Source organism: Callithrix jacchus, chromosome 9 (assembly GCF_049354715.1).
Source record: "Callithrix jacchus isolate 240 chromosome 9, calJac240_pri, whole genome shotgun sequence".
In the NCBI taxonomy this organism is placed as follows: domain Eukaryota; kingdom Metazoa; phylum Chordata; class Mammalia; order Primates; family Cebidae; genus Callithrix; species Callithrix jacchus.
In genome coordinates, this window is record NC_133510.1 from 83,106,439 (window position 1) to 83,683,154 (window position 576,716).

A 576,716-nucleotide genomic window follows, 5' to 3' on the forward strand; every position below is an offset into this window, starting at 1 on the left:
ATTAGACAACTGAGTGCTGTTATCAGAACGTGGCTATTTCTATTGGTTTGGTGTTCAAAAAATATCTTTGTTGAAGTATTTTTAGGATTTGTTACCATATAAGTTGTATGAAACTATAAGAATAGACAAAGTTAGCTAGGGCAAGAGTATACGGTGAGAGGAAAACACGATTTAACATTGAGTCTTGAAGACCTCTTGCATCTAAGGACTCATATAGAAAAAGACCGACGAGGGAAAACGACTGAGAAAGAAAGGCCATAGATGTTGAAGTAAAGTCTGGAACCTTGATGGAGGTCATAGAGCCAAGGGAATACAGGGCTATAAATGGAGTGTAGTTACAGTCTGTCAAATGATGAGTCACTGAATTTATGAAAGAAGAATTGGTGTTTCTTAGGGACAAAAGCATAGTGAAGTGGGTTGAAAGGGGATTGTTGGTTGATAAATTGTTCTTGATGCATGCACCCCTCCACTTCTGCTTATGCAGAGATTGGTTCATGCTCATGTTTCTGCAGTTGGTGGTGCTGGATCCACTTCTGCTTCCACCTTCATGGACGATTCTTCCCATCTGACTATGGGCACAGGAACAGCACTGCACATGTGTAGCTGACCCAGTCCCCACCATGGGCCTCCTCACCTTCCTCTGATCACTGCTCAGTCTGCTTCTGTGGAGGAAGGACTCCATCCCTGCCTAGTGTCTGCCATGGGAGCTCCAGCTTCCACCACTACTTCTGGAAAAAATCACATGCCACATGAATGCCCTGATGAGCTGGATAATGCAGCTGGAAAGAGCAGAGGAGTTAATACCCTATGGGGTGAACTCTGACCGAGGCATCACAGACCCAGAAGTCAGCCATCGAATTGCTCACCATCGTTCCTCACTCCCAGCAATCTTTCCAAGATGTAAGCCTTCCATTTGGCCTTTCCAGGTACGTCTGTGTGAGTTGTGGCCTGCTGTCAAACAATCTGCCTTGTACTTGCTTTTGATCCTCTCCTGCCTCATCTCACTTTCCTTAAGTTACTTCCTCCCAGTCTTCCCCAACTCAGGCTCTGTTTCAACCTCTATGGCCATTCTTTCTCAATTTTCTTGGCCATTCACATCTCTTAACACTGCATGTGTGTGTGTTGTGTGTACATATACATACGTACATACTTCCTGGTAGGCTCAGAAATAAACATTTAAACTACAAGAGGCAAATGTTTGCTTATTAAATCAATAAAGACTTTTAACTGTATACTCTGTCATGTTGGGAGGGAGAATAGTAAAAAGCAGACTCTCGTGTATTGATTGTAGAAAGTAAAAACAAAATAGCCGCACAAATAATTTATTTTGAATATTTGGTTATTTATTTTTTCCTTTCTCGCTGCCTCTCCTGATCTTGAACATGTATTTCTGTAATTTTAAAATTTGTAAAAATTCTTATAGTCTTGTGCATTTTTCTGCAGCAGAAATTTTATATGCTATATAGTAGTCCATTAAGTGAATATGACAATTGATTTAGCCAGTCTATTAATGGACATTTAATTTGTTTCTATTTTTTCATTTTATAAATCCTTAAGTGTGAAGTGGAACTGAGGATCAAATGGTATCAACATGTGAAGAATTTCTTTTCCTGTTGCCAAATTTGTCTTCCATAACTGGTGAACAACTTTTGCTCCCACAAGCATTATTTATGGGTTTGTTTCCTTTATCCCTTATCATCATCAATATTATATAGTAACAGATGAACTCACTGATATGATAAGCAAAAAATGTCAGCTCATATGATATTAGTATATGTATCTGAGCTTGCCATTAACTGAAACCTTTGTACATACTTACTGTAGTTGTTCTTTTGTCTATTTTTCCTTTGTGTATTTTCTTACTTGGTAATTTTAAGCTATGCCCTAGAAGAACAAACAATTTTGGAAACTTTAACTTACCTAACGCTACATTTTAAAGGTTATATTACAATGAATGTAACCTAGGAATTTTGAATCCATTTTTAAAAGTTAAATTATTAACAAAATAAAACCTGTCATTCATGTTAGTTTTAAGAGGTGAATCCAAATTAATTATTAATTTATCAATTCAATGAAGCTGAAAAGGAGAAGAGAAAGGCAGTCTCTTGAGTTGCTATGCCTAACGGGAGAAAAGAGGCTCTTAATAGGAACTGTAAGGTTTTTGAGGGTTATTTTTTAGACAATTACCATGCAAAGTTTTATGCTTAATGTTCACATTACACAAAAAATAACACTAAATATTTAAAATCCAGATATATCAACTAATTAAAATTGATATATTGTGAACATTTGTGGTTATGATATTGTTGACTAAAAACAGCAAAACTCTGTGAAATGTTTAAAGAGGTTTATTCTGTTTATCTTGAGCCAGTTGACTATGGCCCAAAAAATAGTCTCCAGAGGTCCTAAGAAAGTATGCCTAACATAGTCAGGTTACAATTTGATTTGATACCTTTTAGGGAGACACGAGCAAAGACATAAATTAATACATGGGATATATACGTTGGTTTGGCCTAAAGAGGTAGGATATATTGAAGGTGTGGGTCTTACAAATCATAGGTAGATTCAAAGATTTTCTGATTGGCAGTTGGTTGAAAGAGCTAAGTTCTGTCTAAAGACTAGAAGTTAGTAGAAAGAAATGCTCGAGTTAAAATAATGGCAGTTGTAGAGACCAAGTCCTTGTTATGTAGATGAAGCATCCAGGTTATAGCTTTCAGAGACAGTAGAAAATAAATGTCTTCTTTCAGACCTTAAAAAAGTGTCAGGGCCAGGTGTGGTGGCTCATGCCTGTAGTCCCAGCACTTTGGGAGGCCAAGGTGGGTGGATAGCAAGGTTAAGAGATTGAGACCATGCTGGCCAACATGGTGAAACCCTGTCTCTACTAAAAATACAAAAATTAGCTCAGGATGGTGGTGCATGCCTGGAATCCAAGCTACTCAGGAGGCTGAGGTAGGATAAACACTTGAACCCAGGAGGCAGAGGTTGCAGTGAGCTCAGATTGTGCCACTCACTGTACTCTAGCCTGGGCAACAGAAGAGACACCATCTTAAAAAAAAAAAAGTTAGACTCTCATTTAATATCTCCTAGATCTGGGAAAGACCTAGAAAGAGAAGGAGATTCATTTACCCCACAAGAGAAGACTTTGCAGGACCATTTCACAATATGTCAAAGACATATATTTTGGGGTAAGAGTTACTTTTATTTCCTTTAGGGTATGCTATCTGTCATGTGATGCTATACCAGACTAAGATTGGAATTTGGTGTCTTATTGCCACACAGCGTCTGTTTTGTCAGTCTTGCGGTCTTCATTTCAATGTTAGTGCTGGTCAGTTGTACCTAAATTCCAATAGGCAAGAGGTATAATGAAACTTGCATGACCTCTCACACTGTGGCCAGGAATTCAGTTTTTTAGGTTTCTCTGTGGTCTTGCCCAGAGGGGATCTGTTCAGTTGTTTAGGGGTGCCTTAGGATTTTATTTTTGTTGTACAACATATAGACTCAGATAATTTCAAAATAGAGAATAAAAATCATTGACCAAACTCAAGTGGGTTAGGATTTATATTTGTGCTAATATTCCCAGACAGGATTACTGTGAATGGTTGTACAGTTTGGGCGTTGTATCAAAGTGCTTATCTTACATAAGAAAGGTAGTGCTGAATTACAGATCAGGCTCCTCAAGCCAAGACATGTATCTTGACAAGGGGCTGTTTCTACCCAGAGGAAGGAAAGTCTTTTTTTCTTTGCATAAAGATGAAGTCATGCTCCTCTCGTTAGGGGTTACATCTTCCCAGAGGGAGGAGGTGGTTTTTCATAATTTCTGCGGTTAGAAGCAGGAGGCTTTCCTAAGTCACCCACCAGACACTATGTGTTTTCCTAAGATATCTGCCATGAGCAGGCACCATGTGGTAGTTTGCACAAAAGTTAGCTACTGTTGTGTTACTAGCCTTCATAGTTTTCTAATAAAGTCTTATAAATGGCTGTAGCTCTTGGCATCTTGTCTTTTCATTGCATCTTTGTTGGGGGGAAAGAAACTTCTCAGAATTTATTCACTAACAGCTGGTAATGAGAAAGTTTTAAATGTCTAGCTAAAGATAAAATTTTATTATTATATTACAAAAAATGTCATCTATTTTAAAAATGCAGCATTTACAGAAATTTAGGGATAGATAATAGTATAGAAAACTATGTTTTTTATTAAAGAATATGTAAATTTTTCAGCCTTTATAACCATATGTATTTTATATCTATATTTAATTATATCTGTCTATATTAATATTTTCTATTAAAGGCCATTTAATTATATCTGTCTGTATTAATATTTTCTATTAAAGGCCATATATGCATGCACATAAACACACAAACACATAAACTATTAGTTTTGTAACCCAGCCTAATAGTTCTATATGTGAATTAGCTATAACCCTTACTGTCAGGCTATGTCACCATTTCTGAATTCTTATCTTTGTTTTGTTTCTTGATTGCTTGATATGTAACATCAAGTAATTTTTCTCTGGAAAGGCACATGAATTGTATATTCTAAGGTTTTATTCATAGTATAGCATGACAGCTAAGTCCGAGGTTCTCAGATCAGATAGGTACAATGTCAAATCTTTATACAATTATTTGTGACTCTAAATAAATTGAACAATTTTACACTTCATATTTTTTCAAATGTCCTATAGAAATAGTGTCAGGCTAATAAGAATAATATATGTAAAGCATTTAGCAGAACTTTAAGCACATAGAAAGAACTTGATATATATATTCTCTTTTATTATATATATATATATTAGATGGTTATAAAAATTTGAGGTCATAGTTTCTTTCAAAAAAGTAGACATTGCTTCACTGTGTTGGGCATTTAGTATTGCAAAATAAAAGTCTGATTCTAGCTGATATTTGGTTCCATTATGGATATTTTACTTTGTCTCCTAAATTGTTACTTATTGAAAATTTCCTTCAAGGTTTGAATTCAACGATATTGTGAAAATACATATGGTTATAGTTCTCTATCCGTTAATATTCCTTAAGACATTTGAAGTCTTTCAATCTTCACACAGTCTTTTTCTAAATACATAAAATGTATTATATTACTAGTATGTTTTATTTGATATGCTTTCATTTCAGTTAATCTCATTTTATATTCAGGGATATCATATGTATGTTGTTTATCTTTCATACCTTTGACATTTTCTCATATTTCATCTGTCTTTTTGTTCTGTATAATTGTAGAGGTTTTTAAGTTTTCCTTCCATAATACCAATTCATGTTTAGTCTACTTCAGTTAGTGTAGATTTTAATTCTGTGAATGCAGAATTTTTAGTTTACTTGCATTAATTTTTTATCTGATGTCATTTTTATATCATCGAATTTTGTAACCTCAGGTTGTTTTATATCTATACCAAACTGCTGTTTCCTCTAAATATTTTTCTACATGTCTTTTGTACCCTGTAGAGAAAACCAAACTCTCCTGTATTTTGTTCTCAAATTTTCCAACATGGTACTTGTACTAATTTGTCTGTTATTCCTCTGAAGTTTTAAGATGCTATTCTCTTTCCTTTCCTTTGCAGTCATATTCCATAGGTTATATGGCTTATTTTAATGCCATTTTGGCCATTTATTAATGATTAGGGTATATTGGTTACCCTTGGTTATACTCTATTACCACTTGAGGAATTTTGAATTTTATTCTCACGTCTCCAAGTATAGGGCAGGATGATAAAGTTGATTTCGATTTCATTTTCCATATTTTAGCTAGCATTTCTCTTTTATACAGAGGTGGCCACTTTTCCAGACTCGATTCATGCTTCTTCAATATCCCGAATCGTCAAAATATAGGGGAAGTTCCAGTTTCCGTTATGCACAACCACTGTTTTTGGTTTTTGTTATTCCTGATTCTTTCTAATCTACCGTGTTTGTCTCATGGTCACCAACAAATAAAATATAGTGGGCTAGAATCTGTTGTTTTCTGGGAGTTGTTATCTCTGAATAAAAATAGAAAGCCAGGGCCGGGCGCGGTGGCTCAAGCCTGTAATCCCAGCACTTTGGGAGGTCGGGGTGGGTGTATCACGAGGTCAAGAGATGGAGACCATCCTGGTCAACACGGTGAAACCCCGTCTCTACTAAAAAAAAAAAAATACAAAAAATTAGCTGGGCATGGTGGTGCGTGCCTGTAATCCCAGCTACTCAGGAGGCTGAGGCAGGAGAATTGCCTGAACCCAGGAGGCGGAGGTTGCGGTGAGCCGAGATCGCACCATTGCACTCCAGACTGGATAACGAGCGAAACTCCATCTCAAAAAAAAAAAAAAAAAGAAAGCCAGGGAGATAGTTGGAGTGAGAGAAACTTTAGCTACATTTAGACATACAGTTGTGTAACATTGTGGTCCCTGATCAGTTTCTGGTAGGTGTAGATCTCAAAACTCTGAGTTCAAGAATTGGAAATGTAAGATATGTTTAGCTATCTCCTTTCACTTTTGTTGGTTGACTTTTTTTCTATTTTACAGATTTTCATCTGAACTTAATTTTATTCTGTTGCACAGTTTTACTTGTGTTTTTATTTTTTATTTTTATTTTTTTTTTCCTGTTTTTCTTTTTCTTCAGTGTTTAGAGAAACATTAGTCAGGTATACATTAAGGAGTACTGTCATGAACACTTGAAGACCTATCTGAACATTTTTCTGATATCAAAAATTTGGAAACAACTTAAATATTCCACAATTCTATTTTTTGGTTATTGTTATATAAATTGTGACATTTATAACTTGGATTATTATGCCTAATTCAAAACCATATTTTAAAACATTCTTTACTGACACAAAATGTTTTATGAAAAAACAAGATATATATAATTGGATTATTCCAGTCTTGTTAAAAATAAGATATATATACATTGCACAGAAAATATCTTGGGAAGAAATACATGAATATGTTCAACATTGGCTGTCTTGGGCTGGTGGTATTTTGGGTGAATTTCTGTATTTTTTACTTGTATATATATTCAAAATTCTCTTCAATAAGCAAGTGTTTATTGTGAATCTAAGAAAATTAGATTTTGTTTTGCTTTGTTTTATTTGTAAAAAGATAGTGAGATTCTTAAAAAATAGTGATTTTGGCCAAAGGTTAAAAAACCAAAATTACCTCAAGGCATACATTTTACTATTTAAGCAATACATAAACAATTCTGATTAAAAAATTTTTTTAGTATTAGCCGTTTTGAGTAATACCAACTTCAAACAAGTATTTCTAAGATTTTTCAGAAGAGAAAAAAATGGGTAGCTTGAGCAGAGGAGGCTGAATTGTAATTTATGTAGAATTTGTAACTCATATTTGAAGATAATAATGTTTGTTTGTATTTAAAATAAAAACTCCCACTTCCCCTTTAAGATCTGCCAAGATCATAATTGTTTTGCTTGACTTAAGAATAAGAAAATACTGGAAAAGGTCACTATTTCTGTCATAGCATGAATCTGAGCATATTCAGCAATTTGATTTTGGCTAAAATAACATGCATGGTCTGCACATCTATGTGGCATACCAAGTTGAAATAGAACATTGTGCTTTCTCCTCATCTGTGATGAACATTTATTTTTTAGTTCTTTATTTTCAAGTAAAGAACTATATGATTTGTAATTAATATAGTATACTTTTTTGCACTCCAAGTCTTATCACTTATTTTGTTTTAGAACAGCACAAATTTTGAAAATCAAATATGATCATTGTACAAAAGATTCATAAAATTGTGCAAAGGAGTTGTAAGGAAATAAGCTGACCTATAATATTAGGATAATAAATGTGTAATCAAATACATGAGAATTATTTGATATTAGAATTAGTGTATTAAAATCTATATATCTATGTATAATATACTTGTTTTTTTGAGACAAGGTCTCGTATTGTCACTCAGGCTGGAGTTCAGCCTGCATGGCCCACTGCAGCCATGACCTCTCAGGTTCAAGCAATCCTCCCATCTCAGCCTCCTGAGCAGCTGGGACCACAGGCACGTGCTACCATGCTCAGCTAATTTTTTTGTAGAGATGAGGTTTTGCCATATTTCCCAGACTGGTCTCAAACTCCTGGGATCACGTGATCTGTCCACCTCAGTCTCCCAAAGTTTTGGGACTACAGGTGTGAGCCACCATACCTGACAAAATCAACAATTAGAAAATTATTTCTAACTGTAGAATGAATACATAGGCTATATACATATTAAAGTGTTATGCTAAGAATAGTGCCAGAATACGTCTAGTTATAGCTATATTCATTTCCTTGCTCCAACAGCGGCTGGTTTAATTATATCAAAGAAGAGGAAATTAATTACTTAATCAGTAAGGAGAGATTCTATTGCTCCGCATGTGATTAGTGATAAGGAGACCAGTCTCTAGAAGTAGACTGAGTTCAAATCCCTATGATGTCATACTTACTTACCCAGGGGAGGCAGGTAGTAGTTGTAGCGTGAATTCACTCCAAGAGATGTCCTTTACAGAATTTAAGATAAATATTTCCTTCTAACAATAACCAAACTTAAGATAGGCAGGAGAGAATGAAATGTGGGGACTTGCATTAATTAATCTCTGCTTCTCTTGCTCTGCCAGTTTCGTTCTTTCCCACTGCATTGCAGGCTGCTCTATGGGCAACTGCAACTTTGCATATAGCCCTTTACCTTTGAGGCAACAACCTTTATGTATTTGCCAACAAAAAGAAGAGAACATCTATCTCTGAGCTCTATTTCAAAAAATCCAGTGCAATGACTGGCCAATCACAGTAACTGTGAGTGTGTATTAGTTTTTCATTGCTGTGAAACCAATTACCACAAATTTAGTTGCTTAAAACAAAACACATTTATGATCTCAGTTTCTGGGGCTTAGGAGTTTGAATGTAGGTTAGCTGGGTTCTCTTCTCATGGTCTATCTTACAGGCTGAAAATGAGTTGTTGGCTCGTTCTGTAGTTTCATCTGAGGTTTGGAATCTTCCTCTTCCAGGCTCATTCACATTGTTGGCAGAATTAAGTTCCTTGTGAATGTAGGAGTGAGATCCCTATTTTTTGTGATGGCTGTCAGCTGGGGCACACTTTCAGCTACTGGAGGCCATGCTCATGTACTAACCACTTGGCCCTCTGACATCTTGGCAACGGACTTCTCCAAAGCCAGCGGAAAAACCCCTCTCTTGTCCTGCTGCAATGAAGTCTTACATAACGTAACATAATCATGGAAGTGACTATTCCATCAAATTCATTGGTGTCACCCACCCTCACAGGAAAAGAATTATATAGAGTGTGAGTACCAGAGGGTGGGAATCTTAGGTGTCATCCTAGATTTTTGCTTATCATAGGGGCTAGAGATTTGGCCTTGGACAAATCAGAGTCATTGTCCATTCCTATAACCTCACAGAGTTCACTTATCCTCTGCTCTTCTCTTCTTTTTCTCTGACATTTCAAGGTGTAAGATAATGGATCTTCTCCCCTGGATATAAAGCCTTTGCAGTTAGGGTTTTGCTGTCTTTTCTTCCCTTGTCCTGCCTCCAAGATACTTTCTTCATCAGAATTTCTCAGTGTTTGCTGAACTGAATTCATTAATTATGCATGTTAAATGTGCTAATAATCTCTTTCAGAAATAAATTCCCACCTGTCCTGGCATATGCCTTAAAAAAATCTATCAGGAAAGCTATAAATGGACCAGAGCTCTGAATTACTTCACAAGCACCAACTTAGACATGAAAACTCTTTTTGTTTAGTTCCAATTTTTAACATGATATTTAAATTTTAACTTAAGACAATGAATATAGAAAAGTCTGAATATTTATCTTGGATTTTGAAGTGAAGCCACTTTATTAAATATACCATATTCACTCAAAGTAAATTAATTTGGATTAATTTGATTGATTGGATATCTTTTCATAAAAGATCTGTTGCAATGACTATTTTTATACTGTGTAAATGAACATGCTAGAAAAATGATACCATAAATTTTTAGGAAATTTTACATTGCAGAAAAGGCCAAGCCTAGTTACAGAACTAAAATAAATAAACAAACCTTTTGGCATTATGTTTAAGAAACAAAATACGGATGAATAATGCTGCTAACCCATCTTTCATTTTCTTTCTCTTATAGTTCATGCCACCAAAATAAACCTTATGAATTTTATAGCAACAATGTCTTTTCCTTAAATAGTGATAGAAATCTGGCTAATTTTGAAATGTATGACAGATTATGAAAGTGTTATTTTTGTGACAAATTTTTGAGTAAAATGTTTTCTTTAAAGGAGGACAGTAAAAAAGACTTGTAAGAATAGGAAGTACAATGAGACCAGGAAAGACAAAAAGCTGTATCATTGCTTTTTTCCAGGTTTAAAGAAGGATGTTTTAATGCTAGTCTTCAATGCTTAAGTATGATTTCATTTTAACCTTACAAAAGTTCAGTTTTCCACACTCCAGAATGTGATGGATCTTGGCTTCTCTAAAGAGTAAAGCATGAAGAAAGAAAAATTCTAGTGGATATTGCCAAGAATTCTGAAAAGTACTCTGTGTTCAAAGCAAAACCATACTTGATAACGGCAGGTTACAGTAATCTTGTAAACCATGGATGATTTTTTTCAGAGTGATATGACTTATGTTAAAGTTTATATTTGCTTTTCCAAAAACATTTTAAATATTTTGCAAAGGTTTAAGTCTCAATGGCACCTAAAAACAAGGAGATGGACAGTTTTATAATGTATCTTCATCAAGTATTCTAGAAACATTCATTAAGTGCCTACTATGTAAGATATTGATTAGGCTCTATGAGTAATAGGAAGACCAGTAGGATACAAGTCTTCCCTTCAGGAAGTGTACTGCCTAGTAGGGTTAATAAGATACCTATAAATAATTATATACAATGTCAGATTTCATGAGTAACAGTGAGAGGCCCTGAATGCCACAGAAACACAGAAGAAGGGGATATGAACTAAGAAATTCCTAGTAAAGGTTTCAGGAAAAAGATGAAATAGAAGGGAAACTATTGAACATGTATAAAGTGAGCTGAAAATGTTCATGGAGGACTTCAATGGGCAGAATAAGGAATTAGGGAGGCCAGGGAGCCATTGAAGATACTGTGAGGAGGAAAGTAACATTATCAGAATTGACCATTAGGAAGATTAATCTATAGATAGTTGAAAATGGATTAGAGTGAGGGGGAAGCTAGAGATGGAGACAACTGTTTATAGATCAGTCTAATAAGAAGGGATGACAGGCATTCAGATTAAAGAGAAAGAGGGCCTGGATTTAGGTAGTAACAACAGGAACAAAGAGGAGCTAAAGTTGTGTACAGTAGGAGAGTATATACAACACTCACTAGAATGTAAGCTCCATGAAGACGAGAACCAGTCGCAGGTGCTGCTATATCCTCACTATTTAGCACTGTGCTTGACACACAGTATGCATTCAATTAATTAACATGTTAAAATTTCTTTTTACTTTATTATTTATATTATTAAATTAATATTATTTTAATTGACAAATCATAATTGTTTAATTTTAGGGTACAATAGCTGCATATAATATGAAACCATTAAATCAAGCTATTAATCAATATATATTTTCTAATTTTTAATTTTTGTGGGCACACAGTAGCTATATATATAGGGTATATGGAGATATTTTGATACAGGCATGTAATATGTAACAATCACATCAGAATAAGTGGAGCATCCAGCATCTCAAGCATTTACCCTCTGTGTTACAAACAATCCAGTTATACTCTTTTAGTTATTTAAAAATGTACAGTTAAATTATTATTGACTATAGTCACTCTGTTGTGCTATCAAATCCCAGATCTTATTCATTCTATTTTTTTGTACCCATTAATCATCCCCAGTTCACTCTACCCTTCCCACTACCCTTCCCAGCCTCTGATAACGACCCTTCTACTCTCTATTTCCATGAGTTTAATTGTTTTGATTTTTTGATCCTACAAATAAGTGAGAACATGCAGTTTGTCTTTTTGTCCCTGGCTTATTTCACTTAATGTAATGACCTCCAGTTCCATCCATGCTGTTGCAAATGACAGGATTTTATTCTTTGTATGGCTGCATAGTACTCCATGTAACATTCTCTTTATACATTCATCTGTTGACAGACACTTGGGTTGCTTTCAAATTTTTTGAATGGTGTTACAGTAAACATAGGAATGCAAATATCTCTTTTCTTTCTTTTGGGTCTATACTTAGGAGTGGGATTGCTGGATCATATGGCAGCTCTATTTTTACCTTTTTAGGAACCTCCAAACTGTTCTCCATTGTGGTTGTACTAATTTACATTCCCACCAACAGTGTACAAGCATTTCCTATTCACCACATTCTTGCCAACATTTGCCATTTGAATAAAAGCCATTTCAACTGGGGTGAAATGCTATCTCATGGTGTTTTTAATTTGGATTTCTCTGATCAGTGACATTGAGCATCTTTTTGTGTGACTTTTTGCCATTTGTAGATCTTCTTTTGAGAAATGTCTATTCCGATTTTTTTGTCCATTTTCAAATCAGATTATTTGTTTTTTATCCTAAAGGAATGTTTGAGCTCCTTATATATTCTGGTTACTTTAATCCCTTGTTAGATGGATAGTTTGCATATATTTTCCCCCATTGTGTGGGTTATCTCTTCATTTTGTTAACTGTTTCCTTTGCTGTGCAGAACTTTTTTAACTTGATGTGATCCTATTTATCCACTTTTACTTTAGTTTCTCTGCTTGTAGGATACATAAGAAATCTCTGCCCAGTCCAATGTTTGAGAGAGTTTCTCCAATGTTTTCTTTGAGTCTTTTCATAGTTTGAGATTTTAGATTTAAGTTTAATCCATTTTTATTAGATTATTTTACATGGTGTGAAATAGGGGTCTAGTTTCATTCTTTTGCCTATGGACATTCAGTTTTCTTAGCACCAGTTGTTGAGAGATTGTCCTTTCCCCAGTGTGTGTTCCTGACACCTTAGTCAAAAATGAGTTCACTATAGATGTATGGATTTGTTGCAGGGTTCTCTCTTCTGTTCCATTTGGTCTATATGTCTGTTTTTATGTTGATGTCATGCTGTTTTGGTTACCATAGCTCTGTAGTATAATTTGAAGTCAAGTAATATGACTCCTCTGATTTTGTTCTTTTTGCTCAGGATAGCTTTGACTATTCTGAGTCTTTTGTGGTGCTGTACAAATGTTAGGGTTTTTTTTTTTCAACTTCTGTGAAGAATATTATTGTTATTTTGATAGAGAGCACATTAAATTTGTAGATTGCTTTAGGTAGTATGAACTTTTTAACAATATTGATTCTCCCCATTCATGAACATGGAGTATCTTTCCATTTTTTGGTGTCTTCTTTTCTCATCAATGCTATATATTTATGTATTTTTCATTAATGCTCTTTTTTCCATTAATGTTTTCATCGTAGAGTTCTTTTGCTTCTTCGGTTAATCCCTAGGTATTTAATATTAATTATAGCATTTGTATTTCAGATTATCTTCTTGATTTCTTTTTCAGATTGTTTGCTGTTGGCATATGAAAATGCTACTAAATTTTGTATTTTGATTTTGTGTCTTGCAACTTTACTGAATTTGATAATCAGTTCAAATAGATTTTTTGGTGGAAACTTTAGGTGTTTCCAAATATAAGACCAAGTCATCTGCAAATAAGGATAATTTCACTTTTTCCATTCCAGCTTGGATGGCTTTTATTTCTTTCTCTTGTTGCACTAGCTAAGACTTACAGTACTATATTCAGTAACAGTACTGTGTTCAGGACATCCTTGTTGTGTTCTGGATCTTAGAGGGAAGGCTTTCTATTTCTCCCAATTCTGTATGATACCAACTGTGGGTCTGTCATATATAGCTTTTTATTATGTTGAAGTATGTTCCTTCTATCCCCAGTTTATTGAGGGTTTTTATCATAAAGAGATGTTAAATTTGATCGTTGGTTTTTCAGTATCAATTAAAATGATCTTATGGTGTTTGTCTTTCATTCTGTTGATATGACGTCTCACACTGATTGATTTTTATATGTTGTACCATCATCCCTGGGATAAATCCCTCTTGTTCATGATGAATAATCATTTTAATGTGTTGTTGAATTCAGTTTGCTAGTATTTTGTTGAGGATTTTTGCATCAGTGTTTATCAGGGATATCAACTGATAGTTTTCTTTTTTCTTTTATTTTTCATTTTTATTTTTACGTTTTTCAAGACAGAGTCTTGCTCTGTTTCCCAGGCTGGAGTAATGGTGCAATCTTGGCTCACTGCAACCTCTGCCTCCTGGGTTCAAATAATTCTGCATCAGTCTTCCTAGTAGCTGGGATTACAGATGCATACCACCACACCTGGCTAATTTTTGTATTTTTAGTAGAGATGGTATTTGATATTTCCCCATGTTGGCCAGGCTGGTCTCAAACTCCTGAACTCGAGCGATCCATTTGCCTTGGCCTCTCAAAGTGCTGGGATTACAAGCATGAGCTTCTGCACCTGCCCCAGTTTTTTTTTTCAAATACATCTTTGTCTCATTTTGGTATCAGTGTAGTACTGGCCTCGTAGAATGAATTTGGAAGGATTCCTTTCCTGTGTTTTTTGGAATAGTTTGAGTAGGATTGGTATTGGTTCTTTAAATGTTTGGTAAAATTTAGCAGTGAAGCTATCAGTTCATGGGCTTTTCTTTGTCAAGAGACTTTTTATTACAACTTCAATCTCATTACTTGTTACTGGCCTATTCAGGTTTTGGATTTCTTCATGTTTCAATCTGGGTAGATTGTATGTGTCTAAGAATTTATCAGTTTTTTATAGGTTTCCTAATATATTGGCATGTAGTTATTCATAGTATCCTCTAATGATACTTTGATTTCTGTGGTATTGGTTGTAATGTCTGCATTTTCTTCTCTCTTTTATTTTTGTCTTAGTCTGGCTAATGGTGTGTCAATTTCATTTATCTTTTCAAAAAACCAATTTCTCATTTTGTTGATCTTTTGTATTGTTTTCTTCATTTCATTTATTCCTGCTCTGGTCTTTATTATTTATTTTCTTCTCCTGACTTTGGGTTTGGGTTGCTCTTACTTTTCTAGTTTGTTATTTTATTTTATTTTAGATGGAGTCTTGCTCTGTCACCCAAGCTGGAGTCAGTGGCATGATCTCGGATCTCTGCAACCTCTGCCTCCCAGGTTGAAGTGATTCTCCTGCCTCAGCCTCCCAAGTAACTGCGACTACAGGTGCCCACCACCACATCTGGTTATTTTTGGATAAAGGGAAGTTTATTAAGTATTAGCTCATATGATCACAAGGTCCCAAAATAGGCTGTGTGCAAGGTGGGGAGCAAGGAGAGCCAGTCCAAGTCCCAAAACTGAAGAACTTGGAGTCTGATGTTCGAGGGTAGGAAGCATCCAGCGCAGGAGAAAGATGCAGCTGGGAGGCTAGGCTCATCATTTCCTTTTCACATATTTCTGCCAGCTTTATATTCATTAGCAGCTGATTAGGTTGTGCCCACCAGATTAAGGGTGGATCTTCCTTCCCCAGCTCACTGACTCAAATGTTGATCTCTTTTGACAACACCCTAGCAGACATACCCAGGATTAATACTTTGTATCCTTCAATCCAATCAAGTTGACAGTATTAACCATCACAACAGCTTAACACTGATTGGATAAACACACTAACAAATAAGCAAAAAGAAACCAGTAAAAACTCTACACCTTAATTTTGTCTCCCTGCTTTTTAACTTTTTGTTGTTTCTATTTATATCTTAATTGTATTGTCTATGTCTTGAAAAGTTATTGTAGTTATTATTTTTGATCCATTCATATTTTTTCTTTCTCCTTAAGACCTGAGTAATTGACAAATCACAATTATACTGTTATAATAATCTGTGTTTTTCTGTGTACTTACTATCACTAGTGAGTTTGATTCCTTTGGATGATTTCTTTTCCTTTTTTTTGTTTCGTTTTGTTTTTATTTTACTTTAGGTTCTGGGGTACATGTGCAGATCATGCAGGATTGTTGCATAGGTACATACATGGCAAGGTGGTTTGCTGCCTCCATCCGTCCATCACCTACATCTGGCATTTCTCCCCATGTTATCCCTCCTCAACCTCTCCACATTTGGATGACTTCTTATTGCTCATTAACATCCTCTTTTTCATATTGAAGAACTCCCTTTAGCATTTCTTGTAAATGTAAACAAGTCTGGTGCTGATGAAATTCCTCAGCTTTTGTTTATCTGGGAAGGTACTTTTGTTTCCCTCGGGCTGAAAGATATTTTCCCTAGATATACTATCCTAGGGTAAAAGTTTTTTTCTTCAGCAGTTTGAACATCTCGTGTCACTTTCTTGACCTGTAAGGTTTCTTCTGAAAAGTCTCCTGCTAGATATATCGGAGTTCCATTGTATGTTGTTTCTTTGCTTTTGCTGCTTTTAGGATCCTTTCTTCATCCTTCATCTTTGGGAGTTTGATTATTCATAAGTCAAACTCCCAAAGAGCATCATTAAATTATTAAATACCTTGAGGTAGTCTTCTTTGTGTTAAATCTGCTTGGCATGCAATAACGTTCTTACACTTGAATATTGGTATCTTTAACTAGGTTTGGGAAGTTCTCTGTTATCCCTTTGCATAAATGTTTTACTCCTATTTCTGTCTCTACATACTCTGGTCAGAGGAGGTTCCAGAGATGCCATCCAAAAGCCAAGCCTTAGGCCAGGTGTTGTGGCTTATGCCTGTACTTCCAGCACTTTGAGAGGCCGAGGTGGGTGGATCACCTGAAGTCAGGAGTTCGATACTAGCCTGGCCAACATAGTGAAACACCAAAAATATATAAATTAACCATATGTGCTAGCTGGTGGTAGATGACTGTAATCCCAGCTATTCAGAAGGCTGAGGCAGGAAAATTGCTTGAACTCAGGAGGCGGAGGTTGCAGTGAGTTGAGATCATGCCATTGCACTCTAGTCTAGGCAACAAGAGTGAAACTCCACCTCAAAAAAAAAAAAAAAAAAAAAAGCCAAGGCTTGGAATTGGAGATTCCAATGCTCTTCTTGACTGTAGCTGAGCTGGTATCTAAGCTGGTTTTTTGTTCTTATGAAGGTGCTTTTTACGTAGATAGTTGTTAAAGTTGGTATTCCTGTTGGGAGGATGATCAGTGGAGGCTTCTATTTGGCCATTTTGCTTGGTCTCTTCTCTCAAATTAATTAATATTTTTGAATGAATAAATGACGGGAAGTTGAATATGAGAAAAGAGGTAGGTATTGTACTTACTTGTATATTTGTCACATTTCTACCACAATGTGGTTTTGAAGACATATTCACCCAACAGCTGGTGAAGATATGGGCTTATTTATATAATAACAGATATATAATTGAGACTCCAAACAACATATTTAATAATAGAGAGTTCACATCGTAAGATAGTAGTTGCCTCCATTATTGCCTAAATGGCTTTTATGTATGCTTCTCCATCTAGCAAATAAATTATTTTTCTTAGGAATCAACATGTTGAAATATCATTAAAGCTATACCTTTTTTTTTCCTCTTGAAAGTGAAAACCCATAATTCTCTTAAATTTTTCACTTAATTTCTCTATACTTAATTTATTAGGGCCTAATAAAAGGGTAAGGCAGGAACAAAGCCACATTATTTCAAAGGACATCTCTTCAGCAAGGAAAGCATTTTGCAGGAAACCATATTGATTAGCTTGCTACCTACTTTATTGACCTAATAGAGAGACTGACGTAAACAACAGTTGATGATAATGTTATGATAATGTTATTTAAAATAACATTGTTTACACAGCAAATGAAAGGTCGAAGGCCGTATTGAAAATATATACCCATTATTCAATCTACTTGTTGGATTTTGAATTGGATTGTATTTCTCAAAGCCTAGAAGCTAATTCAATGGTGATAAGATCATTTTGTGGTATAATTGCCTTGACATCTTCTACTCATTTTATTTTTATTTTTATTTTGAGACAAGATCTTACTCTGTCACCCCAGCTGGAGTGCAGTGGCAGGATCATGGCTCACTATAGCCTCAACCTGCTGGGCTCAAGTGATCCTCCCCTCTCAGCCTCCCAAGTAGTTGGGACCACAGGCACACACCTCCATTTTATCTTTTAAAATTACAGAGATGGGTTTGGAGAGATAGGGTTTTGCCATGTTACCCAGGTTGGTCTCCAACTCCTGGGCTTACGTGATCTGATCCACCTGTCTTGGCCTCCTAAAGTGCTGGGATTACGGGCGCAAGCCACCATGCTTGGCCAATACCTTCTACTTGTAAAAGCTCAGAAGATATGCAGAATCCTCAGGAATGAAAATAAAACAAATATAGTTCACATCTATAACTATGCTTGAGTTAATAATGGTCCTTGTCATCATGGAGTTCCTAATCTAGCTGAGGACATAAATGTATAAAAAGTAAATTTGTATGCTACAATCTAAACAAAGATCTACAGAGATGTAAATGTTTGTGGCCCGTTACTTCATTGACAGTACATATAAGTCAGGGTGCAAGGAGGAGAGGAGAGAGATGAGGTTGAAAAGTGAATTTGGTGAGAGGTACATTATAGACAACAAATATTCACAACTCCATGCATGATTATATAGTATCATGTGTGTATTTCAGAAAGATCACTCTGGCTAGCAGTGTGTAAGAGAGATTAAGAGCATCAAACAAGGAGACATAACCCAAGTATTAGTGTATTAGCAGTAGCTGCAGTGAACCAATGCTGGTTGTCTTTCAATTAAGTATTCACGCTCCACTAAGCACTCTTCAAGCTTACTCTTCACCACAATAAAATTTCCAAAGAGATGCTTAGCTCGTAAAGGGAGCCACAGGATCTGCACTGAGGTACAAACTCCTAAACATGATACATGTTTTCTAGACAGAGCAAGAGCACATGTGCGTGTGTGTGTGTGTGTGAGAGAGAGAGATTTAAAGCTTTCAATTAGGTCTGTGACAGTAGTAATAATGAAGACTTAATCAGCCTAAGAGGCAATTTATAAGTGGAATCAAAGAGATTTGGAGGATAAAGTGGCACTGGGGGGTGAGAAAGGCTCTGAGAATGAAGAGGTGGCGATTTTCATTTGATTGTTTGGGTGAAGGATCCTTTCCTCAGGAAATGGGCTGGAAAAGGAAGTTACAAATTTAGGTTTGAAAATATGGTTTTGAATCTTGTAGGGACATCCAGATGGAGATACCCATTTTGGAGCTATAAATACTTCTCTGAAGCCCTGGAAAGACATGAAATCCAAGACGGAATGATTGGAAATCTTGAATATGGTTGAAATCACAAAAGTGAATGAAATAGCCTACGGTTAAGGAAGGCACCACGGGTCAACTCAGTTTTTAAGCTGGCAATGTCAGAGGACACAGTGACACAGACTAAGCAAATGGAAGCACCAGGGAAGGGAGATGTCAGGGAAGCTGAGATCTCCGGGTTCAATCAACATTGTCAAATGCTACAGAACACACACACACACACACACACACACGCACGCACGCGCGCGCGCGCGTTAATAAGGAGCGGGGCTTCATATAAAGCCACATACTTTATCTTAAGCCAAAACTAGGCTATTCACAGCCATATAGTCGACTTCTGCTTTTTATTTTGTTTTGTTTTGTTTTTAAATGAGATGCCAATGTTTCCCACTCGCGTTCTCCTTCATCGCCCTTCCCTTTCCTCCCTTCTTCCATGCAGAATGCAATTCTCCTCCACATTTCAATATTTTGGGACTTTCCTCTCACTCCTCTCCCTTCCCAAGGCTGCCTGTCTGTCTCCATGGAAACCATCGCTTAATTAACCCAAAGCAGGGAGAGGGCAGCACTGGCCCAAATGAAAGCCGCCAGAGCATTTGCAGCAAGAGCTAGAGCAGAGAGAGAGAGAAGGAGGCTAAAAGGAGGCAGGCTGCGAGGTGGGCTGTAGCGCAGGCAGGAATCCTGGGCAGCTTGGGCCGCCGCACCCCAAGCAGCGCCAGCACCTCCTGGACCAGTTGCCCCGGCACGCGAAACTAACAAAGCACAGGCGCAGGGCGCCTGCAGGTCGGGGGCTGGGGCCAGACGTCGGTCAGGGCGGGTTGCAGGAGCTCCGCGGCACCTGAGACTTAGCTGGGCATCCCCTGCACTTTGACTTCTTCCAGGTGTCTGCTCTTTCCTTCTTTCTCCACCAGTCTAATTATTGTTTAAACCTCCTTTGGTTTATCCTCTGCCTCTCTCTCCCCATTTCAAAAGTCGGCGCTTTTTGACTCTAAAACAGTGCGCGTTAGGGCAGGGGGTCTTCACGCATACCCAGGGCAAACACAGTGACTCACAGAATTGAATTTGAGTGGGGTTTTGGACTTAAAGAGCAGCCATTCAGGAGCTTTTCACTTTCGCATTTTTATTATGGCACACTGCCTTCAAAATTCCAGTTTACGCTTAGGTTTAAGGAGGAAATTAATATCACAGCCCTAGGGATAGAACACTTACCTCAGGCTGCTTGGCAAAATGGGCAAGGTTAAAGCTTTGTAGTTTTGTGGAAAAGTCTGGATTTAATTATTAGGCATTTATTTTTAACTGGATTGCGTTTTATCTGAGTTGAACTCCTGCTTAATACGAACTAAAGAGGATTCTATAGGAAGAAACTTGCTTTAGAGTGAGCTTTAAGGAGCTTCAAAATTGATCCTGGGAACCTGTTTACTATTAAAATGGTATTTTCAGTTTAAAAAAAAATATATATATATATTACAGGAGTATTATTTTATTCTTTGTATCTTAAATTTGAATATAAAAGTTTTTAGGTCCTCAGGCCTCCACGTTCCTATAAAATGCTAGACAAGCTTTTTAGAGGAATATATTAAAAAATAAATTGAGTTCAAACGAATATTGAACATTTTTTCTATTTAAGTTTCAGTTTCATCAGCAGTATTTTGAAATATTTTTCATTATGATGGTGTAATTTTAAAATGCGAGGAATTAGTTCCAAAGCAGTAGCAGTTGCGTAGGTGTTCTAGATTTCCATTAATTGAGGTTAAATACTTTCACACAATGAGATGTAATTTTGTCTAATTGCCTGGTAATTCATTTTATTTCTAACACCTCCTTTATACTTAATTAAAGCAGTTTCTAGAAACAAGTTGTTGTTTGTTGGAAAGTACCAATGTTTCCAATTTTATTTAGTGGAAAAATTATGCAACACTCACTTATTAATGCCTTAACAGTTAATTGGTTGAGCAGTCACTCTAAATTGAAAAGATGTGACATTAAAATGATATGCCTACACTCCATTTAAAGAATATCCAATAGTTTAGTTTTGAAGTTAAAAATATACATATTCAACTGAACTGAATACACTTTACTTTCCAGATGGAGAAATTAATTATTCTACTGCTCTGGTTACAATATGTTGTTAAGGTAAGACATTTCTGAGTGCACCCTCTTTGGAATAATTAGCTAATGGGCAGGATGTGATTGCATTGAGTCTATCATTCTGGAAAATGAGGAGTATATTGAAGTGAAATAATGCTAAATATCAGATACAGAAAGAAAAATTTTCTTTGCTAGGTGTCACTCACATATGTATTTTTGTTGCTTAAAAATTGTGTCTGGGATGATCATAGAGATAAGTCAGAATCTAGAAAAAAGACAGGGTATAATAGCACATTTCAGGGTTGTTTTTAGCAGGAATTTAGATTTTCCTGAGAGTTGAAGTCTTTTTTGTCATGGAAGGAGCGTTAAGCGTCCCTGAACCTCTGGTCTATCTTACTTTGTTTGCTAACATTTTCATTACATATAAATGAAATAAGGGTCTAAAATAACTCAGTGTCAAACATTTTGTACCCACATGTATTTTCTTTGCAAATGTGTTGTCAAAAATGCCTGCAAAATAATTCTGTTTTGCAGACATCACCAATGTTCACAATTGGAAGTCCAGGAGGATTTGCTGTGTTTTTTCTGTGACTTTGAGTCTCTTCCCCTTCCCTGACCCCAGGGGCACATGTTTCCTAGTTAGAGAGACATGGATCTTAAATTTCCATGCTCTTATTTTATTTGCTTTAAATTTTCAAAGTTTAATTATAAATAGAATAACTGACAGTAATTCATGTGTAGACACTGACACCACTGAAATGTTTTAAAATTGTAATTTGATGTATTTTAGTTGTCATTTTAATAAATCTGTTTATAAAAGAACAATGAAGAATACATTTTTATTGCTTTTTACAGTTTCTTCTCATTTCATTTTAGATCTCAAAAAAATTTCATTATGTATCAATGAATAAGCAAACAACAGAAGTTTTTATTGAGTGGGATGAATTTCCTAAGGGAGGAAGTCCTGAATTTTATGTTTTAAAATATCAACTTGTTAATAATTTTACTCAAAAAGTAAGAAATCTTTTCTTGGTTCTGATAACAAGTAAGCATAATATAAATCTGTTGTTACCAAATGCCACATGGTAAATAGGAATCTAATAGTTACCAGGGTTTCTTATTTTATTAATATATAAAATGCTAGCATTTTCTGAAATATCCTCAATAAGTAGTTGATCAAACTAATATTTAACTTTTTCATAGGAATGACTGTCTTTTTAGAATTTATATGCCAAAGGAGAGAATTATTTTAAAAATAAAGTCTTTTATATAGAAATAAACATTTCATGTATATGTTTATATTCTGTATTGAAAAACTGCTTCTTATGAAGGAGATATACAAAAGTCAAATTTTGAATTAATGCGAGTGGCATAGAGATAATGTTCAATAAACATTTCTTAAGCAGATGAATCTAATTATTTACAGAATGTAAAAAGTATTCTCACAGACTCACAAAGGCATCAGAAATTAATAACAGTAAAGGAAAATGAAGACTATCACATCATTTTACAGTCCATGAGATATGGACAAATTTTAAGTGAAAAGTCATTTCACTTAACTCGTAAGTAATTATATGTTGATCAATTATGTCAAGTATATTATCTGTTATAAAAGGTAAAATTTTCATTACCAGATAATTTGAATTTTACAGTATTTAACAGGTATATAATGGTACTGTAAAATTATAATAGTATTATTTTTATATAATTTAAATCTCAGAATTTTTTAAAAATTATAAACAAAGGTAAGAAATTAGTTTTCAATTTTTTTTGTTTTTTTTTTGAGACGGAGTTTTGCTCTTGTTACTCAGGCTGGAGTGCAATGGCGCGATCTCGGCTCATCGCAACCTCTGTCTCCTGGGATCAGGCAATTCTCCTGCCTCAGCCTCCCGAGTAGCTGGGATTACAGGCACGTGCCACCGTGCCCAGCTAATTTTTTGTATTTTTAGTAGAGACGGGGTTTCACCATGTTGACCAGGATGGTCTCGATCGCTTGACCTCGTGATCCACCCGCCTCGGCCTCCCAAAGTGCTGGGATTACAGGCGTGAGCCACCACGCCCAGCCTCAATTTTGGTATTTTATGTGTACTAGTATGAATGGATAGGTATAGTGGAGATTTTAAGTGTTATCCAGATTATGTAAAAAGTATAATGTGGTTTTGTAATCTAATTCATTCATTCTATATAGGGTAGACGAATCTCCTATATAGTCTAGAAAATATTTTATGGTAGATAATATGTTTTCCCATCTTGTCATCTTGTAACTGTGTTTCATTCAATTTTATTTGAATCTGTACTAATTATTCTCCCTGACCTTTTAGGTGGAATCTCAACTAGCAATATTAAAACAATAGCAACAAGTACAAGTGTTTCTTTTAACTGCAGCTTGACCTTTTCCAAAGACATATTAGTGTCAATATCTTTTAATAATTCTTCACAAGTTATGCAAAATAATGTTATGGTTTATGAGTGGGGTAATTTAAAACCTGCATCTTTATATGCTTTCACATTTGAATTCAAACAGTTACATTTGGATTTCATAAATATATTTCAGAGACTGGATGTTCAAGTTGAAACAGGTATAGACACATTTGGTTCATCATTAATTATATATTTATTATGTATTTTGTAGATAAGTTGGCAGTTGTACTGTTCTTTTTGAAAGTGATTAATCACTGCAGACTGCTTGTAAACAAAATTAGCATAGCCTCCTTTTTTTGACTATATCATTCTGGTATCTGACTGATTATTGAACAAGCTGGACTTAGTAATGGTAGAAACCAACTTACCAACTTTATTTTCTTCCCAGCACTTCCTTTAAACTGTACCAAGTGGGTCTCTATTTCTTAACTCTGACAATGGGTCCTACAAATTCCATAGCATTATAGGTTACTTTAATGAATAAACAAACAGTAGATTTTCAGGTATTAAAAGATTCATTACAATATATTACAAACACACTGATCTTTCATTCCATTTAAAGCTTCTCTATTACTCATGTATGATCAGACCTAAACACAATTAGGAAAAGTTTCGGGGAAAGGTAAATGTGTTCCATTTTGGGGGTCTTCCTAGTTTCATGTCTTTCCTCCACAGGTGGGAACAGGTAGAAGGGGACAGAATCAGATAGCGGATGAGGGCAAGACACTCTTTGTGACAGTCTGGGAGTCCCATTTTAATATCCCCTACAGGAATAATAAAAAAGACACAGTATATTATGCAAGTGAAGTATAGAAACACTCAAATAGTAAGAAAAAATACAATAGGGTAATTAAGCATCCTATCTCCTGTGGGGGTTAAAAAAGACGAAGATCGGGCCGGGCGCGGTGGCTCAAGCCTGTAATCCCAGCACTTTGGGAGGCCGAGGCGGGTGGATCACGAGGTCAGCAGATCGGGACCATCCTGGTCAACATGGTGAAACCCCGTCTCTACTAAAAATACAAAAAATTAGCTGGGCACGGTGGCGCGTGCCTGTAATCCCAGCTACTCGGGAAGCTGAGGCAGGAGAATTGCCTGAACCCAGGAGGCGGAGGTTGCGGTGAGCCGAGATCGCGCCATTGCACTCCAGCCTGGGTAACAAGAGCAAAACTCCGTCTCAAAAAAAAAAAAAAAAAAAAAAAAAAAGACGAAGATCTTCAGAAGATCCTTCTCACATATTCTGACTGTGTTGGATTGAGGCACTGGTAGAGTATCAACGTGAATTGATGTGCAGTATCTTCTCTGAACAGGCTGCTATTTTCTCCAGGCTTTTTGTGGTGCATAATCTGTGGTGCATGAAAGCTAAGCAGCATTCCACCTTTTTCTGGAAGGTAAACACTTTCAAAGTCAAGTATTGGAGAGCAGAATTCTTAGCAAGCATTGTGTCAAGTACTCCAAAATAAAAGGAAACCTGAAATACGATAAAAAGCTTGCTACCAGTACAAAAGTAAGGGAAAGGAAAGGCAACCTAAAGTAAGGTTTTCCTTAGAAAAAATCTGTATTTTTAAAAATTTTTAATGAAGTTATAATTGGACAATAATTCGGTGTAATTCTTAAAGCTATATTTTAAAAACTATTAATCGGTGGTAATTCATTTGCTACTTGATTGATAAACACAGCTTTAGTATTTTTATTGGCTTGAGAGTAGTATAAGGAAGGTGTACACTTAATACTATGAGGTTTTCGTAATTAATTTGTATCCATGTTAATAAATATAATTATGAAATGGTATATTACTGAATTCTTCTTTAACAGGACGTTTTTCTTTTTGTAGGATCATGTTTGCAAGGATGGACAGCATTAAAAAATAACTGTTATAGAATTAGCAAGGAAAGAAAGCCATGGAATATAGCCCAGCAACATTGGGAGTTACCCTTAAGTTCTGCACACCTTGTGGATATACAAAATAAAGAGGAAAAAAATTTTGTATTTTCATATCTCAGGTCAAACAATCAAGTAATAATATGGACTGGTCTTAATGATATGAAGGTCAGTAAATATAAAGAAATACATATATTGTGATGAATGAAACTTTATTATCTATATTCATTCATGCATTGTTTATTCATTAATTTCTTCCTTTATTAATTCAATACAGTTTCTCTTTCTATATGTACTCCATTTTAATATATTTTATAGGCATCTTTTTTTAAGTCTAATTTTGTTTTAATTTTGGTATTCCCCAGACTATATCTAAGTTCATTTGAATGATCGCATCCATTTCTTCGCTTAATTTACCACCTAAATCAATTATTCCTAAATTCTTTATCTAGTCTGCTTTCCATTTATGTGTGCAGGCATATATCTCATTTTCTTCTGATTACTCCTCTGGGACTTCTTGCAGACACTGTAACATTGCCAATGAACTTGCATTCTCCCTCCAATCAAATCTGTTTCACTTCCTTTCTTTTTCACCTCCACAAACAGTACAATTATATGAACCCCCAAAACATGAAAAATGTTTTCCATTTTCTTCTTTTTACTCCACACATAAGACTTGTGAAGCTCAAGTTACTAAAAGCAATACAGAAAGATCTGGTGATTTTATTTAACACTAGTGAGATAACACTTTGGACAGTCTCATGAAACTTTATTTGGCTAGAATTTTATAGAAAAACCCAAGACTTAACATAGTCATCTCTGTCTAGTCTGTGTTTTCTTCTTGATGATCCATTGGCTTTTATTTCCTGGCACTCAAAGATAAATCTATTCTCTATAAAATATTCTTATCTATAGTTATCTCAGGCAGATCCTACCAATTTGATGCCATCTTTCCTGTGGAGCTTTGCATAAGCTTAGGAAAACCTCTAGGAATCTTTAACTGCATTTAAAAGTTATTCTTTTGAGTTTTCTTTATCTTTTAATAGGCAATGAATAAAGTTCTAATAAAGATCCTTTGAAGTCCAATTCATCTTAGACATCTCAGATTCTCTATCTCAGTATGTCAGTCTCTTTTGTAAGTAGACCCCTTAATGTGTATATAGTGTTTCCTACTGTTAGCATAATATATCAGGAAATTGGGGCACAGGGAGATTCATTTCCCTTTATGGACATGCCTTAGATGCTACCCTTAACCACAATATTTTGAGGTTGACATCAAAGTTACCTGCTACCTCATAATCTCCATGGTAGGTTTGGAAAATAATCAATCCTTTAAGTAAATCTGTGCTGAGTAAGTGAAAATGTGTTACGGGACTTCAAGAATAAAGAGTGTGTCTTATTCAGCATTCCATTCTTAGTTTCAAATTGGGATTTGGTACTTAGCAAGAACCTAATGAATGAAAGATTAATCGTCTCTTTCTTCCATTTTGGGAGGCCTGCATAGGTAATATTTATTTAGTTCTCACACCTTATAGTTGTAAGCTGCTATCATCATTCCCATTTTATACAAGGAAAATAGATCTTAGTGAGATCCTGGGGCACATAACTTATCAATGCCCATTCCAGGCCTTGAAACTGTATCTGTCTGACCAACTCTCATGCCCTAATCATTTGAAATACTGTCTCTGATCCTATGCCTATTTTTAAACTGTAGCAATACATATGCAATAAAGCAGACTTTTATGGTATTTCTTCATTTTGTTAGGTGGAATTTGAATGTACCATTTGAAAAGCTCTTTAAAATGTCCATAGGAAACAGGTCTCTTTAATTCTCATCCATACAGCTTGGTTGGCTCTGTGCTTGATTTTTTGGGGATGGTCTGATAACAAATATAGTAATTGTTTTCATAGAGTTCATTATCTCTATAAGTACTACATTTATTCTTTTAAGGAGCCGTTATGTGTTTGTTGTATTACAAACATACTCTCTAAACCTATTGAAAATGATGCAAAGTAGTCATGATTATTTCCACTGCATAGGTGAGAAAGTTTAGTTTCTAAGATTAGTAGTTGCCCAAGAGTAGATAATAAGTGGCAGAAATATCATTAGGATGAAGGAGAATTGGGTCAAAGCTTATACTTTTCTTTTTCACTACCCCTCCTTGAAAGGGGTAGTGAAATACTATCTAGAGAGGTATTTATTACTTGTGAAAATTGGGTTGGTGACATTCACCAAGGACATCCTTTAGCAGGAAGGTATCAACAATCTCTCCTGATGCATGCAATTCATTTGATGATTTCAAATGAAGTAACTAACATTTAATGAATAATTTCTCTGTGCCTCACTGTGTTGAGCCTTTGAATGTACTGCCTCTTTAATCATTGCAACTGTAAGATGTAGGTTCTATTATTATACTCATTTTACAGATGAGAAAATAGAGGCAATTTGCCTGAAGATATATGGCTAATGAGTAAATGAAAGTGAACTCTGTCTCTAGTTTCTTCTTCTTTTTTCTTTTTAATTTTTTTTGACATGGGTCTTGCTCTCTCACCTAGGCTGAAGTGCAGTGGCTGAAGCAGAGATTACTGCTGCCTTAAACTCGTGGGCTTAAGTAATCTTTCTGCCTCAGCCTCCCAAGTAGCTGGGATTACAGGCATGAGCCACTGGCCTGGCTCCAGCTACTTTATCATGAAGGAAATCTACATAAAAATATTAAGGGGTTGATGATATTAAAATCTTAGAAAATTTTATAATAAAATTATGACTAATTAAAATTTTCAAATACACATATTTAAAATGCAGTGATTGAAGATAACGTACTTTTCCTTTTAATTGGCTTAATTTTTTCATTTTATTACAGAAAGAAGGTCTTCTTACATGGGCAGATGGATCATCTTTTGGCCTTAAGAAAAATGAAATCTTTTCTTTTTCATTGGTAGCCAAGAATGAAACACATTGCTACATTTTACAGCAAAATCCAACTGGATCAAACTATTTCTTTACAAGAGTTTTCTGTCATGTTCCATTGCCATATATTTGTGAATATGAATGTAATTATTTTTATTACTTTCTTATATTCATGTATCTTTGTATTATTTAATATTTATTTCTTTATTTTCGTTATGGAATTATAATTTCTAATTAAAAATCATTCTCCTTTCTATTTTTTCAGTACCTTCTCTGCAAGAAAGCTTTGTGTTTTATCTAAAGGACATTGGAACAATAGAAGTTGTATTTAGTTGGAATAATTTAAATTTTTGGAATAATTTGAATAAGTGGGTGAAGTTGGGATATAAGATTATCATTAAATATTCTTTAGATTATACAAGAGAACAACATTTTGAAAGCATACCACCAAATACTACAGGAAAAGCAATTACCCAGCTGTTCCCTGGTCACATTTATAGATTTTTACTCTTTGCAATAAATGAATGTGAGGCAAAGACTACTTTAAGTCCAATATTTACTGTAGAAACACGTAAGTTACAAGACATTTGAAAATATAATTTAAAAAAATTTTAATACTGTCATTGGAAGATATTTTATGAGGGTCTGGTATTTTCTCATATAACTCTGAACCCACTTCTATATTTGATGATTTTAGGCTGGGTGTAGTGGCTCATGCCAGCACTTCAGGAGGCTGAGGCAGGTGGATTGCCTGAGGTCAGGCGTTCGAGACCAGCCTGCCTAACATGGTGAAACCCTGTCTCTACCAAAAATACAAAAATTGCCCAGGGGTGGTGGTGCATGCCTGTAGACCCAGCTACTTGGGAGGCTGAACCAGGAGGTAGAGGTTGCAGTAAACCAAGATGGCACTACTGCACTCCAGTCTGGGTGACAGAGCAAGACTGTCTTAAAAAAATTATTTTAATTCACAATGAATCTGTTTATGTGTTGGTTTTTCTGTTAAACTACAAACCTCAGGAGGAAAGAAACTATGTCTTATTTGTTTTATAGTACCAGCTAGACTAGTGCCTACCTCATAGGAGGTGATCAATAAATTTTTATGGAAATGAATTTCCAATATTATGGAATTTTCAATTTTGTGGAGCTGAGAGCAGGAAAGGAACAGCTATGTATCCCTGTCTTTAATAGGCTCATACTAAAGTGAATTGGTAAATAAAAATAAAAGTAAACAAAACTATACAGCGAAATAATAACCTAAATATCCAACCAGTAGTTCATTTAATAAATACTGACTTGGATTCATACAGTAGACAACAGGAGAAGACTCATAAAAAGGAGAGGCTTAGAGTCAAACTTGAAGGAATAAAAAGCATGTTGTGAGCAGAAGTGCAGAGAGAAGAATGTGTGGAAGAAGACTTGTGCAGATTGACAAGAGAATTTACTTGGCTGTGAGGGTAAAATCAGCGTGGGAGGTAGATGGTGCCAGATTTGGGAATGCCAGGGGTGTCTGTCTCAGATACTTGGATTTGACCTTAGAAGCAATGGAAATCCATTAAGATTATAGTTTCTAACATTTGTTTTACATCTTCCAAAGCACTTTCAATGGATTATCTCATTCATTCCTTGCCTCAACCCTGGGAGGAGCTATATAGAAATGAGAAAACTAAACTTCCAGAATGTTAAGTAAACTGACTAGAGTAACATGCTTTGTTAAGCGACCAAGCCACGCAAGAAGCCGGATCATCTTATTGTAACTCTTGAGCTGTTGCTCCTAGAGAAAGAATCAATAATGTGTTAGTACATATATATTGAGGAATGGGGGATGAATATAGGTTTGAGGCCATGTGCAAGGTACTATATTAAGAAAAGTAATCTGGAAGCATTCATTAGGACAATCACTGGCACTGGATGAAATGGTTAGAGTAGGGAAACATTTCGGTAAGAGGATGAGTGCCTGTGTCGCAGTGATAATGAGAATGAAGGGTGAATAACATAAAGTCTCTGCCCTCTAATCTGACAAGGCAGAAGAGGTAAAAGACATACATAGTGTGTGATCACTGAATGCCATACATGCTGTTTTGGTGGTAAGGATAGTAATGTAATTATTGAACAACAGCACGTGTCAAACACTGTGCAGAGTGTTTCACAGTCTTCACCTCATGTAATCTTCACGAAAGCTTTATGAGGTACCTACTAATATAATTCCTGTTTTACAGTTGAAGAAGGTAAGTAATTTTCTCAGGGAGTGAAACTTGAAAGTGGAAGAGCCAGGACTGAAACACAATTTTTATTTCCTTTCCAAGATAGAGTATTTGGAAATACTGAAAATTGAGAGATTATTCTGCCAAATCATATCACTAATACAATGTATTTTTTTGGATGTTTTCATCTCCCAGGCCCTTTGTCAGCCCAAAATTTCAGAGTTACACTTGTTACCCCAACAGAAATATTTTTAAACTGGGATCCTCCGGAGCCTGTATTTTTTCATCATTACCTTGTTACTATTTTGGATGTTGAAAACAATACATCAGAAGAGGTGTTTGTTGAGAAACACAACACAGCAACAATAATTGGAGATCTCAAGCCTTTTCATCATTATCTAGTCTATCTATTCAGTGTAGCAGAAAGAGGAACTTTAAGTTGTTTGGAAAAACCACTTTCAGTCATTACAGGTAAGCATGTTGCCTTTTACTCAAAACCATCTAAACTGATAGTTTCTGTTTCTATTTCACTGTTATGCAATATTTCCATATAACAAACCTGCACACTTACCCCAAAATCTAAAATGATAATAAAAAGAAATAGTATAAACTGCATATTTCAAAATATAATTTTGCTGATATTTTACTATGTTGTCTTCACAAGTACAAGTAAAGTTGAACATGTTTTTGAATGTTGAATAGCAATTCTAAGCATGTATTCAAAATACTAAATTTATTTAGATTTACACGAATTCTTTAATTATTTCAATCTGCATTTTTTTCCTACCAAAGTCCCAGAAGACACATTCTTTGTCATAGACTTAGGTGGAAAATAAATTTATCTTTTTTTATCATAAGATAAACAAATTATCACATGAATATTAGTTCACAAAGTTCTTTTTAGTAACACAAGACCCAACGAACATATTTTCGTAGGTCTGCATATTTTAATCAGTTGTAGTTGGTTCTTCATTTTCTCACACAGTGTAATGGGTTGACCTCTAGGGGGCAGTCTCATCCTAGCGTTTTTGACAAATGTTTTTCTACCCTCCTCTTAACCTCTGCGGAGCAGTTTTTGAATTCTTGTCTGGAACTTAATCATTAAAGTAATCGACTGTTTAATTAATAATTCTATTTATTCCCTAAAATATAAAAGTATTTTTTAAAGATAAAACATTTTCTTACAAAACAATGCAAAGCTAAGAACATTTTGGCAGTATATCCTTGTAAGTGTAGTGTGTGTTGTTTTTGTCTGTGTATTTGTCATGCTGTTGCAAAGTTCTTTGGAATTTCAACAGCCAAAATTAAAACACCCTAGGGCTGAGGTAGGTAGAATGGAAAATCTTCATGTGCACAGCCATAGATTAATTAACCTTCCTATACTTATTGGGAATGTTTAAGATTCTTTGAAAATAATAACAATAATAGATACAATTTAATGCTTACTAAAAGCCAGTGCTTAACATACAAGTATTCAGTGTTGCAAATTCTAGTAAAAATATTTTTCCAATTGGATACTAGGTAGCAGATGTTTTCTCTTCCCCAAGCTCAGACAAAGTATCCTTCCATTGGCAAATGCTTGTTTGGTTGGGTCATTCACACTTTAAGAAGGCACTTTCATTTTTAATTGACAGATAGACCAGGAGGATTTTTCACATATCTATTAATTTTGAAGTCGACTTAAAATCTTCTAGGACATATACCTATTTAGTTCATAAAAGGTACAATGCGAGTCTGCATTATTAATTTTTTGGGTCATTTACTGTGTATATTTACTTGTAAGCTGATAAACCAGTGCATGTCCAGGGTTTAGTAATCCAGTGTTCCTTTACTCTCTTAAGCTTGAGGCAATATTCTTTTTTCCATTCATTATTCACTCAATGAATTATTTTTCAGTATCAAGAATTGAGCGAGGCACTAGAGATGTAAAGATGAAGAAGACCTAGTCTCAGTAGATTTATGCACTAATGAAATGAGACAAATGAGTTAACAGTGATAGTGCTGCATTATAATTGCCATTATAGCAGTTATGTTCTGGATACTATAGGAACCTGGAGAGGAATGAATTCGCCCAAACTCAGGTTGCAGATGGTCATGGGTAAGTGATGTGCTTAATCATAAAGGAGTAGAAATTAGCCAGCAGGTGGCAGTAGGGAGGCAGAAGGATGCTGCAAGTAGAACTAACGGAACGTGCCTGGGCAAAGGCCAGAGAAGCATTTCTAAGCAGACCTAGAAAAGCTAGAGGAGGCTTTTTTCTTTTAAATTTATTTATTATACTTTAAGCTCTGGGGTACTTGTGCAGATCATACAGGTTTGTTATATAGTTATACATGTGCCATGGTGGTGGTTGCCTGCAACCATAGCCCTGTCATCTATATTAGATATTTCTCCAAATGCTATCCCTCTGCAAGACTCCCACCCTCTGCTATTCCTTCCCTGGCCACAGGCCCTGGTGTGTGATGTTCCCTTCCCTGCGTCCGTGAGTTCTCATTGTTCAACACCCACTTATGAGTGAGACACCCACTTATCTGTAAGCATGCCGCATTTGGTTTTCTGTTCTTGTGTCAGTTTGCTGAGAATGATGGTTTTCAGTTTCATCCATGTCCCTACAAAGGACATGAACTCATCCTTTTGTATGGCTGCATAGTATTCCATGGTCTATATGTGTCACATTTTTTTTTTATCCAGTCTATCATTGATGGGCATTTGGGTTGGTTTCAAGTCTTTGCTATTGTGAACAGTGCTAAAATAAACATACATGTGCATGCGTCTTTGTAAGAGAATGATTTATAATACTTTGGGTATATACCCAGTAATGGGATTGCTGGGTCAAATGGTATTTCTATTTCTAGATCCTTGAGGAATTGCCACACAGTCTTCTACAATGGTTGAACTAATTTACCCTCCCACCAACAGTGTAAAAGCATTCCTATTTCTCCATGTCCTCTCCAGCATCTGTTGTCTTCTGATTTTTTAACGATTGCCATTCTAACTGGTGTGAGGTGGTATCTCAATGTGGTTTTGATTTGCATTTCTCTAATGAGTAATGATGATGAGCTTTTTTTCATGTTTGTTGGCTGCATAAGTGTCTTCTTTTGAAAAGTGTCTGTTTATATCCTTTGCCCACTTTTTATGGGGTTGTTTTTCCTTGTAAATTTGTGGGGGTTTTTTGTTGTTTTTTGAGACAGAGTTTCACTCTTCTTACCTAGGCTGGAGTGCAATGGTGCGATTTTGGCTCACTGCAACCTCTGCCTCCTGGGTTCAGGCAATTCTCCTGCCTCAGCCTCCTGAGTAGCTGGGATTACAGGCACATGCCACCATGCCCAGCTAATTTTTTGTATTTTTAGTAGAGATGGGGTTTCACCATGTTGACCAGGATGGTCTCAATCTCTTGACCTTGTGATCCAATCCCCCTCGGCCTCCCAAAGTGCTGGGATTACAGGCGTGAGCCACCGTGCCCGGCCCAGTAAATTTGTTTTTAAGTTCTCTGTAGATTCTGCATATTAGCTTTTGTCAGATGGGTAGATTGCAAAACTTTTGTCCCATTCTCTTGGTTGCCAGTTCACTCTAGACACTGACATTTGAACATTAGGAATGGCTGGAGAACAGAGGGGCTAGAAAATGTAAGCTAGGCACAGAATACAAATACCCCTGATACATACTCTGGAGTATATATTATTTGGTAACACTGAACCTTTTGGGGGTCATGGAACCTTTTGAGAATATATAATAATTTACCTATTTCGTATAAGAATGCAAATGTATGCACAGACAATTCTGTAAGCAAATTTAGCACTATCATAGACCCACCAAATCCCAGCATTTCCTGAGTCTCTGCTTATATGTGGCATTCAGTAGATTACATCTAAGTCCTCCATTGTAGTAAATGTTTAAATAGCTTTTTAAGTTTTGCAAGTATATAAGAATAATTTTCTGAAGTTGTTTCACCCTAGTATCTTATTGGGTAGTTTTTCTAATTGGATCACTCCTGCATTTTCTGATAATTTCACATAAATAATTAATTTAAACATCAGCTATAATTTTGTGAAATTAAGTTATGGGATGAACAGACTAAGGGTTCCACACAGTATCTTCCTGAGAAATTAAAATGTGATATTAAATTGCACTGATAAAGACAACTTTAAAACAGATAAAAGTTCAAATTATAGTTTCTGCAAACTATAAAAATCAGAGAATTCTTTAAAGATTTTTTTAAGTAAAATAACTAAAATGTTTAAAATTGCATAATTATCCTTAGGGACATGAACTAATGATTATTATAGCTGAGAACTATTAAAAGATCAGGAAAAACACAATAGACAAACAAGACTGTAAGGAAAGCATTTACAATTTCCAGAAAACTGTATGGTAGTAAAAAATCAGAAGGCTTGGTGTTGAATAAATAAGCTTTTATTCAGCTTGTGCAAGGAGACAAGCTGAGGTATCATCTTCAGTTATTATTATAGAGTATCAAGAACATTCTCCAATTATATTATGCATGAACAGTTAGCATAACCTGTAATTTCCTATTTCTAATAAATGTCATACCTTTAAAAAATCAGAAAAGTAATATCATTTAAAATTGCAAATATTTTATAATAAATACCAGTTCTGAAATTGTAAAGACATCTATATGTCAGTGACTCAAAAAGTTATCTATCTATATAACTTTATATGAAGCCTAGACCTTTGTCCCAAACTCCACATTCAAACATCTGTCTATGCATTATTGCTTGTTTGGATATCTATGAGATGTTTTAAATTCAGCATGTCCAAAACTGAACTCCGATGTTTCCACCCAAATCTGCTTTATCCACAGCCCTTATCAATTCATGGTAATTTTGTTCATCTAGTTGTTTAGTCAAAAGCCTTGCAGTTGTTCTTGACTCTTCTGTTTCTCTCACAACCCATTCCCAACCTGCCAGGAAATCTTATTGGTTCTATCTTCAAAATAAATACACACTGACATTACATCTCCCACCTCCTGCTCCCTGTTTCTACCACTGGCCCTCCATGTAATCTGTTATTAATGTCATGGCCTAAGTGAGTTGTTTTTCTTTTTCTTTTTTTTTTTTTGAGACAGAGTCTTGCTCTATTGCCAGGCTGCAGTACAGTGGCATGATCTCATCTCACTGCAACATCCACCTCCTGGGTTCAAGCGATTCACCTGCCTCAGCCTCTCAAGTAGCTGGGACTACAGGCATATGCCACCATGCCCAGCTAATTTGTGTGTGTGTGTGTGTGTCTATGTGTAGAGATGGGGTTTCACCATGTTGGCCAGGTTGGTCTTGATCTCTTGACTTCGTGATCTGTCCCCCTTGGCCTCCCAAAGTGCTGGGATTACAGGCATGAGCTACTGTGCCCAGCCCCAAGTGAGTCTTAAAAATTGGGAATGATCACGCCTCTGCATATAGTTCAGTAGTTGCTACCCATATTACTTGGAGCAAAAGCCTTTGAGACCTTGCACGAACTGGCTTTCTATTTGCCTCTCACCTCATCTTATTCTCTCCTTCATTCATTCTAGCTTTCCTTTTGCCCCTGAACACATCTGGTAAGCTAGCACTTTAGGGATTTTACTTAGCTGTTTCTTCAGCTTTAATAACTCTTTTTCCAGAAATCCATATGTCTAACTTTCTGAACTCCTTCAACTTTTTGCTGAAAACCCCATCTTTTGAAAAACATCTGCCCTGAAATCCCTGCTTAATACCACAACTTCCTCCTTAAAGCCACCACATCCTCCCTCTCACTCATCCTGGTTTACTTTTTATTTTTTCTGTAGCGCTTATGACTTCTGAAGTTCTCTATGACAGATGTATTTATCTTATGTATTGTTATTATCTATTTCATCTATGAGAATGTGGACTCCATAAGGATAAGGATCTTTACTTTTTACTGATTTTACTGATGTACTCTACGTGCCTGGAAGAGTGCCTGGCACTTGGTAAAACATGATTAGTCTCAATAATGGAAACATAACTCTGATGGCACTCTGAAAAATATAAAGAATTTGTCGAACACTTGAGGATTATGTTTTTGTTTTTCCTTGATTTGTAATGTTTACTTTTAATCATTTTAATAAATTTTGCATAGTAATAAGATATACTTGTCTCTAAACTTGACTGCTTTTCAAGACATGGTGACATAAGAAATTGTATAATTTACTTTGAACACTAATATTGAATTGTTTTTATTCAATAGTATGAATAATGCTAACTAATATGCTAAGGTGTGTACATCTATTTATTTGTTTACTTAAGGTATTAATCCACCTAAGACAGTTTATGTAAAACCTGAGGATGTGGGAGAAGACAGTATAATTCTTCAGTGAGAACCTTCACAAGATGACTGCGAGATCTACATTCAAATTAATTCCATATCAGATCCAAGTGAAGACATGAAGTTTTTTATAAAGGATGCTAATGAAGTCAAGATTGATAATTTAATCCCTGGAAGGACATATGGCATTCAAGTGGCCAAAATGACTAATGGAAACTTGAGTGAGCTGGTAACTATTCAACAAACTCTAAGTGAGAATCAGATACTTTTTGTTCTTATGAGATATTTACTGAATTGAAGATATTGTAAAATGTTCCCTGATACACCCCTCCAGTAGCTGGTTGCATCTTTTTAAGTAGATTTTGTTGTGCTTTATTTAATGATAGCCTGAGAACCTGAAGCAATTTGCATCCTTTTGTTTTTCCTGAAAATGCTTCATGCTTGTCTGAAGGCAGCATTGCCTTGTGATTAAGAATTTGACTTCTGAGCCACAGAGCATAGGTTTGAATCTGGGTCCCACTGTTTGAGTAACTCTGGGCAATGAATTCAACCTGTTTATCCTTCATTTCTGTATTTGTGAAATGAAGAAAACAATAGTATATGTTTCATGGGATTGTTCTAAGAATGGCTAATGTGATAAATGTAAAGACTGAGAATAGTGCCATACACCTTGTTATATGCATATAATTATCATTATAGTCACAAAGACATGTCCTTATATTATAGCACATTGAAAAAAATATCAACAGTATAAAAGGCTTGGAATGAAACTAAAAAATGTTTCTGCCTGGCTGCGGTGGCTCACGCCTGTAATCCCAGCACTTTGGAAGGCCAAGGTAGGTGAATCACCTGAGGTTGCGAGTTCGAGAACAGCCTGGCCAACATGGTAAAACCTGTCTCTACTAAAATCCAAAAATTAGGCTGGCGTGGTGGTGCACATCTGTAATCCTAGCTACTCAGGAGACTGAAGCAGGAAAATCATTTGAACCTGGGAGGTAGGGGTTGCAGTGAGCTGAGATCACGCCATTGCACTCTAGCCTGGGTGACAGAGTGAAACTCTGTCATAAATAAATAAATAATGTTTCCATGTTTTTTCTTAAATATGATTAACTCAAGTAATCATTAAGCAGTTACTAGGGAGGGAGAAAAAATAATATTTGTAAATTGAATATGTAAATACAATAAATATTTGTAGATTGTGATAAATACTAGGAGGAGAAAAGGAAATTGATGCAATAGAGAGTAGGTGAAAATGGATGGTGGGTTTTACTGTAAATGGGCTGCAATGGAAGGAAGTTAAATTTGAATGGAGGCCAAAGGATAAGAAGGAGCTGGCATGGGGCAGGATAGAGAAAGGGTACTCCAGGCATGAACACAAGCATAAAGAATGCAAGACAGGAAAAGAGCTTAGTGCATTTAAGAACAAAAGAGGAGTGTATGTGGTACATCTAATCAGGAGGGAGAAAAGTAGAAAGAAATGATCTTGGAAAGGCACGCAGGGGTGAGATCACACAGATCCAGTAAGCTATGCTTTTGAGTTTGTTCTGAGGGAAATGGGAGCCATAAGGGTCTTATGCAGGAGAGTGACAATCTGACCTATGTTTCAAGAATTTCCCTCTTGCCATATGTAAAGAATGAATTATAAAGCAGCAAGGCTGAAAGCTGAGGAACTGGGTAGGATGATATCACAGAAACCCAAGCAAAAGATTATGGTAATCAAGGGTAGGGACAGTGCAGAAGGAAAGGCAGAGACATATTTTATTGTGTAGAAGTAGGAAGTCCAAAATAGGCTGCTTTTGATGAATGAAGAAGGGGAGAAACTTAGGCTTTTGACTTGAGCAATTTGGGTGCTTGGTGATGACACTGAGGAAGAGAAAATTATTGGATCTTACAGGCATTCTAGCTGACAATAAAGGCAGCGTGATTGAAAAAATAAGAATTGGTCCAAAAAATTATGCAATGATAATATCCACACTCAACCAGCACTGGATCTTCCTATTTAACCATCCAAAGACTAAAACTAAATGTACATGTGGAACTTCCATGCTTAAATTTTTAAGAAAACCTACCTAAAGATAATTATAATATGAAATAGTTATAAAAGAGAAGACTAAGAAAGAGATATTACCATGAAGAATTATTTCATGCCTATAAAACAACACACTAAATACTTACTGTCATAGCAGAAGGGAGTAAACTATGAAGATAGAAAATGATTTTTCTTCTTAGCTTATTTTTTAGCAGTCTGAGGTTAGAGAATATCCCCATATCATCCCAGGGCCTGTTTTATCTCTCAAAAAATTTGAGATATTGAATACATTATTTCTAAATTTCCTTCCGGATCAAAATCAAAAGCCTTATAATTCTTTGCTTCTAGGGTACTTAACATATTTTGATCCATCTGCCATCTAAAATGTAAACTTGTTTTACCTCTCTTTTTAGAGCTCTTGTGAAATCTTGTTCAGCTCCATATCTCCAGCCTAAATAGAGTTCCTAGCTCTATGTAATTCAACCATTTGTTTTTCAAACTGGTGTTCAACATGGGTGCAAATTCTATGAAGAATAATAGCATTTTGGGGTTTGTAGCTAGTACAGAGATCTTGTCATTGCTCTCTTGGGTTATATAATTTTCAGCACATATCTCTGGTCATTCAGGGCTCTGTAATTCATTTCCAAAATTTTCTCCATCATGGACCTAGTCTGCTCTCTAGAACATGACAAAGCAAGTCCACTCTATGGTTCACATGGCAGGCTGCAAATGTTTAGAGACATCCATAATGTGTTCCTAGTTCCTATATTTTCTTTCCTTCTGGGTAATTATCTTTAGTTCCTTCAAACACTCTACTATTTCTCATGGGTGTTCTATTCAATTCCTAGGCTGGTGATCAGATTTAGCATCACCAGATTATGTATCAGGCAGTATTTTTATTGCCTCAAATCCTAAAGCAAATATTAATCTGTCCCAAGGTGTATAGGAACAAGTTTTTTGCATGTATTAATTCAACAGGTATTTATTGATAAACATAATTTACCACATTGTGTTTCTATTTCTGCCCTATACTTTGAAATAGTCAAGCAAGAGACGCATTTGCCTTTAATGAGCATGTAGAAGACAATAAAATTTACACATACATTTTCTTCCCTTTCCCCTTTGAAACTTATCTGTCTGTGCCTCTCTCTAATTTGTCCTGAACATAACCAGCAGAACTTGATCTTTAGCTATGACTGTGCACCTGAACCATAAAATGTGCCCTTGGGAAAAAGGCAGTGCTTATGAGCATGGACCATGGAACCTAATTGCCTGAGTTTAAATTCCACCTCCATGATATAGCAGCTTCTTACATCCTTTGCAAAGTCACTCAAGCTCTTTGGTCCTCAGCTTCTTTCTCTCTAAAATGGGAATAATAATAATCCTATCTGTTTTATGAAGGTAATGTAACCAAATGAGCACTATGAGAGTGTTTGCTGTGATTTTTATTTCTCAGTAGGAATGGAGTGGTGGCCTTGGGGAGTGATGACCATGAATGGTGGAAGTAAAGCCATTTCAGCAGTCTGTGTGATCTCTCTTTGTTGGAGGAATTGACTATACCCCAGGTTTTTTGAGGGAAAAAGAAATATTGGAGAGCTGGTGTTTGAGTTCCCTTTTTCCTCTCTTGCTATAGGAGAATAAATTGTATGATAGGAGCATCCCTCAGACCTCCTTCTACTTAGCCTATAATAAAAGTCTTTGAATTTGGCCTAGTTTGGTTCATTTCATATTGAACAAAACCCTTATATAACCCCTGATCTTACCACTTCTTTTGATAAAGCTTTTGCAGGACACGGAATAAGGATAGAAGTCACAGTCCAGAGGTAGAAACCTGCAGAAAGTCCCCAGTATGTGGCAATATGTTTCTTTTAGTCTTTTGTTTTCTGAAATCTTTTCTCATGTGATTTTTTTCTAGATCAGGACATATTTTTTTAAGACAAGACAAAACTCTGTCCTCTTCTACACCTTTCCAGCCTTGGTGACTCTCTATAGTCTCATGTATTACCCAGTTTGGCTTATTTCCTGGACAGGTGGAACTGATGGAAAACCCCATGCTTACCTACTAGATGGGGTGACATTAATTTTATAGACTTTTAGAACCTACATTAGACCATGCCTATTTAAAGTCTCTTCTCATTTTAGAAAATGTCTTCAGTGTCCAAGAGCATGGAAGTGAATTGGTTCTGTGATTATACTCATCATTCATTCTTCATCCCAAGACCTTTTAATTCCTGCTCAAGCCACACGTGGAAGCTTTCATAGATCGTTGCAGACAAATTCAGATAGTTGTGTGTGGGATGTTACTCTTGTTTTGGAAAAGTCAAGAGTAACTTGACTTTTGTAACTGAAGTAGATTTTTATGTGCTTTATTTAATGGTAGCCTCAGAACCTGAAGCAATTTGCTGTGCAGAATTTAAAGAGAAAACCCACAGAAAATATTGGTGATGATGGAAAAATAAAAGTTAAAATAATATAACTGGAGAAGGAAATCTATGATAAAAGTGCATTAAAACCCAGTATTACACCATATGGAATTGGTTATGGTTCATTTATTGAACATTTCCTCATCACCAGCAAGAATGGAAAAGGCAAAATGTTGCAAGTTACAGCTCAGAAAAATTTGTGGAGCTATTGTAATGATTTAATGTTCTAGAATTCTCATTATAGGTGTGTGTGGACATTATTTCATAAAGTTCTGGCTCTGGGAAAAGTAGCAGAATGACATTATCAAGTATTTTTACAGTAACTTGGAACAACTTCCATTGCATCAAACCAGATGTCACAAATAAAACTGAAAAGGAAAGGCCATCTAATTATGTAGGGAAAAAAAATCTTTTTCAGAATGTATATTTTAGCAGAAGATATCTGATTGGGAGAAATGCAGGCTTAAGGAAATACTGGATGCTATCCCAATAATCCACAAATAGAATTGAAATTAAAATTGACCTGAGGCAGAAATGATATGACTAGAAATTATCTCAAATTTTAAATCTGCTTTAAATATCACAGTGGAGAACTGAGGTACAATCAAAATCTTTAGCAGAGGTCAATGAGAGTGTAAAATGTAAATAAATCCTTCCTCCAAACTGTTGCCAAAAATGTGTTTCTAAAAATGAAATTACATGCCTGATGAAAATCCCTGTTGTCTCCAGGATACAGTCTGACCTCCATAGCATGGCATGCCAAGCCCCTTATAGACAGCATTCAGCCCTTGCATGTCCAGTCTCATTCCTCCCACGCAGCCCATCTTTTAACCACCCAGAGTGCCTGCTGCATGCTTGACACTATGCTAAGTACTTTATATATGAATGAGATTTTTAAAATTTTTATTTTTATTTTTATTTTTTTGAGACAGTCTTATTAATCTCCAGGCTGGAGTGCAGTGGTGCAATCTCAGCTCACTGCAATCTCCGCCTTCCTGGGTTCAAAAGATTCTCCTGTCCCAGCCTCCCTAGTAGCTGGGATTACAGGAGTTGCTACCACAGCCAGCTAATTTTTGTATTTTTAGTAGAGACGGGTTTCACCATGTTGGCTAGGATGGTCTCGATCTCCTGACCTTGTGATCTGCCTGTTTTCGGCCTCCCAAAGTTCTGGGATTACAGATGTGAGCCACTGCGCCTGGCCTATGAATGCAATTTCTTATGTCATCAGCGCAGTGATTCTGCAACGTAGATGCTAGTCTCCTTCCCATTGTAGAGAAGAAGACCAAGGCACAGAGTGGCTAAGTAACTTGCCAAAGAAAGCCTTGCTATTAAAGAGTTAAAAGAACTTGGTATTCCTTGAACACACGGTAATGTCCGTTTTGGTTTCTATGCCTTGCCCACGGTTTTCTTTATTCCTGGAATTCGTTCATTACTTCCTTTTCCTCTTCACACATGCTGTTTCTGGCAATCTTGTACTTTCAAGAGTCAGATAAAATATCTTAAACTCTGGAAAGCCTTCCCAAAGGTCTCTGCTAAAATTGGTGATTTCCTTCTCTGTTCTAAGCAACTTTTTATTCATGTTTCTAGCTCAGCTCTATTTGAGATTCTAGTTAATAATCTATGAATCTCTCTCCTGAGATTGAGAACTCTTTGAAAGCAAGAACCTGGCCTTATTTACTTTATTTGAGCACTAATCCTTGTATATAAGTTCTCAAAAACATTTAATTAATGAATAGATTAAAAGGTAAAAAATAATGAAAAAAAATCTCAGATTGGTGTTTCTTGAGATTTTTATTGAGAATCAATAAATGAAAGTTAATTATGTGCTTCTAGTATATATGTATGTATTGTCTGTCAGAATATCTACCTTATTTCTCTCTCTAATGCCAGTATAGTAAACGTAAGTTTAATGTATAAACATTTAATATTCTTACAAATTCTGGAACGTGTTAGATAAAATGCAGAGAAATATGACTGACAGTTTAAAAGTACTAATTTTAAATCTCGTTTTTATATTTCAGAGCCAAAACCAGTCTGGATTGTTATCCCCTATGAAAGTCATAGTACCTTTGTAATCTTATTTGCTCAAATGTCCAGTGTTGTAGTGTTTGATGGCATACATATTGTAATTGAAGGAGGGCCAAATGTCACCATGCCTTTACACCATGATAATAATGTAACTGTTGACAATTTAACCCCAGGCACAGAATATAATTTCTTTCCATTATCAATGGGCCTGAATTAAGTGATATGCCTTATGTCCCTGCAGTAAAAACATGTAAGTATTTTAAGACTTGCAAAGCTTTTTCTTGATTCCAATTTTGTGTACTATTTCAAATGAATAGTCTACACTTAGTTAATGCAATCATTTCAAAGATCTTTTAGGAAAATTTTAAATGCCTCACTATCGAGCCAGATCTTTCACTGCCTGTGTACAGGTAGAGCTAACGCTATGTGAAGCTGAAACTCTGAAGAATTTTTTTTTTCTGTCCTTTTACAGAAAGAAATGCTTGCATTTTAACTAAAACTTTAAATGACTTAGTTGAAGAGTGAGGAATGTGACTAATTTTAAGCCAATTGTGAGAACAAGATTATATTTATTGAGTCTAGGAGAGCTGATAATATCTTAGAGCACATGACTAAGATTGTGCTTGCTATTCCCATACTGAAATTTGTCTGGAAAAAAAAAACTGCATGTTTTTCTAAGCTTTTTGAATATTTAAAATTACTTCTTGTTTCTATATGTGCTGTGTATTTGTTTATATAAATAGTTGCATTTTTAGAGTCATATTGATTTATTTTTTCTTTCAGTCACTTAAAAATTCTGCATATATTAACATTGAACATTTGGAACACAAACAATTTCTCTAAAATGTCCGTCTGGTGTATGGAGAAATAAATAATGAAAAGTAATAAATGCCATACAAACAAAAATCACATGGAGTCCTAAAAACATAATTCTGACATGTCCAGTTTTCTCATTTGATTTTCTGTCTCTCTGTATATCCACCTACATCATTAGGCTACCATGTATCTTTTCCCCACAAGTTGTAACCTTTCCATTTCTGTTTAAATTCAACTTGTCTATAAAATATTCCCAAACTGATGTCAGAAATCACATTATTTTGCTAGCATTTTAGCATATTTATAATCATTTCAATACCTGTTTATATTTTATTTTTGCTTTCAATTTCTATGTACCTTTAATGTCTGTATTCTCTTCCTCTCTTCCTTACTTTTTAAGTCATTATGGGCTGCAGTCTTTATATTTAACAGTTCTTGTCTTTAAACAAAATTACTACATTATCTAAATACATCAATATTGTGATATCAATCAGCAAACTAAATCAATATATAAGATGATAGTTTAAAGCTGCCATTTTCCCCACTTTCTGAAATAATGTTTTTCTTATGCTAGATTAAATCTTTAAAATGGGAAAAATAAACATTGACATTCATCAGATACAATTTATTGTTAGCTTCAACAAATATTTGATACAAAGGGAATTCTTTCACTTCCTTGTCTAAATTCCTATTTCTTTCTCTGTTGTGTTTTCAGCTTATGCTAATAGTTTGGGAAGTTTTAATCTCTTTTTGTTGCTTTGCATATTGTGTGTTTTCTTCAGTGATTTGTTCCTATGTAATTTTTTTGCTGCAGAATCAAAATTAGCTGTATGTGATGTGTTTACAATGGCTTTCAGTATTGGAACTGATTACCATATTTTACAAACTGTCATTGTATGTGTAAATAACTATATTTAATTAGAATAGAAGCATAAGTTAATTAATAAACAATTGTTCTTTTTGACATTGTGCTTTTTATTCCCTTTTAAGGGATAAGTTAAAAACTCAATTAGGACAATTTCAAGAGGAATTTAAGTGTGTTTTATGTTTGGGTAGGTCTGGAAGCACCACTGAATATCCATGAAGGCAAAGTTATAGAGTTTTCTATAGAAATTCTCTGGAATCAAGCTGATGGGAATTTTCAGCATTATGAGATCACATACATAAACTGTGCTGTTACTTTCATGGTACATTATAAATCATTCTTGGAGGAATTAAACTTGAATTTTTCATGCTGAAACCAACATCACTGCATTTTTACACTGGATAGTAGTGAAACTAAATAATTCCCAATTGTGTTCCATTGTAGAGCTTTTCTTAAATATGTACATGATAATGTATTCTTTTGGATTGATAGGTTCAGAAGGTAGTTCCAGAAACAGCAACATTCTCTAACCTGGATTCTGCCACAGTGTACACCTTTTCAATTCGGACTGAAAAAGAAGGTTTTAAGGACAGAACTCCTAACAGAAAAGAAATACAGACAGGTACAGGCTATGTAGCACAGGAGGCGTGTCTTTTATGTTCAAACATGTCTTTGGTCCTTTAAGGGAAGATTTAGTAAGCAGTTCATTCTTTTCAGGTTTTCTTTATGGGTAGTGTTTCTTGTATCTTTTATTTTTTCCCTAGTGTGGGTTATCACAACATCCTTTTAATATGTATTGTCAGGTGGTAGCATTGCTAACTGCTTATGATTTGGCCAGAGTTTCCATTTATAATTTAATGTCCCCATTTTTCCGTTAGGCTGATAATGAAGTGCCACCTTGCCAGGACAAACAGTTTATTCTCATGGTAGTCATATGAAATAAAGGATGACTGGAAAGTAAGCATGCAAATGTATAAGCTGTCATATCTAGTAAAGTGAAATTGTCAGCTATTCTACTAAACTATTTTAGTATTCTTCACACTGATGCAATGGGTACATTGGTTTATATATTTAGAACCTGGCCATGTCTGATATTCTTTTACTGAAATAGCAAAGAATGAGATTGAGAGAGAATATCTTCACAATTTTATTCCTTTCTCATATATGGAAGAATTTTAAAGAGGAAACAAAATGCCCATTATATACTATTTAACTTTTTTCCTCAGGAAAGAAGGGAAGCATTTTCTGGTTAGATTGGAATTAACTTTCCTACTAATTAACCTCAGCACTCTTTGGTATTTAATTAGGATGGGTCCTAAAAATAACTAAATATTTCTGAAATCAGTGGTTATACAAGGCTAAAATATGATCTATTTCCTGCATTTTAGAGGCCAGGGACATTTTGAGTACATACTACTGGGACACATTTCGTACACTTAAAGCACACAAGTATTTTATTTCAAAGTTTAAAATAATTCTGGCTGTTTTTAAACAGTACTTTAATTTCTCATATCTATCAGGTAGAATAAAAGGAGATCATTATCCTCAGCAATCTAATACAGGAACAGAAAACTAAACACTGCATGTTCTTACTTATAAGTGGGAGCTGACCAATGAGAATGCATGGACACAGAGAGGTGAACAACACATACTGGGCCTGCCAAGGGGACGGGGGAGAGAAAGTATCAGGATATATAACTAATATTTGTGGGACTGAATACCTAGGTGATGGATTGAGAGGTGCAGCAAACCACCATGGCACATGTTTACCTATGTAACAAACCTGCATGTCCTGCACATGTATCCCGGAACTTAAAATAAAATAAAATATTTTGAAAAAAGGAGTGCCTCAGTTATCCTCAGGGTTTACACAGAGTAAATTCCTGAGAGTGGTTCAGTGCTGGCAGGTGCTCTGTGCTATAGAAAATGTTATCTTACTGTCTGTTTTAAATGATATAGCCCTGAGTGCAGCTGAATTTATGAAGCACAGCAGAGATCCAAATGCAGTAACTGCTAGCTGGCCTTCAGCTAGACGTCTTCTGGTTGGATACATTATTTCAATATCCAGTGAAAACTTAACGAAAGAAGAAATTCTGCCTTCCACTAAAAGGTATAAAAATATTGAAAAGAAATTGTGTCAAGTTACATGAAACTCAAAATTAGCATTTTATGTATGTTTTAGAAGACTGTCTTAATGGGTCAACATAAACAGAAATTAGAAAATTTTACAAGACAATTTTTGGACTCCAGTGTGATCAGAATAACTAAGTCTGACATATCGTAACAAATTATTTCTGAAAACAGATAATAATGAATTCAGAATATTATATGTATACGTATGATATATACTTTTTTGACTTAAAATTTCTCTGTGAAGAAATATATGATTTTTAATTAACCAGTTGTGCTTAAGCATAGCAAATTATTTCCATGATAGATATTTTTAAAATGAAACATAAAAATTTTTCTGCAGGTGAGAAAATGGAGTTCTCCACATATGTCTGAGCTAAATGTTGTAATGTGTCACTTTTCTTTAACCTGTAGGACATTCATATTTAATAACCTTTCTCCAGGGACCAACATTTTAATTAGTATTATTTCTAACAAGGGACTGAAAAGAAGCCATCCTACTGTCCTCATGGTCAACAATTATAAGTTCATTTTATATTTAATGAACAAAAAGAGGAAAAGAACAGTTGTATTTAAGGCCAATGCCTAATTAGAAATTTATGACTAGAAAGCAGTTTATGATATGCTGGAAGAGAAGGAGCACTGCATTTACAGGGAGAATATCTGAGATACATTCCTGTCTCAATCACTTATTAATTATGTTACATTAGGCAGAACAACTATGTTCTCACTTAGGAAATGAGAATACTTATTACTACCTAGGTGAAATAACCTGTTGCTAAAATGAAATGTGAAACTCTTCATGAAAGTGTAAAGTACTCTAAAGCCCTAAGGTTTAATTGTCATGAAATAATATTTTTCTAGTATGTGGACTCTATTACCATTTTATGAAAATAAACTTGGGGTATGAAAAAATAGACATTTTTGAATTTTTAAATGAAAAATACAGTCTTTTGATTGAATTATTTGGGTTCTGTTTGCCTTTTTTGACCTTATTAGTATAACTTGACATATATGCTTGCTCTGAACATATCTAGCTATTTCGGAGAGTCCTTTTATTGTGGGACAAGTCCCATGAAAGTGTGCTCAATACCAAGGTCCTCTCAGTTATGAGAGGAGGCTTCATCTCAGAAGTTGCCTTGTGAAGGAAGGGAGGCACTTAAAAATGCAGCATTGGTTAAATCAATTCTTTGAAAATAAACTAAAAAATTTGAGGGATGATTATACACAAGTGTGATATTATGTACTTCAATCACTGTATCAAATCTCTGCATGCTACCCCAAATTAGGTTAAGACTCAGAGGTGTCCATAACTCATTATTGAAGGTGAGATTTTTAACCCAGGTATCTGAAGCTGATATGACCCTACTCCCTCTCATAAAGACCATTCAAAGAAACATCAGAAATAGATGAGAAAAAATTTCAACTTTTTAAAAAAGGATAGCTCATAATTAAGTATCAGTGAAAGCTTAGTTTCTACTTAGATTTGGGTGTTGTCATTCTCACTGTCACCAACATCAACACCATTGTCATCATCACGTTGATTGCATCACATTGAGAGCCTTTTTATCAGGTACTCTGCTAAGCATTTTCTATGTTTTATATCACTTAATTCTGAATGACAACCTTTATTTTACCAATCATAATGAGATGTATACTCTTTACATGTTTTTCAAATGAAACAAGGCTTAGAGAATTTCAGTCACTTATACAAGATGGCAGAAATTTGAACTCATATTTCTCTGACATCAAATTCTGACCTTGAAACCATTGTGCTTCAGTGGAAAGGCTACTACGTTACAGAAATGACTAACTCTACCCATTCTAGCTCTGTGACTTTGTGAAAATCATCTTCTGTTTGCACTGCAAGTTCCTTATTTGTAACCTGGGGCTAATAATAATACTTTCCATAGTTTGTAATGTCGTTGCCTTTTTAACCATGTTGTTTTTAAACAAGGCTGGTAACTTTTTTTTAATGTTTCCTATATTGCAATCTGTCTTTTGTCTTCTATTGTATATTATTAATATTTTTGTCTTTTTAGTTACCTTCATTTATTTGCAAGCCCCCTCAAGTCAATTTGGAAGTAAATGAAATATCAATAAATGTACAAAATAGAGTTAAATATATTATGGAATAATAAATTCCAGCTGGAAGGGAATGTGCATTATAGAAAAATTGAATATAAAGGAGTGTGAGTCGGTGACTCAGGTTTAAATCTGCCACTGGGATGAATTCTAACAAACTTAATATACAAGTAGGGACAGAAACGTCCCATTCAAAATTTGAATTTTAAAGGAGAAATTATTTTAATAAGATGTTAATATTACATTTCTTCTAGTTGAGGAAAGCAATACAATAGTTTAATTTGAAATATAGGTTTGAAATAGAGACATGTTACCAATTAGGAAAATAAGTTTCTAGAACCATCTCAGGTAAAGTGGTTACAGGGAAAAAGAATATGAACTTAAGGAGGGGGAAATATTTTTTTCTTTATGCAGTATATAAATAATAAGTAAACAATACCAGTTGTAAGAACTTAAAATTGGATTCTGCTATAAGAAAAATAAATGTGAAAATCCATAATTTTATTATTGGAAGAAGCTTTCCAGAAAAGTCTGTTTTCTCTTTCCTTGTAGAGATAGAAAGCCTAGACTTGGGATACATAGCTTGCACATGGTCACATAGTGCTAAAATTGACTGGAGATGCCTAGGTTTTATGTCTCATATGTAGTACTCTTCAAAGTCAAGGTTACTGGTTCAGCCTAGATAACATAATGGTAGAAATGTCTTTTAAAAGAGACCCAGTGTCTTATTTCATTACTTTAGATCCAGACCCATCAGATTTGTTTATTTTGGGGCAAGAAGAAAACACAACGTATTTGTCTTGGAAATTACCACAAGGAGGCTTTGAAAAGTTTCAGGTAAAGAACATTGCTGCTCTCCTATCATCTTGATGTTTATTCAGGTCTTCATTTCACTCCTTCTTTTTGTCTTTCATTTTACATTAATGATTTCAGAAATTATTGTGCCACTTTGTTAATGTAGGATTTCTCCCCCAAGTTATTCTTGTATGTACTTCTTTAAAAGTACAGAGTTGTTATCAAAAGTTTTTAAATATGTATAAAACTGATACCTGATTTTCAACGAGTCTGGGTTTTTGGTGGACATAAACAAGTACATATGTAGTACCAAGCAAGTGAATAAAAGAGTGGTGGTACTGGAGAATAATGCTGCTGTGACAGCACTGGCTGGCACAAAGACTCCAGAAGTCACAGCCGAATGATGTGCCACATACTCTTTTAGTCCAATCCTAGAGATTTAATTGGATGGAGACTTTCAGTCTAGAGAGCAGGAGGGTAAGATGTAGAAGAGCCACTTTCCAACTGTGCCTGTTATTCATCAGGTATATATATACATTTTCATTGCTTTTTTTTTAAATAATGTAAGCTGGCAGTTGGCATGAGGATGAACTATGCCCACTCTGCATCTTATGGTTTGCAAATGGAAATGCTTCTAGTATAATATTATTGCTTGGTAGTCTGTGGGGGTAATCAAAGTTTCTATTGATAAGAGATGGTAACTTTAGTTGCAAATAGCAGAAAACAACCTAAAATGGTTTAAGCAATAAAGAAAAAAATATTTATACAAGAGTTCCTTATGAAGGCCAAGAGCAAGAACATAACTGGATGTTAGAAAGAATTGGAATCAGGTATTTTAAGATTATTGATAACCCAGGGATTATTTTCTTTTTGTCTGTTTACTTCTTTCTGCTTATTGGCTTTATTTATTTATTTTTTTCTGAAGACCAACTTTTTCTGCTAAGCAATCCATGTGTTGAGTAGAAGAATCCCATATGCAACTCCCAAGCACAAATGGGCACCAAGAAAGATAATTTCTCCTTAAGTTCCCAAAGAAGAGAATGGAATGTGATTATCCCAGGTTGGAATAGAAAGCTAATCCAGATCCAGTGAAACAAAACAAATGAAGCTGGCCACTTTATTATCATGTTTAGCATTTAACATTTGAAGAAAGTATTAGCAGGAAGCCTTTTTTAAAAATTAATATGTATGCCTTTACACTTAGTTGAATGATTTTGAGAATGAAACAAATTAATTCAACAAATTCAACATTCAAATTAAAAAAATTCATTCCTTCAACAATTTCTTGTCCTCATGGGGCTTATATTCTAGAGAACTAGAAGAGGTTAGATCAAGCTTCTAAGTATCTTTATTCTTGGGAAGAGCAGATAACTCTCTTTCCCTAAAACCAAAAGAAAGGGAGTACTCTGTGTTAAAGATCTAAATGATTCATCAATGTAAATTTCAAGAGGGAACAATCTTAAACAAATACAGTCTTCAGTCACCGAGTATTATCAATTCTGCTACTTTGGCATAAATTCCATTTGGCTCTGCAGGGTCCTCAGAACACCAAACTCTGGAAAAATTCTCTAACAGTGTAAAATAATGGGGTCTGTTTAGCATGTAAGACCATTAAAGTCCATATTATAGAGAACACAAGGACACACATATCTTAAATTTTTACTAAATTCACATATATCAACTTCAATCAATTTTTTTTTCAGAAGAATTTAGCTCTTAGTGATATACTTGCATGCAATATTCTGGTAATAAATTTGATAATATGAGTTTCTTTACAAAACAGAGATCCTATTTGTTTTTCCCAGCATTCTGAGAGTTCAAAAGATAAGGCACATTTATTAGTATGGACAAACTGTGAAATTCATTTGAACACCAAATATTTGTTCTAATGAGTAATTCTCTGAAAGTATTAGATTGCTGGCTTTCTTTTCATGAGTGATGGAAGTGCAAAGAGATCTATATCCTTTAAAAGAAGCTCAGAACTGGCTGGGGGCAGTGGCTCATGCCTGTAAAACCTACACTTTGGGAGGCCAAGGCAGGCAGATCACCTGAGGTCAGGAGTTTGAGACTAGCCTGGCTAACCTGGCTAAACCCCGTCTCTACTAAAACTACAGAAAAAATAAATTAACTTGGTGTGGTGGTGGGCACCTATAATCCCAGCTACTCAGGAGGCTGAGGCAGGAGAATCACTTGAACTCAGGAGGTGGAGGTTGCAGTAAACCTGGATCATGCCACTGCACTCCAGCCTGGACCTGGGAATCAAGAGCGAAACTCCATCTCAAAAGAATCTCAGAACTGTAACGGGACTGAAAGTATAGTCTATTCCTAGCATGAAGATAAACATTGGCTTGCATATTTAAGAGCTAAAAGAACTCATTGTGATTTTAGAAAATATCAGGTAGTTGACATAGAATATTTATGTAATTTTGCCTTTCCTTTCTTTATACCTTTCAGCTGTTTTTTTATGAACCCTGAATGTTTTATTATAAGCAGCACTGTCCAATAGAAATACAGTATTAAGTGAACCACAGAAGTGAGTCATAGGTACAATTTAAAATTTTTAGTAGAAATATTTTAAAAAGTAAGAAAGTGAAATTAATTATAGTAGTATATTTTATTTACCTCAATATATTCAAAATATTAACATATAAGCAGTATAAAAAGCACTAATGAGATATTTTCATATTAGTTTTTCATACTAATTCTCCAAAATCTAGTGTCTGTTTTATACTTAGAACACATCTCAATTGAGACTAAACACATTTTAAATACTCAATAGACACAGGTGGCAAGTGACTATCATATTGAACAGCGTAGTTACAGAGAGTGACTATTGTCATCTGGATTAAATGATAAAGTGGAAGAATGGCAAAAATTGGCCCATCAGTGTCCAGCTCAAATCCCACTTCCTCCTAGATGCCTCTCTGATCCCATCTGCAGGGAATGACATTTTCATATACAGAGCTTTTTATGAAACTTCCCTTTAACTTTCTCTGTGTTACTTTTAACATGCTGTCTTTAATTGCTATTATTGATGCACAGGTGCTAACATCCCTATGCCATTTCCCTGAGGAATCCTTTAGTTTTTCTTAAGAGTGGAGTTCCAAAGTTACTATACTATATACTGAATAAAGTAGTATTTACTTTAATTCGTTCACAGTTTCTTCCTTCCAGACCTCATGTGGTAGCCTTCTAATGCTATGCAATCTTATATACATGTGTACGTTCAGTTTATTGGTTATTTTACAAGGTGTGGTAGGCAGTATAGTATAATGGTCTTGGAATTCCTTGCTTTGAATTCTGTCTTCACTCCCTATTCCGAGACCTTGGGCAAATTTTTATCCTCTTTGGTTCTAGTCCTTCATCTGTCAAATGAAGATTATTTTTATTATTCAACTAAATTGCTGTGAGAATTCAATAAGGTAATACACCTGGCAAACACTCTGACATGTGAATTCCATGTCGTCAGATGTTCTGTCTACTTTGATCATTGTTATATACTATTACTGAGACCAATGTCTGATGCATAGCAGGAATTAGTAAATATTTTGATGACTAAAAGTTTGAATTTTTAGCTTTCCTTTGTTCTTCAGTCACTTGCTTGGCTGTCTTTGATTCCTCCTATACACTTATCCATTGATCTGTCAGCTATTTTAGCCATTTCTACCTCTGAAACAGCTTCTGAATGTGTTCACTTTTCTGCATCTCCTCTGCATTCTTCTTGTCATAGTCACTATCCTTTCTTACTAAGATCAGCAGCCTAGATGATGGATGATAGCATTTCCCCTCTTAACTGGTTTCTCTGTTTCCATTTGTGATTTCCTTACAATTCGTGTAACATTGGTTGAACATCCCCTAGTGGATTTTCTTTTTTTTTTTAATTGCATTTTAGGTTTTGGGGTACATGTGCGGAACATGCAAGACATGTGCATAGGTACACACATGGCAATGTGTTTTGCTGCCTTCCTCCCCTTCACCCGTTTGGCATTTCTCCCCAGGCTATCCCTCCCCAGCTCCCCCACCCCCTGCTGTTCCTCCCCTTTTCCCCCCAATAGACCCCAGTGTTTGGTACTCCCTTCCCTGTGTCCATGTGTTCTCATTTTTCATCACCCACCTATGAGTGAGAATATGCGGTATTTCATTTTCTGTTCTTGTGTCAGTTTGCTGAGAATGATGTTCTCCAGATTCATCCGTGTCCCTACAAACAACACGAACTCATCATTTTTGATTGCTGCATAATATTCCATGGTGTATATGTGCCACATTTTCCCAATCCAGTCTATCATCGATGGGCATTTGGGTTGGTTCCAGGTCTTTGCTAGTGGATTTTCATTGCTCTTCAAATAAAATCTATACTTGCCATAGTTTCCAAGTCCTCACCTGATTGGATTTTTATCTAACTATCCAACTCACTCAGCTACTGTGTCTCAATCATATCTATCTCTCTCCTCCTCATACATGGCAAGCACATCCCTCCTACAGGGTTTTAACGCTTGACATTCACTTTACATGGGCATCTTGCCTCCAGTTTTGGTTAACCTTTTTCTGGCATTGAGTTCTCAGCTCAAATATCATCTCCTTATATCCTTCCCTGATTACCAAATCTAAATGAAACCCCTCTTAGTAGTCACTCTATTATTTAGCTGAGTTATCACATTCATTTGTTTATTTAGTTGCTTGTTATCAGGTGCCACAAGAGGAAGGTAACTTTCCTACAATCAGAAGCCCTTTCTCTATTATTTACACAATACCCCTAGTACCAAAATAATGCTAACCCCCCTTAATAGATGTTCAATAAGTGATGAGTAAATAATACTTTATATACCTGGTGTTTCTGTATATGCTTGGAGTGATTATGGAGAGAACATATCAATACTGAATATAGTTATCAGAAAAGGGTGTAACTTGAGATGACCTTTTAATAACAGGTATGATTCATGTTCATGGAAAAGAGGTAAGGATATTCTACACTACCAAGGTCACAAAGTCAGGAATTAGTATTCTATTTGTCATTTGTAAATGTCATTCAATGATAGGGGCATCCTGAATAATAAATCACTCATGAAAAATTTCATCCTTTCCAGAATGATTCAATTCATTCCTATATTCAGTATAGGTATTTCGTAGTGAAAAGCCTAAGCATTTTTAATATTAACCGTAAAAAATGTACATTTCTTAACCTTGCCTTTCTGTTCTAATTCTTATAGTTTGAGGCAAATGCCAAGTGAAATGATCTTCTATGGGGTTAACTGAGGCCATAAAATCATTTGTTGTCAGTTAAATATATAGCTATACGATTACTTTTAACTCTACATGAGCACATTTTTTCAGACACACAAATATGTATGTTACTAAGTGAAACTGATTTTAAGGAAACATATTAATATTTAAGGTTCAGAATATTATTATTGACTACATTATATCACTAATGGTTATCTGAGTCTTTCTCAGCCAATGAGATTATTTGTTAAATTTTAATGAATTAGGCAACAGTATCCTGGTTGCTTAGCAAAGTGCACTTGCATAATTGGGATCATTTCTCTAATCATTTAAAATTAATCATCACATGCCTCTAAACTATGCTTTAAAAGTAGAAATAAAGCACAAATTACATTTCTATTAGGCATATGTATTCTATGTAATTTTTGGAGGGGATAATTCTCTATTTTTTGAATTGCATTTTTAAAAATTTAGTCAAATACTTTTATCATTAGATCACTACAGTTTCTTTTCCTTCTATCCTTCAGTAGTGTCTTAATGTGACTATGCCTGAATTTAGCACTCCATTAAGATTATATTCTACTACGATTGCATGGTATTTTCTCCTACCATCCTTTGCCATATCAGAAGTTCTCAGCATTCTACACACTCCATGTGTCAGACAAGGAAGGTAATTATCAGTGACACCTTATGAATCACTAAGCAATGGTATGCTTCTAGACCTCAGGATTATCATCTTCATTAATGAAGCACTTTTCCCACAAGACAGTGATAACTATGTCTGCTTAGGAAATTTGTTTGATTTCTACCATATAATAGCTGTTTTTCAAAACATAATAAAGTTAAAATAACTTATAAAATTGATGTATCTTTCTTTCCATTCTACAAACATGAAGTATGGAGTGAAGAAGAATAAGATCATTATAAGTAGCTTTTAATGAATTTAAAAAATCTCCAGGGTATTGGAATGATCAGATTATTCCACTGAAAATTTCTAAAGGCAATGCTCACACTCAGAGCTTTAATGAATAATTCATAGACTTGGCCTAGGTTATGATAAAGATGGGCCAGAAAAAAGTGTGAATTTATTATTTATTCACTAATTTATGCCATAAGAACTTGGCGTGCCATTTCTATTCCAGGTGTCTATTGCAGTTCTCTCTCATGTCGTTTTTTACTACTCCCCTGACTATACTGACCGGCTTTTGCTGACATCTGTTTAACAGTTCTTCAAACACTAGGTCTCTCCTATGTCACATATGTGAGTTCTCTGGAGGACGCTGGGGTAATTTCTATTGCCTGTTTCCTTGACTTGGCAGACCCAGCTCTGGATCAACATTTGTAACTCCTATTAGTTCTTTCCTCTGGCATCGTATCTTACTAAGTTTTGCAGCTAGGTCTGATTGCACAGTGAGCAGCCTTCTTGGGTGGGGTGATGGTAAGATGATCCAAGCTTGATCACTCTCTGCAGTGGGAGAGTGATACTTGACCCGTGGGAAACTCTGACATTTTTGTTCAGGCAAAGGTAGTTGTACAAATTGCTCCACAGAAACACTTTGTTTGTTCTGCTCTCTGTTTCTACTTTCCTTTTTCTTAGTAAGGAATAGGGGCAGAGCAGGAAATATGCCCAAGTACCTGTCCAATTGAGAGATGTCAATCCCTCTAGCAGGCACTCTAGATTTATGGTAGTGATACACTTGGGGCCCTCCTCATTTAGCTGGAGTCAGAATGTGTGCAGAAGCATTCTATTTCCCATTCTCTGGGCAGCCAAGAAAAGCCATGATATTCTCTGCTAGACCAGAAACTTGGGACTCCATTGATTTTTTTTTCCTTCTCTTCCTATAGTTTTCTGTTTACATGGAGTTGAGAGAGTACATAGTAAGTATTATCCATAATGATTAACTACCTCCAAAATATATTTTTACATAATTTTTTTGTTTCAGATGTGCGGAAGAGTAAGTCCTACTCATTATGTAATATATCTATGTATATACATTTAAAACCAGTATTTCTGTTTTTTTTGTATATATATATATATATATATATATATATACACACACACACACACACACTCACACACACACACACACACATATATATATGAAATTTAAAAGCACTTGGAGACTATTGGTCTTTTACTGACCAATAAACTTCTAAGACAATCCACTATGCTTATTAGTCTGTGAACTTCACTGAGTTATTCTGCCTCTACTAGCCCATAATTACTCCTTAGTGAACATAGAAAGGATCATAACATCTACCTTGCAGTAGTAATTACTGTAAATATGATTATTACAGAGCTAATGCTTTTTAAACTTTGGAATAAATTTACCTTTCTCTTTCTCTAGATATCCTACTGCCTGCCACCCAGAAAGGAAAAGCTGATTAAGGTCATTGTTCATGGCAACAAAGCCAAAGTAAAAAATTTGACTCTGGGTATATGCTACATGTTTCAAGTGAAGACTGTTGAAAGCCAAGATTACAGTGTATCTGTAATGAAAAAAGTGCCTACAAGTAAGGAAAGATCATAAATAGTATAGTTTTATAGTTCTGTAGCACTTGAAAGTGTCTTGACTAAACATGATTATAGTTGTTTTAAGACATAAAAGCTGATAAATGATTATGATCTGTGATTAAGAGAACTCAAAAAATATGGAAAATTTAAAAAGTATTTGTATATCTAAATATATTGAGAGCTACACAGAGTTTAAAAAAAAATCTGAAGCCAAAGTATGCATATATGTGTTTATGTACATATTGTCATATATGTTACATACATGGAATGCATATGTGTACACATGTATATATATTATGCCATAATAATAAGAAAACACAATTCATTTTCTACTGACCTGAGGGTTGTTTAACAGAGTACTTCTATTTTCTCTTTCCCGAAGTTTGTAAATTTATTGTAAATTGGTTTTGTAATGTTTTTGGGTACACTGAAATAATAATATTAGTTATCAACAGTTCTCGTGAAAATTTGCGAGGTTGCCTCTCTGTGGAGACTACATGGTAATGCAAGTAGCAACATTAGTTCCATTGATGAACAGATTGAAAATTCAGCAATATAGGAATGGTAAAAACTTTGATGTAACAAGAAGAGCCGCATTTGGAAGTGCCCTTATTCCTAGCCCTCGCTCCCTCTCTAACTTATTCTCTTTCATAGTCATTCAGCATCTAGCTATCTGCTTGGTGGTAGCTAACACGATTCTGATTATGTCATATAAGGATATGTATGGCTACAAGCTCTCAAGAGGCACAAATCTAAAGGAATGACTTTATTACGAGTCATTTATGATTGACTAAGGAAAGATATCTGGGAACTAGGGAGAATATTGTTGCTCTACTTAGATTAAAACCCATACGTAATGTCTTATTTCTCTGTTTGCAGAGATAAACATATAGAATGTTATATGTGAGTAAATTAAAGGACTGTTACATAGATATTTAAATTATAATATTAATTATTGTTTTCTTTTACAAATAGATGTGTAATTTCTATTTACTTATAATTTACCTTTTCATTAGAACTATCTAGGATTTATGGCTTAACCTTGAAAGCTGCATATACTTCTTCATATTTTATGTGGAACACAACAGAGACCAACTTTACTCATTATAAGGTTTATATATCAGACAGAACATTTGCAAAAGATTATCTTATTTTGGAAATGGTGACTGAACACACAGTTACAGATGTGACTCCTCGTGGAATATATAACATCACAGTATACAGAATAAGAGACAAACTCGGAGGATCTGTCACATTTACCAGGGTTGTTGCAGGTATGCAAATTCTATTTGGTGTTTAAGATATTCACATTTCTGTTACATATTGTATTGTTCAAGATAAAATTTCAATAGAGTTTTTTGAAATTTGAAAACTTACACTCTATAGACGATTTCAGAGGATAAAAGTACTCATTTTTGTGGGCTGTTCTACAGACATTTTTTTTCAAGATGAAGTATCACTCTTGTTGTCCAGGCTGGAGTGCAATGACACGATCTCGGCTCACTGCAACCTCTGCCTCCTGGATTCAAGTGATTCTCCTGTCTCAGGCTCCTGAGCAGCTGAGATTACAGGTGCACACTATGACACCTGGCTAATTTTTGTATTTTTAGTAAAGATGGGGTTTCACCATGTTGGTCAGGCTGGTATTGAATTCCTGACCTCAGGTGATTCATCCGCTTCAGCCTTCCAAAGTGCTGGGATTACAGGCATGAGCCACTGCACCTGACCTGTTCTGCAGATTTTTGAGATAACATAAACATTATCTGACACACAGTAATCAGTAAATGAAGTTAATATTATATTCAGTTTCACATTGAGTTAGAGATAGCTAGTGGAATTATGTGGTATATTTGGGGATCATCTATTCTCCTAAAAATTTGTTCTTTGTCTTTGACATTCTAATATGTGTTATACACATGAAAAAGCACAGTCTTGTGATATCCACAGGATAGTAAAGAATACAAGCATGGAAACACATGTAATATAAGTCAATGTGACAGGTTAAGCAATGGATGTCCAAAGTTATTGTGGTTAAACAGAAGAGAAAAAGATTAGCTCTATAGCCTCAATGGAGAAAGCTCTTTGGGGCTCATAACATCTGTAAAAGGATTAGGAATTTGCTAATCATATTGAGAGCATATAGGGTCCATGGAAAGGAGGACTCACAGAGGTAGGGAACAGCCCATGCAAAATTATGGATGTGTAAATGAATGTGGTATATTTTTAGAACTATAAGCAATTCAATATTGAAATAGTTTGTTGTTTTTTTTAATATATAAAGAGAATAAAATGCTATCCTGAATAATTTAGAGAGTAATTTTTAAATTCAAGGAAAGCTGTGAAGCATATGAATATTTTAAATTTTTCAAAAAAGAACAAGATTGCAAGAGTAGCACATGGGAATTATTCTTAAGTGATCTTTGAGGCGATGGATTAGACAAACGACCCAAAGATCCCAGACATGTGGTGATAACTCAGGGTATGGGTATTTATTATTTGACTGTCAACACTTTCTTAGTTTCCTGTTTTTGCTATAGCAAATTATCACGAGATAGTGGCTTAAAACAACTCAATTTTATTATCTCAGTTCTGGTCATAAGTCCAACGTACTTCTCTCTGGTTGAATCAAGTTACTAGTAGGGCTGTGTTTCTTTTTATAGGCTCTAGGAGAGAATAATTTTCTTGCTTATTCAAGTAGTTTACAGAATTCAATTCTTTGTGGTTGTAGAATGAGGTAATTATTTCCATGGTGGCTGTTAGCTGACAGTTGTTTCCAGTTTTTAGATGCTGCCTCATTCCTTGATTTGTGATCCTTTTCTGCCTTCAACAAAGGAGGTTGACTGACTGCCACTCAGGCTTCAAATTCCCTGTCTTTCCCCACATCATATGTGACTCTTCTGCCTTCCATTTTTACTTTTTTTGGCTGGCATGGTGAGATTGGGCCTACCTGGATAATCCAGGTTGATCTCTGTTTGTGTTTTATAATCTTAATTCCATCTGCAAAGTGCCTTTTGCCATGTAACACAACATAGTCACAGTCCCAGGGTTTAGCATTTGGGCATCTTTTGTGGGGTTGGGCATTGTTCTGCTTAACACGTATGCTGTTATTCTCCTAAATGTGATATATATGTGATAATGCAAAATAAGGAATGAGTTTAGAATTCATATGCCAGCTTTACTCCAGAATTTGACACTGATTAGCTGAGTACTCCTGGGTAAATTACCTCATGTCTTCGGGTATCAAGTTTCTGAGAAATTTAAATTAGATGACCTCTGAGATTCTTTTTGGCTCTTAAATATTCTATTAACACTTTACACATTTTTGTTCTATTTATACAGATAATCTGTGACTTACAATGCTTTAACTTATGATTTTTCTACTTTACAATGATGCAACACAATATGTATTCAGTAGACTCCTCAATTTACATTGGCGTTACATCTGATAAACCCATCATAAGTGGAAAATATATCTATTTTGATGGGGATATAACCCCATTGTAAGTTGGAGAACATTTGTCTATATTAAATAGATATTATACATCTCACCTATTCCTAAAAAGCAAATATGTTAAATCAAGTGTCAAATGTCTTTTTCTATAAGGTATTATGAAAGGTAAAGTATATGATCAAACACATTAAAATGGGACCCATTCTAGAAGTTTCAGTCTGTGGCAGGATTTCTCAACCTCACCACTATTGACATTTTAGGCTGAGTGATTCTCTGTTGTGAGGATATGTCTTGTTAATTGTAGGATGTTTAGCAGCATCCCTGGCCTCAACTCACTAGATGCTGGTAGGATCCTCCCAGTTGAGCCAATCAAAAATTTTTTTAGAAAATTGCAACACAAATGCCCATTGACGATAGACTGGACAAGGAAAATGTGGCACATATACACCATAGAATACTATGCAGCCATAAAAAATGATGAGTTCGTGTCCTTTGTAGGGACATGGATAAATTGGAAACCATCATTCTCAGCAAACTGACACAAGAACAGAAAATCAAACACCACATGTTCTCACTCATAGGTAGGTGTTGAACAATAAGAACACAGGGACAGGAGCATCACACACTGGGGTATTCTTGTGGGGAGCAAAGGGGGGACATCAGATGGGTGGGGAGGTTGGGGAGGGATAACATGGGGATAAATGCCAGATGTAGGTGATGGGGGGGATGGAGGCAGCAAACCACATTGCCATGTGTGTACCTATGCAACAAGCCTGCATGATCTGCACATGTACCCAGAACCTAAAGTACAACTAAGAAAAAAAGTCTAAAAAAGAAAAAAAAACAAAAACAAAAAAAGAAAATTGCTACAGGCCCCCAAAATTTTGTTAGAAAATTGTTACAGGTCCTCCAAATTACAACTAGTGGTAAACGCAGATATATTTGGTTAGATACAAAGATCAAATAGATCATTGAGCAAAGATTGAAGGAAAAATATAAAAAATTATTTTGTTTATACACAGGCACAGGAAAGAGTATGGTTAGTGTGATGGCAGGATTTGCTCACTTAGAGAAAATTTTGTCAGAAGAAAAAGTGACCAAGGTGGTATCAGTATCAGGAAAGTTTCATAAAAGATACAGAATATTTGTTTTCATTTTACTTAAAGAGCACTTATGAAGTAGTAAGAACTTGATGTTCTGGTTTCCTAGTGTGGTTTAGGTGTTGGTTTTGAGAGATAATAGGTAAGTAATTGAAGTCCCTGATAGAGTAGCACACTGACTTGAGAGATGAGTATAATAAAAGGAAATGGGAAAAGACGATAATCCAAGTTCCCTGGTGGAGGTCTCCAGAACAGAAAAACAATTTGCTGTTTTAGTTTTTATGAAGAAAAGAGTGGTGGTGATGGAGCAATACTTGGGGATCCATTTTAAGCAAAGCACTGACTGAGTAGATATGAGGAAGGGGCTAAGCTAAAAAATAACAAACAGGTTAACAAAATGGCTTGACTAAGAGATGACCAGGGGTTTTAGAGAAAAATCGTGGAAAGAGCAATAGACTATTAAGCATAGCTTACATTTAGTACTTATTTCTTACTGTGTTCAAGGCAGTCTTCTAAGCACTTCACATGTATTATTTTATTCTCACAACAACGTGAGAGGTGTTATTATCTCCATGTAGATGAGGCCAGTGAGGTACAAATATGTTAACTATTTCACCTAAAGTCTTGTTTATATGGCAGAGTTGGGATTTGAACCCAGTAATCCAACTCTAGGATCCGTGCCCAGTGTCTGTGCTAAAAATACATTTTTATGCCCTGGTGGCATCCAGTATAATGCTGACTTTTTGGAGGAAGTTTATTTTATTTGTAATTTATTTGTAGCCTATTTCTAAAATATGAGAAAGCTACAGGCACTTGGTAAGTATATATTGTCCTGGCATTGGACATACTTAGACTGAATCCCTTAAACCTAAATTAGAGGTCACTTTAAATAATAATCTTAGACTTGAAAGAATATTATAGATCACCCAATTTTGTAATTGAATCTATTCTAAAATATTAATTCATTCATTTAGGATTTTAAAAGCTGCTGTTATTTGTAAGCCACTGTGTGAAAGTTAGAGGAGCACACAGTTACCACTGTGATTAAAATTTGAAGACTTTGTCCCTGGGTCCAAATTCTGCCTCTACCATTTACCTGTTAGCTATGAGACTTGGTGGAGCTACTTAAATTCTTTCTTCTTCAGTTTTCTCATTTTTAAATGTTGATAGTAGTATTTACAGTGTTGTTGTAAGTGCTACATAAAACAATATATGAAAGTGCTGAGCACAGTGTGTAGTATATCCTAAACTTACTCGGATTTACTTCTTTTTATTTTGTATGTCTGCTGCTTGAATATCTCATTATCTGTCATAATATATATTATGTCCAACCTATAATTTAATCACAGAAAAATTAAAATGTGAGATTCCAAACTTATCAGATACAATGTTAGTGCAGAGAAAATATAAAGATAACGATGGTGATAAAGCTTTTAAAGTCTTAGCATTTTATTTAAAAATATCTGCCCACTGTAGTCTTGCTTCCTTGATACAATTTTGATAGGTCTGAATCTTTTTGAATGTTCTGAGAAATGTAAGATTTTGTATATATTGGATGTCTTCCCAACTCTATTAAGCTATTTTGTGTGTAGACACAACCATGGGAACATATTTCTCAGCTTCTCAAAAGAAAATTTAGGTGAACTCACTGAAATGCCTAAGGAAATTTTAGGTAAATTCACTGAAATGCCAAAGGAAAATTTAAGAGATGCTATAGTGAGAACTGTTGTCTAACATGTGGTGATTAGCAGCATGTGACTATTTAACCTGGGAACATGCTGAGTCCAAATTCAGAGGTACTGTAAGTTTAAAGTATATGTGAAATTTCAAAGAGTTACTATGAAAAAATTAATGTAACAACCTCAATAATTTTATGGTAATTACATGGTAATAATTCTTTTGATATATTGGGTTAAATAAAATACATTATTACAATTCTTACATGTTCCTTTTTACTTTTTTAAATGTGGCTACTAGAAAATTCAAAATTACATTGTGGACTTACTTTATGGTTTTATTGCACAGTGGTGCTTTAGAGAATTACAAAATATATTAGCATATCTGAGGCTTCAAAATACCCTGCAATAAAGAAAGCTGCTTAAGAAGAACTTATTTGACAAAGTGTTTTGATTACAGAACATCTATTAAGCTCTAATGATACAGGGTTCTGAGGATTAATTTTTAGAAAATTCCTGTCTGGAAGAAACATCTAATTAAACCTAGAATTCTTTTTGCTAGCCCTAATTAAATTGAATATGAAGTAATTTTTTTTCTTCTTAAAACTCCAAACATTTTCACTTCATGATGTGATTTTTATTGGTTAGTAAGAATTAGGTCGAGAACAGTATTTTTGTTTTTTAGTTTCCTATGTTTTGAGAGATTAAATTCCATGGAAAATAAATTATGTATTTATTATGGAGTCTGTTTTCAGTTAATTGAATCTTCTAGCTCTTAACCAGAAAGCTGCACTCTTCCATAATGATTTAAGCATTGCTGTGGCTCCTCTACCTTTTTCTGAACCAAGCTTCCCTCCTTTTGGCCCCCACTACCATGATTTTTTACTAATTAGCTTCCTACTGCCATTTTTACCTCACTCCAATTTATATACCACATTTCGAAATTATATTTTTCAAAAAAAGCAAGCCCTGATGCTTTATGCTTTCCTGCTTAAACTTCTTCAGCAGCTTCCCATTAAATTTAGGTAACAAAAACCTTAAAATCTCTAGTATGACCTACATGATCATCAGTCTGTCCCCCTTTCTTATTTGATCCCAGGAACTCAGTCTGGCTTTCCTCGGTTACTCCAATTCTTTTTCAATTCCAGACTTCCATACAGTCTGCTATTTGGAAAGGCCTTTACCAAACTCTTGTGAAGATTTCAGGCCTTCCCTCTTGGTTAGATTGGTAATTGTCCAGACCAATATATTCTTCCTTCTTTTGGTGAGACACATGTCATTCCTAGCCAAGGGGTCATTCAGTGTATATTAAACCACAATCCAGGAAACCACATCCTGTTTTGCCACCATCCCAGTAACTAGCCCTTCACTTCTCATGTCTTCCTTTTCCTTCCAAAGTCTTATTCCATGTCTTCATTAGTTTCTTGTCTAAGACTTCATAGATGCTACTTACTTTCTGGGGTCCCCGAAGAAATAATATTAACCTTCACACAAATCAGTAAATGTGAGTAGTAGTTGGTTAGACTGATCAGTCATGGTAGATTTTTGGCTATTTCAATGTAGCAGGTGAGGAAAATCAAGCTCTTTTCTCTCAATCTTGAGAATACAGAGGGCATAGGTCTGACAAAGAAATTCTACCCATCACAACCTGGGAACTTCTCTGAGCTTTTGCCTTGGGTTTATAGTAGTCCTAGAGTTACCAGAAAACTGTAGTGGACAATTTGCAGGTGATACCAAGAGAATGCTTGGAACTTTGAGAATGTTGGAGTAAACATTAATCAGCTGATATAAGCTTTGGGTATGGCGGACAATGTTATGTTATAGTCATTAGAAGAACTTTCAAAGGAGATAAAGAAAAACTATTTCAAAAACATTCTCCCTTGAAACAAACTCCCAAGAAAGTGACCTATTATGTTAACATTTCTGTTATATGCTATGTGCTCTATCAATTTTGTTAGAAAATATACATTTTATTTTCTTATATCCATTTTCAAATCATCTCTGGTGGTGGGGTTTTAAAATGATAAATGAAGTTCAAAATTAATTCCAGCCTCCTTTCTCTTAGAAAGGGTGTTAGATTGAATCTGCATCAGGTATGTTTTTACATGCTTGGCTTCATAATCTCTCTTCCTCTCCTATATTGTTTGTCTGGAATCTGCACTAAAGATAAGGCAGAGTGCAAACTTGACTCACTGGCAACCAATCAGAAGAACTTTATGTGAAAACTCCCTTCAAGGAGATGCAGGCAGCATAAACAAAATTTTTGAAAAAGTAGGAGCAAACAGAAAAATATGGTTGAAATGGCTAAAACAATTGATACTTATTTTATAACTATATTTCATTTCTGACATGAAAACTTTTCTTTAGAGAAGCATCTAACCAAATATTTATCAGATCAGCACTATAGGAAGGGAAAAAGACATTAAAATTTTAAAAGGATAAAATGAAAATATTTATCAGAAATACTCTCCCTTAAAAAAATCTGGAAGATATTGCTTATATATTTTTCCAATTATCTTCTGTTTGGTAAATTTCCAAGTAATTGGATAAATAGTTTATATTTACTTTGTTTTAAAATGATTAAAACTTTTTTTTATTGTACTTTAGGTTCTGAGGTACATGTGCAGGTCATGCAGGATTGTTGCATAGGTACATCCACGGCAATGTGGTTTGCTGCCTCCATCCCCCCCGTCACTATATCTGCCATTTCTCCCTATATTATCCCTCCCCTACCCCCTGCTGGTCCCTCCCCTAGTCCCCAAAACAGACCCCAGTGTGTGATGCTCCCCTCACTGTGTCCATGTATTCTCATTGTTCAACACCCACTTATGAGTGAGAACATGCAGTGTTTGATTTTCTGTTCTTGTGTCAGTTTGCTGAGAATAATAGTTTTAAAGCTTTCAAAAACAATCTGTTCAACCAACAGATTTTGGCATATAAGAAATATTCCAGAAACAGAAAATTAATTGTTATATTATTTCTGATAGTTACACCTAAAAACTAGATATTGTTAAACATTTACATGCCTAACATCCAAGTATTGTTAAAGATCATTTATTGTACTCAGTGATTTTTAACATGATTATTTTGGAATTAAACCCTATACTGTTGATTTTCTTTTCTATTTTTTTTGAAACTTTAGGAGAATAACTTTATTTTAAACCTCTATTTTTCAATATCAGAACCAGAACAACCTAGGAAACTTAAAGCCTTCAATATTTCCACACATTCCTTTTCTCTGCACTGAAGACTACCCTCTGGTCATGAGGAAAGATATCAAGTGGATCTTGTTCCTGACAGCGGCTTTGTTACTATCAGAGATCTTGGAGGTGGAGAATATCAGGTATAGTTTTCATTATCGTACTTGCTGAGCCTACTTGTATTTATATTTTGGTCCTAATAGAAAAGTTCTTTATGAAAACCCACTACAAAAACTTACTTCTTGTTGGGTTTTTGAAAGCCTAAGTTGAAGACAAAAACATTGATGTAGAATTGATGAGAGTAAGTTTCAGCATCGGTGGATTGTTACCTTAGCAACATCTATGCTGCTTTTTTTTAAGTTCACCCTGAACCTACAGCCAGTCATCCAAGGGTTCATGAATAGTTTAACAAAGAAAAGGCAGAGCTATTGAGTAATACGGGCTCATTAATTGTGTACTTGCCAGAAGGATCTGTCTTTAAATCATTAATGCAGGCAACATTTCTCTTTAGAGCCATCAGTGTGATTCTACTGCCTGAAAAATGTAATAAAGATGGATTTTTTGGTCATTTTTCTTTTACTTTTTATTGGGACTTCAGAGATACAGGTATTTCGTATATACTCTTTAAAAGCAAGTGTTAAGCTGTGGGCTGTAGAATTCTCAAGACTTGAATTTGTTCCTTGGGACAGTGAACTGGGATAGATAGAAATGCTGACTTAGGCAGTGACAGGGCAGTATGTTTTATACATTTTTATTTTAAAGTTATTTGTTAAGTGGTTATATAACAAATCTGTATTTTACAATAATATGAAACATTGTGATGTTATAAACAGTGCAGAGTTACATAGTGAAGTGTTAATTTTTTATAGTGTTAGATTTATTTTAGCTCTTTTGCTTTCCAGAAAGAATTTTAATGCAGTTATTTGTTTGTGGTGTTCTAGGTTGATGTTTCCAATGTTTTTCCTGGGACTAGGGATGTTATAACCTTCTCTTCAATTTCTGCTACAACATACAGCTCACCTGTTAGCAGAACAGTGACAACAAATGTAACAAGTGAGTATATGTTTTAAATTAGTTTTTAAGTAAAGCATTTGGAGTCAGTATAATTCTACTGGATGGAAATACTTATATTGGCAATATGTACATTAAATTTATGAAAACAGTGTAGAATAATTAAGGCAAAATGGAAACTTAAGAAAGTGATCTGCCTAGAACCTGCATTCTGCTGTTTCTTTGGCTTCCTTTACTTTCAAAGTGCAAAGATAATTACTCTATACTTGATTGGGAAATAGATCAGAGAGACTGTTAATGCTAACATTTAAATAATAGAGAACCATGAAATTAAACAAGCTACATTTCCTCAAGAAGGATTATTCCATTTGTAAGATTGTTCTTATTAGTTTTTCTGTGTAAGCCTTGAGTTAAGTGAATTTCTTTTAAAAATGATTTGGCATCAAAAGTGTATTTGGCATGTAGTATTTAGTAGCATTCCATTTTTTTTACATTCTTATAAAAGAATGTTTTTGGTATTTCCCATAGCATTTTTTTTTAATGGTAGCAGAGCTCTAGGGAGTATAAACTCATATTGCTCTTTGGAAACTTCAAATTTTACATTTGTAAATACTTTTATTACGTGTTTTTTTTTGTGAAAATACCATAATTATTTGAGCTTTTAACAAAATGAGTTTTTAAAAAATAGAACCAGGGCCTCCAGTCTTCCTAGCTGGGGAAAGAGTCGGATCTGCTGGGATTCTTCTGTCTTGGAATACACCACCTAATCCAAATGGAAGAATTATATCCTACATTGTCAAATATAAGGAAGTGTGTCCATGGATGCAAACAGTATATACACAAGTTAGAGCAAAGCCAGACAGTCTGGAAGTTCTTCTTACTAATCTTAATCCTGGAACGACATATGAAATTAAGGTAATTATTTTGTATATGACTACTTAGTATTGAAACATTTCATTTATTTTAAAAGCAGAAGAGGCTTTTCCTACCTTGTCAAGGCTTTACAGCTAAATACAGTCCATGACTGATGAACAATGGTCAGAGTCATGGCCTCACACCCACCTGGGGTTTTAAAACTTGGTAAAATGTTATGTCTCTTTTCATTTTAATTTTTATGTATATTTATATGTTACCTATTTTATTTTTCTATGAATATTTTTGTACTTATATATATAAACATGTGTGAATATAATATAATACTCTAGAAAATAAAAATTATGTAAAGTTAAAGAAGGAAACGTTAAATGAAAACAAGAGGCCAGGGTAGTTTGAATGTAGATATGTAAACCATAGGATGTTACACAGTTATTAAAAATTGACTTGCAAACTTTATTTTCCAACTTCCTAGGAACCAAAGTAAAAAGGGAAATAAATCTGTTATACTATTTATGTATGAAAATTGTATAATAATTGCATAGGGGAGCTCAAATATTTTCTTTCTTTTTCTTTTCTTTTCTTTTCTTTTTTTTTTTTTGGTGCTTTAGATTGGAAAGAAAGTCTTCGTTGAAGGATTAATAGCCGCAGGACTAGATTTTGTAAACTTCTTTTTATAAGAGCTAAGGGTAAAATAATAAAACAAAACTTAGTAAAATTAATTTTGCTAGGTGTTGAGATATTATGGTCTAAGAACATGGCCTTGATCTATATATAAAATTTAGACTCCAAAGAAATATGTTGTTTTTTTTTAAAAAATTTATTTTTGATTTAGGGGGTATGTGTGCAGGTTTGCTATATGGGTATATTGCACAATGGTGGGGTTTGGGCTTCTAGTGTACCTGTCACCCAAATAGAAATCATTGTGCCCAATGGGTAATTTTTCAATCTTCACCCTCTCCCATCCTCCCCATTTTTGAAATCGCCAGTGTTTATTATTTCTACTATTATGCCCATGTGTACTCATTTTTAGCTCCCACTTGTTAGAATGTATGTTATTTGATTTTCTGTTTTTGAGTTATTTCACTTAGGACATGTTCTCCAGCTCTATCCATGTTGCTGAAAAGAACATGATTTTATTTTTTTACACCTGCATAGTATACTATGGTGTATATACATCCCACTTTCTTTATCCAATCAAACATTGATGGTTACTTAGATTGACTCCATGACCTTGCTATTGTGAATAGTGCTGTGATAAACATGAGAGATGGTGTCTTTGTGATACCATGTTTTTTCTTTCTTTCTTTCTTTCTTCTTTCTTTCTTTCTTTCTTTCTTTCTTTCTTTCTTTCTTTCTTTCTTTCTTTCTTTCTTTCTCTCTTTCCCTTCCTTCCTTCCTTCCTTCCTTCCTTCCTTCCTTCCTTCCTTCCTTCCTTCCTTCCTTCCTTCCTTCCTTCCTTCCTTTTCTTTCTCTTTCTTTCTTTTTTTTTTTTTTGAGACAAGAGTCTCACTCTGTCACCCAGGGTGGAGTGCAGTGGCACAATCTCAGCTCACTGCAACCTCTGCTTCCCAGGTTCAAGAGATTCTTCTGTCTCAGCCTCCTGAGTAGCTGGGATTACAGGCATCCGCCACCATACCCTGCTAATTTTTTGTATTTTTACCATGTTTTCCTTTCTTTTGGATAGATACATAGTAGTGGGATTGCTGGGTTGAGTGGTAGGTCTAGTTTTAGGTCTTTGAGAAATCTCCATACTGTTTCTCATAGAGCTTACATTTCCAGCAGCAGCGTATTATTGTTTTCTTTTCTCTGCATCCACACTGCCATCTGTTGTTTTTGTTTTTTTTTTTTTGACTTTTTAATAATAGCCATTCTGACTGGTATAAAATGATGTCTCATTATGGTTTTAATTTACATTTCTTTGATAATTCTTAATGTTGAGCATTTTTAATATACTTATTGGCCACTTGTATGTCTTCTTTTGAGAAATGTGTGTTTATGTTTTTTGCCCACTTTTTAATGGGATTTTTCTCTTTGTTGTATTGTTTGCATTCCTTATAGATTCTGTATATCTGTCCTTTGTAGAAGGCATAATTTGCAAATATTTTCTCCCATTTTGTAGATTCTCTGTTTACTCTGTTAATTATTTCCTTTGCTGCGCAGAAGCTTTTTAGTTTAATTAAGTCTCATTTAAGTCTATTTTAGTTTTTGTTGCATTTGCTTTTGATGTCTCAGTCATAAATTGTCTAGTCCAATGTCCAGAGGAGATTCACCTAGTTTTTCTTCTAGGATTTTTATAGTTTCAAGTTTTATATTTAAGTCCTTAATCTAGCATGAATTAATTTTTGTGTGTGGTGAGATATAGGGATCCAGTTTTATTCTTTTGGATATGGCCAGCCAGTTTCCCCAGCACCATTTATTGAACAGATATCCTTTTCTTGTTTTTTATTTTTGTCAACTTCGTCGAAGATCAGTTGGTTATATGTATGTGTTTTTATTTCTGAGTTCTCTATTCTCTTCCATTAATGTATATGTGTATTTTTGTACCAGTACTGTCCTATTTTAGTTACCATAGCTTTGCAGTATAATTTGAGGTCAGATAATGTGATGGCTCCAGATTTGTTCTTTTGCTTAGGATTGCTTTTATAATTGGGCTCTTTTTTGGTTTCATATGAACCTCAGTATTGCTGTTCTAATTCAGTGAAAAATGACATTGGTAATTTCATAAGAATTGTGTTAAATCTGTAGACTGCTTTGTGTGGTATGGTATGTTAATTCTTCCAATCCATGATCATGGGATGTTTTTCCATTTGTTTGTGTCATCTTTAATTTATTTCATGAGTGTTTTGTAGTTCTCTTTGTACAGATTTTCACCTCCTTGGTAAAATGTATTCCTAGATCTTTTATTTTTTTGTGGCTATTGTAAATGGATTTAATTCTTGATTTCATTCTCAGTCTGAATGTTATTGGTATATAGAAATGCTACTTATTTTTGTACACTGAATTTATATGCTGAAACTTCACTTGAAGTTTTTTTTTTTTTTTTTTTTTTGCCAATCAGTTTGAGCTTATGAGGTTAGCCTTGAACTGATGACCTCGCCTTCGCGAGTGCCATGACCTCCAGCGGGAGCCACTCTGGACCCACTGGAAGTTGTTTATCAAGTCTATGATTATTATTTCGAAGTAGTCTTTAGGGTTTTCTAGATATACAATTATGTCACCAGTGAGCAAAGATAGTATGACTTCATGTTTTTCAGTTTGGATGCCTTTTATTTCTTTCTCTTGCTTGATTGCTCTGGATAGGCCTTCCAGTACTGTGTTGAATAGGAGTAGTGAGAGTAAACATCCTACTTTTGTTCCATTTCTTAGGGGGAATGCTTTCAACTTTTCCTTTCAGTATCATGTTGGCTGTGGGTTTGTTATATTATGGCTCTTATTATTTTGACATATGTTCCTTTGATGCCTAGTTTGTTGAGGGTTTTCATCATGAAAGAATATTGGATTTTATCAAATGCTTTTTCTGCATCTGTTGAGATAATCATATGACTAAAAGGGTTGGGAGAAAAATATTGAAAAAAACTTTAAGTTTAATAAAAAAGTAGAATGTTTTTACTTACAAAACTCATAAAGGCTAAATTACTTAATTTAAACTTTATTTTCTGAAAAAGTCACTAAGCTAAAGATTTTAAAAACAGTTTTTGCTATCTCTGCACATTGTACTTTATAGAGTGTCTTTATAAATTATCTTTGGTACTTTATGAGATAGACAACTTGGTCAATTATTTTGAGAAACTTGAGCTTAGTGACTTTTTTCAAAAATAGTTTAAATTAAACAGTTTTGCCTTTATAAGTGAAAATACTTCATCTTTAAATTAAACTTGTAGTTACCTTTTGATTTCTGTTCCAACCTTGTTGTATATACATATCTGTTGTTGACATTTTGGATATTGGTTTGAACATTTCTAAAGAGTCACCTTTGCTAAGAATCATGAACTCAATGTAGTTACTTTCAACAAATAGTTCTTGGACATTTACTATGTCTTTTGCATTTAGAAAAATGTTTAGTTCTTCATGTAATTAATAGGCAAAATTTAACATCATCTTATTTGAATACTACAGAAAGATGAGCTTATAAAATGCAGGGCTTAATTAGGCCACAGGAAAATGCTTCCAGTTAAGGGACATCTCTGACATTTCCAAGGGATAATAAAGAATACAAATGTCTTCTGGATCCTCCCTCAATATAACATTAATATCTTCTTTAGGCCTTGAAAATAATTAAATGTGGAGAAGAATATACACAAAACCTGTGTAAATATGGGATTTTATATAACTGAGATCTTCTTCCTAGAGGATAAGAAATATTGGGAGAGATTTTGCCAGGAAGTTTCTCCTTACTGGAACTATGCCTATTTGCAGAATTAAGAACACGATCAGAGCTAGAAAGCAAACGTTAATAGTATGATTCCCACAGTTAAAAAAGAAACAAATTCTGACCAATGTAGAAGGCAAAATAGACTACTGACTACTATTTTATGAAGAAAACATAGCTTAAAGAATAGGCAACCTTTTTATGACATCTGAGTATCATATAATATAGGTATTTTGTATCAACATGCACATATTCAGATTATTGATATGTCAATATATGCTATTGGGGATAATTAAAAATTTTTAATGTGCTATAAGAAACTATTGCTGATAGGAAGGTTATTTAGTCAGCCTAGATCTGTTTAGATCTATTTTTATGGAGCTTGAATTTTTATTCCTTTGAATTCTCTTATTTAAGGCCTATTGGGAAGCCCTTAGTTTCCATTTCATCCCACATTTTATAAATCATTGTATGACCTTTACTCTGTTAAAATAAATGTTAGCTATTGCAGAATTCCAAAGGGTATTTGGCATGGTACATTTGATATCTTCAGTATAAGTCATGCTATGGGGAAAATCCTGTTACATATTTTACATATGCTATTTCATATACTCTTCAGCATAATGCTATAACATAGATACGTTACTATTCCCATTTTAAAGACAAGAAAAATGTTACTTACAACGGTTAAGTAAATTGCTTGAAGCTACTTATCTGGGAATTGGTGGAGCTACAGTTAAGCCAAGTTATGATTCCAGTCATGGCATTTACAAAAGCTTGAGTCTTAACCTCATTTATGACACTTTCTCTGTCTGTTCTAATCTATTGAAAGAGATTATTAAATCAAAATTTTTATCTTTAAAATTCTAGAATTTTTAGTTTAAATTATTAATTAAATCTACTTATTTTTTTAAAGTTTTTTGAGTATTTATTTGCCTGATTAGATTGTGAACTGTAAATTAAGGTACTGCATACATAGGCTCTTGCATTTGTTACAGAAATAACTGTAGCATCTTTTATGTAGTGGATATAGTAGAGAAAGACTGAGCTTTTGAAATAAACCCAAGTGCGACTGGGTTATTGTTTTACCATTTATTCCTTTGTGACCTTAGGCAAGATATTTGACCTCTCTCCACCAGTTTTCTCATCTATAAAATTTTGACAATAATACTTTATATGTTAATTATATGGATAGCTCCATATTTACCTTGTTTCATGACAGTATTAAAAAAGTATCTTTGGCATTTATCTTATGGGTAAGTCAAAGTTATTTTTTAAATTTTAGATTCTCTTTTTTCAGGGAGTAAAACATTTGAACACAATCCTTTTGGTTTGTTCTAGGTTGCTGCTGAAAACAGTGTTGGTATCGGAGTGTTTAGTGATCCATTTCTCTTCCAAACTGCAGAAAGTGGTAATTTTCCTGTCATTTATTTTAAATTGACCTAGTCATGAGTTTCTGTCATTTAAAATAAATAAGAATATAGGCTGGGTGCAGTGGCTCAGGCCTGTAATCCCAAAACTTTGGGAGGCTGAGGTGGGCAGATCATGAGGTCAAGAGATCGAGAGCATCCTGAACAACATGGTGAAAACTCGTCTCTACTAAAAATACAAAAGTTAGCTGGGCATGGTGGTGCATACCTGTAGTCCCAGCTACTTGGGGAGCTGAGGCAGGATAATCACTTAAAACTGGGAGGCATAGGTTTCAGTGAGCCAAGATTGTGCAGCCTGGCGACAGAGTGATGCTTCATAAAAAAAAGTATATATATTTATGTGTGTGTGTATATATATATATATATATATATAAACTGACACTAAAATACATATAATTCTCATAGCATGGCCACTCAATTAGTGTTACAGTTCTTTGGTATAGCTAATTTATTCATTGAAATATGTATTATTCTTTCTGATTATAAGAGTAGTAAATGTCATCTTATAAAACTTTGAAAAAACAAGAATAAAAAAACAAAATGAAAATAATCCATAGATTTATGAAAATTTTTTTATTACTTTTGTGCATTTCTGTCTGGTCTATTTCCCCCATTAATATATATCTATGAGACTACATATTAACAAAAATAAGCTTGTGCTATGTATGCAAGTTTATATCCTGCCTTTTCCTTTTAACATTAAGTCATAAGCATGTTATGACATAGACTTTTGGAAACATGGATTTTAATGGTTATTATATTATTCCATAATATCTAGTCATTACCAAACCAATTTAAGATACCTCCATTCTTCCAGTGGCATAGAGGAAAAATCTTCATGTCACCTGTGGCTCTTTTCTCTCATAGTACACATCTAATCTATCAGTAAATCTTACCAGCACAATCATCTAAGTGTATTTTGAATCTCACCCTCATTGCTAACATCCTATCCAACATTATTCCCAATAATAGTTGCATTTTGTTTTATTTTTATTAGAATGCAACTATCCTGAACTCCGTTAATTCCTACCTTATATCATTGATATATAGACTTCCTTCCAAAGATCTTTCTTATGTAATTTATATGACTATTATTTATAAATTATATTTTAGCATTTTTCTGTACAGTGTAAACTGAAAAGCTAGTTATTTGGCATCTTAATATTAGGCATCTTTATTATCACTTATGTTTTTATCTCAGATGTTTTGTTTTGCTTTGATTTCTTTCAAAAGTGACTTGTCACATTTATTTTATATTCTGAAGGATCTTGGTGTTTTACTCGATCAGTTTTACTTACATTACCATGAAGTTAATGGGCATAATTTCTCCTAATTTGAGCTTTGTATTGGTTTCATGCCAACTAAAACAGAACTTAGATTATTATTATCACTCTATATTATCAATAAGTTATAGAAAATCATAATGAAATTCTGAAGAAAGTTGATATTGAGAGTTTAAAAAATGTTAAATACAATAATAACAATCAGTTGGAGGGTATCACTTGATATTAGGCCCTAGGCATTTATAAACATTCCAGAAATGTGCTTTTTGGTGAAAATGGTTGGACAATTGATTCAATTTGCTACTTTTTCCACATCTAATGAAACAGCATTATTTCAAAATATTTAAGGGAATAAAAAACTTATCCCAACTTTTTTGTATATTCACAAACATTGATTGAATTTTTTTTCATACTTATTTGAAGTATTTCATGAATGCATGTATTAGCCCAGTTATCCTAAAGTTGATTTGCCCCAACTCCAGTTTTTCATTATAGGCAAAGGTCAATTAAATATATTTATAAAAGCCTTACACAAATAGATTTTATGCAGTGTATTGTATATTTAATTTCACATACCATGAAATTATATAAATGCAATTCTAAGTTTTATAACAAGATTTTTTTCCTTCTCAATCCTTCTCTTCCCCAGCTCCAGGAAAAGTGGTGAATCTCACAGTTGAGGCCTACAACTCTTCAGCAGTAAAACTGATTTGGTATTTACCTCGGCAACCAAATGGCAAAATTACCAGCTTCAAGATTAGTGTCAAGCATGCCAGAAGTGGAATAGTAGTGAAAGATGTCTCAATCAGAGTAGAGGACATTTTGACTGGGAAATTGCCAGAATGCAATGTAAGTATCACACAACACTTTCTATGTCTTGAAAATCTTAGATAAACATATTTTCACACTTCTAGCATCTAGATACTGTATTTTTACCCAAGTTTTATTAGTTATTTGATTACTTATGGTATCATGCTATACACAAAGTTTTATTAATTATTTGATTACTTACAGTATTATGCTATACACAATTGGCCTTATTCAGGTAGAATATAGGAAAGGTTTGAGAATTCAAGAGTGAGAGATTAAAATCATTAGGGAGTTCCAAAAAGACTTCATAAAAGGAGTAGCATTTGTGATACACCATGGAGAAGGGACAGAGAGAGATAGCGTGATGGGGCATTCCATGTGGAGGAGACTTTATAAAGCCCTGAGGTGGAAAAGTATAAGATATAATTGGAGAAAATATTTTACTTCCACGTGGCAGGAGGGAAGAGTACATGTAGGGTAATAGTCGAGGTCAAATTTGTGGAAGTAGATTATTTTTATTGTACATATCTTTGGTAAAGAATTTGTTATTACTCTGGTCATTGATAATAAACCTCATAATAGTAATGCTTTACTACATAATAAGCATCATAATTTATTATATGATAAGCATAATGCTTTTCCTAAAATCATTTTTGCAATCTTTGTGTTGTTATTAATGGAAAAACTGTCACAGTTATTTTTGTTGTAAATACTTTATAAAAGTCTTAAAATATTTTTCAAATTAGGATATATTTCTAACACATGTACACACCTAACAGGTGAGCTAGTGGCATGTTAGTACTTTAGAGTACTTCTGAGAAGAAATGGTCATTAACAGTAAGAAAGTGGCATAGACTTGAACATTCACAAAAGTAAAATTATTTCAGCTCTTTGGCTCTTGCACTGTTAACAGGTAGCTTAAAAATTCTTATAAATAATTTTGCTATGGTTTTACCTTTATTTTAAGCCACTTGAAATTCTATTCATAAAGACTAAAGTACAAGGAATGTGATAAATATATTCTCTTCTAAAACTGCAGACATAATGGGTACAATTAAAATCTAGCCAATTTGTCCATAACTTGCATGTTATATGTGTATATATAGCATAAAAGGAAAAGAAGTAAATGATATGTTCTCATTCTCATGTTCACCAAGAAATACAACATAATTTCTTCATTGATACTATTTTACTTACTAGGAGAATAGAGAATCTTTTTTATGGAGTACAGCCAGCCCTTCTCCAACCCTTGGTAGAGTTACACCTCCATTGCGTACCACGTATTCATCAAGTATGATGGCACAGAATAAGATCAGCTCTGTGTGGAAAGAGCCTATCAGTTTTGTAGTGACACACTTGAGACCTTATACGACATATCTTTTTGAAGTTTCAGCAGTTACAACTGAAGCAGGTTATATTGATAGTACGATTGTCAGAACACCAGAATCAGGTATGGTTCATTTTTTGTAGATAAAAAGATTTAAACTATTTAGAGAATAATGTTTTATTTTATTCATATAGATATTTATTTTTAATATTCCTTAACTTTCAGTAACTTTTTTCCTTAATAATATACCATAGGCATCCCATCTGGGGTTCCTTCAAATTTCTATACTCTTTTATATTATAGTACACATAAGTATTTAAAAGGAGAAAGAAGATTTGAAAGAAACAATTCTTGAGCTACTGACCATGATCCAAATACAAGCTTTTATCATTTATAATCTCAGCAATTTTTTGTAATCATCTTTGCTGTTCTAAATCAGTGATAATTGTTTACACCCTTCTCTCACTGTTATTGCCATTATAAAAAATGAAGATACCTGCAGTAGCAAAACGAGCATGTAGTTAACATTTCAGTATCAGATACAAGCAGTAGCTAAAATATATACCTATTTATATCCTATTTGCACTGCAGTTTCCTCATCTGAAAAATAGAGACAGTAGTAGTACCTTCCTTATAGTGGCAGTATTAAAATTAAATGAGAATAATTAGATATTATTATTACTACTAAATTTTATGAGAACATATTTTCAGGTAAGGTATTCATATATTTAATTATGGTACTATATCAGTATTCATGTAAATATGTGTATTTATTTATTTATTTGATATATTTATAAAATTTCATGGATATTTATATAGTCCATTATATATAGGTATGTATTATATGCATGATACATAACTGATATTAGATATATCACAACACAATATCAGGCATTAGGTTGTAATTGCTAATTTCTAAAGTTATTGAAAATTATTGATAGGGTAATTTCACTAAAGCATGTTTTTTTCTAATAACATAGCTGTTTGTTTCATTTTTCATTTCATAGAAGTTTGAAGTGTTTTGTTAATTTAAATATCATCTTTGAATCATATCATTTTCTTCTTCCATACGCCTTATACAATAAAAAAAAAAATTTCATGAGGGTGATACAAGGTGAAATTTGGTAGACAATAATTTTGTTTTGAAAAATATTTGGAATTGTTTTATTTCAATTAAAAGAAAGAATAAACTTCTATGAAAAACCGAGTAATTTAAAATGTCATTGTTATTTTTATGTTACCAATACTACATTTGAATCCTCCAACTGTAGGTTATAAATTTCTTAGAACAAAATACAAATATTGATACAAAAAATAAAAATTATTGTCAATTTTTGAGAGTTATTTTCTTGAAACTTCTACCTGCATTAATAAGAGAGAAGGTGTTTATCAAGCCAGATAATCCAGTCTTCGTTGCAATATATATATATGTATATGTATAAATGCAGGTATTAAATGTTTCAGGACAATGTAACTTGACAATAAGTATATTACAATGAATATTAGCATGAAACTTGCACAGTGCAATAATATAGAGAATTAAATAAAATCAGTAATCATTACAAATAAATTTATCGGATAATCCAGCATGTGTTATTCACAAGTTTCAATTATATTCCATATTTTTTTCTTTTTTAAGTTAAAAAACTCTGCTTTTAAGTGCGGTATTTTATTTTCTTTCTCTGACTTTGTGTTTTATTATGTGTATTTAATAGGGTGCTCTTTCATTTTAAATATATTATGTATTTATTTTCAATACTCATTTTAGTACCTGAAGGACCACCACAAAACTGTGTAACAGGCAACATCACAGGAAAATCCTTTTCAATTTTATGGGACCCACCAACTATAGTAACAGGGAAATTTAGTTATAGAGTTGAACTATATGGACCTTCAGGTAAGTCTTAATTGGTTTTATGCTCTCTAAAAATAACATGGAAAATCTCTGTGTCTTCTGCTCTATTTTGCTGTGGAGCTAAAACTGCTTTAAAAAAGAAAACGTATTAAAATTTTGGGGCAGCTTTTGGAGTAAGAATCATAAAATATGTTACCAATATCAAACTCTTTTTAAAAATATCAGACTCTTTTTAAAAGACCCTAAGATCGAAGCAAACAAAAGGAAAGTCATAAGGAAGGTGAAGTCCTTTGATTTTTTAATTTAAAATCATAAATGAGTATAAGAATGACAAAACACTATTCATGTTCCACACTTTATGTGCAGCACATGAGAAAACTAGTGATAACTCCTCAAGACCAAAGTGTTAGTGGAGATACACATCTTCAAATATTTGAACAAGAAGACCTCGGCTACGTTCATCAAGAACAATGGACTTTGACTATATTAAATCAGATTTCTATTCACTGCTAGGAACCAATTTCTAAAAAATAATTATAAAGAGCTCTCTAAAAATAACATGGAAAATCTCTGTGTCTTCTGCTCTATTTTGCTGTGGACCTAAAACTGCTTTAAAAAAAAAAAAAGTATTAAAATTTTGGGGCAGCTTTAAGTGGCAAGTTCTCCATCTTTGTAAGGAAGCAGGACCTGGGCATCCACTTGTCAGAGATATTTTGAGAGGTTCAAATATTATATTATTGTGTAACATAATAATAATATAATATTTTATGTAAAGTCTAATATAATATTTATGTGAATTATGTAAAGTCTAAGATTCTCTCCTGATTGAGATCCTATGGTTCTACGAAAGAAATTTAATTCTAACAATGATTAAATAACATAAAGCCACATAGTATCATTTATTTGGGAGCATCAAAAAAGATACAAACTTCCAACTATTTTATTTTGCAATTTCTATGGTATGAAACACTCATCACCATCATGAGTAACCTTTGCCTTTCATCATGCTCTTCAAATTCTGAGTTTTTTTTACTTCCTAAAAAAGATAATTGCCTCCACTCACCCATCCAGTACACAGAAACAGACATGGATACACAGTTACATCTTTTCTATCCGATATTATTGTTCAGTACTTATCTGAGGTACTCTTATGTGAGGCTGGCTGACAAATGAAGTGAGAGGCATTTAGCAACCATTACATTTAGCAACCTGGGAGTGATCACATGCTTCCAGTATGGTGGTGCATGTAGGGTAAATACCTAATTGAATTAGTTTAAGAGTAAATGGGAGAAGATTGCTGGAACAGTGGGTGTAGAAACTTGTTTCAGTTTAGCTGCAAAGCAAAGCAGTGAATAGAGAGTAAGGGTGGGGATAAGTGGAATCAACAGGTTTCTTTTCAGTAAGAACATATAAAGCATGTTTGTTTGCTGATGAAAATAAGGAAAATGTTAACGATGTAAGAAAAAGGAGAATTACTGGAAAGGTGTCTGTGTAGGCAGAAGGTGAGATCTTTTGCTCAAATGTAGCAATTGGTTTGAGATAAGAATACAGATAACTTGTCCACAGTAACAGATAATTTGTCCATAATTTGTTCTTATACATTGTAAGGCAGAGTATATGGGTATAGATACTGGTAAATATATAGTTGTGTTGGTGGGAGCCTGTGGCAAATATTTTCTAATTGGTTTACTTTTTTTAGTGTAATGGGAAGCAAGACCATTAGCTGGGAGTGAAGATAGGGCAGAAGTTATTAGAGGTCTGAGCAGAGAAGAGTAAGTGTAAAATAATCATCGGAAGACTAGAGTGATTGGACCATTGACTATGTAAGCTGAGTAAGATTCCAGGCACCAGGTAGGGCTCGTTTGAGGTTGGGCTACAAATAAAGTGATATCAGTTAATGGTTTTGTGAGGTTCTCCAGCTCCCTTCAAGAAGAGAAGGGCAAGGCATTGGAGGCCTGTGTAAGGCAGCGATTATAATTGAAATTGGCACCAAAGCTGGATAAAGAATGGAAATTGAGTGGTGAGGGGTCAAATAAAATAAAAATAAAATAGGTGATTAAATCAATGGATTGTTGATTTCAGTGAATTTAAAGAATTATCAGTTTAGGATTCTAGAGGAAATGTAAAGGACATAGGAAAAAGTGGTTATAAAAAGGTGCATGAAACTGACATTCTTAATGATATGAAGTAATTGGTGTTAGTAATGTCTAAGCTATGATCTTGAGGGAGTGGCTGAAATTTTAGAAAACTAGATTATTTAAGGAAATATCTAAGTAATTTAAGGGTTATCTCTCAGGATATTAAAATCAGCACAAATTAAGATGGTAGCCTTGAACCAAAAGCTTGGTTCAAGGGAGTAAATGCTTACATGGGAGTAAATGACCCTTGGGTTAGATTACAACTGTGAGGGCTAGTGGATGTCATTGGTAACAAAGAATTTAAAGCTGTGGGCTTTTATAAGGAGGGAGGGAGATTAGTGAATAAAATGGAGCAATGAGGAGCAAGGACAACACTTACCACACTGAAAGGCCTGGTTACTTGAGAGCTGTGTGGCATAAATAGACTGCCACCATTTGAGGCATCTGTAGGGGAACAAAAGCAGTGTTCTTAGGAAAGAGCCAGTTTGCAGTTAGAGCAAGAAGGTAAAGGAAACATTCAAGGCAAAGCTGAAGATTTAAAGAATTGTGGTGACAGACTAAGGAATTTTGTTCAGAAGCTAAACTAGAAATATTTCCTAAAAATATCCTCTTAAGAAGATAATGACATTATTTAACATTTTAATTGAATACATTTGAGTATGAAATCTGGTCACTTTTGAAATTGATAAAATTTGATGTTTCCCCTTTCAATATGTCAAAAATAACATGGTAATTCAAAAGGGCTTTATGATTAAATAAAAATAATTTTAAGCACTGGAACATTTTCATGTTCTTCGTTTGTTTTCATTAAATTGATATCAGTGTACTACTAAGCCACATGTTTAAAATATATCCAATTTTGATATTATAATAACAAATTTTAGTGTACAACTTAACACTTGAATTGTTGTCTTGGTTCTGTACTTAAATGTGAAAATGATTGCATTCTTGGTAAAAAATAATCCATTCTACTTTTATAGGTCGCATTTTGGATAACAGCACAAAAGACCTTAAGTACGCATTCACTAACCTAACACCATTTACAATGTATGACATCTATATTGCGGCTGAAACCAGCGCAGGGATTGGACCCAAGTCAAATCTTTCAGTATTCACTCCACCAGATGGTAAGAACATAGGGAATGAATGAAATATTTTTGGTATACTTATGAACGTCATTGAATAGTAAAACATGGTATTAGAAACAGTTTGTTTTATATTTACTTAAATCATGTTATTTCCTTATTAAATTGTTACCTAATTCATTCTGAACATGTGTTCTCCAGAACATTAAACTCATAGCATGCTTCATAATAATAGGGACCCAAGATCAGGCAAGGTTAGGAAATATCATATATAGCATTGGCCTGTTAGAGATTCACAATAAAATTTAGCATAACCTCAAGAAGTTGTAAGATAAACACATTTCGTATTGTTTAACTACATTTTTTAATGTGGAATCTATTTTTTTCTCACAAACTATTATTCAGAGGGATTCCTATATTCCCAGTGCTTACAACAAAATATGTTTATAATCAAAACGGTATTCTAAGCAAGTGAAGATTCTGAGTGGATGCATGATACAGATTTACCAGCATGTACTGAAATTATGAAAATAGTATTTTTCTTCAATAAACTTTCTTATATGTATTCATTAAATATTATTGTCTTAGGTGAACTATACTTTAAAGAAAAAGGTTTCCATACTATTTCACAACATATTTTTCTGGCCTACACTGAACTTGCTAAATGTCTTCATTTCTACTTAGGGATTGTAATTATGGACAAAAATTAACAGTAATTTCTTATAACACATTAACATTTGGAAAAGTTTCCAGCCTTCATTTGTGTGGTAGCTAACATACAGTAACTTATAAATGAAATGTACACATGTACACACACACACACACACACACACACACACACACACGGAGACATACTGGTCATACATTCATCATTCAAGTATTTGACCATTAGAGGGCAGTAAGTATTAGGAAATTTTGTACTTTTCTCCTTTAAAGAGGCAACCATTGATATTTTGTTGGAAGAACATAAAAGTTATGTTTTATCTATTTCAGATGAAATCCTAACATATATATAGTTTCAGTATACATATAAGAAAGTTATACATACTCATAAGGAAATGTTCTTTTTTTGTATTAAAATTTTACCATTGTGTTTCTATCAGAAGAATCTTAGCATTGTATAGCTTCTCCCTTAAATCTTAAATTTTCCTCCATCTTCCCCATTAAAAACCACTCTTAAACATTTCCTAGAGCTAAGAAGATTTATGGATACTTTCAAATAAAGCAGAGTCCTTGACTTTGGTCTTACTAGAGTTTTCTCAGCCAATTCAATGTACCCACTGATTTCTATTCTTGTTCTACAATTAAATAAATACTGAAATTTTGTCCTCTTTCGAGACCAGCTGACTTTGGGACTTCTAAATAGAATCTGCAACTCAATAAATAAATTTTTTATTGTCATTATTGGACTATGGCATTTGACAAAAGTAGGGAAATAGACAATGCATATGCCATGTACAATGCCATGTTATTTGTCTTGGATATATTTTAAATTTTATTTGCCTTAATTTCTACATTTTTTATCCACAGAAGTAGAACTTTATGGTCATCATTCAATATATTTCACAAGGCCTGTTTTTCACACCAAATTATTTCAAGTAGATAACTCCCTTTGCCCTGTATAAAAGGCAATTTGTCCTGAGTTTCATTCTTTTATCTTCCTGAGCCACTCCCCCTATGGACCACACCCTGGTGGCTCTTAGAGGGGCCTCCTGGCAACTGGTGGGCTCCACCAAAGGCAAGGTTGGCATGGTTCTTACATCCTCATGTCAGCCTTCGTCCATGGAGTTCTCTGGGGATACTTCAGTCTCAGGAGCTGCTTCAATGGAGTACTCTGGCAAATGCAGTAAATGTAGCTTTCTGCTTCTGATACCACTACTTATTCCTGGTTCCACTATTTAAAACTTTGAAATAAATGGATCTTTAAACAATATGAGAACAAACTAATAACTCATTAGAACTATCTACTTTCAATTAAAAAATGATTTCTTAACTTTAGATTATCATTTTAATTTATTAATACAACAGGGTTCTTAGTATTCTAATTAAAGTTACTTAATTTATTTTCCTCTCCATATTTAAAAGCAGTCTATTGTCTATTTAAAAAATAATTAGGACTAGCTTGCTTCTTTTAAATTACCTTTTAAAACAATTGGTGCTCTTATAAATCTTCAGATACTCATAGGAGAATGTTACATTGACCTCTTATGGAGAATGTTTTGTGCTATTACATTACAGTGGAGTTGATTTCATTACCACTAGGGATGTTATGGTCCATAGCCTACTTTGAAAGAAAATTAGCATCCTATTGTTTTAGCAGTTATCATGAATTTCTGACATATACATATATAAGGCACCTATATGTCCCTTAATATTTTGAAAAGTAGATTTCTATATAGACATGAAAATAGATGATTTTGGGAAAAAAAGATAGTAATCTCCAAGGGTATAAAATATCATAGAATTGCCTATTCCAAAATCAGATAATGCTGATGGATGCAACATAGGCATTCTTCTAATTAGTGTGAGGGGTAAAAAAACAAAGAAAGCAAACTTTAATGCTTCAATATGTCTAATAACTTTTCTGTCAGGATAGTTTGGCATGACAATTTCTTAAAAGCCGACAAATTTCCGAGACTCTTGTTTACTCTCTGTTAAAAGACATGGAAGTGAAGATGTTTGTCCTAAGTGATTTAAACTTGCTACTCTCTGCAAATAGTAGTAAAATCTTTGTAAGAAAATCACCAAGAACTTGCCAACTTTGTGTTTTCAGGATTTTCAATGGCTTTAATTTTTAATATAGGCTTTTCAAAATGTACTTCTAAAGAAAGTTTAATTTGCTAGATAATGGCAAAAATGATCTTAATGTATTTTTTTTACCTCAATGCTATTTGTCTCTATTTTATTTCTTCTTGTAGTTTTTCATCTGAACACCTCAAACCATTTGGAATATATTTTCATAAATCATATGCTACTATGTTTCTAATGTATTAATAAAATTTAAACCCTAGAGTGATTCTCAGGTAGTCCATGTATGTAACACCTTCAAAATTAAATTTTGGCATTATCTAGAAAATTCACCATTGAGCATTAATTTTGAGGTTGGAAACAAATGACATTGAGGTAAAGCAAATATGGGATTTTTTAAAATCAAATGTCTAACATTTCTCATTTATTAGTAAAATTTATAAATGTATTGAGTTGAGAATGACTCTTAGGTAGTCCCTGTGGACAACACCTTCAAACCTGATGCTGAATCATATGATTACCTTGTGTGTTTGATTTTCTTTAGTTAATTTTGTATCAATATTAAAGGAGTCTTCTCTAGTTTCCTCAAAAGAATTTGTGGCCTAACAGACCAAGTATCTTTTTAAAGACAAGATATGATGCTGTCTACTCCATTTCCTTTATCCCCCAAGCTTTTTATAAATGGGGAATAAAAGTTAAGTTTATAGTCATTATTTTTATGCAAGTTTGAGATACATTTTTAAGGTAATATGGAACAACATAATCTCTACCTGGATTATAATTTTTGGCATTAAGTATCATGGGACAATGCATACTAAGTTATATTGAAAAATATGTTCTCTTTAATGATAAATAGTGTCTGCTACTACTCTTGGGTTTTACTAGAAAACAAGAGACAGTAAAATATATATATTTTTCTACTGTCCTGCATAATATTTGATATCTAACATATTAACGTGTTGCATTGACTTGAACTGGTCATCTCACTTATTTTTCAATAGGCAGGGTTTAGTTGCCTGATTCATATGATCAGTGTAGTCATTAAGCTGTTTATTTTTTCAGTTCAGATTATACATCATTTCAAATTAAATGGAAAAAATGCCAGATCTCTTCTGTGATTTACATTATGCAATTCAGATTAATATTTTGTCTGCATAGAGACTGTAAAATAAAATTTTAAAGAAAGATGGAATGAGAGTTTTGCTATTTAAATAGCCATGTTATTTTATACCACACAATTAATTGGAAAGTTTCTCCACCCTTGAAAAATGCATATTGGTAAATATGATAATACAAACATTAACTCTAGGTACAATATATTTTAATGAAGGAAAACTCATACAAGAGGTGACCTGTGCAAAGGTTTTATCTGTTTTAATTTCTTTCTCTGTCCTCAAGTGCCTAGAACAGTGATCATATGAAGAATGCTCACTGTGTTGAATGATGAATGAATGACTCAACGAATGTCACAATATATAGAGTCTTTACAGGTTACTTCATGAAGACAAAGGAAATGCTAATCTATTAGATGAAAACTTCATACAGTTATAGTTTACTATAGAGCCAACTTAAGCATAGCTCATTATAAATAACATATACAGGAGTTGTAAAATTATTTTTCAATTCCTTTCTTTTGTCTTAAAAAGGAAGGAGGTCATTTTTCTTTGTTCTCTTTTAAGGCTATATGCCTATCTTCTAATTAGAATTTGCCAAACCTGTACCACTGCCAGACACCTTAGGGAAATTAATTTAAAGTGTAACAACAATCTAATCATAAGAGATCATAATTTTATGTTATTTTCTCTTTCTTAAAAGTTTTAGAAATTTTAGAAATTTTCTTGAACTTTTTGTTCCTTATAGCAACCTGTATAGTAATAGGAAAGCTATAGTTACACCCATTCTATAGGTAAGAAAGTAGGGATTGGAGGGATGAATTAGCTATTCATAAATACACGTTAAACTGTAGATAAAAATGGTGAAAATGCCAGGGCATGTCTATTTTTGGCCCATTACTCCTGTGAAACTTGGTGACTTTGTAACTACATGTTGCTTTAAGTTCTTGGTGCTTTATTTTAAACCTATTGTTAGTTTGTTCCAATTTTTCTTTACCATTGCAATCAGTGAGGGCACCTGAAATTTGAAAATAACATGATTACTTTAAAAATATAAAAAAAATCAACTCTTCAAACAGTTTCATGTAATAAATTACAACACAGTCTAATTTAACTTACCAACTACATTTCATTGCATTCAGAGTCTTCAGGGTATTATTTTTTGATCTGTTGTTATGAATTTTATGAAACCATCAAGATTTCAATTGGGCATTCATCATCTCCAAATAGGCAGATTCTCAAGGAAATTATTTTTATTAATTAATTTTTTTCAAACAAATGTTATGAGTTTTATTTTGGAAAATTATTCTGTTATTGTGTTCCTTATTTACATTTTGAGAATGTTTAGAAATTTAAAATCCATTTATTTAAAAACATATTTTAGTAAAATAAATTTTTTGTCTATTTTCTTTCTCTCCCCCTCTCTCTCTCTCTTTTGAGATGGAGTCTCACTCTCCCATTCTCCCAGGCTGGAGTGCAGTGGTTGCTCACTGCACCTCCACCTCCTGGGTTCAAGCAATTCTCTTGCCTCAGCCTCCCAAGTAGCTGGGATTAAAGGGACACAACACCATGCTAGGCTAATTTTTATAGTTTTAGTAGAGATGGGGTTTCACCATGTTGGTCAGGCTGGTCTCAAACTCCTGATCTCACATGATCTGCCCACCTTGGCCTCCCAAAATGCTAGGATTACAGGCATAAACCACCACTTGTGGCCTCCGTCTAATTTCTCTAGAATTGTTTATATATCTTAAATTATGAGCTAAGAATGTAGGCACTTTTTCACTTGAAAATATATTTTTCAATTTCCCCTGTATTCTTTTCTTTCTTTAGTTCCAGGGGCTGTGTTTGATTTACAACTTGCAGAGGTAGAAGCCACACAAGTCAGAATTACTTGGAAGAAACCACGACAACCAAATGGAATTATTAACCAATACCGAGTGAAAGTGCTACTTCCAGAGACAGGAATAATATTGGAAAATACCTTGCTCACAAAAAAGAATGAGGTATTGCATTTTTATTTTACTTATTGGTGAGCCCTTTCTGCTTGGTTCGGTTCTGGCTCTGATAGTTTGGAAGATTTGCTAGCACTCACACACAAAATATTTGGCAACTTACTAATACAAAGTAAGGTAAATTTGGGGCATGCTGATAATCTAGCTAGATCATGTTTCATTTAGGTCTTATATTATTAGTTAAGTGCTCTTATTCTTTTTCACTATATAAAAAAATGTCAACTGTGCAATTAAACAGAACTAAAGGTGTTTTCGTAAGTTAATATTGTTATTCTAAATTAGTTAATGAATTATTTGGAAACTCTTGTTATGATTTAAGTACTCATTCAAAGGCTGTGCTTGCAATTTAGAACAGTTGCCAGTGAAAGGCACAGTAATTTCAGTAGCTGTTGTTGACAAATTTTCTGTTCTATTTGGTCTTGGGAAGGTAAATTTCAGAGCTGCTGCTTCTTTTTTTTTTTTTAAGTACATTTGATTAAGAAATCACATTACTAAATAAAAGAAATATAAGGTATTTCATAGGTTTAAAATAAGAGGACCAGGATCTTTAGGCAATGTACTTGCTTCTATTCACACTGAAAGTCTTATTTTTTCCCTTTTGTTTCTGTTAGGAAGTACAGGCAGCACTGATTGTTTTTTTTTTTTCACTGTCTTTGTTCACCTCACCTCATCAACTGTTCACCTGTGAGACCCTTTCAGCCTCCAGGCTAGTCATGTCCAGATACTGGCTGCTCCCTGAGGCACTCAAAGAATAAACATCCTTAGGACCAGTGTGGCAATCACTGGGCCTTAAAGACAAATGTGATAGTTTTTCAGCACCTGGCGTCTGCTGTTTTGTTTCAGAATTGCTGCTGCTTCTACCTGTGCTGTTATATTTCCCCACAATGCTGTCTCTATTTCTAGTCCCAGCCCTCCTCTATTTCTGGCACTTACCTATACATGACAGTTGACCTTACCATGTGCTCAATGCACTCTGGCCACCCAGGACTTATCACTCCCAGTTGCTTACCATCTTCAACCCAGGGTTAAATTTTAATCCTATGTTGATTCCCTTTCTCTGTGCAAAAGATGTTGAATTATGCTTTCTGTGATACTCTAGTTGACAACTCAGGCAAAGGGCAAAAGCTTAACCCTTTGCTCCTGCTGAGAAGATCTTAAATTAGATGCTGAGCTTTCTTAGGACTAGATGACAGGTTTTCTACTTCTGCTAATGACATCTATGAATGGGTGGCCACACCTGTTTTCCTATGAGGTTAAGAGGTTCTAGAAAGATTTTTGTTGTTGTTGTTCCTGTCTCTATCTGGTCTGGAATTCTGGTCACACAGTAGACAGAACATGTGCTTTGGAGAAATACAGATTTGGATTTAAATTATGATTTCGTCTATCACTGGGCTATACAGCAAGTGGTTAAGAGTGTAAACCAGGTTGAAACTCTGGTTCTGCCATTGCTACCTGTTTAACTCTGGGAAAGTTGACCTGACCTCTTTGAACATCAGTTTCTTCTTTAAGATAGTGATTACAGGTCCCTATAACAAAGGGTTAATAATGAGGATTTAATGGGTTAATGTGTGTAAAGAGCTTAGAACTGAACCTGGCATATAGAGAGTAGCACTAAATAGTTGTGACCTATTGTGATCATTAATCTTGGCATAGGAACATCCACTTTATATGGCCACCCAATATTTCTTCTCTTATCCTCTCTCAATAAAAGGAGGCATTATGCTTTTTATTTCTCTGATTATATTTTTATTTATTAGATCAGACTCATTTCTGATATTTCTGCTTCCCATGTAATTGGTGTTTGGGTTCACCTTTCAGGAGATTGATGTGGGGAGACCGATATGACAGAAGCTTAAAATCCAAATGGTCCTGGGTTCTTGGCCTGGCTCTGCCATGTTCTAGGTCTATGACTTTGGACAAACCAACTTTTGGAGATTTGGTGCCTTCATTTTTCTAATGGAGCTTATATAGCCACCTTATAGGGTTGGGAGTAAATGACATAAGAAAGACAACTTGTGGTTTAGTGTGTTCTTCATTTGTTATTCCTTTCTTTGACCTTGGTACCTCTCTCAGGATAAGGACTCTCTTTTCCCATTTCTATTGATCTTCTGAAAATGTAGCCTCCATTCCCCATCTCAATAACTCTTCAAATCCTTGAAATCTTGTTAGAAGTCTGATGGCTCAAGCCTGTAATCCCAGCACTTTGGGAAGCTGGGGTGGGTGGATCACGAGGTCAAAAGATCGAGACCATCCTGGTCAACATGGTGAAACCCCATCTCTACTAAAATTACAAAAAATTAGCTGGGCATGGTGGCACATGCCTATAATCCCAGCTACTCAGGAGGCTGACGCATTGCCTGAACCCAGGAGGCAGAGGTTGTGGTGAGCCGAGATTGTGCCATTGCACTCCAGTCTGGGTAACAAGAGCGAAACTCCGTCTCAAAAAAAAAAAAAAAAAAGAAGAAGTCAAGACCAGTAGTGTTCAATACACGGATTACTTAACATTTTTTTCTGGAGATGGAGTCTCCCTCCCTGGAGTGCAATGGCACAATCTCAGCTCACTGCAACCTCCACCTCCTGGGTTTAAGCAATTCTTCTGCCTCAGCCTCCCAAGTAGCTGGGACTATGCGTACATGCTGCCATGCCCGGCTAATTTTTTGTATTTTAGTAGAGACGGGGTTTCACCGTGTTGCCCAGGCTGGTTGTGAACTCCTAAGCTCAGGCAATCCACCTGCCTCAGCCTCGCAAAGTGCTGGGATTACAGGTGTGAGCCACTGGGCTCAGCCAAATCAAATATTTTTAACCACCCTTGTGTTCTTATCTGCTTCAAAATCTATCCCTATGTCCCTCACTTTTCAGCTTTTGACACCTCCTTAACACTTTCTACACTTTTATATACTGTGACATTGCAATCTTTTGGCTTTGTACAATTAAAAATGGAGAAAGTTAAAAAAGCTAACTCTCTATTTTCTAACTTTTTAGTAAAGATGTTCCACAGAGCTTTGGTTTCAGCTTTCTCATAACATTTTCTTTTGATTACCTCACAGTTTCAATCACTGCTTCCTATTTGTCTGACTTTTCTGCATTTCTTTCTACTCTGATCCTTCTCTCTGACACTCTGGATTCCTAATTGTAGCCATTTGTGGGAAGGTTCTGCCAGGGCTCATTACATCTAAATTAACTTCTTCCCATAAAACAAAACAGAAATCTTCTCTGAGCTAATAGGACCTAGTTCATGATGGGAAGGAAGATGTGACATTGGAATGAGGTCACAGATCTTGGGACAGTGATAGTGACGTGTGCAAGCTCCCACAGGACACACAGGAAGGTCTGTCCAGACAATTTCAGTGTGTCCAAAATAAGGCCTAAAGAGAAACTGACTTGAGGTCTCAGTACCTGGGTTTAGAATTTTTGAATCCCTCTGACTGGACGTTAACACAGATCTCCGGAATGAGGGTCATTGTCTAAGAAACCACGGTATAGAAGGCTTTGAAAGTGAGCATTGTGACATTGATATATATGTCTGGTTTGTCTTTTTGGATAGTGGAACCATTGTTCTCTCTGTCATGAAGGCCTGAAACCTTGGAGTCACTTCTGACTTAGAGCCTACTTAGCATTCAATAGCCACTTAATGTTAAGGTCAGTTATTTCTACATCCAGAATGTGACTTGCCTGTCTTTCTTTTGTTCCCGTGTCTCCCACTTCAGCTCAGGATCACACAGTCTCTTGCCTGGGCTACTGTTATCTCACTTATATTAGTTTTCCACTGTTCTATAACAATTTTCCACAAACTTAACAGCTTACAACAATTCATACTTATTATCTCACAGTTTCTTTGGGTCAGAAATCTAGATACAGCTTAGATGGGTTCTCCTCTTAGAGTCTCATAAGCCTGTAATTAAGAGACTAGCTGAGCTGTGTTCTCATCTGGAGACTTGACTAGAGAAGAATCCATTTCCAGCCTCACTCAGTTTTTGGCAGATTTTATTTCCTTTTGACTGTAGAACTGAGTGCCCTGGATTCTTGCTGGCTCTTGGCTAGAGACAAACACCTCACCATTTTTTTCCTGTGTGGCCTTTTTCAACAAGGCCATTTACTTCATCAATCCAGTAAGCAGGGTCTATATAATGTGATCACAGGAGAGACATGCTATTCCCTTTGCCTTATTCTATTGGTTAGATACAAATCATAGGTCTCAACTAACTCAAGAGGAGGAGATTTTTACAAAGTGGGAACAACAGGAGGTGGGGATAGTGGGTATCTACCTGAGAGACTCTGCAATACACTTCCCCAGCCTACTATTTTATATTTCAAACATCTATTAGAACAATCCTTCCAGATTTAAGTATATTATTTACATTTTGAAAGTAACCTAATAAGAATTGATAACAGATGACAAAGATTATATTATTTAAGTGACCTAGCTCTTCACTATCATTGCAGAAAATCAATGGATTCTAAAATAAATGAGTGTTAACAGAGTAGTATAAGTGTATTATTTAGTGTTTTAGAAGTAAACACCTTAAGAACTGAAAACAGTTTAAAGTGTTGCTTCTGGGAAGTAAGAAGAAAGGGGGGCATAAACAGGGAATTGTTATTTTCATTATAAACCATTCATCATCTTTTTTTTGTAGCCATGTACGTACATTACGATGATTAAACTTAAAAATATATTATAATATTACCCTTCTATGTTAGGCATCATTTTATCTCATTACCCTTACTGAAATTTTTTTCAAGTGGCTCCTATGATCTATTTGTTTCTTAATAAATATGGATTATTTAAACAAGCTGAAATATGTATAAGATTTTACTTTCAATATTTAAATAAATATTTGAAAAATATATTAGCAAATTGAGACTCAAGGTTTGAACTCTTTTATTTCAACTTCCACATATATATATATATATATATATATATGAATCTCATTCCTAATAAATGATGTGAATCCAACCTTAGCTAAGATATTTGATCAACTACTATAAGATAGCTACTACTGCAGAAGTAAGTCCTATCCTATAAGCTTCGAAGTATTCTTTGTTATGGCCCCAGAAGCATCTATTTCTTAAGTAACCATGAAATTTTAGGCGCTCTGTTAGGCACAGAAATCTACAGATGAATAAGAAACTACACTGTTTTTTATTTTGAACTGAAATATTTGTCTTCTAGTGTTCATCAGTTGGTCCTAACTCTCCTCTCTAGACCAACACAGTAGTCTATATTAAAATATAGAAGTATTTCTTAAGAATAAATCAAACATTTCATTAATTTGATTCAGCAGACCTCCAGTGAGCCTAAACTGATAGATATAATAAGGTTTTTAAGAAAATAAAATCACATTTGCTATAATGAAGATTATTACATGTAAAATCAAGTTGGTTTATTCAGGTGGATTAGGAATTTAACTCTGAGACTCCTAATTCTTTCACATAAATTCCAAGAATTCCTCGGCAGCATATGCAAGGCCTTTCATGTTGACAAATTGTGACATTCTCTAACTCAGTGGTTCTCAACCAGGGGAAATTTTGCTCTCCACGAGACATTTGTTAATCTCCTAAGACATTTTCATAGTCACAACTGAGGTAGTTGGGGACCAGGGAAGCTGCTAAACATCCTCCAGTGTACAGGACAGTCCCCAAAACAGAAAATTATCGAATTCAGAATGTCAGTAGTGCTGAGATTGAGAACCCTGTATTAAGTCATGAGTCGATAATTTTTATGTGTTGCAATGGACTTTTTTCTCTCCTATTTCTTTCATTTCTACTACTGCTTCTCTCTGCCCCTTCCCATTACTCTCTTAGAATCCAAACTCTTTCCTATCATTTTTGATTTTAATATTATTACTTTTTTTGTTAGAAAACCTAATTAACATCTAATCTAATGTCTTTTTTTTTTTAGAGGTTAAGTTTGAGAAATATTCACAACACAACACACTTAGCAATAACATTCTGGGTTGTTGCGAAGCTAATGTTAAAATTATTGCTCTAGTCGTGGAGGGTTTTTCTAATGTCAGAATACCAGAATTTGGGAACCATTCACATAGTTAAAAGCATTCAGGTCAACTCTCACTCTGAAATGGCAGTTTGTCAGCAGAGATGCTTAACATATGTAATTGATGGGATGCTGTGGTTTAACTCTCAATAATTTGTCTGACATGGGATAGAAAATATTGAGAGATTTAATGCAAAACCATAGTTCAGGGGGAATTTCTTTGTACTTCCTCTCTATAGTTCATTCTGCAGTGCTTTGTGCACAGTAGATTTTCAAAGGATGACTGATTGATAGTGGAAACAGCTGTGTGGTTTGGGCATAGAGTATTGACTGCACACCAGAGCTTCTCTGAGTTATGTGCTTGTGATTCCTGCACTCCCTAATTTCCCTGTGGAGGCAGCACTGAAGTGAGCTGTTGTAGGATAGAAGACCTTTACTTTGTCCCATACAAGGACATAGGAACAAACCCATATAGAGTTCTCTATCCATTGTTCTTTATCACAACTTTTAAAAAGTAGTTTTTATGGGAAACCTGCTGCTTTTCATGACAACCCTTTTCTGGCTAGCATTGCAACAAGATTTAGACAATTGCATTTTGTAAATATTTGGAGGACTGAAGATTTTTTGACTTAATTTCTCTGTTCTTTTATTTTTCAGAAGAGTTAGTATTTAAGTAACTTGTCTTTGTAGATAGTTAACTGAACTTCCATAAAATTTCTTGCTTTACTGAACTTACTTCTAAACATCTACTTTTCTTTCTTTCTTTCTTCGTTCTTTCTTTCTTTCTTTCTTTCTTTCTTTCTTTCTTTCTTTCTTTCTTTCTTTTTTGTAAATTCTAAGTGCTTTGATGTTTCTAAGGCCTAGAAAACCTGTTTTTGGCTCTCTGAGTGAAGACAACTCTAAAACATCTAACTAAGATAATTAAAAGACAGATAAGCCAAAACTTATAAACTGAAACCTGTATTATGAATTAATTATAAATTGAGGGTAAAAGAGCATGAAATTGATAATGAATAGAATAATTTTTTTAAAAGAAGGGGTTTGATGGTAAGTTTTGAAGCAGAACTTGAAAAAGAATTAGTAAAAGAGAGTAGATTTTTCAGTATATTCTTTTTCCAAAACTATGTTATTTTGGAAAATTTCACACAGGTTTAAAAGTAGAGAAAGAGTCTAATAAGCTTCCATATACCTACCACCTGGATTCAGTAATCATCAATAGGTTACCATTCTTGCCTCAAATTTTTATATAAATTCCAGACTTAACATCATTTTGGTCCTATATAACTAAGCACGAATCTCTAAAAAATCATGGACATTTCCATCCACAAAATAATGCCATGACCACAATGAACAAAATTCCTAATATCATCCTGGTATCATTTAATACCTAGACCACATTCAGATTTCCTGATTATCTTCAAGTCCTATATTGATTAGGTATATTCCAATTAGACTCCAAACAAATTTCACACATTGTACTTGTCAAGTTTCTTAAAGCAACATTTTCTTTGATTAATATGTATTTCCAAACTCAACATTCTATACAAATATCCGATATTATTTGGCCAAAACACATTTCCCTCATTTTGTTTCAATCAATTATGCTAGTACAAATGGAGAATGGAGAATCATCTTGCTAGCTTAACAAAAACCTCTACCGTATTCATCCATAATCTTTTCCTGATGTTTTCTCCTCAGTATTTGCCATTTTGGTGAACTTGACATGTGTGAATTACATTATAGGATCTAGGAACAATTACAGTTACTTTAAATATTCCTTAGGTCCAGAGTCTTGGACAGGTATGCCATGAATCTGGTGTGAAAACTATTAATATTACCATGTATTTTTATTCTGGCATATAATTCCACTCTCTTATAAACTACTATCATTGATGTATATCAAGCAGGCATGTAGACCTCTCACACATGGTATACAAATGAGGTCAGGTAATTAGAGAAGCAAAACATATCTAATACATCAGTATGCCTAGAACACTTACCATTTGAGGGTGAGCAGTTACAATATTTCAGTCATGAAACCTTTGCATGAGGATGTCTTATCTTACCAAAAAGAAACTGATTCAAGTCAGAAACAAAATCTGTTTCTTTCCAAAATACAGTATTGTTCTCTTAGGAAATACAGTGATCACAATGTGTTACAGTGATGCAGGGTATCGGTAGCTGGAGAATGAAATTTTGGAATCTAAAGAAGACAGTGGTCATGGAAATATGTTATCTTTTATAACAATATGATTCCATAGTTGTCAGTTTTTTAAATTAATATTTGATTTAAGTCATGAAGTGTAACTGTCACAGTCTTTTTAAAATATCTTCTTTTAATTGCAGTATATAAATGACCCCATGGCTCCAGAAATTGTGAACATAGTAGAGCCAATGGTAGGATTATATGAGGGTTCAGCAGAGATGTCGTCTGACCTTCACTCACTTGCTACATTTATATATAACAATCATCCAGATAATAACTTTCCTGCAAGGAGTAGAGCTGAAGACCAGAATTCACCGGTTGGTAGGTAGAATTTTGATTTTCTATAATGTGTGTTTAAACCACCAGTGCTAGCTAGCACAGAAATCAACCTTAGCTTAGAGTTCAGACGTATTATTAATGGTCCATGGGCTGGAGTCAAATTTTTTTTTAGCTGTCGGAAAACCTCATGCAACAAATGGAAATGCCACACAGGCAGAAGCTGGCCCCTCCTAACCTGTTTGACCTTCTTCCTGGAGAAAGTAGTACCCTAGAGTCTCTAGCCAAGCTGCATAGACAATCAGTTATTACAGTTGCCAAAGCAGGTGTGATGGGAAGGGATTAACATATCTTCAAATCATTTACAGGCCTCACACTCTCTACAGCTTTTGACAAATAGGTTTTCAAATGTCACTAAAGGTAAATAGGTCAGAAAGTTACAACTCTAGTGCATGGTGTGATAAACAGGTGTAGGTGACCCCAACGATGTGGTGATGTCATTAGTGTATACACTTGCTCTTCAGTGTCAGTGGCTATTACAGTTTCTAAAAGGAGAATGCCATATATGGCAAATTAAAAATACTCAGGTGACACATATTATCTCTCTAGTTTTTCTAAAATGTTAAATGAGAAGAACATTTTATTTTATTACCTTTCCTCTAATTTGGTATTTGTCCCATTCCAAATTAAAAGTGTTATGTTATTCTGTTTGTGGTAGAGTTAGTAAAAAAATCACATTACATTCAATATATGTTAATATTTTATTTACGTATCCATTTTTCTTGTGCAAAGATGACTGGAGAGCAATACTGAAAATTAAGAGGCCCGTGATTCCTGATGTAGGTGTTCCCTTAAATACTGCAAGTTTGGCCTATTTGCTACTTAAGAGTTTTGGAAACACAAGTTCTAAATAAAGCGAAAATCTAACATTTGAAATCCTTCTTCTGGGATATTTATTTGTCAGTTACCCAAGCATACTTGCTTTAGAGAATTATTTGGTTAATGAATGTATGAATGTATGGTGAAATTTGAGATCAAATAAAACTCTTTATTTCTTTAACTCTTGTACCAAAACCTGGTATTGATTTATAATATTTAATTATATATTATTGCCTACTCTTTCTTTTTAGAAAACATTCCTAACAAGTTCTTTAAGTTATGCTTTCTTAAAAACAATAATGTCATGTTTCAGAGTAATGTATAAAAACTAGCAAAATTATGAGAACAAAATGTTTATGGATATTATTGGGAGGTACTCAGAAATTCATAATAATATTCAATAGTATCTCTAAAATTAATGCTTTTATTTTTACTATTATTACACATCTACCTTTAATATAGGTGTGCAGGGAAAAATTAATTAATAAGGAGAAATCAGGTTTCAGATTTTTCTAAGGAAAAAATAATTTTGATTGCGAAGCCAAATACCTTTCTTTCTTTCTCTTTTTACTGAATTCAAATAGTAACTACAAGGAATCAGTATGTTACTGACATTGCTGCTGAACAGCTGTCTTATGTTATCAGGAGACTTGTACCTTTCACTGAGCACATGATTAGTGTATCTGCTTTCACCATCATGGGAGAGGGACCACCAACAGTTCTCAATGTTAGGACACATGAACAAGGTAAGGATGTATTTCCTTTGAAACAACTACCTGCAAATATTACTGTTATACACTGTGATACTTTATCTTTTCATTCATATGTTCATTCTTCTTTTTAAGTGCCAAGCTCCATTAAATTTATAAACTATAAAAATATTAGTTCTTCATCTATTTTGTTATATTGGGATCCTCCAGAATATCCCAATGGAAAGATAACCCACTATACGATTTATGCAATGGAACTGGATACCAATAGAGCATTCCAGATAACTACTGTAGATAACAGCTTTCTCATAACAGGTAGAAAACCACATTTTTTTTTTCTTGGTTGTTGTTACTGTTTGTTTTACATTTTTATTCTGATGGAAAATATTCATCTCCCCGTGCCTTAAATACTACAGAACACGTGCTGTGTCATTTTATATTTTGTTGTTTTGTGCCGCCATGAATATCTTTTTAAAATACTTGCATACTTAACTTGATTACATGTGTTTTACTTTAACTATATTTACCCACAGATAAGTAGAAAGTGTCAGATCACAAGCTTCATAGAAATTTACTTAACGCAAGGAATATTATATATGGTAAATCAAGATAACTCATTATTGAAGAGTAGAATGAATGAATGTAAATATCAGCTGAAGTAATTCAGCTGACATGGTATTTGTGCCAAGTCAACTCTACCCCCTGCAGTGTGCCAAAAAGTTATTTTTTCACCTTTAAATTATTGCCTTAATATTTTAGGAAAGAACTTGAAATCATCAACATGGAAAGTCCTATAAGCCCAAGAATTTCGGGAGACTGCAATTATTTGGAAGCTGATATAGATATCTAGTACCTCAAATAAATTATTCTCACTGGCCTTATGTTAAATGGCACCGATCTCAAGAATATTATTTTAAGGACAGTAAACAGTCTGTCTATTGTCCTTATAGGGTTAAAGAAATACACAAAATACAAAATGAGAGTGGCAGCCTCAACCCATGTTGGAGAAAGTTCTTTGTCTGAAGAAAATGACATATTTGTGATAACTCCTGAAGATGGTAAGAATATCAGTTTTAATTTTTTTTAAGAAGTGGTTGTACATGCTCACTGCTTTAATTCATGCCATCTCTAGGGTCTAAAGCAACAAGCATAAATAAAAATATAGGTACTAGGCTTGGTGTGGTGGCTCATGCCTGTAATATCAGTACTGTGGGAGGCTGAGCCAGGCAGATCACCTGAGATCAGGAGTTCAAGACCAGCCTGGCGAATATGGTAAAGCTCTATCTCTACAAAAATGTGAAAATTAGCCAGATTTAACATCATGTGCCTGTAATCCAAGCTACTTGATAGGCTGCATATATATATATATATATATGCTGAAAATTTTCTTTTCTTCGCCCAGAACCAGAATCACCACCTCAAGATGTTAAAGTAATTGATGTTACCGCAAATGAAATAAGGTTGAAGTGGTCACCACCTGAAAAGTCCAATGGAATCATTATTTCTTATGAGGTGCTATATAAAAATATAGATACTTTATATATGAAGAACACATCAACAACGGACATAATTTTAAGAAACTTAAGACCTTACACTCTCTATAAAATTTCTGTAAGGTCTTATACAAGATATGGTCATGGTGATCAGTTATCTTCTTTACTCTCTGTAAGGACTTCAGAGACTGGTGAGTTTTTGTTTTGCTTTGTTTGTTTAATAGTACATAGTGATATAGTAAGCATAGCTGACAATTTCCATGTTGTATACATAACCTAAAATCCCTCATTATTTTGTTTTGTATAATCCAGAAGTTAATTTTCTTTTTCTGGCAAAAGTGCAGATAAAGGTTATTGTACAAATTGTTAAAGTCTGATTTACATAAGGGAATGCCTAATTAAAATCTGTGAATTTTCAAATGAAAAGACCTTGAGAAACAAAGGATTCTTTCAATATACCTATAAATTTTAGGTTGAATGGCTACTTGCTTTCAAATGGGGTAAAAGCAGAGACATACTCATAGGCATAGATTCTTAGATTCTAATGAGGAATCTATATAGGTAGTGGTGCAGAGTGGGAGCACAAAAGTGGCATGCCTGTAGAAGACCTATGGAGGAGACAACATTTGGCCTGGATCTTAATGAGAATGGTGGAATGGGCAGAAGGATGTTATAGAGCAGGGGTCCCCAACCTTTTTGGCACTGGGGACAAGTTTCATGGAAGACAGTTTTTCCCTGGACTGGGGAGAGAAGGGGGGATGGTTTGGGGATGATTCAAGTATATTACATTTATTGTGCACTCTATTTCTATTATTATTACATTGTACTATATAATGAAATACAACTCACCATAATGCAGAATCAGCAGGAGCCCTGAGCTTGTTTTCCTGAAACTAGATGGTCCCATCTGGGGGGTAATGGGAGACAATGACAGATCATCCAGCATTAAATTCTCATAAGAAGCACACAACCTAGATCCCTTGCATGGGCAATTCACAATGGGATTTGCATTCCTATGAAAATCTGATGTCGTCACTCATCTGACAGAAGGCAGAGCTCAGGCAGTAGTGTAAGCGGTAGGTAGTGACTGTAAATACAGAAACTTTATGCCACTCAACTCCTGCTGTGTGACACAGTTCCTAACAGGCCACTGGCTGGTACTAGTCCGTGGCCCTGGGATTGGGAACCCCTGTTACAAAGGTTGCTGGGTGGGTTGGGAGAGGATATCCCATCTAAAGGAAATAATACAAGCAAAGAATTACTTGTGTTTTAGTTTCAATGAAACTAGAGTAAGGCAGTTTGTCTGATAATCTTATTTTATTGTTTATATTGTGTTACAATTATATATAGGTAGCATAACTATTAGGCCAATTCTACAATGTATTTTGAGAATTGATAACTAAATGTAAAGTTAACATTTAATTTGTACATTTAAATATTTACTGACTACCTACTGGTGGAACCACATGAAATTACCATTTTTATAGGTCATAAATGGCCAAATATCAGCAATTTCATATGGTTTAGTCAGATATATATGAATGTCTATCTTCACCTTGAGGATCTAGAAGTCTAGCAAAGTAGCTAGCTTACTTTTAAAAGAAAGTATCCTGTTGAAACTATTCACAGAAATGAATACCATGAGATGATACAAAAGAGCCTGTAGATAATGGCAATAGTTGAAACTGCAGGAAGAAGAAAGTAATTTTACATGATCGAGAACCTTAAAATGACAATTGATGTTAAAACATATATTTCCATGTTTCCTTGCTTTTATAGGTATTTTACCTAAAATAAGTATTTTTGAGAAAAACGCCTGCTCTTTAATGACTCAGTTTTATTTTGCAGTGGGTCAAGGAAATAAAACATGAAGTTTTTCAGCACCTATTAAGTGTCATGGGCTCTGCTAATGGGTTTCACACAAACCAAAGCAACACATTATTGCTATCTTCATGGAAAACTGAGTCTAATGAAAAACTGAGTGTTTGAGGGGTTCATTAAAAAAATATGCCAGGCTCTACTGGGGATAAGCAGTGTAGAAGAAAAGGAGGATTTCCTTTCCTCCTTAAGTTTTATTAGTTGGTGGGTGTTTAATTGCCTAATGTCACCAGCTGGAAAGTGATGAACTGGAATTAGAATCCAAACCTATCTGACTGTAAAATTCATTTTTCTTTCATAGTACATGCTGTTTTGGAAGTAATCAATAAAGCTGGTAAATTTAAACTATATCTAAGATCTTTCTGTTCATTGTTACAGTGATATTTTGTTGTTAGGTTTCTGCCCAGCATGGAAAGGAAAGTAATAACTTTGAAAGATTCTATTGTGATATGAAAGAATAGCCATTTTTATAAATGCTTATCAAGTATTTTGTTTAACTGGCCATAACATCAAGAACACCTTATTTTAATAATGAATGATGAAGGATTTTTTTCTTTCTGATTATTACATGTGTATAACTTTTTATGTAGTATTGAAAATGTAATCTTAGTTTCTGTTGTATTATCTGTTTGTATGAGTTTAATTCCAAGGAAGCAACAATAAGCTTTAAGCAAACATACATTTTTAGATTTAGTTTAAAATGCAAATTTTAATTTTGGAAAGTACCTTAGAAAACATGCAGAACCCTTTATTTTTTAGGTGAGGAGACCTAGGACCTTTTGGGTAAAAGGACTCATAAATCATAGGACATGAGAAATAAAGTTGGGGCTATAGGCCTTCTGACCCCCCTTATAAGTCTCATTTAATAGGCTCCTGAGATGGCTAAAAAAGTAAAGAGAAAGGGAAACCAACTTATCCCATGGTTCCCTACCCAGGCCTAACAATAAGAGAATAGGGTTTAGGGCTGGGTGCAGTGGCTCATATCTGTAATCCCAGCACTTTGGGAGGCTAAGGCAGGTAGATCATGAGGTCGGGAGTTCAAGACCAGCCTGGCCAAGATGGTGAAATCCTGTCTCTTAAAAATACCAAAAAAAAAAAAAAAAAAAAAATTAGCTGGGCGTGGTGGCAGGTGCCTGTAATCCCAGTTACTTGGGAGACTGAGGCAGAGAATTGCTTGAACCTGGGAGGTAGAGGTTGCAGTGAGCCCAGATTGCACCACTGCACGCCAGCCTGGCAACAGAGCAAGATTCTGTCTTGAGGGGGAAGAAAGAGTATAGGGTTTAATGCCCGTCTTCCTAATATCTGGCTTTCTGCCCTAAGTTAGGATAGTCTCAAGGTCTGTGCACTTTCAACCTGGATGAAAATGGAAGACAGTGGAATCTACATTAGTGAATTTTCCTAGATTATGTTTGTTACTATTAAACCACCAACTTTAGCTCCTTTGGCAAAAGAGGAAACTAGAATGTTAAATCGGTTCTCAAGTGTTATTTGAAGCAAGATGAGCTCAAGAGTAACTATTTTTCTGTGTTTAGGCTCAAAATAATCTTATTAAATACAGTAATTATAACTTCCATTCATGTAAAAAATATGGATCTACCCTTCAGTATTGTTTCATGAGAAATTGAGTGATGTGTTAACTCAGGGATGTGTTAATGTTACTAATTACAAATAGGAGTAAATTATTTGGTTAAATGCCTTACTTTTTTAAGAGAAAGAGTTTGCTAATGTTTGGAATAAACCACTCTTGTGTTCAAGCAGGAAAGATCAATATAAGATTGATTCTGTGTGTGTGTGTGTTTGTGTGTGTGTGTATCTCTGTGTGTGTTTTAAACATAGAATGTGCAGTTTTCCAACAAACTTAAGATTCATTTTTATTTTCTCATACTTAGGGTGCAATAATCATAAATACAACATTGAGAATTTCCCATACAAATTACTTTTTTGATGATATATACGTATTTCCTTTCCTTTTTAAGACATAACTATCTTTAAAGTAAGCCTTTAACACTTTGTCTGATTCAGTGCAACAACCAAGAGTGAATAATAACTTAGATGTTGATGAAAATTCTGTGTAGAACCCCATTAATTTATTTGTATTAGTGAATAACATTTTTAAATGTGTCTGCATACATTAAAGCTGTATATGCCAAACAATATGCTTTTGCAAATTCAAGGTAATTTCCCTTTTTACTATCATCATGGACTATGTATTTTTTTTGTTTTAGAATTTTAATAGGTTCAGCTTATTCCAACTGATTATAATCTCAGTTGTCTATTTTATAAAATATTTCTACAATTGGGGTACACTCTATGCCATTTCAGAAAATTCTAAGTGCATCATCACTCTTCAAAATCAGTAAGTCATTGAGTCTGTCTTGCTTTATATACCTGATGACCCAGCAATAGTTATTCCCTAAGGAAAATGAATAAACATGCAAAGGATATCAGCCTTGTGTGAGGAATGCATATTTACACACTGACTACTGGTGGTAGGCAGACAACTCCTACCTTAAAGTCTTAAGAAGACTTAAATCTAATGGGAAATTTTCAAAATTAGAAATTACATTGAGCTATAAAATTCAAGCATAGCATCATGAATTCTTTTGCAATTAAAGAGTTTTTCAACTTGGTCTTGTATCTGTTCCTTACCTTTGAGTTTCTTTCTTGTTTTTAATATACTCTGTATTATATTAAGTATATTTATTCATTAACTGAACAGATTTTATGGATTCCATATCATGTTCTACCACTGTACTAGATAGTATAGCTATAATAGTAAACAAGACACAATCAATCTCTACCTAGTGAATTGTCTAGTGAAAGTTGACACTAGACAATTAGAAAATTAGAAGTTAGAAAATAAATCAGTAGACAAATTTGTGATTTTTGGTAGTCATAAGCTCTACTAAATGAAAAATATCATGGATAGAAGAGAGAAGGTTTGAATAGTGAGTGGGCTATTTGATATGGAGAACTGAGGAAAAGCCACACTGAGAGGTTATATTTGCCCAGAGATATTAATGAGGTACAGGATTAAATAAGATGAGAATAAGGATGAAAAGTGTTCCAGAGGGAGAAGAGCAATTGCCAACTTCTTGTACAGGAAAAAAACTGTGGAGTTGGGGCAGAGCAGGGCATTTTTGTCACTTGAATAGTGTGAGTTGGGGTAGAGAATTTGCAGATGAGGAGAGAGCAGAGGTGGATCATGAGATTCTTGGGTACAATTCTAGGAACTTTGGAGTTTAATTTTAATGAGGAGCTTTTGGAGAGTTATGAAATAGGAACATTATATGAATTACAATTTTAGAAGATTGCTGCCGAATATGTTGGATGTTGAAGTAAAGAGAACAATCAAGATAAACTACTAGATTTTTGGTCTGCACCTCTGGGCGAGTGGTGGTGCCATTTACTTAGAAGGGGAATTTCAGGTAAGGGGTCAATATGGAGAACATCCAGGAGTTCTGTTTGGATATTTTATATTTGAAATATCCAAGTGCCATTATGAAGACAATTAAATAAATATGTTTAAGGCTCAGGAAAAAGATCCAGAGCTGAATTTATAATTTGGAGCCTCACCATGTCTTTGGTATTCAGTCAAGGGATGAGGATAAAGTCACATCACTGGAAAACAGGTGGAGATGTTAAGAAGCTTACAGCGATGTAGTGGGTAATATGACACATAGACTTTGAGAAGAACCAGTCAAGGACAAAGTGAAGTCACCAGATGTAGAAGGAAAACTATAATGTTTTCAAAGCTGAGTAAATAAAGATTTTCCAATAGAAGCAATTTATTTCCTATGTCAAATGCTACTGAAAAGTAAAGTAAGATGGGGCATACAACTGATTAGTGCTTTTGCAAGAATGAAGATCATTGATGACTTTACAGGAGTAGGTTTAACAGAAAAAAAAATGGAGAAAAATGAAATGAAATTAATAGAGTATGATAGGCAACACAATTGCAGAAAATGAGGAATGGCAAATTTTGAGGAATTTTGATATGAAGTGGAGAGTAGACTTGAGTAATAGCTGAAGGAGCAAGTGCCATCAAAAGAAGACTTTATAAAAACCATAATGTATATTACAGCGTATGTGTGTTCACATGTATCACTAACTAACTTTAAGTGTAAAGTCTCTGAATAGGCAAAAGGAATAAAATCCAATGCAGACCTGGGAGGATAGAGCTTGGAAAGGAAGAAAGAGGAAAGACATTTTAAAAAATTTGAGGTTGAATGATAGTGTAGTTCTTTTCTCAGTGTTTTTATTTTTGCAATGTAATGAGAAGCAAGTTTATTAGCTTCAAATAAAGAGTGGAAGGCCATATCAGAGTATGTGAAAAGAGAAGATGATGGAAACACACTTTAAAGAGTGGCAGACTGAATTAACTAAAATAAAAACATTGGCTATCAGGAAATGAAAAGGATCCATTTGAGATTTGAGATTATAAATTTAAGTGGGACCAGTTAGCATGGAATGGTATTTTATTCAGCTATTGCACTGGGTATGTGAAGCCAGCAGAGTTTTGTTTAACTCCAATTGTATTTTGCCAGGGAAATTAAATAGAAACAATAGGAATTGATGGATACTGTTAGGAGGTGATTACAGTGACTGTGGACTCTAGCCTGAGTATGTAGAGAAATGAAGATTTAAGAGATGTGATGCACAGTGAAGATTTGATGAGGGTCAAAGAATTGTTGGATTCAAAGTACAAGGGTCCGTAAGCTGGAAAAATAGGAGTTGGTTGTCAAAGAGAGGAATAATGACAGTTATTGATAATGACAAAGTCTTAGGTGTTGCCATGAAAGCCAGTGAAATAAGGTGGAGTAAAGTAAGGTTGGGGAGAAGAGAAGTGGAATTATAGAGATAAAAGAATATAGAGTCCAGGGAACTGAATAGATCATTTGCATGGATCTTGACATTTCTGAGGGGTAGGGAAGAAGTTAGTCATCAAAGTGTTAGATAGCATCTTTAAGATGTTCAGAGAAGTGACAGAGTTATTACCAATTATCTGTCTTAAAGAGAGGTAGCATGTGATGATATTTAATGTAATGGGGCTTCAAAGGATCTGTGGTTCTTGAGGAAGAAAAAAGGAGTAAGAAATGCAACTATCCAACTCCTAGGCCCTATGGTTAGTGGGATTATGGGAGAAAAACAAACGTGATACCCAAGAAGGCTAAACTGTAGTATATTGATCAGCAGGTCCAAGATGTCACTTAAAGCCAGAAAGTTAAGAAAGCATTCAGGGTAGTTGTTGAGGATTTTTTTCAATGTAATAGGTTGGCCTGGGAAAACACTAGAGATTTAGGGTGTTTAGGATAGAAAGGATAGTGGAATTATATTGCCACATCAAAGTATGCATTGAATTGCAATCTTTGCAAAGTTTTAAAAGTATGAATATTCTTCAATTAGTTTTTCCTATTAAGTATGCCTTGGCACAATTACCCAATAACTGGTAACAATCGAGGGGAGGGACACTATGTTTACACTTTTAAGACTTCTGAATTTTATTTCTCTACTAAATTTATCAGTAGTAGTTTTTATATCCATTCCATTTAGAATATTAATTAAAAAGTTTAATTTCTTTCATTTGAAATAAAAGAGTCTTATAACGGGACTCTTGAATGGCAATAATATTTACATATTTAGTTTATATTGTTTAACACTCAAGTTAATTATTTATGTTATTGTTCTATGTACTCAATTTTTAAACCATTATCTTGACTACTCTGATCTTTCATCTGTGGTAAATAGTTTTCTACCTAAAGTGCATTGTCTACAATTTCATTTATTTAGGGTGTGTTGATGGCATTATCCCTCAGTTTTTTTTATTGTCTCAATATTTTTGGTTTGCTACCATTTATTTTTCTGGGTATGGAATTCCAGTTGTTTTTGAGTTGATGTTGATTGTCAGTCTATTTGTCATTCCTATGTAGATGATTTGTTTTCTTTCTGGTACTGTCAAGATAGTTTCTTCTTTGGTATTCTGTATTTTCTCAATGATATATCTAAATATGGTTTAACAAAGTTTCTGCCTGGGATTTACTGAAATTTTTGATTTGATGTTTGGTATCTTTGAATAATTTTGATGAGCCTCAGTGATTATCTCTTTAAATATTTCTTCATTTTCTCTATTATTTTAGACCCCCTTCCAGATAGATATCATCTATGTCTCAACTGCCATTTTATCTTTTCCATAACTGTCTTCTTTGAGCTGCATTCTTGATAATTTCTTCAATATAATCATCATTTTCACTGAAGTTCTCTTCTTCTCTATCTAATCTGCTCTTGAATACCTCGAGAGAATTTTAATTTTAGTTATTTTGTTCTGTTCCAGAAGGTCTATCTTGTTCTTGTTAAAACTTGCTTGGTTATTTAATATTATTTACCATTATTTAAATAATTATTTGTCCATATTTTAAAGTATGTTTGATTTCTTGAAACATATTAAACATTTCTATGTTAATATCTGGATTCTCAAAATCTGACTACTATGTATGTGTGTGTGTTTTTTTTTCCTTTTCTTTGCTGACTTTCACTACTGATATCTGATTTGCTTGTATGTTTAGTGATTTTATCAGTGAGCTCATACTCTTTGAAACTTTAGCTGTGAGAAATTTATGTGGTTTAAGTTGAAGTTGAGTTCCTTCAGTAAAGATTTATATTTACTTCTTCTAGTTGCTTAAGAGTCTTCTAGTTGCTTAACTGTAGCTCAGGTCTACAGTTTTATTTTAACTTAAATTCTGAAGTGGAGGTTTCTCCAGGGTATGTATAGGTATCATGGATTTAGTCCACATATGCTCATGGGGATAGACTTATAATTCCAAAACAGCATAATTTTTATTTATTTTCTACCTCTCCAACCAGAGGAGTGGTGAGAGAGAGAGAAAAGTTTCCTTTCTGTCCTCTCTACATGGTGAGTTTATTTCTCTCTCCTCATTCCCTGAGAATGAATGCACCACATTGCACAAGACCAGGAGTTTCCACTCACATAGACTTCTATGGCACATGCAGAAGAATCTAAATTATCCCCTAGATTGTTCAATATAATAACCCTGGTTAAAGTTGCATTCTTTTGGGGTTTCAGGTCTTTTTGCAGGTATATATTGCTCATCCTTCAGCTGGCCCCAGGGGTTTATAGTCTTTCTCTGGCACACTATACAGATGTTACTGTACAAACGCAAAGGCACCAGGATTAACCAATCTGCTACAAGGCAAAACTGGCTTTAGTACCAGCTTCCTTCTCACCATTTCTATCTTACATTTTGTTTGCATGTTGGTTTTACTATGACTTTTTCTGGCCAGCCATCACTGAATTATAACTTTCTTGTCAGCACCTCAATTTCTTAAAGAAAATTTATTTTAATGTTATACAGAGTTTTTATTATTTTAAGTAAGATATTCACTCAGCTTAGGGTATCTGTTCCAATATTTTACCAGAATTAGAATCTCATATATAGTTTTGTACTCAGATATATTTAGAAAACTATTTTACACATAATGTATTCAATATAAAAATGTTGTTAGATACAGAAAAGTAGTGTTTTAGTTAATGATATCCCATATTCCTGGGAGTCAGTTTTGCTGCCAGGTCATAATATGCAACCTCACATCTAGGAGGGGCTCCTTGCCTTGTTATAGTCCTTATTGTTAACCAACAATAACCTACTGATCTTTTCTTACATTATTATTAATAAGGGGCAAAATCAAGTTTTAAGTTTTTTAAAATTCTCTTTCTTGCATCTATGTGTTCTGCAGTGCACGATAGGTTCATATAGTCCCAAGTATTTTAGTAAACATATCATCTTATTTATTCTGTGGAATCATAGTAGCATTTTTGTTTGAATGACAATGTTTCTTGTACAGCTGTAAGTACTATAATTTATCTTCACCTTATTTCATTTAGGATTTTTTTACAATTACATTTCCATGAATGTTCACATGTAAATAACTTAGTGTACTTCAGTGACAATTTCATAGATTTTTAGAATAAAATTTTTTTATGTATCTATGTTTTTGTTTCTTTCAGTGCCTGACAGTGCACCAGAAAATATCACTTACAAAAATATTTCTTCCAGAGAGATTGAGCTATCATTCCTTCCCCCAAGTAGTCCCAATGGAATCATACAAAAATATACAATTTATCTCAAGAGAAGTAATGGAAATGAGGAAAGAACTATAAATACAACCTCTTTAACCCAAAACATTAAAGGTAAAAGAACAAATCTAATATTGTATACTTGTGTTTATAGTAACAGAGTAGCCACAAATATTAGCTAAATGTTAATAGTTGGATATTATTTTCGTGCAGGGTATTACAATTTTGTCTTTTGGGTTAAATAAACTAGGAGTTTGTTGTAAGTCACATGAAAGAATATTGTAGGTCCATTCTTTTCCCCATTATCCTAAATCATTTTGTCTTCATAAATAGGAGCTACTATTGCCAAAGAATGACATTTTCACTTATTTTTTAGTTTTGGAAGATTGTTGTGTTGAGAACCATTTCATAGTTTGCTTCTCACATATTATTAAAAGATATTTTGTAAGTTTCAACTTACCTGTTTTATTTCTATTTAGGACTGAAGAAATATAGCCGATATATCATTGAGGTGTCTGCTAGTACACTCAAAGGTGAAGGAGTTCGGAGTGCACCCATAAGTATACTGACTGAGGAAGATGGTAAATACAATAGTGGATATTGATATACTTTGATTCTGTAACATTTCCAGAAACATACATATGGAATGAAACAATGTTAAAACTTATCTAGTCGTGGGTATCAGTTGTGTACCATGCCAGCCTTATACAGAGATTTCATTGTCATGGTATAAAACAAGCTAGCAACGTCAGATTTACAATCAATAAAATCAGGCAAAAATGCTTTTTATTTTTCTAAAGTCATCCATACTCTGTAAAAAAAAAAAGTCAATCATGTTTTTCCAAGGGAATTTTTAAGGCTAAAAACTTTTTGAATGATTTGAACATTAACTGATATATGTCATGACTGTGTTTTTCAACTTTTACATTTTTAAGAGTAGCCATTACATGAGCCTTGAAGTAGATTATGTTTATGTCAATATTCAGTACTTTTTAAAATGATATTAAGGATTAACTTGTTAATGAGATCAGGCTATTGTATGGGTACTCTGCTTAAATGGACAAGATGCTATTCCCCAATGTTAATAGCTTTCATATTGAATATTTAAACATACCTTTCTCCAACGCCCAAAAAATCACCTTTACTACTGAGACCATGTTACACTGGTACCTTACCAAGTTAGGCATATATTATGCTAAGAAAATAATTTTTAAATGATATATTTGGGATTAGGATTTGCATTTTATGTTTTATACCTTGTATATTTTGAGAAAATTGTTTTTTTTCTGTAAAAGGAATTCCTATTTCCATGAAGGGTAGGCCTGGAAATATCATAAATGTTTGTGGAGTTCCTTTCCTTTTCTCTTTCCCTTTCACTTTCCCTTTCCCTTTCCTTTCTTCCCCATCTTCAAGCTAGGCCACAGCCTGTGAATATTAAGCATCTAGAATCATTCACCAGGGCAGAATGTGCATTAGACACTGCTAGGAGGGGAGACTTTTCTCTGTGCTGCTCTCTTTCTATTCAAAATAATAAAGTCTTCAACTCCCTCCTCTCTCTTTGCAAAATAATAAATTCTTCAAATCCCTCCTCTCTCCATATTTTTACTTCTACCAAAAAATTTTACCAAAGGTCTTGGCTAGGGTTCTTTGGGTTGCCCCAGTTTCTAAGTGTGATGCCTCCGTGGGTAGGTCTTCCTTAGTCATTGCATCTACTTACTATGCTTGCTTTTAAACTTACCTGTCAAATTCCATCAAACTTACCAGTCCAAATTATCATATTTTTCATAAATAGATTCTCTTTTCTCTCAAAGTGAAAATTATTTTAATTTAAATCAATTCTTCCAAATGGCTCAATGATTAAAAACTAAAAAAGAAGGTTAGTGTTCCTATCTATCTTATATACTATCTAAGATGATATGTAGTAAAAATAGCAATGCCTTTCTGAAAATAGTACCCATTTCTTTATAATTAGTCTAATCAAAAGTCCTAATGGTGAGAATTTGAGATCTTATGTGATGAAATCAGAACATATATTTTGAGTAGGCAGAGCTTTTACCACTTAAGTCAAGAAGTTCAAGGCATGCTGTGCATCTGAATTACCAGAGCTGTTAAAAATATGCTTTCTCAAGGTAAAGTTCCATCTAAATTCTTGGCCAAGTCATATAATTTCTAAGGAACAGGGTAAAGAACAAGACTTCCTTGTTGAAAAATTACAGAAAATTGAGAATGGTTGAAGAACTGAGAAAATTTGTATAATTGGGAATTAGGAACTCCTTGCCTTCATGAAGCTTGCAGTTAGTACAAGATACCTAAATTTAACAAATGTGTGGACAAATAATTTTTATGATTTTAATTACTGATATAAATGATCCCCCAAATTATCCACCAGGACAAAAGAAGGACCTAAGCTACTCTGAGGTATGAGGTCAAGTGTAGGTGTGGAAAAGTTGTCAAATCTGTGACCTGAAAATGAATAAAGATGGAGGGTGAGAGACAGGAAAGATGAGGTCAGGCAGAGAAGTGAGAGATTTGTGAAGCTCATTCTCAGCTACCTTGAGATGCTCTGAGATGACAAATTAAATGCATTGCAAAAGTTCTAATTTTCCTAGTTTCAATTTTGTTAGATTATATTTTAGAATCCATATGCCAAAATATTTTAGAATTCATATGCCAAAATGATTAAAACTTAGTCTGTTACAGTGGATGTTCAGTGATTTTTTTTAGGTAGACATATTAATTACTTAGCAGTAAAATGTTTTACATTAAAAAGAAAATATTCAGAGTTCTACTGAAGGTTAACTTTTAAAGACACCAAGCTTTATCTGATATTCCACGGAAGCATCTTAAAGCATGTTATAAAGTATAAATAATTAGTTGCAGCATATTAGTTTCTTGGTGCTGTTTTTGATTGAAGTCCTTTTTGTAAACAATAAACAGATTTTACAAGGATGCTGAAAAAAATATTTATAGGTTTTGCTTTGACAAATGAAAGAGAATTTTCACAGATAGTTTTTATCTTGGGAAACAGACATCTGTAATTGATGTATATATTCCTATGATAATCAATATTTGATAGCATTTTTATTGTAGTGCCAGTGAAAATAACAAAATGAAAATACCAATTACAGCTGTTATTTTTCCTTATAACTTGTCTCATAAACTTTTTCTGCTCAATAATTATTTTGGAAAATTATTATTAGTAAAATAATGAAAACATGCACACATGGGAACACATACAATTATAGCTGAGATTATTCAGAGAATCAAAAGGAAATGGAAGAAATTCAGGTAGCATTCTGCCAAATTATTGGAAATAGTGATCTGTACATGAACTGTATATCTATTGACATTGTTTAAAGATGTAAACAAATTCTCAGAATTTCTGTTTGCTACTATGAGTTCACATTCCATTCATAACTATAACAATGAACCAAATTTTAGTGTTTTACTTTTTTCATGTAAAAAATCGTATCCCATTATTCTAAGACATTACTGTGCTGTTACACAGCAGCTGAGAAATGCCATTCTAAATATTTTACCTCAATGGAAATATGAAGTTGGCTAACTAGTTTACAGTAATGGTTTTATTGCTTATTCAATGCAGAATAGCAAATGTATTTGTACTTTATGCTATTATAGCAGAGTTACAAGTAGATTCCAAACTATTTTCTTATTTATGTGCTACATTGGTATTTCCTGTGTAAACCATTATATTTTGAAGACTAAGTGAACAAAGTTTGATATTATTTTACTTTTTAATGACACAATGGAGATTGAGGAATGTAGTTTTCATTTGTGAGGTCAGTCATTTTAACTGCTTTCCCAATGTTATGCTTATCACTTTCCCAACTTCTTGGATGTGTGATTTTTTCCCACCTCTTTTTATTGTCTAGGGATCTCTTTTACTGTATATTTATTCACCCCCAATAAAGTTTTTATTTTTATTGGAGGATGACAGTTGACCAAGATGTACTTGAACAGTAGGTAAGTCACTGTGACATACCCCTTGTTCCATTTTCTCATGAAATATTTTTTTCCACTGAATCACAGAAACAGATGTTCTAACACCACCATGCAAAATCTTTCTTTATCATCTCATTTTGAAAGTAAACATTCTCTTGTGCTTCTGGAGAAAAGCACTGAACCTAATTCCTTTATGAGAAAGTTTATAATAAAAAGTGTTTGCATTTCCATGTTAACTGTTTCTTATATATGTTTAATAAAATGCATTATTCTATACCCTAACTTTTCAGCTCCTGATTCTCCCCCTCAAGACTTCTCTGTAAAACAGTTGTCTGGTGTCACGGTGAAGTTGTCATGGCAACCACCTCTGGAGCCAAATGGAATTATCCTTTATTACACAGTTTATGTCTGGTAATAATTTTTTTTGGAAATAGTTCTGAGAACAGATATTAATCTGTAACATAATAGGAATGTAGTTTTTAAATTTCAGAATGTGGTGCTACATTAGGAACCTGATTATTAATAGGTTAGTTAGTATGTTTTTATTAAGAAACAAGTTTTTCCCATACTATGTAGTGGTTCAATCATGGTCAGATGAAATAATTTTGCAAGTAAAACCAAAAAAAGTATGTGTTATGCATAATTATACTAATTTTCCACTCTTTAAAGTCATTGACAAATCAACTTGTATGAATGTAAACATACAGTTTTAAACTTCGGAAGTTTTACACAGTACTCTCATTTCACTGTCTTTTTAAGTGTCCCTTGAGCAGAGTAATTTTAAGAAACATTTAAAATAGATACTTTTAAAGAAACCTGTTATTTAAAGTGAATTTTTCCTTGAAATCTAAACAATGTATTTTGTTTCTAATCACCATTACCCTGATAACCTGTTTATCCTTCAATCATAAAAGGTGAAATCTTACAGTGCATTTCATGTTAGTTAACATACCTATACTACTTCATGAGAACTCTGTAGACTGAAATCTTCACTTTACTGTAATGTAAATCCTCTTTAGAGATTTTCACCAATTAGGTAACACATTATCTAGTGGATTTCATATAATTCAACTCAGAAAATACAATTTACATAATATTTTATAAAATGTAGCCATTTCCTGTAATCCCAGCACTTTGGGAGGCCGGGGCGGGTGGATCACGAGGTCAGGAGATTGAGACCATCCTGGTCAACATGGTGAAACCCCGTCTCTACAAAAAATACAAAAAAATTAGCTGGGCATGGTGGCGCGTGCCTGTAACCCCAGCTACTCTGGAGGCTGAGGCAGGAGAATTGCCTGAACCCAGGAGGCGGAGGTTGCGGGAGCCGAGATCACGCCATTGCACTCCAGCCTGGGTAACAAGAGCAAAACTCCATCTCAAAAAAAAAAAAAAAAAAAAAAGTAGCCATTTTCTTTTATATTTCTGAATTGAAAGGGCCAGCATCGAGAAAGAGGCTATGATATTTTAAAGAAGGCGACTCTTCTTCTCTTTCTTAAATTAATATTTTTCTTTCACTAATTCCCCTTTAATCTCTCTGCATATTTCTCTTTAAAACTATACTTTTTATGTTCTTCGTTGCCTGATTTCTAGTCACTTTACCTAGTCATGATGAAACTGGGAGTGTCATGACTTCCAGTTAATGAAAAGGAAGCAGAGGGAAGAAGGTAACCATTCCTTTTCATTACCCTATTTAATTATTCACTCATTCATTCATTGAACAATTTGATAGGGTACCTATATACTTATGAGCAAGACTTACATGAGACCCACATAATACCCTTGCACTCAAGAGTCTTGTATCTCCTATACTCCAAGGAGATAACTGGATTATATACCTATAAACAAGCAAATAAGGAAACATCAAGGGAAGGTCTACTTTCGATGGGATGCTTCAGGAAGTTCTCTTTGAAGAAGTGGCATTGAGCTGTGATTCAGTTGACAAGAAAGAGCTTCTTGCCATGTAAACATCTGCAGGGAAGAACTTTCAAGAAGGAGGGAATATCAACTGCACAGGCTCTTTGGGGAAACACAACTTGTTACCTTAAAGACCAGAGAGGAGGTCAGTTTGCTGGGGATTAGAGAACGAGAGAAGGAACAGTGGGGGCAGAAGATAAAGTTCAGGAGTCAAGCCATGGTAAGGATTTCGTTTTCATTTTAATTATAATGGGAATTCATAAATAATGTGAAGCACTTTAGATTCCCTACAGAGAATGAATTGTCAGGGACAAAAGTGTTAGCAGGAATACTAGGCTATTTTAGTAGATTGAGAAAGAGATGATAGTGGCAATGGAGAGGAGAAGTGGGCAGCTTTGAGCTACATTTGGGAAGAAAAACTAACAGGACTTAATGATGGATTGGCTGTGTGGATAAGAAAAAGAGAGGAATCAAAGATGACTTCTAGATTTTTGAATCAAAGGTGATTACTACTAGATTTTGATGCCATTTACTAAGTTGGAAAAACATTTAAATGAAACAGGTTAATTAAGTGAGAATCAAGATTTTTCTGGCTGAGATTTTTAGCACTGCATTATGAGAATAATTGTGTTCTTCTATACAGTGATCATGCTTCCCTTCCTAGAGCTTCCTTGTATTTCTAGCATAATGCATAGTACATCTAGACAGAAACACATGTGGTTGGATAGCATTTTAAGAGATGCTGTTTACCCAGATTTTCTCTGTGTGTGTATGAACCCCCATGTCAATGGGAGCCTCCTATTCTAGGAAATTTTTTTAGCTATAACTTTAGTTGTCTATTTATAATTCCAAAATGTCTAAAGGTATCAGGATTTGTTATGAATAAGCAATGACAATGTACATTTACACCACGTCTTAAGAATATAGCTTGGCTCAAATTTTATATGCCTACAATTCTGATGTTTCATAGAACATGACCTTTTAATTTCTGTAACTGGCTCTTTTTGCTTTTTGCAATGATGCTGGGGTTGATGAGAGCACTGATTTGAGGTAACCTATTCATTTCTCATTTCCTCTGGGTTTTTTTTTTTTTTTGGGGGGGGGGACAGAGTTTCGCTCTTCTTTCCCAGGCTGGAGTGCAATGGCGCGATCTCGGCTCACCGCAACCTCCGCTTCCTGGGTTCAGGCAATTCTCCTGCCTCAGCCTCCTGAGTAGCTGGGATTACAGGCACGCGCCACCATACCCAGCTAATTTTTTGTATTTTTAGTAGAGACGGGGTTTCACCATGTTGACCAGGATGGTCTCGATCTCCTGACCTCGCGATCCACCCGCCTCGGCCTCTCAAAGTGCTGGGATTACAGGCTTGAGCCACCGCGCCCGGCCTCCTCTGGGTTTAATTCAGTCTCTTTTGGGTAAATATTCAATCAATTCAAAATTTGACTCTTCAGTTGTACTTTTTCTTTCATCCTTCAAGAAGTATCCTTATCTCTCATTTTCTGAGGTAGTCTGGGTACAGGGGAAGCCCAATGAAAGGGGTGAGGGAATCTCAAATCTGTGATATTGAAATGGGAAAATTCCCTTGTCTTGCTGGCAGAGGGCATATGATGGGAGTGTGGCTGGTTTCTCTGGTGCCCTGAGGCTCACACCTTTAGGGGGAGCAGGCAGACGGGCAGGTTGTGGGACTCCGACCCCACAGCAGTGTCTAGGGGTGAATATTTACAGTTGAAGCCCCAGTGGGGTGTGTTACAGGATGATGCTCTTTCAGATTAGCCATCCCTAGGCAGCTTGTGTTAGCTCAATTAGACCCCCGCCCTTATCTCAAGAGCAGAGAGCTTTCTGTATCTTGGGGTGTCTCGCCTTGGAGTTCCAGAAGAACTAGATCACACGTGAGCTTGGGGAATGAGTGCACAGTTTTATTAAGTGGAAGTAACTCTCAGCAGATGGGGAAGCTCGAAGAGAAATGGAGTTGAAAGATGGTTTTCCCTGGAGTAGGGCCACTCAACAGTGGGCTCTCTCCTCCGTCCTCCCTGGCCAAACTCCGCCTCGTTCCGCTGGCTGTCTCTGTGCTCCTCTCGACGTCCAGCTGCTGTGCTGTATCTTCTTCCGCCTACGTGTTCCTGTCAACCTCCAGCCGCTTATGTGTGTGCCCGCTAGGGTCTTGGGGTTTTTATAGGCACAGGATGGGGGCATGGTGGGCCCGGATGGTGTTGGGAAATGCAACATTTAGGCAGGAAATCTGAAACGTCTGTCCTCACCTAGGTCTGTGGGCACAGGCCTGGGGGTGGAGCCTTAGCCAGTGACCCGTCCTTCTCTACCCAGCACTTCCCTGCCCCCTCCCATGTCAATATTGTGAAACACCTCACCTCACCTTTTTTTGGAATCATTCTGGCACAAACTTGCAGTCACAGCTGCTAGCTTCAAGGTTCCTATTTTCTGTTTTGTCCTTGGACAAACCTCAAGGCTTATTCTAGTCCCCTGGTTCCCTTAGCATGTCTGTCTTGGCCCTCAGGTAACTAGATACTCCCATTGGATTTCTCAGTGCCAATCTGCAGTGTGAAGGATTTGAGAAAAGTACTTCCAGACCCTTCTCTGGCCCTGAATGATCTGCTAGAGGAGCCCTTATATCTTGCTGGAAACACAGGTTTTCTAAATGGCTTGTTATGTTTATCTCCATCCTGAGAAAAAAAGTCTTTTTACACTGAGATTTCCCTCCCAAATCTATTCGGGTGTTTTCACCGCTCAAACCTTACCCTAAGTTGTTGGGACACTCCAGTGTGATAACTGCCCTTTTATTTCTCTCACTCTTTCTTCGCAGTGCAAATTTCTTTTCTTTTTTCTTTTCTTTTTTTTTTTTTTTGTGACGGAGTTTTGCTTTTGTTACCCAGGCTGGAGTGCAATGGCGCAATCTCGGCTCACCGCAACCTCCGCCCCCTGGGTTCAGGTAATTCTCCTGCCTCAGCCTCCTGAGTAGCTGGGATTACAGCACGCGCCACCGTGCCCAGCTAATTTTTTGTAATTTTTAGTAGAGACGGGGTTTCACCATGTTGACCAGTCTGGTCTCGATCTGTTGACCTCGTGATCCACCCCCCTCGGCCTCCCAAAGTGCTGGGATTGCAGGCTTGAGCCATTCTTTTCTTTTTTCTTTCTATTTTTTGACTGATGGAAATTTCCTTCTCCCATATAATCTTTCCTTTCTACACCTCAAGGGTCTTAATTTAATTGTAACAACTTAATTATAAAACTCTGTGGTCTCAAATAATCCAGGATTGATCTTGATGTGTAAATGGAATGTAGAAAACACTTTTCCCTCACTAAAACTTGGCTTTATTTTACACACACACACACACACACACACACACACACACACACACACACACACACTATCTCTTCTCTCTCTCTCTCTCTGCTTTAAGATCTGCTTTGTTCATTGCTGTTGCCTGACACATAATTGAAACTTAATTAATATTTGTTGACTTGATGAATGAATGAAAAGTATATGTTTTAAGTTAGAAACTGTATATATACTTATGGATGGATAAAATACATATTATACATAAAAAAATATAATATATTCTTTTTTTCACTGATGGAAATATATGTCATATATATATTTTATGTAATACATATAATATTTTAATATATAATATATATTATGTATTTTATATAAAAATATATAATACATAACATATTTTTATAATAAATATAAAATATTATATATTATTATATAATATGCATATAATATAGAATATATAGCATTTATAATAGGTAAAAGTATATATAATTATATAGAGATATAAAATATATTTTTATACTTAACGCAAAATATATATTATATATGGAATGTTGCATATTTAAAAAAATAATATGTAATATATATAATATTTATATATTATATATTATAATTTATTTGTATATTTATAATATATTTAATACATTTATTATTATACTCATATTATTTTACATAATATACAATATTTCATGTATATTATATATATTTTATGTATATGTATTTTATATATTATATAACATATATATTGTTTTTATAAATATGTAAAATATATATTTACATAAAAATATTTTATGTCTGTATAAAACACATACATAAAGTATATATTTAATATATATTGTATATAAAAGTATGTTATATATTATATTCAAAATATATCTATTATATATTATATTTATATATAATATGATATATAATATAATTATATATATCATATAATATAATTATTTTATACTATACATATATACATTATATAATAATATATATTATATATTATTAATATATATATGTATTTTTTCTCAATGCATTTCTGTCATAAGAATAATGGTGCTTTTTCAAGCATAAATAACTCAGTGGAATAGAATGAGATTACATAAAGATACAACAAAAAAAGGAGAAAGACCTTTACATATTCAAGAACATTATCCATAATATATATGTGTGCATATATATCTATATATATAGGTAATAAGGAAATATACACAGATATATATTTAAATTTCAGCATCATCTTACTAAGATGCTTGGTGGAAGCTTTATGCTTTAGTATCTTACTAAAATACTCAGTTGGAAATAGCCCTGTAAGGTATAGTAAGTGTAGCTAAGGGAATAGTCATAATTCTGGATTCCCTCATTAGTGATCACTAATCTTTTTGGGGAACTGTTACCATAATCAGGTTTATTATGAGGAGAAGAGGCAGGTATCATAATGTAATGCATATGGGTTTTTAGTCAATGAGACATGGGTTTGAATCCTGGCACTGTCACTGAGTTATCTTTGGCTCCTGTAAAGTTCTTAATAAATGGTAGCTATCTTTATTAGAAGGATTCCTGTTTCAGGAGTCCATAGTTTTCTCATAATTCTCAGTTGCCATTATTTCAGCTGCTCCCAAATTCTTACAAAACATTTATTCGAGTATTTCCTTTTTTTTTTTTTTTTTTTTAGAAGGGGTCTAACTCTGTTGCCTAGGCTGGAGTGCAATGGCGCCATCTTGGCTCACTGCAACCTCCGCCTCCTGGGTTCAGGTGATTCTCCTCCCTCAACCTTCCAAGTAGCTGGGATTACAGGCACCCATCACCATATCTGGCTCTAGTTTTGTTTTGTTTTGTTTTTGTATTTTTTGCTAGATACAGGGTTTTGCCATGTTTGCCAGGCTGGTCTTGAACTCCTGACCGCAGGTGATTTTCCCGCCTTGGCCTCCCAAAGTGCTGGGATTACAGGTGTAAGCCACTGCATGTGGCCGAATATTTCATTTTTTTAGTGTCTTCAAAATGCAGGCTTACTATTACATTTGTTATATTGGGTGACTATTTTCTTTATCATGAATATTTCTTGACAAAATAGCTCATGAGGGTTAATGTGTAACCATTTTATATCCATTATTGTGTGATTCGCATTTGGTTTATAGATGATATGTTCAGAAATATGTTTTAATCCATTGCATTTTAAAATGATTTTTTCTTCTGAAGTTTACTTTGCAAAATAACTTTTATCATCTGTCAAGATGGCAAACTAGCATTTTTCCCCTCAGTTGTTGATAAATAACACATATTTTTCAAATGATACACAGTCCTTGAATTTCTAGGGCAATCACCATTAAATAAATGGATTTCTATGGGAGCACTGACACTGTAAGCTTATTCTTTTCATACATTTTAAGTTGAGGCATGATATTCTGGTAGAACTTATTTATTTATTTACTATATTCTTGAATTCAACTTGAAATTTTAGCACTTTTGCTTCTGTATGTGTCAATGAAATTTAATAGTTTTCTTCTTTGTTTAGGAAACTTCTAAGGGAATATACCCTATAGAGTATAGCTAAAAGACTGAGGACTGAAAGTGATGCTGAAAATTCCGGCTTATATACAAATCTTGACTCTGAAATGTTTCTCAATTTTGTTAGTAGTAACAGTTGCCAAAGAATATATTAGGAAGTGAAAATAATTCTAATGCAGCTCTTTACTAAATATTACTGTTCAAATAATTCTCCCAGTAACATAAAAGCTTACTTTTGTAAATGGCCTTCTGAGTCCTAAAAAAGTATACCCACTGTAGTTTCTTCAAGTTTTCTAAAAGATTTTCACCATGTTAAAAATGACCTCATGGTTATTGCCTATAATATAGATTAATACTCAGAATGCAAAGGGGGCCATTTCAGATTTTCTGAAGTTATGTCTCATTTTGGAATGAAAGTGGTAAAGATAGATCTGTAAGTTAGGAGAGCATCTCAGTGGAGGCAGTGTACGAAGGCAGCAGGAATGACTGTCAAGAGTTTGACAAGTAGCGTTATAGACATGGAATACTGAGCCTAGGTTGGGAAGATGAAAGAAAGACAGATAGACGAACCGGTAGAGCACATGAATGCTCTTTAGGGCTTAATATGAGGTTTCTAGTGGGATGACAAATGTTCTTACCAGTGTTCTGTCTCAGCTCTTTCCTCATAGTCATTTTTCTGAATCACTCTGAAGCTTGAGTGCCAAGGTTACAACCAGTTCTGCCCACGATTGCTCATGCTTTGCAAATGGGTCAGTTAAGAATTGTCAGTGTTAAAAAAAGTGAGTAGGTATCTCATAAAACTTCAGTTTTCTTTGTTTCTTATAAAAATCAGAACACTTTTGCCATATTTCCTGTGCCAAAAAATCAGCAGAGTTGAGTGATGACCAACTTTTACTTGAAGCATTTGCTTTGTCATTTACTGTGGTTCCCACCACAATGTATTTATCTTAATTTAAGGAAAATTTTGTAGGTACATAGTAGCTTTATTTATTTATGGGATACATGACATACTTTGGTACAGGCTTATAACAAGTAATAATAACATTATGGAAATGGGGTATGCATCCCCTCAAGCATTTGTCCTTAATGTTATAAACAATCCAATTATACTCTTATTTATTTAATTATTATTTATTATACTTTAAGTTCTGGGGTACATGTGCAGATCATACAGGTTTGTTACATAGGTATACATGTGCCTTGGTAGTGGTTAATGCATCCATTGCCCCATCATCTACATTAGGTATTTTTCCTAATGCTATCCCTCCCCAATCTTTCCAGTCCCTGCTATTCCTCCCTTAGTTCCCCATCCCCCAGGCCTCGATGTATGATGTTCCCCTCCCTGTGTCCATGTGTTCTCATTGTTCAACACCCACTTATAAGTGAGGGCATGCTGTTTGGTTTTCTGTTCTTGTGTCAGTTTGCTGAGAATGATGGTTTCCAGCTTTATCCATGTCCCAGCAAAAGACATGAACCCATCCTTTTTTATGGCTACATAGTATTCCATGCTGTACACGTGCCACATTTTCTTTATCCAGTCTATCATTGATGGGCATTTGGCTTGGTTCCTGTTGGTGAGAGTATAAATTAATTCAAGCATTGTGGAAGGCAGTGTGATGATTCCTCAAGGATCTAGAAATAGAAATATCATTGGACCCAGCAATTCCATTACTTGGTATATACCCAAAGGATTATAAATTGTTCTATTATAAAAACACATGCACATGTATGTTTATTGTGGCACTGTTCACAATAGCAAAGACTTGTATCCAATTATATTCTTTTAGTTATTTTATAATGTACAACTAAATTATTATTGTCATCCTGTTGCACTATCAAACACTAGATCATATTCTTTCTATTTTTTATATGCATTACCCATCTCCACTTTCCCCACCCCTCCTCACTACCCTTCCCAGCATCTGGTAATCATCCTTCTACTCTCTATCTCCATAAGTTCAATTGTTTTGATATTTAGTATCCACAAATAAGTGAGAATACTGAAGTTTGTCTTTTTGTGCCTTACTTGTTTCACTTAACACAATGACCATGATGGCATCTCATTCTTTTTTATTGCTGCATAGTGCTCCATTGTGTATAGATGTACCACATTTTCTTTATCAAGTCATCTGCTGATGGACATTTAGGTTGCTTCCAAATCTTTCCTATTGTGAAGAGTACTGCAGCAAACATGGGAGTTTGCTTCCATATACTTATTTCTTTTCTTTCGGGTATATACCCAGCCGTGGGATTGCTAGATTGTTTAATAGCCTCATTTTTGGTTTTTAGAGAACGCTCCAAACTGTTCTTCATATGGATTTTACTAATTTGCATTCCCACCAACAGTGTACAAGTGTTCCATTTTCTCCACATTCTCTCCAGCATTTGTTATTGCCTGTCTTTTGGATAAGAGCTATTTAACTGGGGTGAGATGGTATCTCATTGTAGTTTTGACTTGCATTTCTCTGATGATCAATGATGTTGAGCACCTCTTCATATGCCTACTTGACAATTATGTGTCATCTTTTGAGAAGTGTCTATTCAAATATTTCGTCCATTTTTGATTGGATTATTAGTTTCTTTCCTGTAGAGTTGTTTGAGCTCCTTATGCATTCTGGTTATTAATTCCTTGTCAGATTGATAATTTGCTAATATTTTCTCTTATTCTGTGGATTGTCTCTTCTCTTGGTTGATTGTTTCCTTTGCTGTGGAGAAGCTCTTTAACTTGATGTGATCTCATTTGTCCATTTTTGCTCTGGTTGACTATGTTTGTGGAGTATTACTTAAGAAATTTTTACACAGACCAATATCCTGGAGATAGAGTTTTCTTGCAATAGTTTCATAGTTTGAGGTCTTATATTTAAGTCTTTAATCTATTTTGATTTAATTTTTATATATGGTGAAAGATGGAGGTCAAGTTTCATTCTTCTGTGTATGGATATCCAGTTTTCCCAGCACCATTTATTGAAGAGACTGTCCTTTCTCCAATGTGTGTTCTTGGCATCTTTGTTGAGAGTGAGTTCATTGTAGGTATGTGAACTTGTTTCTAGGTTCTCTATTCTGTTCCATTGGTCTATGTGTCTGTTTTTATGCCAGTACCATACTGTTTTAGTCACTATAACTACGTTGTATAGTTTGAAGACAGGTAGTGTTATTCCTCCAGTTTTGTTCTTTTTGCTTAGAATAGCTTTGGCTATTCTTGGTATTTCATGGTTCCATATAAATTTTAGATTTTTTTTCTATTTCTATGAAGAATGTCTTTGGTATTTTGTGAGAGATTACATTGCATCTGTAGATTGCTTTGAGTTGTATGGATATTTTAACAATATTGAGTCTTCTACCCCATGAACATCGAATACCTTTTCATTTTTTGGTGTCCTCTTCATTTTTTTATTCATCTATGTTTAATAGTTTTTATTTTAGGGAACTTTCACTTCTTGCTGCTAAACCCTATTTTAAACCAAACTTCTTAGTCATTTATTTTATCTGTCTGAATCTTGAGTTATTAACTGTTGATTTAGGGAATCTTCTCATCAAGTTTTTGAAATGCAGAGAGCTGGCAGAGATTTTGATTTGTTTGCATGACAGACTTGGGGAACAAAATGTCTTAGAAACCTGAAGAAAATGAATCAAGAAAACTTAAAAAAATCACACAATCTAAAAATTTAGAAAGGAGACTTTATTTGTAATAAAGGATCACAGTCTGCAAGGTGGCCATTTTTCAGGTTAGGAAATGTGCCTCCAGCAAAGACCAGAAATGGGCACTTTGAAGGAGGAGAAATCAGGGTAGGAGCTTTATGCTCATAGGGTTAGCTAAACCTACATATTCAACCTGCTACAGGAGGAGCTATGAGTATACAGGAAGGTGGTACTGACACATGTGTATTGAAAAAGCATGTATGTAGCAAATGATCCATGTTCACTTTGGGGTGGAGACTTCACATTTAAATGTTTACAGTGAGTTCCTATACATCAAAGTGCTTTTTCAGGACACAAAGTCATTCAAATGCACAGCCTCTGTAAATTAGCCAGAACCAGTCTATGGTCAGTGGTCTTACCAAGAAAAAGTTATTGAAATCAGTCTCTTGTCCAGTTAAAGCTGTAATTATGACTTGTGGAACAGGGGGTCAGTTAGACACTGTCTGGTGGTAAGCTACAATTGTTTTAATATGCTTATCTTGATGCCAGTGCTTGGTTAACTGCTAGAGAAAAATAAAAACCTATGGAAGTTAGAACATAGTTTAAGTGTATATTTTGGGCAGGGAAGGGATGGTTGGGTGCATGACGTAACCCCTGCCTGACATGGCCATATGTTGTGTTTATAATTTAGTATCTTATTGCCACAAAGAGTCTGTTCTTCAGTCTCATGGTCTCTATTTGATATGGGTTGCCTGTGTCCCCACCCAAATCTCATCTCATCTTGAATTGTAGCTCCCATAATCCCCATGTTGTAAGAGGGACAGGTAGGAGATAATTGTACTGGGAGGGTGGTTTCCCCCATACTGTTCTTGTGGTAGTGAATAAGTCTCACCAGATCTGATGGTTTTATAAGGGTTTTCCCCTTTGGCTTGGCTTTCATCTTCTTTTGCCTGACACCATTAATACATGCCTTTCACTTTCTGCCATTATTGTGAGGTTTCATCAGCCACGTGGAAGTGTGAGTCCATTAAACCTCGGGTATGTCCTTACCAGCAGCGTGAAAATGGACTAATGCACAATTTTAGCATTAATATAGGTCAGTTGTTGTGTCTAACAGTAAACAGTGGGTGGTATATTGAAGTGTGTCATGCCAGAAACTCCGTTGTTTTTTTTAAAGGTTCAGTTGGTTGACAGGCTTAGGATTTTATTTTTAGTTTACAGTTTATTGGTTATCATTTTGAGACAAATGTTTTTTATATATTTTTTCTTTTTTAAAAAATAGTACAAAGCAAAGATATCCTCATTTTATTGTTGTGGAAACATTCTTGATGAGATTAAAGACAAAGGTAAGATGACAGAATCAGAATTCACACCCAGATCTGTGTTACTTTCAAATTATGCTTCTACCAAACCAGTAGGAATATGTGTTATAATTAATTAGCCTTTGGTCTAAAAACAGTGCATTTATAGGATTATAGAAGTCTGAATTTGATAACAGCATGTGTAAAAAGGATTTAGGGAGTTATAAGAAAACTAACCTTATTGTATCAACTCATATGGGATATTTCTACCAAAAAAGTCATTGGCTTAATATTGGTCTGTGTTTATTGATGGACTGTATCTGTTATGACAGAATGGTAATTACACTGTTTCATGAGTCAAACCAGTTGCATTACTGGTTAGTACAGTTTGAATAATATATGGACAGATTAGAGCTTGTTCAGGAAGAAGTGATGAGAATGGTGGAAATCCTCAGAATCAAGACATATGAGGAATTTTTGAAAGAAGGGAACAGGTCAAGATTAGTAATAGTCAAGATTATTTTAGTTTCAAGTACTGGACTCATCCTAAATTGGCTTAAGCAAAAGTGGGAATATATTGATACATGTAGCTGAAATGTCCAAGCATATACTCACTGGATGTGAGAGTTCAAATGATTTTATCAGGTGTGGTTAATAGCGAGAAGCTTGGTGTGGTCAACAATGAGATGGCCTTTGCATCTTGTGTGTAATGGCACAGGAAAGAAGTGAGTAGATAAAGATGGAGAGGTGGTTAGGCCATATACATTGAGTCCTGAAGCCAGAATAAGAAATTAGAATTTTATTGCAAGTGCAATGGAAAGCCCATGGAATGTGTTCTCCAGGAGTGTGATCATGCATCTTTGGGTACGTGATTTAAATACAATTTTATAATTCTGTGTAATACTAACAGCCATATTCTCTCTCTTTATGTCACTCTCGGGTCTCTCTCTTTCTCTCTCTCTCTCTCTCTCTCTCTGTGTGTGCTTCTATTTATAAGAAGTACATTTATTATTGAATTGCTTTAGTTCTCCCTTCCTAAATCGTGTGGATATAATAAAAAACAATGGTAGTATACTACTGGTTATTATGATAATAAATACTAGACCCACTGAAAAGTTCAATTCCCTTTCTATAAATCTCATAACATTTGTATTTTCTTGTTTAATAAGGACCTTCCTGCCTTTTGGTAAGGTCTAGCAATGTAGGAACTGTATTTTATCACAAGTCAGTAACTCAGTGCCTGGCATATGATAAGCATCCTAAACAAGTTTTAAAAGAGAGCATGAACATTCTAGAGGAGAAACCACATGGACATATTTTATAATGTTTAAAATTACAATTTCAATATAACCTTTCTAATGCTATAGATTCACGCAGTTCTATGCCCCATCCTATCTGTGCTTTCTCTGGTATATGGATCTTCACATGAGAATAAAAATATATCCTCTCTTTATGGAGAGAGGGTATGAATTGGAACCCAGAATTGTCCCTCTCAGAAAAGCAGTTGTTTAAGGAAAGGGTGATTGCAGAGAGGCTAGATTTGGAAGCTAAAGCCTTGGTTGGAGGAAACTAAGTTGGATAACTAGTTCCGTACATTGGAATTCCAGAAACTTCCAGAAGGTTCAACAGGACATATTAGTCCAAAGACTATTAGTGTGGTTTTTGTATGGTAAATAGAATTATACAGGTATAGAATTGCAAAGTAATAAGAATTTCCCCCCCAAAAAATATAGTAAGATGTAGGTGATTTCACAGAAAATAAAGATCAAATGTATAATGTATATGGCTTGCTGTAGCTTCTGCTTGATGAAAGGCAAGAATAGTAAATCTAGAGGTTTGCCAGTCCTTCAAGTCTTCCATAAGCAACATTTTCCACAGCTTTTTAGAGTAACTGAAGAACAGACAGTTTGAAATTATGTTCTTTGGGGAGGGCCAAGAGTAACCATACTCTAAACTTGTGGTAAGACAAGTACCATGTGTTTAAAATGTTTTCAAAAGAGTGGCTAATGTTAATACTATTTGGTTATATTTAAGATTTCTAACCAGGACTTTCTCTAAGAAATGAAAAGTAATGAACATTTTTTTTAAAACCCTTATTATGAGAAATTAATGTGGTGATCAGGTATTTGGAACTGTTGAAGAAAAATGAAAGAAAATGGATTTAATAAAGTGGAATGGCACTGATTTACTGAAAAAAATTATTTAAGTATTTTTTCCAACCTTTCCAGCTTTATGATTATAAATTAAAAGCCTTTACTAAAAGTCAGTCCACCACTGATTATATTTTAAAGCTTGCTATAGATTAATCACTTTGTATCACCTTAGCTTTTTTTAAAAAGACATTTTTGTTTCTACTACACTTGGCAAACTTTCAGTAGAAATGCCACCTTTCTTATTTCTTGACTAAATGTGTTAAAAGACACTTTCATTTGTAAGATTAATTTTATAATTATATTTATAGAACCTATAACCTTTTAAATTTTGCAGTAGAAAAATGATTTGAAAATATTATACTATCTAAACCCTGTCAAGTAATTTTTAACTTTGTATTCATTTAAACACAATTTAATTTAGGCCAAAGTTATTTGATTCGTTATTATGCTATACTGTTATTATTCACAGAAATTGACTCTTTCAAAATAAAAATTGTGTACCAATATTTAATTCATAATGCTTTAAAGTATTAAATATTATGCTTTGCCCTCTCTTTGTGCAAAATTGATAAGTACTCAAGCAGACAAGGAAGAAAACATGAATAATTATTCTCTTATTATCATTAATAATTATGTATAATTCATAAATTCCATACATATAGAAACTAAATTAAAAATTTACAAAACAGAAAAGTAAAACTAGTAAGTAATTTAAAATATAGAGTTAGAAAAGAAATGTGGAGATTGATCCAGAAAAGGGAGAAAAACCACATTTAATCTAATGTTAGGAATGAAAAAGAAAACATAACTACAAATATTTAAAAATTAAGAGATACCTATAATCCCAGCACTTCAGGAGGTCAAGGTGGACAGATTGCTTGATCCCAGGAGTTTGAGACCAGTGTGGGTACCATAACTACAGATACCTAAAATAAGAAATATCTGTAATTCCAGCACTTTGGGAGGCCAAGGTGGGCAGATGGCCTGAACCCAGGAGTTTGAGGCCAGCCTGGGCACCGTAGTGACACCCATCTCTAGAAAAAATACAAAAAATAACCAGGTGTGGTAACTACGCCTGTAGTCACAGCTATTCAGGAGGTTGAGATGGGAAGATCACCTAAGCCTAGGGTTGGGGCCATCGAGGCTGCAGTGAGATGTGATCACACCGCACTCAGCCTGGGTGACAGAGTGAAACTCTGTCTCAAAAAGAGACAGATAGATAGGTAGGTAGATAGATAGATAGATAGATAGATAGATAGATAGATAGATAGATAATGGGATATTTAAAACAAACTTATGATGGTAAATTTCAAACAGATGAAATCACAAACTTCTAGTAAGATATGACTTATATACTTTGTAATAAAAATATCCGAATATTTTATAAGCTTTAAAGGAGAGAAATAAGTAGCTAATAATTGCATGATCCTCCAATAGCCCATATTCTGAAATATTTTACTCAAATTTTGGAACCCTAATGGGATGATAACTATGTGGCTATAAACCCTTTGAAGCCAGAGGTTACATCTTTTTCACCTTCATATATCCATCACAGAATATAATAACTTATATTTTAGGTCCTCAGTAAATATTTGTTGAAGTAATGAAAGGAAGAAAAAATGTTCATTTAAAAGTCTTGTTTTTCTAATCTCACTAATCTTTGAGCACCCCTGGGAAGTCATTTTACATGTTTTTGATCAGTTTCCTTTCCTGTTGTCCTGGGAAATTTTCTCAAATCATCTCTATTTTCAAGCCCTTTGCTAACCGTCACTCACCTCATTCCAAGCAGACAAACCCAGCTTCCATTCTAAACTTAAAATTGAGGTGACCATCTCAAAAATTTGACTACTTCAAATTCTTGCTTCCAGAATCCATCAACTCACTTACATCCATTCTCAGAGGATGAAATCTCTCTTTTTCAGTTCAAGGGCAATCCCTCCTCCTGCCTCTGGATCTTAATTCCTTGGGTCTGCTCTAAATATATCTATGGATTATTAGTGGATGCTTCCTCAGCTTCAAACTCATTCACTCTTGAGTGACTTGTTTTGCAAACAAGCAAAACAAAGCCAAACCAAACCAAACCAAAGCAACTAGCCAGTCAACCAAATGATGGCAATAAGAACAGTAACAACAAATGAATACGCTACTTTGACTCAGATGATCTCTGAGGTTCTAGAACAGCTTTAGGAATGGGCAAGTGTTTATTCCTTGCTAGTTTGGGGTTATTTAATACATAATTACCAACTACTGATGCTATCAAGTTGTGTAGAATAATTATCCTAAAGTACAACATAGAAGAATAGTTTCTTCATATAACAGGAAAATTGGTGAATATCACTGATTCATATGAGGAAAAAAATAACCTAATAAAGAGTCAAGTAAGTGAATGTTCACATTCTTCATTTTGAAGTTCCATTTAGTGAGTAAAAGGAATAATCTAGAATATTTAGATAATAACTGATTAAAGTTTTGAAAATAAAGTCACAAAAATGAACAGGGATGATGTATCATCAGGGTAGATTGCCACATGGAATAAAATATCAAATGATGAAGATTAAAATTAAGACTCAGACTTTTCAAAGGTCTCAAACCTTGCCTAGAGAACCATATATATTCATGCCTCTTCTCTTCTTCTCCCACCTCTCTCAACTCCCTATTCTACTCTCAGAGTTTACAAACTAGCTTTCTAGTGAACAATTCCTGAATCTTTGGGGCCATGTCTTATGCTCCTTTTTTTATACTTTGGTCACAACTAATTTCTTTGCTCATTGGTTTCGTTGTTGTTTACTTTTAGCTACTAAGGTAAAAGGATATTGTCTTTGTTCTTAAGGAAGTCACATTATTACTAGTGAATTGTTTTAGAATTATTTACTGCCTTATCTCTCTATTTTGAGGATAGGGGCTGTATCTTACTCATATGATGCCTGAAGTAGTGCCTGAGACAAAGTAGATGCTAATTAAATTTTATTGAATTTTGTTAAATATTGATTTTGTACATATCATCTCTATATTCAAAGAGAGTGGGAAAGTTATCTTTGCTTATATGGTCTAAAGAATGGTGTCTAAAGAACTCAGACTAATAATGTTTTTATTTAAAAGACTAAAATAAAATATTTAAAAACCCATAAATAAGTTTTTTTGTTTGTTTGTTTTGATGGATCATAAATGACCAACAAACATGCAAGAAGACATTCTGTCTCACTTTCAGCCCAGGAATGGCTAACTGAAATCTGACTAAAAATCTCCTAAAATCTAAGTATATTAATAATATCCAGAGATTTAGGTAAGTTTGTCAAAATGAGTACTCTTACACATTGTTGGTATGATTCTAAATAGTTATAATTATCATAACTTAAAATTTGATACAGTAATCATTTTGGAGTAGTAATTTTAAAATTTTCCAAAGTATTCAAACCATTTGAAGCAAGAAAGACACAATTTGAATACTGGTGTAGTGTTGTTGCATGCCTGCAGTCTCAGCTACTCTGAAGGAAAGATGAAGTGGCAGGATACTTTGAGCCCAGGATTGAAGTCTAGCCTGGGCAACATAACGAGACCTTGTCTCTAAAATTTTTTTTTAATTAAAACAATTTAAACAAGAATCATACAATTTAATGGGTAGAAATAGAAGTACTATTATGAAAAAATACTTCTTTAAGGATAACTACAGGATCATTGTTAGCAATAGCTAAAGAAATAGAGAAACAACCTAAAAGTTAATTCATAGAATGACTAGATAACTATGATATATCCAAATTATACAGCTATGGAAACATGTTATAGATCATTGGTGTTAACATGATAAAAGAAAAAAATCAAGATATAGAACATATGTTTTTATAAGTGAAATTAAAATATTATAATGGAATACATGATAATTCTATTATAATATTTTTAAGCTAATAAGAATAAAAAAGATTTTAAAACTAAGCCAGTTAAAAGCAAGAGTAATAACTTACTATAGCAGTGTCAAAGATGAATTTCCTACAAATGGGTGGGAGTGAACACTTTGAGCTTCAGGATTGCTCTGAAGATTGCACCTTTGCGATTAGAGAGCTCACACCTCAGCACAGAGATTTGTGTGTTATCTCCAATAACAGCTACTAAGAGTAAGGAAAATGGAGTTAGAGCCTTGGTTACAGTTCACTTCTGTCTCCTTTCTTTTACTTTTAGTTGTCAGTTTTATAACAAATCATCTTTTACATACTTCACATATTCGGAATTGTTTTAATTCATATTCATGCTACCATATTTTTCTAACTTATTCATTAAAATATCAGTCACAATCCTAAATTCCAAAAAGAAAAAAAACCCTAAGCAGACGAGACATCTGAAAAAATTTTTGTTAGCTTAATTTTGTTTCTGAGAGTAAACCAGATGTAGAAACTAAATCTATATATGCAAACTGAAGTGAACTATTACATTTTTATTAATATAATTTATAACAACTAGCTTCTTTTTACTAAACTATTCAAGATAAAATTTATTTTTGATATGCATTTCCAGATAATTGCCTTGATTCTGTATTATCCATGGAACATAATCTGGGTTTTTTATAGTTGGTAGATACTTAGGTACAAGATTTTGGTGTGGAAATCAGGGCAAGAAAGTAGTGATGCAGGGTTGCAGATAACATTGAAATATGTTATTGAAAACAATTTTTAAAATTGATATAATGCAATTAGATTACTTTAGCTAATTGCAAAACTTTATTTTATTTTATTTTTGTTTTTTTGAGACACAGTCTTGCTCTGTTGCCCAGGCTGGAGTGCTATGGGATGATCTCAGCTCACTGCTGCCTCTGCCTCCTGGGCTCAAGCGATTCTCGTGCCTCAGCCTCCTGAAAGCTGGGTCCACCGGTGTGCCCACCATGCAGGGCTAATTTTTATATTTTTAGTGGAGATGGGGTTTCGCCATGTTGCCCAGGCTGGCCTCAAATTCCTGGTCTCAAGTGATCCACCTGCCTCGGCTTCCCAACCCTCTCAAAATGCTGGCATTACAGCAGTGAGCATCCACACTCAGCCTAATTGCATAGTTTTAAGAGATTCACGTTGGATTAGCGTTTCTGTAGTGTCCTGATGACCTGTGACCAATGATAAGAGTATGGGTAATTTGTATGACAAGGCATCTTTTTTGGCGACTGATAGCCACAATATGAAGAGTTGTAAAAGCCCATCTCCTCTGGTCTCAATGAAGTCAAAGAAAGCTCTCCTGACTGCTTCTGAAAAAGGATGTCAAACAAAACTGTTTCAAATTGCTGAGTAGCCTGGCTAATCCTGCCTGTCTCCAATTGCATATTCTAAATCCATATTTTTCTCACTGTGGTAAGCTTTCCAACAATTTTTCAGATAACAGTACTTATATTTGAAATAAATTGGTGCTTCTGTGGTAGTAAAACCATGACTGAAATGTATTTCTGTAGATAACTTTAATTCACTTAAAATCTATTATTCCTCCTAATGATTCAAGGCTTCAAATGTTTCAATGGTAAAGAAAGAGATTTTCTATTCAGGGGGAATATTCATTTACTTCTTCAGTGCCTTGTGTGTCTAGGGAAGAAAAATATGAGATTATAGGAGGCATATACTTTTTCTGTATTACTGAACATATTCCCTTATCTAAATTCTTTAATTTTATTGTTCCTAAAATCTAAATTTTAAAACAATATACATTTTTCAACACCATGATATACATGTTCATTTTTTGGGTTTAATATTAATCTATATCCAATTCAAACTGTGAAAACTGAACATGACTGTAATAAAATAGTGTTATTATTTTGTTCGTTAGACTCTAATTTTCCCCTTTTGGGATTTTAGTACTTAGTTGGAGAGTTCTGAGTCAATATTTATTTAATTTGTTTTTTTTTCTGGACTGAGATTTTAAATACTTTAAAGATTTTCATTGAGTGAAATATGAGCTATATTTTCTTCTTTCCTGGATGATATACATACATTGTTTTCAATCTCATATCTTTTTTAAATAAGTACAGGGGAGCCCACAGTCTTGTTATTTTACACACCACTATTTAAATATTTGGTATGTATTTATTTGTGTTGGCCTGAAGTAACTGTTACCTTTGTACAATATTTGAAAGATAGGCTTATTTTATAAATTAATAGTTTAAATAAGATTTTGCAAGCATTTGAAATGAACAAATATTTGGACAACTAAAATATCAGTAGGAAAGGGAATATTGAAATTACTTTAATACATAATATTCCTGGAAATCCATTAAAATTGGTACAAGGAAACTCTAATTATGACCATCATATTAACATTTGATTTAATTACCAAATATAATTGAAAGCAAAATAAGTTAATTCACTAAAGTATTCTGAAATTTACTCTTTTCAGTGTTTCAGGATAATCAACACCTTTATTCTATTAATCTAGATGAATAAATTTTGATATATTAATGTTGTTTACTTTATGTTAGTATGCTCAAAAAGTATATGTTAAATTTTAGAATTCAATTATACAGATAATACTCTTTTTCATCTCAGGAATGGATCATTATTAAAAACTATTAATATAACTGAAACATCATTGGAGTTATCAGATTTGGATTATAATGTTGAATACAGTGCCTATGTAACAGCTAGCACCAGATTTGGTGATGGGAAAACAAGAAGCAATATCATTAACTTTCGAACACCAGAGGGAGGTGAGGAAATGATGTATACCGATGTATTAAAATAATGTTTTTCCATTTTATTAAAAAAGAATATCCTGTCCCCCAAAAAATACAAATATAAAAATGTATGATTAAGCCTAATATTCATCATCAGTTGGATGAAAAATTGCATTTTGATCACTTTTTAGCTGTGAGATGTTGGGAAAATTAATCTGTGTGCCACAATTTCCCATTGGTAATGTGGAAAGAGTATCATTCTACTTTACGGGGTTCTTCTGAAGATTGCATAAGTTGATATTTGTAAATGCACTTAGCACAGAACTCACTTGACACATGGAATTTTATGTGTTTATTAAATGAAACAACATAAAATGCATGAATCATTTGTCTATGACCCTTTCTATTCAATATAAAAATTCAAAGCTATATTAGAATTTCAAATTATGTATTTTATATTGGAAAGCTGTTATAATATTGTTATTGTATCCAGAGCAGTGGACAGGTTTTAGAACAGGGATAGTGTTTTATGAGTAAGAAATCCATCTGTCTTCAGATTGTATATGCTTATAATAAAGTATTAGAGGGCTGACCCAATGCATTTTATGGATTTCATTTCTGACATGTAAATAGATGTTATTTCTAATTCAAGCTTTTTTGAAAAACAGTTTTTATCACTTTGATTTATAAACTATAGGTAACATTCAGGACATTTCAGACATTACTTGTAACCACATATATAGCAATTTGTTCAATTATTTGTTTTATAGCACCGAGTGATCCTCCCAAAGATGTTTATTATGTAAACCTCAGTTCTTCATCAATAATTCTTTTCTGGACACCTCCTTCCAAACCTAATGGGATTATACAATATTACTCTGTTTATTACAGAAATACTTCAGGTACTTTCATGCAGGTAAGAATTAAATTTTCTCCTAGTTCTTAATTAATATCCTTAAGTTTTATTAATAATACAGGCTTGTCACAGTAAATAGAATTGTTTACTCTACAGTGATAATTATGTACAGATGTATTTTATAAGAGCAGAAGGAGAAAGGACGGTCTAGTTTTCTACTCTGTACGTCATGTAGTTTTTGCTTTTTGTTTTGTTCTCTTTAGGGAAGAGAAATGGGGCCTAGAGAGTCAGTTTATTTTTTACCAAAATGCTGTTTACAATTGTAACAATAGTCGTTACACCAATAGAAGATATTCAGATTGGAGATTTTTCCTCTTACACACTTAAAAAGCATTTGCACAATTGTTCCAGTAGGCCTACATTTTAGCAATGATTTTGTCTCTGTACAGTTTACTTATGGTTTATATGTGATTTATATTTTGGTTTTCTTTGTTCATATCTAAATAATAAAGCATAAGTATCAAACTTTGGTTCCAACATGATCTTCTAAACCTACTTATTCAAACCTGGGTATGTAATGTGATCCAATTTGCAATTCATCTGTCTTAGAACATGTTATCATTTATTAAATAATCTAAAGAATGCTTTTAAGTGTGACAGCTGCAAGAGGGCACAGGCTAATGATGTTAAAACATTTCAGAAGTATAGTCTCATATTGCTTGAAGTTTATCCATGCTTTAACTTATTCCTAAAGTTAATGTTAAAAATATCATCAACATTTTCACTACCCAATTTTCTATTTCAAATTAGTAGAAGAAATCCTCAAAATGAGAATTATTTACCAGAATAGGTGTATAGCCTTTTATTCATTCCTTATCATCTTTCTCCTTCCTACAGAACTCTGTAGAATATGTCATGCATGGTATATCATGTTCTATCTCCTATTCCATATAACCGCTGCTTCTCTTAGTTCCCTTACGCTATAAGTATCTTGAAGAGACAGAATTGTGTAACATTTATCTTTTCATCTCTTAAAGTCCCCTGGAACTATATCTTATATAGGTTTAATTCTCAATAAATATTTTAATTGAAAGATTATTTTAAAAATTATAATAGGCCAACATCACTTTTAGTACATAGTCATAATTTTGGAGCACCTGAGTATGTAGCGAAGTCATCTTTCCTTCTTCTTATCTTGGAAAATTTAACCTCTTTGTTACTACTTGGCAAACCATATTGTTCTTTCTTCAATTGTTGCACATTGTATTTTGTACAGCATATTAACTTTTCTACTTTTTAATTTTTACCCATTTATGTTTCCTGAGTGTGCCCGGCATAATGTTTTCTATTTTAAAAAGTGCTAAGTGAATATTAGTTGATCGGTCAAATTTGAAAAGGTTTTACTAAATACCTTCTGACTATATTTATATAAACAAAAGAATAAGCCTTAATTAGATAATTTGTGCCAAAAGACAATTTTTGTGCAAAAATAAACAGATAAATAAAAGAATCATCTGGATAATTGATCAAATGTTACAAATTTGTTAGATGTCTAAGTCACCTACTCAGCAGGAATGACTTCTGGGTGATTCAGATAATTTGTTATGTATTAGTCAGCAAGGTCACAGGTAATCAGAATAAATTCTATAACAAAAATTAAAATTTACATCAAAAAGCTACATTAATACTTTTAAGTGGTACTTTTTCTTTTTACAGTTGTTCCATGTGTAAAGCAGATGTATTGGAAAGTACAAAAGTTAATGGATCATATTTTGTGTGAGATTGCTGTATTACTTTAACTTGTGTATTCTTATGTAAATCACCACAAAATTGAAGTAAATCTTTTATTGCACTATATTTTCCCTCTGAATACTGGCAAAAGAACCGTAAAATTTTGCTGAAGTTAATTTGTTGATAAATTATAGAACCATTCTTACTATAAATTTAGTCAAATTGCTTATCCTGTTATTCATTTAAATGAAACTAATTACCATTTTTTGTTGTGTGCTAGACATGGTATTAATGGCTTTATGTGCTTCATGTCACCTAATCCTCAAAGTTGTTTGTGAAGTGGAGACGATTATTTCCATTTTACAGTTGAGGGAAGAGAAGCTTTGAGATTAGATGATGTATCCACGGATACCCTGCCAGAACTTGAATGCAGGTCCATAAGACCTAAATGGCTTCATGTGGATTGAAATGATTCAGATTACTTTGTGCAGATGGAAATTATAAAATTATTCATACTGTTTGCCTATATGTTTAAGTCTCCTTGTATTTCAGAATTAGTTTTATTTGACTGTGTGTTTTATTTTAAAAATTTGGTAGGAAAGAAAATGATTGTATAAATGCCCTAATAATTTTTTAAAGCTTTGAGAAAAAAATGTAATTAGGAGTCAGGCAAGAAAATTTAAAACGTTCTGTTACTCGATACATCAGAGAGTACATCAATCTGCCATCCTTTTGCTTCTCACAGTTGTAGCAAAACAAAACAAAACAATACAAAACACTAAATGTGAATAATAATAGCTATTCAAGTTCATAAAGAGGTAAACACATTCATAATTCCTTCATCACAAATGGAAAGAAACAAAACTAAAATTTTATAATACTCCCAAACTTGTTTAAAATTAGCTAATGGTTTGAAAAATACTTGCATGTTTTTAAAAAGGAAAAGTGACACTAATCAGCACAGTTGTAGCATTTCCATTTGGCCACTTGACCTTCTTCATTGTTAGCATGGAGTTTTTACTCTTTGCTTTTTTATGTATTGGCTTTGCAATAAAAACTACCATCTATTTTTCTTTTAGTACAAACATATTTCCAGTTTAATTATTGCAATAAAAATATTCTACATTGATTTTTCTAAAACAATTAACATATTGAAATGAGACAAACAATTCATGGATAAATTATTTTGAAATGTTCATGCATACTAAAAAAATACATTCTGAACAATGAGAGCGATATGTTTATTTTTCAGAATTTTACACTCCATGAAGTAACCAATGACTTTGACAATATGACTGTATCTGCAATAATAGATAAACTGGCAATATTCAGCTACTATACATTTTGGTTAACAGCAAGTACTTCGGTTGGAAATGGGAATAAAAGCAGTGACATAGTTGAAGTATACACAGATCAAGACAGTATGTAAACAAAAAACACTTATTAATCTTTAATATGATTAATTTAAAACTTATTATTTCAGGAACTTTTCTATTTGTTTGAATTTGTAATAAAATCTTTTATTTAGACACATTCATTATACGAGTTTGAAAATTCAATTAATATTCTTATAACACCATTACAGTAATGGCCTCTTCTGTTCAAGAAAACTGCTAACATCCGTTCATGAAAATTTATTCTTTTTATTGCTTCAAAAGATGTCATGGCCGTCCAGTTACGGGAACTAAAAGTACTGCATACATGGATGAAATTTCCAATAGTTAATTTACTTATCCATTTTCTTTAAGGACTTAAACTTTCTATCAACTTGTTTTCTTTTCAGACTTTGAATCTTCATAGGACTCTGAAGCACTTCTGTTCTTACTGTGTTTGTAACTAATATATCCAGAATATATATATTTTTAACTCCAGAAGTTTCTCACACATATCTTCTGAAGAATCCTATTTATGTTGAGTATTCAGAAAACTGTAATGATTGAAGCTCTTGATGTTTTTTAGGTTTCAACTTTCAGAATACAATGATAAGCAGATCATTGCCTCTTTTTCTTGTAGTTGTTTTTGTCATCCATTTGCTTGTTTATTTTCAAAGACTAGTCCCGGATACTGAGAAATGGTAGTGACCTAAACTTCTGGAGTAAAATTCCATTTTTATTTTCTGAAAGCCATAAAAATTCTTTAAGCATGAGAAGTGACTGCTTGCTTTGTTGTTGGAACAATCTTTCAAATTGTTGACAAGTTGGTCAACATAAACAGATATGATACATGTGTGGAAATAGGTATTTTGGGAGTCATATAGTGTAATATATGATCAATACCATTTTAGGCATTTTTAAATGCAGATCTTTCCCAGGGTTTTTACCAACCTATAACATTTTATCAGTTATAATTTCCACACCATGAGTAATAAGCACTTACTATGTACTACTTCAAAGGTGGATGTCAAATTTATATTAATGGAGTTTAATATCATAATACAACTTATATCCGAGAATTAGAACTTGTGTAACTAGAGTAACTGTTTAATATACAAATGTGAGTTGGTAGTCTGATGACTGGAGAAATTTTGAGACTAGATATTGGGAAAGCTTTTAGTGTTAATTCTTCTGGCTACCCAAATGACCTTGGAGAAGTCACTTAATGGCTCTGAGCTTTAGTTTCTTCATATATGCAACAAGGGTAATATTTAGAAGAAATAAACTAAAAATATGGTTGAGATAATATAAAGTATCAAAATACTTAAAACAGTATACATACACAAATTATGCAAACACGTATACACATTATGCACACACATGCACACACACACAATCTCCACGTAGTAGGGAAAAAAACAAGAGAATATTATAGAAACAGTTTCCATACATATTAAAGATGACAGAGTTTATTTTGAATGATTTTTAAAGTAATTATTTAGAAGGTATTCTATAATAGGTGAATGTTTGCCACATCTGCATTTAAATAATTTAGGCGCTGATGATGTAATTGAAGCCATTTCAACAATTAGTAACTCCGTTTGTGAATTTAGATTCTGTTTAGGGTAACTGATGATTTTTGTATTTTGCCCATTACCTATCATAGTACCTGAAGGGCTTGTTGGAAATCTAACTTATGAATCCATTTCGTCAACTGCGATAAATGTAAGCTGGGTCCCGCCAGCTCAACCAAACGGTCTAGTCTTCTACTATGTTTCACTGAGCTTACAGCAGACTCCTCGCCATGTGAGACCACCTCTAGTTACATATGAGAGAAGCATATATTTTGATCATCTGGAAAAATACACTGATTATATATTAAAAATTACTCCATCAACAGAAAAGGGATTCTCTGATACTTATACTGCCCAGCTATACATCAAAACTGAAGAAGACGGTAGGCTAGACACTTTTATTGCCTATTAAGCAGATTGTTGTTGTTCTTTTCATTTACATTGCTTTCTGATAGGGAACAGTATTCAATTATATTGATTCTGTTTGATCTCAAGTAATTAGCCTTTCCATAAATACAATGTTTCTTAAAATAATCTGCTAAGAAAATCAAATCCCGTTGTGATTGAAGCTTCTGTTTTAAATGCGGATTCACTTTTGTTTCATTTAATATTCTTTTTTTCTTTTATAGTCCCAGAAACTTCACCAATAATCAACACTTTTAAAAACCTTTCCTCTACCTCAGTTCTCTTATCATGGGACCCCCCAGTAAAGCCAAATGGTGCAATAATAAGTTATGATTTAACTTTACAAGGACCAAATGAAAATTATTCTTTCATTACTTCTGATAATTACATAATACTGGAAGAGCTTTCACCATTTACATTATATAGCTTTTTTGCTGCTGCAAGAACTATAAAAGGACTTGGTCCTTCCAGTATTCTTTTCTTTTACACAGATGAGTCAGGTAAGCCGGAATCCACTTCTTCAAACGATTTCACTGTTGCGGCACCCGCGCTTTCTTTTTAAGGAACAGCATGGAAAATGAAAGGATATCTGAATGTTTGTTTGTAACAGCCTTACCATTTTATTTACTTTCTTGAATCTTTTGTTTTGTTTTGTTTTCAATTTGAGCTTCAGAATTTTCTGTTCTGTTTAAAGCTACTTTGGAAGTACTGTGTCCAAATACAAATTATAACTAGTTATGATATTTATTTCTGAAATTAAAATATGATCATTTTATTAATATTTTTAAACTAGTGTCTTCAAGAAAGTAATTCATGGTGCTACTGTTATGTTAAAAGTTTTATGAATGTTAGTTTCATCGTGTGTTTTCCTGCAGTGCCTTTAGCACCTCCACAAAATTTGACTTTAATCAACTATACTTCAGACTTTGTATGGCTGAAATGGAGCCCAAGTCCTCTTCCAGGCGGTATTGTTAAAGTATATAGTTTTAAAATTCATGAACATGAAACTGACACTATATTTTTTAAGGTAGGTTGATTACAACAGTATATGTTTATTTTAAAAATTTAGAAATGGAATCAAAATCTTTTGCCATGTAGGAAGAAAACGGCCTACTAAATTAAACGATGACTATTTTTTAAAAAACGTCTTTATTTCCTACAATTTAAGGATGCTATGGAAAACACAAGAAAGTGTTTGCCAGATATATAAGCTGAATACTTCATAGAGCAATGTACTTAGATTTGTAACTTCTAGATATCTACAATTTAAGAAACAATTACATCGTTTGCTAATGCTGGAAAGGGTACAGTAATTTTTTTCTGGCTAACAAATCTGTTATAAAATGTATTTCTACCTATTATTACCAGCAGTACCAAGGGAATCTTTTTAACCTTTTAGAAAGTATTAATATTCATACTGGACTTCTGGTCATCTTTCCCGATAGCATATGATCCTACAATAATTGGTCTTTGAAGATATATCCTTATCCTTATTTTTTTTAATTTTCAAGAGTAATTGATTTGCAACACTAACTACATTTTCCTTCCTCCATTTTTGGAATCCAGAATTAGTGAAAAATATTCACAAAACTGATGTAACAGAGTCTCAAATATATATCTGTGATTTCTAGCATTTAATTGCCAAAATGTAATTGACAAGCATTTGTTTAAGAAAATTTCCTTATTTCTTTCCCAAAGGCAAATGAAGTCCTGGAATGTTCTTATTTAGTTACAGCAAGAAGAGTACAAAAAATCTGCAGTAAATGTTTTACTCAATATTAAGAGTATTACAATTTATGACTATGGTAAATCATTGCTATAGCATGTGTAGCTTACAAATTGAATAGTAAAAATCGAAAGCAGACATTAACTTTATATCATCAGGAACAATGACTTTCTTTCTGGAAACCAAGATATTACTTTAAAACCTGATAGTCTGAGTATAATTTGAATCATATTGCTCCATAAATGTGGAATTTGTTTCCCAGAAGTGTGAAATTATATTCAATGTCATGAAGCCTCTTGCCCTTTAATATCTATCCCTGGTTTAATCGGAACATTTTTCCATTTTTTATTTGCTTTGTCTGTATGGATCACTGGGAGACAGATATCAAAAGGGAAAAAACAATCCTTTTCTTAGAGTAATTGCATTCCCTGGATTATTGTGTATGTATATTAGAGTGTGAATGTTTATATATGATCTTATCTCCTCAGAATGGTAATCTCTAACTCTCTTAGCATAGTGGTGGAAGCAAGGGCTCTGGCTTCAAATTACCCGACTCAAATTCTGCCTTTGAAACTTACTGTACTTCAGTAGAGACATTGCTTACCTCTTGATGCAAAATGAGAGTTACAAAGATGTATTCATTTGAAACTGAGGATTATAAAGGAAAATCTATAGAGCATTTCGAACAATTCCAAACATGTGATGAACATGTTAGCTATTGTTGCTGTAGTTGCACATAGTTTTCAAAAGAACAAAAAAAACTGTCCAACATTTTAATAGCACTAAGCATGAAATGACAATATGCCATTATGTGAATATGAGAATAGCTTATATTCTAAGTTTTGTAAACAGGTTTTCTCAATAGAAGCACATCTTTAATATTTCACTAGTAGCAAAAATACAGTCTTTATGACATTCAGTATTAAACATATCATTTGAGATGGGCAGTTTTATGTTTTAAAATCTACTACCTCATGTTAACTCCTTTTTACATCTATTTTGTCTTTCATCAATTTTCTTAATCTTATTTTCTTTCAAATTCCTTTAAATGTACTCTCATGCCGTCTTTTTCCCTTTCTCAGCATCTGGTTACTATATTTGCTTTCCTCTTTCTGTTTAGCTTTCTCCCCTAGTGTGTTTTATTTTCCTTTCTTTTTCATCTACCCTGGTATCCTGACAGTAGCAATTTATATTATTTTCTCTGTTTTTATATTCTTTTTCTTCTTTCAAATTAGATGTGTATTTGTGGAGGTACGATAATACTAGAACCACTTCACATGTTACTGCAATCCTAGTCAATCCACTGTGGTCCACAGACAGTAAAATCAATAGGTAACGAGTCACTCACACATGCTGAAAGAAATTATTTAGTACAAAGTTCTATTGAAATAGGTTTTTAAATATTCATCACTCATGTCTCCCTTTTCGACAACATGCTCTTGTGTAAATCTGTTCACTCTCCCATAAATTACTCTTTTATTATTATGACCTCTCGGGTTCAGTTGTTTCTCTGGTTATTGGCCCCTTCTAACCAAAATCATAGTTTGCTTGTTTTGTGTTTAATTTTTTCTCATTCAGTAATTGTAGATTTCTCTAGTTAATATAAAAATTCCTTGATGGCAGGGACCATGACTTATATGTATCTATAATTTCCAGATTATCTTATAGTATGATTTGCAAATAGTAAGCAGAAAAGAATGACTGAAATAAAGAGATACAGTAAGCCCAAGTAAGTCAATGAATTCCTGGAGATTATTTTAAAATAGGATCCTAATTGTAAATTCCCCAAGAGTTAATATTCTTATTAAATTTCTGTACTGAAATATTTAATAAGTAATCAATATGGCTTATATTTGTCAGGTATAATGTAAGATTCTTACACTTATACCAGATAGGAGATTATCTTCTCTGTCCATAATGATAATTGATTAATCTTAACTGCTTTCTTGGTTAGGACAATTATCTTTGAATGAAAACTTTGTACTTAATGAGAATTTTTTTCTATGAGAAATCAGATTCCTCCTTAAGCAACTATGATATTCTTTTGTTCCTTTTCTCATTTCTCTAAAAAATTGTGTCAAATTGTAAACTTAGGAATTGGATGGGAAAACTCCCAATTTAAGCTTCATGGAAGCTAGATATTTTTAACTTATTTTTATTTATTTATTTTTTTTTTATTGAGCTGGTGTTTCACTCTTGTTACCCAGGCTGGAGTGCAATGGTACGATCTCGGCTCACCGCCACCTCCGCCTCCTGGGTTCAGGCAATTCTCCTGCCTCAGCCTCCTTAGTGGCTGGGATTACAGGCACTTGCCACCATGCCCAGCTAAATTTTTTGTTTGTTTGTATTTTTAGTAGAGACAGGGTTTCACCATGTTGACCAGGATGGTCTTGATCTCTTGACCTCGTGAGCCACCGCGCCTGGCCTATTTTAAACTTATTATTCACTGCTTTATTGCCAGTGTCTATGTACAGTAGCTGAAGAATAATTTTAAATTACACAGGAATGCTGTGGGTATTAAAAATGAATTTAGATGGGTTCAGAAAAATCAAGTATCTTTGACCACCCACAAGTTGGATTTAAATTGCAAACAGTAATTATAGCAGATTGAACAAAAATAGATTATATAATTCCAAGTAAAAATCAGGAAAACAAAGTGAAAACAAAACACTCTGTTTTTAAAAGGCAATTATAGGCCAGGCGTGCTAGCTCACACTTGTAATCCCAGAACTTTAGGAGGCTGAGGCTGGCGGATCCCTGAGGTCAGGAGTTCAAGACCAGCCTGGCCAACATGGCTAAACCTTGTCCCTACTAAAAATTACAAAAATTAGCCAGGCATGGTGGCGGGCACCTGTAATCACAGCTATTCAGGAGGTTGAGGCAGGGAGAACTGCTTGAACCTGGGAGGTGGAGGTTGTAGTGAGAGGAGATCAATCTACTGCACTCTAGCCTAGGGAGCAAAGCAAGACTCCAGTTCAAAAAAAAGAAGAAAAAAGGTGTAAAAAAAGCAATGAGGTTCTTCAGGGCAAAGAGGGTGCCTAATTCGTCCTTGCATCATAAGCTGGCACACTCTAGAGCATAAAAAAATGCTGGTATGTATTATAATTTAAAATATCCATGCCTATTAAATTATTTGTTAAATAGAGAAGGAATAACTTCGATGAAAATATTCCAATGATGAACAAATTTTTGACGATGCATTGGGACTAATAAATTTTTTTTCTGCTTTTCAGAATATATCAGGTTTTCAAACTGAAGCCAAACTTGTTGGACTGGAACCAGTCAGCACCTACTCTATCAGTGTATCTGCCTTCACCAAAGTCGGAAATGGCAATCAATTTAGCAATGTAGTAAAATTCACAACCCAAGAATCAGGTTAGATGCAGTTTTTGAGCCTAAAATATTTCATTTTATATTTAACACCTTTCCCCTCTTTTTTATTATTTATATGATAAAGTATCATTACTTAAGGGTCTATTCAAAGGGAAATTGCATTTCAGTGTTTTACGTTTGAAATAATATGGTGTATCTGTGTTTGTACATATATATTTACACATTGTTTTTCCTTTTGAACTGAAGAAATTGAAATTAAAAAGTAGTTTAGGAACAAAATAGCTTTCTAGATATCTGTGAAAATTATCTAATTCTTAGAACTATTTGAGACAGCTGGGGAAAAAGGAGGAAATGAACCAGCAGTCACTTTTAACAGGCTGATTTATATTCTTAAGAAACAATATATATAATTTTCTTTTAAGAAGATGAGTTGTGACATTTGGAGAGCAAGAGCCATTGTGTAAACCCTCTATGATCCCGTCATCTCGTCTTTACCATGTGGAGGACACTGTTAAATATCACTGACCTAATTCATCAATAGCTTACCTGCTGTGTCACACATGTATACATGACATACCTTGCATTTGTGTGTACACTGAATAGTTTTTATTTATGACTTATTTAATGTTGGCTTAGAAATGTACTTCTCCTTTTCTCAACTGGACCACACATTTAAAGGAACCTCTTCTTAATTTTTTTTTTTTTACTTCTGTCAACGTTTATTGAATGAGCACAAGATCCTATTCTCATCATTTCTTCTTAGCAGCTCTGGATGTACTTCCTGGTATTTTAGAGAATCTCAAAATTGAGATTGTAGACTACTGACTGCTAAATTAACCATTTTTGCATTAATTTATGCTACCTGAGACTTTTTTTTTTTTTGTAGCATTCCTGCAAGAGAGGCAAAATAGATAGCATTTACAGTGGATAAAAGTACATGCAGTGATTGTCTAGGTTTGAATTTGAACCCCATAACCTACTAGTTGTACAATCTTGGCAAAGGCTCATGACTTTCTGAACCTCTGTATACTTAACTAAAAGAAGCACACATGGCCGAGGCGGGTGGATCACGAGGTCAACAAATCGAGACCATCTTGGTCAACATGGTGAAACCCTGTCTCTACTAAAATTACAAAAAATTAGCTGGGCACGGTGGTGCGTGCCTGTAATCCCAGCTACTCGGGAGGCTGAGGCAGGAGAATTGCCTGAACCCAGGAGGCGGAGATTGCGGTGAGCCGAGATCGCGCCATTGCACTCCAGCCTGGGTAACAAGAGTGAAACTCCGTCTCAAAAAAAAAAAAAAAAAAAAGAAGAAGCACACATTAGCAGTAGTTATCTCATAAGGTAGTTGTCAAAAATATTTGAAAAGATCCATATAAAGCATTTCATAGAGTGTTAGATACACAGTAAATGCCCCCTAAACATTACTATTGCCAACATTCCCATGTTACAGATGAAGAAGCCACGATTCAGGCAGATTAGATGAAAAAGTCCTTGAGAACACTGGTGAAGAACCTGACTAGAACATTGGCCTTCTGCTTCTAGTGAAGAGCGGACATGACTATAGGAAATGCAGGTTGTAAATGAGTGATAGAATATAAAAATGTTCAACCCATAAATTAAAAAACAATTAACAATATTTGTATATGAGGGTAATAAGAATCTTGTAGAAAGTGCTCTGTTAACCAATAAATATTTTTGTCAGTAAGATAAAATTGTACCACAACATTCTATATTCTGATTAGTTAAATAAATACAATTTTCACCTTTAAGAGTTATAATATTACTGGTTAATTTTTTGTTTTGAGGTTGACAAAATCAGGAAAATAGATATTAATAAAATCTGGATTTATAAGCTAAAGTTCAGCAAATTGCCATCTGTCTTGTGTTAACTTATTTTATAAAAATGTTTAAGATTTTGAAAACAAGGAAGTGAATAGTTAATAATATTTAATTGCTAGATCCCTTGATCAGCCCAGAAATTACCTTTTAAAAAATTTTAAATGCAACACCTTCCCTAAGTATTACCCTTTAGTACTGGTGTCTTTAGCTTACAGAAGAAGAAAAGTTTATAACAACTCAGTTTAGACCCAGGTAGAGCAGTATAGGCAGGTGAGAGATCACCTGCGTATTCTTTAAAGCATTGTGTTTTACATAATGGCAGCAAGTTATTTTCTTTCAATTTTCATTGTTTGTAATCCACAAATTGACTATGTCCCAATTTTTCTTCTACCATTATCTTTTACTCTGACAAGGAAAGTTATTTTTACTAATACCAACTTTAGGGGACATTGGCTAATTGGACATTTCTGTGGGAAGTAATCAGTCTCTCTAATGTGCAGTCACTTTGGTGGGCTGAGATATTGTTCTTTAACCAGATCTACCAGATATAGTGGATCTCTGAGAAATTGGGTTACTTTTAAGTAAATTCAGAGAGGCTCCAGAAAATAAGACTGAGACTCCTTAAATCTTCCTTCCAATGATGTCTATGAAAGGTACTTAAAGATGAGATCTTCATGATTCTTCCAAAGAAGTCCTCCCAGTAAAAAAGCATTACCTTTAAATTAGTTAGGGGTTTCCAAGTTCTGTGAAGCCCAGATTTGTCACATTAGGGAGGCATCTGCATGTATGTTTTGTATAAAAATGTTCCACAGTGTTGCTAAGATTGTTCCTTTACGATTAAGAGAGCAGTTATCAAACACTGCCTGGGCCTGGGCTTGAGGCTACACATTTGCTTTTGAGCTTTTGAGGATGTGATTGGCGCTTGGACCTGGAAGATATTCAGTGACTGGTTCAATATTGTAAGGATTAATAACATAGCAGAAAAAAACAAGTCAACAGCCTTTTGATTCCATCTATGTTAATGACTTTTTAAGCACACATTGAAAAGTTGATATATTAAATATTTTTCTAGTTCTAAACACAGTTTTATTGAGCTGTCACATAATTTAATCAATTATCTACTTACATGTGTATACATTTTAACTTTGGGCATATGTTTATCTCTTAAGTTCCAGATGTTGTGCAGAATATGCAATGTATGGCAACTAGCTGGCAGTCAGTTTTAGTGAAATGGGATCCACCCAAAAAGGCTAATGGAGTAATTACGCATTATATGATAACAGTTGAAAGAAATTCTACAAAAGTCTCTCCCCAAGATCACGTTTATACTTTCATAAAACTTCTTGCCGATACCTCATATGTCTTTAAAGTAAGAGCTTCAACCTCAGCTGGTGAAGGTGATGAAGGAACATGCCACGTCAGCACACTACCTGAAACAGGTAACTAATGTGAAGCCTTTAATTATTTGTGGATTGTGTCAATACCACCTGCAAACTGTATGGCATATTTATATAAGGACATAAAGCACAATTAAAAAACTATGACGCAGGCTTTTTTATCCCATGTGTTGCTTGAGTACCAGCTGTGTACTACCTTGACCCTTCTCCAAAACATTGGCAGATTGAGGGAGGAAAAAAAGAGAGCATCTGCTTTACTGTATTTCCACAAATATAAAACCTTGACTTACTGAATTATGCTTTACCATGATTTGAAAGAAGGAATAAACATGTAAACCTTTCGTGTATATCTTGTTTTGTCTTAATTGTTTTTATGTAAATCTAGATGTTTCCCTGAACTCTATGGTTGAGGTATATCAGACTCATTTCCATATATTTTTCCCCTTTATACCAGCCTTTATCTTTCATGCTAGTTGAATAAAATATCCAGGTTGTTAAGCTTTAGTTCACAAGAAGAAACTCTCACCACCCCTAGAAGTGCTCTAGCCTATGTCATAATATCCTTCATTCTATTTTCTTCCACATTCTACCTGCTTACATAAATTAAAACCTGATTCTTTCCTGATAACACCACTTTCCCGGATGCATGTCCTAACGGGCACTGTGGATATTGTCATAATTGTTAACTTCTGGCACATCCAAACCCTTTATCTTGGAAACGTCTTTCAACCTGTCTCTCCTTTGGAAATCCTCATTGCCTTATTTTACTTCATGTTTCAATCCTTGAGGCTGTATACCTAGAACATCAAGACATAGTCTGCCTTCTTTCTGATTTCAGCATCTAAATCAGCATCCTTTCCTTCTCATTCTTCCAGTGCAACCTTTTTTCAGACTATAGTCTTTGCCTTCTAGGATGGAACAGCTACATTTCAACACCACCATCTCATGCTCCTTAGATCTCATACCTTGTCATTTTGACTTATCTTCTAGAAAGAGTCCTCACTCTGAGAAGACCACAGTTTTTTTTTTTTCCCAAGATGCTGGCTGCTAAATATTTCTGAGAAAAAATAGAAATGATTCTACTTTGTTTGTCTATAAATTCATCATCCTTAATTGTCCCAGCTACTCCACAGTCTTCTACGTATCTGTTGATTTTACACCTTAGGAAATAGGTTCATGGGTATACTTGCCATTCCATATGAAAATTGGAACCTAGTCTGTTCCCCCATCATCCATATTTATTGTTATTTTACTAATAATATTAGCTATATTGACATACCCTCCTTCCATCAAAAATTTTACCCATGTCTTTATTCATGCCCTCCACATATCTTCTCTTAAGATGTCCTTGCCTTACTCTTTCAGGGATCTAGCTGTTCATTTTCATTTTAATATTATGTTGTCTCTAGAACATTACTCCATCAGTTTATTCGAATCTCTCCTGCATTTATCCTCTTTTTCTTGAACATCCACTCAAATTGTTGAATTTTTATTTTGAGACAGAGTCTTGCTCTGTCACTGGGCTGGAGTGCAGTGGTGCAACCTCTACCTCCCAGGTTCAAGCAATTCTCCTGACTCAGCCTCCTCAGTAGCTGGTACTACAGGTGCATACCACCACACCCAGCTAATTTTTTGTATTTTTAGTAGAGACAGAGTCTCACCATGTTGGCTTGGATGGTCTTGATCTCTTGGCCTCATGATCTACCTGTCTTGGCCTCCCTAAGTGCTGGGATTACAGGTGTGAGGCACCGCACCCCGCCAAATTGTTGAAAAATTTCAACTGAAGACCTGGTTGAAGTATCAGTGGAATTTGTGTTACATAAAATTGCTGCCTTTTTCTCAGTTTTCTATGCCTCTTCTTGACCATCCATTGGACCTCAACCCTCATAGTTTTATATAATTCCTTACTCCATTTTTTATACATACAATTGGGTCTTATCAATTCAATTTCCAACATGGCTCTGCAATTTGCCCCTTCTCCACCGTGTCCACCACCATTGTATATTAGAGGAACCTTGTTGCTTCCTGTAATAGCATCCTAACTAGCCTTATCACCCACACTACTTTAGCCTAGTCATAAGTCTCATCTTCCCACCTACTCACTTAATTGAATTGGTTCTAACATACAATTTAGACCATTTATGCATTGGCAGGTGAAATGTATTATCTGAACAATAAAGGTTACACATGATCTGACAATTATCTGAACAATAAAGCTTCAAGTTGCGTACCTGAAGCACAGAAGTAATAATGAAAGTCACCATGTGGAGGAGATGGGCTAGAATAGCCCAAATGTTTTACTCATTCCCATTGTCTAGAAAATATCTTAGAATTCATCACTAGTTAGAATTTGGTTTCTCTCTAACTTTTTAATTCTTATATACATTTATTGTATCTTCTCCTTCTCATATAGCTGATGTCTCCAGCTAAACGTCATTTATTTAGCACACGATTTCACTATTTTAGTATTTTAACTCAGAAAACATGTATGAAGCATCTACTATGAACTAATAATTGACTAGGTTCTCTTCTTTAAACATATTCAATCCTGTTTTATTATCAGCTTGCTTTGCTTCCCTTAGCTGTATTATTATTTTCCCTTTCTGTGACACATAAAATCTTACTCATTTTTAAAAGCCCAGCTTAAATGTGCCTTCTTTATTAAAGCCTTTAATGGCATTTCTGGACTTCATCCCAGACTTGCTGACTCATAGCCTCAATGAGTGAAGCTTAAGAATCCATATACTTCAGAATCTTTCTAGGTAATTCTGATATTCTATAAGTATTGGAGAGTACTGGAGTAGATTACCAGGAACTTTTGAGGACAAGCAAACACTGTCAGAAAGGTCTATCGGGTGACAGGTGATTTCCCTGTGGGTGGCCAGCACATCATTGCTATGTGGAGTCTGTGAGAAGAAAAAATGTTCAAATCCAGGCAGGTGGTCTGCATCAGGGTGGTCTAGCACTAGGTAAAATGGTCTTGATCATTGGACAAGAGCTGAGTCTTTGAGAACTGGCAAATAAAATACAGGACAGTGTATCTGAAATAAATGAGAGATTGAGGAACAAGGCAGAAGATATTAGGTTGGTACAGAAGTTACGTGTTTTTTGCCTTTAAAAGTAACATTGAGTGCACTGGTACTCAATGTGGCAGCTTAGACACAGGAATGAAGCAGGAAATTCCGTTAACAGAACTGAGACACATGATCCAAATAGCAATGTGCACCTGATATAGAGCCACCGGCATTTAAGGTCCAGGTCTTCGCTAAAAAAAAAAAAAAAAAAATCTAATTGGAAAATTGAATTCCATCTTAACTCATCCTTAAAAGGCTACATATGAGTAGACTGAAGGGATTCTAAATCAAAGAATTAGACAGTTATTAAACATATTGTACTCTGAACTATGTACTTTCCTACGACTGAGGACCATTACTTCTCAAAGCTTGAATTCTGTATCAGAATGTATGGCATTATGGCACTGTTTTAGACTTACGGAATCAGAATTGGGGAACTAGATCTTCATTGAAACAAGACGTGAATAATACACTGCTGAATTTGGGAACCACTCATTTCCATTGTAAACTCTTTGCTTGTAGGAATCCTGTGTTATTTGTCTTTGTTTTACTCACAATTCCTAGCAGAAAGCCTTGGGCATTGTAGGCATTCAAATGTTTGCAGAAGAAATAAATGAATTGTTTTCTTCTAAAATTCATTATTTTTCAGAGGGGTTTTTACTTTATTGCAATATATTATTTCCACATTCCCATCAGGCAAAATTAGAAATATTTTTCCTTGTATAAATATAAAAATTAAGGAGAGTCATTTATATAAAACATGAATATTAATTTATTTTTGTATAAAATATTTATATAAAATATTAAATTTAAATTAAGGAGACTCATATAAAACATGAGTATTAATTGCTGCTTCAAAAGTATTTTGATTTTTATCTTTAAAATTGTTTTGCATTTAGTATGTAGTTAATTTTATAATGACAATATTTATTAGGTAATCAATTTCATTTTATATGGGTTCACATGAATTGTTTGTTGATAAGAGGTCTGTAAAAACTGGAAATTTATTGTTCAGATTGAAAACAGTTTTACAGCTCATTGCATACTTCTAATTTATGTGGTCTAAGATTAGTCACAGTGTATAGCCAGCTCTGAGTCACTGACTCTGTACTTACTTTTGACACAAACTGAAATCAAATTTGGCTCATTCTCTCACTGCCTAGTGTCTGACCTTAACATTCCTTCCAGGGATTATTGAGTATTTTTTTCAATGAAACTTGGTCATATCTGGATGCAGCTAAACATGTATCATGACAATTGAATTTATGAGGAGATTGGTTTCTAAGCTGGTTCCTTTGCCACAGTCAGATATGTTGGAACAGGGCAGTAAAGTCGAAGGCCTCCAAACTTGATTCTGCATGTTAACAGCATTTTATGCCCAAATATATTATATATACCAATAAAAAGAATACAGCAAGTCCATGTGCATGAAGTACTTAACTTTTGGACCTTGAATTGATTCAAAATGCACTTATCCATATTACTATCAAAACTTAGCATAACATGGATGGACGTGGAGGACAGTATGTTAAATGAAATAAGCCAGGTACTGAAACACAAACTTCACAGATTCTCACTCATTTGTGGCAGCTAAAAACTAAAACAATTGAACTCATGGAGATAAGAGTGTAGAATGATGGTTACCGGAGACTGGTAAAGGTAGGAGGGTCCAGGGGGGTAGGAAAAGTGGGGATGGTTAAGGGTACAAAAACACACATGGAATGAATAGGATCTAGTGTTTGATAGCACAACAGGGTGACTAGTCAATAATAATTTCTTTTACATTAAAAAAAAACTAAAAGGGTATAATTAAAATTTTTGTGAAACAAGAAATGATAAATGCTTGAGGTGATGGATACCTCATTTACCCTGATGTGATTACTATGCATTGTATTCCTGGACCAAAATATCTTATGTACTCTGTAAGTATCTATACCTACTATGTGCCCATAAGAATTTAAAATTTAAAAGTAAAAAACAGTTAAATCTAGTAAATGTTTAGATTGAATATTTGGTTTTAAAAAGTTGGTCTTTTCTGGAAGATAATTTTATAGTTTGAGTTAATTCAGAGCTCTTCCAAGTTCCATAATTTAGAATCAAAAGAGAAAAATAAAGTACTTTCGTATTTTTGCACTTCAGATGCAAAAACTTAATTTAGGAAACGTACCATGTGCATTTGTGGTTTTTAGGGGTGTTCTTTTCTGCAGTGATTTCTTTATTGGCTTTTTCTCCAATGGACAGTATCAGGCATATAAACTCACTGGAAATCCACTAAGTTTGCAAATATATTGATGCTACATTATGATTGACTTGGATTGTATTCAATTTAATTATTAATATCATCATAATCATCATTATCTTAGAGATAAGATCTCACTGTATCACCCAGGCTGTAGGGCAGTGGCATTATCTCAGCCCACTGCAGCCTCAATCTTCTGGGCTCAAGTGAATCCTCCTACCTCAGCCTCCTGAGTAGCTAGGACTACAGGTGTGCATTACCATGCCCAGCTAATTTTTTTGTTTGTTTGAGACAGGGTCCCACTCTCTTGCCCAGGCTGGAGTGAAGTGGCACTATCTTGGCTCATTGCAGCCTCCACTTCCCAGGTTCAAGCGATTCTCATGCCTTAGACTCCCAAGTATCTGTGACCATAGGTATGTGCCACCACACCTGGCTAATTTTTGAATTTTCAGTAGAGACAGGGTTTTGCCATGTTGAACAGGCTGTGTCTGGAACTCCTGACTTCATGTGATCTTCTGCCTCGACCTCCCAAAGTGCTGGGATTACAAGCATGAGCCACTGCTCCCAGCCTGCCCAGCTAATTTTTTATTTATTTTTGTAGAGATAGTCTCACTATGTTGCACAGGCTGGTCTCAAACTCCTCCTTCTGCTTCAGCCTCCCAAAGTGTTGGGATTACAGACATGAGCCACAGCAGCCAATCTAGTTTATTTGTTAAATAAAATATTTATATCTTTTATAAGAATTTATAAAATGCTTATATACTATTTAATAGATTGAATGTGGGCAGTAAAAGTGCTGCCCTTTCATGGCTACAAATTACTGCACTAAATCAAAAGTTCACTTTTCCTTTGTGTCTTATTTACATAGCTTTCCTCACCCATCTTCTGAATTAAAATTTGAAGGAAAAGATGCAGGAAAATTGCATGATTCTGGTTGCTCTTAAGCAAGTGAATTAAAACATTCAATTTACCAGTGGGTAATTAATAAAAGCACAAAAAGTATTGTAGTTGCCTGTCACAAATCAGAAGGAAATAACTATTAGTATATCTAATTGAAATTCTGGCGTTGTATAAAATGTCTTTTCTATAGACTTAATTATTAAATATAATAGTTTTCTTAAGAGTGAACATCAGATGAGAAATATCTTTTTACACTTCTTGTAGTGCAGTTGACCAATATATAATTATTCACTGCTTGCTATGTTTGGGTTCTGGGTTTAGGGTTCAAGACCCAAGTTTGAGTGCCAGGTGGCATTGGGGATCTCTGCCCTACACATCCAAATAACTCCATTATTATAATAAAAATATATACAAAATGCATAAAACAATTAAACACAAACCTACATAATATTTGGTCAATTTTGTGGCTTGAAGAATTTTTTTTTTTTTGAGACAGTCTCATTCTGTTTTCCAGGCTGGAGTGCAGTGGCACAATCTTGGCTCACTGCAACCTCCGCCTCCTGGGTTCAAGTGATTCTCATGCCTCAGCATCTTGAGTAGCTAGGACTAAAGGCCTGGGCCACCACACTGAGCTAATTGTATTTTTGGTAGATACAGGGTTTTGCCATTTTGGCCAAGCTGATCTCAAACTCCCGACCTCAGGTGATCTCCGCATCTCAGGCTCCAAAAGTGCTGGGATTACAGGCATGAGCCACCACTCCTGGCCTTGAAAATTTAATTAAGTAAAAATTCAGGAGAAAAAGATTTTGTTGAGGCTTTTTTGAAGGGTGAAATATGAATTGGATGTTGCTTATTGATAGCTTCAAAATTGCTTTCTATTAGAAGTTAAGAACCAATAATCTAATTGGAAGAGAATGATATAGCACATATTTGTCTTGAACCTTGAATTTCATAGAAAAGTACACTAATGTTTACTTAGATCATCTGATATATAGCAATAAAAGTCAAGTTTTCTAAATGTTCTTTCTGTTTTATCCTCAGAATGCTATGGAAAAAATGCCAATTGTACATATCAAAGAACATTCCTCTTTTATTGGAAATAAGTTGGATGATGAGGTTAAGGAGATCAAAGGAGATTATGAGTTGGCTAAAGCACTCATGGCAAGCCACCCTGTGATACCCTCACTATGCATGAAAATAGATTAGCAGACAGAGGAGAATAAATAGGAATTTCAAGATACAGCAAGAGAAAACACATAGTAGAGAAAGGAAGTACAAGGGGTCAGGCCGAGATAGAAGCTTGACTAGAGAGGAACGTATTTTGTTAGAAAGAGTGTAGGCGGGAAGGTTGAATAACTGAAGTAGACCCCACTTTCTCTGCTCTTAGTTTGGCATGACTGTCCCAGAAGTTTGACTTTGTTATAAGGGAAAATCAGGAACTTGTGCTAAATTTAGAGAAGAAAATAACATAAGTAATTCTAAAAACAGTGATTGTTTTTGGCCATTTTCCTGAACACTGCAGAAGTGTCTTTAGATGGAGAAGGATTTGTTCATTACATATTTACTGAGCCTCCTAAGTCATGAAGAATAAAATCTCCAGTCATTTCAGCAGTCCATAACACCCTTCTTTTCAATCCAGTATTTTCTTCCCTAGTTATCTGTCACTTCCCTTATCTTGAAGTTTATCCTCAAATGCTATGTCTTCTAATTTGCAATTCAACTTCCTTCCTCCCAGCTAGAATTTTCCATCCCCTTTTTCTGCTTTACTTTTCTCTGTTGGATATATTATATGTACCATTATCTGTGAGTCTGTTCTCACTATAATGTATGCTGCATGGGGACAGAGATCTTTCTTTGTTCAAAATGATTTCCAGTGCCCAGAAAAGTATCTAGCATACAGTGATAATAAGTATATTATTATAAATGAATGAATCAATCAAGGTATAGTCTGAGAAGAATGATAGGCATACAGCAAACACCAAGTATGCAAAAGTCTTAAGTAGAAACCTGCAGTTACAAAACTATTTTTAAACAATTATATATTAAAACATATGAGAAAGGCATGTCTTGAAGAATATATTTTCTAATTAAACATTTTAAAGACAGCTGTAGATTCAAATGTAGTTATGAGAAATAATACAGAGAAATCCTGTGTATCCTTTATCCATTTTCTTCCAGTGGTAACATCTCTCAAGTAGTGACATCTTGCAAAACTGTACACAACTAGTATATTAGACAGAGAACATTTCCATCAGAATATTTACTCCTGTTGTCTTCTCATAGACCCAATTTCTGCTCACCATCCTGCCAACTCTCCTCATTCTGACCCCCTGGATACCACTAATCTGTTCTCCATTTTCTATAATTTTGTCATTTTAACAATGTTTTATAAGCAGAATTATAAAATACAGAAACTTTTTTATCCAGAAAAATTAACAGGATAACAGGACATTCAACCAAGGTTTTTTTGTGTGTGTAGCAATCTTTAAGTCTTGCTCTGTCATCCAGTCTGGACTGCAGTGGTGCAATCTTGGCTCTCTGCAACCTTCACCTCCCAGGTTCAAGTGATTTTCTTCCCTCAGCCTCCCAAGTAGCTGGGACTACAGGCATACACCACCATGTTTAGCTAATTTTTGTATTTTTAGTAGAGACGAAGTTTCTCCATGTTGGCCAGGTCAGTCTCGAACTCCTGAACTCAGACAATCTGCCTGCCTCGGCCTCCCAAAGTGCTAGGATTATAGGGATGAGCCACTGCACCAGGCTTTTTTTTTTTTTTTAGTATGGATGTACCACAGTTCCCTTAATCATTCACTGGTGGAAGGACATGTGGGTTGTGTTCATTTTGTGGCTATTAGAAATAAAGCTTCTATAAACATATGTGCACAGGTTTTGTAGGAACATAAATTTTCCTATGTCTAGGGTACATACTGAGGAGCACATTGCTGGGTCATATGGTAGTTGCATGTTAAGTTTTTTTTAAGAAACTGACAACCTGTTTTCCAAACGAGTTGTACCCTTTTAAAGTCACACCAACAATGTATGAGCCATCCAGTCTCACACACAGGTGTGTAATGATATATATCATTCTCGTTATAACTTGTGTTTCCCTGATGGCTAACGTTCAGTAGCTAATTGAATATATTTTTTCATGTGCTTATTTAGCATCTATATATCCTTTTCCATGAAATGGTTATTCATTACTTTTGCCCATTTCCTCATTGGATTGTTTTATTGTCGAGTTTGGGGAAATTTTTAATATATTCTAGCTACTTATTTTTGTTAGATATATAGTTTGCAAATGTTTTCTCCTAAGCTGTAGCTTATCTTTTCATCCTTCTAGTGAGGTCTTTTTCAGAGAAAAACTTTTTAATTTTGATGAAGTCCTATTTATCAACTTTTTTCTTTTAAAAAACTTGTGACTATGGATGTCTAATTGCTGTAGCACTACTTGTTGAAAGAGCTATCTTTCCTCTATTGAATTTCTTTTTCTTTTGAAGCTTAGTATGTTGCTTGAAACTATGCTTGTTAATACTGCATAATGAAAATGTACAAAGAATAATATTGCAATTTAAGTTAGATTATGTTACATTTAAGTTAATTATGTTTATTAATAAAAACTTTTTAGATTTAAATATTCCAGAATATTTCTTAGCTTTCTGATTGAAACAACCATCAGTGAATATTACCTTACTTTATAAGGTATTGGTATACATTTGAATTAAATTCAATTTTTCAAAATGACTCCTAATTTGAAAAATATATTCTATCTTGAAACTAAAAAATATTTAACACTCCCCTCCCCTCTCCTCTCCCCTTCCTTCCTCTTTTCTCTCCACATTTTGTAAAATGTGGTCCTGAATAAGTCACAATATAAAAATAAAGGCACACTTAACTTCTGCTTCCTCCAACCCAGAGGCTACTTTCTGTTCCTCAACCTTGGAAACAAGGTGAAGAACAGTTAAGCAATTTTGGACAGGGCGTTGCCAAAACTAGATTCAAGCAGCCACATGTGCACACCTCTTAAAAAGATTTTAGGAAATGAAAGCAAAGAAGCCAGGTTTGATTTTTAGTGACAAATACAAAAGTGAAGTGACTTTTTCCCAAGTAAGAGTGCCATCGGGATGTGGCCCAGCCACGTGCTTACTATGCTATGCTTCCCAGAAAACCCTCATGCTCTGCTCCAGGAAAAGGTTTTTTCCTTTGGAGGTTCAGTGTCTTGGGAGCTCTTTGATTTTGTCAAAGAAATGAGCAGAGATTACCTGTGGGTAGTTTAAGGCTTGGAGTCTAGGTATTTTTCTGACATTGTTGAGCAAAGTCCATGTATCAAATGATCTGTTTCTAGTTTGTTTAAATTCTTCATAACATTTGTAGACCTAACATGGCAAACCTTCATTATTTAATAATAATAACACCTACTACACATTCTAACTTCTGATTCATTTTCTGTGCCTGGAAATAGCCTCTGTGTTTAACAATAATACCTTCATGTTAAGCAATCCACTGTTACATGGCCACAAAATATTAATGATCTTCTGAAGACCAAGAAAACATTTTTAACTGTAGTTGTTGCACAGAAATTCTCACCCAGAACCCCCCAATTAAAAAATTTGGACAATACAAATAATAGTTTAAGACACACATAAACACAACCCGGGTACTCTTACACACACTTTCTATGGAATTGTGTTTTGTGAAGCTCTTCATTTGTTAAGAACCACAGAAGTTTTATTTTGCTAAACAGCTGCTCCAGGTCGTTCTTCTTTAGAAAACATATAATTATAGGATACCCAGGTGTTTTTTCTTTGGAAAATATATCACTATAAGATACCCTGTTTATTGTATGAGAGAAAAGGAAAATATGTTGTGATAACCAAAAAATTTCAAGGGCTTTAAGATTTATAAAAATGGACCTTTAAACATGGTTAATTGTTCTGAGGATGCAAAGTTGGAGCTGAAATATTATATCAAGCCATTGCAAAAAGTGTACCACAGCTATCTCTTGAGGTCAAATCTGGTACCTGAAATGCAGAAAAGCTTCAAGAAACATTGCTGGTTGGCCTTCTGCCACATGACTGTGTGATCATGTAAGTTTCACAAAAGATTCATATTTCTTTGCTAGTTTGATGTTGAGGATTTGCTCATAATCCTCCCTAATTTTATATTCTTGGTCCTTGAAGAGACACATAGTATCCCATCTTGTCAGAGAGGAAATACGAGCTGGGTTATTCTTTATCCAGGAGATACCTGAAAAATTAGGTAGTGTGAGTACTGCAAAGTGAGGCTGATTTTCCAAAGTACTAACTTTGTTCTAATTAAGAACAACTTATAGTGGTCTCTGCTACTGGTAATGATTATCTTCTTTTATGATCTGAAAAATCTGCTCCTGCTGGAAGGTACTGCTCACTGCCAGGTGGGATGGGCTTCAGTAGAGAATGTGGGGTCTGTATCTGAAGCAGAGGCGGCAGAGTTGTCAAGACTAGGGCCAGGCAAAAGGCACAGCGCTGTAGCTTTGGAAAACCATGGCTTAGCAGTGCCACCTCCATCTCCGTGGTTCACTCCAGGGTCACCCACTGGTCATGCCGTGCTGTTGAGGGGCAGAGACCTGGAGCAGACACTGAGATGGCTGCCTGCACAACCACTCACTTCTCAGTGAGCCTCAAAGCCAAGCCATTTTTCCATACCTCATTGAGTTATTATTATTATTATACTTTAAGTTTAATAATATTATTATACTTTAAGTTTAACCTGCAGAATGTGCAGGTTTGTTACATAGGTATATATATATGCTATGGTAGTTTGCTGCATCTGTCACCCTGTCATCTACATTAGGTATTTCTCCTAATGCTATCCCTCTCCTAACTCCCTACCCTACAACAGGCCCCAGTGTGTGATATTCCCCTCCCTGTGTCCATGTGTTCTCATTGTTCAACACCTACTTATGGGTGAGAACATGTGGTGTTTGGTTTTCTGTTCTTGTGTCAGTTTGCTGAGAATGATGGTTTCCAGCTTTATCCATGTCCCTGCAAAAGACATGAACTCATCCTTTTTTATGGCTGCATAGTATTCTGTGGTATATACCTGCCACATTTTGTTTATCCAGTCTATTATTGATGGGCATTTGGGTTGGTTCCAAGTTTTTGCAATTGTGAACAGTGCTGCAATAAACATATGTGTGCATGCATCTTTATAATAGAATGATTTATAATCCTTTGGGTATATACACAGTAATGGGATTGCTGGGTCAAATGGTATTTCTATTGCTAGATCCTTGAGCTATTGCCGCACCTTAAACTTCCTATGAAACCAAAAAAAAAAAAAGCTTGCATAGCCAAGACAATCCTAAGCAAAAAATAAATAAGAAAATAAAAAACAAAAAACAAACACACAAACAAAAACAAAGCTGGAGGCATCCAGCTCATTGAGTTTAAGGAACTTTTTGGAGATTGCTTGAGATTTCTACATAGACAGTCATGCCATTTGTAAAAAGAGACAGTTTTATTTCTTCCTTTCTCATCTGTATGCCTTTTCTTTGTTTTTCCTGTCTTACTGCACTGACTAGAACTTTAGCTCAATGTTGAATAAGAGCAGTGAAAGGGGACACCCTTTCCTTGTTCCCAATCTTGGAGGAAAGCATTCAATTCTTTCACGATTGCTTGTGATGTTAGCTGTAGGTTCCTCTTTATCAGGTTGAGGAAATTACTCTTTGCTTCTATTTTTCTGAGAATTTTTATCTTAAAGGAGTGTTAAATTTTGTCAAATGCTTTATTTTTTTTGCATTGATTGATAATGTTAATGCAGTTTTACATCTTAGGCTTGTTAATAAGGTGAATTACATGGATTGATTTTCTAATATTGAACCAGCCTTGAGGTTCTTACACTACTTGGCCATGATGTGTATGTTCCTACCCCATGGGTGTTGATGTATGTGCATGTGATTTCTATTTGATTATATTTTGTTAAGGATTTCTGCATCTATATTTATGAAAAATATTGGTCTGTAGTTTGCTTTTTATTTTTACACTGCCTTTATCTAGTTACTGTTTAAGAGTAATACCATCTTTGTGAAATGAAACTCTTCTAATTTCTGGAACAGATTGTATAGAACTGGTATTCATTATTCTTTAGACAGTTGGGAGTACTTTCCAGTGAAACTATCTGAGCTTAGAGATCTCTTTTTGAGAATTTTAAAATTACATTTATATGCTCTCAGGATGCAAAGTGTGAGCTGTAATGTACTATCAAACGACTTAGAAAAAGTAGCACTTCTAGATAATTCACAGGTTGAAAAGGAAGTCTTAAAAGAATTTTTTAAATACATCAAACTGCATATGCTAAAATATATTGAATCAAAATGAAAATTCAACATATCAAAATTTGTGAGACTCAGTGAAAACACAGAAATTTATAGCACTAAGTGCATATATTAAAAAAGAGAAAATAGATTAGTAATCTAAGTTCCATTCACAAAAAAAGCCTAGAGAAAGAAAAGAGAATCCAGACCATGCAGAAGGAAAGAAATAATAAAAAGCAGAAATCAATGAAATGTAAAACAGAAAAACAGTAGGAAAAATCAATGAAACAAGAAACTTGTTCTTTGAAAAGCTGAATAAAATTGACAAATCTCTAGCAAGCCTGACAAAGCAAAAAAGAGAACATTCAAGAATGAAACAAGTGCCGACATGGCAGACATATAAAATAAATAAGAGAATACAACAAACAGCTCTATAAGTTAAATTTTATATATCTGATGAAACATACTAATTCTTCAAAAAACACAACTACTATACGATATACTCTAATGTGAAGTAGGTAATTTGAATGTTTTGAATAGTTGAATAAAATTAATACTATATGTATTAAAGACATTAAGTTTATAATAATTTCTTTGTTCGGGCTGCTATAATACCATAAACTGGATGATATATAACAACAAAAATGTATTTCTCACAATCTAGAAGCTGGGAAGTCCAATATCAGGGCACCAGCATATTCAGTGCTTGGTTAGGGCCCATTTTTGGGTTCATAGATGGTTCTTTCTTATTGTGTCCTCATATGGTAGAAGGGATAAGGCAGCTCTCTGCAGCCTTTTCATAAGGCCCTAATCCCACTCATGAGAGCAGAACCCTTATAACTTAATTACCTCCTAATGGCCCCATATCCTAATATAATTACACTGGCATTTAGGTTTCAACACATGAATTTGGGGGTGATGCAAATATTCACACGATAGCAATTTCCTTTTATACCACTCTAGCAAAAGTACATCTCTGTTATTGCAGGTAGGGGTAGAAATTTGGGTTTCTCACTTGGGCTTTGTTATACCCAAAGAGAGGACTTCTCATTGCTGCTGGGTTAGCTGGGGAGTTTTGGCTCCCCACTAAGTCTCCACTGGGATCACCCTGTTGGGAGGAAGAATGATACCTTATCACTGCTTTCCACATGTTTTCCACTGACATTATGGTGTAAGGGTCTTATTACCATTGGAATGGGTGAAAATCTTGGCTCCTTATTCTGCCATCTCTGATATCATGGTGTCTTGTATAGTTGGATACCTCATTACTGCTTAGAGAGAGAAGACTAGGTTCTGTATTCCTCAGTATGGAAAAGAATGAGATCATAGTTTTTTTGTTGTACATTTTTTTTAGTAGACTGTAGCAGTTATTGTCTGAAAATTTGCTCTCTTGCTAGACTGAACTGTTTTATGCTTTTTTTTAATTTTTAATTTTAGTTAGAGCAGATTTTTATGGGGCTCTTTTTGGTCAGTTGGTTGGTGTTTCCAGATTGCTGGTTTCTGGGATATATGAGCCAAAAAGAAAACCCAAGGAATTCACCACTATGCTTTTTTTGAGTCCTGGCCTCTCTAGCTGTCCAGCCTTCTTAACTCTGCCTTTCAATATCCTTTCATTTAATTGTGAATTTAATGTCCATGGTTTTTAAGTACATAGTGAGAGGAGTGGGAAGAGTACATCTACTTCATCTTCCTTGAAGCAAAGTTCATCCCTGGGTTTATTTTGAATATCAAGCATGACACTTTTTATCCATCTCTTCAAGATCAAGTATTAAACACATATTAAGTACTGTGGTAGAAACTATTGAGATGACTGTGATGAGGTGAATGTATTTCTTGTGCTATTAAAGTTTAGAATTATATAATTTTAGACTTTCATTGAATCTCACAGATAACTTCATTTAATCATTTCATTTTGCAGACATGGGAAATGAAGCACACAGCTTAAGTATTTGTTGAGTTTTCTATAATTAGTTATTTGCAAAACTATTATTAGTCCAGAATTCTTTCTACTATATTGTTCCCTCACCTTAGAAATTTAATACATCATTGTGTTCATTGCAGTTACGGAAGTTTCTTCCATTATTTCACAATGTCTAAGTAGACACATTGTGAAGTGAAGAAATGTACTTTCATTATGAGAATTTCTTCATTAACATGTATTTATACATGTATTTATACATGTTAATGAAGAAATTCTCATAATGAAAGTACATTTATTATGTGAGTATATACATACTGTTGTCCAAAAATGGATTTAAAATTCAGGAAAACTAAATTTCTATGATCAAATTTGTGCTTAGTCTATAAAACTAAAAATATTGTGAGTTAACGTAATAAGATCTGTAAAATACTGAGGCCATTCTGGGAAATGTTTAAAGTTCCTAGACTCATATCACATTTTGTATCTTGGGTCAGTTCCAAAAGTGTAGTGTTTGCTATTTTGAAGTTGTCTGAGGTATCAAATTCCAAATTATAAATGTAAAATTCTTTAAAGTAATTCCTTTTATAAAAAATGAATTTAGGTTACTCTGCATAATTCTCCTTGACCCCATTGATGCTTTAATACCTCTCATTAAGTGGACTCCAGGCTGCCACTCTTTGCTTCATCCAGGCTCCAGCTAAAGCCAGCTGTTCTTTGAGCAGTGTTTTTACTAACTTATTTAGGAACTGGTGCATATCTTATTACCCTATTTTCCATTCCTGTCCGATGCAGCTGTAGTTGATACTTTTCATAACAGCCTTTACATATCAACCTCCTTCCCAATTTTTTTCTTATTCTCTTTTACTTCCCTTTTTAAGTAAATTAAGCATGTGTGTGCATGCAAAAGTCCTCTTCTTTCTGGTAACCACATTACTTGAAAGTTTCAGGAATGTGCCTGTTGTTTGTCTGAGATTATAAATGTCATGGAAAAACTTTTACTAATGCTGTAAACATTCAGAAATGTAGAATACATGAATTTTAATAGCAAAATTTCTCAAATGTTGCATTTAAGAAATTAATTGACTTAATTTAAAACAATGCAATGTTAATACAAAGAAAAAAATTTGAACAGATAGAAGACTGTACAAAATATTATTAACCTTAACTTAGTGAATTTCAAAGATTACAAGTTTCATGTCATACAAAAATACAAACTAAAAAAACTAAACTTCTATGATCAAATTTTATAAATATAAGTCATGCATAAGTTGCAGTCACTATAAGATTAAATACTTTCAAAACTCAAAGGTAAAAGTAGCATTTTTAGTATATTAATAAGTTATCATTTCACTTTGAATTTTTACTATCTACTCACTATAACCTTCAATAAAATCACCCATTGGTTCTATGCCTAGATACCTTTTTATGAAGAATTACTATTTTAAAAGAAAATTATATTAGAAATATTACAAATCCTATTCCATATGAATTGCAATAATAAAATCTATACTAATTAAAAGATACATTAAAAATTTATAGCCCAGGCTGGGCATGGTGGCTCAAGCCTGTAATCCCTGAACTTTGGGAGGGCAAGGCAGGCTAATCACTTGAGGTCAGGAGTTTGAGACCAGCCTGGCCAACATAGAAAAACCCCATCTCTACTAAAAATACAAAAGTTAGCCTGGTGTGGTGGCAGGTGCCTGTAGTCCCAGCTACTTGGGAGGCTGAGACAGGAGAATTGCTTGAACCTAGGAGGCAGAGGTTGCAGTGAACCGAGATCACACCATTGCACTCCACCCTGGCTGATAAAGTGAGACTCCACATTAGAAAAAAAAGAAAGAAAGAAAGAAAAAAAACCACACACACACACACACACACACACACACACACATAAAATAGTAGCTCAATAGATTCATTACTAATTCAATTAACACTACTTTAGTGTTTTCGTTTTTTTATTTTTATTTTTTTGAGACAGGATATCACTCTGTCATGCAGGCTGGATATACAGTGGCATGATTGCAGCTCACTGCAGCTTCAACCTTTTGGGCTCAAGTGATCCTCCTCCCTCAGTCTCCAGAGTAGCTGGGACTATAGGCATATGCCACCATGCCTGGCTAATTTTTTAATTTTTGTTGAGACAAGATCTCACTATGTTGCCTAGGCTGGTCTTGAACCCCTCAGCTTAAGCAATCCTCTTGCCTTGGCCTCACAAATGCTGAGATTATAGGCATGAGCCACTGTGATTGGCCTACTTTAATATTTTTTAAAAATCCAGATTGCATTTTTGTAATTTTCTTAAAACACACTACATTAATGATATTTGTTGTGCATGAGAGGTCTAGCATTTTTAAAGTTTGGTCTTGAAATTTAAAACAATTTGGCTGGGCACTGTGGCTCATGCCTGTAATCCCAGGACTTTGGGAGGCCGAGGCATGTGGATCATGAGGTTAGGAGATAGAGACCATCCTGGCCAACATGGTGAAGCCTTATCTCTACTAAAAATACAAAAATTAGCTGAGTGTGGTGATGCACACCTGTAGTCCCAGCTGTTTGGGAGCCTGAGGCAGGAGAATCTCTTGAACCCTGGAGGCAGAGGTTGCTGTGAGCTGAGACCACACCACTGCACTCCGGTTTGAGCGACAGAGCGAGACTCCATCTCAAAAAAAGCCAAAAATCAAACAACAAAATTCGTATTTAGGTTGTTATCAAAGAAATGGTTAGCTGTGTAAAACACCTTGAAAGCTGTGTGTGTACCTTAAAAGCGAAATAGGATGCTTTTGTCAGAAGGACTATTAGGAATTTTGTCTGCAGATTAAACAGGTACCAAACAATAGTTGAAAATAGTTGGTGACATACTTGGGCTAATCATGGCTAAGGCTTCCTTTCTAGTATGGGTATATGAGAAATACAGCAAAGTTCATAATTGTTTTTCTATTAAAATTCTAGATTTATAAGATATTATCTAGAAAATACTAATGTCTATTACTTTTAATTTCTGTATACATGTATACCTTGTGGTGACTTATTTTGAGTATTATTGGTACATTTTTATGGGAAAGCATTTTTCATGTATTTAATATTTTCTACTGATGGGAAATGTATATACAGTAACATGTACAGAACTTGTGTACAATTCATTGAGTTTTGACAAGGACATACACTCGTGTAACCACCATTCAGTCAACATATAGAGCATTTTCATCCCCCATAGAAAGTTCCCTTTTACGTCCATTTCCAAAGGCAACTGCTGCTGTGTTTTCAATCAACATAGATTAGTTTCACTTTCTTTTTTTTTTTTTGAGACGGAGTTTCGCTGGTGTTACCCAGGCTGGAGTGCAATGGCACAATCTCGGCTCACCGCAACCTCTGCCTCCTGGGTTCAAGCAATTCTCCTGCCTCAGCCTCCTGAGTAGCTGGGACTACAGGTGCTCACCACCATGCCCAGCTAATTTTTGTATTTTTAGTAGAGATGGGGTTTCACGTTGTTGACCAGGATGGTCTCGATCTCTTGACCTCGTGATCCACCCGCCTCGGCCTCCCAAAGTGCTGGGATTATAGGCGTGAGCCACCGCGCCCGGCCTTAGTTTCACTTTCTTAAACTATATGATTCTCTTATGCTAGGTGGGCCATTTCTCTCAGCGTAACTGTTGACAGTTTTATTAATTTGTTCTGTTAGTATTGAGTCATTTTCCATTACATGAATATATACTATTATTAGTGTGTCTGTTTTCTTTTGATGGACATATGTGTTGTTTCTAACTATTAGGAATGAAACTGCTATAGATATTTTTATACAAATCTTTCTACTGTAATTACTGGGTCATAGGCTAGGTATGTGTTTAATTGTTCAAGAAATTGATTTCCTAAAGTTATTGTATTATATGAAATACATACCCAACAGCACTGAATGACAGTTCTTATTACATCTCATTCTCAGCAGAATTTGGTGTTATAACATTAGTCATTCTAGGTGACGTAAAAAAGTATACAGTTTATTGTAATTTTAATTTGCACTTTTCTGATGATTCATTATGTTGGATACTTTCATATGATTATTGGCCATTCATATACAGGCAGTCCTTGCTTTACATAGTAGTTTAGGACTAAAAAACGATTATAGAAACTGAATTTGTGCAAAGTAATCTTAATAATCAATGTGGAAAATTATTATTGTTCTGTGACCTTCAAAAATTTTTGTTACAAAGTTCAAAACTCTCACTGTCAATTATAAATGTATGTAAAAATGAAAAACTAATAAAATCAACGTTTATTTAGTATACTAATTTAAAACATTAGAAACAGAATTTTGTGTAAAAACTTATCAAGAATTTTTTTTCACTGTTTAGCTTATGTTATAGGGCATCTTTTCTATGTTTCAGTGAATTGTTACGCTGCTTTCAAGGTTTAGATCAGTTTCCAATATTTTATCCTTTGCACTTTCAATATTCTGACATATCTGCAAGAGTTCTCATAATGTGATTTTTTTGTTGTTGTTGCTGCTGTTTTTTACTTCCTTCAGGACATCATCCTCCATCCAGTTCATCAGAACTACTTGCTCTAATTTCTGCCCATGATGGTCTTTGCTAAATTGTCCTGGCTGCATATCTAAAGTTTCTTGAACAGTAGTTTCAGCATTCCCATGGTCAGCCGTTTGTTCTAAAACTCAGTATATGTTAGTTTCAAATTTCATTTCCAGCACTCTCACTTCTGTTGCTCTGCTACCATCTTTTCAAGCCAATATGTGTCATATGAGTTCATTGCTGGGCGACAAGGAGTCACATAGTTATACAATTTGCTGCCTGTGCAAGAATTGAATAACAAATGCACAGTGACCAATCAATGACAGACTTTGGACAAAGTGATGTCATATGTCACTGATTTTTAATGTGCATATGTTATTTATGTAATGATTTTATGGATGAAAGAGCGATAAGCAAAGTTTTTATATAAAATTTCTCATAGAAATTATAAAATTTCTTGAATTTGTTACACTTCAAACCCTGTTTTAAGAAGACAGGTGTTATTTAACTAAACCATAGTGACTAAAATTCAATAACTAACCCATAGTAACAAAACCACAGTAACAAAAATGCAAAAATTTACTGCATTTCTCTCTTGAATTGTTTGCCTTTTAATATTGAGTAATAGTAGTTCTTTATGTATTTTGGATACAATTCTTTTTTACTTTTTAGAAAATTTGATTTCTTTATTATACTTTTAAGTTCTGTGATACATGTGCAGAACATGCAAATTTGTTACATAGGTATACATGTGCTGTGGTAGTTTACTGCACCCATCAACCAATCATCCACGTTAGGTATTTCTTCTAATGCTATCCCTCTCCCACCCTCCAACTCCCTGACAGGCCCAGTGTGTGATGTTCCCCTTCCTGTGTCCACGTGTCTCATTGTTCAACTCCCACTTATGAGTGAGAACATGCGGTGTTTGGTTTTCTGTTCTTGTGTTAGTTTGCTAAGAATTATGGTTTCCAGCTTCATCCATGTCCCTACAAATGACATGAACTCATCCTTTTTTTATGGCTGCATAGTATTCCATGGTGTATATGTGTCACATTTTGTTTATTCAGTCTCTCATTGAGGGGTATTTGGGTTGGTTCCAAGTTTTTGCTATTGTGAATAGTGCTGCAGTAAACATACATGTGCATGTGTCTTTTTAGTAGAATGATTTGTAATCCTTCGGGTGTATACCCAGTAATGAGATTTCTAGCTCAAATGGTATTTCTGGTTCTAGATCATTGAGGAATCACCACACTGTCTTCCACATTGGTTGAACTAATTTACGCTCCTACCAACAGTGTAAGTGTTCCTATTTCTTCACATCTTCTCCAGCATCTGTTGTTTTCTGACTTTTTAATGATTGCCATTCTAACCGATGTGAGGTGGTGTCTCATTGTGGTTTTGATTTGCATTTCTCTAATATATGTTTGTTGGCCAGATAAACGTCTCCTTTTGAGAAGTGTCTGTTCATATCCTTTACCCACTTTTTGATGGGGTTGTGTTTCTTGTAAATTTAAGTTCCTTGTAGATTCTGGATATTAGCCTTTTGTCAGATGGATATATTGCAAAAATTTTCTCCCATTCTGTAGGTTGTCTTTCACTTTGAAGACACTTTCTTTTGCTGTGCAGAAGCTGTTTAGTTTAATTAGATCCCATTTGTCAATTTTGGCTTTTGCTGCCATTGCTTTTGGTGTTATAGTCATGAAATGTTTGCCCATACCTGTGTCCTGAATGTTATTGCCTAGGTTTTCTTCTAGAGTTTTTATGGTTTTAGGTCTTATGTTTAAGTATTTAATCCATCTTGAGTTAATTTTTGTATAAAGTGTAAGGAAATGGTCCAGTTTCAGTTTTCTGTATATGGCTAGCTTGTTTTCCCAACCCCACTTATTAAACAGGGAATCCTTTCCCCATTGCTTGTTTTTGTCATGTTTGTCAAAGATCAGATGGTTGTAGATGTGTGCCATTATTTCTGATGCCTCTGTTCTGGTCCATTGTTCTATATCTGTTTTGGCACCAGTACCATGCTGTTTTGGTTACTATAATCTTGCAGTATAGTTTCAAGTCAGGTAGCGTGATGTCAACTGTATTCTTTTGCTTCAGATTGTCCTGGCTATGTGGGCTCTTTTTTGGTTCCATATGAAATTTAAGGTAGTTTTTCCCTAATTCTGTAAAGAAAGTCAATGGTAGCTTGATACGGCATAGCAATGAATCTATAAATTACAGTCACCCATGCTGGAGTGCAAATGGCATGATCTGAGCTCACTGCAACCTCTACCTCCCGGGTTCAAGTGATTTTCCTGCCTCAGCCTCCTGAGTAGCTGGAATTATAGGTGCATGCCACCACAACTGGCTAATTTTTGTGTTTTTAATATAGCCAGGGTTTCGCCATGTTGATCAGGCTGGTCTTGAACTCCTGACCTCATGATCCACTTGCCTCAGCCTCCCAACATACTTGGATTACAGGCAGGAGCCACCGTGCCTGGCCTACTATACTTTATTAGAGATATGTATAACAATTATTATCTTCCAGTCAATAGCTTGACTTTGTTTTCTTAATGGCACCTATTAATAAGCAGATGGTTTTAATTTTGATGAAATCTAAATTAGCAACTTTTAAGCTCATTTTAGTAGATTTTGTATTCTAACTCGAGATTGTGAAGAATTATCTGTTTTTTATTCTAGAAATGCTATAGTTGTACCTTATACATTTGTATTTTTGATTCATCTTGAATTATGGGTGTGTAGTATAAGAAGTGGTTCAAAGTTCATTTTTTCATACATTTATCAAAACAATAACTATTTTAAAAATACTTTTATTTCCTCATTTGAATTGCCTTGATAGTTTTGTCAATCACTTGACCCTATGAGCCTGAATTTATTTTCAGAATGTATTTCCTTCCATTGATTTATTTATCTGTGATTGTAATAAAACCAAACTGTGTTGATAACTGCAGCTTTATTATAAGTCTTGAAATCAGTTTGTGTAAGTTCTACAAATGTGTTCTTTTTTCAAAATTGTTTTGGCTACTTTTGGTCTTTGCATGTCCATATAAACTTTTAAATTATAATGATCTTATTAATTTTTACAAAAATGCCTGTGGCATTTTTATTAGGATTACATCAGATCTATACATGAGTTTGGGGAGAACTGACATCTTATCAATGATTTATTAATGAATATGTTATTATTTCTTAATTTTTAAAATCATTTCTTACAGCAATGTTTTGTGGTTTTTAAGTAAATGGATTTTGCATATCTTTTGTCAAAATTATTTGCAAGTATTTAATTTTTTAATGTTATTCTAAATAGAATTGATTTTAGTCATTAGTCTGATGCAAAAAGAAATATAATGATTGTTCATTTTGACATTGTATCCTATGACTTTGCTAAATTTACTTCTTAATTCTAGAAGGTTAAAAATTTTTTAAAGAATGTTCTATATTAAAAATATTGTCTTTCAATATTAAAGATATTTTTATCTCTTTCTTAATTCAATGACCTTTTTGTTTGTTTTGCCTCATAGCACTGGCTAACCTCTCCAGTACAGTGTTAAGCAGAAGTGATAAAAGCCAATATCCTTGTGTTGTTCCCAATTTCAGGGAGAAGGATTAGTTTTTCACTATTTTACATGATATTGGCTGTAGACTTTCTGTAAATACCCTTTGTTAAATTGAGAAAATTCTTTCATTTGTAGTTTGCTATGAGTATTTATTGTGAATGGTTGTTAAATTTTGCCACTTGATTCTGAATTTAAGGTTATTATTTCCTTTTTCTCTTTTATTATCTTACTATGACAAGTTACTTGGTTTATTTTTGAATGCTAAGTTAAATTTACATTCCTGATTAAAACACACTTGATGAGATGCATTATTTTACTATATATGGCTGGATTTGATTTAGTAACATTTTGCTTAGGATTGTTGTATTTCTGTTCGGAATAGGTATTGGTCTATAGTTTTCTTTCATTAAAATATTTTTTTCTCAGATATTTACATCAAAGTTATACCATCCTAATATATATAGTTGTGGAATGCTCTTTCCTTCTTTATTTTCACAGTTATTATTTCATCCTAAACTATTTGATAGAATTCACTAGTGAAACCATCTGAACCTGGAGTTTTCTATTAAGCAGATTTTTTATTACTTTGACTTCTTTTTTTTTTTTTTTGTGCTTCTATTTTATTTATTTTATTTTTTTTTAAATTTTTTATTGGATTATAGGTTTTGGGGTACATGAGCAGAGCATGCAAGACAGTTGCGTAGGTACACACATGGCAGTGTCCTTTGCTTTTCTTCTCCCCTTCACCCACATTTGGCATTTCTCCCCAGGCTATCCCTCCCCACCTCCCCCTCCCACTGGCCCTCCCCTTTTCCCCCCAATAGACCCCAGTGTTTAGTACTCCCCTCCCTGTGTCCATGTGTTCTCATTTTTCATCACCCACCTATGAGTGAGAATATGCGGTGTTTCATTTTCTGTTCTTGTGTAAGTTTGCTGAGGATGATGTTTTCCAGATTCATCCATGTCCCTACAAACGACACGAACTCATCATTTCTGATTGCTGCATAATATTCCATGGTGTATATGTGCCACATTTTTCCAATCCAGTCTATTATCAATGGGCATTTGGGTTGATTCCAGGTCTTTGCTATTGTAAACTGTGCTGCAATGAACATTCGTGTACATGTGTCCTTATAGTAGAACGATTTATAGTCTTTTGGATATATACCCAGTAATGGGATTGCTGGGTCAAATGGAATTTCTATTTCTAAGGCCTTGAGGAATCGCCACACTGTCTTCCACAATGGTTGAACTAATTTACACTCCCACCAACAGTGTAAAAGTGTTCCTTTTTCTCCACATCCTCTCCAGCATCTGTTGTCTCCAGATTTTTTAATGATCGCCATTCTAACTGGCGTGAGATGGTATCTCAATGTGGTTTTGATTTGCATCTCTCTGATGACCAGTGACGATGAGCATTTTTTCATATGATTGTTGGCCTCATATATGTCTTCTTTCGTAAAGTATCTGTTCATATCCTTTGCCCACTTTTGAATGGGCTTGTTTGTTTTTTTCCTGTAAATCTGCTTGAGTTGTTTGTAAATTCTGGATATCAGCCCTTTGTCAGATGGGTAGACTGCGAAAATTTTTTCCCATTCTGTTGGTTGCCGATCCACTCTAGTGACTGTTTCTTTTGCCGTGCAGAAGCTGTGGAGTTTGATTAGGTCCCATTTGTCTATTTTGGCTTTTGTTGCCAATGCTCTTGGTGTTTTGTTCATGAAGTCCTTGCCTACTCCTATGTCCTGGATAGTTTTGCCTAGATTTCCTTCTAGGGTTTTTATGGTGCCAGGTCTTGTGTTTAAGTCTTTAATCCATCTGGAGTTAATTTTAGTGTAAGGTGTCAGGAAGGGGTCCAGTTTCTGCTTTCTGCACATGGCTAGCCAGTTTTCCCAACACCATTTGTTAAACATGGAATCCTTGCCCCATTGCTTGACTTCTTTAATAAATATAGAACTATTCATACTTTCTTTTTTAAAATTATTTTTACTTTAAGTTTTAGGATACATGTGCAGAATGTGCAGGTTTGTTACATAGGTATATATGTGCCATGGTGGTTTGCTGCACCTATTAACCCATCATACATTCTGTGTCATTTTATGTAAGTTATGTTTCCAGGAAACTTGACCATTTTACTTAAAATGTTGAATTAATTGGCTCAACATTTTTCGGAATCTGCAGTGATATTCTTTGTTTTATTCATGATGTGAATTATGTTTTCTTTCTTTTTATAGCTCTTAATAAGTATTTATATAGCCAACTTTTATATGGGTTAATGTTCTCTATTGTTTGTTTGTTTCCTATTACATCAATTTCTGATCATTAAGATTTTCTTGCTTCTAAATATTTTGCCATAATGTTCTATGCATTAGTTCCATGTGATTAATATCAGAACATCTGTATCATTACCACTTTTCAGCCTAATCATTCTAATAATTATTGAGAAGGAAATGATAAAATATTTAATTATGATTGTGGGTTCATTTCTTTCAATACTGTCCAGTTTGCTTCATGTACTTTCAATAAAAACTATCCCTTTTATCTTTGGGTACACTCCTCGTATTAAAGCTTTTTTGTCTGTTATTAATATAGCATATGCTCTTTTGTTTTTGGTTTGTATCATACAATTTTTTCTATCCTTACTTTTGAATTATTTGTACTGTATTTAAACTGTCTGGTGGACACAAAGTATATCTCTTGTGAACAACATATAATCAGGTCTTTAATCCTGTCTGACAACCTCTGATTTTTAAATGGATTATTAAATTCATTTAGATTTAAAGCTAATATTAATTTGGTTGACTTTGGATCTACCATTTTCTTTTTGTTTTCTGTATATCCTGTCTCTGATTTTTAGTTCCTCTGGTCTTGCTTTCTCTCTTGCATTCTACTGAGTTAACCATATATTTTTAGCATTATATTTTAATTCCTCTATTGGACTTTTAGTAGTGTTTCTTTGTACAAGGGACTACAATATGATTCCTTGGCTTATTATAACTGTTTAATTTATGTAACTGAGAATAAAATACATGAACTTTGCAAAAGTATTCCCGTGTACTTCTCTGTAGTTTGTGCCATTATTGTTATATTTTTTGTACTTACAACAGTAAGTTATAACAAATTGTTGTATTTATAACTACTTATAACAGTAAATACAACAAATATAACATTAATGGCACAAACTACGGAGTTATAAGTACTTAACATAAGCTACAAGTTATAAGTGCTTAACAACTTGACAGCTGTATATATTAATGTGTGTGTGTGTGTGTGTGTGTGTGTGTGTACACTCAGTTTTTCAGCTGTTCCTTTCTACTATGCTTCTTGGATTCTCCATCATATACATGTAATTAAAATATTAGGCAAGGATTTAAGGGGAGTTTAGTCCCAAACTTTGAGTCTAAGTTTTCTGTTTCCAACTACTTTAGCAGCCTCATACTTTATTCTCTGACACCTTGAGCCAATAGCTATGGGTTGTTTTTGTTTTTTTTTTTTTGTTTGTTTTTTGTGTTTTTTTTTTTTTGCCTTTTTAAAGTTCATACATGTTATCTGCTGAATAGTTTGATATAAGCTATCACCAAACCAGGGTTCCCCATACTGGAATGTTTGTTACAAATTCTTAGCTGCTTTTGCAAAATTTTTGCCCAAAATGTGAATCTGAGCTCTTTTCATTATTATTATAAAGATAACTAGTCACACTGAACACTTCAGTGTATAATAGCCTTAATAACACTTGGTGATGGGTACACAGAAGAGGAGTTTATATTGCAATAATATATATGGCTTTAAATTGATTATTAGACATTTTTATTTCTAAAAATCTTTTGGGCCAGGTGTGGTGGCTCACACTTGTAATCAAGAGCCTTGAAGGCTGATGTGGGAGGATTACTTGAGCCTAGGAGTTAGCGAACAGCCTTGGCAACATAATGAGATCCCATTAGTACAAAACATTTTAAAAGATTAGCCTAGAGTGGTGGTGTGTGCCCGTAGTCCCAGCTACTCAGGAGGCTGAGGCAAAGGATTGCTTAAGCCCAGGTGTTTAACATTACAGTGAGCTGTGATGGCACCATTGCACTCAAGTCTGGGCAACAGAATGGCACCCTCACACCTGTAATCCCAGAACTTTGAAAGGCTGAGGTGGGTGGATCATGAGGTAAGGAGTTTGAGAGCAGCCTGGCCAACATAGTGAAATCCTGTCTCTACTAAATATACAGAATTAGCCAGGCATGGCGGTGGGCACCTGTAATTCCCGCTACTCAGGAGGCTGAGGTGGGAGAATTGCTTGAAACCGGGAGGCAGAGGTTGTAGTGAGTTGAGATCACACCATTGTACTCTAGCCTGGGCGATGAGAGTGAAACTCTAAAAAAAAAAAAAAAAACTTTTGCCAATCAGAGAGTTTTCTTTTGGTTTCTTTATACTACTGAAGCCCATGTCCCCAACCTCACATTATTCTTTGAACCTTTCTTCTCTATTGATTGTTTCTCCTTCTATTTCTTCCTTCTCACTCACTCACTTTCTCACATGGGATCCCTGAAAAATCCCAATTCTTTATTCTTTCTTCTGGATATTCTCCCAAAGCTTAGATTCAGCACTCCTCATGTATATTTTAATTGGTAAGTTTTTATTTACAGCCACAGTTTTTTTTTTTTTTTTTTGATGGAGTCTTGCTCTGTTACCCAGGCTGGGGAGTGCAGTGGCACATTCTCAGCTCACTGCAACCTCCTCCTCCTGGGTTCAAGTGATTCTCCTGCCTCAGCCTCCTGAGTACCCAGTGAAGGAGGAATTACAGGGGCCCACCACCACGTCCAGCTAATTTTTATACTTTTAGTAGAGACAGGGTTTCACCATGTTGGGTAGACTAGTGTTGAACTCCTGACCTCAGGAGATCCACCTGCTTTGGCTTCCAGAAGTGTTAGGATTATAGAGGCCTGAGCCACCACATTTAGCTTGCCACCATTTTTAGAAGAGAAAAAAAGTTGTTGTAAGTAACATTCAATTATATTCAACATTTTTTGGAACTTGTATTTTTGAAATCTGTCCATCCATCCATCCATCCATCCATCCATCCATCCATCCATTCATCCATTGATTTGTTCACTTACTCACATTTTTGCCAAGCAAATATCAGTGTGTGCCAGGTATTATATGCTGACCTGTTTTTTCTGACCTTCTTTTCCTATTCTACTTCACTGTACAGTAACTATTGATATAGACTCAATTCTTCATCTCCGGTGTTTTGATGATGTGAGTACTCCTTTCAAATATTCATTCACTCTCATGATTTCAGTTACTTATAGATACAGATATTCTCCCAAATTCATTTCACCTGACCTGTTCTGCTAACACAAACCTCTCCTGTGATAACTCTATGTATCCTGTTAACAAGATATAAAACTAACATTTTATTTCCTCATACTCCTCTGTGGGTAAATCTCCACAAACTAGTATGTCTTTCTAATTTCTTCATCACTCTCAATGAGTCAATTTAATCTCCAGGTGTTATAGGAGTGATCTTAATAGATAATTAAGTCTGCTTTCTAATTACTTGTCTAAGAACTGTTTCAGACAAACTATGTGAAATCAAAGTTGTTATTTTTGATAGATATTCTCATGAGATGACCAGTTCAGGCAGCTGTCAAAACTGATGAATCTATAAATCAAGCCAACTAATTTTGCCTTTATATTAGTCTGTCCTCACACTGCTATGAAGAAATACCTGAGACTGGGTAATTTATAGTGGAAAGAGTTTTAATTGGCTCACAGTTTAGCATGGCTGGGGAGGCCAAAGGAAACTTACAACCATAGCAGAAAGGGAAGAAAACACCTCTTTCTTCACATGGCAGCAGCAAGAAGTATAAATGCCCAGTGAAGGGGGAAGCCCCTTATAAAGCCATCAGATCTCATGAGAACTAACTCACTAACACAAGAACAGGATGGGGGAACCACCCCCATGATTCAATTATTCTCTACTTGGTCCTCCCCACGACACATGGGGATTATGGGAATTACAGTTCAAGATGAGATTTGGGTGGGGACACAGCCAAACCATATTAGCCTCCAAACAGAGTATGTATAACTATATGTATAACTTGTTTTCTTTGTAATGGTCTCTAAAAAAATGACTTTTCTTCAGAAGTTTTATTGAAATATTTTTAAAGGTAAGTGTTTAACAATATATGGTTTAAAGACTAAAATTATTACAGCTATGGTTTATAGAATGTTGGGCTCGAATTGTCCAACTATACATGCACTGGAATAGATACAAAACAATTTTAAAATATGTTACTCCTATTTCATGCAAATTGAATACATTTATCTTGTAGGATTATTTAATTTGGCACATTAGCATGAATGTGTCAGTCCAGTGCTTTGTAGTAGCACTGAAAATTATGTTTGTGTTTCATCACTTGATAAATACTTCATAATTTCTCTGGATTAAGCCAGGCTACCAGAGAGAGATGCACATGAACTGTATACTTGCAACCTATGAAGAAATAGTTTGACTAAAACATATTTGAGAATTATTTCACCTACCTACTTTGAGTGACATTGTAAGAATGGGAAAAATTAAACATACTTAGGATTTACCGTGTATTGATGTTGCTGAGGACATTGCTTATTAAATTATGGTATCCTCTTTATGGGGTTTTTAGGAAGAAATGTATCTTTGATTTTAGTACCAGAGTTTATTGTACTTTTTGTTCATTTAATTTATTTGTAGTAACAAAGATTTACAATCTTGATTTTCCCTTTATTTATTTGTTATGAAGAATCAAATGTATAATTTACTTTTAAGAAGTCTAAAGTATGTATTTTGTCAGTTAACCTAATTCCTGGATTAATTCCATTTATTTTAACAGTATTTTCTCAGTGATCATTATATCATCACATTCTGTCAATATTTCTTTGCATTTTTCTTTGGCTCTAGTCCTAATTATTCTTAACCTACCTAATCATTGTAATCTATGTTGCACTTCTTGTATAAAGTATCTAACCAGTTTTTATCAAATGTGCCTATTCCTAATAACAAGTGATATGAAGACTCAGACTTTTCTTTAAGTTTACATGTCACTGATTAATCTCTGTCAGTTGTTTCTCTATTGCCTACCTAAACTGCTTTCAAACTTTTACTGCCTTTCAGTAACACCAAACCTGATAATCCCCCACACTTTTTTCTTATTACTGACCTAGTTAGACTGTTTTCCTTCAGCCTAAGATACTTTCCAGTCCTTGACATTTTGTTGCCACTTACATATCTCTCTCCAAACTCAACCTACTTGAACATTTTTTCTTTCACATCTTCACTAATCCTCAATTGTTCCTACAAATTATAGCTCCAAGATCTTCTTCTTTTTCCTGTTGCCTTTACCTCTTTGTAGTTATTTCCATTAACTAAAATATTTTTCATCTACGTGCTAAAGGTGCTTATATTTGACTTGTAACCTGTCCACATCATTCAATGTGAATGTCCAATAAATGCTATTGACTAAATTAAAGTTAGTTCAAAATTTATATCTGGTATGCTGAAATTTGCTTTGCACTTGACTTTGAAGGTATTTAAATTTTTACATTGATTTATACTATGTTAGTGTTAGCAAATTCTTTTATTTGTTTAGGTTTAAATTATATATCTGTATGATACGTTTCTAAAAGGATAGATTATTTAAAATTTCTAGAGACAAAAATATTCTTAATAAACTTGGAAAGATTGGATTGATAATTTTGTATGTTTTATAAATATAATTCATAAATATAACGTTTTGGACATCTGTTTTGCTTAAAAGAGAGTACATCTGTTCCTGAGAATAAAAATATATAGTCATAAATAAAGAACTTAAACTTGGTCATCCAAGTTAGTGTACTGATCCAGGTCAATGAGAAGTCAACACAAACTACCTTCACAATCCTATCAGGAAAGTTTGGCAATCTCTAATAATTGATATTCAGAAGTTTACAGAGTTACATTTTATACATGTTTTCATCCTCTAAGTAGAATTTACTAAATAGTCACTAAATGCTCTCGTGCATTTAAACCTATAACAAACATTGCTTATTTAGATCTACAGGCCCTAATTTCAACTGTGATGAAAGTATTTTACTGATAAGAATAATTTATGAATAAAAATGTAATTTACTGAGTACCTTGGCAGTTAATGTTGATCGCTTCATCACAGTTCAGTCATGTTTAGAAAATCTAAGCAAGCTGTGTGATTACTCCAGGAAGCATGGAATGATGTGTTCAAATTAGTACCATCTGTGGACAGAAAAAGTTTGAGGTTTTTAGTCATTCTTAAAGAATGGAAATCTGATTCTCCATGCTGAAACGAGTGTAATCCTTTTTGTATCTGTAATTCAATAGGGCAGTTGCCTTGAAATAGTCTAGTTCAACACACAGTTCATCAAAGAGAAGATACTGGATATAAATGAGGGTTACTACTAGTCACTTATGAATACTTCTGAGGTAGCCTTTTTTACAAATTTGTCTATAAGTTATACACTATATATGGCCTCAAATCAGATTCATTTCTGGTTTATCTTTCTAAATGCATTTGAGTAAAAATGTGAACTAGATTTTGTACAACGTGGAAACAGAAGGCTGTTTCAATGAGTAAGTTTATGTTTCCACAGTCAACATAAACTTACTGAGTGACAGTATGTTCCAGTGTCCCATTACTGTGCCTGCCATATACTAGGAGGCTGAAAGTGTCGTTATGCTTTCCATAGCCAGGTTACAAATAATTCTTGCTGGAATTTTTATGGTTTTCTTTTCAATACCTTTTTTCTCTGAAAACTTAATTGGAGAATACTAGAGTCTGCAAATTAATATTAATCTGCTGAAAATTTTTACTATGTAGCATAATTTGTTAGTAACAAACACTAGCTATCCTAAAATCTGAACATCAGAGGAAAAAATAGTTGGTCATAGTCATCCCTCCAGTTGGGATCAGGAAAGAGCAGCCTCCTCTGCTTTCTGTAGTTCAAAAGCTAGTGAATATTTTCCTCCCACTTCCCAGGGGTTTAGCAAACTCTAGGGAAAAAAAAATTGAAACATGGGAAAGGTGACCAGTGGTAGATCTAAAAATAAATAAATAAATAAAAGAAGGAAAATATTTGAACCATACTTCCTGATTTTCATGGGGAAAGAGCAGAGTGTAAGATTTTAATGAAATATAAAACTTTTCAAGGCCAGGCCCCATGGATCATGCCTGTGATCCCAGCACTCTGGGAGACTGAGGCAGACGGATCAGTTGAGCCAGGAGTTCAAGACCAGCCTGGGTAACATGGCGAAACTCCATCTCTACAAAAAGTACAAAATCAGCTGAGCGTGATGGCACACACCTGTGGTTCCAGCTACCCAAGAGTCTGGGTTGGGAGGATCACATGAGCCTGGGAAGTTGAGGTTGCCAAGAGCCATGATTGTGCCACTGCACTCCAGCCTCAGCAACAGAGTGAGACTCCGTCTCAAGAAAAAAAAAAAAAAAGTAAAAATTTCTACATAGCAAAAACTACTATCAGCAAAATAAAAAGACAAATAACAGATTTGGAAAATATACCTTCATCAAGTATCACAAAAAGGTTATATTAAAGGCTGAAATAAATAAATAGCAAAGCCATCTACCCATTAGGAAAAAAAAGTAGTAAAGAATACAAATGATAGTTTATAGAAAAATAAATTAAAGCAAGAGAAGTACAAATAAGCTTCACATTGAAATATCATTTTCCCCTCTGAAACTTTACTGCATACTCTGTTGGCAAGTGTGGTGGGAACAGGCACTCTCATGCATGTTGATAGGAGTCGGTATTGGTACAACCTTTTTGGAGTGTGATGTAACAATTCTACAAATATGCATGTTTTACCTAGCAATGATTATCCCACAGATTTACTCACATATACCTGTGGAAAGCATAGGCTTATACATTACAGCTGTTTATTGCACATATTGGACACAGCTTAATATCCTTTCATAGGGCCTGATAAAATCAAATTTGATATATCCATTTCAGTGTGCTTACTCCATACAACCCAAAACACTAAAGAAAAAGGCAAAACATATTCAAAGCGTATATATAGTGACCCTAAATCCCAGTTTCCAGGACAGTCTGGGTTTATGCTTCTTGTCCTGGCATTCCAACCAATAGACATTGCACCTGTCTGTATAACAAATGATTTGCTGCAATGGAGTGAATGTTTATATCCCTTGCAAAATTTATATATTGAGATCCTAACTCCCCGTATGATGGTATTGGAAGGTAAGACTTTTGAGAGGTAATTAGGTCATGAGGGTAGAGCCCTCATGAATGGGATTAACGCCCTTATAAAAAGACTGCAGAGAGCTCTTTTGCCCTCTTTCTGCTATACAAGGACATAGCAAGAAGCCAGAATTCTAGAACCAGGAGGCTGGTTCTTACCTGAAATCCACCATGCTGGCACCCTGATCTCTGACTTTCAGTTTCAGAAGGATGAGAAATAAATTTCTATTGTTTGCAAATCACTGTCTATTGTAACTTGCTATAGCAGCCCAAACTAAGACGGTCAGGCTAGGTATACATACTCTTTAGAAGTAAGGGAAGGGACTGGCATGAGGAAGGGAGTAGAATATGAGTTTAGATGAAGAGAAAGGGAAGGCTGCACTCCAGCCTGGGCAACAGAGTGAGACCTTGTCTGAAAAAAAAAAAAAAAAAAGAAAGTATACCACTGTACTTCAAATAAAGCTAAAAATCATACATTTGATTTAAAGCCTCGGTGTGATGTGATTTCACCTACATCACCTACTTTCTCTCTTCCCATTTGTCTCCTTGTAGATTCAGCAGCCTTCATTAAATGTTTTCAATGTGTGATGCTCTCTCTTCTTCAGGGTCTTAACATCTTCACACACCCTGATACTTTTTATCTGTGAAGCTTCTTCTTATCCTTCAGATCTCTAATTAAATTATCCTTCATCAGGAAAGCTAAATAAAGTCCCCTGTTACAACCTCAATTCATTTGCTCACATTCAAAAAATATTTATTGAATCACTATTTTGTTTCATGCAGTAGTCTGGACTCTGAGAGACACAATCTGATATGTACATTGACATTTTATATGTATATAACCTATAAATAAACATATTTTGGATAACTTTTTAATATTTTTATTGAGATGGATGCAGAAGCAAAACCTTTCTCAATCTTTTATATAGAACATTGGGGTGATGTGGAGGTGAAAGTGGATTAGGCTACTTTGCGGTGAGTTTTCAGTGCAGAGCTAAGATTTATAGGAAAGTAAATATCAGTTCAAAATAATGCAGGCTGTACAAACAAATAGAGCTATCTGAAAATAAATTTTAAAATAAACTCCCCTTGAGGTGTTGAGTTTCCTCTTCCTCTATATACATAAGCAGAGGCTGGATAAGTAGTGATAGCTCATTTTGTAAAGGGGAGGTTGTATTGGTCTTCTATTGCTGTGTAACAAATTTTCACAAACTTCCTGGCTTCAAACAATACCAATTTATTAGCTCATAGTTCTATAGGTCAGAAGTCCGGGGCATGCTGTGTGTAGGTTCTCTACTTAGTCTCACAAGCTAAAGTCAAGTTGTTAGTCAACATTTTCTTGTGTAACTTAGAGTCCTCTCCCAAGTTCACATGGTTATGGCAGAATTTAGTTCCTTGCAGTCATCAGACTGAGAGCCCCTTTCCTGGCTGGCTTTTAGCTAAGGGCTGCTCTCAGCTCCTAAAGATGGTCTATGTTCTTTATTATGCAGCTTCCTCCTTCTTCAAAGCCAGCAATGGAGAAATTTTTGTACATTGAATCCATCTCTTTAAATCTTTGACTTCCTTTTCTGCAAACAGCCGAAAATACTATTCTGCTTTTAGAGGGCTCAGGTTATAAGGTCAGGTCCATTGAATAGTTCTCTATTTTAAAGTAAACTGATTACGAGTCTTAGTTACAGCAGCAACATAGCTTTCCATTTGTCCCTAGATCAGGGTTTGGTTGAGTAAGTGGAAGAATCTGTTTGTATAGGGATCGAGAATCTTGAGGGGTATCTGCAGACACAAAGGTCAGACAAAGAGACAAGCTGACCAAGATGATCTCTCAATTTCAAATTCTGAGATTCTGTGATTTTCTCATTTATTTGCCTGTTCTTATGGATTCAATCGCCAAAATATATCTTTAAAACTTCTGTCCTGTTGCTATCATCTAATTTCGTCTTTCCTGGACAAATTAAGTAGTCTCTGAATTTCTCCCTTTTCCTGTTTTGCAATTACCAGACTGGGCTTGATAAAATGTACCTCTGGACATACTGTGACTTTTTTATAGCTTTCCATTGCCTGACAAGCTATCTATAGTGTCTTCTGACACACTAAGTCCCCAAACTATTGTGCAGCATTTCTGTTATTGCCAGCATGAATTATAAGCTGCAATTAAACTTGTCTTAGCTCACCCTCTCTTCTATGATCTCCACTTTTAGAATCAGTGAAATTCCATCTCACATACCATCTCTTCTCTAAAGACATTTTCTGCACACCCAAGTCAATCAAACGTATCTGATTTATGTTTGAATATTTTGAAAATGTATCTTATGTTGAGATGATCCGAGTTCAAATTTAGTGACTGAGGGATTTGAAAAAATTATGAAAATTCTACTTTTTAGCCAATTCTAAAACTTCTTCCTCTATGAATGTACATTTTTTTTCTAAAGATAATGTTTTCTCTAATTGTTTTTCTTCATGATAGGTAAAAGTAAAACAGAATGTGTTGTAAATAGTGTGACAAATGCTCTGTCTTACTACTACTTTTAATGTGAATGTTCCATTAAATGTAGTAATATTTGATAATAAATATTAATATTTAAAAACAAAATACTTGAATCTGATCATAAGACTAAGTAATCTAATAACTGTCTTCCACTGCTTTATAACTTCTCTTATGTTTTGGTAAATATATATATATGTATATATGTATACATATATATGTAGTATATAAGCAGATGTATAAATAATTAGATAGAAATTTAAGATGAAATCCAAAATTGTAACTGAAGTCCAGACCTCTCTACAGAATCCAGACTCAAGTACCTATCTAGTATGTGATATCTCCTTCTGGGTGTCTGAGAGGAATTTCAAACTTAACCTACTCAAAAGAAACTGTTAATCTTCCTCCCCAAAGCTTATCTTTCTCACAATCACTAGTATCTTGGTTAATAGTGACTTCATCTTTTTATTTGCTCAATCCAAAAACCTTAGGGCATTTTTTATCCCTCTCTTTCTCTGATATTTTATGTACCACACATCAGCAAACCCTGCCAGCTTTCCTTCACATTATATTCAGGATCTGAATGTTTCTCTTCCCTTTTGCACTACCACCTTGGACCAGGTGGCTGTGATCTCTTGTGTTGACACTGCAGTTGCCTGCTAATTACTCTCCTTGTTTCCAGCCTTGTTACCTTTCAGTCTGTTCCAAACACAGTAGCTAGAATGATTCTGTGAAAGAGAAAGCCTGTCACTTCTCTGGTCAAATTAAAGCCATGACAATGTCCTCTAGTGTCATATACTGGTAGCCTCTACCAGCAACAGGACTTCTTGTTGTTCTCCAAATATACCAGGCATGCCTCCAACTGTACAGTTTCCTCTGCTGCAAATTTCTCTTTCTGAAATATTCACATGGGTAGGTTCCCTACCTACGTATGGAACTTAGTATCTTCTAATTTCTTCTCTGACTACCTAATTTAAATTTTCCATATCCCTGAAACTCTCCTTATTCCCATTCATTTTTTCTCTGTAACACTGATCATCATCCAAAACACTATACAGTTAGTTGGCCCTACGAATTCATGTGTTCTGCACACAGGTTCAATCCACTACAGATGAAAAATATACAAAACCAAAATGTATCTGTACCCAACATGTCCAGACATTTATTTCTTGGCGTGAATCCCTAAACAGTACAACAACTATTTACAGAGCATTTACATTGTGTTGGGTATTATAAATAACCTAGAGATTATTTGAATTATATGAGATGTGCATAATTTATATGTAAATACTATACCATTTTATATAAGGAATTTTAACATCTTCTGATTTTGTTCTCTGTGGAAGTTCTGGGAACCAGTCCCCTGCAGATACCAAAGGTGACTATGTACAATACTTATTTATACTTTTATTGTTTATAGCTCCCCTGAATGTAAATCTCTTAGAGGCAGGAATTTTTGTCTGTGTTGTTCATTGTATTTTCAGCACCTACAATCCCACCTGTACATATATGATGTTCTTAGATATTTATTGAATGTTGAATTAATGTATGTAGAGATCAATGAGTTTTCTAAATATTTATTAATTTTCTTATTTTTAAATGTCAATATTAACATACAGTTTGCATTCATTATGTAATTTTCACATGTCATCATTTTGATTCTCTTTATCTCCATCTTCTTAACAAGGGTCCTTGGAGATATACAAAGAAAGGCATGGTTGAGAAAAGTTCCAATACCACTTATTTCATTGCTCTTTCATATTTCTAACCTTAACATGCTTATATTACTTGCCCGATAAACTGTCTCTTGAAAACAGGACATGAATTCCTACCACCAGGCTCAGAGCCTGACACATGATATGCATTTGGCAAACCAGTAGTTAGTATGAAAGCAAACAAATGACTCCAAGTAGGATCATGTGTTAATTCTAAATATACATGAGATAAAACTTTAAAAAGATGAATTACATACATTAAAATTGTCAGTAATATTGTTTATTTAAAATTGTTTTATAATCAACATTTACTAGCTATAAGATATGCTTGTGTTTATTTAGACATTTAAATACATAAACATCTTCCCTTGGAACCGAATATTACAAACATATATCATACCTAGGGAAGTACTTAGGATGATATGAACATACTGTTTTCCTTCGTAACGTTAAATATTTCTATTTGAATCCAAAGTTTGTCTATATAAGCCACTTATGATTAAATTTGGGAGCAAAATTAGGAATTAACAAATTACAATTATTTTGTCTTCTACCTTTTTAAAATGGTGGTCTCGGAAGCATCACTTTAAGATTCTTCTCATTAAGTGTGGGGATAATTAATCTAAGTGCTGTAGTAATTTGACAGATCTCTACTAGGTGCTCCATAATAGAATTCTATTCTTTCTTCTGTTTATAAAGTGTTCAGTAATTCTACCTGCTTTTAATTTTTTCCTTTAATTTTTAGTTCCCAGTGTTCCCACGAATATTGCTTTTTCTGATGTTCAGTCAACTAGTGCAACATTGACATGGATAAGACCTGACACTATCTTTGGCTACTTTCAAAATTACAAAATTACCACTCAACTTCGTGCTCAAAAATGCAAAGAATGGGAATCTGAAGAATGTGTTGAATATCAAAAAATTCAATACCTCTATGAAGCTAACTTAACTGAAGAGACAGTATATGGATTGAAGAAATTTAGATGGTATAGATTCCAAGTGGCTGCCAGCACCAATGCTGGCTATGGCAATGCTTCAAATTGGATTTCTACACAAACTCTGCCTGGCCGTGAGTATTGTTCTGACATATACATACTGATTTCTGTTATATTCTATATCTGTCTATAAATTATGCTTTATACTTAATACAATTACACGTAAAATCACTGAACATAGAAATAACTGAGGACACTGACATATATAACAACGCGTTTATTTTTAATTTGATTGAAACCCAATGAGAAATTCAATGTTAGTCATTATTAGGGATTTTCTCAAACTCCCAAAGTTGTGCCACAGTCCTAGAGTCTCATGTTGCAACATTGCATTGTGGGAAGCGTCTCTGATGGTCTACCATTAAGCCATGCTGATTATTATCTAATGCCTTTGACCCATGCCCACATTTTTCCTTCATATTTGGAGGTTCTGCTGCTTTTAAGCTTGACTTTACAACCTTTTCAGTGACTTCAAACTTATATACACACACATGTGACCACGGTAACCCTGATTGATCTGTCTGCAGGTAGTTTTTCAGCTTGCATTTTTCAACTGCACAAAATCCTGAGGCAAAGAAATATCAAGTGTTTAACTCCCATTTTGAGATAGGAAGAAGAAAAAAATACAGAGGAAAACTACAAAAACTCAAAATTATTTTACCATATAAACATCTTTCAGGACTTTAAATGCTTTTCTATTCCAACTACTCAGTGTATAGGTAAAGATTGCTCTTGCAACTTAGGTTTTGTGTTTATAACTAACTGATTGTCCTGCTTGCTTAGATAATATCAGTAACCATAATTAAGTAAATAAATTTCTGTTCCTTATCCTGAACTCTGTCTACATAGAATTGTGATGGTTTCTATGCAACACAAATAAGTTGCAAATCAAGTCCTACAAACCAGAGCTCTGGGGAATGGCTGCATTCTCTGAAATGCCATTTCTGCCCCAGCCCTCCAGAGCATATTTCAGGTTTGCTAGGTCACCCGTCCCATATAAGTCCTTCAGATATGGACCTTATGTTATCATCTTCCTGTCTTGACTGAGACTCTTAAAAGGTGATTCCTTTCAAATCCAAATCACATTTTCTTAAACATTTTTGATACTTATTATTAAAGTGGTATACCTACACACAAACACACACACACACACACACACACACACACACAGAGATTTTCAGTGAGAAATACCATGTTAGGCACTTACAGGCAGTGAAATAAACTTTGATCTAGAGGCTTTATTTTGTAGGCCACCAATTGTGTCTCTTGTTTCAATTTCCCAGAGTATCTGGAATAATGTTCGTAACAGTAAATGTCCAATAAATGTTTGTTAATGTAATTCAATATTTGAGGTAGAACTCTGACAACAGTCTGTAACACAATTGTCCAACCCTTTCTCTCTTTAGCACTTTGACACTTGGTTTCTGTAAGGTCTGCCCTTCTGGTTTTTATCCTGCCTTCTTAGTAGCTTTTTCTCAGTCCCCTTTGCTGAATTATTCTCAGCAAATAATTCTAACTGTAAGCATTGGAGAGACCAGAGAGCTATACTCAGCCCTTTCTATTCTTTATCAACATACAACCCCAAGGAAATTTTACCTTAAGTGCCTTTATTCTGGTCTATGGCTTTGAAGTCTACTTACATCCTGATTCTTCTCAAATCCTATTTCCAGTCCTGAATGCTGCCTAGAACTCCAGATCAGTATATCTACCTTATCAACTAATCATGGGCATGTGTTTTGAATATATATCTAAATTAGCATGACCAAACACCAAACCTTCTCATATCATTATTTATCTGTTGCAGAAAATGAAAATCTAGGCATTATTCCTTTTCTCCGCAATCCTGCCAGTGATTCATTTCAACCACACCATCTAAACAAATCCCTCCATTTGTATTACTATTACATTAGTCCAGTCCTTCATTACTGCTCCCACAGCACTAGCCTAACTAGCCTCCTACACTGCCAGACTGGTCTTTTTCAACCTAAAGCAGATGATGACACTTTCTTGCTTATAGCTATCCAATGAACTCCCATGGCTTTTAGAATAAACTTTACATTTCTTAACATAGTTAACAAGCCCTATATGACCTGGCTCTTACCTTAAACTTTAACATTATTTATATCACTTTCTGCCTTACCATTGTCTTCCACTCCTCTAGACTTTTTTGTTGCTTACACAAAATAAATTCTTAGAACGTATACCTTTGCATTCCCTGTTTCTTTTTATTAGAATGTTCTACCGCCTTCTTCACATGAGCAGATTCTTATGACATAGATAGTTACTTAAATGATGCCTGCTCAGAATGAATGAATTTCCCTGACCACTCAATCTAAAAATAGTCTTGCAGTAATATTCTACAATACTATTTTATTTTAATGAACATTTATAATTATATGATCATTTTTATTTACTTGTATTTAGGATCTGCCTTGATCATTGCTGTTGCCTCCTTCTTTATCTTTCTTTCTTTCCTTTTTTTTCTTTCTTTCTCTCTCTTTCTTCCTCCCTCCCTCCCTCTCTCTTCTTTCTTTTCCTTCCTTCCTCTTTTTCTTTCTTTCTTTCTTTCTTTCTTTCTTTCTTTCTTTCTTTCTTTCTTTCTTTCTTCTTTCTTTCTTTCTTTCTTTCTTTCTTTCTTTCTTTCTTTCTTTCTTCTTTCTCTTTCTTTCTTCCTTCTCTTTTTCTCTCTTTCTCTTTTTTTGTGTGAGAGAATCTCACTCCTTCACCCAGGGTGGAGTGCAGGGACACAATCACAGTTCACTACAGCCTCGACCTCCTGGGCTCAAGCAATCCTCCCACCTCAGGCTTCCAAGTAGCCAAGACTACAAACACATGCCACTGTGCCTGGCTAATTTTTTTAAAATTTTTTTGATAGAAATGAGGTCTCACTATGTTGACCAAACTGGTCTTGAACTCTTGGGCTCAAGTGATCCTCCTGCCCTGGCCTACCAAAGTGCTGAGATTACAGGTGTGAGCTACCATGCCAGGCATATTTTCTTATTGTCTAGAATAATTCCCAGTACTAGTAGATACTCTATAAAAATTCCCTGAATGCGGGAAATTTGATCGAATAAGTTTTAGTGGGTAGGACAAAATAGATCGTTTTCCAGTGCAGGTGATGATAAGGGTGATGATAAGGATGACGATGCTATAGCAAAGAAAGCAAAAATATGGGAAAAGTTCAGTTTACTTTGGGCTTAGTTAATAGGTATGGTTATTTTGAACAGTTGGATTTTGTCAAGAAATAGCTATTCTAATATAAGTAGAAAACAGAAATAAGTAAGTCCTCAGAGATTAGAACCAAATACATTAGTAGCCTAGAGCCGGCTTGTGGACAGCTGATTTGTAACCTTTGGTTAAAATATGCCTGTGCCTTTGTGCCTGCTGCCACTAAGCGTTCCCATTCCAAGTGTCTCACTTGGGGAGTACCTGCTTCTAATTACCGCATTGAGCCAGGAAGTGAACTTTTTAAATGCGGTCTCTTGCAAGCACACTTGACACTATTATAAAAGATGTTTAATTAGCATAAAACAACATATAACATGATCAGTTCAGAAGTTGGTAAATGAAACTGAAAAGTTGGATTTCGAAATAATCCTACATTCTCAAGTCTTTCCATTTGAATGTCATTCTTTCCACCCTATTTCCTTCACTTCTTAGCCAATTTTGAGGTCTATGGCCGTATTTTATTTCCAGGGAACACAGAGAAAATGGACTTTCTACCACTGTGCTTAGTTAGGAGAGAAAGGTGAAAAGATTTGTATTTTTCAACTGTGTGATAACATTTGATTGCATTTTCAAAATTCATAGCTTTTCAACTGTGTTGTATGTGGATGAGAATAATTAAGTTTTGACAATGAGTTGGTTACTCCTTTTAGTTTCAGGAATGGAGGAACTTTTTGCTTCCAATGGAAGAGAAGACATTTTACTAATGATAAATATTGTACATTTGAATTTCTACATTTCATAATTATACATCAAAATAAAAGTTCTACTTATTATATTAAGTCAGGAAGAGATAATTTGAGATTATATTTGATACTAAAGACAGAAACTCACTGCATATATTACTGCAACATAATATATACGGTGAAGTAACATAATAGAATGAAAGACATTAGAATAGTTAACAAAAGTCTTGAAGAGCAATAATACTTTTCATATTAAAAATAAAGCATTCATAGATGTTGCTTCTGCATGCCAAAGTTGAAAATATGGGCATTTTGCAAACTCAAAAAATCTAGATGAAGAAAATTAATGTTTTGTATTATTTATAATTGACTCAAAAATGTGGTATGGGTCACCTGGTAGCTCATGTCTGTAATCCCACCACTTTGGGAGGCTGACGTGAGCAGATCATCTGAGGTCAGGAATTTGAAACCAACCTGGCTACCCTGGTAAAACCCTGTCTCTTCTAAAAATACAAAAAAATTAGCTGGGCATGGTGGTGCATACCTGCAACCCCAGCTACTTGGAAGGCTTTGAGGCAGGAGAAACGCTTGAACTCAGGAGGTGGAGGTTGCAATAAACTGAGATTACACCACTGCCCTCTAGCCTGGGTGACAAAGCCAGACTCCATCTCAAAAAAAAAAAAAAAAAAAAAATGTGGTATGTTGTTTCATGATAGAGGATAAAATAACAACTCTTTCTCTGAATTAGAGAAAAGACTAAACAACAATATAAAATAGTACAAAATAACTATTTCAGAGAACTGCATTTTATTCTAATAACATCAAGTTGTATTCAAGCACTTAGTAATATAACATCTTGTCAAAACCTGGAGCTTCTCCATAAAGAGCTACTGATTAATGGCTAGTTTGAAATTAAATTGTTTAAAATGTGAGTAACTCAAATAAGAGACCACCTAGTTTTAATAATAAATATTATAGGGCCGGGCGCAGTGGCTCAAGCCTGTATCCCAGCACTTTGGGAGGCCGAGACGGGTGGATCACGAGGTCAACAGATCGAGACCATTCTGGTCAACATGGTGAAACCCCGTCTCTATTGAAAATACAAAAAATTAGCTGGGCATGGTGGCGCGTGCCTGTAATCCCAGCTACTCAGGAGGCTGAGGCAGGAGAATTGCCTGAATCCAGGAGGCGGAGGTTGCGGTGAGCCGAGATCGCGCCATTGCACTCCAGCCTGGGTAACAAGAGAGAAACTCCGTCTCAAAAAAAAAAAAAAAAAAATTATAAAAGGTTCTACAGTGGATTATACAATCAGAAAATATGTTCTCATTAGCTATCTGAGCCCATAAAGAACAGCATCAAAACTGAGGATCAGGGAGCAAAGTCAGAATGCTAGCCGAGAATTAAATTGGGTTATCCTATGAATCTGAGTATACACCTGTAAAACTGAATAAATAAGGGAAATAATAGTCAACCAATTTAAGCTAACCATTCTTTCTCTCACATACTCTTACCTAGATCATTGAAGCCAAATTGCTTTTGTCCTTAAATAATCATATAATAGCCATATTTCTACTGCATGCTGAGTGTTATAGATACAAATATAAGTATGAAAATTTAAAAAATGGTAAAAATATTTAACTTGAAACATTACAGTCTTGCAAATTATTTTACTCATCTATTTTTTCTGATTAGCCTTAAAGTCAAAAGCAGTTTGAGTGGTGTGTGTATGTATGTGGTGGTGATGTAAAGCCAAAAGCTGTTAAATGCCTCTGTGGTGCACAAGAGATACTTAATGCTGAGAAAATGTACAACTTAAAAGGAGTGTGGGTGTGAAATTAGTATGGAACAAAATGGGAGTCTCATAATGTGCATCTCCTATAGACCACCAAGACTGGAAGACAGAAAGAAAGGAAAATTCCTGGGGTAACACTTAGGTTGTGAAAACCACAGGATACCATACTCATGAGGAATTTTAACTACCCAAACATCTGTTAGGTTAAAAAAAATTCAGCAAAACATGCCTCATCAAAGAAGTTTCCAAGGAATGCAACTTTATGATCTAAAAAGAAGAAAAACCAAATAGAGGGCAAAGCACACTTTAACATTATTAAAAATTAGAAATTGTTAATGTGTTAACTATATATTCAGTTGTTTTTCTTGGTTTCTTCTAAACTGTGTAATGTACTTATGTGATAAATGTTATAGTTAGAGAGATATAAATTATCCTTCTTATAAAGAAGGAATTATATAATGGTAAGAAATTATTTTAGCCACAAATAAATAGATACTTAAGACATTTAGATGCTCATTTGGTGGCAAAGTGCAGTTTTAGGGTAGGCATTATCTTGCTGCCACTAGAGAAAATAAATATCATTTATTCTAGACATGATGGTTACACTTCTGCAAAATTAGTTAGATGCTGTTGAGAGTCTTCTAAATTAGTTACCCAGGACTCCATAATGGGTAATTCAAGACAACATCTCTGTCCTCTAGGCCTGTATACTGAAGTTATTGGTATGACCACGTAGGTTCCCATAGACATCTCAAACTCCATATTGCCACCTTCCCCTGCAAACCTTTTGCTTTCCTTGTGTTCCCTGTCTCAGTTTACTGCACCACTATTCATATAGTGGTTCAAACTAGTTATCTAGAAATTATTTTTAGTTCGTTTTACCTATTCTCATCCCCCATGAGGCAAAATCTGAGTCCTATTGTATTTACCTTCTAAATATCTCTTGTATTTATTTTTCTTTACAAGTATCTCTAAGTCCAGATTTTTACATTTATCTCCTAATTGATTACAAAAGAGATCTAAATGGTCTTTTTGCCCTCATTTGCTGCCACTCACTTCAACTCAGCATTTCAGTACACCTATCTTGAAATGTTGTTCACCATGTTCCTCTGCTGAAAATCTTTAATCATTTTCTATATGCCTGCATGTTAAAACCATGCCCATTAGTAAAGCTCTGTAACTTCATTTATAATTTGGCTTATATTCCTCATACATACACTATTCTTTCTCCTATGGTCTGGATCTTTGCTATTCTTTCTTACTGTCCTTTCTTTCCTCCTCTTTTGGTGACAGCTACCTTTTTGATATGTTTTTAGATAACTCTTTTGAGAAACCTTTCAGAAATCCTTCTTTCCACTCCCACCTCCCAAAATGTGTTTCTCAACAAATGAGCATATTGCATCATAGTTACTTTTCTCTTTCTTTCTTTTGTGGGCCTTGAGTTCTTTAAAAACAGAAATAGCCAGTTGCGCATGTCCTATGTATCTTTCTGTCCCCTGTGCCTACTTTTAATCTAAGATTTGTTTTGAATATTGAAGAAAGGCATTTGGTTTTAATGTGAAAGTATTTCAGGGTCAAAATTCTCCATATTTTAAAATAGTTCATACTGATTTTCTTTAGGTTTTTTTTTTTTTTGGCTTAAAACTTGTCTTTCAAATACTTGCATTGTTATCGCCAAAATTAAAATTCTCCTGGCCAGTTGCTTTCCATGTTTGACATATTCTGCTTCTTTTATTTCATAAAACCAGTCTATTTTATATTGTTGATTATTTTGTGATTTTCTCTTTCATTAATTAACATAATAAATATGAATTATTGCATATAGGAAATATTACTATTGCATGTAGAAGATATGAATAATTACATATAGGAAAGAATTATTGCATTTAGAAAGATTTCAAATGGTGAAGGAAAATAGTAAATGCCCATTTCAGAATAGATTGGGGAAGCATTAAAAATATCTAAATGGATAACTGAGATAATGAGCTGGTAATAAATATGTATAGTGAGACAGAATTATAATAGGTTGATGGCCCACGAAAGAACAAAGGGGAAGAACAATGTTTAAAGTTGGAATGCCAAGTGATTACAAAGAAGAGATACATTGCTGAAATCATAATTGAAAGAAAATGATAGAAAGCATTTAACATTAAAGTATCTAATAATATATTCAACTATATATTTAATGCCAAAAGACCTTATGCTAGGTTATAAAGCAAATTTTCTGGAATTTAAATAAAAATATTTGTTCTTGAAATTCTGTTTACATAAGCAAGTAGAAAGTTGCAGCAAAATCACTAAAAGTAAAAAAAAAAAGGAAAGTTTAAGAATTATCACTTTTAAAAAAAATCATCAATATTTTAGAAACTCTGGTTTTCATAAAGGAAAAAGGGGAGGGAATTTTGTCTCCATTTATAGCTTAGCGGTATTTTATCTTTTTAAATTTCAAATTGATTCTCCCATTTTCTCTGAGATCTCAAACTAAATTTCATGTTGAATTGAATTAACTTTTACTCTTCTGAGAATCTTCTTTCTCTTCATTCAACAGGATGTGTGAAGTAGTTATAATACATTGTGAGTTTTGGTCTTTAACCTCAGTTCTAAGTTTTACCTTAGCATTAGGCCCTAGGTCAACAAAATTTCAGCTTCCATTTCTTCTGCATTTACTAAGACGCAAGGAAAATTCTGATTTAACTATGAAAATTCCAAATTCTAGAAAACCCTAGGATGTCTATATATGGTGTCTTGGTCACATTTTGTTCATGCCTAGTAACAAATGAGACACCTAGGCTGCACAGTTAAGAGCATTAACAATGACTTACCTTACTGGGTGTTTGCTATATGCTGGTACTATTCTAAGAACTTAAAAGACTGATTCATGCATAAGTCTTCATTTCTAGCACAGAGCCTGCACTCTTAGATCTTGACTAGAATTCAAGCAAAGCCTCAGGGTGGAAAAGTACCAAGAGATGGAGAGGTACTAACTGTGATCATATAGAGAAGCTAGCCAACTGTCCAATCATCTCCAAAATAAATTGAGTGAGAATTTTGACACATACCTCAAAATTATGCTTTTAAAGTTTCTGATACCCTTGATTCTTACTTTTCTTTAATGATATCCTAGATATTTCTTTTATCCCAATTATATCTGCATATAAATAATAGGAGAATAAAATAGCAACATTTATCCTGGCCCTAAGACTGCATTTTGGTGATGGCCTTACCTGAATTATTCCAGGTTGCTCCAATGCAGAGCTTCATGGTGACATGAAAGTGGTGATATTTTATGCTTTAATGGAACATGCTGAACTGTTATTCTAGAAACTTAGGACATGGGAGGAAGTGAGTAAAGAGAACTCTCTTCATAGTTTATTCAGAATTAAAATAGAATGAAAGGTAGGAGGCGACCAGTCTGTGGAGTATTTGATGGCTTGATACAGGTCTCCATGTTGATTACCAGCTCCCAAACTTCCTTGATATCTACTTCTTTAGACTTCCAGAAGGAGTAATTCAATCCTCTTTTCCACCCTTGTTTCTAATGTTGGAATCATTGGTCATCTAATCTGAAGAGCAGTGTCACTATTTTTTCAAATGGCATATCGACATTATAGAGCAGTAGTTCTTAAACTTGAACACAGTCATTGCAACAGCTGCAGGACTCTTAATTGCTGAGCCCTATACTCAGGGTTTCTGATTCAGTAAGTCTGAGGTAGTGGCTCAGAAATTGCTTTTCTATGGCTCCCCTAGTGATGTTGATGCTGCTGGTCTGGAGACACATTTTGAGAACCACTGTTGTAAAAAGTTGTTTTATAAACATGATGTTATTGTCAGAAAATATGTATCATCTGATTCTAAAGTAATAGTAGTAATTAAAATATTTTCATTCTTGCCCGGCATGGCCAGTATTGAAACTGAGAGGTTTTCATTGTATTTTTTCCAACTTAAGCCAGTCAGAAATTAGTCAGAAAATAACTCATTTAAGCATCAAATAAGATGATTATACAGTGAAGTCTAATATTGTGAACATCCATGAATCATTCTTGGTACTCATGAATCTAATCTGACAAATTCTTAGACTTGCTGTATCTGTAACACCATTGTGCTATACCCTCTGCAGGACCACCTTGCTGTTAGGAAATCTAATTTAAAAACACAATTAACATCTTATAAAATGGTAGAAAATGTTTTCTATACCGGCAGTGGTGTTGCATTTTGGTCAGTGAAATCACTGGCTCTAGGAGAACATCCAAACTACAGAAGGATAGCCATTTATCAAAGTGTTTTAACCAGAGGCAGGAATATCCTGAGATACTCTAGCTGTGTGGAAATACGATGAATCCAGTTGTAGAGCTTCTTCAGGGTCCTTGGTGCCCTGAATTGTCTAAGACACAGGAATCCACTGGCCAGTTGGATTTCTTCTAATCCTGAGAGGCATCTAACACTTGGTGCTACTTTGTCCAGGTATGCTGAATCAAAGTCAACTTGTAGTCTTTGAAGTCGTTAATATTTGTGTAGCTGAGAAACAACAGAGCCCTTCATTTAGTGATGACAGTCACTAGAAATCTGGTGGCCCAATATACCAAATTCTGAGACAAAAACACCCTGAATGGTAAGCCCTTTTAATACATTTTATACTGAACTTAAATTCATGTGTTCGTATTGTTCAACACCCACTTATGAGTGAGAACATGTGGTGGTTGGACCTAGTGGAGATGACAGGGGAATGGATGAAGCAAACCACCATGGGATGTGCATACCTATGTAATAATCCTGCGTGTCTGCACATGTACCATAGAACTTAAAATATAATTTTAAAAAATTCAAATAGTTGTATAGTCAATTTAAATTCCAGGTATATAGAGCTGAAGTTTTCTGTTTTGTGAGTTGCAGTCAAACCATTTATTCATTTATGTTTATTCTTTTAGGAAAGTCATCATAATAAGGTGTACTAAAAACCATAGAGTATTTAGGTTAGACTTAGAGGGGTCTCCAGGTGGCAAAATTACTAATAAGTCTTAGAATGTGCTTATTCTAAAAGTATAGTATTAGACACACTAAAACTTGTTGGTTCTTAATCAAAGTGGCAGGGACGGGGGCATTCAAACTTTTATATGGACTAGGCAAAATGATGGTCTATCCAGACTCACCTTTCAGCTAACACACTTAGCATCAAGACACAGATGGATGGGAAAGATGACCCTGACCCACATAAGACCCACATTCCTGTGCAAGGATAGAAGCATGATAATCAGGAAATGATGGTTGTTAGTTACAGAAAATGCATTATGGTGAAAAGCAGGGGGAAAGTGCTGGTGAAAGGAAGTGATTGGATTATGGGCAATGAGAGAATAAGGATAGATCATTCCCACTGAGTAAATTGCTGTGATTTATAAGAGAAAGGGTATAGTGATATCTTGGCCCATTACTGACTAGATTCATTTCACAAACAATCCTAAATCAGAATGTGACAGTTTATGGGGAGACAAACAAAGTCTCCCAAAAATGCTTGCAAGTTACTCAGCTTTTAAACTGGCATATTTTCAACTCCTCATACCTTTGCAACCATCAGCTCCCTTTGTTTTTGTAGTTGGGAGTGTAATTTTGTAGCCACCCTTCTGTGACACTAGTCATAGTTTACTATATGCTATGATAAAAGAGAAAATACTGGATATAAATAAAATAAATATATTTTATTATATGTTTTGGGAATTTTGTTAAATTTCATAAGAATGTTGCCTAAATTAATTTTTGTATGTATATAAGTATATTATAATATTGCATAATAAAATAATTAGATGTTGTTTTATAATAGATGGGCATTTTGGTATTCTAAATATTTCTCTAAAATTACCTATGAATTAATTAAGTAGTTCTCTTTTGTTGCTCCAGATAGGTGAAACATATATTGTTACATATTATATATTATATATTTTTGTATATTCAGTTGTATATGTTTTTTTTTTTAGTTTGGATTTAGGAGCTCTAATCCTTCAAAAACACAAGTCGGCAAAATACAATACAAGTTGGCTAAAGGAAATTTTTGACAGCATCAACACAGGAAACTTGTGTAACAAGACAGGCAATTTTATCAAGAATTTTACTGAAAATGCAAACATTGTTTAGAGTGATTGTTACTTTTTTTAAAAAAAGGAAGAAGGAAGGGAAAATGACTTTGGGAAAAGCTCAAGAAATGGCATTAAAGCATAGTTCAGCAAGGGGCTAAATACCTCGCTGTTTTATAATGACTGATCAGTGCAAAGAACTTAAAACATTTAGGAGTATGGGTGATTATATGTGTTGTTGTGAATAATCTTTCAATGTCACGTTCTCTTAGCTCTGCTTGGGGTCACAGAGACTCCCTGATGAGGGCTGTAATTGCTAGCATTAAAGGAATGATTGTAGGGTTGACATTTTATTGTGAAAGAAGAGAAGTTAAAGCAAAGCATTATATGGCTTTCTGAGCGGGCATACAGACATACTCACAAGCCAAAGTTTTCCTTGGGAAAAGGTTTTGCACTTTGTCTTCAGTGAGACCCCAAAAAGCCACTGTGGAGCAGAGATCCAGAAATATTTCCAGATACGACCAGGTGCAGTGGCTCACGTCTGTAATTCCAGCACTTTAGGAGGCCAAGGTGTGTGGATCACCTGAGGACGGGAGTTCGAGACCAGCCTGACCAAATGGAGAAACTTCATCTCTACTAAAAATACAAAATTAGCCGGGCATTGGTGGTGCACACCTGTAATCCCAAGTACTTAGGAGGCTGAAGAAGGAGAATCGCTTCAACCCAGGAGGTGGAGGTTGCAGTGAACCAAGATCGTGCCATTGTACTCCAGCCTGGGCAACACGAGCAAAACTTTGTAAGAAGGAAGGAAGGAAGGAAGGAAGGAAGGAAGGAAGGGAGGGAGGGAGGGAGGGAGGGAGGGAGGGAGGGAGGGAGGGAGGGAGGGAAAGAAGAGAGAAAGGGAAAGTGAAAGGGAAAGAAAGGGAAAGGGAAAGGAAAGGAAATGAAAAGAAAGGAAAAGAAATATTTCCAGATACAAGCTACAACAGAAAAATCTCACAACTTTCTAAGTCACAGAAAATTAACAATAAATTTTTCATGATGTCTGGGCAACAATAACGTGCCACTCCACTTTCTTAATAGGACAAGTTAGGTTGAAAAGTATAGTCCCAACAGCATCAAGTAGTCTGTTATAGAGGTACATGAATCAAATAGATTCTGGAGATGATCTTTCCTTTTTTGATGTAATTAATTTTAGCCCATCTTTCTCGTATGAGTTATATTCCAAGGATTACAATCTATCACAGACCCTTTTACTTCATGGCATTTATCTTTTTGTTCCCAATAGCCATCCTTACAAAGAAAGACATTAACGTTGGTCTTAAAAGCCCTACATAATCTAGCCCTCATTTCCTCTTGGATTCTCATTCCAACTCACTGGGCTTCAGCTTCACTGTTGTCTTTGTTACTCTTAAGACATACCAGATGAAATCCTGCCTCAGGATTTCGTGCTAGCCATTCTCCTCCTGGACACTCTTCTTCCAAACATCCAAACAGTATTCCCTCACCGCCTTCAAATATTTGTTTAAATGTTATCTGCTTAGTGAGGCATATCCTGACCAGTATATTTGAAATAGTGACACCCTTAAACATCCTCATGCCCATTACCTTGTCTCATTTTTCACCATGGTACATAATACTTCCTAACATGGTATATAATTTACTTGCATAGTACATATTTATTCATTTATATTTTTCTAATATATATTATTTTTCTCCCTCCATTAAAATAGAAGTTCCATGGTCTTTGTCTCTTTGGTTCTCTTCTCTATTCCCATCACTTCCAAAGTGCCTGGCATGTCATAGGTGTTCAGTAAACTGTTGTTCAATGAAAAGGGTTAAAGAGTAGAAGCTTTATGGATGGATCTAAAGCTACCTGGATCATTTGTATGAACCTTTTGTCTTCCTAGTGCCTAGCACATAGTAAGTACTTAATAAATATTTATTCATTCAATGAATGCATAAATTTATTCTCAAAGTCAGCTAAACATTTGGTTATAAATAAAGAAAAGGGGACTCTAAAATATTTTCTTTTGTGTACCACTTGAAATGTGTGGCCTGTCAGAAAAGTGTCCACACTGGTTCTTCTTACAGAGCTGGAAGTCAAATTTTGAAAAAACATTAATAAGAAAGGAGCCTTAATACATTTATACATAGCTTGTATCCTATCCCCTTTTATAGAGTCAGAGGCAGAAGAGAGGTCACTGAAACCCACAAAACATATTTACATTTTTCAAAGCAATTAATTATGCTGATGGCAGGAGACCTCTTATAGCTCTCTCTGTTATGTGTAATTACCTAGATAAATTAGGCTACATTTTGAGGTGGTTTTTCTAGGACCATAAAGCTAGCAGTAAAAAGAATACAAATGTCTGCTTTTGCAGAGTATGTGTATGTTTCCTTGATACCTTAGTTGTTGGAGAAACTGTACTCAGAACTGGACAGTACCCAGTGCTGTCATCATTGGCACCTCCTAGCTCATCAAATCCTTGAATCCTGGAGCATCCTTTCTTCAGCCTCTCCCCTGGATGCTTTCTTGGCAATATAAAATTGGATCTTTGAGCAAGGGGTGTCAGTGCTCAGATTATTGCACAAGTTTCAGAAGTATAAATAGGGAGAGTATCTTTGTCACTCCAAAGGAATTTGTTCACTAAAACTTCCTTATATGTATTTGCTAGATTTCTGTATAGTTACATTCAAGTACTATTATTAAAATATGTCAATGCTATCGTTAAAATATTCTTTGGATTGGGTTGTGCACCTAAATTCCATAGACATAATGTTATATTCCTAAGAAATATATTCTAAATATCAATTACTTATTCATAGTTTAAAGATTGTCACCACCATTAACCTCTTGGTCTGTTTTACGCTGCTATAAGAAAATATTAGAGACTGGGTAATTTGTAAGAAGAGACTTTTGTTTTCTCATAGTTCCGGAAGCTCGGAGGTCCAAGATGAAGGTGTAGACAGGTTTGGTTATCTGGTGAGGGTTGCGCCCTCTGGAGGGGAGGAATGCGTGTCCTCACAGGGTGGAAAGCAGAAGGGCAAGCTACCCAAATGCTTCGTGAAGTCTCTCTTAGAAGGACCTTAATCCCATTCACCATGGGAGGCATTTTCATGATGTAATCACCTCTTATAGGCCCTACCTCTTCATACCAGCACACTGGCCATTGCATTTCAACATCTAAATTTTGGTGGAGACACATTCAAATGATAGTAACATCTTATACCTATCTGGTATTGAAATAAACCTGTTGGCTCTCTTCAGAGCATGGGAGTCCCTTGAACCAGATATACTACCCGTATTTATACCATCCCAACTTGTAAGAAATTATCTGAAATTTAAAAACAAAAACAACTGTCTGCATTCTGATTCTATTTGCCTCATTCCAGGCTATCTTTCCAGTTGCCAGGTAGGCATCTCAGACTTCTTGAGGTTCTCAAACTCAATGAATATGAATCCAAATTTATAATTTCCTACCATAGTCTTACCCCACCAAAATTAGTGTATGTTCCTGAATGTACTGTTGTGAACTGTCAAAATTCACCTAGCATTAATGTGTGAGTTAGCTTTTACTACTTTCTCTATCTCAATTTGCACTCACATTGAATTATTCCCAGAGTTCTTTTTATTAATTTTTCTGTAGTGACTCTAGGTTTCATTTCCTCCTATCTATCCCTTCTGTCACTATTCTTATTTTGGTTCTCATGTCTAACTTGGCTTTTTGGAACGAGCTTATCTATACTCAGTGTGCTTCAGAGAACTTACCTTTTTCATAGCTATCTGAGTTGTCTACCTAAATCAATGGAAAAATATTTCATTTCTCAAAAACCTCAGTGGAATCCCACTATTTAAAGAATAAACTCCAGATTCTTGAACATAACATTCAAGTACTCCCTAGCTTAATTCCTAAATTACTACTTGGGCTTGTTCATTTTTGTTCCTCCATAAATACTGGTTTTTCTATGATAGCTCTGTTTCTTAGATTTAGGGATTCTGAATTTTTTTTGTACCATGAATCTCTTTGGAAATCTGGTGAAGTTTATTGACTCCTTCCTAGGGTAATATATGTTTTTTTACTTGTAAAATAATAATATTACCAAGATAAGCAGTTCTACAGCAATATACGCTGTCTATGCATCCTGTTGTTTATGTTTTTGTGGCTTTTCTATGACCCTCCCTTATCACAGAAGTACCCCAACCCTGCTTTTATGGTAATTGAAATCCTTCTCATCTATCAAAGCCTAGTCCAATTCCCACTTTTACTGTGTATCTTTACCTTGCCTCCCTGCCCGATCTGTATCAACAATTTGCTCTCACATTGTAGATTATGTGTTGTGTATTTACATTTGTCCCTTATCTTTATCCTTTATGATATCTTATTAATTGACAACACTGTGCCAAATACTGAACTAGCCACTTTTACGTATATTGTTTTCATAATCCCCTTTAAAGCACCATCAAATGTTAATATGATGGGGAAACTGAAGTCCAGACATTTTGGTGTTTGACCAAGATCATACAACTTCTACTCTTGCTAGATAATGAATTATTTGAAGAAAGTAATATTTTATCTTTCTGGTTATATGTTATCAGGATCTGTGGGATAGTACTTCTTCAGTAATGTTTGCCCATGTGTATTTTAAAATATTGGAAAAATTTATCTCCCAATATTTAATATCATTAGAATTGACTAGGGGCCCTGGGAGGACAGAGGTGTGTGCAGCAGTGGTCTTTCTTAGGTTAATGTTTGTGTGAAATTAACTGTTGCTGAATCTTTCCCTGCATATTTTTATCTCTCCTAATTTCTAGTAGCTTCACAAATTGAAATTATACACATAAGGGTTTTCAACAGAAACCTTTTAAAGATACTGTCTCTTGTTTTGTATTACTGAATTACAAAATTAGGACAAATTAGGACAATAACAAATAGGACAATAAATTAGAACAGAATAACAAATTGGGACAAATTTAGAAAGTAGAACAAATCAAATAATTTAGTTGGAATCATAAGGAATTCAGGAAGTATTTGAAGATTATACTTCTAATAATAGATCAGAACAATTGAATAACCCATTTCATATTCTCCACCCTCAGTGAAAACAATAAACTCAACTCAACTTACATTTGTAAGACAATATATATATATAATTTTGTTATACCAGTTTTACTTTTCACTGTGCTCCTCTATATCTCTGTAGTTAAATATGTTTCTGCAGGAGTTTTCTTAAAACAGCATTGCTAGGTTAATTGTTTTAAAAGAAAAATATTTATTTATTTAAAAAGGCTTACTTAAGCAATGGTAATCCTTTCCTTTCACAATATTAAGTTTTAAAATAACGTACTTAGGATTTTAATTAATTATTTTTTCATTTGGAAGGCGTTCACACAGAGTAACTAATTTTAAAGAATTAGATATTTTTATTTTCTAATGCCTTTAGCACTTTGTGATTTATATAAATTAATGTAAAATTAATTCATTATGACTATCCATTTTTCATGATCTTTCCTATTATTGTACTTTAGCAAGTACTAATTCTAATGTTGCGAGATAATTTATTTTCTATTGTCATAGCTCCAGATGGTCCTCCTGAAAATGTTCATGCAGTAGCAACATCACCTTTTAGCATCAGCATAAGCTGGAGTGAACCTGCTGTCATTACTGGACCAACATATTATCTGATTGATGTCAAATCGGTAAGGCATGTCTTACCTTCTACAAGAGTTGGTATAAAATGCTTAAGAATACAAGTTTTAGAACCAGAGTACTTGAATTTGAATCTTGGCTCTGTTAGACACTAGGAAAATTACTTCACTTGTTTGTGTTTCAATGTCTACATCTGTAAAGATTGATAATAGTAAACAGGGTGCAGAGATTCTATAAGGACTGAATCAGTTAGCATGCAGGAAGAACTTAGAACATTACCTGACACATGGTAAATGCTCAATAAATATAAAATATTAGTAACATTATCATTATATTTGTTATCAGAGTATAGAATATACATATACATATATATGTGTATATATACACATATAAACGGTTACATTGGTGGTAATGCAAATATCTGGTTTACAGCACAGTGGAAAGTGATTCATAATACAAAATGAGAAAAGAGAAGTCATTAGGAGAAATGTCTCCCAGATAAAATAATATCAGAGCTAATGCTTGAAAAATAAGTGAAGCAGAACATGAGAGGGAAATGGGAATAGGGGTGTAAAAGAGTAAGCCTCATTCAAGAAAAATCAAGTTGTTTGACAACCCTGGGTCATAGCATTCAAAAAAAAAAAAAGTTCTAAGAGGTGAGGCTAGATCCAGAGGCTGACTAATGTTACAGAGTTAGGGTTTTATGTTACGGGCAGTGGGGTGCCAATTAGTGATACAGATTTCTACTGTAGAATAAGTATGGTTGCAGAGTAGAGGATAGTTTGGGAGTAGTATGGGGAGTGCAAAATCAGGCAAGGAGACAGGAAACCATTAACGGGCAAAGAAAGAGAACAGAAGAAATGTAGCAAGAGAACAGAATGAAATATAATCTCAACTAACTCATGCTGATTATAAGTTATATGACAGAAGATTATGAGGAGGAACAGATCTGTAGAGGAAAAGAGTGAATTCAGTATCAGACACACTGAGTTTGAAATACCTACGAGTTCTTCAGGTCAATAAACCCAATGGCAGCATTAAATATGGATCTAGAGCTCATAAGTTCTGGATTTGCAGATTTGGGTCATGTTAGTATTTAGAAAATAGTCAAAATTATAGGAGTGAAGGAGATTTACTGTGGAATGTGCAAAGTAAGATGACAACCTGAGGTTAGCATCCTGGGGAATACAAACGTTTAAATAAGAGGCCACTGAAAAGACTGCATGGGAGTAGATAGCCATTTGGTGGTAACCCAGGCATGAAAATCAAATCCTTCATGTAAGACGGGATACTCAATGATTTCGATAATGCAGAACTGTTAGCCAGGATAAGAATTGAAAATATTTTCTTTGCACTCAGCTTGAGTTTTGCTGGGCTTGATGAACATGGTTTTCTAGTAGCATCTTACGCATTATATAGAAAACTTACAGTGAATTTTCCTTTCTCTTTGCCTCTGTCTCTTGTCTAACTTTATAATTATTATGTCTTTGTAGTATTTCTTAAATGGAGACATAATACTTCTATCTCAAAAGACCTGTCATCATTAAAATAAAATTTAAAGAATTATTGATACATTTGTTCTCCCATTCAGTCTTTACTTTCTATTCTTTTTGTAAAGCATATTTGAAGATTTTAGTATGTAATTAGCCAAAAATAACTAGCATGAATGATGAATGCCTCGAGAATATGCATTAAAAACAAATTATAAAATGATAAACCTTTACTCTGTCAAATGAAAGGCACTTTATTAATGAAAATAATTCTCCCTTGGAAATTCTGCTTGAAGGAAGAAAAAAACAAAACATATTAAGAAATGATTTTGTAACCTGATTCTTGTAGCCTTCTTGCTAAGTTTTAAAATGAGCAAGGGAAAGAGTAGAATGGGAAGATAATGAATATTTTAACTACATAATTTATACAAGTTACATGCTGCCTCTTCCTATGCATTATCATATTATATGTTATCTAACAACATTTTGATATAAACATCATTACCTTCATTTTGCATAAAAGCAATCTGAGGCACAGAGAAGGTGAATAAGTTCTCACAGAGCCAAGACTTGGCTAAAACTAACAGACAGTGGTTTAACAGGAGAAAACGAGGGTCAGTAAATAGCAAATAAAATTGGCGAGCATAAATAGAACCTCACCAAATCAACAATCAGCAATAGCAAGAACAGCAATAGCAAGGACAGAGTCAGACAGAACCTAGTAATTCAGTTTCTTTAGGATTCTCGGAACTAAGTAGAGGCATTTCCTTCCTTCCTTCCTTCCCTCCCTCCCTCCCTCCCTCCCTCCCTCCCTCCCTCCCTCCCTCCCTCCCTCCCTCCCTCCTTCCTTCCTTCCTTCCTTCCTTCCTTCCTTCCTTCCTTCCTTCCCTCCTTCCTTCCCTTCCTCCTCCCTCCTTCCCTCCCTCCCTTCCTCCCTCCCTTCCTCCCTCCCTCCTTCCTTCCTTCTTCCTTCCTTCCTCCTTTCCTCACACATTTTAAAATACATCCAATATACCATAACTATGCTAGATGCTGGATTTGTAGAAGTGAACAAATCAAATAAAGCATGTTTGCAGCTCATTTCATTAATATGTAGTTATCAACATTAAGAATCATTGGATCCCAGACCAAGGAAGAATACATTTCATTGCACTTAGGACGTACTGTACAGCCTGTCTTCTGGAAATTATTAGCCACAGAGGATAAAACTCTTTTTTTTAAATTTTTTATTGCATTTTAGGATTTGGGGTACATATGCAGAACATGCAAGACAGTTGCATAGGTACACACATGGTAGTGTGTTTTGCTTCCTTTCTCCCCTTCACCCACATTTGGCATTTCTCTCCAGGCTATTCCTCCCCAGCTCCCCCACCCTGCTGGCCCTCCCCTTTCCCCCCCAATAGACCCCAGGGTTTAGTACTCCCCTCCCTGTGTCCATGTGTTCTCATTTTTCATCACCCGTCTATAAGTGAGAATATGTGGTATTTCATTTTCTGTTCTTGTGTCAGTTTGCTGAGAATGATGTTCTTGTGTCAGTTTGCTGAGAATGATGTTCTCCAGATTCATCCATGTCCCTACAAACGACACGAACTCATCATTTCTGATTGCTGCATAATATTCCATGGTGTTTAATAAAGAAAGATAATAATCTTTTGTACTGCCAAATTTGAGGACCGAGAATTCCTTTCAAGTTTTGTTAATTATTTTTAAATATATAATGTATCATATTCATGCCATGTCATATTTTTATGCCTTGATATTTGTTATCTATGGTTTTAATGGAAGGCATTAGAAGAGTATAATTTATAAATAGTTCAATCTATAAGATCAAACCCAGTGAGCCTGTGGCAGTGTAGCATTGGGATATGTGCCACATTTTGATATTTGTTATCTATGGTTTTAATGGAAGGCATTAAAAGAGTATATTTATAAATAGTTCAATCTATAAGATCAAACCCAGTGAGCCTGTGGCAGTGTAGCATTGGGATATGTGCCACATTTTCCCAATCCACTCTATCATCGATGGACATTTGGGTTGGTTCCAGGTCTTTGCTATTGTAAACAGTGCTGCAATGAACATTGGTGTGCATGTGTCCTGATAGTAGAATGATGTATAGTCCTTTGGATATATACCCAGTAATGGGATTGCTGGGTCAAATGGAATTTCTATTTCTAAGGCCTTGAGGAAAATTCTTAACTTTAAAAATTTAAACAAAAATTATCAATCTCAGTAAAGATATATTATTAAAAAAACTTTATAAAATGTAAATATCATCCTAGATGATTCTGCTGGAAATTAATGCATTTATAGTCATTTTTATTGTTCCTTTTATTGTTTCACTTAACAAGTTGTTATTGAGTAGCTTCTGTTCATCAAGACAAGGATGAAAAAACAAAGCTCTGCTGTCAAGTAGGTCACACCCTAGTGGTACACACTGGAATATAAACAGCAAATTAGGCTAATTATAGAGTTTGAGGTATGAAGTTTTGTGGGAAATACAAGCTAATGAAGTAGTTAAAGTTCCTGTTATGGGGGACATAGGATATAAAGGAGACTTCACAGAGCAGGTTAAATATGTTCTGGGATTTGACTAATGAATAGGGTGCACCAGGTGGGAAAGGGTGGAGACAGGATCGGAAGAGAAGAAAAAATAGGAAGTAGGGCAGGAGTAGAAGAACCAGAGGCTAATTACTGATACTTTATATAAAGTCACACTTCAAAAATGATGAAAGACATTTTATAATAATAGATTATCAAGTATAATATGAATGAACAAATTTGGAATTGATTGAAGGAAAATGAGGAGTCAAAAAGACTTGATTTCAATCCTGGGTGAGTGGACAACTAATAGTTAACAACAACAAAGGTGGAGTAGGTTTAATAAAGAAAGATAATGATCTTTTGTACTGCCAAATTTGAGGACCGAGAATTCCTTTCAAGTTTTGTTAATTATTTTTAAATATATAATGTATCATATTCATGCCATGTCATATTTTTATGGCTTGATATTTGTTATCTATGGTTTTAATGGAAGGCACTAGAAGAGTATAATTTATAAATAGTTCAATCTATAAGATCAAACCCAGTGAGCCTGTGGCAGTGTAGCATGCTGTGGACTCTTGAAAGAACTGGACTCAAATCCTACCGCTGCTACTAAGTAATCCTGAGGAAGTAACCTCAACTCTATTAAATCAGAATTCAAACAGCTGTAATAGACAAGCAAACAGTAGTCAAGTGAAGCCAACTGAGTCAGGCTCCAATGAATGGGACCCACAGCCCCTTTACAGGGGTTGACAGTTACTCATCTCCACATCTCTAGATAATATTTTTTCAGCATGAAATTCAGCCTGGTCTTAAGGAAAATTCCAAAAGGCATATTTTATGTGATATTTAAATGTTGACAACTAGTTAAATACACACTTCCTGCCAGTAGTACATATTCCTGATCAAGAGGATTCCTATGCTAATTGGTATTTCTGCCATTTTTGAGAAGTGGGGCATTTCCATCCACTGGGAATAATCTATTTGACTGTTTGCAATGATAGTATTATTTATATCAGCCTCTTGCTATGTTTCTTCTTTTATTTTTCATAGCAACATCTTTTTAAAAAAAATCTTTGAGTTAATTTCATTTATATTACCTCTGTAGACATCTCTAAAAATTAGTTTCCAGGACAACATTTTCAATATAGGTATACCATATGCAAATTGATAAGTGTGTTTCACCATATTATCAAGAAAAAATGTTCTTAGCAAACAGCGTTAAAAGAACACGTTGAACCAACCAAACAAATAAAAAAATCTTTTAAAGTTATGAAGGAGGGTTAAGTTGAAAATCCAGTTAATAGTCTATATTGTGTATTAAATCTGGTTTTAAGTGTTTCAATTCAGGTTCCTGAGAGTAGTATGCATGATAGGATTTTGAATTTTCTCATGGTTATCTTGGGAAAAACCCTTCTACTTAGTGCTAGCAAGTTTAGCTATGCTTAATATCTGGAGTCAATAGGCCAGAACCTTCATAAAGGACAGACTATGTTTGAACAAATCATATAGCTACATTTCATATGCCTAAAGACACTCATTTATGCACATTAATAATTAGGACATCCACAATTAATTGAGTTATCCAGTGCTATGCATGGTGCTAAATCAGAGTTTTTCAAACTGCAGCCATCATTAGAATTTTTAAATGAATTGGAATAAAATTAAAAAGAGCAGAAAAGATCAAAGTTTATTACAGAAAGATGATGTATTTCTGACAAATGTATTACAGACATAAGATATACATATATTATATATCCATCTCTCTGTCTTGTCTTCTGAATTATTTTACTAAGAGTGTTTCCTTTTGTGGGTAATGGTGAAAAAATTTTGAAATCTATGTTCAATATTTTAGACCTATCTTTTCTAAATCTCAGTGGAACACTGTAAATAGTTGTTATTAGCCCAATTTTACATACATTGAAAGACCAGACTGTATAGGTGATTTCTCAAATACTACAGAGCTATAAATGGCCAATCTGGAATTTGAACCCTGTGTGATTAGGTACCAAAACCTCTATACTTTCTTCTACAAATATTGGAGTCAAAAGTAGCGCTTCATTGACTGCAAAGATGATTTTTGCTTATTCATTTAATGGGTTGATTAATGATAGTTGGCTCGTTGAGTTTGTTTTCTTTTACTTTCAACTATTAAGATAGATAATAATTAGTAAACTGTTATAATAGTACTTCAGATTTCCCCGGGCAATCTGATGGCAAAATAAATAAATAAACTAAAATCTTGGTTAGATAAATACATCTCATACAGCTTTGTATTATTATATTTTGGTGATTTGGATATCAAGTGCTGCTTTCTTAATTTTTACTTATATTTTTCTATAGGTAGATAATGATGAATTTAATATATCCTTCATCAAGTCAAATGAAGAAAATAAAACCATAGAAATTAAAGATTTAGAAATATTCACAAGATATTCTGTAGTGATCACTGTGTTTACTGGAAACATAAGTGCCGCATATGTAGAAGGGAAGTCAAGTGCTGAAGTGATTGTTACTACTTTAGAATCAGGTAAGGAGAATTTCGCATCCTTGCTAAAAATTGAGACTTAGCTCGCCTTCTTACAGTTCCTCACGCTCCACCCAAAAAGGATATATATTATGAGAAGTTTTTAAAGCGTATAAACAAACAAAAAAAAATCAGTGACTCTCTGCAATTGACAAAAAGGAAGCTTTCTATTTACATTTTTGAGGTAACAATGAGTTATGTAGAGTATTCAATTCTTGTAAGTACAGAAACAAAATAAAGGTACGTAATTTGTATTTCTTTGCACTTATTTAATCTGCTAGTTGTTTTAGAAATTAAGTACACTTACCTAAGAGATATTTCCAACTGTCTATATCCAATAACACTTCAACTAAAATTCTATTTCAATTATTTCTGTCTCATTATTTGAATGAATATTAAACTCATAATATTCTATGAGTATTAAATAATCTGGAATTCAAAAGTAGAATCCAGCTCACATTTATCATAGCTATTGTCTTCACTTAGTCAAGTAATATATGTCTTATTATGTGACTCTTTAATAAATGTCAGAATCCACACAGATTTCCTCAAGTTCTTATGAACAGGGTCTGAATGAATAATAAAGTTGTAACCAATAAAAATTAAATTTGGAAAGTCAACATCCCAGAACTTGCTTGCCCCATCATCCTTCAGACTCCTGATGTTCTTTGCCACCAGATATATCATTCGAAAGAGCAGATGAAGGGATGTGTTGCTATAGTTTATTTGTTGCTATCTGTAAGGTAAGTATAGGAGGTAAAAATTTTTTACAGCTACTTTTGTTGTTACATTATATTGTCTATGCATTTTGTCTGTAAAGTTATTGCTCTAAATTACAAGGTAAATTTTATCATCAGCATCCTAAAATTCCATTTGTTCCTACTTGGCTGCCAAGTATCACAGATGTCTGTTTTCTGATTACGCTTTTTACTTCTCCATCCCTTCTACCTGTGAGCAAAGTTATCATGAATGTCCTCACATTTATACCATAAAGCATTGTTTGTCAGACCTTAATGTGCTGTCTCTTCCAAGGTGATCACAATTTAACACATTTTTACTAGATCTCAAAGAGTAGAATTTTATATACATAACCAAAAATTTGGGGAATAAGAAGTTCTTTACAACATTGAAAGACTTCCTTTGCTTATGTGACTTAAAATCACTTCCTAAATTTAGGGAAACATCTCATTAAAAGAAAATATGTTTATGATATAGCATAAAAATGTAGAGTAACAAATGCAAAAATATGTCTCTTGAACCAAATTAACCTTTTCATTTTTCCATTTAAAATGAAATATGTGGCACAATAGCATTTATCTGCTTTTCTCTCCTTTTTTCTTTGATGTTTATTTACTTTTTTGCAAGATAATAAAGCTTGAATATCTGAACTGTTGACAGCCAAATATTACACTTCTTCATGGAAAATTTTTACTTAGTATGGAATAATATAACTATTTCAAGTTGATCAAAATAGGTATAATCATTCAATCAGTCATTTATATAAGGAACACTAATTATGTAATGCAACAAGAATTGACTCCTATATTCATAAAATAACTTTATCCTCATGCATGTTTTTAATAATGTAGTGATGCTTAGCTTGTAATATGTTAAGGTATTTCATTTATTCAAAATAAACTAAGATATTTATACTATATAAAGAACTCTCAAACCCAGCAATTTAAAAAAATCCAATTAGAAAATTGGCAGAAGACATGAACAGATATTTCACCACAAAGGAGACATGGTTGGTAAATAAAAACATAACAATATAAGTTTTCAACACCATTGGCCATTAGGGAAAATGCAAATTAAAACCACAATAGATATCACTGTCCATGTACTAGGGCAGATAAGATAATAATTTAAAATATGGCGATAGTACTGAATGCTGGCAAGGATGTAGAAGACTGGACTTCTCATATATTCCATGTAAAGTGGAATAGCCACAGTGGAAAATAGTTTTTCAGTCACTTATAAAACTAAACAAAAACTTACTGTGTGGCCCAGCAATCACACTCTTGGGTCTTGATCACAGAGAACTGAAAAACTATGTTTATACAAACCTCTGTGCATGAAGGTTGATTGCAATTTTATTAGTAATAACAAAAATGGGAAGCAACCCAAATGTTTTTCCATAATTAAACAAACTATGCTACATTTACAAAATGGAACTCTACTTAGCAGTAAAAAGAATTAACTGTTGATACCTATAGTATCCACTTTGATGGACCTCGAGGCCATTATGTTATTGTCATTTTCAAAATGACATAACTATACAGAGGAAGAATTATTAGTGTTGTGAGGAAGCATATGCTGGAAATAAAAGAGGATATTAGAAGGGAGTTTCTTTAGGGTGATGAAATAGTTTTAAAGTATCTTGTTTATGGTGGTGGTTACAGGAATTTATACATAAAACAAAATTGCATAAAACCACAGAAAAAACATGGAAAGTGGTGAAATTGGGATAAGGTCTGTAGTATTAACAGTATTGTACCAATATCAGTTTCCTGGTTTGATATTAAACTTCAGTTACATAAGCTGTTACCACTCGGGAAAAATGGGAGAAAGTTAAATGCGACTGTATGTCCTGTTTTTACCACTTCCTGTGACTCTAAATTATCAAGCCATTGCACTCCAACTGGGGTGATAAAGAGAGACCCTGTCTCAAAAAAAAAAAAATAAAAATGATTAAAATGTCATAGAAACACATTCTGCATAAAAATAAGGCAAAATAAACTGCATCTCTATGATGGTTGCTGTGAATTACAGATGTCAATGATTCTGTGATGTATCAGCCATTTTTTCTCGTTTTCATAGTTTATATGGTTTAAATAATTTGTGGAATATCCTTTAAAAACAGAAGTTTGAAACAAATAAATTTATGTGGAGACAAAAAGGAACACAATTTAAAAAATAATAACTTTTAAATACTTTATTTTAGCCCCAAAGGATCCACCTAACAACATGACATTTCAGAAGATAGCAGATGAAGTTACAAAATTTCAATTAACATTCCTTCCTCCTTCTCAACCTAATGGAAATATCCAAGTATATCAAGCTCTGGTTTACCAAGAAGATGATCCTACTGCTATCCGGATTCACAACCTCAGTATTATACAGAAAACCAACACGTCTGTCACTGCAATGCTAGAAGGACTAAAAGGTGGACATACATACAATATCAGTGTAAGCATCCGTAGATTTAGTTAATTACCCAGATGACAATGACAGTTTATGAACTTGGCATTTCAAAATATTTCAGTTTGTGTACACATTACATTCCCATATTTTTTTGTGAGATTGTTTGACATGTCAACAAAAATAAATTTTGAGAACTGAAGTTGCCTATTTTCTGTTATTATACAAATACTATTAAAACTAAAATGCATAAATAACCAAGAAGTTTGTACCATAATAGTAGAAACTCAGAAATAAAAGAAAGAAAATTCACGTTAAAAGTAAAAGAAAAAAAGTAAAAGAATAGTGATATATAAAGAGATAACTCTGCCTAAAAGAAAGCTTTGTGTGATTGTAAAATTTAAATGGAAAAGCAAACTTTAAGGACAAAGGACAGAAATAATTGTTTACATGTTTGAAATTCTCATGTATTTTAACCAAGTATTACTAAAAGTTAATAGCATTTTATATCTTCATTCTAAATTACCTATATCTGGGCATAAATGTATGCATGAGTTCCTATGCATACACACAGACATATACACACACAATTTATTATATTCTTTGCCTACTTTTAGATTATCTTGGAATTTTCAAATAAAATTATATGATTCAGAAAAATAATCTTCTAAGAAATAGAATTTACTTTAAATCTTAAATTAGCTTAGTAATATACCTACCAACTCTTTATTAATATCAATGTAATTATCAGAACATTGGTAATAATTTATACATGTGTATGTATAACATGAATATATTTATATTTACTACTCTCACTCACTTTGACTTTATATCTTTATAAAATCAAACTTGCTGGGATTCTTCTTGCATGGGTCATTGAATGGATAGCCATTGTGAAAGATCTATTAGAGGGAAGACATTGTGAAAGATCTATTAGAGGGAAGATGGTGAGAAAGAGAATGAAGTAACCTGGGTTGAAATCCTGGCTTCTGTGCCTGGGCAGCCTTATCAAATCTGTTCCCCAGTTTCCTTATGTAAAAAATCGGTAATAGAAATAATAACTTCTTTAAAGGATATTTGTGAGGATTAAATATTTATAGTTACGGTAGATAGTGAGTACTATAAATATTTTGGCTATTGTAAGAGAGAAAATAGAAACCAAAAAAGTGCAACTAATTAATAATTTTTAAAAATCCTTTGCAGAGTGTAATTTGCAATATCCCTAACACCTTAAAGTTTGTTAGGATGTATAACTTTAGCACCTGTACTGACCTACTGAATCAAAATCTGCATATTTGCATTTAACCAGGTTTGCAAATGACTTCTTTGCACAATGCAATTTCAGAGGCACTGTCCAAACTTTTCGCTTATTATTTCACTGAAATGTTAGATTGTAACATAAAGAAATAAAAATAGTGGACCATACCATAATATCTCTTTTTATCTTTCATACTTCATTTTTTGAATTTCCAAACTCAAATATTTTCTTTAGACATTTTAAAGCCACATTTTATGGTATTTGCTTGTTTATCATATGTACTACATCATGTATATTGTAATATTAATTCAATAAAAATATTTACAAAGTATCTAGAGTGTGGAAGGGTGGGCCAAAAATGTATAAAAAATTAATTCCAATAAATGTTTTAGACACTGAATTGGGTTTATTGAGTTCAATAAAATATGCCAAGAATATAGCCTTTGTTAAATATAGCAAGATAAAGTTAATAAAAGAAGATTCTGTGTCTACAGCTTCCTTAGCACAAAATTAATTGAAAGGATTCACGTTTGTGTAATTCACCCTCTGTGTATACAAACAGAAATGTTTTATGTGTATATGCTGCTTTATGCAGGTTATAGTTTCAGATACTTTGGGGCAGGGGTGAAGAAGGGCATAAAGGACAACTTTCAGGGGGATGATTTAATACAGGAAAACTGGGAGGCTAAAGGAATAGGATTTCATCTCACAGAAGAAAAAAAAGAGGATCTTGAATATGGATTTAAAGAAGGCCAGAGTTAGCTAGCTACAGAGAGAAGGAACAGATGTTGGAGTAGATGAAGGGAGAGCACAGATATAGAGACTTTAGTGCTGTTCTTCCTGTGTTCACACTGAAACCACCATCTGTCCAGGTCTCAGGGATAGGGCAGTTTAGATCACTCAGCCTTTGTTCTCAGCATTTAGTACCAGAACATCAACTGTAAAAAATACTTCATTGTTAATGTTCTTCCTACACATATTATATTTGAGTGCAAAAATATAATTAATAGACTACTTGCAATTGTTTTTAAATAATCATTTTAAATTACATGTAGCCATAATCAGTTATATATGCACACAAGCAATAACTTGAAAATAGTAACATATGTTTCTTTGTTTTAGGTTTATGCAGTCAATAGTGCTGGTGCAGGTCCAAAGGTTCCAATGAGAATAACCATGGATATCAAAGGTACATGCATGAACTACCTTCCTATGAAATGCTATCAATCTGTGATTATAATTTGAATTCTATACTTGAAATAGGATATAGACAAGCCTTCAAGTGATAAGTATGCATATATTAAACATATATGAAGTAATAATGTGTGATTATTAAAGCTAGAGTTAAAATGTTGAAATAATGATGTAAATTACCATGTTAAAGAGAATGTCTTTATTTTTTATTTCTTTAATATATTTTCTATTTCTGTTTAAATTTTTTAAGGCAAATTTTATAGTCTGTTGTTTTATGTTTCTCTAAATTTTATTGAAAAGAAATGTGTTTAAATTGCCTATCATTAGACTTTGACTAGATCTAATTTGATTATTAGATTATTTGACTGATCTTTATTTACCTTGAAAATCAGATTATTTCAGTTAATCAAATAGTGTTTTTTGAACTACCATGTAATTGGCTTTATAATTCTGATTATAAAGAAATTCTAACAATTCATGATTCTGGCAGGTATTTTTTATAGAAAATATAACTAAAATTTGGGTCCCCCTTTTGAAAAAAATAAAAACCACATACAAAACCCAGAAAAGGCGATTAAGAGGAATTTAGGGCCATTCAGACAATCACGGTGCCCTCTTTTCCTGAGAGTGAAAACAAGCAGGTAATAGTTGTCCCATCTCTCTAAAAATGTGCAATAAAACCTTCAGAGAGGTTTTTAAAACTGAAGTGGATGGACTTTTAGTAGAATTCTACCTGATATGTCTCTTTCTAAAGCAAAAAGTAACTTTTTTCAGTCTTTGGCAAATACAGCAGAGCAGAGTGATTAAAGTGACAGCATTAGGCTGGGTTCAGGGCCAAACTGCTGGATTGAATCATGGATTAGCCACTTGATATCTGTTTGACTTTGAGAAAGTTTCTTAACCTTTATAGGCCTGCAAAATGGAGATAATGCTAGTTCATATCTCAAAGTTTGTTGTGAGAATTAAAAGAGAATCTGAAAAAAACCCTTAAGACCTGAGGCTGGAAACTTGTACTATTAAGAATTTTTAAAAATCACTGTCGGATGAAACTGATAAATTTTATCTTTATGGAGTATTTATATAATTGTGATTCTATTTGTGATTGTTTGATTTTAATTGATAAATTATGTACTTTGGGATGTACAAATGCATAAGGCCTTAAAAAACATCAACTGCTTCACAAAATGACTTCACAAAGAATACCGTGAGTCATACCATCTTAATTTTTTTTTGTTATTCAGTGGCAGACATTTAGGTGTGCAGATAGCAATACATGCATCACTTTTATGCTTTAGTAAAACTTCCCATTTCAGATGCTTTTCCCATCCCTGTACCAGGATGGTTAATCTTGACATTTACTCCTTACCTAAGGCAGGCAGACTTATGACTTCTAGTCTAGAGAAGATATATGAACATAGTGTTAGTGGTGGGGCCCTAGAGAAATTAATTTTCTCTATTAATACACATTATTTTATTAATGATGTGGAATATTGAATTGGTAGTAGTCTCATGGAATTTGCATTTGACAGATAATATGAAGCTGGACAGTAATGTCCAATGCTGGGTTCCTCTGACTGGAAATCTTTGCCTGGGGACTCCCCAGTGGCATGACTGCGAGTCTCAGGACTCCATGAAACCTGAGCCTCTTCTTACTGAATCCTGCCTTTCATCTTCCCTTTTACAGGTATAATACTTGTGATCTGTGGCACTTACTCTTTCTCTCTGTCCCTTAATTCTTTTTTTTTTTTTTTTTTTGAGATGGAGTTCTGCTCTTGTTACCCAGGCTGGAGTGCAATGGCGCGACCTTGGCTCACCACAACCTCCACCTCCTGGGTTCAGGCAATTCTCCTGCCTCAGCCTCCTGAGTAGCTGGGATTACAGGCATGTGCCACCATGCCCCGCTAATTTTTCGTATTTTTAGTAGAGACAGGGTTTCACCATGTTGATGAGGATTGTCTCGATTTCTTGACCTCGTGATCCACCTGACTTCCCTTCCCAAAGTGCTGGGATTACAGGCATGAGCCACCGTGCCCGGCGACTGTCCCTTAATTCTTCACAGATAATTCCCTCAATAAACCACTTACACATCCAGTCTAATTTTAGCCTTTATTTCTCATAGTACCCAAACTGATACATTGAGTAAGAAATTCGCATTTGAATCTGATGCTCAAAAAAGAGTGAACTACAGAACTAAGTAAAAAAAAAATTGATTCAAATGTTGATAGTTATCTTGATAACTATGTGACATAGGCTCTTTTCCTTATCTAAAAAATGAAAACAATATTGCCAATTCTGTGGCACTATTGAGAAACGTTTAAAAAAGATTCTTAAAAATATGGAAATTAAAATTTGGTTAAGTAACTTACTGATGTTCAAGCACTACATTCACACACACACACACACACACACACACACACACACACACAGAGAGAGAGAGAGAGAGAGAGAGAGAGAGAGAGAGAGAGAGCTATAAGATTAAATGAAACAAGCAGAGCTTCTCTACATATATTTTGGAGATATTTGTATGTATCGATTATAAATTATGAATTATCATGGCTATTCTAGAAGTTATTCTGGTAATCTTTTAAGATTAAAAATATATGTATCTTTTGTTCTAAAAATTCTGCTCTTAGGAATCTATTTAATAGAAACAAAAGGATCTGTAAATAAAGCCCATTGTAAAACAAGACTACTGTAGCACATGTTTAAAAACTGGAGGAAAAGTGAGTTCTCATCATCAGATGAATGGTTGAATTAATATGATGCAGCTGCACCGTGATACATAATATAGTCATTAAGAAGAATGAGTTAGCACTGTACCTGGTCACTTGGAAACACTTAACCAAGTTATATTTAAGCAAAAAACCAATATGAAAGATAATTATAATACATACCACATTAGAAAAAGCAGTGGGAAGAGTGTGTTGTGTATGACTATTCATGTATTTTTATATGATTATGTGCACATAGGAAAAAAGATGGAAGGCTGTCATCTAGATGTTTAGCATGGATTAACTATGGGAGGGGTGCTAGTATGACTAGAACAGAAATTAGCGAACAGACTAAAAGAAGCAAAAGAAACTACATTAACATTATAGTAAGAAGTAAATATATTTATGCATTTATAAAAAATATATACGAGTGAGAGCATATATAAATTGAATTTTAAAATGTAAAGAGGAGTCAGATGCCTGAAAATCACACCTGGGCTCCATTATCTCAGGAAAGTCTCAAATATATAATTGTGCTTTCAGGACATAATAATTGCTAAGTGTCTTTTCTCTCCAAACACAACTCTCTATAATTTGTTATTTATGTTTGTCATCACTTTATCTGTAAATTATCTGCATGAAAGGAGAAAGGTTTTTTCTTCTCTTGATGAAACGAACATTGTAGCGATATTTCTTCTTTGTTTACAGCTCCAGCACGACCAAAAAGCAAACCAACCCCTATTTATGATGCCACAGGAAAACTGCTTGTAACTTCAACAACAATTACAATCAGAATGCCAATATGTTACTACAGTGATGATCATGGACCAATAAAAAATGTACAAGTGCTTGTGGCAGAAGCAGGAGGTATCATCAAATGTCAATTTATCTTGTTAAATTGTGGAGTGTAAATTGCTGAGTGCTAAGAAGAATTTAGTTCAAATTAAGATTGACTCCCAGTTATCACACACTTCCTGAGATTAATAGGTTGTAAATATTATTATTAATGATACCAATCATTTATTTGCAAATAAATAAACTCATTTATTTATTTTATTTATAAAACTTTTATAAATATTTATACCAATTATTTGTTTATTTTTATTTACCAAGCAAGAAAAGGCACAGTTAAAATATGTGATTCATTAATTTCATATACTAGTAGATAAACATGTTTTGATTTTGGTAAGATGGAATCTTGATAGTGTCTTTGGAGGTGTGGACCAGTAAGTTACTCTTGATTGAGGGATGTTCTTTCTCTATGCAAGAAATCATCCTTTATAATAGTTCCTGTAGATTCGTGTAACAGAGAAGAACAGGGTTACCTGCCTATCCAGGTAGACCACTTGAATCCTCTCTGGTGGTTCATAGAGTGGCTGATATTGCATCCAGATTACCCTTATGCAATTATAAAAACACTTTATAAATGTGAAAATATGTTCATGTGTTACTTGTAATTACTATCCTCTTTGTTTCTGAAAATAGCTCAGAATGATGGAAATGTAACAAAGTGGTATGATGCATATTTTAATAAAGCAAGACCATATTTTACAAATGAGGGTTTTCCTAACCCTCCATGTACAGAAGGAAAGACAAAGTTTAGTGGTAATGAAGAAATCTACATCATAGGTGCTGATAATGCATGCATGATTCCAGGCAATGAAGACAAAATTTGCAATGGACCACTGAAACCGAAAAAGCAATACTTGTAAGTATAGGTTGTATCTACCATGCATTCTGTTAGCAAGCTAGTTAGTATCTTTCATCCATCCATCTGCCTCTCCTTTCATCTTTTCAATAAGCACTGGACATCCACCATGTAGGGTGACCTGATTTTTCAGGCACTAGGAATGGAAAGATAAACCAAGCATTCTTCTTACATTCCATAAACATACAATATTATAGGGGAAGCAGGCAACCCTAAGAGTAGTTATGATTTGATATGTTACATAAGAACAATATGAAAAATGTGCTATGGAGAACATAGGCATATAAGAGAATTTAATTCTTTCTGTGGAAGACAATATGACTAATGTGTTTTTCACTTATTATTTTGCCATGCATGCTGATGTACAGGATTTTAGAAACACTGTTCTATCCTTTTATTTAACAGTGGCTTCCCTTTATGTCACTCATAACAATAACTCTGCTTTTTGTCTCATCAAACATCTGTGTGAGTGATAGAAATATTTAATATTGCATTTAATATTTAGCTTTTTGAAGCCCCTAAAAACCTAACATTTTAATCAATTTGATATTTTGGCTTTATTAAATTATTTTCTAAATTGATTATTTTCCTTTTGAATCAATTTTATTATTTTTATATCGTAAGACTACAATTTTTAAAAAATCATCTTAACATTGTGTGATTTTCAAAATGTAAAATTTACTTATAATTTTTTAAATAGGTGCTTTTATTTGTGCCTGTTAGTTAAAACATTATCAAATTCTTTACAGATGTCTTAAGCCAAGTTAACATTGGAAAAATTAGAGATATTAGGCAACTAAAAATAATGCTTTATTATCTGTATTAAATGCAATTACTTCAGTTCAAAGTCTATCTATTACAATTACGATAGTTAGAAAATGATATACTACCAAGCATCATGTTTATTCATACTTACAGTTTATCTATTTTGTATATTTGTTCTGAAAACAGACTCTTCATATACCAAGTTAAATCATACAGTTTTTATAATTATTTCTTGAGTTATTCATAGGAAAAATAATATGATATGCAAAGTGTTGTTTTTTTCTTTTTTCTTTTATAGATTTAAATTTAGAGCTACGAATGTTATGGGACAATTTACTGACTCTGATTATTCTGACCCTGTTAAGACTTTAGGTAAGACATATTTTGTAGTTATAATCGCAATATATTTATCAAAGTTGGAACATTTATTAGTGATGTTATTTATTTGGAACGTTTATTAGTAAATGTATTAATCCATGTCTAGATGTTCTTAAATGCAAAGTCATTTAAATGTTAATTAGCCTCTCTAATAGTATTTGTGGGTTTTTAAATTTTTTTATTTTAGGTGTGGGGGTACCTGTGGAGGTTTGTTATATAAATAAACATGTGTCATGGGGGTTTGCTGTACATATTATTACATCACCTAGGTATTAAGCCCAGCACCCAATAGTTATCTTTTATGCTCTTCTCCCTCCTTTCACCCTCTCCCCTCAAGAAGACCCCAGTGTCTCTTATTTCCTTCTTTTTGTTCTTAAGTGCTTATCATTTAGCTCCCATTTATAAGTGAGAATGCATGGTATCTGGTCTTGTGTTCCTACATTAGTTTTCTAAGGATCATAGCCTCTAGTTCACTTCATGTTCCCACAAAAGACATGATCTTGTTCTTTTTTATGGCTGCATAATATTCCATGGTGTATCTGTACCAAGACACATGCACACAAATGTTCATTGTAGAATTGTTCATAACAGTAAAGACATGGAATCAACCTAAATGCCCATTAATGACAGACTGGATTAAGAAAATATAATAGTATTTGTAATCTTTCTTTAAAAGATGGATGTTCCATACATTCTAATCTGGGCATAGATTTTGTGAGGATATTGATTCTATACTGAGATTACTAACATTATACCAAATACATATTTCTTTGGTTATTTTGATATATAATCTTAAATATAAACTAATAAAAGAGAACTATGCTTGTGGAAAATTTCCTTAAATAACCCTAAAAACTATACTCTTACAAGTGCTTTTTAATATAGTTATTTATTTTAAACAACTCTTTCATGACTTTCTTTCACTTATACCCATCTAAATTAGGCCTACATAAAACAGGAATGTAGTTTAGTCAGATGTATGTACATATCACCATCATCTCATTATCACCATTGTCATTGTCATATCTAACATTAAATATTCTGTGCCTGACACGCTTCTAGCTCTTTGCACATATTCACTGGCAAACTCATCACAACTCTCTGTTAAGCTATGTCAGTGCTTCTCAGAGTGATTTTATACCCCAGGGGACATTTGGCAATGTCTGGATCCACTTTTGTTTGCCACGACAGAATGGTGGTGGTGGTGCTGGTTGTGCTGGTTGTGCATGCTACTGGCATCTAGTGGGCAAAGATTAGGAATGTTGCTAAATTTCCGCAACGCACAAAACCGCCCATAATGTCAGTGGTCCTGAGGTTGAGAAACTCTGACGTAAGCCCTAATGTTCACTCCATTTACAGATGAGGAAACCAACGCTCAGATTCGTTAAGTATTTAAATGTCTAGACCATGATTCCAACATTACAGAACAGGAATTCATAACACTACATTACAAATACAGGACTTAGATCTGGGTTCAAATCTTGGCTCTGACACTTGAGAAAATAATTTAATTTCTGTAAATCTGAGTTTCCTTTGTTGGGAAAATATTGATGAAAGTATCATCCTTGAGGGGTCATTGAAGTTTTACATAAAACAACATATATAAAAATATTGATATTTTATAGTTAGTAAATTTTAATGTTTAGTAGCTATTTTGGATAGGTTACTATAAAATATTTTAGAAGTATTTTTATTTAGGAGAAATTATTTCTCTAGAATTTTAGTGAGAGTATCACAACATTCTGTATTGTTTGCAACAGGCCCTCAAAAGCCCCAATGTATCCATCTGTAATACTTTAAGGAACTACATGAACAGGGTACCTCTGAGGCACCACTTGAGAATGTGAGACTTTGTGTGTTGCTCGGATCCTGGCGAGGTGTTGCTCAGTGTATCTTGAACTGCTAATAGATTTCAGTGCGGGTTATGACTGTAGAAAGATTGTCCCACCATTTTTAGCCAGAAATTCTCATCAGGTTATGGAAATATTAATTGTATAAAAAGCCAGCCTCCACGGCCTCTAGGTAGTCAAGGAAACTTTGCATCTTGAATAAAGAAAGAAGGGGCATGTAGTTTGCTACATAGAGGTTTGTAGAGAAATAGCAAATACCTTTCTTTGGCTAAAGTATTTGTTTCATTTCATTAAAATCATTGGTTTGATTAACTTTACCCAATAATTTCATCATTTTAAAGCTAGCTAATTAGTCTTGTGGTTTTGAAATTTTGTCAGGCTTTTCTGCATCTGATAGATGAATCCATCACACTCTGATGCCACTACAGTAAAATAAATGTCTTGTCATCAACATAATTTCCTATAGGTTACAGCATTCAGAAGCCATCACTTCAGCTAAGTAGTGATCCTGGTGCATGTACCAGTGGAAGGTAAAAAACCTAGACAAGACAGTTAACTCACATATCTTAGGAGATAATATTTTATAGGAGCAGTGCTGAAAGGAGCTAGCCTTGCTGTGTAGTGAGATGTTATCATTCATTGGTTACTGGTTTCATACAGATTACTGATGGGAAGACAACATGTTCAGTCAGTTATCGAGAGGCAAAGTTGAGATGTTCAGGGTAACAGAAATGAGAAAGACAAGCCATAAAAGCGGGGAGCCCCAAGCATTAGGAACCATGGTGCACAGGAGCATGATTCCCTAGATTCTGCTAGATGAATTCTCTCTGCCCAATCATGGCCTCATCCAGCCCTATAGGTAATCTCAAGGAGCTCCTCAGCGATGGTCTTCTCTTTCTTCTTTCCACTCACAGTCAAGGTGGCGGAATACAACCATTAATTCTGGAATGTAGCAGAAATACATAGTTAGTTTTCTGATTCCTTCTTTGGAATTATAACCACTGCTGCCCCAGTGATTTAGGTATGAACCTTTGTGTGCTCTGGTAACAGGAGGAGTCTACAGTGGGTAAGAGATGTGTAATGAAGGACAGAGCACAGGATCCTGCGAAGGCTAGGGAAGGAGGGACTGGTGAAATGTAGACTGGACACATCATACAGAAAGGCATTGGGCTGCTGAGGGATAGTGACAGTGAAGGGTTCTATGTATCTACTATCAAATTACTCAGAGTTCAGTATATTGTTCATAAGCCAGGGACATAATGACAGTCTTTCGCGTTGCTCCTTAGAGTGATCTTCCAGGGACTCTCTCCTGAGAGAAAGCAGCTTTGTCATTGGCCTTTGCCCTACAATTCTTATTCTGGGTTGACCACATGGAGTTCTGCTATTTAGACAGACATTTATGTCTATCAATAAGGTACAATTATGCCTCTCAGAGGTGTTATTATTTGGAGTTTAAAATTAGAGGCAAATACCATAGACTGATAAGCTTGCTTAGTTTGTAATCATTAGTTGCGGTGAAATGAGAATGCACCATTGGAGCAGAATTCCTCAATGACTAGCAAAGTAGCCCAGCCATTTTTCTGGTTAATGGATTTAACACCATCAGTTACTGCTGTCACATTTGCTTTCTACCAGACTATTGAATATCATGATTCTATGGAGATTAGAGTCACCTTGATAGGTCAGGCAACAAAGAAACTCCCCTAGAAGTAGTCCTGGTCCATTTGACATTACTAGAAGACTATAGATCAGGGGTGTCCAATCTTTGGCTTTTCTGGGCCACACTGGAAGAAGAAGAATTGTCTTGGGCTACACATAAAATACACCATCACTAACAGTAGCCGATGAGTAAAAAGAAATCATAAAACCATATCAAAATGTTTTAAGAAAGTTTATGAATTTGTGTTGGCCCACATCCAAAGCAATCCTGGGACACATACAGCCCATGAGCTGCGAATTAGACAAGCTTGCCATAGATACAAAAGAGTTCTTATTAAAAGAACATTGCCAAGGAAGAAACTCTAGAGGAACTCAAAAAGAAAGTTGACCAATTCTGCAATGGTCAATGCAAGAATGGTTTCAGGGCTGTGAGAATGAAGGCAGGCAAATAATAAAGTGCATTCACATAATAATACCCCTGGTGTCGTCAGAAGATGACAAAGGGTGATTGAGTCCTTTTTTTTCCTCTCAAAAATGTCATGTGCTGGGATATATGAATCATTTGCCTCAGACTAGGGACTCAAACATTCCTAGCAAGGCTGCTGAAGACATATGTGTGTATGTAATCCCAGACTACAGAGAGAGAAGTCTAGGTCGCTTGAAGGTCACCCACCCACCAGGGGATAAGCATTCATTCACTGGTATTTTGCACACCACAGGCAGTGAGCACTAAGTGGAGTTGCCTATCTGTGGATTTAAGAGCATTTGCAAGGTTGTGTTTCCACAGACCATTGTGGTAGCAATTATGCCTCTCAGAGATGTTATTATTTGGAGTTTAAAATTAGGGGCAAAAGAATCACCATAGACTGATAAACTTAAAAATGTTTAAGTTTAGTGAAAGAGGCTAATGAAAGTACAAGTGAGAGAGGGCTCAGTAGAGCTTCACTGGATGAATAAGTATGAGTCTGTGGAAGAGCAGTTTGCATTTAAAGAAACCTTTATGGCCTGTAGGAATAAACAGGAAAGATAACACACGCATTATTTTAATCCTAAATAAATACTTAAACTTACTTGATTTTGTTTTTACACAAGATTGAGTATTGGCATTTTTATTAACAAAATTCACAAGAAACCTTAAACTTTTTGAAAAAATTCTCCTTGGGTGCATCAGTTTATGGACAGTGCTTGTAGGCAATGTTTTGATTACAAGGTTTAATTATAGAGGAATCCTGTGATTTGAAAACCAGACACCCATTTCTGTACCTTACAGGGCTCTCATTAAAGCTGAACACGATGAAACTTTAAACCCCATGGCAAAGACACCCTGTGATTGTTTTCTTTTGTCATAATACTTCTCATTTAATTACTATGCTAACAATGAAAAGTTCCAATGTGCTCACTTAGATTTAGAAATAGGGAGTTGCCTTGCATCTTTTCCATCCAAAGGATTACTTTTCTGAAGTCACCAGAGGAACAGAGGAACGCTGTATTTTATAACAAGACAGTGGTAATGTGGTAGTGAACCTCACAGACTCTGTAGTCAAGACAGATATATTTCACGCAGTCTTAGTATATATCGAATTTATGAGATTGTGGGATAGTTACTTAACAAATTATTTTTAAGTTCTGAAATCTTATTTCTAAAATGAGAATATTAATACCCACATCAGAAGCTAACTAGGAGATTATACCAGATGAATAACTGGATGAATGAATATGAAATGTTTCTTAATAAATATACCTGTCATTGTTTATGTACCAAGTCTTGAAGGGGTTTTACATATCAACTCATGCATCTTCACAGCAACTCTGCAACACAATCTCCTATTTACATGTCCCCAATTTCTAGGTAAGAAATTTGAAGCATTGTATTTTTTAGCAACTTGATCAAGGTTTTTTAAATTTTTTTATTTATTTTTATTTTTTTATTGCATTTTAGGTTTTGGGGTACATGTGCAGAACATGCAAGGCAGTTGCATAGGTACACACATGGCAGTGTGGTTTGCTGCCTTCCTCCCCTTCACCCACATTTGGCATTTCTCCCCAGGTTATCCCTCCCCAGCTCCCCCGCCGCTGTCCCTTCCCTATTTTCCCCAATAGACCCCAGTGTTTAGTACTCCCTTCCCTGTGTTCATGTGTTCTCATTTTTCATCAACCACCTATGAGTGAGAATATGCGTTATTTCGTTTTCTGTTCTTGAGTCAGTTTGCTGAGAATGATGTTCTCCAGATTCATCCATGTCCCTACAAACGACACGAACTCCTCATTTCTGATTGCTGCATAATATTCCATGGTATATATGTGCCACATTTTCCCAATCCAGTCTATCATCAATGGGCATTTGGGTTGGTTCCAGGTCTTTGCTATTGTAAACAGTGCTGCAATGAACATTCGTGTGCATGTGTCCTTATAGTAGAATGATTTATAGTCCTTTGGATATACACCCAGTAATGGGATTGCTGGGTCAAACGGAATTTCTATTTCTAAGGCCTTGAGGAATCGCCACACTGTCTTCCGCAATGGTTGAACTAATTTACACTCCCACCAACAGTGTAAAAGTGTTCCTTTTTCTCCACATCCTCTCCAGCATCTGTTGTCTCCAGATTTTTTAATGATTGCCACTCTAACTGGTGTGAGATGGTATCTTAATGTGGTTTTGATTTGCATCTCTCTAATGACCAGTGATGATGAACATTTTTTTAATATGTTTGTTGGCCTCATGTATGTCTTCTTTTGTAAAGTGTCTGTTCATATCCTTTGCCCATTTTTGAATGGGCTTGTTTTCTTCCTGTAAATCAGTTTGAGTTGTTTGTAAATTCTGGATATCAGCCCTTTGCCAGATGGGTAAACTACAAAACTATTTTCCCATTCTGTTGGTTGCCAATTCACTCTAGTGACTGTGTCTTTTGCTGTGCAGAAGCTGTGGAGTTTGATTAGGTCCCATTTGTCTATTTTGGCTTTTGTTGCCAATGCTTTTGGTGTTTTGTTCATGAAGTCCTTGCCTACTCCTATGTCCTGGATGGTTTTGCCTAGATTTTCTTCTAGGGTTTTTATGGTGCCAGGTCTTATATTTAAGTCTTTAATCCATCTGGAGTTAATTTTAGTGTAAGGTGTCAGGAAGGGGTCCAGTTTCTGCTTTCTGCACATGGCTAGCCAGTTTTCCCAACACCATTTATTAAACAGGGAATTCTTTCCCCATTGCTTGTTTTTGTCAGGTTTATCAAAGATTGTATGGTTGTAGATATGTTGTGTTGCCTCCGAGGCCTCTGTTTTGTTCCATTGGTCTATATCTCTGTTTTGGTACCAGTACCATGCTGTTTTGATTACTGTAGCCTTGTAGTATAGTTTGAAATCCAGTAGTGTGATGCCCCCTGCTGTGTTCTTTTTGCTTAGAATTGACTTGGCTATGCAGGCTCTCTTTTGGTTCCATATGAAGTTCATGGTGGTTTTTTCCAGTTCTGTGAAGAAAGTCAATGGTAGCTTGATGGGGATAGCATTAATTCTGTAAATTACTTTGGGCAGTATAGCCATTTTCACGATATTAGTTCTTCCTAACCATGAACATGGAATGTTTCTCCATCTGTTTGTGTCCTCTCTTATTTCATTGAGCAGTGTTTTGTAGTTTTCCTTGAAGAGGTCCCTTACGTTCCTTGTGAGTTGTATTCCTAGGTATTTTATTTTTTTGTAGCAATTGTGAATGGCAGTTCGTTCTTGATTTGGCTCTCTTTAAGTCTGTTATTGGTGTAGAGGAATGCTTGTGATTTTTGCACATTGATTTTATATGCTGAGACTTTGCTGAAGTTGCTTATCAGTTTCAGGAGTTTTTGGGCTGAGGTGATGGGGTCTTCTAGGTATACTATCATGTCGTCTGCAAATAGAGACAATTTGGCTTCCACCTTTCCTATTTAAATACCCTTTATTTCTTTTTCTTGCCTGATTGCTGTGGCTAGAAATTCCAGTACAATAGGAGTGGTGACAGAGGGCATCCTTGTCTAGTGCCAGATTTCAAAGGGAATGCTTCCAAGTTTTAGCCCATTCAGTATGATATTGGCTGTTGGTTTGTCATAAATAGCTTTTATTACTTTGAGATACGTTTCATTGATACCAAGTTTATTGAGGGTTTTTAGCATAAAGGGCTGTTTAATTTTGTCAAAGGCCTTCTCTGTGTCAATTGAGATAATCATGTGGTTTTTGTTTTTGGTTCTGTTTATGTGGTGAATGACGTTTATATACTTGCGTATGTTGAACCAGCCTTGCATCCCCGGGATGAATCCTACTTGATCATGATGGATAAGCTTTTTGATGTGCTGTTGCAATTGGCTTGCCAGTATTTTCTTGAAGATTTTTGCATCTATGTTCATCACGGATATTGGCCTGAAGTTTTCTTTTCTTGTTGGGTCTCTGCCGGGTTTTGCTAACAGAATGATGTTGGTCTCATAAAATGATTTGGGAAGGATTCCCTCTTTTTGGATTATTTGGAATAGTTTCAGAAGGAATGGTACCAGCTCCTCTTTATGTGTCTGGTAGAATTCGGCTGTGAACCCATCTGGACCTGGGCTTTTTTTGTGTGGTAGGCTCTCAATTGCTGCCTCAACTTCAGACCTTGTTATTGGTCTATTCATAGTTTCAGCTTCCTCCTGCTTTAGGCTTGGGAGGACACAGGTGTCCAGGAATTTATCCATTTCTTCCAGGTTTATTAGTTTATGTGCATAGAGTTGTTTGTAATATTCTCTGATGATGGTCTGAATTTCTGTGGAATCTGTGGTGATTTCCCCTTTATCATTTTTTATTGCATCTATTTCGTTGTTCTCTCTTTTCTTTTTGATCAGTCTGGCTAGTGGTCTGTCTATTTTGTTGATCTTTTCAAAAAACCAGCTCTTGGATTTATTGATATTTTTAACGGTTTTTCGTGTCTCTATCTCCTTCAGTTCTGCTCTGCTCTTAGTTATTTCTTGTCTTCTGCTACGTTTTGAGTTTTTTTTATCTTGCTCCTCTAGCTCTTTCAATTTTGATGATAGGGTGTCAATTTTGGATCTCTCCTCTCTTCTTGTATGGGCACTTATTGCAATATATTTTCCTCTAGAGACTGCTTTAAATGTGTCCCAGAGATTCTGGCATGCTGTGTCTTCATTCTCATTGGTTTCAAAGAACTTCTTTATTTCTGCCTTCATTTCATTGTTTATCCAGTCAACATTCAAGAGCCAGTTGTTCAGTTTCCATGAAGCTGTGCGGTTCTTGGTCAGTTTCCGAATTCTGAGTTCTAACTTGATTGCACTGTGGTCATAGCGACTGTTTGGTATGATTTCAGTTGTTTTGCATTTGCTGAGGTGTACTTTACTTCCAATTATGTGGTCAGTTTTAGAGTAGGTGTGATGTGGTGCTGAGAAGAATGTATATTCTGCGGATTTGGGGTGGGGAGTTCTGTAAATGTTTATCAGGTTTGCTTGTTCCAGGTCTGAGTTCAAGCCCTGGATATCCTTGTTGATTTTCTGTCTGGTTGATCTGTCTAATATTGACAGTGGCATGTTAAAGTCTCCCACTATTATTGTGTGGGAGTCTAAGTCTCTTTGTAAGTCCTTAAGAACTTGCCTTATATATCTGGGTGCTCCTGTATTGGGTCCATATATATTTATGATTGTTAGCTCTTCTTGTATCGATTCTTTTACCATTATGTAATGACCTTCTTTTGATCTTTGTTGCTTTAAAGTCTATTTTATCGAAGATGAGAATAGCAACTCCTGCTTTTTTTTGCTCTCCATTTGCTTGGTAAATCTTCCTCCATCCCTTTATTATGAGCCTTTGTGTATCCTTGCCTGTGAGATGGGTTTCCTGGATACAGCACACTGATGGGTTTTGGTTTTTTTATCCAATTTGCCATTCTGTGTCTTTTGATTGGTCCATTTAGCCCATCTACATTTAGGGTTAATTTTGTTATGTGTGAATTTGATACTGCCATTTTGATGCTAGCTGGCTGTTTTACCCATTAGTTGATGTAGATTCCTCATTTTGCTGATGCTCTTTAGCATTTAGTGTGTTTTTGGAATGGCTGGTACTGGTTGTTCCTTTCTATGTGTAGTGCCTCTTTCAGGAGCTCTTGTAAAGCAGGCCTGGTGGTGACAAAATCTCTGAGTACTTGCTTGTTCACAAAGGATTTTATTTTTCCTTCACTTATGAAGCTCAGTTTGGCTGGATATATAATTCTGGATTGAATGTTATTTTCTTTAAGGATGTTGAATATTGGCCCCTACTCTCTTCTTGCTTGTAGAGTTTCTGCCAAGAGATCTGCTGTGAGTCTGATGGGCTTCCCTTTGTGGGTGACCTGACCTTTCTCTCTGGCTGCCCTTAGTATTTTCTCCTTCATTTCAACCCTGGTGAATCTGACAATTATGTGCCTTGGGGTTGCTCTTCTTGTGGAGTATCTTTGTGGTGTTCTCTGTATTTCCTGGATTTGAGTGTTGGCCTGTCTTGCTAGGTTGGGGAAATTTTCCTGGATAATATCCTGAAGAGTGTTTTCCAACTTGAATTCTTTCCTTCATCACCTTCTGGTACACCTATCAAACGTAGGTTAGTTCTCTTCACATAGTTCCACATTTCTTGGACTTGTTCATTCCTTTTTGTATTGTTTTCTCTAATCTTAGTTTCTTGTTTTATTTCATTGAGTTGATCTTCGACTTCTGATATTCTTTCTTCTGCTTGGTCAATTCGGCTGTTGAAACTTGTGCATGCTTCGCGAAGTTCTCGTGTTGTGTTTTTTCAGCTCCTTCAATTCATTCATATTCCTCTCTAAGTTATCCATTCTTGTTATCATTTCCTCTAATCTTTTTTCAAATCTTTTTTCAAGGTTCTTAGTTTCTTTGCATTGATTTAGAACTTAGCTCACAGAAGTTTCTAATTACCCACCTTCTGAAGTCTAATTCCATAATTTCATCACAGTCATTCTCCATCCAGCTATGTTCCCTTGCTGGTGAGGAGTTTTGGTCCTTTGTAGGAGGCGAGGTGTTCTGGTTTTGAGCGTTTTCCTCCTTTTTGCACTGGTTTCTTCCCATCTTTGTGGATTTATCCACCTGTCATCTGAGTAGTTGCTGACTTTTAGATTGGGTCTCTGAGTGGACGCCCAGATTGTTGATGATGAGGTACTTCTGTTAATTTGTTTTCCTTCTACCAGTCTAGTCCCTCTGCTGTACGACTGCTGAGGTCCAGTCCAGGCCCTGCTTGTCTGGGGTACACCTGTAGCAGCTGTGGAACAGTGAGTTATGCTACCAGTTTCTTCTTCTGCTATCTTTGTCCCAGAATGATGCCTGCCAAATATCTGTCTGATCAGTCCTTTTTGAGGTGACTCTTTGGATATACTGGGGTCAGGGAGCTGCTTGAGGAGACGCTCTGTACTTTATAGGAGCTCAAGTGCTGTGCTGTGAGCTCTATTGTTCATTCAGGGCTGTTAGGCTGCTGCGTTTACGTCTGCTGCAGCAGAACTCATAAAACCCCCTTTTTTCCTCAGATGCTCTGTCTCGGGGAGTTGGGGCTTTCTTTATGAGTGTCCGTTGCACTATCCTGCCCAGCTAGGAGGCAATCTAGTCACTATTTGTCTGCCGAGGCTCTGCCCTGCTGGCGAGGGGTCTGCCCTGTTGCTGCAGGCTCTGCCATGCAGCCACTGTCTCCACCCTGTTGCGGAGTCTCTCTGTTATGGCGGGTTGCCTCGGCAATGGCAGGCTGCATCAGCAATGGGAGTGTACCTCAATAGGGGCAGATTGCCTCGGTAATGGCAGATGCCCCTCCCCCACCTAGCTGCACCATCCTGGGTTCAGCTGTGCCCACAGTGAAACTCTCCACCCAGAGCATTTCAAATCGCCGTTTTGTTTTCCCTATGGGGGTGAAACCCACCGAGCCTGCTCACCTGCTCCTTGCCTCAGAGCACCTTTTTTTATTTATTTTTTTTAAGTTGAATGGTTGGCTCTCTCCCAGGTGTTTCAGTCACCTGGTGTTAGGGCACCGGGATCTGTGTGATTTTCCGTGCAGCAACCCACTGCGCTGGCTCAAATGCCACTTCCTAGGAATCTCCTGGTCTGGCTCACTGTTTAATCAGTCCCGTTTAATCAGATGGATATGCTAATCTGCCCTCCCAAATCTCAGATTGCCGGTTTAACAGGGCACCCGGACCAGTGTGTTTTATGTGGAGTGTTGCAGAGTGCCGCTGCTCCGTGGCACCCACCGAAGCAGCCACTGCAGCCAAAACAGCTGCGCTAGTGTCCCGTGTCTCTTCTACACCTGGGAATTTCCCCGTTCTGTGGGCAATAAAGATCCGTCTGGAAATGCGGCTTTGACTCACCCTCTGCGCGTTCACTGAGAGCTGCAATCCTGAGTTGTTCTTACTGCACCATCTTGAATCCCCCCTTGATCAAGGTTTTTAACCATCCCAAATGTGGTGGCAGAACCTGCCTTCAGACCCAGGCAGCGTGACCCCAGTCAGTGCTGTACTTGTAACAATTGCGCACACTGCCTGCAAATCACTAAGTGCCCAAGTAGCTCCCAGTTTGTTACTATGGGTGATGTTTCTGCTCCCACATACTTCCTATCTTTGCTATACCATTTTCTCTTCTTGATATTTTTGATTTATTTCTAGCTGCTTGCTTTTCTCACACTTTTGTCTTGGCCTTTGAGGTTAGCATTCACAGATGAGCATGTGTTGTTTTTGTGTGCAAATATATCATTTCTTTTTATTTTTTTTTAACACTGAATAATGTGACCTTTTCTTACACCCTGGTAAGCACTTTACTAGCTACTTTTAAATTTTTACCTTCCTATGTAGATGAAAATGACATTCATCCCAATAGGGTGTTTTAATCTATATGTTTAAAATTTTATTGACACTTGACAAATTATACATGTATATATTTATGGGGAACAAAGTGATGCCATTATATATGTATACTATGTAAAATGATTGAACCAAGTTAATTAACAAATTCATCACCTCAAATGCTTATCATTTATTCCTCCTAATTTTATTTCTTGAATTATGAAATTGAATAATTCTTTGTGCAGTGTTTGAGTATCCCAGGTGACTAGCACTGGGCCAAAAGAGAAGATGAACCCCCTATGCTTTAGTCCTGTTATAAGAACTCATTTTTTGTAATAATAATAATAACAAGAAGAAGAAAGAGAAGGAGAAAGAGGGGGAGAAAGAAGGAGGAGAGGAAGGAAGAAAATATTCTTCATTTTTATGCATCTATATCAGGAGCCAGGCATTGTACTATAAGCTTTCTATCTCATCGAATTTGAGCATCTTCTTAGAGAACAGGGTTAAAAACAGATTTAAAAAGTTGGATACATATGCTGTATTTAAATAATGATAACTTCAGCCAGAAGGTGATACTTATGAAAAATTAGTGCTTTAGAGTTATGATTTGCCAAATTATAGTAGTACAATTTATCATGTAAACAGAACAACTTAACATGATTTGTCACAGGATTTAAGTCTAGTCAGAAATGACTGTGCTTATTACAAAAAGAATCATGTTTACACTTTTAAGTAAAAGAATTCCATTTTCTAATAAAGGATTTAGAGGAGTGACATCATTCTGTACTGTGAATGCTCTGTGAGTCCAAGCATAGCAGTGAATCAGAAAGTGTACTTGATAATCAGGGAACATTTTGTCCTCTCTTAGTGACACTTTTGTAATTCATGTGCCCAAAGGATTACATATTGTTTATTAATATATTATATGTCACTTCCTCACTTGGCCAGTGCTTCGAAATGGTAATCTAATCTGAAAAAAAATTTTTGTGTGGTCTATGAGAACATTTTTTTTCCCAGTGTTCTGAGGCCCAGTGATTCATTATTACCTGATAAAGAGGATTCTTTATTCATCTTCATGTCTCCTTTCCCAAGCATATCCAGTTAGAGTCATCATGTAAAAATTCATAAATCAAACCATTTATATTTTAATGTATAAAAAAGTGTATCTAAAATACTTTATGTGATACATGCTGTTTCCCCATTTTTTTAAAATTTAGCTGGAGATTCTAGCAGACCATCAAGGGTTGATAACTGTTTTGAATTCAGTATTTATTCAAATCCACCATACAGGATAGCCACAGGAACCCGTTCATATTGGTAATATTTTATTTGTACCAATACATGATAAAAAGATGAAGGATTAATACTTGCCTATTTTACAGATAGATAACCTAGTTTGTCATTTGACTGTAATACTTTTCTCAGTGACATTACAAATCATGTAATTTAAAACTGGTTACAATTATTAGTTGTTGTGCTTAAAAGAAATTATTAATAATGTTTATATTCTTATTTGCTTCATGCTTGATCTTCAACCATGAACACTTTTAATCTTTTTCAAAATCAATATATTTGTTCATTAGTAAGTTTAGAAAGTATTTATTTAACATTTACTATGTCCCCAGTACTTTTCTCAGAACATGGAATAGTTTTGTATAAAATAAAAATCCCTGTACTCAAGGGGGCAGAGAATAAACAATAAGAATAATAAATAAGTGAATTATATGTTAAAAGAAAATAAGAGTTGTGGAGGAAAAAAAGTAAAACAGAGTGAAGGAAGAGTGGGATATGGGATGGAGTGGCAGAAAATGCAGGGAGTTGTGTCTCTTTCCATTTTAAATAGGGTGCTGTGTTAGTCTGCTCAGGCTGCCATCACAATATGTAATAGTTGGGATGTCTTAAACAATAGTTTATTTTCTCGCCGTTCCGAAGGATGGAAATCTGAAATCAAGGTTAGGTGAGGGCTCTCTTTCTGGCTTACAGATGGTTGCCTTCTTGAAATGTCCTCACATGGCCTTTCCTTGGTGCATGAATGAAGATGGAGAGAGTATGGCATGGGGAGGAAGAGAGGAAAGGAATGAGTGACAGAGGAGGTGGGAGAGAATAAGCTCTCTGTGTCTCTTCTTATAAAGTCACTAATCGAATCAGATCAGGGCCCCACCCTTATGACCTCATTCAACTTAAATTAGTTTCTTACTCCAAATGCAGCCACACTGGAGATTAGGGTTTCAACAAATTAATTTGGGGAAAACACATGTATTCAGCACATAATAGGTGTTTCAGCAAATCCTTAAAGGAAATGAAGTGGCTACCCAGAAAGATATATCAAGGAAAACAAAGGAATGCAAAGGCAGGCAGAGGAAGAAGCTGCTGCAAAAGTGCTGTGTCAAGAAAGGTCAAGTGTTATTCATCAATAAAGAGGCTAATCTAATTTGGCTTTCTAGGAGTGAGCAAGCAAGGTGGGGACTGGAAGGGAAATCAGAGGGGTAACAGGGGGCCAGACAGTTAATGAAGGACCAGATCACACAGGCCATTGGAAGGACATTGGTTTTTTTCTGTGAGAGATGAGGAGGATTTTAAGCAGAGAAATAATGTTTTGAAAGGATTGTCCTTGCTTGTATATTGAAAATAGGTGGAATAAGGACAAAGGTGGATACATGAAGACTTGCCAAGTTTATAATTTATGCAAGACAGGATGGTGGACTGGAACAGGGTACTAGCAGCAAAGGTGGAACAAAGTGAATGGAACATATACAAGTAGAAAAAATAATATCATGAACCCCCACATACCTACTAACTAGATTTAATAAAAATTAATATTTTGTGCCACATTTGTTTTATTTAGGCATTTGTTCACTTATTTCTGAAGTAAAATAAAACAGAAAGCATATTCCACCCCTAATATTTTAGTACGTTCTCTAACAAGTATGTTTTTATTATATTGCTGCAGTTAAACTTAACAATGTTATTGATATTATTTAAGCTACTTGTTTATATGTCTTCAGATCACCCTTTGATTTTTTATAGTTAATTTATTTGAATCAGCATCCAAATAAGCATTTACACATTATCTTCGATTATTCTGTTTCTTCTAATTTTTTTTTAAAGATTTTCTTTTCTTCTTTCTTTTCCCCCATGCCATAGACTCACTGAGGCAATCAGATAAGTTGTCATGTAGGCAGCCCCATATTCTGGATCTGTCTGAATGCTTTCTCTTGATGTCCATTAGTGTTTTTTTTTTTTTCTTTCCACCACTTTCTTATAGATTAGAAATAAGATCTAGAGGTTTGACATTTTTGTCAGAAGTACTTTATAGGTCTTGCTGACTAGATCAAAATACCTTCCATCAGGAAGTGTAGAATATCTGATTGTTACATGTGATGCTAAAATTGATCAGTAGGCGTGGTGGCAGCAGCAACAGCATGATCCTTCTGTGGAAAGTTGGTTTTTACCGCTTATAACCAGCAAATAATCTATAGAGTGGTATTTTGTCATCCTGCAAATGTCCAAAACCTGATTAACCTTCCTCCTAATCATTTGAGAATACATTTATGTTTGTGAATCAACTATTTCACTAGAAATACCAATTATTAATTTCTAATTTTATCACTCCTTTAACATTTATTCAACAAAATTCTCTTCTAATAACAATCTTTATTTCCTTGACGAGGACAATTTTTTTAAATTCATAAAATGTAGTTCATATAAGAAAGCCAGAAAAATATACATTTTAATTACAAATTAATTATGAATATTTATACCAAGGGGATGGTCTAGTTATAGCGAGTGTTTACAAATTAGTACTTTTTAACTATTTGATACTAGGCATGATACCTGGGTGATGAAATAACCTGTGCAACAAACCCCCATGACACGAGTTTATCTGTATAACCAACATTCACATGTGACCTCCAAATCTAAGACAAAAGTTAAAAAAAATCAGCACTCTTGTTATTTTATTTTATTAAATAATATTATTTTTTATTTCCAATCAATTTCTATTTTTATTCAATATAAGTCTTACATTCTTCCCTCTTTGGCCAGTAGGAGCCCCTTCAGTAGGATCATTTGTTTCTTTTATACCAGTAGCTTCCTAGATATCTAGCACCATTATATGTCTTGAATTTGTTTTGTTCCTTACTCCCACTTTGGAATTACCATCTTTCCAAGGTTCCCTGGTTTCTTTGGTGAAAACTACAAATATGTCGAAGATAGAGCCTACGGAATTTCCTCGTTTGTTTTGGATGTGTTCTACGAAAGAGTCAAAGATGACTCCAGGGTTTATGGCCTTAGCAGCTAGAGCAAGGGACCGTCCATCAACTGAGAAGTGGAAGGATACAGTATAAAGGAGGGAAGTGTACGCATTCAATTTTGGACATACCGATTTTAACATTTTAAGCATACTTCTAAATAAAGATGTCTAGTAGGCAGTTAGATATATAAGTCTGAAGTTTGGTAGATAAAATCTAAGTAGTCATCATGATATAGATGAAATTAAAACTGTGAGGCTAGATGAGCTCACACAGTGAGTGAGTTTAAATAAAAAAACAAGAGGACCTAGGACTGAGCCCCCAATTTAAAAAGTATAGAAGAGGAACAAGCAAGTTGCTACATTTTGCTATTATTCTTCAGCAAAGAATATTTTCTTATGCCAAGAAATTTTTTTTGGTAGTTTGGGATCCAAAATAGTATTCCATCCTAATATTTAATTATCATGTTATCCCTCTTCTCTAGGGGAAGGACTTTCAGAAAGAACTGTAGAGATCATTCTCTCCGTCACTTTGTGTATTCTTTCAATCATTCTCCTTGGAACAGCTATTTTTGCATTTGCAAGGTAAGATTTATTTGTGCTTACATTCCAGGACGCTTTATGGGCATTGTATCAGTCACAGTCCAATCAGGAGACAGAAGCCACAACAGTTACTTGAATGGGAAACACTTTTACTTTTTATATTTTTAATAGACAGATAAAAATGTAATTATCATGTACAATATGATATTTTAAAGTGTATATGCATTGTGGATTGACTAAATCTAGCCATAAAAAAAAGAAACCCTGCCATTTGAACAGAAGACATTTAATTTGAAGAATTGTTAACTAGAGAAATGGCTAACTACTAAACAGAGTAAAAGAGGAATCTAAGAGTCCAGAAGTAGCAAACACAACAAAGCAGCTACTTGCTTTAATTGGAAGGAGAGAGGACAGTAAAGGAACTAAGAACTGAAAGAAGTTGTCTCCCAAGATTTACATGGAATCACTAATGCGAGCACATGTAACCTATCACCTATCAGTTAGCAAAGAAATATGACAGAGGGAAGGAGCTAGAGCTGTTTCGTAGAAGCTACCCATCTTTATTAGATGGTAGGCAGGCTGGAATTGGTAATAAAAGCATCCCATTCTTGCTGAATGGTGTAGGTGAGCTGGTACTACTTGGAATCATTCACCAATGGAATGGGCAGAATGTTCACTTCAGAGGCAACAAGAGCTCATCCAAGTGAATTGCTGGACTCTCAATGAGTAATAATGCAGGACTGGATCCCAAAAGGGCAGGATTTTCCTCTTCCTCTGCCTCACATGGTCACTCTAGTGCGCTCTATTGACAAAGCCTAACATTCTGCCAGCTGGCAAAGGAGAAATATAGGTTCCAGCTCCAAAATCAAAGAGCAGGGCAAAAAAGATGAGGTTTGGAGACAATGAAAGACGATAAAGTGAAAACACAAAAGCAGAAGCTTTCAGGCCATCTGTCTTTTAAAGTTATTTGTAACTCTGATAGGTTTAATTTAAAATATCTCAATCAGGTCTAAATATTAAAGTTTATACAGAAAGAAATCTTTTTACAATGAGAACAACATTTGTAAAATGTCCAGTTCCTTATATACTAGACCCCCTTCTTATGCTTACTTTATGAACGTGTCTGTGCTGAATTTTCCAACTCTATCTTTCCATTCTCAGCATCAGCATTCTAATTTCCTTATTATTTATAGGACCTCATCAGAAATCTTACTTCTGACCTCAAAATCTAGCTTCGTAAGTCAGATTGCCATGTTAAAGGAACCTTGTGTTTGTAAAGATAACCCTTCTACCAATTTCCTAAATAGTCCAATAGACCATTTTTATTTCAACTGAAGAATGTAGTTCTGTATTCTAAATGCCATGTATCATGTTTCATCTTGACTCCCGTAAAATATCATTTTAATAAATCATTTGAAAGGCTCTTGAAAAAATATATTTTCTCTGTACCCACATACTGTTCAAGATTTAGCCAGAATACAGTAAGAGGGTCATTATTCTAGGTACTTTGAATGCTATACTGTATGAAATTTGCTCCTTTCCCCTAAGAAGTATGCACTGGCCACATTTATATAATTTCCCTGCTCTAAAATCTTCTCTGACTTCTCATTTCTCTACAAGATGAACTCCTTATGTGAGCAGGAAATGGTCCTCCTTATTCCCTACAACTGCCCTACACAGTAGCTAAAGGGATCTGTTCTCACCTGAACATTCCTTGGGCTTTTTATACATTCTGCTTTTGTTCAGTCAACCTGAAATGCGCTTCTTCCTCCTTCTTATCCTGGAACATCCAAGTCAAATTCTACTTCTTTACTTCCTCTAAATAATGATAACTACAACTTATATAACTAATCAGGCACTGTCTTATGATTTGTAATTTGAATCGTTTTTCTCTGTTTATGCTTTTTCTGCATTTAAATCTTGCCTCTCAACTAAATTGTAATGTCCTTGAGGGTAGGGAACATGTTTTATACTTTCTATATCATCCTTGATACCCAGCTCTTGAGAAATACTAAATATTTGAAATGTGAAAAATAGAATAGCTAAACATTACTTCGTAATATACCCTATTGTGTCATGGAGAAACAAGCATGTAAAGGGCTTAAGATGAAAGGAATCTGATTTGATTCTGAGATTCATGTGACTTTTATTTTGAACCTGAGTTTTCTGATTGTAAAGATAATATCTACTCACAATATTTTTTAAAAATTTAATAAGATAGTTTGAAAACAATTTTTATGTATTTTCATGCATGTAAAAATTTTCATATATGTGACAACAATGGTGCATTATCTTTTTCATTCCAATAACTTATTTAAAAAAGAAAGTACAATAAGTTCTATGGAATTAAAACAAGAAAAAAAGTTGAGTAGCTATAAATTTGCAACATATTCAGAGAGGTGATTTTAACTAAGAAATTATTTGTATAAATGTCTTTACTTGAAAAGAAAACTAAACCTAATTTTATGTACTTTCTGTGATACTCCCTTATTGGACTTTACTGCACTAATTTTAGAATTCGACAAAAGCAGAAAGAAGGTGGTACATACTCTCCTCGAGATGCAGAAATTATTGACACTAAATTGAAGCTGGATCAGCTCATTACAGTGGCAGACCTGGAACTGAAGGACGAGAGATTAACGCGGTGAGCACACTCCTCTGGGTGAACTGTGGTCCAGAGGGCCTGGAGCCATGACCCTATTCTGATCTATGCTTGTTGGAAGTGTTTGTGGGGCTCCAATTTACACAGGTCACAGAGATCTTCTTTCAAAGGGTGACCTCCGTCTTCTACACACTTCTCACTGGTGTTCGGAGAATCACTTAATCTTCCTAATATTTTGAGTTAAATATGAACTTCGGACTATAATGTTCAGTCAGGATTATTTTCCTGAGACAAATATTTTCTCACATTAAACCTCTGACATTATGTTTAATAATTAATTTCATATGATAGATTTTTACATTTAACTTTTCTGGAAGTGTCCCCATTTTCAATCACAAGTTTAAATTAATTAGTAATTACTTAATAATTTATGTCTATTTTTATAAAAGCCTTTTATAACTATTTTAGTATAAAATTACATAAAAGTCTAAGTTGTATATATTTTTTAATTACTTTGTATTTAAAAATTAAATATAAAGTAAAAAGTTACCTTCAGAAGGAAAAGTTAAAACATGTGTACTAAGTATGTTTCATTGTTACCTATTAGAAATAGGTACATAATTTTAAAGAAAAATAATTAAAAATTCTTTTAAAAGTATTATAAATTATTCAAATTGTTGGCAAATTATGAAACTTTGTCTATTAAGATAATTCATCAAATTCTTAATAAAAACGACCAGTCGGCTATTTTAGCAAGTTTATGTTTTTATACAATTCAATCATATGTAATGCTTCTAAGCACAAAGTAATTGTTACCAGGTACTTGCACAGCACTGTTAAAATTTTTTTTAAGAATATTAATTTTGAAAATACAGCATCAAAAGTCTTGGACTTAAAAAGAACTATTCATTTGTAGTTGTCACTTATTAAAGTTGGACTTTTTCTAATAGATGAACTTTGCAAGTATATTTCCAGCCTATCTAAAAATATCTAATACGTGCTATAGAGGGAAGTGTCATCTGATAAGAAAGGGCCTTCCAAATGCTACAAAATGAAGGTTATTCAATGGTATCACTAAATTTCAGGGAAATGTGCTTTCTTGTATATGAAAACTGACTTTGTAAACATACGGATGTTGATCTTCATGTTCTAGTACAGTGATCCTGTCCACAAATGGATAGTACTCCAAAGATTTAAGTGTCAGATGATGTAAATTACCCAATACATAGTTTTCTATATAAGAAATATTGGCCAGGTGTGGTGGCTCACGCCTGCAATCCCAGCACTTTGGGAGGCCAAGGCGGGCAGATCACCTGAGGTTGAAACCAGCCTGGCCAACATGGCAAAACCCCGTCGCTACAAAAAATACAAAAATAAGCAGGGCGCAGTGGTGAGCGCCTATAATCTCAGCTACTCGGGAGGCTGAGGCAGGAGAATGGCTTGAACCAGAAAGGCTGAGATTGCAGTGAGCCAAGATCATGCCATTGCACTCCAGCCTGGATGACAGAGCGAGACTTTGTCTCAAAAAAAAAAGAAAAAAAAAAAAGAAAAGGAAATATGTATTACCCAGTGTAACTCACCTAAGTAAAGCCATATCATAGGAACACAAGCACTGCTACTACTAGACTGTGTCTCAGTCCTTAAGAAATTATTTTGTATCATCAAAGAAAGTTTCTCCTTCTTTCCCCCTGTGGGCCAAATGAATTGTAGTGGTATCCTCCCAGCCTCCTTTCTGCACACCATTCTCAATTCCTGGTGCCCCTCCTCAGGCCTGTGTGGCTCATCCCTTTCTTCTATACCTGAAAATGCACAAGGGATAAAATTCAAATCTCTCAGTGCAATTACTTTTAGCTATTTGAGCAATATAGTTGAATCTGTTCATACTAAAATGTAAACTTCTAAGACCAACCCCATCCCCAACACTGGTAGGACATTTTCATTTTGTTAAAAAATTACTTAGTTACCTCTGAAAAGTGCTTAATAAGTATGTATTCAGGAAATAAAATAAAGTGAAAAAGCTGTTTATTATGTCATGTTTTTAGACAGACAATAATGAAGAAAGTATTATCAAAGAGGTTACATTCTAGGCAGACTGTGGTGAAATTCAATCCTCTAAGCACTAGGTATTTTCATAGCTTGTCCCTTTCTCTACTTCTGAACACTAAATACAGCCAATATAAAAAAATTAGAAAAGGCTGGGTGTGGTGGCTCACACCTGCAATCCCAGCATTTTGGGAGGCCGAGGAGGGTGGATAACCTGAGGTCAGGAGTTTCAAACCAGCCTGGCTAACATGGTGATATCCCATCTCTATTAAAAATATAAAATTAGCCTGGCATGGTAGCATGTGCCGATAGTCCCAGCTACTCAGGAGGCTGAAGTAGAAGAATCTCTTGAACCAGGGAAGTGGAGGTTGCAGTGAGCTGAGATTGTGCCACTGCACTCCAGCCTGGGTGACAGAATGAGACTCTATCTCAAAAAAAAAAAAAAATTAGAAAGTTTTTTTTTGTTTGTTTGGTTTTTGTTTTTTTTAACAATGACTGTGATGGCAGCTACAGAAAAGTTTCAGATTATGGAAAAGGTGGGCAAGGAATGTGCAGATAACTATCGGTTATTTATAATTCAGGGTTTTTTTTATTTGACTTTCACTCCTCATCATTTATTTTTCTACTTCTATGTTTATTTATTTACATATTGCATTATTTGTAAAAGAGTTTAAAAGTGAAATAATGTTTCAAATAATCTTTATTTTGTTACACACAGAGAATTAGTATATATTGCCCCTAATAACAGCAAAATTGGAAATGCTGGTTTCCATGCTTTTCACTTTTTCACTTGTTTGTTGTGTTTCTGGTATTCACAATTGTTTGTAATTCCAGTGTCACATAATAACATGCTTTGCTGGACTTCTTAAAGACATGCATTAAAATAACAATTAAGTGATTTGGGTATTAATTCTTCAGTACAGAGATCTGTGCCCAGCTTTACTATTTATGCAATATTTTTACGTTAATAAAGTCACTAAAACATTAGACAGTAAGACTAGAAAAATTAACTAATGGTCCTGTAAATAGCTGCATGTACATGTGATTGGGTTCTGTCATTTGGTGAAGTTCTAAAGCTCTTCACCTGTTTTGAGGTGTTTGAAGATCTAAATCCATTAAAAGTTAAACAGGGAACTGATTGTAGATTCTAGGAGTGAGAATGGAGAAGTTTGAGTTAGCTCCCAAAATTGTTGGCAGACTTCCACCATATGTCTTTGTTATCTGCAGGAAAGAACTGCCATAATTTCTCTTAAATCTACCCAGCTAATAGGCCAGGTGCGATGTCTCATGTCTGTAATCCCAGCACTTTTGGAGGCCTAGGTGGGTGAATTACCTGAGACTAGGAGTTCAAGACCAGCCTGGCCAACATGGTGAAACCCCATTTCTATTAAAAATACAAAAATTAGCCAGGTGTGGTGGCGCATGCCTATAATCCCAGCTACTCAGGAGGATGAGGCGGGAGAATAACTTGAACCCAGGAGGTTGGAGGTTGCAGTGAGCCAAGATCACACCTTTGCACTCCAGTCTGGGCAACAAGAGCAAAACTCCATGTTAAAAAACAAACAAACAAACAAACACAAAACAACAGCTACCCAGCCAACATATGCTCTCTATGCTTTGTCTACTTGATTCTTAGGCATGTACTTTTTATTCCAACTTGGCAAATAATTAATCAATAATTAATATATTAATAATTAAATTGAATAATCAATAATTAAATAATAATCAATAATTAAAAGAGTAATTTTAGGAAGTTACCTAGTAGGCAAAAGTAAAACAAGAAAAAACATGGTGCTTGGTACTAAGTCCTCTTGAAGATTTGTGGTTTCATATTTCAGATATTATTTAGCTATTTTATGCTCTCTGCCTGTATATTTACATTTTTAAATCCCATTGTGTAATTTTTGTTATTTGTAAACTCTAGTTATTTAATTATGTTCCACTTTGTTTCACGAAACTTTTGAAAATGACTTCTCTTCTGTACTATTCCCAAATGAGAGCAGAAGTCAAATAAAGATGTATTACTCTTTAATTCCATGAAAACATTCAGGGATATACTAAATTAATGTTTTAAATTCTCAATTGGAATGATAATTATATTAGGCACAAAAATTATTTACATTTTATGTTTAAGTTTAGATTACAAAAACTATATTTCTTTGAAAGATTTTAATATTTTGGGCTCATCTGTTTCACACTTACCAAATTAGGAAATGACCCTTGGGCTTTGTTATTTAATAAATATACCGAACAACATTTTGTGATGGCTTCTGCAAAATACCACCATGTAGCCTATTGAAGTTAGAAAGGTTACAAGCTCTTATTGGCAAGATCAGCAGGCACAGATACGCATAGGTAAGACAGACCTGTACCTTTAAGATCACTGAGACTGATTCACCTTGTGGATTGTCTTTAACTAGTTTTACTGTGAAACAATTACCTTCCCATGAGAGTTACATCACTTGTAATTAAATAACCTAACAGAATTTTCATAAGCTAAAGATGCTATTTGCTAAATAAGCATTTTTTAAACTATCTTCTTTCCACATTTAAGTCATGGAAGTTTTGTCTCCTATGTAGACTAAATCATGAAAGAATAGTAAAACAACATTAATCAACATCACTAATATTCTTACTTGACAGATGCTCAGTTTCATCTAGACATCATTTCTTTTTCAAAAATTTTACACACAATTTCATACTAATTATCCTGCCTATTTTAGTTGAGTGATGTAATGGCACATTATTTTAAGCGTCAAAGCTCAATCCAATAATCACAAATAGAATTAAAATTCACAATAAAATAAAGCAAAAAATCTAGTGCGTTGGAACAGTTTCTATTTTAAGAGAAACTTTCTTTAATAATTTTCTTCAATAACTTTAGAAGTATACATGTCAAATTGTTGTTAAATATATGGTTATGTCTTCAGAAAACTTACTGCTCAAAAGAAAATTCTACATATGCACTTTGTAAACTGTAAACCAGAATACCTTTGATATTGTTATTATTGTGATTTATATTTGTAAAATTGAATACTATCTCAGTCTACTTTAAAATATAGAGTTTTCTAACAAAATAATGGCTAGTGTTTATGAGCAACTACTATATGTTAAACTCTGTGTGTAGTGATTTCACTTAACTCTTTCAACCGTTAGTGGTAGGTACTCCTATCCCCATTTTACAGATGAATTTTTAAAAAATGATGGTAGGACAGGCTTAACTAAATGTCTAAGGTCATACACCTAATTAGGAGAGCTACAAGCCAGCCTAGGTCTGTCTCTGAGGTATCAAGATACGTGTGTGTGTGCGTGTGTGTGTGTGTGTGTGTGAAAAGCATACTAGAGAAGATCAATGTAAACTTTCTTAAATAGAAAAAGACCCATGTAATTCTTTCTCAGCAGCATTTTCTATGTTGAAAGTGAGTCTAAGGAAAGAGGTAACTCTTTGAATTTCTTTGTTGTTTCATAATATGAAGCAAAGAAGTGATAGCATTTTAGTGTTGACTCAAACTTGCAGAAACTGAAAAACTTTTAGTAGTACAATTTTTATTTTGGCTTTAATAAGAATTCATAGTTTTTGACTGATATATGCAATTCTAATAGTTTACATTTTAAGTGTCTAAGTTTTGATAAATCCTGGTCATTAATTTTACTTCTGTTCTAAACTTAAGCTGTCTTTGCAAACAATGGCAAAAATTTGTGAATCCAAAATACATGTTCTACATGTAAAATGAAGTTGGAGATACTTAATGCTCATGTTCTTGTGATAACAAATCAAAACTAATTCAGTGTGTTTGTATACTAAACAAATGATGAATCTTTACTTCCAGATATTCTTCATTTTTCTTTAGACGCAAGGAGATTTTTGTCATCCAGTAAGTTACCGTGGCAATGCAGAACTCTGCTGTGATTATTTTAATCTTGTCAGGTGGTGTGCTCTATATTTTAAAATACACAATACTGAACATCTTATTGTTTAATGTGCTATTTTTCCAAAGCTACCCCAAAAAGCTATACTTTCTACTAACAATGTGACCTTTATAATATTGCATGCTATTGATAATGGTAAACTTAATCTTATCAAAATGCACATTGACTCATAATGTGCATATCCTGAGAATTTGCTGTGTTCCCATGTTATGTTAGGATTGATTTTGAATTAAGTTTTCACTTAGATTTCTGTCCAGGCTTCTTGTTCTGTTATTAACATGACACAAGAGCTGAGTTCTACGTCTGGAGGGTGGAGACAATGTTTACATTTCATACAAGCTCATTTCTGCAACTGTAGGTGGTTAACCTGTAAGGACCAAAACAATGACATTTCTTGTTCTCTGACTCTCTGGTGCATACACAGAATGGCATATTTCATGGAAACTTTATTTCTGCACCGTCAGTCGGGAGCCAACTGTGCATGCTTTCAGGCACTCCCTTGATACTCAGAAATGCCATCTATATCCTGGCACAAACATTTTTGGATACATTCTGAGAGTACCGTAGCAGAATATCAGCACTAGCAGGGACCCCAGTAACTGATTGAGTGCCCCAAACATAACAAATCTCTTCTTGCAAAGAATGTGGATGAAGGAATATAAAGGGAGGCAGGGAATTAAAAAGGTATTTGATTTCAAAATCACACAATTTACTAAAGAAGAGTCTGTCTTCATGAGCTATAAGGCTGAATGGGGCCAAGGCTCCTGATATTCTAGTCAACCATGAATAGTACTCAGCATTATTAAAATAGAGGAAGCTCATTCTATTTCTACTCTAATCACATTTAGCATTTGGGAATAAGTAACCTTGTTTTTAACTTCAGATTAACTAGTTATCAAGTTCCCATTGACAGAATTAAGATACTTTTATGAAAATACATTTCCTTCAGAGGACCTGCTTGATGGGATTCAAACATTTGTCTAAGTAACACTGTTAAACTAAATATTTAATTGATCACATTACACATAAAATATCAATTTTTAACTAGCACTCAAAGTTAAACTCTGGCCATTCCAGACTTAGAGGCAATTTGGTTGAGCTACTCTGCTGAACGTCTTTCTTCATCTTCATAAAATATCCTTTACCTATTTCCTCCTCCTCCTCTTCCTCCTCCTCCTCCTTCTCCTCCTCCTCCTCTTCTCTTCTTCTTCTTCTTTTCTTCTTCCTCTTCCTCTCCTTCTCCCTCTCCCTCTCCCTCTCCTTCTCCCTCTCCCTCTCCTTCTCCTTCTCCTTCTCCTTCTTCTTCTTTTCTTCTTCTTCTTCTTCCTTTCTCCTTCCTCCCTGCTTTCCTCATTGACTCCCTCCCTTCCTTCCTTTCCCGCTTTCTTGCTTTATGCTATTAATATCTCAGAGAAAAAGTGCCTTCATTTTTGCAGAATCTTCACTGTAACACCAATTTTCTTTCCTATAATCAGTGAATAGTACCCTGCTCAGTCAGAGCCCTTACCCTGACAGAGCTAAACTTAGTCATTTGCTTTAGTCAGAACCTTTATAGAACACGTCTACATACATCATATATTTAAAGTATATCTGTCTTGTTCCAAATCTAGTTTTCTGAGGCTGCTTCTAACATCTAACAGAGAAATGTTATTACCTGCCTGCCATGCTGGCTAATAGGGAGTAAGGCCTTCTTTTCAGCTTGTGTAATGTCTTCTGTCTCCTATTCATTGAATCCGTGTTGAGAGCCCCATTCATCTCTTCACACAGCTTTGATCAGTCTCTTTCTCCTCTCAGTCTACAACTTCTACCCCTTGCCCTGATGTAGGCAAACAATTCCATGGTTTTCATTTAGAATACCTGACTGACAAAAGAAGACTTCTGGCAACAACTTTTCTTCAAATGTGCTAATGTGGAAAGGCTTAGCAATAAGGAAAACTCAACTTTTGCCACACTGGGGATCATACCTCTCAGCTGTTTGACATCAGGAAGAATGTTGCATTCACTTCTCATCTAAAAGGTTATTTCATCTTGTAAATAAAAATAAATAACAATTGGGTATCACTCAAATGCTAGGCACTGTTTTAGACACTGGGAATAGTATGACCAGAAAGGAAGAGACATTGCCTCCAAAGGGCTATCTTTCAAATGTAATGTTCCTTTTAAACTGATTTGTCCTACACATATAAGGAGACATGTTGAGAAAGTAATACATATCATTTGCTATTGTTTTTCTGATTTAAGAAGTATTATATGGCCAGGTGCAGTGTCTCATGCCTGTAATCCCAGCACTTCAGGAGGCTGAGGTGGGTGGATCCCCTGAGGTCAGGAGTTTGAGACCATCCAGGCCAACATGGAGAAACCCTGTCTCTACTGAAAATACAAATATTAGCCGGACATAGTGGCAGGTGCCTGTAATCCCAGTTACTTGGGAGGCTGAGGTGGGAGAATCACCTGAACCCAGGAGACAGAGATTTTGCAGTGAGCTGAGATTGTACCATTGCACTCCAGCCTGGGTAACAAGAACGAAACTCCATCTCAAAAAAAAAAAAAGAGCAAGACTCCGTCTCGAGAAAAAAAATTCTATTACTCACTTGTTCAAATGGCATGTTTCTCTTATAAAGTTATAAAGTTTTAGAATCAGCTGTATAGTACCAACCATGGATTAGGATATTTTAAATTTATATTGAATTTATATTGGGCACTGCACAAACATCAATGATTTGGTAAAAGAATAAAGAAGGATGTGAAAGATTACTTTCAAACCCAAAATAAAGAAAAATAATAGGAAATAACAAAAATTAAGGCATCTTTAAAAGCATTAAAGTAGATGTTTTGGATAATTGATAGATAATTGTAGATGTAGAAGTAATTTATGATTCATCAGTGACTTGATGAAATACATAAAATGAAAGCTCACAGTAGCATGCAAAACTTGGAAATATTAATATTTTACCAGAGAGCTAGATTCTTCAAAAATGTAATCTACCAGAGAGCTACATTCTTCACAGATTTAATCTAAGTAGCAAGTACAAGCTATGGGATACAAATACATATTTTTACATCAATCAACAAATTTGAGATTTTTTTTTATTTTTAACCTAACATCACTGGGAAGTAGAAATAAAAGGTTCTCAGTTTGTCCCATGCCACTGGTAGTGCTGGTTGAAGGTGCTCAGCTATAGGCTATCATCTGTAGCTCTCTATTAGGACTGTATTTTAATTCCCTGTAGATTTCAACTAATTGACCTTGAGGGAAAGCTGAGTCTCTGTGACAATATGGTCTTCAATCACCACTGCCAACATAAATAAATGCTTCCTTTCTAGATCCATCAAGAGTAATCTGAGTGGAATTTAAGTTTTTGATAGGCTTTAAAGAAATGAGTCCAGACATGAAATAAGACCCTTTTCAACCAAAATATGTAGGATTTAAGACAGTTAAGATTCATGTAATAAAGTGTTTAACCCTTTCTGTTGGAAATTAGTCAGTTATCTTATTGAAATCTGGACAGTTCCCAAATTGATTTATTCAGTAATGAACTGAATATAGTCTGACAATAACCTTCACTCTCATAAGTGAATGAGAATATCTTACAGTCTAAAAATGTTTTCCATTTAACAGTGTTTTTAAAAGTGTTAAAAATGTTGATAGAAGATTTTTTATTTAAGTTTGTTTGAGTAGCTCCATGGATCACTTCATTTGAAACTAGCACTACTGAAATACGTTACTGATTTTCATGCACATCAATTTCTGTGAGGTTTTGATGCTAATTTAATCAAACAGTTTTTATCATTAGGAATTTAACTATACCTCTTCAGTGATAAGTTAGTGCATTTTCCTTACAGTATGTCCCATTTTCTTTTCTAATTCTCTGTATAAATTATTTAAATTCATATTTTGTTCTATATAAACATTAAAATTTAAAACTTCAAAGAAAAATACAATTTAGAATGCAGCCAATACCTAAGGGATAAATACACCTATACAACATGAGACTAAGAACCAAAGCAATGATAAGCATACTACAGACAACAATGAAGAAGGAAATATCTAATTTTTATTTGAAATAGGTAATTTATCTCAAAATATCTTCTCAATTTGAGCATTCCTGATTAGGTATTTCAAGATTTCAACTCACAAATGATTGTGACTTAAGTACAGACTAGAAATTACATAAAAACGGGACCACGAGAAGCCTTATTTCTTATGTTATATAAACATAAATGTGAAGAACAGATTCTACAAAGTGATTAGGTTTAGATAAAAAAGAGTGATACAGAAGAAAATCAAACCAAAACAGATTCCATCTCTTTTTCTTAAAGTGTGTGCCTATTTATCAATTACTTGAGTACACAAGAGCAATTTTATTGTTCATTTCTCTAACTTTCTAACAAAGTGCACCTGTTAATTTATAATGTTAGGTGATCTAATATGGCTTTTGCTTAGACTCATGTGCTTTTTGTTGATGAATCTATTGATCATATATATTTAAAGCTTTGAGTTAGGATCTCTTGAGAATTCTCAGTTTCTTAATAATTTAGTGGGAAAATGTATTCAATTCAGATATTCTCTCACAATAAAACCAAAATATTCATATTTTGCTTTCTGTGTATCTTAATCTGAATTCACCCACAATTTTACATTTAACATGATTTATTTAATGTTTACTATGAATAATGTTATGAGGGACATCTAGTAAGCCAAGTGTTAATCCTGCCCCAACCCTCAAGTATATATGAACCCAAATGCTTGTATCCTTAATTCAGGGACTTATATTGTCATAATATAACATAGAAGATGATTTGTCCTTGGAAATTTGATTTTACAGAGAAAGGAAATTGTTTTTTAGAAGAACAGAGTAAGATCAATAGGATAGTTAACATTTGAATCAGGTATTACAGAATAAGTAAAATTTCTGTTGTAGGAAGAATGTCTGGAATGGTATAAAATTGAGGGGAAGGGATACCAAGAGAATATCTGGACTGCACATAGGATGTATGAAGGGGAGTTACAAGGAATAATGTCAGAAATGTAGGCATGGTTAGAAATTTTTTGCATAATTATATGAAAACTGAATTATTATGGTCATTGTATTAGATACTTGTTTGGAATCTTGAATTGAGAACTAGAAATCCAGACTTGGATTGAAAATCTAGATATTCATGACCACTATATTTTAGCAAAATATAGTTTATCCATCTTTGAGCACAGTAAAGAGAATATTCTTTTGGAAATAATGGAAAAAATCCCTTCCTTATACCAGTATCAATTGTAGAACAATATGGATAGGAACAGCTTGAGTTAAACAAAATAAACTAGAAATAGTAATTATCATACTAATGATAGTAACCAATACTTACATATTGCTTACTAAAGCCAGAGACCTCAAAATCTTTTTACATATGTGAACTTAATTTACATGTATTTTCCAAACTAGGAAACTAGGGCACAGAAAAATTAAGTCTTGTACATGATAACATAACTAGTAATTGTTGGAGCAGGTATTTGAAACCAATACTGGCATCAGATTTAAAATAAGGCAAGAATTCACAAATATCCACCCAAACCCAATATAGCCAGTTATGGTTTAAAACTATCTTTAGGTGGACATCACAAAACACATATCATTATTATCCCTCTTGAGGGGTGAGGGAGCTGAGGTATTTATTCACCAACTCTGGTTAGTTATTGGTTGACGGATGTTTCTGGGGACTCTCCAATGCTTCCAGCCTGCACGCAGGAGACACTCAGGGGAGAGTGGCAGGTGCTTGTAGTAGCAAACCATCTCCTTGCATGGGAATGTTGAGTACTTAGACGATGTGGGTCAGGCACCAATGGTATCTGTACAAACGTTTAAAAATGTGAGTTTCACAGCACTTAATAAATTTGCAATGATGTGTTTCTTCAAATATATATATATAGTTAGGGAGAGATTTTTAAATGCAAAATGAATTAAGAATAGTGAAACAAAAGCAACTTTTGGTAGAAATTTTCACTAAAAAGACATGGATTTAAAACAAAAAATATATATTTATTCAATTAATCATAACTCTGAATGAAGAATGAAAATAATTAATATCTCTTTTAGATTCTAGTTCACCCAGTAGAAATACTTTTTTTTTTAGTACCAGCTCTATTAATCCTCTAGGAAAAAGGAATCTCTACACTATAGGATGGCAGTCTCATTGTCCTTTTATAGGTGGACCACGAGCCTGTCACTAAATCAGATATAGTGTGCTTAAATTTTATGAATCACAGTGGAATATTATTTTCTGTTGTTGTGAAAGTTATATCCACACAGCTGAAGAGTTTCTGTGTCCATGTGGTGGCAGGAAAATAGATCTTGTTAATCAAAGCATCTCAGTCATTTATATCTTAAGTTCAGTTAATCAGAATTTGCCCAAAACAACCCTCTGTTCTTTCCTATTTCTGAAGAAAAAGATAGCATTGGAGAACTGGGCAACAAGTTATCTTAAGTGAGCTAGATAGTATGTGTGGTTGTAGCCCATAGTTGTCTTTCTTTCTTGCTGGTCTCTGCTGAGGGGTAATTACTTTCAACAAAGATTGATTGTTGCTTCAGTCCCCACTGCATCCATTACTATGTCAGACATATTTCCAGGGCCTCCAATATTCAGACATTCTATTTTCGCTTCCCCAAATCAAGGATTCTTCTCATTTGATAGCCCTTTCAGCCATCTCCATATCCATCTAGAGTCAGGAATTCTTTCTTGCTTTCTTTAAATCACTCTTAAGCTTATTCACCAAGACTCTTTGTTAACCACTGCTACTTTGTCACTTAGATGCCCTGTTTGGTAATGGGATAGTCTACCACCTTATGTTTACCCTGAGAAGCTAGAAGATACAATATCTGCTTCTGCTTGGGGGCACTCAACATTAATTGAGAATTCTATCATTCTGCTTTGTTTCACCTGCTTCAGCACTCCCATATATTTCAACAATTCCGGTATTGTAATGAAATATACTTCCTTTTAACTCATGTTTCCTTCATCGAATACACCTCTTTCTGACCATTTTTATATGTATTATGCTATGTTTTTCAATCTAATTATTTTCTTTTGTTCATTCTTCAAAAAACATAACTTCTTATAAAAATTCTTCAAAGAATATAGTAAAATCCTTAATATTATTTTAAACTTAAAACTTTGAAAAAGTCATATGTTCTTTACTTCCTTTCATTATATTTTGTGCCTTTTGTGTTTTTTGCAGTGCTAATTTGTTGTGCATGACATAAGTGTTATTAATGATACACACATCTCTAAGTTTGTGCGTGTTGTGTAATCTATTTAGTTGTTAAAAAAATATTTGTTTTTTCAATGTATAAATAATTTGGCCAATGATTTGTCACAAAAAATAGGTCTAAAATATGGAAATAGTTACAATTTGTTGTTTTTGTGTATTTATCCAAATTCACTCATTAAACAATACTGAGGCAATGTGATGTCACTTTTCATGGATTCACTCTGTCTGGTTCAGCACTTTCTATAGATAGAGGAAATGTTTTTAAAATCCGCATTAACTCTTTTAGACCACTAAATACTATGCAATATATTAAAAAGTGACCTATTTTTAATGTGGTATCCTAAGTGCCCAACATTTTCAGGCATTTATGATGACATTTATAATAACAATAATACCTTTTTGGCTGGAGGAAGAAGCTAAATTATTTGCTATGTTTGAATCCAAATAGTATAATTTCAAAAAAATTAAAGGAAATTTAAAATAATGATCACATATTAAAGGCATAGCACATTTAAATTATTTATTTATTGTAATTTTCTGATTTTAATCTACACTTCTTTCAGAATTTGCTGTCCACTCTGACTCACAATGCATTTAACACAATCTCTATTGCAGGTTACTTAGTTATAGAAAATCCATCAAGTAAGTTTGTTAATATTTTTTCTTCTTTTTGAACATTAAAGTTAGATGTACTGACTCAGTAGAACCTTAATGTGTGACTCACTCTTTGTATGTTTGCTGGAAAAACCTCCAAGCTGGATATAAATCATAAAAGCATGACTAATTGCATGGTAACTGGAGAAATGCTTTCTCTCTCTCTGGGGTGAAGCCTGCATGTCTGTATTTTAGCTTGGGAAGTAATACGGGGATATTTAAACTCCTCAGGGTTTAAAAACCATGTCATTATGAGAATGAGGTCACTGCAATATTTTATATCTTCTAAAACCTTGTAATGTATAAAATGTTTTCTGTCTGACAAAGAGGTATTATGTGCTTTAGGATTCAGTGATAACTTTATGCTCTTACATTTACTTGAAAAACTTTCTTCATTAAAGTGCTAAATCCTTCATTTAATGTCACTAAAATATTGAAGGAATTTTGTACCATGAATACAAAGAAAGTGAGCTTAAAGAGGAAAGGTTAACTTTATAAATATAACAGAGTGACTTTAAAGGGCTGTGTTATTTGTGATTTTCGAGAGGTCCATTGTTCTTTAACTTGTTAACAGTGAAGCCAGTGCCAATGTTAAAGCGAACAAATACAATCTAACATGACCCCATTTTACACCTTTCTTTACTTGGAGGCCAATAAGCAAGAAATCCTTCCTGCAACATGTTGAAGAGCTTTGCACAAACAACAACCTAAAGTTTCAAGAAGAATTTTCGGTATGTTACTAGCAGTTGTCACAACATTGCAAGACCTCCAGTCGTTTCATGTGTCACATTTCATGTCCATTTTAAGCATGCAAGGCCATGAAGGACTCTGGCCTTGATAATCAATACCCAATTACCAGGTTGATTGTTTTGATAGTAATGTTACACTGGGCAGCCTATAGTGCAACCTAATCAGAATTATTCACCTACTGTGTCAGGAAAGGTGCTCTTCTTCAGACCTCCCCTGTATTGGCAGCATGACCTTGTCTCTTCTTTGCTCTTTCATCCAGATGTAGGTGCAAATATAGAATGATGTATTCATTCCTTTTTGTTTGTACTTAAGGTTTAGGTCAGACTATACATGCAGTTTTATATTTAAGTAATTATTTTACATTTAGATACTAAATTATTTCATTTTATATTTACCCACTTGGTTTACATGTGTGATATAGATGAATGTGAGACCAGAACTTGATGCTTCCAGAAACTATAAATAAAAATTATTTCTAGAACTGTCCAAAAATTAAGAAAAAAAACAGAGAAGTAATGTCCATGTTTTATAGGGACCTTTTAAATATTACTATGGAATAAATGCTGTATCATATAGTGAAAATATATAAAATTAAAAATTTGTCACTTTAAATCTACTTAAAAGTTGGGAATAGTTTTATTGTTTTTAACATTATGTATATCTATATAATTGAAATTATTTAAAAACATAAGGTGATGTAAAATCTGCAAGCTACTTTAAGACTTATAAGTATCTTTTCTAACTTAGATGATTTTTTTAAAAAAAGACAGACTTCTAAATACCACCAAAAAACATTATTTCTATTTTTTTTCCATGAACTTCCCAGTGTGTGAACTTCTGACACAAAGAATAAAACAATCAGTTTAAATAATTCAGAATTATAATATTTCAGTCTCTTAGGGAATAATAACAAAAATGAGAAAAGATTAATTGCATTTCCTGCGGCCTTTTGGTTATGCTTCTTAAGTAATATTTGTCTGGACTTAACAAAATCAATGGTGCCGTAAAATTATTCCTAGCATTTAGACAGCAAGAACTCTCAATTTTTCAGGAGCCAAAGTGTAATTTTACTAGAATAAGAGCGAATATAATTACATTATGCATGACCAAGTAGATAAAACGTTTTATTAGCAATAACAGTTTCACATATACTACATGAGAAAGTTTCTACTTTAACTTTTTTGAAGACCATAGTTTTAAGAAGAATTTTTTTAAAATTGTATTTTTCTCTAATGCTTTATTGAGAATTTTTAAATGAAAATTATTAAATTACTATGTTCTAATAAACACATTTTTGATGCATATATGTGATAAACATTTTAACTTAGGACATATTCACTGACACCTTAAATATGTATAAGTTCCTACTATATAATAGGTATTGTATCTGGCACATTGATATATTAATTCAACACTTACCAGCTAAGTGACTTTGGGCAAATTACTTAAACTCACTATGCCTCAATATCTTCGTTTGTAAAATGATAATATCTGCTTTATTAAATTAGGACTATAAAATGATTGAATATAAGCAATACTAAGAACAGTAGCTGGCACAAGTATTACCTATTATGATGATAAATTTCTACCATGAAGAAGTTCATATTACGGTAAGAACTGCAGATGTGGATAAAAATTGCAAATATACTGTATCATGATGAAGATAGGCATAAAGATTGAGGATAAAATCTGTTTGTATATTAACCAGAAAAGACTTCATAAAAAAGGTGGCTTTTGAGATAACCTTTAGGCTGAGCAGAAATCCAATGAGAAGGTAAGGGAAAAAAGGTGTTCCAGAGGGAAGAAAAGGATAAGAATGCAAAAGCAGTCTAACTCATCTGTGGTCCCACTAAAAAGAGAGGAAACAACAGGAGAAAGAGCTAAATAGGGAGATCTGTGGCCTTGTGCACCCTGATAAGCATAAGACTGCGCAGTATACCATTACCATCCAATCAACCTGGTGTTTGAGCACTGCTTACCAAAGCCAGAGCTGCTTAAGTCTAAAAATGGAAACTTTTATGTGAAATAATTATAAAATATAAGTGCTCTTTTAGTTCATTTAAACTCACCTTTTTTCTCCCTTCTTTATGTATTTCCAAAACTTTGACACAAGGAAGCTCTTCTAGGACACCTTATTGGGTTAAAAAATTGTTTTTTAAGCCTTTGGTGCCAACATGTCAGAATTCAGATCTTATACCATTCCTGTCCCTTAATACATGCCCACATGTAAACAATTGTCCAGATTTTATTTTTGAGGAAAAATAAGGAAGGGAAATTTATCCAATTAAAGAAATAATTTATGTTGATGTTGAAAAATTGCTAAAACACACATTGTTAGTGCTTTTTATGGAATTTGGTAAGTTGAGATTTCTAAAATGGAAAACTGTAAATTTCACAAATGTAAATTTTAAGCTTAACAAAATAATAAACATATTGTCTTATAGCAGACTTTTTAATGATGCTTGCTTTGCCAAGAGCAAGGTAGATGGATAATATCATAATTTTTCATCAAATGCCAATAATAGATCTTCTTGACCCTTCATCTGCATCTGATAATTCTTCATCACACCTTTGCATTCCATTATTGATTTAACAATGCCTACTGAGAACAGGAATTGACCTCTGGCATCTTCTCAAACTGACCAATGTTGTACCAATTAATAGGCATGAAATCACACTGCCTGAGGAGAAAAAACAAAAAATAAATCATTGAAATCCCTCTTCCTCCTAAGTAGACATTAAAATATTAAACATTAGTGTGTACCCAATGACACATTCATAACATATGGAAAATGGTCACTAACATGATTGCCACAGCTTAAGCCTTCCCAAAGTGCAAAGAAATTATCTCAGGAAGGCCAATAGCCCAACTGACCAACTTCAGGATATTTGTGGTGAAAGCTTAAACTCATTACTGTTAACTTGACCTTGTTTCCACAGTTACGATAGGTGCTTTTAAATGAATTATTTTTAAGGTTTAGAACAAATAACTCTCTTTTAATTAGTAAAATTTCTTGTTTACCTCTGTTAAATGTAAATTTTGCAATGACTTTATTTTACAGGAATTACCAAAATTTCTTCAGGATCTTTCTTCAACTGATGCTGATCTGCCTTGGAATAGAGCAAAAAACCGCTTCCCAAACATAAAACCATGTATGTACACTTGTTGGTTTTGGTTTCAATAGGAAATATTTTTGAATGACTACCATCTTAACTTTTTATGTTGTTGTTTCCTTAATATGTTTTATTTTATATTAATTGAATTATAATAATGTATTCTATTGGCAGCGACTATCAAATTATATTTCTTTCACTTTGTTCATATTTATTTAAAGTTAGTATACCTGGTTTTCAGTTTGTTCACACAAGTTCATTTATGCAGGTGCAAGAAACTGTAGACCTAATGGTTTCTTAGCTTTGTAATTTAACCCAAGTAACCTGTTTAACATCTTCCTACAGACCTAGCATCAAATGCAAAGAGAAAATTTACACTTAGTTTTGTGCATTAGTTTCCCTTAAGAGCATAGCAGTGTTTCCTATGGAACATAAAATAATGCATTGTAAAATATTCATTGACGTTCAGAGTAAATGTGCACTTACATGAATTCGTTTTACAGATGAAGCAGGATTGTGCTTCACCGTAGTAAACACAGCTTCATTTTTCTTTTTTTTTATTTGTGGAGGGGAACCAAAACTGCCCATTTTTTGGGGGGGGAACTGAAACTGCCCAACATTTTTCAATCAATAAGAAAAGAAAGTATTATTTCTTAAAGAATTAACACGCTGGGCACGGTGGCTCACGCCTGTAATCCCAGCACTTTGGGAGGCCGAGGAGGTTGAATCACGAGGTCAAGAGATCGAGACTATCCCGGTCAGCATGGTGAAACCCTGTCTCTACTAAAAATACAAAAAATTAGCTGGGCGTGGTGGCACGTGCCTGTAATCCCAGCTACTCAGGAGGCTGAGGGAGGAGAATTGCCTGAACCCAGGAGGCGGAGGTTGCGGTGAGCTGAGATCGCGCCATTGCACTCCAGCCTGGGTAACAAGAGCGAAACTCCATCTCAAAAAAAAAAAAAAAAAAAAAAAAAGAAATTAAAAAAAAGAATTAACAGTGATGTGAAAGGAAAATATGACTTTTTCTGTTACTAATAGGTATATGTTTAATATTATATTTTTGAACAGGTATCCCAATTATCAGTATTCTGATTCAATACATTTTACACTATGAAATTAAAATGTAATACTGTAATGTCCTGAAACATGGTTTCAAAGTCTAGAGTTTTAAAATGTTCCCAGTTTTAAAGATAATATGCACCTGCATGTATATATTTTTTTCTATGCCTTTTAAAATGTATATGGGGGAAATTGCTATAACTCTTAAAACTTGAGCTCTTCTTTCCAAAAAGACATAGACCTAGAGAAGGACGTAATCACAGAGAGTCAAATTGTAAAGGACATGCATAGGAAGAAACAGACCAAATTCTGATATTATGGAACTAGAGAACAACTTATGAAGTTCATGAAGGAAACAAATTTAAGAAAACTGATATGGGGGTAGTAATCTAATAGAATCTGTTAATTTCTAGGAACTGGAATAGGATGAAGATACAAATAGCTTTAACCACCTAAATCCTTTCTGCAATGAAACAAATCATAAGTAAATGATTTTAAGAGCAAGATGACAAATAAGATTTTGTTTTAGGAAATAAACATTCATAATTCTCTCCCTCCCTCCCTCCCTCCCTCCCTCCCTTCCTTCCTTCCTTCTCTCCCTCCCTCCATCTTTCTCTCCTCTTTCTTTTTCTCTTTTCTTTCTTTCCTTCTTTCTTTTTTCTCTTTCTTTCTTTCTCTCCCCCCTCCCCTCATCCTCTTCCCTCCTCCCCTCTCCCCCCCCCGTCCCCTTCCTCCTCCCCTCCCGCTCCCCTTCCTCCTCCCCTCCCCCTTCCCCTTTGCCCTCCCCTCCCCTCTTTCCCTTTGCCCCCCCTTCTCCTTCCCCTCCTTTCTTTCCTTTCTTCCTTTCTTTCTTTTTGGAGTTTTGCTTTTATTGCCCAGGCTGGAGTGCAGTGGCAAAATCTCGGCTCACTGCAACTTCCACCTCCTGAGTTCAAGCAATTCTCCAGTCTCAGCCTCCCAAGTAGCTGGGATTACAGGCACGTGCCACCATGCCTGGCTAATTTTGTATTCTTAGTAGAGACAGGGTTTCACCATGTTTGCCAGGCTGGTTAAATTTCGAAGACCAGAACCTTTTATTCTTCCTTTTAGAGAGTTAACCTAGATTGGGTACAATGTAAGTTTAAAAGTCATGGATATTCCCCCCCCCGCTTTTTTTTTTTTTGAGACGGAGTCTTACTATGTCGCCAGGCTGGAGTGCAGTGGCACGATCTCAGCTCACTGCAACCTCCTGAATAGCTGAGACTACAGGTGTGCGCCACCACACCTGGCTAATTTTTTGTATTTCAGTAGAGACGGGGTTTAACTATGACCAGGATGGTCTCGATCTCCTGACCTTATGATCTGCCGCCTCGGCCTCCCAAAGTGCTGGGATTACAGGCCTGAGCCACCGTGTCCAACCCCATTCCCATGTTTTTATATTTATCTGCACCTAAATTTAATCCAAACTGCTTCATGCTTATTTGGTGGTATTCTATGAAAAGAAATAATATAATCTGATTAAAGGACAGTTACTGTGGAATACTTAGTATTTTTTCCATTGCATAGAATTAATGTATAATATATCAGTATGTATAAAGTAATTCAAATACGTCTTACTTATTTCCAAGGAGTGTCTAATTTTAAATATGTAAAATTTGATATATTAGAAAGTTTTTTTACAGTGTGATTTTTCAATCGTTTATTAAGATGTCAGTCCATTATTATCTGGGTTCCCTTTATGACTACAAGAAATGTTAAACAATTTTAATGTATTACAAATAGGATGAGAAGAGAATAAGAGTGGTTGATGGAACTAAACAATCTTAAAATAATAAAAGGGACTGAGGAGTATGACTACCCCAATTTTCCATATTCAAATTAATAAGATTTCCTGGGTTACAAACCTGTTTCCCCACTAACTACATTAGTGACTCTGAACATATTATTCAGTGGTCTATACCCCATAAGAGTATTGTAAAAATTAGATGAAATAAGGCTGTCGATCACTTTGTCCAGTACTGGAACACAGGAAATACTCAACATATTAGTTCTTATCTCACTGGTTAGTAGATCACTTCCTTTTAAGAGCTGCTAACTTTCTGGGTGAATAAGATTAATTCATAGGCATTTAGGCTACTGTTTGGAGACAATAAGCCCAAATCTCTAGCCTGGGTTAGAAACCAAGCTGTAAACTCACAGCCACATCTATTCCATTGGCAAGTACACCTTTCTCTCTCTCTCTCTCTCTCTCTCTCTCTCTCTCTCACACACACACACACACACACATGCACACACACACTAGAAACAAGCAAATAAGATGTTTAAACTAAGTAGATTCTCCTATTGTGCTTGCAGAGAATGCATAAAGCTGAAGAAAATTTATTTTCCCTATAGAGATTGAATTCATTTTAATAGAATTTGAATTTTAGCTTGAGCCACCTAAATTAAGTGTATTGTTTCTCTCCCCTGAGTAATGCAGAAAGTAGAATGCCAAATATCACAGTAGGTTTTAGATGACATAAGCTTATAACACTTTTAAGATACTGAAGTTCGGAACAAATACTTGCAGAAGAGTTTCCAAATCTCCATTTGGCAGACAACTATGACCTTCGGAAATATTCCAATACCAGGAAGAAAAGCTTAGCTTGTTGTTGACTCAGATAATTATAATGAGGTATATCTAGTGAATGGAAGCATAATGATTCTCTTCCTTAGTTACAGGACTAGTTACAATGTCATTAAAATAAATCATATAAAATTCCATAACTTTAGGACATAAATCATTTGCAGAAATGTGTTTAATCATTCCCATTTCTAACCGTAACCACAAGGGGCAAGCAATTGTAATTACTAACAATACAACTAATTCATTTTAACAAATTATATGTTTAAGTTTTAAGAACCCAAGAACATGTATTGAGTGCCTATTATAAGCTTTCATGTAAATTTTCTTCAAGAGGGTTATACAAAATCTATGTTATAATGACTTCTTATAGCTGAGGTAACCAAGGAACAGAGAAGCTAAGCAATTTACCCAGGGCCAAATGTATGGTAAGCAGATCATCTGGATTTCAGACCCAATCCTTTTCACCCATTTTTCCTCCTTGAAAACAAACAAAAACCTGTCAAAACAATTAGTAGTGGATATTTCATGTCATTTCCATGCTTAGTTAAAATTATTACTGGCCGTTTCAATTATAATATCAACTTGGTACTTTCTCAGGAAAAAATAATTTCTGACATTTTTCTTTGATGAAAAGTAAAGAGTACAAGGTATCTAATTTTACTAGGTCTTAAAATATTCTAAAAATAATAATTAGAAATCTGAAAGAAAGAATAGGCAGATAAATTAATGGAAAAGTATAAATGGTCTAGAGATATATCTAACTACCTAGAAAATAAAGTGGTGTTTTGAATCGGGGAGAAAAGATGAAATGTTAAAAAACTGATACTATTTGTTGTTCCAATGACAACGGATAAACAATAAAAGATATATCTATACCTCATTCCTCAAAAACAACAACAAAAAAAGTCCCAATTGGCCAAAGTTTGAAATACTTAAAACCAGAAAAATCCATGAAATTTTCAGAAGAATCTATGATTGTAAAAATAATAATAATTTGGTATGACAAACAACTTTGACAAGTGGTACAAGAAGCCAAAGTGAAAAATAATGAGAAATTTGATTGCATAATAATATAAATTTTTATATGGCAAAATTCATAGATAAAATCAAGGACAAATGACAAACTAAAAAGAACATTTTAATTTATACGAATGACAGAAGGCTCTACAAAGCCTTCTGTTTTTAGCATAGTTTTTTAAAAAATTAAAATGAGAAAATGTGAAATGCCATTAAAGTGGTCAATAAACATAAGCAAAACAGCTCAGTTTCTCTTGTATTTAAGGAAATCAAAATAAATACCATGAGACATTAATTTGTATCTGTCAAAAGAACGTAAATAAATTAAAATGTTTAATAATACCTTGTGATAGTGAAAGTAAGAGAAAACAGAGTTTTTCAAACACGTTGGTTCAGAGTATTAATTCAGTTAGAGAACAATTTAGAAATATTTTTCAAAATTTGGAATGCATATATATAATTTGAAAATTGTACTACTGGTAATATAGTCTACAAATATACTCCTACATATATACAAAATTTTAATGATGTCTGTTCAGCATTTTATAATCACGAAGTGGATCATTTAAACAATAAAGGGTTAAATAAGTATGTTATTGTATATTCAAACAGTGAAATACTGTATAGTTTTTTAAAGTAATGAGCTACATATCTTTGCTTATGTTGATATAGAAAGATATATATATAAATAAAAAACCTATTTGCAGAATGGACTGTATTTCACTCCATTTGTAGCTAAAGAAAATTAGAATGCAAAGAATATGTTTAGAAAATTCTGGAAATATATACAAGGACATATTAATAGTCTTTGTCTCTGGGTAGTAGAAATATGGGAGAAGAGATAACTTTTTAAATTTACCACCATCTGTGAAGTTGGCATGTTATATTATGAACTCCTTTGTATTACATTTATAGTAAAAAATAATTAGTAACAATGTAAAAAGCCAATTAGCATTGATTCCTTATATTTTCTTCTAGATAATAATAACAGAGTAAAGCTGATAGCTGATGCTGGTGTTCCAGGTTCGGATTATATTAATGCCAGCTATATTTCTGTAAGTTAATATTATTATATATTTTATACTTGTATAAAACATAACTACTGAAACTGTGTCACCTTTTCAATTACTTAAAACAACAAATTCTTCACAACTCCTATGGACCTTAATATGCTAGCTATTTACAACCTCATGTTTTACCCTTATTTTAAAGATGGGTATATGGATATGCCTAATAGAGATTACTAACTTATCAACAATTATTTCACCAGTTTGAGGCAGATGTTCAACTTCAGACTACATATCCCTGTATCTTTCTACTAATTCATATATTTTTTAATGTATTCTCCATCCACAATGAAGTCTGCCAATCTCTGTGAATTAAAAATGATAAATGGACAGCTATGTTCATATACTATAAAAATCTATTATGCAGCTCTTCCCTTCTAGATTCGCAGTCCTTCAAGGGGGTGACAACACTGTCACCATAGTTACATTGAAATTTTGTATGCACCCAAGACCTCTGCTTGGTTTGCGCATTCATGGAATCTTAAATAAGGAAGTGCCCTTAATTTGACCATTCACCTTGGAACTCTGTTCCTGTCAGCCTCTCCTAGCATTGTTCACTCACTTTTTCCTAAGTTGTGAACAATATAGGAACTGATTGTTCATTTCCTAAGAATCTGAACAATTATTCTCTCTCGGAACAACTCTATTTTACAGTTGTTGTTTCTGCTTTTTTTTTTTTTAAACCAAGTTATGTCTCTTTATCTTCTTACCCACTGACGTCATTCTAATGCATAGCAAGTTTAACCATCTTTATTACAGTGAATCTACAAATAGAGGAAGATTCCCTCTGCTGCCCACACTCTCCAGAGGCTTTTTCTTATTCATAGGTCTTCTCACCCGTACCTGCTATTTCCTTCAGTTCTATTAAGGCTCTTGTTATATGATGTTTCACCCTTTCCCCAACATCAAACATACCTGTGGTGTGTCCCAGTGCCTGCAAGCCTTTGTCAAGGGTGAACAAAAAGAATTCATTCTAAATTCTATATTGGTTGATAATTCATCTAAAATTACAATCATATATTGGATCCTATTGTCAAAGGAGTAACTAATGGGAGAATTTAAGACTTTTCAACCAGAGAAGTGAAGGAAAGTTTGGAGAAGCTAAGGTATTCTTTAAATTTTATTCTATTTTTATGCTAGAACTTTAAATATGTATTTAAAGAGTTACATGTATATCTTATGAATTTACTATTATTGTAATATTTTATTCATTTATCAAATGATTGATTCCCTTAAAAATGTAATTCTTCTGTAAACATTTTGGTGAAATCTTATGCTTACTAATTTCCATTGTAATCTAAATTCTACAGCATGTTGAAGTTTTACTTGGATTTGCAAAATGATGCGTATGTGCATTTAGATATTTAAATTTAATCACTACTCTAATAATCAAATGCCATCAAGCAGAACAAGGACAACTGGTTGTATCAGTGACCTATTGATTTGTATCATTTTTTATTTACCAATAAGTAGATACAAATCAACAGCTCCTATTGTCTAATGTTCCATCAGGGATGACAGTACGGGATATGGCTATAATTAAGAAGGAAACCAGACAATTTTAGTACGTGTAGCTGAACCACACAGATTATATAAGCAAAGTAATTTTCACAAACCCCTAGTGTCCCGTTTAAATATTATAGGTTGTCAGCAGACAGCTATGAACAAATGATAACACGGTATGAGCAATAAACTAGGAAGCCTGAAGATATATATTCTGCTATAATCAAGTGCTGTTGTAATATAATAAACCTTACAACAAAGTCCCTATGACCCAATGTAATGATATACATAATCAGTGCTGAGCTGCATGGCAAGCAGGCTCAGATGGAAAGTACTTTACAAGAAGGCAGATTTCCATATTGGGGCTGGTAGTGTACTGTAGCACTCGGAGAAATCTCCTTTGCTTGGGATGCCAGGAATAAATGAGAATAGATATAGCAATGATACTGTAGTGGCCCTTACTTTCCACCTACATATTCACACAATCTGCACTTCATAAAGAATGTCTGATATCTCAATTTCCCCTTACTCCCAAGTTTTGTTCTACAGCACCTCCAACTAAAAGTTTATAAACACTTGTACCAGGAGCAAAAGACAGGCCATCTATAAATGGATTCTCAGTTTCAATTTTCTTTGGAAGCTATAGCAAAGGGAAGAGAACTATAGAAGGAGGTAGGAAAGAAACAAAATAACTAGTGTTCAGATAGGAACACTGAAATCTGGGGAAGAGACAGAGGAGGACCAGCACATGGTCTGAGGGATGTATGTTAAGACTGGGATATTCCAGCCCAGGGTTTGTAACTCGGTTAACATGCCGATGTGTGTTTTCCTCTGCCCTTGGCCATTCTCAGGAATGGTGCTCCCAGAGTTAGGATTTGAGAAGGCTGGAAGATTTTTGATGAACGATAGACTGTGAAAGAGGTAGGAAGAAGTGATATTGCAGCCCCATAATCTGCCACCAACTGTACAAATGAGTTTAGAAATGTTTTCAAGAGAGTCAAAATTGAAAATACTATGATTTTAGGTATAAGAGGAAGACTCTGACCCCCTCCCAAATTATCTCTACTGTCAACTTGAGATGCCTGCAACTACTATAACTCGATGACAGCTTTTAACACAACTAGAGATTAAAGGCTATCATGCAAATGGTTGAAGCAACATCAGAAACATTAGATTTGTTCCCACATTGATAGAGCATTATAATACTAAAGAATATTGTGTCACTGAAAAAGTGAAATAAAAACATCTAGGAGATACATTTTATAAATCAAAAACAATTAATTAATATGAATTGTCCTCTCCTCTTTGATCCCTCCACACTTTGTATATTTAGCATAGCCCTTTTCATATTCTAATTTGTAGTGATCTCATTTATTAATTGCCTTCTCTGTGTGAGGAAGAGCATAAGGTACTGGGCACTATATGAGGGTGAACATGTATATTTCCTCTTATCTAAGTACTATGTAAGGGTGGAGATTCCGTCTTCATGATCTTACTATCAATCCTTCAGTATGCATTGAGGACCCCTAAAACACATACATATAAAAACACAAACACACATGCATATTTATATGCATTATTTATAAGGATTTGCTAGACAGTTTGGGAGATATTAAGATGAAGTATCTGCTTTCAATGGTATTGTAATCATGTAAGATGAAAAAATACTTATATACACACACATATGTGTGTATCTATATATAAATATATTTGTATATGTGTAACAGTTATATTTTTATGTGTATATATGTTTGTGTTTATGTCCAATGTGTAATTCGTGAATAATTAAAATATGATTTAGTAGCAATAAATAAAGTAGGGTTGATTATTATTTCTACTTTATCAGTGTAGAAATTTCACTCAAGTTTCAGATCATACAGCTACAAAAATCAGAGAAGGAATTTGAACTCAGGTCCATTTGAACTCTCAAGCATATGTATTTACCCACCTAAATATAATCCTGTATATTTATAAATTATTTAGAAATATATAAATGTATATACATTTTATACTTGTGTGTATAGATATGTATATCTATCTCCAACAAAAGTTCAGGCAAGAAGTTTTCTCTCAGAAAAAGACAAAAGTTTGCACATACATATGCAAAGATAGAAGCAGAAATAGTAAACGAAATTGACATACTTTCTTCATTTTCATAGGATGTAATGAAAATATCTCCAAAACACACCTTTGGGCAAACATTTTAACTGGTGCTTTACCATTTTATAAAATAGAAAACTTAAATGTGTCTTAGCTTCTTTACATGAGAATCAAGAGGGAAATGTGACCATATGAACATATATTTAAATAACAGATGATACATAGATATATGTATTAAAAACAAATATAAAATAATATTTCAAGTCCTGGCAAACTGAGATCATATAATATTGGTTTTGTAAATAAGTGGTAATATAGGAATAATCCCAATTATTTATATATGTGTATATATATAACATTATATGGTACAATATTTAGTATATAATATTATATGGTACAATGTTTAGTATATAATATGTGATATATAGTCTATATTACCCTGTGTGGAACCTACTCCTTCCTTACAAGTACAGCCTTTCTGGCCTTGCTCAGAATGGGTCTGTACTCCCTTCCATATGTACTCAGCATAGAGAAGGGCTAAGTTGCCTCAGTCCTCAGTGCCACTTCCACCTCATTCTCTATCCCTCTGCCCTAAAATTGCCAGCTTGAAATCATGTCGCCAAGCATAGGACACACTATTGCTCTTTTTGGAAGTTAACTACCATCCCCTACTTTTTCTCATTTCTTAAAGATTTTACTTCAGGATCACTGCTCCTCTCTCATCACCGCTTCTGTCAAAGTATTGATAATGTCAAAATTCATGTAAAATATTGACCCAAAGTTCTGCCCATTACTTTCTGGACCTCTTATCTGTGGTGACTTGTCCTCCACTTGACCTCATCACTTTCTTCCATGTTCACAACCTAGACCTTTTCACCATCAAGAATTGTAGCCGCTCTATGAAATTGATTGCAGATATCTTACTATCTGTCCAAATCTTTCTTTCCAGATCACTAGACTTTGATAATTCTTCAACACTGCTCTGACCTACAGCCCTTTGATTAAATCAAATTTTCCATTTTTCCTAACCCAATCGAGACTTTATTTTTTTTCTTGCTCAGTTTGAATTGCATGCTTATTTGTTTTCTTTCCTGTATTATATATATTCTCAACTCTCAAATTTATCTTTTATAGTCTCAGTCTTTTGACAAATTCCCAAACTTGACTAACACACTCCATGGATTCTTCTCTGTGTTACTGAATGCATCTTGGAGAAAATTTCATGACCACACCAAAATATCTCACTTTAAACTGACAGCCACTAGCCTCAAAAACACAGCCTCTTAATCTATTCAATCTCCCTTTCTTCTGGGCTACTATTTTATTTCTTCTTTCTCCTTCATTTTCACCTACATCTAATGGCCTTATTTATTATTTCACTGATGAAATGGAAGCAATTAAAACAGAACATCCACAAGGTCCCCTACCTATCTGCATCTGTGTCCTCATTCTCAGTCTTTCTCATGTGAACTGTCCTAGCCCCTGATAATAGCCAACCCTACCACTTGGACACTACATGACCTCTCCCTTTGCCTCTGAAGAACATGGGTTGAGGAATTCTCTCTTCTGCATTATCAATTTTTCTCTTTTAGCAGCCAAACAAATCTATTGTAATTTCTTACATCATAAAAATATCTTGATATTGCAGCTCCCTCTCTACTTCTCTATTGTTCTGTGTCTTATTTACATCAGAGCCCCTTGAAGAATTGTCAACACTTACTATCTTCAATTCCCTTCTCTTATCTCTTCAGCACCCTCAAATAAGACCTGGATACTAAGCAAACCCAACACCAAACCAGCTATTTTCAAGGCCATCAATTAACTACTCAGAAAACTAGTCTCAAGTCTCATTCCCTAATTTATTTGACCTTTCAGCAGATCTAACTCTGTCATCTTAATTTCATCAGTTCTAGCTCATCTTTTAGACCTCCAGACATTGAAATAATTTAGAGCTCTATACTTGAATTTACTGTCTCCTTCCAAACTCATGTTCTTGGTGATTGTAAGAGTCAGTGTTCTCTAGAGGGATAGACCTAATAGGTTAGATGTATATATGAAGGGGAGTTTATTAAGGAGTGCTGACTCACACGATCACAAAATGAAGTCCCAAAATAGGCCATCTGCAAGCTGAGGAGCAAGAAGCCAGTCCAAGTCCTGAAACCTGAAAAGTAGGGAAGCTGACAGTGCAGCCTTCAGCCAAAGGTTCCTAGCAAATTACTGGTGTAAGTCCAAGAGTCCGAAGCTGAAGTACATGGAATCAGACGTTCGAGTGCAGGAAGCATCCAGCATGGGAGAAAGATGAAGGCCAGATGACTCTGCAAATCTGCCCTTTCCACTTTCTTCTGCCTGCTTTATTCCAGCAACTCTGGCAGCTGATTAGATGGTGCCCACCCAGATTGAAGGTGGGTCTGCCTCTCCCAGTCCACTGACTCAAATGTTAATCTCCTTTGTCAATACCCTCACAGACATACCCAGAAACAAAACTTTGCATCCTTCAATCAAATTAATGCTCAATATTAACCAACAAAATGATGTCATCCAATTTTCATGACTGTAAGCAAGAGATATGAGCTGATTATTTTCAAATTTATGTCTCTAGTTTGGACTTCTTCCTGAATTCTAAAGCCATATATCTAATTGCATTTGTGGCATTCCTACTTGAATATCTAATAGTGATTTCAAATGTTAAATGTCCAATGTGAGTTTTTTATTTTCTCTGCAAATCTGTTCATACTAAAAGCTCAAAAGCACAGCCAATAAAAGCAAAAATAGACAAATGGGATTATATCAAACTAAAAATCATATGCAGAGCAAAGGAAACAATCAATAGAATGAAGAGACAACCTGCAAAATGGAGAAAATATTTGCAAACTATTTATCCAACAAGGGATAATATCCAAAATACAGCAGGAACTCAATAGCAGAAAAAAAACATCTAATTTAAACATGGGCAAATGAGCTGAATGGGTGTCTCTCAAAAGAAGATGTACAAATGGCCAACAGGCTTATGAAAGAAGGTTTGACATCACTAGTCATCATGGAAATACAAATCAAAACCCCAATGATATATCATCTTCCCCCATTTAGAATGATTATTATCAAGAAGACAAAAAATAACAAATGCCAGTGAGTATGTAGAGAAAGTGGAATTATTATAGAACCATCATTATGATGCAGCAATCCCACTACCAGGTATATATCCAAAGGAAAGAAAATCAGTATGTCAAAGAGATGTCTATGCTTATGCAATAAGTGCTGCCACACTATTCACAATAGCCAAGATATAGAGTGAACCTAAGTATTCATCAACGGATGAATGAATAAAGAAAATATGCTATATATACACAATGGGATACTATTTGGCCATGAAAAAGAATGAAATCCTGTCATTTGTGGCAACATGGATGAGCTTTGAGAATATTGTAATAATTTTAATAAGCCAGGGACAGAAAAATAAATACCACATATTCTCACTCATGCACGCTGAAAAAGTTGATCTCATAGAAGTAGAGAGTAAAAAGAGTAGTGATTAAAAGTGGGAAAGGGAAGAGGAGAGAGTAAGAGGTTGGGTAAATGAATGCAAAATTACAGCTAGATAGGAGAAATAAATTCGAGTGTCTATAGCTCTCTAGTGTGGCTATAATTAACCACAATTTATTTCATATTTTCAAATAGCTAGAAGAGCAGATTTCAGGTGTTCCCAATAAAAAGAAATGATAAATGTTTGAGGAGTGGATATGCTCGTTACCCTGATCTAAGTATTACACATTGTATACATGTATCAAAATAGTCACACTGTATTCCATTAAAATGTACAATTTTTTAAAAATGTACAATTATTATGTGTCAAAAATAATAAGAAAAGATGATTAAAAACTGCTCATCCTGGAGTCTTCTCCATCTTCCTTTGAAGTCATTGTTGATTTCTCTATTTCTCTCGTATGTCATATCTAATCTATTAGTAAATTCTGTTGGTTTTGCCTTCAAAATGTATCCAGGTCTGGTCACTTCTTACCATTTCCATTGATACCACCCATGCTACCAATATTTCTTGACTGAATTGTTACAACAACCCTCTAACTATTCTCCCTCCTTTCACCTTTTAAACTCCCATAGGTTGGTCTATGGAAACCATGTGAAACTGTTAAACCATATGCTATGTTCAAAACCTTTCAGTGAATTTCTATATAATTCAGAGTAAAAGCCAAAGTCTTATAATTACCTACAGGGACCTAAAGCACCACTTATCTTGCCTGCTCTTTCTGACCATTTTCTCTTATTCTTCCTCCTCATTTACTCTACTCCAGCCACCTGCTGTTCTTACAACATTCCTGACATCCCTCTCCTTTAAGGTGGTTGGAATTGACTTTCCTTCTGCCCACAATTCTTTTCCCCCCGAATCCTGCAGGCCTCACTTCCTTCCTTCTTTAACACTTTCTTCACATATCACCAGTGATATGTGAAACTTGGAGATGTACTTGGAGAACATTATTATAAGTGAAATAAGCCAGGAAGAGAAAAATAAATACTCCATGTTCTCATGAAGTATTAATTTTTTTCTGAATAGCCTATTTGTGAACAGCCTATTTTCTGAAAACTTTCTCTCATAGACCTTACCACTTTTATAAATTCTGTGTAATTTGTTTGTTTAATAGACATTAATATACAATATCTGTTTCTCCTAACTATAAGATAAATGAGGGTAGAAGTTTTAGTGTCTTTGGTCAGTGATGAACCCCCAGCTCCTAAAACAGTGCCTGGAACATAATAGTCATTCATAAATACTGATTGAGTGGAGAATGTGCATATTTTAAAAATCTGTAAAGAAATCAACCAAAATGTTAATCGTCCTTCACTCTGGATAGCAAGATTGTAGGTGAATTCTACTTTCTATTATATGTTTTTCTAAGTTTTCAAAATATTCTACACTTAACATATATTATTTTTAATAAGAAAAGATCCCTTACACTTTAAGTACATATTTAGGTCTTCAGTACAGAGTGTATTTAAGAGACTCAAGATTTTCTACAAGCAAATGTTCCTGGCTTGCACAGTAGTTTGGGAAAATCACCTAAAGTGCCTCCTCATTATTCTTTAAAGTAAAGTAAACTTGCTGGATTAGATTTTAGAGTCCCTGGAAAATTTAAATATATATTTAAATAAATATATCCTCTGACTACTGAGATGATTTCAATGTAAAAAAGTAAATTTTACCTTTTATTCCTTATTCCTTTAAGCATCTTCCTATTTCAAATAGATGTCATTCCACTACTACTTTTTAACTTATACATTACCTTTCTTTAAAAGAAATCCACAGATACTGCTCACAATTATATAAACTCAAATGTCATGCTTTTATGTTCTAGGTAAATAGACCAAGTTTCAGAGAAATTTGATAAATATTCACAAGGATGTCATAATAGATTTGAGAAAGATCTTCATCTATAAAATGAGTATACTATTGGTACTAATTCACAACACTTTTATAAGAAATTTAACATAAGATGCTTAGCAAACTTCTTGCTACAAAGACTCAGACTTAAGACCTTATTAAGTTCTGTTATTCTTGTAACTACTGTTATGTTGTCCTTAATGTTTTATTCAAAAGTGTGACGTAAATTTTTAGAACCATTTATTGTACAGTATATCAGATTGTGAAGATAAAGTTAGATGCTGGAAATTTTGAGTAAGATTATCTAGTATTTAAGGTATTCTAAATATTAGGTAATTTTAAAACCAGCGTATGTTTCATGCATTGATCGAAAACTAAAACATTATATCTACATACATAATGATGCAGTGTATGTAATTATATATTTCTAGGGCTATTTATGTCCAAATGAATTTATTGCTACTCAAGGTCCACTACCAGGAACAGTTGGAGATTTTTGGAGAATGGTGTGGGAAACCAGAGCAAAAACATTAGTAATGCTAACACAGTGTTTTGAAAAAGGACGGGTAAGTTATTTGAAAATGTTTTCACAAATGTTATTTTGCAATTGTGTTAACATATGTGTGAATATTTCATCTAATACTGTGATATACAAACATCAATAAAATCTGGACATCTACAAAGCAATTTTAACTTAGTTGCAAAAACTGTGATATACAAACATATCAATATAACAATGACTGTTGTGATTGATGATTTTCTCTGAATGCAGATCAGATGCCATCAGTATTGGCCAGAGGACAACAAGCCAGTTACCGTCTTTGGAGACATAGTGATTACAAAGCTAATGGAGGATGTTCAAATAAATTGGACTATCAGGGATCTGAAAATTGAAAGGGTAAAAATTTTAAAAAGTGGGGGACAAGAGAACATGGTATAAAATATGAACAATTTAAATGTCTAAAATAAAACTAATTTCTAGAACTATCCCTTTCAAGGATACCTATATAGTTAATAATGCTTTTGTATTGTTTTCTAAGCAGAATTTTGAATTGATATCAAACTTTAGTGTTAATGTCACTGTATTTGTTCCAGATCACTCTAGTTAAAGTCTGTATTAACCAATTAGCATCGCATTCATAGGCTGACAAGAGCAGAAAAAGGAGAGAAAATGACGAAATCACTGGCTTTATTTTATTTCATGAAGAAACTGTAATATTTGACTTGAGACAGCAGTTTCTCAAATCACTCATCTCTAGGTCCTAATAATTTGATTTTCTATTTAATCCAGATCCAATATAGAAAAGGTCATATGGAATCTCACTTTATCAGTTTACATAAATACCTATACACAGAAGATGATATAAGGATCTTTATACTTTTCACATATCAGATTCTCAATACCTGTATGTATGGAATAATTTGTGAATGTGTTCATTTAAGTTTTGGGTCAAAATTGTTTTAAAACTTATACTGAGTGCTACAAAATGATATGCTGTATTTGAATATTAATATTCTATATTAACATTTATTTACAAGCTTTCTAATTGTTTTCATTCATACTGAAAGGCAATTCTCCTTATTGTAACATTTCTCCTTATTATAACATAAAAAATCTCTCTTACAGGAAATAATGAAAACATTTGGTTTAGTAAACAGTCATTTTTAAAAGATCATCTTCGAAAACTGAGACAATTGCCTTCAACCTTCATTGTGGGACTTAAATAATTTTGTCATTCATTAATCTGTCCCTTTGTCTAGCATGGGGATTACATGACTGTTCGACAGTGTAACTTTACTGCCTGGCCAGAGCATGGGGTTCCTGAGAACAGTGGCCCTCTAATTCACTTTGTGAAGTTGGTTCGAGCAAGCAGAGCACATGACACCACACCTATGATCGTTCACTGCAGGTAAGAAAGAAAGCGATATTTTTAGAAACATCTATTAAATGCCAGAAATGTTCTTTGAACACATTGGTCTTTTTATTATTATAATTCCATTTTTTAAAATAAAATCTTTGTGTAAATTTCTTCCAGCTTGCCATCTTCAGAGATTTTGCATTTAGCATTTCTAGACACATTGGGATAATTTATGTTTTCTGACATGATAGATTTAAATCAGTCTTGAGTCTCTTTCACAATTGGAGTTTGGAGATTAGAAGAAAATGTAGTATGAATTCTACTTAAATACTCAGAATAGGTAAATTTATAGAGACAGAAAATAGACTTGTGGTTACTAGTGAGGAGGGAGATAAAAAATTATTATCTAATGGGTACAGACCTACTATTTGGGATGATGAAAAGTTCTGGAAAGATACAGTGTTGATGTTTACACAACACTGAGAATATAATTAATGTCACTGAATTGTACATGTAAAATAGTCAAAATGATAAATTCCCTGTTATTCATCCTTTACCATGCTAAAAAGATTTTTTTTTTTATTATTGCATTTTAGGTTTTGGGGTACATGTGCAGAGCATGCAATACAGTTGCATAGGTACACACATGGCAGTGTGCTTTGTTTGCTTTCTCCCCTTCACCCACATTTGGCATTTCTCCCCAGGCAATCCCTCCCCACCTCCCCTTCCCACTGGCCCTCCCCTTTTCCCCCCTATAGACCCCAGAGTTTAGTACTCCCCTCTCTGTGTCCATGTGTTCCCATTTTTCATCACCCGCCTATGAGTGAGAATATGCGGTGTTTCATTTTCTGTTCTTGTGTCAGTTTGCTGAGGATGATGTTCTCCAGATTCATCCATGTCCCTACAAACGACACGAACTCATCATTTCTGATTGCTGCATAATATTCCATGTTGTATATGTGCCACATTTTCCCAATCCAGTCTATCATCGATGGGCATTTGGGTTGATTCCAGGTCTTTGCTATTGTAAACAGTGCTGCAATGAACATTCGTGTGCATGTGTCCTTGTAGTAGAACGATTTATAGTCCTTTGGATATATACCCAGTAATGGGATTGCTGGGTCAAATGGAATTTCTATTTCTAAGGCCTTGAGGAATTGCCACACCGTCTTCCACAATGGTTGGACTAATTTACACTCCCACCAACAGTGTAAAAGTGTTCCTTTTTCTCCACATCCTCTCCAGCATCTGTTGTCTCCAGATTTTTTAATGATCGCCATTCTGACTGGCGTGAGATGGTATCTCAATGTGGTTTTGATTTGCATCTCTCTGATGACCAGTGACGATGAGCATTTTTTCATATGATTGTTGGCCTCATATATGTCTTCTTTTGTAAAGTGTCTGTTCATATCCTTTGCCCACTTTTGAATGGGCTTGTTTGTTTTTTTTCCTGTAAATCTGTTTGAGTTCTTTGTAAATTCTGGATATCAGCCCTTTGTCAGATGGGTAAACTGCAAAAATGTTTTCCCATTCTGTTGGTTGCCGATTCACACTAGAGACTGTTTCTTTTGCTGTGCAGAAGCTGTGGAGTTTCATTAGGTCCCATTTGTCTATTTTGGCTTTTGTTGCCAATGCTTTTGGTGTTTTGTTCATGAAGTCCTTGCCTACTCCTATGTCCTGGATGGTTTTGCCTAGATTTCCTTCTAGGGTTTTTATGGTGCCGGGTCTTATGTTTAAGTCTTTAATCCATCTGGAGTTAATTTTGGTGTAAGGTGTCAGGAAGGGGTCCAGTTTCTGCTTTCTACACTTGGCTAACCAGTTTTCCCAGCACCATTTGTTGAACAGGGAATCCTTTCCCCATTGCTTGTTTTTGTCAGGTTTATCAAAGATTGTATGGTTGTAGCTATGTTGTGTTGCCTCTGATGCCTCTGTTCTGTTCCATTGGTCTCTATCTCTGTTTTGGTACCAGTACCATGCTGTTTTGATTACTGTAGCCTTGTAGTATAGTTTGAAATCCGGTAGCGTGATGCCCCCCGCTGTGTTCTTTTTGCTTAGAATTGACTTGGCTATGCGGGCTCTCTTTTGGTTCCATATGAAGTTCATGGTGGTTTTTTCCAGTTCTGTGAAGAAAGTCAATGGTAGCTTGATGGGGATAGCGTTGATTCTGTAAATTACTTTGGGCAGTATAGCCATTTTCACGATATTAATTCTTCCTAACCATGAACATGGAATGTTTCTCCATCTGTTTGTGTCCTCTCTGATTTCGTTGAGCAGTGGTTTGTAGTTTTCCCTGAAGAGGTCCCTTACATTCCTTATGAGTTGTATTCCAAGGTATTTTATTCTTTTTGTAGCAATTGTGAATGGCAGTTCGTTCTTGATTTGGCTCTCTTTAAGTCTGTTATTGGTGTAGAGGAAGGCTTGTGATTTTTGCACATTGATTTTATATCCTGAGACTTTGCTGAAGTTGCTTATCAGTTTCAGGAGTTTTTGGGCTGAGGCGATGGGGTCTTCTAGGTATACTATCATCTCATCTGCAAATAGAGACAATTTGGCTTCCACCTTTCCTATTTGAATACCCTTTATTTCTTTTTCTTGCCTGATTGCTGTGGCTAGAACTTCCAGTACTATATTGAATAGGAGTGGTGACAGAGGGCATCCTTGTCTAGTGCCGGATTTCAAAGGGAATGCTTCCAGTTTTTGCCCATTCAGTATGATATTGGCTGTTGGTTTGACATAAATAGCTTTTATTACTTTGAGATATGTTCCATCGATACCAAGTTTATTGAGGGTTTTTAGCATAAAGGGCTGTTAAATTTTGTCCAATGCCTTCTCTGCATCAATTGAGATAATCATGTGGTTTTTGTTTTTGGTTCTGTTTATGTGGTGAATTACGTTTATATACTTGCGTATGTTGAACCAGCCTTGCATCCCCGGGATGAATCCTACTTGATCATGATGAATAATTTTTTTGATTTGATGTTGCAATCGGCTTGCCAATATTTTATTGAAGATTTTTGCATCTATGATTTTTTAAAGTAACAATATCTTTTAATTTTTTAAATTTTATTATACTTTAAGTTCTGGGGCACATATGCAGAATATGCAGGTTTGTTACAGTATACTATAGTTATATTGTTAAATGCTGTATGTTAGAAAAGATAAATTCATTCAATTTTTAAACTGTCATTTAAAAAAACCCAATATGTAATTTAAATTATTATACATTTTCCATAAATTCTCTGGATTTTTAAAATTATAAGACTAATGCATAAATGCTTGCTCATTATAAAATATGTGAACAATGCTTATATTTATAAAACATGTAGAACAAAAAGTAAAAGCCTCATTTTTACCTTCTCAATTTAAAACCCCTCCTTACAGGTAAAAAGTTTAATATAATAGTGTATACCAAAAATAGTATAACAGTTTGCTTCTACAGTCAGTGATTGATTTTATGCTGGCATCTTGATGATTAAAACCTTTGACAGACAGTAGCTGCCTTCAGTTTCTCTGAATCATGCAAATACACTGCCATCGGCACTAAAAGAAAAGTACTTTCTCCTTTTTAGCCTCAAAAAAGAGTAGTATCTCCTCCTTTGTGATTTAAATAGATAAAAGATAAGAAGAAAGTATGTTCATATTATTTATTATCTTTCAATATCATGTGAAAATCGTCTACTACATATTTATCTCTAACTTCAACTTCTCACCTTGACTTTAGACTTCTACACTGGGCTTCCAGTTCAACTTGACAGCCATTCAGACTAAAAAGTTCTAGAAATTTGATATGTACAAAACAGAACACTTGACTCAATCTCCAAATTCACCTCTGCTCAGTTGTCCCTATCTTGGTAAACAGCAAGCCCCTTTCATTAGAGCCAAAACTGCTAGAGTCATCCTTGATTCTGCTTCCTCTCACATTCCACATCTAACCAACCAGCAAATACTCTGATCCCTGGCCACACCTCACCTCCTCACTGCACTCTCACCTCCCTGGTCTCCCCTGATTTGTGAACATTCAAAAATGCTCCCAACTCAGGTTTCTTCTCATTTTGCTTCTTCTGGCTACCATGATCTTCTCCCTGATACTCACATGGTGTGTTCTCTAACTTTATGCAAGTTTCTTTTCAAATATTACATTATCAGAGAAGTTTTCTCTGCTGACTCTATCCTACCCTATCACCCTCTATCTCCTTAACCTGTTTTTGTTTTTTTTTTTTTCCCCCAGTATGGCACTTCTTACCACCAGTCATGTTCTTTGCGTGTTAATTTATGTGTTGTTTTCCTCTAGAATATAAGCTCTATAAGTGCAGGGACTTTGCGTTGTTCACTGCTCTGCCCCAGGTGCTCAGAACAGTGTTTAACACTCAAAATATACTTAACAATTCAATGACTGTGTGGAATATGTGTATACATGTTACTCTAATCAGTTTTATGTTGTAAGGCTCACAATTTCTTAGGTCGAATTATAGGAAATTGCCAATATTTAAAAGTGTCTTAGTACAGAACTATAAAAATGGCAGTTTCATGTGGTTCAAAGTAATATTTATAAGACTAGAAAATCTTTCAAAATTTTTTTCAGATTAATTTCCTCTATTAACCATTTATTTCCTAGGGATCTTGTCTTTCTGACAGTAGGAATTTGAGTCAGTCTTGTGAGGTTTATCAGTTAACAGTTTCTATGGAGCACATGCCAGTCTTTGAGTATTAATATAATTTCTTAAAAGAAAATCGTTTTTCAATTTTATTTTCTATAGGAGGTAAAATAAATTCTAGAGAAAGAAAGTAAAAATGACATTTGCGAGACTATTTTTCAAAATGATGCAAAGAAAATGCTTTATGAGCTAAATATTGAACATTTGTAATGTTTAGCATTTCTGCTGCTAACTGAAAATTTAGTCAATACAGAGTGGTATTAAGAATTTTCAATGATTTTTTAAAAATCTCTATGGTTCTCCAACAACACCCCCTAAAATATTAAGAAATAAGAGGTTAAGCTCCACTGATTAAAGAAAGAGAAACTCAAATATTTGATAGCATATTAATGATAGTCATCTTGCCCTATTTAAACAGTCTTCATAACCTTAAAAAAAAATTCAAAGAAGCTCCAAAGAAAGTCTGCCTCCAAGTAAGAGAAGAAACTGTTAGAATTTTTTGCTATCGTAGCTCATTATCTTTAACACCATCAAAATGAACAACCCTTTGCTGAATAATTTTCATGTAATTTTACTCTTCCTGCAGTGCTGGAGTTGGAAGAACTGGGGTTTTTATTGCTCTGGATCATTTAACACAACATATAAATGACCATGATTTTGTGGATATATATGGACTAGTAGCTGAACTGAGAAGTGAAAGAATGTGCATGGTGCAGAATCTGGTAAGATATCTAAACCTGCACTGCATTCTAAAGTTCCAGAATTTCTGCAGGTGAGGTCGTAGTGGCAGCATCTGGATGGACATGGGCTTGAAGCTGTGTTCGCATGGTGGAAACTCTCTTTTCCTGCGTTATAAGCTTTGTGGGGAAGTCCTGGGGAGGGCAGCTGATAGAAATTACAGGAGAATTAATGCCCATGTGCCATTGTCACCCTGCAGCATTGTTACTGATGTCTCATCTTAACTCGTTATACTGATAGGTATGTAGGAAATAACTTATAAATTGATTTATCTTTATCATTTAGCAGCTTTGGGATCTCAAAAAATGAACTCGTTAATATCTTTTCAATATCATTATCTTTTGAAAAGTTGTAAGCGGGAAAACAGTTTAAAATATTGATCGTAATGAAGTTCTATGGATTTTACTTCTCTATATTTATCCCTATGGCATACCAGTACTAATGATGAATATTGTAGCATGCTATCAACTATTAACTGAGAATTTTTTGTTTGTTGTTTTGGCTCACACACACAAATTTATAAAATATATACAATTTTAATTTTAAAAATTGCACAGTATAATGGTAATGTGGCTAAAAACCTCTACTGAGTGTCTACTGGGTACCAGGTGATATATGAGACCCTTCATATGTATTATCTTATTTAATCCTGATTAATTCTTTATTTGTAAGGCAGGGCCAGTAAAACCAATCAACAGACTAAATATTACTGGCTCTGCTTTACAAACAGGGAAGCACATGTTCCAAGAAGTTAAATGATATTCCAAGATGATATTACTGATAAGTTCCAGAGCCCAAATTCAAACCCTATTCTGTATAACTACAATATACATGATATTCCTATCTGTAGCTTTAGATTGGAATTTGTATGCTACACAAACAGAGATTTTCTTGTAATAAATGCACAGATCTGCTTTAACAATATTTTCCAGGTTACATTCTAGAAAACATACATGGCATCAAAGTAGTTAAAGATTTGAGAAAATGAGGTCTCTGCTAAAATAAGTATGAAAAAGAGACTGATTTTTAAACACATAAATTTTTATGGCCTTAATGCTAAATTCACTGACCATTACAAAAACGGATCCCTATGGGCAACTTTTCTCAAACTTTGATGATTGTAGAGCTCTTCAATCCTTTTTGATCCAGATCTGTAATAGCATGTCATGGAACATTAATCCTCCTTGAAAGATGCTGCTCTAGACCAGAGATATCCAAACTTTTTAGACAAACTTCCCTTTTAGGAAAGATGTTTGAGCTTCAACTCTAATACAGATATATTTATCTTTAAATGTAGATTGTTTGGTTATGTAAATTATAAACATAAATAATTTGAAAAACATGAGAAAAATATCAAAAAAGCACTATTTTCAAAACCTTGCTCATTGCTCAGGCTTCTTATTATCATTACGTGTTTTCAAAAAAGAAAATATACACTTAGGACAAAATGCTTTTATTTTGATAGTGGTTTTAAGTACACATTTTAAGTTTTTATGCTTTTTTAAAAAAGTGATCTAGCTTTTTGTCAGGTCTGATTACATTGTTGTTATGTTTACCTCATAGTATGACTACAAAAGTACTCTAGGAGCATGATGGTGTCAGCCTTGCCAGTTTTTTTGTCGTTCATTTGGGCTTGCATGATAAATATTATCATTAATTCATAGTCTCTTTGTAGGAATCTTCCTCAGTTACTTGGATAATTAGCTAAACTAGCTAATCTAATGCATATTCATTCCCTTATATACTGAGTTAACAAATGAGTTAAGTGTCGCTCTTTCCCTGGGATACTTCAGAAATGTGATAATTAGGTAAACTAGTTAATATAATGCATATTCATTCCCTTATATACTGAGTTAACAAATGAGTTGAGTGTCACTCTTGCCCTGGGATACTTCAGAAATGGAATATTACACATGACCAGGGCCAGCTTCATGGGTATGCAACATGGGTGGTTTCACAGGTCCTCACATTTAAAAAGGCCCTGAAATTGGTTTAATGTTTGCTGTCACTATTTTGAAAAATCTTAAAGTTACATTTTGAGACAGGAACTTTCCATTTTGCATTCTCTCTAATCCAAGTTGGGCTGACAAATTAGGTAGCTGGTCTTTATCAAGGGGTCTCAGAAGATTCTAATATCACTCCAATGATTAACCATTATTAAAATTTAATTTCCTTCTCACTTTTAGTTAAAAATAAAGATAAATAGAAAGATAACATTTTCCTCCCCTGTCCCTAGCTGTACACATATACACTGGTGATCGATGCTCTCAATGAAATTAAGGGTTGGCTCTCTTGGGTAGGATACAGGATGGAACTGATTGTTTCCTTCTAGAATCTAGAGTCAATCTTCAAACAGTAAAAGTTGAAAAAACTTCCAGGTTCTATGACTTCATAAAACTAAATTCTGTAATGAGTGTGTTCAAGAATGTCTATTAATAATTACCCAATTTAGTAGTCAATATATGTTATAAACTTCATACATTATACTATTTAACCAGCCATAGCTAGTTGTCACCGCTTGGGATGGGAGCTTGAGGTGGTGGGGGGTGAGGGGAGGTGTGATTAGAAAGAGAAGGTTTTTGAAGTCACAGAGCTAAATTCAGAATACAGCTCTGCTAATTGCTGGCTCTGTGACTTTGTTTAATTAGCGTCTCTGAGCTATTTCTCTTTTGCAAAATAGCCCTGTTACACTTTTCACAAACTTGTTGTCAGCATTAAACAAGAGAAAGTTTGTAAATCACCAACATGGTGCCCAGCAGGCAGTAAATGTTCAATATGATTTTTCTGATTCTCTCCTTGCTGAAAAGAGGTACTCGGAAGCCCTCTTTTATTTGTCTTAGTTCCCAGAAGTTAGGCTCTTTACTGTTTTTTTTCCCTATGATGACAAACAGAGAAATGATCACACCTCACCTCTAGTCCTTAAGCACCAGCATTGCCTTGCACAAGAGCAGTTTCTTGTTTTCTTTTCCTGCAGTCCAGAGTGATTGCAGTTTCTATGAAGAATGTTCCTGTCTTACAGCACATGCTACAGCAGCCATGGGAGGCTGGGGGAAAGCAGCAACTTCAACAAAACACTGCCACTAAGAGGCACTGAGGGGCATGGCCCTTACCCAAGAGAAAGTTTTGATTTCTTTCACTCAAAAAATAATGCACTGGGGGCTGAGTGCGGTGGCTCATGCCTGTAATCCCAGCACTTTGGGAGGCTGAAGTGGGCAGATCACCAGAGGTCAGGAGTTCGAGACCAGCATGACCAACATAGCAAAACCCCTTCTCTACTAAAAATACAAAAATCAGCTGGGTGTGGTGGCAGGTGCCCATAATCCTATCTACTTCAAAGGGTGAGACAGGAGAATCGCTTGAAACCAGAGACAGAGTTTGCAGTGAGCCGAGATTGCACCACTGCACTCCAGCCTGGGTGTCAGAGCAAGGCTGTCTCAAACAACAATAACAACAACAAACAACATCAACAAAAAACAATGCATTGTAGCCCCAGGAAATTTGAAAGGCCTTTTTGAGAGAACACTCTGTAGTGAGATAATATCCTAAGATACTCTTAGTGCCTCGCATAAGTAGAAATTTACTGATAGTAACTCATACAGTGGGAGAAAAAAAAGTTAACATATTTTGGGTGCCCAGTTTTTTGCTGGGAATTTTACATATGTTACATCCTTTAAATCTTGCAACACAGGATTTATGACACACACTTCCACCACCAGATGAGGTAATTGTGCATCAGAAGAGTTTAATTCTAAAGGTAATATGGCTATCTAGGGCAGAAACTGGGATTAAACTTTTTTCACAACAGTACACTGCTTTCTTGGCAGTAACCCAAAATGGCAGAGGGACCTTGGAACCTGTAGGACTGTCTCACGAAGCTCAGCCTGCTCTGCTGGCAAAGTTTATACCTATCATTCTTTCCAGTGGAGAAGATAAAATCAGGACAGTCAGAAGTTTCACATACCAAATGTGACTTCAACTTCCAATGTGTTTATAAAAATAAGTAAATAAAATACTAGAACTCATAAATTTAAATGATTTCCAAAAAGATTATATTGTGTCAGCATATTTCTGCCAATAATATAATTCATTGTGTCATGTATGCTTGAAAGCACACCTTTGGAATTACCTTAAGAAGTAACTTTCTAGCAATTTCAATAGAAATTTTATTGCTTTCTAACAACACTTCATTTCTTACCAAAACTGAATTCTACAAACTCTATCATTGACCTCATTTACAAAACTTGACACCTAATGACATTTGAATTTTCTCCAAATTACATCTGCTCTTAAACAGTAAAGATTGCCTAGCTGTGAGAATTAAATGAAGCTAAGTCAACAGACATTTATGATGCAACTACTATGTTCCATGCACTGTTATAGGCAACCGGAATATAGCAGTGAATATGACAGAGTTCTGCCCTCATAGAACTGATGTTCCAGTAATGAGATGTTCATGGAAACATTTTGTAATCCACAAAGGAATAGATACTCATAATCGTGACTAACAATTTCTGAAGACAATTAGAGGAGTTCCAAAAGGTTTGGTGGTATAGCAGCCAGCAATAGATATGAATATAACCTCTGAAGCTGATCGCTTTTGAGAATGTTCTATTTAAATCATTGTCAATTTGAGTATATGTCTTAAACATTTGGTGATATTCCTTCAAAGTTAGATATGTCTGTTATGTACAAATGAGGGTGATTTAAAAGATACTTTTTTTTTTTTTTAGCTTTAACTACTTTTGGTAAGGTCCAGACTCAGAGATGCTAGCGGGTTATTGAATTACATTGAAAAAATTTGAAGGATCCAAATGGTACTGAATTTAACCAAAACATTCAGATGCAGTGTTAGGATTCCTTGTCCAGCACCTGGATGTTTGGGCATTTCAATGACCCGCTGCCTTATATTTACAAAACAGGACCAAATACTTGACCTTAAGTTGGCCATATATCCTGGTGGCTAACAGATTTGTTAAACATATTTTAAATGCACTGATGGTGTATAGATACGCTCACTCACAGATTTCAAAAGTAAATTTAGTATTTGTATTCCAACAGTCATTCAAACAAGAAAATTGTAAGAGAAATTACTCAATTAGGTCTAACAGGAAAAAGGAAACTCATAAACAAATTTAAGTAATGCAATTTGCTACTTCTTATAATCACAGTAAGAAAGAATATGTTAACACTTGGTGTTTAGTAACAAGTGTTAGAAAAAAACTTGAAGCTTCAAGAGACCGCAGGAATTCAGAAAGCCTCATATATGAAATGGTAGAAAACCATATATATACTATGATAAATTCTGTATCTGTAACTTAGCTATTTATTTGATGAATTCAGTACTACTTTTAGCTTTAACGGTATAACTCCCTATATAAAACTCTTCATCCATCTATTTGTTTAACCATTCTGTCTTTGGTATCCAGGCACAGTATATCTTTTTACACCAGTGCATTCTGGATCTCTTATCAAATAAGGGAAGTAATCAGCCCATCTGTTTTGTTAACTATTCAGCACTTCAGAAGATGGACTCTTTGGACGCCATGGAAGGTAAACAGAAACAATATGTACCCAACCTACTAGTGTACCAACTACAGTAGGAACATAAATTTCAAAATAACCATATGTTAAATATGTTTAAGAAACAGGATTAGTGCACACATCAAATTTTTTTTTTTACTTCTCTGTTATCCAAATTGGGCTAATAATATCCTTTCTGTCTGCATTGTATTTTTATCATGGGACATTTAAATTTTGAACTTTTAACTTCAATACTCTCTTGTAACATGTTATTTTCTGTTATAGGTGATGTTGAGCTTGAATGGGAAGAAACCACTATGTAAATATTCAGATCAAAGGATACAATTGGAAGATATTTTCAAATTCCAGGGGCCAAAGTTACCCCCTCATTCTTCTGAATTAAAATGGGCAAACTTAAAGAAATATCGATGCTTCCCTAACTGTGCCTTTCCAAATGGATTGAACATTTTAAGACTAGTTCTAGAAAATAGCTAATTCAGAATGATTATTTGTTTTGTACAGAATAAATATTATGCATTTTAAATGCTTAAGAAAAGACATCCCATATGTTTTTGAAGTCCTTTGTTTCAATGTGAATTTTCCCTATGTATTGGATTTAATTTTGAACAAAAGTTATAAATGTTGATTCAGTAGTGTTGTTTTGGCTTCCAGGGTGTTGACGTTTCTTGTGGATAATTTCCAGGACTGTCATAATGATCTGTACTTCCATGTACAACCCTGTGTTTTGAATCCTCTGTTTTATGAGTGCTGAGATATCATCTCATGATCCTGAACAGCTGAACAGTAACCCCCTGACACTGCAGGGATTACTTAGCCTTTATACAACACACAGTAGCTCTTCAGGGACACTTAGGGCTATTTAATTTGCATTGTGATCTTCAGTTTGAAAACTAAAAAGAAAAATTAAAAGTGCAATGGCACACATGAAGTTACAAAGTACCATTTTAGCCGACCCACATTTGTAAACTTTCAGGCACAAGTTTTACCTCTGTATTGTATATTAAAATATATAGTCAAATGTATCAGAGTGTTCACCCATTAGATATATATTCAACCTAATATGAACAATTCTGAAGAATATTTTTCAGCAAAAATGTATCAAAAGAGTAATAAGAACACATAGTGTGTTGCAAGCTTGTAAACCAATGATGTGCTGCTGTGGTGCCAACAGAGATTTCCAAATGGATTATGATAAATGGCCTTTATTTCATTTTCCAAGGTTGATTATTGAGCAGTATATCTGGTGGAACTGAAAACAACTTAACCATGTGTAGCTAATTCGAGATTTCTTTAAAGAAAATCTTTCAGTCTCCATCGTATTAAATAGTGACCATGTACTAAGTTTTGAATTATATGAAATTATTGTGTCATAGATTTCAATTAACAGTAATAAAAATAGTGCTAATTATTCTCTCTATGGTAAGAATTATATCTTATGCTTATTTCTGCTGAATATACATATAAGAAATGTGATGGCCAATAAAATTGAATTTTAATGAATTATCTAGCAGCATAATTTCAGAACCTCCTATATAAATATTTGATTTTGTATCTCATATTGACATAATAATTATATTAATTCTCAAATATATAAAATATTTACATGTAAGTAAAATATAATGACATAATTTATGTAATATAATATATATAATTAAGATATAATTATTTCTTAAGATATCCATAGATGGTAAGTAATTTTAATGTGAGATTTACTATTCAAGAAATTAAAACCCTTAGTTTCACAGCCTCTGGAAAAGTGTAAAATTGGCTTCCCTTTTTTTCATGGCAAGGAAGTATAAATAAATACAATCCACTACTGTTCCAGCCAATAAGTTTATAGAAAGTACCTGAAAGCAATAAAAAATGATGATAACTCTAAAAGATTCACGTTGGGGTTATACATTCTTTAGTTTCTTTTATGTCAGTCATTGAAAATGTATGGCAAGCCAGTATGGGGTTCTGTATCGTGAAAGACAGATAACATAGCCTGTGGGAAGTATTGTTGAGGTTACTTTTTAATGTATCAAGTGATTTTAAACATAATTCAATCTACAGGCCAGCCCACTTTCTATTATATCTGTATAAATCAGATGTGTAGAAGATAGAGTTTGACCCATGTACACATACATATGTGTGTATATAAAACACAATTTGAATACTAAGTCTCTCTAACCATGCTTATCAAACTTTAATGTTTATACAGAATATCTGGGGATTGTGTTAAAAATGCAGATTCTGCTTCACTAAAAATAGAATAGTCCTGAGAGTCATTTCTAGCAAGTACTTGAGTTATAATATTGCCGCCTAATCTCAGGATATATGTTGAATAATGTATGAATCTCTAAAAAACATTAGTCAGGATCAGAACAATTTTAAATCTACCTGAAATTACTTAAAACATGTTTTAAAAAAGATTTAACTTCAATATAAAAAGAATTGTAACCATTTATAAAATATGCATAGCTAGCAATATCAAGACACTAACTAAAATTAAACTGAAACCCAGATATGAATGATAGCTAAACTTTCTTTTAATGATGTTGTGAAAGAAGCAATTTATAGCCAGGTTCTATAGGTGGCTACTAAGTACTAATTAAAATAATGAAGAACATCTGTAACATTTTTTGATCAGATTTGTCAAAACACATTGAAGCACATGTACAATAAATGAGCAACATGTGTTTCATATGAACCAAATGAAACTGGAGCCTCTCAGAATGGTTTGCCAGAGACAAGAGCAGCTGTAGGTATCACCTCTACTTTTATTCTACTTTAAAATGCTTCATTTTTTTTTCTTTCAGTTTATAGGTGAAATATATAATAAGTCTTTTGCAGAAAAACTAATTAAACATTGACCTCTTAATAAAGGAGATGGTGATTCATTCCACATATTGAACCAAACACTAGATTTTAAAATGAAATTTAAGTTCAGCAAAGTATTCTATAAGTCCATGCCATTATTCTGATAAACATGTCCATTTTCATTAGCCAAGCTTTAGGAAATTCAGTGAACTTTTATGAGAAACTTGGGACACAATGATTTGAAATTCTCAACTGAATTATATTTAAAAGTGAATTTTTTTTAAAGTTTATAAAGCAGAATGTTGGCAAAATAGCTTGTCTTCTTAGGATAAGCAATATTTCATGGTAAATGACTTTATAAATATGGATAGAGTTTCCATGTAGAATCAGGACTGGTAGACCTACAGCTCATGGAGATGTTCTGAGGAACAGAATAGATTGCGTATAAGAAAATGTTTTGAAAAGTACAGTGAACATTACAACGTTAGGATAATCTTTTACCAAGACTAGTCAATGTGTAATGTTTAAAAAGATAATGCATCCCATTTTAAGATTGCATTGTACTTTGTTGGTATTAGTGTCATATTTGTATGTCTGTTTCACATGCACAGACTGAAGAGAAAATTATGGCAGCCATATTGACTTCAGGTAAGTAAAACTACTGATATTTACTAAGTAAAAAATCAAGTGCTTTTTCAATGATTTTTTGATTAAAATTAATATATAAACATGTACATGAATAATATAAAATATAATTTGGAAAACAAGTCAAGAAAATTTTCATTTCAGAAGATTCATCTGGGCATTCTAAATCAGTATCCGCAATATTGTCCTCTGAAAATAAAACTCATTTAATAGAAGGTTTAATCTGTTAACAAGATTATATTCCTAAAGTCACAATCTTAAATTATTTTAATGGTACTAAAGGTATTGCTAGGTTGGGAAGTCATTTTAGTAAATTATAAACTTTTTAGAGTACTTTTACATCCATCATCCCTATTAATCCTTACAAAATCCTTTAAGATCGGCAGGGTCCTGTATTACAGGAAAGATAATGAAAGCTTAATTGCTGTGCCTGAAACCACATTTATTAGTAAAAGTTGAAGCTGAAATTAAAACTGAGTTTCTATGGCTCCTGGAAAGTACTCTTTCCATAACGTTGTGTCAGTCTCTCCGTAAGCAAATGACATGCTTTGAATAGTGTAAAATGCTCATGATAAAGAAAGGTTATAATCATCATATGTCCCAATTCCCTACTAGCCAGTCAGAGATTTTCTGCTAATCATATGAAAATAAGTAACAGAAACCACAGACAATTTTAGAGATAAGTAAGCTCTTAGAATGAATTTAAGAGTAAAAATAATCTTGATGTAGACAATAATATTAAAGAAGAAATGTAAAAGAAGCAAAAAAATTAAGATATTAGAAATGAAAGAAAAAGAACATTGAAATTTATAGAATAATGAAAATAAAGCTAAAAAAAGAGAAGTTGTCAAAGTCAAAAAAGCTCCATAGCATTTACATACACACACACACACACACACACACACACACACACATACAATATGTGTATATGTATATATAATCAAATCCTATCAACTCCTTTACCCTACTAATAAGCAAAAGAAAGTGAAAGAATAAGAAAAGCATAGAAGAAACAGGAAAAAAAGAAAGCTAGAAGATATAAAAGAAAGAAAAATTTAAAAAATATTCTGTAATTCAATATTTGAATATTTAAGGAGTACTGGCACTGTGCTGGAATCATTACATGAGCTGGCATTTTATCTCATTTAAACCTCATCTGTGAGATTAGCTCCACTAAAAGAGTAGGAAATGGAAGCATGGGGGGATGAGGAAGGTGCCCAAATTCTCACATAGAGTAATTGGTAGTATGGAATTCAAATCCAGGGCTATCTGGCTGAAGTTCATGTTCCTTTCAAGGTATGTATCCATCCTTATTTTATGTTGAAAAGCAGCATGCAGAAGCCTGGGAATAAAGAAGCCTCAGGAAGACAGTTTTTTAATCCTGTTTTGTTCTGACTTCCATTTCAAAACATTTCAATATATACATGGACTGTATGGACTGTAGGGAATTTGGACATGTGAAAACAGCCTACGTGGGTGAACTTTCAGATTAATTTGTTGTTCTAATATTCATTCTTTTTCCTTCTCCTATTAATTCATCTGATATAATTAAATTTGTGTAAGTATGTAGCCAGATTGGATGGATATCCCATCTGTATTTACTAATTTTGTGATTTGAGGCAAAAAGCAATAACCGGTTTGTACCTCAATTTCCTCATTCCTAATATGGAGGTAATTATAATAGGTACCTCACATGTTTGTAGAGCAGTCTTAGTTCAGAGTAAACACTCAATGGGGTTTGGATTGTAATATACATGATAATGAAGTGGCGTCATTTGTCTGAACTAATACGCAAGGTCTGTTGTCTCACACCAAGGAAATCAAGGACGCTGACACAGCAGGGTGAGGTTAAGAGCAGAAGTTTGATAGGCGAAAGAGAGAAAATCTCTGTTGCTGCAGAGACGGGTCCCAGAGAAAATGGGTCGCCATTCCATGGTGAAGTGCAGGAGGTTTTATATATCAGCTTGAGGAGGTGGTGTTTGATTTACATAAGGCACAAAAGATTGGTTGGACTAGGTCTGCCGTTTGCATAATACATAAAAATCTGGCCACCCCTACTCTAATCTTTTATTATGCAGATGTTTCTCTATCTGGCTGGCATCATGTTGCCTGCTTTTTTTACTGTACATGTGGTGACAAAGAGAAGGGAAGATGGAGCCTCCCTGTTGAACATACCTCGCCCCCAGGTAGCCTTCACCTATTGGAACAAATGCTGAAATTCACCCGTGTAAGTTTCCAGCCTGCTAATCTATGTCTGCAGCATGATTTTTCAGGCTGCTTTTGTTGGAAAAGAAATAATTTGGGGGCTGCTTTTTATTAAAAGGGAGGCCTCGCCAATGATTCCTTTATCCTCCCTATCTGCCTAAATAATTTCTAACTCCTGTATCAATAATGGTAGTAGTTATGATTTTTTTTCTGTAAGAATTCAAATATGCCAAAACTATGACCTATTGATTCACACAGCCTCTTGAGATATATATAGAAAACAGAATTATTATCATAATGATTAGCTTCAAATTAGCCTAATGGTGATAGAGGGAATTATTCCTTAGTAGTTAGTGGAATTTCACATTCAACATTTTTCTTTTAACCTTAAAAACAGAAAAGAAAGTAAACATGATTATGATTTTGAGGCATTTCTAATCTTATTCCTTATTATATAAACCACATTTTTCTAAAATTTCATCTTTATAATATTCAAATAAAGTTGTTCTTAAGTAAAAATAATTTTTTAAACACTTTGAAATTTAAATGAAATAAAATTGTGTTTATTTTTCTACATTTTCATTTCAAACCCATATATCTCTTGCTAAAAAAAAAGAGTTATAGTTTTAGGTAAAAATAAATGATTGAATAGATGATTAATATAGCCTCAAAATACTGAACTATACCAAAGAAATTAAATGTATTTATTACAAATTAAACATACTTCTAAAATAATATAAGTTGTAGATCCAGAAGATAAATTAATGATATGAAAATAATGAATTAGAAAATCTACATATTTGAACAAATATTCTCTAGAGAGAGAGATTTCTATACCCTAAAAAAAGACACATATTCTTTTGAAGTTCTCATGGATCAGTTGCAAAGAAGGACTGCTTCCTGTGTCACAAAGAAAGTTGAAAATAATTTCAGACTCAGTATCGTACATAGCCATTTATCTGACTACAAGACAATTGAGTAAAACATTTATAATAAAAATAATTTTAAGCTCCTATATTTGAAACTAAATTAATACATATCTAAATATCACACAGAGTAATATGAAGAATCTCAGTGAAAATTACATAACAGAACTGAATGACATCAAAGCACCTTTTATAATATTTTGGGAGATTCTGCTAAAGTAGTACATAAAGGGAAGCTTAGAGGCCTAAAATATATATCCTCAAATATAAACATATTAAGCATTTACTTGAGAAGCTGGAAAAAGTACAACAGATTTCATTTGTGACAACATTTTGTATGAGTTATCCACTGGCAGGAGAAAATATGGAATTGAAAGATAAAAAACACCTCTTTAAATGGAGAAATAGACCACATTAATAGGGGGTCAAGACTATACTATAAAACTAAAAATTCAATCAGTTTCTAAATTGGTTGAATCAATTTCTAAATTCAGAACTTCAGAAAATTCTTTTTTTTTTTAAGTTTTATTGCATTTTAGGTTTTGGGGTACATGTGCAGAACATGCAAGACAGTTGCATAGGTACACACATGGCAGTGTGTTTTGCTTCCTTTCTCCCCTTCACCCACATTTGGCATTTCTCCCCAGGCTATCCCTCCCCAACTCCCCCGCCGCTGGCTCTCCCCCATTCCCCCCAATAGACCCCAGTGTTTAGTACTCCCCTCCCTGTGTCCATGTGTTCTCATTTTTCATCACCCGCCTATGAGTGAGAATATACCGTATTTCATTTTCTGTTCTTTTGTCAGTTTGCTGAGAATGATGTTCTCCAGATTCATCCATGTCCCTGCAAACGACACCAACTCATCATTTCTGATTGCTGCATAATATTCCATGGTGTATATGTGCCACATTTTCCCAATCCAGTCTATCATCGATGGGCATTTGGGTTGGTTCCAGGTCTTTGCTATTGTAAACAGTGCTGCAATGAACATTCGTGTGCATGTGTCCTTATAGTAGAACGATTTATAGTCTTTTGGATATATACCCAGTAATGGGATTGCTGAGTCAAATGGAATTTCTATTTCTAAGGCCTTGAGGAATCGCCACACTGTCTTCCACAATGGTTGAACTAATTTACACTCCCACCAACAGTGTAAAAGTGTTCCTGTTTCTCCACATCCTCTCCAGCATCTGTTGTCTCCAGATTTTTTAATGATCGCCATTCTAACTGGTGTGAGATGGTATCTCAATGTGGTTTTGATTTGCATCTCTCTAATGACCAGTGATGATGAGCATTTTCTCATATGTTTATTGGCCTCATATAATTTTTGCAGTTTACCCATCTGATGAAGGGCTGATATCAAGAATTTACAAAGAACTCAAACAGATTTACAGGAAAAAAACAAGCCCATTCAAAAATGGGCAAAGGATATGAACAGACACTTTACAATAGAAAATTCTTAAATGAAATGTGAGTAGAGAACAACACCTAGAATTTCAACAGAAACCTTATAGAGTCTCCAGTAAACAAGACTCTCACCACAAAACTTTTTAAAAAGGATTCGAAACATCAAATTAAACTATATTACAGTTAAAAAACCCCAGCCCTTTTAAAATTAAACCATGTAAATAGGTTTAACAATGTAACATTCTCAATACTCCCCATTCAGTTATAAATTACTAGGCAGGAAAAAGGAACTGGTAATCAGGAGAAAGATCTATTATTAGAAACACACATGTAAATAAAAAGAGATAGAATTAGCAGACAAGAACTTTTAATATAGCTACTAAAATATGTTAACATGAGAAACAAATATAAATATTACTGGAAACTACAAACAACTAAAATAAACTTCTAAAACCCATAATAGCTGATGTCAGAATGCTACTGGATGCAATTAAGAGCAAATTAGACACTAAAGAAGAAAAAAATCAGTAAACTCAAAGATCAGTCAATAGAAATTATCTAAACGGAATCATAGAGACAAAGCAGGCTGAAAAAACAACAGATTCTCAGTGACCTGTGAGATCAATTCAATAGTTTATCATAAGTGTAATCAGAATCAAAGGAGGGAAGAAAAAATGTTTGAAGAAATAATGTCCAAATATTTCTTTTTGAAAAATATAAATCTATAGATTCAAGAATCTCAAAAAATATCTAGGCAGATTAATGCACAAGCATGCATACACACTATCATTACTCTCAATTCTGTACCCACAATAATTTCTGCATAAGCATGTGTGCACACACATACACACACACACAACTATACCAAGGCATATCATAAGCACTTACTTGCATAATCAAGGCAAGTCACTGTTAAAGATAAAAAATGTTAAAGGCAACCAAGAAAAGAGATACTTGTTCTGGCGATGAAAGAAAATAAAATATTCTGGCTACTATATAGAAACAGTGCAAACCAACTGACAACAGAATGACATATTCAAAGTGCTGAAAGCACTTCCTCAAACTGACGAAAAGCAATTACAAAAAAGCTGGAGCTAATATTATATTCAGTGATGAAATATTGAAGGCTTTCACTCAAACATCAAGAAAAAGGCAAGGATGCCTGCTCTCACAACTTTTATTCAACATTCTCCTGGTGTTTCTAGCCACTATGATAAGCCAAGAAAAAGAAATAAATGGAATATATTTTGTAAAGGAAGAAATAAAACTTGATGTGAGTAGAGAAAAACACATCATTTATGAGAAAAATCTTTAAAAATCTACAAAAGAAAGCTACTAGATATAATGAGTAGCTATAAAAAAAGTTACGAGATATAAGGTCAAGATACAAAAATCTATTTCTACACACTAGTAATGAACAACTGGAATCTCATAGTTAAAAATACCATTAACAATAGCATCCAGGGGAGAGGGAGAGCATCAGGATGAATAGCTAATGCATGAGAGGCTTAATACCTAGATGATGGATTGATAAGTGTAGCAAACCACCATGGCACAGACTTACCTATGTAAAAAACATGAATTTCCTGCACAGATATCCCAAAATTTAAAATTAAACTAAATTAAATTTTAAAAATGGCATCCACAAACATAAAATGCTTCAGATAAATTTAACAAAATATGTGCAATATTGTTATACTTAAAAGCCACTAAATATTAATGACAGGAATTAAGATTCTAATAAATTTCTCTGAAATTCATTTTCATAAATTGAAAACTCATTGTTTTGATGCTAATTCTCTTCATATTTATTTATAGATTCAGTAAAACATCAATAAAAAGTCCATAAGGCTTTTTTAAAGAAATTGATGAACTGTTTTTATAGTTTATATGGAGATGATGCAAAAGACTAAAGTGACTCAACAATTTAAAATAGAACACAGGTGAAAGATTTACACTACAGATCTATAGATTCATTTACAGAAAAAAAGGTCCAAAAATAAACTTGGATACAGATGGCAAATTGGTTTTCAACAGAGATGCTAAGGTAATTCAACAGGGAACATATAGTCTTTCCAAAAACAGTATTGGAACAACTAGATGTCTATATGAAAAACCATGAATCTTCACCTTTATACCATATAATACGCACAAAGATTAAATTGAAATGTGTCTCAGACCTAAATGTAAAGGCTAAAACTATAAAGCTTATGGGGATAAAAGTAAGAAAAATTCTTCATGAACTTTCAATAAGCAAAGGTTTCTTAGATTATAAACCAAAATAAAACATCAAGGTAAAACTTGATGAATTGTCCTTCATCAAAGTATAACTTCTTGCTCTTCAAAAGACACTATTAAGAAAATAAGGCCAGACATGATGTCTCACACCTATAATTCAAGTACTTTGGGAGGCCAAGGTGCGAGGGTCACTAGAGCCCAGAAATTCGAGACCAGTGTGGGCAACACAGGAAAACCCCCTCTACAAAACATTTATAAATTAGCCAGTTGTGGTGGCACATGCCTATGGTCCCAGCTACTGGATAGGCTGAGATGGGAGGATTGCTTCTTAAGCCCAAGAGGACAAGGCTGCAGTGAGCTGTGATCATGCCATTGCACTCCAGCCTGAGCAACAGAGTGAGACTCTGTCTCAAAAAACAAAAGAAAAAGAAAATGAAAAGTCAAGCCACAGGCTGGAAAAAATAGGAGATAATATTCCCAATACATGTAATAGGATACAAGTCCTGGTACTTATCTCCAGAATATAAGTATATTTACAAAGTATAACACACGCTGGAAAAAGTAGGAGATAATATTCCCAATACATGTAATAGGATACAAGTCCTGGTACTTATCTCCAGAATATAAGTATATTTACAAAGTATAACTAACACACACACACACACACACACACACACACACACACACAGCCAATATGTCAAATGATATTTAGCACCAATACAAAAGATGTTGAATACCATTAGTTATCAAGTAAATGCAAATAAAAATCATGAGATACCACTACACACTCAGTGGGATGATTAAAATTAAAATTACCAAAATATCAAGTCATTGGTAAGGATTTGAAGCAGCTAGAACTGGAAGTATAAAATGGTATAATCACTGTGGAAAACAGTTTGGCAGTCTATCATAAAGTTAAACATATTGCCATTATTACCATACTACCCAACAATACCATTCCTAGTCACGTACCTAAGAGAAATTAAAATATACTTTCAGAAAAGAAGTTGTATTTATGTTCTTAGCAGCTTTATTCACAACGGACAAAAATAGAGGGTCCAAATGACCATCAACAGGAGTGGATAAACAAGCTGTGGTCTATTTGAACAATGAAATACAAATTGGCAATAAAATAGGAATGAATTGCAATAAAGAGCAGGGAGAATTCTTAAAAAACATATGCAAGTTCTGGATATCAGCCCTTTGTCAGATGGGTAAACTGCAAAAATTGTTTCCCATTCTGTTGGTTGCCGATTCACTCTAATGACTGTTTCTTTTGCTTTGCAGAAGCTGTGGAGTTTGATTAGGTTCCATTTGTCTATTTTGGCTTCTGTTGCCAATGCTTTGGGTGTTTTGGTCATGAAGTCCTTGCCTACTCCTATGTCCTGAATGGTTTTGCCTAGATTTTCTTCTAGGGTTTTTATGGTGTTAGGTCTTATGTTTAAGTCTTTAATCCATCTGGAGTTAATTTTAGTGTAAGGCGTCAGGAAGGGGTCCAGTTTCTGCTTTCTGCATATGGCTAGCCAGTTTTCCCAACACCATTTATTAATCAGGGAATTTTTCCCCATTGCTTGTTTTTGTCAGGTTTATCAAAGATCAGATGGCTGTAGATATGTTGTGTTGCCTCCGAGGCCTTTGTTCTGTTCCATTGGTCTATATCTCTGTTTTGGTACCAGTACCATGCTGTTTTGATGCATGTTCTTCACGTGTACCCCAAAACCTAAAATACAATTAAAAAAAACATATGCTAAGAGAAAGAAGACAGACACAAGAGAGTACCTACTGTAAGAATCCATTCTATGAAGTTCTGGAATAGTTCAAACTAATCCATTGTGATAGAAATTGAATAAATGATGACTACTTGGAGTATGGTATACGTGGGGAATTGACTTTGTATACCAAAGGGAACATTTTGAGAATGATGAAAGTGTTCTCTATCTTGAATGGAGTGCTGTTTATACAGGCATATTCATGTGTAAAATGCCTACACTTGTATACACACAATGATTGTGTTATATTTTATGTATGTTACAAACCAATACAATTTACTAAACAGAAGGATCATGAAAAAATAGTCTTGAGATATTTGTACGTCGTTTGTATAATGTTTTAAATAGACAACAGGTATACATTTTTTGTGGATGCATCCATTTTAGTACAGATAAAAAATCACGGGAATGAATAAAGCTATAAAAAATTCACATCAGAATCTAATTGCGATTCTTGCCAAAAGAGAAAAACAGAAAAAAAAATCACATTAGAATCACAGTTTCCCCTGGCAAGGGAGGAATGCATGTATGGAGACAGATTGTGAGGGAATCAGATTGGGATACGCAAGGGCTTCCAATGCATTTGTAAATTTTGTTTTAAAATTTGAAGCCTGTCTGCCAACATTGTCAGATTTGCTAAAATTAAATATGAGTAAAAAAATATTTATTATATTATGCCTTATAGTTTTTTGTTTGATGAATTTTATAATTAAAAATCACAGGTAAATTTTAAACTTTAATAATTTATTAAAATAAATGACATAAAGTGTTTATGGGTTATTTTCACTATAATAATCCAAGCTCTCCTGTATGAATAAGTACAATACCAAGAAAAATATTTGCTTCTGTTATTTGCTTACTCCATTCCCAAAGCACTATCAGTCTTTTAAACATTAAAAATAAAACTTGATATGCTCCAAGTTCTTTCCAAAGAATTTATTATGCTCCTATTTACTCAGTGTTTATAACCTCCTGAACTGCCATGAAAGATAGGATGAATTCACTTGCTGGACTCTGCCACTGGAACACAGAGTTAGTTTCATCAATCTGAGTGTACTACATTCAGAAAGTTGGTAAATGGTAACAGGATGAGCACTGACTCCCTGGACTATTAAATCAGAAGTTTTATTTACTTATGTGTTAAAGATTATGCTTAAAATTGTGATATGAATAATTGTGATACACATAAAATTGATTTTGCTTTTTATTTTATTTACTATAATTAATAATAACCTTCTTTATTGAATCATTACCATGTGCCAGGCACTCTTCTAAGGACTTTACAAATATCAATTCATTAACTTCATGACAATTCCTGAAAGTAGGTGCTATTATATGGCTTTTACATATAGAGAAACCAAAGCAAAAGGAGGTTAAATAAACTGCTCTAGATTACACATTATTAAATGAAAGAGCCTAGACTTGAATACAAGAAATCAGGGTTCAGAACCTGTAGTGTTTGCCACATATCCTGCTCTGTTACATGGGGGCCACAAGATATATGATAATATCTCTGATCTTACCTACTTGGATGTAGTATATGCACATTAACTCTATGCTCTCCCTCAAGAACAAAAGCTTCTGGATAGCATCTATAATAGCTACTTTATGCAAATTCAGTTACTCATGTCACATAGTCAGTGATAGTGCCAGCCTTTGTATTTCGGTATCTAGTACTATATTATTTCTCTGATTCACTACCTCCTCCAATATACATTCGGTCCAAACTAAATTGTGTGGTTTGTTTGCTCCGACTCTGCACTTTGTCGCCAGATTTAAATCTCAAGCTCTGAAACTCTGAGATTTAGATTTAAATCTCAGCAATGACCATTTCACTGATCTGTTCGGTAGCCCTTCGTTGACTTTTGAATTAAACTCCCGTTTTACAAATACCTTTCCACAGTATTCTTTTGTTTCTAGAACTAGACCATATTCGAATATTCACTGCTTACTAAAACACATCCTACACGTTCACAAATACCATGCTTTGGCTCCTACATTTCCCTCAATAACTAATACCTTTCTTAGAACCTTTCTGAAGCCGTTTTTGCAGGTTCTTATCCACTGGCATTCTCCATTTACTAGATTGTCAACTACGTTTCTCTTAATTTTATCCATGTAACGCTTAGATAACATCTTACACACGACAGAAACTTAAACAAATATGTTCAATTGAAAATTTGCCTAGGCAGAAGTAAAATAATGTTGTCCATGTGACAGTGTATTTTCTTACCAATTCACACATGCTAAAATATCCTTGCAGTCAGGGAATAAACAAACACCTCTGGATCAAAGATAAATGAAGGTGAAATAGCAGGGAAAACTGGCATACAGTGATTAATGTATCATTTGTTCAGGATTATCAGTTATCCAGAATGTAACTAAGAAATTGATAGTGTGCAAAGAGCCTTTAAACAACTGAAGCTGACAAAAAGGAATTCTGTATAATTGGGCAACTTATTAAAACGTAGTTTATCAACAGTCTTTTCTTATAGATACTTCAACAAACTTGGTTTTTCAGGTCACGGTAATCCAGAAACAGCAAAATTGATGGCTGATATACTTATTTTGTGCACGCGTGCACACACACATACACACACACCCCTTCTTATAAACAACACATATACCTTCAAAACTTAAAAATTTGGGACAATTTATTGAAATCCAACATATTTCAATAGCCACTGGATATAACAAAAATAAATATTACAACACCATCCTCTGCATCTTTAAGAAACATTTTTTTTCCTCTTTCGATTAATTTACTGTTTAAGGAGACAGAAATGGGTTTGAAATCTTTTTTAAAAGAACTCATCAAAACGAATTAGACTACAAAGGTAGGGTAAGGCAATTCCAGAAGGAAGCTGGAACAAGATATCCCACAGGGCTGAAACAGGTGGTAGAGATGGAGAGGCAGATCTGGACTCAGCTGCCAATGTGCACATTCATGGAGGCAGACACCAGGTCCAGAGAGTACAGTAACGAACAACAGGTGGTGAACCCAACTAGGACACATGAGAGTAGACTAGCAAGAGGTAGCATATCGTAACAGGCAGGTGAAGCAAGGTGAAAGAGAATCTAGGAACTGGCACCATGCAGGTCCAAGTGGCAGGGAAGCAGGTCAGCAGGGAGCAAAATTCTACTTACCATCTAGAGACTCAGTGGTGGCTCACTTCCTCAGGGCGATATGCAAAGTAGAGACCCAGATGGGTTTCAATGGCCCCTCATATCCTGATTATGAATATATAGATAAATACACACACACACACACACACACACACACACACACACACACACACACAAATACCCTTTGCAGTGCCTTAAAGTACTAAATAAATGGTAACTCAATGAGTGAGTACATGAATGAATTTTTTTAATGTTTTAAGTAATTTAGGCTACTAAAGAGATTTTAGAGGCAGAGAATCATCAAAATCAATATCAAAAATGTGTTACCACTAATCTAACCAAAGCAGCAATAAAGCAAACAAAAATAACGGAAGTCAAAGTTGTCATTATATACATACCTAGAAGATACAGATAAATAAACCAAAAAAATGTATAAGTAATAAGAAATTCTCTAATTCAGGTGATTGCAAAATAAATATACAAAAACCATAAGCAAACAATTAACATGATAGAAAGAGATAACGGGAAAAATTTGTTCACTGACAATGTCCAAACTATTATAAAATATTGAGAGGGTAAACTTATGGTGCATTTCTGAAGAAAACTATAAAATAGGGAAATTAAAAATATGATTATTTTAAGTCAGAGAGGCCTATTATAAAGAACATCATTCTTCTCCAATTACTTCATAAGTTTAATGTGCTAATTTAAAAATCTTAATAGCATTTAATTGTTCCAAATTTGAAAAAAAAAAACTTGTTAAGTTCATCTAGAAGAATGAATAACTGAGAAATGGGTTTCAACATTCTGATGATTAAAATGATGAAAGAAAAACTGCCCTTTAATATATTAAAATAGTTTATTAAGTAAATAAGTTAAAAGTATGTTATTGAGATGAGAAGCAACCAATACCTCAATGAAACATACAGGTTTTTCTAACACAGTCTGTGTTATAGTTTTCAATAGCAAGGAAATATCACCACCAATGGAAAAATGATGGTAGGCAAGGAAAATAATGGAATCAGGTAAGATATAACCTCATCACCAGAAACCAAAATGGATTATGGAGAAAATAAATCTTAGTATGTCCCAAGGCCTTGTTTTTCTTTAAAGGCCATAAATAATTTCCCCCTTCTCAGGATAATAGCTCATCAACGTTTAATGTCCAATTAATCCTCCAACCCTAATGTTTAGACATTTACATTTTCTCCACAATTTATAATAATTCAAAGATGTGTATCAAGAAACTAAACCTAAATTTTAGGACAATGGACTACTTTGAGTAACCTTACTTCCTGGTACAACACATTTAACAAAAATAGCCTATAATATAATCTGTTATCATTAGGAAGGACTTGTTAAAATAAAATGACGACCAGGTCTGAAAAATTTCTAAGTAGACAAACTCAGTTAGCATTGAAAGTAACCTTAACATTGCTTAGACTACAAAAATAAGCAAAACAAGTTGGGACATTTATTGTAAATGCCAGAATCATTAAAAAAAAATAAGTTTAACAAATCAAAAGCTGCCAGCAATGGAATAGACCAAATATGACAATTGTGTAAGTGTAACCACTCTATTTTCAATTTCTTGTTTCCACATTCATGCTATAAAAGCCTTCCTCTTGCATTTCTTCAGTAGAACTCAAGATGTCCTTCAATTTGGTATTTCCCCAATTTATGCATCACTGATTGCTCAAATAAACTAAAATTTGTATTGTGTCTCAGTTTATCTTTTAATAGTCCTTATTTGTATAACTTAATTTCCCAGGTAATTGAAGCTTAATATTGAGAGCAAGGTACCTGGTTTCCTATTCCAACATCCTCATCTCTGTATTTTAGAAGTGACTCAATCTAATCATAAAGCTCAGCCTCACTCTAGAAAGAATTTAGTCCTTATCCAGGAGAATATTATATTCCTTCAGTACTCTTAGATCGACATCAAGAAAATCTTGCTGTAAATGTAGTGCAGGCCTTGTTTCCCAGTCCTGGAAACTAAGATTCTGTCTTATTTACCAGATGCACTTCTACTTGTACCTAAATTCCTGTTTGTATTTTATTTTCTTAAATATTTATTTTATTTTATCATTACAAAATACAAAATTATTATATAATTTGTGCAAATGACAGAAAAATCTAAAAAGGAAAATGAAATTATATCACGTTAATTCTAGTACCAAAGGGTAGCTATTTTACAATTTTGAGTAATGTTTCCAATCTTTTTCTTTCTGGTCATGGTCGCTAAAAGAAATGCAAGATTTAATGAAGATACCAGATAATTGGGGGATTTATGGCATTGGTTAGAAGTATGACCATTTTGCTTTTAAGGCTTGGGCTTGAATTAAGTGAAATTTATAAAAAATATTTAATAAGTGAATCAATTCAAAAATTGGGTATATTATTAAATCACTGGAAATAAAAGGCTTGTTTTGCTGAGTTTTTCATGATTATGGCTTCTTTTCTAAGAAAATGAATTACTATTTTTAAAATCATGTTTCATTAGTCTCATCTTTTTTCAATTTCCTCAATTTTTTTTTGAAATACTCCACTTCATTTGTTATGGTAAACTATAAAGATATATGTTACATACTTATTTTAATGAACTGTATACATACTGACTACAATCTAACTCCACCAAACAGGAACTTATTACTTGATTTTTTTTCTTTTCTTTCTTTCTTTCTTTCCTTTTCTTTTTATTTGAGACATGGTCTCTCTCTGTCACCAGGCTGAAATGCAGTGGCGCGATCTTGGCTGACTGCAACCTCTGCTCCCTGGGTTCAAGCCATTCTCCTGCCTCAGCCTGCAAGTAGCTGAGACTACAGGCACCTGCCACCATGCCAGGCTAATTTTTGTATTTTTAGTAGAGACAGGGTTTCACCATGATGGCCAGGATGGTCTCAATTTCTTGACCTCGTGATCCGTCCGCCTCAGCCTCCCAAAGTGCTGGGGTTACAGGCGTGAGCGATAGTGCCCAGCCTGATTTTTAATATACCATATAATCTAGCAGTAGACGTTACAGTGATATAGAATACTTCGTACTTTAGTATGTCAAGGTAGGTGGTAATACACCAAGGAAAGGTCATTATGTTAACTTCTAAAACAAATACAATTATAATTTGATATATGTTTATGCAAATTTAATTCCAACAAAGAATTATTTATAAAACAACAATATGTGAGGCCAAGTGACCTATCCTAGCATTTCTTTTCTGTATGTTTGCTCTCACTTTAAATGTACAATATGAAGATTTGGGGCTGATATTAACTCTCCTAGGGATATTGTGAACAGAGTTAATATACCTAAAGAACTTTAAATAATAACTGGCTCACAGTTCGTACTTAAATAGACTGATGTTTATCATCTCTATCACTGTATGAGAATTTGGACTTTACAGGAATTGAATTGCAGTTTTATTTCTTCTTGACATTGTATTCTAGAACCCATGTTTTAAAGTAGAACTTTATGTAAGAAAAGGAGTTATATTACATAGAGTGAACAAAGTGATTTATAATTTAAGTGATACTTATTTCTACTAATGTAAAATCATTTAACTGTATTTGAGAGAAATTTATGCTTACTAATAGGCAAGGTTCATTCCCATTTGAAATAAAAATGACTTTAGATTGGAAATTTCATTACTCTTCCTTTCATGTCTTTCATGTCATACTTTAGAATTAGAGATGGGTTTTTAATCACTTGCTGGCTTTTCTTTTATCTAACTTGAGTGCATTTATCAATCATTAAACATAAAATAGGTGTTGGGCATTGTGCTAGGCCAAAAGTTCTCAGCCGTGTCTGTACATTTTAATCATTTTCCGTTTCCCAGGTGATTCTATTGTGCAGTCACGTTTAAGAACCATTAGGCTGGACACATTTAATCTCATCAAAATTTCTATGAGCATCTACAGAAATATTCTGGTTCAGTTGAGCTGCTGTGGATCTCTGGAATTCAAATTTGAACAAGTTCCCTCAGGGATTCTGATACAATTGATCACAGGATTATTACTTAAGAAAACCTGAGTCCTGATTATGTCAATTGCACCATATAGTCTAATGTGATCATTTCACAGGCTTCTTATAAAGTATTTTACAAAATTATTTTAAGGTAAACTAAAATATTTGTATTACTACAAATTGTAAAGAAGAAACGTGAAGGATACAAAAAGATGAGATAAGGATTAGTTTTCCATGTGGGGTTCCATACTGCTCTGACTACCTTCGGGTACCCATCAAACTCTGAATCAGCAAAGTTTGGGAGGTGACAAGGTAGCAACACAGATTAGCTTCTGATGACTCTTTTGTAGAGTGAGCAAAGGTAACGTAACCACATGTCTTGAGATCCTCACACTTATGAGGCCAGCTAGATGAAACAATGACTCATTGACACAGAGACTGAGGACATCAAAGATGGCCAGGTATGCAGGAGCGAGATGACTAGGAACAAGTAGCCCACCACTGCTGTTAAAACACACAGTCAATAAATAATCATACTCACCTATAGAACAATAGCATGAAGGTCTGATTGGTGTACTATAATTTGGCTGTAACAGCTAGACTTGTGTCTAAAGCTTAGCTATTTTAGCTGCAGGAAAAAAAAAAAAGTGTTGTTACAAAGTGTATTTTGAGTAGAGAACTTTTGGTCCCATAAAGGTTTCAGGAACTTCTGCCCAAACAAAAGTTTTGGCAGAACTACTTTCAAAGAGAGTAAATGAGCATTATGTCTTGTGCTGATTTAAATATGCACCTTTTGAGCAAAACATCATAAAATTTAAGCAAATATCAAATAGAAATAAAAATTTAAAATTCTAATAAGAAAAATGCCATTTCAAAACATTCTCAGGCCTGGTGTGATGGCTCATGCCTGTAATCCCAGCACTTTAGGAGGCCAAGATGGTTGGATCACATGAGGTCGGGAGTTCAAGACCAGCCTGACCAACATGGAGAAACTCTGTCTCTACCAAAAATACAAAAAAAAAAAAAATCCGGGTGTGGTGGCACATGCCAGTAATTCCAGCTACTCAGGAGGCTGAACCTGGGAGGTAGAGGTTGTGGTGAGCTGAGATCGCACCATTGCACTCCAGCCCGGATGACGAGAGTGAAACTCCATCTCAAAAAACAATAATAATAATAACCTTCTCATAGATGATAAAAGGTTTTGACAACTATTAACACTTTTATTCATCCACTCACAAAAATTACATAGTATCTATCTTAAAACAGATAGCCTTCTGTAATCTGTACTGATTATTGCATATTTTCTGCCCTATGTAATGGATGGTATGAACAATAAGCACTATAAGGCAATGTGATAAATTTTAGGATATATGTAAGCACAGAATCAGATATTATAATCAGTATAAGCTATGAAAAGTGAATATGCTTTAATGATCTACACACACAAATAGTCTCCTAATGAATATTTCCTTACAGACTGAATTTTGAAGTAGAAGAACTTAGGAAACAACATCAGAAACTTCCAAACTTTTTGTGACTTATGTGCTTTGTCCACCAAATTTTATTCCCAAGGAAGCAAGTCACTAAAAAGGAGATGTAGTTTACCCTAAAGCCTTCTGTGTCAACCCAATATTTTAAGCATTTTAAATAATTCCAGAGTGCGCATTGATTTTCAAAACCCTGTGATTTTTTTAAAGAGTTGATTTTGATAGAAGTCTAATGGTCAATTATGAACTCAGAATGGCTTCACAATCTCACTTTCCCCCTTACAGCTTTTCCCGCTCTTGCACACACTCTCTCTCTTCCTCCTCCTTATCACCCTCATTCTCTCTGTTTCTTTCTCCATTATTTGTTTTTAAGAGACTATTCAAAGTCGCAGAGTCTCAGAGCCTTATAAAGGTCTTGCTGTGCACTTCTGAAGGTAGATCTAAATTATTGCACCCTCAGAAAAATTTCATGCTAATCTTATAAGATTTTGTAAGATTGTGCTTCATTTTTTCCCTGTGGCTGAGGTTACTGCTATGATGATGTACTTATAAAACTCTTTAAGTAACTTATCACCACCAAAAACAGTATTACAGTATTATCATCTATCCAAAAGCTGATTTTAATCATCACTTTGATTTTCAAAACATAACTTATTCCATTGAGAAGTCTGGGCTTTTCTTCAAAGTAGGGAAAAAATAAGTTTTTTGGTGAATTGACATGGATAAGATTAAAGAAAAATTTCTGCTATTAGAGATTTAGAAAACTATTTAGAATACCAAATCCTCAAAGAAGTAAAAATAAAGTTTGGGAACATAAGAAGTCTAGATATTCTAGAATCATATACTTAAGATTAAAGAATTAATATCTGGAAATGACTTAGTTCTTTCTAAAAGGCAGCATATGTTCTTAGTGCTATTGTGTCATAACATAATTTAAAATCTAAAAGACTAAAGCACACTAACGAATCTGAACAAAACAGTAAAAGGACATCGAAACAATCAAGCATCATTTATTACGCTTATATCATTTTTAAGCATAGCAACCACAAAACAATTGCTGCCTTTTGGCAAGCCTCAAATATAAACATTTCCAGGAACAGCACAACAGATTGGTAAAGGGCAATGCAACCCTTGATTCTTGCATTCTTTCTTTGTGATGTGATGATTCTCACTAACCCAAAACAAAAACTGACACACAAGAAAAGAGCATATTGTGCCATGGAAAAATCATACCATTGCATGGTCCAACTTTATTTAATTACAAAACAAATATTAGACACATCTGCAGCCATTCCTTATACTATTCATTTTATGCCCTTCAATCCTCAAAATGAGGGTGCTTTCCGATCATGAATAAAAATTTGCAAAGTCGAGCATATTTCACAAAGGAATACAATAATCATTATCTGTTGCCTGCAATCTGTCAGTGCTTCAGTCATGGCTGTGAAATGAGTGTACTCACACAAGTGTGCACACAAGCCACTAAATGAAAAAAAGATTTTTCTGTAAGCAGTTTATAACTAGGGATCTATTGGATTTACTCAGGACAGGTGTGTGAAAAGATTCAGGTCAAGAAAGGAGGCATTGACATAGATTTATTGCTTTCATGACCATTAAGTCTTGATAGAGAGAACTAATTGATTTTGCTCTTTTCACTTTTTAAGAGGTCAAGCTAAAGTTCTTTTTTTGAGAGTGGGTAATGGAACAAGTGGCAAACTGAACTAAGGACTCTGTGACATATATTAGAATTCTGGTGTTATTTGGTCCTCTGAACACAGAAGGAATGCCCAACAAAGAGCCATATCAGAAAAGTATGTAAAATCTTAAAGTGCTACAACAGCTGAGTGCAGAGAATAGTTCTATTGAAAGAAAATTAATGAACAAGTGTCAAAATGGACAGTTGGTGTCAATTCCTATAGGATTTGGATGTGAGAAGTGGAGTTGAGGAAACCATGTTAATAAGCTCTTGTTTGCATGACAAGATCATCGTACCTCACCAAATATCCATCATAGGAGTTATGCTTGTCACAGTTCACATTAAAGTGTTTCACAGAACAGAATGCTTTACTGTGGGCCATGTAAGCACCTTATTTTGTTGATCTCCAACAGCATATGATCATCTATTTTCTTGGAAACAAATTTAGAAAGGAATTCTACCCTCAGCCTATGTGGTAATTCTTGGACCAGACTGTGCCCATCATTTTGAGAAAGAAAAGACCCTTTCAAGCCCGAGTTGACTTATTGCTAAGTGAGTTTAAAATTTGTTTACAAACCACGATGTTTTGTTTCAGCCTCAGTAGTAATCCCATTTAAAACTAAATTCTCTCTATTCTGTCAACTAACAAATGAGTAGAAATAAGTGTTTTTTAAATTTCTGATTATTAAATCTCACTTAAAAAAAGCTTAATTAAGATGAATTAAAAATTTCAAGTGTATTCCATCTCAGGAATACTTTATATGAAAGATATTTCTTAATAAAGGCTTTCTTTATAAATGGCTCACATAAAATAATTTGTTAAACTTCAATATAAATTATGTTATTAAACCAAATATTGCAAAAATAATTATACTGAAGTGTAATTTATTTCAGCAAATCTAAATAATGGGAGACTAAAAAAATTAAATTTCTCTTCCAAAAGATCCTGGAATGTCTTTTTCCATGTGCTCCTTTGTAGATAGATAAGATCAGTATTTGTTTTTATTTTTCTCTTTAATCTGCATCAACCACACTTACATTTAGCCTTCTCAATAGTTAAGACACCTCAATAATTTCAAGTGATCATAAAAGCCTCAAAACATGTCATGTCCAATGTGAAAAGACTTTCCCATCAAGGAGCATTAGATATGGCTAGTTGTTTAGAGGATCTGTGTATTGGTTCTAGACATCTTCTACCTGCTGAGATCTCTTGGTCATTTACAGCCCCAGTCCTTGTAACTACTGTAAGTGGAGCACATTAGTTCACTAATTGGGGGAAAAAGAGAGACAGGACATAAGAGTATTGCATAACTTAGTATTTGGAAAATGTTCATCTATTTTCTTGGAAACAAATTTAGAAAGGAATTCTACCCTCAGCCTATGTTGTAATTCTTTTTTTTCTTTTTTTCTTTTCTTTTTTTTGAGACGGAGTTTCGCTCTTGTTACCCAGGCTGGAGTGCAATGGCGCGATCTCGGCTCACCGCAACCTCCGCCTCCTGGGTTCAGGCAATTCTCTTTCCTCAGCCTCCTGAGTAGCTGGGATTACAGGCACGCGCCACCATGCCCAGCTAATTTTTTTTGTATTTTTAGTAGAGACGGGGTTTCGCCATGTTGACCAGGATGGTCTCTATCTCTTGACCTCGTGATCCACCCGCCTCAGCCTCCCAAAGTGCTGGGATTACAGGCATGAGCCACCGCGCCCGGCATCCTATGTTATAATTCTTGGACCAAACTGTGCCCATCATTTTGAGAAAGAAAAGACCCTTTCAAGCCCAAGTTGACTTATGATAGCCCTATAATGGTGTGCCAACTTATTCCACCTTTTTCATTTTGCTTCTCACTGTGTGTTTTAAAACAATGAAACAGACCGTGTGTTTTGAGCATCTTCATATGAACATCTATTTTGTGACCTCTGAGACAGACTGCCTGTACATAGTAGTGAACATGGAAAATATCACTGTGTCATTATTTGCTAATAGGGAAATACATAGGTCCAAATCTCAGCCATCAGCTACCAACATGCCTCTTTTGGACATGCGACTGAAAAACTAACAAAGAAACAAAAAAAGCAGAAGTTACCCTGAAGTTTCCCAAATAAACACTCAAAGCTCCTCTAAGGTAGGTAGCTCCTGGAAGATGATTCTTTTGGTCACTGTAAGGAGATTTAGAGGAAAAGCTTCTCTTTAATTATATGAATCACTGCCACATGAACCAGGTTTAAGAGTATGGCGTGTGATCATGGGCAAATAGGTTAACTTCTCTTTGCATTCTGTATTTTTAAAATAGAATCAATTATATAATATACTTGGCACAGTATTGTGAAGATGTAATGAGATCATTTATTTGAACATATAAATTTATATTATATGTTCATATATATTTCAACATATAAGGGCCCGCAACTTATTTTGTTTCAGAGTTGAATAATGGCTACAACTTTACAAAATAAAAAACATATATATTACTACTTTTTATTCTTTTTTCTTTGAAAGCACCAAGTCGTGAATATTATGTTGCTACAAAAGAAGCAGCTTAAATCTCACGATAGCATTATGCTGAAATACAAGAAAGTGAAAAAAAAATCTATTTAAATGATTTAATAAAAAGGCATACTAATATTGTAAAATTACACAGCCAGTCTTTTCTAATATGACAACACCTAGCCCAAATCATAAAAAAAAATCAGGAAAAATAAAATTTAATATGATGAATTTTATATGACCAGTGACATGTTGAACATCTAATGCCTGTACTTTAAAAAGTTCCAGATTATATGCGATTTAAACACAGTATAACTTTTAACTTCTATCACTCACTAACCTAAAAACTAACATGTATTATCCACAGACAAAAATGTCTTGACTTTCAAAAACGTGTGAGATATGTGTGTATATCTGATTAAAGAACTTTTTTCTTCCAAACTGGTAGGGAAACTTTATGGAAAAAATGTGTTTGTACAGTGGTGACTATTTGTCACGGTAGACCCTGACACAGGCATTAAAGCACCAAACATTTTGGGCAATATGTCATAACCAGCCAGTTGGAGGGCAGTAACAAAATACTTGGCTAACCATACTATACTAGAGACATTTGTTTATCTTAGCAAGCACCACTATAATTGGGTCATCCGAATATCATGATTTGTTTCATTTTTAAAAGATGTAAACATCATAGGAAAACCATTCCATTAATTTCGGACATTTAAAATATTAGTTGTATGTAGTATCATAAAAATATTTATATAATATTTTCATTGAAAAAAGCAATATACATGTAATGTTATATTGTACTTAAATTTAAATAAGAAGTATGTAACATGAAATTTACATTACATGATATTACATTATGTAAAATTTTGTTCATATAGAAAACAAAAAAGTAGGGTTCAATATATTGAGTTGACAAGGAGAGGGATGATTTTTTTCTTCAATCATAGCTGAAATAATACTAATTTGTATTGAATATTGTTTCTATGCTAGACACTGTATATTACATTTTATTGACATTGTTTAAATCTTTAAAGCAATGTTATAATGTGTTTTCATTTTATAGACTAATTAAAGCTTAGAGAAGTCATAAAACACGTTCAATGTCAAATGATTAGCAAGTATCAGAGCTGGGCCTAGTAGAACTTTGTCTAACATCCAACCCCATATGTATAATTATAGTAATTTCTTAAAAAAATCTATACTTTATATATCCTGCACTCTGTACATTGTTCGCCAGTTTCTATGGGCTTCTTCTGGGAAATAGAGTGATTAACTCATTCTGACTTGACCAGGGTTTCCCCAGTTTTAGCACTGAAAATTTGGCCTCCTGGGTACCCACTCAGTCCTAAGCAAACCTAAGCCAGTTGGCCCCTCACCAGAAGGAATACTTAACCCAGAAAAAATTCGAATGGTTCCCAAATTTTACTCTTAAATTCAGAAATCTGAATAAAAGCAGGGGGAGGGAGGTGCAGAATTATGAACAAGACATCATTTTTTGCACTGAGGAATATGAGTTTCTTGGGGAGAAAAGAATTCATTGTCACCTTCCCTGTAAATTATGCCTAAGATTTAAGAAACGAACAGCAGCCTCCTTAGTGTTGTTTTGCAGCTCAGTACATGACTGAACACAGACTTTTGGAATCTGGAGTGAGAGCAAAGAGCAAAAATGTGTTTCTTGAACTATCTGAAGATCAGCCTCGCTGGTTCCTCCCTCACTTCTTCTATCTAGACTCATTTCCTTGGTGCTCTTTTTAAAAGGGTGTTTCATGGTGGGCTTGGAAACCGAAGCCTTTCCTTCTCTAGGTCCAGTCCCATTTTTATGCATAACTTCTCATGGCCACTTACTGAAGATGGCAGAGGATTCGCCTTTAATATCTTTCCTTTTCCTCCGCTTGGTTTATGCCCCTCCCCCAGGTCCTCTGAAGTGACTCAAATGTTCTGTTGGTCTAAGTGCAAGACTATTTTTACCACAGTGTTTGGGAATCTCTGGGCACAAACTGTCTGCCGATTAGGTAAATTACAGGTGCAGAAGCTCATGTTACTCATTTAGCTGTCACAAATTGAAAGCACTAATCTGCCTCTTCTGAGTTTTGCCTTTCAGTCAGCGGGCTCCTCCTTTACCTTTTATTCTTTATGGCTACTCTCTGCCCTTGCTAGGTGACCCTTCGCCCTGAGGGCTGGCCTGCGTTCTGTTCACTCTCTTTAGCTCCTCTTTCTCTTCTCTCTCTCTCCTTTCTTCTACCCCATTTTCTTTCCTCTATTTTCATAGTTGAAGGAGTATATAATCATGTTCGATCTGGCCCTCAGTTCTGGTTTTTCAGCTATGGCTCAATCTGCTTTCTTTGAAGCTTGACTATGTAGCCAAATCCCCCAGCTCTCACCCACATAAATCTCTTCACTAGTCTCTGATACACCTCTGTGTCTATTTCTTCCTTGAGCTTCCTCTGACTTTCACCATCATCCTGATACTTTCCAAAAACTTGAACTTTGTTCCCTAGAAATACTACCACAATGTCTCAGGAACTTCTGTTCCCAAGCCATCCTATTCTCCAGTTTCCTGTTCAGGAGGGACTTTATTGTTACACAACCTTACAGAACTGCGTTCCTTTCTTTCAAAGTTCCTAACTAGGTTACTCATTTCTGTGACTTTTAGTTAGTATCTTTGTCCCCCAGTTAACTGGAAATTTAATGAGCGTATAAATACATCCAGCTCTGTTACTAGAGTGACTAGTTTCAATATTTTTACCTTAACACAAATAAATCCCCAAATTTATCAGCAACATCTTTCTCACCAAATCTAGGTTTTTCAATGAATTCGCTATGACTCTTTCCATCAGAAGCTTTAGAAATTGAGTAGAAGAAGGAGAATTAATATTTGTTGAGTACATATTCCACACCATGGGCTCAGCATATATTATTTCATTTAGTGCTAAAAGCAAGCCTGTGATATATGTAATGTATATGCTTTTGGTTCTCTAATGAAACTATGGCTAGAAACACATACTTAAAAATGGCTAGAACACAGATTCTTTCTCCAAAGCTCTCTTCTCTTTCAACCATATATGTAATCCGTCCAAAGACTCATAGCTAAAATCTACTGATATGAGCTAGCCATAATACTTTTTCTCCCACTTCTTATCACAGAAAACAATTGGGAAACACTCAGCCTTTTTTTTTAGATGAAGGGGAAAATGTCATTTATAGATGATTAAGCAGGAAATAAGAACAATAGGGCGATAAACTACATGAAAACTTCCAATTCTATCACCTCGTTTCAGATTTTATGATGAATGAACTCTAGTTTCCTTGGAGTGATTTTATTAGTGATAATATGATTATTCCCTTATTATCATTTACTTTTTTCATAATTCAAAAAAAATTTGAACCATTTAAAGCATGCCTCCAAGCTTTAAATAGTTGTAGTTTATGTAAACCTGATTTAACCACTTGCCAAGGTCTGTGTCTCAAAGTTCTACTGAGAAGTAATATAATTGCAATTACAGGCATCTCATATTTTGTAAGCAGTTTGAGTTCCAAGAGTTCACTAGTTAGTAGTTTGGAATCAGTGCGTATTTTCCCATTGACCTAATCAAATAAAGGGTGTTTATTTCCCAAGCTTGCCTTTCCTTGTTTTCTCCTCCCACCTCCTGCCCTCAACCTTCAAAACAACAACAAAAAAGGGGGAAAAATCTGTTTAAACCAAGGTGAACACTCATATTAACTTTACTGGTCTGAGTTCTAGATCATGTTGGAAAAGGGGATTTATAATTTAATAAGGAACAATTCAATAGGTGAAGGTTGAATTTACACTAATAAAAGCTACCCTTGCCTAAGAAGTTGCTCTTGATCAGCATCCCAAAGCTTTATGTACTTTTTTTAAAAAAAATAATTCTCTTTCTACATTTCTAAACTGGCTCTTTCTCCAATGATGATACTTGAATGAAAGAAACAGAAAAAGAAAAAGGTGAACTTTCATATTTTTTAGCAGGCTTATGATGTGCAGCCTTTCTAACATCTACACTGATACCTCTTAAAATCAGCGACGAGTCTAAGAATGGTTATGCCTTAAATGTTATTTCTTTACCTGGGCTTCAAAATTGCTTAGAAGTGATATTTTTCTCCTCCGAAATACTAATTCCAATAATAAAAGTACTTTTAGAGAGGATGCTACATTTTTGAAGTGGGTTTCACATTTGTAAACATTTAATTTTTATAACATCCTGTGAATATGGATGTCTTTTGTCATCATACCAATATTATGGATGAAACATCTGAGGATTTGAGATAGTAGGGTTGACTAAATCCTCACTTGCCTTAAAGGACTATAATCTAGGCCTTCCCCATCTCAATTCCAAGGCTATTTCTCCCATTTAGTCTGTTAATTTAACTCACCACTTTAGATTCAGACTCCATGAGAAGAGAGACTTTTTTTTCATGCTTTATCCTTAGCACCCAGGACACTATCTGGCACTTGGTAGATACCCATTAAATGCTGAATTAAAAAAATAGTCATTTTTATATGAGGGAATCTGTGGGGATCGCTCCCATGTGAGGCCCCTAGGAAATGGGCCTCGCCATACGGTGAGCTTGAGCCCAGACACAGACCCCTGGTTGGGGGAGTCAAGCTGAGGAAAAGCAGGAACCGAGAGAGGAAGTATATGTTATTCAAAATAATTAACAGACATTACTTTATGGATATGAGGACTTGCAAGGCATTGTGACCACTTTCGGCTCCTTATGGTTTATTGCTTGATTGTTTTCATTTTGGACCCTTGTTATCTTCATTGTAAAATATTAACTTAAGTATTTACACTTGGTAACTTACTGTAACTTACTGGGTGTAACTGTAACTTACCATAGCTTACAGGGTTTGACTGTAACTTACTTACCTTGACCTATTGGGCGTAACCTACTTACTGGAAGTAACCTACTTACTGGGCATAACCTACTTACTGGACTTAACTTACTGGGCGTAACTTGCTTACTGTAACTTAAGTATGTTGATCTGGCATAAACAACTTTAACTTCAGAAAAGTATATAATGAAACAGATTGCAAAAATAAAATTGCTGCTTGGACATAGCCTAAGCAAGCCCTCCAGACTCTGCTTTTCTATTTTCTTTCACTTCCGTGCACTCTCTTCCTCAGGTTGAATGAGACATCTACGTTGGCGGTCTCGGGGACTCCTGCAGGTCGGTAGTCCGCTGGCAGACGTGCCAGACCCCGACATTTATATTCATGATCTCAATTATTTTTATCATAATAATCTTAGTACACTTTTCAAATTGTCTTCACATTTACAAGAGACAGCATAAAGTGTGGTTAAGAGCAGAAGCTAATTTTCTATAATAGACATTAGATTATACCCTGAGTTGCTGAAACTTTCAATCTGCAGTTTACATTTATAAGACAGCATAAAGTGTGGTTAAGAGCACAAGCTGATTTTCTATAGCAGATGTTAGATTATACCGAGTTGCTGAAACTTTCAATATGCAGTTTTGATTGCTGACTTGAGCAACCAAGAAAACAAGAAAACCAAGAAACAAAGAAATACAAAAAAAAAAAAAAAGTCACAAGAGATGTATTGGCTTCTTATAACTCTTCTCTCTGCTTCCTATCATTCCAAAAATCTAAGAATGTTTATTAAACTTGATAAGGAACAAAAACAGTCAAAAATGTCAAAACTTAACATCCTAAGTCTGTGGCTCAATAAAAACTGTAAAGAATCATCTTCTGGAAAAGGCGACTTAAGTCAAAATTATCTAAATTATCTGACAGTTGATTTCCTGCATTATCTTTACTCTATTCATTTTAAAAAATAAAGTCACAAATAACACAGCTCATAAGCATCACTCCTTAGGGTAGAGCAATAAGATTCTATGTTTCCATGTAGTTTTTCAGGCACTGACTATAAAGACCAAAACCAAGGTTGACTGTCATTCCAAAGGCCACTTACAGACAGGAAGTCCTTCCAGAGCCCTGGGAGGAAAAGGGAAAGGAAAGGACAAAACAACAAAACAGAGGGATGGAAGAAAAAAAAATCTTCAACAGCTATGCTTTATTTCATTCATAGAAATGGGTGTTTGGCCTAACATGGCTTTATACTATAATTGATAACTACTGTTCACCAAGCATCTATGTGCTATATGCTTCACATGCATGGTATTACTTTATTGAATCCTCACCAAAACTCGGTAAGGCAACCACTATTATCTTGAATACTCAAGATCTAGTACTTACCTATGGATATATACATAGAAATTAACCTTAGTAGGACTTGAAGAGAGTTCTTTGGAATCCAGGGCCCCTGCACTTCACCTTTGTATTGTACTGTATCCCAAAGAACAATACATGTGACTACTGGATCATGGGCAAGCTGCAATGTAAAAATGCTATTTCCTTGCCCGTGCCTTGGTTGCTACTTTTCTCACTTAAATCCCATCAAACAAATTATTTGGAGTCAATGCATAGTGAGAATGCAATAGAAAAAGTGGTGAGCACACAGTGTGCAGAACTGGAGTCATAAGAGAGCCACCTTGGAGGGGGCCACAAATAAATGCTGAAATATCAAGTAGCTGTGGTGTGAGTCTTGCTTTCACTAAAACTATTTTTAAGGAGGAGTTATTACATGTATTGCAACCCCATCCTCTATCCCACCCCCTACCTCATATGTAATACTGCTCCACAAATGGAAGGGTACAGAATTCAGATCCTTGTTGTCCCTCTCCCCAAAGGAAAAAAATAAAAAAGATAGTAAGGACAGTCTCTATGGAAGGACCCAGAAAATCATTTCATCCAGTATCGCGGGATGTGAGCACCCTTCAGCCGCCCCCTCCAGCTCCCAAATCACCTTGCAGCCTTAGTAAAAGAGAGGAAAGAGATTTACCTGCTTCTATTGAGACTGAAGCCTGAAAGTCATGTATAACCTTTGAAGGACTGTAATGGTTTTAATCACAGGAATAGCATCTTTTTGAGAGGCAGGAGAGAGAAAGGAGCTGAACCACGCCGCAAATATTAACCAGGCTATTTTGGAGCAATGGCTATTGCCTTTGAAATCTTTCATCATGGGTCTATACTTAGAATTCAGAGGAGCACAGGGGGAGGAGAATAGGGCAATGTTAATCCCCAGTTGTTTTGAAGTTGTCGTGTAAGCAGGTTAGTATCTAAAATGCCCAAAATGGAAGTGTTCAATCCTTTGTTTAAATTATATGATTCATTCTGTGTAACCTGGTCTGCACATAGATTGTCATAACACTCTGGGAGGTGACACTTCTCAGTTTTCTTTCAAACTAGATGTTCTAGAGAGCACTAGCTGCAATCACATTGGGAGACAGATACTCCATGACAGCTAAAAGTTGGATTGAGTTTCAGGAGCTACTATATATAAAGCTGAGTCGACTTATGTCACTGGACTAATTAAATGCCATCTGGGTGGTTCCTCTGGGTTTTTTAGTCCATCACTCAGTTCAGATCGAGTCAGAGGCCAAGGAGGAGAACATGATGATGGACCTTTTTGAAACTGGCTCCTATTTCTTCTACTTGGATGGGGAAAATGTTACTCTGCAGCCATTAGAAGCGGCAGAAGGCTCTCCTTTGTATCCAGGGAGTGATGGTACCCTGTCCCCCTGCCAAGACCAAATGCCCCCGGAAGCAGGGAGCGACAGCAGCGGAGAGGAACATGTCCTGGCGCCCCCGGGCCTGCAGCCTCCCCACTGCCCTGGCCAGTGTCTGATCTGGGCTTGCAAGACCTGCAAGAGAAAATCTGCCCCCACTGACCGGCGAAAAGCCGCCACCCTGCGCGAAAGGAGGAGGCTAAAGAAAATCAACGAGGCCTTCGAGGCACTGAAGCGGCGGACTGTGGCCAACCCCAACCAGAGGCTGCCCAAGGTGGAGATTCTGCGGAGCGCCATCAGCTACATTGAGCGGCTGCAGGACCTGCTGCACCGGCTGGATCAGCAGGAGAAAATGCAGGAACTTGGGGTTGACGCCTTCAGCTACAGACCCAAGCAAGAAAATGTAAGCCTAGATGCTGCTGGGGCAGGGAAATGCAAAGGCTGATTAAACGCCTTCCTCTGGGCCTTAACCTCCAGCTGCTTGGTCTTTTTTTCCCCTTCCCCCGTGCTCGTCCGCCCCTCCCGCTCCTTCTCTAATGAACCCCCAGTGACCCAAGAAGACCGGGTGCCTGCAATAGGCAGGAAACGCGTACCCAGCCCGAGGAAGCAGGAAAGCTCCCCCTACCCCCACCCCCGGAACCGACGTTTCTTTCCTAATCTTCTGCTGCCTTGGTTTTCCCTCCAGCTTGAGGGTGCGGATTTCCTGCGCACCTGCAGCTCCCAGTGGCCAAGTGTTTCCGATCATTCCAGGGGGCTCGTGATAACGGCTAAGGAAGGTAAAGCAAAAGAAAGGGCTCTGGGCCGCACCAGAGAAAATCCGGGAGGGGGATAGGATGGTCGGGCCGAGAGGGCTGGAAACGAGAGCTGGGACGCGCCCTGCGCAAAGGTCGCTCTTTCCGCGTAGGGACCAGGCCCTTCTGCGCCGCCAAAGCGGCCTCGCGTGGGGCGCGGAGTTGCTTCGTTTTCCTTCTTCGGGTACTATGTTTGTGTGTTTGTTTTTTGCGTACAGGAGGAGCAAGCACTGATTCGTCAGCCTCGAGTAGCCTTCGATGTCTTTCTTCCATCGTGGACAGTATTTCCTCGGAGGAACGCAAACTCCCCTGCGTGGAGGAGGTGGTGGAGAAGTAACTGGGCCGGCGTTTGAGACCTTCTCCACGCAGCAGGAAGAATCCACCCACTCACCCTTCCTGGCCTAATCCTTTAGATTAGGTCACGTTACATTAACATTTAGGAACCCAGACCGAAAAGCTGGTGAAAGGGAGGGAGACATATTCACAAAGAAACGTTTCAAAAACTGTTGTGCACGTTCAAATGAAAAAGCCTTTCGGCTTTGGGCTTTTATTTTTTCGGAACCGCGAGTGGCTTAGGTCTAGCCTCCTTATTAGTGTTGTTGTTGTTGTTTGGTTTTATAATACATTAACGTTTATTACGGTGATCCTTTTGTGCCATATTCAAAAGAAGTTCATTCCTGTCTAAAGTGGGAACGTTGCATTTAATGTTAGGGGTATTTAATATATTTTTGTAAATAGTTTAGCACTTTCATTTTTTATGTAAACCTAAGAAATACATTTTAAATGTGGAATGGTGTATATAAAATGTGCGAGGATCCTGGAATTGTAATATTAAAAAGAAGTTTCTATATGAACAGAGTTGGGTCCTAATTTTTATGAAACTGGAAAAAATATGTTTGGAGGCATGTGTACAAAAACAAAGAGTAGCCATATTTTAATTTAGATACCACACAAGCCCATTTATTTGGGTGTTTTCTTTGAGGCCAATTGAAAGGGAGGAAAATTGGTTTTCCTTAGTCTGAGTTAAACTGGATACTTTTCTGTCTCCCGTATACCTCACACTTGTAATTGGAAGTGAATAGTGCCCAGAAGAAATCTGTCCTTTTTCCTTTTATCTTTTTCCTTCTGTTTTTACATTCCTATAAGTGGAGATCCGAGTGAGATTTACTTACCCAAAATTAACAATGGAATTTTCAATCTAGGAAAATTTGGTTGCAAGAAATTACCACACCCAAACTCTACTCATTTCCCGAAAAGATCTTCAGCGGATTTAGCCCCAATTGCATTCCTTCTTAGCCTTCCCAGGTCGCTCTAGTCCTAACGTGTGGATCTGGAGTTCCGGGGTCTGCACCGGCCTGGGGACGGCTCTCTGGCCTCCTCCCCAGTTTTCTTGAACTAGACTGGTCCTTAGCAGACTGGAATATCCTCAAGGCCTCGTTTGGCTTGGGTTTGTTTTCCAAATACAAAAGATAAAAGAAATGGGCAATCTGTCTCTGGAGGTGGGGTGGGTGCTTTGAAGGGAGGGCTGCTTCAAGTGAGGGAGGGTTTCAATGGTTGAGGGCAAAAGACAACAACAACACACATGAAACCTCTTAGCCGGACCAAACAGCAAAGCCCCAGAGAGGCTTGAAGCCCCAGGAGCTCCTCAACATGCGGATTTTACAACGTGTGCCAGGTTTGTTTATCCTGTAACCTCAGGAAGAAACGACCACCAAGAAACACAGTAGGAAGTGAGGCAGAGGAGAGGAGGAAGCCATTTCTTTTGAATGGCGACTTCTCTCTCAGATTCTGTAAGTGGCACCGTCACTCCCTCCCCCCACCCCTGAACCTCTACCTTTCCTCCTCCTCCCCAACAGCTAGTCTTCAGTATTGAAAATCAAATCGGATTCAGTATTTCCCAGCCCAACCTTTGCTTCCTTACCCTCCGAAGGCTGGACCTTCCTGTTGAGCACCTAAGTTCTAGATAACACCACAGACAGCGCTCCCTGCAGGTACGGAGCTGTATCTTGCCCCCTTTTCCTCTCAGAAAAGAAGGCCTTTTCCTGGGATGAATAGTTTTCTGGATATACAGATAATTCAGATTTCTTCTAAAATACATTTAAAATGCAGAAAGATTCATAGAGAAAGCTGACAATGATATACAATCTCTTTTAAAGGTTTGGAAGAGGCAGGTGGGAGATTTAGTGGATGCAAACTGCTGAGCCTGTGTGGGGTTGACTACCTAGATGGAATCCAGGCTGCCACTATCTAGGGCTACACTGCTCATTCTTAGTCCCGTTTCCTTCTGAGGTTGAGGATTCACTGAGATAACACATGTGATGTGCTTAGCCAAAATGGCACAAAATAAACACTAGATACCAGCTCTTCTTCATTAGTCAATCTAAGACCCTTTTCTTCCATCAAAAACCATAGTTTCTTGCCTGTGCTTGCTCTGGCTGGGGAAAGTATTGACAACAATGAGAACAGAAGCAACATAAATGAGCCATTCCTAGCATTTAAATATTAACTCATAATCCTACAACAGATGAGAGAGGTACCATTGTTGCTTTTACTTTACAGAGGATCCTTGGAACAGTTTCCTATACTTGGTAAGTACTGCATAGAGCCAGGATTCAGAGACAGGCAATTATCAATGCATTCAAGCCTGTGCCTTTAACCATCATGCTCTATGAAAGAGACTCCGTGGCACATTGGCAATTTCTTTCTTTTCTCCTTTTTTTTTTTTTCTTTTTAAGGGGTGGTGTGTCCCTGTTGCCCAGACTTGAACTCCTGGGCTCAAGTGATCCTCCAGCCTCAGCCTCCCAGGAGGCTGGGAATACAGGCTCGTTCCACTGAGCCCAGGTTGCCTTAGGAAATTAATAAGCAACATTTTATGGTCTGTTGAATAATTTGGCTCTCCTTGACATTTGTTTTCCAAAAGCTCCTTCTTAAGAGTGGCTAGCTAGTGAACTCCAAATTATAGTAGTAACTTAAAAAAAAAAAGTGGTAAAGCATTTCAAATTATCCAACCAAAACATGTGTGAATATGTCTGGGTAGTGTCTAAGCCCATTAATTATGCTTATTAGATACCCATAATGTTCTCCCTAAGAATGAATAGGGATTTTCCCCAAAATGTATATATGCACACCTATATTTTTAAAATTCAGATTTATTATGCAAAACAAAATAATGTAACTGGTTAGGTGAGTTCATTTAATTTATAATTTAGCATATATTTACAGTAAGATGTGTGTTATAAATGGCTCAACATCAGAATGCTTTTATTAATTCATGGACTTTACATGTTGATGGATTTTATTCAGTCTTTGCAAGCCAAATCCTCTCTCTCTTAGCTGGGTAACTTGAGAAATTGTTTGGAATAAGTTTGCTTATTAGAAGTCTCTTCATTAAATAAAGCAAATATTTCCCAAAGACTTGATGTGACCTCCACTGCTACAGATTACATGTTAGGCTTTCCAGTGAAAGCTTTGGTGTGTTTGCAATTAAAATGTTTTTGTTTGATATTAATGATGATAATCTTTACTGAGGCCAAAGCCAAAATAAACAGGGCTGTGGAAGCAGAAAATCAAGACATAATAACTTGGTAAAGATAAGCAATTTGGGATTAAATTCAAGCCTCTTTCCAGAGGCAGGTATAAAGTTATCAAATAAAAAATAATGAGTGATTTTCTTTATTATACTACTATAGAAATAACTCGTGGAAAAGCAAATGTCAGCTTTTCAAACTCACTTTAATGATCATACCTGGATCACTGAATTCCAAGCCTGAACACTGGAAATCCCCTTATGTCTAACAGTCTTGATATTTTTCCCAAACTCTTGCATATGTTTTGGGGGTGGAGGGAATGCTGGAATTTAGGGTTCCCAACTACTTTTGAAACTAGCAGAGAAATCTTGGCATGCTGAAAGTGACCTCTATCCTTATTAAGACTTTTTTTTTTTTTTAACTAAAGTTAGAATTTACCCAGTTGTGTTTTTCTTCTAGTAATATTTACCCCATTTCTTTATTTCACAACCACTCTACCACAACACCATAGCTGGAATTTTTTAAACATTTTTGTTTATACCTTGAATATCTCATTGCCTAATCCAGTGCATTGATAAATTAGCAATAAGATAGTATTTTCTCGAAGAGCCAAAACACCAAGCTATTTCTCTGACAGGCCCCTCCAGTCACTCCCTTAAATGATTCATCTTATAAAAAATGATACTCCATCCTAGAAGTTTCACTCTGAAAAAAGCAATTTTTTTGCAAGCCTAGTTCAGAGTCAGTCTGAGATGGAATGGCTATGCCATGTGCAGGAACAAAGATAACGCTGTAAGAACTGGCTACTTTCTGTACTCTCAAGGCTGCTAAATGTCCTTACTTAGGCCTTTGATCTCTCCTGGAAGTCCTCTAATTTAAGCAGAGGCCAATGTCTTCCTCAGCTGTCTTCACAAATTCTTCCAGCAGCTCTGGCAGGTACTAATGTGTTTACTTAGGTGTGCCTGATTCCCAGAGTTAATAGCAGTTTGCAATTGTTTAGCACATTGTGAAGTCATCTATAATACAAAAAATAACAAGAAAAACTTCCATAGTCTAGGAGTTGAGAAGGATCTGCAGGTAGGGGCAGAAGTGAATTGAAATGGATTTATCCTTCTACCCTTACTGACAGAGGCTCCTGAGTGACAGCATCTTCCTTTTATATGTATTTGGTATCTCCTTCTAAGAGAAGCATAGAGGATTTTCAATAATGCAGAATGCCTAGGGTGGGCAAAATTTACTAGAAGAGGAAGGTATGAGCATCATTTTGCTGGTGTGATCTGTCCATCAACACGAGTGTGTTGCCATAATGCTTAAACTAAAACAGATTTTACTTAAAAAAAATGTTGATGTTACTTAAAGGTCATTGCAATTAGAACCTGGTTAAAATTCTAAATTGCAAGAAAATAAAATGTATTTTTCTCAGAATATAAAATGAAAAAATATAAATAAATAATCTACTTCAACAGGACCTTAGTGAGTATCCATTTATAGTACCAGAGGTGACTGAGTTTTCTTCCCCTCATTTACCTACTGTTAGACTTCTCTGTCAGACAGGGTTGGAGTGTCATTTCCAACAACCTGTTTACATATGAAATAAATGTGAGTTTTCTCCGCATGCAAGAAATTCACTTCTCTGCAGAAATAGTAGAAAACTTATTTTCAGTCTTTGTGTAAGGAGCAAAAGCCAATCTAGTCCAATTTTGAGTACAAAAGGGTGCCCTGATTAGTAGATCTTTTTAAAAGCCATTTTAAAAACTTTTCCCATGCTTCCCTGTTCAACTCACTCAAAAAAATTATTTTTCTCTCTGTTTCTCACCCAGTTCTTTATTTTCTCCTTCCAGGTATCCCCTCGGAGAAGAGCAGGGGGCTGCTCCTGAATTGGGACATCGTAGTAGTCATCTTTGCGGAGCTGGCTGCCTATCTTCTTAGCTTACTACTTAAAAAAAAAATGTTTTTTAATTCTTCTTAAAATCTCTTTCTTCTCTCGCTCCTGACAGCATCTTAAAAGTTATTTCTTTTAAACTTTTCAAAAAGTTTTTGAACCTTTTAAAAAGTTTCTTGTTTCTTTTTACTTTGGTGCTCTGAGATCCTATTTTCAGCACTTGCGCCCCAAGGGCCCTCAACTACAGACCCTGTTCTCCTTGCTAGCAAGTCCCATTAAGCCGCCGGGCGCTCGTGTTTTCTTGGCTTCTTTAGTACCACTCGCTCGCGGCACTCCGGCAACTTTGTTTTGAGATCACCTTACCAAAGACAGCTCTAACCTCTGACAACTACTCTTACTGACAGAGGTTCCTGAGTGACAGCGTCTTCCCAGGCACAGGAGCCAGAGAAAGATGTTGAGGAGCCAGGAAAAGATGAGTAGCTAGCTTTTGCGAGTTTCTGTTCTGTAGCGCTAAGGAAGCGCACGAGCCTAAATTAATTGAAGAAGAAAACAAACAAAATCACCTCTAAATAGAAGCTGTAATGACAGGATGCCTAGTTTCCAATCCTGTGTGACCTTGGGGCAAATCACCTAGTCCCTGGGGCTTGGGTTTACTTTCTTTCTGCAGTGGGTCCAATAATAGTTCCCGCAGGGTGGTTTGGAGTATTCATTGTTAAGTTAATCTATGGAATGAGTTGAGAACAGTGCTCTGCAAATAAAAAAATTCTCAAAAATTGTTAGTTCAAAGTATCTCACACTGAGGGGCTTGAATAGAAAGCTTGTTAAGTGCTTTCAGAAATTAGCTGAAAGGAGCAGAAGTGCTCTAACTTTCACTCATACTTTAAAGATCAAATCACAAGTCTGAGCTAATCTGTGGATTCCATAGCCAAAAAATAAATAAATAAAAAGTGGTCATATGGCTGCTGAGAGAAACTGTGGGACTTGGCTGAGAATTCCTGGGGGAGAATATCTACCCACTATTGTATTTCAGAGGTAACAATGTGCTATGCATTTGCTGTGCATTTGAATGTTTCCACCAGCATGGATGGCGTCTTAGATTCCACCTGGGTTCTTCTTGAACTTGCCTCTTTTTATCTGGTGTAGCCCTGGATACAGTATTCATTTCAAAGGCATAGACTTGTTAATAGCCCTAGAAAAGGTGCAGATGAATTTCCCACTGGTCAGGTGATTAAGCAGCCCATTGGTGTGAGAGGGAGCCTGATTTTCAGGAGTGATCTTTGTCTTAGGGATGACAGGACTGGAGAGAGGAGATAACAATGGTGTGGCTAGCAAACCTTAGTGACTGACAGTGTCACCCTCCCATGTCTGGTTTTCAAGGCCTTCACTTCAGAAAGGACATCTCACCCTGAAGAGGTTAATATTTCTCTGGCACCTGCAGAGGCTGGATCAGTGAACCAGAGTTGCTTTAAGAACATAATACAAAGTTCCATTCACTGAAAGAAAATAAATAACAATAATAATAGGAAGGAAAACTCCGTCCTCCCAATAACTTTGGAGCCACAATATTTATTAAACTGGGTGACCCTAGGTTGAGTTGAGAACACTCCTGCTTCTTTTAACGGGGCCACAAGACCTAGTCTAAAACCCCACAGTAATTGTGTAGACCTTAAGTAATTGCTTTTCCTAAATATAAACAGCACCTCTCCAACCTAAGTAATCTGAAAGTGGATTAAGGGTGGAGGAGGATTGGTAAAAGCTGATTAATAGATTCATTCTCACTTAAATGACAACCCTCCCCTCTCACCCTCTATCCATTCAAGTTCCAAAGACCCTGCTGTGCCTACTTTTCTGGAAGGCTTTTGTCACTGAAGTGTGTGAAGTTACTCCTGGCTCGAGGAGTTGGAAATTTTACACGAGTCAAGGATTGCAGTGGCGGCAGCTGGGACGCATCTGTAACGGTGTTAGTTTGCCTGAAAGCAGAAAATTAGCAACCCTAAAGCCTAGCTTGGCTGTTTAGTCTGTAGAAATGACAGGGTGGAGCAGAAAGAGAGGGAGAAAGGAGACTCGCCCCTGGAAAGAAAGTTTGCCATCTAAAACTGGAGTTCTTCCATTAGCAAAGCTTAGAGACACTTTGAGTGCAGGTTTTTGGCCTGCTCAGGATATAGAGAAGTCCTGGAACGAAGGAGAAGGCACTCAACAAATACGTGCAGAAGAGGAAAAGGAAGGAAGCAAGGACGAAAGGAGTGTTTCTGGTCACCTGGCCCTCCTGTGCCCACCTCCTTTTAGATGAGCAGACATACAGGGAGAATTCAGAGTGCGTGGAAACTCCCTCCCTAGCCTCAATAAGGTAGAGTCTGTCAATAAATGACAGTCTGAACAAAATTGTACTCATCTGAATCTATACAAAATAGATTTTATAAGGCAAAGCCTAGATTTACTCCATGATTGAAAATGTTACTCCAAGTTTTTGGCAACCCTTATTCAATCAAATTGCTGGGGAAAATTCTCAAGATAATTAAAGTTCACGTAAAAGAGAAACAAACACCCCAAAATCAGGTGATTCCTCATTCCCGGGATTGGGCGGGCAGGTTAGTTCTTGGTGCCAGCTGAAAGGGATTTCTATTTATTATTACTATTTTGAAACGTGCATGCAATTGCAAAAAGTTGTACTACCTTTGTTACTTCTGTATGAAACACTCCTTAAGTGATCCCTTGGTTTAGCTTAACTAGAGAGTGCAAGTGAGCAGGTTGGGGACCCCCTCCAGCCGCAGCAGAAACGCAGTAAAACCATTAGCGTCAAAAGGGGCAGCTCACAGCAAATTTTCCCTAGAGGAAAGGGGGAGGTTTGTCCAGACAGCCCCCGCGGGGGTTGCGGTGGGATATGCTAATAGTGCCGGGCCACTGGGACCGGCCTCCCTGCAGCAAGAATATATAAAGAACCCCAACCCCAGCTTGTCGACCCAGGCCAACAGGCGTCTGCCCTTGTTAATTACCGGAGCAACCGACCAGGGAGCTCCGCCCGGGATTTGCCCGTCCGTAGCGGCGCCAGGCTCCCGTTTCTCCCCATCCCTCTCTCTGCCGTCCAGGTGCACCGCCTGCGTCTCTGCAGGGTGGACATGATGGACGGCTGCCAGTTCTCACCTTCTGAGTACTTCTACGACGGCTCCTGCATCCCATCCCCCGAGGGTGAATTTGGGGAGGAGTTCGAGCCGCGAGTAGCTGCCTTCGGGGTTCACAAAGCCGAGCTGCAGGGCTCAGACGAGGACGAGCACGTGCGAGCGCCTACCGGCCACCACCAGGCTGGTCACTGCCTCATGTGGGCCTGCAAAGCCTGCAAGAGGAAGTCCACCACCATGGATCGGAGGAAGGCAGCCACCATGCGTGAGCGGAGGCGCCTGAAGAAGGTCAACCAGGCTTTCGAAACCCTCAAGAGGTGCACCACGACCAACCCCAACCAGAGGCTGCCCAAGGTGGAGATCCTCAGAAATGCCATCCGATACATCGAGAGCTTGCAGGAGTTGCTGAGAGAGCAGGTGGAAAACTACTATAGCCTGCCGGGACAGAGCTGCTCGGAGCCCACCAGCCCCACCTCCAACTGCTCTGATGGCATGGTAAGCAATAGATCTGGAACCTGCTAGACTGCCCTAACCTTTTCTAAAGTCCTTACACCTCATTTAAACCAGGTGCAGTGGGGAGAGTGGGGTGGCGACAGTTGCTGAGTTGCTTTAAAAGAAGAGAGGTCCACATTTAGAAAGACTCCCCAAACTGCTGCTGAACAAGGTTTTAGTTTGACTTTCTAGCAAGTTCTAGGTGTACACTGTAATAAAGAGTTGGCATGGGAGATAGGTGGCTGTGAATAATCACTCAGATGTTTCCTCCATTCCTGAATTTATTATTTTCAAAATATACCTTCTGTGGATCATGCCCTACACTAATATCTAAAGACAAATTAAGTTTATAACTTAATGAAGAAATGGAAAGAAATGCCCACATGGTCCCAGTTCCTGCTCTGCTGAGGAATGGCTGAAATATGTTGATGCATTCTTTCTAGAGGGCGTTTTTGCTCCAAGCCTGCCAGGTTTTAATGTGTTTTTGCCCTGGGAAAGTGTTCTTTCCCTGAATTAGTGAGGCTTTCTTCTACTCCAATCCATTTTGCATGGTTAACCCAATGCACATTGCTGCTGAATTCCACCCCCTCTTCCCTTTGCTGCTGCTCTCCTCTTCTTCAAGCACAGAGATTGACCTCAGTGCCCTAGGAATTTGGAGAGCGCTAGCCCTTCTTAAATCAAGGCAGTGGAGGTGATTGACAGTGGTTGGTTACAGAGCTGGTGGGCAAGCACAGCTTCACTGTTGGTCAGAACATCTTTTGCCAAGACCTGAAAACAAACTTTTCTGTGTGTCTTGTATTATAGCCTGAATGTAACAGTCCTGTCTGGTCCAGAAAGAGCAGTACTTTTGACAGCATCTACTGTCCTGATGTATCAAATGGTAAGAATTGATAACTTCACAGGAGTTTAAAGACCAGTTCAACCTAACAATTCAGCCTACAACAGTCTGTTTTTCCTGATAGTATCGGGGAAGAGAATGGAAGTGATGGTTCTTATAGGGAGGCTTTGACAAAGCAAAATAAACATATCTTCTGTTCCAAATCCCCCTAGCAGACATGCACATACACACTCACACACACATGCATACACACTGTTGCTTGAAATATTATCAAGGGGCTTCCCCACTCCTCACCTCCACCCCACAGGAATTACAAGATATTTGCTGTAAATTTCTAAGTTAGACTTTCTGTGACCACCTGACCTCTGGGTGTCAGAGGAGCTGACCTACAGTTTGAGGGGCAACATAAGCAAATCTGTCTATCTAGGGCTAATTATTTTTTAATGCTCTCTCCTTGTATCCTTAGTATATGCCACAGATAAAAACTCCTTATCCAGCTTGGATTGCTTATCCAACATAGTGGACCGGATCACCTCCTCAGAGCAACCTGGGTTGCCTCTCCAGGATCCGGCCTCTCTCTCCCCAGTTGCCAGCACCGATTCACAGCCTGCAACTCCAGGGAATTCTAGTTCCAGGCTTATCTATCATGTGCTATGAACTAATTTTCTGGTCTATATCACTTCTTCCAGGAGGGCCTAAAACACAGGAAGAAGAAGGCTTCAAAAAGTCCAAAACCAAGACAACATATACATAAAGAATTTCTTTTCAGTTGTAAATACTATCTTTCCACTTTATAAAAAAGTGTATTTAACTAAAAAGTCATCATTGCAGTTAATACTTTCTTCTTCATTCTCCTTTGCTTTAGATATTAATACTTAGTTCCAATAATACTATTTCTGATAGGCGGCAATTCATTGAGGGTATCTTGTTGCAATGCTTAACTTATATATATGTATATATATTATAAATATTGCTCATCAAAATGTCTCTGGTGTTTAGAGCTTTATTTTTGCTTTAAAACATTAAAACAGCTGAGAATCAGTTAAATGGAATTTTAAATATATTTAACTATTTCTTTCCTCTTTAATCTTTTAGTTATATTGTATTAAATAAAAAATATAACAATACTGCCTAATGTATATATTTTGATCTTTTCTTGTGAGAAATTCATTTTTTAAATGTAAGCACAAAATAGTACTTTGTGGATAATTTCAAGATATAAGAAATTTTGGAAATTCCACCATAAATAAAATCTTTTACTACAAGAAATAGTTTGGCTCATGATCTTTTAAAAGAACACCCCTAATGGAATTAGTATTCATTGACATGCAATCTTTGTGTCTGGGCTGAAAATACTTAACAGTTGTCTTTTCAGATAAATCTGAATCTTTACCATTTTCATGAACCTAGTTGAGGTCCTGTTGATGTTACAAATTAAAATGTCATATTTTCATTTTAAATATATTTCAAGTGACCCTGCTAGATGAAACGTTTTCTTTATTTTAGAATTGTACCATATGCTATCAAGTCATTTGTGTGTGAAGGGAAGATTGAAGTTATTCAGGACAACAACACGTGCTTTTTTTAAAAGAAGACTATGCAACATTATTATCGTTTTAATAGCTACAGTACAATAGAAGGCATGAGTTAAATCATATTTACTTTTTCTATCTGTCTGAAAATATCTTGATACTATATACTAATATTGTCAATAAAATATTTAAAGGTATTGGGCCGAATTATTTTTTATATTGCTGGAGTGCCAACATACGAAAACTTACACAAATTATGGTGAAATGAGACAGACTGGAGTTGTCTTCCTCCTTTTTACAGCCTTTGAAATTTTATTGTATTAATCATATGTATGTGTGTGCATGTGTGTATGTGAAACAGATGTGTCTCTTATTCATCACCCTAACTTCCTCTCAAAAGAAGTGATATGAAAAAATGGAACAATTAAGTGGAAAATAGGTTGAGGCAATGTCTGGGATAATTCTCCCAAGTTTACCATTGAGAGAGACTTTTTGAAAAAGATATCATTAAAGTATCTAAAGTAGCTGTTCACAGAGAAGATAAAACATCAATAATTGTTTCATCCTCTTATATGTTTATTAGTTTAAAATTCCTAAGGATTTGTGGTTACATATATTAATCAAAGAAAGCATACAGACTCTTTGCTAGAGCTTGGCAATGCTACCGTTCTCAGGAGGGTTTCTCTTTCTCTCTGATGTGATTCACTCATGCTTATGCAGTCATGAAGCTTAAAGGAATGGGAATCATTCCGTAAGAAAGGGAGAAGCGATGAGTTAAAAAATATTATGGCCACTGTCACTCTGTTAGCCTCACGGCCTGACAGAGGATGCTGACTTTTAGCACACAGATATAAGTTGTTTATCATTTGAGAATGTGAGGATTTTACATGAAGAGAATTCAAGAGGGCATGATAGAGATTTGTATACATTTCCAACATAAGTTTGGGTTATTCAGTTTTGTTAGATACTGTGCTAGTTACATTTGCTCCTTTTGATACTTCTGTGGTGACATTGGAGATTTGTTGTTTTTAATAGGATTGGAAAGAAAAAAATATTCAAATATAGGTTTAGTTTTTTAAACTTCAGTTTTTAAACAAATTGCCACATATTTTGTTTCATTTAATATTATAATTAAGCACAAAATATGAAATTTTTGGTTCAAGGGAATGAAAATCAAACTTTTTATATCAAATCCCAATTGCTTTATAACTTTGCAAGCACACCTAATATTCTCAAAGAGTATTACAATGATAATTCAAAGTAGTTGTAGTCTTTTCAGTGGCCTGGATTTAACACAGGTATTGGTCAATATACAATTTAAAACAATAGTCTTCATTCCAGGTTACTCAATTAATCCCATTATTAATGTACTAACATTGAAGGCTGATTTCTGCTCAGAACAGCACATTATTTGCAGTCATAAATACTTATTTTTAGATAAGAGACTTTGGAAATTGGTGTTCCAATGGTTCAGATCCAGAAAAGTCTTCTCTTCTTTAAAAAAGTAGGAGGAAAAAAAGAACTGCAACTCACAAAAGACTGAAGTTAGGATGGGATTTTGCCATCTATAAATCTTCAGAGAACAGTTGAAGGATTAGCCCACTTCACCTCAGCTGTTTTCCATACAGCCAACCCACAGTCAGATTTCTAAGAGCAACTAGGACAGTGTTCCCTTGCCTGTTTGCATGTGTGATGGGTAAGAGATCTTCAGTAAGCGAGAGTCAAGAGAGCCTCCTTTCATCTCATGGCTGCAAAATACATGTTCCCTGAGTTAATATGAAAACCAAGTCTAGGGAAGTTATGGAAACTTGTATGTGCTACGTGGAGGCAAGTTGTTATATATACCTAGGTGTCTCGATTGTCCCTATTTTCTTCTCCTTTGAAAGATACAAGTCAGATAAAATTAGTAGCCATATTATACCCATAAATTCCCCTTTAAGGTGGCATCCTTATGAATACTTACTCTGAGAGTGGTATTTTCTGAAATTCTCTCTTTAGGGGTATAACAGTTACTAAATTAAAGTGGTAATTTAATTCTCTGACTTGCAGAAGCGGTATTTCTGGGAATTATATTAGAATATGTCTCTTCGTAACTTCAGAAAAACCCTGCTTGAATGGCAAGGTACTCCTGAAAATATCACCACTGAATGTTCCTGCATTGTCCCAAAAAGCACAGGACATCATCTTTGTTTTGTTTAAGAATTTTAATTGTACATATTTTAGTTGACTAGTAAGTTAGTTTATGATAAGATTACAATAGTGAACACTAAAATTATTGTAGGGTTAAAATATTATTTAAAAAATACCCTTTGTAAAGGGGAAAATAGCCAAATCCTATCTCTGTTTATGGTATGAATTCACTTCATTACAGATTAATCAGAAAATAGTGATACAGCAGCAACTGGCAAGTATTGAATGCTTATTATGCACATGAGAAAACTGAGTCTTAAGGAGTTTAATAATTTGCCCAACATATAGCTGACTATTTGGGCCTCTTTACAATATGTGTTCCGGGAGGCTCAGGCAGAAGTTACAAGGCTTCTTGTGACATAGCATTGGAAGTGCCAGAACATTATTTCTACTACATTCTTCTGGTCAAGCAAGTGACTAAAGCCAGCCCAGAATAAAAAAGAAGCAAATTAAACTCCATTTTTCAGGGAGGAAAATAGTAGTGAATTTGCATACATAGTTAATACTATCACAATGACAAGTATATACTGGCTTTCTATTTCTCTATTTTCTCACCTTTTACCAATTCTACTGACTGTAATCAGGCTTCTATTTTTATGATTGTCTGTGATCACTGATAACCTTTGAACCAGTGGACTATTCTAGTCCTGGGTGAAGCTTATCCCTGTAGGTGAGATGTCTTCCTTGATCTTTAGTCCTATATATCCAACTTTTTTTTTTGTTGTCTTTTTTTTTAACTTTCTTTTTTTTTATTGCATTTTAGGTTTTGGGGTACATGTGAAGAACATGCAAGATTGTTGCATAGGTACACACGTGACAGTGTGATTTGCTGGCTTCCTCCCCATCACCTATATCTGGCGTTTCTCCCCGTGGTATCTCTCCCCAACTCCCCACCCGCTGCTGTCCCTCCCCTATTTCCCCCAAACAGACCCCAGTTTGTAGTGCTCCCCTCCCTGTGTCCACGTGTTCTCATTGTTCAACACACACCTACCAACTGTCTTCTTAAAGTCTCTCATAAGTCTCAAGGGCACCTCCAACTCAACGTATTTCAAATTAAACTCATCATCTTTCCCTTCTCTCCCTACTTCTAAACCTGGCTCACTTACAGTGTTGACTCTCTCAATGAATGACATTACCAGTTATTTAAACATGAAATTTGGAACATATTCCTGATATCTCAATCTCTTACTCTCTTGTCTAATTCATTACAAAATCCTATGAATTTACTCTTTACTCTTAATTAAAACTATGGCTATATCATTTCAGGGATATTATAAGATCTTGTTAATCTGTCCCTCCATAATTACTTTAAATCTTCCCCTTCTGGTGACAACATTCATATTTTTCTGTGGAGACTGTTCCTTTCCTCTTTTCAGGTCATGTTGTTCAGGTGGGATTCACAGTAGCACCTGACTATAGAAGTGAGCAAGTCATTCTTCTCTTCCTTGGCCATAATGATTGTTTCATGGATTCACACATGACCCAAGTTGTTCAGTAAGTGTCAGTCCCAGGATATTTGTTGGAATCAGAGAAAAGGAAGTTCTCTTTCTGCTGGGCTGATAATATATGAGAGTTTTTATCTCATATATCAGGCTGCCAGCTGTCATCTCACCCCCAAAAAAGTAGATCCTGCCTAAAAATAAAGCAATGTGGTAGAAAGCAGTACTGTGATGCAGATATTCCTGAAAACATCATTGAGAATCCAGATCCCCAAATGCCTGAATATTGGCTGTTGGTGACACTTTACAATTTAGGAGCCAACACATGGTCTTTTTTTCTTAAACCAGTGTGAGTGGGAATTTTCTTAACTGAAACAGAAATAATCTTGTATAATACCACTCTTTGATCTCTTCTGCCTATTGCAGCTAGAGCAATTGTCTCAGAATATTCATCTGATTATGTCAAGCATTCCATTTTCCCTCCCAGCTTATTGCATGCATGGTAACAAAACAGCAGGCTCATTAACATGACCCTCAAAGTTTTGTGTGTCAGTCTCCTATCCACTTCTCCAGCGTTATCTTTTTCAGGTCAAGTCTCTACTCTCTCCACTCCAGCCACAGAAGTGACTTTTATCAGTCATCACATTCCCTTTTGCCACAGAGGTTTTACACATTGAATTATCTCTGTCTACAACCTCTTCTCTCCTCTACTTCACCTAGCCAATTCCCACTCATTTTTATACAGGCAGCTCAGGCATCAATTCTAAGGCAATTTTCCCTGAACTCTCTCACAATGTCAGGTACTCTTATTCTACACTCACAAAGCACCATGTATCTTTTCTCTGTGTCATGTCTCATCGTTGAAGTTATGTATTAATTTTTGTGATTATTAACATTTGTTTCCTCCATTACGAGAGCAACAAGACCTGTCCTTTCCCAACTCTGTCGTACCCTGGATTATAATAGGAAATATTTACAGTATATACATACACATAATACATATATGGATATATTATCCTACTATAGTAGGATAGATTGTGTGTGTGTGTGTGTATATATATATATTTATATACACACACACACACACACATACACACACACACAAAATGAAGTTAAGGAATTCTATGAAGATTTTGAAAAAAGACAGTACATTCCACAACAACAAATGCTTCAGCAATGTCAATTCATTTATGTTTTATATGTATATATTATTTATAGAATATATAAATAATATTATATATAAATTATATAATATATGATATAATGTATAATATAATTTATATATATAGTATATAATATGTGTGAGTATATATATAAAACATCTTCCAAATGCTAATCTGCATATTTTTCTTCAGGGGGCCATTCATATTTTTAAATGGCCAACTAAAGATTTCCTCCTTGATGTCAATCTCAACATGGACAGAACTGAATTCATCTTCTTCTACACATTTTATTTCATCTTGTGGCATCATTTGATAAAATTTTTGGAATTATTTTAGATTCCTCCCTTTCCTCAAAGCAATTCATTTAATTTGCTGGGAACATAAGGCAAAACGAAACCTAAAGGTAATAGTAGTAGTAGCAATAAAAGCAAAATTGTATTTCTTCAGTAAGTATGATTTTTCACACTGTAACATTTATAAAATCAGCCTGGGTTATATGGTTTTTGCCTACATTTCATGGAATAAAACTCCTTTTTTATGCAAAAGGTTGTTTCAAATTGAACCTCTTATAATCAATGGGATTTTAGAGTCAAGGAAATGTATTTATATTAAGACAAGAAATATATAAAGGACATTCATTAAACATTTCTGTTTTTTTTTTACTAGAACTGTGTTTGTCCTGTATTATTAATCTTGATCACTGGTTGATTAAAAAACTATTTCCATTCATAGAGTGACTACTGTGTACCTGGAAATGTTTTCGGGTCTGATTCGCATTATATATAAACAAGCATAAAAGCAGCTCAAGGAATTGGGTATTACTGACTCCAGGCTATTGCAAAGTAAGAGGTTACACATAGAGAGTATGAGTAACATGATCAATTTACAAGTGGGGTTCTTATAAACTCTCCTATTACAGCTCTATGCAGCCACCAAAGTTCAGTGGAAACCTGAGGCAAGGAAAGTATTTTGAGCAAGTAACTAAGATTTTGAAAAGGGTGTGTTAGTATTCTGGTATTTTGGAATGAGGAGAGGATGGAGTCAGAAGGACTAATTAAGAGGATTTTGTAATAGCTCATGAACAAGGTGGTGTTCCACATCCCTCGATGCATTGTCCAGCTCAGTGAAAGTTGATGACTGATTGAACCACTGAGGTTCTGTCTGCCTGATGCCAGACATCTGGATACAAAGTTTAAAATCCAGTCATCCAGATGTTAAGGTTACATGATATGGCACCATCAAACATTTAGAAACGTTTAACTGATCGACTACCTTTTTTACTTTTCATCCAGATGAATAGCATTGAGTTAACTCAGCTTGAGCATGTATCAATTACTATTCCTTTATTTTTTAAACTAGGAAGTGGTTAATCAGGTTGCCAATGCTGATGAGTCACTAAAAAAGGAATGGTGGTATGACATACAGATAAATATAAAAATAAGCAAGAACATGTAAATAATAAAGAAAGTGAAAGTTTCATCTTATTAGAGATGCATTTTATAGGTTCTTTATTGTGGCTTCTCTTCTTTATAGATGAATTTTCATTGCGTTGAGTGTTTCAACCTTACAGCATTACGATTCTCTATGTAACTTGTTTTTTTTTCACATCAAAGCTAATTCTGAAAATATTTCACAGACAATTAAATCTTAACACTTTCCTTCTGTTAGCACTTTGTGTGCTTGGTTAAAATGTGATATAAAAAACGAAGCACTGTACTAGCATAATGAGGTCACTAAAAGTAAATATTAGTCTATTGAATAACTATATTATATGTAATAATGTGTTTTAAGAATCCTAATTTTGATAAAACTACAGTGTTATGATCAAGTAATAGTGATAATGTAAAATAAATATATCTTTATTTTTTTAGTTGAGATCTCACCCTGTCGCCCAGGCTGGAGTGCAGTGTTGTGATCATGGCTCACTGTAGCCTCCATCTCTTGCACTCAAGAGATCCTCCCACCTCAGCCTCCCAAGTAGCTGAGACCACAGGACCATGCCACCATGCTCAGCTAATATCTTTATTTTTGAAAAATGAATCTCCAAATTGAAGTATATAAAATTTGAAAATAAGATCATTAATTTCTCATTGAAGATAATGCTTTTTATTCAAACCAATTCTCTGTCCAGATGCTAAACTGACTTGTTAAGTGAAAGTTCAAGTAAAACAACTAAATGATTGTTTTATTTGCGTGATGATAAATATTGACCATTTTGAACTGTATTATTTTTTCTTGAAGAAATTAATGATTTTTAAAGTTACCCTTTTGAATCATTTCTTTGTTTTTCTTTTATTATCTGAATAGGGATAATCGGAACGGGGAAGATAAGCTGTCTACACGGGGAAGTGACAAGGAGAATTGAGATGATTTTCTGGGTCACTAAACCCCATACTCCACTGACTTTAGTTAGTAACACATTTTGAAGGGATAAAGTTTGTGGATAAAGACAATTAAAAATATGTTTTTTATTTGTTTGCCTTTTTTTCTATTTGTTTATGCATTCCCTGAATGCAGAACTGTTCCCTCAAACTCTAATACTTTTCTTGATCTGACACAAAAAAGGATACCAAATAAGTGTTAATTGAATACATTTTTGTATTCTCATATCAATTTTTATACATGAGTAGAATCTCTATGGGGGAATTTAAATTTCTTTCCATATCTACATGTAGATCAGAAAAGCTATCCTGTTTTATGTGTTATAATCTCTTTTAGAAAGACAAGACATATGATATGAGTAGTCCCATACAAATTTAGAATCAATTGAACCTTAAAAATTGTGTTTCTTCTACAAGGACAACATTATTACAATCACAGGCTTAATAACAGAGTTAGAAATAGTTGCATTAAAAAGTTTCCTAACATTTGAATGGCAAAAAAATGTTTTAATAAAGTTGCATGAGGAATTTTGAAAGTCTTCAGGCTTGTTAAGTTGGAAGGATAAGTGTCTTTAACATTGACATTTTGCCAACTAAGAGCATCTAAAAGCCTTCTTTAAATTACATATAAACAAAAATCATTTCACCCACCTCTGGACTGGAATGCGACAGCTGGTTAAAATAAGCATAGCAACACTACACAACAATGTCAAACAGGATGAATGGCTTAACTAATCAAAAATAGAGCATCAAAGTAAAACTGCTCAAATTAGATTTCTGGCCAGGACAGAAAGGTTAACTGTTCTGTATTGGTATAAAGTCCCTAGAATCCTTGATGACTGCAGGATTCATGTCAGTATTGCCAATCAAATTCAGGATGTGATTTGACAACTTAAGAGTTTTTTAAATATCACACTGGGGGCTTTTCAACATGAAGAACATAGAAGGCAATATGTATGATAGCTAAGAGAATAAGCTTTGAAGAGTGACCCTGGTCAAGTCACAAGTTCCTGTCTTATAAATTGACCAATCTACTTTCCCTCCTGCATGTAGAGGGATGTTTTTCTCTCAAGATGTTTTTAGGATGAGTTGTATATAATATGTTCAAGCTCTGGAACCAGTTCTTAGTACATAGAATGCACACCACACTTGGAGATAATTGTCTTTAATCTATTCATGATCAGCAGAATTTATATAAAATTCTTAGGGAAGAAGTTCTGAACAATATGCTCCCATATACTAAATTATTCTTAACCAAGGGATCTGAAAAATTGTTGGCTCAACTGATAGTCTGGTTTAATTTAAGATGTTTGAGCAATGGTGATAGACTATCATAGCCAGAAGTTGTTGAGGTAAAACTAGAGAAAACAAACATACTAATTTCCCTTTTTTTTTTTTTGTTTCTGCTTAGCAATAAATACTTAATCAAAATTAAAAAGTGAATAGTTTCAAATTATTTAACACCTCCTGAATTTCTAAGCAGATATTAATGTTTGCATGGAAATGTATAGATTGCTGTATTATTAAAGTTAATTAAATTATCTAAAATCATTATTCATTTTATTTTGGCTAATTTAAAGTTTTAATAAAATCTTATTTTAACACCAGAGAGTATATCTTCTTTATCTCATTTTCCTTCTGAACTTTTGCTTTATTTTTTGGGGGATTAATAACTGAAGATTCTATAATTTTAAAATATTTTCATAATAAAGACTCTGAAATATTAGTAAATATGGGAGTATCTAATACATTAAGTATTACTGAAATTATTTTCTAGTGATTCTTAGAGAAAAATATCCAAGTTATAGTCTGAAATCATGTACTGATGACTGGTATAAGTGTTCTATAATCATAGTATTCTTCAATCCATCTAGGTTCAAATGTCTACTCCAGCATAAATGACAAGATCATTTATAATTCTTACTAGAGTGTGGTAGGCAAAGCCATCCTTTTTAAATCCAATGTGTAACAAAATAGAGTACTGCATCAAGACTTCTCACTCACTGAAGTTATAATACATAGGATTCTAACTGTTAGTCTAGTCCTCTCTGGTGGTTAATTATTAAAATTGTGGCTATTAAGTTTCATGTGTTATATTTACTGCAGCATTTGGAAACACTGACAAAGGGTTGAGCATCTCTGGTATGTCCATTCTAGGTTTGCTCACTGAGCCACCTTGCTTGCTGATAAGTTACATAAAAGACTTCTATTTTTATGGGGTTTTCTTTAGCTCTTTATTTGCTTCCAGTAAATGTTCAGTGAAAAATAATGACATTCTATAGGACTCTATGAATTCTCTCATGTAATACTTGTACTATTTATTCATATTCTCAGTTAGCAACATACAAAGAAATACAGAATACATTTGGATAAGGGAATTACATATTAATAACAGTCCCACTCTTTTATTTTTTAGTTTTTTCCAAGTTTTCTGAATGGATATTTTAATAATGGAAACAAAACAGTTTCACAGAAATGTATATAAACTCTCTTTATATCAACATTTTCTAATCAACAATTTCCTTTCCAGTTAGTCAACTTTTGAAAGCAGCCCTAATATTTCACTTGCTGCTTACACGTGGGTACGGTGAATATTATTAGGTTTGACTGAAAGACAGAAAGATAAGCTGGGGTAGAAGAGACATATAGAGGGCAGACATTGGGATGCTTAACAGACTTACTAAAATCCTACTGAGATCACATAGAACTCTGGCAAAAAGCTTTGTGAAGTTAGAGTGTATCACTTTCCCCACTGCTCCAGTGATCACTCAGACCACCCCCTGTAGATTTGGTCTTCCCTGAAAATATTATTTATAATCAGACAATCTCTGAGAAAGACCATGCTAATTTAAAGACAGAAAAATATTAATTTCAATCACAGAAATTATTCCAAGTCTATGTTAAGGTCAAGAATAGGTACTGATGATTGCGACAATAATAACTCTGCTTCTTACTAGCTTTCCAATGGAACTATTAGATTACTGAAGTATAATAGCTTATTTTAACCCCCTTTCCATAATTTTTATTAAATTTTTGCAATTATACAATTTCTCATTTATGTATTCAAAAATCTAGTCAAAATTTAAATGTGGGATTATTTTCTAGTCTTTGTTTTTTTCAGTGAACAGAGCCATCTCCTTCTGAAAAAATAAACAGATAATTTGGAGAACACATCAGAAGTTCTAGCAAGATATTAGTATTTTTCTGAAGGCTAGCAATGAATCACTTCTAAAGTTTTCCTAATATCCACAAAATAATGGTACACACTTCATGTGAATTTTTGTAATAGATTTACAGAAAAATTATTTCTAACGAAAATGATGAGGCTGGGCATGGGAGCTCATGTCTGTAATCACAGCAATTTGAGAGGTAGAAGCAGGTAGATCATTTGAGTCCAGGAGTTCGAGACCAGCCTGGGCAACATGGCAAAACCTTGTCTCTACTAAAAAATACAAAAAATTAACCGGGCGAGGTGGCACGCACCTGTAGTCCCAGCTATTCAGGAGACCGAGGCTGGAAGATCACTTGAGCCCGGATTGTTGAGGCTGGAGTAAGCTGAGATCATGCCTCTGCACCCTAGCCTAGACGACAAAGTAAGATCGTGTCTGAAAAAAAAAAAAAAAAAAAAAAAAACTCAGTGAACAAAATGTTTTGATTGAACCCTGCTAAGTTAGAAAATTATAATATAGGAAATTGGTGCGAATGATATTTTGTGCTTCTATAGAAAATCTGGCCAGAGAAGAAACAGAGACAGAGAGTTTACCTGGAATACATTTCTCCGTTGCTTCCCTCTCCATCCAAGTTCTTTTCTAGTTTTTGCTCTTGTTTTTATTATAGTGGCATATACCTTCATATTTCAAATATCCTCCCAGAGAATTCTGAATCCCAAATAACTGTGAGTAATGCCTGTAATGTTTGCCTTCTAAAGGGTTTAAGCTAGTCTGCATAGTTTATAGCTGATAAAATGGGAATCAATCTTTCACTGCAATGATGTATTCACTGCACTAAGAACCATTTCCATTGTAAATTAATTCTTGAAATGTTGGATCATAAATGTCATCAGTATCATTACCTAGTCCCTCCCAGAAGCAGTGACTCTGTCAGTTTGCTGCAGGTGCTGGCTTCTAAAAGGAAGGTGCTCCAAACAAAACGCATTAAACCATGACTCCACTCTTAAGGGTAACTCCTTTCAAATGCCTTTTTACTTTATGCTGCTTGGCAGAGAGATTAATGGATGCCATTTCTGATATGCAACTGGCTTCAGGGTTTTTCTGTAACCTTTCAGAAAGAGATACTCTTGAGCGCCTTTTGACAAATATATTTCTCAAATGTTCCTTCTTTAGAAGGCTACTCTAAATTTAGTCAGAATTCATCTTCTTATGCCTCTGTATGGAATCAATGGGCCTAAAATACAACGATTTATGCCTTTACTGAGTCAGTGTGTACAGAACTTACTAGGAATTACATGAAGGATAAAATAATCAACAAAACAGGACTAACCTTGAGGAGCTTAGGTTTCTGTATGGTGAGAAACAATCCTACCCTGATGAATCAAGAAAGAAAGAATAAGGGAAACCAATTTCAGTTATCAGTAGCTTAGGGCCCTCCTCACACATTTTGAAATGTTAACTAAAGTTTGAAGTAAGTTTATGCACAGTTTGGTGTTTTCTGGAGAACAAACGTTCTTAAGGAAATGAGAATAACATGAAAATATACATTCTGGAAGTAAATTTTATTGAAGAGTACAAAAACGGAATATTGATTCCACAATTGCCATGCATAACAGAAAGAAATTTTTAAAGTAGTTCATCTGTTTTTAGATGTTCTCTTCTTTTCAGACTTCTCAGACTGATTTAGTAGTGTGTGCATGAGATGGACCTAAAGCTCAGCATGGATCAATCTGGTGAGAAACCTTAGGTTCAGTGAAAGAAAACTGTTATTTCTATCATCCATCTTCTGATTTTTGTAGTCAGGAAAAATTGGTAACAAGTGTCTTGCTCCTTAAAAAAGTCAGTGGGGATATGTGAAAAGCCTTTCACCTGGAGGCAGATGTCTCATAAAGTAATTCTAAATTGGGCTCAATTAGTTTAAGACAGGGTGAAAAACTGTTGCCCCTCAACTCCTGATACGTATTTATGGTCCTACAGCCAGAAGGACCTTAACTGCACTACCTTGTGTTAATAACAAGTATTTATTGAGCATCTACTTTGAGATAGTCACTGAGGTTGTCTCTGGACCTGCATTATTTTACAGGTTATGGAAACCAAGTCTCAGATAAATTAGGGAGTCACAACAAATCTTAAATAAGTAGTAACAAACAGATCATGCTGTTTGACTAGACTGCAATCATTTTAGATTTCAAATAAAAAATTATAACTTACAAAAATTCATGTTTAAGTATAAAACTAAAATTACCTGTATAAGTAATTTAGGAAGTAAGGCAATGATTTAAATGGATATTGGAAAACCTTAAAACTGAATGTTTTGTGGTATATTAGAATTTATAAGATACAAACTGTCAAATACCATGTTAGAAATCAATACTAAAATTTAATTAACCATTCACCAAATTAAGAAATAATAAAAATAACAAAATAACAAAAAAATCAAAAAAATCCAAATTACGATTTAGAACAAAAATAATAAAATACAAAATATAGGATAGATAAGGCTTTATATAAATCAAGCTAAAACAGAAGAAGTCACAAACATTTTAGAAATTAGAAAGCTGACAGTTTCGAATGTATTATGATTTTTAAAATAAGAGATTAATATGCAAAAAATCCCATAAAACATAAAATTATATACAATACAGATAATTTCCTAAAACAATATAAAGTTTAAAAACAGACCAAAAAAAAAAAGCACTAGAAAACAGGAACAGTCTTATATCTTTAACAAAATTAAATCTATAGTTACTAATATCCTAATAAAGTGGCACATCCAGATAGTTTTAAGGACAAATTCTACTAAACCTTCACTATTACTTTTTTGTTTTGTTTTGTTTTGTTTTTTGAGACAGAGTCTTGCTCTTTCACCCAGGCTGGACTGCAGTGGCGCGATCTCGGCTCACTGCAACCTCTGCCTTTCTGGTTCAAACGATTCTCCTGTCTCAGCCTCTTGAGTAGCTGGGATTACAGGCATGCACCACCATCCCTGGCTAATTTTTCTATTTTTAGTAGAGACAGAGTTTTGCCATGTTGGCCAAGCTGCTCTTGAACTGCTGACCTCATGTGATCCACCTGCCTTTGCTTCCCAAAGTGCTGGGATTACAGGTGTGAGCCACCATGCCCAGTTTATATATTCTTTTACTTAATAGCAAAAGATTCGCCATTCTTAATTATATTATGTAGTTGTGAGATAATAGTATTACAAGAGAAGAAAACAATCACAGCAAGCTGTTCTTATTTATGAACATAGAGACAAAATCCTAAACAAGGGGCAGTGTGAGGTGGCTCATGCCTGTAATCCCAGCACTTTGGGAGGCCAAGGCAGGTAAATCACAAGGTCAGGAGTTCAAGGCCAGCCTCGCCAAAGTGGTGAAACCCTGTCTCTAATAATAATAATAATAATAATAAAATCCTAAACAAATATTAGCAAACTAAATTCAAGTTGGATTTATCTCAAATAAGCAAATTTTTACATTTACAAAAATTTATTAATTCAATACATAGAGAATAAAGTAGAAAAAAATCAAATGATTTTAAAATCTGGAGAGGAATATTTTGCACAGAAATGATTTGAAAAGTAGCAAAGCAGTCATTAAAAACACCTTTTTTATTCTGATAAAGGTATCTCCAAAAAACTCAAGAACAAGCAGATTATCAGAAGCATTCGTTTTCTTTTTCTTTTTCTTTTTCTTTTTTGAGACATAGTCTCGCTCTATCACCAGGCTGGAGTGCAATGGTGTGATCTCAGCTCACTGCAACCCCTACCTCCTGGGTTCAAGCGATTCTCCTGCCTCAGGCTCCCAAGTAGCTGGGATTACAGGCTCCTGCCACCATTCCAGGCTCATTTTTGTATTTTCAGATGGGGTTTCACCGTGTTGGCCAGGATGGTCTCGATCTCTTGATCTTGGTGATTTGCTCGCCTAGGCCTCCCAAAGTGCTGGGATTACAGGCTTGCACCACTGCGCCCAGTTAGCATTCTCTTTTATATTAAAAAAGAAGCTTATCTATCAGCACTGCTTTTATTCATAGCTGTATTTAATGTTCTAGCCATAGAAGCAAGGTAAGGAAAAGAAATGGTATAAGAATTAGAAAACAAGAGACAAACTGGCTGTTACTTGCAGAAATACAATTGGCTGTGTAGAAAACTTAGGTGTTAACCAAATTATAAGAGCCATTAAGAGTTTAAACAGCTTGTTAAATGTCAGCTCTGTATCTGAGAATTAATACGCATACAAGAATGTAATATGCTCATTTACAAGAGGAACAAAAAAATTAAAAACACCTAAGAATAAAGCTAATTAAAGTATTCCTGACATTTTTGGAGAAAATTATAAAACTTTATTGAAAGAAATTCAGGAATATCTAAGTAAAAATACAGTTATACCATATCCATAAATAGAAAAATGTGAGGTTGGGCACGGTGGCTTGGTGGGGCTGGCAGATCACTTGGGATCAGGAATCAAGACCAGCCTCACCAACATGGCAAAACTCTGTCTCTACTAAAAATACAAAAATTAGCCAGATATGGTGGCCAGCACCTGTAATACCAGCTGCTAGGGAGACTGAGGCATGAGAATAGCTTGAATCCGGGAGAGAGAGGTTGCAATGAGAGATCATGCCTTTACACTCTAGCCTGGGCAACAGAATAAAACCCCATCTCAAAAAGAAAAAGAAAAATGAGACATTTTAATGATGTTTCCAATTTTTATCATATTTAATCTCTCAATTCAATACAATTTCTTTAGGGAATATGATGAACCAACTCTAACATATACATGAAATATTAGAATTATTTCATCATAGTCAAAGATCAAAGACAAAAGATGGGAATCCTTGTTCTACCAGACTTACTAAAAGATATAGTAATTAGAGAGTTTGACATTAGTTATGTGGCAAATAGACCAGTAGGGCAGACAAAAACAATAGAACACCTCAAAAGTAAATAGACCCACTTCTATGTGGACACTTTATTACAATGATGGCATTTGAAGTTCAATGGTAAAATTATAGGTCTTCAATAAATTATGCCTGGATATTTTATTATTGGAGGAGAAGGGAAGGGAGGAGAAGGGAAAGGAATGAAAAGAAAGGGAAGAAAAGGGAGGAAGGAAGGAAAAGACAAGAAAAGTTCTACGTCCAAGTAGAACATAAATATGAAAAACAAAACTTTTAAAAGAAAAAAATAGAAGAATATCTTTATGATGTTCAGGTAGTAACAGATTCTTACATAAGACATAAAGTAAAATAAATGATAAATTCTTTCACATTATAAACTTTAAGTTGTGTTCATCAGGAGACGTACTTTTTAAAAGGGAAAATACAAGTGACAAGAAGGAAACAAGAAGATATTTACAATACATAACCAGCAAAGGACTGTATTTTACATATGCTTATTACACATATATAATCTTTTCAAATCAAAAATAAGAAAGGCAACAAATTAAAAAATAGGTAAAATATATAACAAAGAAAATCACGAAAGAAGAAACTTAAATGGCCAATAAACATGTATAAAGTTAGTCAATTTTAGCCAGGTGCGGTGTGTCAAGTCTGTAATCCCAGCAATGTGGGAGGCCGAGGTGGGCGAATTGCTTGAGCCCAGAAGTTTGAGACCAGCCTGGGTAACAGAGGGAGACCCTATCTCTATTTGCTAAATGTTATAATAACAAAAGAAAGAAGAAAAGGAAGTTTCCCAACCCCATTTGAAATTAAAAAATCACAAGTTAAAACTACAACTGGTTATTATTTTATGCACAATAGACTGGCAATCTATGCATGCAGGAAAATTGCATTTATATTCCATAAATTTATACAAAAAAACACCTGACAACCTCAGGTGTTGGTAAGGATGTGGACTAATGGAAACTCTTCTACAATGCTACTGGGAGTATGAATTGGCGCAAGCATTTGAGAGAATAATTTGGCCTTAACAAGTAATTTTGATGATGCAGCATAGCCTATGACAAACCAGAAACAGTTCAATGAACTGAATGATATTAATCCAAAAATCTTCCACTCATATTTAGTTAGTAATGTGAATAAGATTTGTTGGTGCTTATTTTTATGGGAATAAAAAGTCAAATTGATCTAGACCCTGTCTTATTCTAGCTGTAAGCAGTAGTCAACCTTGGATACATGAATTGTTTGGGAGGCCTCCCCTTCCCCCTCCAGAAAACTCTGCGTATTTTATTAAGAGCTATTTCTAATATAACTTTTACTCTCTAGGTTTAACAATTATCGAAATATATAAACCATTAGTTGTTTTGATCAATTATGTACTACTATTAACTGTAAAATCCTAACTTAATTCTGAAGAAATTTTTAACACTTAGTATTTGAGTCAGAAGAAGTTTTATTTTTTAAATTTATATTATATACATGCTTTTTTAAAAAAAGAAACAAAATCTTGCTCTGTTGCCCAGGCTGGAGTACAGTGCCATGATCATGGCTCGCTTCAGCCCTGAACTCCTGAGCTTAAGTGATCCTCTCGCCTCAGCCTTCAGATAGGAAGAACTATAGGTGTGCACCACAATGAATGGCTGATTTTTAAAATTTTTAGTTTGTAAAGATGAGGCCTTCCTGTGTTACCCAGGTTGGTCTCAAACTCCTGGGCTCAAGTGATCCTCCCACCTCAGTCTCCCAAATCACTGGGATTACAGACATGAGTCACTGCACCCAAGCCTATATGACTTTTGTTGCAGGTAATTATAATAGTGAGATCAATAAAATAAACTGAATCATAAAAGTTGCATAAGATAATGTGGGTAAAACAAAACGGAGATACAAGTTTGAGAAAAAAGGGGTATGTTCTAAAATTAGTGTATTTTGAGTGGAATCAAAATGCAAATATCAGGCCATATGATGTGTATTAAGAGTAAGTATTATTTCTTAAAAATGTTATTTCAGTTATATACATATGGGTTTATGTGTGTGAGTATGGGTGGGTCTGTGTATGCATATTGAATCATGATGTAAAAATATTTTTCATTTGAGTAGCAGCAAAAATCGCCCTGACCCAGGTGATTCTGATGCAGCAATCCACATTTTGAGAACCTGGGGGCAGTAAGGGTGAAGGAGAAAATATCGAAGACTTTGGCTTCAAAAATAAATTTTTATGTATAATAATTATATGTATATATGTGTATAAAATTATTTAAGAACTTGAAATACATAATAGGGAATCCAGACCTTAATGCTTGAGAAGGAATCAGTAGCAAAGTATAAAGTTTTAGAAGGCTGTCCAGTGGAGACCATATTCAATAGCCAGAAGAACACCGAACTTTAGAAATGAACTCCAAGAAAAGAAACAAACACATGGAAATTCCACTGTAGTATGAGTTACCTTGATGGGGAGAGAAAGCCTACCTGCTAAAGCAAATAGATCTGGCAAATACAAAAGCAGAGACAGGAGAGTTGGAGTTGAAACTGAGAGACTCAAACTACAAACAACTGATACAAATCTATCCCTTCACATCTTACGTTAGGAACTTAGCACCCTTCGAGATAGAGCCCAAAGTGGGGATTCATATAAAAGTGGTCCAGTAAGTGTTCCCAAACAAATCTAATACAGGAGTGAGCAAATCAGAACAGAGAAAAGAAGCCAAGCAAGCATGTAATTTCAGACTAAGCTCCAGTGTCAAGCTGATCCTATGGCACTGCAAATTACAGTTGAATCTTGATCAATGTGGGGTGTAGGGTACCAATCCTCCCACTCCACGAAGTTGAAAATTCCTATAACTTTTGACTTCTCCACAACGTAACTACTAAAACCTGCTGTTGACTGCAATCCATACTGATAACAAACAGTCAATTAACACATATTTTGGATGTTATATGAATTGTATACCATATTCTTACAATAAAGTAAGCTAGAGAAAAAGAAAATGTTTTCAAAAAAACTATAACGAAGATAGAATATATTTACTATTCATTAAATGGAAGTGAGATAATCATAAAGGTCTTCTTCCTCATTATCTTCATATTAAGTAGGCTGAAGAGGAGGAGAAAGGGGAGGGGTTGGTCTTGCTGTCTCAGGGTTGGCAGAGATGGAGAAGGTGGAGGAGGTGGAACAGGAGGCAGGAGAGACAGGCACACTCACTTGGTTTGACTTTCATTGAAAAAAATCCTCATACTGTTCAAAGGTCACCTGTATACTTCAGAATGTGTCCTTACTAAGGGTAAAGGAACTGGGTTTTTGTGTTTGAGGATCCAGTCAAAATCATTGCCTAAAATATCCCTTGGGGAGATGTAACCCCCCCCAGAAATTTCTTATTCTCTAAACTTGTAGACAAAGTGGCTCTAGCCAAGTTCAGCTTTCTCTATGTAGAAACAAGGCACACAAACTCTGGGGATGGGCACACAGAAAAGGAAAGATCAAAGGGGTCTGAGGAAACTGCATAGAGCACAACAGCATCCACTATGCTTTAAAAGAGTTTTCTCACAAGAGGATGTTTTTGCAATAGAAAGAGCCAGTTAGGGTAAAGTGAGCTTGATAAGAAAATTTCCAGGGGCTTCTAGAACATTAAAAAAATAAAATCAATCCCTTTCACTCAATACAATTATTTTTTAAAAATATGAAACCAGAACTAGAGCTAAAGTGTTTAGGGTTTATTATTCTAGCTTGCTTCATTTTCTTTTTAACTTTTTAAAGTTAAAATTTATGCAAATCTTACCTTTGTAGCAAAACTGAACTTGTACCCCTGAACTTAAAAGTTAAAAAGTTAGAAAGTAGAATAGGAATAGAATAACTTTGGCATGCCAGTGATATTACATAAGTATAATTTAATTAAATTGCACTTTATTAGCTGTAAGTGAAGGTACTTTTTGGCATAATTCAGAGGGCAAGGGGAGCATATAGGAAGAATATATTTCTTGAATCAAGGCTGAGCCCATGCCATGATGATTCTTTCAGTGTGTTGACTCTATCTCTAGCTACATAAGAGGAAGACATCCAGGAAAAGTCTTAATAAAAGAAAACATCAGCACATAGAGGAGAAAAACTCACACCGGGGCATTTTGGAGGGTGGAGGGTGGGAGGAGAGAGAGAATCAGGAAAAATAACTAAAGGGTACTAGGCTTAATACCTGGGTGATGAAATAATTTGTACAACAAATCCCCGTGATGCAAATTTACCTTTGTAGCAAAACTGAACTTGTACCCCTGAACTTAAAAGTTAAAAAGTTAGTTATAAAAATGAAATAAATAAATGCAATAAAGAGGAATATGAAAGTAATAGTGTGTATTAAACTAAATAACAGTTTGATTAAAAGGTCTAAAACATTTTCTTTGGAATTTTTAAAACTATAATTTTAGCTGTAAAAGGTTGTCCTTCCTATCATATATCAGCTAGAAATGCTTTTATTTGAAAGTAACAAAACTCAACTTATAAAGGTTAAATAAATACGACTTAGTGGTTAAGCATAGATTTTGTAGATTTAGATCCTAGCTAGTAAGGTTGAGCAAATTATCTATTTTTTTCTGTTTAAGTGTTCTAATCTAACAAAAATAAAGATAATAATAGTATCTACTTTGTATTTAGTTGTGAGAATTAAGATTACTACATGTAATATATCTGAAATCTGCATGCATGTAAAAGAGTGCCTGCATTTTAGTAATATGTAAGTAAATAACTTAAAATTTGTTTTAGTTAAGAATGATATAAAAGTAATTTTACTGTCCTGAATTTTTGTTAATCTTTAGAAATAGTTGCCAAAGAAGACAGAATCTGTTTCTCTTGCAAACAACCCAGAATTTATTTGTAGGAGAGTGAGAAATTTATACTGTGCTTATTCATTTATAGAAGTGGGACACTACACATTTTCTTTATGTTCTGCACCTTGTTTAAAGCAAAATACAGACCTCTTTCCATGTAAGCATATATAGGTCTCTAGTGCTTTTAAATATATTACAGCATTTCATCATACGACTATACCATCATTTATTTTACATGTCCACAGTGACAAACATAGTTTGTTTACAACCAATGCTGCAATGAATATTCTTGTATGTGGATCTTTGGATATTTATATGAAAATATTTGGAAGGTAAAATTAAGACAGAAAGCATTTGAAGTGGCCATCCTTCATGTAGACCACAACAGTAAAGATTAAGAGATTCAAGAAGATGAAAAAAATGGAGGAAAGTATTAAAATTAGACATTTAAATATATCCCACAGGATTTAGAACACTGTAGTTAAATTTAACTGTGTGTTAAAAACTGGGATTGAATACTTTTAATTTAAATATTTAAAGTTAAATTTAAATACACGGGCAAAAATCCACTGTCAACAAGTCCTGCCTGTGTATACAGTGCTTTCTATCAGCTTTTTAGAGCTAAGTTCCTAAATATAAGCAGACAAGCAAGAATCAGCAGATGCACAATGAAAAAAGCCAAGAAAAATAGAAAATAAATTTTTGGAGAACATAGGAACTATACAGAGAGAAGAAAACTTAAAAAATGTACAAAAAATATTCTCAGATTCAATCAACAAATACTTGATAACCTGCTATGTGTTAGGCACTAGGGATTCAGCATTAAGTAGAACAGACAAAAAAAGCTCAGCCCTCATGATGCTTAGAAATTATTGTATTAGAAAAGAAGAAAGAATCCTGTGAATAAAGGGATACTTGGAAAAAAAAAGCTCATGGAAATTAAAAATATAATAACAAATAATCAAAAGAAGGATTGAACAAGAAAGTTTAAAGAAAATAGAATAGAGAAAATAGCAGAGAAAGGATCAGACATTTTATTGGACTGGGCCAGGCAGTTTAATGTAAACATAATGGGATTTCTTAAAAAGAAAAACAAAAACAGTGCAAAGGAATAATTCAAAAACATTATTAAAAATTCCCCAGTAATAAAATTTCAGAATTCTTCAGATCAAATCAATCTATTGAATGCCCATGAATATTGACCCAAACCAAATAACATCAGTATGCAATTTCAGAAAATTAAGGACAAAGAGAAGATTCTGAAATGTCCCGGAAAGAACACAGATTTTATATACATAATCAAGATTGGAAAGACAACAGATATCTCAAGAATAATGCAACAAGGTAGAAGACAGCAAAGTAACACTCTCAGAATTGTGAGTGAAAATTATACATTCATCTAGACTTTCTTCGATTAACTGTGAATGTGGAATAAGGACATTTTAAATAGATATGTACAACTTCAAAAAATTATGTCTGTGCAATCTGTCTTTTAGAAAGTTCCTGGAGGATGTGCTTTGTTAGTAGGAAGGGTTTACAAAGAACAAGTTGTACAATCCATGAAACAGGAAATCAAACACAGGTAAAGCTTTTCTAAATCAAACACAGGGAATGGAGATTTCAAGAGAATGGCTGTTCAGCTGGATAATCTGTAGCAAGACAGAATTCTCCACAAAGAACATCTTCAGGAAGATAAAGTTAAAAAATACCTTCTGCTTTTAGATGTATTGAGAAGACATTAACAAAACATGAGAGAGTTAGGGGAAAAATTAATGATAAACAAACAAAATCCACCCAACAAACAAAACAAAAATTAATTCTTCAGAAAATAGAAAGTGCAGGAAAGGAAGAAAAATTCATATTCTACGTTGCCATTCTGAGTAGGACTTACAGAACTGAAAACCTGGGAGTAATCTGAGGACAGGGCTAACATTATAGGCCAGTTGATAGATTTTATTTGTTTTTCTTTTTTAAATTTTGACTTTTCTTTATATCAAGGGGTTACATGTGTATGTTTGTTATATGAGTATATTTTGTACTGCTGGGAATTGGGCTTCTAATGTACACATTACCCAAACAGTGAACACTGTACTTATAGGTAATTTTTCATCCCTTGCCATGCATCTTCAGTTTTTGGAGTCCCCAGTATCCATTATGTCTGTTATTTTCAACTTTATGTACATGTGTCCCATTGTTTAGCTCCTATTTATAAGTGAGAACATGTGGCTCTAGCGAAAGATTTTGTCTTTGAATTTTAATTCAGGTGTTTGAGATTAGTTCTTCTTCCCTCTGATACATTGAAAAGAGAACTGGACTAGGAGTTATGACTTGCTTTGACAAATAAAATGTGGTATAAGTGATATTATACAAATTTCTGAACCTAGAAATCAGGAAACCTTGCAGCTGTCATCTTTTCCTCTTTGTATCCCTGAGACTATCATGTTGTAAAGAAGCTCAACCAAGTCTTCTTGAGGATAAAAGACTACATAGACAGAGGGCCCAGTCATCGCAGCTGCCCTAGCTGGGCACAAGCTCCAGCTGGCAACCAGTGGAACACAGCCACAGGAAGACATTCAAGTGAAACCGGCAGAAAAGCTGCCCACCAACCTACAGCATTGTGAAAAGCAATAAAACTGTTGTAAGCTACTAAACTTTGGTGTGTTTTGGGGGCACAATACTATGCAGCCAGGGATGATTCATACAGTATATGGTTATTTATTTGTCTTTTTTGGTAGCATCCCTTCTCTCCCCAGTGCAGTATTATCAATCTTACCACCAATATTACTAGTTGCTCCTTTTTTGAAGATGCTTCAAGTATTCCCATCTATAGATCTGGGTTTTTTCTTTTGGTTTGGTTTCATAGACTTAGCTAACAAATATTTATTACCTATTATGGGTCAAGCTGTTTATACGTAAGATCTTGGTCTCTGGCTTCACTTCTTAGCATTACCACATTCCATCCCTAATTGCAATCATCCAGTTCTAACATTTGTCTCACCCCTCCTAGTCTTAGTGACACTATTCTCTCTCTGGAATAATATTCCTCCCTTAACTGCCTAACAACTGCCTGACAAAGTTTAAAATTTGCAATATGGAATCCCCAGTCATGAGGTTTGATTATTTCTTATTCAGCACATTCAAAACTCCTTTATTTTCATCTCCCTCTAAAATCTGCTTGATGCTGTGGCTCTGCACTAATTGACAGAGCCTCCATTTTCTCCTGGGCACAAGTCATAATGGCTGCTGTTCCTGCCTTTTCGTGTACTGTTTTTCAGGGTTGTGAAGTCAGCATGCTAACGAGTGATTTGAAATGTTCTTCACATTTGTTCAGCTACAGAATCACCTTCGGCAAATTCATGAATTGACACTGCTGTTAAATTGAAGCTCGAGCTCCAGGACCCAGCAAAATCCAATCCCTCTGCCATGTCCCAAAGACTTTGTCTTCCTAAAGGATTTAAATGTCCAAGATCTTTCTTGCTTCACATTTGTTATATTCTTTGTTTCTTTCCCTTTGATATGCTCCTACTCCTTTGAGAAAACTTCAGTCCAACTTGTTGCCTGATTCTTAAATTGCTCCCTTTCCTACTTCGTACAGGTAGAACTAACAGTATTTGCTGGTTTTGAGTGTCTTGTTTTTTTCTTTTCCTTTCTGGCTCAGATTTTATATTATATTTATTGCATATTCTTTTAGAGTTTGTCTTGTCTGTGTCTATCATACACAGAAACGTCAGGTTTATGGAACTGCTTAAAGTTCTCACTATTCAAACAAATGTCTTCAACTTTATTTCCTCAAGTTGAATAATCGTCCATCAGACAAACATTCAGATCAGGCAGAGCTCTATTACTGTTCTCCAGCTGGCCTTAGTATGTTATATCTTGTCCATGCCTTTCCATGCATTCACAATGTCAAAACGTCCTGAAACATATTCCTTCAAGGCATAGGCAATCTTCGCAAGCCTGTCAATGGTAACTTTCACCTTGAAAGTTCATCAAGTAATTTTTGAGTTTCTGTATTTATCTTCCTGGCTTTTCTTTCTCAAAGAGATGCAAATTTTCTATATTAAAACAGATTTATATAGCTGTCCTATTCTTCAAAGGGTTTTCCTGTGTGCTCACTTTGACTCTGCAGCTTTCCTTGAACCACTGTTTGGTTCAAAGCCAGTAATTCCCCGAATTCTGCTCTTTGTGGAGCAGTAATTTTGACCCACTCTTTAAGATCTCTATTAGAAGTTACTGGACTCTACCCTTTGTGAAGCTAAAATAATTCTTCTATTTCATATAATATCTTTAAAAGAAAGGAGATCTGGAATCATTTCTTTTGCTTTTGAACAAATATCCACTTATCATGGCCTTGAAGATCTAATATCATTGTCCCTTTTTCCTTTTTCATCTGTCTAGAATGTCTTCTATGATTTAAAAATTTTAGATTTTTTCTATTCTTCAAGTTTAATTAATTACCCTCCTTTATTTTTATTCTTTCCTTGCCCCTTTGTAAATGTATGACTGAAACCTATTTTTTCAAACCATTTCTTGGTTTCTTGTTAATTGTGATTCCAAGAAACATAAAGAGGTCAAAACAGATGTCTTTAATTATATCCGTGACCTTTCACTTTGTAAAAGTCTTATTGAGTTGTTTGTCTACCACCAACCAATAAGAAGATGTATCCTTTCTATAGCAAGGGACCATGTAATATTTTTCATAATTACCAAAACTGATCATTTGAATATGAGTAAAGTCATAGTTTAGCCCTCTAAAATTTAAGTCAAACCTTGTGTAGTAAACAAAGCCATAGCCATTTTGAGACCACATGGTGATGGTAGTAGGCTGGAGGCAGGGGTACATGTAAGAACATATGGACAAAGCACATGAGTCCAAGATGTCAGCTATTCCTTTATCAAGAATGCAGCTCAAAACCACAAAAAGCAGCATGGAATTTCAAGCAGCTGATCTGGCACTGTCTGTTTAGGCCTGGCACTAATAATTTAAAGTTTGAAATTCACTAGTGAAGCCCATTTGGAAACACAACAGTCTGTGTAGTTCAAAGTCCCAATCTGAAAGCTTGGCTGAAAAACACAGCATAAGCAGCAAACATTTTCCTCCCCACCCATGTTCAGAAAGAATGAATCCATTTTTCTGTCTCACTTGCAATGCCAAGGCAGAATGCAGTTGACAGTCGATCTATAGCAGCTTGCATTGCAGAACCCAAGCAGCCGACATCTGTCAAGGCCATTATGGCATTACAGGTCATTTTTGCTGAGATAGAATCAATTGCCTGAGGACAAGGCTACCCTAAGCTGTGGTGACACGCCAGTGTCGAAATCTTCATAGCTTTGCATTCAACAAAACTCCAAATCCTAAAGCCACTCTCCTAAATCATGGAAGTTTAATATCAACTATACAATCTAAAAAGCATGTACTATGGAGTACAATTTTGGCTATTACCTAGTTTTACAAACTGAGCACTTGGGGCCAGGCATGGTGTTCCGTGAAATCCCAGAACTTTGGGAGGCCAAGGCAGGAGGATTGCTTAAGTTTGAGTTCAGGACTAGCCTGGACAAACATAAGAAGATCCTGTCTCAAAAAAAAAAAAGAGTTAGCTTCCAGTAGTGGTGGCACGTGCCTGTGGTTCCAGCTACTTTGGAGACTGTGGTGAGAGAATTGCTTGAACCTAGGCGACTGAGGCTACCAGTGAGCCATGATCGTCCACTGCACTCGCACTCCAGCCTGGGCAATGGAACGAGACCCCCATCTCTGAAAACAAAACAAACAAACAAAAACACTTAATCAGCTGCCACCAAAACGTCAATATATTACAAGTTAATTTATTACCAGAAGCCTAAGAGTAGGCCACAATAAATTCTCTAAAGGCAAGCTGATCCCAGAGTAAAGTGGTATGTACTAGGCCACACATACTCAGTTCCTGCCTCCTCCTTGTGGAAGAGGTAAGCCACTCCTTCTTTATGAGAGGCCTGGAATTTGATTCTAGGACAGTCAAATGACACTACTAGTTCTTAACTAGGGATAATTTTACCCCCAGGGACATTTGTCAATGTCTAGAGAAATTTTTGTTGTCAAAATTGGAGACGTGTTACTGGAACTAGTGGGCAAGAGACAGGAACACAGCGAAATATCCTACAATGCACAGGAAAGCGACTGCAGCGAAGAAGAATGATGAGACCCAATATGTCAGTAGTGGCAAGGCTGAGAAACATGGTGCTGTATTGAAGTACTGTATAAGAGTTGGGAAATAGTGTTTCTAACAGCTACTTTTCCTGTCTCACCAAAACTACATGCTAGAGGGTAAAGAGGTACTCCATAAGGATATGAGTGCTAACAGGAAGGGAAAGGTGCTAGAAAACAAAATGATAAATGTCCTCTTCAAAATATATGTATATGTGTGTTGTTCCTGTCCTTGGAAGTGTTAAGAGTAACTCTTTACATGGCAGCATGTTAGATATTTTGATTCTAATATTTATTTTTGTATTTATATTTTAACTTTTTAACAAGGATTAATATTTCTATAATGAGGCATTTAAAAAGCAAATTGTTTTCTTTACTTGAGAATTTCACTCAAGTCAAGGGAAAGAGAATGTATCATAGGAGATGATTCTGAGTCTCAAAGACATTAGGGAGCATGTGTCTCTTGGTTGCCAATATTGCCAAAAGGTACTATTCAAATTCTGACAGTCCTGTTGAAAATAAAGAAGAATTTCTTATAATTATTATTATTCAAGAGACAGTAGAATTCTCACTGCTCTGCAGAATACAAAGGAGCATGTGACTCTGCACAGTTTTCATCACGTTCCCTGGTACCTGTATTCTCCTCTTTTGTGTAGCGTAACAGGGGAAGACAGAGTTGCTTGACTCTCACCATATTATTAACTCTAAATCACATCTGAAATGGGAGCCCTGCAGGGAGGGTTTAGATGACACATCAAAGAAAGAACACAGCCTAAAAATATTTGGTTTAAAATCTGATTCTTGATGTGCCAGGTATTATTTTCCTTGACATACTTTTTTGCCTGCCTTTGCAAAACCATAATCAGAGTGACTGCCCACTCACATTCAATGGGGAAGAGAGTGGGGATTTTGTGAGTCAGCCGACAAGTTATAGAAATTGAGAAAAATCAGTTAAAAGATCTCTAGAAAAATAAAATGTTATAGTAAAAAGAAAATTGTGATCATCCCACTAACTTCCCTTTTTACAGAAACACAGAAACTGAAACCCCCAAAATCAAGTTATAATCTTGAGTGAGGATCACAATGCATGTTCATAGAAAAGCCAGATATCCTAACTCCTGGGCCATTTCTTTCCCACTCTGTGATATTGTCTCATCTATTGCATCATCCTTTCATCAAATATTTATGACCATCCATTACAGTCCTTTTGGAAATTCAAAAATAAAACAGAGGACTCAGTCCAATAGTTTGAATAAGGGGAAAAACTTGTATATAGATAATTAGAAGAACAGACACTGAGTAATACATGCAATGAAAATAAAATCAGGCCAAGTGCAGTGGCTAGCACCTGTAATACTAGCACTTTGGGAGGCCAAGATGGGTGGATCACCTGACGTCAGGAGTTCAAGAACAGCCCAGAAAAACATGTGAAACTCCATCTCTACTAAAAATACAAAAATTGGCTGGGCATAGTGGCACACACTGATAGTCCCAGCTATTCAAGAGGCTGAGGCAGGAGAATCATTGCTTGAACCTGGGAGACTGAGGTTTCAGTGAGCATGCCACTGCAGTCCAGCCTAGGTGACAGAGTAAGACTCCATCTCATAAATAAATATATATATAATCATAGGAATAAAACTCAAATTCCTATAGAAACTTGACAGGTAATATAAACAAGTAAAAGAGGCTGTGTGGAATTTTTTAAATTAGTGAGGTTTGGGGAAAATAAGGGAATCCAAGGAGTGTGCAACATCAGCTCTAGCTAATTGTCACCAGGTGATAATTAGGTTCATTTTTTTTTCTAAGGAAAACTGAGAATCTCAATTTATATGTAAAATGGTCATTTTTTTAAACCTTCCTAATTGTGGATATATCATGTGGGGAAAAGGAAAAGTGACAAAGAGAAGAGAGAAAAGGGATAGACTATAAGGATTATGAAAGGCTTTGGGGCTGAAATGAGCATCAAGGTAGAGTGTCAAACGTTATGCAGGTTATGGCTAACCTTGTTTTGGCAATCCCTCTCCCTGTTATATTCCATGATGGTTTTCAGTTTTGTTTTAGTGTGATTTAACTAATGAGCTATCTATTTTGGATGACTTTTCATTTTCTCAGTAACTGGCCTACTTTCTGACGCTCACAGGCTTTCTAAATACCCTGGGTACTAGCACTTGCATTTGTCTTACAGATTGAGATGTGAAACATCTCTGCAGCTTTTGTGCCGTCGCTTTGAACCTTAGGTGGGCAGTGAATCTCTTTTGTGACAGGCTTATATGGAAACTACAGAACAGATGGGAGTTGGCTGGAAATCATAAAGAACAGAGAGAAATCAGCCATGAATTACGATTGCCAAGAAATCCTGCAAAGTTATTTTGTATTAACTAGCATGGAATATATTGGAAGACTCAAAATACTGAAAGAATAATGGAGTTCATTGTCCTCTCCAAGGAGTAGTGAAAGCTTTTTGATAGATTCTAAGCACCTGTTTCTTTCTCCTAATATAGAAGTAGACGATGATTTCCTTTCAGACATGGAGTGGCTGGGGACAGAGTGGGAAAATGGTTGGTACTCAGGTCCTTTTACTTTTCTAAATCAAAGTTGCTGCACCGCTAGAATGTGAAATGTGCTATATGCTTGGAAAACATGGATTCTATCCTTTAAGGGTCTAAAAATACAATATGTGTAGGAATAAATACTATTTCAGCCATCTATCAATGCAACAGAAAAGAGAAATTATAATGGTCTTAAATCAAGGTAAGGAATTTAAAGAGTAATTTGTTATGGATGGTTTATCAATGGAGAAACCATACAACCATGGGGATAAACATGTATTGAGTATTTATTATCTACTGGGTGTTGTCCAGTTGCTGGAATTCACCAGGTAAGTAATGTAGTTCCCAGCATATGCCATGATCTATTTTAGCCTCTCGGCCTTATAAGTGCTATTTCTTCTTTGTAAAATGTAATGACCTTCAATTCATTCTTCAGAGCTCAGCTTAAACGATTTCTTCCATAAGAAGCTTTTCCTGACCCTGCAAGACTAGATTAAGAGCTCTTTTATGCACTCTCATAAAACCCTGCGCATGTCTCTATCATTGTCCTGGCCTTCCTATCTCTTTATCTAGACTGCAACATGAAGGTGGAGTTTTATTCAGTTTTATAGCTTCAATATTTTGCACAGTGCTTGGCATAGTGCATGTACTCAATGAATGTTTGTTGCATGAATGAATGAAAGAGTGAATGAATGAATTTATAAATTGATGGATGAATTAATAAAATATAATCCAGAGTTCAAACACAATCCACAGAATGGGAGAAAATATTTGCAAACTATCTCTCTGACAAGGGATTAATAACTGAAATATATAAGAAGCTCAAACAACTCTGTAGGAAAAAACTCTAATAATCCAATCAAAAATGGGCAAAAGATTTGAATAGACATGTCTCAAAAGAAGACATAAAAATGGAAAACAGGCATATGAAAAGCTGTTCAACATCATTGATCATTAGAGAAATGCAAATCAAAACTGCAATGAGGTATCATCTCACCCCAGTTAAAATGGCTTATATCCAAAAGACAGGCAATAACAAATGTTGGCGAGTATGCAGAGAAAAGGGAACCCTTGTACACTGTTGGTGGAAATGTAAATTCGTACAGCCACCATGAAGAAGAGTTTGCAGTTTCCTCAAAAAAGCTAAAAATTGAGCTAACATTTGATCCAGCAATACCACTGCTGGGTGTATACCCAAAATAAAGCAAATTAGTATACAGAAGAGTTATCATCACCCCTATGTTTGTTGCAGCACTGTTTATAACAGCTAAGACTTGGAAACAACCTAAGTGTTCATAAACAGATTAATGGATAAAGAAAATGTGTGAGATATATATCTACACACAATGGAGTAGTATTGAGCCATAAGAAAGAATGAGATCCAGTCATTTGCAACAACATGGATGGAACTGGAGGTCATTACGTTGAATGAAATAAGCCAGGCACAGAAAGACAAATAATATCGCATTGTCTCACTTATTTGTGGAATCTAAAAATCAAAACAATTTAACTCATGGACATAGATTGTAGAAGAATGGTTACGAGAGGCTGGGAAGGGTAGTGGGAGGCTGAGGGGGAGGTAGGGATGATTAATGGGTTCACGAAAAATAGAATGAATGAATAAGACCTATTATTTGATAGCACAATAAGGTAACTTTAGTCAATAATAACTTAATTGTACAGTTAAAAATAACTAAAAGGGTATAATTGGATTGTTTTTAATGCACAGGGTAAATGCTTAAGGGGATGAATATCCTATTCTCCATGATGTGCTTATTTCACATTGTATGTCTGTATCAAAATATCCCATGTACCCCATAAATACATACACCTACCATGTACCCACAAAAAATTTTAAATGCCTATTAGAATCAGAGTTCAACCCCCTTGGATAAAGTCAGTCAGTTCCACAGATAGAACTATATTTGTTTCAGGCTGTGCTATTAAAACACTTGTTAGTTTTGAGAATTAATAAACATTCATATATATATATATTCCAGAATGGAATATAGAGGGAGCGACTTAATTACCTAAAGGAATGAGGAAGGACTTTACAGAGAAAATAAAAATATTTGTTGAGATTTTGAATATTCCTTCATCTAGTAAAGATTTCTTCGGGGTTCTAGCCCCTGGCATATAGGCTTCTAGGTAGTGGAATTACAGTTCACGAAAAAACAAACAAAGTCTCTGTGCTTACAGGGTAGGGTTAGAGAGCTTATGAACTAATACATATGTCCATGCATACATACATAAAGGTATGTATACATTTGACATTTTAGGTAATGATTAGTGCTATGATGAAAATATAACAGTATTATGAAACATTATGAATAAAGGCAAAATAGGTACAACTTTTCCAGGGATTAGCTTAACCAAAACTCTTTAAAATTTTATTAACAGATTCTGGTCAACTCTCTAGCTTTCTGTTTAGTCAAAGCTGTCTTGTGGAAGGCACAGTGCTTGGGTGGACAAAATCTTGAGTCTTTTGCTGTTCCTTCTCCTCTCCACTTTGAACTTCCTGCCCTTTTCTACTCCACACTCAACAAGACTCCTTCCTTCTACTCATTTAGGCCTAAAATCAAACTACAAATCTATTAACAAACAGCCTGTATTCTTTTTGTCTCCTTAGTCAGATGATCAAAGAAGTACTTAAGGAAATAAAGAAGAAAGTGGGATGTTTTGTTTGGACTTAGTGTGTAAAGAATAGATTTTTGGGGCCGGGCGCGATGGCTCACGCCTGTAATCCCAGCACTTTGGGAGGCCGAGGCGGGTGGATCACGAGGTCAACAGATCAAGACCATCCTGGTCAACATCGTGAAACCCCGTCTCTACTAAAAATAAAAAAAAAAATCAGCTGGGCATGGTGGCGCGTGCCTGTAGTCCCAGCTACTCGGGAGGCTGAGGCAGGAGAATTGCCTGAACCTAGGAGACGGAGGTTGAGGTGAGCCGAGAATGCGCCATTGCACTCCAGCCTGGGTAACAAAAGCGAAACTCCGTCTCAAAAAAAAAAAAAAAAAAAAAAGGAAAACAATGGATTATTGGTGTGAGGGAATTAGCATACACAGAGGCATAAATGTCTTTCTCCTGAATGGTAAACATAACAGTGAGCAAATGCTTTCTACACAGATATTTAAGAAATCATTGGATAGGCTGAGATGAATGGCAGTCCAAAATTCTGCAAGCCTACATAACCAATAATCAAAAAATATGAATGTCAGTTAACCTAGAATGCACATTGTAATTTTTAAAAATTCTAATGGAAGCACTGAAGAGTCAACAGAGTTGTCAAAACTTTTACTTTGATTAAATGTGAGCATATTCAATTCAAGCATTTTATAATTCATGCCCATAGGCACTGTGACTATGTTCTATAAAATCTCAAAATTAATTATGAAAAACATGGACACTTAATGAGTCAAATACCACTTACGTTATTGCTTAGTAAGCTGTGCTCTTCAATTGGTATGTATAGTTTTTAGTTACTTAGACTAACAGCAAATCATAATTGTTGTGTAAAACATCACTGAGCATGAATTATAATATCCATTATTCTAGCTTCTGTATCATTAAGGCAAAAATCTGGTTTCATGGTAAACTTAACCTTTAAATGCAAAACTTCTCAATACAGCTTGCTGCTTCTAACTTACATTTTGTAAGTGAAAAAACGAACTTTAAGAAATCTTCCCTGTTCCACTAGAATCCAATGACAAATTCTTCCAATCCTATTCGATTTGTTGATTCACTTAATTACTATATATTACTATGTAATAAGGCATTGCGCTAATTTCTTGGATGCAATGAAATTTACTCTCTAATTAGAAAGATCTTAATCAAATAAGAATTATACAAATAGAAGTAAAATTACTAGTGATGCAATGATTACAAAATGACTTACGATCCCATGACAGGTGCCTTGATATAGTTGGAGAGTTAGGAATGGCTTCCCTGAGGAAGAAATAAATAGTCTGAAATTTAAGGGAATTAATTGAGTGGATGGAGTGTAGCTGGAGAGTGGGAGTGGAGAAAAGAGTTTCTAGCAGAGAGAATGGCACACAAAGTTCCTTCAGTGAACATGAGTTCAATCAAATAGACCAGTGTGGATGAAGGAGGATTGTTCTGAGATGAAACTGGAGAGATGGGCTGAGGCCAGACCTTGCAGGATTTAAGTAGTCACTTTATATATTTGGGTCTTTATCCTAACAGGAATCTCTTGAAGAATCTGAAGCAGAAGAATAAAATATAGTCAGGCGTTAAGTCATATTTGAAATAAATGTTTGTAAAATATGCCTTATTTTACATTTTAATAAGAATAAATAAAAATCTGCCGGCTGTGCTTAAATGTAGTATACGAGTTTTCCTACCAAAGTGTTCTTTGGCTTGTACACATATTTTTCTCAATAGTTGAAGTTGCGAACATTCTTTCTCCATTTGTGAATAAGCACGAGGCACCTAACCCAATGAAGATAAACACCTGCTGTACTGAAAGATGTAATTATACTTTGAAAAGTAAAGGAGCTCTGGAATATATTCATAAGGAGTAATATAACTCATAAAAATATTACATAATAAAAAAAGTAACGGTTTTTGTAACTTAGGGCCTAAACAATAAGAATGGAGTTGATGTGATTAAAAACCAGTAGAATGGGTGATTTCAGAGTACCAGTTTCCCCAATTATCATAGGGGCTCACATTGACTCTCTGCATCCTTGAGAGTGTGCAGAGCTGTTGCATATTGCCATGTGCAGACCAATAGACAACTCCAACCTTTGATAAAGACCTTGGCAAAGACATCTGTAAGTAAGACCATGAGACAAGCCGATCAGTAGTGAGCGGTAGCTAAACTAGTGAGAGAGACTGTTAATCCCTAGATATGTAGCCTATGCCTTCCGCCCCCATCTGAGGCTCTTGCTTACTCACAGATGTGAGTGGCTTGTTGGTTTGGTTTGGGGTGTGTGTGTGTGTTCCCTCAGAATAAGTACAAAGCCTTTACCTTGCTGGGGAAATTGAGAAGCTAAAGCTACTTAACTCATTTCATGTTTATTAAAAAAAAAAAAAGTGGGCCGAGTGTGGTGGCTCATGCCTGGAATCCCAGCACTTTAGGAGGCCTAGGCGGGTGGATCACTTGAGTAAGGAGTTGGAGACCAGTCTGACCAACATGGTAAAACCTTCTAAAAATACAAAACTTAGCTGGGTGTGGAAGTGGGTGCCTGTAATCCTCAGAAGGGAGAGGCTGGAGAATTTCCTGGACCCAGGAGATGGAGACTGAGCTGATATTGTGCCACTGCACTCCATCCTGGGCAACAGCACGAGACTGTCTCAAAAACAAAGAAAAAAAAAGTGCAGCTTACTGCCAGTGCTCATTTAATTTTACATGAACACACACACTTTGAGGCCGAAGTGAATCTAACTGATTTTCAATGTGAAAATAAAATATAAAAACCATTTTTGGAGTTATTTCTAAACAGAACTTACCTCTAATCCTAATGTAAAAGAAATGTATATGATGACCAGTATTTAATAATAACTGTATTAAACAGTACATTAAAAGAGTCATTCACCATGATCAAGTGGGATTTATTCCTGGAATAAAAAGCTGGTTTCACATAAACAAATCAACAAATACAATTCATCATATTAATAGAATAAAGAGAAAAAATGATTATCTCAAGTGATGAAGAAAAAGCATTTGATAAGAAAATAAATAACCCTAATTAAAAATGGACAAAGGACTTGAGTAGATATTTTTTCAAAGGAAGACACAAAATGGCCAACAGACATATTTTATAAGGGCTCTACATCTTTAGTCATCAAAGTCATTGTGGTTTCGTTTTATTTTGTAAAATAAAACCGCAATGAGATAAAACCTCAGATGGTTAGATTAGCTATTATAAAGAAGATGAAAGATAACAAGTGTTGGTGAGGATGTGGAGAAGAGGAAACACTTATGTACACTATTGGTGGTATTGCAAATTAGTATAGCCATTTTGAAAAATATTATGGAGGTTCCTCAATCATCTGAAAAACAGAATTACCATATGGCCAAGGATTCTTACTACTCTTCACAATAGCTAAGATATGGAAACAACTTAAATGCCCATCAACAAATAAATAGATTAAAAATGTGACACACACACACACACACACACACACAATAGAATATCATTCGGCCTTTAAAAGAAAACCAAAATTTTGTCATTTGTGACAATGTGGATGAACCTAGAGGACATTATGCTACGCGAAATAATTCAGACATGGAGAAACAAATACCACTTGGTCTCACTTACACGAGGAATCGAAGAAAGTTGAACTCACAGAAGTAAAGAGTAAAACAATGGTTACTAGACACGGGGGGGTTGGGATTAAATAGGGATAGAGGAGACACTGATCAACAGGTAAGATAGTACAATTAAATAGAAGGAATAATTTCTGCCATTGTATTCAATAATAAGGTGACCATAGTTATTAATAATGTATGTTTCAAAATAGCTGAAAGAGGCCGGGCGTGGAGGCACACACCAGTAATTCCCGCACTTTGGGAGGCTGAGGCAGGTGGATCACAAGGTCAGGAGTCCAAGACCAGCCTGACCAACATGATGAAACCCGTCTCTACTAAAAATACAAACATTGGCCAGGATGGCAGTGCGTGCCCGTAATACCAGCTACTCAGGAGGCTGAGGCAGGAGAACTGCTTGAACCCAAGAGGCGGAAGTTGCAGTGAGCCAAGATCACACCACTGCGCTCCAGCCTGGGTGACAGAGAAAGACTCCATCTCAAAAAGAAAAAGAAAAAAAAAATAGCTGAAAGAGAGAATGTTAAATGTTCTCACCACAAGAAATAAATTTACACTGATGGATGTGCTAACTACTGATTTGATCATTCCACAATGCATATATATTTTAAAATATCATCTTGTAGCCCATAAATAATACAATTATTATTTGCTAATCGAAAATAAAATAAAATAGAATTTTACATTAAAAAAACAAAGATTGGGTAGCTGATTGGATTAGAATAACAGTAAAGAGACCAAGGGATTTATCAGAAAGACTGTGTAATTGATTGACTATTGGATGAGAGGAAGAAAAGAAAGATTTCAAAATAATTTCCATTTCTGATTCTGATGTTACTATGCACTGAAATAGGGAATATTTGTGTAGGAATTTCACCATTATTTTTGTTCTGGTTGTATGTTTGTAACTGTCCTCATCTAAATGAAATTCAGTCAGATAGTAGTATTCAACATTTCAGTAGAAGCATGAATTGTGTTTTATGGGATGTACACTGTACATTTTTTGATTAATTTCAACCTCAGATAATAAGATGAATTGAATCTTGTTAGCACTTTAGATTATAGAGAATTACTAGATTAAAAAATATGCTTTAAAGCTTTAGGGTTGTACTTTTCAAAGCATTGCTTAAACAAACAGGTAGTGGGAAAAGAAGAGAGTAGAACCTGATAACATAAAATAAAACTCACAGCAATTTTTTTTGTAGTTGACTGAGGTCAGTTTAGTTGAAGCATCTTGCAAGAGATAAAAACACATTTAAAATAAAATTTAAAAATGAATATCTCAAAGTATTATAATTAAACTATCCTATTGTTGTTTTATACATTTGTGTGCCTTTATTACACCATTTATCACATTCTGCAGTAGACTATAATTATTGCTGTTACATCTTTGTGACTCCTACCCAATTATAATCACTTACTGGGCAAAGAGAGTGCCTCGGTTTTTTTTTTGTTTGTTTCCCACTCACAACTCGCACACTACTTATATCTCACTTAGCATATGTTTGCTAAATTTACTGATCTTTTAAATTATTAATTTTAACTTCTGCTGAGGCAATACTTGAATAGGCTGGATCCAAACCAGTTTTCCTGAGAATTAATACAAATGTGAACTTATATTTGATGAACTGGATTGTTAGACTTTGTAGGGCAAGAAAAAGAAATTTTCTTTTCTACCCATCTTAGGCTCATTGGATGGGAGTTTTGTAAGTTACACTGACAAAAGACAGTTTGTCAAGAGAAAAACATGCTAATTTATTTACTATAAGTTTCACATGACACAGGAGCCCTCATAAGGAAATAAAGATCTGAAGAGACTGTTAATCTTGAATGGTTTTATGCTAGGTGTGATGAAGAGTGGAGAGTCATGGGAAAATTTGATAGCACAAGGAGATATCATAGGAAAGAGGGCTAAGTGTGGCAAAGTGGGGGACACTTAGCAAAGTCTGTTCTTTCATATTCCTCCTGGCAACTCATCTACAGAGATCAGCATGCTCCTTTCCTCCAGGTACAGGGAGGGCACTTCTCACATGAGGATCTCATGACTGCCTCAGGGGAAGCTCCGAGAGTCCTTCCTGCACCTGCTGTTTCTCAAATTCCTTCTGTTTAAAATAGTCAATATGCCAAGGCGGCATATTTTGGGATAGTGCTTTCTGAATCCTGTTAACCCTGAAGCATGGAAAAACTGCACTGACTTGCCTCTGAAGTGACATTCAAAGAATTTGCCATTTTCTTTTCTACCTATTTATTGTTTCCTATTCTTTTCATTGTTATTGTTCTGGCCCAGTTATACACAAGGGGTGATATGATGGTTGTGTTTCACCATCTACTCCTGGTGTCTGAAGAGTAACTTCTAGGCAAGAAATGGTGACTAAACCGAGGCTTACATTTTGCCAATCTTATGTAAAAGGGAAAAACAAGCAAGAACAGTGCACAAATCATCTTCAATGTTTCTCAGTTCCTCTCTGCACATTACTTTTTCCTCCTTCCCACCCACTTAATTATTTAGCAAATATTTATTGAATTTCTTAGGAAGTGGGAGCACAGCAATGAATAAAACAGATTAAAATCTCTGCCCTTGTGAAATGTATAATCCAGAAGAGGAAAACGGACAATGAAAAATAAGCAGCACAGAAGGGAGAAAGAGAAAGGCTAGTGCAGGGTCAGATATAGACACAGATATGTATGTTGGAAGATAATCAATACTGAGGAACAAAGGAAAATATTAAATAAAATAGTTACAGTAGATCATACTGTGAAAACAAGACCAAAATGCAGTGTTGAAGGATCTGCAAGAATTAGCCAAGCAGTTGTCTTGAAGAGTGTATTCTAAGCAGAGAGAAGAACTAGCTCAAATGCTCTAAGATAGACATACCCAATGTTCTTGAGAACCAGCTCAGAGGCCAATGTGGTTGGACGGGAGTGAGCTAAGGGGGACTGGTAGGATAAGCGGCAGAGGAGTAAGAGAGAGCTAGAACTTAAAAGACTCTTAAAAGAATCTTCCTTTTCACTCTAAAGGGTCATTACAGGGTTCTGAGCATAGGAGTGACAGTGACACAGTCTGACTTATGCTTTTAAAGGAGTTCGAGACCAGCTGCAGTGTTGAAGACAGACTGGGGTGGGATGGCGGGGAGGGGACCTGGAATCAGAAAGACCAGCAGGAAGTTATCATGGTGATTCAGGTGGGAGATGATGGCCAGGACTGAAATGACAGCAATGGAAGCAGTGCAAAGTGCGTAGCTGCTGTTTATTCCTTGAAGGTTGAGTCAACAGAACTTCCTAACAGACTGGATGTGAGTATGAGAGAACATGTGGAGTAGGGTAATCACTCCACTGTGTATGGCTTAACAAGGGGCAGGGTGGAGCGGCCACAAATTAAGATGGGGGTTGCTTCCTGAACGTGGGGGCAGGGTGGTCAGGAGTTCAGTTTTGAATGTATTGGGCTTACATGTGAGTTCATCAGCTGAGATTGTATATATACTTCTTAGTTGAGAAAGAGCTTGGAGACCACAGTAAATATGGTATTTGTCTGCCTAATCAATATTCTTTCCTTACAAATTAGAAGTTCATTTGTAAAAACGATTCAATGACTTGCACAGGGCCACACAGCATAACAATTGCCAGGCACAGTTGTTCTTTTTAAGTACTGTCTGGGCATTAAATCACAGCCATGTTCAGAATCCTCTGGCCTGTTTAAGTGAAAACCTTCCAGGGTTAATAATTCCAGTCACTCACTCGGGAAAGGGCTTTTAAAAACCTGCCTTGTGCCAGCATGAGATTGGTCACACCTATAATCCCAGTACTTTGCGAGGCCAAGGTGGGCAGATCACTTGAGGTCAGGAGTTTGAGACCAGCCTGCTCAACTTGATGAAATCCCGTTTCTACTAAAACCACAAAAATTAGCCAGGTGTGGTAGCTCATGCCTGTAATCCCGGCTACTGGGGAGGCTGAGGCAGGAGAATCTCTTGAAGTCAAGAGGTGAAGATTGCAGGGAGCTGAGATAATGCCACTGTACTCCAGCTCAACAGAGTGAGACTTTGTTTCAAAAATAATAACAATAATTTTATTATTAAAAACAGAAAAACTAAAACCTCCCTTGTAATGAAGACATACAACTAACACTCATTAAGAAGTCATATCGCTCACCTGTAATCCCAGCACTTTGGGAGGCCGAGGTGGGTGGATTACAAAGTCAGGAGTTCAAGACCAGCCTGACCAACATGGTGAAACCTCATCTCTACTAAAAATACAAAAATTAGCTGGGTGTGGTGGCACATGCCTGTAATCCCAGCTACTCAGGAGGCTGAGGCAGGAGAATTACCTGAACCTTGGAGGCGGAGGTGGCAGTGAGCCAAGATCGTGTCACTGCACTCCAGCCTGGTCGACAGAGTGAGACTTTGTCTCAAAAAAAAAAAAAAAAAGAAGAGGTCATATCATTCCAGACACACTGTTTCATTATCTCATTTAAGGGTCACAACAGCCCTATGAGTTAGGTTCTGTAACTATTTTCCCTATTTTACAAAAGAGGTAAAGAAATCATAGAGAGGTTAAGTGATTTGTTAATTAAGTAGTAAAGCTGAGATTTAAACCCAGCATTCTGAGCCTAAAGTTCTGCAATAGACCTTCACCCTTTCACTAAAGTATTCAAGCCCTATAAAAATGCAGTCAGTGCTTGAAAGGGCAGTTTGAAAGCTGGTCACTATGTCACAATTGTTGTGACAACAGGTGATAAGAGAGGAAGAGAGGAGCAAGCATATATATATGTGTGTGTATGTGTATATATATATATATATATATTTGGCGTTCCAGGAAGATGGAGGTGGATTACAGAACTGTGCAAGAGTTAAAGAACTGGGGACCAGAGATTACTACTAATACTCAGATTTCAAAGACGAATTTTCTTTTCTTTTCTTTTCTTTTCTTTTTTTTAAGACTCAGTCTCACTCTTGCCCCCCAGGCTGAAGTGTAATGGGTGTGATCTTGGCTCACTGTAACCTCTGCCTCCTGGGTTCAAGCAATTCTCCTGCCTCATCCATCTCCTGAGTAGCTGGGATTACAGGCACCTGCCATCATGCCTGGCTAATTTTTGTATTTTTAATAGAGACGGGGTTCCACCATGTTGGCCAGGCTGGTCTGGAACTCCTGACCTTTCAGGTAATCCACACACCTTGACCTCTGAAAGTGCTGGGGTTACAGGCGTGAGCCACCGCGCCCGGCCCAAAGACAAATTTTCTAACTTAACTCTACCGAAGACTCTAACTTCTGTGGAAGGCCTGTTTAAATAAAACCAAGGAAGGCTTATTATAACACAAAGTGATTCCTTTAAATAAAATTAAGTATATAATATGTCGGTCTTGTTCATTAAGAATAATTTGTTTCAAATTGCCTACAAACAATAATTTTATGCACTGATTTTATTGATTTTATCACTGACAGACTGGCATTTACTTCAAACTGTGCCAAGGAGTAAACTGAGTCTTTATCAGCATTTATACACTAAGTTAAAATGAAAAACAACTTTTTTTTTTCAAAAGCTTGCTTTGCTGTGAATAAAGAGAACTTCTAAGGAAGCCTGTGTTCATAGATTAACTGTCACAATACTCGCAACCTTTACTTCCTTTAGATGTGTCAATTAATTCCAGGGAGTAGATGGTAAATTGGTACATCTTTCCATTAAGTTGGACTTGCTTACCTTCAAAGAGGGGAAACATCGCCTCCTCCAAGTGATAGAGGGATGAGAAAACCTTTAAATATAGTCAGATGGAAAATGAGTGAAATGTTTTGTTTTAACATATGCCTTCTGGTATTCTTTATTTTCAAAATGAATAACTATTGTGTTTTTCATTTTATTTGTGGTAATTAATGCACTTCATTTGTTTTACTTTTGTGGTTTTTGACTTGTTCAATTTGATTGAAGAGCCTTTCTTTCAAGGCATTTGTCTGCTCCCTGGTGGTCGGATAAAAAATTGCACCTCCAAGTGCTCAATGCATTAAAAAAAAATCTTTCAAATTGGTATTCGGAAGTGTGTTACCTCATATTTTATAAGCAGGTGGATCCCACATTAAGTTAAATTATTGTTTCCTTAATCCAATTGAGGTTTCAAATGTTTCTTTTATTATAAAATGTATACAGAGAAATTTCTATATGCTTACTTTCTGGTGTATGAAGCTATAGTATGAGAGGTCAGTTGTTAGGGAAAAAGAAGGAGAAAAGCAAGATTAGAAATTATTACTGGAACCGCAAGAGTAAATTTGCTGGAGTGGTAAGATGAAAGTTTTCTTCTACTTCCTCTTTTTTTCTCTCTCTCTCTTCACACACTCATAAACATCCCACAAGGCAAAGATAGGCTTGCCTAGAAAACTACTGCTTCAGTTTCTCCTCTACTTTTCCTCTGCTGTAAGTTAAGTCTCCAAGCCCATGAAAAATGTGTGGACATCTGGCTGATGTGTATATCCCAGTACTTTGCAAGGCCTAGGCAGGAGGATTGCCTGAGTCCAGGAGTTCAAGACAAGCTTGGGCAACATAGTAAGACCCTGTTTCTACAAGAAAAAATTAAAAATTAGCCAGGCACAGTGGCCCTTGCCTGTAGACCCAGTTACTCGGGAGGCTGCAATGTGTGGTGAAGGATGTGTTAATTAATTTGATTGTGGTAATTATTACCCAGTGTATGTGTATGTCAAATTATCATGTTGGACACATTAATATATATAATTTTCATTTGTCAATTATACCATAGTAAAGCTGAGGAGGAAAAGGTAAGACATTTTCATGTAATCTGTCAAGACCATTTTCCATTATGACTGGGTTTCCTTCATACTTTCCCTTAGAATGGCCTTGGACATTGTGACTTGGGAACAAGGGGATTTGTGTCAAAGATATTCCATTTTAATTGTAATTTAGAAAAACAGTTTGGAAATTTTCAAGAGAGAAATTATAGAGTCTTGATGTGAAGATACATGTGAAGATATTTTATCTCTTGATAAAACGAGAGAAATTATAGAGTCTTATGTAGATACATGTGAAGGATACTCTTTTGCCATTTAAAAATCTATTTACTAAAGAACCAAAACTCAAATTCAAATTAATGAAATACGAAAAGAAAAACCACAGGAATAAATGATAAAAATCAATAGAAATTACTCTGATATCAAGAAGTAAATTGTAACAACCATGATGAAGTCAGATCATATCCAAAATAATAACTCATTAAGAGGAAAAGATAAGTTTGAATGGGAGTAACGAATAGGCTCTTGGCTTGATAGATAATACAATCAAAACGAAACATTCCACAGAGGCAAAGTGGAAAAAATGTAAATACTTTGCCGATTTAACAAAAAATACTGACAGAAGAAAACATAAAATCTCATAATATATTCTAACTACAGTGAGGACATCAATAACAAAGTGTTTAAAAATAATGCAAAAATTGCCCTCAGAACCTGTGACTCATATGAACAGAACTGCATATGCCAGACATGGTGGCTCACGCCTGTAATCCCAGCACTTTGGGATGTGGATCCTATGAGCCCAGGAGTTCGAGAGCAGCCTGGGAAACATGGCAAAACCCTGTTTCTAGAAAAAAGTTTAAAAATTAGCAGGGCATTGTGCTACATGCGTGTAGTCCCAGCTACTTGGGGTGAGGACCTGAGGTGGGAGCGTCACTTGAGCTTAGGAGGTAAACCTACATTGAGCTGTTACTGTGCCCCTGCACTCCAGCTGGGCAGCAGAGCAGGACTGTGTCTCAAAAACAACAACAACAAAAAACTTGACAGAGAGTTTCCCAAATTAACCACAATCCAAAAAAATTAATTTGACATCCCCAATAATAAGTTATAAAATTAAAATAAATTATTCTAAACTACCAAATTAAAGAAAATTCATCAATCTAGAGGAACGACTGAATTATCTTTCCATTCTCTCCATGGAAAACATTATAAAATCAATGTCACATCAAGAGACAATTTAGAGCATACAGCAAAAAGATATATGTTAGGAAAAAGCATTATGACATTTTTAAGGTTGTTAATAAGTGAAATTGTAAATTTCTGTATTTGTCAACTTCTGAAAATTTCTAATTTCTTGTTAGTTCTATTCACATTTTAAATATATTTACATCTTCATAATTTTTCTTAAAAATCTTTTTTTTTTTTTTGAGACGGAGTTTCGCTCTCGTTACCCAGGCTGGAGTGCAATGGCGCAATCTCGGCTCACTGCTACCTCCGCCTCCTGGGTTCAGGTAATTCTCCTGCCTCAGCCGCCCGAATAGCTGGGATTACAGGCGCGCACCACCACGCCCAGCTAATTTTTTTGTATTTTTAGTAGAGACGGGGTTTCACCATGTTGACCAGGATGGTCTCGATCTCTTGACCTCGTGATCCACCCGCCTTGGCCTCCCAAAGTGCTGGGATTACAGGCTTGAGCCACCGCGCCCGGCCCTAAAAATCTTTTTTACTGCCTCTCTCCAGATAAGCTTTCCTTCAACCCAAAATCTATCCCTATACACACCTCCACTGTAACTCTTAGCAGTTGTGGGTCCCTTCTCAATTCTTACAAAGCATGGTCGCAGACATACACATTTACACACACACACACACACTGTCGGTTGTGATTCAATCTCATCTAAGGATAAAGCCTGGGTAATGGCTTTGCATTTGATTACTAAAAGGCCACCCTCTTAACATTCCATCTCCAGGGTGAATTAATGTCTGTAAGAGACCTGCTTACACCTTTTAACTTGCTACTTTTTAAGTCTTTACCACAGTTATCCTGGAAAACAAAAAAAAAATCTAAACAAATTTATAGCCTCAGTTTCATCTAAAACCCCCCTCCTCAGTTTTCTGTAATTAAGTGACGATTCTCATTCAGGCTGCACTGAAATGGGAGTTAGTGTTTTTCAAGATGTAAGTATTTCTTGTTAAAAAACAAAAAGCAAAAAACAAACAAACAAACAAACAAACAAGAACAGGTGCTGTTCGCACCAGAGGCACTGGACAAGAAAGATAAGAGAGCCACTGCTCTCTTATTTCTACATAGCAGATTTGTATTTTGTGACAAAGGTAGCGTGTATTATTTTCCATGCCCAGAAATTCCTAATGGGAGTAGGTATGATAATGACATTTTATACTGTGGTGTTGAAACCATCTCCACAGGGTTGACAGGAATTGCATGTCGAGCTCTGGACAGAAATATAGTTATAATTAAGCATTAATCAGGCTACACTCAAGCCCACTTCCTTGTTGTTAAAAGTCATGTAGCACTAGATACTGGCCATTTGAATGTTCATTGTTCCATAGATAGATTTTCTGACATTTGGGTCATAGACTGTTTCAGAATTGATTTGCATGCCCACTGTTCCCATAGGGAGGATGTCTGACATGGAGGTCATAGACTGCTTAAGAAATAATTTGCATCTCCACTGTTCCTACAGACAGAATCTCTGTCATTAGAATCATAAGGCTTTTGTTAAATTTTGTAAAATTTCTCATTTTGTGTGATTTCTATTCTCATTCTAAATAAATACTCACATTTATATCTTTGTAATTTTTCTTTAAGACCTACTTCTGCTTCACTCAAGATTGTTTTCCAGACCCCAAATTGCAGCAACCAGTTTGAAGATGGCCATAGAAGAATGAGATCAGCCTGAGAATACACCTTCGTCATCTCCCTGCCCCACGACTTCACTGTGCACTTTGCGACCCATCAACGATCGCCACTCCACTCCAAAACTGTTAAAATTTTTTTCCTCAAATTCTTCAGGGATATGGGTTGGAGGCTCCCTCCCATCTCCTTGTTCAGTGATCCTACCATTAAATCTCTTTCTCTGCTGCAACTCAGCAGCATCTCAGTGTATTAACTTGCTGTATGCATCAGGCAATGAGCCTATTACAGCTACAGTAGTCTATCCAATATGAAACAAGAAATAAAATTCTGTTAGTGCTATGTTGAGTATTATCCCAGCTCTAAAAGTATATTTGAAATGAGAATTGTAAATCTGAAAGCTTGTTTAAGTACAATAGGCAAATTTTATTGGAACATATAAATACGACAGGCCTCTATTTATTGGCCTAACCAGTTTCTTTAGAAGGCTGGAAGAAGTAAACCTTTCTCTTAGAGTTTTGTATGCTTCTCTCGGTCCTGAATTAGGTATTTATCTAAATAGTATAGAATTCATGTCTGTAATTCAGGAGGTAAAGAAGAGTACCAAGGGGACTTGACTTAGTTTCAGACCCAGGAAACACTGCAAGAACTTTGATGTGCTACGTGGCCTCCAGTTGGGAGCTTGTGTTGATACTGGCAAGGAACTATATTATTGACTAGCTTTTCTTTGCACAGGCAGTGAGAAAGATTAGCATATTGGATTAATCAATTTTTAATGAGGGAAATATATACTAATGAACAAATATTTGATACTGCTGTTGCAGAAGAGCAACATTTAAATTTACAAAAGGACAGAAGTATTAGGAGAACTACTTTGGGAACTGGATTTTCCATGTAATCCTTTGTTTCCGTCTTCTGTCTCCTGGCTTTCTTCTTCAGTCTAGGATATGGATGAATAATTAAATGAGGATGTATTTCAGATTTTTGTGTGTGTGGATTTTATACATAGCATTCAAGCACTGCTGATTCATCATGAATCGATTATACTTTGCTTGTGGGCTCAGTCTTTGATCATTTGCTCTTTTGGCTTACCAGCAAGATTAAGTAATTTGTCCTAAATCATGCTCTAAGATTTAAGACTTCATTAAGAATGCACTAAAATTATATACATTCTACAAAAAGCAATTTTAGAGATTCTGTATTTCTCAAGACTGCTGGCTGCCTGTGACTTAACATAAGTTAGTTTATTGGCCCCGTAATGAATGGTAGAGTGGAGAGATATAGGGATTCTCTTTTTCCACATAAACCAAAGAAATATAGAATTCAAAACTTTGTGTTTCTAACACTGTAGAAAAGAACAGTTCACTCAGAGCTGTTAATATTTTAGGAACTAGAGATTCAATTTAGTAAAAATCACTAGGTCATCAATGTCACATTTGTTTGAATTGTGAAAAGATGCCTCCAGGCAGATGGATTGGAAAAAAAAAAATAATAACTAACCAACAAACACTTTCTGGGCAGATGAATTACAAAAGGCATCTCTTTGGGTAAATAAATGATGAAAATCTAAAAAAACACTCTTTTAAACTGATAAACATCCCAAGACCAACAAACCAGCCTCCCAGTTACCCTCTTGGCTGGATGCATTTGTGAAGAGTACAGTCTCCAAAATCATGCAACTGATTTTGGAGAGTTCATCAGATTTTTCTGAATCTTGGATAAAGTATTACACTGTACTCTTTTTTTTTTTTATGTTGGAGGGTAGTATCTGCTGGGCTCACAATGAAGCCGTTAATTTTGTTATTACACCTCTCCCACACCATTTACCACCTCTGGTGGTAATTGTACCACATGACCCCAAATTCCTGACCACAGTGGATTGGACACTGGACCTAAACTGGGCCAATCAGAATTACTTCCCGTCAATTTGCGACTGTCACTGAAAGAAATCATAAGCCTCCTTAGAGGTGCAGCAGTGTGGGCAGCCTCCACACTCAACACACAACATTTAAAAAGCCAGTATAGGCAAAGAATGAAGCAAACATAGAGGGAAGAGTGGGGAGAAGGTACATAGGGTGGAGATGACCCTGTGTTGTTCTGAAGGCCTTTGTGGTCTAATACATACCGGTGTCCCGATCATAAATTCTCTTTTTCTTCTTTACCTAGGTTAAAGTGTTGCGTTCATAATTCCCGTTTCCGGAGGACTGAAAACCAGACTTTATTCTGTTAGATCCCAAGATAACAAGAAGAGGAAAAGGAAAAAGCCCCAGGTACTATTAAACCACAGTTACAATCACTGACATTTGAATCTTCCCACCAAACAACGTTACTATTCTGATTTACTTTCAGCTCCCAGGGAGAGTTCATATTAGGAGGAAGTACCTCTCATCCATGAAAATCCACCAGCCCTGGGGGTTTAGAAGGGAAAGGATGGAGGTTTCAGGGCTTGAGGCTAGGCTGATAGCTGAGCAGGGCTGTCAGTTCGCCTTAATTTCACTCCTGTGGATACCTGTACCGGGGCCTGAGCATTCTTACAGATCTCTGCATAGGAAGCTGCCCTTCGGCGTTATTAAGGCGTGAAAGCAGCAAGAAAGGGCAGAATTAAACTGCTTTTCTCTAATGTATCCTTTTACTGCCCAGTGTGTTTTGCCCTAGGCTAGCCTTTTCTTCTCATTTCACCCTCCACACACCAGTCCAAGACAGCCCTTTCTTCTCACAGGAATTATTGTGTTATTTATTATTTCTTAAATTCTTTTTTTCTTCTCCATGGCTTTTCTAGAGGAAACCTAGCAGTGTGGGTTTATCAACCATTTTGGCAAGCGTCTGAATTTCACTGAATAGATTTTTGAATAAAAATTATAAACAGAGAAAGTCTAGTAAATCTGCTAATAGAAAATCTGACTATGCCTTGTGGGAAAATTTTTTGTGTGTGACATTCCATTGTGTACCTGCCGGAGAAGAAAACAATTGGGCCTGTTACTCAAATTTTTAAATCTTAAAGCCAGTCCATTGTTATGATTGGACTTTATTCCAGTATAAGCACTTGCAAACAGATGACATAAAATGAGAATATAATATAATGAGTATATATAATGGGTTTACTAAAGAATCTCTATACCCTTGGGATATAAACAGTATTTTGGATGTTTTGTTTGTTTGTTTTTCTACAATCATTTTCATCAGTGTTTTCTTGAATTTCTCCTTGGAAGCTTTTTAAACAATATCACCTATAAATTTCTGGTTGCTTATGATTTTCAAAATTAAACCCAGTTCTTTTTATTTAAAATTGAAACATTTTCATATTTGATCCAAAGTTCTTCTAACCCAAGCATACTAAATCAGTCCTGTTCAGTGTTGCCCATAGAACGTTTTAGTCTATGAATGGATTCCTAGTGGTCAGAGGCAAATTTAGATATATGTATAGTAATTTGACTTTTATGTAACTTCCAAGCCCATATAAGCCCCTTCTTAAACTCTAAGGCCCAATCACATGGACCCAGTGGCACTTCTGAGACTGTCTTCCATGAATCCTGATAATCACAGGGAATTAGGATGTCTTGGAGATTTATTCCCATCATTTTCCCAAGCACTACATTTCCTTCAAGCTCTGTTGGTACAGAACCTCCAGGAGGCTTCATGTCTTTGTTCATGTGTGCCCCCACACCTTGAGGAGCACATCTCAAAGCTCTCTGAAAAACTTGCTCATGACATTCAGCTGTAGAAGCAAGGGCACCTTTGAGGAACTCAAGATTGCTACAGCTCAGTTTCATCTACCTGCGGAGTCAGTTTCCAGAGATGTTTCCTTATAGTCACCTCTTGTCCTGGTTTATTTTTGGTGCTATGACTGAATACCTGCTACATCTGGTGAGAACCTTATTGCTGGTGGGGACCCTAGAGGCTCTGGGCCTTGGATGCAAGGCATCATGTGGCGATGAGCACATGAGGGAGAGGCAAAGTGGCTTTGATAATAGACTCAGTCACGTGATAAACCATTAATCCATTAACCCACTAATTTATTAATTTATGAATGGATTAACCCATTTGCAAGAGCAGGGCCTTTGACCCAATCAGCTCTTAAAGGCCTTATCTCTTAATACTGTTACATTGGGGATTAAGTTTCAACATGAGTTTTGGAGGAGACAAATATTCAAACCATAGCACCCCTACATTTAAAAAATTATAGATATATATATATATATAGAGAGAGAGTGTATGTTTATCTTTATGTATATTTTATATCTAAAATATATATATTTTGTGTATATTCCTGGGGTACATGAAAAATTTTGTTACATGTATCTGATACATAGTGATAAAGTCAGAGTATTCTGGGTGTTCATCATCTGAGTACAATACATTTTTGCTAAGTATGGTCATTCTACTGTGCAATCACACATAGAATTTATTCCATCTTAGCATATGTTTGTACCATTTAACCTACTTCTCTTCATCCTACCTCCCTCTTCACCCTTCCTGGTCTCTGTTACCTATTTTTCTACTCTCTCCCTCCATGTGTTCAAATTATTTAGCTCCTACATATAAGTGAGAGCATACAATTTCTGTGTTTTTGTGTCTGGTTGGTATTACTTAACATTATGTTCATCAGGCTCGTCCATGTTACCACATTTTTTATGGCTGAATAGTATTCCATTTTGTATCTACATCACATTTTCTTTATCTAGTTATTTGCTGATGGTTGATTCCATATCTTTGCTATTTTGAATAGTGCTGCAATAAACATGCAGTATACCTTTGATATATTGATTTCTTATCCTTTGGGTAGTCATCCAGTAGTGGAATGGCTGGATTAAATGGTAATTATGGGCCTGGCACTGTGGCTTATGCCTATTATCCTAGTACTTTGGGAGGCTGAGGAGGGTGGATTGTTTGGGATCGGGAGTTCCAGACTAGCCTGGCCAACATGCAACATGGTAAATCTTTGTCTTCACTAAAAAAAAAAAAAAAAAAATTAGCTCTACCTGGTGGCGTGCGCCTGTAATCCTAGCTATTCAGGAGGCTAAAGCAAAAGAATCACTTGAACTTGGGAGGTGAAGCTTGCAGTGAACCAAGATTGTGACACTGCACTCTAGCCTGAGCAACAGAGCAAGACTCTGTCTAAAAAAAAAAAAAAAAAGTCATTCTTAGTTTTAAAAGAAATTTCCATACTGGTTTCCATAATGGCTCTAATAGTTTACATTCTCACCAACAGTGTATAAGAGTTATCTTTTACACATGGGCACAGGGAGGAGAACATCATACACTGGGGTATGGTGGGGAGTGGGGAGCTAGCGGAGGGACAGTGGGGGTGGGGAGGTTGGGGAGGGATAACACTGGGAGAAATGCCTGATGTAGGTGATGGGGGGATGGAGACAGCAAACCACCATGGCATGTGTGTACCTATGCAACAGTTCTGCAAGATCTGCACATGTACCTCAGAATTTAAAGTACAATAAAAAAGAAAAGAGTTCTCTTTTCTACTCATCCTTGCCAACATCTATGATTTTTGTCTTTTTAATAAAGCTATTCTGACTGGAGTAAGATTATATTTCACTGTGATGTTAATGTACATTCGCTGATGATTAATCATGTAAATTATTGCTAGCTGTTGAAAATGGGATTGCCATCTTGATTGAATATTTTTTCATTTACCTGTTGGCTATATGTATTTCTTCTTTGGAGAAGTATCTATTCATGTCCTTTGTCCACTTTTTAATGGGATTGTTCGTTTTCATTTGAGTTGTTTGAGTTCCTTTTGTATTCTGGATATCACTCCCTGCCAGATAAACAATTTGCAAATATTTTCTTCCATTGAACAGGCTGTCTCTTCCCAGTGTTGATTATTTCTTTTGCCGTGCAGAATCTTTTTAGTTTGATTAGTTCTCACTTATTTATTTTGTTTTGATTGCCTGTGCTTTGAGGTCTTACAGATTATTTGCCTAAGCCAATGTCCAGGAGAGTTTTCCTTAGATTTTCTTCTAACATTTTTTATAGTTTCAGGTCTTACATTTAAGTTCTTAGGATATTTTGAGTTGATTTTTTTTTTCTGAGTATTGCTCTGTCACCCAGTCTGGAATGCAATGATTCACTGCAACCTCCCCCTGCTGGGTGCAAGCAATGCTCCTGCCTCAGCCTCCTGAGTAGCTGGGACTACAGGCATATGCCACCATGCCCAGCTAATTGTGTTTTTAGTAGAGATGGAGTTTCACCATGATGGCCAGGCTGGTCTCAAACTCCTGACCTCATGATTAGCCCACTTAGGCCTCCCAAAGTGTGGGGATTACAGGCATGAGCCAGCATGCCCAGCCAATGTTGAATTTTTTATATGGTAAGAGACGGGTCAGTTTTTATTCTTCTGCTAATTTTCCCAGCAGAATTTATTGAAGAGGATAAAATATACTGCAAGTCTAGAGCAACAAAAACAGTATGATGCTGGTGTAATAGACATATCAGGGACCAGACGTGGTGGCTCATTCCTTATCCCAGCAAAAGTTCTGATCAGCTTTGTCAATGATCATTTGGTTGTAAATATGTTCCTTTATTTCTGGTTTATCTGTTCTGTTCCACTGGTAGATGTGCCTGTTGTTTTTTGTTTTGTTTTGTTGAGACAGAGTCTCATTCTGTCACCCAGCCTGGAATGTAGTGGCACGATCTTGGCTCACTGCAACCTCTGCATCCTGGGTTCAAGTGATTCTCCTGCTTCAGGCTCCCAAGCAGCTGAGATTACAGGCATGCACCATCACGCCCAGCTAATTTTTTTGTATTTTTATTAGAGACAGGGTTTCACCAAGTTGGCCAGGCTGTTCTTGAACTCCTGATCTCAAACTATCGGCCTGCCTTGGCCTCCCAAAGTGCTGGGATTATAGGAATGAGCCACCACGTCTGGTCCCTGATATGTCTATTACACCAGCATCATACTGTTTTCGTTGCTCTAGACTTGCAGTATATTTTAAAGTCAGGTAATGTGTGATGCCTCCAGTTTTGTTGTTTTTGCTCAAGATTGTCTTCACTATTCAGGCAATTTTTTCGGTTCCATATGAATTTTAGTTTTTTTTTCTAATTCTGTGAGGAATAACCTTGTTCTTTTGAAAGAGATAGCATTGAATCTGTAGATTGCTTTGGCAATATGGTCATTTTAACAACATTAATTCTTCTTCTTTTTTTTTTTTTTTTTTAAGAGACAGGCTTTCACTGTGTTGGCCAAGTTGGTCTAGAACTCCTGGCCTCAAGTGATCCACCCAGCTCGGCCTCCCAAAGTTATTAATTCTTCTAATCTATGAGCATGGGATGTTTTTCCAGTTGTTTGTGTGATCTTCAATTTTTTCATCAGTGTTTTGTAGTTTTCTCTGTACAGGTATTTCACTTCCTTAGTCAAATGTATTTTAGGTACTTTTCTTTTGCAGCTATTGTAAATGGGATTGCTTTCTTGATTTCTTTCTTGGCTAGATCATTATTGGTACATAGAAACACTATTGCTTTTGTGTTCTGCAACTTTACTGAACTCATTTATTAAATCTAAGATGTTTTTTGGTGGGGTCTATAAGTTTTTCTAGATATAAGATCATATCTTATCATCAGCTAAGAGGGACAATTAGACTTCCTTTTTTTTTTTTTTTTCAATGTAGATGCCTTCTGTTTCTTCCTCTTTCCTGATTGTTCTGTTTAGGACTTCCAGTACTATGTTGAATAGGGGTGGTGAAAGTGGGCATTCTTATCTTGTTGCAGTGCTTAGATAAAAGGCTTTCAAGTTTCCCCACTTGGTACGATGGGATGCTGTATATAACCTTTATTATTTGAGGCATGTTCCTTCTATGTATAGTTTGTGAGAGGATTTTTTTTTTTGACAGGGTCTCATTTTGTCAACCAGACTGGAGTGCAGTGGTGTGATCATGACTCACTGCAGCTTCTATCTCCCTAAGGTCAAGTAATCCTACCGCCTCAGTCTCCTGAGTTGTGGGAACACAGGCATGCTGTGACATACCAAGCTAAATTTTGTGTTGTACTTTTTGTAGAAATTAAATTCCTGGGTTAAAACAATACACTTTTCTCAGCCTCCCAAAGTGCTGGGATTACTCGTGCAAGCCACCACACTGGTGAGAACTTTTATCATGAAGAAATGTTGAATTTTATAAAACTTTTTTTTTTGCATCTATTGAGATGATCATATGATATATCACATTTACTTACTTGTGTATGTTAAACAATTCTTGTGTAAATCCCAACTAATTGTGGTATATTTTCTTTTTGATGGGCTGTTGGATTTGGTTTGCTAGTTATTGCTGAGAATTTTTGCCTTTATATTTATCAGGGATAGTGGCCTGTAGCTTTTTTTTTTTTTTTTTTTTGGTTGTGTCCTTGCTGATTTGGGGATCGGGTATTGCTGGCCTCATAGAACAAGTTGGGGAGAACTCCTTCTTCTTCAATTTTTTGAAATAGTTTCAGGAGAATTGATATGAGTTTGTGTTTGTATGTAGGGTAGACTTCAGCTGTGAAATCAACTGATCTTGGACGTTTCTTTATTGGGAAACTTTATTACCGATTCAATCTCACTACTTGTTATTGATCTGTTTGGGCTTTCTTTTTCTTTCTAATTCAGTCTTGGTAGGTTGTATGTTTCCAGGAACTTATCCATTTCCCATATGTTTTCTAGTTTGTCAGAATATAGTTATTCATAATACTCTCTGATGACCTTTCATATATCTGTGGTATCTATTGTAATGCCTCCTTTTTCATTTCTGATTTGTTTATTTGGGTGTTTTCTCTTCTTTTTTTTTGTTTAGTTTGACTAGCAGTTTTTCAGTTTTGTTTATCTTTTCAATGAAGCAACTTTTCATTGCATTGATCCTTTGCAGGTATTAAGCCTCTGTTTCATTTAGTTCTGTTCTGATCTATGTTATTTCCTTTCTTCTGATAATTGGGGGTTTGGTTAGTTCTTCCATTTCTAGCTTCTTGAGGTGCATTGTTACATTCTTAGTTGGTAATCTTTCTGCTTTTTTGATGTAGACATTTATTGTTGTAAACTTTCTTCCTAGCACTGCTTTTACTGTACCACACACATTCTGGTATGTTGTGTGCCCATTTTTATTTGTCTCAAGGAATTTTTTTATTTCCATCTTAATTTCTATATTGACCCAATTGTCATTCAAGAGCATGTTGCTTAATTTTCTTGTATGTGTATAGATTCCAGAGTTCCTCATCATATTAATTTCTGGTTTTATTCCATTGTAATCTGAGAAGTTACTTGACATGATTTTAATTTTTAAAATTTGTTGAGACTGATTTTGTAGCCTAACGTATGGTCTCTCCTGGAGACCATTCCTTATGCCAAAGAAAATAATGTATATTCTTCAGTTGTTGGATAGAATGTTCTGTAAACATCTGTTAGGTCCATTTGGTCTAAAGTTCAGTTTAAATCCAATGTTTCTTTGCTAATTTTCTTTCTAGATGCTAATGCTAAAGCTGAGAGTGATGTACTGAATTTCCCACTGTAATTATATTGCAATCTATCTCTCTCTTTAGATCTAGTAACATTTAGTTTATGAATCTGGGTGATCCAGTGTTAACCCCACTACATTTTTCTGATTGTTTATCTTTAAGCTCCTCTCCCTCACATGGCTTGGGCTGGATAAGAGTGAAGGTGGAAATAGTAAAACCTCTTCCAAAAACAGCATTTCTTACACATTTATTTCTCTGTTTATCTGATTATGGGGAAGAAGGGTGCTTTGAATTGAGTGGGGCCAATGCAATTACTTTTAGATAGTATAGGGATATAGTTTGACTCTATGTCCCCATCCAAATCTTACCTCAAATTATAACCCCCATAATCCCTATGTGTCAAAGACAGGTCCAGATGGTGGTAATTGGATCATGGGTTGTTTTCTTCCATGCTCTTCCCATGATAGTGAGTGAGTTCTTATGAGATCTGATGGTTTTATAAGCATCTGGCATTTCCCCTGCACATACTCACTCTGCCCTGCTGTCCAGTGAAGAAGGTGCCTGCTTCTCCTTTGCCTTCTGCCATGACTGTTAAGTTTCCTGAGGCCTTCCCAGCAATGTGGAACTATAAGACATTCAATGTCTTCCCTTTATCAATTTTCCAGCCTCAAGTATTTCTTCCTGGCAGAGTGAGAATAGAGTAATACAATGGCTTTCTTTAGATTACAGGAATATGTGGTTAATTTCTATTTCATCTTCAAATCTTAGCTATAATTCTGGGCCAGTAAAAACATATTACTCTCATATGTAAACATGAGATCTTATATATATCTTATTATATTTCCCTCAGTAATTTGCATTTGAATTGAAAGAAAAATGTTGAAACTATCCTATTAGTTGTCACATTCTACATAGCAGCTGGAAACCCAAGCAGTGACTCTGGTGGGTAGCTTAACTTCTGATGAGGAGCAACAGCCCAGGGTACAGGAAAGTCCTAACTTTCTAGTTTTCCTTTACCATTAGGAAACCCTGCCTACACTTTTTATGCAGGTTGTCTTTTTCTCCGAAATAAAGGATGTTACAATAATCAAAACCTGTTAATATATGAAGTTCTTAGAAGAGTACTTGATACATAGTAAGTACAAATATACTGAATTCTTATAATTGCATGTTGCTTCAGCATCCATTTTGAACATAAATGGTTAACTTTCCATATTCAGTGAGTCAATATATTTGGCTTTTTCATACCAGAGGCAGAGCTTAGTCACCCTTGACAGAGTTTTCAGTTCTTGACCTCTTCCTATTTTTTCAAGGTGTTTCATTCGATATCTGCCTCATCAAGTGCCTCCTGGTGACTACTTCCCTATGAGATAGTTATATTCAACCTACTTTAATTTCTCCACCCACTCCCACATGCTGCATGGACTTTGTAGGTAGGCCACAGTGACCACCTCTCAGTCACTGCAGGACTGCATGGACCTCCTACCCACTTGCTCTTCATCTCACCAATTATAACTCCCCACCAGAAATCCACCTAGGAAATGGCCTGGACCCCAATAAAGGCTTTGGCTCACAGGTCCCTCACTCTTTCTCTCTTGCTCCCCACTTGACAGTTGAGCATGTGTGTCCTGGATTCCCTTTTTCCCATTAGTCCTGCAAAGTGTACTGCTCTCTCCTCTCTAGGGTATATGTAAGAAATAAAACTTTTTCTATTATTACATGTGATATGGTTTGGCTGTGTCCCTACCCAAATCTTATCTTGAATTGTAGCTCCCACAATTCCCCCATGTTGTGGGAAGGACCTGGTGGGAGGTAATTGAATCTTGGGAGTGGGTCTTTCTCATGCTCTTCTTGTGATAGTGAATAAGTCTCATGAGATCTGATGGTTTTAAAAAGGGGAATTTCCCTGCACAAGAAGCTCTCATTGCCTGCTGCTATCCATGTAGGACATGACTTGTTCCTCCTTGCCTTCCAGCATGATTGCAATGACTCCCCATCCATGTGGAGCTCAGTCCATTAAACATCTATCCTATATAAATTACACAGTCTCGGGGATGTCTTTGTTAGCAGTGTGAAAATGAACTACTATACCATGTGTTTTGTTGTGCTGCCTCTTCTGCGTCTCACATGGCCAACAAACCTAACATCCTTTCCAGTCAGGGCACTCCTACAGAGTTTCTATCTGGGTAGGAATAAACTATTCACAGGTCTGATGAGAGTCACAGAGCATCTGCCAGAATAAACAATCCTGTGAGAAGAATACTTGGTCTTGAGTAAGACACTTTGGCATTAGGCTGTAAGACAAGATCAAGAAGTATTCTGACAAAAGATAAAGGTCAGGATGAAAATCAAATTAGAGGAAAAAAAATACAACAATTCAATAAATGTTAGCGGTTAAGTATAGCTTTGTCTACTCAAAACACTTCTCTAATTATCTTATTTCAGTAAAATACTGCTGTAAATTGCAAAATCAGCCTGATTTTCTGTTCCTCTGTGTATAAATGCCTTTTACAGTGATCAAGAAGTAAGAGATTTTTCCCCCAATTGCTAATTCTGGGCTGGGCTTATGACTTGTTTTGGCCAATAGAATGTGATAGAAATGACATTATGCCAGTCTAAGCCTAACTCTCAGAAGGCATTGTGGACTTTTCCTCCCTCTTGAGATTTTTTTCCCTCCATCATGAGAACAAGCCTAAACTAGGTTACTGAGTGTAAAAGACCATGGGGAAGAAAGCTGAGTCACTTCTATTGGAAGTCAGCCAAGCCCAGAAACAGAGCTGCTCAGCTGATGGGCAATTGACTACAGATACGTGGGGAAGCCCAGCCAGTCAAACCCAGTTAGCCCAGGTGAGCACAGTCTAATTCGGTGACCTTCAAGAACAAAATAAATGATTCTTATTTTAAGCCAAAATTTGGGGAGCAATCTTCCTCTTGTCGATGTCTATCACAATGCTATTCTAGACTCTTTGTACTGTCAAATCTCACTTAACTTTTAGCATTCATTTCAACTGGCATTTCTTCTAAGAAGATTTTTCTGGGCCAGGTGCGGTGGCTCACGCCTGTAATCCCAGCACTTTGGGAGGCTGAGGTGGGTGGATCACGAGGTCAAGAGATCAAGACCATCCTGGTCAACATGGTGAAACCCCGTCTCTACTAAAAATACAAAAAATTAGCTGGGCATGGTGGTGCGTGCCTGTAATCGCAGCTAGTCAGGAGGCTGAGGCAGGAGAATTGCCTGAACCCAGGAGGCGGAGGTTGTGGTGAGCCGAGATGGTGCTATTGCACTCCAGCCTGGGTAACAAGAGTGAAACTCTGTCTCAAAAGAAAAAAAAAAAAAGAAGATTTTTCTAATTTTCTCAAGTGATGTGTTATCTCCCCTATAATTGAACCCCATTTTTATATTTGTGTCCCTTTTTAGTTTTTTTCTTAACTGGTTTTCTATTAGAGGTGTTAGTGTCCTATGCATCTTGCTTTTCCTACAGCTAATCAGTGGACACCCAGGAGGTACAAGGATGTTACCCAGACCTGGCCAATTATGCTACCATTTCCCACAATAATCTCCTTAAGAAGTGAGCACCAGACTCAAGTCATTCAGAGACTGCCTGTAAGATATAGGCACTGAAGGAAAGAGTCTGGTTTTTCATTTAGATGAAGAGCTATAAGAATAGAGGTCTGGTGCTGTAAGAGACTAGGAGAGGAACATACAAAGGAGAGAAAATGTCTGCAGTGGGAGACAACAACAGCCATGAACAAAAAGAGGAGAAACAAGCAGTGCTGAGGAAGACAGAGGGGTAAGAACAGGTAAGAATTCTATCAACACGGAGATACCGAGGCCTGGGTCTGTCCTGCTTTGGAAGTAATTGATTCTCTCTCCTTTATTTTTTTTTCTTCTCAAGCTCAAGCGAGTTGTGTTTTAGTTACTTGCAAAAAGAAAAGAATCCTAAGCATCTTGTGAACAGAGGCAGGTTAATATGAACCATTCTCCAGTGCTATATCACCTATAGATAGGTTGACCACACCATGTGTTGTCTATATTGGGACACCTCTGAGAGCAAAATGGGGATGCGACTAATAATTATTCTGAAAAAAACTAGTGCTAACTGAGCCTTTCTCTTTGGGTTTCCCAGAAAAAAAAAATCAGAAAAGCTGGATGTGCAAAGCCGAGGACTAGGTGCTGGACTGTTGTGTCATAAAAATCCAGATGTAGACCTTCTATGGGTCCCCTTCTCTGTAGTAACCAGTCAGCCTCTCACTCTTACAGCCCTATTAGGTACAACAATACAGCCAACAAACAAAAATTCACAGGAAGCAAAGATTTATGGGATGGGTAGCAATTAAACTCTTTGGAGCTATGTTGTTTGTGTTGGATAGTTCTTGAATTTGTGTTTGTTATCACTATAACTTAAAAAATGTAAAAAGTATTAGTTCTCATGTATGAGAATTTTCCTTCACGATATTATGTTTTCTACATTTGGTGTGGGGGAGGTGGGAGAAGGAGCAAATTAATATAATGTTTAAGTTAGATGTTGAATATGTTTGGTATATAATATAAAAGTTAAAACTCAGAAAAAACTTTGTGTTAGCAACACAAATGAACACAATGTGAGCTTTAGCCCACAAAACAAGTCACATGAAATGTTGATTTCAAAGATTATCTTTTATCTTCCTAGATAGGCTATCCCTGAGACAACAATAATTAGTCTCACAATCCCCTGTCCCTGATGTAATGGCTTAGGGACAGAGGAGAACTAATGTGTAAGTGAGGCTTGTGTTCTGATGGGCAGTGGCAATAGGCAGGACCATTAATACAGACTCAGACATATGGAATTAGTATTATTGTGCCCACCTTGCTGATTTAAAACTCACTTTATGCTTCAGAATGTCTTCCATGAAATAAGCAACCAAATATGTATTTACAGTAAAGCCATTTGGTGGGGGTGTTGGGTACTTAATATTAATATGGTTAATATTTGCATTAACCTCTACATTCCCCTGAGGATAAGAATGAGAGCAGAACAACGAAGAGAATAAGAGATAAGGATGACCACTTTTATCTTTATATTATCTCTTCTTTTTAAAAAATAATAATTAAGGCTCTTTTCTTTTTCGAAAGTATGTGGTGTTGAGTTCTCAATCCAGATGAACTTTATGAGTTAGCTATGGAGAACTGAGATAGACCTCAAATAATCTAGCAGCCATTCTATAAAGTTGGCAGGCAGGTGAAAGAAAATTCCTTTTAAGTAATATTAAGCACCCACTTAGCAGGTAATTACTAACTGAAGGAGAAATTAAAATGACAAAGACACAAATGGGTCTACTACAAGACAAGCTAAGAAAAATGCTAAAGAAGGGGTACAAATAACAAATATCATAGTGCGGTTTGATGATGGAGTAGATAATGTCAGGTCTGAAAAAATAAGAAAAATCTTGGAAGAGAATTTGAAATGGGCCTTTGAAGTTGGGTATTTTTTTCTTTTCCTGAGAAATGAAAGAGGCATTTCAGGAATAATCAAAATCTAAGACGAAAGAAAGTTTGGGACAGTTTCCAGGAATAGGTAGTAGTCAACTTGGACCAAAATATTAATTAGGCTAGAAAAGCAGTGCCATTTAGAGGGGAAACACACATTTCAAACCATACTATTTCCTAATGTTAGTTAGTGTGTTGGCCTATCACTGAACTTTGCCCCGCTCCCCATCACACACATGTGCACACGCGTGCACACACACACACAAACACACACTACATTCTAAGCAAATACTTTGAAATTAGTGGTTCATAATCTGATGTAGTTATGGTAGATATTTTGTACCATAGAGCTGTGCTAGTTGTTAAGTTGAGCCTAAAGCTGCCTCCTTACAAATTTAAAATTCAGCCTAAAGTTTTCTCCATACAGTGAACTGTAACCTAACCTAAATGGATATGTAAACACACTGTAATCTACTCTTCTGGCAATCATCAAATTCCATCTGTTAAAACTGTGTTCAAATAGTGTAAATGCTGAGCTGTACACAATTTGGCTGTTCCTGTACCTCACTTCCATTTTCTGTATGTCATTTTCCTTTTCCTGCCCCTAAATCTTCTTCCACCACACAGCTGTGCTGGAGTCTCTCTAAGCCTCCTCTTCCTTGGGAGGCTGTTCAATTCCTGAATTATTCTTTATTCAGTTAAACCCTGTCAAAGTTGATTTGTCGAAGGTTTTTCTTTTTACAGATGGTATCACTAGTTGAATCCAAAGAAAAGCTTCCAGCAACCCCCAGGAGCACTGGGTGACCAAGCAAGGTACCTGCTGGGCCGATTGTGTTCATTGTTTTCTTGTACAAACTGGGGATTATTGGTTAGTTCTCCCTTGAATTCTGATTCCCCACAGACTTGTGTTTTGAGACTCTCTGAGTTTGAGCAAATTTCTGATCCAAACTGGGTTGGAAGTTGCAACAGAAATTGGACTGGGCCCAGAACTGGATTGGTTCTGTTAATTAACTGGATTGGATCTAGTTGGAAGCCTTAGATGTCTGACTGGGTCAGAGAGAAACTGGAAGTAAACGGCTATACTACAGGGGATGCCAACTTCAGCTTTCAAAAGTTTGCAGAGATTTTTTATTTTTCTTGGGCATTTGGGTGTGGAAAAATTGTTGGCTAAGTTGATCAAGGAGATCTGAGAATCAAAGCCAAGATTCAGATTAAAAATGGGATCCTTAATTTCTTAAGAACTGAGTAATCTACCTTCTAACTATGTCTACATTTCCACATAAAAAGTATTAGGCCCTAGAAGCAGCAAATGCTTATAGACATGGCAAAATCTTACTAAAGATAGTTTAAAAGTAGAGTGGAACATTACAAGTGAGCAACACTGTACTTTAAGAAGTGCATTTAAAAGTGAAGACTCTTGGCGGGGCATAGTGGCTCACTAATCCCAGCACTTTGGGAGGCAGAGGTGGGTGGATCACGAGGTCAAGAGATCGAGACCATCCTGGTCAACATGGTGAAACCCTGTCTCTACTAAAGATACAGAAAATTAGCTGGGCATGGTGGTGCGTGCCTGTAATCCCAGCTACTCAGGAGGCTGAGGCAGGAGAATTGCCTGAACCCAGGAGGCGGAGGTTGTGGTGAGCCGAGATCGTGTCATTGCACTCCAGCCTGGGTATCAAGAGTGAAACTTTGTCTCAAAAACGACAACAACAAAAAACAAAAAAAACAAAAGTGAAGACTCTCTAATTAGTCTCATCCAGGGATGAGACTTTTTTTTAAAAAAAAAAAGACTTTTGGTTAAAGGCAAATAAAAAGCTCCAGCAACTAATTGATAAGAAAAGTGAAAACTGCTGATATTTTGGCTTAGTTATCGTGATGGTTAATACTGAGGATCAACTTGATTGGATTGTAGGATCCTCAGTGTATCTGTGAGGGTGCTGCCAAAGGAGATTAACATTTGAGTGAGTGGGCTGGGAAAGGGAGACTCACCCTTTATCTGGGTGGGCACCATCTAATCAGCTGCCAGAATGGCTATAATTTAAAGCACACAGAAAAAACGTGGAAAGACCAGACCGGGCTAGCCTCCCAGCCTACATCTTTCTCCCATGCTGGACCCTTCCTGCCCTTGAGCGCTGGGCTCCAAGTTCTTCAGTTTTGGGAAGAACTGGCTTTCCTTGCTTCTCAGCTTGCAGATGGCCTATTGTGGTACCTTATGATCACGTGAGTTAATACTATATAAACTTATACACACACGTGCGCGCGCGCGCGCGCACACACACACACACACACACACACACACACATCCTATTAGTTTTGTCCCTCTAGAGACCCCTGACTGATAACTACTTCATCCCGAATTTGTAAAGAAAGCTACCCTAGACATAGTCTATACAAAAGGAAGATGCTTGTAAGCTGGACTTGCTTCTTTTTCAGATCTATCCATGCTTAGTTCAGGCATAGAGAATGCTTTCTTTGTCCTATTCCTTAATCAGTAATTTTAGCTAAGAAAGAGTAGCTAAATTAAAAAGACCATCTATCAAACTAAAATACACCTATCTGGCGCTTAACCAACTATCTTAAAAGACATTTGTAAAACCAATTTACATCTATAAAGAAAATCTCCATATGTAAGAGCTCTGTGCACATTAGAAACTAGTACCACTGTTTTACATTTACATAACAAGTCATACCTTTGTTTAAGTTGCTTTCTCACATCGTGCCTTAACTGAACTTTTACTTATACCAGTTTTTCCTTGGTTTGAGAAATGGTACAATATTTAGGCCTAAAGTTTTAGCTCTGTGCTTTTGAAATACAAATCTTGTTTCACGTAAGAATTGTGGCTTTAGAAATGCAAATTTGTTGCCTAGTTAACAATTGCTCAGAACAATGAAACAGGTAATTGGAAGATCAATAGGCTGAATGGGGAGAAACCTCTTAGAGTCTGGCAAATGAGAATCCTTTGCCAGGATGAAAGCTGTCAAGATCTGCTTCTGTCTGTGTTTGTACATCCATATACATTATGTGTATGTGATAATATCTGGTAAAACAAAAAGCTAGTTTAAAAAATTGTTGGTAAAATAGGAATGGCTTCAAAATTATCAAATATAATTCAGTAATGGTTTGATTTGACTGCGAGCTTATGTTTTTGGTTGAGCCTCTGGATTTGAGAGTTTGAGTAGGTGGCCATGGTGAGTCATGGAGACATGTTCTCAGTACCACAAGATAGAATCAGGCCTAATATAGACCCTTTTCCCCTGCCCCAGCTTTGCCTCCTGGCTGTTCTGGGAGGGGTTTCAACCTTCAGGCATTTTCTCCATGGCTCTGTCTTTTACCCTGACCTCAATATCTGGTATATAATACAGGACTCAGGACCTGCCTTTCATAGTCTTCTTAGGTGCCATGAAGTGATTTGAACCTAGGGTAACTAGAAAAGACATTAGGTAGGGCATTTGTGCCATAGTTTCAAAATTCTTTTCAGTAATTTAAAATTTTAAAGTCATATTTTGTTAAATTAAGTCATAGTCATAAAATGTGTGATTCATTTTTATATAAGGTAAAATACTAAAATATTAGTTATCAGGCATGAGTTTAAGTCTATATACCTTGACATGTTATTTTTATATGGTATAGGAAAGCTAAATATATTTAGATCTGTTAACAATAATTTAGGAAAATGTCAAAAAAATTATAAACTTGTTTTTAATCTATAAATACTGATATAAAACAGTTCAAATCTTTTCCTAGGATTTTCACTAGAAATTAGGGTTACTGAGAGTTAAAATTGTAGTTAATGTATGTAATTAAAACTATTAGACATGAAAAAACACAATTCTTCATACAGAACATATAAACAAAAGCAGGATATGCTTTTGGTGAGAAAAGTTGTAAAGGCATAAAAATGTGTGTTGACATAATTTCATCTAGAAGTTTCTTAAAAATTTCAAATTGAATAAAAAAATAGGTAAAACTAAATGAATATAGAAAGTTAGGAAGACGTGTATGAAAATCTTGTGGGGCTAAAAGATGACATCTGATAGATTTATAAGGTTTTATTAAAATTAGCTTTAGTGTTGATAATGTATTATTCAAAAGTAAAATTTGTTTTTCTCTTTTGAACAAAAATTTTATGTGGTGTTAATGTCAGTAAAATGTTTTTGTTCACCTTTTGAGTAAAAAGCAAAAAGTAAGAAACAGAGATGAGAGAAGAGACATATTCCATCTCATGCTATCTCTCTCGGGTGTTTTGCTTGGGAAACTGAGTCTTCTCTCAAAGAATAAAAGTTTTTGCTTTTTTAAAGAAATCTTTGAATTACTATTTCGGCTACATGAATGATAATTATTTTACAGTGGCTTGTGATTATATTTTGGTTAAATATTTTAAATCTCATATTTGACAGGCTTCCTAAAATCAAATTTCATCTTCAAAATTAAGTCTCTTTTTGTTTTTGACCCTAAAGTTAGGATGCTATAGAAGGCCCCTACAGCAGCATCCAAAGACTAGAAAAATAGTATTATTTGATGTGTTAAATTACATGGGAAGCCTTATCAAATAAGAAATAATGTTTAACCTTGAGTTGCATTTCATAAATGTTTATATTCCAAAATTGTATGGGTCTCCTAAAATTCTGATATGTCTAGGTATATACTATCACTCATAATTATGGTTAATATGTTAAATTATTGTAGGCCACGAAAATAACCAATTTTCCTGTGGATGGTGTCCTTGTGCCCATCTTTAGTCATTTCCACAGTTAATTGCTTAATTCTGATGCAGTTTCTGAAAATTTCACAAGCAAGCCAATTCCTAGAATATTGTGTTTTCAAGGAGGTTCATGAAAGGATAGAAAGGACATTGATAAGCCCTCTTGAATACAGGTTTCTGATAACTTTATGACCATATAATTTGAATGGGTTAAAAATTCCTTTTATGATATCTTTTATAATAAAACAAGTAAACTAAGTAAGTGTTTTCCTCAGTTTTGTGAGCTGTCCCAACAAATTAACTGAACTCCAGGAAGCACTTGTGGGAACCTCTTTCTGCAGCCAGTTGAAGGACAGGTGACAACCTACCACTTGCTATTGGCATCTGAAGTAGGCTAAGTGCTGTGATGCTGAACCCTCAGACTGTGGAATCTACACCATCTCCAAGTAAATAATCTCAGAATTCAATTAAATTACAGGACATCCAGTTGATTCCTGCTTGGAAAACTGTTTGGAGGGGGGAAACTTTTACATTTGGTCACAGAAGTGTACTATGTTGAGTCTGAGACTAGAAAGCCAAAACAAAAACAAAAACAAGAAACCAATTTGTCTTTTCCTTTACAGAATCTAACCCCTCAATACAATGACCCCACTGTGTGGCCAGGAATGGAGAAACCCAAGAAACTTAGTATCCCAATATTCAGGTGCCTTCAGCATCTAAAAATTCTTTTACATCCATGCTTTAAAAGAACTTAAAGTCATTTATAATGAAAACAATAATTCCAGTTTGGTGTCTAATACTTTTACTTCCCAGCAGCATAATACCACTTTGGTCAAGTTGAACCACTGCACAATTTTGCAGCTTTTTCAGAAAAATAATGAAAACAATTGGAAAGACATGATGTACATGCAAATGGTGAGAAAGTGATACTATTGTCCAGTCCTTCCCCATAAATGTGTAAAATGTTCTTAATTCATCTCCAAACTGTGTATTTATTATAAGCCCTTACATCAGAGATTTTGTTTCTTTCAGTTTTTGTAGCACCAAATAGACACAGTAGCTAACAAGAAATAATTCTGAGAAGTCACTGAAATATTTATCACATGTCAGAAATTTTCTCCTCTGTACCTTTAACCATGTTCCTGGCTTCACATATTCTTCTTAAGAGTAAGCTATAACATAAGATTGAGTTCTTATCCTGTTTTTACTACTGATGTGATTTGTTTTCCATGAATAATACTTTGTTAATATCTTTTATATATTACTTTACAATTTCCAAGTACTTTTATATACAGCGACTCAGTTAGTGACTCATTCATTTTAACATAATGGTGTTCCCCAAACCACAGATAATGATAGACATATGAGCTCTTGTGTCAGACTGCGTGAGTTCAAATCCCAGTTCCACCTGCTAGCTGTGTGACTGTGGACAAGTCACATGATATATCTGTGCTTCAGTTTTTAACCTATAAAATGGAACCTATTGAATAGAGTTGTCGAAGGGATTTAATGAGATAGTACATGAAAGCATCGAGCACAGTAGCTAGAAAATAGTAAGAGCTGAATAAATGTTAGTTATAAATAAATTATTACTTACCTACCTCACTGGGGTATAACTATGGTTTATGGATAAACTAAGCAGCATTTTTGAGTGGTGTTTTTAGAAAAGCAGGCTCACATAAATCTGTGCAGGGAGTATTTCATGATTTCCATGGGGCGAGAGATTTTATTTTTTCTATCAGATGTGAAGAGGACCCAATGGAAAGTAAATTCTCTAGTTATTGCTAGGGTAATTGTTGGAGAGTTTCTCACAGTAAGCTCCATGAGGGATTGTGTGTGTCTTGTTTGCTGTTGCATTTCCAGAACCTAGCATACACTAGGTACACAATAAATATTTGTTAAATGAGTAAACACATGGAAAAGTCTGAATAAGTATGTGATTAAATTTCAGCTTAGTACATTTTTGGAATCAAATATGAAAGGATAAGTGATCTTTTGAAAGTAGAAAAAGATTTAGGGACGGTGTCTTCAATTATTATGAATTTCTTAGAGAACAGTTGTTAATAAATATCAAAGGGGATAATATGCCTGATGATCATTTTATGTAAAAAATGAAAACATCTTTTATAAAATTTTAAAATAGGGTTCTGTGTTTGAATCATTCCTGCCAAGTAATTCGGGAAGCTTGTCTAAAGAACAGGAATGGTTGGGTTCAACTCAGTGTAAAATCTCTGTATCCCCAAACATTGTTCCTTCTCCACTGTTCAAATGTCCTCAAATCTTTGAAGCCTTTAAAGTAATGAAATTCCAAATTCATATATCTAAAAAGTTTTCATAAAGACTCCATTATTGTTCTAACCATGAAATTTAGAAATCATAGTGTCAATCAGTATAAGCTGGTAAAATTTGTGTGATTTTTAGAAGGCAAAATCCATTTTTTTGGTCTATTCACTGATTAAGTCATTTATTCATCCAACAAATATTGAGTGCCTACATTGTGCCAAGTAGTGGTAAAGGCAGTCACAGCCCTTTCTCTATGGCGTCTTCCAGCTACAGACAGATCAGATGGGTCAGACCACCAATATTGGAAGATCGTTTCCATGTTGGCCTCCCTGAATCTTCAGAGCATTGAGTCCTATGTTGTCTAAAGCTGGTCTTGTGAACAGGCTGTGTCTGTATGACAAAAGCAAACCTAGCTAACAGATGAGAAATTCAGGCATTATTCACACATCCACACATATCTCTAGATGTTTAAAATAATGTAGACAAAATATTCCACCTCTTGGAGTCCTACAGTCATAGTTGAGTAAAAGAAAATGAGATAAGATCAGTTTGATGTCACAGTTGAAAACTGCATTTGTAAATTTGTGTAATCCATCTCGAGCCAAGTTCTTCAGAGACAGCCTAAAATCCTTAAAAAGCCTCTGCATGCTAGATGTTGCATTTAGATCTTAGTATTGTCTTAAAAGATTGTGATTGTTCACATAACTAAAGAATTCCCTATTGACTACATGATTGAGGAAGCACAAAAATCTGTTATTCTTTCCGAAGTCAATTGTAACTTAAGCTCATTATCTCCCTGCAGATGTTCTATTTCAAATGGCAACAGAATCAGAATGTAAATGCTCCACTGAAAAGGTTTGGAAGCTCTTTTAATGAACTGTGCTCCATGTATTTGTCTACAAAATCATAGCAGGAAAAAGTTTAGAAAAATCTATGCCACTGGCCTGAAAAAGGGAAAAAACTAAAATTCACCAGGATTTCTAGTGATACCATAGCCATTTAAAAAATTTTAGCTTTTAATACCTAACTTGTTTATTACATTAAATTGAGCTTCATGTCAGAGAAATGCAGGTTTTTATTTTTTATATAATTTAGGACATGTCAATGGCTCTAGTATGATCGTTAATAATGAAGATCATTAGTATAATACAAATCGTGGTATTTTTTTCCCTCTTCTTCTGGCTTCAGTGAAACCTAAGAGACCCACAAGCCCCTTAAGTCTTAGTGATGGCTACTTCTGATTAAAACTTTAGGAAAAGGCTTACATTTCAACCAACAAGATTTTACTGAAGAAAACTGGTCATTTGTATATGAGACCACTCTTATGGGTAATCTGTCCTTAGATGTCTTAGGTGTGATGGATTGCCACTTTAACAACCTGGCACATGTTAATCAGCACTTAACATTAAGTAAATGAAGCATAAAATACAAAGGCTTCTAGAAAATGTAAATGTAAACTATCTTACCATTTGATAGTTGTTTCTGTAACACTATGACAATATTTGTATTGATGTGAAACCATATGATAACTTTAATATTGACCAAACACTTATGACTAAGTGAAAACATACTCACTTTAAGCTCCAAATTTATACAATGTATTGAAATGTGTTGAAATGACCATTTTCTCATTACAAGGGTTCAATGATTTCCCTTTATGAGAATCATGTGGCATTGCCTGAACAGCTTTAATATATCTTTGTTAAATGATAACTAAAATATATGTTTTATTAAATTTTTCTTATAAAAATGTGAACTATCTCTTTCAAACTGAATAATACATCGTCTCCATTCATTCCCTTTCATCAGGCTTTTCTCTTTTGTAAATCTATTTTACATAACATTCAGGGTCCTCACTGCCCCACCGCACCTCACCAGTTCTCTCTGGTAAAAAATGATATGTATTCAAGGATGGGAATCTATTACTACAGGGGGGGCATTGTTGAAATTAGTGAACCTCCTAGTTTCCTTGCTGTTTTTCCTCTGGTGGGGGATGCACTGTGAAGAGCAGGGAAAACCTGGTATTGACAATACTATCACCCAACAGGGCATAATAAAATGTGCTGGGTAGGTTTGATTGGTTTTGTTTTATTTTCAAGAAGACAGTCTAAACTAGCTTCATATATTTGTATTTTGGGGGACTATCTGAAGTGTCAAATTATATTGTATCTAGGGGAATCAATTTCCATGTTTGAGAAAAGGGAATATTCAAATATTTGCCTCCGTTTTCCTGATCTATTTTGAATGTTTCAACTAAGCAATTATTCTTTTCTCAGTTACATTTCTGTGCTTAAGGTAGTTAAATGCCCAAATAATTATTGCTTCCTATTTATTTCATAAAGTAAAATCAGACTTAGGTGCTTAGATTTATCGTAAACCAAAAATAATGACCTGTAGAGGTAGTTCTAACAGATTATTTTTCCAGTGAATGACATTTTCTGAAAGATGATATCCCATTGTCTATTTACCTACAGGAATATATATATATATATATTTTTTTTTTTTCTCTAGAGGAAGCAGCATCTGCCATTCACAATATTGATATCACTGGTTTCCATCTGCCCAATTATAAGAGAAATAATATTTGTTTATCTGAGTGCCAAAAATATCTAGTTTATATTTGGGGAAATTGATCTAAACTTTGTATGACATAATTATTTGAATATATATGCACTTATAATTTAATTTGTAAAGCTAAGCTTTAAAATACGAAATAGACTTCCATGACAGCACATCTGTGTCAGTAGAGTTTGGATTTCTTCAGTGTTTATCAATCAAAAAGTATAAAACAAAAAATATTGAGAGTGGGGTTATGTATATAACGTGTAAGAATCGGTTCATGGGGCTAGGTTCTTTGCTATTATTCTCTTACCAGATTCACAGCACTTGGTAAGAAAAGAACCTAAGTTGTAACAAATGCATTCTGATAATATATACTTTGTGGAATAAATAGATAGTATATTCTGTTGAAATTAATAATAGATAAAAGCAACAATTAAATTAAAAACTACAGTGCTAGAGTTTCTATCCTTGCTTCTAACAAACTAAAAGTTAAGCTAAAATTGGTCCATTCTATTAATGCCTAATAAAATTCATGGAAACAAAAAGCTGATAGCTTCTAGAACCTGAAGAAAGTACAAATATAGTATGATACCTTGCGATTTTCAAGAGTAAAACAGAGGCTGAATTTGCAATTAACTGGAATTCCAATTCAGACAATGCCGCACTGTGGACTGTGGCACAGGTCAGGGTAAGGGGCAATGTGTAGGTTTCTGTTAAGTGGCAAAAATTTGAACTGATGCAGTTTGAATTACAGCCTAATGAGGGGTTTGCTAATATCTGGAAAAGCTATGGATCCAAGATTCGCTTAATCTTGGCCCTGGTGATTTATTTAAAAGTCATAGACTTTATTCTTCTTATACTGTTTCAGTTTGCAGACTAGAAAACCTCTCCTTCTGCACACTGAGAATTCCCACTGCAGTGGATGGAAAGTGGATGCATGTAAAGCCCACGTGAGCAGTGGCGGTTCAAGCCCAGAGAAAGAAGGTGTCGAGTTGCCTTGGTAAAGAATTTATACACCATGTGTTCACAGCTTCTTGACAGGTATAATAATCAGTGTTGTCTTTTACTATGTGCTGGGATTCTGAAGCACGGTTTCAAATTTGTGACTATCAGATGTTTGATCAAGTAGCTTTCCCTCAAGGGCCTGAAAGGGAAAAAGAGTGAAGAGAAATCAGTGATTAGTATTCATTTGTCAACTACAATATACTAAAAATATCAAAAGAGCATATGCTATGTGAGAACAGCAAGGATTATTTTGGGTGCTATCATTCATGCACCATCTTCCACATATGAAAAAATTCGTTTGATGTTTGCAAAGGAAGTAATTATCAAATGAGGATGGAAAAGCCACAGTTGTTCCCTAAAATGAAATAAAGAACACCAGTTTGGAAACATTTCAAATGTAAAACATTTCTTTCTTCCATTTCCAGATGATTCTATTTTTCTTCATGAAGGCAAGGAATAACTAACATTTATGTTATGACTCTTAGAACATTTAGTAGCACTTTTGTAGAGGTACAGGCCAGCGAAACCACTCCCTGCTAGGCTGGAGGCACCAATTTTCCTTCTCTGAAAGGAACATTAAATCTGTCTCTCCTTCTACAAGGTCAGCCTGACACCATGTGGAACAGAATAGGCAACTACCTGTATGGTCAGAGTTTGAGCAGCAGCCTTCCCAGATACCTCCTCTCATACCTGCCACTCTTCCACTCTTAGGGGGGTCATTTCTTTCAGAGAGAACCGTGATTTTTCCATCTTTGTTCTCAAAGCTGCAGATATTTTTATTTCAGTGAATGCCAAGCACCATATTGAAAACAGATTTTAACAAAATTGTTCTGTTTTCTTTGTGTCAACACTCTCCAGCTGCTCTGCTTTATAGAGATGTGCCCAACCTCCCCTGGGGCCTACCAAGAGGATTGAAAACTGTGCATAAAGCTGTTGTGTTTCCTCAGCAGTCACCGACGAGATATTACATACAACACACGGGCACAGGCGTTAACATTTTACCTATTACAACATCACCACTCCTACTACTACTCCTACTACTAATGAAAATTTACTGAGTGCTCACCAAGTATCATATATTCTGCTAAGAGTTTTACATAATATTTTACATATTTAGTCTCCACAACTGACCATTTTACTGAGTCTTAGATTGAATAACTTCCTAAAGGTCACTTAGCTACAGAGTGACCAGAGATCTACACTGAGTTCTTTTTTTTTTTTCCTTTGAGACTAAGTAAATCTTTGCTTCCTGGGCTTAAGCAATTCTACCTCAGCCTCCTGAATAGCTGGAACTATAGGCATGTGTCACCATCCTTGGCTAATTTTTGTATTTTTAGTAGAGATGGAGTTTCCCCATGTGGGCCAGTCTGGTCTCGAACTCCTGATCTCAAGTGATCCACCTTCCTTGGCCTCCCGAAGTGCCGGGATTACAGGTGCGAGCTACTGCACTCAGCCTAAAGACTGAGTTCTTAATGAATTAAATGGTCATATAACTACACGTCCTGAGGAAATGGGACTCAGAACAGGTAAATTTGGTAAGTCTTTGATCTCTTCATCTATCCAGGGCAGGAGTCAGCCTGAGAGATGTGCCAGTAGCTGAGAAAGCACGGGCCATTCAAGATGTAGGTCACTGACATACCTCTTGGAAAGAACCAGCTGCAACAAAGGTTAATATTGCCCTCAGTCATGATTTATAATTTAACTCATTAGCAATTTATTTTTAACAAAAGCTTTTTTTCCATATTAGTGTTAATCTTGTTGATCAAATTGCCTTACTAATTCTTTTTTTCTTTCTTTTTTTTTTTTTTTTAGAGATAGGGTCTCGCTATGTTGCCTAGGCTGGAGTGCAGTGGCTATTCACAGGAGCCATCCCACTACTGATCAGCACAGGAGTTTTGACCTGCTCCATTTCCGACCTGGGCCAGTTCATCCCTCCTTAGGCAACCTGGTGGTCCCTCGCTTCCAGGAGATCACCATATTGATGCCGAACTTAGTGCGGTCACCCAATTGGCATAGCACACTACAGCCCACAACTCATGGGCTCCAACAATCCTCCCAACTCAGCCTCCCGAGTAGCTGGGACTACAGGCACACACCACCACGCCCACGCCCAGCTGCCTTATTAATTCTTAAAAGAGCCACCATGGTAGGCAGAATAGTACCTTCTCATCCCCTAAATGTTAAGTCCATATCCTAATCTCCAGAACCTATAAGTATGATAGATTACATGGCAAAGGGAAATTAAGATTGTAAATGAAATTAAGGTTGCTAATCAGTCTATGATAAAACAGGGAAATTATCCTGGATTATTTAGTTGAACCCAATGTAATTAAAAGTGGAAGAGGGATGGGTCAAAGAAAAAAAATCACAAGGGAAATTTAAAGAATATTTCGAACCAAGTAAAAATAAAAAATAAAAATGTCTTGACAAGTTGGGGGAACCAAAAGATCAATCATTTATGCCTCTTCCTTAGAAAACTAGAAAAAGGGCAAATTAAATCCAAAGTAGGCAGAAGAAAACAAATAATAAAAATTAATGCAAATTAATTTTTCATTAATAAAAATTAATGTGGAAGAAATCAATGAAATTGTAAATAGGAAATAGAGAAAATAAATGAAATCAAAAGCTGATTCTTTAAAAAGATCAGCAGAAACTAAGCATGGTGGTGCATGCCTGGAGTCCCAGCTATTCAGGACACTGAGATGGAAAGATTGTGTAGCCCAGAAATTTAAGTCCAGCCTAGGCCACATAGCAAGACCTCCATCTTGAAAAAATAAAAAGACTGATAAAATCAATAAACTTCTAGCCAGGTTAACAAAAAGGAAGAGAGGACACAAATTACTACCAATATTAGAAATGAAAGAGGTCACATCACTACAAATACCATGGACATTAAAAGGATATTAAACAAATATTATGAACAACTGTATATCCACCATTTTGATAACCTAGATGAAATGAACCAATTCCTTGAAAGACACAATCTGCCAAAACTCACATAAGAAGAAATAGACAATGGCTCACGCCTATAATCCCACCACGTTGGGAGGCCGAGGTGGGTGGATCACGAGGTCAAGAAATCGAGACCATCCTGGTCAATAAGGTGAAACCCCGTTTCTACTAAAAATACAAAAATTAGCTGGGCATGGTGGTGCGCGCCTGTAGTCCCAGCTACTTGGGAGGCTGAGGCAGGAGAATTGCTTGAACTCAGGAGGCGGAGGTTGCAGTAAGCCGAGATCGTGCCATTGCACTCCAGTCTAGGTAACAACAGCAAAACTCCGTCTCAAAAAAAAAAAAAAAAAAAAAAAAAAATTGAAATAGACTATTTGAGTAGGTCTATATTTTTAAAAGAAATTGAATCAATAATTAGTAGCCTTCCAAAACAGAATGCACCAGATCCTGATAGGTTCACTGGAAAATTCTACCAAAATTTAATAAATGTTATACTGATTGTCTATAATTGCTTTCAGGAGATAGAAGCAGAGGGAATACTTCCTAATTCATTCTATATGGCCAGTATTACATTAATACCAAAGCCAGATGAAGACACTACAAGGAAAAAAAACAAAAAATAAAAGGCGTTCATGCCCATAATCCCAGCACTTTGGGAGTCTGAGGCAGACAAATCATGAGGTCAAGAAATCGAGACCATCCTGGCCGACACGGTGAAACTCCATCTCTACTAAAAAAAAATACAAAAATTAGCTGGGCATGGTGGTGAGCACCTGTAGTCCCAGCTACTCAGGAGGCTGAGGCAGGAGAATTGCTTGAACCCGGGAGGCGGAGGTTGCAGTGAGCCAAGATCGCGCCACTGCACTCTAGCCTGGTGCCTGGCAACAGAGCGAGACTCTGTCTCAAAAAACAAAAACAAAAACAAAAAAAAACACCTTACAGACCAATATCCTTCATGAACATAAATTTAAAAATCATCAACAAAAGTTAGCAAATCAAATCCAAAAAGATATAAAAATGTTAATGATCTTAACGTCCATTCATAAGAGATTATTGTATACCTAGCCAGAAAAACTTTACACAGATATTTAAAATGTAGACCTAAGTTTATTAATGTTAACTATATTGTTTAATTTTTAAAAATCAGTTTGTAATTTAGTATGCAAAATATGAGTGAAAATAAGCATATATATATAAACACATACATAGAAACATGCATCTATAGAAATAACATGTCTGGAGAAAAAACAAACAATGTGTACTAAAATTAAACGAGATTATAGCTGAAAGGTTATTCTTTATACTTCTCTACTGTCTAAAAATTTTGCAATGAAAAAGTGTCACTTGCATATACAATAAACATGGAATGTAAACAATAGAAATAAATTAAATTAACAGTTTAACAACAATAAAAATGAAAGAAGGGGACAGAAAAGAGTGTTGTGATGAACACAGAGGTCAGAGAAATCAATGTAAGAAGGATATCCCCCTGCTGCTGGTTTTGAAGATGAAGCAAGGGGACCAGGACAAAATGAATATTTCCCAGAGCCTCCTAAAGCCCAGTAAAGCTGTGTTAACCTTCTATCCTACAGAATAACAAGATATATTTTTTAAATTTTATATTTAATTGGCAAATAATAATTATATATATTTGTGATGTACAATGTGATGTTTTGATATAAGTTTATAACGTGAAATGATTAAACCAGGTTAATTAGCACATTTTATCACCAGATCTTATTTTTGTGTGTGTGGTGGAAACATTTTTTCTTATTTTATTTATTTATTTATTTATTTATTTATTTTAAGATGGGGTTTCACCATGATGGCCAGGCTGGTCTTGAACTCCTGACCTCAGGTGATCCACCAACTTCAGCCTCCCAAAGTGCTAGGATTACAGGTGTGAGCCACCGCACCCGGCAAACCTCAGGGAAGGAAACATTCTATTCCTTTAACAATTTTGAAATAGACATTATTATTTAACTCACGATTCTGAGCAACAGATCACTAAAGTTTATTTATCCTGTCCAGCTGAAACGTTATACCTTTTGATCAAGTCTCCTTTCCCCATTCACCCTTTTTCCCTAACCTCTGGTAATCATCATTCTACTCTCTACTTCTATGAGTATAATTTTTTTTTGAGATGAAGTCTTGCTCTGTTGCCAAGACTAGACTGCAGTGGCGTGATCTCAGCCCATTGCAACCTCTGCCTCCCAGGTTCAAGCACTTCTTCTGCCTCAGACTCTAGAGTAGCTGAGACTACAGGCATGAGCCACCACGCCTGGCTAATTTTAGTATTTTTAGCAGAAATGTGGTTTCACCATATTGGTCAGGCTGGTCTCGAACTCCTGACCTCATGATCCACCTGCCTTGGCCTCCCAAAGTGCCGGGATTACAGGCATGAGCCATGCACGCTGGCTGACTCTAACTTTTGTTGCCCATGACTTTGGGAACGTATCCAAGAAATATTTGCCCAGACCAATGTTGTGGAGCATTTCTTCTGTTTTCATCTAGTAGTTTCAGTTTCAAGTCTTACAGTTAAGTTTTCAATCTCTTTTAAGTTGGTTTTGTTATGGGGTGAGATAAGGGTCTAATTTCCTTCTTCTGCTTTGGATATCCAGTTTTCCCAACACCAGTGATTGAACAGATTTTTCTTTATCCATTGCATGTTTTCGGTACCTTCATCAAAAATCAATTGACTGTAAATATGTGGATTTATTTCTGGGTTCTCTAGCTTGTTCCATAGGTCTCTGTATCTGTCTTTATGTCAGTAGCATGCTGTTTTGATTATTATAGCTTTATAATAGACCCTGAGGTCAGGTAGTGTGATGCCTTCAGCCTTGTTCTTTATGCCCAAAGTTGATTTGACTATTTGGTGTCTTTTGTGGTTCCATACAAATTTTAGGATTTTTTTCCTACTTCTGTGAAAAATGACATAGAAATTTTGATAGTAAGTGCATTGAATTCTACAGCATTACAGGAGGCAATACATTTGTGTTATTTTAAGCCACTATATTTGTGGTAATTTTTATGGTAGCCATAGAAAAAGATGAAAAAAGTACTTTATCTTTGAGAATGAAGTACTTTGAAGTATGGGGTACAATTTTAAAGTGAATTGATAAGGGTGATTTAGATAACTGCATGAGACTGAATCCCCAGACAGTTCACAAATAGGTCTATGAGGAGGAATCAGGGAAAGTAAGGGCAGGTTCCACTGAATAAAAGAGGCAATGTGGTAATGTAAGAGCTAGAGGCTTTAAAGTCCATGTTCCTGGATTTGAATCATGGCCCTATTACTTATTATAGTAGCTGTGAAATGTTATGTACATTTAAAAAAAATCTCCTATATGCTTCAGCTTCCTGCATTATTTTTAAAATTTTAAAACGTTTAATTTTGTAGGTACATGATGTATATATTTATGTACATGAGATGTACAGGAATGCAATGTGTAATAATCACATCATGGAAAATGGAGTATGCATCCTCTTAAGTATCCATTGTGTTACAAACAATCCAATTATACTCGTTTAGTTATTTAAAATGTACAGTAAAATTATTATTGACTATAGTCACCCTGTTGTGCTAATAAATATTAGGCCTTATGCATTCATTCTGTTTCTATACCTATTCATCATCCCCACCCCCTCCCCACCCCTCCACTATCTTTCCTAGCCTCTGGTAACCATCCTTCTACCCTTGATCTCCATGAGTTCAATTGCTTTGATTTTTAGATCCCACGAATAAGTAAGAATATGTGATGTTTATCTTTCTGTGCTTGACTTATTTCAGTTAATATAATGATCCCCATGTTGTTGCAAATTACTGAATTTTTCTTTTTCCTGAGTCAGAGTCATGATATGCCATCCAGGCTGGAGTGCAGTGGCATGAAATTGGCTCACTGCAACCTCGGCCTCCTGTGTTCAAACAGTTCTTGTGCCTCGGCCTCCAAAGTAGCTGGGATTATAGGTGTGTGTCACCAGCCCTGGCTAATTTGTGTGTGTGCGTGTGTGTGTGTGTGTGTGTGTGTGTGTGTTTTGTATTTTTACTAGAGATGGGATTTTGCCATGTTGGCCAGGCTAGTCTCCAACTCCTGGCCTCCAGTGATCCTCCCGCCTTGGCTTCTCAAAGTGTTGGGATTATAGGCGAGCCACCGTGCCTGGCATGAATCTCATTCTCTTTTTATGGCAGAATAGTAATCCATTGTGTATAAGTACCACATTTTTTCAAATCCATTCATCTGACAGATTCACAGGTTGCTTCTAAATCTTGGCTAATGTGAACAGAGCTGCAACAAACATGATATTGCAGATATCTGCAGTGGGAACCTCCAAACTGTTCTTCATAGTGGTTGTACCAATTAGTTTACTACTTTAAAACAAGATTAAACATAGTACCTAATCCTCATAAGGCTAGTATAAAGATTAAGTAATATATATGAAGCACTTAAAGGAGTTCTTGGCACATGCTAATTGTTTAATAAGTGCTAGTCAGCTTTATGATTATTTCTGTCCAGTGTTCTGCTTGGAAACTCTGGGTTCTTTGCATTCAATTTTATCAGAGTCATCCCTTGGAACCTGGTTTTCTCAGTGACTGGGCCAATAGGTTTGTGCCGATAGTTTTGGTATGTGCCGATAGTTTTGGTATGTGAATTCCCTGGATTAGGTCATCGGGATCATGCATGTGGTAATGCTAGAAGAAGGTAGAGAAGGGTTTCAATGGTAGGCAAAATAAAGAAAATGGGGGGTCATTAGATTAGGAGGAAAAAGAGATTTGGTGAGGCTACTGGCAAATGCCAGCAAATCTGTAAACCTGATAAGACACAGGCTGGTTTTGACTGGAATGAATTCTCCACCCTAGATCCAGCAATGGAGGTCAGAGACAAGATTTTGGTCTCGACTTCCTCAGAGTGTTGATATCTCTAGAGATATTCCTCTTTCTTCTTAATTTTATTTTTTCGATAATCTTGGTGACATATGGCTATACATGGAGTCACCATAAAAAACTGAGATGCTTAAAGCTGAATAAATGTAATACTCTAATATGGTTTGACTGTGTCCCTACCCAAATCTCAACTTGAATTGTATCTCCCGGAATTCCCATGTGTTGTGAAAGGGACCCAGGGGGAGGTAATTGAATCATGGGGGCTGGTCTTTCCTATGCTATTCTTGTTATAGTGAATAAGTCTCACGAGATTTGATGGGTTTATTAGGGGGTTCTGCTTTTGCTTCTTCCTCGTTTTTCTCCTGCCAAGACCATGTAAGAAGTGCCTTTCTGGCCAGGTGTGGTGGCTCACACCTGTAATCCCAGCACTTCGGGAGGCTGAGGTGGGTGGATCACCTGAGGTCAGGAGTTTGAGACCAGCCTGACCAATATGATGACACCCAGTCTCTACTAAAAATACAAAAATTAGCCGGGCATGGTGGCAGGGACCTGTAATCCCAGCTACTCAGGAGGCTGAGGCAGGAGAATTGCTTAAACCGAGGAGGCAGAGGTTGCAGTGAGCTGCAATTGCGCTACTGCACTCCAGCCTGGGCAACAGAGTGAGACTCCACATTAAAAAAAGAAAAGAATAAAAGTACTTTTCCCTCCCCTTAGCCATGATTCTGAGGCCTCTCTGGCCGTGTGGAACTGTAAGTCCAATTAAGCCTTTTTTTTGTTCCCAGTTTCGAGTATGTCTTTACCAGCATCGTGAAAACAAACTAATACAACTCTTTCTCAAAAAAGTGGGCATAGCATGAATAAAACCCTTATTTGTATTCTCTGTTTACATTTCTAGCATATTATTGTACAGGAATAATTTTTTTACATATTGGAAAACATAATTGATATCCTTCAATACTATCAAATATAGAAGGAGAAAAGACAATTGATTTTTACTTTAAAAGAGTTTACAATTAAAAGTAGGCATAAGAAAAAAATTTTCTGCACAATACTTGCATTAAATCTTTTTTCCATTTGTATTCACTGTTTACTATTGCTAGATGCTTTATAACTTTTACCATCTCAGACAAAAAACATATTATTTCTGATTTAGAGAGTAAAAATTGTATTTCATTTGATAAACAATAAGACAATATCAGACCAATATTTTAATTTTACTTGGTTTTTGCTTGACTGGTTAAATTTTTTAAAATCCTGAGATGCTTAAAAGTCAAATAGTTCAAATTAGCTTCAAACTTTTCTCAGAAGCAACTGTAGTAAGAGTTAGTGAGTGTGACAAATCCCACTTAATCTTTAAAAATCAAATTAATTAAAATGTAATTAAGAGCTAATGTAGGCCTCTTTGATGAAATTCATCATAAAATCCATAAATGACATGACTTGGTTATATTTTCTTTGTACCTGAAATGGTCACTACAGTTTAACCTCAAGGGACCATGATTGTGTGTATTGCAAGTGCCATCTTGGCAGGTTCAAATATAAATTTCATGTTCACTTAAATAGAACCCTACTATATCTCATGCAAGAAAAAATATTGTTTGTATAATAAATGCTTTTTCCTAAAAATGCTAGTCTGTGGTGATGAAACAATAGAAAATTTAATGAAGATGGAGATTTACTGAAGATGGGTGGAACTGAGAAATGTAATTGGGTATACGGCCCAGTAAATAATTCGGGCCAAGTGATATACTTTTAAAGATGATTGAATGAGCATAATCTTGGAAGCCTTTAGTGCAACCTCAGAAGTCTGAATGGGAACATATTTCTTTCAAAATACTTGCACAATTGCGCTATGGACCATGTGACAAATCAGTTAGGAGAATTGGTATAAGTCTATATTATCAAGGATGAGAGAAAAATGAATTAGCAAAAAGAGTTCAAATGTTTAAGGAATAATGAGTTGTCATTACTATAAAAAAAGACCTTTAAGAATTCTAATAGTACAAATGTAAAGTGGCTTTACATTTGGAATGGATAACAGAGAAGAAGGATGTGGACAAAATGACTTGTTCTTGGTCTGTCTGTAGACCTCTATCTCAACTACATCATCCTAGACCAAGCCACCATATTTCCTGCCTGGACTACTATACATTAGCCTCCTAATTGGTCTCTGCTTCCACTCTCAGTCTGCAATAATCTATTTTCACAGCAGCCGGAGTAATCTTTTAAATAAATCAGACCATGTCACTCCTGTGCTTAAAAACCTTTAGTGGCTTCCAGTGCAATAAATTCTAACTTCCTTCAGTGGCTCACAAAGCTCTCTGTGACCTGGTCTCCAGCTATCTCATTGACCCCATACCCACCGCCACTGTTCTTCTGACTCACTGTTCTCTAACTATCCAGGCTTTCTTTCTGTACCTCAAACTTGCCTGTTTTGAGGCTACTGCATTGGCTATTTCTTTCTCTTTTTATTCTCTTTTCCTGGTTTCTTGTCATTCAGTCTCATCTGAAATGTTACCTCCTTTGAGAGATCATCCCTGATGACCCAGTCAAGTTGCTACCTAGTTGTTCTCCATTTAAACCCCCTCTTTTTACTCTGCAAAGTACTGGTCCCAATAGGATACTTTTATTGACTTGTTTATTAACTATCTCCTCCAACCAGAATGTAGGCATGAGAGTAAAAACTTCACATTATTCATACCATTTTTGCAGCTCATTAAACAGTGCTTCATTTATAACAGATTCAAATAAATATTTAATGTTCAATAAATGTATACTTTTAGGGTAAAATGTAATTTTAGATAAAGATACTAAAATATGGCATATCTAATAAAAAAATAGCAGGCTATAAAAGATAGAGATTGTTGAATTCTCAGGACTGTTGGAGGATAAATCCCATACCTTTCCCCCCCTTTTTGATGTAGCTTCTTCTTTTTATGAGTGTCACAAATAATTCAATGTCTCACGTTATATCCAACGTTTCTATCTGTGCAAATAGTAACCTAATATTAACAATCTAAAGCTACTATTACCGATGATCATTTTTCCAAGAACATTTGAAGCTCACTTCAGATACACATTTGCAGACATCATAGTGTAAAGGTATCTAACAATATGAACTGTCTTTTCCAAAGGATGGCAAGGAAAATTTATATAACTCAGAATATCTGATGTTGGCAGATAAAAACCTGGTAGAGTAAAAAGGAAAATAATTCTATGTTTCTTGTAAATGTGGCTGTGGGAAATCCACTGAAGCTATTTTAGCTTCATATTTTCATCTAAAAATCTTATAATTGAACTTGCCTTGAAACTTTTTTTTTCCAAGTTTTAGGGATAAAATGTGATGAGGGCTTAGGGCATAGTAGGCACTTCGAAGATGGAGTCTCTTAACATTTTTTCTTCCATTTCCTTGATAACATATAGCAAAACCTGAGTTAGTATTCTTTGTTACAAAGTGGAATTTAGAAAAAGGCAGGAGAATCTTAGACATATTTCATTTCCACTTTAAAACTTTTTTTAGCTCTTGAAGTTTTATTTTAAATTGACAAATAATAATTTTATATATTTATGGATTATAATGTGATGTTTCAATACATGTATACATTGTGGAATAATCAAATCAGGCTAATTACAAAAATTTTTACCACAAATACTTATTGTTTCTTTGTGGTGACAATATTTACAATCCATTCCCTTAGCTATTTTGAAATATGCAATACAGTGTTACTAACTATAGTCAGCAAGTTGTATAATAGATCATCTTAAACTTCCTTCTACCTAACTGAAACTCTGTACCCTTTGACTAACACCTTTTCCCTTTTCTTTGTCTACCCTCCTCCCAGCCTCTGGAAACCAGATTCTACTCTCTACTTTTGTGAGTTCAAGTTTTTCAGATTCCACACATAGGTGAGATAATGTGGTATTTGTTTGTCCATACCTGGCTTATTTCACTTAGCATGATGTTCTCTAGGTCCATCCACGCTGACAAAAATGACAAAATTTTCTGCTTTTTAAAGACTATTTAATGGCATTCTAGTGTGTGTGTGTGTGTAGATAGATACAGATATCTATCACATACTTATCACATTTAAAAAACTCAATTCATCCACTGATAGCACTTCAGTTTTTTTCATATCTTGGCTATTGTAATAATGCTGTACTGAACATGAGAATGCAAACATCGCTTTGACATATTGATTTCAATTCCTTTGACTATGTCCCTAGAGGAAAAATTGCTGGATAATAGGGTGATTCTATTTGTGGTTTTTGGAGGAACCTCCCTATTGTCTGTCAAATTGGCTGCAGCAATTTATATTTCCACCAACAGTGTACAAGGGTTCCCATTTCTCCACATCCTGACTAGCATTTGTTATCTTTCATCTTGTTGGTAATAGCCAGTTTAAAAGGTATGAGGTGATATCTCATGGTGGTTTTAATTTGCATTTCTCTGATGATTAGAGATGTTGAGCATTTTTTCATATAGCTATTGACCGTTTGTATGTTAGACACACTTTAAAGGAGCATCCACAGAGAACTTCAGAATCTCTTAGAGCATGAACAGTGGCAGGTCTCAACTTCATTCTTTTCAAGGGGGCATTTTTCCAATAAATCATATCTCGGTTTTATAACAGAGATCTTCTCACAGTCAGCACTATAAGACTGTGCAATTAATACACTGTGTAAAGGCAACTGGCCAAGAGGGTGAGTGAGGTCTGGAAACCAGCTCACACTCTTCTCCTTAGGAACTGGGTTTGTACAGAGGCTGCATTTTCTTAATTTGTATAAAAGGATCCCAGAGCCTGTACTTGCCCCTTCCAAAATATGTCATTTTCCATATTATCTTACATTTGTGGAGAATATAGCTGAATGGTACATAAACTATCTGGTTTATATATTTTTAGATCACTGTCTTTTGTTTGATTGATTTGTTTGGATTATTTAAATCTATTAATTTTGTTTCAGCTAAGAAAATATATTTTAGAACTTGTATATATATATACACACACACACACACACACATATAAATGTATATATTTATATGACTCCTTGTATAGGAGAAGTCACTTCTTACCTATGACATGTGGTTTTGTTGTGTTTGTTGCTGCTGTTGCTGTTGCTGCTGCTGAATTAGCAGTTGCTGCTGCTGCCGACGCCTGGCTGTTCGTAGCTTCTCAAAGCGAGCCTCCATTTCTTCCAGAACTTTTGGGGTGTATCGCACCACTAGCTTGACGCTGTCTTTAGCAGCCTTGAGTAGTTCCACAGCTTTCTCATGGTGTTCTCCTTCCACACTCTGAAAAGACAACGACACTTCTTAAAGGGAAGAGCTTCAGTGTTCCTTTTCCTGAGAGACAAATCTGAAATTAGTATTATATTAAGAATGCAAAGTTTAAAGTTTTAAGAAGGCATGGTAAATGAGTTATCTTACCATCATCATTAGTATTTGTTACATCGTGGCTAAACTATAAGCAGGTTAGGCTGTACTAGGTCACAGAATGGACTGCATAGGGATTCAGGTCAGGAAGGAGAAAAACAATGAAAACATACATTATAATGCTAACATTAGGAATGAAATTTCCAAATTTCATCTGGAAGAGTAAATTCACTAGTTAAAAAAATTGTGAAAAAAATTAAAACATAGGAACAAAGGGGAAATTTCTCTATCAGATACTAAAATTTATTAAGAATCAACACTGATTAAAATGCTATCTTATTGTGGGTATAAAATATATAGTAGAGCATAGCACAGAATCCAGAAGGAGAGTCATCACATGGAAAGCTTTATTTATTATAAATGTGGACTTTAGACCAATGGAGAAAAGGACTATTAACTAAATTAAATAATAATTAAATATACAAAATAATGGAGACCCCATCTCATTTACTATAATAAATATAACAGATTAATTAAAAGTTTACATGCAAAATAAAAACATAAAACAACTAAAATGAAAGAAAGGTGAACATTCATCATTTTTCAATAGGAAAGGAATTCTTAAATAAAAATACCAAGGGAAAAATAACTACAAAATCAGATGTGCAAAACGTAAGTTTCTATGTCTCCAACACTGTAAAAAGGGCAAAGAAACCAGAAAAATGCTTTCAGTACATGACTGTCATACACTTAGTGCAAAAGGGTTTTTTTCTGGTTTATTTGACCTTCCTCCTCTTTCTCCTCCTCCTCTTCCTTCTTTTTCTTCTCTTTTTTTTTTTGGCACAGAATTTTGCTTGTTGCTCAGGCTAGAGTGCAATGGCATGATCTTGGCTCACTACAACCTCCGCCTTCTAGGTTCAGGCAATTCTCATGCCTCAGACTCCCAAGTAGCTGGGATTATAGGCATGCAACACCACACCTGGCTAATTTTGTATTTTTAGTAGAGACAGTGTTTCACCATGTTGGCCAGGCTGGTCTCAAACTTCTGACCTCAAGTGATCCACCCGCCTCAGCCTCTCAAGGTGCTGGGAATACAGGTGTGAGCCACTGCACCTGTCCTGCCCTTCATTCTTCTGACAAGTCAATAAAGATCTAAGCACAATGAGCAGTTGACATGCAAGGACAAAAAATAAAAAATATAAATGGTCAATAAACTTCAGAAAAGATTTTCAGGCTCCCTAGTAATCACAGAAGTATAGACCAACACAAAATATTTCATTTTTAACTAAAAGTGATAAATATGTATTTTTAAATTTGGTGTACAGACAATGATGTAGGAAAATTGGACTCAGACTGCTAATAGTTTAACAAAAACTGGTGAAACTTTTCTGGAGGGCATTATTGTTATTCATTAAATAAGCACTTATTTTAAGTAAATAATTTTATATTCAGAAAAATATATTAAGAATATGATCAAATATGCACATACTTATAAGATAGATATGATAGAAAGCAAAAAATAAATCAATTCTTGGCTTCTGAGTTTCAAAATAGTCATTTGAACATCAGGGTGTAGACAATACTTGGAGAAACTGTTTCCTCTAGGTAAACACAAAGCTGCTTTTTTGTCCTCTGAAGATTCTCCAGATTGGGATGAGGGAGAAGCAAAAAAGAAGAAAGTTGTAATTAGACTCTATAGGATCCTAAATAAGGAGACCCTGGCTCCTGCCTCTCTGAACTGATCACCAGGGCAGATGACAGAGCCCTTCATTTACAGGACTGTATGACCAAGGCCTTTTTTGCTTTGATTCTTGGGTAAAGTATAGAGAAAAAAAAATCACTGTGCAGTATGATAGATGGAGGCTAAGTTTAAAGACTGTAAGAGGCCAGGCGCGGTGGCTCACGCCTGTAATCCCAGCACTTTGGGAGGCCGAGGCGGGTGGATCCCGAGGTCAAGAGATCGAGACCATTCTGGTCAACATGGTGAAACCCCGTCTCTACTAAAAATACAAAAAATTAGCTGGGCATGGTGGTGCGTGCCTGTAATCCCAGCTACTCAGGAGGCTGAGGCAGGAGAATCGCTTGAACTCAGGAGGCAGAGGTTGCGGTGATCTGAGATCGCGCCATTGCACTCCAGCCTGGGTAACAAGAGAGAAACTCCGTCTCAAAAAAAAGACTAAGAACACCTAAGAGTAACACTGAAGAGGCAGAGAAGGTCACCCTCAATTGCTTGACACTACATTTTCACAATCCAAGCAGAAGGGAAACTCAAAATGGATATTAAATTGAGTTACAGAAAAATAAAGGAGGTGAAATCTTAAGCACAGTTGAATTATATCTTTAGATTCATAATTTCGACTGCAGATTTGGAGACTTAAGGGATCATTTGATTATTGGCTTAGTTACTCAACTAAGATGTTTATTAAGCATTTATTCTATGAATTACAGTCTACTACATTTCTTGAGAAAACATGAAAGAAAGGTAAACTTTGATGGCATTGTACAATATAAACCCTATTTTCAGTATGTTTGTAATTTCTTTATAACTGGTCCCATGATGATTTGTTAATGCATAGAATTTTCCTTTGAAAGGAAAACCTGCTCATTTGGTTGTCTATATATGCTTTTCTCATTTCTTTTTAATATTAAAACTTACATGCTTGTATGGTTTAATAATAGCCAGGTGCAGTGGGTCACATCAGTAATCCCAGCACTTTGGGAGGCTGAGGCGGGTGGATCACCTGAGATGGGGAGTTCAAGACCAGCCTGACCAAGAGGGAGAAACCCTGTCTCTACTACAAATACAAAATTAGCTGGGCATGGTGGCACATGCCTGTAATCCCATCTACTTGGGAGGTTGAGGCAGGAGAATTGCTTGAATCCAGGAGGCAGAGGTTGCAGTGAACCAAGATCATGCCATTGCACTCCAGCTTGGGCAACAAGAGCAAAACTCTGTCTCAAAATAATAATAGTAATACTAAAAATAATAAAAATAATGGTTCACCCATTTTCTAGGCCAGATGATAAGTAGACTTCTTTGTGGCATTTGCTCTATTTGCTTTTATTTAATAGGCTTGGAGATTCTAGGCCAGACCTTTAGAGGCCCATTATGTCTGTTTTGGCACTGTGTCTACAATTCAGTTGCCACAGGAGGGCTGTGGTACTAACTGTGTGGGCAATTAGGCTCTCACGGCAGTGGTGAAAAGCTGAGAAAAATATGTCTGGCTGGTGTACCACATACCAGGCCCTGCAAAACCACCAAGATTATCCTCTTCCAATCCCTGGTCTGCCCTCTCCCACACAGTTGACAATGTCTCAAAAGCAGGCTCCACAGTTTTCAATTCCAGAAATTTTGCCTTCATGCATTATCTTCAGTTTAGACAATGACTCAGATTCTCTTTACGGCTCAACAGAATCAATAGGTCTCTTGGTTTGACTCTACTGTCTTTCCCACCAAGACACAGAGCCACTATGAGTGATCTGGCAGTGTCGCAGTTCTTCATTTGTACTACTGAAGTGCTTTGCTAAAATCCTACAAACTATATAATTAGGCAGCTAAGAAGAAGTTTTAGAAAGAGATTAAGAAATATAAGCATGCTTGTAAAATTTATTATTTCAAACACTCCTCAATTTTCCTTTTTAATTATTTTTGGAAGAATATCTTAATTCTTGTCTGTAGGATTGTTTTTGCAGCCTTTTTTCCCACTGGTTTTGCCTACTTTGTAAATACTTTTGAGTACATACACTTGTCTCCTTAACCTATTATTTATCTCTGACATGCTTTCAGTCCTTCAGTATAACTTTGTAAAAAGAATAAAGCAGTTTTCTCTTCTTTCTACTTTCCCTTTTAAGGTAAGAACAAGAAATCAGACCATCTTGCCACAAAAGTCTTGTTCTGTGAATAAAAAGAAGTCAAAAGATCTGCTCGGTTAGGGTATAAATGTTGATGTGTGAGCACTTCATAGGTATTCCTTGAGCCCTGAAGGGTCAGCGTCTATTCTTGCTTTTGATTTAGTCTATTTCTCACTCTTAATGAAAGTATGCATCATACCTAGCTAAATATTTAAGACATATTTTGAAATGTGATAGATTATTTGTAAGCGGTTAAGCTATTTTTATCAAAGCTGTATATATAAGCACTCCTGATTCAGAGTTGTCTTTTATAAGAACTAGTGTAAGTTTGAGCAATCACTGAAAACTTGTAGCACCAGCTTTCTACATAGGCTGAGAATTGTAGTTCTTATGTGACTTTAGGAGTTCTAAAAAGACTTATTATTTTAAAGTGAACCACCCTCCTTTATTTAAAACCTAAAATTCTATATATTAAGTTTTATTCCCTTGCTTTAAGAGTTTTGTTGAACCTATTGTATTAGCATAAATTAATTTAACAAGCCCTTGCAATGGACATCTGGTAAAACTGAATTTTATTAAGAAGGTGAGGAGTGATGAGAAAAGCTTGAGGGTATAGTAGATACCCAGGAAATATTTTGAACAAAGAGAAGTGTAGCCTAAAACAGAAAAACCCCTAAAGATAAACATTACCTACCTCACAATAGTGCCTAGGCTGGCCATGAGCATACATAAAATGAATTAAAATGCACTAGGAAGACTGGACATTCCCATCCTGAAAATGCTCCTATCTTTAGCTGATAAATCTTTTAACAATACACATAAAAATTAATATGAGGCCAGCCACAGTGTCTCATGCCTGTAATCCCCGCAATTTGGGAGGCTGAGGCAGGAGGAATGTTTGAGCCTAGGAGTTTGAGACCAGCCTGAGCAACATGGCAAGACTCCCTCTCTACAAAGAATGTTTTTTAAAAAAATAGCTGAGCAGAGTGGCATGTGCCTGTGATCCCAACTACTTGAAACACTGTACCAAGAGAATGGCTTGAACCCAGGAGGTCAGGGCTAGAGTGAGCCATGTTTGTGTCATTGCACTCTAGCATGGGCGGCAGAGCAAGACTGTCTCAAATATATATATATATATATGTATTTTATATATACATACACACTATTATATACATTAGTTATTACATACAATAGTTGTATTACCATAAATACAAGCTAATAAAATACTAAACTGATATAAAGCCATAGGAACTGGATCTCCTATAATGTTGATATGCAAAGGAATATTGTTTCATCAGCAATCTCATATGGTAGTAAGCTCTAGGAAGCTTTCAAGTTAGTTAATTTGTCTGAAATTTAGCAAATCAATGGCTGGTAAATGAACCAAGGTTTTCCTGGAATGCACAGTCTTGGCTCACTGCAACCTCCACCTCCTGGGTTCAAGTGATTCTTGTGCCTCAGCCTCCTGAGTAGCTGGGACTGCAGGTGCCTGCCACGATGCCTAGTTACTTTTTGTATTTTTGTAAAGACAAGGTTTTGCCACATTGGCCAGGCTGATCTCAAACTCCTGCGCTCAAGTGACCCTCCTGCCTTGGCTTTGCAAAGTGCTGGGTTTACAGGCATGAGCCACTGTGCCCAGACTCAACCAAGCCAAGTTTTAAACATGGCTGCATTCTGATCTTTCAATAGTTTTTCTATTTGTACACACTGTGAGATATCAAAATGGTAGCTTATTTCTGGTATGCTCAATTTCCTGGTTAAGGATCATCCCTTATAAGGGAGAATTTGAATTGCATTGCATATATTAATTTGCTCATGACATGTGCTCTCTCTCTCTCCTGCTTCCATAGAGTTAAATTTTGACTCTGGCTAGCTCTCAGATGGAAGAAATGCCTGCCCTGGAAGCAATTATGCTATCTGTGCACCATCAGTCATCAACTGGCCAAGTTTTTAGGCAGTTTTTTCTCTGTGGGAATTACATAGACATCATTCCTGATCAAGTTTGCTGATGCGTAAGTTACTTAAACACTTTGTTGGACAAGAGTTGGCTAGACCTTGTGGTTATTCAAGGCATATCTACAGCCAGGTTTATGCATAGACTTCCAACTGACATCAGTCATTCCTTTAGAATAAAGACCAAATGAGGTTATCAGGGAGTAAAGGGCATCAAGGGTACTAGGTAATTATACCCTAGTGAATTAGATAGCTCAGAAAAACAGAAGATTATACCTAAAAAGACCCTTAGAAATAATCTAATTTATGTTCTTATATCTTAATTACATAAGGAAACAGACACCAAGACTGGCTATGACTTACTACATTTTATAAATCTGTTATTTGTAGGTCTAAATTAGATCTCAGTTTTTTTGATGACTTCTCTTTCAACAACCCCATGCTAATTTTCTAGCTTAAGTAATCCAGAAGCGAAATGCATGGAGTGTCATTTCTGTGTGATGCAAAACAATAGGAACCAACAGCAAGAAAAAGATCTGTCATCTCCTAGCTCAAGAGTATGAGCTGGAGTGAAGGAGCAGCGTGGGCTACCTGAAGGGCTCACTGTTACTAGGAATAGGGGGTTATGAGTCTCAACTTTGAAAAGGCCCAGCATAACTGAGCAAAGACCTACTCCATTTCCACAAAGATAACGATGACTATTTTTTTTCTTACGATAGTTTTACTTTTGTTCCATGAAGTTGTTTTAATATCATTTTATTTTAAGAGCTTGCATGTTCATACATACAAAGGTGTGTAAACATGCATGTGTGTATATGTATACTGTAGTTTTTACTGACCATTTATTAAGTAGAAGGCTGTTTTCTGTGCATTATACCTAATCCTTTTGTCATAGCTGTTAAAAAGGCAATAAAAAGGTTAAGAAATTTGACCTAGGTCCCCAGTTAGTAAGTGGAAACAATAAAACTACAATGAGCTTTATCTGTTTCCAGAATCTAGGCTCTTACCTATCAATCCTTAATCTTAAACAAAATAATAAAGAAAAAGTGAGTATCATATAGGCAGTTTTCCTTATTCATGGAGATGTTTAGGCCGGTTGCTCCTAAACCTTTATGTACATAGAAGTCAACTGAGGAACTTTTTAAATATAGAGACCTAGGCTGTTCCCAGGCTTGCCATATTAAGATCTGTAGCAGTCTGACCAAGGAATATGTAAATACAAAACTTGGATCCAGCCAGCCAGTCTCTGACATGCATATCGGTGTTTGGACACACTACTCTAAACCCAAATACAACTAACCAAAATAGTAAATCCCATCTTAAGGGTTTCTCCACAACCTTACTACAGAAACAAATGTTGCTTAGATGAGGGAAATCTTATGATTTTGCCTTGGTGTAGCTCTATAGTTGGCCTTTTTGATTATTAAAGAAAAGCGCTGTTCGTTGGGTATTTAATTAAGAAAGAAATATCTTTGAATAGGCTATAGGATATACAGTAATACTTCCTTATTCACAGTTTCAGTTACCCATGGTCAATCAAGTTCCAAAAATAGGTGAGGATAGCACAATTGGGATATTTTGAGAGAGAGGAGATGTCACATTTACATAACTTTGATTGTATTACATTGTTATAACTGTTCTATTATTGTTGTTTATCTCTTATTGTGCCTCATTTATAAATTAAATCATCCTACATATGTATGTAAAGAAAAAATACAGTATACATTATTCAGAAAAGAATTTTATGATGTTTTCTTTTTCCCTTTTTTCAAATATGTTAATTTTCCTGTTCTAAATATAGTCTTTTTTGATTAAGAAAAGTGGAAAATGGTATTAAAAGTATCACAGTTATCTCTTGGAAAAATATGCTAATGCTCTTCCATAGTACTTTGTTCTTGCTTTATGCTGCTTATCTATCACAAGTGCACTATAATTTATCAGTTCACCATCATTCTGTCGCCACTAGACTGTCCAAGGGCAGGATGAGTCTAATTTATTTATCTCTGTGTCCAGCATTTATTATGAACTCAATAAATACTTAGTCAATGAATATAACATCGATATAAAATATGAAGTCTCATAGGCTAAGGAACCAGTACTGCCTGGGTTTGAATCTGAGCTTCTTCTCTTACCAGCTCTGTGAACACAGACAAGCTGCTTCATATTTCAAATCTTCACTTCTTTTGTCTATGACTTGGACATAGTGTTCTTGGTTTATAGGATTATTATGAGCATCAAATTTAACATACACAAAGCATTTGGGACAGTGCCTGGAATTTACACAGGGTTCAACAAATGTTAGTTCTTTGTTGAACTATTTTCTCGGTGATAGTGTTGCTTAGGGCTTCAGATGTTTACAGACAACAATAGCAACAATATGACTTTGCCTTTGGTGTAGGCAGAATTTTCTTTATACTATTTGGGAATCAAAAGTTTATCAAGTAAATTGATAGTGTGTGGCTTGCTGGAAGAATGTTTAAAACTATTTAGGTAAATCCACTGCTGCTAATCATCCTCAAGTAACTTAGTGGCCTCATTTCCATTCATACAATTGATATTCTAATTACAAATGAGCGTTAGTTATTCATGAAAACTGTTCCTCTCAGTCCCTCAACAGTGTCATGCTCTGTTAAGTGAAGAAGGAACCTGCAGGAGATTCACCTGATAGGAGCATGCATAATGTGAGGGACCTTGAGAGGGAAAAATCATTAAATAACTAAAACCACAGAAGAGCAAGGAGGTTAATGGGAAAAAAGTTTATATAATTATACATGTTCTTATCTGGTGAGAGCAGTTATAAATATAAGAATTTTTGAAGCATGAAAGTGGAGAATGCAGAGCATTATCAGTAAGCCTGGGAGCAGAAAACTGAAAACGAGCAAAAAAGCTTTAGAAAAAGATCAGTGCCTTCTAGAAATCAGATATTCACAAACCTAACATTTGGCTGATCTCAGCCCACCTTTCAGATCTGGAGACTAAAATTCGAAACCAATGCAGCTACTACATGCTGGTGCGCTTTATAGTTATTGCCTGATCCTTGACATCTGGACCAAAAGTGGGGAAAAAATCCTGATGGTTGTTGGAATGAAGATTAAACACACACACACACACACACACACACACACACACAGAGAGAGAGAGAGTCATACACACACAACCATCTTCAAGCATACAAATGTGAGCTTTGAAGGTCCGAAAACAGAACAAAGCTGCCTGGGAAAACATTCCTAAAAAATGATATTTTAAAACCAGTCTGCTAATTCTTGAGTGGTGAGTTTCACCCAGGAAGTAGAAATAACAGATAACACTTCTCAACTGTGACTCACACTGGTTTGTCTCTGAGATGCAGGCTGTGCCAGCCCCATGTTCTCACAACCCATGACACTCTGTGACACTATACCCCCATGAGTAAAGTCTTAGGAATGAAAACGTTCCTAAGCAGAGTGTTGTGACTGTTAATTCTCAATATTTGCCTCCAGGTCTGCATTGGAATAGGAGAGGGTTGTGAAGTGGTGATCACCACCACGTGCTACATATCCACCAAGATCTATCTCCCCAATACTCATCTCATTACAGTTCCATTTACAACATACAAATACATCTTAGTCACTAAAATTTAGTGTGACTTCTTAATCAAACCACCAAAGGCTTAACAGAGCCAGTATGCCAGGGAAGAAAGGCCAGGGATTGGGGTCAGGAGGATCTGGGCCTGAATCTTAGATAAGTTGCTTATGAACAGTGTGACCTTTGGAAATGACCTTGCTCCTCTCAGATAGGGACTATTCCAGTTTTATCACTGAAAGTCCCAGGAAATGCATCAGGCCTGGGCAAACCAAAATAATAAGTCACCCAAGACTCAAAATGTTGCACTTGTGAACAGTGCATAGTAGAGCCTGGTAAATTTTCTTTCTTTCTTTTTTTCAATTAAAAATACTTTATTGTTAAAAATGCTAAGGATCATCTGAGCAGTCAGTAATTCATAGTCCTTTTGCTGATGGTGGGTTTTGTCTTTATATGAATGGCTGCTGACTGATCACAGTAGTGGTTTTTAAAGATTGGGGTGACTGGCAATTTCTTAGAATAAGACAACAATGCAAATACATGTGATGGCAGCTCTGGCCAGTCTAGAGTGGCCACTGCAAAGACACCAGCCACAGTGGGGGAGGTGCCTCAGGGCTGCAGGCTTTAGGGAGCCAGTGAGAGCCAGGAACAGGCAGAAACCCCATCCTTCCAATTAGAGGGGTGGGAGCTTCACCCTCCTCGGCTCAGCTGCAGTTGCCCTGCCGCAGATGCATACCCAGGCATCTCTGCACTCTCAGGGACCGGAGAATCCCCTCTCCCCCTGCAGGGTCAGAAGTGCCTGCTCCTGCTGCCTGGCCTCTCAGCTCTGTGTGCCTGCTCAGATTTCAGAGCAAAGTTGAGGCCAAACCCAGGCACTGTTGCAACCTGGCCAAGTGTGTGTGCACTCAGGGCAGTGCTGACAAGACAACCCCCTGACACCTCAGACCCCTGTGGACTTTGGGCACTGATGTGCCCAAAGTATTAGTCTATTTTCACACTGCTAATAAAAAAGATACCCAAGACTGGGTAATTTATAAAGGAAAGAGGTTTAATTGACTCACAGTTACACATGGCTGCGGAGGCTTCACAATCATGGCAGAAAGCAAGGAGGAGCAAAGCTACATAGCAGCAGGCAAAGAGAGAATGAAAGCCAAATGAAAAGAGAAGCCGCTTATAAAACCAACAGATCTTGTGAGACTTATTCGCTACCACAAGAACAATATGGGTGTCCAGGGCAGTGACTCATGTCTGGAATCCCAGCAATTTGGGATCCACCGAGGCAGGTGGATCAACTGAGGTCAAGAGTTTGAGACCAGACTAGCCAATACAGTGAAACCCTGTCTATTGAAAATACAAAAATTAGGCCAGCATGGTGGTGGGTGCCTGTAATCCCAGCTACTCAGGAGCTTGAGGTAGGAAAATTGCTTGAACTCAGCAGGTGGAGGTTGCAGTAAGCTGAGATCATGCCTCTTCTTTCCAGCCTGGGCAAAAGAGTGAAACTCCATCTTAAAAAAAAAAAAAAAAAACAATATGGAGGAACTGCCCCCATGATTCAATTATCTCTGCCTGGGTCCCTCCCACAACAAGTGAGCATTATGGGAGCTGCAATTCAAGATGAGATTTGGGTGGACGCACAGCCAAACCATATCAGGTGGGAAAGCCAAGGAGGTCTAAGGGTGGCTTGGCACAGGACTCTAGGTGTCCCTCAGCACAAACAGCCAGGGCACCATGGGCATCATTGATGGCAGGTTAATGGTGACAGGAGGCTGTGCAGTGGCTGGACTCCATGTTTGCTTGCTCACACACCCCTCACCACCCCATGCCTGGCTTCCCCCTGGTAGGTGTGGGATCCAGGCCAGTAGAACAAGCTGAGCACAACCTGCCAGGCTGAATGGGTAGAATGAGCCCAGCAGGTCTGAGCAAAATTTGGGCAAAGGCTCCACTCAACACAGTGGTTTCCAGCCAGAAAAGCGACACTCCAAGGATTCTGTGACAGCTGGAAATTAAATAGCCTGCTCCTGAATGACCATTGGGTCAACAATGAAATCAAGATGGAAATTTAAAAATCTTTGAACTGATTAATAATAGTGACACCACCTATCAAAACCTCTGGCATACAGCAAAAGTGGTGCTAAGAAGAAAGTTCATAGCATTGAATGCCTACATCAAAACGTCTGAAATGGCACAAACAGATAAAGGCCAGACCTCACAGAACCGGAGAAAGAAGAACAATCCAAACCCAAATCCAGCAGAAGAAAATATATGACTAAGATCAGAGCAGAGCTAAATGAAGTGAAGCAAAACAACAACAACAACAACAACAACAACAACAACACAACAACAAAAGATAATTGAAACAAGAACCTGGTTCTTTGAAAAGACAAATAAAAATGATAGACCATTAGCGAGATTAACCAAAATGAGAGAAGATCCAAATAAGCTCAATTAGAAATGAAACAGGAGATGTTGCAAATGATGCTACAGAAATACAAAAGATTGTTTAAGGCTACTATGAACACCTTTACACACATAAACTAGAAAACCTGGCAGAGATGGATAAATTCCTGGGAATGTACAGCTTTCCTAGATTAAATCAAGAAGATATAGGATCTCTGAAGAGACCAATAACTAACAAGCAGTGAGACTGAAATGGTAATAAAAAATATTGCCAACAACAAAAAAAAGCCCAGGACCACATGGATTCACAGCTGAATTTTATCAGATATTTGAAGAAGAATTGGTACCAACCTTACTGACACTATTCCACAAGATAGAGAAAGAGGGCAAACTCCCTAAATCATTCCATGAAGCCAGTATCACCCTAATACCAAAACCAGGAAAGGACATAACAAAAAAATAAAACTATAGACCAATATCCCTGATGAACATAAATGCAAAAATCTTTAACAAAATACTAGCTAACCAAATCCAACAACATATCAAAAAGATAATCCACCATGATCAAGTGGGTTTCATATCAGGGATGCAGGGATGGTTTAACATATGTAAGTCAATAAATGTGGTACACCACATAAACAGAATTAAAAACAAAAATCACATAATCAGTTCAATAGATGTAGAAAAAGCACTTGAAATCCAGCATCCCTCTATGATTAAACCCTTAGAAAAGTCAGCATCGAAGGGGCATACTTTAAGGTGATAAAAGCCATCTACAACAAACACACAGCCAACATTTTACTGAATGGGGAAAAGTTGATAGCATTCCCCTGAGAATTGAAAAAAGACAAGGAAGCCCACTTTCACCACTTCTATTCAACACAAACAGATAGAGAAACATTCCATGTTCATGGTTAGAAAGAATTAATATCTTGAAAATGGCCATACTGCCTAATCAATATCATGAAAATGGCCATACTGCCCAAAGTAATTTACAGATTCAACACTATACCCATCAAGCTACCAACAGCCTTCTTCACAGAACTCGAAAAAACCATCTTAAACTTCATATTGAACCAAAAGAGAGCCCACATAGCCAAGTCAATTCTAAGCAAAAAGAACAAAGTGGGAGGCATCACATTACCAGACTTCAAACTATACTACAAGGCTACACTAATAAAACAGCATGGTACTGGTAGCAAAACACAGATATAGACCAATGGAACAGAGGCCTTGGAGGCAACACAACACATCTACAACCATCTGGTTGTCAGGTTTTTTGTCAGGTTTTGACAAACCTGACAAAAACAATCAATGGGGAAAGGAGTCCCTGTTTAATAAACGGTGTTTGGAAAACTGGCTAGCCAAGTGCAGAAAGCAGAAACTGGACCCCTTCCTGACACCTTACACTAAAATTAACTCCAGATGGATTAAAGACCTAAACATAAGACCTAACACCATAAAAACCCTAGAAGAAAATCTAGGCAAAACCATTCAGGACATAGGTGTAGGCAAGAACCGCATGACCAAAACACCAAAAGCATTGGCAACAAAAGCCAAAATAGACAAATGGGAGCTAATCAAACTCCACAGCTTCTGCACAGCAAAAGAAACTGTCATTAGAGTGAATCAGCAACCAACAGAATGGGAAAAAATTTTTGCATTCTACGCATCTGACAAGGGGCTGATATCCATAATCTATAAAGAACTAAAACAGATTTACAAAAAAAACAAACAAACAAGCCCATTCAAAAGTGGGCAAAGGATATGAACAGACACTTACAAAAGAAGACATACATGAGGCCAACAAACATATGAAAAAATGCTCATCATCACTGGTCATTAGAGAAATGCAAAACAAAACTACATTGAGATACCATCTCATGCCAGTTAGAATGGCGATCATTAAAAAATCTGGAGACAACAGATGCTGGAGAGGATGTGGAGAAATAGGAACACTTTTACACTGCTGATGGGAGTGTAAATTAGTTCAACCATTGTGGAAGACAGTGTGACGATTCCTCAAGGACCTAGAAATAGAAATTCCATTTGACCCAGCAATCCCATTACTGGATATATATCCAAAAGATTATAAATCGTTCTACTATAAGGACACATGCACACGAATGTTCATTGCAGCACTGTTTTCAATAGCAAATACCTGGAACCAACCCAAATGCCCATTGATGATAGAATGGACAGGGAAAATGTGGCACATAAACACCATGGAATATTATGCAGCCATCAAAAACGATGAGTTCGTGTCCTTTGCAGGGACATGGATGAACCTGGAAACCATCATTCCCAGCAAACTGACACAAGAACAGAAAGTCAAACACCACATGTTCTCACTCATAGGTGGGTGTTGAACAATGAGAACACATGGACACAGGGAGGGGAGCATCACACACTGGGGTCTGTCAGGGGGAAATAGGGGAGGCACAGCAGGGGGTGGGGAGTTGGGGAAAGAGAGCATGGGGAGAGATGCCAGATATAGGTGACGGAGGGGATGGAGGCAGCAAACCACATTGCCATGTGTGTACCTATGCAACAATCTTGCGTGTTCTTCACATTACCCCAAAACCTAAAATGCAATTAAAAAAATAAATAAAATAAAAAAAAGAAAGTCCTTGCCAGAGCAATCAGACAAGAAAGAAAGAAAAGACATCTGAATCAGTCAAGAGGAACTCAAACTGCCACTCTTTGCTGACAATATGATTGTATACCTAGAAAACCCTAAATGTTATTTAATAATTTTTAAAAAAAAATCAACAGCCAGAAAGGGAAGGAATTTTATCAGAGAATGCATCATTGCCAGCACGAAGAAGGGGAAAAGTAGGAGAGATGTGAGTTATAAGAAAGGTTTGAAAGTTAGTTTTGAGGCCGATTAAGTCACTTTTGCTCACTCTGCAATTCTGCCATGACCCTAAGGGCAGACCTAGTGCCATGGGGCATTCTCTCCTTCTGCCATAGCAGAATCTCAGGGATGATTCAGCCTGTTTAAAATGTGAAACTAGCTTAGAAAGAGTAGCCAGAATCAGGTGAAGACTTTAAAATGTTTATGAAGCAGTGTTGTGTGCCTGGATATTGACTGAGATCCCTCAGAATAAATTACAAGGCCCACCCTTCAATGGTTTTCACTGATTTTTATGACAGGTAGGCTGTTACATTGAGGGTAACAGGGCTAAAGCTAGAGGGTTCCATAAAAGATTCTGCAACCTAGAAAAAGGCTTAGCTATAGGAAGTTTTTGGGAAATAGTACTCACCTAACCAAGGAATACATCATCCTATCTCCTCTACCAAGATGACAGCAAGCATTATGTGGCAATGACATATTCTAGAATTCTGTCAATCAGAATAGAATTTTTTTTCCCTTAGGTGTCTTACTCTAGCGAGTTCACAGAGATCCTAGTTTTTCAAGTGGTGTCATGGAGACAACAATAGATTGCTGAAATTATTCAACTAAGCCCTTCGAAAGATACACTTTAAATAGCCTGTTCTATAATCCTAGAATCCCAGTCAATTTAATATAAAGCATCGGGGGAAACACAGCAAATCTAGGCAGAAGTTGTCTGAGCCTGGCACTGTCAAATGTGTTTCTTATGAAATGTAAAATGGCATGAACATTTATGTTGATGTATACCATGAATAATAAAACATTAGTAATACCCATAACGTTTAATTTAATTGCAGAGATTCAACAGTGCAGATGCTTTCTTGCAGGAGAACTCAAAATTTAAAGGCTATTTCAGGTTTACTGTCCAATATCGCTGTAGCTGTGCATATAAATGTCTTTCCCAATTAAATGCATGGCCACAAAATAGTCTTTGCTTTTGTCACCATTGATTTATACTAAATTTTTTTGCTTATTTTAAATGCTCTAACTGGCTCTAACCCTCTTCTCCAGTTCCTGCTATTACTAGTCATGCAGCCACCCAAACTAGTCCCTCCTGGGAACATCTTCCCTCAACCTACATCCAATTAACCACCAATACTTGCTGATATTCATGCATCAATCACCACAGTCGCTTCTCATCCTCTCCTCCCTCTTATTTCTTATGATTTCTTGCCCGGATTTAAAAATATCTTCCAGCTTCTCTCTTGTCTAAATGCTTCTCTCTATTCCAGTCAGAGTTGCTTGTTTTTGTTTTGTTGTGTTTTCTTTCTGTTCCCAGGCTGGAGTGTGGTGGTACGATCTCAGCTCACTGCAACCTCCTTCTGAGTTCACATGATTCTCCTGCCTCAGCCTCCCAAGTAGGTGAGACTACTGGTGTGTGCCACCATACCTGGCTAATTTTCGTATTTTTAGTAGAGACGAGGTTTCACCATGTTGGCCAGGCTGGTCTTGAACTCCTGACCTCAGGTGATCTTCTGCCTTGGTTTCCCAAAGTGCTGGGATTTCAGGCATGAGCCACTGTGCCTGGCTGAGTTGCTTGGTTTTTGCGTGCTCTGGCTTAAAATCTATTGATGAGTAAAAAGAGCACAGCTATAATAGACACTGTCCTTGATTGCAGGGACCTTGCTACATTGATGGTTTATCCCTGATACCTAGCACAGTGCACAGTAGTCATCCAATGTTTGTTTAGGTAACCTGAAGAGGGCTGACATTAATGCTTAGGTTAAAGATTACTGCTGAAAGAAGGTTATTTCACTTCCCTGAGCCTCGGTTCCCATATATGCAAAATGGCATTAATAACATCTCCTTCATAGAAGTCATTTATGTTTAAATGGACTATTCATGTAAAGTGCCAAGTACTAAACCTGGCTCACAGAATGTAACCAATAAATGCCCCATAAATATTTCCTAGTTTTCTAGAAATGAAAATGAAAATGTCCTTTATCATGCAAAGCACTTCCCATGAACAGGCAAGTCAATTCTATTTCTTAATAATAATCTTCAACATAGAATCAACACCATGCTTTTGATTTTAGCAGGTGTTTTCATGTTTCTATAATCTCTCAGTTTTATTCTCTCAGTGTAGAATGTCCTTCCTCCACTCTGTTTTAATAAACCTCCACCCATCTTTCAAAGCCCACTTCAAACAGTACTTATTCACTATTATGTCACTTTCTTGCTCAAAAGAAATAGCAAGTACTTTAGGATGGCTTACAAGGACCTTCACTCTTCACTCCCAGCTGGCCTCTACAACCTACTGTCTAATACCGTACCCATCGTTGATATTCAAATCATTCTGGGCTCTTTTGTTGTTGTTTTTCTTGCTTATATCTAGTTCATTCCTGCCAGAATTTTGTATGACTAGCTTCTTCACGTAAAGGTCTCAGCTACAAGATGCTCAACTCTACTATCAGTTAGGGAGATGCAGATTAAATCTAAAATGAGATCAAAATCTTTCACGTGTTTAAAAAAAGAATATATTGCCAAGGATTTGGTGAAATTTATATTCTCATAAAGCATGGAAGTATAAATTGATATAGGCTTTTTGGAAGTCAATTTGGCAATATCTATTAAAATAAAGTATATCCACATCTTCCTAACCTGGCTTGCACATATTTGTACCTACTTGAGAAAAATAGTTACTCATATACACGAAGATTTCCATTCAAGCAGTGCTCACAATAGCAAAACAAAATTAAACAAAAAAACCCATGTGGTTAACAAACTCAATGTCCATAAATAGGGGAATGGTTAAATTAGCCATATATAGAATACTGTATAGAAGATTTAAAAAGATGAGGCAAAATCTCCAAGACCTTATTAACCAAGAAAGCAAGTCATAGATAATAAACATATATAAATAGCAGCGCATTTAAGAAAATCACTTATAAAAATAGTAGCTTATATTCATTGAGTGTTTACTATCAGGTACTGTTTCAAGTACTTTAAAGGTAGCAAAATAGTGAGTTTTTATAACAACACTGTGAGTTATGTTATCATCTCAATTTCATAGATGAGGAAACTGAAGAAAGGTTAGGTTTCCATGGCCTTAACGCTAATGGGTAACAAATCTGTGTCTGGAGGCTGACCTCTTAGTCACAGCCCTGTATTGTCTCAGATGTTTGTGTCTCAAAATAAATAAGTAGATGTGGTGTGTGTGTGTGTGTGTGTGTGTGTGTGTAGTGTATGTGTGTGCTTGAATACAAAGAGAAATATTTAGATGAGTGCTCACTACAATGGTGTTTCTACACATGGGGAAAGGACAGGACTGGAATGGACTGAGGAAAATGGTTAAAGGGACTTTTAAAAAAATCAGATTTTAGTCTTTTCATACTAAATTATTTGAAAATTTTCTAAGAATGCATTTACATATTTCTTGTATATGTTTTAATACAATAGCTCAGTATCATCCCGTGAGGAAAATGAGGGGAAAGGTCATTCTAGAACAAACCAAAGAAGGTGGGACAAAGGACAATTTTGTTTAAATAGCACTTTCAGGCAGAGCTTTCAAGTAATTTGGGCAAAATAAGTCTCCCAAAACAAAAGTAAAAATCCCTGTAACTGTAATTCTTTAATTGCTTGGATAATTCAGGTGAAATGAAGGAATGTTAGCAAAATTACCTAAAAAATTACAGATATAGAAGTATAGCCTGTGGGAGCTTCAAAACCCTAATCAAAATGTAATGCCAATGAGATTCTGTTTGAACAATCATGACTGAATGGGTTTTCTTCCAGTATCATTAATTTGCTGAAACCCAAGTTTTCCTTTCCTGTATTTCCTTCCAGTTGTTTATTTGTTGGGGCCAGCATATCAGTTATATGGCCTGGCAGATCATTCATGTTTTAATATATAGGCTATAAATCCATGTTTTCAAGAAATAATGTTCAACTGAAAAATGGTGAGGAAGGATTACGAAATACTTCTTGTTTAAAATTTTGCTTCTTATCTAATGGTTCCTGAGATTAAAAACAAACACAGAAAGAAACTTGCAGTGATTTCAATCTTGATAGATGTGAGACTACACAGAGAGTAATCAGTTGACCTAGGAATTTTTCTGAAAATGAAATGGCTTTGTCTTTGTTCTGTGGTACAATTGGCTTTGTCTTTCTTCTGTGGTACAATTATTGTTGATATTCTCCCACCTCCCCAAATAACAATGTGTCATAACAAAGAAACATCAACATTCTCTACATAATAAATCATAATGAGATCTGTGTTTCTCTCACTAAATATTAACTACATCCACATCTGGTTGCCCTGCCTTTAATTCTGACCACTTCTAAACCACTCTTCACATTGCAATCATAGTAATAATTACAAAATACAAATTGGTCCTATAACTCTCATGTTTAAAATAATTGCATGTCCCCATATTGCAGATACAGGCCAAAGTCTTCAGCCTAGTGTATCCAACCCTTTATGATCTGGCCCCTGCGTATATTTTCACCCTCATTTGCTAATCCATGAAGGTCCAAACAGGAGAACATGCAGTTTTCTCTTGTGTCTGGGGCCTTTCTCATGATGGCTCTTCCACCCTTCTCACTGCCTCCATTCACCTGCCCAACACCTATTTGCCTATGGGAGAACTGTCTCTGCCCAACTCCTCTCCATCCCCATTTGGGTGAGATGCTACCTTTATGGTATCCCATGGAGCACCATACTTATTATTTAGAAAATAACCTATGTCACAAAGATAATCTGCTTCCCTCCTTATTTCTTCCCCATATCTGTAAGTGAAATAGGAGATATTGCATTTATTTTTTATTTTACCAGTGAGTAAGACAATGCCAGGCCCAATAACATTTTGCCAAATGAATTAATAAATAAATACTTGAGCTTTATAATGGTTAATGTTCATCAATAATTTTTTTTAAATTAAACATGCTGCCACTTTTAATAAAAAAACTAATAATTTTATATTTAAATTAATGGATTGCTGCCTTGATTATGAACTAGCAATGATTATAAGCACTAACATTTATTTAGTACTTACTACATGTTCAGGAACTGTGTTATGCCATTTAAACACTCAAATAGAAAAACTAAGTAGTTTCTTATGTAATCATCTTTTAGCAATGAGGAAACTAAGGTTCAGATAAGTTAGCAAACTATTCACCAAACTCCACAACGTACACTGAGTTTATGCCACACAGGGATTTACTGAGAACTAAAGGGTCCAGTGCATTTAGTGTGCTTAGCAAATGCCTGGCCTAGAAGCCCTGGAAGGAAGTCTTTTCCGTTACTTTTCCTGCCAATGTTGTTACTACACTTGGGGGTGCTTGCTTTATTTCTAAACTTAATGTCAGGGGATTTAAAAATTACCATTTTAACACAGTGGCACATATAATGGAATAGAAGATATATTTTTTTAAAGTTGAATTTTTTAATTAGAAAAAAATTTAAAAATTGAAACGGGAAGTGAGCTACTAACACTGAACTCATCTCCTGCTTCTCTCTACTCCACTCCACTCCAGTTTCACTGGCTTTCGACTGCTTCTCTCACATACCAGTGCCCTTCCACCATCAAGACTTGGCGCTGATGATGGTCACAGGAGAATGATCTGAATGTTCTTCCCTAGGTGTGGCTCATTCCCTTATCTCCTTTGATCTCCACCTTGAATATCACCCCCTACCTGAGGCTACTCTGACCAGCACCACACTTTCTCCTTTCCCTGCCGTGGCATCCCCTAGGCTCCCTACACTGTACTGACTCATTTTCTTAGCACTTGCCATCTCTAAAACTTTATCAGTTTACTTTTTTATTTTGCTCATTGCTTATCTGGCATACTAGAATGTGAACTTCATAAAGGTAAGGACTTGTCTCTCTCTTTTCTTCATTAAAAAATCCCGACTGCCTCAAATTGTACAATGTAGATGCTTAATAAATGCTTAATGAGTGACTGGCAAATGACTATTAAGAATGCCCAAGCAGTGTTTCATAACCTTGTTTGGCTGCACAGGTGCTTTAGATACAAGTTCATGTATATTTTGTAAATTTATTCCCCTATCTAACATCTCTCAAACGAAGGCTTTGGTGGAGTAACTGAGCAGTTAATCTATTAGTGAAAGCAGATGAATGTGCTTGGATCTAGGCAGAGTAACACAACAGACAACTAAAGTTAAAAGTCTGACCCAAGGTCTCGCATTTCTATAAATAATTGAGAGTGCATCAAGATAATTTTAATGAATATATTTTATTTTTTTACAAAATAAACATACTAAGAGTTGCACATAATTAAATTATTGATCTTCTTCTAGAAAAGTAAACAAATTTGTTAGAGACCAAGGAGACTAAGAGTGAATGGGTTTCTTTGTGAAACATTGCCAATATGTGCAAATATATATCTAATACAACTGAAAGAAAATATACTTTAAACAATTACAAATCCTGTCCCATAACATGATGTGTGGTCTGATAACCAACATCATGCAGCTTTGCATTATCCCTCCTGCCAATTTCATCTAATAAAATAAGACTTGTGAAATGGTGTGTGCCCTGGATTCCTCTGGTAATTAGCTGTGTCTAAATTGCTATAACATGGGCAATGATATTTAAAGTTGCTCTTACATTGCCTAAGAGTGCATAGCAAAATAATAATTATCATGTAATTTAGATTTTCAAAATGTAAACAGATCATGAACACAAAAATAAGGGGAATTTCAGGATGAGTAGCTGTGTACTCTCTAGCTTGGTGGCCAGCCTCATTTCAGATCCATTGTAAAACTGAGAGACAGATAGCATTCAGGTTCCCTGCAGGTTTTGGTTACAGACTTTACCAAGTGGTCAAATAAATGCTGTGCCTTCTAGATTCAGGCAAAAGAGAAGAGTAATGAGGCTTTGGCATGTTTCTGTTTATGAAATATTGCTTATCTGCCATACTAGAATGTGAACTCTATAAAGGTAGAAATATTGGCACAATATTTCTACAAATCACTCAAAGCTGAAGAAGCTAAGACAATTATGAGTAATGCATCCATTTCAACTTATGAAAAACCTAACTTGGTGTTTCTAGGATAATTAGATCAAAGTAAGCTCCCTTAGGGTATGATCTATGTTTTCTTTAAACCGTTCCTTTCCCAGAGCCAGGCACAATAACATGGTTAATAAATCTTATGGGCAGTCTGACTGAAGACTTTAAAGTGATGTTCTTACAGTAATGTTTGCCTGTAGAGACAGATTTAATAACAAATTTAACAATGGCAAGCTGTCAATTGCTTTGCCTTTGACATGCATAGTAATTAAGATCAATTCTGGCGCTCCTCCACACAGAACATTCTACTGAGATCAAGTGTTAAGATAAAATCTCTTTTCCAGAATGGTCCTCATGTATTGAATCAGAAGGAAGCTGGATTTCCCATTTGAAGGTCGCCGTTTTCTACCACCTTCAAATGGTAAGTCCAGGCTCCTTATGATGGCTTATGGTAGCTTCTGTGAGATGGCTCCAGCCCATCCCTTAAAGTTTGTAGCTTTAGCTACAAACATGTTGATGCTATAATTTGGTAGAAATCCATTCTATTCATATTCACAGTACAGTGTACAATGTGTGCAGTTTTCAGATTTTAATATCGTAGCTACTACGTGGTTTGCAACTGTTCTCATGAAAATAAACTAATTTAGTTTAAGATAATGACTCTCAATCGAGATTAACTTCGTTTGTTAGGGGATAGTTGGCAAGGTCTGGGGACATTTTTTATTGTCATGACTGGAGGAGAGGGTGTTACTGGTCAAGATAAACATCCTACAATGCATAGAATAGCTGCCCCAAGAAAGAATTATCCCATTCAAAATATCAACAATTCCAAGGGTGAGAAATCCTGGTTGACAAACGTACTATAATTTTTAAGTGTTCTACTTTGAAATGCTTTAAGTTTGATAGAGCTCAGTTAATTAAATTTACACCTTGCAAAAGGCAAAAGGCAAAACTAAATTAAAACCTATTCCCTTGTATACGTTCACATGGCTGACCAACAGACAGCACACCTGCCGAGTACTTAGCTGCTCACTCTCTCACCTGAACCATCTTTTCTCCTGTGTCAACAAGAGGCAAGATCCTTGCCAGAAACCTGAGAGTTCCTGGCAACTCCCTATTTTGTACCTTGCATATCCAATCAATCACCAGTTCTTGCTTATAGTCCCGTTACATTCAAAGTCATTTTCAAATCTTTTCCTTTCTTTCCAGCCAAACTGCCCTTCTTCCAGTTAAGACCTCCACCATGTTCCTCCAGAACACCTAAGAACGTCCTGGTTCATCTTCCATCTCCAGATTTTCCTCCATACCTTCACACACCCTATGCCCACATGTTGGCAATTGCCAGAATAACTTAAATAAATCCATGTCATTTGGCCATTTCCTACCACCTTCAAATGGTAAGTCCAGGCTCCTTTGATGGTTTATGGTGTCTTCCATGGCATGGTTCCAGCCCATCCCTTCAACCCTACTCTTCTGTTTCTGTAGATGTTGTCCTTCTGCCTAGAATGCCCTCCATCAACCTATTCATTCCAACATTTCCATAGATAACTACAATTTATCCTTTAAAATGCTTCTCATTATGTATGATTTCCTCTACAAAGGCAGAAAGTGTTGTTCGCTTATTCTTAAATTTTGAATTATCTGCCATGCTATCCACAATATCAAATGGCAATAACTGGCTAGAACTGTTATGCGGCATTTCTCCTTTACATTGCCATTGTTCCCTCTTGATTACCTCTGCTCACTTATCTAATCTCCTTCTGAAAAGTATATAGACAAATTTAACCACTCCTACTTCATGGAGAGCCCTTTGCAAAACCAAATTTAATACAGTGTCACGTTCCTTTTACTTTCAGAGGTAGAAGTTCAGAGACTGCCAAGAATCCTCAATTTTTCCGATGTCACATTTTACCCAATTTCTGAGTACATAAGGACTACCATAAATTAGCTCAATATAAAAAAAAGCTGAGTTGAGATGCAAGTGCTAGTGGTAAGGTAGATTCAGGCTGATGCTAGATCAAATCTTGTGCACTACATATAGAGACTTTGACTTCAGGATCTAAAGTCTCATTAAAGTCTCATGCGTTGGTTCATATTCAAACACACACACACACACACACACACACACACATATTTTTTTTTGAGATGGGAGTCCCACTCTGTTGACCAGGCTGGAGTGTAATGGCAAAATCTCAGTCCACTGCAACCTCTGACTCCCGGGTTCAAGTGTTTCTCTTGCCTCAGCCTCCCTAGTAGCTGGGATTGCAGGGGACCACCACCACACCTGGCTAATTTTTTTTTGTACTTTTAGTAGAGATGGGGTTTCACTATGTTGGCCAGGCTGGTTGCGAACTCCTGACCTCAGGTGATCCATCTGCTTCGGCCCCCAAAAGTACTGGGATTTCAGGTATGAGCAGCCGCACCCAGCCCAAACTTATATTCTTAAAGCTTAAGGCATGCTATATATCTACACAGTTATTGGTAATAATAGGCATCTCTATAAATAGAAAACATGACTTCTCTTGAAAAGTGATTTGGTGTCACTGAAGGGCAAGGTCAGTAATTTACATTTCAGAGGAAGTTTGGCTGTGATAAAATTAGCAACTAATAATTTTCTATCTGTGAAAGCAGAGAAACAAAGCCAAGGAGGAAAGGCCTATGATCCAATGTGATGCATTTGGAAATTTATTGAAAGCCCATGCCTCCTGGATGAACTTAGATAGGTGTGGTTCTAATACCACAATTGCTGAGACATTGCATTTCCCATATCTGAGACTCAGCAACCAACATTTGAGTAAAAGATTGGTTATCTCACATGAACCTGTCAGCAATCACATGTGGCTTATGACATATTATATGATTGCCATCTGTATCAGTGTCTTCTATTTCTAAGAATATAATTAAAAATAGAACAAGATAAAAATCCATTATGTAAAATTGTATAAACCCTTAGTCTTACCCTTGGCTTGCATTTCATTAGGTATACTCATGTAGCTGTGGCAAATTAACAACATTCCAACCTTGCTTGAGGCTGGTGCCAACAGTCTGCAGACCAGCATAAATAAGTTAGAAGAATGTTCCTCCCAAGTTGGGCTTAAATTGAACCATTGGCTTTTCACTAATGTTTAAAGCAATAACTGGTAATTGGGTTTGGTGAGTTCCACAAAACATAAATAATGGTTTTTTGGACCAGCACAGGATTTCAAGACAAACACTCTATTCATTAGAGAAAAACCACACATTTCTCAGCTAGAACAGAAGAAGGATCGTTACTTGGTTTACATAGTCTGCTTTTGTAAATTAAGGAAACATGCTGCAATAGGAAACATGGAGAGATGCATCTGGAAGTTTGGTGAAAGACAGTTTAATAATAATATACAGCAACAGTGCTGTGTAATTGTGAAAATGCGTAAGTCTTATTTTTGTAATGCTGTATTTATTATCTCTCTTCTTTATCCTAATTGCTATTAGGAAAGGTAGATGGGACAGGTGTTGTTACTTCAGTCTTGCAGATATAAAGACACCAAAAATTTAAATGGCTTGCCCATAATCAGCTCACCAATGACATGGAACCAATAGCCTCTGAAATTAGGGTATTTAATGGGGGACTTTTATTGTCTCTTGAAGATAAACAAAAAGCAGAGGGAATGACTTAAACTGGGCAAAGAGTCTAACTCTATAGGGAGATAAAATAAGAAGAGACTATTATCTGATTTAAAGGAAAACAATTTATAGTTATTGGGTATTTAAAAGGTACCCAGCATAATGGCAGACACTCTTATGTACTTTCTCTTATTTAATCTTGGGATTAAACCTGTGAGCAAGATATTGCTGTTTTTGCTTTACATATGACAAAATAGAGTCTCAAAGAGTAAATAAACGTATTATGGTTAGAATAACCTTAACTCCTGAGAAACCATAAGAACTTGAAATTGAATGAGTCCCTTTTGAAATGTTGAAAGTATCAATTGACAATAAAGTAAAAGTTTCTAATTTTCATTAAAGGTAATGACAGAAAAAAAAGAAAAATTGCCCTGAAGTTGTTATCCTATGCAATATCCTTGTCAAGTGAGTTAAGGGTATAGAAAGAAAATTTCAATACAAAATATAATAAGCTAACAGAAAAAAAGTAGAATACATTTCATTTCATAGTAAACAGCCTCAGGATGTATTAGAAACTCTTGTCATATCATCAGATTTCAGAATTGATTTCAGATTCCTAATGCACCTAAAGTAAAATAAAAACTTTTGAGTACCAACTTTAAAACTCTGTTGGTTGGCTCCCAATCAGTTCTTCAGCCTCAACTCATCCCAGTGTCTTTAGTCACTTCGGTTTGTCAGCCACTTACATGGCAAGTCATGGACTTCCTTATCTCAAGACCTTCACACAAGCTCTTTCTTATGATAACAGACTCTTCTCCTTAATCTCAGTTTAAATGTCACCCTTCAAAGAGGCCATTTATAACACTATTAAAAGTAGCCCCTGGCATGGGGGCTCAACATTTGTAATCCTAGCACTTGGAAGGTCAAGACTGGTGGATTGCTCATGCTCAGGAGTTTGAGACCAGTTTGGGCAACATAGTGAAAACCCCCTTCTACCAAAAATACAAAAAATTAGCTAGGCATGGTGGCACGTGCCTGTGGCTGAAATGGAAGGATCGCTGAGCCTGGGAGGCAGAGGTTACAGTGAGCCAAGATCATGCCACTTCACTCCAGCCTGGGCCCCAGAATGAGACCCAGTCTTAAAAAATAACTAGATAAATAAATAAGTATATATTTTAGAAAAGTAGCTCCATTATATGGCTCCTTGTTTTATTCTTTCTCCTCTGCAACACTTGTCACAGTGTTTAATTATGAGGCAGTGCTATATTCTGAAGTATTGAGTTCTGTGTGTATTTCCCCTCCCATTCTGCTTCCTTCAGCCCACACCTTAGGAGCAAAAAAGGACTAAAAAATATCTGAAGGTCTTTACTATGCAGCAGAACGTTTTGGTTGCATGTTTTCACGTACATATTTTTTTTTCTCATCCAAGACCAGGCAAGATGGGGGGTAGGGAAAGAAGGGAAAGGAGTCTGAATAGCTTCATTGACTGGACAGGCAGAATTAGAAGGAAGAAAAGTCTCAAAGTGGAAAGGGAAGAAGGACCTTGCATTGTCAGAACAAGGAGTAGAGTGGAAAATACTGTGTGTGCTGTTTTGAGACTAGAAAACCAACGTGCCCACGGTCTGTGGACAACTGGTCCAATTCCTTAGACCTGTAAACTTGTAAGCACTCTAGATTTATGATATTTACACATTGTAGAAGGCTGGATACACTCCCAAAGTTATTAATATCAGGTCCTAATCCCCTGAACCTGTAAATGTTAGCATTTACAGGAAAAGGGTCTTTTTAGATACAATTAGGTTAAGGATCTTGAGATGAGGCGATTACCCTGCATTATCTCAATGGACCCAAAGAACTCACAAGTATCCTTATAGAGGAGGTGAGAGATTTGGCACAGAAAATAGGTAATAATGTTACTATGGAGATAGAGAGTGGAGTGAGGTGGCCACAAATCAAAGAATGCAGTCACCAGAAGCTAGAGGAAGCAAGGAACAATTCTCCAACAGCACCTCTAGAGGGAGCACCGCCCTGTCGACCCCTTGGTTTGGAGCCAGTGAAACTGATTTGGGACTTTTGGCTTCCAGTGCTGTGAGATTTCTGTTGTTTAAAAACCACCGTGTGTGGCCATTTGTTATAGCGGCCATAGGAAACTAATACACACATACTGGAGTAAAAAAAAACCTATTACTATGACCAATGTGGATCTGAACAAGATCATGGGGAGCATTTCCCTTAGGCTGGGATAACTGGTGGATATGTTACATTTATATGTATGTATTTATCATCATCATCATCATCATCATGTCCTTACTCTCTACCAGATTATAACTCTTTCTGTTTTGTTTACCACTCCATATCCAGGGCTTAGCTCAGTAGCTGGCACATAATAATTGCTCTACAAGTAATTGTTGAAAGAAAAGCATTGCTAAAATAACAGCATAAACACAAGAAAAACACAAACAACAAATGGCAAAACTAACATGAGAAAGACTGCACCAGTAACTAAACTGAATAGTCAAATACCCATTACCAGCAATCTAAATAGAGATTTAGGTCAGTCTGATCCCATGTGTGGGAATGCTTCCCTCATTTAGAGGCTTGTCCTTTAGCACCTACTAACTGTGGGTGTGTTCTGGCACTAATACACTTTCAGTCAGTTCGATCAGCACAATCTCGTGTATGCTTAAGGCTCAAGTTGGTCTATGAAGGAATGAGAGACCTGGTGCCTATTCTTGCAGGCTGAAATCACCAGATGGAAATGTAGCTGTTCTAACCTGTGAGCTATTGTTACCTGTGCTATTGGGATCGCACGATATATCCCTGTTCTGCTTTTTAAATTAAAAGATCTCTTATCGTGAGCCAACTCATAATGAAGGGGGCTAGAATACTGCCTGCTCAGCGTTGCAAAATATACCAGATCATGCTGCATTGTTTGTGCTCTTCTGAAAGTGACTGGGATAAAACAACATAATTGTACTTCTCTTGGCTCCTTCACAAATGTGAGTGAAATGTCACATGATGTCATGCTGAGGACAAAAATTTTCAGCACTTAACCGAAATTTCAGCTTGCACTCCTATTTAATTATAACCCAAACAATCCCCCACTCAGAGAAAGGTAAAGCATCTGCTAACGACTTCTAGGAAGCGAGAGATTGTGAAAAATAGCTTTACTTGAGGCCTTTTAGCTGAATTAAGCTGGGGATCTTTACATCAGGCCTATAGGGGAACTGAAGACTGAGATTCTGCCTTTCTCCTCTCCATGCAAGCATGTTCTCCCCTCTAAGGGCCAAGTGGCTTTAGAGAGTGCTTGTGGACCAGGATTGTTCATTCAACCGGGGGATGCAAAGCACCTGGTGCAAAGATGGAACAATTCAAACACATTCACCCAAACTCTTCCACACATCCCCAATGGTGAATTTAGAGTACTGACCCATTTGAATTAGGGTAAATTCCTTTTCAAAACATTACTGTCTTTAGAAGTGGTTTTTAACTTTTCAAAGGTCAATGTCTCTTGAGTAGTTAGGAAAAACAACTGATCTCTCTCCATCAAAAATTTACTTCTGCAAACTCACAAAAGCTAAGAAACTTTGATCTTTTCTACATCATACATGAAAGTACTAATTTATTAATGGCTAAGATATTTATTTACCTTTAAATTATATAAGGCCAGACTGCCTGAGTTAGAATCTCCAGTTCTGCTATTTAGTAGTGGTGTGAGCTCTTCCTCAGTTTCTTCATTTGTAAAATGTGACAGATGATAATAACACCTACCACTGAGGATCATTACGGGTAATTAATGAATTCATTATGCAAACTGCTTACAGCAGTGTCTGCCATTCAACAAATATTTATAGAGCTTTGACTATGTACAGGGACTGTACTAAGAATGGGGATAAGGCAATGAATACAAATTACTGCCATCATCAGAACATGCATTTGATTATGGAACTTAAATCTTGCACTGTAGTTCATAGCAATTAAAAAGTAGTTTTGTTTATGTTTTCTCTTTGTTCTGATAACAGATAAATAAGATCTTAATATAGATTTCTCCTCTGGGATGCTATAGCTTCACAGAGCTCGAATCTACAGCTCTAATTTTTATTTCATCTTCATCCCACACCTGACAGCCATTCTGCATAAGTAATTTGGGCTGTGAGTAAGAACTTACCTTTAACTTGGCATCGGTATTTATGGAAAAAAAGCCAGACTATAGGAAAACAACAATTCATTCTGTTCCATCCCTAAACTTTTATTCATTCATCTGTCATGTTTAAAAATCAATTAGCAATCTGTATGCACTGTATTGACAATTTTATTTAGGCTTAACTATAGCGCTAGGTAAATTCAGCTGCAATTTTTCCACCAGTGGGGCTCTAAGACAATGTTTGCATTTCAGAAGGGAATGATGGCTTCTTTTCAGTATAACATATTTTTTAAGTCCTCATGCTTATATTTTATATTTCTGTCCTTTTCTTTCCTGTTCCTCACCTGCCCCTCTCCCATCAGAACCAGTAAAATATCATCTTTTGGATTTTCTTGCTTTATAAGAAATATGAAATAATTATAGATTTATGGGAAGTAGAAAAGTAATGTATAGGGACATTGCATGCATCTTTCCCCAATATTAACATCTTACTAAATAATATTAAACCAGTAAATTGGAATTGGTACAATTCAGAGAGCTTACTCAGATCTCACTGGGATTTGTTTTTAACATAAGCAGTTATTACATTCGGTAAGCTTCAGTTATGATTGCCTTAAAGGTTAAAATCCACTTTCTCTATCTCTCTCTCTCTCTGTCTCTCTCGTGTGTGTCTGTGTGTGTGTGTGTGTATATGCGTGTGTATTTGGAGGTGAGCCCATATGTGCTTTTGTGTGTATCTATTGGGTTGTGTGTGTGATAGAGAGATACACACACAGAGAGAGAGGGAGGAAACACTCCTGGCCCTACTCTTTCATGAGACTGTTTTTCTGAGAAACAAATGAGAGAATATAAGGTACATGCCATTTGAAAAAATCTAAACAAACCATAAACCACTAAACAAATAAAGCATATATTGTGTTAGATTTCTAATCTTTCCATTCAGGAAAAATGTCTTATGAATAGGTACACAGAGCATAGGTAGAGCCTACTCACTTACCTCAGAGTGTAAGGTGGTGTGTGTGTGTGTGTGTGTGTGTGTGTGTATATGTGTTGGTGGGGGAAGGGTTCTATGGTACTCTCAGTAATATTCCATTGGAAGACATAGGATCACATAGTCACAGACTTAGAAGGGACCTTGGCGCCAACTGTTCCAACTCTCTACATGGTACTCATATTTTGAAATACTCTCGTCAGGTGGTATCCTACTCTTTGATTAAAACTGATGGGCACATTTTACCTAATTATTTAGGCTTTCTCCATTTAAAGAGCTCTAAATGTTTTAAAGCTCTTTATTATAATAAGATGACTTCCCCATGACTTTTACACACTGGTCTTGGTTCTGCCATCTGGTGCCACATACAATGGATGATAGCTGGAGACAGTCATAATTCCCCTAAATATTCTCTTCTCCACCCTAAACGACTCAAGTCCTTCTTTAACATGTTCCTCATAACCAAGATTGTTCATCTCTGGATAAGCTTATTTTTCTTTGCAAGGATAAAATGAGGATTAGAGCACAATAGGGTGTGAGCTTAAGCCCAGGAGGCAGAGGTTACAGTGAGCTGAGATTGACCACTGCACTCCAGCCTGGGTGACAGAGTGAGACCATGTCAAAAAAGAAAGAAAGAGAGAAAGAGAGGAAAGAAGGAAGGAAGGAAGGAAGGAAGGAAGGAAGGAAGGAAGGAAGGAAGGAAGGAAGGAAGGAAGGAAGGAAAGGAAGGGAAAGGACAAGAAGGGAAGGGAGGAAAGAAGGAAGTAAGGAAGGAAAGAAAGAAAACAGTATACTCAAGAGCTGGACCAATCTCTTTCTGGGTTCTAAGCAAGATATTTCTATCGGTGCCCCTACAATCACATTATTTTTTGTCCCCCTCCCTCAACTTGCTTTATATTCCTCTTGAAATCAACATTGAAATCCCCTAAGACTTTTTCCCCCAGGCTTTGATATTTAGCTATTCCTCCCTGATTCTGCCTATTTGTAGCTAGTTTTTTGGGCACAGGAGTAGGGCTTCATGAAGATTCTTATTAAAATAGGCCTATTGTACCATTCTAGTGAGACTTTTCATATCCTGACTCTATCACTAAATATATTTACTGTTGCTGCCGGCTCCACATTGGCTGCAACCTTTATGAACAGTCCTTGAGTCCTTTCTTAAAACTTGAGAAAACACTTGAGCATAAAAGGGTGAAAAGGAGATCATTAGAAAGCTATAAATTCTTACTGTAACATTTTGACCTCCTATTAATGTTAAATTTCAGCATTCAGCTTTAAGGTTTCACTAAGGATTGACGTAAGAAGTAGCCATACACAAAGGCCTCTGTATTTTCTGTGGAATCGTATTAGGTAATTCAATGTCTCATTTGTAACATTCCCAGGGGAAATTTCTCTTAGCACCTAGGGCTAGAGAAAAATTTTCTCTCCAAATGATAGTTGAGCTGGCATGAGTTTCCTTCTGTTTTGACTTCTAAGAAGCTAGGAGAAAAAAATCAATTGCTCCATTGCTGTGTTTTGTCTCTATTTCTATTTATTGATTTTCTCCCTTCCCATCACACTTTATAACCTAACATTCCATGATGTTAACAGTTCTGTATTAACATATATATGTATATATATGCATATATATACAGTATGCAGACTCATAATATATCCTTTTTATAAATGCAGGCAGAATATAATATGAGACAAACAATCAAAGATAATCAGGACATCACATCAGATGTCTTTTCTGATGTTCAAATGTCCATGGAATAATTTCTTTACTTTTTAAATAGGACAGTTAGACATTTTTTTCAGAGTACTTATACTAAAGTAGTTAAGGTTTTTTTAGACCTCCAAAGCACTTCCTTTCAAAATTTCTGAGTTTAGAATGGCATGTTCTAAAACTCTTCCATGTTTAATCTCCTGAAATGGTGACTTATTTCAAGGTAGAAATATCAATCATTCCATCATTTGCTAACCTTTGCTTCTTTTGGCCTTTCCATTACAGAATAATTTTTTTTCACTAAATATTGTTACCTGCCTAGAATTATTTGCACTGATAAAACCTCTGGACTCAGTGTTTGTTAGAAGCCCAGAGTTCTAGTATTGGATTAACTATTATTTGTGTGACTGTGAACAAGTCCTTGGGTCATGAAGTCTCTAATTTACAGAAAACTGCTTTCTGATGAACACCTGGTACACATTAGGCATTGTTAAACATCACATAACTTACTTTTAAACAGTTTTAAATAGGTAGCTTACAATATATAGTTTGATCATGTGAATGTGTAATACTTTAACCTTCCACTTTAGGAGCTTAATAAACCAGTCTAGGGTAGTCAGCCAGGATTATATTGGAAAGGTAATACTCTAGAGGTGGCCACTATACGAGCAGCTTGTTGTACCTACTTCAAGGAACAAATGATGCTTTACTGATTAGCAAGAATATGTCAGAAATGGATTTTCTTTGGTGAACTTAGTGGCCCATTAACTAGCAAGGTAAATTTATAAATGGTACTTAATTGGTAAAATTAAAGCTTTATATATATATGTGGGATATTAAAATCTTGGAGACATTCCCCACCTTTGCATGAAGAGGATATAAAAAATGGGCCTCTTAGGGAGGACCATGGCCTACACCATATGATGAATGGTCAAAGTTTGATTACTAAACTACCTTATTTTCAGCTGTCAGTCCTAATAGAATTTCTGATTGCCTGATGCTGAATATAAAGTTAACAAAATCCTGGCCTGGAATGTTGTCTCATCTGCCTCAAGTGAACCTTTTTCTAAGGTTATGATTAGAACACCTAAATGGACAGAGACCTGGAGTTTTATCAAATTTATGAAAGAGGTTGTGTGTCAAACACTGCCTTCTTGCTAATAAATGTTTGCTAACATATGCCTATAAATGTAGCAGAATTTGCTGTAAGACTTACTTTTAACCTAAGTAGCAAAAGCAGTATCACTGGGAGGTTGTTAATCTTCACCAACTTCAACCTTCACCAGTAGCCACATTTACCTGTCAAAGGTTTATATGACCAAATTAGCAAATAAAAAGACATTTTGCCTCCCAACAGATATTTTGCCTCATTTTATTCTTCTTCAGTGCCCTTCAAATTAATACTATTCCCTTTCTTCAGATAAAGAAATTCAAGTTTAGGAGATAGTAATCCATAATTACATGAATATTGGGTGGTAGAACCTTGTATATTTAATTCCAGATAAGTAACTGCCACCTCCCAGGTATAGCACACGGTCATTGCAAGGAATAGGTTACTAATTATGAAATCCCTACAGTGTGTTCCTTGCAAATGTTTATGGTAAACCAAGTCTGTTAAGCTCCCTTATAAGAAAGTTCAAAGTCAACCACATACTACATTATATATATGTTACTTTACACAATTATAATTACTGTTAATATGAGTTGTTCTGTACTTTTCATAGTTTTAAAATCTATATCTTACTTGATTTATAAAGCTTATTCAAAGGAATTGCAAGTTTATACTCTGGGGCATAAACCTCTGTGTGACATAATTGTGTGACCTAGCTCTAGAGTCCTCTACCAGAAAGTTTGACTCTGAAATTATCACTTGAAACGTGCTTTGAAAAAGTCACAGTTATCTAAAGGTCAATAAAAAGCTTATCTCAAAACATTATTACATAGAAAAAAGTAAATAGTAATTAGAATGCTGAAGTGATATAAAACATTCATGGGGTGAGAGTTTTGACATACATTAGAGGACAGCAGAGTTGAAGGAATAGTTTTGGGTTCTATGAAACTACTAGTCAAGTCTAAAAATAAAAAACAAATAAATAAAATTCAAGATATGAATACAGAAGAATTTCATTCCATAGTTACCAATAAAATATCATGTTCCAATTGCATTTTATTTTGGATATTGTGTTCCAAGCCTAAATTAATTGGCCCCAAATAAGTGAAATCTGATTTATATAATAAAATTTTTAAGTTCTTAGAAAAAAGATCTTAGGTTAATATAAAGGCAAACATTGATATATTTCTGTTTATACTTCTGAAATGTATGCTTTTAGATAATTTATGTTTAATATAAGTGGAAGTTATAGGGAGAAAATTATTCATTTCATAGGAAGTGATTTCTTTAGGAACTCATTATTACAAGAGGAAGTGATGGCATCTAGGGAATATAAGCTATGAAAAAATGTATATTCATACATACTTTAAATTGTTCTATATTTTAATTTACTCTAATTTTCTTTAAAAACAAAAGCATATATGATGAATAGGTAATTTAATCAAACTTTTTCGGGAGAGGCTAATATGTTTTTATTATAGTATAGCTATAGATTTGGCTTCAAGAATTTTGCATGCATTAGCCTTTTTCATATGTGTTATTATTATATAAACACTAAAATTACCCTTAAAATGAAAAACCCACACACATTACAAAGTTAGGTGTTTTATCTTTATTCTTAAAATGTATGTATTTGCTTATAGTAACTTAGGATAAAAGTATCTTGAAATTACTGTTTTCTTGCAAATGTTACTTGGAACATTATGGGAAAAAATCCTGCTAGTTGAATTAATTTCCTGGGATGTTTTTTCAACTCATTGATATTTATCATAACTGAACATAATGAAATGAAACATAAAAAAATAGATTATAGCTTTTATAGGCTTAATATCCATCAATGCTTAGAAAGCTGTTTAGACACAAAATTAATATTTGTTCTAGGATTTCAGCATTTACTTCGGTAATGGCAGAAAGAAAAAAAAGAATGTGCTTAAGGAGAAAATCTCTGATTCTTTTATAAACATACCACTCCGTTCACTGATAGCAGCTGATCTCCTCTTTTGAGGCCTCCGTGTCTTTCAGCCACCCCTCCAGGAATGATGCGAGAGATATAAATGGGGGAATTTTGCTCCTTTCCTCCCATTACATTAAAACCCAGGCCTTCATCAGTCTTTGGCAGTTCAACTACCCGAGGGTGGGAGTGGCCTTCGCTAGCTGCAAAAGCTGCAACTGTTGCCTGAAAAAAAAAAAGATGGTCTTTTGGTAATAAAATGAGGGAAATACGGCTAATCATATGCTTTGCAGTGGGTAGCGCAGGCAACTTTTCCTATTTTTGTAATATTCTCCTGTGAAAGAAAGAACACAAAAGGGAGAGGCCTTTCTTCATTTAGATGCCATCTATGATTTCTTTCTTTGGTAAAGCACCACTCATCTATTTCCAGCTTCCTAGGGCTCATCTGGGATAACAAAATTTTCCTGTCTTCATAAAAATATTTTCTAGTTACCTTGGTTAGATGCAATTCTTCCTATTCCTAGATTCCAAATAACTTTGCTATATGTACTATCTACTATTATAATTATTTTATACATATGTTATATGTACAACATGTACTATGAGCACCTTAAGAGCAGAGATGATGTTTCGCACTCTTTTGTATGACGCACAGTCTAATCTGATGCTGCTGCTTGCAGATAAAAGTTTGTAAGTTTTTTTTTAATAAATTAAAGAGCACTTATATGTATATATACTTTTGAATATATATGTAATCTTGCTATTTGTCACCCCACAGGCTTAGCAAATTTAAGATTTTTAAAAAATTAAGGATGCCTTAAAAGGAATAAAAACTAAAATAACATAAAAGATTCAAGCAGATTATTGTTAGTTTATGCCAATATTCCATATTATTATTTCATACTGAGAAATCTTATCTGGAACAGGATTTTTTCTCTATGTATTATATATTAATATTTCAACTATTATAACAAAATAGGCAATATGAACAGTCGATGGTTTTATACCTAGATATACAAAACATTATTTAATGTAGACATAATTTGTTTTAAAATTCATGTACTAATTTCATTAAATAAGTTCAAGGAAACAACTTACCATTAGTTCCCACTAACCTCATAGAAATAAAATCACAGCATTTAGTCTATCAAGAAAAGATTCTCTGCCTGCTTCCTATTTTTTACTTTTATTAATTCACCTTGACCACAGTTGATTAGATGCCTACTATAAAGTGACTTACTCAACAATGTGAAAATATTTATTCCCAACTACTGTACATTCTTTTCCACACACAGCATTATCACATCAGTTTAGCATTATGCTACTGTCTGCATTTAAGTGAAACACAGTGAATGATATGAAAACAATGGCTTGTTTTTAGCTACATGCATTTGCTCATGCAAACCTTGTTGTCATGCATAGGTTTTAATGGCTGACATGGATGCAATGCAGACAGCCCAGAAACAACCAGAAAAGATTGTGCTATTGCAACATTATGCTGCTATCCTGCTGTTCTACATGAATAAGAAATGAGAATGGTAAAACACTACACAATTCACTTTCCCCTTAATTAAACCATGTAGGGTTCATTTTTCTGTGCGTGTTCCACTTCAGTACAAGCAAAGCATGACGTAATGATAATAACATTCTCTTTTTTCCCTGAGTTTAAACAAAACAAAACAAAATTAAAAAGAAACCTTACAAATCTACAGTGTTCAGTTACAGAGTAAAAACTAAAAAATCAAGAGAGAAACTAAACAAGCATTGATGTAACACAAAAGAATTAAATGGAAAATTCTAATCATTTATTATTCAATGGTTATTTCTTATACAGTATTAGAAAGATAAAGTATTTTTAAAAGCAAGTCATGTTTCTGTTATAACATTTGTGTGTTTGTAAAAGAAGAGCTGCATCAGTGATTTTAATTTAAAATTGATATTTCCTAATGGTCTATTTTCCTGATAATTTCACTATCCTATTGGTATAACATTTTTATTAGTAGGGTCTCTACAATCTCTGGATTTGAGTTTTTAAAGGGCAGATGTGGTCACCACCATAAAAGGTGACAGGCCTTTTCTATAGGTCAATGCCACACCCTTCCACTGCTCTGCTGAATATATAGAAGTATACTAGATCAGTGAGTGTCAGGTGAATTCTTTTCCTGTCTAACTGAAATCAAATCTTTAGACTGGTGCAAATAAATCTTCATGCACTGAATACAATACAGGTTCTTTTGGATCAGAACAACATGTCAGAAAATCATATAGTATTTCATACAATGAACCAGTAGATTTGCTTGTGCCAAATGGACATTAAGTGAGTTTAATGAAATCATTCTCCTTTCTTAAGCTACAGAAGCAGCAGAAAAGTTCAATTTTCCATTAGGATTTTTACCTGAGAAGTAGTACTGGTTCTAGACTCTGGGCTGCCACTGATGTCTAAATTCTCTTACAGTGTACACACGAGAATACCTGAAACACACACGCGCACAATCAATTACTAGATAACTGGGGTCAAGTATATTTTTAAAGTTACTCAAGCCTTACCTTTGCTGTTGCCCTTGCACGGAATTCGGGACAGCCATTAACAGTTATCGTTTCATGCATATATTGATACACCTAAAATGTTCACATAAAAAGAAGAATGTGTAAGAACATTAAGAATAATAGTTCTTTTATTGCAGAAAGGAAATTATGTTTTCAATGTGGGAAAAAACTTCTCTATTATAAAATGAAATAGGTCTGATGATTAGGAGTGTACCTAATAGCACTCGTTAAACAGCAGATATTTTTGCTTATTGTGATTTTAGACACAATTACAGAAATCATTAAAATGTAGTAGAAAAAATTGTTTCTTCTAAACTGCCAGGGATAAGATTGTAAATTCTTTGTTTCCGTGTTAAAATAAATTGCTTCATCTTAAACAAACTAAAGTTGGAGAAAAAAACTTAAAGGACACCTTGAGGAAGACGTTTGAAAAAAATAACAAGGTTAAATGTGTTGGACTATATGTTCATTTTGGATTTAAATAGTAAAAGTAAAAATGTATTGCATAATGCATAGCATTAAAAGTCCATTTGGTACTATGCTAGAGTATTTTTGGGGAGTGACCCACTAGCTATTTCAGTAAAAAAGGAAAAAGGAAAACTACAATAGAAGGTTTAAAGAATTCTTTCTTTCTTTATTAATCTTATTTTACATGCTTAAGTCAAAAGTTAATTAAGTGAATTCAACATTTGATTAATTCACCCATTCAACAACTATTTATTGAGTGTCTGGAACTAATCTCTTCCCCACATTTTTGGCTGGCTCATCATTTCTCAAACACGTTTGGTTGAATTTCCACTAATGCTGACTCATCTTTCCTAAGTGACATGGTAAGAAGGAAACTGACAAAATAATCTGGACTAAAAAGGGAGCAGTACAACTCAGAATCTAACTTTTAGCTCTGAATCTCCACTTAACAATCATGAGATATTCAATTTCTATGGGAAATCTGAATGGGGACAAGAACAAGTTTTCAGGAGAGCATTTGTGGAATCTGAGATATGTTACTGCAAATCCTCCAGGTTACCTGAACACCTGCTAAACATACTTCCAGGTTATTTTCTTGGAAGTACATCTTTTGTTTCACAAAGACAGCCTTTCCAAAAATAAATTCTACTTATTTGCTCTAACAGCCCATTTCAGAAGAGGATTTTCCCTGCCCTGCTTCTCTCTTGTAATAAACTCTCTCAAATCTGACCCTTCATTCCACCCTAGCTCATTATCTCTTGCTGAAAGCATTGCATTAGTGTCTTAATTGGGTCTCCCTGCCATCAAACAAAATATACCTCGGTGATCATCAAGTACCTATCTGACCATGTCCCTACTGTGCTCTTAGCTGTCTGCTGCCCTTACAGCAAAGGTGATAAGGGCAAATACCTACAGGAGTCAAGCCTCAGATATTAACGCAGAACCCAGCCTTCTCTCTAGTTCTATTTTCCTGTTTTCTTTCCTCCACCCCCACCATTCCTCAAACATATCGAACTCTCTAAGTTACCCAGGTCTCTGCATATCCCGTTTAATCTGCTAGGAATGCCCTTCCACCTGGCAGGCTCTTATTCATCCAAATTTAATATGATGATAAAAGGTCCAATTCAAATACTGTCTCCTCTATTAAATGATTTCTACCTCCCTCAAGCAGAGTGAGTCTCTCTTGCCACAGTTACTGGCCAGCTGAATTTATTTTGTCTGAAGTTATTTTGATTAACATTGCCAGGTAAAAGTGACATTACCTGCATCCAAGGATGTTAATGAAGACGCTCATTAAGCAAATAATTGGAACATTGTCATCAGTTGATTAAAACAAAAGGTAATTTTGTAAGTACTGGAGATAAAGTAAATACCTGTACCTAATAAACATCACAAATATAAAGATAATTAGCCTTAATACCCCAAATTGATTTTGAATTAAAGAGTGGGATATTCAAGGATCAAGACTGTGTAGCAGATAATTTTGCAGACTCTGGAGATGGCTTGGAAGCAAACCCTAGCTGTACCATTTAATTGCAGATGTTTGTCAGTTACTTGATTTCTCTGATCCTCAATTTCCTCATTTTGAAAATGTGCCTTAAGATAGTAAGTAACTTCTAGGTCTGAGGACTAAATAAGATAAGAACAGTTTGCCGGCCGGGCGCGGTGGCTCAAGCCTGTAATCCCAGCACTTTGGGAGGCCGAGGCGGGTGGATCACGAGGTCGGCAGATCGAGACCATCCTGGTCAACATGGCGAAACCCCGTCTCTACTAAAAATTACAAAAAATTAGCTGGGCACGGTGGCGTGTGCCTGTAATCCCAGCTACTCAGGAGGCTGAGGCAGGAGAATTGCCTGAACCCAGGGGGCGGAGGTTGCGGTGAGCCGAGATCGCGCCATTGCACTCCAGCCTGGGTAACAAGAGCGAAACTCTGTCTCAAAAAAAAAAAAAAAAAAAGAAAAAAAAATAACGGTTTGCCATGTGTATTGTGGTTCCGAAAGTCAGCTATCATTGTTATACTGCTGTTGGTATGTGATGTTTCTCATCTTATTTGACCATGCATCTTTTGAGGAGAATATCCTAGAATGAGCAGATCTCGAACACTCCTTACATAGAATTGATCAAGGGCTGTAGTTCTCAAATGGAGGAATGTTGCCCTCCAGGAGACATTTGGCAACGTCTGGAGACATTTTTGGTTGTGATAAATGGGCAGGGGTGGGATGCTACTGCATATAGCCTGTGGTGGCCAGGGATGCTGCTAAATTTCTACAGTGCACAGCGAAACCTCACACAACAGAGAATGATCTTCCAAAATATCAACAGTGCTGAGGCTGAGAAATCCTGATCTAAGAAATTAAGCTATACATTTTCTTCTTAAATGCAATGATTAGTAAGCTATAAAAACACACTTGCACAGCACTGAGCTCTTATAAAACAGTCAATAAATATTTGCTTGAGTAAATTACCATAATTCTGGTGTATATTTAATGAGGAATCACCATGGGCTGAATGTAACACTAAGCATTTTATATCTATGAGCTCATTTAATTCTCCCAGCTTATGATTTGGGCACTCTACACAAAAAGACACTGAGTCTCAGTGGTGGCAACATACTGATGACTATGTGGCTAATTTGTTGCAGATTTGGTACACCAACTCATCTGTATCTGCGTTCAAAATCTTTCCTCTTTCAACCATTTCAGATTTTCTTAGGTTAAAACAGCATCAGTTCACTACTATTTTGGCAGCATCAGTGTGCACAAAAACTTGAAGGTATTACAAGCATTTTTGTATATTTTCAATAAAGGAATCTAGGTTTTATATAGTGGCTACCATTAAACGAGTGATGGCTGCAAATATGCAATGCAACAATCCTGAAACCATTGAATTCATTAGTCCAGAATGAAGTATCATTTTAATCTTCTTTTATGATTATAATATATGAAGATTTAATGAAATGAATCCAAAATTATTGCCAGTTTTTTTTTTTTTCTACAAAACACAATAGATTCTGATTTGGTTTTCAAAAGTGAGTTAAAGAGGACATGATCTGGTTGCAGAGTCAGGTCAAATCCTGGAGATATTAATTCTGTTTCCATTAGCTGTGTCACCTTATGAACTTCCTTAGCCTTTCATTTCCTAAGGCACAAAATATATCCATGCCTATCTTACTTTTCAAGGACAATTTTTAAAATATTTGTAAAAATTTGAAGTTGTCATGGAAAGCCAAAGTATTTTACCAGATACCCTGAGAAAGTTCTTAAAGGGAGAAGAGAGAATAGTTGTATGTGCTTTAACAAGGGGCTGATAAGTGGATCATATTGTCTCCTGAATCCTTTGGGTCCCAGAATGTATGACAAACTCCAGCTACAGCATTTGTAAGCACATTTCATTGGTAAAATGGGTTTAGTTTTTAATGCAGGCCAAATAATTGATAGACACTCATACAGGGTTTAACCTTATATTTCAGCATTAGTAATTTCCTAACCTTGAATAAATTACAGAGATTCAATAGCATTTTGCATGTTTAGAATCTATTCCAAGTTACCGAAAATTGAAAAAGATAGATTAACTTTAAAAAGGAATAAAATTATAGTAAGTTGTTTCAGAAAGTTAATTTATTCATTTGTTCAACTAACATTCATTTAGGAGTAATTCTAGTCAATATGTTAGGCACCTGGGCTAAATTATGAAAGAAAAAAATAATGGTCATTTTTAATCAATGTTTAAAACAACATTAATTTTCACTATAGAAGGACTGTTCTGTTTTTTTTAAGTGAATAATTTCATTTTTCTTTATATTGAAATGAAAATAGAATACTTTTTCTGGATGGAAATTTTATCACTGACGGAATAATAAGTATAAATGAAGTACAAGCTTCACTTTATTTACCAAGTTTACATACACAGGTCATGCAAATATTATCACAATATAAGCTTTACATCTTATAGTTCTTCTTGATCTTGAAAACTCTAGTTAGTACAGAAAGGTAGGTAAGGAATAATAAACCTATACTGTGAGTTTCTCATTCTGGATCTCCTTTCTATGTGACTTTAAGTAACCTACTATCTGTGTACCATAGTTGTCTATTATATAAAAGCCTATATTCAAAGAGGCAATCAAAGAAGGCAAAGTATGCGGCTTCATAAACCATAACCCATTATTCTTATTATGCTTTTATTCTAATAGCTGCTATTACTTCTATTATTACTATTATATATATATACATAAGATACAGTTGGAAAAATGCCTTTAGAATTTAGTTGCTTAGCCAGCAGCAAGTTTTTAAAAACCTTGAATTTAACGCTAGATTTTGATTGTTCTCTCTTCTAGTTTTATAGTAGAGGTTTATTGCCTTTTGTATTTGATGTTATTTAAAACTTTCTGCTGAGGCAGACACTAGATAGACTCATCTCACACAATCTCCAGTTTCAACCTCCTCTTCCCAGTACTGTCTGACCATATGACCCAGTTCTGTCCAATGGCAATTCAATTGGAAGCAGGTGAGAAGCTGCTGGGACAGTGTTACTCTCGTGGTGCTACACTTTTCCTTGTCTTCTACTTCATGTTTTGTGTGCGGATATTATCAGCTGTAGTTGCAGCCTTCAACTTCAGAGAGAAGGACCAAGGAAGTGTACAGATGTCAGTTCTGATTACATGGGACTCCTAAATGCATGCATACAGCTGCCTATCTCTGAATTCGTTATAATGAAGAAAAGCATTTTTGTTTAAGCCACTACAGTTGGACTTTCTGCTACTTTCAGCCAAAAAAGTTCCTGATTGCTATATTCCTCAAGTAAATGTTATACAAAACTATGCTGTCTTTAGGGTCTCTTCTTTGATTCCTTCCAATTCTGAAACTTATAATTTTGTTCATTAGAAGTTAGTGCAAATTTGTTCATATGAGGGCCTACAAACCAAGAAGATAGCCTAAATAATAGTTTAAAACAAAACAGAAATCTTTGAAAAACACTGTTAAAAAATAAAAAGACAAGCCTACTGGCAGAAAATGTTTGCAAAACATGTATCTGATAAAGGTCTCATATCCAGAATCTATAAAGAACTGTCAAAAGCCAATAAGTAAACAACACAATTAAAAATGAGTAAAGTATTTGAACAGGTACATTATCATGGAAAATGTATGGGTAGCAAATATGGAAAGATACTCAACACCATTAGTTACTTAGGAAAATTCAAATTAAAACCATATTTAGATACACCTACATACTTCATTAGAATGCACAGGTTAAAAAAAAACATACTTGACAGTATCTACTGTAGATGAGAATGTTGGAGAACTAAAAAATTTTTTTTTCTTTTTTTGAGATGGGGTCACTCTATCACCCAGGCTGGAGTGCATTGGCACTATCTTGGCCCACTGCAAACTTTGCCTCCCAGAATCAAGCGATTCTGTTGCCTCAGACTCCTGAGTAGCTTACAGGCATCCACTACCATGCCAGGCTAATTTTTTTTTGTATTTTTATTAGAGACAGGGTTTCACCATGTTGGTCAGGCTGGTCTCGAACTGCTGACCTCAAGTGATCCGACTGCCTAGGCCTCCAAAAGTGCTGGGATTACAGACATGAGCCACTGTGCCCTGCTGAAGAATGAGAACTCTTGAATGTGGCTAGTGGGAATACAAAATGGTACAGCCATTTGAGAAAATGGAATAACAGTTTCCTATAAGACTTAATCCATATTTACTGTAAGATCCAGTCATCTGCTTCTAGCTATGTATCCAAGATAAGTAAAAAGTTATATTCATAGAAAAACAATATAGAAATACTTGCAGCAACTTTATTCATAATTGGCACAAACTTTTACACTGTTGGGAATGTGCATTAGTTCAACCATTCTGGAAGACAGTGTGGCAATTCCTCAAGGATCTAGAACCAGAAAATTGCTGGATATATACCCAAAGGATTATAAATCATTCTAATATAAAGACACATGCACACATTATATTTATTGCAGCACTGTTCACAATAGCAAAGACTTGGAACCAATCCAAATGCCCATCAATGATAGACCGGATAAAGAAAATGTGGCACATATACACCATGGAATAATATACAGCCATAAAAAAAGGATGAGTTTGGCCAGGTGTGGTGGCTCTCACTTGTAATTCCAGTACTTTGGGAGGCCAAGGTGAGCAGATCACAAGATCAAAGGTATCGAGACCATTCTGGCCAACGTGGTGAAACCCTATCTCTACTAAAAATATAAAAATCAGCTGGGCGTGGTGGCCCATGCCTATAGTCCCAGCTACTCAGAGGGTGAGGCTGGAGAATTGCATGAATCTGGGAGGCAGAGGTTGCAGTGAGCTGAGATTGCTGCCACTGCACTCCAGCCTGGCAGCAGAACAGAGACTCAGTCTCAAGAAACAAAAACAAAAACAAAATGGATGAGTTCATGTCCTTTTCAGGGACATAGATGAAGCTGAAAACCATCATTCTCAGCAAACTAACACAGGAACAGAAAACTAAACACCACATGTTCTCACTCATAAGTAGGAGTTGAACAATGAGAACACATGGACACAGGGATGGGAATATCACACACTGGGGCCTGTTGAGGGGTAGGGAACTAGGGAGAGATAGCATTGGGAGAAATACCTAATGTAGGTGACAGGTTGATGGGTACAGCAAACCACCATGGCATGTGTATACCTATGTAACAGACCTGCACATTTTGTACATGTATCCCAGAACTTAAAGTATAATGTTACAAAAAGCAGAAAATATGTTTAAGGGTTAGGAACACAGAAAATATTTTAAAGAGATAAAAATATTCAGAAACTTAATCCTTATATCAGAAGCTAAAAGTAAGGATTTGAAACATAAAGACATATATATCTAAAAATGTATTTCATACAATAAAAAGATGGCATTCATCCTCATTCCACAACGTTTATAAGTGTTGAAAACAGTAGATATTTTTTAATGGATAAGAACATCTCTTTAAAACATAGGATGCTCCAGAGATTTTGTAGAGCCTCATTATAGATGGGTTCGTTACTAAAATGTCAATGGAATTACAATTAGCATCCTATAAACCCCTATCTATTAGTGACTGGAAAAAAAAAAGTAAACCCTTCAACAACATTGTGAAAAATGAAAATGTAATTTTTTTTTAACAGCTATTAGGCCATGAATTCATAGGGAACAGACTCCAGCAGCTCGGGCTCCTTCCCATTGGTTCTCAGAAAGTGTGCTTCTCTGGGTGTAGCAGGCTGGCGCTTCAGTTGGACACAGGTACCTTTGTCTTTGGCTTCTTTTTCTGATCATTTTCCTTCATGGGTTTCAGGAAGTGATCTCGGCTCTTAGAGTGCTTAATGTGCTCAATACGCACATTAATTCTCTTGGCAAGAATCTTGCCCTTGTTTGTTTACAGCAATGCCAACAGCATGCTGGGGAACATGTAGATTCTTTCAGCTTTCCCATGGTATCACTTGTGGGGCATCCCTTTCTGAACAGTACCCATTCCCCTGATATTTATGATGTCACCTTTCTTACAGATTCGCATATATGTGGCCAAAAGAACAACTCCATGTTTTCTAAAAGGCCTAGAGAACATATATTGGGCGCTCTTTCCCTTTGTGTTCTTCATTTTGGCCAATTACTGGAAGATGGCAGTTCTGGCTAAAAGCATATGACTTTTCTTATAAAGCAACTAAGAATGGTTTTTTAATTAAAAAATGTAAAAATTAAGATTAATATCTATACCTACCTATAGTTTTTAATGGATTTCTTTATCTTTCAGATAAGAGTTGAATAAAGAAAAATTATTTGATGTGGTATCTGACTTTAAAATATTTTAAAAATCTTCATTACATTAAAAATATTTAGCTCCCTACATTGTTTTACAATTATAGGCTACCTGAGTAGTTGGGCAACATTCATACTATTAAGCCATAATGTATTTATCATAATATAATAAAAATACTGCAGGCTTTTTGAAAGCAGACTTTAGGCCAAGGGAGGTATCTAAAATGAATTTGTGGATCATTGGAGGCTCTAAGTTTAATTGCATTCAGTGGAATGGAGTCCATGCCTGCAAAATTAAGTGTCCTGATGTGAATGTGCATACTTGATATGATTAGAATAAAATAGAAATAGAACTTAAGTCATCAACAATTTGGTCTGCTTCTTTTGGGATGTTTTGTGGAAATAACTGATTCATCTACTAAGGAAGAGATGTTTTAAAAATATCTATTTATTGTCTTAAGTTTTCTTCTTTCATTTCGAAAAACTGGCAGCCACATATAAATTTTAAATATCTAAAGCTATAGCTATCCATATATCTTTCATGTATCTTTTCTACATACTTCTGTAACTGTGGAAAATACTGTTTAAAACTGCAGTGTTAGAATTCCTATAAACTAAAAAATTTAGGGTATAGAATTTACTGCCTGGGGTCAGCCATTTTTGGCAAAAAAAGAAAAAAGAAAAATTAAATGGCAATGGCACAGACTGTTTACGTGTCCTGCTACTACAGTGAGATCATCAAAGGTCAAATCAACCCAGTGAAAAGCCAAGAAGGATAGAGTTTCCAGAGTCTGATCTTTCCACATTTCTCTGCAGCCATCAACTTTGTTGAAAACATGTCACCCATCAGACAAGAAAAAATACTGACAGGTATGAAGAAGCAAAAGACAACATCTTTATTAGGCTGAAATGAGTTACAAAAGAGCATTCCACCATTAAAGCAGACATTTGACGGTATTACCGGTAAAATCAATGTGGCAAATTGGTTTTACCAGTTGACAAATTCTAGGAATAGGTCAAGGTCTTGGAGGGGAAGCATTCCTCCTAGGTTCATTGTAACTGTGCCGTGTAAAATACTCTTTATGTCCTCAAGGAAGAAAAAAACAAATGAACTCTCCAGTTTTTAGTCACAAAGGATATAAAAGACCTTTGTTTAGGCTGTTAACTCCATTACTTTCATTGGTGTTTTAAACCATGCTGATGCAGTGTAAAGTGCCTTTGGCTAGAAAGTGCTTCCTTTTGGCACTGAAGAAGAAACTTCAGGTCACACTCATTGATGTATCACTATTGGCTTCAAGAAACAAAATCAGCCTACCTCTAGAGCCTACTACTTCAACTGTATCCCAACAAGATGTATCTGCCAGCCAAGTTATTAATAGGATGGCATTATTTATAACTAAACACAAAACAAACAAAAAAGCTCCACTGAATTTGAAGATTGAAAACAAATGTGATACTTTAGATTAAAAACTTCTTGCCTAGTAGCACACATTTTAGCCTCTGCACACCCTCTAATTAGTTGCCCCAATATCCTTATGGAAGAAAGATGTGTTCATGTGATTGATCAGCACCCAAGGAACCATACAAGGCCATGGCTTTGCTAGAGGTATTGATAGTGTCTCTAAAAGGTTATCTTCTGTGAGATACAACTTCTTCTTTTTCTGCATCCATGTCACAAGAACTTAGGTGGGGATACCTGCTTGGAGCTGATATAGCTAGTCTTCTCATTTTATATTCCACCTCCTAGGCCAAGCCAGATATCTTAGATTCAGAGAGGAGTAAAAGAGATGGTTTACTTAGGCAACTGGGCCCAGGCTTCATTCTCCAATCTATATTTTATTAGAAAGAGCTTCACTAGAGAAGATCTGAGTGCTTTCCATGATGATAACAACAAAGTGGTGCTTTGTTTCCCATTTGATTATGGCCCTTATACCTGGCTTCCTTTGGTAATAATCCCTGAGAAGGAAGGACAGAATGCAGAAGAGGATTTGAGCACTGCTGGACCCTTGACTAGAATAGCATTTTAAGAGCACTGAAAACTCACGTCTATTTCTTACAGCCCACAAGCATATTTCTGAGCTCAGCTATGTGACTCAGACATTTTGCTTCAATGTGATACATGCCATTTATGATTTGCTTTAAAGAACATTAACTAGACTCCAGATATAGAACAGTCAAATTGAAATTGTTCATAATTTATGACCAATCTCATGTCTTAAAGCCAATTTCTGTGAAAATGGTATTACCAGATTGAAGAAAAATGTAGTCTCAAGTTGCAAGTCATCTCCAATGCTCAGATCAGATGAAGATGAGAAGCATTTTGAACACAGTGATGGCCTTAAATATCTAACCATCTGCCTACCCAAAGAAACTAGGACTTTTTCTGAAATGTTCATAGATTAAGTTTAATGAGAAGAACACATGAGAAACATCTCCAACACTCTGTATCTTAAATGATGTGTAAAGGATGGGAAGACCCTCTAGGATGGTATTCTAGAAACACTTAACAGAGAGGATTAAATGTCTCCTTGTGTCTGACAGTAAATGGCACATCTTTTTGATCCTGGCTTTGAGGGAGCTCAGCAGGGAGGCATCAGGACTATAGGTATATAATATAGCACAGTCCTCAAAAGTCTCTACCAATTTTCAAGTGTCCAGAAGTTATTTATATCACTTGTTTTAAATGAATTAAGATGAATATGCCACACACTTATTTTTCCAAAGTAAATAGTTCCAAAGTTAATATTTTGCTCATTTTTATAGTTTCAGAACTAATTATTCTATTATCTAAAAGCAGATTAGTTGTGAAACTATGAAACTAAAGAATGACTATAATTTTAAAGCTATGCTATTAACCTTTAATTTCACTACTTATTTTTATAATTTGTTTTTATTTCCAAGTGGTTCTTAGCATATATAACTTTAATAAAATAGTTCACATTAAATAATTTGTACAAATCATTTAATAATGTCAAGGAAAAATAAGATCACAAATAGCAGGGTGTTTCTACAGTGTCCACATGGCAGGTGGCCAAGCCACCAGGAAGAAATTTATTTTTTTGTTGTTGTTCAAAAGAATTCCCTTAAAGCAGCTGTTCCCTGTCTTGTCTTTGCTACACAGCAAGAGTCCCCTCTGTCAGGAAATGCCTGAGCAAAATTTTGGGAAGATGTCATTTCCAATTAGCATAGCACCATTCAAAGTGACTGAGTTATCTTTATTTGCTTATTTTGGGTAAAATTCAAGCAAGGTTTGGGGCTTCAAATGTGCTTTATATTTTACCATTTGGATTATGTTGATGTGAAATTTTATGAAAGATTGCAAAGTGCTTAGATATTGGCTCAGAACACTTGAAATTTACTAGTGTATTTAAAAGTTTGTAAGGGTTGTAAAATACGTTTTACTTCTTAAAATAGGTCTTTATCAGGTGAATATATCATCTAGGAACAATTAGGGATACATTGTCATTGTCATAAGAGTCATATGCACTAATCCAATGAACGCTGAGGAAAAAATTTAACTCAGTTAATAAGAGCCAACCTTATTATTCAGTTGATCGAATTAAAATTATTATAGCTAGTAATAAGGTTGTCGGATGTAGCAATGAAAATACAAGATGCCCAATTAAACTAGAACTTCAGGTAAACAGTGAATAAATTTCTAGCTTAAGTGTGTTCCACATAATATTTGACACAGTTAATATTGCATCATAAATGAATTAAGGTTAAAAACAATACTAATAGTTTGGGAGGTGAGAGATGTTAACAACAGTGAGTATAATTAGGGAGCAAACAATATAATTTGATGATGGTGGGCTCAGAATGACAAAAGATAGGAAGAGGTCCAGTTTGATGGCATGATAAATACGTGGGTTAATGAGTTTGATTTCTGACAATGTTGTTTGAGTCATCTTGCGATGTCCAGTAGGAGATGTTGAGTAGTCAGCTGAATATGTAGGTATAAAGCTTAGAGGAAAACTGTAGGCTATAAAATATAATTTGTGATTGATTTCTTTAATTGGCAGAGGTAGCATTTGTGTAAACTTTATCCTCTAGGAGAAATTGAGAATGAGAAAATGAAAGGATTTTGAGGGGCTCCAACATCTATTTATGTAATTTATAAGCCCAGCCTTAATCATACTGAACCCACTGAGCCAAGGCATCTTTAAAAAGATAAAATAACTCACATATGGTTCTTTTTAAATGGATGATATTTAGGGGAAAAGAAATACAATAAAACCCCAAACTTTTAAGAAATGATTTTAAAGTAAAAGTAATTCGGCTAGGCACAGTGGCTCACATCTGTAATCCCAGCACTTGGAGAGGCCAAGGCTGGTGGAGTTTGAGACCAGCCTGGCCAACACGGTGAAACCTTGTTTCTACTAAAAATAGAAAAATTAGCTGGGCATGGTGGCAGGCACCTGTAACTCCAGCTACTCGAGAGGCTGAGGAATGAGAATTGCTTGAACCCAGGAGGTGGAGGTTGCAGTGAGCAGAGATGGCACCACTGCACTCCAGCCTGCTGACAAGAGTGAAACTCTGTCTCACAAAAAACAATAATAATTCATATGCACTACAGAAAATATGTACAACATATATATATATATATACAAACAAGAAATTAAAATGATTTATAATTCCATACCAAAGGACAATCACTATTAACAATCTATGATATTTACTTTTAATCTGTTCATTAGTTTTTTTTTAATCAAGCCAATTGTTACACAGTTTTTATAATCTAATATTTTGTTTTATTTTTCCAAAGTGACCTTTGGTATAATATCGTTTTAATATTATTTTTAGACTTTAAGTTGGGGATACACGTGCAGAATGTGTAGTTCTGTTACATAGGTATACACGTGCCATGGTGGTTTGCTGCACTCATCAACCCGTCATTTACATTAGGTATTTCTTCTAATGCTATCCCTCCCCTATTCCTCCAACCCCTGTTATCCCTCCCCTACAATCCTACACCCTGACAGGCCCTGGTGTGTGACGTTTCCTCCCAGTGTCCGTGTGTTCTCATTGTTCAACTCCCACTTATGAGTGAGAACATGTGTGTTTAGTTTTCTGTTCTTGTGTTAGTTTGCTGAGAATGATGGTTTTCAGCTTCATCCATGACCCTGCAAAGGACACGAACTCATCCTTTTTTATGACTGCATAGTATTCCATGGTGTATATATGTCACATTTTCTTTATCCAGTCTATCATTGATGGACATTTGGGTTGGTTCCAACTCTTTGCTATAACAGCGCTGCAATAAACATACATGTGCATGTATCTTCATAGCAGAATAATTTATAATCCTTTAGGTATATACCTAGCAATGGAAATGCTGGGTCAAATGGTATTTCTGGTTCTAGATCCTTGAGGAATTGCCACACTGTCCTCCACAACAAATTAGTTGAACTAATTTACACTCCTACCAACAGTACGAAAGTGTTTCTATTTCTCCACATCCTCTCCAGGATCTGTTGTTTCCTGACTTTTTAATGGTCACCATTCTAACTGGCATGAGATAGTGTCTCTTGTGGTTTTGATTTGCATATTTAGTGCTCCCTTCAGGAGCTCTTGTAAGGCAGGCCGGGTGGTAACAAAATCTCTCAGCATTTGCTTGTCTGTAAAGAATTTTTATTTCTTCTTTGCTTCTAAAGCTTAGTTTGGCTGGATATGAAATTCTGGGTTGAAAATTCTTTTCTTTAAGAATGTTGAATATTGGCCCCTACTTTATTCTGGCTTATAAGCTTTCTGCAGAGAGATCCACTGTTAGTCTGATGGGCTTCCCTTTGTGGGTAACCCGACCTTTCTGTCTGGCTGCCCTTAATATTTTTTCTTTCATTTCAAACTTGGTGAATCTGATGATTATAGTACTTGGGGTTGCTCTTCTTGAGGATTATCTTTATGGTGCTCTTTATTTCTTGAATTTGAATGTTGGACTGTCTTGCTAGGTTAGGGAAGTTTTCCTGGATAATATCCTGAAGAGTGTTTTCCAACTTGGTTCCATTCTTCCCATCACTTTAAGGTACACTAATCATATGTAGGTTTGGTCTTTTCACATAGCCCCATATTTCTTGGAGCCCTTGTTTGTTTGTTTTCATTCTTTTTTCTCTAATTTTGTCTTCATGCTTTATTTCATTAAGTTGATCTTTGTTCTCTGATATCCTTCTTCTGCGTGATCGATTTGGCTATTGATACTTGTATATGCTTCACAAAGTTCTTGTGTTGTATTTTCAGCTCCATCAGGTCATTTATGTTCTCCTCTAAACTGGTTATTTTAGTTAGCAATTCCTCTAATCTTTTTTCAATGTTCTCACCTTTCTTGCATTGGGTTAGAACATACTCCTTTAGCTTGGAGGAGTTTGTTATTACCCACCTTCTGAAGCCTACTTCTGTCAGTTCATCAAATTCATTCTCCGTCCAGTTTTGTTCCTTGTTGGTAAGGGGTTGTGAATCTTTGGTGGAGAAGAGGCTTCCTGGTTTTTAGAATTTTCAGCCTTTTTTCTCTGGTTTTTCCTCATCTTCATGGATTTATCTACCTTTGTTCTTTGATGTTGGTGACCCTCAGATGTGGTTTATGTGTGGACGTCCTTTTTGTTGATGTTGATGCCATTCCTTTCTGTTTGTTAGTTTTACTTCTAACAGTCAGGCCCCTCTGCTGCAGGTTTGCTGGAATTTCTGGAGGATCACTCCATACCCTGTTTGCCTGAGTGTCACCAGCAGAGGCTATAGAACAGCAAAGATTGCTGCCAGTTCCTTCCTCTGGAAGCTTCGTCCCAGAGGAGCACTTGCCAGATGCCAGCCGGAGCTCTCCTGAATGAGGTGTCTGTCAACCCCTGCTGGGAGGTGTCTCCCAGTTAGAAGGCATGGAGTCAGGGACCCACTTGAGGAAGCAGTCTGTCCCTTAGCAGAACTTGAGTGCTGTTCTGGGAGATCTGCTAGTCTCTTCAGAGCTGGCAGGCAGAAACATTTAAGTCTGCTGAAGCTGTGCCCACAGCTGCCCCTTCCCCCAGGTTCTCTGTTCCAGGGAGATGGAAGTTTTATCTATAAGCCCCTGACTGGGGCTGCTGCCTTTCTTTCAGAGATGACCTATTCAGAGAGGAGGAATCTAGAGAGCTGTTTTCTTTATTTTTTATACTATTTGGAAATTATGACATTTGAGTTCATATTAGTGCTCATTCTACTTAAAGCCTCATATTACTCCAATTTGGATGCATCATAATTAATTTAATCAATCCTCTAATGAGGCACTTTTTTGTTCTTACAATCTGTACTGCAACAAATAACCTTGAATATCTGTTTTACAAGTGTGAGAATATCTCTTCATGATAAATTCATTGAAATAGATTACCAAGTCAAAAGAATATGCATTTCCAATGTTGATAGATATTGGTATATTGCCCTCTTGGTAGAGTTTTGGAAGCTCAGTGTGTGCCAATAATAAGGGCAAGGGATGAGCAAAGAAGCAATCCACATTCCCCGTGGAGACACAATATGTGGCCCATATGCCCATCAGTGAGGAAATGAATAAGCAAACCGTGGTATATCTATGTAAGGCACTGCTATTCAGCAATAAAACAAGTTATCTATTGGCTCATGCAACAACATAGGTAATCTCAAAATTATTCTTTTAAGTTAAAGAAACCAGACAAAGAAGTCTACACTATATAATTTCATATGTGTGTTTAAGTCATAGGAAAATTTTTAACAATTTTAGTGCTAGGTTCATGGAGAGTTGTACAGTATTCTACCTACTGTCCACAATTTATAGGAAGAAAATAAAGTAATGTCATGTTAATCTTTCATAATCTGTTATTGCACAAATTTCAGGAGGTTTCGAATCATGTTCAATTCTGAAATAAAGCTTAGTATTTCGGAAAAATTAACATGAATGAAACAATGGATATTAGACAAGGCATTCAAATTGCAACACAAAATGTTGCCAAACTCATAATCCAGATAGATGCCAACTACTCTGGCATTTTCCTTTAGCAGAAGAATGACTGGAATAGCCTCAAGCAACAGAGTTACCATTCTGCAGGTGCACTGTCCAGCATCTGTCTGTTACCATAGAGATCACTTTCTTTCCTGAAGAGGGAGTCTTTACAGACGCCTACAGTTAATTCAGGATGGTCAATGGACCACTTCAGCCTCTCAGTAATGCCGGCAGGAATCAAAGCCTTCAGAACCCAGAACAACTGGATAAACTGCACATCATTCTGGAACCCAGAACAACTGGATAAACTGTACAGGAGTGAATAGAGAGCTGAAGTTTTCAGGCTTTCATGCCTATTGCAGATTCGCTTGATGCCCAGCAGCAGTTTCATTTCTGACATCACACTCTCTTCTGCCACTTCCTTCAGTACTTCTTTGACTGTGGAAACGGAGTTGGAAAATGCTATGTTTGCATTAAGTTTATTTAGAATGTTCTCTTCATCAGCTAATCTTGAGACAACTGCCTCTTGTTCATGATCCACAAATAGGTTCAAGTGCTCACATTTAGAGAAGGTTGTCTGTATCTGGTTTTTCACCCTATTTTTCAGTTGTAAAGGTTTTCTATCCTGTGCAGCTACTAATTTTCAAATGACTACAACTTTCCTTTCCAGAGATTTAATGTAGCTGCTGAGCCTCTTCTGGTGATGAGAGGCAGCTTTCTTTCTGGGCCTCAAGTGGTGACTGACCCTGGTGGTCAAGGGGCTGAGTACGCAAGAGATGTTGCACCTCTAGGTCTTCCTCACAGAAAAGGGTCAGGATCCGATAGTGCTTTTGGCACAATACATTGGTGTCTGCCTCTTCATTTTGTTCCCCGTAATGTGGAGCAGCTTGGCAGTTTCAGTTGTCCTTCCCAGCAGGGTGTTCCTCCTGCAGTGCTCCTCTTGGCACTGGTAACACCAGACAGGCAAGGGAACCTGCCCTATAAATCCACCCAGCACTGCTAGATGGAGGAGTGACAGAAGTTGTGTTCACATTTGATGGTGATGGGGTCACTCACGTAATCCCAACAGATGGGGCAGTTGGCTTTTGTCTGGAGTTCAGGGCTGCTACAACTGCCACTGTGCTGTGAATGAAGGCCTGGACTGAAGTGAGTTTTCTTCAGGAAGGTTTAGTTCTGCAGATACTTTGCAGTGAGAATCCAGGTCACTGTCCTTACTGTCTCCTTGTCTTAATTAGTCAGCATTGATGTCCCACTGGGCCACCTTGGTTGCAGAGTGAGGTGCCCAAAGGAGCTCTGCTCATAACCTGCAGGCAATCCCACATTAGCTGGGCAACTAGCTACCCCTGGCAGCCGAGAGGATATAAAACCAATCTAAGCAATTCTCTTGGTCAGAAAACAAACATGACTTAAAGATCACTCTAGTGCTTGGAGTAGGCAGCTCTGTGAGGCAGGTCTTTGAGAGCTGTCTCTGAAGCCAGTCTTTTACCAGATTGTATGTAATCTGGGTTTTCATTTAAAATACTGTGAACACTTTCCCCACGAATTAAATATTCTTTTACATGATTTTAAAGGAGCCATCATACTTCATCTTATAAATATACCTTAATGCATTTATGAAAAGATGATTAAACAATGAATAGCACTTTATGGATATATTGCCACAGTCTGAAAGTTTGTGTCCCCTCCAGATTCATATGTCAAATTCCAGTCATCAATGTGATGGTATTAGAATTATTTAAAGACTTTGAAGATAATAGCTGTGTGACCTTCAAAACAGATCTCAAAATAGAGAAATAGATGATTTGGTTCTTCTCCAAAGAAGTTACCAGATGGTTGAGGTTATAACCATCTCAACTATCACCAAGTCCTGCAGCTTAAACTAATCCTATGGAGAGTGAGGCACAATGTGATAATCTGTAAGGCTTGCAAAAAGAGTTTCATCACATTTCACAATTTCCAGGAATCCTGTAAAATTATGGATCCTAACCTTTTCTGTGATACAACTGTATACCTAAGCCTGACCTCTTTTCTTGAATTGATTATATTGAAAATAAGGGCTACTATTGCTTTTTATTTGTAGTAATGTTGTATCAAGTCTCTGCAAAGACTGAATTAGCAAATACTAAAACATTGCTTCTAGAGAAAATGCATCATTAGGTTTCTCTGAATCTCTGGTTACATTTTCACCAACAATCAATTCAAAACTCTTTTATGAATGTTTTTTATTTAAAGACATCTTATTTAATACATATTGTTGATTCATTAACATTGACCTCAAGGCCAACAGTAATATAATGCATGTCTGAATGAAGCTTATTTAACACATATTTTCTCTCTAAGGCACATCACCAACTTCTTGTACTGACTAACAGTACATAGCACTTCAGCACTCTGGTAAGGGGTCATTTTAAACAGCAAAATCACAAAGAAAAGGCACAACAATGTGATAAATAGGACACTAAACAGATGAAAAAAAAGCCCACTTGATTACCAGTTGTATTAGGAAGGCAGAGCACTGCCTTGTTCATCCTCAGCTGGGAACTTGATTGTATGCATTAGATGACTCAATTTTTTCTACGGAAAAAGAAGGTATAAAATTAAGGATTCCAGATTGGGTTTACCTTTACTAACACCATCCTGACTCACAAAATGCCAGACTACCCTCTTCACAGAGAGGAGTTTTCCGTTATATCTTTTCTCACGTGTTCTGTTGCATTCAAGTTATGGTCAATGTACCACGCTTGGCTCTGTATAATTAATGATGGATGTCAAGACTATAAAACAATCACCAGGTTCTGATTTGTAACCTAAGAAGGGCTCTAGCTCTTATGCATATGCAGTTTGGATAGAAAGAATGAGGAAGGAAAGGAAGGGGATTTTAAGGATGCTGACTTCTATTAGAGTTCTATTTCGAGTTCATTATTTCAAGGACTAAATAGACTCTCACAAATAATGATTTGGTTCTCCACTTTCTTGTAGATCAAAATAGGTAATTGAGCCAGTAAATATGCATAATTAAACTTACCTTATTTATAAAGGTAGAGCCTAAATCAAGTTCTAACGTTTGATCTACAAAAAGGCAGTCAATGTATTGGCTTAAAGAAAAGAGAAAGAGAGCACATAATCACCTATCCAAAGGTGCATGTAAACTTAGCCAAGCTGCATTTAACCAAAGATTTTATTTGGCCTGAGTTATCCAGGTTTCCCAGGCCCCTTGACCTTCTATTCTGATGAATGTTTAATTATACATCCTAATGGCACCATCATCCAAGAAGGAGAGAAAGAAAGCTCATAATAACCTCATTGGCAGTAACATGTGAAAAAATATCTTGATGTGGTCTACACGATGCGGCATTTTGACATAGTCCTCTTAACATAGAAAGGTAACTTTAAAGCATTTTTAAATGACCAAGTAGTAGATACAACAGACATCTCTGGTCCTCACCTATCCTATACCACATCTGATGGTATAGCTTACGATGCTTAAGAATAGGGTAAGGGTTCGGGCGCGGTGGCTCACTCCTGTAATCCCAGCGCTTTGGGGGGCTGGGGTTGGTGGATCATGAGGTCAAGAGATCAAGACCACCCTGGCCAACATGGTGAAACCCCATCTCTACTAAAAATACAAAAATTAGCCTGGCATGGTGGCATGTGCCTGAGGTCTCAGCTACTTGGGAGGCTGAGGCAGAAGAATCGCCTGAACCCAGGAGGAGGAGGTTGCAGTGAGCCGAGATTGCACCACTACACTCCAGCCTGGTAACAGAGCAAGACTCCATCTCAAAAAAAAAAAAAAAAAAAAAAAAAAAATAGGGTAAGGACATTTCTTTTGCATGTAAGCTGGAAACTCTTTTTTTAACAGCTAACTGATGAGTGATGACTCTTTTTTTTTTTTTTTTTGAAATGGAGTTTCGCTGTTGTTACCCAGACTGGAGTGCCATGGCATGATCTCGGCTCACCGCAACCTCCGCCTTCTGGGTTCAAGCAATTCTCCTGCCTCAGCCTCCAGAGTAGCTGGGACCACCGGCGCGCACCACCATGCCCAGCTAATTTTTGCATTTTTAGTAGAGACAGGGTTTCACCTTGTTGACCAGGATGGTCTCGATCTCTTGACCTCGTGATCCACCCACCTCAGCCTCCCAAAGTGCTGGTATTATAGGTGTGAGCTACCGCGCCCGGCCGATTCCTTTTTTTTAAAACAACATTAAAATGTTTCTTTGAAGAAAAGGCAGCAGCAAATATTCACTCAGTCCTCAAAATGTTTCTGGAATTTTGTTTTTGCAAACATCTCACTGAATTGAGGGAAATTTCATGTATTTTTAAAAATAAAAAGATTTGCTAAAACATTTATATAGATCTTATTTTGTTATTTATATCTATAGAAATTTCAGAAGACAAAGTTACATTCAGAAGTTTAAGGGCGCAATACTTGTAGCCACTGTGATTGTTTCTGTGTTGAAATGAAATCAGCTGACCCAAACGTAAGGCTTAAGATGACATGTCAAATCAATTCCAAGACTCAAGTCCCAAGGCTTGATCCCACTGCTCTAACCATCTCCACTCCACAGGGATCTGCATAAGATTTTGTTAAAGTTGTTTCCATATCAAGATGAGGGGGGGAAAAAAAAGAAATGAATCACTTTATTGATGTAAAAAAAAAAAAAAACCAGCAAAAACATGGAGAAAATAATGGCTGTTTACATTTGCCATTTTAGGATGAAAGCATCTGAATTTTTGTTTTGAAAAATGATTTTTTTTATTTGCCAGGAAGTAGACATGTGTTTTCATTAGGAACATTGTTGGAAAATCCCTGCAAAGAGAAACATCTGCATCATTATCACTACTGTCAGAAAAATTCCCTGGCATGCAAAGCAGTGAATGCGGCTTGTCTCAAGTAACAGAGACACTAACTCATTAAAAAGCCCAGACCTGAAAATGAACTAAACTTCATTTAACTTTTGAAAGTGATATGCCAGTTTTAATTACAGTATGGAAAAAGAAAGGCATCAAAATACAACATTTTTAATGTGAAAAATATTTCATACGACATTTCTCTCTAAAAGGGAAAGTAGGTCAGTTTTATCAAAGTGAAAGAAGATGTGAATTTGAATGCATTATTAACCTGTCTTTGGGGATGACAAAAATCTGCCTTAGTATTTCCATCACCTTCAAGTTAAATCCTATAAAAATTTAAGTTAGTTTGTAAAGGGGGAAAAGGAAAGCTCAGAAAGTTTTAATTAGGTTGAAGTGCTTCATTAGTACTTACCCTCAATCTGGTAAATGCTATCTATTCATGTAAATGCAAAGAATCTCTCAGACACTCACATTGCTCATTCATTTTTACTGGAGATAACTGTCAGCATAGCTCAGCATTAAGGAAAAACAACCTTCTGATTCCATGCCTGTTTCAGTTTATGGTGTCTTCTTTATGTTCTTACTACCTATCTAAATGCATATTTTAAAAAGTCTTTCACTTAAAGAATAAGATTATGTAATCATATTTCTCTACTGTTAAGCAAGTTATCTCTGTGTATTATAAAATTAAAGAAATTCTACACTGACATGACTTATAAAAGGCAAAGTCCATATAACTGTCATTTAAAGAAACAGGTTGGTTTTTTAAACTGAGTGGCTTAACCTGCTATTGGATAAGAATAAGGATGTCTACTGATATAATATCCATCCAGTTGTTATAATCTTACTAAAGGATGAAGAAGGAAATCAAGGCCTAAGTCTAATAACTGAGCAATGGAGAAGAGGAATGAGGTTAACAATAGCTGTGAGAAATCAAGATGGTCTTCCATGAAGCTGGTAGTTTTCTCTAGCAGCTGTCATATTAGATAGCAATGTAGTGTGATTACAAACATGGTCTGGAGTTACAGTGCCAAAAAGCCACTTTGGGGCTGAAAGGTGACACAGATTCTCTGCAAGATGCTGGATCCAATGAATAGTGTTTTACGTGAGAAAAGACAGTCAGCTTCCCTCTATATCTCAGATAAGGAAAAGGATTTAAGACATTGCTATGTGATCTGCAGAGGTAGATGATGATAAGTTCCCCTCCTGAAAATAAGTGGAGTGGACATATAGCCTTTCAGAGGATGGAGAATGTTTCTTCTGTAAATTGGTTGAGTCAAAGAATTCTTGCCAGGATTCACAAGAAGCTATCAGGTTTGTGGCCTATGTCTCCCATGTGAGTTTAAATCACCATGGACAATTTCTTAGATAGTTTCCTAAATTATAATTCGTGGGTCTGACAAGGGGTAAGGTATTAGAGGACCTTAATCAAGGATTCAGCAGTGGTGTTTTTTAAAGGGTGTGCATGTGTTGCATGTGAGTGGAGGGATTTGTAACAAGTGACAAAGATAACCAATCTTGCTCTTTTGAAATTAGATATAATAGAATCCAATATTTGTTTCTGTTTTGCAGACATATTCTTCAAAGACTAAATTTAATAAAGATGAAAGGAGTCTCTTTTAATGATTTTACATAAATTATACTACAGGTTATTTAATGGATAGAAAGCTTTATCAAAGGAAATAATCAGTGAAACTACTCTATCAAAAGTAGTAGGTACTTGATTATATTTGAATACAGTTCAAACTGATTGCTAAGTAATTGAGTTGGAGTTCCTTTTGAAAACTCTGAAAGCATTTTTGTGGACTCGATTACACTCTTCTTAATATTTTTTCCATCTTATTATCCAGGGTATCTACTTGCACAAATAATGTTTACAGTCTGGATTTTCTTTTTTAGTTTAAGTTTTGTTGTTTCGGGTGTAAAAAACTCAGAAATAAAAATATAATCCAAAGTCACTCAAACCATATGGTTTCCAAATGTTGCTGCATAATGGAATCACCTGGGGATTCTTAAAATATAGTCATGTCTGGCTCCCACCCCAATATTCTGATCAAATTGCAATGGGCTGAGAGCTGGCCATTGAGACTTTCAAAAACGCTCCAGGTGATTCTTATGTGCAGCACAGTTTGGGAACCACTGGCTCAAACAATGAGAAAAACAAATAACATGAAAGTTCAAGGTAAAGCAAATCTAAGGAATTAGTTCAGAGACCATTTTTGTTTCATCAGAGACACCAGGTTTTTATACCTCTGAAATTCTTAGAATGCCAGCTGTGTCTTTGGAGGCTTGTTTGCCTCACCATCCTCCAAAGGCTGCCGCAGTTTCAAAAATCACATACAGACAGGACAACACCCAGTAGAAAAGAGGGAATTACTGGTTCCCATGTCTTCTCTTTTATTTTTATTTTAGAGACAGAGTCTCGCTCTGTCACCCAGGCTGGAGTACAGCAATGCTGTCATAGTTCCCTGCAGCTTCCAAATCCTGGGCTCTGAGCACCCTCTTGCCTCATCCCCCAAGTTGTTGGGATTACAGGCATGTAACACTGTTCCCAGCTAATTTTTACATTTTTTGTAGAGACAGGGTCTTGCCAGGTTGATCAGGCAGTCTTGAACTCCTGGCCTCAAGTAATCCTGCCGTTTCAGCCTCCCAAACTGTTCAGATTATAGATGAGAGCCATTGTGCCTAGTCCCATGTCTTTTTTAATAGCCATCATGTTTTCCTCAGAAACTCAACCTTGGACTTCCACTCATGCCCCATTAGCTGGATCAGCATCACATGCCCCCTCCTGACAAGGGAAATGAGACCATGACACCCGCCTTAGATTAAACGAGTCAGATTTATCCACCTGTCAAAGATAGGGTCACCTTTTCCCTGAGTCAGGCAGGGGCTCAGAGGTGGGGGTATAAACTTGAATAAAATCATTCTGCCAGTTAAGAGAGAAGTAAAGGAGACTGTTGGTAGCAACTCTGGAGTATCTGCTGTATTTTTTTTTCCATGCTCTAACAGATAGCTTTCAATCTACTTGGATAAGGTTTCTCTTATGGAAGACTTCTATGAATTTTCTTTTGACACCCTTTTATATGAATACTGTGCTCCTTAATAAGGAGACATCATGACAATGACAGGGTTCAGAGAAATGCCAACCACATACAACCCCATTCCTAGAGCATCCTGCTCTATGGATTAAGGTCTTATAGTAAATTTCAATTGTTTACTTTAAAAAATGTTTTTCCCTCTTAGAAAAATGTTATTGTAGTAAGAGCCCAATATCACTAAACATCAAGTATTTTCAACTTGTGCCTTGCTAGTAGTATTTGCAGCCCATCTCCTTAATACACAGAAATATGAAGAAAAATTTCTGCTGCATTTATTATATTGTGTCAATATGACATACTAATATTTCAATTTTCATTTACATATACTTCAGGTTTAGAATCCACATGAAAATACTTTTCCTTGAAATGTTACACTGATAGCAAAGCAAACTGAAAGCTGGAAGCAGATATTTCAGCTTCCTCTAGTGAAATAACAGATTAGCAACTTGACTGCAGCTTGGTAGCACTTCTTTGCTCTGATAATGTTTAAGTCGTCTTCCCTAAGCGTGTAATAATCATCATGAGAGGCCATCTGCCCGTACCAAGGTAATCATTCACAAAGTTCTTCCAGCATGCAGGTGTTTGCATACCCAAGGATAAAGAGACATCTGTCCTGCTGGTAAAAGAGCAAAGAAACTGCAGGACTTAACTCTTTTCTTCACAGCTATTTGTCATGTGTCTTTTGATATAATTCAGGTCAAAGATTTGGGGAAGTAATCAATTCAGAAACCAGGAATATTACCTGCTCAGTTGTTCAGCAGAGCCCCTTGCTAAGCTTCAATTAACTGAAGATAAACTATCTAGCAGGTAAGATCACTAAAGGCCAGTACTTGCCTCTAGGCTGGTTTCAGGAGGGGCCCCTATCAGATATGACTACTATCAAGTACCAAAACAGGATCACCCTCGCAGACATCCTAGAGAAGAGACATTTCCAGCGTTAAAAGCTAGACCCACTGCATCTCAACTGCTCTGCACTTGACACTTAAGAAAGAATGGAGAACACCATTCTCAGCAAACTGACACAAGAACAGAAAATGAAATACCGCATATTCTCACTCATAGGTGGGTGATGAACAATGAGAACACGTGGACACAGGGAAGGGAGTACTACACACTGGGGTCTATTGGGGGGAATAGGGGAGGGACAGCAGGTGGGGGGAGTTGGGGAGGGATAGCATTGGGAGAAATGCCAAATGTGGGTGAAGGGGAGGAAGGCAGCAAAACACACTGCCATGTGTGTACCTATGCAACTATCTTGCATGTTCTGCACATGTACCCCCAAACCTAAAATGCAATAAAAAGAAAAAAAAAGAAAGAATGGATAAGAAGGTGATATGTTATCTAAACAATGACGCAATTGCCAACAAGAAGTTGCAAAGTGAAGGAGAAGGTGAAGTTAAGGTGGCCTAAGTTTTGGCTAGGTGGAGAAAAGGCATTGGTATGTAGCACTTTAAACCAAAGCATCTCAATCTACTTAAAAAAAATTTTTTTTTTTATTTTTTAGAGGTTGTGTGATGTAGTTTATGAGAGAAATGAGCAGAATTCTAGGCAGCTCAAGTGAATGCTTTGTGGGAACACACATTGATAGTTTAAGATGCATACATTTTCTGGTTACACAAAGATAGTGCATTTTGATCTCACTTTAGAGGATTCTGTAGTGGGAGGAGTTCTATGGACCTATGAACATGTTCTATCATTTCTAACTAACTCAAACTGCCTAATTGGATTGCTTAGTCTTCTGGGGGTGGATTCATCTAAGGCAGAAGGCACTGCACTCCATCTGAGCACCACAGGAGAGGCTTGGCAAAGATCTGCAGAAGTGTGGGCAGAAAACCACGTCCATTGGCACCCTCTGACTTTATTTTTCTCACACCTCAGGAGACCTCAGAATAGACATATACTTAATTTAAAAACTGTTTGGAATCATTTCATGGAATAACATTTATATTTGAGGATTCTAAGAAGTAGATGGCCAAAAATAGTATAGCTATTGTCAGAGATTTAAATGTCTATGTAACTACTGAGATCATAATTCAACCGCATTATGCCTACATTTTTTTTTCTTTTCTACAAATGGTCTTCATTTTAGTCTAAGAGAAAGCAACCCTTGAATGCTCTCAACTCTGGCCCGTTGGGTAATTGAACATGACTTATCTTAACAGTGTTTCATGGAAACCTATCATACAAAATATAAAATTATAGAGTCAGATACTTCTAGGAAGCATTTCTCATGAACATTGGAGATCATGGAGAGAAAGTTAGCCAGACGTCTTAAAGAATTGGAAACCACAGAAAGGGGAGTACTAAACACTGGGGTCTATTGGGGGGAAAGGGGGAGGGCCAGTGGGAGGGGGAGGTGGGGAGGGATAGCCTGGGGAGAAATGCCAAATGTGGGTGAAGGGGAGAAGGAAAGCAAAGCACACTGCCATGTGTGTACCTACGCAACTGTCTTGCATGCTCTGCTCATGTACCCCAAAACCTAAAATCCAATAAAAAATTAAAAAAAAAAAGAATTGGAAACCATGACATACGAGGAAAGTTAAAGAAAAAAAAGATATGGGACCTTAAGGAGAAAAACTTGCTAGTTGCAAGGCTCTGGAAACTTCCCTAATTCCTAATAGATCTGGGGCCTCTCCTAGGATCTCAATGCACATGATCCTAGGAGAGGCCCCAGATCTACCTCCCTGTGATAAAGGCACAAAATGACAAAGAATATGTTAGGGGAAATCTTGTCCCATACTTAGCACAATTAGTGTTTCCATGCATATTATAAAAAGTTGGTCCTTCCTTAAAACACTGCCATTTGCCAGGAAATTTAATAATAAATGTTTAAATCTTGGATGAAAACAAAATGAATGACTCCCCTAAAGTGTGCATTAAATAATATTACTTGGTACCCTTGAGAATTTTCAGTTATTACTAACGTCAGTATACTCTCTCTTTCGATGAGAAGAAAGGTGAATTGTGCCAGTCCACATGATTAGAACTAATGGACATACAAATGCTGGGCATGTCCTGGGAAAAGCATGGAGAACAAGAAGATGAACAGAAGTGGGGAGCACAGAGGTCTCACCACCTCTGTTCTTATAACAAACAACATGGAGGACTGAAGAAATGTTCCAAAGATACACTAAGTCATAACAACCATCACAAATACCTATTATGTTTGGGACCCTCATGTATGGATTACTGGGAGACCACAAATGGGTAGACATAGTATCTTGTAACCAGAAATTAAAAACAGGAGAAAATTGTTGAGCCAAGACTATGGCCAGATTATGTATAGTAGAGTTAAGCACATCAGAGTGCTCCTCCAGGTGCTAGCTGGAAATTGAAAGGTAATATTTCTTTACATAGGGAAAGATATTTTGTTGTGCTATGGTAGGTACATTTACATTCACAAATTTTGGGCCAAATTTACCTTTGTATGTGAAAAATTTAAATATAATATGTTTGTCTTATTTTAACAGCAAAGATGCTAAGGAATTATTTGTATACCTCAGGAAAAATACTCTCCCAGTAATTTGTATATATTAATTACTTGTATTGACCTCAGTCAATGCAAAATTCTGCAGTAATGGAAAAATTATTCAAATAGAAATGATCTAAGACCCAAGGTCATAAAAGTAGTAACTGCTACATTTTTGGAGGAACCAGTATTAGACAAAATTAAGACATCTCAGGCTGAAAACAGTGCAGGAAATACACCAATCTAAAATTCAACTTCTTTTCCTCTTTCAGTCACATTGGAGGATTAAAATGGGATGAGAGGTGGGAAAGAGAATGTATCAGTGGTTATTTTGTTTTAAAAGACCAAGTCAAAGAGGAGATAATGGAAAAGAGTGGGTAATAGGAAATGTCCCTTGAAGGTAGCACACAACATATAATGAGTGTATTTCCTAAGTAGCTTGTTACATTAAAATAAAATTATGTATATTGAATTGCAGTGTCTGAAATAGTAACTGTAAAAGGTATTTCTCTATTAGGAAAACAAGTCAACAAGCTTAATTATATTGTAACTGCTTTTAAATAAAATTAAATAGTTTTATGTATTCAAATTAGCTATTGCATTGAGGAAACCTACTTATCTTATGGTTTTTTCGTAGTTGTCATTATGTATATCAATCCCAAACACACTGAAATATACTTCAATAAGCATGTTTTTCTAACCATTGTAAATAGTTTTATAAAAAGAAAAACAATACTTTTAAACATCAAAACATTTGACAATGAATAAGCAAAACAGCCAGATAGAGACTAATTTATAAATATTTTGCTTGTAAACTCGTTTTGAATTAAGCATTCATTGTAAAGCAACTTTCACAACTAAATATACGTGTTTGATGGTCAAATATTTCTAGAATCTTATAATAGACAAATGTAAACCTTTTTATCACTAGGAATTCAATGAGGAAAGCATTTTTTAACTTCTACAAAATGGAAATATTTTATAAAATATAAGAATATTAGTTGATATTTAAAGTATTTTTCTCACTGCTAGATCATCATGCCTATTTACTAACTAAAGATAGCATAAATATTTTAATTTTTTTAAAGCTGTAGCTTAACAGAGTCCAATTTTCATTATATAGAAATTCAAATTGAGAAAAATATATTTGTATAGTTACATGTTCAAATACTGGACACTTCCATTTTTTTTCGTTGCACCTGGCAATGAAGTATTATAAAGCTATAATTGGAACAATAATCAATTTCATTTATTTTTATGCCATTGTGATTCAATCAACATTTAAAGTCAACTCTTTATTACCCAAGTTTATCATTCCTAAGATGAAAATTTGAATGTAAAGCATGATTCAGTGATCCTATTACTTGCAGTCCTTAAGTCATGGAGATCTTGAAAAATTCCTCCCTCAGCTATAATGATAAGCCAAAATTAATTATGGCAAATGAATATTCTAAATGAATCTCTTCCTCTTAACTATTGTTTGAATAATTGCTTATGCTTGACAAGATATTTTTCATGAAATATAAACAATGTGATTTGAATCACATTCATGATTGCAAACTCTTCAACCATAGTAATTAATAAATTACCGCCTTCTCATGGGACTATCTTCAAACATTTAAAATATTTATTATTGAGCAGTTTTGTTGAGCTACTATAGTATATTTGTAATTTTCTAAGATCGTAACTTTTTTCCAACTTTGTCATTTGGCTGTTTTAATTTTTAGTTTTCATTGAAATATACTTGACAAAAATCTTTGTCACATTTGGAGGAAGGACATATTTTATAGCTTATTTAGGAAAGCCTAATTTACTCAGTTAATGTCTAGCATTCTCAATTCTCTCAACATGCTGTGATAGTTGGCTCTATCCTGGACACAAAATAATTACTGTCCCATATATGAAGAGATCAAATGATTTTCAAAAATTTTTTTATTGATTCCAGTTGCAATTCACTTTCTGAAATACGCAGTCAACAATAGCTAACAGCTAAGCAGGTGGTCATAGAGGAAAATTAGCAGAATATCCTTTTGATCAGATGCATTGTAAGGCAGAATTCTTTAATTTTGCTTGACTGCCAGTAAACTTCTCCACATTGTCTCCATGTGGGTTTATATCTCTCAGAACAGTTATCCTTGAGTATTCTTTAGAAAAGATGTGTGCAGCACTGTTCTCTTTATATGGCTGCATGCCTGTTGATAGCCCAATTGGTAAGACCTGAAAATTGTGTAGGAAGATGTGTGAAGAAAATGCTAGGGAAATCAGTGAAAGGGAAATAATCTAATCTATTGGGTGTTCCAGGAAGGCTAATTCCCCTCTCCTTTCCTGACCTTAAAACAGAGGAACAAGTCAAGCACAGTGGCTTACACCTGTAATCTCAGCACTTTGGGAGGTAGAGGTGGGTGAGTCACTTGAGCCCAGGAGTTCAAGACCAGCCTCGGCAGAACAGTGAGACCTTGTCTCTACAAACAGTTTTTAAAAATAAGGCGGGACATGGTGGTATAAGCCTGTAGTTCTAGCTACTAAGGAGGCTGAGTGAGGTAGGAGTGGGACTGCTTGAGCCCAGGGGTTTGAGGCTGCAGTGAGCTATGATGACACCATTGCACTTCAGCCTGGGGAATAGAGGGGGGCCTTGTCTCCAAAAAAAAAAAAAAGTAAATAAATAAAAGTAAAAATAAAACATTCTGATTTGAAATAAAAGAGAAATATCTTTGCATTTAACACAGAAAATGTACACCTGTGGATTGTCAACAAGGTTATGTTTTTATCGGCTATCTAGACCTTGATGATTTATCTGTCATTGATGCCATTGGTCACTAGACCATCTTTTCAGAAGCAAGATTGAAAAGAGGAAGAGGGTATGTTATTGAATCTCTCACCTGGACTTTTCTAAGGTAAATGGTTTCTTATATTTTTGTTGTTGTTTGGTTGGTTACTTATCTAATTTTTATGTTTGCTGTTTTTTTTTTTAATAGTCCCTGAAACCCTGAAACACTAGGAAAGATGCCTCTTAAATTATGGCTGTTTTGCCTAACAACTGATAGGGCTGGGTTCTGTAGCTGCACTTCTAGGTGCTAGCAAATAGGGAATAGGCAGCAAAGTACTCTTGGGCTGGACTCTAGGCAGTAGGGTATGCCTGGGATGTCCTACTGTTGATCTATGGGAAATAGAAAATGTAGTTCAAAAGTTTCCAAGTATCAGGCTTAACAAAGCCTGGGAATCACTTATATGATGAACATGTTGACATAGGAAAACAAGGTAGTTTGGGATAACAAGATTACGTGTCACAGATTTCTTTTCTCTCTACTTAAAAAAACAGGCTTTCTTCCTAACTCTGTGGCTATTGGTTGAAAATGATTTTTCTGGCTTTAGTGCTAATTTACTAAGAAAAGAACTATGGGCACATTTAAATAGACATGCATATTTGTGGTAGATCCAGAAATACATTTGCTAAAGTTTGGTCTTAAAAAATACTAAATTATTCCAGAAAGGGCTGAAATTTTCTGAAAATGTCATAACTGTTTTTATGAAATAATGCCAATTATACAATGATTAGTAACTAAATTGTTTTACATTGTTTCTTGAAAACTTGAATAACAAATATATGAGAAAATATAATACTAAAAGACAATATATTGTCTTGTGTTAACTGAGGCAAAGAAAGGACAAAAAGGCATACATTTTAAAAATCGGTGTTGGTACAAATGGAGCATATATGAATAGGGATTGTGGAGATGGGAATCATGGCGAAATTTTCCTATTTTAACTCAATACTGACAAGCATTAAAATAATGTTTCATTATTCCCACATTCCAGAATGTTCTGTTTTAGCTATTATCCATAACAAGTAAAACTAGAACTAGGCTGGGACCTGGGAGATTTTGGTTCTGGTGCTTACTCAGGCACTAAGTACATTGAAAGACTACTTAAACTTTCTGTATCTTATTTTCTTATCCATAAAGTTACGTTTACAGTAGATCAAGGTGCCAAATGGATCAGTCTCAGATTTACCAACCCTCTTAATTTTTAATAAAAATATTTGCAGATGTGCATTTTTTTTCTGGAATAAAAAGCCCATAATTTTGCCAGATCCACAAAGAAGTTCATGATTTCCCAAAGGCAAAGAAAGCACAGCACCAGGTACTCTGTACAGTTCTTTTTAAACTTGTATACATTACCAACTTTTATACATGTATTATATGAAAACTCATATGTTACATATTTGCACATTCATAACATATATATTTATTTATGCAAATACATAAAGAACCCTGAAAATTTGGCTCTAATTATAGATCACTTTTCAAGGGTGGAAGCCATTTTAATGTAAGATCTTATTCTGAACTAGAAATGTTAGCATTTTTTGTCTGTGATTTGTATGAGCTCAGAGTCCCATTTGATAATTCAAGATTTATGAAAATCAGAGATGTGTTTATCTACTAATAAAAATGAGTCATTTTAAAGAATTCCCCATGCAACCAACAAATATTTATTATATGCTCATTATTTGGCTGATAACATGCTAATTTTCTGTTATTATTAAAATACACATTTTCTACCTTCAGTCTAGCTAGGTAGAAGGTAGATGACTATTACTTAAAACTTTAATTAGCTTTAATATGAGAAACAGAGATCCACAAATTAAGGATTTAAAATCATTCTAACTTTTTTTGAGAGCAGTAGGCTGTATTTTATTATTATTATTATTTTTCCCCCTTTGGATCTCAGGTGCAAAGAATAGAATTGGAACCACAATAATCTTTAGTTTATGGCACATACTCATCATTGCACATTGATCCATGAGTGCCTTGGTTTTATTAACTTACTTTTACACACACACACACACACACACACAAACACATATACATACACACACACACACACACAGAGTGGGCGAGAGAGAGAGAGAGAGAGAGAGACAGAGAGAGACAGAAACAGATTGAAATCTCCCACTGAAACAAAAGCTGCAATCACAAGTAGTTAGGATCACAACTATGTGCCACCCCTTTTCCCCAAACTCATTCCCTTGGCTCTCCCAGATGAGTTAAAAAGGGCATTAATGAAGGGATGAGAACCGAGAAACAGATTCCTATGTGGAGACTATGAAGGATAATAAGGTGTCAGATCAGGAAAACTTCAGTAGGCAATAAAGGTAAATATCTTTTAGACACTGGGGTAGGGAAGGTTTTCTGAAGTGAGATATCCAAAAAGTATATTTTAAACAACATCAATGTGAACATTTAAAATTAAGAAATTTATTCATGAAAAATACCCTAAAGAAAAGTTACAAAGGAGGCGAATATATTCACTACATACACCACCCAAAAATAACTACTAATAAGAATATATAAGAATATGTAAAAGCCTAAATTAGTAGAAAAACATATGAATGGATGTTTCACAGAAAAAGAAACACATATGGCCAAGAAGATACATTTAACAATTGACTGATAAAGTAAACACCAATGGTAACTGCAATGAGATCCCACTGCATTGTAGATTCCATTGGTAAAAATTTAAATGTCTCATATACAAGTGTTGGAGGTAATATGGACTCCACGCTTATATATTGTTAGTGTATAAATTCGAGTAATCAAGTTTGAAAACTGTTTGGCATTGTCTCTTAAAGTTGAATATGCTTATACTTTATGACCCAGAAATTCCACATGCACACAAATATCCCAGAGAAGCCCTGGTCATCTCACCAGAGGCACATGTATATTAATAGTAGCACCTAACATAATAGTGAAAATCTGGAAATAACTCAAATGCCCATAAATAAGAGAGAGTGATTTTATAAACTGTGATATTCACACAATGAAATATCACACAGCAGCCAAAGCAAGTGAACCACATCAATGCAAAAATTATGGAATCTTAGCAGTATTATAGTAAGTGAAAGAGAACATTCCCCAAATATTTCAACAGTATTGTTATCTCTTTATAACATTTTAAACAAATAAAATTAAAATAAATATAATGTAGGAAAATATACTGCAATCAGACTATACACAAAGAAAAGCAAGGAAATAATGGAAAAACATATAGTGGTCAGTTTTCAGCCCTAAATCTGTATTTCCCTATGAGAGGGAAAAAAAGGAAGAAAGGAAGATAGGGAAGAAGAAAGTAAGGGAGCAAGCTAATAATCGCCTCGCATATATTTGAATTATGAATGATACTAAGTTCATTTCTTTTTAGATGCAGATTACTCCCAGGGATAACAGCAAACTGGCTTAAAAATGTCAATTTGTAACTTAACATTCATTTTATGGCTTGTACAAATGAACTTCTCTCCATTTATGTTGGCAACATTGAAGCAAGAAAACGTTAAATGACTTTGTTCACTGGGAGGAAAAAATAAATAAACAGTTGTCATCAGTGGTGCCAAAAACAGAAGTTCTGCATTGACATGAAGAAAAACATAGATTGCTTTACTGTGTTTTTCACAGAAAAAGCTATGTAACTGTAGATTCACAGAACTGGAAGGACTACAGGGGACAGAATACCTAGCAAAACAGTGTTTCTCAACTGATATCATAGTCCCTTATTAATTAGTCTTTATTTGGGTGTAAGAGAGAGGAGATATCAGAGATACTTTAGAAAATCTAATGAAGTTTGTGAAGTTATCCCAAGAAAAATCCACTCATGTGTGTAAATGTTCATGCCATTTATTTTTATTTTTGCATTTGACATTGAGTTATTTTACATATTACAAAGAATTATGTGACTCATTCTTTTTTTTTTTTAATTTTTTATTGGATTATAGGTTTTGGGGTACATGAGCAGAGCATGCGAGACAGTTGCGTAGGTACACACATGGCAGTGTGCTTTGCTTTTCTTCTCCCCTTCACCCACATTTGGCATTTCTCCTCAGGCTATCCCTCCCCACCTCCCCCTCCCACTGGCCCTCCCCTTTTCCCCCCAATAGACCCCAGTGTTTAGTACTCCCCTTTCTATGTCCATGTGTTCTCATTTTTCATCACCCACCAATGAGTGAGAATATGCGGTGTTTCATTTTCTGTTCTTGTGTCAGTTTGCTGAGGATGATGTTCTCCAGATTCATCCATGTCCCTACAAATGACACAAACTCATCATTTCTGATTGCTGCATAATATTCCATGGTGTATATGTGCCAGATTTTTCCTATCCAGTCTATTATCAATGGGCATTTGGGTTGATTCCAGGTCTTTGCTATTGTAAACAGTGCTGCAATGAACATTCGTGTACATGTGTCCTTATAGTAGAACGATTTATAGTCTTTTGGATATATACCCAGTAATGGGATTGCTGGGTCAAATGGAATTTCTATTTCTAAGGCCTTGAGGAATCGCCACACTGTCTTCCACAATGGTTGAACTAATTTACACTCCCACCAACAGTGTAAAAGTGTTCCTTTTTCTCCACATCCTCTCCAGCATCTGTTGTCTCCAGATTTTTTAATGATCGCCATTCTAACTGGCGTGAGATGGTATCTCAATGTGGTTTTGATTTGCATCTCTCTGATGACCAGGGACGATGAGCATTTTTTCATATGATTGTTGACCTCATATATGTCTTCTTTCGTAAAGTATCTGTTCATGTCCTTTGCCCACTTCTGAATGGGCTTGTTTGTTTTCTTCCTGTAAATCTGTTTGAGTTCTTTGTAAATTCTGGATATCAGCCCTTTGTCAGATGGGTAGACTGCGAAAATTTTTTCCCATTCTGTTGGTTGCCGATCCACTCTAGTGACTGTTTCTTTTGCCGTGCAGAAGCTGTGGAGTTTCATTAGGTCCCATTTGTCTATTTTGGCTTTTGTTGCCAATGCTTTTGGTGTTTTGTTCATGAAGTCCTTGCCTACTCCTATGTCTTGGATGGTTTTGCGTGACTCATTATTCTTATAAAAATTGATGACTCCTTTCTAAATAAAACAATAAATGCAAATTACTAACCAAATCATATTTTTAAAAAAGGAAAAATAGTGTCTGCTTAAAATAGTTTTCAATGAGAAGGCTATTTTATTTGGCTTAGTAAGAAGTTAAAATTTAGGTTACTCTGGGACACTCTGCCTATGGGATAACCCTGCTGTGTCTATGGAGCAGCTCCCACAACCCCCCCAAAAAGGAAGAAGTTAAAATTTAGAGTGATCCTTCCTTTATATGAAAATATTGGTGTTAGTTTTAGGATCCAAACAATTTTTCATCTGTTTTAATCGCAGTATGTGTTAAAAGTTGCAGCTCGCATAGCTTTCAGTATCAAACAGAATTAAATTCCCTATCAGAGCAGAGTAGACTTTTGTTAAGACACCTGAGCTTTCTCCAAGACACTTCAAGGTGAATTCAGATTTTACAAAACCCTTTGTCCTCAAGTCAAATGAAATTTTTTTTGGAAAGGTTAGTGTCAACAATGCAGCCTTTGTCAGCAAGGGAAGATGTTTGAATCCTTCTTTTGATTTTAAGTAGCTAAGCAGAATTAACCTTTAAAAGAGTTTTGCAGTCTTTACAGATGTTTGTAGATCTTCTCCATGGATAAACTGACATGTCTTTCTCATTTTCAACTCCTTTGCCCTCACTAAAGTCTTTCTTTCAGCACATTCATGTCAATGGAAAGGTCACAAGATTTTACTTCTGTCTTTCTCCAAAATGGCAGGTGTTTCCAGAGCCACCCTACTAGACCAGAAAATCTGAAATTGAAAGACTGACTTCATTTTTTTTTTTGGCCTAACATCTACAAGGAAGTCCATCCATGAATAAACCTCGCTTGTCAAATTGTTTTAAGATTCAGCTCTCCTTTACTTAAAAAAGATAAAATGAAATTTCTGACCTAAGTTTAGCCAAGTGCATTAAAACTTATCCTTTGGAAAGCCAAAAACCTTCTGATAGTAAAAAGAACACATTTTACTTCATTTCCAAATAAAAACTTTTGAAACACTAGATTTCAGGCTATGGCTGTGAAATTATTAGGTTGCTTTTAACAGAGCCCACAAAACATCTTTTTAGGATGATTATCAGAGTCTTTGACACAAATACATGCTGATGGTGAAGCCAATAGGTCTCTGTGACAAGTGGAACCTCTGTCTTCACCAGATTAATCAAGTTGGATCTTATATCCAGAAACTCCATAACTCCATATGCACTCCATATGTACTTGCAGTATCAAGAAACTCTTTACAAAGAAACTCTTTACTGCTGAGAGGAGGCAACACACACACACACACACACACACACACACACACTCCCCAACACTCAGGTGAGAGATAAAACTCAGAGTTTTACTGAAACAATAATAGTTTTCACTCATTTGCATGCCAAATGGGAATGACACAGCTGTTATTTTCACCATAACTAGTTTTGAAATATTGGCAAAATATCGGAGTTCAAGAGTAGGTTCTATCAAATGAACAGAGGTGCTATTTTAATTTTCTTTTATTCTAAGCAACCCACCAGCTCAAGCATTTCTAGAATACTTGAATTGATAAGCTTTCTCCAGTTATTTGTGGTTTCTTTTGACGGGAAACATGTCAAAACTTTCATGTTAGGGCAAATATAAGTTTTGGTAAATTTCCATCCTTTTAAAATTGAACTTCTCTAGGGGAAAAAAGTCAACATTGTGTGATTTATTTTCAGGATGCTCAGAAATAAGCTTTCTTGACTTCATCCTATCATTGGCAGGAAACTTATCACACAAGAAACAGTCTGGCTTTTGTGTCCCATCACATTTAGCAATGCAAATAAAATCAAAGGAAATGTAGGAGCCATCAGCTTTCTTTTCTCTGACATTTGCCAACTTAAGCTAAGTTTAATGTGAACAGAAAGAGATATGCACAAACATAATGTCAGATGCATTTTCATTAATTCTGATGAATGCAATGCCATTCTAGATGTCGTTGTACAAGAATAGTAACTTTGGGTGAAAATACATGCTACCCTGTCCATGTTTAAAGGAAAACATTAACATATTTTAAAACATAAAAAATGCAGCTGCCTAGTCCGGATCCCACTGCTGTGGGCCCCTGACGCCTGCCCGACATGCATTCCTGGTTCCTTTTGGTTCCAAGTCCAAAATGGCAACTCTCAAGGATCAGCTGATTCATAATCTTCTAAAGGAAGAACAGATCCCTCACCCCCCAGCATAAGATTACAGTTGTTGGGGTTGTTGCTCTTGGCATGGCCTGTGCCATCAGTATCTTAACGAACGACTTGGCAGATGAACTTGCTCTTGTTGATGTCACTGAAGACAAACTGAAGGGAGAGATGATGGATCTCCAACATGGCAGCCTTTTCGTTAGAACACCAAAGACTGTCTCTGGCAAAGATTATAATGTAACTGCAGACTCTAAGCTGGTCATTATTATGGCTGGGGCACGTCAGCAAGAGGGAGAGAAGCGTCTTAATTTGGTACAGCATAACATGAACATCTTTAAATTCATCATTCCTAATGTTGTAAAATACAGCCCGAACTGCAAGTTGCTTATTGTTTCAAATCCAGTAGATATCTTGACCTATGTGGCTTGGAAGACAAGTGGCTTTCCCAAAAACAGTGTTATTGGAAGTGGCTGCAATCTGGATTCAGCCCGATTCCGTTACCTGATGGGGGAAAGTTCACCCATTAAGCTGTCATGGGTGGGTCCTTGTTGAATGTGGAAATTCCAGTGTGCCTATATGGAGTGGAGTGAATGTTGCTGGTGTCTCCCTGAAGACTGCACCCAGATTTAGGGACTGATACAGATAAAGAACAGTGGAAAGAGGTTCACAAGCAGGTTGGTTGAGAGTGCTTACAAGGTGATCAAACTCAAAGGCTACATATCCTGGGCCACTGGACTCCCTGTGGCAGATTTGGCAGAGACTGTAATGAAGAATAAGGTGGGTTCACCCAATTTCCATCATGTTTAAGGGTCTCTATGGAATAAAGGATGATGTCTTCCTCAGTGTTCCTTGCATTTTGGGACAGAATGGAATCTCAGATGTTATGAAGGTGACTCCGACTCCTGAAGAAGAGGCCTGTTTGAAGAAGAGTGTGGATACACTTTGGGGGATCCAAAAAGAGCTGCAATTCTAAAGTCTTCTGATGTTATACCATTTCACTATCTAGGCTACAACAGGATTTTAGCTGGAGGTTGTGCATGCTGTCCTTTTTATCTGATCTGTGATTAAAGCAGCAATATTTTAAGATGAACTGGGAAAAACATCAATTCCAGAAGTTAGAAATAGGAATGGTTTGTAAAGTGCTCCAGCTATATCCTGATGCTGGATGGTGGTAATCTTGTGTAGTTCTAAACTGGTTAGTGTGAAATAATTCTGCCACCTCTGAGGCACCACTGCCAATGCTGCACATGCTGCAGTTGCCCCTTGAGCCAGATGGATGTTCACCATGTGTTATATAACTTCCTGGCTCCTTCACTGAACATGTCTAGTCCAACATTTTTTCCCAGTCAGTCACATCCTGGCATTCAGTGTTAGATCCAACATCACATGTCTTGTTCCAAAGGATCTTATTTTGTGCACTGTATATATCAGTAGTGTACATTACCATACAATGTAAAAATATCTACATATAAACAGTGCAAGCAACTATCCAAGGGTTACACCAACTAAAACCCGCAATAAACCTTGAACAAGGAAAAAAAAAACATTAAAATGTTAAAAGATTAAATAAATTAAAAAACAAAAAAAGTATTTTATCATAAATAATTTTGCACAAAAAGCAAAGAAAACGAAATAAAGCTAAGTTAAATATACATATGTTTGCTCTTAACTTACAACATAAAGTCTGTATATGATCTTTAACTTAAATATCCCTTTTCTAAAGTAATCCGAAATATACCATCTAATCTCTGCTGTTGTTACAGGAAGTTTCCTGTACTACAAATGAGCCCATTTGTAATATTTGTGTATTTCTAGTTATCATTGGTTATCTGCATTCTTCCATTTTTCATCCAGTGTTCTGGCATGGGTAATTTCCTTGCCCCTTATCCCATCAACTATAGGGTGGTAAATCTCATGATACACATATCTTTTCTCTTTATGTGGCTAAATTTCACCAAGTCCTTAACTTCTTGTCATCTGACGAGGTATCCGCATCTCTTCTTATGCTGGTTGTCTTTTCCTACAAGCACTACAATGTATTAACATTTATCTTAAAATTTGAGGCCATCTATTTAAAAGTTTCACATTTTTTTGGATGTTCAAAAACTATAGTACTATTCTTCTTCTTAACTAATATTTCTATTAGAACATATTAAAATTTTTGCTTTTTGTCCCTAAATACATCAAGATTTTTACCAGAATAGCTACCATTTCTTAATCATCAACTCTTCAGGCTATGCACTATATTAGTCAGGTATGCCGTGTGCTATCTCATTTTATTTAATCTTTCTGACAATCCTATGAAGTTATTATTGCCTTATTTTATCTTAAAAATCAAGATCACGGAAATTAAGTAACTTGGCACTAGATTACATAATAAAGTGCTCAAGCAAGGATGTGAATACAGATATGTCATGATCCATTGTCAATATTGTTTCTGTACTTTTCCATTATATTACAATAAGCCATGATTCAGTATCAGCTTTACTTCCCTCCCTCCCTCCTTTCTTCATTCCTTCTTTTCTCTCTCCCTCTTTCTCTTTCTTTCCTCCTTCCCTTCCTCTTTTTTTTAACCTTCACTCTCATTCTTTCTTCCTCCAATTTCTCTTTGTCCTATTATCCTTATTTTATCTCATGTTGTCACTAATGAGCCAAGTATGTATGTTCCTAGGGTAATTCTGAATCTACTTTGTGTCACCCAACCAATCATTGCCTCTCTCATAAAGCTGATTAAGTTTTCCTTGTGTTTTTATCCACAGAGTAGATTAAGGCATTGATAGACATTAATTTGAAGAGCATCAAGAACAAAAACTTGTGTCATAATGCTACTTCTCATATGGTTGTGGAATTAGGGTGAAATAGCTCCATTTATTATAATTATTGATGGTGGGTTAATGAATATAAATATACTAGTCTTGTGTGTTTTCTAGATCAGCTTATAGAAACTACCATGTCTCTTTCTATCTGTTATTCATTCCCTGACTTATCAAAACACTACACTTAGGGATAATTTGGGACCCTACTCATTACTAATGATAGCATCCATTGATTATGTATTTGTTGGCTACAACACACTATACTAGGTAGTTGTATATATATGTGATACTAAATTAGCAGGATCAGTGCAAGACTAGTGGTATTAGTTCATTATTTTAAACTAAAAAAAAAAATACAGTTTTAGAGAAGGCAAAAATAAGCAGCCAAGTTGGGATTCAAACTTTGGTCAATTTGGCCACAACAATCCTCTAAGGACTTTGCTTCTGTCTCTGATCTGACAGAATGTCTCATGGTGACCTTTCCCACATATCCCTCTTGGGAGGCATGTGGTGAAAATTACCAGTTCCTTCAAAAAAAATATTTCTCACTGGGGACCAGGAGCGCTTGAACAGTAGACTGACAGACTCCAAATATTTCTCCTATCTTGATTATATCTTTAAGTTCATAAGACAAAAAAATCCCTTTATAAAGATATGGTGTAAGATTTAGATGGAGTGGTGGGGGATGGTGCCAGGAGTGGTGCTTGAGAGTTAATAAGCTCTATCCTCAGAAATTAAATAATAAAAGTAGGAGAATATGAAAGATCATCAAGAAGCAAATAAAATTTGTAACCCAAGTTTCTCAAAATTTTTTAAACTGGACTGCTTAAAGGCCATAGGTACTTATATTGGTTACAAATATCATATAATTTTTAAAAGACGTATCACAGTTTATATAACATAGTTTTCGAAACACTAATTTTGTTTTATAGTAATTAAAGGATTGATACTGCTTATAACCTTTTGCCAAAGTAAATTTGGCTTGATCATTGTGTACCATTAGTCAGGGAAACCTGGGTAATACTGAAGCACAATTATCTCTAAACCTCGGGGATTTAGAGTAACAAAGGTTTATTTCTTACTCAGACTACCTGTTCATGAAAGGTTAGCTAGAGCCCATATTTTTTTATTTTCTCATTCTTAAACCCAGACTGATTGATAATTTCTCATATAAAACATTACTAGTTGCCTAGTAAAGGGAAGAGAACATGGCAAGTCTTTTACTTACTCAAAGGCTTCCATGAAGAAGTGGAATATATAGCTTCTTCCACTCACATGTGATTGGCTAAAGCAGTTATCATAACCACAGATAGCTTTAGAGAGGGTGGAGAAATTCAACTGTAGCATGTACAAAGGAAGTAGAGAACTGGCCCAATTTTGAAATCCTATTATCACAAAATGACAGTCATTCCATGTAGAGTTGATTTGTTTTCTTACTCTATAGTTCTACTACTTTAGAAAATACTAACATTCAATACGGGATTGGCCAAAGAAGGCAGTTTTTGGTGAATATGACATTTTCTTCTGCATGTTTGCTTCAAACCTGCATATAGCAGTTATAAATGTGGGAGTAAGTCCTTACAACAGACCACTGTTAACAGCACATCACCCTCCAGGTCATTGAGCACATCATCCCGAAAAGCAGGAGAATGAATATTTTACACCTTGGAAGATGATGATGGTACATAGATAGTTATTTTTTTATTACTTTGTTGCCACAAGAGTTTCTTTGTATTCTGTTGCAGAAATTAGATGTCTTCTTAAAAAATGATCACTTATACATTTATTGATTTTTTTTCTCTGAGGCACAAAGAACATGAAGTTTTGCAGGGGCAAAGCCTAACTCTTGACAATTGAGCTATTTGCACTGCAATTCTCTTACAGAATTCTCTTATTCAAAAATCAACGCTTCATAATCATCATATTTCACCCCTATTTATAAGTTTAAATTAATCCAGCTAATTAATAAAATGTGAAGCTAAAGCTTGAAGTCACTTGAAATTACAGAAATGATTTTACTGAGAATATCGGTACTACAAAATATTTATTTCACCTCTCATTCAAAAACTTGTGTAAATATGCTCTTATCAGCCTACACATCTCATTATAGAAAAGTAGTATCGTGTCAGCCCATTTCTCTGCCATGTTCTCTAAAATCACTTGCACAGATTAGATGTAATTTAAATATTGATCAGGGCTCTTTAGAGATCCTCCAGCAATAAAACACAATTAAGAAAAGTATTGCTTACCACTATCTGTATTCTGTGAATAAAGATGTGTGAGGATTTGCATTCAAGTGTAAGTTATTTCTTGATAGAGGAATGCCTTTCTTAGTTGTACATGTAGATGGTGTTCCTTCGGTACTGATCTCAGCATATAGTTTTCATGCTTTCTTATGGGTTATAGAAAAAAAACAGTTAAGGGAACTTCTAATCTCTTTTAAGGCCATCTATTTTTAGTTGAAAAATAACATTGTATCAAACTATTCTCTTCATATAGGTGCTGCATATACGTCAGGAGCTGATTCAGTGGTTTCATCCAAATGTAAAGCAAAATATGGAATTATTTCAACATTTAATAATAGCTACTGTTACACTTATGTAAGACAATAAAAACATTTTGGCAAAAGCTTGTCCTGCTTTCTTTTTTAAGCATAATTTGTGTTTTACAATCTTGTTGGCAAAAGTGTGACCTATATCTGTTTTTGCTCTGGTGAGTGTAACTAAGAATGATGCCACTGTCATTTTTGTTCTTTTCTCTGTTTTGTGTGAGAACATTAATAACCTTCACAAGGAAAAGTATTAACTAGCAAGTATTTCTGAGAAACTCAGATAACTACAAAAATTCTGAGCATTATTTGAATAAAAAACCAAAACTTCAAAGTCCTTTTATTTTTTGCCAGTATTACAATCAGCACCGAAGATACCAGGAGAGGAAGTATTCTAGGCTCACTAAAATGTAACTTTGAGGCATTTATTATCATACTTTATTGCTGCACTATTCTTGACTGGCATTTGGTTTCACCTGCCAATTGAAGAACTTTTCACTAGTAAGATTCATAATACTATTCAGAATTGTTGTTGATATATTGCTCTATTACCCACAGTAAATGTAAATCAACACAATAAGAATAATAAAGAAAATTTCAAACTTAGCAAATAGAAACAATATCATGCAAATGGCATGAAATGTTAGATAAGATGAAGTAATCTTTTACAATTCCTGTGTAACATGCATTGCCTTTAAGAACAAAATTAGTATTAAGGACTTTACTGTAAATATAAAACTAATCTTACTAGTTCAAATTTATAAAATGTAAGGTAGATAAATTACATCTGCTTTCCCTGTAAAAATGTCAGTCTGTCTATAAATCAGTCTATAAATAGTCATCCATGGACAACCAATGATGCAAATACAATTTACCACAGGAAGAATTTGTTAGATATATTTAAAATGCCTATACAAAGCCCTCATATTTATTTTCCTTTTCAATTTCATTCTCTTTTACTTTAGCAAACTCTAAAACGAAAGGCTGGTGTGTTTATTTGAACAGATATCCATACCACATTTACATTTCCAGACCCAACTTCTCCCTCAATCTTCAGACTTAGATGCCTGTTAAACATCTCTACTTAGATATCTCAAAGTCATCATCAACTTACTATGTCCACAACGGAGCTCTTGGATAGTCTTCTGCAAAACTAATCCACCTTATTATAACATCATTCATTCAAGTGTTCAAGCCCAAACCTAAGATTCAATAGAGTTTTCTTTCTTTGACATCCCATTGTGCCATCTGTTTCATTAACAATTTCTGTTGACTTTGCTCTCAGAAAATATATCTAGAATCAGACAACTTCCCATTTTGCACTGCTGCCACCTTTGTCCAAGTTGCTATCATCTCATCTCTCACTCAATCTACTCATTGCTTTATCACTAGTCTCTCTTTGTTTCAGCTTTTGTACTCACGCTTGTAGTCTCATCACAGCATCCAGAGAGACATTTTCAAAAACCAAATAAAATCAGGCCAGAACTCTCCAGGCGCTTCCTATCATGCTTAGAATGAAATCCAATGTACTTACTATATGGCCTGCTAGGCCTATGTGTTGTTCTGTTCTCCAGCTACCTCTAGGGAGCCTACCTTGCTAATTCTACTGCACACATAGTAGCTTTTGGTTTTTGCACTATGATTTCTTCTGCCTGGAACACTATGACTCCTGACATTTATATGGCTGTTCCATTACTTTAAGTAGTTTTTGTTCCTGACTACATTAAATAATAGAGCTTCAACCTGGCCCCTCTAATCCTGCTTTATTTCTCTCCAGTCTTGTCACTCTGATATTGTATTGTATAGTTATTTATCATAGTTTTCTCTCACTAGATTGTGAGTTCCATGGTGATAGAGACTTTGAATTAATCATAAGCCATTCCAAGGACACATGGACACAGAAAAGGGAGTACTAAACACTGGGGTCTATTGGGGGGAAAAGGGGAGGGCCAGTGGGAGGGGGAGGTGGGGAGGAATAGCCTGGGGTGAAATGCCAAATGTGGGTGAAGGGGAGAAGCAAAGCAAAGCACACTGCCATGTGCGTACCTACGCAACTGTCTTGAATGCTCTGCTCATGTACCCCAAAACCTAAAATCCAATAAAAAATTAAAAAAAAAATCATAAGCCATATACCCAGTGAGCAGAGGTATCTATTTGATGTATCCTATCCTTTGGTTAGTTCTGTGGAGAGGAGAATGCTAAGACATAGAAGAGATGGTAGAGTCTCTAAAAAAGAAAAATAGTCATCAGATTTCGGAGGAATGGCACTCAGTGAAGGAAGAAAACAGTGTATAGGCAATTTGGCCTTGGTCTACAGTGTGAACACAAGAGTGACAACTGTATCCAAGAAGACGCTCATATGGTTTTAAGATAACTTATACCTTTCCCGCTGAGGGGAAGCTAGTGGCAAAGAATCCATATGCTGAGAAATCTCCTTACAGCCTTCAGTCAAATTTATAGGTTAAAACTTGGAAACATTATTATGGTTATGTACTTAAGTTGTGTTCAATATGAACAAAAATTAAATAGTGAACACTTCACCTGACAAATTTAGCACAAGCACAGCATAAGTCAACAAATTCCAACAAAGGTCAAATTTTACATGCACTGTATGGGCACCAGTTTAAATCTATAGTGAGAAGTTTTGTATGTCTCCACCTTGGTCTTTCCTGCACAGTGATTAAACTGGTGTTGTTGAGGCAGAAGAGAATACATTAGCCACAAGAGGAGTTGTAAAGAGAAGGGAGAGTGACACAAGCATTCGTGAGAGGTGCCTGCCCTATGCTACAATAAAGTCTCTAGATAGTCACTGAGTTCAACTCACTTTGGAGAGAAAAACAGTAAGTAATTCATCACTGAAGACTTTTGACAGGGCAAATGGATTTATGGACTTTAGGTTCTAACTAATGAATTATTACCTGGTTCCTGATGGGGAAGGAATAATGGGTTACCAAGTAAAACAACATAGTTTACAGATCTCAAGTGGTTTATTCTAACCAACTAAATTCATTAGTTGAATGCTCAATCCTACCACAAGTCAATACAAAATTCAAATAGTCATTTCAACATACTCGTTTCACCTTAGTCTTCTTAAAACCATTAGTCAAGAAAGCATTACAAAGATTTGCTAGAAAGGCATACCAGCCTATCTGTGTATTTTCCATTATTGCCTTAAACAGTAATGTTTAGTCAGTAGGAGGTTACTCCTTCAGATATACTTGGGGAAGAATTAGTTGGATGTTCTTCTTAGACACACTCAGCCCCCACTAATGATAACTATTTCTACCTGAATTTCCAGGTGGCTTCATGTGACCACTAAATAGCATAGACTACATGCAACAGTCATCTGCTAGGCAGTTCCTTCACTGGTACCAGAAGATCAACATTCGGTTTTATGTGAATGTATAAATCCTGGCTGGATGTAATTTAGCAGTCTAAATTATATTTTATCGTCTGTCCAAGCAGCTAAAAACAGAAAATTAAAATGTAGCTCCAATCTTAACAATTTCAACTGTTTGAGTAGAAAAAAACATGTTTTCTACGCAGAAGACATATGGTAGAATTTAGTTATTAAAATTGTAGTGCCATACCTCTCGAATAGCTGTACAAAACTCACTCTGAAGCACTTTTTTGAGAGACTGTAGCTTGTGCACTGGTACTTCTCCAGATTCCTGTAGTTTTTCCAGTAATTCAATTGCTCTTGCAACATCTGAATGAAAAAAAATAAAAATAGAGAAACCTAGAATAAATTGTATCTCATCAGCAAAGTACCATTATTCCAACTGGATGATGACATTGAAAAGCAAGTGGAATTAAACTGCAAAATCAGAGTTTATAATTCATAGCTTATTGGTATCATTTTTTGGTAAAAGTTCATTTTAATTTGTGCCACATATTTGTTACTCCGTACATCTTTGATGGTATTTCATGTATGTTATGTGTGTCATACAAATGAGTTTGAATATTTTGTCCATTAAGAAGAGCTGGAAATAAGTCTATTTTTTATTCTGATACTGCAACAACCAAACTAATTATGTCAATTTTACCTCTGAGATGCTTCTTTTCAGATCGACCTTTCCTTTCTCATTTCATTTGTCACAGTGGCAACATTACATGTATTAGTATGATGAATGCATTGATGTGCATCTCCCCAGTTTGTCCATAAACTCCTTCAGGATGGGAACTTATCTGGTTTGGTCACCATCGTATCCTCAGGGTATGGTATATTACAGTGAATAAAATTAATGGAATCTTTCTATTTCACTGCCATTGCATTATTTCAGACCCTCATCATCTCTCCTCGTCCAATTGGAATAATTTCTTCTCCAGACTCTTCATGTAGTCCACAAAATTATCTTTCTAAAACAGAAGTCTGATCATGCACCCACCTACCAGCCTTTAGAACATCACTAAGCAATAGCAATTATTTTAAATGCTTCTTTTTCACTTGACAATTTCAAAGGTTAATGTATTGAGAAACACATAGTCTTTATAGCCATAAACCTTAAAATTCCCTGGATTATTTCATATTGCCAAGAGAAAATAATACAACAAAAATCTATTTAAAAATTCTTATGGGTGATCTCTTCTACCCCTGTTGTTGCAATTAGTAACTCACTGAAAAGCCACTTAAAATTTTATGTTATAAGGCATGAGGTTTTTGATTCCTAGGTGCCCAGTACCAGAAAGTGCCCTACATCCCTGCCATCAGCTTATAAATTTATCCATTCACCCATCCATCTAGTAATTTGAGTCTCTGTTATTAATGCTTAGTGCCAGCTTAACAAGAATATGATGCTTCCTTTCAAAACTTGCAATCTAATGAGAAAGAAATATAATAGCCTAGCCACCTATAATAAAATTGTTAGCACTTTAGAATCTGGATGGGGTTAGCATAGGTGTATGTATCTAACTGAATAAAATAACAAAATTGACTTTGAGGGAGACTGTTTTCGAAATAGTCATTTTGATTGCCAGTAGTGGGCCAAAGTAGCATAAATCATTAAATCAATGTGACACTTCCAGTTTCCAAGGTCTATCCTTCAGTACTCAAATGGGAAGTCTACATAGTCTATTGGACAAAGCCAGACACTCCCACAATCAACAAGGTACCTAGCTAGATTTTATGCATTTCTAACTGCAAAAAATACTCTACCTGTATACTCTAGCTGTAGTAAGCCATGATTACACCACTGGACTCCAGCCTAGGAAACAAAGTGAGACCCTATCTCTAAAACAACAACAATAACAATTCCTGTAAAACTCACTCTTCTCTTTCTTTTTTTCCATATTTCCATTAATTACTTCCCCCAAACAAGCCATCCTCTCAAGCTAAACTATGGTATTTTTCACACTCCCTCCGGCATGCAGATAGTCTGCAGGTGCAGTAGATTCCATATTGGAATTGCCTTTTGAAAAGAGCCCCTTCACTCTCAGGGAAGTTTTCATCATTTCTCACTTGCAGTACTGGAACATCTAACTGATCTCCTTTAAATTAGTCTTCTTTTTCAGTCCATCTGCCGCATTGCTTCCACAGTAGTGGTCTTGACTGGTAAACCTAATTATTATTTTCCTGCACATAAAACCTTCCCTGGCTTCCCAGTCTCTACAGAGTAAAGTTCAGAGCACTTAGGGTTACATATAAGGACCTTAACAGCCGACTTCTCGCTCATCTCAGAACACCTCCTCCTGTCCATCCTTCAGATGGGTCATAGAAAATTTTCGCTATTTCTAGGACATGCCACAGAATTCCACACCTCTATGTCTTGGCACATATCATCCCCTGTTCCTGAAATGCAATTCATTTATTCACACGGTAGTGCTAGCCTTTGGCTGTGTACAGGAGACAGCCCTTTCTCTTGCTTTAATGGAACTCACAGGCTTAAGGGAAAGGGGTCACAGACATGCAATAAAGTTGGCATGTTCTATAAATGAAGCACTATGGGCTTGTCCATGGATGTATAACAAAGACATCTATCATCATCAAAGAAGTCAGGGAGGATCTATTTGTGGAAATAACTGCTAAGCAGAGTCCTAGGTAGGAGGTGTAAGTGGAGAAAGAGGAAAGAATATTCAAGACAAAGGGAATAAATGCAGATCAAAGGCTTGCTAAGAGAGTGTGGGATATTTAAAGAAATGAAAGGCGTTTATTATAGCAAAAGCTGAAAACAGGGTGAGAGTAACAAGAGATAAGTGGAGAGAGAAATCACATCATGGTGGGTGTTTAAGGCCATTTAAGGGCAGACTTGGCTTGAAAACCATCTTCTCAACGATGTCTTCGCTGACTCTCTGAAGCAGCTTCAGTTGCTGTCATGTCTGCATTTCTACAATTCTTTGTTCACCCATCTATTTTAATAATTACTACCGCCTGTTTGCAGGCACATCTCCCTCCTTTATCTCCACGAATGTATACACTTCTTCAGATGTCAGGAACGAAATATCTTACTGCATTCACAGAATTCCATGGCTCTGTGTCTTGGCACATATCATCCCTGTTCCTGAAATGCAGAGTATCTAACAAATATTAAGTGTTTAATGCACATTTTTTGAATGAATGATGGATTAATTAATGAGACTGGCTCAGGAAGTCAGATGTTAGATGTCTGTGTCTGCGTGGACCTATAACTTCTCATGAATCTAGTCCAGATCAGCCTTGGTGAAGCCTTGCTTGGATCTGGGCTAGGAGAAAAAGGCAAGCCTAAATCTGCAGGCTGAAGAGTATTAGAGATGACACTGGGGAAAGTCCAGAAAAATTGAAAATGACACTAACCTGAATATTTAGTAGTTCTCAATCTGGGCTGTGCATTGAAATTATCTAGGGTGCATTTAGAAATTATTAATGCCTGAGACCCATGTCAAACAAATTAAGCCAGAATCTGCAGAACAGTGGTTCTCAACCTTAACTGCATATTAGAATCAACCGGAGAGCTTTAAAAAAACACAAATGCCTCAGTCGGTCCCACCTGGAGAGTTTCTGATGTGATTGACACAGAGTGTGGGGCTGAGCATGAGGCTTTTTAAAGTCCTTCAGGTGATGCTAAAGTGCAGACAAGGTTGAGACCACTGCTCTAGTTCGCATGGGCATTTTTTAAAGCTACTATGTGATTCTAATATGAAGCCAGGTTTGAGAACCTCTGCTACAGATTATTGGTTCTAAACGTGAATGTGTTTAAGAATCACCCAGAAATGCTTATTGAAATGCAGGTTCCTAATCCTCACCCCATTTGAGAGACGTTAATTCAGGAGATGTGAGGATGAGGCCCAGGAGTATGCCTTGTAAGCACATGCTCAAAGTGATTTTCTAATGGTTAGTTTACAGACCCCAGAGAGAGAAAAGTGAATGAAATGATTTTTTTTAATATTTATTTCATTCCAGAATTCCAGGAACTCTTGTACTCTCTATCACTCTTTAATACAGTATGTAACATGGCACTGAATCGGATTCTTTGAGCAGTTTCAGAATTATTCATGACAGCCCACAGATGACAGCAATTACTGTTAAGGAGGTCGTTAGCAAAGGTGCTCATTGGAATCACCCATGAAGTTTTTTTTAACCTGACTACTACCCCAGATCAATTAACTCGAAATTTCTAGGAGTAGGATCTACTAATCAAGTTATTGGTTTTTAAATTTTCTGTTTTTAGTTTCGACGTGATTTCTAAGACCATTGAGAGCTGAGAAAATTATTATTCAGAAAGAGCCATCGAGGAAACCAGACATGTCTCCATTAAGACTTATAAAAGCTGAGCTGACCCTCTTCTATTACACCACAGGCCTTTCCCAGTCCTCGTAAGAGGTCACTGGGAGATGAGAGAAAATCCAAGAATTGTTACATCATTAATTTGAGACAGTACTGGGTCTTTTGCTTGTCTTCCAACAACTAAGTAAAGAAGGTTCTGTCAGGAACAATTGTAGCTACTGGGTGTGCCTGAAAGAAGGGAGACTAGCATCTCCTTCTTGGTGGCATAGGCAATGAACTTGGTGACCCACTTGCCCTCTCTGTCTGAGTGGAGGGAGACAGCTGAAAAGCAGTGTCCACTGGAGCCTAAAGCATCTCAGGAGTACCCCTTAAACCATCTTGGGGGTACCCCTTAAACATCTTGCAGGTACCCCTTAAACTGTCTTGCAGGTACCCCCGTCCAAGGGGAGTCTTGCAGTGTAATATCAGGGATACACAGCAGGTGGCAAAAGCCAAAGGAAGTCTGAAAACCAGAAGTGGGGAGAGATCAAGCTCCTCCAGCCAGGTCTAGCCATTCTGGAAACAAATAGGTGGAAGTAATAAATGGACATGAGACTGGAGTTTTAAACGCAATTCTGATTCCCTTAAGTGCTGTAAGACTATCAGAAATTGGCAAGGCCAGGTTCTAGAAGGAAGCAAAGAAGGCTTTGAGTCAGCAAAATACTTTTATTCTTAAATCTGTTGGAATAAAGTGTGTGTGGTTTATTTATAACAGCTCCCTTAAGGTTCTTGTTCAGAACCTCCTGATGCTTGTTTTATGAAACTCTTCTATCACATTTGATTAGTAACATAGAAGTTGCAGTTTACCAGTACAACTCAGATCAAGAGGAATATTAGATAAAGACTGGGGAGGCTGCCAGATAAGAACAATGAAAGCAAGAAAGATTTTTTTTCCCCTAGAACCTCCTCCTATTGTCTGCAACTCTGATGAATACCACTCTCCCGATGCATAAGGCAAATACTTGCATATTACACTTGCCTCTTCCGTACTTGTAAAAGCAATAATAACTGTAGGAAACTTTTACTGAACATCTATGATGTTGGGGTCATTGTATGCTAAGAGCTTTGCATTTTTAACCCATTTTATCCTTATAACAATCCTTATAATGCAAATGAAATATTGAGACTTATAGAGAGTTTAAATAATTCACTCATAAGTAGGAAATCTGGGTTTGGAGTCTAGATCTGAGTGATTCTAAACCCCGTGCCTATTATTTTTATTTCAATCATGGCGTTACTTTTAGAAGCTTTTTCTTTGACATTCTGTACTTTTACCACAGCTCTGTACTGCAGGCTTTCTTGGTCAGAGGCTGAGTTCTTAATCTTCCTCACCTCAATAAAGATTCACCTTTATTCTATTTATCAGTATAACTCTCAAGGTAGCATTCAGTGATCATCACAATGACCTGGAGACTTTTTAAATGATACCCTGAAGTGGTTCTCAGCCTTCGTTGCCCAGTGGAATTACCTGGGAGCCCTAAAAACACAGACACCTGGATCTTACCTCCCCATATATACCTATATTTCTGACTTCCTTGGTCTGGGGAATGACCCAGGAATCAGGATTTTCAGGCACCAGTGATTATAATCTACAGTCATATTGTGAATCACTGATGTCTTGCCCTGAGGTACACACTGGGAATTCTAATAACAACCTTACTTCTAGTACTAATTACTGTCACATATAGCATTTATTATGTCCTTGTTCTAAACATTTTACTTTTCTTAACAGTACTTTAAGATAGGTACTATTATTATCCCTGTTTTGTAGAGGAGGAAACTGAGATCCACAGAGTTAAAATTACTTCTCCAAAGAAAGAACTTGTTAAGTAGTAGAGCTAGGATTTGAATCTAAGCAAAACGGCTCTAGAATCTGGGGTCCATCTGAGATGTGGCTCAGGAATCCAAACACTTAAAATCATTCCAGGAACTTGTTCTCTAAGCTAATCTGATCAACAAGTTCTTGTTTGAGGTTCTTAACTTTTAGTTAACATACAACTTTACCCCTGAACTATTTAGAGTAGTTTTCCCTTATCCTCCGGGAGTACGTTCCAAGATTTCACAGCTAGTACTGAACTCAAACATTGTCTATCAAAATATGATTCTGTTCATGTTTTCTACTCATAAATTTAATGCCTTTCCATTGTAACTAAGCACTTATCACGCACTGTGGCCATAACTTGCAGTTTAAGGTACAAAAGCTAAACTGGCATGAATTTCTTTTTCCTTCTTCACAACTTCATGGATAGAAGATTCATTCTTATAGTAGATCTTAGTGACCTCGGCATCTGACTTTTTTTTTCTTTCCATATTAAGTCGACCTGTTTCACCTTTTTTACTTAAAGGAAGTACAATTTGGTATATCCAAATTGCCAGCATCACTGTTCTTGTACTTTGTTGCCATTATTATGTAAAATAATAGTTGCTTGAACATAAGCACTGTGATACTGTGACAGTCGAGCTGGTAACTGAGAAGGCTCCTAAGTGGCTACTGTATGGATACGCCAGACAAAGGGGAGGCTTCAGGCAGAATGGTGTGTGATGGTGCAAGATTTTCATAATACTACTCATAATGGTGCACAATTTAAATTTATGAATTGCTTATTTCTAGAATTTTCTATTTAATAATTTTGGATTGTGATTGACTGAGGGTAACTGAAAGTTTGGAAAGTGAAACTGCAGAAAGCAAAACTGCAGATAAGGGGATATTAAAAATTGAAACTTTTTTAAAAAAATAGAGGCAGTGTTTCAGTACTCATCTCAGATGCTTCTGATGCAGGAAGTGGTTCACAAATGCACTCTACAGGTCACTGAGTGTTAATACATGGTCCAGAACAAAGTGAGTTAATGACCATCATTTATTCAGTGCCTACTTGTCTTACTTAGATCACCATGTAAAAGTGAAAGATGATCAAATCATCATCAATTACCTGACAGTAAAGTGCCACATTGTCAAAAGACTTCCTTCAAAATAGCTGGAACATTATAAACAAAACAAAAACAAAATATTGGAATTTAAAAATATTAGAATTTAAATGGGATGCGCTTACTGTCATCTAGAAGAGTTTAATTATCATTTTTTCATTCTTTAATGATGAGTTTTGATTAACTTGATTGACATTTAGACTGTGGAATTTGACTTATGACTCATCCAAAGCTGGAACTTGGATAATGATGCAGCTGGTTCATTTAAAGTTACTGTTCACTAATACCACAAGATGTGCTGAGCACTCAAGCTAACAATATGAATTATCTATCTCAAAGCCATCCACAACCCTCTAATCCCTTGCCATCTTCTACGACAGAAACTGAAAAGAGAATGTCCTTCTTTTTCCAGATTCTACTGCAATTTTGCCAAGTTGTTTTAAGTGTAAAGTCACTGGATATGACTTCCAAGAAAGCCTTTGAAATGGACAAACTGCTGACATGGGCCTTCAGCATTTTTGTCTCTGTGTCCTTCCTCTTTCCCCTTTCTTTTGACAGTTATAATGCCTTGAAGTGCATTGGTGGTAAAACTCCCATTTTGTGATCATGAAGATGACTGCCATGTGCAAAGGATGGTGGAGAAGAAAGAAGGAAAGAACTTAGGCCTAATGTCCTCACTGAGCAGTTGTACTAGCCCTGAACTGTCCAACCCCATGATTCTTGTCTGTGAGAAAAGTATACGCTTCACTCTTTGGTTTTCTGTGGCTTTCAACCAAATGCAAGCTAGCTGACATGGGAGCAGGTGACTTTAAAGGTGCTTTTCTAGGTTTCAGGGATACGATTGATGCTATGGAGACACTGGAGTAACCAACAGTGGTGTTTTGATTAAGATAGTCATGGAAGCCACTCTGGGAAATGACCTTTGGACTGAGACTGGAAATGTCAGCCATATGAAGATCCAAAGGAGGAACATCCAGACAGGCAAACAGAAAGGGCAGAGATAGATGTTAAAGTGCAGGTGTAAGCCTACATGTGGAAGGTCAAACAAAACCAGTGTCAGAGGAACACTGTAATCAATGCAATAAGCAAAATAACAGTGGTGTGCTAGTGAATAAATAACACTAACTCTTCAAAACAAAAAACAAAGACCAAAATTTGGTCCTGATTTGTAGCAGTTACAGATTTCTGTGGTATATATATTCCTACCACAGCCAATTTCAAGCAACCAATATGATATCAATGGCTTGAAAAACTCTTGAATATTTAGCGATCAGCTCTCACAAGCCAGAAAACACCAGTACCAGTAGGGGGCAAAATGTGACAAGTAAATGGGAGTCAGATTTTGGACAAAGATTTTATTAGTGGATAGATTTTTGTGGAACTGCCAGACAAAGCCATTTGAGAGTATTCAGCAGCAGAATGATGTGAGTGATTCACATTTTATAACCATCCCTATGAATGTTGTTTGGAATATCAATTATCATGGACCAAGGGTGTACACAGGAAACTATTTAGAAAATAGGCTATGTTAGTGGCCTTGGCAAGAGATGGTGGAAGCTTAGACTAGAATGGTGGCAGTGGGAATGACAGGACATGGACAGCTTTAAAGTGCAGGTGGGTGGAAGAAGAATCAGTACAGTAAGGTCATGCACAGCTATATGATGAGAGTGTCCACAGAATGAATTTTAGGCAGAAAAATGATGTTTTAGTGAATACAGTCATATGTCTTAGCAGTGCTTCATAATTACTTGTGGCTATTGCCTTATCTATAAGTATACAGTGTTAATACATTTAATAAGTACCCAGAATAATGAGGTAGAAGAATCCTGAAGACAACATTGTTTTTAAAGAAAACAATAAGAGGGTGGCATTTTTTCCTGTTATTCTCTTCCTTTCTGTATGCGATTCCTAAATTTGGGTCAATAAAGGATTATGTGAAATGCTTCATCAGTGCACTGAAGCAGTTGGAGAATATGAGTAAAGACCTGAAAGTTGGAGAGATGTGGGAACTATAAAATGTGGTAATACCAACTTTATACAGTTATTGTCAGGTCTAAATGAAAATGTAAGTATTAGCTGGGCACGGTGGCTAACGTCTGTAATCCCAGCACTTTGGGAGGCCGAGATGGGTATATCACAAGGTCAGAAGTTCAAGACCAGCCTGGCCAAGATGCTGAAACCCTGTCTCTACTAAAAATACAAAAATTAGCCTGGCGTGGTGGCATGTGCCTATAGTCCCAGCTACTTGGGAGGCTGAGACAGAAGAATTGCTTGAAACCTGGTGGCAGAGGTTGCAGTGAGCTGAGATCATACCACTGCACTCTAGCCTGGGCAACAGAGCAAGACTCTGTCTCAAAAAAAAAGTATAATGAGATTTTAATATAATGTGCTTACCATACGACCTATTTATGAGATCTGTGTCTTTTCCTAAACCTATGAGGACTCATAGGAGTAAAGGTTTAGGAAAAAGTCCTGTTCTATTAGTGGCAATGTTTGAAGAAAAATTATAAAATTTTAGGAAACAAATTATGCAACTCAAATATCCTTTGGTAAGATACTATATGTTCTCTTTTTAAAGACATATACTTGAGGAACCAAGGTTTAGGCAGAACAGATATAAACAACTATATTTAGACATAAGTCAGTATTTCCTGCACAGTATTGTAGAAGTCCCCATTAAGAGTGCATTTTAGATAATACACGTGAAATACTGACTTATTACTAGCTTTTTGAGGTGCCTAAAAATTTTACCAAATAATGCTCAGTTTAAAATCTAATACAGCAGTGCATATGTACCAACAACATGAGATAAATGATAAGTAATACTTTGTACTTCTATCACTGTGATATGAAAGGAAACTGTCAATTTAGAAGTCACTAATGAGCCATGACAAACAATGTGTCCTGTTCATCTGACACTCATCTCTGCTTTAATCTGCCAACAACTTTCTATGTTCCTTAAATACAGACTAATTGGCAAACCCAAGGAAGAACCAGTTCAAGTTAAATGTGTTCAAATTTTAAAAATTTACTCATTATGATATTGAAAAAAATCCTACTTTATATTTATTATCAAAAACTAAATAATCATGGGATTTGGAACAACACTGAAGTGAATCATAAAAAAGTCTGACAATACTAGAGTCATGAATTTATGTAATGACAAAATCCTGGCATTGATTGCTCAAAGCATTTGTCAAACCTACTGCAATAAAGGGAACAATATATAACACAAAATAAAAAACTATAGTTCTTAAGAGATTCTCTGAAAAAGAAGGTACTTATTTCACTTGCAATTGATTACTTACCCAATGAACAAATCTTTAAGTATACGAAACTTAAAATACAGCCTTCTTTGTTAAACACTTGCTGTTACATAGTCAAGGTGCGTAATGCATCCCGTTTCTCTAGGAACTATATTCAGCATTTTGTTTTTTGTCTTCTTTCCTTTTATAAAAAAAAAAAAATTCTTATTTTCTTTCCCAAGTAGCCAAATCTGAAGTTTGATTTGCCTACCACTATCCAAGACATCATGAAATCAAAAATTTAACCTTCCCTCCTGTTTCAGCTATCTTTTTTCTCCTCTTTATTATATTTGATGTCTTTCTTTCTGTATTTTTACTTCGCTTTTTAATTTAATCTTGCAGTTATGTTTTTATATCATTGTAGCCAATTATAGCCTTATTCCTAATCACAGTAAAATTGACTTATTTTTTCTTGTTTCCAAAACTGTAATGTTTTTGCATGTCTGAAGGAAGTTGAACAATCTACTCCCTGTCCTCTTTATGCTAAATATTAGAGCACCTGTTTCCTACAAATTTTAGCGTCCAGTATAGAATCCCAACAATTGCAGACACTTAAAAATTGTTTGTAGGGGTCGGGTGCAGTGGCTCATGCATGTGATCTCAGCACTTTGGGAGGCCAAGGCGGGTGTATCACTTGAGCCCAGGAGTTTGAGATCAGACCAGCCAACATGGTGAAAACCCATTTCTACTAAAAATACAAAAATTAGCCGGCATGGTGGCAGGTGCCTGTAATCCAAGCTACTCAGGAGGCTGAGGAGGGAGAATTGCCTGAACCTGGGAGGTAGACGTTGCAGTGATATGGAGGTTGCATTGTGCCACTGCACTCCAGCCTGGGTAACAGAGGGAGACTGTCTAAAAAAAAATTGCTTCTTCAATAGAATTGATTGTATTAAATCAAATATTAAATATTGATTTATTTGCAAAATCAAAATATTGCAAATATTCTCTCTGATTCTGTAGGTTGTCTCTTTACTGTTTTGATAGTTTCTTTTACTGTGCTGAAGTTTTTTAGGTTAATTATGTCCCATTTGTCAGTTTTTGGTTTTGTTGCAATTGCTTTTGATATCCTTATCATGAAGTCTTTGCCAAGCCTATGTATAGAATGTTATTTTCTAGGTTATCTTCCAGGGTTTTTAAAGTTTTAGGTCTCATATCTACATCTTTAGTCCATTTTAAGTTGATTTTTGTATGGTGTAAGAAAGGGGTCCAGTTGCAATCTTCTGCATATGCCTAGCCAGTTATACCAACATCATTTATTGAATAGAAAGTCCTTTCTCTATTGCTTGTTTTTGTGAACTTCATTGAAGATCAGATGGTTGTTGGTGTGCAGCATTAGTTTTGGGCTCTCTCTTCTGTTCCATTGGCCTATGTGTCTGTTTTTGTACCACTATCATGCCGTTTGGTTTCAATAGCTTTGTAGTATAGTTTGAAGTCAGGTACTGTGATGCCTCCAGCTTTGTGGCCTTTTTGTTTTTTGTTTTACTTAGTATTGCCTTGGCTATTTGGGCTCTTTTTCGTTCCATGTGAATTTAAAAATATCCTTTACTGATTTTGCGAAGAATGGTAGTTTTATAGGAATAGAATCGAATCTGTAAATGGCTTTGGGGTATGGCCATTTTAACAATATTTAACTTCCTATCCGTGAGCATGAAATGTTTCTCCATTTGTTTATGTCATCTCTGATTTCCTGGAGAAGTATTTTGTAATTCTGATTGTAAAGATCTGTTTGCCTCCCTAGTTAGCTGTATTCCTAGATATTTTATTATTTTTGTGGCAATTGCAAATGAGATGACATTCTTGATTTGGCCTTCAGCTTGAATGTTGTTGGTGTATGGAAATGTTACTGATTTTTGTACATTGATTCTGTTTTCTGAAATGTTGCTGAAGTTGTTTATCAGATCAAAGAGCTTTTGCACACATACTATGGGGTTTTCTAGGTATAGAAAATACAGTCTGCAAACAGGGATAGTTTGACTTCCTCTCTTCATAATTTGTATGCCTTTTCTTTCTCCTTCCTCATTGTTCTGGCTAATCTAGTACTATGTTGAGTAGGAGTGGTGAGAGGGCCTCTGTCTTGCTCTAATTTTCAAGGGGAATGCTTCCAGCTTTTGTCCATTCAGTATGATACAGGCTATGGGTTTTACATAGATGGCTCTTATTATTTTGAAATATGTTTTCTTAATGCCCAGTTTGTTGGAGGTTTCTTAACATGAAATGATATTTAATTTTATCAAAAGCCTTGTCTTCATCTATTGATATGATCATATGGTTTGTGTTTTTAGTTCTGTTTATGTGGTGAATCACATTTATTGATTTGTGTACATTTGAACACATCTTGCATACAGGGATAAAGCCTATTTGATCGTGATGGATTAGCTTTTAGATGTGCCACTGGATTTAGTTTGTGTACATTTTGTTGAGGATTTTTTCATTTATGTGTATCAAAGGTTTTGGTCTGAAGTTTTCCTTTTTGTTGTTGTGTTTCTGCCAGGTTTTGATATCAGAATGATGTAGGCTTCATAGAATAAGTTAGGGAGGAGTCCCTCCTTTTCATTTTTTTGGGAATAGCTTCAGTGTGAATGGTACCAATTTATCTTTATGTGTCTGGGTGAATTTGGTCATGAATCCATCTGATCTTGTGCTTTTTCTGGTTGGTATGCTTTGTATTACTGATTCAACTTCAGAACTTTCTATTGATCTGTTCAGGGATTCAATTTCTTCCTGGCTCAATCTTGGGAGGTTGCATATTTCTAGAAATTTATCCCTTACCTCCAGGTTTTCTAGTTTGTGTGCATAGAGGTGTTCATAGTAGTCTCTGAGGGGTTTTTGTATTCCTATGGAGATGGTAGTAACATCCCCTTTGTCATTTCTAATTGTGTTTATTTGGATCTGCTCTGTTTTTTATTTATTGGTCTAGGTAGTACTCTATCTTATTCATTCTTTCAATAAACAAGCTGAATTTGTTGATCTTTTGTCTGTTTGTTCATGTCTGAATTTCCTTCAGTTCAGTTCTGAACTTGGTTATTTCTTGTCTTCTGCTAGCTTTGGGGTTGATTTGCTCTGGTTTCTTTAGTCACTCTAGGTATGAGGTTAGGCTGTTAATTTGAGATCTCTCTAACTTTTTGATGTGGGTATTTAGCACTATAAAATTCTCTCTTAACACTACTTTAGCTGTGTCCTAGAGATTTTGGTATGTTATATCTTTGTTCTCATTAGTTTCAAAGAATTTCTTGATTTCTGCCTTAATTTCATTGTTTACCTGAAAGTCATTAGGGAGCAGGTTAATTCCCATGTAATTTTATGGTTTCAAACAATTTTATTAGTATTGATTTCTATTTTTATTGTGCTGTGGTCTGAGAGTATGGTTGTTATGATGCTGGTTTTTCAAATTTGCTGAGGATTATCTTATGGCTGATTGTGTAGTTGACTTTAGATTATGTGTTATGTCTGGTAAGATTGTTGAATAGAATTGATTGTATTAAATAAAATTTTTATATTATATTTATACAAATATTTGTATTCACTAGTTAACAACAATACTGTGTCAAACTCTACTTGACAAGATTTAGAATTCCTATGAATAAGAATTCTAAGAAGATGAGGATTTGAGGAACTGTAGCCCATCTGTTTATAATGATCAAATATAATGTCTAAGTGAAGCAGAAAAGAACCAAAGGGTGTGATTTGAAAATAGACTGGAGTTCATTTTATTAGCACTCACGAAAATTTTTAGGGAAGTCATTTTTTAAGCTCTCTAGGGAAGCTATTTTAAAGTACATTATCCAAACTACAGCAGTTTACATGCAGACACACTTTTTAGAAAATGAATATGATAAGTACCTATCTACTACCCAATTAAGTACACTAGAAGTACACTGCAGGAATAAAATAAAACAACTATGTAACAGATTAGCAATATGATATAACTCAATAGTGCACTGCCAGCTTCCCATCCTGTCCATCCATACTGTTCATTATTTACATTTCATCTATGACCTCAATTGACAGAGCTTCAAGTTTAACTTTTTAATTTGAAGTCTATGTATTTTACCTTTTCTTTCATAATTTCTTATCTGTTTAATGATCTCTCAACAAGAGTTAAATAATTATTGTCTGGTATGTTAAAATGCAAGGCACAAAAACATGCCAATTGTAGTATTTCCATAGCTTAGTACATAAAAAACAAACTACCTTTTATATTGGCAGTGTTCCACCTGCACACGTTGTAAAAATTGAGAGATTTTTCCCTGTAATTATTATCAGTAAATCCAAGTTCCCTTTTATAGTGTTCAGGGAATTGGAAGAGAAAATCTATCAGGAAATTGCTGAGAAGATACCCCATCAAGCTGTCTGGGTGTTTTTGGAGAGTTTGTTATAAAGAAACTACAAATTTAACTTTTCCTGTCCTCAAATACATCCTATGCTAGAAAATGGATGAATATTTTTATCTAAACTGACACTTTGATATATAATTCTGCTGTGAAGCTCCTTAATAATGTTTCCTCTTTTAACTTATCACTACTATATCATACTGTCATCCATATTCTTAGTTACTTTAGGAGTTGTATGATGAGGTCAGTGTGGTGCTATCTACACCTTTAAGGGGTAATTAGAGGGCAAACTGAAGCTTGATGTTTGCAGAAGTTGTTATGGTGAATAGTACATGTATTTTGTTGAGAGCATTATTACTACAAGGCAGGATAAAATATTATTTATAGTTAATTTTTATGTATAGTGAAAGGCAGGGGTCCAGCCTCAATCTTCTGCATATAGTTAGCCAGTTATGCCAGAACTATTTATTGAAGAGGATGTCATTCCCCCATTGCTTGTTTTTGTCCACCTTGTTGAAGATCAGACGATTATAGGTGTATGGCTTTATCTCTGAGTTTTCTATTCTGTTCCATTGGCCTATGTGTCTTTTTTTTTTTTTTTTTGTACCAGTACCAAAATGTTTTGGTTAATGTGGCTTTATAGTATGGTTTGAAATCAGGTAGTGTGATACCTTCAGCTTTGTTCTTTTTGCTTAAGATCGTTGCTTTGGCAATTTGGGCAATTTTTTTTTTTTGGCTCCATGTGAAGTTGAGAATAGTTTTTTTTCTAATTCTGTGAAGAATGTAATTAGTAGTTTGAGACAAGTAGAACTGAATGTGTAAATTGCTTTGGATACTATGGCCACTTTTATGATAATTGATTCTTCCAATCCACAAACATGGAATGCTTTTCCATTTATTAGTGTCATCTCTGATTTCTTTCAGCAGTGGTTTACAGTTCTCCTTGTTGAGGTCTTTTACCTTCTTGGTTAGCTGTATTCCTAGGTATTTCATCTTCTTTGCATCTATAGTAAGTGGGATTGTGTTTTTGATTTCACTCTCAGTCTGGACATTGTTGGTGTATAGAAAAGCTACTGATTTTTGTACATTGACTTTGTATCCTGAAACTTTACTTAAGTCATTTATGAGCTCTAGGAGTCTTCTGGCAGTCTTTAGGATTTTCTAGGTATAGAATCACATTGTCAGTGAAGATACTTCTTCTTTTTCCATTTGGATGCCTTTTATTTCTTTCTTTGGCCTGACTACTCTGGCTAGGACTTCCAGTACTATGTTGAGTAGGAGTAGTGAGGGTGGGTGATTTATCTTGTTCCAGTTCTCAAGAATGGTTTGAACTCTTGCCCATTCGGTATGATGTTGTTTCTGGATTTGTCATAGGTAGTTTTATTATCTTGAGGTACACTTCTTCAAAGTTAGTTGACTAGACATTGAAGAAACGTATCTCAAGATAATAAAAGCTTATCTATGACAAACAGACTAGACATGGAAGAAATGTACCTCAAAATCATAAAAGTTAAAATTTATACATTATCAAGACATTTAAACATTAAAAACTGGGTGGAGTACTTTATTTTATAATAACAAAATAAGTTAACAACTGAGAGTTAAAAAATAAATGTAAAGGGCACAAGTGCAATTTTACATGGATATATTAAATAGGGGTGAAGTCTGGGCTTTTAGTATAGTTGTTGTCTGATTAATGCATGTTGTGCCCATTAAGAAATTTTTCATCACCCACCCTCCTATCCTTTCAAGTCGCCTGTATCTATTATTCCACACTTACGTCCATGGGCACGCATTATTTAACTCCCACTTATAAGTGAGAACATATGGTATTTGACTTTGTTTCTTAGTTGTTTCACTTAATGGCCTCCAGTTCCATCCATTCTGCTGCAGAAGACATGATTTTATTATTTTTTATGACTAAATAGTACTGCATGGTGTATATATACCCCATTATCTTTACCCAGTTTATTCACAGACAGACACTCAGGTTGATCTTTGCTATCACGTGATAAACATACAATTGCAGGTATCTTTTTGTTAAAAAGATTTTTTTTTTCCTATTTGTAGATAACCAATAGTGGGATTTCTGGATCAAATGGTAGTTCTATTTTTGGTGAGGAATCTCTATACTGTTTTCCAAAGAAGTTGTAGTAAGTTACATTCCCATTAACAGTGTAAAAGTGTTCTGTTTTCTCTGCAGCCTCATCAACATCTGTCATTTATTGACTTTTTAATAACCATTTTGATTGATATATGATATATTTCACTGTGGCTTTAATATGTATTTATCTGATGATTTGTGATGTTGAGCATTTTGAAACTTTATAGAGTAAGTATAAATCTTAGTCCTAGACTTTAGATATTTTTCTGTTTTAACAATCTTTTATACTTTTTTCTGTGTTGGCTAGACCATCACCACACTTTTTTTTTCTAAAATTAAAATTAAAAACTTATAAAGATAACTCAAAATAATGTAACTAAATTAAAATTTTAGCTTAAATAAGAGTATACATTTGCAAAGTTTATTTATTTTTAATCAGCAAATACAAATTTTACACACACATTACATACAACCTGATGTTATAAAACATGCACATACTATGGAATGGCCAAACTGATCCAATCAACACTTGCATCATCTCACATACTAATCATGTTTTTGTGGTGAGAACATTTAAAATTTACTCTCCTAGTGACTTTCAAGAATACAATACAATGTTACTAATTAAAGTCACCATGTTGTACAATACATGTCTTAAACTTATTTTTTGTAACTGATATTTTGTATCCTTTGACCAAAATCTCCCTAGTCCCCACCTCCTAGTAACTACCATGATAGTCCCTGTTACTATGAGCTGAATCTGTTTTAGTCTACACATAAGTGAGATTACGCAATATTTGTTTTTTCTGTGCCTGGCTTAATTCCCTTAGCATCAAGTCTTTCAGATTCATCATGTTGTTGCAGTTGACAGGATTTCCTTATTTTTCAAGACTGAATAATACATGAAAATGTGGTATACATACACAACGGAATGCAAGTCAAAAATCCCTAATCTGAAATTCTTGTGGCTAGAAGTGATTCAGATTTTAGATATTTTTCATTCTGGAATATTTACATATACATTATGAGATGTCTTGGGGGTGAAACCCAATTTTAAACATGACATTTATGTTTTGCATATACCTATATATGAAGCTGAGGGTAATTTTATGCAATATTTTTAATAATTTTGTGCATTAAACAATGCTTGTGTACATGAGATAGGGTGTGGAAATTTTTATTCACTTTTTTAAAATCAAAGATTCAGATAAAAACAAGTAATAATATATAAATGAACATGAAGCAAAAATGTAGTGATGGTCTTGCCAACACTTCATGTTCATCTACTTATTATTACTTGCTTTTATCTGTATTCTTTCTTTATAGTTTGACTAGGGGTGTGTGTGTGTGTGTGTGTGTGTGTGTGTGTGTAATGATACTGCATTGATCCTACATTTTCTTCAGAATTCCAATCTAGTGACATGTGACATACTGCTTCTTTTGATATAGAGGAGAAAATTTCTTTCTACCATTTAATTTTGATATCTTCTTCAAAGTAAATGTTATTTATAATTTTAAGATTTCCAATGATTTTTTTTTTCTTTTTGAGACAAACTGTCACCCAGGCTGGAGTGCAGTGGTTCAATCTTGGCTCACTGTAACCTCTGCCTCCCATGTTAAAGCAATTCTCCTGTCTCTGTCTCAGCCTCTCAAAGGATATGGTTTTAAAAAAATTATACTTTTGTACTTTATATTTTAATTTTGTTAAATATGGGTCAGAGAAAACTACCAGTTTTATTTCTCATTTTGGATTTTAATAGCATTTTTGGAGTTACATATGGTAAATCATCCACAGATGCTTGAAAATAATAGATAATACAGACATAAACATATATGATATATATGCTTAAACTTGTTAAATGATTTATTGAAGTATCAAATAGCCTTATTTTATCTCCTTGAGCTGACAATTTTTGAGAAACTGGTTGAATTGCTAATTTTTCCCACTAACAGTTTTTGCCTCATACACATATATTTCAGAGCTATGGGGGTAAGTGCATAGTTGACTCTAGGTTTAGGATGGTAATGGCATCTTGGTAACGTTTCTCTAAGTTAAATATCACTCTGTCACATTTAATTTAGGCTTGAATCCTATTTTGACTGATATTTGATTATTATATTGCTTTATTTTTGTGTTAACTTTTCCCTAGTATTTCATTTTCAATTTCTTTATTTTCAATCTTTCTTTTTATGATTATCTTTTTTTCACAGCAGCTTATTTTCTTGGTTTTCTCTGGTATTTATTTTCTAGAGCATATAATCAAATCATTCCATTAATTTTATGTTCTTGGGGATAATTTATTTTACATAAGTTCTTTCATAAAGATGGCTGTCCTCAAAGAGCTGGGTTTTATTTTGTTGTTTTGTTTTTATTTAATATTTGTACTTAAGATTCAGCTTAAATTGCACACTTGCATAATAAAAATTAGTATTTTCACTCTCTCATCAGCCTCTAATAATAAGAGGCTGTTTCTAGGACTAGGTGTGCAGGTGGCTAAAGAATGGACTGTTCTGCAAGGAAAAATGAAGAGATGGTTTGTCACTGGGTGTGATCACTCAGTCACTCCTGTCCCCTGAAAAGTGTCTGAGGATATTGCTATGCCTCTTTTCTCATCTCAGCTCTCACTCTACTATTTACATGTCCTACTTCAGAGAAAAGGCTGGGGCTTTAGGAACAAATGCTGCTGTTCCTCAGTATAAAGAAGTGAGAGAAGATAGAGTGGATTCACTTAGTGATTCCAATTCAGTTATCAAGTGTTTGAAGCAAGACTCTTTTGTTTGGTGTCTTTGAGTTTACGGCTTTTCTGGCTTTCGTGGGGGGCGGGGGTTGTCTTGCATTTGCTTTCTCAGGTTCATGCTTTGGGGTTCCTTTTCTAAGAACCACACCTGTGTCTGGCTCCTTTCTAATCACTCTGTCAGGACACCATAGTGATTAGAAAGCAGCCAGACACAAAGAAGGGAACATTAGACACCACGGCCTTCCTCAGGGTGCAGGATGGGAGGACGTGAGGATTGAAAAACCACCTATGAGTTACTATGCTGATTACCTGGGTGAACAAATTATCTGTAAACCAAACCCCAGCAACATGCAATGTAGCCACGTAACAAACCTGCGTATGCATTCTTTGAATCTAAAAAGAAAATTGTAAAAAAAAAAACAAAACAAAACAAAAAAGAAAAGAGCTAGGAATGGGGAAGGTGGGGAAGCTAAGCTTTGAGGACAGATGATCAGGAGGGAGTCTCAAACCTCAGACTTCCTGGCTCTAATTTCAATTCAGCATTTGCAAATTGTGTCTTTTCAGACAATTCAACCAACCTAAGTTTCATTTTCAGTGAAACAATGATCATAATTGAACATACTTCAGAGTGTGTGCTGTGGGTGTGTATGTGTATGTGTGTGTGTGTGTGTGTGTGTTGAGGATTAAATAAGAGTACACGAAAATATTTAGCATTGTACCTGGCACACAGTAAATGCTTAATAAATGTTACCCTGAGTGATTATTACCACTGTTTTCACTCATGAGTCTGATTTTATTGTGTGCTATCTTTCAGAAATTCTTCAAAATGTTTTGTGTTCAGTAACATCCTTCTTACCTCCAACACCTTTAAAACTTTATGATTTGCTTTATATCTTTTTGATGACTATGATGTTTGGAGTGGAAGGCAATAGAACAAATATGCTTAATGTACTATCTTGATTCAAATCTTCCTTTCATTGTCATCCACTTACTCTGAAGTGCATTATAACATTATGGAAATAACAATGGACTTGGAAGTCAACAATCCTTGTTTCTAGTCTTAAGCTTGTATTTTTTTTTTTTTTGAGACAGAGTCTCGTTCTGTTGCCCAGGCTGGAGTGCAGTGTGTGATCTCGGCTCACCACAAGCTTCACCTCCCAGGTTCAAAAGATTCTCCTGCCTCAGCCTCCTGAGTAGCGGGGACTACAGGCACATGTCACTACGCCCCGTTAATTTTTGTATTTTTAGTAGACACGGGATTTCACCATGTTGGCCAGAATGGTCTCGATCTCTTGACCTCATTATCCTCCTGCCTCGGCCTCCAGAAGTGCTGGGATTGCAAGCATGAGCCACCAGGCCCAGCCAAATTTTTGAAATTTGTTTAATTCATCTTCAGCATCTTTATCTATAAAATGAGTGTTTGGACTAGTTTATCTTTTCTGGCTCTAAAGAATAAATGCTCTGCCTAAAAGGATAGTTCATTTATCAAGTGTGCTATTAAATTAATAGGACACAAAAAAGGAGATGGGAAAAAGTGATAGCAAAGGGCAAGGTGTTCTACGGAGGATGGATTCAATATAGTATTACCCCAACATGGCTTTTTATAGGAGAATGGAAAATGAAGAACACCTAAAGAATAGAAAGAAATAAAGAGGGTCCCTGTTTCAAGGTGAACTAGTAATAAATATAAGAAGGTAAAAGAAAAATAATTCTTTAAAAGTGTTCTAGATATACAGCCAAATTTAAATTCTTTTATGTGCCTGAAACTAATCAATCGGTATAGAATAGACGATTTAGAATAACTTCAAATTGAAGCTGCCCCAATAATAATCAAATCAGTACCAACAAATTTATAGATGAGCAAACCAAAACCAAGTAAGATAAAGTTATTGTTCATGATCTAAAAAACTGATTGTTTCTAAGTACTTAGTCTGAGATTATTGGCGATGAGTCAGAACAAGGACAATGATACTCTGAATCCCAGACCATATATTTTTCTGCTATACCACTCAATATTTAATTAAAAATGTTCAGACTTGCTTTTGTCTTTTGGTCTTCATTAAAAATAGCTTGCTGTATACAAGAACGTGTACAACCATAAGAATGATTCCAACTTTTGCTAAATCAATACTCACATATCTACTGTATCAATGTTAAATGTTTATGATATTCATATGTATTAGTAATAAGAGTTGTAATAAAATTTGAGCCAAGGGAAAGAGTCATGAAAATGACCTAAATGAATGTTACATTTTAACATATATAATTGTTTGAGAAGCATGTCTTATCAGAATTAAATATCTGTACACATCTATTCTTACCACAGATAGGTAAAATGTAAGTGAAAGATGATAATCTTGTTTCTTATCAAAAAGTTATTAATTTTAGTAATGTCATAGAGTCGGAAGTGACTTTGTGCTCCAAGTCTTACATTTTATCTATTAAAAAACTGTGCTAAAGGACGTAATATGGTTTGCTTGAGGTTCTGATCACAGGGATAATTTGGGGAAGATGAGAGTTTATTATCAAGTAAAAAATAATTACTGGGGAGAGATGACTTAAAGTATTGAGACAAAGAAAAAAGGTATTGAGACCAATAAGAGAGCTTATTGACGCAAGAAGAGTCATTTCTATACTTTTCTGTCTTGAGAAATGATACAGAATGAAGTTTACCATTTTATTTTATTTTATTTTACTTTAAGTTCTGGAGTACATGTGCAGCTCTTGCAGGATTGTTACATAGGTATTCACATGCCATGGTGGTTTGCTGCCTCCATCCCTCTGTCACCTACATTAGGCATTTCTACTAATGTTATACCTCCCCAATCTCCCCACCCCCTGTTATTCCTCCTCTAGCCCCCACCCCGCAACAAACCCCAGTGTGTAATGTTACCCTCTCTGTGTCTACGTGTTCTCATTGTTCAACATCCACTTATGAGTGAGAATATGCGGTGTTTGGTTTTCTCTTCTTGTGTCAGTTTGCTGAGAATAATGGTTTCCAGCTTCATCCATGTCCCTGCAAACGGCATGAACTCATCCTTTTTTATGGTTGTGTAGTATTCCGTGGTGTATATGTGCAACATTTTCTTTACCCAGTCTATCTTTGATGAGCATTTGGGTTGGTCCCCCATCTTTATTGTAAACAGTGCCAAAATAAACATACATATGCATGTGTCTTTATAATAGATTTATAATCCTTTGGGTATATACTCAGTAATGGGATTGCTGGGTCAAATGGTATTTCTATTTCTAGATTCTTGAGGAATCACCAAACTGTCTCTACAGTGGTTTAAATAATTTACATTCCTACCAACAGTGTAAAGTTTACCTTTTTAAAGCTCATACACAAAATACGATATTTTAAAAAACAACATTCATAGGATTATCTCAGTGTGGTTGCAATTTGCTTTTTTCCCTAAATACTAATGATATTAACTATCTCTTCATATGCTTATTTGCCATCTATATATCTTCTTTAGTGAAATATCTATTCAAATATTTTGTTCATTTTTTTAAAAAAGGTTACTTTCTTTTATCGTTGAGTTTTAAGAGTAATTTATATATTCTGAATACAAATCCTTTATCAGACATGTTTTGAAAATATTTTCTCCTAGTCATCTCCTTGTTTTTTAATATTCTTAATGTTATCTTTTTGAAGATTAATAATTTTTAATTTATCATTCTTTTCTATTATGATACATGCTTTTTATATTTAACCTAGGCAGTTCTGGACTAATCCAAGGTTTCAAAGATTTTCTCTTACGCTCTTTATTTTAAAATAATATTGGTTTAGTGCTTACATTTAGATTTTTGCCCATTTTGAGTTAATTTTTGATTAGTGTTAAGGATTAAGGTTTACTTTTTTGCATTGGTTATCCAATTTTTACAGTACCGTTATTGAAAAAAACAAGCCTTTCCTCAGTGAGTTTTCCTGGTATCGATGTTGAATATCAATTGAGCAAATATTTGTGGGCCTATTTCTGGACTGTATTCTATTTAATTGATCCTACATAACAATACTTATACCAAAAATCACATTGTATTTTAATTACTGTATCTTAATAGTAAGCTTTGAAATGAAGTAGTAGCATGAACCTTCTCTGTCTTAGTCCATTGAGGCTACTACTAAAAATACCATAGACTGTAAATCAGAAAATTTGTAATCTGTAAATCAGAAAATTATTTCTGTCAGTTCTGGATGCTGGGATGTCAAAGATTAAGGTGCCAGGAGATTCAGTGTCTGGTGAAGGTCCACTTTCTCACAGACGTCACCTTCTGCTGTGTCCTCCCATGGTAGAAAGGGCAAGGAAGCCATATGGGACCTTTTTTATAAGGGCACTAATCCCATTCATGAGGGCTCCACCCTCGTAACTTAATCACATCCCCAAAGGCCTCACCTCCTCATACTGTGGCCTTGGAAATTATTATTTTGACATATGAATTTTGAATGAACACAATTATTTTTACCATAAGACCTTCCAACTTTGTTTTTCTCTTTCAGTTCTATTATTCTGTGTCCTCTGCATTTTTGTAAATTTTACATCTAATATCAGTTTTTACCAAGAAAAGTGTCATTTTAATTGAGATTGTGTTGCATCTGTGTATTAGGTTGGTGTGAAAGTAATTGTGCTTTTTGCCATTGCTTTTAATAATAATTTGGGAAAAACTGATATCTCTGTAATATTCAATTTTCCAGTCCCTTGAACAAGAACATATTATTTCGTTTGTTCGAGTCTTTAATTACTTTCAACAATGTTTTATACTTTTAGTATAAAATTTTTGCACATATTTTGTTAAATTTGACTCAATGCTTTCTTGTTTTGGTGGTATGGTAAATATTACTTTTTAAATTTAGTTTCCAATTGTTTATTATTATTATATAGAAATAAAAGATTTTTTAAGGTTACCTTATATTTTCTTCCATTACTAAAGTCATCTATTAGTTTTAGTAGCTTTACTGGCAGATCCTACAGGATTTTCTCCATGGACAATCATATTGTCTGTGAATGAAGACAGTTTATTCCTTCCACTCAAATCTATATTACATATGTCTCTTGTTTACCTTATTGTACTGACTAGGACCCCTCATAAAATGCTAAGTGGAAGTGATGAGAGCATACATCTTTGCCTTGTTCTCAATCTTAAGAGTAAAGAATTCAGCCTTTTACCATTAAGTATGACATCTACTACAGGTTTCTTGCAGAAACCCTTTATTGAGAGAGCTTTCTTTTATTTTTACTTTGCTAGGTGTTTTAAAATCATGAATAAATGTGGAATTATTCAAATGCTTTTTCTACACCTATTGAGATGATGATATTGATTTTTGTTACAGTAAATTATTTGGATTGATTTAAAATGTTAAATCATTCTTACCTTCTGGGAATAAACTTCACTTGATCATAATACATTATCTTTTGCATGTATATCCTTTCTATGTATCTTTTGCTGGATGTGAGACATTAAAATTGTGGTAGGCACTTGAGAAATATTTATCTTCGATTTATTTTCCTATACTCTATTTATCTGGTTTGGTCGTTTCTTGGCGTAATTTTGTACAACTAAAATGAGAAAAGTGGTTCCTTTCTAGTATTTTCTGGAAAGTTTGTGTTGAATTGGTAGTATTTCTTTCTTATATGCTTGGCATAATTCACCAACCATCAAGGCAGGAATTATTCTCTGTAAAAATATGTTTACATACAAATTAATTTTTAAAAACAGATTCTATTTATTCCTGTTGAGTGAAAACACATGTCCAGAAGATGGAAGAAATATTTTGGGAAAGTTTGCCTTGCTCAATGCTATTCAGTACACGTGTTCACTGACTAATCACAATTGAATCTTTACATATATGCATTTGTATCCAAAAAATGTTAAATGTGATTTTAAGGAGGTTCTAGAAGATGCAATTTTGTCAATTATTATTATTACTAGTAGCAGTAGTAGTAGTTTTGGTGGGGAGAAGATGAGGTCTCACCACCCAGGTTAAAGAAATCCTCCCACTTCAGGCTCTGGTAGCTGGGACAACAGGTACACACCACTGGGCCTGGCTTGGAAATGAAAATTTGGAGGTTGGGTTGTAGATTTTAAGCATGAGGGGTTAATTTTAAAATGTATAAATAAGACATTTAATTATATGAAAAGAGATATAGCACCTTAATATTTGATTAAGTTTCTTAAAATTTTCTTGCCAAATAAAAACAAATCTTATCCTGTGGATCACTAGATGTCCTGAAATTGTACTTGTACCTTTTCTAGTTGGTGGATCATTAGGATCTAACTGACTCAAAACAAACAGGCAAATGAGATAAACTTGAAATGGCTTGTTCAACAAGGTTTTGAATTTACAGTAAATAGCTTGGTTTTGTTCCATTTCAGATAAAATTAAATAAGCTTAGCTTTGTTTTACCTTTTGAACAAGATAAGTAAGATCCCAGTACTTAATTCATATTTTTTAAATGTGAGACAAATTACTCATACATAAACAAGTTTAATTGGGAAGGCATTATTTTTCAATTGGTACTAACATGAACTAATCCTGTCATGATTTACTGAGTATTTTTATCTTTAATTATGCATACACTGAATACCTTAACTCAGGTGCAAGTACTTCATCACATTTTATTAATGCTTTAAACATAGATACTTTTCTGTTATATTTACTAATAGAAAAGAAAAAAAATAATAAGTCTTTCTTAGGAATACCTTCTCTTCTGTGGGCATCTCAGTGTCAACACTTATTAATGCATATACACAATGCAAGTAAAACAGGACATTATTATGCTGGTTTATCAAGCACCGATTCGGGGCAGACATTTTCATAATGGAATGTTAATTCAAATGCCAAAGAAATTTGAAAGCAGTGACTGAGAAAAACACATTGTTTACCTGAAAATCATTGGTTATATAAAAGGCATTATGCTGTTCTCCTGCATGGGAGTTAGGGGAGCGAGATTTATAATACCTAAGTGTGATGATCACATTCAAGAAACAGTTGTAAGGATTAGATATAAAATCCAAGTGCCCATTCTTATCATTAATCATAGATCTCCTTTTAAAAATACACTCTAGACTGGGTGCTGTGGTCCATGCCTGTAATTCCAACACTGGGAGGCCAAGGTGGGCAGATCACCTGAGGTAGGGAGATCAAGACAAGCCTGGCAAACATGGTGAAAACCTGTTGCTACAAAAGCTACAAAAATTAGCTGGGTGTGGTGGCTTACGCCTGTAATCCCAGCTACTTGGGAGGCAGAGGCAAGAGAATCCCTTGAACTTGTACCCCCCAGGCAGAGGTTGCAGTGAGCTGAGATCACGCCACTGAACTTCAGCCTGGGTGACAGAGTGAGAATCTGTCTCCTCAAAAAATCCATTATATAAAAAATATATATTATACATATCTTAACATAAGAAATATCTTAAAGGTTACCTATGCCAGTCTCCAGAAAAATGCAAGAAGAAATCCTATGTATGAGCTCACCTCTATACCTGCATAAGCATTTTAGAAATTCTAAAACATTAATTTCATTCAAATAAAAAACAAGAACAAAATCCTCATGTTTCTTGTTAAAAACATTTAGGATGTATTGTTTTATTTGCAATTAAAATGTCAAATTCAAAAATTCACATGGCAGAGAGTGAGTTGAAAAAAGCACAGGTGCCTAATTCACAAGCTACAAAAAACAGTATAAAGGTGACCATCTGGGGAAAGCTGGCTGACTTAATTTTCCTATGAGCTTACCGTCTGTTCCTTATTTCTCTTCTAGACTCCATATTCTGACCTTGAAAATGCATCTACATATTTTGCTACGTGCTTTTCCTTCTAACCATAAATGCACATATTAAATCGGTCTAACTATGCAAAGGATATAATACAACAAAGGGCATATTGTGTTGCCTTTGTTATAGTCTGTTTTCTGTTTTGTTTTGTTTTTTTTCCTTTAAGTTTTGTTTCTGGTGATGATGCCTTTCAGCCTTTTAGCCATTCTATAAATTCCTATACTTTCCATGATACACCTGCAAGTGCAGCCAAGCACAGTTCTAAGAAACAAATGCTGCTTCTAGAAGGGTGGTTTACAAGGTAGATGTCGGAGAATGTGGAAAAGAGGACATGAGAGCCTAGGATTGTGATCTTGATGTGTACACAATGGATTATGAGGCAATACCCACCGGAGAAAAGAGAAAGCTAAAACTGAGGAATTCCTCGCTTGTCAAAAATCTCGACTGCTCAAGTACCCCAAGTATGCCAGGATCTGAGAAGGAAGCATCACAGTTTACTGCCACAGTGAATAAATACGCTGAGTTTATTTGGGTTTTGTTTTTAATTCTCAGTTTGAACACTGAAAATAATGGTAGTCAAACAAAAAGTACTTACTTTCAAGTATTTGTTGCCAAAGCTTTTCTTCAAGTAGTCTTTTGTTCTATTCTGTATTTTTTTTTCCTGAAAAAAATCTATAGCAATTACTTCTGTAATGTTGCTAATTTGTGCTCTATTTACTTTGAGATTATCATCTATCTTTATATATTATTTGGTGTTTACGCCGAAACTTGCCACTTACTTAAACCACTTTTCATACATCAGAGTCCCAATATATCGTTGGTTGTTTCTCCTGCATTCTTAAAGCTCATTAAGTGCTGAGCTAAAATCAACTTACTGGACCAAGATGTTTCCTTTTTGACTTTCCTTTTCCTAATTTTCCCCTTGTATTAGTCAATAAAGCAAGTTGGCATTAAGATCTATTTCTTCCTTTCATTCCCATAACTCTTCCTCAAGTTAAGGTCAGATTATCCAGATTGCTATAATAATATAGTCCAATATTCTCAAACTATTCCAAAGAATGTTTGGCTTCCGTGAACAGTTTCACAGTCTGCATATTTCATACCACTTGGAGAATCACAAAGTATACTGCAGCCTACATTAAAGAAACAGCTTAAAGTTTGTTTAACTCAGTGTTTGGGAAACCCATTATTTTCTGATTTATTTTACCTTGAAACTTTTGTTCAAGGAGCATTGAATAAAATCTCTCAGAGTAATATTTATGAAGCATGAATCTTCCCCATAGATTCAATCTTGCAACCAATTGTCCCATTAGTTAATAAATATGCCATTCAGATTAGTTCACTTCCTTACTCAGAATTATCAAACACTCTCAATTTCCCATCAAAGAAAGCTTATTAATCTGCAACCTACATGTTTCATATTAAGTTTCATGACTTTCTTCATATTGGTAGCTGCCCAGATGTTAAACTTAGCATTCATTATATTACAACTTCCCAGACTCATATCAAATAAATATGTACCATCACTTAGCAATGAATTAACTTTTCCCACAGAACTGTGAGACTATGGGCAATCTCTATTAATAGCTTCTAATAGCCAGGCGCAGTGTTTCATGCCTGTAATCTCAGCACATCAGCAGGCTGAGGTGGGAAGATCACTTGAGCCCAGTAGCTTAAGACCAGCCTGGGCAACACAGTGAGACTCCGACTACAAAAATAAGTATTTTAAAAATTAGCTGGGTGTGGTGGTATTTGTGGTCCTAGCTAGTCGGGAGGCTAAGGTGGACGAATCACTTGACCCTATTGCAACAAAAACAAAAATTGACAAGTGGAGCCTAGTTAAACTCAAGGGCTTCTGCAGAGAAAGAGAAACCACCAAGGGAATAAACAGACAACTTACAGAATGGGAGAAAATATTTACAAACTGTATATCCGGCAAAGGTCTAATATCCACAATCTATAAGGAACTTAAATCAACAAGCAAAAGAAAAAAACCCATTAAAAACTGGGTAAAGTACATAAACAGACACTTCTCAAAAGAATACATACAAGTGACTAATGAACATGAAAAAATTCTCATCATTACTAATCATCAGAGAAATGCAAATGAGATACTATCTCACACCAGTCAGAATGGCTTTTGTTAAAAAGTAAAATAATAATAACAGATATTGGCAAGGCAAGGCTGCAGAGAAAAGAGAACATTTTTACACTGTTAGTGGAAATGTAAAATAGTTCAGCTGTTCTGGAGATAGTTTGGGACTTCTCAAAGAACTAAGAGTTGAGTTACCATTCAACACAGCAATCCCATTACTGGGTATACATCCAAGAGAAAATAATTCATTCTACCAAAAAGACACATGCACTCTTATGTTCACCACAGCAATATTCACACCAGAAAATACATGGAATCAACCTAGTTGCCCATCCATGGTGGACATAAAGAAAATACGGTACATATACACTATTGAATACTATGTGGCCATGAAAAAGAACAAAATCGTGTGCTTCTCAGCAACATGGATGCAGCTGGAAGCCATTATCCTAAGCAAACTAATGCAGAAACAGAAAATCAAATACCACATGTTCTCATTTATAAATGAGAGTTAAATATTGAGTACACAGGGACATAAAGATGGAAACAACAGACAATTAGGAATACAAGAGGGGCAAGAATAGACAAACTACCTATTGGCTACTATGATCAATACCTGGGTAACGGATTATTTCATATTCCAAACCTCAGCATCAAGTCATATGTCTTTCTAACAAACCTGCACGTATTCTCTCTGATTCTAAAATAAAAGTTGAGGGGAAAAAATATCCTGTTTAGTAGGGCTTCCAAATGTATCCAGAATTTGACCACTTCTCGTTATCTTTTCTGCTACTAACCTGATCCCACCCACAACCACCTCTGACCTGAATTCCTTCAATAACTTGCTTACTAATCTCCCTGTTTAGTCTTTACTTTCTATGATCAATATAGCTGAGTGAGTTTATTCAAACATGAGTTGGATCATGTCACTACTCCACAAAACACTTCCTGTGGCTTAGTATCTTAGAGTAAAAGCCAAAGTCTCTAAAATAGTAACCCTGAGCCTCATGCAGCCCCCCTGTCCTTTGCTCTCTCTCTCTCTCTCTCTCTGCTTGACTTCATTTGTTACTGTCCTTTCCCTTGTTCCCTCTGCTCCAGCTATACTGGGCTCATAACTGTTCCTCCAACACTTTAGAACATTACTGTCTCAGGACATTTACATTTGCTGTTTCTTCAGACTGGGCCATGCTTCTCCAATTATCCTGCTTTTTGGCCCCTTGTCCCCACCTCACTAGAATAGAAGCTTCCTGAGAGTTGAGATTGTGTCTATTGTATTCACTGCTGCAGCCCAAGACCTAGAACAGCTGCTGAAATATATTGGGCCCTCAATAAAAATTTGTTGGGGGATAAGTGAATACATTTACAAAAGGGTATACAGGTGCTTTAGAATTAAAAGGGTGCTTTAGAATCATACAGGTGCTTTAGAATTAATTAGGCTGCAGGAATAGTAAAAGAGTTCATGAGGATTTGGAAACTGAGTGCCAAGAAGACAGTAGATATTTGCCAGGAAAAGGGACGAAGAGGAAGGGAAGAGCTTTCCTGCAGAGAGAGCAACACACCAAGACTCTGAGGTTATTTTTATTTATTCAACAAATATTTGATAGACACCTACAATGTAGCAGGCTGTGTTCTAGCATTTGGGATATCATAAGCAGAGGAAAGCAATACACAAATAAATATTGGGATATGGTCAGTTAATTAAAATGTTATAAAGACAAATTAAGCTGAGATAGAGAAAAAAGAATGATGGGAGTAGGGAAAAGACTATTTAGATATGACAGATAATAATTGTGGGGAGGTGGCATTTGGGTAGAGACTGAATGAAGCTCAGGATAAGTTATTATCTGAGGAAAAAGCATTTCCAGGCAAGACAACACCAAATTCAAGAGGAGAAAGGTAGGCTTACAAATGGGAAAAATTCAAAAATACTTACAAAGTGATGAGAGGGCAGACAGGCAAAGGAAACACGGACCCAATTGCACAAAACCCAGCAGGCCAGCCATATTAAGAATGTTAGACAATGGGAAGCCACTGAAGATTTGAATGCAAAGGATGGCCAGATCAATGTCTCAGGAAAATAAAAGCCAAACATAAACTGGCCGTTTCAATGCTTAACCCACACTAACTTCCTTTAAGTTCAAAAGTCATTTCAGAAATAAGGCTATAGCATCAGTTTAAATGAAAATGCTATTTTATTCTGTGAGTACATAAAAATGGTATCATAATTAAAAATGTTTGTTTTTTAAACTTTAATATAAAATTTGATGCCATTTTATTTTTAAAAGTATCAGCATCCGGCCGGGCGCGGTGGCTCAAGCCTGTAATCCCAGCACTTTGGGAGGCCGAGGCGGGTGGATCACGAGGTCAACAGATCGAGACCATCTTGGTCAACATGGTGAAACCCCGTCTCTACTAAAATTACAAAAAATTAGCTGGGCACGGTGGTGCATGCCTGTAATCCCAGCTGCTCGGGAGGCTGAGGCAGGAGAATTGCCTGTACCCAGGAGGCGGAGATTGTGGTGAGCCGAGATCGAGCCATTGCACTCCAGCCTGGGTAACAAGAGCGAAACTCCTTCTCAAAAAAAAAAAAAAAAAAAAAAGTATCAGCATCCTTATATTTTTAAATAATCTCTTTTCAAATTTGCCTGTTATTATTTCAGTGTTATGCTCTTACTTTATAGTTTCCATTATCTTACAATACATACTTTTAATCATTATAACTACGCTTATTTTATAGTCTTTGACTTTTGTATAACGATCTCTCCACTTTTCAAACATTCACACGTTGCTTTGTTGTGTGCAATGAGTCACCCATATTTTGGCTCCTCTTCTCATGTTTCTCATGGCTTTTTCTTTCTTTCTTTCTTTTTTTTTTTTTTTGAGACAGAGTTTTACTCTTGTTGCCCAGGCTGAAGTGCAATGGATCTTGGCTCATCGCAACCTCTGCCTCCCAGGTTCAAGTGATTATCCTGCCTCAGCTTCCCAAGTAGCTGGGATTAACAGGCATGCACCACCACACCCAGCTAATTTTGTGGTGTTTTGTTTGTTTGTTTGTTTGTTGTTTGTTTATTTTAGTACAGATGGGGTTTCTCCATGGTCAGGCTGGTCTCTAACTCCTGGTGACCTCAGGTGACACACCTGGCTCGACCTCCCAAAGTGCTGGGATTACAGGTATGAGCCACCACACCTGGCCCTCCTCATGTGTTTTTAATGTTTCATTGCAAGCACACTTTTGGCAGGGACTGTTTCCTCTATGGGAAACCAGTATAAATAAATGTTTAAGACTGCTATCTTTCATTTTACCATCTCCTGTGTACCGTGGCCTATAATTCACTTTATGTATATTTCTTTCTTTTTTTCTGAGACATCATCTCCCTGTGTCACCCAGGCTGAAGTGCAGTGGCACAATCACGTCTCACTGCAGCCTCGATCTCCCAGACTCAAGTGATCCTCCCATCTCAGCCTTCCTAGTACCTGAGACTACAGGCATGCACCACCATGTTGCCTGGCTTATTTTATTATTATTTTTAAACTTTTAATAGAGATGGGGTCTTGCTATATTGCCCAGGCTGGTCCTGAAATCCTGAGCTCCAGCAATCCTAGCAGTGTTGGCCACCCCAAGTATTGGGATTACAGGTGTGAGCCACCGTGGCTGGCTTTATGTACATTCCTTGAAAGGTGGTTTCCTGAACCAAGTAGGTGGCATATATTCAGATCCCAAACTAGGTAATGCAGTTTGGCTTATGGGCATAATGTAACTCTTATGTCTTACCTCCAGTTCTGTACTGCCACCAGGCATGGGGCTGTCTGGGACTCTTTGCTCCCTTTTCATCTCCCTTCCTCTACTTCTACTCAAGTGTCAGCTCACACCTCTCCCATTCCAGCTTTCACTTTCCCTTTAATTTCTGACACTTGGAGAATATACTCCTTCATTTGCAATCTAAGCTACAGTTTTTTAATTGTTAAATTTTATCTGGCACTTCTCAATATTTGTAATGCAAGAGATTCTGTGTTAGCTCAGTCTACCATATTACAGACTCACTTAAATTAATCTCTAAATTGAATTTAAATTTGAAATATGAGTAACAACAGAAAATAGTTTGCATAACCAAATACAGTCATGGGTTACATAACAATATTTCAGTCAATGAGGAGCTGCATATATGACAGCGATCCCATAAGATTATGATACTGTATATACACTGTACCTTTTCTATATTCAGATACACAAATACTTATGATTGTGTTACCGCTGCCTACAGTATTCAGTGCAGTCACAGCCTGTACAGGTTTGTAGCCTAGGAGCAATAGGTTATACCATACAGCCTAGGTGTGTAGTAGGCAATACTATCTAGGCTTTTAGAAATACACTCTATGATAGTCCCACAATAAAAATCACCTAATGCTTCTTTTCTCTCAGAATGTATTTCCATTGTTAAGGAATGCATGCTGGTAGTTGCTGAGATGTACAAATAAGCACCAAAAATTAACCACGCTGCAAAAGTGCTTTCTAAGTCTGTCTTCCCATCTGGAAACACAGCATTTTACGCTCCTAGGTGAGAATAACCTATACTTTATATTGTATGAGTTAACGTTGCAGAACAGTAGTAGTAAAAGGGTGTAAAACACCTCCAAGCGAAGGTGGAAAGTGTACACAGGCTCCCTGACCTGTGGCAGAGCATGGGAAGAAGAGACACTGAGTGCTAGCCAAATGGGAAAGAAAAGTTCAGCTAAAATGTTTAACAAATTCATTAAGGGCCAACTGTGCGCAAGCATGAACACAGAACCTTTGAGAGTGGCAAGCACTCACAGATTTTTTTTCCCATAAATGTCCACTGGGTGCTTCCTAGAAAAAAACGGATCAGGGTGGAAAACAAGAGGCAAAGACCTATTACAATGGGGAGAAGGATAAATGCAAAAAAACCTCTACCCCCGGAATGGGGTGGGAAGGAGAGGGCAGGAAACAGTCCTAGTCCTGGAATCCTATGATAGTATCAATATATTAGTTTAGATTTCCTACCACTAGAAAGGGGCAGGGAACTCTCCCACACAAGACTCTCCATAGGCTGAATTCGGTCTGGCAGACCACAGAAAGGCAGAATCCTGAGAAAGCCCTGTGCTTGAGACCCAGACACATAGGGGCTTCCTAAGACTGAGGCTGGACCAGGACAACAGAGAAACACCTTTGTCTCCATCACCAAGCTCATTCAGTATCAAGTCACGAGTAACTGCTGTCTACCCCTGGCAAAGAGACAGAATCCCTGTGACACAGGTGCACAGTGAAGACCTAAAGTTGAGAGTGGAGTACCTCGAATGGTTAAATTGAAAGTAAATATAAAATACAATTCCTCTTTTTATTTTTCTTCAATGCTTTATAAGCAGAGGTTAAAAAGTATTAGGCTCATATAGTAAATAATTCAGGCTTGACAGATCAATCAGTCTCTGTCCCAACTATTCAACTCTGCAGTTGTAGCAGGAAAGCAACCACAGACAATTTGTAAGTAAATAAGCACAGCTATGCTCCAATAAACTTCACTTATAAACACTGAAATTTGAATTTAATATGATTTCCATGTGTCACAAAATATTCTTTTTCAGATGTTTCTCAACTATTTAAATATGCAAAAGCCATTTTTAAGTCTCAAGATAGATTTGGTATCAGGGCTGTAGTTTGTGACCTCTGGGTTAAGGCAAAATTGGTAGTAAGAATTATGGGTTTACAGTGTACATACAACAATAGCATAAAAGATGGAAGGGAGCAATGGGAACTATATTGTTGGTTATAAGTGATATTATTTTAAGGAAGACTGTGTTAAATTAAGGACATATACTCTAAAGCCTATGGCCACCATTACAAACAATAAAATAAAGACAGAGCAAAATAGGCAAAGGAAAGGCTTCCATCAACATTAGATCATTAAAGTATTATTTGAATACAAGATAATTGATTAGAGCTCTGTTATATTTGGAAAGTTTATAATTCACAAACAGAAAATCTCATCTTGAAACATATTCAGGAGAAACTCACAAAATATACATAATTAAATTATATTCTTTAAAGCTCTGAAAATAATGGAGAGTGATCCAGGAGAAGCAGTTTTGAAAACTTGTTAGTACATGAAAGATTTCCAAATGCAGAGAAGAAAAAATAAATTAAACTAAGCAAAAAACAGGACCACCTTAATATGTACAATATTAAGTTGTAATATTGGCCAGAAAATAATACCCAGCTCTTATATCCATGTATATCTATCTGGCCAGTGGCTAATCTGTTCAGCTAATTAGGACAGAAGATCGCTGAGGCCCAGTTCATGTAGTGATTGCTACACTGTCTGAGCAGTGGTTGTGGTATGGTCTGAATGTGTCCCTACAAAATTCCTATGCTGAAACCTAATCAACAATGTGATGGTATTAGAAAGTAAGGACTCTGAGATATAATTAGGTCAAGAGGGCTCTGGCCGTTAGGCCTCAGAGAGCTGCCTTCCCCCTTCTGCCGGTGAGAACACAGAAAGATGTCCTCTAAGAACCAGGAAAAACAGGCCCTAAACAGACATGGAATAGGCTAGTACTTTGATTTTCGAATTCCCAGACTCCAGAACCATAAGAAATTTATGTGTGTGGTTTATAAGTGACCTGGTCTATGTTTTTTTTTTTTTTTTTAATAGCAGCCCAAATAGACTAAGGCAGAGTGTTGTACAATGCCGTACACCGAGTGGCTTAAGCAACTGATGTTTATTTCTCATAGTTTTGGAGGCTGGCACTTCCAATATCAGAGTGCCAGCAGATTCGGCCTGATGAGGACCTTCTTCTGATCACAAACAGCAGCCTTCTGGATCTGTCTTTACAAGTCAGGAGCTAGAGGGAGAGCAAGAGAGCACGAAGAGGGGCGGGGGAGGGTGTGAGGGAGCATCCTCTGCTCTTTTTCTCTTCTTAGAAGGCTAATAATCATATCATGGGGACCCCACCCTTCTGACTTCATGGGAACTTAATTACTTTCTAAAAGCCCACCTCAAGTACCATCACATTAGGGGTTAAGGCTTCAAAATATGCAAATATTCAAAATATTTGGGGGAACAGAAACATTCAGCCTACAACATACACCCATCTTAACATTTTCCTATTGGTAGTTACCATTTGGATGCCAAACTGGCAATATTTGAAAAACGTGTGACATCAGAAGAAATTAATGTCTGCCTGGTCACAGAATATCTCATTCGTCCAGAGGCATGTATCTGTCAAACTCAGCTAAGTCAAATAGGTCTGAGAAGCTGTAAGGATCCAAAATTTCTGTTTGAGTTGATGAAATAAGTCTCTCAGCATTGCTTCACTAATGTACCTTAAATTCTACTGCCTTATCTGTTTTATCTTCCACTCTTTCTTTACAAAAAGCCCATTTTCTAGAGAACATACACTGTAATGAAATAAGAAGGGAAATAAATCCTATGTTTAGGTTAAAAACGGTTAAAAAATGAAAGTTTTGGTCTACAGGAGTAGGCGTCTCTTATCTGTAAGTTTACTTAGGTAGAACATCTCTTCCAGATTGAACACTAGACAAATATGATATTACTTGGGCCACTGAAATCCATATTAAAACCTCAAGGTATGCATTTTAATGATGATGGATAAGAAGAGTCTGTTTATGTCTTTCAGGACATTTACAGCTAACATTAAAAGGGAAAAGATGTCATAATTCTCTCTTCATGCCTGAAATTCAGGGTCTGCTACATTCCCAAATGCCTTTCTCTCCTCTCATTTGGAGGCAAAGATTATAAGGAAAGAAGACTTGGGTGCTATTACCACTTTTCACTCCCTTTGTGAGCCTGTCAATATTCCAGGTCCATATAAAGAAGTTTGGTCTGTGCATTACAGACCACTGAAAGGTAACCTGAATGTCACAGTCATGATCCCTTCGTTCACTAGCACAGACTGGGAAGAAGGAACAGAATATTGCTGGTACTGTCTTATAGTTTTATCTGAGATAGTTAATTTTAAGTGTCAATTTGACTGAATTAAAAGATACTCGGATACAGTAATCTCCCCTTATCCTCAGCTTTTTGATTTCTGTGGTTTTGGTTACCTGCAGTCAATCTCAGTCCAAAAGTATTAAATGGAAAATTCCAGAAACAAGTGATTCATCTATTTTAAATTGTACTTCGCTCTGAGTAGCATGATGAAACCTCTTGCCTTCCATCTCTGTCCTGGACATGAATCATCCCTTTGTTCTGGATACACTACCTGCCATTACTTATAAGAAAAACATAGTATACAGAGGGTTCATTATAACCTCGGCTTCAGGCAGCCCCTGGGGGTCTTGGCACATACCCCCTTGCACACTACTGTAGTTGGTAAATCACTATTTCTTGTTATGTCTGTGAGGATGTTTCTGGAAGAGAATGGAATTTGAGTCAGTGAATCGAGTAAAGAAGATCCAACTTCACCTAATGTGGGTGGGCACTCTAGCCCAGACAAAACAAAAAGGAGAAGAAAGGTGAACTTGTACTTTTTCTACCAGAGCTATAAAACCTTTCTTCTCTTGTCCTTGGACATCATAACTGCAGTGTCTCTGGTTTCTGGACTCTGGAATTTACCCTTGGGGTTCTCAGGCTTGTAGTCTCAAACTGAGAGTTACACCGCTGGCTTTCCTGGTTCTGAGGGTCTTCTCAGCCTCCATAGTTGTGTGAGCCAATTCCTCTAATAAATCCTCTCTCATAAATGTATAGCTGTATATATTGCTGGTTCTGTGTCTCTGGAAAACCCTGCCTAATACACTGTCTATGGATATTTTTGTCTTTTGTACTAAGAAATTTAATAACGACTATTAAAAAGCACAATCATTTATTCAGCATCTGCTATTTTTCAGTAATTGTGCTGGACCTGAAAACTACATTGCTTAAATTGCTTGAAACATTGATATGTAAGTTCCTTTTACAAGCATTGGACAAAGTTCTGTCCTTTTTTTCTCACACAACATACTCTTCTGGTGTGCCTCCTACCTGTCTGTTCTTTGAAATCTTTGCATTTGTGTTTCAATTGTTTCTTACAAGTTCATGTTCCTCAGAGCTTGCTATAGACTCTATTACTGACCTATGCACTTGCTGTTGATAGTATAGTATAGTGGTTAAGCTTAAGTTCTCAAGAATCAACCTGTCTGAACTCCACTCCTCTTTATTTAGCCTCTTTATGCCTCAATTCCCAATTCTTCAAAATGCAAGTAGTGTTTTATATTTTGTTGGTTGTGAAGATTAATTGAAATGAAAGTTTACTGCCTTATTAGTTTGTTGTGAAGATTAAAATGAAGCATGAAAAGTACTAAGCACTATATCTGGCATGTAGTAAACATTCAGTGTTTGTGAGCTGTTGTCATCCTACTCAAAATATGTTATCCCAAATTATCTGCATAATACCTGTCTTCTTCCCTAGAATATTAGCTCTTTCCCTAGCCCTTGCCTTGGTACCCGACACTCATTAGACTATCATTTACTTTACCTTGAATGGCTAAGCAAAGGAAAAAATAATCAAATGTATCACCATGTAAACTGGGTGTCATGATTGCTATATTAAGGATGAAAGAATTACAGTGTGGAGAGAGTAGCAATACTCTAAGCTTCCACAGAAGGTAAGAGGCAAAACTGCAACTCAAATCCATATGTGTCTAAATCTGAAGCCCATGCACTTTTCATTTATTGCATTGGGGAAAATACACCCCTGGGGAGAACAAGTGTTGAATAATCAATAATTATTGAGCACTTACTATGGACCTGGTCATGTTCTAAGCACTTTCATGTGTTTTCTCATTTGATATTTACAGCAGAGACTGTAATAACAGAGGAAAACTAAAGTACAGAAAGGATAGTAACAGGTCAAGGTTATATGGCTAGGACGAAGCAGGGATAGACAGGGACTGAGACCCAGCCATCTGGATCCAAAGCTCACACCCCTAATTACCACGTTTGTCTCTCTCAGCATCATGTGATGCTTCGCAATTAAGCAGAACTAAAAAAAAAAGTTAAAAGTCACTTTTGGTTATATTTACCCAGTCAGTTACTTAGTACACATTCAATATCTGTATATGATTAGCTTGTATTAGAAAAATAAGACAGCTCAATGTCTACATAAACTCTAATTTCTGTCCTAAACTATTACTGAATCTCAAAGTTCATCTGTAACAACTTTACAAGTTGTCATTCAACTTTTGCCTGTCCATTTCTACTAATACGATGAACAGTAATTCCCAGAAGGCACTGCCTGAATCTAATTTTAAAAAGTATAAATGTAGAAATTTTTTTCTTGAATAAAAATGTCAGTTTATATCCTCACTCATTTACCTAGTTTTATCCTCTAAAACTGTGCAATATTTGAAAGACAAACTACTAATTTGTTCATCATATGTTTGAGCACATATCTTTCAAGCACTATGATAGGCAGAGTACGGAAAGATAAATATTAAAAAACATGTTTTTAGGGTGACAGCCATGTGGAAGAAAATTTCAACCTCGTGTGGTAAATGTTCTAATAGAATTATTTAAAATGTGTTAATTGACGCATCAGGAAGTATGTGATTTGGGGAAACAGCGGAATGGCAAATTAGATGAGTATATAGGACAATTTTTATTTGGACCTCCAGGCATCTCCAAGTGATCCCTGCTTCTGGAGATACCAAAATAAACTGAGCCCTTGCCTCTTCCTATAGCCTGAAGGCAGCAAACATTCTCTATTCTTGCCTCTTGGCAGGAGGGTGGAAGCACATGATGTTCAGGACTCAGCAAAGAAATAATTGTATTGTTGGATAATTGCTATATGTCAGGCCTGTTCTATGTACTTTATACACATTAACTCATTTAAAACCAGCAACTGTATTGGGTCAGTGCTATTATTACTATTTTCCATTTTACAGATAAGAAAATTGAGTCTTATTCAAGTAACTTTGAGGGAAGTTGCAGAGCTATTAAATAGAAAAGCTGAGATTCAAACCCAGGCGGGATGGGCTCCAGAGTGCATGTTTTTAAATACAGAACGACGTGACTTCCTAATCCAAAAAGAGAGAACCCTTCCCAAATCATTTTATGAGACCAATATCATCCTGATACCAAAACACAGCAGGGACCCAACAAGAAAAGAAAACTTCAGGCCAATATCCATGATGAACATAGATGCAAAAATCTTCAATAAAATATTGGCAAGCCGATTGCAACAGCAAATCAAAAAACTTATCCATCATGATCAAGTAGGATTCATCCCGGGGATGCAAGGCTGGTTCAACATACGCAAGTATATAAACGTCATTCACCACATAAACAGAACCAAAAACAAAAAACTACATGATTATCTCAATTGACACAGAGAAGGCATTTGACAAAATTCAACAGCCCTTTATGCTAAAAACCCTCAATAAACTTGGTATCGATGGAACGTATCTCAAAGTAATAAAAGCTATTTACGACAAACCAACAGCCAATATCATACTGAACGGGCAAAAACTGGAAGCATTCCCTTTGAAATCCGGCACTAGACAAGGATGCCCTCTTTCACCACTCCTATTCAATTTAGTACTGGAAGTTCTAGCCAGAGCAATCAGGCAAGAAAAAGAAATAAATGGTATTCAAATAAAAAAGGTGGAAGCCAAATTGTCTCTATTTGCAGACGACATGATAGTATACCTAGAAGACATTATCGCCTCGGCCCAAAAACTGAAACTGATAAGCAACTTCAGCAAAGTCTCAGGATATAAAATCAATGTGCAAAAATCACAAGCATTCCTCTACACCAATAACAGACTTAAAGAAAGCCAAATCAAGAACGAACTGCCATTCATAATTGCTACAAAAAGAATAAAATACCTTGGAATACAACTCACAAGGAACGTAAGGGACCTCTTCAAGGAAAACTACAAACCAATGCTCAACGAAATCAGAGAGGACACAAACAGATGGAGAAACATTCCATGTTCGTGGTTAGGAAGAATTAATATCGTGAAAATGGCTATACTGCACAAAGTAATTTACAGAATCAACACTATCCCCAACAAGCTACCATTGACTTTCTTCACAGAACTGGAAAAAACCACCATGAACTTCATGTGGAACCAAAAGAGAGCCCGCATAGCCAAGTCAATTCTAAGCAAAAAGAACACAGCGGAGGGCATCACACTACCGGATTTCAAACTATACTACAAGGCTACGTAATCAAAACAGCATGGTACTGGTACCAAAACAGAGATAAAGACCAATGGAAAAGAACAGAGGCATCGGAGGCAACATAACATATCTACAACCATACAATCTTTGATAAACCTGACAAAAACAAGCAATGGAGAAAGGATTCCCTGTTCAACAAATGGTGCTGGGAAAACTGGCTAGCCATGTGCAGAAAGCAGAAACTGGACCCCTTCCTGACACCTTACTCTAAAATTAACTCCAGATGGATTAAAGACTTAAGCATAAGACCTGGCACCATAAAAACCCTAGAAGGAAATCTAGGCAAAACCATCCAGGACATAGGAGTAGGCAAGGACTTCATGAACAAAACACCAAAAGCATTGGCAACAAAAGCCAAAATAGACAAATGGGACCTAATGAAACTCCACAGCTTCTGCACGGCAAAAGAAACAGTCACTAGAGTGGATCAGCAACCAACAGAATGGGAAAAAATGTTTGCAGTTTACCCATCTGACAAAGGGCTGATATCCAGAATTTACAAAGAACTCAAACAGATTTACAAGAAAAAAACAAACAAGGCCATTCAAAATTGGGCAAAGGATATAAACAGACACTTTACGAAAGAAGACATATATGAGGCCAACAATCATATGAAATAATGCTCATCATCACTGGTCATCAGAGAGATGCAAATCAAAACCACATTGAGATACCATCTCACACCAGTTAGAATGGCAATCATTAAAAAATCTGGAGACAACAGATGCTGGAGAGGATTTGGAGAAAAAGGAACACTTTTACACTGTTGGTGGGAGTGTAAGTTAGTTCAGCCATTGTGGAAGACAGGGTGGTGATTCCTCAAGGCCTTAGAAATAGAAATTCCATTTGACCCAGCAATCCCATTACTGGGTATATATCCAAAGGACTATACATCGTTCTACTATAAGGACACATGCACACGAATGTTCATTACAGCACTGTTTACAATAGCAAAGACCTGGAATCAACCCAAATGCCCATCGATGATAGACTGGATTGGGAAAATGTGGCACATATACACCATGGAATATTATGCAGCAATCAGAAATGATGAGTTTGTGTCATTTGTAGGGACATGGATGAATCTGGAGAACATCATTTTCAGCAAACTGACACAAGAACAGAAAATGAAATACCGCATATTCTCACTCATAGGCGGGTGATGAAAAATGAGAACACATGGACACAGGGAGGGAAGTACTAAACACTGGGGTCTATTGGGGGGAAAAGGGGAGGGCCAGTGGGGAGGGGAGCTGGGGAGGGATAGCTTGGGGAGAAATGCCAAATGTGGGTGAAGGGGAGAAAGGAAGTAAAACACACTGCCATGTGTGTACCTATGCAACTGTCTTGCATGTTCTGCAAGACAGATTACCCCAAAATCTAAAATGCAAAAAAAAAAAAATAAATAAAAAAAAGAGAATACAGTATTCCAGGAATGACTTTGAGTGCAATAGAAACTTGAAGAAAATAGTACTAAAATGCCACTTTATCATTTGCACATTATTTTGCTTTCCATTATCTCATTTAATCCTCACGACAATCTTGTAAAATAGGCATTACTACCTGACTACCACCCTCTATCCATCTGTTCCATTCTCCTCTTTATTTTCTTTGTTCTAGTTACTGTTTGCTATTGCTTGCACCCTCCAAGAGGACCATCTTTTGCACTAGCTCTCTCCTCTTCTCAAAGTGGCAAACTGAGACACTGCTAACTATGAATTTGTTTTTCATTGTAGCATGATTGTTTCTGCTGTAATGTCACCTCCTTGGAGAGCCCTTCCAGAATCTCATGGTGGAATTTTTATTTTGGTGGAAGTTTACTTTTATTCTCCGCACTTTGCTCTCTGGAATCATACTATTTGTTTACCTATTTGAATATTTTATCTGTTGACTTAACTAGAACATAACACCATCACTAACAGAGAATCTGCCTATCTTGTTTACTTCTGTATCTCTCTTCCTAAATACAGAGTAAACATGACATACAACAGGCATTCAAAAGTATTATTTTAGCTTTTTTGTTCCTATTTTTATTCCTATTTTTAAAATTCCTTCTTTATTATAAATTAATTTTCCATCAATTTTTTAGGTTATTATTTGAATATAAGTGATTGATTTTTTTGGGACACTATTTGGAAATAGGATTATTGATTTGTGTCTATGAGTGGTTGTATAATCTTAGCAAATTCACTAATATCACCTAATAGTTTTGTAGTTAATCATCTATCTGGAAATTATTATTTTGACAGGTTCTACTTAACATGTTGTTATTTATTGTTTTATAACATTGGTTAAATGATTTTTGTGCTGTTTTTGATGTGAACAGAAATATTCAATCTTTTACCTCTAAATATAATATTTCACATTGGCAGCATTTGATGCATAGTTTTTAATCAAGTTAAAGAAGTCCTCTATTTAGAGATTAGTAAAAGATTTTTAATCAGATATTAATGTTACCTTTCATCACATGCCTTATCAATATGATATGTTTTTTTCTCCTTTAATTTGTTAGTATAAAGAGTTACAGTAAACTATTTTCTAATGTTGAACTATCCTACTTTTTTGGACAGTAATGGTTCTCAACTAGATGAGATAGAACTGCCTTTAAAAAGGGATTGTGGAAATTAACTGAGTATTTTCAGTTAACACAGTGTGATTCAAGCTGGCATTTAGCTCCTGGAAACTAGGGATACTAAACCTCTTATATGACAAATAAACTTAGTGTCCTAACTACCAGTGGTGTCTCAGTTGAGAAACACTGCTAACTGGGAATTTTTCAAATGTTTTAAAACTTATTAACATAATTAATATGCCAATACAGTTATTCCAATATTTAAAAAATAGCCCCTGCTAGGGTATGGTGTATTCGTGTTTTTCTACATTATTAGTATTAACTAGTTTTATATTTAATTTTCAAGAGAGATTTTACAATATTTTGATAACATAATTACACTGTTCATGGTGAATTTATTATCATGTTGGTGCAAAAGTAATTGCAGTCTTTGATATTACCTTCAATGGTGAAAACCTCAATTACTTTTGCACCAACCTAATAAATAAAAGTCCTCAATCTTTTCCAAATAAACTACTCTTAAACCAAATTGCTCCAGTCACATACCAGTACAATCAATATGCAATCAACATTCTAATTTGATTCAATCTAATGAATGAAGGCTACATCCATTTCCTCTAAATTTTATCTCTTGTATTGTAACCTGCTATTCAAGTTAGGACTAATTTTAGAATATTCGTATGGCTGGCCAAATTATTTGTTATTCCTCCTAGCTTAGTCATCTGTAAAGTTGATTAAAATATATTCTATAGTGTTCATCCAAAATATTTGTAATAGTGCTGAACAATACCATGAACCAAACTTGCTTGGAGAAGTGTTTCAACCACTAGAAATACAACATTTTCCACAAGGCGTCTATAAGAATTGTGGGGTCATGAGTATATAATAAGACTATGGCATACGTCTGAAATTTGGCAAGATCTACTTGTAATGATTTGCCATATAGTCTCTGGGATCACCACTTTCTTTTCTAAGTGCCAATATCTCATTCTTTTAAATAAATAAATAAATATATTTAAATATATATATATATATATATATAAAGAATATATATATATATATCTGTATATAATATTTTAAAAATAAATATATGGTTCAGGAGGCAACAACAAATAGATTGCCCTATAGTTTCCCAAAACATCTTTGTCATCTTTTTGGAAACCAGGTTATTTGTCCATCAGCAATTAGTTCTCTTCTCTAATTTTCTTCAAAAATCACTTGTAGCAGTCCCTCAAGTATATTCCCCATTTTTTTCATTATTATTAAATAGACTCAGCTGTGATTTCATGCTATTTTTGTCTATCTAACTTGGGGGTTTAAATCTTATGGCCATGTTGTGACTCCCATTATGCTATCTTTTTGTAGTTAAAGGTAATCCTTTGATTAACTTTAAAACAGAAGATGTTATATTAAAATATAACTATCACCACACTGGACAAGTAAGTGAAAGGTGCACAACCAGTTAGACTTGGACTAGCTTGTTTATAAGGAAAATTACCATCAATTTAAATTAGAAGCCCTAGTTTTCTGTCCAAGACATAGATATTTGAGTATAACTACATAATAAGTTTCAATCCCACATAATTTTTTTCAAGTGGTCTTTGGGTATATTTATTTTTATTGGACGAGTGTTCAAACTCAGCTAGTACATTACTTAGCAAAATTCAATCATTTTTTTAAAAAAGGCCTCCATCAAATAGACCAGAAGTAAAGCATGGATGAAATCAATATAATTTTTAAGGTTAAGTTCATATTTGGCAGTGCAGAATGACTTCACCTTAAATCCATTTTGTTTATTAGGACATAGTTCTGTCATTCATCTATTTGTGGCTTTAAAAATAAAAACGTGTACCTTATATGTATGTGTGCGGAGGAGGGCAATTCTATAGCAACCCCATCCATTTAAAAAACCTTTTCAGTTGTATTCTGACATTAGCTTGTCTGATTGAATTCAGAAGTTAAAACAGCAGGGTGAATGCAGACAACTGAATGAGGGCTATGACTATCAAAACTAACACTTCACATCCTTTCTTGGCCCTGGAGAGCACCACACTTGTTGTAGCCAGCTACATACGCACACAGAGGCAAACTGACATCCTAAGGTAGCCACTACTTTTGCATTATTTTAGGTTAGAGAGATTTTTTTGTTTTGTTTGTTTTGTTGCATTAAGAATAATCCATGACAGCTAAGTCTTGCTAAGCCAATTTTATTCATTCATTCACTCAATCAATCAACAAATATGAAGAGTGTGCCAACTATGTGCCACACAATACGCTGGGTTCTACATAAACAAACCTAACATGGTCTCTGACCGGATGGAAAGTATATACTAACAGGCAAATGTCTAAGAGACATGGCATTGTGCATATAACAGCATTTCTAATACCCAGGACACCTTCCTATTTGATAGTACTCCCTAGATGTTTTCCTTCTAAATAGGTAGGTCTTAGTTTTCTTACTAAATAGCTAGGCCTTAGTTTTGATCCTTGAAAAACAACACTCATAAGCAAGAGCATTAATTTCATTTGTTTGTTTGTTTGTTTGTTTATTTGTTTGTTTTTGAGATGGAGTTTTGATCCTGTTGCCCAGGCTGGAGTGCAATGGTGCCATCTTGGCTCACTGCAACCTCTGCCTCCTGGGTTCAAGTAATTCTCATGCCTTAGACTCCTGAGTAGCAGGAATTACAGGCATGAGCCACTGCATCCAGCTAATTAGAGACGTGGTTTCTCCATGTTGGTCAGGCTGGTCTGGAACTCCTGACCTCAGGTGATCCACCCACCTCCACCTCCCCAAATGCTGGGATTACAGGCATGAGCCACCATGCCCAGCCTGCAAGAGCATTAATTTCATAACTGACAGGAGCACATCAAATACATCTCAGGGCTCAGATGGCTAACACACTAAACTAGAAGGGATTCACCGAATTTCTTTTTATTTTTCTGGAAGCTATATCATTAATTTCTAAATTTTTTTAAATGTTAAAACTATCCACAAAACTCTCCATAACTACAAAATATCTTTTTTTTTGTAGCCAAAACTCTTTATATATAAATAAACTTTTTATATATAAAACTCACTCCTGTAATTACAGCATGGATGCCAAGGCAGGAGGATCATCTGAGGTCAGGAGTTCAAGACCGGCCTGGCCAACAGATTCCAGACTGGCCTGGCCAACTCTACTAAAAAATAGAAAAAACAATCAGCTGGGCCTGGTGGTGTGTGCCTGTAGTTTCAGCTACTCAGCCACTCAGGAGGCTGAGGCAGGAGAATTACTTAAATCTGGGAGGTGGAGGGTGCAGTGAGCCAAGATTACACCACCATATACATAGCCAGGGCAACAAGACTCTGTCATACACACACACACACTCACACACACACACACACATGCACATGCACACACACAGCAAAACTCCTGGAGTGTTCTGTAACTATATAGTGTGAAAGGAAACACTTATTGATTTACAAAGAAATAAAAAGTTAAATTATTTTAAAATATTTGCTGGAGCTCAGAGAATATATGAGAGAGCAAGCAAGCACTCACATGTTTGTACACTAAAACACATGTGGCTGCTGCTGTGGGTAGGATTTAGGGCAAGAAACATAAAATATAGTCAGCCCTCCTTCTTCACCTCCCTGATCGAAACACCAGAGCATATATCTTAAAAACAATGTAAATAATAATTTAATTTTTATTTTCCTTCTTCCTTAATCTCTCTCCATGTCAAATTAAAAAAAAATAGGAGTAAGAGAAGGGGCAAACCCCTCTGGAATGTAAGCAAAAGCAATTTTCTGGCAAAACAGATTTTATAAAAACTGGTGAATAGAGCTGATTAGAAAAGCTATAGGCTGCCCAGGGCTTGAATTGGAAGATACATGAAGTAATAAGCTCTGCCTGACTTGAAAAGTGAAAAGGGAAAAGAGAAAAATTGTAATGTATCACAAATTCTATGAAAAGTGTAGCACCCATGGGATAGTTATTTGCATTCAATTTTTGTTCTTATGGTTTTTTTTCCCCATAAGGTTGAAATCCACGAAATAAAAGTTCTTGGTTTTATAGCAGATTTTTTAAAGAACAAAAGTTTGATTTGTTTTAAATGGAAAGCACACTAGAATTTGTTTAATCAATATTTTAAATTATGACTTATTTGGATGCCAAGAAATAAAGATTTCCATTTACATTTTTGCAACTTGTCCAAAATGAATTTAACTCACAGAAAACGTTAGATGATTGTAATACCAACCTTGTATCTTATGTAAGCACTTAAATGCCGATTGGAAACTACTAATCATGTCATAAGGAAAGTATTAGAAATGTTTTAATTATTCATTTATCTCCAAGAGTTGGTTTTGTATTATTCCTTCATAAGCCATGAGGATTCAAAAGCCATTTGGCTTAAAACTAGAGGGAAGGAGTCAGCAAAATAAAATTTGAAGTGTTCTTTTGTATTATCTTCTCTGACCTTGAGATGGAAAGTGAAGCAGTATTGGAGCTACTGAACTTTAGAAAGTCCCTAAATCCACGCGGTCTTTAATACCTGAAGTATTTCTATGTTCTTTAATATCAACGTGTCAGAGTACCAAGGATTGTATTCTGCTTTGTTCCCTTGAGTTTAGCTGAAGGTCATTCCTGGCTTTACAGATTAAAATCTGTGCAAACTAACCTCTGATGTAGAGAAGAGTTACTATGAACATTTTAAAGTCTGGAAGAGAAGAATTCCACATTAAACTCCTTATTAGTATCTTCTCTTTGTCACGAGGGCAAATTACATATACTACTTTCTATACCACTGTCTAACATAAAATATTGGACTGAAAATGAATAAATTTATTATGACCACTTGGATTCAACATGTAAATTTGTGCATACTGACACATAAATTACAGTTCTCCGTATATTTCTGAAAATCTAATTATAATATATGGTGTCTTAGTCTTGTAATACAACGAAGCAAAAAGCTGATCTATAGATTTTCTTGGCATATATAAATTTCTACCCCAGGATGCATAATTAACGTGTTATTATTTCTTGGTAGTTTCAGTTTTTGATCACTTTCTTGGTTGTAGATGTATTAACTGAATGACAGCCAAGTTGTGACTATGGACCTGCTTTTATGTATACCCTTCCCAGAATGCTTCTCCTAAGGTTCTTATTAATCTATATACCAAAACACAGTTTAAATTTTGCTTTCTCAGTGAGCCTTCCTCAACCAATGCTAACCAAATGGGCCCTTCTCCATTATTCTCTATTCCAACCACATGTTTATTTTCTTCAGAGCACTTCAAATTTTCAACTAATCTGAAATTGTGAGTTACATAATCTGACTCCTGGCTACCAACGTCACACATCTCATTTTTCACATTCTTCCCTCTCTCATTTTTTCCCACTGACCTTCCTGGATGTTCACAGTGTGCTCAGGAGTTCCCCCTCCTGAGGACATTCCCCCAGCTATCTGCAACTTTGCTTCCTCACTTTCTACAGGGCTCTTCTCAAATGTCACTGACTCGGGAGGGTGTTCCTTTACTAACACATCTAAAACAGCAGCCCCCATTTATTGCACTCTCCTTTTCCCAGTTTTATTTCTTCTCCTTGGCACTTGTAGTTGTATATGTATGTGTTCATTGTGTGACTCTCATTAGCATGCAAATGCCATTAGATTTTATTTATTTTGTTCATTAGCACTGGCACAGTGTATAAAACAATGTTTGGCATAAGTCTGGCACACAATACTTATTTGTTAATTAATTAATCCCTTGCTTATCATCCATTTCTCCCATTAGACTTATAAGGGCCATAAAAGCAGAAACTTTCTGTTTCTGGTATTCCTCTAGCATCTTGCATATAATATGTGATACATAAATATTGAATTAATTAATAATTGCCTCTGTGTGTATTTTAATCTCCCTCTCCTAGTAAGTTCTAATTACCACAAAAAGTGGAATTATGTCTCTTTATCATACCAGTGTGTACCAATCCCACAATAGGGTCTGTCTTATGATAGACACTCATTAAGTGAAGGATATCAAGGACTGGGGCCAAAGTCAACAAGAACTTACAGTGACCAGAGCCACCCGGAGGCCTTTACAAGGTCGATCTCAGGTCTTAATGGCAAAGTAAAAAGAGTTTTGGATAGGCACAGAGCCATGAAAATCTGAGATCATCTTGTTCATCCTTTTAGGGCCCAGCGTGGACTTTGAAATTGCTTACTTCCCAGAGCAGACCCAAGAAGTTAGGTGCAGACTTCTGAGTTTCTTACTTTCAGATTATCATTCAAATTTGTATAGCAGTAAATCTTAATTTCAATCCATAGCTTTGATTTGTTTGCTTAAAATGTTTGCCTGAAGACTATATCCATAGGGCAGCAAACAAAAATAATTCAATTTTCATATAAAATCTCCACTAAATAGTAGAGTAACCTTGAAAACATCTTATCACTTTTCCATGCTTTTTCATTTTTAAAATGAAAATACCAAAAAAGAACTAGCAGCTCTAAAATGATGGATTATATATTCAGATTCACTGGGCTGCCCTTGGGAGATTTTGTCAAGCACCTCTTTCCTTCCTCTCCTTTGCCCACCTGCTGCAATTCCTCTTGGTTAAACATTACAGTTTTGGTGAGCTACTGTTACTGATGGAAATCCATGAGGTGTATAGGGGAAAGCTAGGTTGAGAACCTCTGGCCTGTGTTATCTCTATCATCCTTTCCATGGCCAAAATATTGTGAATCTACAAACTGCACCTCAGTTCACTAGCAAATCACCATATTTTAAACTGCTTAAGTTACTGCTATCCTGAGCTTACTGACACTAACTTAACATTAATTTTTTATTGTACTATGAGTCAGGGACTATGGCAGACACTGAGAATTCAAAGATGAATTTAGAAATGGTCTCTTCCCTCAAGGAGTTCCATCCGATAGGGAGAGAAATGCAACAGAGTATGATAAATGCTTTAATGGGGCCAAAGCAGCAAGTCAATTTAGAGCACATCAAAGGGTACCAAAGCAGCCTGGGAGAGAGGTGATCTGGAAAATCTCCCAGTAGGTGACCAAAAACTGAGTCTTAAGTCTAATTAATTGAATTATAGACTGCTAAAGCTGCAAAGTGTTAGAGTCATCTAATTCAAACTCCCGATGTGGCACAGAGAGAAACTCATGTGCTATGAGGCTGGTGTATTGAGAGTGAATATCAGAGTTGAAACTAGGACCCAGATATGTAATACTGGGCTGCATCTTTTAAAATGCACCTTTTTTGAAGAGAAATTTTCAGAATGTTTTCTTTCATCAGTTTAATCATGAAGGTAACCTATTAATGACTCATTTTAATAAGGTACAGAGAACAATATTTTATATATTGACTTTATGCTCAGTGGTGATGCCAATAACCCATCATCTCTTGGTTATAGATTTTGTGTGAGCTGCTGGTGAATTTTTCGGACCCATCCACAGGCTAATGCTGCTTGCCTCCTGAACTACTGCATGGACGTAATCACACTAAGGACAAGTAGAGTTTGGCCATGAGCAAGAACAAACTTTAAAAATAAATCTTAGTCCAATTAGCACCTCCTCTCAATAACTGACTGAGGCATCTAAGAGCTAAGGTAAAACCCAAACATTGAAATATTTTTAGTAGTAGTAGCAGTATATAAAATGACTCAGGTATGCAATCTTCTCGGAGTTTTGCTCCTAACGTAGTCACTTGATTTGGGATGTTTAACGACTGTGATTTTGTAATGGGACAATATAAGAGCTCATCACATTAAAACATAAATACTTGGGAAGTCCATAGTTTCTGATAGCTTGCCATCTGTTTGGTTCTTACTGGCAATGGATTTATCCTGCTTAGTGCAGATGATGATATTGTGGGTAAAATCATGGATTATACAACGGGTTTCTGAGGCCTTTAACTACTGTTATTAATTTTGCCAGCTTGCAAATCAACATTTTCTAATACAAAATCAATTACATTTTATTTTTCAACTCTTACTCTAAGAAAGGTTGCTATGGGCACCACATAGCATCTGTTCTGGCGCCAACAGATTGCGTTAAAGTCACCCACAGCCTCTCCAAATTAAAAACCTCAAACTGAGTTCACTGGCTTTGTCACTGTACTCCCAGCAGGATGCTCTTTTGCCTTGCCCCACCGTTCAGTTTAATCCTCTAGAAAGAAAATTTTTGGAGGTACATCGGACTAAATCATTTTCGTCTGACCACACCATTTCCAAATGGCCGCCCAGGGTCCTAAATCCGGCGGCTACGGAGAGGGACTAGCGGGTGTCCTCTGTAAAGCCCTGGGACTCCAGCGCCTTCATCACTGGACGTTGGAAGCCGGGAAGGAAACCCACACACTCAGAGACAGGTATAACCCCGCACGGGTGCACCAGCGAGGCCCGGATCACAGCAGAGGACTCCATCCCTGAGCTTGTGGCGGGGGGTGGGTCCTGGGGACGAAACCAACACTTTCCCCATTGAAGTCAGAGAGTGGGACGTACTGGGTCGCAGGTCAGAAGTTGAAATTTAACCCGACGAGCGCTGTGCCCCCGCGCCTTCCGCAGTAGCCCGGGCGCCGCGGTGACGCGGAGCTGGGAAAGGACGAGAGAGGCTGGCGCGGGAGAAGCTGAGAGTTGCCACAGACCGGGAGCTGCCGGCGGCCGGAACAGGCGCGACCCTCGCCGCTTTCGAACGCGAAGCCCGGGAGAGCCGGGCTCGGCTGCTGAGGCTCAACTGCCAGGGCTCGGCTCCCCGCGCTCTGCGTTGCCCTTAGGGCGGAGGGCAGCTCCCCGCCTGAGGCGGCTCCGCCGCCTTGCGTCCGGCCGCCCCGGGGTGCGCCCTGCCAGCCCCCCGAGAGGCCTCCCGGACTCCCGCAGGAGAACCGACCCTCGCCCTCCGGCGCCAGGACAAACTTCCTTCCTTCCGGGCCCCTGCGCCGCGCAGGCTGGCAAGCGGCTCACTAGCCGGTCTCCTCTGGGCTCGCTCCGGCCGGCGAGCTTGCTCCGTGCCTCTCTCCAACCCCGAGCCCCGGGCGCCTAGCAGTCCCCGCGCGGCCGGTCCAACAAAGCCAGGGGCCCGGAGGCGACCCGGCGAGGGGCTGGGAGTGGCTGCGGGGACCCCAGAGCCCGCAGGAGGCGTCCCCTCGGCGGGGCGAGTCCAGTGTGAAGGGGCGGCGGGGACGTGGCGGGGAGAAAAGGGGAAGAAAGTGTCCTGCTCCCGGCGCAAACGCCTTCCAGGCTCGCCCTGGCTCCCCTTCTCCCGTGGCCCGAGCGCGTCCCGCGTCCCGGTGGGAATTGGCCTGGGGGGGTCGGCGGGTGGGCGGCGGAGGGGAGAGAGGACATGGTGGCCTGGCGGGCGAACCGCGTCCTTACCTCTGTCCAGGGTGAGCGGCTGGACCACTGTCAATGTCGCCATGTCTGCCGTGGGAGCCGAAGTGACGCTCGGCTTCAGCATCAGCAACCGCTTGTAGTGAGAAAAAAAGGAGGAGATGGATTGGGGGCGGGGGTGGAGAGGGAAGACGGAAAGGAGGGGGAGGAGGGGGAAGGAGGGTGGTGGTGGTGGTGGAGAAGAAAGCTTGGGTGGGTTGGTAGCCAGATGGAGACGCAACTGTTCCGCGGTGGCAGTTCAATTGCGGCGCGGAGCTGAGCAGGTATCCGAGAGCGACTGCGTCGCCGGGCTCCGGAGAGAAGGCTCTGCCCTAGAACTTTGCTATTCCACCCCCAGGAGCGCTGGGTGGGTGTAGCTGGCGGGCTGCTCTCTTTCAACTTTCCCCTCTAATAAAATGGTCAGAATATACGTGTGTGTGTGTGTGTGTGTGTGTGTGTGTGCGCGCGCGCGCGCGCGCTTCTGTGTGTCGGGGAAGAGAGAGGATGGAAAGGGGATATGGGGGAGGGAGTAGGAGATGAGTTTTCTCAGATTAAGAGAAATCGTCAATACAATAATCCCATCCCCTTTAGAGAGAAAATGCTTCTACTGTCAGAAATGTTTGGGATGTAATTACACTTGCAGTTAATTTCTGTTGAAGTTTTTTTTGAACGTTGACTTATAACTGTATATAAAGATAACTGACTTAAGGCGAGCGTTCCATCCATAGATGTTCATTTAGGACCTGAGTATATTCCTGGTGAATAAAATCAAAAAAGGCAAACCTCTTAAAAGTGTTTCAAAATAAAAAAAAATGTAGGTAAGTTTCTCTCACTACATTTTCTTTTTTTTTTTCAAGCCACTGTTAATACTTTACCAGTTCAGTAAATGTAACCCAAAAATAAGTAGGATGTTCAGATTTTCTCCGAATTTTTTTACATACCACACCTCATAAACATGCCCTGCTCTCCTCCCTCCCTCCACCCAACAACAAAACTTTGCTCTTAATGACCAAACTGATTTTGGTTTCATATCACTACGTTTGAAAAATATGTACCTATCACTTTTCATGTTGTTTTCTAACCAGTGGTTCAGAGATGCCACTTATTACTTAACATATATACCAGGAATTGAGATAGAAGAGTTACATTACCTTGTGCCACGCCTTGATTTAGGAGTTCAATTTAGTCTCTGATTTCCTGTAGCCTGTAATGCAGTGGGAGATGATGTTATTAAAAGCCTGACTTTAGAGTCAGTTGATCAGGATTCAATTACTAGTGCCTTCAAATACTGGTTGTGACCCCTTCACCCCAAGAAACAGACTACTTTCACTATCTTGTCATTAGGAATTCATTTCCCGATTATGAAATCAACAAACATAAAGAAACCTTCTATAAGCTGAATAGGGGTGACTGTGAGTGCAGGATTGGAAAACACAAAGCTGCCTCCATCTTGTTCCCTGTGGCGGAGTTGAATTGTTAGGGCTAGCAATAAATTCTAAAAGGCAGCTACCGTTTTATAGCAAAATATTTGCATATAATTGATGCCATTTTCTTCTGATTACAGATATGATTTCTGAAGGTCTTTTTCATTTTATAGTCTACAATTGAATTTTAAGGAGCAACATTTCACCAATGATTGGGAAAGTCAAAGATGGTTGCCATATATAGACTTAATACACCCTAAAAACAAACCTAAAATAGTAGTTTGATATGCTACTTTCTACTTAGTATTTTAGAAAGAACGCTGATCTTGACATGTGAGTCTTAGTTACATGCTCTTTGGAAGTCACACAATCTCTCACTGAACCTTTTTCCTCTGTCATACAATGGAAACAATATCATTCAATGTCATAGAGATTCTGTCTTATGAGGAAACTAATTCTATCTTGCAATGTCACTGAGCTTTGTGAGGGTCTGATAGACTCATACAAGTTGTGCTTTGAAAATGGTAAAGAATATTCAAATTTATTTATACAAGCATATATCTCATGGAACCATGTGGTAAGCTCTGTGCTAGGTGCTAACCATGCAAAGATTAATGAGATGGCCCCTCTCTGCCCAGTCTTTCTTGGGAGACAGCAAACCATAAACTTCCGTGCAATAAATACTCTAAACACTATGGAAAGGAAGTGCCCTTGGAGGCCAGAGGATGAAGAAACAACTCTGGTTTGTAACCATTATTCACATGACCTGAGTTAAGCAACAGAAAGAAGTTGAGTTGAGCTCAGTGATACCAGAGGGTGTTCTAAGCTTTTGCACAAAATTATTAAACCTCATTCAGTAACTGAGGATAAAAGAACATACAAATCCCTTAACTTCTAATGTAGCTATTTTATAACATCCTTTATTAGAGAATATGTATTTAAGCAGCTTAATTAATCAACCCAAAAGTCATAAATTGTACCTATTTCAACATAAATCCCTGATTGTGTTGTCAGTGAAGGTCAAGTTTTTTGTCGTTTTGTTACCTGATGTATCCTCAGGACCAAACATTTCATAGCATATTTCTTGACTTAACACCTTGAGCTTTCTATTTGAAAGTTTGCTCTATCATTCTTTATCTGTGCTGAGCCTGTAGGGTTGTTGTTTTATTTTTAAATGAAGATTAAAAGAAAAATTAAGAGGAAGCATAAATCACCATATATTCATCTCCTATTATTTTTAGTAGCGGAAAGTTCATTGTCTTTAGCTTATATCTACACAGGTATAGAAAATTAATAATAATTCATTGTCCATTAGAATTTGTTTTTATGAATAAATAATATCTCTTCTATAATATTTGTGAATTTCTTTTTGAGACATGCAGGGATGCAATAAGAAGGTTTTCTTAACCTCTTCTTTTGCGTAGGTATCTACCTATGCTTATGCTTAAGTCTCATGAATAATTCCCTGGTCACTCCTGTGCTAACCAGTGTTTCATCAAGGTCAATTATACTTGACCTAGTTACATGGCAGTTGCTTTGCTGTGTATTAACCTGAGAATTGTTAAAACGTTTGTAATTATACTTTAATTTTAGCTATTTGGTTACAAAATCACTACTCTTTCATAAAAAGATAGGTAGAAATTGAGTTCAGTGGTAACTATATTTTCATGGAGTTAACTAATTCAATAAATACGTATTGAGCACTTTTTATGTGCCAGACTTGGTGCTAGATTGGTCTCTCTTTCCTTTCTTTCCAGCCCAGAAAAGTAGGTATTTTTTATGCCATTTTGGAGATAAGTAAACTGAAGCTCACAGAGGTTACACAACTGCAACTTGCTTAAGAATAGCAGCACCTGGCTTCATGATCCCCTGTGCTTTCCAGTAAGAAACATCACAGCCTGTTTTTTTGTTTTGTTTTTTGTTTTTGAGATGGAGTCTCACTCTGTCACCTAGGCTGTAGTGCAGTGGTATGATCTTGGCTCACTGCAACCTCTGCCCGCTGGGTTCAAGCAATTCCTCTGTCTCAGCCTCCTGAGTAGCTGGGACTACAGGCACCCTTCGGCACTCCTGGATAATTTTTGTGTTTTTTGTGGAGGCGGGGTTTCATCATATTGGTCAGGCTGGCCTCAAACTTTTGATCTCAAGTGATCCAACCACCTCAGCCTCCCAAAGTGCTGGATTACAGGCGTGAGCCACCATGCACAGCCTCATGACACTCTCCATGTTATTAAAGATTTAGTGATTTTATTTCAGAATTCCAGATAAGTCTGTATATATATGTATATAAAATCTTTTAAGAGATACATAAATATATATATTTATATATCAAGACACATATCTTTTAAGAGATACAAATGTATATATTTACCTACATATTAAATGTATTTGATATATGTGAAATATATATTTATATATTTAATACATATATATCTGATATATATGTATATTATATATATGTGATATACACACACACACACACACACACACACCTTTTCTCTTTTATATGTCTGTTGGCTTGAGACATACTCAAAGGGAGGAATGGATGAAGGAAAGTTAGATCAAAGGACAAAATAAATATGATTCTGGTTCCATTCTATATACATATAGGTTAGTGTTCAAACAGACCTTAACAGAGCTTTGAGTGATTTCGCTAATAGCAGATTAATAAAATCACTCAAAGCTATGTTAAGGTCTGTTTCTCTTAATTGAATCTTTTAAAATTATATGACAAAATCAAGAGAAGGTTTGCATAGAGCATGAACATATCAAGAAAATGTGTTTAGTTAGATTTTAAATGAAGTATAATGAGCACAGTTTCACATGAGAAAATAGCACCTTCAAACTGGAGTTCTTTCAGCCTGGGTGTTAGAAATTGTTTTTGACTGATTCAAGATAACATGTTATCTTTCTTAATTCACACAGCTTTGTCAAAATAGCACTAGAATAAGATGAAGTGCAAACCAATACTTTGAAATTTAAATATTTATTTTTAAAACCATCATAGACTGTCTTACTATATTTATTTATCTTCGTATGTGTTTTTATAACTACTTATTTGTCTGTTCATTCAACAAACACTTAATATGCTGACTATATGCCAGGCATTATACTAGGCATTGGGGTATTGCAGAAAACAAGAAAAAGTTTCTGTTCTCTCTTGGCTTATATTCTACAAGGAAGAGAAAGTCAATGAAGAAACAAACAAGAAAGAGAGAAATTAGTGACTAAATATTGTGCAAAGAAAGAATAAATTGATGACTAAACTAGACCTCGAATAATGTCAGAATTATGAAAGGCAGGGATGGGGAGAAGGGCCTTATAGGGAGCAGGAGAGATAAGCCAGGGATGAGAGAGCAGGCACAGTGTGTATTTGGGTAAAATCAGCAGTTCGTTTTGGAGTATAATATGAAAACAAGCCTAAAGAGAGCTATTGATATTTCAGTGGTGGAAGATAATATAATTAATGAACAGAAATACAATGAAACTTTCATTAATTTCTTTGTGCTGATCATACAATGAAATGTACAAATACAATCTATGCTAAGAAAAATATTTGCATCATAGCGTCTGCATTAAAAATTACTAGCATCAGAATAAAGAGTTTTCTAATTTGGAGTTGGATGTTAGAAAACTTAGGATGAAATTAAAATATTAAAATAAATTCTAATTATTTTTAATTTTCTCCAAAAAAATAACATTTTCCGTTTTCACAGTTGGAAGTAATGACTGATCTTTTAATAATGAAATTTAAATTCAAAGCTTAGCTTTTTCTTTTTCTTTATGCATCTCAAACTTATATTTACATCTGTTAGGAATATCTAGAAATATATGAAATACTACACAAATGCATTTTTAAAAGTGAAACTATCTCTTCTCATATTTGCTCAGGAGATGTTTCCAAACTATTAGAACTCATAAACTTTAACAATTTAAAAAACATCTTTATTACCATCGTCATCTAAAATTTAAAATACATTCAACATTGAGTAAAAAGCTATGATTTTGTCCAACAGATTAAGCACCTGCTATATACTAGGCACTATTCTGTACCTGGAACTTAGTTTTGATGAAAAAAAAAAACAGATAAAACACAAATTAGCCAACCAATCAGATATCTTTGACATTGGTCAGCACCATGAACATTGATGTGTTGAAGCCTATTCACACTGTATGTGAGACCAATAATGTGCATTTTGTCTTAACATCATCACTTTCAGTTATATCACACTGACATCTTCTGATTGACCATGGTGGCAGTTTTTAAACCATTGAGAGTGGTACTGTATACCAATTTTTTTTCTTCCTCTAGAAAGCCGGTTGCTAAACATTTACCAGGATACCACAAAGCACATGATGAAAATAAAGTAGGATGTTGTGATGAAATATACAACAGGGAAAGAGGCTACTTTAGAGTGGTCAGGGAAAAAGTCACATTGTATTTAGTAGAACATTTTTTCAAAATGACAAATCTGCACTGCACTTGATGTGTATGTACTGACTAAGACACAGGATGTGGAATGGAGTTAGAAGAAGGAGACACTCATATTTCTAGGGAGTTTACAAAATAATTAGAAAATAAAAGCATAACATTAACTGCAAAATGATATATCAAGAATAAATGGTACTATAAATTTGTATGTGTTAAAGGCATACAGAAATAAAAAAGGCAAGTCTAGATTGTGATGACTTTCTGCAGGCAATTTATGTTGCCTTCCAGAAGAAACTTGGAAATATTTACTTTCTTTCATGTAGGTAGGAGAACGTTTTACCTTTGAGCAGAGAGAGCTACTCTTTGCAACTTTGAATCAGAGGATTGCTAAGTAGACCAGGAACTTCTAAGGAATTTCACTGAAAACTAAAGAAAGGGAAGGGCATGATGATTATAATAAAGTCTCAATGTGGCTGAGGAATCTTAACATAGTGAAAGGACAACACTGTCACCTGATACTTGGAAAGGACATTAATGATAGCTAGGGCTTGTTTGTTTGGGACTTTAGCTTTATTTAAAACATGGTTAAAATGGCTTTCTCTTGATGAGCACCTCAATATCTGACTTCTATTCCTTTAAATATAGCTTAACTTATTCCTTCCATCAGCACAATTTATCTCTAATTTTGGTAGTATGGAATTAATTCAGGATATTGGGAAGAAACAGATGAACAGGCCATCTTCAAATTTTTCACATTCTTACACTGTACAGTAATTGAGGCTAGTAGCAGAATTTACTTTAAGTGTGCTGGAAAACATACATGTCAGTGATTAGCAAGTTTAAGAACTAAATGCACCATTAGCATGGACAGCACATTCAGTAGAGGATTCCAAACTCTCTCTAGTGTTTATCCTCCAATGCTCTAATTGGAAGCAAAAATTAATGTAATTTTTAGTTAGTTTATATTTAAATATAATCTTTCTGGGCCCAGCCTAAAACACAAAGTGCCCTTTTCTCAAAACTAATTAGGGGGATCAAATTACGCTCTCTAAAACTGAGTTCCTTACTCTCAGCTTCTGTGGTTTCCTTGTCTTTCTGGTCCTGGAGGGACTCTTAACACTTTTGCCCCTTAGGTGGGCCTCGCTGACCCTGCAATCTCCTTATGCCATTCCTCTAGTCTGTGCCATTACACAAGGAAGATCCATTTTCTGAAATGCAGTATCTCTGAGAAGCTTCCTCTTTCAAAGATTTCTTAATTTTACTTCTTGCTTAAAGCATTTACTCACATAATAAATCCAACTGTGAGTTTATTGTAGTCTTTTAAGGATTTAACCAGAATGGGGGAAAACGAGACAATTGAAGATGGTTTTAATTCTAAATTAGTATCTCAAGGCTCCTGTCACCCAGAATATTGCATAGATTAATTGCAGTAAACCAATCTGAATAAAAATTTTTATCTAGACCCCAAATCAAAAAAATCCCCAAAAAGTGGAGACAGCAAGAAAATCTCTGCCATCTTTATTGAGGTGAGATAACCAAACAAACTATTATATTAACTCTTTTATATATCTTATATATTCTTTTTTAACAAGAGTTTTCATTTTGGAATTTTAAGCATAAGACAATGCACATGTCAAACAATTCAAAAGGTATTGCAGAAACCCATTCAATCACAAGTCATCAATGTTAAGAAGGATTTTTTTTGGTATATTTAATACCATGTATATATATTATATGAAATATACATACTGTATGTTATATGTGCATTTTAAAAATTCTAAGTAGATAGAATTCTACTATACAACATACTTTGCATCTTTATTTTATTTTAGTGATATTTTCATATCAATATATGTAGATTTATATAATTCTTTACTTCATAAAATTTCCTCAGAGTAGTCTCTCATAGGTGTACTTTCAGGTTGTTTTCTAGGATTTTGCTATCTCAAACAGGGCTATGAATGAAAATCAGTCTTCTTTAGAGCACCTTTTTAAGCATGAATTCCACTCAGTTATGGCCTTGTCATTTTGTATAATCCAGCAATAATGTGGCCATTTTCAATTTTGTGCTTCCAGATTATAATACCTGCAACTGGTTTTTAAAGGTATGTGTATCATGGAATGACTATGTCTAGCTAATTAACCTATGTATTAACTACAATATCATCATTATAGTGGTGAGAAAACTTTATATCCACTCTCTTAACACATGTCAAGAATATATAGATTGCCAACTAAAGTCATGCTGTACAGTAGAGCCACAATTGTTTTATTGAACAATTTATTTCCACTAAATGAAATAATATAGGAACACAATGAAAACACAGAGAGATGTTTAAGTACTTTCATTTTCAAATAAAATGATATGTTGAATCATTAACTGAATAAAAAGCTAAGTACAACTTAAAACAATAAATGCTATTCTTTCATTAAATTTTATGAGTAGTAATGCAAAGACTGCTTTAAAAGCTAGTGCATGTAGTGCTCTCTACTGGCCTTATCTTTATTACAACTACAATTAGTGTTGAATCTGCAGCTATATAGGAACGATAATGAAAATCTTCTATATTGCAACTGAAATCAGTGTCAAATTTGTAGTTATAAGGGAACCATCATGAACATTTTCTGTCTCTAAAGACTTGTGGTATTTTAATTTTAATTTCTTTTTGTTTTCTCCTTTAGGGGTGTGTGTGTATATGTATGCGCATGCATAAGTATTCATTCTTGAACTTCTATACTGAAGTCAGTAGTGAACTCTGCAAATAAGTTGCTGGCATACATCATCACAAATAATTATGTAATAAAGAGAAAATATAAAAAAGATGGATGTAGAACAACAACAAAACTGAAAACATTATGCCTTACATAAGCTAATAGTAGCTACAATTCTTACTTTTATTGTCTTTGGAGAAAACAAGTGGAGGCCTCTCAGGGGCAGAATGGGTGAGTGTGAATATTTAGCAAATAATGGTGGACAGTGACCAACATCATGCGCTCTTTCTTTCCTTTCCTCCAACACTCTTTCCTTTCTGCACCATCTTCTAAACACTCCAGAAATCTTACTGGTGCTTTTTTAAAGCTTAGGAAAAAATTCTGGAGTGGTTATGAAAGCCATTTGCTTCAGGAGAGAGAGAGAGAGAGAGAGAGAGAGAGAGAGAGAGAGAGAGAGATTCTTCATTTATTCTACAGTTTCATGTCTGGATGATACTAAGTGCCACACACTGTGCTAAGCACTAAATATTAAGCAGTTTTTAAAACCACCAATACCCAACTGGAATTATTGGTATTTGTGGGAATTATTTCTTGATTAAAACAGGTGTAAATGTGATTGAGGAAAGTATATAATACAATGAGAAAGCCTATAACTGGTACATAAACCACTCTGAGGATTCAGAAAAAATATCTCCAAAGTGGTAACATTTATGATATAACGTGAGGAATGAATATTAGATGTTAACCAAGGAAAGATGAGGATTGTAAAGAGCCTTCCAAGATCAAGTACCCTATGGGCTACCTTAGGCATGAAAGCACTTGGCCCTTTAAAAAAGCAGAAAGAAAAGTGAGTGTTGCTTAAGGAAACAGAACCAGAGGATCTGCCAAGCTCAAGTAAAAATAATAGGTCTTGAAAGCCACATGAAGGATTTTGGATTTCATCTCAAGAGAAATGGGAAATTATGGGAGTAGTCTTAAACAACAGAATAAGTGAAATAAAGAGATTTGTATTTTCTTTAATTATCTGAATGCATGTGAAGAGTGATCAGGGTGCAGGGAGCAGGTATTAATTAGAAGAGACCATTTAAGAGGCTATTCAGCAATACAGGTAAGAAAGTAAGGTGGCTTGGACTATAAAGATGGAATAGAAATTTAATGAAGTGGATGGATCCCAGGACTTCATGGCTAACACCCATGGCCTTCGGTAAGATTTTATGCAAGTGGTAAAGGAGATAATATTTTTAAAATGCCTCCTAGACTTCTGACATGAATGAATGGATAAATAGTGGTAGGAAATATTAAAGGAAATATTGGGAAATAAAATTAGTTTTTAACTTATGAAGCTTGACACCAAAGTTTGACAGCTTTGAGATATCAAAATGGTTATGTCATAATTGATGAACTATGAGTTTGTAGCTAAGGAAAGTCCTGAACTAGAGGTATAAACTTGGAAACCATTTGAATTATAATTGAAATTACACAAAGACCACTGAATGAAGGGTGTCGTGAGAGGAAATTCTACACTTAAAGTTCATATAGAGGAAAAGGATCCAAGAAGGGAATCACAAGAGGTGGAAGAAAAATTAAGAGAGACTGATAGCATACACAGCAAGGGAATACAAACGAAATGGTCAATGGGTCACAAGCACTGCTGGGAGAATAAGAGCCAACCTGAACAAAGACCCTGGATTTAGTGACATAAGAAGCAAGGCCTTGTACTGAGACCAAAGTACATCTGAGAAGAGTAGAGAGTATTAAAATAAATACTGCATAGAGATTTCTTCTATATATATATATAAAGCATAGAGTTAATAAAAGGAGATCGAGGCCCAGGTTTAATTAGTTTTTGAAGGATCTGCTTCACCTGAGTTGATTGATAATGCCTTGGCCATATAGATTCTTCTACTCCCAATTCTCTTAAATGCCAAAATATGGACTCTACAAGTAGCTTTGTGAATTACTTCTTTTAATATTCCTCAAAGTATTATAACACTCTATAGTTTGGCTCTGGCTTAATGGCCTCAATTTCTCTGTAGAGCACTGAACTGATTTGGAGCAGATGATGTTTCCCATCATAACTGCCTGACTGAATAAACATGGATGGAGGAAACCCTCATGACTCTGGGAAACTTCATGGCCAGGATTTTTCAATATGGCCATCATTTTTCTAAAACAATACATGGCTAATCCTATATATTTTTATGATTAATGTTTAGTATATGATGCTAGGCCTACTGAAATATTTGAAGCTGATTTTTACTTCTTTATTTCTATTTGATGTTACTTACTATGCACCCAAAAATGCTAGTTCTGTCTTTGATGCACACAGAGGGAAAACAACTCAAAGAAAAAAGACAGCCCTGATTGACCTATATACCATTGAACAAGTTACATCTTCTGAACGTGTTGCTCCAGAGTCGAGATAAAATATGAAAACATATTTGAGCATAATGTATGGTAATGAGTATCAAATTTAACCAACAGTGGAAAATAAGACCCAGAGAGATTGTATCAACTGCCCCACTATTCCTAGCTGGTGAGGAACAGGACTCAGACTGGAAGCCAAGTTTCAACCAGTCCAGTGCCCTTTATATTACACTGTGCTATTACACTAGATTGTAAATTCCACAAGTAGAGAGAGAATGTTTTGTTTGCCACTGCATATTCATTGCTTGGTATTTAACTGATGCCCAATAAATATTTGTGTATAAAAGAATTAGAAGGCCAGTACACTGGCTCACGCTTGTGATACCAGCACTTGGGGTGGCTGAGGCAGATAGATAATTTGAGCTTAGGAGTTCAAGACCGACCTGGAAAACATGGCAAAACCCCGTCTCTACAAAAAAATACAAAAATTAGCTTGGCATGATGGTGCAGCCTGTAGTTCCAGCCACTTTTGGTGGGGGCCTGAGGCAAGAGGATCGCTTAAACCCAGGAGGTCAAGACTGCAGTGGGTTATGATCACACCACTGTACTCCAGCCTGGACAATAGAGCAGGTTCCTGTCTCAATAAATAAATAAATGTAAGTAAAAGAACCACACTGCCTAGCAAATAATCTTCACTTAAAATACATTTTACAATGGAAAATTAGTTCAATGACAGTTATTAACTGCTTACTTTGTACAAAATGTTTTATCTACTATGTTCTATGGAGACTTACAAGAAAAAAATAAATAAAATGTGACCCCTGCCCTACAGGAACTTACAGTTATCACAATTCTCTGCAAAACAGGATATGACATGGAAAGCACCACCATATATAAGACATGAACAAAGGATTACATGGAACATGGAAATCTTCATGAACATGGTGGCATTTATGCTGGATCTTTTAAAACAGAAGAGTTTTTAGGTGGAGGAAGGATTGAAAAACATTTCAGTTGAACTAAACAGAATGTCTAAATGGACAGGGTAAGGAAACAATGGTATGTGTTTTATTATTGAAACAGTCTACTTGTCTGGAACATGGGAGGCATAAACAAAAGTGGCAACCTGTGAAAAGTAGAAAGAAGCTGGTAAGAAAGGGAAATGACAGATACCATAGGGAGCTCTGAGAGTTACCTTAAGGAGGTTAAAATTCATTCAGTCTAAGGCTTTTTGAGAAGGAAGGTAATAGGAGATCCTTCTTGCCATAGTGCATTAAAATTTATTATTAAAACATGATTATGAGTTTTCAAGAGGTATAATTACAGAAAGTCAAAATTATTCACATCAACTAATGATATTCTATCTTAATATGAAGAGAACAGATTCATTCTCAGGTCATAGAGACAGGCCCTCATATCAAACTATAGCTTGACTCACTGGCCGGATGGCTCTCCATACCATTTTCTTCAGTGTTTGCTATGGCAGAAATGAAAAATCCTATTACTTTTTTGAAGGTTTATAAGTCTGACTGTAGAAAAATTAATGGTATACAAAGGAAAAGTATGTTGTGGACTAAGTGTGAAATTCTGAAAACTCATGTTTTTAACGTCCCAGACTTTTCCTAAAATGTCCCTTTATAAACCCCCAAATAACTGTATTCTTTTGTGAATTCCCTCAATTGTAGTAGCTTATTTGATCCCCAGGTGGTATAAAAACATGAAAATACCCGCCCATGATTGAGAACATGTGGTGTTTGATTTTCTGTTCTTGTGTCAGTTTGCTGAGAATGATGGTTTCCAGGTTCATCCATGTCCCTACAAAGGACACGAACAACTAGGGAAGGGACAGTGGGGGGTGGGGAATTGGGAAGGATAATATGGGGAGAAATGCCAGATATAAGTGATGGGGAAGAAGGCAGCAAACCACATTGCCATGTATCTACCTATGCAACAATCTCGCATGTTCTTCACATGCACCACAAAACCTAAAACGCAATTATATATATATATATATATATACACACATATACACACAAACAAGAAAAAACATGGTAGCAAGACTCAAGATGTCTTAAATATTAACAGACTTGTAAATAAAGAACGACAGTGAAATAATGAAAAAAAAAAAAAAAACATGAGAGATTTTGACTGAATAGGATACAAACAAAATACTGGTACTACATCAGCGATGAGAGGCTCATTCCAGGAAGCTTTGGGGAATTATTAAAGAGATCTCTTTATTTCTAGATGAGTTCCAAAATAATGATGATATATTCATTTAGCTGAAATGTTTTGAGAACAATGAACTAGATGAGGAGAGAGAATCGCTATGGAGATATAAATGATGGTGCATATACTGAGTCATTTATGTTAGTTCTGTTATAATTACCATTAATCCCAATTTTAGAATGAGAGACAAAGCCTGTAGAAAATGGAAATATCATGGAAACTACATAAATGACAGAATATTATCACATGGGAAAAATTGCTTCCCCTTACCTCAGGCCTTTATGTGGATAACATTGCCCCATAGATTTTTAGCATCATAACGTTTTGGTACATAATGACTGGTATTTTGATTCAGACAACTGGACATATAAGACAAAGATGTGTGTAAGACAAATTTTAAACATATACATGGGATTTATCTACAATTATCATGTGGGATGTATGTACATGATATAATTCTTCAGAGTATCTATATTTGATGTCAGTGGAGGTTTCACTTAATAAATGAGATAAAATATTTAGGGAATAAGAAAGATGGTATATGAGCAGGTTAACAATTTTGTGTTATGTGCAGCTCATAATTGTAGCTTTGTGAAGAGCTCCCACTGAGTCAATGGGAAGTGAGTGGAGGTTAGTGCCAGGTTAATTGTTGTAGTCAACATCTATCAGGAGAAAAAGTGGAGATAAAATTGCAGTATTTATGTTTTTGACTTTCAATTTGCCTTCATTTCTATACTTGTTAGATTTTCTTCACTTATTATATCTATATCCCATGTCTGATGTTTTTTCTTCCCGTCTCTTTGGTTTACTGAAGAAAATATTTCATAAAATCCACTTTAAAGGCATTTTAAAAAATAAAGAAAATGTCATTCATCTATTCATTTTCAATATAGAGTTGAAAATATAGTTCCATTGAAAACATTACCAAGTAATCTGATTGAAAAATAGATTATGTAAGGAAAGAGGTATTTTACCAGATGTCTCTGTGGCATGCTTGGGATTGTAGTACACTAACAATGCTAAGCCTGCGGGTAATTTTAATTATCATCTGACAGGTTATTTTTCTTTTTTAGTAGTTTTCTAGCCCTTTGGATTCACTCCTCTCAATGACTATAGATGTTTCTTCTGTGGAATGAAAGAACTTGAGACTTCAAATGTGCAGCTTCAAGAATTTGGCTTTCCAATTCTCTATGAATCTTCGCCTTTGCAATGTGATTTAGAGCTGAGTTATAGTATAATCACATGTCAAGGTTACTACCATCCAACATTTTATCAACTTCAGTTTGAAGTTATCTTTAAATTTGAAGCTTCATATTACTATGCTATTTTTCTTTACTTCTTTCTTGATTCAGAAAATTAATGTTTATGTCAATTAAGTAACACCTGCATTTTACTACTGGTCTAATTTTACTTCCCACCTATTTATTCTTTTCTTTATGCTCCCCTTCAAGTTTTCCACATCTATGTTTGCTTTAATTTTCATTCCTTTTATCAATGTTAATATTGCTTTTCCAAATTTTTACTGTCCAAGACATTTCATTGCTAAATTTGGAAAGAATTTACATAAATCCTGAGGGAATTCATAGCAAAAAGAAAAATGAAACAAACTTCTGTGAACTGTACATTTTCATGTTTATTAAATGCAAAAAATCATTTTTTAAAGAGAAATAAACAAAACTACTTTTGCTTTGTGCCTTCGCCTTCTGAAGAGAGCTCTGGAAAAAATGTCCATCAGATTACATATTTTATTGAATATTTTAGTGAAATGAACATTCAAATTAAGTTAGTAAGCTTTTGGTATCATGCATGTGTTTAAAATTGCTGTTAAATGCCTATATCACAATTTAAGTTTCTTGGGGAAAAAAGTATATTTTGATAAAATAATTATTTAAAACACTGCCTTAATTTTTATAAGTGCGAGTACACTATATGGCAGAGAAGAATATACAATTATATTTGTTCACAGGGTTATTGGTGATTTTGAGAAATTTTTATTTTATCTCTATGGAAACCATGAGTCATTCATTCATTTTCCTACATATACAAAATCCAAATTCATTTTAAAATTTAAAATAAATTAAAATATATTGGAATATCTTTCTGCAACTTGGTAACATCGTTATATCCATCACATGAGATCTTCTCAGATGGGAATTACCTTATTGCATTGAGAGAATTATAAGTGTGTTATTTTCAGAATGAGATAGATATCTCTTGAGCTTCTGTATCTTCTTGGTCTGAAATCCCTACATTTTAAAGAATTCATTTAGTAATATTTTGGTGTTGCTCACGATTTAGAAGTTTTCAGTTGGACACAATAACAATTGGTTATCAAACTACTGTCTAATTCTATTTGTATCTTTGGAACATTTAGACTTTAAAAATTCATGAATACTTTTAAAGAAGATTTAAAATGTTAGAGTATAAAAATAGAATATAGACAACTGCAATTGATCCCTCAGCTTGACAACAGATGAAAATTTTTAGAGCTAAACATATTATTTCTATTATCTAGCCATAAAAGGAAAGTATCATGATGACAAGTGCATTTATCAATTTAAACTAGATTCTCATAATCTTCACCTTGTACCAGAATTTTATCTGGTTCTAAATACATAGAATATAAAATATAAAAATCAGTTCTAAAATATAAAAAGACATACTTCTATCCATGTTAAATTTTTAAGTAATTTTAAGCAAAAGATGCAGTTCCATTGATTAATACATGGCATGTTTCTATGAGCTAAATAAATGCTGAGAAATGTGGAAGCAACTTACTCATTTAAAGGGCATAAGCTACACATGGATAAGGCCATGTTTGGGTTTTGTTTTGTCCACAAATCTGACATAGTGGTGAATGAATAATGAATAAATGGAAAGAAGTAAAGTGAAAGAAGAAAGGGACAAATGGATGAATAATACAAATATATTTCTGTTTATCTTATATCTTAAATTTTGTATACTAACTGCAATACAGTAAGCAGACTAGTGTTGCCTAAAAAAGTCTGAGCCCAAATGCATTCCTAAGTTACCTGTAATTAGCATATCCAAGCACCTTGTTAGGGATGGCTGGCTTCTACATACATTGCCTTTGCTTTACAGGCTGTCTGGTATTTTGTAAATTACAGTGAGATTACTCCTAAAGGATTAAACTCTCAAGTTATCTACTTAAGCAAAAATTTCCCTTGAAATCCCTTATACTACCTATAAAACTTGATTTTGGAGGTCTATGCTTTTACATCATAATTTTTAAATGCATTAAAGTTTGAGGAGTACTGTGCTAAACTTAAGACAAAGTCAAAACTCTGGGTAGTGAGTGACTGACCTATTGCTCAGTGACAGTATAGTTTAGATGTTAAGAGTCCCTGCTTTGAAATCAGTGTGCTGACTCTGAATCCGAGATCTATGGCTCAGCAGCTGTGTGACCTTGACCAAATGACTTAATATCTCTTGATCCATTCCCACATCTGTAAAATCAGATTATAATTGTACCTATGGAATAAATTGTTGTGATAATCAAATGAGATAATCTGTGTAAATGGTTTGAAATAGGGTCTAGCATGTAGTGAAGTGTGTTTGCTATTTCTCCTGACTTTATGATAACTATAAAATTCCTAATAAAGAACAAATGATGGATAAGAATTATAAAATGTTTGTTTGCCTGCAGAATATACTCCATTCTATTTTCATAAATCAGCCTGTAAACTTAATGAATATAAATAAATAGTTTCCCGGGAAGAGATAAGGAGATAAATGTCACTGACACACAGTAGGTAATGCTTACTGGATTTTAATCTAAATCTTGCTTGAGCAGATCGATGTGCATGCTATTCTTGGAAAAGATAGAAAGATTACTTTGCCTACCTGTGTCCTATCTCTTCAGTCTGTCATTACCTTTGGAGGCCCTACTGAACATGAATCAGTCTTATGCTCTTAGGCATCAAATGCAGATTGAGAGTTACAATCTAAGCCTGGCTCAGAAGTTAAATATACTGATAGCGTAACTCCTCATCCCTAAGACCTACCAAGTTAGTTCTCCTGAACAAATCTTTTTGGTTCATTGGCCAAAAAGCATTTCCTATCATAATTCCTGGCCACAGCTCAACAGCACATGCAATCCCAGTTAGAATCACCAAAGGAATGGTTCTTCCAGGTGCTCTGCCATGAGGCCCCCAGGTCCACTTTCACACACACACACACACACACACACCCCTTTAATACCGCCATCTGTTTAAACTTTTACCCCTTTGTTACCATCATCTCAGAGTTCTTGCCTCTGCTTGAATAAGGGCAAGCTGTATCCTTTCCAACTGAAACTGTGGTGGCAGATGTATTCCTAACATGCCCAGTTATCTCATTAATTTAACCAATATTTATTCAGCATTGCAGCATGCCAGAGATTATGTGGTGGACTTAAGATATGACTAGGTGAACAACTTACACTGATTTCATGACAACTGTTATCTAGCAGGGAAGAATGAACATTATGTTAGTAAATATTTGCTGTAATATATGACATTGATACAACTCTGCAACTAACTTTTCTTTGTAGGATGGTTAGAACAAAGTACATCCTACATAAATATAAAATATTTGTGTGCATTGAAATATACATATATTTTAATTTGAGTGACAAGTATAGCCATTTGATAACCATTTTCCTCTGTTTTACTTTTCATCTGTGAGGAAGAGAGGGTCGGGCATTCTTTTGTCTCATTTTACCAGTTGCTTTATCATCTGTTTGAAGTGACCTTTCCTTTTTACTTTAAATTGGAAAATGAGGGAAACACTGTTTCACAAGCACTGTACCTCTGTACTATATTTAAATAGAGATAATTATTTTTTCATTGTCCTCATCTGAATATGAGTCAAGTTGCTAAGACATGAAACTGCTTTGGCCAAAGCTTATCATATGACTTATAAATATTTTGACATTTTATAATGTCACTCAATGTTACTTTTTTTCTGATGTTTTTCATTATTATAATGTAAAATAGAATTTGATAATTACAGAAATAATGATAGCTACATTGATTGAGGGTCTACTGTATGTGCCAGGTACACACAGGATATTTATTAACATTATTTTATTTCATCTTTCCTTTACCTTTATGAAGGTATTGTTTTCTACTTACAGGTAAGGTAATTAGTACAGAGAGAGGCTAAGGAACATGATCACTTTCTCCAATGAGCCAGACCCCAAAGCTCAACTTTCTTTTTTTCCAAAAACTACATTAAGAAACCCATCCGGGATAATAGCAGCTTTTTATTCACTGTTCAAAAGCTAACTCACCCAGCACCATCCCAGTCTGTTCCTTGTTGAGAGTTCCCATATTAGTAGTCAAGGTTGGCAATTGTTTAAATACCAGCAGCTTACCTTATCGCCAGGATTTGAACTTATGTGACTACTTCTTTAAGTAAGATTCTAATATGGACAAAGCAGATAGAGACACCATAGTTAAGACAATGAGGCTAGAGATGGATTTATTTGATGTTACAATGTATTTATTTAAAAAATTAACACACTCAGAATGGTTTCTTTAGCTTTTCTCACAGGCATAAATAATTGACTATAAGAATTATCTAGTGGTTTAAATTCACCACATATATGGAAAGGAATGTTGTTTCTTTTTCTTTGAAATCTCTTTTCTTTATCTACATGAACTATGCTTATCTTTAGCTTCTCTTGAGAAACCTTCAAGCATTCTCAAAACCAGAACCAATGTCTTAAAAAGCGTTTGCATTTTACATTTGGCTATTTCAATTACTGTGAATGGCTCCCTTTAGTTTGCACTGTCTTTATGCTTTGATATGTTATTTCAATGCCTTTGAAAAGAAAGCATTAAAAACAGCAAAAGACCATACGCTTTAATCCTACCCAGCTCTTTTTATCTTAATATTTCTTGCCTTGTTCTAAAGTAACTTTTAACATATATTTTTTTTTCTAAAATGGTAGCTTTAAGTCAGTGTAAACCAGGAACATCTAAGATGTCTGCAAACACTTCTTCATCTAATCCCTAAGCTTCGTATCTCCCCTACTTTATTTTTTATATATTCTTTAAGAGAGATTTTACTTTGAAATGCCATCAATAAAACATTCTATTAACATATTAAGAGAAAATTTGCTGACTTCACCCAAAATTATCTTTCCTTTAAACAATTCAAATGTATTATTCTATCCTTGAATTTTTTATTATTATTTACTTATTTATTTATTTTGAGACAAGGTCTCACTCTGTCTCCCAGGCTGCAATATAGTTGCGTGATCATGGCTCACTGTATCCTTTACCTCCTGGGCTCAAGTGATCCTTAGGCCTCAACTGTGAATGCAAGTTCCTGCCACCATGCCTGACTATTTTTCATATATTTTGTAGAAATGGGATTTCACCATATTGTCCAGGCTAGTCTCAAACTCCTGGGCTCAAGTGATCCAATTGCCTCAGCCTCTCAAAGTGATGGAATTATAAGCATGAGCTACTGTGCACGGCCTAAACATCTTTAAATAAAATTTTTATTGAAATATAATTCAGACACCATAAAATTTTACCCATTTAAAATGTGCAACTGAGTGGCTTTAAGTATATTTACAAAGTTTTACCACTGTCACTGGCATCTAATTTTGGAATATTTTCATCATCCTAAAAAGAAATATCATGCCCTTTAGCAGTCACTTCCTGTTCCTACTTCTCCTAACCCCTAAAAACCACTAACTTTCTCTCTAGATTCATCTATATAAATGGAATTTATATAAATGGAATCATATAATATGTAATCTTGCACATCTTGCTTTATTTACCGTGATATTTTCAAGTTTCATCCATGTGGTAGCATATACCAGTACTTTATTCCTGTTTATGACCAAACAAAATTCCTTTGCCTTTTAAATTTAATTTAATTAATTAATTTATTTTTTGATATAGAGTTTCACTCTGTCACCCAGGCTGGATTGCAGTGGCATGATCTCAGCTCACTGCAGCCTCCGCCTCCCAGGTTCAAGTGATTCTCCTGCCTCAGCCTCCTGAGTAGATGGGATTACAGGCACCCACCACCATGCCAGGTTAAGTTTTTGTTGTTGTTGTTGTTGTTGTATTTTTAGTAGAGATGGACTTTTACCATGTTGACCAGGCTGGTCTCAATCTCCTGATCTCAAGTGATTCACCCGCCTCGACATCCCGAAGTGCTGGGAATACAGGCATGAGCCACCGTGCCCGGCCTCCTTTGCATTTTTAAAAACCATTCTTCAGTTGATGGAGGGTATGTAGGTTGTCTCTACCTTTTTTGCTACTATAAGTAATGCTGCTAAGAATATTCATGTATTTTTTGTTGTTTTTTTGTTTTGAGACAGGATCTCACTCTGTCACCCAGCTGGAATGCAGTGGCACAATCATGGCTCACTGCAGCCTCAATGTCTGGAGCTCAAGTGATCCCCCTACTTCAACCTCCTAAGTAGCTGGGACTATGCATGAAGGCCACCATGCCTAGAGAGACAAAGGTCTCACTATGTTGCCCAGGCTGGTCTTGAACTAATGGATTCAAGGGATACTGCCACCTCGGCCTCCCAAAGTGCTGTGATTACAGGTGTGAGCCACCACACTCCACCCATGTATGACTTTCTGTGTGAACATAGGTGTTCCCTTCTCTTGGGAAAATACCTAAAAATGGAATTGCTGAATCTCATGATACAACTTGTTTTCCAAGTGTAACTGCACCACTTTACAGTCTCACCAGCAATGTATGAGTGTTCCAGTTTGTTTAATTTTTATTTTCTTGTGCATGTGTGTGTGTGTGTGTGTTTGGTTGTTTTTGTTTTTGTTTTTTTGAGACAGAGTCTCTTTGTAACCCAAGCTGGAGTGCAATGTCACAATTTTGGCTCACTGCATCCTGGGTTCAGATGATTCTTGTGCCTCAGCCTCTGAGTAGTTGAGACTACAGGCATGTGACATCATGCTCATTTTTTGTATTTTTGTAGAGAGAGTTTCACTGTGTTGGCCAGACTGGTCTCAAACTCCTGACCTTGAGTGAACCACCTGCCTTGGCCTCCCAAAATGCTAGGATTACACACCCAGCCCAGTGACCAGTTTCTCACCTAGCCAACACTTGTTTTTGTCATTGTCTATTTATTTTAGCCATAGGAGTAGGTGTGAAGTGCTATCTCACTATGGTTTTACTTTGTATTTTCCTAACAGCTAATGAGGTTGAGTATCTTTTCATATGCTTTTTGGCCATTTATATATCTTCTTCGGAAAAATTTATATTCAA

At 35.5% G+C, this 576,716-nt stretch overlaps 4 protein-coding genes, 3 long non-coding RNA genes and 1 pseudogene across 9 annotated transcripts; 6 read left to right on the forward strand and 2 right to left on the reverse strand.

The window, feature by feature from the left end:
• The first annotated feature begins 43,409 nt into the window (after positions 1-43,409).
• LOC103795340 (uncharacterized) lies at positions 43,410-50,663 on the forward strand. The gene is made up of 4 exons (XR_622888.5): positions 43,410-43,733; positions 45,657-45,786; positions 47,124-47,274; positions 50,122-50,663. It is a non-coding gene; the product is annotated as an uncharacterized LOC103795340 (long non-coding RNA).
• Positions 50,664-56,664: 6,001 nt separating this feature from the next.
• Positions 56,665-290,142, forward strand: PTPRQ (protein tyrosine phosphatase receptor type Q). The gene is made up of 48 exons (XM_035257125.3): positions 56,665-57,272; positions 57,743-57,908; positions 58,926-59,183; positions 67,319-67,479; positions 68,278-68,389; positions 69,036-69,262; positions 74,934-75,003; positions 76,955-77,154; positions 78,316-78,565; positions 80,211-80,339; positions 83,416-83,562; positions 89,211-89,383; positions 97,731-97,911; positions 99,330-99,491; positions 99,591-99,770; positions 100,406-100,513; positions 100,858-101,139; positions 110,850-111,032; positions 111,398-111,499; positions 115,172-115,292; positions 136,181-136,341; positions 137,079-137,224; positions 140,148-140,316; positions 141,935-142,225; positions 142,472-142,747; positions 143,123-143,274; positions 147,207-147,348; positions 150,318-150,587; positions 189,241-189,564; positions 206,835-206,956; positions 213,282-213,468; positions 216,410-216,654; positions 218,987-219,053; positions 222,478-222,636; positions 223,255-223,477; positions 224,541-224,614; positions 241,661-241,760; positions 244,234-244,362; positions 258,167-258,193; positions 258,855-258,936; positions 262,018-262,108; positions 267,729-267,805; positions 277,244-277,378; positions 277,585-277,710; positions 278,574-278,722; positions 283,913-284,048; positions 289,491-289,614; positions 289,870-290,142. The coding sequence occupies exons 6-48, from the start codon at positions 69,170-69,172 to the stop codon at positions 289,905-289,907; spliced, it is 6,603 nt and encodes a 2,200-aa protein (XP_035113016.3). The 5' UTR covers positions 56,665-57,272; positions 57,743-57,908; positions 58,926-59,183; positions 67,319-67,479; positions 68,278-68,389; positions 69,036-69,169; the 3' UTR covers positions 289,908-290,142.
• LOC103795341 (uncharacterized) lies at positions 254,327-321,377 on the reverse strand. The gene is made up of 5 exons (XR_013522362.1): positions 321,239-321,377; positions 309,223-309,309; positions 304,745-304,828; positions 261,025-261,636; positions 254,327-256,132 (listed from the first exon to the last, which is right to left on the reverse strand). It is a non-coding gene; the product is annotated as an uncharacterized LOC103795341 (long non-coding RNA).
• A 453-nt stretch (positions 321,378-321,830) lies between these two features.
• On the forward strand, positions 321,831-323,610 carry MYF6 (myogenic factor 6). The gene is made up of 3 exons (XM_002752799.5): positions 321,831-322,368; positions 322,651-322,741; positions 322,975-323,610. The coding sequence occupies exons 1-3, from the start codon at positions 321,850-321,852 to the stop codon at positions 323,091-323,093; spliced, it is 729 nt and encodes a 242-aa protein (XP_002752845.1). The 5' UTR covers positions 321,831-321,849; the 3' UTR covers positions 323,094-323,610.
• A 7,512-nt stretch (positions 323,611-331,122) lies between these two features.
• Positions 331,123-334,338, forward strand: MYF5 (myogenic factor 5). Its single transcript, XM_035258559.3, has 3 exons — positions 331,123-331,776; positions 332,578-332,653; positions 333,078-334,338. The coding sequence occupies exons 1-3, from the start codon at positions 331,282-331,284 to the stop codon at positions 333,266-333,268; spliced, it is 762 nt and encodes a 253-aa protein (XP_035114450.1). The 5' UTR covers positions 331,123-331,281; the 3' UTR covers positions 333,269-334,338.
• Positions 334,339-399,201: 64,863 nt separating this feature from the next.
• Positions 399,202-555,786, reverse strand: LIN7A (lin-7 cell polarity scaffold A). 3 transcript variants are annotated; one of them, XM_078338067.1, is made up of 7 exons: positions 555,539-555,625; positions 555,303-555,393; positions 501,759-501,877; positions 455,158-455,229; positions 452,626-452,835; positions 417,172-417,390; positions 399,202-404,405 (listed from the first exon to the last, which is right to left on the reverse strand). In XM_078338067.1, exons 2-6 carry the CDS (start codon positions 555,382-555,384, stop codon positions 417,172-417,174), a joined length of 702 nt encoding a protein of 233 aa, XP_078194193.1. In that variant the 5' UTR covers positions 555,385-555,393; positions 555,539-555,625; the 3' UTR covers positions 399,202-404,405. The 3 variants fall into 3 exon arrangements, with proteins under 3 accessions (XP_078194193.1, XP_035113021.1, XP_078194194.1); XM_035257130.3 differs by lacking the exon at positions 555,539-555,625 and adding an exon at positions 497,870-498,012 and having other exon boundaries at positions 555,303-555,369; XM_078338068.1 differs by lacking the exon at positions 501,759-501,877 and having other exon boundaries at positions 555,303-555,786.
• On the forward strand, positions 492,750-493,872 carry LOC118144274 (L-lactate dehydrogenase A chain pseudogene; annotated as a pseudogene).
• LOC118144275 (uncharacterized) lies at positions 554,234-572,107 on the forward strand. Its single transcript, XR_004728912.3, has 4 exons — positions 554,234-554,299; positions 563,832-564,092; positions 567,095-567,273; positions 569,531-572,107. It is a non-coding gene; the product is annotated as an uncharacterized LOC118144275 (long non-coding RNA).
• Positions 572,108-576,716: the final 4,609 nt, after the last annotated feature.

Coding starts and splice junctions, on each gene's coding strand:
- PTPRQ (XM_035257125.3), top strand. CDS start 69,170: ATGCAAACAGTATATACACAAGTTAGAGCAAAGCCAGACAGTCTGGAA. Junction 100,514..100,857: donor TGTGATAACTCCTGAAGATG/GTAAGAATATCA, acceptor TTCTTCGCCCAG/AACCAGAATCACCACCTCAA. Junction 142,748..143,122: donor CTTTTACACAGATGAGTCAG/GTAAGCCGGAAT, acceptor GTTTTCCTGCAG/TGCCTTTAGCACCTCCACAA.
- MYF6 (XM_002752799.5), top strand. CDS start 321,850: ATGATGATGGACCTTTTTGAAACTGGCTCCTATTTCTTCTACTTGGAT. Junction 322,369..322,650: donor ACAGACCCAAGCAAGAAAAT/GTAAGCCTAGAT, acceptor TTTTCCCTCCAG/CTTGAGGGTGCGGATTTCCT. Junction 322,742..322,974: donor CGTGATAACGGCTAAGGAAG/GTAAAGCAAAAG, acceptor TTTTGCGTACAG/GAGGAGCAAGCACTGATTCG.
- MYF5 (XM_035258559.3), top strand. CDS start 331,282: ATGATGGACGGCTGCCAGTTCTCACCTTCTGAGTACTTCTACGACGGC. Junction 331,777..332,577: donor CCAACTGCTCTGATGGCATG/GTAAGCAATAGA, acceptor CTTGTATTATAG/CCTGAATGTAACAGTCCTGT. Junction 332,654..333,077: donor CTGTCCTGATGTATCAAATG/GTAAGAATTGAT, acceptor TTGTATCCTTAG/TATATGCCACAGATAAAAAC.
- LIN7A (XM_078338067.1), bottom strand. CDS start 555,384: ATGCTGAAGCCGAGCGTCACTTCGGCTCCCACGGCAGACATGGCGACA. Junction 455,230..501,758: donor TTTGTACAGCTATTCGAGAG/GTATGGCACTAC, acceptor TGAACATTTTAG/GTGTATCAATATATGCATGA. Junction 417,391..452,625: donor TGCTATCAGTGAACGGAGTG/GTATGTTTATAA, acceptor TTGTCTTTTCAG/AGTGTGGAAGGAGAACACCA.